This window comes from Denticeps clupeoides, chromosome 3 (assembly GCF_900700375.1).
Source record: "Denticeps clupeoides chromosome 3, fDenClu1.1, whole genome shotgun sequence".
Classification (NCBI taxonomy): Eukaryota; Metazoa; Chordata; class Actinopteri; order Clupeiformes; family Denticipitidae; genus Denticeps; species Denticeps clupeoides.
The window spans coordinates 7,017,169-7,516,181 of NC_041709.1; the positions used below are offsets into that span (position 1 = coordinate 7,017,169).

General features: G+C 42.0%; 35 protein-coding genes and 1 long non-coding RNA gene across 94 annotated transcripts; 16 read left to right on the forward strand and 20 right to left on the reverse strand.

Moving 5' to 3' along the window:
• The first annotated feature begins 17,606 nt into the window (after positions 1-17,606).
• Positions 17,607-24,301, forward strand: ankrd55 (ankyrin repeat domain 55). Its single transcript, XM_028973795.1, has 11 exons — positions 17,607-18,020; positions 18,464-18,583; positions 18,910-19,040; positions 19,209-19,318; positions 20,234-20,294; positions 21,314-21,442; positions 21,523-21,707; positions 22,236-22,403; positions 22,504-23,141; positions 23,392-23,493; positions 23,790-24,301. Exons 1-11 carry the CDS (start codon positions 17,981-17,983, stop codon positions 24,059-24,061), a joined length of 1,956 nt encoding a protein of 651 aa, XP_028829628.1. The 5' UTR covers positions 17,607-17,980; the 3' UTR covers positions 24,062-24,301.
• A 1,409-nt stretch (positions 24,302-25,710) lies between these two features.
• On the forward strand, positions 25,711-33,987 carry il6st (interleukin 6 cytokine family signal transduce). The gene is made up of 16 exons (XM_028974268.1): positions 25,711-25,888; positions 26,598-26,674; positions 26,772-27,062; positions 27,416-27,557; positions 27,648-27,808; positions 27,894-28,045; positions 28,320-28,479; positions 28,574-28,650; positions 29,428-29,647; positions 29,852-30,031; positions 30,113-30,229; positions 30,411-30,554; positions 30,746-30,886; positions 31,790-31,886; positions 32,028-32,109; positions 32,284-33,987. Exons 2-16 carry the CDS (start codon positions 26,611-26,613, stop codon positions 32,866-32,868), a joined length of 2,613 nt encoding a protein of 870 aa, XP_028830101.1. The 5' UTR covers positions 25,711-25,888; positions 26,598-26,610; the 3' UTR covers positions 32,869-33,987.
• LOC114786802 (interleukin-31 receptor subunit alpha-like) lies at positions 33,579-41,450 on the reverse strand. Of its 2 annotated transcripts, XM_028974269.1 has the most exons (13): positions 41,346-41,450; positions 41,120-41,270; positions 40,871-41,025; positions 40,047-40,585; positions 39,158-39,240; positions 36,900-37,092; positions 36,658-36,822; positions 35,902-36,000; positions 35,654-35,821; positions 35,409-35,570; positions 34,838-34,919; positions 34,541-34,622; positions 33,579-34,448 (listed from the first exon to the last, which is right to left on the reverse strand). In XM_028974269.1, exons 4-13 carry the CDS (start codon positions 40,192-40,194, stop codon positions 34,032-34,034), a joined length of 1,599 nt encoding a protein of 532 aa, XP_028830102.1. In that variant the 5' UTR covers positions 40,195-40,585; positions 40,871-41,025; positions 41,120-41,270; positions 41,346-41,450; the 3' UTR covers positions 33,579-34,031. The 2 variants fall into 2 exon arrangements, with proteins under 2 accessions (XP_028830102.1, XP_028830103.1); XM_028974270.1 differs by lacking the exons at positions 40,871-41,025; positions 41,120-41,270; positions 41,346-41,450 and having other exon boundaries at positions 40,047-40,790.
• Positions 41,451-43,933: 2,483 nt separating this feature from the next.
• Positions 43,934-53,077, reverse strand: LOC114787144 (interleukin-6 receptor subunit beta-like). Of its 2 annotated transcripts, XM_028974970.1 has the most exons (16): positions 52,949-53,077; positions 52,740-52,787; positions 51,755-52,039; positions 49,609-49,756; positions 49,332-49,492; positions 48,462-48,598; positions 47,853-48,006; positions 47,707-47,777; positions 47,373-47,562; positions 47,111-47,275; positions 46,054-46,149; positions 45,653-45,799; positions 45,426-45,566; positions 45,246-45,327; positions 44,988-45,057; positions 43,934-44,559 (listed from the first exon to the last, which is right to left on the reverse strand). In XM_028974970.1, exons 1-16 carry the CDS (start codon positions 52,956-52,958, stop codon positions 44,218-44,220), a joined length of 2,247 nt encoding a protein of 748 aa, XP_028830803.1. In that variant the 5' UTR covers positions 52,959-53,077; the 3' UTR covers positions 43,934-44,217. The 2 variants fall into 2 exon arrangements, with proteins under 2 accessions (XP_028830803.1, XP_028830804.1); XM_028974971.1 differs by lacking the exons at positions 52,740-52,787; positions 52,949-53,077 and having other exon boundaries at positions 49,609-50,202; positions 51,755-51,889.
• Positions 53,078-53,605: 528 nt separating this feature from the next.
• Positions 53,606-61,116, reverse strand: ddx4 (DEAD (Asp-Glu-Ala-Asp) box polypeptide 4). Of its 4 annotated transcripts, XM_028975020.1 has the most exons (23): positions 61,095-61,116; positions 60,633-60,674; positions 60,438-60,468; positions 60,248-60,307; positions 59,845-59,886; positions 59,725-59,751; positions 59,567-59,614; positions 58,650-58,694; positions 58,411-58,440; positions 58,275-58,331; positions 58,152-58,190; positions 57,447-57,482; positions 57,335-57,379; positions 57,063-57,205; positions 56,815-56,967; positions 56,307-56,461; positions 56,066-56,195; positions 55,648-55,814; positions 55,311-55,456; positions 55,134-55,233; positions 54,030-54,300; positions 53,768-53,875; positions 53,606-53,683 (listed from the first exon to the last, which is right to left on the reverse strand). In XM_028975020.1, exons 2-23 carry the CDS (start codon positions 60,654-60,656, stop codon positions 53,606-53,608), a joined length of 1,935 nt encoding a protein of 644 aa, XP_028830853.1. In that variant the 5' UTR covers positions 60,657-60,674; positions 61,095-61,116. The 4 variants fall into 4 exon arrangements, with proteins under 4 accessions (XP_028830853.1, XP_028830856.1, XP_028830854.1 ...); XM_028975023.1 differs by lacking the exon at positions 58,152-58,190 and having other exon boundaries at positions 57,335-57,361; XM_028975021.1 differs by lacking the exon at positions 58,152-58,190.
• Positions 61,117-62,661: 1,545 nt separating this feature from the next.
• Positions 62,662-69,385, forward strand: slc38a9 (solute carrier family 38 member 9). 3 transcript variants are annotated; one of them, XM_028975026.1, is made up of 15 exons: positions 62,662-62,769; positions 63,387-63,571; positions 64,073-64,202; positions 65,051-65,169; positions 65,265-65,328; positions 65,421-65,514; positions 65,724-65,894; positions 66,131-66,190; positions 66,281-66,481; positions 66,566-66,673; positions 66,848-66,954; positions 68,138-68,251; positions 68,398-68,546; positions 68,772-68,861; positions 68,948-69,385. In XM_028975026.1, exons 2-15 carry the CDS (start codon positions 63,489-63,491, stop codon positions 69,111-69,113), a joined length of 1,656 nt encoding a protein of 551 aa, XP_028830859.1. In that variant the 5' UTR covers positions 62,662-62,769; positions 63,387-63,488; the 3' UTR covers positions 69,114-69,385. The 3 variants fall into 3 exon arrangements, with proteins under 3 accessions (XP_028830859.1, XP_028830860.1, XP_028830858.1); XM_028975027.1 differs by having other exon boundaries at positions 62,672-62,769; positions 63,441-63,571; XM_028975025.1 differs by having other exon boundaries at positions 62,689-63,571.
• Positions 69,386-70,237: 852 nt separating this feature from the next.
• On the reverse strand, positions 70,238-78,969 carry sh2d4a (SH2 domain containing 4A). The gene is made up of 10 exons (XM_028973678.1): positions 78,746-78,969; positions 78,352-78,420; positions 78,132-78,266; positions 77,787-77,940; positions 75,846-75,993; positions 73,624-73,771; positions 73,337-73,535; positions 72,670-72,800; positions 70,848-71,068; positions 70,238-70,735 (listed from the first exon to the last, which is right to left on the reverse strand). Exons 2-10 carry the CDS (start codon positions 78,407-78,409, stop codon positions 70,643-70,645), a joined length of 1,287 nt encoding a protein of 428 aa, XP_028829511.1. The 5' UTR covers positions 78,410-78,420; positions 78,746-78,969; the 3' UTR covers positions 70,238-70,642.
• A 10,454-nt stretch (positions 78,970-89,423) lies between these two features.
• On the forward strand, positions 89,424-160,646 carry psd3l (pleckstrin and Sec7 domain containing 3, like). Of its 2 annotated transcripts, none has more exons than XM_028971681.1 (16): positions 89,424-90,258; positions 101,791-101,902; positions 104,686-105,667; positions 106,270-106,749; positions 119,927-120,115; positions 122,095-122,175; positions 122,414-122,526; positions 123,452-123,510; positions 127,542-127,631; positions 143,302-143,345; positions 147,657-147,850; positions 149,800-149,870; positions 153,129-153,286; positions 154,559-154,703; positions 154,871-155,014; positions 157,696-160,646. In XM_028971681.1, the coding sequence occupies exons 1-16, from the start codon at positions 89,443-89,445 to the stop codon at positions 157,894-157,896; spliced, it is 3,879 nt and encodes a 1,292-aa protein (XP_028827514.1). In that variant the 5' UTR covers positions 89,424-89,442; the 3' UTR covers positions 157,897-160,646. The 2 variants fall into 2 exon arrangements, with proteins under 2 accessions (XP_028827514.1, XP_028827515.1); XM_028971682.1 differs by lacking the exon at positions 89,424-90,258 and adding an exon at positions 91,866-92,219.
• On the reverse strand, positions 104,602-109,963 carry LOC114785423 (uncharacterized). The gene is made up of 2 exons (XR_003749060.1): positions 109,175-109,963; positions 104,602-107,870 (listed from the first exon to the last, which is right to left on the reverse strand). It is a non-coding gene; the product is annotated as an uncharacterized LOC114785423 (long non-coding RNA).
• Positions 160,647-166,176: 5,530 nt separating the features above from the next.
• On the forward strand, positions 166,177-171,858 carry pofut3 (protein O-fucosyltransferase 3). 2 transcript variants are annotated; one of them, XM_028974934.1, is made up of 4 exons: positions 166,177-166,583; positions 167,222-167,486; positions 169,755-170,590; positions 171,401-171,858. In XM_028974934.1, exons 1-4 carry the CDS (start codon positions 166,503-166,505, stop codon positions 171,623-171,625), a joined length of 1,407 nt encoding a protein of 468 aa, XP_028830767.1. In that variant the 5' UTR covers positions 166,177-166,502; the 3' UTR covers positions 171,626-171,858. The 2 variants fall into 2 exon arrangements, with proteins under 2 accessions (XP_028830767.1, XP_028830768.1); XM_028974935.1 differs by having other exon boundaries at positions 166,184-166,583; positions 166,874-167,486.
• A 10,567-nt stretch (positions 171,859-182,425) lies between these two features.
• Positions 182,426-250,699, reverse strand: nrg1 (neuregulin 1). 15 transcript variants are annotated; one of them, XM_028971314.1, is made up of 11 exons: positions 250,168-250,699; positions 218,765-218,936; positions 218,331-218,452; positions 194,127-194,265; positions 190,041-190,099; positions 188,244-188,267; positions 186,599-186,698; positions 186,347-186,470; positions 185,964-186,094; positions 185,405-185,605; positions 182,426-185,095 (listed from the first exon to the last, which is right to left on the reverse strand). In XM_028971314.1, the coding sequence occupies exons 1-11, from the start codon at positions 250,664-250,666 to the stop codon at positions 184,327-184,329; spliced, it is 2,340 nt and encodes a 779-aa protein (XP_028827147.1). In that variant the 5' UTR covers positions 250,667-250,699; the 3' UTR covers positions 182,426-184,326. The 15 variants fall into 15 exon arrangements, with proteins under 15 accessions (XP_028827147.1, XP_028827146.1, XP_028827153.1 ...); XM_028971313.1 differs by having other exon boundaries at positions 186,599-186,701; XM_028971320.1 differs by lacking the exon at positions 250,168-250,699 and adding an exon at positions 222,697-223,042 and having other exon boundaries at positions 186,599-186,701.
• A 2,079-nt stretch (positions 250,700-252,778) lies between these two features.
• wrn (WRN RecQ like helicase) lies at positions 252,779-270,719 on the reverse strand. Of its 8 annotated transcripts, none has more exons than XM_028971565.1 (37): positions 270,567-270,719; positions 268,866-269,020; positions 267,248-267,352; positions 266,609-266,680; positions 265,604-265,719; positions 265,344-265,489; positions 264,877-265,025; positions 264,427-264,576; positions 264,260-264,302; positions 264,069-264,174; positions 263,744-263,990; positions 263,204-263,290; positions 262,851-262,983; positions 262,398-262,473; positions 262,249-262,316; positions 261,725-261,833; positions 261,508-261,576; positions 261,353-261,435; positions 261,011-261,117; positions 260,665-260,852; positions 260,417-260,591; positions 260,001-260,284; positions 259,472-259,564; positions 259,170-259,311; positions 258,887-259,057; positions 258,423-258,517; positions 258,174-258,234; positions 257,930-257,994; positions 257,715-257,772; positions 257,372-257,484; positions 257,169-257,283; positions 256,918-257,076; positions 256,643-256,805; positions 256,406-256,560; positions 254,463-254,591; positions 254,199-254,312; positions 252,779-252,991 (listed from the first exon to the last, which is right to left on the reverse strand). In XM_028971565.1, exons 3-37 carry the CDS (start codon positions 267,278-267,280, stop codon positions 252,875-252,877), a joined length of 4,191 nt encoding a protein of 1,396 aa, XP_028827398.1. In that variant the 5' UTR covers positions 267,281-267,352; positions 268,866-269,020; positions 270,567-270,719; the 3' UTR covers positions 252,779-252,874. The 8 variants fall into 8 exon arrangements, with proteins under 8 accessions (XP_028827398.1, XP_028827397.1, XP_028827400.1 ...); XM_028971564.1 differs by having other exon boundaries at positions 265,604-265,722; XM_028971567.1 differs by lacking the exon at positions 267,248-267,352 and having other exon boundaries at positions 265,604-265,722.
• tex15 (testis expressed 15, meiosis and synapsis associated) lies at positions 266,450-291,280 on the forward strand. Of its 4 annotated transcripts, XM_028971560.1 has the most exons (11): positions 274,193-275,857; positions 276,100-276,241; positions 282,938-283,078; positions 283,178-283,334; positions 284,777-285,014; positions 285,100-285,243; positions 286,073-286,235; positions 286,354-290,327; positions 290,500-290,552; positions 290,651-290,784; positions 290,884-291,280. In XM_028971560.1, the coding sequence occupies exons 2-11, from the start codon at positions 276,163-276,165 to the stop codon at positions 291,237-291,239; spliced, it is 5,439 nt and encodes a 1,812-aa protein (XP_028827393.1). In that variant the 5' UTR covers positions 274,193-275,857; positions 276,100-276,162; the 3' UTR covers positions 291,240-291,280. The 4 variants fall into 4 exon arrangements, with proteins under 4 accessions (XP_028827395.1, XP_028827393.1, XP_028827392.1 ...); XM_028971559.1 differs by having other exon boundaries at positions 290,651-291,280; XM_028971562.1 differs by lacking the exons at positions 274,193-275,857; positions 276,100-276,241 and adding an exon at positions 266,450-266,586 and having other exon boundaries at positions 290,651-291,280.
• purg (purine-rich element binding protein G) lies at positions 269,465-270,932 on the forward strand. The gene has a single exon (XM_028971572.1). The coding sequence runs from the start codon at positions 269,751-269,753 to the stop codon at positions 270,717-270,719; it is 969 nt and encodes a 322-aa protein (XP_028827405.1). The 5' UTR covers positions 269,465-269,750; the 3' UTR covers positions 270,720-270,932.
• Positions 291,281-291,776: 496 nt separating the features above from the next.
• On the forward strand, positions 291,777-298,231 carry ppp2cb (protein phosphatase 2, catalytic subunit, beta isozyme). The gene is made up of 7 exons (XM_028972629.1): positions 291,777-292,241; positions 294,252-294,461; positions 294,554-294,727; positions 296,056-296,145; positions 296,610-296,771; positions 297,193-297,311; positions 297,468-298,231. Exons 1-7 carry the CDS (start codon positions 292,140-292,142, stop codon positions 297,538-297,540), a joined length of 930 nt encoding a protein of 309 aa, XP_028828462.1. The 5' UTR covers positions 291,777-292,139; the 3' UTR covers positions 297,541-298,231.
• Positions 298,232-298,572: 341 nt separating this feature from the next.
• ubxn8 (UBX domain protein 8) lies at positions 298,573-301,020 on the reverse strand. The gene is made up of 8 exons (XM_028972630.1): positions 300,879-301,020; positions 300,637-300,768; positions 300,474-300,550; positions 300,275-300,397; positions 299,527-299,661; positions 299,235-299,276; positions 299,034-299,108; positions 298,573-298,865 (listed from the first exon to the last, which is right to left on the reverse strand). Exons 1-8 carry the CDS (start codon positions 300,994-300,996, stop codon positions 298,695-298,697), a joined length of 873 nt encoding a protein of 290 aa, XP_028828463.1. The 5' UTR covers positions 300,997-301,020; the 3' UTR covers positions 298,573-298,694.
• Positions 301,021-301,060: 40 nt separating this feature from the next.
• mat2al (methionine adenosyltransferase II, alpha-like) lies at positions 301,061-305,052 on the reverse strand. Its single transcript, XM_028972628.1, has 9 exons — positions 304,475-305,052; positions 304,016-304,093; positions 303,801-303,923; positions 303,507-303,619; positions 302,968-303,108; positions 302,601-302,819; positions 302,256-302,438; positions 301,879-302,012; positions 301,061-301,529 (listed from the first exon to the last, which is right to left on the reverse strand). The coding sequence occupies exons 1-9, from the start codon at positions 304,557-304,559 to the stop codon at positions 301,427-301,429; spliced, it is 1,179 nt and encodes a 392-aa protein (XP_028828461.1). The 5' UTR covers positions 304,560-305,052; the 3' UTR covers positions 301,061-301,426.
• A 2,604-nt stretch (positions 305,053-307,656) lies between these two features.
• Positions 307,657-309,623, forward strand: LOC114786610 (vesicle-associated membrane protein 8). Of its 2 annotated transcripts, none has more exons than XM_028973842.1 (3): positions 307,657-307,747; positions 308,280-308,441; positions 308,562-309,623. In XM_028973842.1, exons 1-3 carry the CDS (start codon positions 307,721-307,723, stop codon positions 308,697-308,699), a joined length of 327 nt encoding a protein of 108 aa, XP_028829675.1. In that variant the 5' UTR covers positions 307,657-307,720; the 3' UTR covers positions 308,700-309,623. The 2 variants fall into 2 exon arrangements, with proteins under 2 accessions (XP_028829675.1, XP_028829676.1); XM_028973843.1 differs by lacking the exon at positions 307,657-307,747 and adding an exon at positions 307,796-307,940.
• On the reverse strand, positions 309,220-314,035 carry hnrnpd (heterogeneous nuclear ribonucleoprotein D). Of its 6 annotated transcripts, none has more exons than XM_028973840.1 (8): positions 313,665-314,035; positions 312,538-312,706; positions 312,291-312,452; positions 312,047-312,178; positions 311,849-311,945; positions 311,208-311,354; positions 311,000-311,093; positions 309,220-309,747 (listed from the first exon to the last, which is right to left on the reverse strand). In XM_028973840.1, the coding sequence occupies exons 1-7, from the start codon at positions 313,820-313,822 to the stop codon at positions 311,026-311,028; spliced, it is 933 nt and encodes a 310-aa protein (XP_028829673.1). In that variant the 5' UTR covers positions 313,823-314,035; the 3' UTR covers positions 309,220-309,747; positions 311,000-311,025. The 6 variants fall into 6 exon arrangements, with proteins under 6 accessions (XP_028829673.1, XP_028829672.1, XP_028829669.1 ...); XM_028973839.1 differs by having other exon boundaries at positions 309,220-310,650; XM_028973836.1 differs by having other exon boundaries at positions 311,196-311,354; positions 313,665-313,822.
• Positions 314,036-316,845: 2,810 nt separating this feature from the next.
• On the reverse strand, positions 316,846-321,666 carry LOC114786197 (keratin, type I cytoskeletal 18). The gene is made up of 9 exons (XM_028973091.1): positions 321,618-321,666; positions 320,490-320,869; positions 320,044-320,126; positions 319,770-319,926; positions 318,899-319,063; positions 318,662-318,787; positions 317,773-317,990; positions 317,591-317,616; positions 316,846-317,250 (listed from the first exon to the last, which is right to left on the reverse strand). Exons 2-9 carry the CDS (start codon positions 320,859-320,861, stop codon positions 317,135-317,137), a joined length of 1,263 nt encoding a protein of 420 aa, XP_028828924.1. The 5' UTR covers positions 320,862-320,869; positions 321,618-321,666; the 3' UTR covers positions 316,846-317,134.
• A 20,056-nt stretch (positions 321,667-341,722) lies between these two features.
• Positions 341,723-343,971, reverse strand: ndufa8 (NADH:ubiquinone oxidoreductase subunit A8). Its single transcript, XM_028974060.1, has 4 exons — positions 343,797-343,971; positions 342,904-343,067; positions 342,154-342,319; positions 341,723-341,992 (listed from the first exon to the last, which is right to left on the reverse strand). The coding sequence occupies exons 1-4, from the start codon at positions 343,845-343,847 to the stop codon at positions 341,855-341,857; spliced, it is 519 nt and encodes a 172-aa protein (XP_028829893.1). The 5' UTR covers positions 343,848-343,971; the 3' UTR covers positions 341,723-341,854.
• A 495-nt stretch (positions 343,972-344,466) lies between these two features.
• Positions 344,467-350,174, forward strand: morn5 (MORN repeat containing 5). Of its 4 annotated transcripts, none has more exons than XR_003749205.1 (6): positions 344,467-344,529; positions 344,647-344,794; positions 344,990-345,101; positions 346,015-346,270; positions 347,166-347,405; positions 349,720-349,815. XR_003749205.1 is itself a non-coding variant. In XM_028973671.1 (6 exons), exons 1-6 carry the CDS (start codon positions 344,486-344,488, stop codon positions 349,721-349,723), a joined length of 459 nt encoding a protein of 152 aa, XP_028829504.1. In that variant the 5' UTR covers positions 344,467-344,485; the 3' UTR covers positions 349,724-349,770. The 4 variants fall into 4 exon arrangements, 3 of the variants coding, with proteins under 3 accessions (XP_028829504.1, XP_028829502.1, XP_028829503.1); XM_028973671.1 differs by lacking the exon at positions 347,166-347,405 and adding an exon at positions 346,965-346,983 and having other exon boundaries at positions 346,015-346,146; positions 349,720-349,770; XM_028973669.1 differs by lacking the exon at positions 347,166-347,405 and having other exon boundaries at positions 346,015-346,146; positions 349,720-350,174.
• A 344-nt stretch (positions 350,175-350,518) lies between these two features.
• lhx6a (LIM homeobox 6a) lies at positions 350,519-360,407 on the reverse strand. Of its 3 annotated transcripts, none has more exons than XM_028973130.1 (9): positions 359,876-360,407; positions 359,068-359,142; positions 358,579-358,764; positions 357,679-357,800; positions 353,141-353,361; positions 352,955-353,055; positions 352,620-352,715; positions 352,277-352,439; positions 350,519-352,175 (listed from the first exon to the last, which is right to left on the reverse strand). In XM_028973130.1, exons 1-9 carry the CDS (start codon positions 359,951-359,953, stop codon positions 352,096-352,098), a joined length of 1,122 nt encoding a protein of 373 aa, XP_028828963.1. In that variant the 5' UTR covers positions 359,954-360,407; the 3' UTR covers positions 350,519-352,095. The 3 variants fall into 3 exon arrangements, with proteins under 3 accessions (XP_028828963.1, XP_028828961.1, XP_028828962.1); XM_028973128.1 differs by having other exon boundaries at positions 352,277-352,451; XM_028973129.1 differs by having other exon boundaries at positions 352,277-352,451; positions 353,141-353,358; positions 359,876-360,396.
• A 968-nt stretch (positions 360,408-361,375) lies between these two features.
• Positions 361,376-370,446, reverse strand: rbm18 (RNA binding motif protein 18). Of its 7 annotated transcripts, none has more exons than XM_028973142.1 (6): positions 370,240-370,446; positions 369,643-369,756; positions 365,636-365,762; positions 365,380-365,460; positions 363,982-364,070; positions 361,376-362,101 (listed from the first exon to the last, which is right to left on the reverse strand). In XM_028973142.1, the coding sequence occupies exons 2-6, from the start codon at positions 369,747-369,749 to the stop codon at positions 361,942-361,944; spliced, it is 564 nt and encodes a 187-aa protein (XP_028828975.1). In that variant the 5' UTR covers positions 369,750-369,756; positions 370,240-370,446; the 3' UTR covers positions 361,376-361,941. The 7 variants fall into 7 exon arrangements, with proteins under 7 accessions (XP_028828975.1, XP_028828970.1, XP_028828972.1 ...); XM_028973137.1 differs by having other exon boundaries at positions 365,374-365,460; XM_028973139.1 differs by having other exon boundaries at positions 365,374-365,460; positions 369,643-369,759.
• Positions 370,213-380,321, forward strand: mrrf (mitochondrial ribosome recycling factor). Of its 3 annotated transcripts, none has more exons than XM_028973135.1 (8): positions 370,213-370,537; positions 372,272-372,398; positions 372,861-373,046; positions 373,278-373,430; positions 375,986-376,104; positions 378,365-378,456; positions 379,133-379,292; positions 379,688-380,321. In XM_028973135.1, the coding sequence occupies exons 3-8, from the start codon at positions 372,863-372,865 to the stop codon at positions 379,763-379,765; spliced, it is 786 nt and encodes a 261-aa protein (XP_028828968.1). In that variant the 5' UTR covers positions 370,213-370,537; positions 372,272-372,398; positions 372,861-372,862; the 3' UTR covers positions 379,766-380,321. The 3 variants fall into 3 exon arrangements, with proteins under 3 accessions (XP_028828968.1, XP_028828969.1, XP_028828967.1); XM_028973136.1 differs by having other exon boundaries at positions 372,275-372,398; XM_028973134.1 differs by lacking the exon at positions 372,272-372,398 and having other exon boundaries at positions 370,217-370,537.
• Positions 380,322-386,426: 6,105 nt separating this feature from the next.
• anxa3b (annexin A3b) lies at positions 386,427-391,555 on the forward strand. Its single transcript, XM_028971278.1, has 13 exons — positions 386,427-386,899; positions 386,980-387,027; positions 387,172-387,259; positions 387,370-387,464; positions 387,560-387,673; positions 387,892-387,982; positions 388,063-388,142; positions 388,430-388,486; positions 388,573-388,666; positions 388,914-389,009; positions 390,470-390,528; positions 390,793-390,915; positions 391,163-391,555. Exons 1-13 carry the CDS (start codon positions 386,888-386,890, stop codon positions 391,220-391,222), a joined length of 1,017 nt encoding a protein of 338 aa, XP_028827111.1. The 5' UTR covers positions 386,427-386,887; the 3' UTR covers positions 391,223-391,555.
• A 391-nt stretch (positions 391,556-391,946) lies between these two features.
• Positions 391,947-396,598, reverse strand: paqr3b (progestin and adipoQ receptor family member IIIb). Of its 3 annotated transcripts, XR_003749035.1 has the most exons (8): positions 395,841-396,596; positions 395,194-395,400; positions 394,951-395,113; positions 394,664-394,819; positions 394,339-394,536; positions 394,111-394,201; positions 393,662-393,862; positions 391,947-392,185 (listed from the first exon to the last, which is right to left on the reverse strand). XR_003749035.1 is itself a non-coding variant. In XM_028971280.1 (7 exons), the coding sequence occupies exons 2-7, from the start codon at positions 395,376-395,378 to the stop codon at positions 393,720-393,722; spliced, it is 936 nt and encodes a 311-aa protein (XP_028827113.1). In that variant the 5' UTR covers positions 395,379-395,400; positions 395,841-396,596; the 3' UTR covers positions 392,799-393,719. The 3 variants fall into 3 exon arrangements, 1 of the variants encoding a protein (XP_028827113.1); XR_003749036.1 differs by having other exon boundaries at positions 395,194-396,598; XM_028971280.1 differs by lacking the exon at positions 391,947-392,185 and having other exon boundaries at positions 392,799-393,862.
• A 10-nt stretch (positions 396,599-396,608) lies between these two features.
• On the reverse strand, positions 396,609-403,015 carry antxr2b (ANTXR cell adhesion molecule 2b). 3 transcript variants are annotated; one of them, XM_028971274.1, is made up of 17 exons: positions 402,716-403,015; positions 402,315-402,386; positions 401,535-401,567; positions 401,280-401,361; positions 401,108-401,212; positions 400,949-401,017; positions 400,590-400,670; positions 400,448-400,508; positions 400,263-400,358; positions 399,900-399,969; positions 398,370-398,448; positions 398,002-398,097; positions 397,866-397,916; positions 397,703-397,798; positions 397,421-397,594; positions 397,228-397,308; positions 396,609-397,037 (listed from the first exon to the last, which is right to left on the reverse strand). In XM_028971274.1, exons 1-17 carry the CDS (start codon positions 402,934-402,936, stop codon positions 396,999-397,001), a joined length of 1,506 nt encoding a protein of 501 aa, XP_028827107.1. In that variant the 5' UTR covers positions 402,937-403,015; the 3' UTR covers positions 396,609-396,998. The 3 variants fall into 3 exon arrangements, with proteins under 3 accessions (XP_028827107.1, XP_028827108.1, XP_028827106.1); XM_028971273.1 differs by having other exon boundaries at positions 396,612-397,037; positions 401,535-401,606; XM_028971275.1 differs by lacking the exons at positions 402,315-402,386; positions 402,716-403,015 and adding an exon at positions 401,928-402,303 and having other exon boundaries at positions 396,610-397,037; positions 401,535-401,606.
• A 2,038-nt stretch (positions 403,016-405,053) lies between these two features.
• Positions 405,054-410,163, reverse strand: rasgef1bb (RasGEF domain family, member 1Bb). 2 transcript variants are annotated; one of them, XM_028971276.1, is made up of 14 exons: positions 409,838-410,163; positions 409,050-409,238; positions 408,787-408,909; positions 408,575-408,712; positions 408,056-408,271; positions 407,501-407,575; positions 407,252-407,344; positions 407,068-407,170; positions 406,794-406,873; positions 406,603-406,698; positions 406,386-406,481; positions 406,178-406,301; positions 405,885-405,957; positions 405,054-405,796 (listed from the first exon to the last, which is right to left on the reverse strand). In XM_028971276.1, the coding sequence occupies exons 2-14, from the start codon at positions 409,230-409,232 to the stop codon at positions 405,772-405,774; spliced, it is 1,425 nt and encodes a 474-aa protein (XP_028827109.1). In that variant the 5' UTR covers positions 409,233-409,238; positions 409,838-410,163; the 3' UTR covers positions 405,054-405,771. The 2 variants fall into 2 exon arrangements, with proteins under 2 accessions (XP_028827109.1, XP_028827110.1); XM_028971277.1 differs by having other exon boundaries at positions 409,050-409,351.
• Positions 410,164-416,642: 6,479 nt separating this feature from the next.
• On the forward strand, positions 416,643-429,676 carry LOC114785286 (chondroitin sulfate proteoglycan 4-like). Its single transcript, XM_028971288.1, has 10 exons — positions 416,643-416,833; positions 417,983-418,146; positions 418,403-421,921; positions 422,083-422,556; positions 422,794-422,970; positions 424,951-425,149; positions 425,260-425,391; positions 426,226-426,404; positions 426,484-426,667; positions 426,746-429,676. Exons 1-10 carry the CDS (start codon positions 416,746-416,748, stop codon positions 428,845-428,847), a joined length of 7,218 nt encoding a protein of 2,405 aa, XP_028827121.1. The 5' UTR covers positions 416,643-416,745; the 3' UTR covers positions 428,848-429,676.
• snx18b (sorting nexin 18b) lies at positions 424,289-434,133 on the reverse strand. The gene is made up of 2 exons (XM_028971290.1): positions 432,252-434,133; positions 424,289-431,356 (listed from the first exon to the last, which is right to left on the reverse strand). The coding sequence occupies exons 1-2, from the start codon at positions 433,588-433,590 to the stop codon at positions 431,127-431,129; spliced, it is 1,569 nt and encodes a 522-aa protein (XP_028827123.1). The 5' UTR covers positions 433,591-434,133; the 3' UTR covers positions 424,289-431,126.
• A 629-nt stretch (positions 434,134-434,762) lies between these two features.
• arl15b (ADP-ribosylation factor-like 15b) lies at positions 434,763-461,116 on the forward strand. The gene is made up of 5 exons (XM_028971291.1): positions 434,763-435,235; positions 443,455-443,599; positions 444,355-444,414; positions 447,053-447,261; positions 459,538-461,116. Exons 1-5 carry the CDS (start codon positions 435,224-435,226, stop codon positions 459,688-459,690), a joined length of 579 nt encoding a protein of 192 aa, XP_028827124.1. The 5' UTR covers positions 434,763-435,223; the 3' UTR covers positions 459,691-461,116.
• Positions 461,117-468,931: 7,815 nt separating this feature from the next.
• fstb (follistatin b) lies at positions 468,932-472,615 on the reverse strand. The gene is made up of 6 exons (XM_028972651.1): positions 472,382-472,615; positions 471,862-472,053; positions 471,541-471,759; positions 471,097-471,321; positions 470,796-471,026; positions 468,932-470,109 (listed from the first exon to the last, which is right to left on the reverse strand). The coding sequence occupies exons 1-6, from the start codon at positions 472,464-472,466 to the stop codon at positions 470,102-470,104; spliced, it is 960 nt and encodes a 319-aa protein (XP_028828484.1). The 5' UTR covers positions 472,467-472,615; the 3' UTR covers positions 468,932-470,101.
• Positions 472,616-474,088: 1,473 nt separating this feature from the next.
• On the forward strand, positions 474,089-474,591 carry mocs2 (molybdenum cofactor synthesis 2). Of its 2 annotated transcripts, none has more exons than XM_028973539.1 (2): positions 474,089-474,234; positions 474,305-474,591. In XM_028973539.1, the coding sequence occupies exons 1-2, from the start codon at positions 474,133-474,135 to the stop codon at positions 474,551-474,553; spliced, it is 351 nt and encodes a 116-aa protein (XP_028829372.1). In that variant the 5' UTR covers positions 474,089-474,132; the 3' UTR covers positions 474,554-474,591. The 2 variants fall into 2 exon arrangements, with proteins under 2 accessions (XP_028829372.1, XP_028829373.1); XM_028973540.1 differs by having other exon boundaries at positions 474,175-474,230.
• Positions 474,529-476,163, forward strand: LOC114786421 (molybdopterin synthase catalytic subunit). Its single transcript, XM_028973538.1, has 4 exons — positions 474,529-474,660; positions 475,161-475,314; positions 475,409-475,532; positions 475,669-476,163. The coding sequence occupies exons 1-4, from the start codon at positions 474,564-474,566 to the stop codon at positions 475,741-475,743; spliced, it is 450 nt and encodes a 149-aa protein (XP_028829371.1). The 5' UTR covers positions 474,529-474,563; the 3' UTR covers positions 475,744-476,163.
• A 1,629-nt stretch (positions 476,164-477,792) lies between these two features.
• itga2.2 (integrin, alpha 2 (CD49B, alpha 2 subunit of VLA-2 receptor), tandem duplicate 2) lies at positions 477,793-496,466 on the reverse strand. The gene is made up of 30 exons (XM_028974509.1): positions 496,351-496,466; positions 493,907-494,030; positions 487,786-487,895; positions 487,614-487,702; positions 487,376-487,490; positions 486,689-486,816; positions 486,181-486,329; positions 485,838-485,988; positions 485,587-485,752; positions 485,286-485,359; positions 484,976-485,114; positions 484,732-484,877; positions 484,332-484,475; positions 483,951-484,154; positions 483,563-483,693; positions 483,260-483,423; positions 483,011-483,159; positions 482,794-482,904; positions 482,618-482,703; positions 481,610-481,751; positions 481,361-481,453; positions 481,199-481,275; positions 481,026-481,109; positions 480,833-480,935; positions 480,635-480,745; positions 480,449-480,559; positions 479,974-480,087; positions 479,736-479,825; positions 479,312-479,428; positions 477,793-479,150 (listed from the first exon to the last, which is right to left on the reverse strand). Exons 1-30 carry the CDS (start codon positions 496,397-496,399, stop codon positions 479,061-479,063), a joined length of 3,561 nt encoding a protein of 1,186 aa, XP_028830342.1. The 5' UTR covers positions 496,400-496,466; the 3' UTR covers positions 477,793-479,060.
• Positions 496,467-499,013: the final 2,547 nt, after the last annotated feature.

Here is a 499,013-nt window from a genome sequence, read left to right on the forward strand (position 1 = left end):
TATGTACAACAGCTTCCATGTTTGTTGCTTGTCTTACAGTATGCATATAGTATTGCCCTATGATAATTATTGTGTGTTATAAAATATTTTAATTTGCAATTAATTTCCCTTTGGTGACAGACTCACGGGTTTCATAGAGAGAGGAAAAAGTTTGGCAACATATCGTGATTCAACCCCTTTTAAAGCATTTTAAATTGCATCTTTGTGTGTTTATATATTGAAATGGATATTACATTTGCACAATGCAATGCACACACAGTTTCAGACGTCTGAATCTAAAGATAATCCAAGTAGGTGTAACATGAATGCAAAAATTCAAAGTAATCCAGTTTCCCCAGCTGATTAAATTTGTGAATTTGCTTCAAACAGCATGAATGCCTGGGCATCCAACAAAACCTAATTTCCTGTCCAGCAAATCACCACAGGCTATTCTTAGCCATCCAGTCTTCCTGTAGGTCCTACGTTTCCTGTTCACGTGAAACAGAGCACAAACTATCCACCCTGCACATGTGATTGTAGTTTTGGAAGGCTGGGTCCACAGAGCAAGATATTTACAGCGTGTATTTGGATCATGGATGTTAGGAAGATGAGTTCATCTCAATACATAGGACTGCATAAATAGTATGCATATATATTTGTACTTTTTAAATGTCTTATTCTCTTCATTCGGTTTCAGTTGTGAAAATAAGAGCGATACTCACTTCACCAATGTAAGTTGATATGTGTCTCAGTACATTTCAAACATACTATAAGTTCCAGAGTGGAGGAAATGTCACCTCAGTGGACTCATCACATATGCAGAAGTGTACCGTGCATTGAGATGTCATTTGAATGTGCAGCCAGCCACACCTAATAAAAAATTCAAATTAAGTAGGAGTCTTATTTAAATTACATTGAAAATCTGTTATTTCTTCACTCGAACACAAATTCAAATTCAAATTTTATTTGTCACATACACAGTCATACACGGTATGATGTGCAGTGAAATGCTTTCTGCAACTGCTACAGACCACAGTATTGCAAATGTTGCAAGTAAACAGTGAACCAATATGCAAATATTGCAAACATAACCAAGTATTACACTTTTACGTCTTTAACATAAAATATGTGTAACTGGTAGGGTGAAGGTGTGCAAATGAGTTACAGTTACACATCAATTAATATATTTAGACATGAACACACACACACACACACACACACACACACACACACACACATACATATATATATAAATATATGTTTATTCACTATTATTATTGATATATTGATAGATAATAGTTCTTTGTCATTTCATTAAGACAGTATTTCATGTTCAATGTTGTTCAGCTTTCACAAGTGCATGTTCTCTATAGACAGGCCTCTCATTACACTTCATTTAACAATGATTTCACACCAATCTATCTTGCAACCACACAAATGCATTTAAGACCTGCATGTCACATGCCCCATTTGTTTGATGAGCTCACTGTGATTACTTTGTGATCAATTTTGAACCAGATAGCCATTAAAAATATCATACACCCCAGTTCATCTGTGCAAGGAGCAGCTGCACCGGCTAACGTCTTTGCGAGCGGCCTCCGTCACCCACAGGGATGCTTTGGACCTCAGCCCAGAATGTGTCAGATACAACTGAGTGGGGAGGGGGTTCACTTTGTTCACAGCGCCAACCTTCCCACCCCAGGGTCCTGGTAGGTGCATACCTTCAAATGCAACATCCCAGGATTTCATGTCTTGGATAGTATGTGATATACAGACAGATAGTTGCTTTCATGCTTGTGCTCAGACACCCAAAGAGACAAACATAAAAACACATATATAGTATAGACACCCAAAGTCAAGCTAAGTGGCAGTGACTGCTTTTGTACACAAGCACAGTTTTTTAATGCTTATAATCAAACCCCCTTGCACCAAGTCTTATAAGAAAATGTAAATACTAAAGGATTATTTAGATCACAGGTAAACATAGAGCATTTACTTAGAACATTTCTATGTGCCTAAAAAAACATCCTGTTCTATCCCTGTCCATTCCCTGCTGTCTGCCAGTCCCCTCTTTTAGACACCCTCCCCTATATAGGACTAGGGCTAAGCCCAATGGAGACAGGACCTGCATAAATGGTAATCCATAAACCTGCATAAATTTAATGGGCCCAAATGATCATATTTCATGGCTCTTTTCAGCTGGATGTGTGTATGCCCTGCAGTATTAGAATTGAATCATTACAAATAGTTTGTGGTGCCAAAAAAGGTCTGATTGATGTCTGCTGTGTCATATTCCAAACATCTGCAAAGCCCCATTTAATTTCTGAGGATGAGTCCTCTCTTCCTGAAGGACCTTGGTCACACGATTTGGTTATCACAGGTTTTATATGGACATACACAGAGAGATCCTAATTCATTTCTTGCTGTATTTCCCAATACTGATCTTTTTTAGGCCATCCATTTATCCCGCTGTTGGGTAACATTTTTTTTTATTAGACAAGACTGTGAGATATATACAATGAGATATATACAAAAGAGCATCTTGCAAAACAGTCTTCAGTTTCTTAAAGTAGGATTCAAACTTTATTCCCAAACAATAGGCCAACGTGATGCTCTATAATAAGAAAATTTTAGGAAACAGGAGAAAGAAAAAATACAAAAAGGTCCAGTCTTTCCCACCAAAAACCCTTAAAAGATCCACCATTGTAAGACTGTTTGTATTTGAGGCAGAATAAAGGGAGAAAGTAGTGAATGAGAAGGAAAGAATGGAGAAATTTACAGCATCAGCAGAGATGTGTTTAAGTACGACTGATTTACAGCACTCTAGTACAACTTATAATGGCCTTATTAATGTCACACTTTTTAGCAACAAGAGAGAAGCAACAAAGGGTCCTACAACGCACTCAATAAACATATTTTTACATTTTGGTTGTACAGTGGTTAGCGCTGCTGCTAAGCAACAAGGATACCTGGCCTGGGTTCTCTCTCTTTGGGGTTTGCATGTTCTTCCCATCTTCCCATGTGAATTCACACTGCATCCAAATTCATTTACATTTACAGCATTTATCAGACGCCCTTATCCAGAGCAACTTACAATTAGTAGTTACAGGGACAGTTCCCCCACTGGGAACTGTCAGGGACACAATGCTTAATTGAAATAGATTTTTGCTCTGAGAATGCAATTACTTTTTACAGTTTTAGTCTAAAGAAGTGATCTCGTCCAAAGCAACAGGCTGATGCTCTAGAGTGTTCTAGAGGATTCAGATCCACAGAGAGCACAGGGCTGGGCTCTTAATAACTGAATCTTTACTCTGTCACCACCCACCATCAGAGCCAATGTGACATACGAGTGCTGTACTTTTTTTAGGACCCTTGACCATATTGTCATAAAAGGATCTACTATTGAATTATAATGTAATGAGATTTTCACAACTCATTCATGTGAATTTGTTTAAAATGTGATGTATCCCTCTAGTTCCACACGGAACCTTTTTCTTGAAACCATTAGTTTCTTGAAATTAAGTTCATTTATGCACTCATGAATACTGATTGTCACTGGTTTGGTGTCAAATGAAATGTTAATGTCCTGTGTCACTCAGCTGTAGAAGACTCATCACGGGCACGAATCCATCTCTCCAGTGGCCCTTCAGTGCACAATGTCGGCCATTTAATCCACTGAGAGATTAAATCGCAGCACTCCTCCAACAGACTTTTCCTTTCATTGATTGAGAACAATCAAATCTCCCCACCAAGATGTTTCCTGCTTCTCTCCAGAGCAGAACTGCCAGCACTGTCGTTCCCTGTCTAAATCAGAGAGTTGGAATTAAAAAATAACACATTTCTCTTCTGATTGTTCTCCATGTGGGTGTTCCAACTGATCATAGATGGTGGAGGAAAGGCTGTTATACATGTATGGAACTAATGCTTAATGAGGACATTGGGACAACACAGATTTTGTGAAAACGTATCTATCTATGCTATTAGTTACATCCATCGGTTACTGGTAAATGCCATAATGCAAGTTACCCACAGTTTCCTCTGCACAAAATACCTTTTCAAAATAGATCAAGTGGTACATCACTTTCGATTGTTCAATAATTTATCTCTAAAAAGGTAATCTGATGTACGAATGTGTAGAATCCAAAAAAACAAAAAGTCCATGTCTAGGCTGTGTAACAACATACATTTTCTGACAATAAAAATGAGCAGGGGGCCTGATTTCTGTCTTTGTAAGCATGTGTCCCTCTTTCTGTCAGGAGCAACCACCGGACGGCTGCTTCCTGTTTAGGCCCTTTTTGGGGTCAAAGGTCGGATTGATAGCCTGCGGTGCTAAGAGATTCTCTCACACACAATATCCTTTTCATCCATGATAAGCATTGCTGGCTCACAGTGTGGGACAAAACAGTCTGGTCAGCAGAAATCATGCAATAACAAAATTGTGCAAACACTCTAGGTTCATTTTCCCAAAATATAGTTGCACAGAACATGATAGTACTAACACAGCTGAGCCTAAAATACAGTGTGTGTAGTCATTTTCCATGCTTCTCAGTTTTTTTTTCTTCCTTTCTTCCTTTGCAGAAATATAGTCCAACACAAACATTTCTGATAAACTGTTGCTTTTTATTTTCATTGGATCCTTGAGATCGAATCATCAGCTTTAGGGGGTCCATTGGAGAATGGTAACAAAGTCCTACAGTATGCCTATTTCAGATAGTGTAGATAGAAAGGATGTATGTCAGCATGGTCATATTTTCAATATGAACTGAGCATAGTTGATGTAAAAAAGTTTTTTTTTGGACCCATGCAAGAAATAATACTAACTGTGGTCACATGACAAATCATTTCAAAAGGATTGAGTCATCTTTAGAAATGTGATCGGTTCCATTTATTGACAGGAAGTATTTGATGTTGTTCACAGATGAATATTTGGCATGAATACCCTGCATCTGTTATCTTGATGTGCCGGGCACTGTTTTGAAATGCAATTCTAACATGCAATACAAGCCAAAACCTGTACTGCAAACAAGAGGGACATAAACACAAGCCATATTTATGAAGCTCACATGCATCTATGGGACAGTCGTATTTCACTTGATCTGTAAAACTCTGGCCATGCACAGATACATGTCCGCATGTATCTGTTGCCAGAAAGGACAATAAACCATGCCTTAAATGGACATGTCTGGCATATGAACCATGACCCCATGATGGGAATGTAGAAAAGTGGAGACAATATTTAACCCGCCATTGGGCAACATAGGTTTCTTCTGTAAAAAAGTCCTTATCAAGCCTGTCATTTCCTGGTACCTGGGAAATATTTTTTCTTTAGCTGCAGAGAAATGCCTGAAAAGAGTTTTTTTTCAGATATTTTTTGTAGAGCTCAACATTGATGGAGTTTGCTAGTATATTGTTGTGGAATCAAAATCAATCAAATAGCTCACAAGGTGATTTCATACATTTTACATTTACGGCATTTATCAGACGCCCTTATCCAGAGCGACTTACAATCAGTAGTGACAGGGACAGTCCCCCCCTTGAGCAAGTTAGGGTTAAGTGTCTTGCTCAAGGACACAATGGTAATAAGTAGGATTTGAACCTGGGTCTTCTGGTTCATAGGTGAGTGAAATAGAATTTTGCTCTGAGAATGAAATTACTTTTTACTACTACCACCCTACTACCATGCTACAACCACCCTACTTTCCTAATTTAACATATAATATTTTCTGACATAACATTATATATGGTGTCTGTTTGACCTAAGCATGCCCAACAAACAACATGTACGTGTCAGTCTTATCAAAGTGAAGTGATTGAAGTGATTGAATTGTAGATTCACAATATTCAAATTCAGAAAACTTTATTTATCCCAAAGGGGCAATTAAAGTATATTATATACATTATGTTCTTTGAGATTTGTGACAAAATGTGCTGGCATACTTATGTGCATTCTAATAAGTAAACCCGGTGCCCTGTTCCTGGACTCATGGATTCATGTGTAACTTACAGCTGGATGGCTGTGTGGACTGATGCCCAACCCAAATGCTTGTGTTTTTAATTTCACGGAGGGCTGAGAACATTTCATCGAGGCTCTTGGCCGTTCAAATAAGGCCATGCTGAAAGATGAGTGAAGTGCCCCTCCCGCAGGATCGGCCCAGTAGGGGGTGAACTCATGGCTGAAGTACAGCTGCTCACCCTCATCACTTTAAGTGGCTGGTGGTGCCAGCAGATGAAATGCTATCTTCCCTCTGATTCTGTTCCAGGTACAATTATGAGTAAGAGTAATGTGCAATTAACCAGCCAACAATCAGGCTAGTTTTGTGATGAAGGGTTATCAACCCACTATTTTGTCTTCAGTCTTAAACAAGCAAAGCGAAAGTATTAATAAATTACCATTCATTTGCGATGATTATTACTATTATTATTACATTTGCTCTGGTATTAGCACCAATATAGTGCAATGCTTTTATAACAGTGCTGCAACAGATTACCTTTCTGCACTTTACTGTAAGTGCTGAATGGAGGGGAAGAGCTCTTCTGCTTTATATCTCCTCCCATCTGGACTGTGGTGCAGTCAGAGTCTGGTACCACGTAGTCCCTTAACACTTCAAAACAAAGACTAATCAGCATTCCCCTGGGAGGCTCCAACACATACTGTCTCCAAGGGAAGTCCGTTTGCCAGAGCAACAACAGATGGGCATGAGAACAGTGTCCAGCTATAATCTCAAGAACCCCAGGATAAGAATTATGGAGGGTAAGGAATTTTCAGGTGCTATTTCTTCCTGTCAGACAGACAAACTGACTAATGTAAAAAAAATCAGAGGATCATCCCCAACAGCAAATCAAGAAATTGACATTTTTATGCTTTATGTGCACTGTGCATTCTATAAATAAAATTAATCTGCAAAAAGACTCTCCTATTAAGTGGCACACAGTAGGGTAGGTATTCCAACATAATGGAATAAACAGTGCATGGATAATAAACAAGATATAAAAAGTGACAATGGAAATATGGGAGAAGGATCATAAAAAAAAGTGAAAGATGGAAGCATCAAAATCTAGGGCAGTGGTTGCCTAGTGGTTAAGAAAGCGTCCCCGTAAACAGAAGCTTTGTTGTTCGAATCCCGATCTGCCAAGGTGCCACTGAGGTGCCACTGAGCACAGCACCATCCCCACACACTGCTCCCCGGGCGCCTGTCATGGCTGCCCACTGCTCACAAAGGGTGACACATTTCATTGTGTGCACTGTGTGCTGTTCTGTGTATCAGAATGACAGTTACTTCACTTGAGTCACACATAACATACAACATGTTTAAACATGTTAGTGATTTAGACTGATGTAAATAGAATAACATGGATGGCCAAAAAAACTAAGACGCGATGATGAAAAGAATGGGGGGGACAGAGAAAAGGAAAAAAGTTTGTTAAATGTAGAAATTCTGTTTGTATCTTGTCACGACCACCGCCACCCCACCAGGCCACCAGGGGGCAACTAGCATAATATGGCAGCACATAAACAAACTCACCACAAACTCCTATCACATCTGTGTAAGCCTTACTTTGGATTGACCCTGCCTCATATCGACTGCCTTGTTTCTGACTACTCACATGGATTACCCCTGCCTGCCTTTTGTTTTTGGACTCCAATGTTGCCAATGCCTTCTTCAGTGTCCGACCAAGCTTTCAGTGATTCCTCTGACACTGCATTCGACCCCAAACCAACCCAAGCCCAAAGACCACGTTTAAAGCCCTTCTAGTTCCAGTACTCTAAGGTTGGTCCTACCTGTACCCACTGCTCGTACCCAATCACTCGTTCAGTGACAATGGCCTCCTGCTCTTTGGATCAGAGAGATCACTGAACAACTAGCATTAGTCACATCACTTCTCTGCACAGTCAAAAAAATCTTTTGGGCTACTTAAAAAAAATGTTTGCATTTTTCACAGTTATTCAGTGCAAAAATACATGCAAATGATCACCTGCATGTCTAACTGATATCTCATCTTGGATGGCAGCCCATCACCTCAAACTCAATCCCACCAAAACTGATCTAATATTCATTCCAGCAGATTCTTCACCACATCAGGATCTTGCTATTTACCTAGACAACTCACAGCTCTCTCCTTCACTCTGAATAAGGGTGTCTGCTAAATGCTTTAAATGTAAATGTAAATGTCATTATTCCACCATGATATTAATGTGAGACAACAATTAGGCCAACAACAAAAAGCCCTCACAGGCTTCATCCATTTCATGAATTTTGGGTGCAAAAACACTTTAATTAAATGTTTTTCAATGACAACTGGGTGGTAGTAGCCTAGTGGGTAAGACACGCGCCTGTGAACCAGGAGACCCAGGTTCAAATCCCACTTACTACCATTGTGTCCCTGAGCAAGACACTTAACCTTAAGTTGCTCCAGGGGGGGACTGTCCCTGTAACTACTGATTGTAAGTCTCTCTGGATAAGGGCGTCTGATAAATGCTATAAATGTAAACAACTACTTTAATGATGCATTTGCTAATAGGTTGCTGGGCACCTAAATTACTGGATGGGAAAATGGTCCTGCTTGACAAGAAGGTGAACAGAACCTCTAGCAGGTGACTGTGAAGGCAATGAAAGAACATCAGGATGCTCAGTTTTAATTCCCAACAACCTGCTACCAACCTGTTGACAAAGGCGTGCCTCACTCAGGCTAAGAAAAGTAGCAGCCCAGCTTGACAGTTTATGCCAGACATTTTACAACATTTTGCATCAGACTTTAAAACCACATAAATTACAGTAAGAAAAACAATGAAAAATAAATCAATTTGAAATTGCTCTATTGGAGCATCAGACTGTGAGTTTGACTTGAAAATGGTAGTGGGTGGTAGTAGCCTAGTGGGTAACACACTCGCCTATGAACCAGAAGACCCGGGTTCAAACCCCACTTACTACCATTGTGTCCCTGAGCAAGACACTTAACCCTAAGTTGCTCCAGGGGGACTGTCCCTGTAACTACTGATTGTAAGTCGCTCTGGATAAGGGCGTCTGATAAATGCTGTAAATGTAAATGTAAATGTAAAATGGACCGCCATAATCTGAAGGCATTGTGTCTTTTTCATAGGGAATGAATCATCCAAGAAAAACAAGGAAACAGCGTCTTGTCTGAAAAAAAAAAATTGGCAAATTTGGAAGACATGACACACACTTTTGCACATTTTACAATTTGATGCTTAATCTTGATGTCATGATCCAGACCGGCAGGGGTTACTCCGGATCCGGAGTCCGGACCGGAGTTTCATGTTCGTCTTGTGCAATGTTCCCTGATCGTGTTCACCTGCTGTCTATTTATATAATTGTATATAACTATCCTGTTCGTGTCTGTTCGCCGTCGGGTCATTGTACGTGTTTATGTTCCCTTGTCTCGTGTATTTTGTATTAAACCCCTGTCCTGTGAAATCGTGCGAATGCGTCCTCCTTCACCGCCATGTCCAGCCCACCCGTGACACTTGAACATAACTATGCTTAATCCTTTCATTGTTTTCTACTACATTAACAAAAATGTATATTTAAAAAAATATATTTTCTTTAAAAAAACTCGTTTTCTAAAAATACAATGTGTGCACAAATATGACTCACAATGTTTTAGACAATGAACCAGCGGAACTACAGAAGATGACTGACATGCACAATTGTGTGTAGACAAAGAGACTGCAAAACACATTACACATCATTCCATAATGGCCAATCCAGTAATGCATATTACTTAATGCAAATTCCTTTGTATGTGCATGTGAGAAGAGACGCTCTTTAGTGGTGCATGTGTGGTTTTTTTAGTAGAATCCACCTTTAACTTATGCATTTGTTACTGTGTTGGAGAAAAACAATAAGAACTAAGAACAACCTCAAAATATAAATATGAAACATGGAGACTGGGGAAAAGATACATGGAAATCGTTCCGTGTTGAAGCCATGCTTAAAGCAGGGGCAAGGCTTCTTTCTTCCTGTTGCCACTATTGTGGAGATGGCTTAGAGGCCTCTGTGCATGTAATCTTCCACCCACCTTTACAGCTCACATATGAATGTAGCTCTGTGTATCGTATGATGCTGCTTCCAGTATCCACCCAGCAAGGGTGAAAACTGCATCATGATGTATTGTGTATAGGGCACACCGCTTTGCTCTACTTCTTCTACTACTACTACTGCTGCTGCTGCTGCTGCTGCTGCAATAAGAAATGCACCAATTACACAAAATACTGGCACTTAAAAGAAATTGAATATTTTAGCATTGTTGTAATATAAATAAACCAAACAAACTTGCTCTCAGTAGAATTATAGAAAAGTAAAAAAAAAACAGTGTACTGGGTTTAGTTGGAATTGGTGTTATTGGGGTAAATCTAGAAGTAAAACCCCCTGTGTCCTCTGGATCCTGTGTATAATTGAGAGTGACACTATAGGAGTTTTGATAAATGCATTTGATAAATGCATTTACCAATGATTTCTCTTATCTCTTGTGATCGTTTCAGAGATACATCTAAAGTGATGTTTTTGTGGTAGTTAGAAGATCATGGGTTTGCCATGTGCTTGAAGGAACTCTCTAGGATAGATTATTTTCAAGATAAATGCAGCAGTAGCTCTGGCGGCCCAGTTCTCTGATTGCACAGGAAATGACCCGCGGTGCCAGGAGGAGCCCAGACGGTCCCAAGATCATTCAGGGAGTTCAACAAGCCTCTGGGCTGCCGTCTCGCCCTTCAGATGGTTTCTATTCTCAGCGCCTCAGGCTGCACCGAGTTTAGTTGGCAAGTCAAGCCACAGCTTCTAGCAAGTGTGAGGAACAATTAAGGCCGAGGTTCCTAACCTTCGTTCATCTGAGACCCTCAGTCTTCCTTTATGAAGGGTTACTGACCCCCCTCACTGAGCTGCTAATATACAGTAATGCACTTCATGTTGTTCACCAGACTTTGCTCTCAAATGCCACTCCATCCCGGGGCTTAGTAGACACTCTTGGAAAAACCCTCCTGGAAAAACATCTTCCAGCTGTATGGTTTCTGTTAATCAGTTTCTGGTGGAGATTACCCTTCTCAAGAACTTTGGGCTGAGTTTACGAATTTGAAATTAATCATTCACTGCCCTTTCATTATTTGCGCTAAAAGTCGTCCAATGACAAAGTACACAGTGCTCTCTGTATATTTTTTATTAGAACTACAGCTGACAGAGCGATTCAGCCGATTTTCAAACAGCTGTTATCACCTTATCATTCTAATATCATATCATGGGTCAGTCAAGCCGCATTGTAATAAGCTGGTGGTGTTGCCTCACTGAGACTGACATGTTTACTCAAACTCCGCTTTCATGGTTTAAATAAGAAGGCTTCCGTTGCCCTTCAGCTCTGTAACACAACACCTGCCCCGGTTTTATGGGAAGTTGATGAATAACTGAAGAAGCACAGGTTCCCACCGAATGCAAAACCACTTTTATTGGTCCAGCTGTGAAACACGCCACCACCAGAGAGGAATATTAAAAGAAGGAAAACAGATGAACCTGAGGAGAGATAATAGGCGAGCAAGGCGGTTTCAAACTATTGCCAAGGGTTTCATAATGAAAATGGGTCAAGAGAGACGTTAGCAAAAAAAGGTCATGGCTCTAAGGTGGGATTTCTTGAAAACCCAGACGCTGAACTTAGCAGTGACTTTGTATTGTGGCTGACCAGATAAACCAATATCATTATTATTGTTTTTTTTATTATTATGTATAGCATTTCAGCCAACTTAATTGGCGTTTGCCGAGAGGCATCAGTCTGTGACGAGAGGTAAAATAAACATATTTCAAGAAAGGTGGGAATTAAGAAAAAAATAGATATGTGGATTCATAAAAACACAGTAGTTGTATAATACAGACACTGTAAATCAGAACCAGGAGTCCTTATGTGCCAAGTGGCAAGTAGATAGGTAAGTAGAGGGTCCTATAAATTGTAGTGTATTCTGTTAAACCTCCCCTCACACCAGGGTACCAAATCTAGCAGCTGGATGTGTCCTTGGAATGTTTCTAGGCTATTTAACGGATGACAGTGGTTTCATGTAATGGATAACAAGTCACAGTCATTTGCCCACAGGTCTCTCTCTTAAAGGATAATCTTTAACACACATGTTTTTTGAGAAATGTCATGTTGTTATGCGGATTAACCAGTGGGCTATAAAGGTAAATGGATCAATCCAATTATTAATTTTTCATTCATGTTGGTAAGGGTCACAAGGGACCCCAGAACCTATCTCAATAATCAACAAACGCTATCCTACAGAGATCAATTTTTTTTCATGAATATGAAACAGATCTGAGTGGCTAAGGAAGAGAAGTGGCTAAAACGAGAATCTGTTTAGGTTTGTGATGAGCCAGAGGGCTCGAATGATCCCTTTGGCTGCAGTACTGTGTTTGTGTCCCATTATGGCTCTGGGCTTCCAGGCCTCTAATAGCTGCAAATCATTTCGTCGGTGACAAAGTTTACTGCAGGGTGAACGGGGCCCCCGTTTCAAAGCCCCCTTTTGTATTTTTCTTTTCTTTCTCCTCCACGCCCAGCCCACTCTCCCTCCCTCATCTCATCTTTTTCCCCCTTCATCTTCTTCTGCCTCTCGCTGGCTCGCAAATCACAAAACATTAGGTCAGGCCATGTAAAATGAGAATACCTCAGTTTGTTCTTTGTCTTGGCAAAGAAGAGGTAGAAATTTGGATACAGCTGTGCTTGTGAGATAATTATCAGTGAAACGGCCAAATTATGCATTACTGATCTTTTTTTTTTTTTTACCAGCATCATTTTAGCAAGATTAAAAAGTTAAAATGAAAAAACAAAGGAAAATTTGCACTGCTAGCAAAAGCATAAAAAAGGGATTCTTGCATTGTTTCCACATTTTTTGTTTTAAATCAGCAGAGGACACAGCACAAAAAATACATGACATGATTCAACAATTACTCATCATTTTTGGAAAATTAGATCATTAGCTCTAAACACATTTCTCCCATTCACCTGTTTCACCAGGGCTCAGTTTGTGATGTATTGTCAATATGTGTTCTGAACACCAATAACAGCAATCACTTAATCAAAGAATAAATCAAAAATGAATAAAAAATGATGCAGTTAGCAGCACAACCCCTGTGTTTTTGATGTAGTCTTTAATTCTTTGCCAAATTCTTGCTGTAATAAATTCTGAAATGTGATTATCATTAAGTTAAAAAAAGGGTCTTCAGTTAAACACTAGAATAAACAGAAACAAGGACACAGGTGATCATTTGGTTTGAGGGATAAAAGGTTGAGGGGAACAAATCAATTTCCCTTGATTCACTCACCAAATGGAGCAATTGGGTTCGGGCAAATCCACTGTAATTCCATTACCTCAAACTCTACCGTGTCACTGGGAGCTGCCCAGCAGATGCAGACTTATGAAGGACTTGTAACTGCACCAGCAAACACTCTTTCTGTCACATACAGCTCTTTCTTTAAAAGAACTAAATCAGTCAGCAGAATATGACAGAAACGACATTTCTGATGTTATGGGAAAGGCGTCTATTTATTGTGTTGCAGAGAACCAGCTAGCAGTATGTTGCCCTGTCTTGTAATACCGGGATGAACCTCAAGAGGTAATAGTGAGTCCCTTTAGAAATGTAGAAAACTATTATATTGTGCATTAAATTAGGAGGAGAGAGGCGGGACAAGGAGGAGAGCAGCCTATAGAAGTGAGCAGAGATTCATGGAAATTACATCATCAACACCATTCACCAACCTCTGGGGGACAAATCATGAGAAGGGGGAGGTAACCTTTCCCCTTATGACGACGTAATGGGAGGCATTCCAGATCTGACCATCTGAGCTCTTTATACATATCACCATTTCTAGCCACTGCAGGACCATAGACAGGCTAGAGGAACTCATATAAAAAAGTGATATCTCACAAAGTGATTTTTTTTAATAGGGGACCTTTAAAATAACATAAAATTGATTGTTTGTGTTGTAAATGACTGTGGAAGCTGGAAATGGTTGTCAATTGTTCAGTAAGATATCTTCATAAATGTAAAGGTACACGTTATTAACAACAATTCAATTGTCTTGAGTTACAATGAAATGCTGGATTTACTAATGCAGGTTTGTTACTTAAAGGTTAATTGATTGTTAAAGACTCTTTATCAATTATTAAATAACTGATTAAGTTTAGACTACTTGAGTTTCTGGAGAATCAGCAAATGTACCTTTCAACACATCCTTATTTCTAACTTTGTCAGAAATATTTTTATTCAACATAATTTCATGTTATTTTCATGGAAAACAATTACCATAAACTTTTGAACAGTCGTCTTTAAACACACACATGCCTGAAAGGTTATTGAGGCTCTCAGAAAATTCTGAAAATATATTTCTAAAAATGATTTCTTCTCCTCACAAGCAAGGATATCAGTTCAGTAACAGGTGCAGGCAGGAATCCATGAGAACCCATCTGAATAAACAAGAGACCTTTTCGACTTATGAAGAAACAAAATATCAGGGTCTTCAGAGGTCGACAGAGAGGAAGTGTGTGGCCCCACCATCCTGAGCACATCCAAGCAGGGACTTCCTCTCCAAACACTTTCCTGATTTGACTTGGCAGACATTGTGGAACTGTTACTTGTGATGGCCATCCAAAAACGCCCCACTGTTACTGGCATGTTTAAATACTTTTCAAATGGTCTCAATGGCACATTTTACTGCTTGACACAAACATCATTTCAGTTTCTGCCACTCAGACGGCACATGGTTCAAACTGGCTCTTTATGCCTCTTTCTCCATTTCTGTTAACCTACAGACAATGTGCTTACTTGTGTTGGTATTTTTTTTTTACTTACTGAATGATATGGTCACATGCAGAACCACATGAACATGAACTTGAACAAAACAGTCAGAACATAGAGCCAGCCGTATCTGCGAAGGTAAACGCGGGAGTGGAGCACTGCTGACATTGTTGGTTCCCCCTCACTGCTCTCCCGCCCGGTCAGAACAAACCTCTCCCACACAACTGACTTTCTCATTTCAAATTCCAAGAAATAAAAAAAAAAAAAAAAAAGAGTTGCCCACAGGGTATCTGAGACAAACAAGCAGACTACAGTGCTGTGGTGCACCCAGGGTCCCTGGCAGCAAGCCATTCACTGTTAGAGAGAGAGAAAGAGGGAGAGGGAAAAAAGCTCAATTTTTGCCCCTTTTTCTTCAAAAAGAAGGGTTACCCACCCCCACCTCCTCAATGGAATGTGTTCATAATTCACAATCATGGAGATCTGAGGGCCTTGATTACAAAAATGAATGCAGACAGGCCCATCTCAGCAGATCATCTTACACTTATCTTCCAATTGTGGCAGCAGTTCTGAACAGCCTCACCTCTCGAAACACTCCCTCTGTTCTTTTTCTCACAAGGGTGCCTAACCTGCACACGAAATGACCTGAAATGCTTAATTAAACGTCATTACGGGGCCTATTCCTCTTTGAACATGTGAGGTGTACATCTCATGTAGCTCTCATCAGACTGCATTACAGAATGTTACACAAAATGCATGTAAACCAAGGCCCGTTAATGTCTAACTGCAGGGCAAACATTTGCCCAGAGGTCCTGTAGTAAACAAATAATTCATGATTTAGTACCTAGATACAATTATTAAATTGTAATTCAGATGCTGTCTACTGTCTGGTGTCCTCGCTGTTGCCACAGAATTCCAGGTATTCGTAACATGCCCTTGTAGAAGTCGAACTGGAGCCAGTAGACACCACAACGAAGGGGTTTTATTTGGGTTCTTTGCGTTCAATCTGCTGAACGCTGTACATTTTTGTTAGAACATAAAATGCATTTTGTTTTCGTACTGTCTGTAAAGCACATGCTCAGTCATGTTGAGTGTCCTCGGCTCGGCCCATTCTCCCCTGAGATGAGTATTACTGCTTTGCATACTTCAGAGCTCGAGGTGGTCGCTGCTAAAGGATTTCCTTTGTTTGTGGATCCAGTTACTCTTGTCTGTCTGAATCAAGTTTATTTCACCCTCATAATTACACAAGATGCCACTTTGTCTAGACAAAACTTGTAAGCAAAGCAGTTAGAAAGTGAGCAGAGAATATTTTGTTATAGAAAGGTTAAAGGTCAAACTGTATGAATTCTCTTATGGTCAGTTATATATTTTCACGCTACATTGTTGATAATTGCATTACCCCCCTAAATTATCTTGCATTTTACAACAGCGACACCTGCAGCTGATATGGTGGAATAAATGTTTGGGTGAAGGTAAATAATAATAAAATAAAGTGAAGTGATTGTCCTTGTGATACACAGCAGCTCAGCTCACACAGTGCACACAGTGAAATGTGTCCTCTGCATTTAACCCATCACCCTTAGTGAGCAGTGGGCGGCCATGACAGGCACCCGGGGAGCAGTGTGTGGGGACGGTGTTTTGCTAAGTGGCACCTCAGTGGCACCTTGGTGGATTGCGATTCGAACCAGCAACCTTCTAATTATGGGGCCACTTCCTTAACCCCTAGCCCACTCCCCACAACCCCAAAGGGGTTTTTCCATAAAGCATGATATCTCAGTGAACACTATACAATAAAAATGACCCTTTCTAGACACTTATTGGGCTATCAGGCATTCTTATATAATTTAACACAGACATTCTGAAGCATAGAACATCAATTCAGGAATCACAACAGCAACTGCTGACCAATGGGAATTTCATGTGACAGTCCAATTGGCTCAAAATTTTTGTTCACTTAATTAAATGTCACTACTTCTCTGAAATAACACTTCCTTCAGTCCAGAGATAAAATATTCATAATAATAATAGTAATATCATGTTATGGCATGTCATACTATTGTATAGATAATATTTCGACCTATACATAATGTTTATTATTATTTATCCATCTCACATGTTTATTTTATTCATTTTATAAACTCTACAAATGTTGTTTGGTTAAACAACTTATATTTCAAAAATCTTTGCTGAATCCAGAATCCAGAATGACTATTTTTCATAATGAGCCATTGTGCTACACGGTTTCCATGGTGACAGGCTGGACAATAAATATGAATGAAACAAACCCTTGTCTATTTCAGAAAAGCACTGAAGCCCAGCTGGCTGCATTTAGCTGCATTGCACATTGCAATAATAATGATTTTATGAATGATTACACAAAGTATACAAAAAAATTAAAATAGTGTAATCTGTTTTTTTTTATACAAAGGGTCATTGTTCCCAATGAAGCAGAGCATCACTCTCCAGAATACATGAGAAAGATTCCTGTGGATGAGTGTGTGCTTTTGCACAGGAAGCACCAGTAATCCAAATCAGAATGCCTGCCACACATACAATCACAGGGCATCTCTTGGAACTCATTGTCTACCCAGACAGAAGAGGACGGGGGAAAGGAAAGAGTGAAAAGGCAAATTAGTTTGATCAGCATCACTTCAGTCAATGAATGGCAGTTTTAAAAATAGTCTCTTCACCAGGGGCTGAGGGGACATCACGCATACTAATGATGGCTACGACACCCTCTCCGATTCTCAATGAAAATCTCAGCCGGCACGTCCAGCAGGCTACACTGTGGTGCCGCACATGCTCAGTGTTGCCGTCGACTCAGTCCATTCACACACAGCGCAGGCCGGGCTCAGCAGCACTGCGGCGCCCTCCTCCAGTCATCCTCCACCGCCTCCCACAATGAACGCTCAGCCTCATCTGCCCCCGCCTCTCTGAGGGGAATCGGGAAATCTCCATCTTCTTGATTTTTTACAAGCACGACACTGACAGCACCATCCAAGCGGGCTGAACCCTCCTCTCCTCTTCTTGCCTCTCTGCCTCCTCATTCTCGTCCTGTTCCCCCCATCCTCCCCCCCCCTGTCGTTAAGGGTGCCGCTGGATTTTTATGGCAGGCAGTGGATCAGTGTCTCGATCTAGGATGTGAGGCTTCAGCGCGGGGGTGTCTGCTCTCCCTCTGATCTTCCAGTCACTGATAAGCGATGTTGTCCTGACTGACCATGGAATTCCGGTCCTCGTCCGTGTTCGACCAGCATAAAGGTAAGAGGCGCTGAACGTGGAAGAGGAAGAGGGAGACACTGCTCAAAATCAATGTGGGAAGACATGGGTGAGGAGGGGGCTGTTGCTGCCATTGTTGCCATGGAAATGCTGGGTTCTTAACAGTTGGCTTCGGAATGAACCATCACCTGGCGACAGCGTGCAGGATCTCTGTGAGGGCGTGCTGAATTTGCTCTTTCTAAAATCAGACTAAGTGGAAAGGCAAATTTCCTAAAACCGGGTAAAAAAATAAGAATTGCTGATGCGTTGGTTAAGGAAGGTTTATGAGGAAGTTGTGTCTCATAAATCTGCAAGCTGTGAAATAACCAGCTCAGTCAATTGTAAAAGACAACCCATTTATTTTGTGGCTTTGGCAGATTTCCATATTCATATGTCCCCTGCCGAATATGACCAAAGAGAACTCTTTGCCTTTTTGCCCAATTTAGATTCTGCTGAAGAAATAGACCTGAACGTGGTCTACCATGCAGCTGCCAATGGGGATGTAAACACGCTGACGGCGACAATCCGAGAAGATCCCTCCATTTTAGAGTGCTGTGATGGAGAAGGTAGTGTAATATGATGCCCAGGATCACTGATTCATCTGCTTTTTTTCTTTTTTACAATCGCATTGACTTTCTCACTGCAGAATCATTGTAATGTGGGTTAAAAAGGTACCGTAAAAGGTACAGTACACTTCCGTAAACAAGCCAGCACCGAACATGTGTACAGTTTACTCTGCTTTACACAACCCTCACTTTACCTGGTCTACCCTCATTGCACAAGAAACTGCACGCTGTTTTCTTCATTTGCTGTCAAGTGGAGTTTGTGTGAATTTGAAAGGCTGTGCATGGCAGCTTTCTAAACCGGAACACATGCTGCGTGACCTGGACAGGCTCTACCCCGCTGATGCATGCTGTGTCTGGAAGGCAAGTGGACACAGTAAAGCTGCTGCTGAAAATGGGCACATCAATCAACACCCAAGATGCCTGCGGGAGGACGTCCCTCTCCCTCGCAACATACCTGGTACAGAAATGCTTTTTCTAGTGTGTGCAGACACTCCTTGGCTGGTGAATAACAAAACACGTTATTTCTGATTCATTTTATTCCATGTACTCTTCTTGCACTCTATAGTCAGGAAATGGTTAAAACAGAGCCATATCAGTGCATACACCGACGTCTGTTTCTGTGCAGGGTTGGCTTGAAGGCTGTGTTTGTCTTCTGCGGAATGGAGCCAAACAGAACATTCCTGATAAAAATGGCCGCTTGCCACTTCATGCAGCTACGGCTGAAGTTGACTTCAGGTAAGACAGCTGGAAACTCACTCCCCCTGTGATTTTGGTTGGTGCAGACCTATGAAGTCTCCGTCATCATAAAAGAAATGATTCGATTTCCTGCCATGATGCCGTGTAGTGCACCGCAAGCAGCAATCTCGCTGATCACTGTATTTCGTACAGGCTCAAAATCACAACCAGGCTGGAATCATGTCTCTGTTAATGGGCGTAAAATCTGCCCAGGCTTCAAGTTCATCAGCTCATTTCCACTAGGAGGTCTGGATCGCCGCGTCCCCATAGCGACCAAAAGGCCTTTGGGCCAAACACTCTGCAGCGCCAGCTGTTCCCAGACATTTTCTTTTGACTGACTGGCAGGGATGTAATCAGCTCTAGTATTGTAGAATTCACAGGGACTGGTACACTGAGCACGTGGTGGAAATAGACATGACTGAGACACAAAGAAGGAGAAACGTCTTGATGTTTCGCAAACAAAGGGACATTGTGTTTTTTTTTTTCTAAGAAAGCTATGCCACGTGCTACGTGAACGTGGGAGGTGCAGCCGGCCAGATAATGACACTCCTCCATATTTTATTTTCTTCTTTTGAGAAATGTCAGTTGTGGACTTCATATAGTGGTATATATCAATGTCATTTTCCCAAACTGGAATTTCAACCAATTCTTTAACTGGCTTCGAAGGTCATGCACGCATTCACAGTTGGATGTGACTAGACAAAGACTTTACAGCAGAAATCAAGCAAACTCATCAAACAAAACAACACATGAAATGATAAATCATCTTTACTGTGAAATTACTGCAAGTGAAACGCGTAATGTATCTGAATTTTGATACATTAAAATGAATAACAGTAATATTGGTTTAATAAATGAGGTCCAGTAAATGAAGTTAAGTTACTGATAGATGTCTGAATTTTTCTTGCTCTACAGACTAATGGGTGTGCTGTTGCAGCAGTCAACACTGTGTGAAATCAATCATCAAGATAATGAGGCAAGAACCCTTCGGTCCCATATATCATTCATCATGTCAGAATCAGAATCAGAATCGTGTTTATTGGCCAAGTATGTGAGTGAACACATACAAGGATTTTGATTCCGTCTGTTGGTGTCTATGAAGCACAATTGTATAAACAATGACAATGTAGAATACACAAAAAATCAAAGATTACAGATTGCTGAGATAATACATGATCACATAAAGTGCAGTTGTGAAAAGGTGACAGTCCGGCTGTTTAAGAGGGTGACAGTGAGGGGGAAGAAACGGTTCCTGTGTCGGCTGGTCCTGGTTTCTGTATTGTCTGCCAGAGGGCAGCAGACCAAAAATTCTGATCAAAAAGATGATCTTCTCTGCCCGTTTCCTGGTTCTTGTCCTGGTCCTGGATGGAGGGCACCAATGATCTTTTTTGCTGTCCATACAGTCGGTTGCATTCTGTTCCTGTCTTGTTTGGAGAGATGTAATGAATGGGGCAGTGGTGGCCTAGCGGTTAAGGAAACAGGCCCGTTATCAGAAGGTTGCCGGTTCGCATCCCGATCCACCAAGGTGCCACTGAGCAAAGCACCGTCCCCACACACTGCTCCCCGGGCGCCTGCCATGGCCGCTCACTAAGGGTGATGACACAAGCAGAGGACACAACACTGTGTGCTGTCCTGCAGTGTATCACATAGACAACTTTCACTTCACTTCAAGTACCTAACAGCTAACAAAGTGTGATGACCACACCATGGCCTTGCTTGTGTACCGTCTAGATCATGCCATCAAGATCAGCATTAAGCAGCAAATATATCTCACATTCCATATCAATCCAGTGCAAGAAGATGACAACACAGTTGTCATTTACGTGTACGATGAAAAGAAATTAATTAAATCAATAAGTTTAAAATTAAATCAATAAGTTTAAAATTAAATCAATAAGTTTAATTCAGTGCACAGATGCACAGAGAAGATCTGACCTCCAGCAGATATCCTGTTGAGGGATTTACCTGCTCATTTACTTTTTTCCTTGCTGTTAGGGAATGACTGCTCTTCACTGGGCATCCTTCCACAACCGCCCTCAGCATGTGCAGGCGCTCTTGCAAAAAGGGGCTGACCCAACATTGGTTGACAAGGACTTCAAGACCGCTCTCCACTGGGCCGTGCAGGTAGAACTTCGCACGCAGACCGCAACACTGGTCTCTAGGTGTGAGGTCTCTACATGTCCCTGTCACTTTATGTCTTACAGACAGGCAGCCGATTGCTGTGCTCCCTCATCCTCAACCACCATCTCGGTGGCTCAGTCATCAACTACGATGATGAGAATGGAAAGACGTGCGTGCACATCGCAGCAGCTGCCGGATTTAGTGATATCATCTACGAGTTGGCACACGTTCATGAGACCAACCTGCAGGCGCTCGATGTGGATGAACGGTAAAGCTGGGTGCTAGGGTGCATCCTGTAAGTAGGGGAATTCTGGCTCCTGTGATGTTTAGCAAAATAGTGCCATTGAAATGCTGTAACATTATGAGGCAGCACTGTTCCCACTGTCCTGCACTAATTTGTGGTTTCTGTTGCCTGGCACATGTGGGGCAGTGGTGGCCTAGCGGTTAAGGAAGCGGCCCCGTAATCAGAAGGTTGCCGGTTCGAATCCCGATCCGCCAAGGTGCCACTGAGGTGCCACTGAGCAAAGCAGCGTCCCCACACACTGCTGCCCGGGCGCCTGTCATGGCTGCCCACTGCTCACTCAGGGTGATGGGTTAAATGCAGAGGACAAATTTCACTGTGTGCACCGTGTGCTGTGCTGCTGTGTATCACATGTGACAATCACTTCACTTTCACATGTGATCCATACTGACAAAAGGCTTCATAATTGCACGATCTACATCTGATTAATAGGATCCCATGCTGGTTATGTTATAACCATTTTTTTTTTAATGGTGGTTCCTCCATGGCCTGCAGAACACCTCTCCACTGGGCTGCAGCAGCAGGGAAGGAGGACTGTGTCCAGGCGCTGCTGCAGCTGGGTGTCGAGCCCGATCCCAGAGACATCAACGAGAACACGCCGCTCACATACGCAATGTACTGCGGACACACGGCCTGCATCAAGCTTCTGTCTGTTGAAAACAGGTGGGAAAATGCACAAATTCAACAATCTGGCTTGTTCCTATTTCAATCGTTGCCAGTAAATAATCGCTGGCAGTGTTTTTTCCCCCGTCGTCTTTTGTAGGTCAGAGTCAGACAGACAGTTGCGTTCTAATAATAGTGATCCTTCCAACAAGAAGGAGGGCAAGTTCCGCATGCTCAACCACATCTTCAAAAAGAAAAAGGAGCTCCACGCGGTGCTTCAGAAAGACCCCAGCCTCGAGCACCAGCAGCCAGAGGAGACATCCGAGGTGGATGACATTATCACAATGTTCGACTGCTTGACAGACAGCTCTGGAAAGGACATGAGAGAAGATGCCTTGGCCCGCCGAAAGAGGTTGTGCGAACCGCAGAAAGACAACCTTCTGGAGGACCACGGATCAAAGGATTACAATGGACTCCCGCCCATACGCACACAGAGTCTTCCACCCATCACCCTGGGAAACTCACTTTTGGCCAGCACACACTGTGCAATGCAGAGAAATGTTCCTGTGCAGATGATGGCCCACAGGTCTCAGAAAAGCAAGAGCGCACACGACTTGTTCGACAGCAGAGCCAAGGGTGGGAAACTGCTTGGCCAGCCCTGGAAAGGAGACTCCAGTCAGGGACTGTACCACAAAGCATGGATTACCCATCCTTCCGAGAGACTGACACATGACCCATCAGGTCCTTTGGATGCCCTTTGTCCCAAACACATCCCATATGTGCAGAAAAGTGAACAAGGTATTTCTTTCTGGACTGTGCCATTTTTTAAAGCTTTAAAATCGTAGTGATAACAACCAGTAAGACAGCTTATTGTTTAGGATCAGCTAACACACTGAGAAATAAGGGCTATTCTCATGGTACCCAAGATCCACTTCCCTTTAACCAAACAAAACCACACAATTTGTTTTACACAAATCACATGTTAAAAACTATTAACGTCTGCATTGATGGTGAATTGTAACAGCTATTAACATATTGATGTCCATAGCTCTGAACCCACATTTGTTACCCTTGGATGGGCTGAAGATGAGGGAATGTGCTCTTCCACGAAACAGCTTGGCACCTCTCCGGGACCCCTGCACGCACAGGTGTAAGTGTGTCCTCTGTTCTCAGCCTTTTAACTCTTCACACGCTTTTGTGGCTCTGAGGGTTCATCACATTTTGAGGAAGTGAGTTGTCATAAACGACCCATGATGTGATTGCGCAATCAACCAAATAAATGCATGCAAAGAAGAACCCCATGGCCAGCTCTGCTTTCCTCCCCAGTCTGCTGGAGCTTGAGCAAGCAGCCTCGTTTGTTTTAATTCATTTCCAGAACCCCATGTAATGTGCCCACTTAATTTGTGCAGTTCTGCACTTACTTGTGACAAATTTATCTTGTTTCAGTTTCCTTGCCACCTGACCAAGTCTCTCAGGGAGTGAAGAAGTCAAAATCTTTGCCTCTTGGTCGGGGTCTAGCAAGCCTTCCCCAGCCTTTAACATCCAAGGGTCAAAGACATGGAGCGCCACACTGCCAGTCCCTCTGCTCCTTCCCACCTCCAGTGGTTGGAGAGCCACAGTGGACCATGCAAGTTCTTCCTGCCATTCCACCTCAGAGGAGACGCAGCCCTTCACCTCCAAAACCTGCAGGAACATCTCACAATTTGGCTGGACGGTAAAAGCTGTCCGTCAGCAAGTATTCATGCAGCAAATCTCTGTCGTGAAGAGCAGAAAACCACTACAAAAGTTAAACTGCAGGTTACAAAGCTACACAAAACTTTGATAAAGTTTTATTAAACAGATAAATCACTATTTTTGCACATTTTTACTCAGTGACAGGAAAAAAAATCTTTATTTAATGGCATGCACTGTGTTCATTTTTACATTTGCCTTTAGCACTTAAATTCCTAAACAAAATCTGTGGTTGCATATGTGTTGGAATTAAAGATATAATTTTGGAAATGCAAACGATTGAGTATGTTCTCTTCTACATACAACTACAGTTTTTAGAGTTCCACTTTCAAGACCGTTTAGCCTTTTCAAATGATGAGAGTTTAGAAGCAAGAAAACAAACTGCTTTGGAGAAGCAGTGTTTGGTGGTTGTAGCCTAGTGCTTAAGACGCTCGCCTGTGAACCAGAAGACCCAGGTTCAAACCCCACTTACTACCATTGTGTCCCTGAGCAAGACACTTAACCTTAAGTTGCTCCTGGGAGACTGTCCCTGAAACTACTGATTGTAAGTTGCTCTGGATAAGGGCGTCTGATAAATGCTGTAAATGTAAATGTAAATGCTTTGGGAGAGAGAACAGGAGACCTGAAGGCATTCAGAAAATCCAGCGACGCTGAGAACTAATTTGCACCTCATGAGTTCATGCCCTGGACAGGGAATTTTAAGTTAACCAAATACAGTAGCTGTCTATATACAGTACAGGCCAAAAGTTTGAACGCACCTTCTCATTCAATGTGTTTTCTTTATTTTCATGACCATTTACATTGGTAGATTCTCGCTGAGGGCATCAAAAATATGAATGAACACATGTGGAGTTATGTACTTAACAAAAAAAAAAAGGTGAAATACCTGAAAAAAGTTTTGTATTCTAGTTTATTCAAAATAGCCACCCTTTACTCTGATTAGTGCTTGGCACACTCTTGGTTTTCCAACAGTTTTCCAACAGTCTTGAAGGAGTTCCCAGAGATGTTTAGCACTTTTTGGCCCCTTTGCCTTCACTCTGCGGTCCAGCTCACCCCAAACCATCTGGATTGGGTTCAGGTCTGGTGACTGTGGAGGCCAGGTCTCTACTTTTTGTTAAGTACATAACTTCACATGTGTTCATTCATAGTTTTGATGCCTTCAGTGAGAATCTACCAACGTAAATGGTCATGAAAATAAAGAAAACATATTGAATGAGAAGATGCGTCCAAACTTTTGTCCTGTACTGTATCAGGGGTTCACAGTCCGTCTGAAACTGCTGGTCTAATTTACTGTTGCAAATAACAGTATACTTAGCATTTGTTTTAACATGTTTGTGCCGTGTAATGGTGTGCTTTTGTATTAACTGAGAGCGTTTATAACCAACAACAGCGCTCCTTCACTCTGTTCCCAGGCCAACAAATTCAACGTCAACTCGCTTTTCGGCAAATGGGTGGGACTGACGGGAAACTTCTGCGGAAATGTGTGACGCAACAGCACACGAATGAGTGACGCTGCCTTCGACCAATCGGAAAGGCTCCCGGCGACGTGCGCGCCCGCCCTACCCGATTCCACACGCAAATGGAACGAGAGACACCCGCCCAGCGGCGCCCTGCCGGACAATCCGTAGTACATGCAAATCTAGCCCGGAATCAGCTCCTAGGCAGGGCTGCGGCCGCGAAAGCTTTCGGGCTCCCGTGAAGAACTGGAGGTTTTTGTAAGCAGCGCCGTGGGGAAGTGGGAAAGGTCTGGAAATTCGGTGCTGTTTGGCTACATCGCCTGCGAACCGATGGGGCGTTGAAAAAAATAAATCAAGGTAAAGTTCATTTGACGTCCACGCCTGTCGCGGTTTATAACTTTGCTAAAGGCTAACTAGCTGCTCTTCCATGTGAAGTGCGTTGCGGACCGAGGTGGCGTAGCTAGCGCGGACGGTTGGCTTGTGCAGCGGATCATCTGTATTAGTTAGTTCCCGAGTCCCTGCTCTGTTCATATCTGTGCACACATGTACAAGAAACAGCAACGTCATTCGGGTTCATTATTATTCTCAATCATCAATACACCGATGTGTATTATGCCTTTATTAATGTAACACCAGAAAATGTGATTTATAACAGAAATGATATGTGTGTGTATATATATATATAATGTGTGTGTGTAATTATTATTGTCGTTTGTTTTTACTTATTAAAAATGTTATCAGAATCCATTTGAAGGCAGGAGCCCTTCTTTTTCATCACATCACTGCCTTCTCCACGTTCCTTCAAGTTTAACCACAAACCTCTTCTCTCAAGTGTGAAGTCTGCATAACAGAAGTGATCTTAACTATATTATTTCTAAAATTATCTTCATTACTTTCGTTTCCTCTTTTCGTGTGTGCGCATATGCATATATTATTTGCTGTAGTGCAGTACTGCCGATTATATATCTGTGTGTGTGTGTGTGTGTCTTTATAAATGCGGCTGTAGTCAGTAATACATGAAACTACTACATTCTCTACTACAAATTTGCATTTTCATTTTTTGCAGGTGTTTTGACAGCATGGCCGTCTTGACAGTTTTTGTTCTGCTCTTGTCTCTTATATTGCGGTCTGATTCAACCAACTGTAAGTCAACCTGCTTATTTAAAATTATACTATTTCTAATTTTGATGTTATTTGGTGTTCTTATTTCATGTGTCTTCTTTTATTTCATCCCTTACAGGGTGTGCAAAAATTGAGCCAGATTCCTCGCATCCTATTCCTGTGGAGATTGGGAAGGAATTCACAGCAGTCTGTGTCCTCCGTCATACGGACTTCACCGCTGATGACATCGTCTGGATGAATAAAACCTCCCCATTGCCGAACAAATACTACACCAAAGTCAACAATAGTGCAAGCAGCATCACCTTTAATGTAACTAAAGGCAACGACTGGACCTTAACATGCTCAGCTAGAAGACAAAGTTATCAGCACTTTTCCCCCTGCATCTACGGAATTATGTTACGTATAGGATGTAAGTATGTGTTGTAGCACAGATAAATATGTGACCTTTAATGTACAAACTATATTTAAATGAGTCTTCAACATTTTCTGGTGAAATGTATATAGGCGGAGGTGCCACTGAGGTGCCTCTGAACAAAGCACCGTCCCCACACACCGCTCCCCGGTTGCCTGTCGTTGTGTGCACTGTGTGCAGTGCTGTCTATCACAATGACAATCACTTCACTTTTTAATGATGTCATTTTGTATTATTAAAAAAGTGTAGGGACTTACAACAATCAGGGACCCTAAATGTTTTTGTTTTTTTTTTCTCCCCTCCAAAATGGTTCAAATGGTTTGGTACAAATCTTAATTTCAATGTTACAGATCCTCCAGAAAAGCCCAAAAACTTGACCTGCTGGTCAGTGCAGAATTGTACAAATTGTCCATTGTCAAGCGACGTGACGTGTACATGGGACCCTGGTAGAGACCCCATAATTCCTGCGAATTACATGTTAATAGGTGAAAGGTAAGTTAATATGTAAATGTTATCAATAAAGTGTTAAGTGCATGGAAAGGTTCATCTTTTTTTTTTTTCTTCCTTTTCTCCCCTGCTCAGTAGCGGGAAACAAATCAGCAGTGCAGCAAAGTTTGAGCACACGGGCAAATTGCATTTCGACATCTTTCCCCACCACATGATGGTGAAGATACAGGTTGTGGCAGAAAATGTGCTGGGCAGAGTCGCTTCCGAAGAGCTAAGCGGGGACTCCGACATTCTTGGTGTGTGGTCGTAGTCCATTAACTAAGACTGGGTTAAACTCCTTTTGACATGTCATGCTCATCGGACGTTTGGTTTGTGTTGCAGTCAAAACAAATCCCCCCACGGTCAACGTGTCTTCAGAGAAGGCCTTCCCACAATCACTGATCATTTTTTGGACTCCTCCAATTGAAGAAACCTATGTTCGTTTGAAGTACAACATCAGGTTTTGTGAAGTGGGCTCTGCAGTCTGGAATGAGGTATGAGCTCTGTTTAATTGTGCATTTACACACCAAAACTCTTTAAACGCATTAAAAAAAAAAGCAATTATTTTTTGGATGTTCTAAAAGTTTTTGGAGCTTTTATGTGGTACCAGGAGTATCATATCAACTGGTCTTTCCAGTGGAATTGAAGTTTAGTTCAGGAATTTGTACATGTGAGGATCATGTGAGGAAAGATGGCAGCAGGGCGGAAATTAAATTATTATTATTATTTTATTTTTATTTTTTTGTTTGCTTCTATGGTGTGTTGCAGGTGCCAACAAATGAAATCCAGGACCACGCCATTTCCTTTCGCCTTCAATCCCTCAAGCCATACACTCAGTATGTAGTTCAGATGCGTTGCAAGAGCAGAGAAGACTTGGGCTTTTGGAGTGACTGGAGCTCCAATTTTACAGCCTGTACATCAGAGCAGAGTTCGTATAATGATTGAAGTCCTTTCAAACTGATAGAACTTTGTGTAAAGTTTGTATTGGAAGCATTCAACATGTTCTTTGTTATTTTGTTTAGAACCATCGAGTGAACCTGACATGTGGTTGAGCACAACTGTGTCCGGTGATCAAAGGCAGGTGACGCTAATGTTAAAGGTAAAAATTGAGTAAGACTTCCTGACGACTCTGGTTTAGAGGATTCTGCGGTGAGAATTCTGATTGTTCTTAGTGCCAAATGTTGTACAGTGGAGGCAGGCTGGGCATGCTCAAACATCCGTAATGGAGACGGAGAAAAATTGTGTTTCTATCTTGGGGAACAATAGATTTATATTTAGATTCACTCGGTTTTCTAATATATTTCATATCATCATGGTTGTGGACTCTCAGGTATTTTGAGGAAACAATACATTATTGTGCATCTTCAGTACTGGTTATCGTGATTTTGAATAATATTATTATACCCAAAACTTCCCAACTATAACTTACTGTATGGGCTTAAATTAGAGGTTTTAAGTACATTAAATAAATTATGTATGTGATTTAATAAACTGTCATGGTGGAATAAGAAACGGGATTGTGTTTGTACTAGAACCAAAGTTATTTTTCAAAATACGTACAGAAATGTTGGCACTTTTGTGGGAAGGACAGAAGACTGTTGGGCACAAAAGGGAAAAATTTTTACATTTACATTTACATTTACGGCATTTGGCAGACGCCCTTATCCAGAGCGACTTACAACGTGCTTTCAAGTTACATCCAGGGACAAATGATCTGGATGATCAGGGGATGAGTCATTAGGGTGAGGCAGTTGTGACATGACTGTAACATGCCAAAGTTGCACTTGAATCATGAATTTGGCACTGATCTTTGAAAAGGGATTTTTATATGTATATATAATTTTGCTGGTATTTTGGTTTTTTCTTTCAAACTCAGGAACCTGTGGAGTCAAATGGGAAAATACTCGGATTCAACCTTACAGTGATTGATGGTCAGGAGTCGCAAAGGTTGTGGGTTCACAGGTTCACAGATCGCCTTTTCCAAAATGTCACCTTCACTGTACAAAGCCAGTCAGAAATTGTGGTTAAAGTGGTTGCAGTGAATTCTGCTGGAGAGTCTCCAAAAGCCAGTTTAATCCTTCCCACCATCAGACAAGGTGTGTATTTTATAAGTAACGCAATAGAAATGTTAGAAATGTGGTTCAACATTGTTTTTATCATCCTATGTCTATATGTGCGATGTAAAATTCAAAAACAAATTATCATGCATCTTTGAGAACAGCTGTTTTTTTTTTCAAAAAACTATGTTTCATTGAATCACGTGGCTAGGTAACTTTATGTTGTAATATGTTAATGTGCAGGGCTACCACCAGTGAAGTCTCTAGCCTGGTCCACTTTGGATAACAAGTTGTTGGTGGAATGGGAAAAACCTTATCAACGCATTCCACTTGAATATGTAATAGAGTGGGTTTCTTTTAGTGTACCGAATTGTAGAGATTGGCAAAGGGAACCTCGCAGTGCTGCAAAGGCTTTTATTAAAGGTAAGGGGCTTTAAATGACATACCAGTACATAAAATAAATGATATTTGGACCCTAAATAAGTAAACCATCTCTGTTTCAAGGCGACCTCCAGCCCTTTGTGCGCTATAATGTGACAGTGACTCCAGTCTACAGGAAGTCGAGACCAAACAAAGAACTTGGAGAACCATCAACTGTAGCAGTATATCTAAAACAAGGAGGTAAATACAAATTTAAAGTATTTCTGGACTAATTCAAGGTATTACATGACACATTACCAGCGCCTCAAAAAAGTGCCGATTGTGCATGTTTGCTTTCTGTAGTTTTTAAGCAAAACGAACAGCAAAAGTTCAGTCTGCTCAGTTTAATTTAATCACTAAGTAATTCTTTCATGTCATGTAGTTCCTAAGGTAGGTCCCTCCATAAAACCGATGAAAGTGTTGAAAACCAGCATTGAGCTGGTCTGGGAAAACATTCCTCTGCAGGACCTAAACGGATTTGTCACCAGATACACTGTTTTCTATGAAAGTGCGGACACCAGTGGATGTGAGTCTCCATCTCTTCAAGACATTGAAGCGTCCATTATACACATGCAGTGCAAGCTTATGAATTTTATTTTATTCACTGAACGACCATTGTTTTGTCTGTGAAATAAGAAGGAAACACATTGGTTAAGGATTTTTTTTTTTTTTTTCCTCTTTCCTTCTTAACCGAGCAAGAAATCTTTTCATTTCCAGCACTAACGGTGGAACCTCACACTCAGTCCTGCATACTCAAGAATTTAACCAGTCTACAGAAGTACAAACTGTGGGCCATGGTTTCCACAGAAGCTGGCTCCAGAAATGGCTCAGTCTCTTATGTCAGTACCCCAAAGTACAGTAAGTAAATTTAATTCCTCACTTTTACAATATATAGCCACTTTCTCGTGGTTAGAGGGCTGAAAGAGGGCACCATGGAGATGCGGTATATTGAGCTACGGGATGTGATTTACAATGTGAAATTGTGGTCCCATGTTAAGTCAATGGCAAAAAATGCTTGGAAAAACACGTGTGGCGCGTGGGCAGAGTAGTGGATTGCTAATAAAGCAGTAGCACACCCCGCGGCTATAGGCTGGATAAATGTGTGAAGTTTGGAGGTTGAAAACTGTAGAAGGAGATGCATATAGAACATTTTACTGGAGATGAAGGGTAAGATTTTGTCTTTCCAAGCCAAAATAATGAGGAGGAGAGAGGCGGGACAAAGAGGAGAGCAACCTATAGAAGTGAGCGGGCATTTCATTGTTGGGCGCAACACACTGGTTCTTCAGAGTCTTGCGTGACAGAACTAAAAATACATTTGTGCTCATTTTTACATCCAATCACGAGCAACTACAAAGCTTTACATGTTTTCATGCCATGAGTGTTGGTGGAGTTCCTTTCTTATTAGAAAGGTAGAAAGTTCTCTGGGTGGGCAAAGTATGAGAAAAGGGAGGTTACCTTTCCCCTTATGACCACTTAAGGGGAGAAATCAGACAGTCTGAGCTGCTGCTTTCCTGCAGCCTCTGCAGGACCACAGACTGGCTAGGGGAAAACGTATTAATGTTAAATAATCTCACAGTAATCACTACAGTCGAAACATAAATGGAACCATTTGTTGTTGGTACTAACATTTTATTCCAATCAAGAGCTTGTCAGCTTCCTTAATCATTACCAAAATTAACTATAGCAAAATGCTGAAAATGCATTAATAATTGGGTCTTGGGTTAATGATTTTTTTTTTTTTCTAATCTGTTTACTTTTCAGATCCCGGAGAGGTCGAGATGATCGTCGTCTTTGTCTGTATAGGCTTCCTGTTTTTCATCATTTTTGTTACGCTCCTGTGCTTCAACAAGAGAGAGATGTAAGTCTCAGAAATGTTTCATTTTGAATGATGAGGATTGTCTGCCAGTTGATTGTCATCTAATCTTCCTATGTAAGAAAAATTATTTTTGGCACTGGAAAATGTTTGTGTGTCCAGTAATGGTGAAACTTCCTTTCCTAGAATCAAGATGAAACTATGGCCTCAAGTCCCCGATCCCTCAAACAGCTCAGCTGTTCAGTGGCCACTAGAATTTGGAACCAGGGTAAGCATAGTGGTAATATAATTGGATTTTCTCTCAAACTCTGATGTTGGAATGACAATTAAAATATTTTTAAATGAATAGTGGAAATTATATATTTTCTAGTGTAGTTATGACGTAATATTGGATAATGTGGATTCTGGCTCCTGCAATAGTTAACACTCCTCCACCCTTCAGGCTGACACACCAAAAGAGACGACACTGGGTGATGTGAGCGTGGTGGAGGTGGACATGCTGGACAGGAAGTCCCTGTGTGAAGATGACAAAACCTCACTGGCCCAACTGAAGAAAGACACGTACCCGTCGGAGGAGCACAGCAGTGGAATAGGGGGCTCCTCCGGCATGTCGTCTCCACGCCAGAGTGTGTCGGACAGCGACGATGCAGACTCTGGCCAAACCACCGGCAGCACAGTGCAGTACTCCTCAGTGGTGTCCGGCAGCGGCTACAAAGGCCAGACGCCCAACAGCGCACAGCCGACCTTCGCCCGGTCGGAGTCAACTCAGCCCTTGCTCGAGTGCGAGGAGCAGTCGCCGCAGGAGGGCAGCGTGCAGAGCGGAGGGAGCAGCAAGAGCTGCTCCTACTTCAGACGGCACCACGCGGAAAGTAGCGGCAGCAATCTTCTGAAGTTGTGCCCAGCAGAGATAGACGAGCAGGATTCCACGGAATTCCGCTCTGCCGAGGATGGCGAACAGTTGGCGGCCCTGGAGCCCCCGCAGAATCCTTCTTACATGCCCCAGCAGAGTGGCTACAGACCTCAATGACAGAAGCTGGCATTCTCCTTGTGCCTTTTGTTAAAACGTTCATTTCAAAGTGCACTTTCATAAACTGAATTTCCTTTTTATTTTTTTAGAGCCTTTGTTTTAGAGTTTGCACAAGAAGCTGCTTTGTATAGAAATATTTCTTTATCAAAAGCCAAATCAGTACAAATTGTGTAGAAAGGTGTTGAACTATTGAAACATTTTGAAGGGCTTCAGTGCACTGGACATTTGCATGCCAACAGTCACCTGAGCCTTTATAAGAGTCTGCGGGGGAAATGTGGGAATAATATTTTCCCCTTTTAAGGTACCAGCTACATCAGATCCTGTAATAGCATGACTTGCTGTACCCAGGCAGTACTCATGCTGTACTCACTTTCAGTGAGACAATACCATTTTGGGGAAATTAGAGAGCTATATTTACCATATGCTCTCAGTGGTAGAATGAATAATAAAGTGGATAATTATTTCACCTTTTGAAATAATATCAGCATTTCCTTCAGTGTGTTGATGCAGGGCATGCAAGTATTTCTGACTGTATATAAATATCAGTGCTGTTAATCACTGAATGAGCATAATGAGAACATTTCTGGTTTGGATTTCCTATGCCTGTAGAAAGGACATAAAAAATTGCACCATTTATGTTGCACCATTTATGCACCATTTATGATTTTTATAAGGCTATAGTAGTGAATCTACCATTCATAACACGTTAACTCTTTATAACTAGAAATACCAGTGAAACTAGTGCATTTGACACTGTTATACATTTGTTTGTTTCCTCTGTACACGTTTCAATATTATCAAAAGACAATTATAGGGTTGGAAGCAGTAGCATAGGTCAATGTTGCCAACCCCCCACCCCTCCATGCATATTTTTCACCTGCTGTGAACTTTAGTGCAGCTGAATGCTGAATGCTCTGTTATTTGGCAGCAAATAGACTAACATTGCGGAGGTTTCACAGTATCCTCCTGTTTCTGGAAACACTACCTTCAATATAGACCAGTTTCACCACTTGCACCAACTGCATGGGCTTAACCAGAGCATGGCCTTATCAGTGTTTGTTATTATTATTACTATTATTATTACTGTCTGCCATTAAATAAAATTCAAAGTGACTTCAATGCAGTGTTAATTGTGTTAAGGTGATTTCTGACTTGTTCTACTTCTACTTCTCGGATGTATCCAGTGATATGTATGGCATGATTGTTTCAGTAGTACTCATGCCTTCTTGCCCTGGATGCCACTTGCTCAAACCATTGCTTCTGGCATCATGAAGGAAGTTTTCATGGGGGGTTATGTGTGCCTGCTGCTTGGATTCTCGCATTGCACTTCCTGGAGGGTTTCTGGGTGGATCTTCATACCCTGAGGATTTTGAGAGCAATGTTGTATCTGTCATACCACTCCAGCAGTTGGTGTCTTCTCCAGAAACCGTGGTCTGAGAGGACCCAGTCCAATCACACACATCCATACAATTCTCTGTGGGTTTCATGTTCAATGGCTGTTTTTCCTTCATGTTACACATATGGTCTGCCAGAATGGCATCTCCAGGTTCAGAGGCTTCCCAAACGTTCATGAGGTTGATCTGATGGGAGAACCCAACACAAGATGTAAAGTGAAAATAGTTTTTGTGTGCAGGTTGTTTTAACCACGTGAAGATACATTAAAGATGAATACCTTTTTCCAGTTTTTGGGAGGCCATTCTGCTAGACTGCTAAAGCCTGGGTCTGGAATCAATCGATTGGCAGTTTTCATCCACCTAGTTCAATGAAAAGCACTTGCATAAAAAGCGACATAAAATGTGCAGCACACTGGCTAGTGTCACAATGAATAGCATTATGAAGTGCATTATAGGTTGAAACAAAATGCTAGCTGGCTAGCTTTCACGTAATTTTGGAACATCGCAAAGCAAGTCCTAAAATGTGTCAAATAAAATGTGTTAGAAAAAAACAATAAGGAAGAGAAACTTCTTACAAAATAAGGCCAGACAAGCACAATATGAAGAATATCACTGCTCCAACTGCGGCAAGAACAAGCCCTATGATGAACCTTTGACCTGTACATGAAAGAGGAACAATGGGGTGAACACACAGCTGAAGTCCTTGCCTAAGTATTGTAAAGCCGATGAGAGAACTTGAAACCGAAATTCACTTGGTTTCCCTTTAATCTCATTTATAGATACTTTTCAAAATGCAATGGTAAGAGCAAGAAGAATTTAGTTCGACATAAGGAAATAGAATGATCAAAACCAACTTTAGGCCTAACTTGGAGATTGTTCCAGAAACAAAACAAAAAAAAAAACACAGATCTTACACACTTAAAGGATGTAGCAAAGAAAATGAAAGCCATGAACTCTTGATTACACAAAGATCAGATGAGCCATTCATGCAGATGAACTTATGACCTTATACTATATTGGAAACTGGCATCTTCCATTACTGAACCAGTGCAATTAACTGGTATGTACAACCAAAGGCCTTCCATCTTTTGTCCCTGTTGTGTATGCTCCATGATAATAAGACCGCAGAAGAGCGATTAAATTTACCAAATAGCTTTGTGGTAAAAGTGTTCAGGCTGCTTTTGTTGAATCCAGCAATAGATGAGGTCATGATGTACACCGTGTATGTGGTGTTTGGCTGGAGATTCTTCAGTTGCACACGGACCTTTTCTCCTGGTTTCAACTCTCTGCTTTCAACAACCATCCTTTCTGCAAAAAAAAAAAAGTTTTTCTTTGCTACAGTGAATTACACCTCTGTTGGGTCATGGAAGTTTGGGATGTTCTTGAAACACCTTCAACAAAAGGGAGCCCTTGATGGTTTGGGTCATCTCTAGCCTTGTACAAGACAGTGTAATTGACAACGTAGCCACAGCACTCCTCGGCAGACACAGGATCCCACTCCACTGTTGCCCATGTGGCATCCAATTCAGGTACAGTAATGCCTGTGGCTCTTGCAGGTGCTGCAATAAAGAGCAATTTCATACGTGTATGTAACAGTGGAATGAACCCAAAGTTACACAAAATGCGAGCAAATCCTCACCTCCCTCCTCTGCGTACACACGAAGGAGACTTTCTTTGCCAGCCAAGCCATTAATATGTACTGGAGTTACAATAACTGTATACAGTCTGAATGGCGCACCTAGATACATAATTAAAATGTTATTTTTCAAATTGTTAGGAAAGGTCTTATTAAGAATGACAACGTAAAGGCAAACAAAAGAGTCCAGCAATCTCATAGCACAACGTCTGGCCAACAAATTCAGGGCCTTTGGCAAGTTCCCTTAATTCTCTGTCTCAGTGCCACTACTGGTACATCTGGTGCCCAATGCAAGATTCTTTGTGCCACCAAAACACATCTGCTTAAGAGTCAGTCTCCTTTAACAATCCAATGTTGGTCGCTCTGTCTTCCTGATGGCAGCATGATGGTGAAAAGTCTGTTATCAGGATAATCAGCCATTTTCTTGGCTCTCGTTTGACTTTTTTTTTTTATTTTTTACATAAATGTCCTGTACATTTGTGAGGGTTGTTTTTAGGCTTGTCTCAGCTGTACATACTACCCTCTTAGGGGCCAAGTGATCCCATTTTTTTTACAACAACCCATCCTAACAGCTACTTTACATATTCTGAGCACTGACACCATTATTGCCTCAGTAGATAAAATATTCCATTTAGTCCCTACATCTCTGACCATTTAAAAAGAAACTTAATGGAGTCAGATCAATAACAATAATGAGTTTCTTTTCTCTAATGGCTTCTGTGTAGTGTCCCTGCATTAGGAAAGTGGTTTACTCAATACCCAGAAATGAGAAGTTAGTCTCCTGAGTTTGGTCCCATTTGTACAAATAGTCTTCTGCAAACCATATAACCATGTAGTCATTCATGGGCAGGGCGGGTGCATCCCAGGAAATGAACACTTTCCCATCAGTAGCCAAAGCCACAAGTTCTTCAACAGAAGGTAGATCTGGAGCCAAGAGAAAAAAGTCTGTGACATTACTGATTGTTTTCATACCTCCATCTGTGCTCATTTTCTTCACCCACCATTTTCCGTCGCAGGTATTTTAAGTGTTTCATTATAAAGCTCGCTTCCATTCTTGTAAGCACCAACTATGATTTCATGGGAACTCTCATTGAGGACGATAGTGTGATTGTGCACTGGCCCTAAGACTTCCGGCAGTGATGTGTCAACATACAGCCTATATTCATCAATGGCATGGCAGTGTGAGGGTGGTCCCTGTCGAGAAAAAATACAAATGAAATATATAATCAAATTAGTTAAATATATTCAGTAAATACATACTACTAGTCTCAACACACTCCACACACATAAAAACTATTTTGAAGAACCAAATATACAGAGAATCTCTTTTCTATATAAATAGAATCTCTTTGATGAATCTGACTGCTCTCTCTGCACGCTGCAGAAGTTAAAGTGGGCAACGTACACACATTATCAAGCAGGGGGTTTTAATGATGCACAAACTAATGGCAGATTCAGCATATACTTTTGCTCTAAAGTGGCATCACATAAAGTAAGTGATGCAACATGAAAAAACGACCTGAATCACTTCTCTAACAGATTTCATTCATCCAGGATGCAGTCTTCAACATCAGCTGCAGACACCCACCCCCACTGCTGTTCCACCTCCGACAGCTCAGCCACTTCACACCTCCTCCATGAACCCTGCTCACTGCTCCCCACTCCCGACCACGGAATCCAGTACACATAATGCACATGGCTCCAGCATGTCCATACTCCATGCAGATCAATGGTGTGGTGTGATGGAACACATTTTCAAGCTGAGTCTGAAGCTGTTCCACAGCTCTTGACCTCAACAGCTACAGGCCAGTGGCATCGCACCTTAAAAGGCTTTGGTTGGTCCTGGCTTTCTACCAGCCTGGCACTAGAGTGAATGATACCGACATTCACATCCTACATCATTCCTTCTCTCACTTGGAGACAGCTAGGAGCACTGTGAGAATCATGTTCTTTGATTTCTCCACTGCCTTCAACACCATCCTTCTCAGGGCTCTGTTTTGGACAGGGTGGTCTGCAGTATGGGGGTCCCACAGGGAATGGTTCTGGTGACGTTCCTCTACACCATCTACACTGCATACTATTACTCTGCAATAGTCAGCGTCATCACAAACGGGGACGACATTCCTGAGAATGACCCAACACTTTGAGAACTGACATAACACTTGGGTCACTTTTTCCAGATCTGAAAAAACCAAGTTGTTGGTGGTAGACTTTTTTACAGACACAAACATCCTCCACTGCAACCACTGACCATCCAGTGGGCCTGGACAGGCACCTTGGTGTTCATCTGAACAATAAACTGGACTGGATTCAAAATAACAAAACTGGACAAATCAGATGCTCAAATACAGAAAAGGGCAGAGCAGGCTGTACCTGCTGTGGAAACTCAGGCATTTTGGAGTGAATGACCCACTCTTGAAGACCTTTTAGTGGAAGCGATTGCATTTGTGAAACAAAGCACAACACACAACGAAATGTGTCCTCTGCTTTTAACCTTCACCCTTGGTGAGCAGTGGGCAGCCATGACAGGCGCCCGGGGAGCAGTGTGTGGGGACGGTGCTTTGCTCAGTGGCACCATAGCAGCAGTGATCAGGATTCGAGCCGTCAACCTTGTGATCACGGGGCTGCTTAACTGCTAGGCCACCACTGTCCCCTTTATGACTCTGTGGTGGCCTCAGCCATCTTCTATGGTCTGCTGGGGAGGTCGCATCTCTGCTGGGGACAGAAAGAGAAAGAGAACAGGCTGATCCGGAGGGCGAGCCCTATTTCTAGGATGCCCTCTGGACCCAGTGGAGGTGGTGAGTGGTTGGAGAACGGTGGCTAAGCTATCAACCCTGCTGGACAACATCTCCCACCTCATGCAGGAGACCCTGACAGCACTGAGCAGCTCCTTCAGTGGCGGGCTGTCGCGCCCAAGATGTGGGATGGAGAGATTCTGAAAAACTTTTAATTCATACTGCTGTCAGACTCTGAACATACATACATATATAGACTAACAAACACACTCATCCAATACACCATCATGTTTTCTTATATAAAATATAAGTATATATATATCCACTCTGTACACATATATTCTGTTTTTTAATCCACTCATCCACAGTTGTTTCCAGATTATTTCCAGATTTGTATAGTGACTTTTTATATTATACGGTCGGTGTGCTCTTTATGCGTTTACACAAGTTATCCATTTACACTTGGCACACTTGACTTGGGACACTGGAATACATTTGACTCTTCTCTACCTCCACCACTTTACCTTCCACATGAGATGCATAGTTCGATATCCTGTTTCATTGGTCTTAAAAAGTCTTCTCCACAAGGATAACCCCGAGGAGCGAACTGCGAGCCAGAGAGTCAGCGTCAGTAACAGTCAAACAGCTATTGAATATTGCACGAGTCTAAAAGCACGTCAAAGGTGTTGCTGCCAGTGACTTCAAAAACAACACAATCTTATTTTGGGGGGAACTTTTTGGGGGATACCAGCTTCAGAACATGATAGCACATGTTTAATAGAAATGAGTCAGTGCTGTCAAATTAAATTCTTCTATATTACCATACAACACAGGAATATTCATAATACATTTATATTTACAGTATTTATCAGACCCCCTTATCCAGAGCGACTTACAGTCAGTAGTTACAGGGACAGTCCCCCCCCTGGAGACACTCAGGGTTAAATGTCTTGCTCTGGGACACAAAAGTAGTAAGTGGGGTTTGAACCTGTGACTTCATATGACTTCACAGGCAGGTGTCTTACCCACTAGGCTCCTCTACAACCCATAAAAAACAGCGAGCCTAATGTGAGGAACCGTTACATCATCAACTATTCAGATTACAATACCTGGGGTATTGTAATGTGGTGGTATTGTAATGGGTGGTAGTAGCCTAGTGGGTAACATACTCGCCTGTGAACCAAAAGTCCCAGGTTCAAACCCTACTTACTACCTTTGTGTCCCTGAGCAAGAAATTTAACCCTAAGTGTCTTCAGGGGGACTGTCCCTGTAACTACTGATTGTAAATCGCTCTGGATAAGGGCGTCTGGTAAATGCTGTAAATGTAAATGTAATACCTGTACTTCTAGGGATGCTGTGGTTTCTTTGTTTCTTTTTCACATGCTCTGAAAATGATAAGAAGAAGGTTCTTACCGTCGAGTGAAGAAAGCGCGGTGTCGGTCTGTGCCCAGTCGCTCCACACGGTGCCCAGCACGTCAACACATCGCACCGCCACCGTATAGTTAGTACACGGCTTCACATAAGAACTGCTGTACACCATGCTGTGTTCTTCATCCATCATGGTGACGTTCACTTCTGGCTACGTTATCAGAGAAGGGAGCGCAGCTTTAACAGATACAACAGCACATATTCAGGTAAAAAGAATGCTTTTGAATGCTTTAATTCTATGAAAAAAAGTCCTTTCATTGCTTGGTAAAGGCCTGTTGTAACTGATTCCTTCCATCATACAATCCAAATCCAAACCAGATTTACAGACTGTTTCTTCACATTCCTGTCGTCCCTTCAGAAATCAGATGTCCCCATGACACTCACTAAAAAGCTGGACCCTTCAGGAGACTTCACTTGACATGTTAGTTTTATCGGGTCGACCGCGTCGCCTGGTTTTCGCCAGGAAACCCTCAGCCCCCCTGAATCCGGTTCCATGCGGACGCCACCGGGCGGATCGTATTTTACTTGGGAAGAGGCAGAGAGGAGGATGTTGATAAGCGGGCGAGAGTGGAGCATTTCACATTGTGGAAGGTGATTCATTTTAATATGTATCTTTGAGGATCATAATGCATTCATCCAGTAAGCATCAGTCAGCTGAGGTACCACAGTATTACTGTAACATAAAACCTTTAAAAAAATCTAACTTTCCACAAGACCCAGCCAGTATAAAGACTGAGACAAATCGAAAAGACAAAACGAGGCCTTGGAACATTAAATCTTTAAACGTTAATTGTTCCTAGTTGACTTACCTATTGTCCACACATTTTCAAAGTGCAGCGTTTGTTTGGAATGAGACACCTTCACCGATACAGTAAGAGGCAGAAAAAGATTTACTGCTGCCACATATTCGCACGGGGAGGACTGCAGATCCTCGCGGTGATGACGGACCGATACAATTCCATCCCTGGAGGGGACACATGGGGACATGGTGTGAGCTACAAGCTTTTCTCCTCTACATACCGGATGCATCAGCAGGTGAATATGGGACAGGGAGTTACTGTTTCATGGTGACTTCGCTGGTCACGTTCTTCGATTCTTCAGCATGGTCCAAACAACATGTGACATAAGGAGGAAGCCGGACCTTGACGAAACACCAGACATTCCTTGGCTCTTCTTCTACTCCTGCATTCCTGGAGACTGCTTCATACCCTGATGATGGACAGCAACATTTCTCTAAACGCTCTCCTGACTTGCAATGGCCGCGAAAGTAACAAGGACCCCTACCACAGCAAACCGTAGACAAAAGGCAGCAGAGAAGCGGCATCCTCGCCATGTTGGGGTCCAGGTCCGAGGCTGACCGGCGGCTACGTGCGGCGCATCCTCTTCTCTCCGTCCCGAGATTCAGACAGGCTGCCGCTTCCCAGGAGCCGTCAGTGCGGTGCAGTAACCGCTACGCGTCCCGAGGGGGCGCTAGAGATCGCACGCGTTCAGCGTCATTTTGGGAATACAACGTCAGCGGATCGGTCCTTCGCCGGCCAGTGCACCCAAGGGGGGCTTCAGGGGGGGAAAGGATCGGAGACTTTCTGGAAATCAAATAAGTCTGGAAAATCAATAAAATTGTTTGCAAGTTTCTGTCATGAACTGTGACGTTTTCATGTCAAATGGGCCAAGGCTGGTATCTAAGCTCAAATAATGGTGATTTATACTGATAAATTAACAATAACTTGAATTTGGTGTGCAGCATCAACATTGGAAACACATTTCAGTTCAAAATAGGTGTTTTTGCATAGGTGTGTCTTTCTGTGTCTGTGTTGGTGCATAGTGACTTTGGAAAAAAAAAAACTCAGCATGAATGTTTCCTGCATCTAGGTCATATTTCTCTAGTCATATTCCATCTCCTCCTGCATTTGTTGGAAAAACATTCACAGCTCTCACGGCACCAGCGTGCCCAGTCCTCCGCGCCCTTTGCTCTGTTCCCATTGGTTGTTTCTTTAAGTAATTTATGTGGTCTGTGTTTGTCATGTATTCGTTCATATTTAGACCTATAAACCTCTTCTGCACCCTCAATTTATGTGTGTACATGTTAGCTAATAGTGTGTTCTGTTTTAGCTTGCTGGTTAAGCTAAAATGGGTCAGTACCTTATTTTCAAGGTTTATTTCTAAACGTGAAAGGCCATCATAACAGAAAGATTTTCTGATGTACTTTATATGTCAGTAAACTCCATATCCATACATGTCAACTAGTGTTGTAGCAACACGACAAGATCAGTTTTTGTGATCTGCTGTAAAGCTACGAATCTTAATTGGCCCGTTTTAGCTGACTTCATCCTACATTAACAGTCACACCATCACAGACAATCGGATCTTTGGTTTGTGCCAGCTCATTATTCCGGGTAATTACATATGAATAATGCGGCATCCACCATTTTTAGTTGAGGCTTTTCACGGCTGGTTTTCACAGGCAGTTTCACTGGGGGACTTTGTGCAGATGATGGCCACGGATGCTGGCTTTTGCATCCGCTTACATTAGTTATAGATTTAAAAGAACTGATATAGTGTTCTGATGCATTCCATGGAATAGCACTTGTGATGATGGAAAGCTTTTCATTTAAGGTTTAATTGGCACCATCTTACAAATTCCAGTTGAACAATCTGAGATGAGGCAAGTCCAGACCCTGTGTACATCTCGATTCCTTTCAGTTCTTATTCTCTGTTTGGCTCCTCCAATTAGAGGTCGCCGTCACCGATGGCTGTCTGCTATATCCGCAAAATTGATTTGGCAAGTTTTACAGCAGATACCATTCATGATGCCATACCCTAATTACCCGGACTTGGGACCAGCACCCTGGAATATGCTGTAATGTGCTTCCCCGGTTTTGGGGTTTGGAAGGAGTAAAAACACATGTTCATAGTTTCAATATAAAATTTTTTTAAGAGGTGGCCTAGCGGTTAATTACCCGTAATCAGAAGGTTGCCGGTTCGAATCTCGAAGCACCAAGGTGCCACTGAGCAATGCACCGTCCACACACACTGCTCCCCGGGTGCCTTTCATGGCTGCCCACTGCTCACCAAGGGGGATGGTTAAAAGCAGAGGAAACATTTCATTGTGTCACCGCGTGCTGCGCTGCGTATCACAATGACAATCACTTCACTTTCACTGTCATTTTAATACAGAGCATAACATCTTGAACTGAAATGGAAATGAACTGTATTTTTTTCAGGAATGCTCAGACCAGTAATTCCTGTTATGGTCTACAAAAGGTGAAAAGGAGCTATAAATAGATTATGCGAAGTTCATGAAGGAAAATCTCTGGTAAACAAGTAGGGGTAATAGCGAGGGGCTGCTACTGTGTGAAGCAGTATATGAACGATAAACCACACCCAGGGACTGTGAAGGTCTCCTCCCTCTCTGTGTCAGAGGGATCATTGCACACGGTTTCCTGTCCCACCAGGATGAAGAAATTGAGCTTTTCCAAGAAGTTCCTGTTGCACAACCCATTTCCTCCCTGATGTACGTTTGCTGAGATTCAGCACACGGCATTCAGAATTGTTCCACTAGAGGGATCTGCAGTTCTAGAACTGAATATCATTTCTCTCAGAGGACAAGTGTTCATCATAATGAACTTCTCTTCCACCAAATATGGCACACCTGCATTCTGAAACATTCTTATTATTTTAAATAAAAGGTAAGAAGAATATTTGTACAACCACCGGCTGGATTCATCAACACTGGGAACATCAATGCTACTAGCAGTGACCTTGATCATTTTGCTAATTTTTTTCATTTGCTCTAGTTTTAGTCACTTGTCTACACAGAAAACACCGGACCAGATATTTCATTTTGAGTACCAAAGAGCAAGGTTTACTGTAAATTGTATCAAAATTTTGTGTTTATTTGCTGAAAAACCAAAAATAAAACATTTCAAAGTAGACCTTAAAAACCATGAACACACATGACCGTGAGTGGTACAAAAATAAAAAAAGCAAAGCTTATTATGTACATTCATAACTGAATCGTTGAGTTTTTAAAGAAACTTTAAAACATCTTCTGATCACTTATTGACTTTCTCACTTTCCATAACCGCTTAATCCGGAACCCATCCTGGAACAATGCGCGATGCCGCAGCACTATGACGGTTTTAGACTTTGTATGTTTTCACTTATTTTCTAGCTCTATGTCAAAAATGCCCATTGTAACGTATGAAGCAACAGGGGTTGGAGTTCTCTGTGCTGACGTGGACCCAGGCTCATGGGGTCTGGCGTTTGACCCCTGCTGAACCGATTTCTGTTCAGGGCCCTGATGACAGCCGGAAAAAGGTCCAGAGTGTTCAGTAATGCCACCATAAGGGGTGTCTGGTCCAGGTGCTGTGTCTCTACTCAAATCCTGATGCTTCTCATTGTCTTCAGGGCACTTTGGGAATGGGACCTCATTGTATTGGAAAAAGTGATTCTTCTCACACTGTGTTTCTTGAATCTCAAAGTAAATTTTACCCTGTACCTGTGCAATGACAAAGTATGTAGTTTTATGACATCAGTAGGTCTTGAGCAAAACATCTGAATGCCACCATAGGCTGGTTTATTATTATATTATGAATTTTACTTTATCATGCATACTGTAAAATGTATACATTTGCTATTAATCATCTACAGAATTGTTGAAAAAAAGTGAAAAACTGCTCATCATAAAGAATAGATTTAGAAAACAATTATCCTGCTATTTTCAGGCAGGACCACTAGAATGGAGGTTTCTGACCTCAAATGACCAACAAATTGATATTAAGCTTCAAATCAGCAACTGTAGTGTAAGGACATGAAGGTTGCTAGGCCCAAGTCTTTGCGTGATGGAGTGCTGTTCTGTAGAACTGCACTCCAAACCTTCTTCCCTGTAGGGATGGTGCTTCCAACATATATGTACTTGGCTCTCACCTTTCTGGACCAAGTTCCTACAGAGCTGAACTTTGGATTAGGTACCAAGTGACCTTCAACTTTCTTGCACCTGTTCATAGAGAACATATTGTACACAGGATGAAGCGGATATTTTTCAGCAAGTCATTTGCTGTTAATATTGAGTAAAAGCTTAATTCCATCTATTTCAATTTCATTCCATACAATTTCAGCTTCACGCTCATAAATCCAGTAAAGGATTAATAGTCATTGAAATTTAAGAAAATCTGTCAAATTTACCTGATGAAAATGAAGACAGAAATGACCAAGGATAACGTCAGAACAATCGCCACGGAGACAAATCCTTTGATGAAGTTTGAACCTACAGGAGCGAGAGAGCATCCAGAGTGATGGTGAGTAAACGTATTCCATGTGATGATGTAGACTAAATATGCTAGATGAGTTTTGGTGAACGTTTACCATACGGCTTTGTTTGAAAGCTGATTGGTTCACTGGTGCTGTTGCTGGCTGCGGAGGAGGCTACAATGCGGACGCTATATGGCGTGTTGGGCTGGAGGTCGCTCAGAGTGACCATGTGTTTTGAGCTGTCAACAGTCACATCTAAAGAGATGGAAACATGAACTAAGTTGTATCGCGATTTCTTGGCAGCACTGGCTTTGTGCTGATCCAGGCAAACAAGAACTTACTGAGCACTGGGCCAGCAGAAGTCCAATACTTTACAGTGTAGTTCACAACAAACGCACAGCATGCATTACGGGCCACTGGGGTCCACTTCACCTCCGCCCATGTGTCCTCGTACTTTTCTACTGGACTCACGCTTACTTTTGCCGGATCTAGAGTGAAGACAGACACGATGTGGCAGTTTGTCAAGATCTGCAAGACATGTGCTACGTGTATCATTGTTGTTACTCATTTCTTCCCCCTAGTGGCACACCAAGGTAAGGACAAGAATACATATTAGGAATAACACTGCCTTCTGTGAAAAGCAGGTTAAATAGTCCTATGCTACTGTAAATTAGAGCCTATCATAATTGCATTACTGGGACAACTATGTGACTGGATTTAGACAAGAAGAAGAAACACAAACCTTTCTCCTTTGTGTAAATAACCAAAGGCTGTCCATGGCCTGGCCCTTCATTATACAGTGCAACCACATTTACTGTATATGGCAGGTAAGGCTGTCCTGTTTTTTAAAAAAAGAGACTGAATTTTCATTATATAGAAGAACAATTTGTTCAGTGTCTGTGCAGTTCGTGATAGTGATTGTGTTGATTGGTAATAGTCATGGACTATTACCAATTTGAAAATGACACAAATGCTGTTTTTCCTAAAGTGTGTTACTTCAGTGTTTTTAGATCATTTCACCAGTTGTTTCTGTGGTGTACTGAAGTATACTTACAAACATTTATATGTTTGTTTGTTTATTCAAAGGTTTTTATTGAAAATTACATCAAGATTATGCAAAGAGTCAATATTTGCAGTGTTGGCCCTTTTTTCCCCCAAGTTTGTCGGGATTTGTGGGTTTGTCCAAGTTCTCAATTTGATTAAGGTCCGGGGAGTTTCCTGGCCATGGAAAATTTAATAGTTTTGTTCCCCGATCCACTTTGGCCTTATAGCACTAGCAGCAATATCCTTGCTGTTAACGAGAGGATCACTGAAATAATCTCAGCAGGTTGTTGGAACTAAGTTAAGTTTAATTGCAAAGACAGACTTTGCAATTCATGTGATCACTCTTCATAACATTCTGGAGTATATGTAATATTCCATAATAAAAACAGCAAGCAGAAAAACAGTATTTTGTCATTCTGAAAACTTTTGGTCACAACTGTACAGTATATGATACTGTGTCCCAGCTATTACCAATGGAAGTGAAGTCCTGTGAGTGAAGACTTACAATAAATGCAAAAATGATTAATTATTATTGGATTAATTATTCTGCATTCTTTCATTGTTCATAAATCACAATTGCTTCCTGAATAATAATAAACAAGATGATATCACTGTTGCAAGCAGAATAATTTGGTTTCCTTGAATGTACTGTTGCTTGTGATAGAATCTTGTGATTTGTTAAGACAGGCTCATATGTAACATGGTATATGCCTGGATATTTAGCCCGTATTGATATAAGCAGATTAAAATATTACCTTTACATGAGGCATGTGTTTCTTGTGTTTGGGTCCAAAAGTACTCTTCAGGACCTATAAAGCACTCTAAAATATAACCATTCACAGAAGGGTTGGGTGCAGCCCAGTTAACGTTGATCTGGTCACCCAGAGTGGAGGCACTGAGATTCTGGACAGGAGGCAAATCTGAAAATGATCAACAACAAACAAGAATCATGCAGAAAGATGTTAGAATCTTCCAGAATTGTGATACAATGAGGTCCTACATTTCTGTCCAAATAACCTTTTTTAGGGATTTTTAGTGACACGTTGTGAAGCAATTGTCCATTCTTATATGCTGCAATTGTAATTTCATTTACTGCCCTGTTAAGTTTAATGGTAGTATTTTTTTGGTTTGACTTCAGAATTTTCCTTTCATTTCTGTCAACAAAAACCTTATACTCATCAATGGCACTGCAGGCTGGTGAAGGTCCCTGTAGATGAAAACAGATAGTACTTCAAACATTTTTCACAGTGCATTTATTGGCACATCACTGTGAACCCTGTAAGTAAAAGCTATTTTGTCCATCATGTCTATTCATAATGTTTTACAATTTTTAAATAAGAAAATGACATACCTTCCACTCAAGTTGAACTTCATCCTTATTTGGAACAATTCTCATCCACAGATGGACAGGAAAAGAGCTCCCTGTAAACACAATAAGACAGTAAAGACACAGAAACTAATCTAAATAATAATTACATAGAATGTTTGTTCCATTACCATCAGAATACTTTGTGACCGTTTTGCTCCAGTCACTCCACACTTTTGAGTGATGTGAAGAACACCTAGCTGATACTGTGTATTCGGTGCAGGGCTTCACATTGTTGATATCCAGAGTCAGAATTTGACTTTTTATCTCACTATATACCAGTTGCTGAGGGAAAGAGATTTAAAAAGGAGCTATGAGCACTCCCATATGATCACATAGCTTTTCCCTACTTTCCTTTCTGTATGGCACAGGATTACTCAAGAGATCTCATGTGTACATCATGAATAAGACCGAATGTGATTGCCATTGCAGAGGCATAAAAAAATCAGACTTTGTAAAGTATGTGCTTGTCTGTGCAAGAGTGGACGTTGTGAAGATATCTTGTCTCTTTAGAATAGTTAAAGGGCCCTGGTCCTGAACAGCACTCATCCTGCATGGTTTTGGGTTTACGCTCACTGCCTGTGGTGGAACATGGCAAGGCCTAAGCTGTGCAGGGTGGAAGTCCTTCAGGACCAGGGTCGGTGGCGCCTGCTTCAGATGTTTCTAGTGTAGAAATAGCTTAAGAAATATAGTTAGGCTAACCGATGAATAAGGTTTATTAAAAAGAAAGCTAGACTTACAGTAGAGCCTGTGGGATGATCAGTGTAGTTTACTTCACAGTTTAAAGTCTCTGCAATTTTTGGATCATATAATAATTTCACCCTTAGTCCTTTAGAAGGATGTGGTTCAACTTCAATACTTGGAGGCACATATTGCACTGAAGAAAATAAAATTGGAGAAAATATAAATGGAGTTATTTACATTTTCTTTATGAGCATTAAAAGCAACAAAGAAATTGAGTTCTATTACTTTATCAAAAGTATTTTCCAGGCAAATTGTAATGGTTTTGCCCCCCATTTTTAAAAATAATTGATACAATATTTATATTTATGTATGTGTGATCTTGAAACTTCTCCAAATAAGCTGACACAGCATGTAGAATAAACCGCATGTAGAATAAAGAATGGGCTTGTGTGAATTTAACTGGGCTTCCTTGATGGAAATAGATTTTTTTTTTGCTTGTTCTTTGGTGTTCGTGTGCCCTCCTGCCCTGAAGAAAGTGCAGATGGAGGAGAAAGGGGTGTACATTTACAACATTTATCAGACGCCCTTATCCAGATGGACTTACAATCAGTAGTTACAGGGACAGTCCCCCTCCTGGAGCAACTTAGGGTTAAGTGTCTTGCTCAGGGACAGAATGGTAGTAAGCGGGATTTGAACCTGGGTCTTCTGGTTCATAGGCGAGTGTGTTACCCGCTAGGTGACTACCACCCTGATGTACTCTTACTCCTGAACTTCAATTATGAAGACTACCATATAGAATAGTAGAAAAATATCTGTCAACACGGGCCACATAGATATTTGTTCGGTCCCTAGTAATCTCACGACTGGATTACTGTAACTGTCGACATTGCAGGATAAAAGACACTTTTTCCCAATTAGAAACTCACTTCTGTTCCACGGATCAAATTTTATTTGACTTGAGGCTTTTCCAGCAGAATTACTTGCTGTGACATTAACAGTTACTTTATTAGCATCTCCCAAGCGTAAATTATACTCTATGGAGCAAGTATTAGTGCTGGTGCTACAGTTTTCTGGGTATTTTCCATTCCTAGAAAAAAAAAAATCAAATAAATGAACAAGCAAAGCCAAACAACATGCTTCTGTGTGCTACTGGTACTATTACGTGTGTTGGTTACTTGAAGAAATGTGAAAATGAACATTTACTGTTGCATGGAGAGCACATAAGTTGTGTCCACTGAGTTCCTACCACCACTCCAGGAACATGTGACCTTTTTATCATCATATTTCACCGTGCAGGATATATTGATGGGCTTCTCTGGAGGATTTGTTGTTGCTGTGGGGTTTCTGGTAGCTGTTATGTAGAAATCAGGCATGATTATTGATGAGAAAATTCAATTTGATCACAAGTAAATTCCTTGTCTAAATGCTGCATAATAATTATTTTGCATAAGAAAGAATGACTGGGTGATGATGAGAAGCCAGTGTGTCTGCAGAATGAACCTGACTGTTACGTCCTGGTCTAGGTTAGGAACGGGAAACGTCACAACCGTTTGAACGAGGTGATTTTTTATAAACTGAAACAATACAAGTTACGCCTTGAAACACAGTCAGGCCACGAAAAAGCATTGGGTAGACTAATGGGAACAGGGCATCTGTCTGGCGTATTGTCCCATTCTCCCTTTCCTCCCCTCTCTCCTCTTTTCCTCCTTCTCTCCCCTCCATCTTTAACGGCCTCACTCCGACAGGAGCGCAAATCAGCATCAGGTCTGGGAGGAGTTATGTAATTACAGGCTCCTCCTACAAAAAGGAAACACACAGACAAGACAGAACATACAGACCACACATCACATGATCACGGGACGTAACACTGACATGTTCAGAACTCTCTCGTTGGTTAAATCAAAAGAACTTCTGTATCTTGTTGTGTAACTTTCCTCTTCTGACAAAAGTGCTTGTGCAAAAAGTCCAAAATCCTTTCACCATGGGGTCATTCCATATTAAAAGCTCTCTCTCAATGATCAAAAATTAAATATATTTGCAAGAGTTTAATTAACATATTCATATGCTGAACTGATTGGTTGCAACACTAGCACACACTGGAAATTGTAATATTAATATAACATCTCTCCCTCCACCACTGGTAAACCAGTTGAGTAACATTAGGCTCAGAAGATGCTGCAACTTCTCTCTTCACTCCTCTCATAGATTCTACCTTTAATATACATAAAAAAAATGTCCCGTATCAGTGCTTTGCAGAAAGTGTGGAAGGTATTTGTACGTTAGGACAGCTCTGTTCGGCTGGACGCCTGTGTACCAGGGTCTGACTCAATTTTTGATCATGAATTACTGTTACATGCGATTAATGCTTCATCACCAAAATTTATTTGTGACAACAATGTAAATGCACGGGTTACCATGAGCTGACAGAAGAACAACACAAGACAACTATAGTATGCGGTCGGGGTGCTGAGGACGCCTTCAGGAGGCCTTTCTCACCTATCAATTCACAGCAATCTTTTGGACTGTCTGGATGCATTTGCCCTGGAAGCAACATCTTTGGCAGCCCATGGAACTATAAAAGTGCTCATTTCTGATCCAATGTCAATAAAATGTTCATGCTTTAAACATATTTATAAGGTGTTACTAGCCAAAAATATGTGCTAGTAGTCAAGTATTGTTATTCATTTGTGGTCCAGCTATCTGGAGAACCACATAAGCAGTTCCGTGACGTTTTTTCAGAATCGGTCAGTCATTCTCACATTAGCACTGAATGACAAAGAATGATAAGATTAAAACTATGAAGACTACATGTGTAAACCAAGCCGATGGCTAATAGGCCGTTTTATGTCCAGCCAAATTTCACAAGAAGTGGACACGGATTTTTAATTATCCAAATGAACAACATATTTGTTTGAGCTCAGCCCAAGAGAAACCGCAGAGGCCGTTCGGAGGAATTACTATGGCGTTCCAGCACAGAATGCAACATCCTGCTATTATGACATACGATAGCAACACTGGGGCAGTGGTGGCCTAGCGGTTAAGGTAGCGGCACCGCAATCAGAAGGTTGCCGTTTCGAATCCCGATCTGCCAAGGTGCCACCGAGCAAAGTGCTGGCCCCACACAGTCACGGCTGCCCACTGCTCACCAAGGGTGATGGTTAAAAGCAGAGGACACATCTCATTGAGTCACTGTGTGCTGTGCATCACATTGACAATCACTTCACTTTCAAGTAGTAACAAGGAACCAGTTTTAACAGTTAGACAAACTGACAGTTGAACACAAGAAACTGTAAGTACATACTGCTTATATTGAGTTAAAAAAAAAAAAAAAAAAAAAAAACCCACTCACCATAGATGCGAATGAAAGTACCGCCCAGTATTTGGTCCTGAAAGTGACATTCAACGGTCATATTTTCAGAAATACTTGGTATGAAGACCGTTGCAACGGTTGAATTATATCCATAGTAGCCGGAATCAATCCTCTGGCGATTAGAGCTCCAGTAGACTTGACTTAAGTCAAAGTGGGACCATTCATGTGCCGTTCGGCACATGGCATCGAGGGGTGCCTTCAGAGAAACCGTAACGTCCGAGCCCGTTTTCACTACAAGTCCTTTCGGGATGACATCACACGGCTCTGTGCATGGATATGGAAGAGGAAGACTTGCATTATTTGACTTGTTGGGAGTGGGCACATATGGCCATATTTTCCCGGCACTAAACACAAGTTAACACATGGGCCGCTGTGCTGCTGGAGTTAAACACGAGGAAAACATTGGACTTGGTAGCGTGGACGGGACTCAGTTTTAAAACTACCTACAATTTTCAGACCGGATTTAGTGTGACATTAGAGAACACGCCCCAACCTCTGTGACTTGCAGTGACACGCAGAAGATTGCTCGAGATGTCTGTAAATTGAACTGATCAAATGGGACAATTCTGAAGACGACTTGTTTTGTTTTGAGCGAGATTTTAGGATCGAACACTTCATCGTTTGAGACGCACATTGTATAAACCGCAGGTGCTGGGGGTGATGAGGCCAGGATGCAGTGGAGGGTGTCTGCTGAGAAATTGCACGCATAACGCATGAAACCCCTTCAACTTCATGCCATTTCGGTGATCAGTTCATCTTCGGCTCAGCTGACTTCGACCGGCGCAAACCTTCAAATGATTCGCCACTGTTACACCCCAAGGACGCCATAACAGAGTCCAAAAACACCAAATCTCCAGAACCGGGCAGCGAGATTAAACAGATTTGCCCAAAGTAATCAATACGGATCAGGCTCTCGTATTTATTCTTGATTTTTCCCCCCATCGCTCGTTCCGCGATTTCTTACCAGCGCGAACCACGAGCAGCAGCCCAAGCGCACACACCACGCTCCCCCCTGAAAAGAAAGACAAGAGTCAACCGCAAAATCAACTCTAACCAGAGAACTTGGCGCGTCACGTTATCCAGACGAAAAGAATAAAATGTTCATTTATTTTATATGTTCCCGACACCCACAAACTCGCGAACTGTAATAATTTATACTGACAATGTACTTACTTAGCGGCATTGCCGCGTCGTGGATAAACCCAGAAAGAAAGAAAAAACTACTTCCAGTAGTTAGCTTGAGAACAAAACCCACGTTACTTTTTCTAACTCGAATGAAACGGGAAGTTGGGAAGCTGATGCCGTTTTAGAAGAGGACGGACACGCCCACAAGTGACGCAACGTACCAGCGAGGCGTCGGACACGCCCACATTCGAAGCAGGTAAATATTTCACATAAAAGTAAAAACTGCAACACATCAAGGCTTCAAGGCAACCGTTTATTAACCCAATACAAGGCACACGTTCCAGTTTGGGGTTTTGTTGTTGCCAGTTTGTACCAACAAGTAACTCAAATTTAACTTTTAACAGAACTACACTGTAAGGACCCTGTGATGTGAAAGCCTAGAGAAACAAGTCAAGGTACCATGTCATGACACACACACAAACTACAGTGCGAGTTACTAAAGAAAAAGAAGTGTTGAGGGAGACAACAACCCACCATTTCCAGTGATTAGTGTTTTCAAAAAAGGTAAAGGAGAAAACGACCAAGAACGTTGTTTAAATAGCTGCACTTCGGGAACCTACATGGTACAGTCAGTCAATTTAAAAGTAATTTAACATAACAAGAGTAAAGGAATAAAAAAAAAAAAAATAAAAAAACAACAAAATTTCACTCCCACTCCTCATCTTCTGCAGTAGCAGCCTGGGCTGGTGATGCCAGTGTTTGGTTTGGTTGGGAATATGTGCCCTAGCAACACAAAATATAAATAAAAATCACTCAATATTTAAACGCATTCACTAGTTCTTTTTCATGACTTTCAGAATTCTATACCTTTCGTGAATCTGTAGAGGCAAACACTGTGCCACGCGGGTTAAATCCGGTGGTGCCATGCGCACTGAAAGTTACTTCTTCAAGCCAAGCAGGAACTTCTTGTTGAGCCTATTACAAAATGAAAGAACTGTAAATTTGCATAATTTCCACAAAGGACATTCAATCATCCAATTGTGTTATCAGCTTGCTTAAGGCGGTTAGCAGATTTAGACCTTTTTTTATATTTACAAAAAATAAAAACAAAAAAAAAAAAACTACCAACCCCAGACAAGACCTTGACCAATGAACGAGCCAGGGGGGTGTCATTGTCTGGGTCAAAGAATGATATCGCTTGACCGGTGTTCCCGCAGCGACCAGTCCTTCCAATGCGATGCACATACTCATCAATGTTGTTGGGAAGGTCAAAGTTCACCACATGCTGCACATGCTCGATGTCCAAGCCTCTGGCAGCAACTGAAGTGGCCACCAGAACAGGGCACTTTCCTGTGCGAAAGTCTCCCAGGGCCTGTTCGCGCTCCCTCTGCTCACGATCTCTGTCGAGATAGGAATCCAGTTCAAGATATTATAAAGATTTGTGTACTAATTCCAGCGAAATACCAGGTATTTGTATGATACGAGAATATAAATCATTATATTTTTTATATAAAATTGTAAAAAAACGTGGGATTTTCTGTGTACGGCTGTTTATATTAAAAATAGTCAGAAAATATTTAAACAACTATGCTTGTTCATATTTTATCATGCAGTCCCTCCAGGATTCCAAGATATATATCATTAATAATTTTTAACGACACAGGGCACAGAACAGGCTATGATGCCCCAGGTCATTTCCATACGCGCTGTTAGTTCCCAGTTGGTACTACTTGCCTGATCGGTCGGTTCTGCCCCTCTGTACGCCGAAATACAACATGTAACAGCCTAAACCTAACACCAACCGTTGCACACGGGCAAGTGTTACGGACTGGACATGAACAAGCATGCTGCATTTAGTAAACACGTAAGTGTGCAGTGACGGGTGGACAACTGACAGATTGAAGGCTTGTTTTATTTTACTTATTGGGTCTGCAGTACTTGTAAGACCTTTAAACTCTAGAGAGTTAAGTATTAAATATCATTACAAATTACTAGTAAGGCCTTACCCCTCTAACTAATGCTTTATGCTGCAAGTAGGCGTGGTTTCACACAGGTGATGCGACTCATTTTCCTTGAGGAGCAGATTTTTCTGCGACAGGCTGGTATTACCAAGCTCTCCCCCATTGGCAAAATTTATATCGCATTCCATTCAAATAGCACAACCCTAGCTTTACATAATTATGTACTAAATATTAGAGCATAAAATGTTCAGTGTTTAAAAGGAATACCTCACCCATGAATGCTTGTAGTTGACACCTTCTCCTGACAGAGAAATGTGGCAATAAAATCTGCCTTGCGTTTCGTTTCGACAAACACCATTGTGCGCTCGGTACCTAGACAAACAGCAAGTGAACAATGAAAGCTGTATCGGAACAATATGGCGCACAGCCTTTTAAAAGTGTCCACAAACCTGTAGTTCTAAGGAGTTCCAACAGCTGGTCCCTCTTTGAATACTGAGTCACCTGAATAACCTTCTGCTCCACATCACTGCAAGCGCCACCAACTACACCCACAGCAAGGAACAGGTAGTCCATCTTAAGGAAGTCTGCAGCCAGTCTGACAAGATAACACAAAAAAAAAAAAAAAAAAAAAACTCTCGTTTTTAAATCCAATTTCAGAATGCAAGAAACATGACTGCCAATTCAAAATCCAATTCAGCTGCAATTTAAAGAACATGCATAGGACCTCTGACAAAGAAATAAACATGCAAAAAGAATACCGGACAGCTTTTATGACCCCTTGCAAACCTTTGGATATCATCTGGATATGTAGCGCTGAACATCAGTGTCTGCCGCTCCTCTTTGGAGGGCATCCCAGGAGACCTCACCAGCTTCTGCATGTCTGGTTCAAAGCCCATGTCTAGCATTCGATCAGCCTCATCCAGCACCAAGTACTGAATCTTCCTCAGTCCAACCTTCAGAAAACGGAAAACCACAACGTCGACTTAAAACCCAAAACACAAGCTTGTCTCCTCTGAACTAAGGACCTAAAATTAGAGGGCTGGAAAGTTGTACATTTTGAGTTCATTAACTTCTGTGCAAACCAGTTCCCCCCCCAGCAGAAACAGGTATAGTGGAACCAGTAATGAAAATCTGCAGGACTGGGGCCTTCCTGTCATAGACAATTTACTTTTCAGAGGGAAGGGAATGGAGGGGTTGAATTTACCTTTCCTCTTCCAATTATATCCAAGAGTCTTCCGGGAGTACCACACAGCACATTACAGCCCTTCAAAACCTCCCGAATAGCGTGGCTTGTGTTGATGCCCCCATAAACCACCACTGGTCGAACGCACGTTCTTCAAAAAGTTCATTTTGGAACAAAAAGGTAACTTCAGAATAATACAATGGCATAACGGGCAACACACAGGGAAAGCGTGACCTGGTAGTGACAGGGACAAGCTCTGTACCCATAAGCAAACTTCCGAGCCTCCAGGTAAATCTGATTGATGAGCTCTCGGGTTGGGGCCACAATAATGGCCTCGGGCTCTTGCACCTCGCTGAAGCGTCTGGCAGCCACGCCGGTATTCATCAGTTTCTGCAGGATGGGCAACAGGAAGGCAGCCTGCAGAAGGAAATGACTGTTGAAACCAGGACCAACCGCAGCAGTGACTAAACACCGACCCTGCTCTGCACACACATCTCTTACAGTAAACAGTCCTCATTTAGACAAGGTACATCACCACAGAGGACTGGAAACAAATGAATAAATGTATGAACAAGCAGTACGGTGATTCACTTCATGAAGTGTAGAATGAGTCTGCAACTGTATCTAAATAAAGTGGCTTGTGTCAAGAACAGGGAAGAAAGCACATAAGCGGAAGAAAGGCGCAAAGGAGTGAAGCAAACCCACATTTTGTGGCATGCCTGAGAAACCAGACAGATTAGCAACGTTATGCATGGAGAAAAGACACTCACAGTTTTTCCTGAGCCAGTCTGGGCACAGGCCATGAGGTCCCGACCTGCTGATACAATGGGAATACCATACTTTTGGACCGGGGTTGGCTTCACATAACCAGACTTGCTTACATTCCTTTTCAAGGATTCACACAGGTCGGCCTCCTCAAAGGTCTGCAAGAAGAGATTTGGCAACATTGGTTCAAGGTGATACATTCAAGTGGTCCACAAGCATGAAACCTGGGATTCTGTAATGGAACCCAACTCACCATGATTGCCTGTGGAGGATTACTGCCACTCACATCCACCAGAATATCATCATATTTGCTGAAGTTGATGCCAGTTTCATAGTGCGCAAATATGGAGCCTTCCTCTTCTGGCGGTGGTGGTGGGATGTAAGTCACCTTGGGAGCTTTATTAAAAAAAACGGAAAGTGCAACATTTAGTGTCATTACCCATATTCTTCAATTACTGTAAATAGGAATAAAAGAACACGCTTGCCATTGAGTCATTATTATATGTAGTCAAATATAAGACTTACCAGCATTTTCACCATCAGGTCTGCTTTCTTCATCCATAGTTGAACCTAAATATCAAATCAAGTCAATATCCACCATATCGCTTTACATTAAGCGAGATCACAAATTAAGCACCTTTTGAGAACACCTCTTCATCTTTTGCCCTGTAACCTGGGATGGGGTAAAATCATGAGCGTTAAGCAGACACACAGAATAAAACCCAGCAGTAGCAACAAAAAGCAGTCATGAACAGAATACAGTATGTGTACAGAATACAGTTTGTGATGTTTTAACATCATGAATGCTTAACACTCATTACTTTGTGAAATGACAGATGGCAGTCAAAGTGGCTACAGACAAAGCATTCATGAAAGTGATCCATGTTTTGTTTTTCTTTGCCACTGATAAGAGTAATACTGTATTGCAAAGCTGTGCATATGCCCTGAAGGAAGAATGGATGCACCATGGAAATTTGGCAGTCAGTATGGTGGTTGTCAAGTGTCTAATATACTCTCCTACTATCGCTTACTACCACTGCATCCCAGAGCAAAACACGACCCCAAATTGCTCCAGGAGGACTGTCCCTGTAACTACTGATCGAAAGTCTCTCTGGCTAAATGCTACAAATGTAAAATGGAATGTTTGCCTTTTGCTATAAAACTACCACAGCAGCGTAAATGTAAACCATTGCTGTAGAGTCTACTCCTGAATCTGCAAGGATTTAGTGAGAAATAATTCACTGCTCTGTGGCCAGAGTGTTCGAACACAAACATCAGTAAGGCTGTTATTTATGAATTGTATATTTATGAAAATTGCTCAAAATAATTAAATGTTGATTACCGCCACCACCAAAACCTCCTCTTCCACCACCTCGGTTACCTGTATATACAAAAAATTGCAGGTTTAAAAAAAATACATATATATTAAAATATCAATAAAAATAGCAATACAAATGCCACTTACCTTGCCTGAAACCCCCACGTCCACAGCCACCTCTTCCACCAAACTGGCCCTGGAAGTCTGCAATTATCAATTAATGTGGCACTTCAGTTAAACGAGGACTGGTGTGGTTTACATGAGCGAACAGTAAGAACTTTACCATTTTCACTATCGCCTCTGCCATCATTCTCTGCAACAGAGAGAAACGTGTTAACCCTTCTAAAATGGAGCCTTTAGAACCCCTAACATTTTTCCAATATTAATGGTCAAAATTAAACCAATTTATTAATTTCAACCAGACCCCTTTAAATGCGGCAAGGCAACGCAGTCAGTGAGGTACACACAAGAAAGAATTTGGATAAGGGTCAGGGTGTCAGCACTGGAATAAAATCCAAATACCAGAATGTAATGAAATCCTCATGCCTCGACCGCGTCCTCTTCCACCTGTTCGGACACAGAGGTGGTGCACAGCCTTCACATTACTAATGAGCAAGCAATGCATCCAAACATGCACGTGTATTAACGGTGCTATACGGAAGCAACATGAGGTTAAGAGAGTGGTAGTGGCCATTTAACCCTCCAGTGTAACTGTCCCTGTAACTACTGATTGTAAGGTGCTCTGGATGAGGGCGTCTGATAAATGTCATAGCAGCATGCTCTCCAGATGTTACTGCATCATCTGCGGTCCAAAAACTGCACTACTTAAGTGTTAACAGCAGGACAACTCCCTAGACTTATTCTACTATCGTGAGCAAAGGTAAACTCAATCACCAGCCAATCATGTCCACGGTATGAGGATTTGGGATGATTTTGTTTTGAATTTTATTTAATTGAAAGACTGCATTGCCATAGGCTATGATTAATGTAGCCTAATGGAATTGGTGCCTTAAAAGTAGCCACTACATGGCAGCTGCTATTAAAATCGAGCATAGAAGTAGCATATTAAATACACCAAAATCATTCCGACAGACTTTACCTTTACATTTGCTAACTCATTATTAACTGTTAAATATTTTAGTAGCTAAAACCCCTTGATGTGCACATTACTACAAGACTAAATGAATAGCTCATTCAGTTAACCAGTTTAAATGAAAACAAAAACATAATTCTGCTTAAATTCACATTTTCCATAATTGTGAAATGAGATTCATATCAGGAAGTATAATTTTTGTTTTTGTCAGTCATCCTTAAATTTACTGTATTTCATAGTTGCAGTCATTGGCTAGTAACACAATCTTTTGACTAAAATTCAAAGCACTTGAATAAAAGCTACATGATCTGGCCATTTCACTGGGAAACCATTCATGAATTCTTGCCTCTGAATCCACCATCCCCATCTTTCCATGAACTTCCAGTTTGCTCATCTAGAAGGGTAATGGAGAAATCTATCAAAAGTGTAAAATCAAAACCATTCTAACAGCAATAAATATACAAGAAGTATAAATAAAAGAAGTTACTAATAAAGGTCCAATACCTTCCGTGTTTGCATTTTCATCTTCTCCTAAAACAAAACAACAAATGGTGGCATAAATCCCCATAAACAAAACAGACAACATGCGCATTCATTTTCCCCAGATTGGTAATGAAATACTACCTTTGGAAAATACACTCCTAAACCCTCCTCCACGGCCACGCCCTAAGACCAGAAAAATGTAATTAATGTTTAATACAAAGTTAAACTAAAATATTTTGAATGCAAATCATAACTATTATAAATGAGTCTTTAATATGTGTAATAATTTTATAAAGATGTACATCCGTGTACATTATGCCTGTATGTAGGGCTGCGTGCTGTAAACTGTATGCAATATAAATTTGGATTATACCGGTGTACCGCATTTAGAGACAAAAGTTATATACTGCAATATATACGGTCGACAGTAAAATTTTACAAACAGGAAAGACACTTTTCTCATATGAAATAAGTGATACAGACTCATATAGAAAATACTTACACGTTCTTATAGAATTTTTTTAATAAAGTAATGTTTGCTTACCTCTGCTTCCTCCACCATATCCTCGGCCCCGGCTCGTGCCACTATTCAAGGAATTCTCTTCTGAACAGACCAGTATTGTAAAGAAATATATTAAGGTAATAAGGGATAAGGGCATCTGATAAATGCCATAAATGTAAAGTTAACAGTCTTTTTGCAGAATTTAGTATACTATAAAAACAAAAATGCTCACCAAATTGACACCCATTTGCAGAAACCGTTCCCTGTGGGCCAAGTACATTTAAAAGCACATTTAATAAAATTGACAACTTAAAACTTGCATGATTTACAACATTTCGTGCAGTTGCATAATGTGGCCGCGTTTCAATTTCCTTTTAATAGCCAGTAACCGAGGCTGTAAATCAGAGAGAGAAAGAGAAACCGTGACCTCATCTTCGTCCCAGGTATCCATCTTTCCAGGTGCGGTGTGCTGGCAAAGAGAGAAAAAGAACGAGGAGGTCTTAGCGGATCTCACACGACACGTTATAACCTCCGTAATACTGCGGCCTTCTTCCCCTCCAAACTCGGTTTTCCCACCGCAAACCGGCTTAAATTCCACAAGAATTTATTAAACAAGACACGCGTCCTTCCACTCCGACACGAACGTGGCGTCGTCGCTAATGGCCCCGCGGCCACCTGCAGCGGTCATGGCCGCTCGGCGTCCCTCCAAATTCTACTGCAGTCACCTCTTAACACAAACTTAAACGAGCCGATTGATCAAAACGCTTAATTGGCATTCGGGTGGATAATGCAATTAAGCTGCAATTAAGTTGCACCCCCTAGTTAAATAACTCCCGCGCATAATATCTCTTTTTATTATTATTAACGACGTACGTTCACGCATACTCACAATCTCAGGAGCCGGACCGAACCTGACCGTTCGCGGGGGGAGCAGGTCGAGCAAAGGCGCGAATTCGGCGGCCGGCGGTGAAGGTCAACGCGCCTGCGCAGACGCGGGAACCTGGAGAAGTTGCTGGAAGGTGCGGAGCCCTGACAAGATAGCGGTGGGATACAGACAGACAGATAGATAGATAGATAATTTGCATGTACTGCTAGTTAATTATTTAAGTAGTTGGTGTATCGCTGTTGCACTATTACTCACACTACATGATGTGGTAGTAGCCTAGTGGGTTAGACACTCCCCTATGAACCAGAAGACCCAGGTTCAAATCCCACTTACGACCATTGTGTCCCTGAGCAAGACACTTAACCCTAAGTTGCTCCAGGGGGGGGACTGTCCCTGTAACTACTGATTGTAAGTCGCTCTGGATAAGGGCGTCTGATAAATGATGTAAATGTAAAATGTAAATCTTGTGACCGTAGGGGGCGCCATTACGTTGATTTGAGCCCCGCACACTTTTTATGGACTAATTTTGTCTCCACTTGTCCTAATCATCAGCCTTTGCGTTTCTATACACACACTCACACACATACACAGTACAGGCCAGAAGTTTGGACACACCTTCTCATTCAATGTGTCTTCTTTATTTTCATGATCATTTACATTGGTAGATTCTCACTGAAGGCATCAAAACTGTGAATGAACCCATGTGGAGTTATGTACTTAACAAAAAGTGGAGACCTGGCCTCCACAGTCACCGGACCTGAACCCAATCCAGATGGTTTGGGGTGAGCTGGACCCCAACAAGTGCTAAACACCTCTGGGAACTCCTTCAAGACTGTTGGAAACCCATTTCAGGTGACGACCTTTTGAAGCTCATCGAGAGAATGCCAAGAGTGTGCAAAGCAGTAATCAGAGCAAAGAAAGATAAGATAAGATAAGATAAACCTTTATTAGTCCCACAAGTGGGAAATTGCACTTGTCACGGCAGAAAGTGGACAGAAGCAGAAGGTAATAGCAGCAAAAACAGAGGTAATAGCATCACAAAAAATAACATAAATATGTATCTGTATATATGTACAAATTTACAATTTAAACAGTTAACAATTTAAGATAATGTGCCAAAGTGTGTGTGTTTGTCTGTGTATGTGTGGCCAGCTGTTAGGTCTTTGTTATAGAGTCTGACAGCGGTTGGAAGAAAAGACCTTAGAATATAGACCTAGAATATAAAACATGTTTTCAGTTTTTTTGTTTGTTAAGTACATAACTCCACATGTGTTCATTCATAGTTTTGATGCCTTCAGTGAGGATCTACCAACTTTTAAATGGTCATGAAAATAAAGAAAACACATCGAATGAGAAGGTGCGTCCAAACTTTTGGCCTGTAATCAGAAGGTTGCCGGTTCGAATCCTGATCCGCCGAGGCACCACTGAGCAGAGGACACATCTCGTTGTGTGCACCGCGTGCTGTGCTGTGCGTCACAATCACTTCACTTTCATATAAAGGTGGTCCCCGTTTTTCCGCGAACGTAAATGCTTTCAATGAGTCTGCCAACACCCGGCCGAGCCGCCAGGGGGCGACACCGACGGCAGCCTCCGCCGTTTGCCCTGTGGTCAGCAGAGAAATGAGAGGCGACGCCAGGCGCTGCCTCCCAGCCGAACACATTCTCCAGCGCCGGGGGAGGTGAGCCGCTCCGACGCCTCACGTCGTCAAACCGGCTCTTTAAACGCTCGTTATTTCGACGGAAACGCCGCCTCTTTATTAAGCTAACAGAGCTGCTGGAACCCCGTTCAGGAAGTGGACATCTTGATCTTTTTTATTTTATTTTTTATTTTTATTGTCGCTCGTACTATTTATTTACTATTTTTGACTTCGTGGTTCCGTCTCCAGGACAGTGACTCGTTTTGTGTTCGCGGTCCCGCGTATTTTAGCCGGGTTGGCTAAAATCCCAGTCCTCTTCCGCCGCCAAAACAACTTTATCGCCGGCGGCATGTCGCCGCATTTGCGTCGCTAGGTGCGCGGCGTCGGGGGATTTCGCGACAATATTGCAGGCGTCTCAGGACGCGAACCGGTTCATGCCTCCATCACCGCACTCTCGGTTCCCGAAACCAGTTTCTGTAGTCAGTCACCTTCCCCAACTTGACTTTCTTTGTTTGGGTGTCTCCCCCCCCTTAACCAGAGCGACTTACAATCAGTAGTTACGGGGACAGTCCCCCCCTGGAGACACTCGGGGTTAAGTGTCTTGCTCAGGGACACAGTGGTAGTAAGTGGGATTTGAACCCGGGTCTTCTGGTTCACAGGCGAGTGTGTTGCCCACTAGGCTACTACCACCCCTTCCCCGCCCTGCGTTGTAGGACACGTTGGAGACCAAGACGTCCACGAGTTGGAGTTGAAGCTCTGATATGGAGGATGACGTCAGACCGCTCCTGGGCTCAGTGCAGGCCGGAGACACCTTCCCAGACCTTCTGGACCCGAGGGGAAGAAGGTGCGCAACCAAAGATTTCTCTTCACAAATGCAAAGTATTGTAAATGATGACAAACCAGGTTGTTAAAAGATATGTAGTTGATTGACTTTCTTACTTCCTGCGTGGAGAGTGTTGTTAGGGCATCGTTGGAAAGTGCCGCTGATTTAATCCAGTTTGGCATTTCGCAAGCAGAGTCAAGGAGGCATCATTATTAAATCCCCAGGCCTGGTACAGAGTCGAAAATGAAATGTGTTTTAAGGGTGTGAGCCTTCCTGGAAACAATTTTTTTATTATTACCTTTCCACGTAAGAGGGCTGTAGGTCCATTCACATGTACTTAATGAAATGTGCCTTGGTGCGCTTGGCTGCAGCCTATTTTGCAAAGTGAAAATAGGCATGAGCTATTGCTCCTCTGGAATTGTGGTAGAAATAAGTTTGAGTCAGAATTGGTGAAATTACGGGACATTTTAATGCATTTATATTTAATGTGGCTGTTTTGTTACGTCGTTCCTTCTTGCCCAGACCGTTCCACGTTGAGCCCAGGAACATTGTGGACGAGGCATCCCAGGGGAGAGTGTCGGCTGAGGCCTCAGCCCTGAGCAGTAGGGTGCATTACTACGGCCGCCTTACCGCTTCTTCTGACAGGCTTCTAGTAAGTTGGCTTCCAGATTCAGCCCACGTATACATTTACATTTCTTCATTAAGCCCACAGTCTTTTGGTTTTGAAATGTACAATTTCTTTTTAGCTAAATGGGTATGAAGAACGGCTATAGATTACAAAGCACTGATGTACAAGGAATGTACTCTCTGGACAAGAGTTCTGTTAAATGCCGTAAATGTAAAACAAGGGTTGATGTGACCTGAATATTGTTCTGTTCTGGTCTGCCAGGTACAGCAGAAGCTATTTTTTTGTCTTGATTCAAAGTTTTTTTTTTTTTTGTGGCTTGTAAAAATACTTGTGAAGTCTCCTGCTCAGAAGCCTAATGATAATTGTACATCTTTGGTAGTAACAGAACTGGGTTAAAAGGAGTTTTATGACATGTAGGTTATTACCATCCATTAACCACCAAAACTTGGAAAAACGTGATTTAGCCTTTTACTCTGAAATTTTGCAGAGTAATTTCCTGCTATATATTTTTTGGTTAAGTGCTATTGTTACTTTAAATAAATCAGTCAAGTAGTTGGAACATTTGTGAAATTTCCAGACATTGATTTTCCTTTACTTTTAATGCATGTGGCATTTTCGTTAGTCTCTGGTCTGATTTCTGTAAACTCAGGACATAAAGTTGCTTAGCCATGAACTATTGTGCCATGTGACATTATGCTGACGTGAGATTGCAGCACGTGCTACTTTGCGTTGAATATTTGCATCAGAGTTTCCAGATTACTACTCTCCTGATGTCCATATATGTGAAATAATGACTGATACTCCTTTTTTGGCACAGATTTATTTGAGTCCACTGGGTTTTAGTTTCATTGTTTTTGACTTATCTTAACCAGGCTCCACCAGACCATGTGATTCCTCCGGCTGAAGAACTCTATGTTTACAGCCCTCTGGGAACTGCGTTCAAAGTCAAAGGGAAAGAAAGTCCTGTTAAAAATCCCAGCATTGTTACTATGTATGTAAGCCTGTTGTCACATGCATTTAAGTCACTAATTAAGCTCCATGGTCTATATATGACACAATTTACGTATAGATTTTTTTTCTCTACAGTTTTGCCATATGGAACACCATGATGGGCACATCTATATTGAGTATACCATGGGGAATGAAGCAGGTACAGCTATTTAAATTACTATGCACCGGTACTAACCTCTTCTACACAATCGTTTTGTAGTAAACAAGCCTTTTGATCTCTCTTCATTTTAGGCTGGATTCACCTTTGGGATTATTATTTTAGTTTCAGTTGGTCTGCTCACACTATACTGCTGCTACAGGATACTAAAATCAACTAAATCCATACGTAAGTTGAGTGCTGTTATACTTTAGCGCTGGTTTCATACATGATAAAGAATCACAGGCCTGGTAACTAGCTGTAATTCTGAGAATGTGACACTACCTGTCTGCCACGTCAAATTAGACAACAAAACTACCGACTGAAGCGTCGCAGACAGGCTGTACCATAATGTTTAGTCTGCTAGTGGTTAATGGATGTTTCCTTCCCTTTTCCAGCATATATTGACACATCTGATTGGGAGTTTCCTGACATCTGTAAATATTATTTTGGGGCTTTTGGACAATGGTCCAGCCTGTTTTTCTCACTGGTCTCACTAATTGGTGCTATGGTGGTTTACTGGGTGCTGATGTCCAATTTTCTTTTCAACACGGGAAAATTCATTTACAGTAAGTAATGTCGCCATTTAATCAGCATCATACCAGTATTACTTCCATTTGACTTGTAAACAGCCAATTGGTTTGTGTGCAAGTTTGTTCTGTACTGTAAATCCAAGATTCGGTCGAAGAATTTCCTCCAGTCTGTTAACCAGTTTTATTGCTTTTACTTATAATGCAATTCTTAATATAGGAATGACCTCCTCAATAGCTCAGTGCTGTGCTGGTTTTCCCCCCTCCGCCTCCAGATTACGCTCATGACGTTAACATGTCAGATACAGACTTTGGCACAAATGGTTCAGATAGAGGTAAGGACTCTATATTTGTGTTCAATAAGGTGAAACATGCATGAAATTTGATGTCAATATTTAGAATTTCAATATTTCAAAATATTTCAGTGATTTGTCCCTTTCCGGAGTCTGATCATGGTGGTAACTGCAGCATTGGTGCCTTCTACGTGAGCAATAATGCCACACAGCCGACAGTGTTTGACCAATGGTGGAGTAAGACCAACACCATCCCATTCTATCTCGTCATCCTGCTGCTGCCTCTGCTCAATTTCCGCTCTGCTTCCTTCTTTGCCAGGTTCACCTTCCTGGGTAGGGAAACTATTTATCCATCCTAATGTCAGTGGGAAGTAGGCCAGGCCGTGCTTTTTGAACTGCTTATATTCAATCACACAGGTACTCTCTCTGTGGTTTACCTCATCACCTTGGTCACGATTAAAGCCATTCGCCTTGGATTTCATCTGGAGTTCCACTGGTTTGAATCCACAGCATTTTTTGTACCAGGTATTACAGTTGTTATTTGGGTTTGAAAATCATACCTAGGCCATCTGTACCACTGTCTTAGGTTACCTGGAGATAATTATTCTGATGTGATTTAAAGATTCTGTTTAAAATGCAGTAAAAAATAAATACCATCAAGATGGTTTCATCTCACGCTTTGACTTGTCTCCTTTTTAGAATTCAGACCTCTGTTTGCCCAGTTCACCGGTGTTCTTACTCTGGCTTTCTTCATTCACAACTGCATCATCACCCTAATGAAGAACAACAAGCACCAAGAGAACAATGTTAGTCCAGCCCTAGCCTACTATGTCGTGTTTCACCATGTAATGTAATGTTTTTTTTTTTGTTTTTTTTAATTCCTGGTTTCTGCAGACCCTTTAAAAGTCTTGAATTTGATTTTTCCAAAATGAAGGCCTTAAATATAATTAAAAAGACTAGTAATCCTTAGATCCAGAGTTTAAAGGTCTGAAAAATACTGCAGACCCAATAAATCAAATGAAATAAGCCTCAAATCAGTCAGTAATCCACCGGTCACTGCAGCACACGCATGGATATGACCAGGGGCTGTTAATGCCCTGTGTAATGTCCATTTTGGTTGATGCCCATGATGCTGCCCAATCCACAATGCTGTCCTGGGCAATGGCCCATGTCGCCCATATCAAAAACCACTACTGGAAATGATTCACAAATAGTACAAACCAAAAAAACTGTAAACTATAAAAGAAAAAATTTGAAGTAGGAACAAGCAGGTTTTTACAGAAGAGAGAACTACGGAGAAGTCTCCACAGTTGCATTTTTATGCAGGTCAGACGGAAGCCTTTCTAAGAAACTACTTAGATAAGGTCTGATTCAACCTAGTCAGCTTTGAAATTAATTTTACGTTCAGTGCATCCCCCTCCCCTTCTCCCAGTCTCGTTGGGCTGTCTTGCTTTAGTTTAGGTTTTCTTTGTTCTTTGACATAATGCTGGAATTTTTTTTATTATTAACAACAGTCAACATATAACCACAGTCCTATATTGGGCCCGCGCTCTCAAATAACGATATATATGATTACCATAAAGGTCTAAGGGAAAAAATAAATATACAAACAAAAAGCAAAAATGTAAACTTAAAAGAGACCCATCCAAAAGTGGCCTATCCAACAAGGCTTTGAACTGGTTTCCATCTTCTTTCAAAGATGTGAGTCTTCAACTGTAGTTGTGCTGTCAACTGTTCCATTAAATATGATTTTTCTTTTTTGTATCCACTGTGACAACGTGGGTGGTTCAGGTTTCAACCAATAAGTTATCATTTTTCTTGCAGCCATTGGAAATAATGTTTTAAACATTAGAAACATCAATGTGACCTTTTGAAACTATTTATATTCAAACATTATGGCTTAATTCCACCAGGTAACATGCAAGTAACTTCAGCCCCAAACCACTTTCCTGTTGTTGGTAAATTTGCTGTGTTCTACCCTCTACTCAGGTGCGGGATTTGTCTCTGGCCTATCTGTTGGTGGGACTGACGTATCTCTACGTCGGAGTGATGATCTTTGCTGCCTTTCCATCTCCTCCATTGTCGAAAGAGTGCATTGAACCAGTGAGGCTTTCCGGTTTCTCTTGACCCAGCTAAATTGGACTATTTTACATAAAATATCAAGAAGATTCATATCCATACTGCTGAATGTATAATGTTCCCCACTTGTAAAGCCAAAAAATGGCCTTATACTTTTGAATTTCTTGCAGAACTTCCTGGATAACTTCCCCAGCAGCGATGTGCTGGTGTTTGTGGCTCGGGCTTTTCTGCTGTTCCAGATGACAACTGTGTACCCTTTGCTTGGCTACCTGGTGCGAGTTCAAGTAATGGGGCAACTCTTTGGCAAACACTACCCTAGGTAGGGGTCGTACAGGAGACTTGGTCACTTTTAACTAGGGGTGGATGATAACATAACTTCACGCTATCTGCTTAGTTCTGCACTCATTAATATATTAGATTAACATTACAAGTGTTTTATATCTGAATGGTAAAAATACATATAATATTTCTGCAAGTAAATTTTAAAAATAACTATTTACATGCCAAATAAATTGCTAAATATGTATATTGTTTTTTTGTCCAGTTTTTTTCATGTCTTCACGCTCAACATTGTAATTGTTGGCATTGGTGTCCTCATGGCGAAGTTCTACCCCAACATTGGCTCCATTATTAGGTAAGGCTGTACACAGGTTACATTGACCCACAATGCTTCATAATGTTGAGAAGCAAGTGATATTTCACATCTCTCCTCCTCCTCAGGTACTCTGGAGCCACGTGTGGTATGACCCTGGTGTTTGTGTTCCCTTCCCTTGTACATATGATCTCTCTGAAGCGCAGTGGGGAACTCCGCTGGCCTTCAGCCCTCTTCCACAGTCTGCTTATCATACTGGGCATTGCCAATCTGATCGGCCAGTTCTTCATGTAATGGCCATTCTGTGCTCCATTGCTAGAAAAGAGACACTACTACTCACCTGAACAAGAAGTGTCCCTTTCGAGCTGCAAAACTGGTTCATAAAATGGACACTAATTGCAATGAATGAAGGAGCCTATGGGTGTGTGTTCATTTATATCAGTGTGGCTTTCCACTGGACAGATGCACCTTTTAGAGTTGAACAGTGTAATGTTTAAGCACTAAACAGATGTTATGTTTAGTATTGCAAAAGGACATTTTAAGGCCATTAAATAGATTTTCACTCACACACAGTTCTTCTGATTGACACTACTCACTAAAGTCAGTTGACTTTTGCTTTTTTAATTGTTTCCCAGACTTTAATTTTTTTATTTTTTTTTTAATGGTGTCCCGCTCACTTGAAACAGTGTTCATAACGTGTGATCCTTATGAAACTATTGCAGTGTCTTATTGGAATGACCGATGGATGAATAAAGGGATTGTTGTCTCAAGAAGTACAGGAAAAAATGGGGGTTATTCAGCAAAATTAGATTTCTCAGCTGGTGAAATTCAGCCAATAGTTTAGCAGTAGGTGGGGGTAATATGTGTGTGATTTTTATTTATATATATATTAACGCCACAATTTTATTTGCTTCAGCTGGGAAATCGTGCTTTGTGGAACAGCTCTTTGGACCATTATAACTGTGATACTGCAAGCTTTCCTTTTTAAAATGCTGCTTTTAATGTGAGTGAAATTCAGTTTGCACAGATGATGTATATTGCATTGCCAGAAGTGTGTTTGTGGTAAACTATGAGCTTTTAGATACCAATATTAAACTTGTCGTTTTACTAAACCTCAGTTGCTCTTAGATCCGTGTTTTGCATACTTAAATTTTCAAAGTGTTAATCCTGCTTTGTGGTCGGGATCAGAATTGAATGCCTTGAAGGCTTATACAACAAAAAAAATATTTGGAAATTAATGCTTTGCATTAGAACATTTAAAAAGTAACTAAGAATTAATTACTTGTGGAGAATAACTCTGTCACTGTATGAACTAATAAATATTTTGAAATAGCTTATCATAACTGCCCATCTTATATGGATAAAGCAGAAATCAAGATTAGTCATAATGCACAGAAGGGAGTGATGAAGACTCCAACTCACCCCTGATGTATAGTGTATTTAGTTTCTCTGAAAAACACACACAAAAAAACAAGGAAAATAGCGACAAGCCAGGCAGGTAGAAGGACCTGAATGTTATTTACAATGTCATAATAAATATCTACAGAATGCCTCTAAAAAAGTACAAGAAGACATAAATCAAGATTTTGGTTGGACATGACATCACTTGTTGATATACTATATGTCTATATTTTGCACATCATAACACTTTCAGTACAGTGTTCTGGTCCACTCCAATTTCACCCAAGATTATCTTAAAATGGTTAAACATTGAGGTGGTCTCTCAGCTTCACAGCTGAAAAGGACCAATGAGCAGTGTGGGCAGTGGCATATTCCTCAGATATCTGCAGTATGTAGTTGGCCCATCAACCCCATCCTGAGATTCATCTAAAGAGATCAGCATAGTCCACATTGCCCGATTTCTGTCCACATGGATGCAGAAGCAGCTCTCTACCAGAGGAAGTAAGGGGCTCAACCTGGATGAGAAGACACAGAGTGTATTTAATGTCTGAGCATTTAAAAAAAAAAAAAAAAAAAAACATTTTTACTGAAACGGTAATATCCAGCAGTAACAGGTTGATGTGGTACCTCGTGGTATTCGACTAGGTCAGCCAGAGATGAAAATTTGAGCTGGTCTCCCAGCAGCATGTAGCAGCTATCTGTGGCATCAATGAGAAAGTGCTTGAATCCTTCGTCTGTACCTTGGTAGGAGAGGACGTAGCCCATGATCCTCTCACTGACACGGACAAGAAAGTGCCCTGGATCCTTTTCACTAAGTAAGCTCTCAGCTTCCTGTCGTGAAATGATTCCTTAAAAGAACAAAATCTTACTGTTACAAATTATGTGAACACATTTTCTCTCTTATACATCATTCTTACACAGGACTGAGCAAAAACTTATTAAGCAGAGATGGATGAGTACTGAATATATTGGCCTGAATGTATTCTGTTGTATATACAATTTCCATTGTTTAGAAGACTTAAAACATAAAATATGTTTCAGATAAAAAACAGCTGTTTATATTTTCTTTTGCAACACTGAAATAGAATAACATGAAAACGAAATGACATCAATTTGGACGAGTCCACACAATCAGTTAACAGCTACATCAGAAAATGCACTGAAGTCTATCAGCACACGATCCAATCAATACAAAGTGCTTTGAAAGGCTGTTCATTAAACATATGAAGACCCCGCTGCCCTCTACCCTGGACCCATTGCAATGCGCTCCATGAACGATACCATCGCCGCCACCCTGCATCTGACCCTCACCCACCTGGATATTAAGAGACACATAAGCATGAATTCTGTTTATAGACTTCAGATCAGCATGCAACACCATGATTCCTCAGCACTGGATCGGGAAACTGAGGCTGCTAGGCCTGAACACCTCCCTGTTCAACCAGATCTTGGACTTCCTGACTGAAAGACCTCAGTCTGTCCGGATCAGGAATAACATCTCCAGCACCACCACACTGAGCACTGGAGCTCCTCAGGGCTGTGTGCTCAGCCCAATGCTGTTCACCCTGCTGACTCGCCATGTACTGCAATGCACAGCTCCAACCACATCATCAAGTTCACCGATGACATGACCATGGTGGGTCTCATCAGCCAGAAAGACGAGTCAGCGTACAGAGAGGACTCATGGACGGACAATCTGTTTCTGAACGAGGACAAAACTAAAGAGATGATTGTCGACTTCAGAAGAGAACAGAGGGACCATTCTCCACTGAAAATCAATGGGATCTTGTGTGGAGATCTTCGGGTTTCATTGGGTGCATTGGGTAGCGGAGCGTGAGGTGGGTTCAGGGCTCACCAGGGGGCTCTGGGCCCTTGTTGAGTGGAGGAGTTTTGATTTGTAATGATTTCTTCCCTATAGTAATAGCAGGGCCTTTCCTCCTCTCTTCGTCTGCGTTCGTGGGGGTTAATGGGCCGTGTGTATGTTTGTGACTGATTTGGCATCTAAAAATATCAAGTCCTGACGCCCCTAGCCCACCAGGTGGTGCCATTTCCATGTCTTGTCTGCCCTAAATTGTCCTAAGGAGTATTAAATTCAAATTTCACGTTTTAGTGTATTTGTCACATAGTTATACACCATACAACTCACAATGAAATGTATCCTGAAACGCAGTTATTTGAATGTTCAAGTTGAACTATTTTCAATTTAGATTCTAGATTTGCTTAAATCAGGTAAAATTAAGTAAAGCGCAAGTAAAAAAAAAAGAATTTAATGTTTAACATGAACAATTAACACATACATATATCACTAACTATCCTTAATTACATCACTATTTAAGTTCAACAAGAGCTCATCATAGGAAGTGTGACAATGCTGTTTGAAAATCCTCCCTGTAGTCTTAACTTAAGGTGTGAAATACTGTGAAAATGAAAATTATAAGCCCAACCTCACCATGAAACCAAGTTGCGATGCGTTTCTGGTCGTTTTGGAAACCAGCTCGCAGGGGCATTTGGTCCTCCCGAAACCACTGGATGATGTGATCGCGGCTGGAGGATGACAGCGAGCGCGATACCCCAGGCTTCCTTAAAATGCAACAACAGGATCTGCTTTAGACTGATGCACATTTTTTTGACTTCTTTGTCTAACTTTTCCATAATGCCTCAATTTCAGTGTGTGTGTATTTAAATGAAAGACTTTGACAAAAATTCTTTAAAGGTCCCCTATTATGAACAATTCATTTTGTGAGATTATTTAACATTAATTCTAGTTCCTCTAGCCTGTCTATGGTCCTGAGGGCTAGAAATTGTGACATGTCCTTTGGCCATTCTGCTTCACCGTTCAGAGCATGTCATAAGGGGGAAGGTTACCTCCTCTTTGTCATACTTTAATCAGCCCAGAGAATTCCCCACCCCTCCCCTAAAAAAGTAACTTCACTTGGCCTCCAAATGTGAAAAGCATTCCAATTGCTTGGTGATTAGTTGTGAAAATGTGCACAAATGTGTAGAAATTTGAATTTTGAAAAGGAACTTCAGATATAGCATAAGCAAAATATAAAAGCATAAAACATAAAAATATTAAACACACAAAAGACTCAAAACCAGACTACAGACAGACTCACTGATTTATTGCATCACTGGCTATGGTGAGGTTCCTAGGTTTGGGTTTGGGTGGCAGGGGTGGCTTCTCCACACCAAACACTTTGCTCACGGCCGCCACACGGCCATGCTCCAGTGCCCTCACAGAGCGCCTCTTGTGCTCTTCCCTGGCCTGTTTGGCTATTGACCTCCGGCGCAGGTCAGCTGCTTTGGATTTCCGTACTGTAACAACACACATACTGCATATAGTACACCTACACATTCTCATAAAATACACATTCCCATAGTGCCCATATGAAATGAGTCTCACATGTGTCTCGCCAGGCCTTGTCCTCCTTTTCTTGGACTTTCTGGCTTTTTTGTACATCCTTCAGGTCCATATAGATCTGCTGAGTGCGCTCCTCCTCCAGCTTGCGCAACTCCTCCTCAACCCTGCGCCTCTCCTCTGCTTCCTTCCTCTGCCAGCAACAAAACCCACTGGTCAGTGTGACTCCCTTCCTCCCTTCATTTCTGCATGAATGGGCCCATCACTCCTTCATTTATGATAATCTAAAATAACACTAAACTAAACCAAGGTCACTGAGGAAATAGGAGCAGAATAGTGGCCTAGAGGCGAAGGAAGTGGACTCATGACTGAAGGGTTGCGGTTTCAAATCCCGAAATGTCTAGGTGCCACTTAGGGGACCTGGAGCAAGGTGCCACTGCTCACAAGGTGATGGGTTAAATGCAGAGGACACATTTTGGTGTGTGTACTGCCTGCTGTGCATCACAATGACAAAAACACTTTCACTTTTCACTCTCAGTAACAATGCAAAGGGACTCATCGATACTGTAGAATTTAACTGGAGAGCATTTGTCATGTCCTCAAACATGTGCTGTACAGAAAACAGACCACAAGGTTAGTGTAAGTGTAGCAGGACGACCGGTGATGTAAATCCAGTAGTTTGGGTGGCTGTGATAGCAGACAAAACTGGCTGGAGAGAGGCGGTTGAGGAGAGGGGGGGGAGAGAGAGAGAGATGATGGACAGAACAGGGAGCCCAAAAATGCTAACTGAGTTCAATCAGGCCTTAAACATTACACTCTACAACTTTTTTTATTTAATTACAGCATAATTTTGAATGTACTGTATTGCCATTTTTAAAAAGGCTGTGAACTAGATCCCTGGTGGTCTAGTGGTTAGGATTGAGCATTCTCACCGCCGCAGCTGAGGTTCTATTCCCGGTCAGGGAAGGTGTGTAAGATTTTCCATCTCCCTCCATCCATCATCATATCCCAACACCCATCCTCACCACCTTCTATTGAGGGACCATTAAGAGCATTCTGACCAGCTGCATTACTGTCTGGTTTGGTAACTGCACCACATCGAACCGTAAGATCCTACAGCGGATATTGAGGACAGCTGAGAAGATCATCGGAGTCTCTCTTCCCTCCACAATGGGCATTTTTCCCCACACATGCTGCATCAAGAAATTCACCAGCATTGCGAAGGACTCTTCACCCTCCTACCATCTGGAAAAAGGTACCGAAGCATTCGCGCCCTGACTGCCAGACTCGGCAACAGCTTCATCCCACAGACCACCAGACACTTGAAAACTCAGGGACTTTCCACTCTGGACTGACAGACTCACTCACTCACACACACACATACTCTCAAACTTGCACTACCTCTGTTATAATGTAATATTATCTACCTGTAATATTATCTATTAATGCACCGTTCCATTTTGCACATTTATTATTAATCTTTTTAGCGCTGTTGTCTACATGTTTTTTGTTAAATGTTACTCTTGCACTGCCTGTGTCCTCTGTTTGCACTTTGTGTAACTCAGTTTGTCTGTGTTGCACACGTGCACTTTTTGTCAGTATGTACATTATTTCACTATGTACCGTCTAACATGTATGTAGGTGAAATGACAATAAAGCTCAACTTCAACTATGTGCACTTAAATACCTAGATTTTGTTGAGCATGCCTTACACTTTCTGTGCAGGACACTTGTGGACCACACAGCCCGTGTTTCCATTTAAAAATAATGTAAACGTGCACACAAATGACACCTGAATTGGCCCTACAACTCCTTCACTTGCCAACTCAATAATTTTGGAGGAATTGTCTCTGCCTAGAGTTAACAGGAAGTTAAAAGTTGATCACAGCCAATAATGCATTATACTGGACAATCAACTGCCACAGTTATGATGTCTAGGTGAACCTTCGCCTACCCACATAGAGGTGGAAGCCCACAAACTGGTTATATGCTTTGTGAAAGGTGTTGCACAAATTCATCTTCCTGTACACCCCCTGTGGGCTGTCCCGTCAGTGACTGCTTACTGTTTGAAAGAGACAGATGCACCGTTTCAGCCGGCATGTCAGCAAGGCTCAAATTCTTTCCGCCGATGAGTATCTGTACTCGCTGCTTTTTAAGGCGCACTAACCAGTTATGAAAATATGACATCAGTTTACCTCTTCTTTTCACCTATCCCCCCGTAGCAGTGCTAAAGGAACAACAGACAAAACCACACAGAGACCAGGCACCTTCAGCTCATCCTCTAGTCGCTTCTGCTCCTTAGCAGCGGCCTGTTTGGCCTCCTCTTGTCTCTGCTGTTCCCTAAGAGTAGCAAGCACCTCAGTGTCCAGGTGCACGGTGGAGAACCTCTTTTCCAACTCGGCCTCTTTCTTTGCCCTACAAGCAGAATAAAAAAAAAAAAAAAAAAAAAAAACGTTAACACTACCAGACATAGGTTTGGACACAGCTCCTCAAATATGGGACTTAAATTTTTTAACATTACAGAACAAAACTGAAGACACAGGTCTATGAAATAACACACGTTTATACAATAAACAAAACTATGAACATTTGAGTTCTCCAAAGCAGAGTGTTTGCTGTGATGGCAGCATTTCACACTCTTGGCTTCTCCAACAGAGATGGTTTTCCAACTGAAGGTTTATACTGAAGACTTTTTTATCATTCACTCATGTTAATGAGCATCTCATAAAGCGGCTTTTGATGAGGACAATAGTGAACAAAGCAGCCATGAAGGTAAAAAAAAAAGAAAAAACTGAAAAAACAGATTCATCAAATATACTTCACTTTCTCCTGCTACAAAAATACTAAATATGTTTTCCTGTATTGAATTCTTCAAAATGGCCTCCATCTTAGTCTCCATAACCACGGCAGAGTAGCAGAAATTTCACCACAGGGATATGATGTGGCACTTTAGTGTAAATCCAGGATGTGTTGGGAGCATGGGAATAAATGTGATGAAGCTCATATGCTGCAAACAGGGGCCTGATATTAATTTCTTCCTGTATTTTATGTCTAACCACTCAGTATTAACATCTAAGAGAGAAAGTCAAGGCAAGGATACACTAAGTTATATTAACATTTATACTGGGTCTGCAGTATACAGCCTGGTCAGTGATAAAGGCACTGTATTGTATCTAATTGACTTTCGCATTTTTAAGATGCCAAAAAAGATGTCACCCTATATCAGTCTGAGTATAGTTGAATCTGTTGCATTTGCTGCCTCTGGTATTCGAGGAGTGAACAGGCCTCTTGGTAAAATAAAGAGTAATTCTAAACCTTAACTCAAGGTCAACAGTCAACAGTGTCAAAGTATGCCTTTTTCCTGGGGCGTCAAATATTTACCACTGCCATGGGTTCCTCCAGCCCTTCAGACCCCACAACAGACCATGGTGACAAGGAACAGGAACTTGCATGGTTTACGCACTATTTGGCCATGTGCATTTGAAACCCAGGGAGTGCCTTGTGTCAACAACAGGCCATTGAACAGTCAGAACTAAAAGAAAGTTTAACTTCCTGGTTCTGAAAGGTGCATATTAATCGCCCAAAGCCTTAGGTCAAGATTTCCTACAATCTTCACAGGACTTCAACAATGATGTCAGGACGCACCAACATAAACCTCATTGTGATAAATATGTGCTTGGCTGAGAGTGGAGGAAGACCTGCAGAGTAAATATGGAATAAAGGTGCACAGTCCCTTAAATGTGGAGCCAGCCATAAACCAGCGCAGCTATATAACCATATAAACATGCATGTGCTGAGTCAGTCTACACGTTTCATTTAATTTTTTTCTTGCTTGCCATTTATGGGTATTATTCACAGGTATTCAACATTTTGCACGTATTTGCCATTTTACTCATGCTTGTCTCGTTTTGTACTTGTTTGTCTCGTCTCTGTCTTAATTGAAATATCCTGAATAGACTTGAATGGTCAACAAGCTGTATACTCTGTATATTGTTGTACTGACAATAAACCTCTATTGAATCTTGAATGTAGAATTGCTGTTTTATTCAAAGCAAGTGTCTTGTCTTTCAGTGCAGCCATCAAGACAAAATGGCTAATAAATCTGATTAAGACTGAGGTGTGTCCCAAGTGTATTTTGCCCTCCTATTTTGGTGCCAAAGAGCATCTGATTAGCAGAAGAAGGAGTGCATGTGAACATTACCACACACCTGAGGTCCTCCGCCTCCTGCTGGGCCTGGCGAGCCGCCCTCTCGGCCATGATCTCGTCACATATCTGGTCGTAGGGCTTGTCATTTGGATGCTCACCCATTACCCAAACCCACACGTCATTATCTGAGCCAGGCATCCAGGAAACGCTCTTCCCTGCAACAAAAAAACACAACCAACAATGCAAAAAATATCACGACAACCTCTGCTGCCTTCGTTTAACACAACTGAAAACAGCACAATAGGTTGACTGTGCGACTTGATTCTCTGAAACCAGTTTGAACAGCTATTAGTCCACTTCCGCTCTGTTAGATGGAACTCCAGCTGTCGTAAGCGCATGTTCACACCTTTAATCCGCTTCTGCACGCCACCCTCGCCCTTCTCCAGTCGCGCCTCTCTCTCCTTCCACCGCCGTATCTGTTCTTCCCGCATCTTAAAGAACAGGATCTGCTTCTGCTCCTCGTTGAGCTCAGCAAGGAGCTCTGGGGCAATGAACATGTCAGTCAGGATCTGCTGGAGCATCCTGCCTCGGTCGTGTCACCGCGTCTGACCGACAAAAACGCACACCTGGGATCACAAGAATCTCCAAAAAGTGGAATTTACGATCCTTGTGAGGTCTGACCATGAGGTGGGTGCCTGAGGGAGAAAGACATAGAAAGACATGTGAATCAGAGTGAATCTATACATCTATGTCTTTGTGCTACACTTTGTATTAAACACACACAGACATACACAATTGAAAAATTTTAAAGTCGAATAAAAATCAAGTTGATGGCATATTTCTAAGTCTGTTGCGATTCAAATATCTACAAAGGATAAATATAAAAACGTGGTACAGGGAATAACTTGACTGTGGCTGACACTGATTTCACAACTTCGGAATATCTGACGCCGAAGCAAACACTGAGCTGAGGTAAGTAAACACACATTTTAACACCCGGGCAATAAAACCCGAACTCACCAGCTCCACAGCGAGTCAAACTGTTCCGCCGACGCGCAACATCGGCTGGAAGTGAAGTCTGGAGCGTCCGAAAGTCCTGAAGTCCTGTTTACTCACCGCCGGTTTCTCAAACACGCAGAGGCGCGTCATGGTTACGCGCAGCGCGCGCCACACTATACAACACGCGCACGCGCACACACGCACTCGCGCACAAACACACACACACTCACACACACACACACACACACACACATGCATACAAACATATCTACAAACACACACACACGAACACATACAAATACACACACGCATACAAACACAAACACACGCACACATACAAACGCACACACACGCACACATACAAATACACACACACACACACAAACACACATACACACACGAACACATACAAACACACACATGCATACAAACATATCTACAAACACACACACACGAACACATACAAATACACACACGCATACAAACACACACAAACACACGCACACATACAAATACACACACGCATACAAACACACACACAAACACACGCACACATACAAACGCACACACACACACAAACACACATACACACACGAACACATACAAACACACACATGCATACAAACACACACACACAAACACACGCACACATACAAACACACACACGCATACAAACACACACACAAACACACGCACACATACAAACGCACACACACGCACACATACAAATACACACACACTCACAAACACACACAAACACACATACACACACGAACACATACAAACACACACATGCATACACACACACAAACACACGCACACATACAAACACACACATGCATACAAACACACACAAATACACGCACATATACAAACATACGCACACACACAAATACACGCACACACACAAACACACACACGCATACAAACACATCTACAAACACACACACACATACACACACAAACACCCGCACACATACAAACACACACCCAAACACACACACGCATACAAATACACACACACAAACACATATACAAACACACACACATATACACACAAACGCACGCACACATACAAACACACACATGCATACAAATACACAAACACATATATACACACACACACACACATACAAACACACACACACATACAAATACACACACACAGCTCTGCATATCCACTGCATTAATGTCCATGGATGAGAGAAATACTACTGAAGGAGTTGATGTTATTGTTTCTGAACATTGTCCAGAAATATGACGTGTCCATAGAGGTTACACCAGAAACAGTACAACTCAAACACACACACATATACACACACACACACACACCTGGAATGAGTAGGTGGGTATGAGTAGATTTATCTTCTCCACTCACTCTCCAGTGTTCCTCACAATGACCGACAGACAGCAGTCAGACGTTCTCACTTTAGGTTTCCTGGGAATTTTCCCCATGTCTTTCCAGATTTCTGCACTGGGTGGCAGTCGTGTTAAATAAACCTCCAGACTGCATGAATTCAAGTCTTCTGAGGCTGCATCTCATCTGAACGTTGAGGCATATTTTGCAAAAACACAAAGCCATAGGTGTTTTTTGTGATAAGGCACAAGATAAACAGTAAGCCCTCTAAACTCAACCAATTCTTCACAGCAGTGGTGCAGACATTCGGCAAGGACAACCATGAAATTATGAAATTACATATGTAAGCAAATTATAGTACGATGCTATGAGATGGGCTTACTTTTTTAGGTTTTTAGTGAGCCTCCATCATGGTCCCCCTTTTGTAAGCCTCCAATGAAGCGGGTCATTAGAATTCTATTGAGGAGGTTTGTGTAGGCCAGATCATTTCTTTGTGTTCTAAAGCAGGCTGTGAAATATATTTAACTTTGGCACTCGGCGCGGGGACCATGAAACGTCAGAGTCAAAACAGAGCAAAATGCCTCTTTCTGTGCTTGTTGAGAGGGTGCGACAGGGTCTGTCGCACAAAGTTTAACCGTTTAACCGGGACTGGCTATGAAGAGGTCATCCGGGAGCAGGAGCCAGACAGGGACGGAACAGGAACCTGATTTGGCTAACAGTGTGTCTAACCCAATTGGATGTTAGGTTTAGAAGTAGAGTTAGGTTTAGGCCGTACCATGGTGGCTTTCAGAGTACGCACGCACACACGCGCAATCCAATTTGGGTAGGGACAAGCCCGTGTCGTACGGGCCAGGAGTGGAGGCAATGTCAGAGGATGTGATGTAATCGGAAAAATGCAACAGAACAGCAACGTCATGGTCAAACATTAATTCAAACCAGAGAGCGTAGTCAGACAGGACTGTCATGTAGTCATGGCTGAAGGTAGTCTTCCTTTTTTACTATTTTTTTAAACCTCAGCAACGTTTGTACGATGTTGTAAAAATGTTTGTGACAGTTATGATATTCCCCTAATTGAGGTGATTATTGCAATTCTGTAGTCGAGAGCACAAAACCTCCTAGTGTTTTTTAGTGATTATGCCACTTTGGAAGGGAACTGTTTGACGTGCTTCTCTGAACTGTAATGCAGGTTAGAAAAAACGGTTCAAGGGATAAATGTGTGAAAAGAATGTTGCTGTTTACGTATAACCGATTGAATCTTTTTCTTTTTTTTTAGCTCCCCGTCTGTTCACACAGAAGAAAATACATCAGCCTCAACCTAGCTTAACATTTGCTCTGCAAAACATTCATTTCAGAAAGGTTACAAGGAATTAGCTCAAAGGCAACACTCGCTTCCTTGGCTATAGTGGAGCGGAACTCTATAATTTTGCCATGTTTATACAGCCACCGATCTTATCGTTTCAGCTCTTCGAGACTGTTTTGGACATGGTATCACGCGGTAATTGCTAGCTGCCTAAGACAGTTTGTGCTTTGCTGAGTGTTTGATGTCAGCGTTGGGAGACTGGCTTGCATGGCATGGACATTCCAGCACAGGACCCATGAGAGGGACGATTTTGCACAGATCCACTGTTTAGCCACATGGGAAGGTTAAGGGAGGCACTATTTAAAATCTTGTGTCTCATATCCTTCCAAAGAAGGATATGAAATATGAAAAATGCATAAATGGAATAAGAGAGACATGATTCGTCCCACAAGTCAGAGCACAGAAAGGCAAAAATCCTGTGGAGAAATTTTGTGAACAATCCTGTCTCATATTAAGTCATACCTAGAGCATCAAGCCATATCTACAGCAGGGTAGATATGCAAATTAAGGTAATCATTAATTTTCTCTCTGCTGGTGCTGGTTGCTGGTTTTCTTATCTTGTATTGCACATCAAAGTCATGTCGGTTGGGTTGGCCTTAAATATTTACCTCAAACTTGTCCTGGGTCGAAGTTAAGCTCCAACAAAATTTGTAAAATATTCACTCAAATCATGAAAATGCTTTCATGAGGCATAGTACGCAGCAGAAGTAAGTCTCCCAGATTGCAAATCTTCAGAAAAAAATATCTACAAATCCTGTGGTTTCAGTGCAGATTACACTTGCTGCAGCAGTCAAGAAACTTTTAAAGGTATGTTATTTAGAGGTGCTGTCATTAGAACTGCTGGGCAAGAGAAGTTTCTGCCAACACAGGCCCACCAATAACCATCAAGGAGAAATAACAACGATTACGCAGCATTTTAGCACAAGCCAGCCTTCAATGTCCATTTAACTGCCTCCCCTGATGGACAATGCACCACCTGACAATCTCTGGAATTTAGTGTCATGCAAGCACAGCCAAATTCATGTACGTTTATTTGGATCATTTATGTCTGAGCAGCAGCTGTCTGGCCTGTGTGTGTCAAGCTCTGGATCTCCTTCCATCTGTACGAAAGGAGAAGCCTGGACACGGAACTGTTTGGAGATGAAGTGAAGTACCATGCAGTGGCACGTCTGTAAAGGGACAAACAGGAGAAATGTCTGTCAGGATGGATGGTTTAACCCCAGCGCGACAGATACATGCGACAACATGCCTGGTTTAGATCATACAGTATATAGACATGAAGGAAATGTCTGTATTTTCAGATATATCTACATGCAGTGCTACATTTTTACCATTGATAAACCTTCCTGAAACATTCATTTGGTTTCATGATAATTATTGTAAATATGTTTGTTCTATAATGATTTGCACTGTTGTACTGGCACACTTCAAGTCACGTTTCATTTTAAGCGAAGCAGAACAGAAATGGCAGTAATTACTGCGTGGGCCGTAATCGAGTCTACACTTGTCTTGTTTACGTAGTCGGTGCTCAGACGGCGTCCATCAGGACGGAGGGACTGCGGGCGAGGAGGCCGTGTGCGGCGCAGCAGGACACAGCAGCTTTATTGTTCACATGCAGGCATCATTGCGGGCAAGGTCAACGTAATTGACGTGATGGAGATAATCTGTGGCGCGACATATTTCAATAAACTGAGTGATAGAGTGGAATCTCCCTTTTTAGCTGAGGGTGCACTACTGATCCCAAAAAAGAAAGGCTACTTCATATAAGTTCTATACCTCTTCTCAGTCCTGTAGTTTTTGTTCCACTATTTACAAAGCTTCTAACAACCAGCAAGATGCACTTTGCGTGAAAAGTAGTTATTCACAGTGGTTTGCCTAGCGGGTGAGGATGTAGACCCGTATTCGAAAGGTGCCTGTCACAACTACGTGCTGATGGGGTAAGAAGGGCAGAGACTGGACATTTTAACACAAAAAGGAATTTAATAAACATAAAACGGCACGAGGGCCAAAACAGACAAAGCAAGTCACAAAAGGAACTAAAACGCCCAGCTAAATGAAAACTTACTGAAGGTAAGTAACAGAGTCCACATTAATGCAGCAGCATTGGTCTGCTGCCTGACAGGTCCTTATAACAGGGCTGTAACCGTATCAGCCACACCTGTCCATGGTTAGATCCCTGCTCTCCAGCTGCACCCAGCCATGACGGTGCCACTGAGTAACGTACCGTCCCCACACACTGCACCCCGGGCGCCTGTCATGGCTGCCCACTGCTCACCAAGGGTGATGGTTAAAAGCAGAGGACGCATTTGATTGTGTCACCGTGAGCCGTGCTGCAGTGTTTCTCAATGACAATCACTTCACTTTCACATGTTCAATACCTTTCACATAATACATAGTATCTGTATTTCTCTTTAGCGTTGTTAGATGGATAGACAGTCTTTTCAGGGTATAATACTTAATGCCTGTAATGACGTATTTTCATTAGCCTACGAATGTGTCTATGACAGGCGAAACATTTTAACACTGATTTCATTTGCATCCACAAAAAGACACATTTTGTGTCACACAGCGATCACTTTACAGCGTCCACCTTCTTGGACCAAGGTTGCACACGTCTGCTAAAATGAAGCTCACCTCTGCAAGCTGCAGCGGCGTGGAACAATAGCCCTTTCAGGCCACCCTCTGTTTTGACTGGAATTCCTAGTTGACCATCCTCTCCTGCAATTAGGGCAACCTCCAGCCAGGGGTCAACATCTGGGTCCCTTGCTCTCTGTCAAGAGGGGCTGAACTGATTGTTTTAATGCTGTGCCTTTATATCACATTCCATAAATCATCTGACTCACTCCACAGCCACTGCTCCACACCCACGTCCAGTGAAGCAGCAGGCTGCAGGGGCAGGGCATTCGATCAATTTCCAGTTAGGTTTCTGCAAAATGCATAACAGACTGGTGCAAGGACGAAGGCACAAATCCAATCTTGCTCCTCTACATTGCCCTATTTGATTATACTAAGGGCTCTAAGGGCAGCTCTAATTAGCACTGAGCTCAAAATGGAAAGAGTCATTTTAAGACACAGAATGTCCTCGTTTTCAGAATCTAGATTTGGACAGGGTCCTTAAGGTGACGAAGATGAAACAATATTGTCTGAACAATTTTGCGAGCATTAAGCAATATTTTAATGGAGAAAAAGTACACATGCTGGCGCAAACTGTAATATTTGCTGTATATGTCATTGTGATAATCCCATAAGATGCTTATGTTGCATGTAAGAGTTTTTATGTAACAGACGTTAATAAAGACAGTTTACGTTTAACTGTTCCTGATGGTGGGGGGCTGTGTTTTTTATAACGTGCGGCCATGTTCCCAGCGGGAATGAATAGTTTCCTGGGAAGGTGATAAGTGGAAAGAAATGTAAAAACCCTTGGGTTTGAAGACATTCATGCTAGTGAAACAAATAAAAACATTGCATTGCTTGGCAATTAATACCTTCATATTTCTACTAAGACAGAAAGATACTATTTCTTATTTTTAGCACGTATAGCCATTATCCATAAAACGTGCATGGATCAGATCTTGAGGACCTCAAAATACTAGAGCAGAAGGATAAGGCTTTGCATTGACATTTGGACCATAACGTTTCATGTGCCAAAATGATCTAATTCAGAGAGCATTTACAAAACCTCTCAAAGGGCCTGATCTCAAGGCACATCATGATACAAGCAAGCACTGCTTGTAGAGTTGCGCGTTGCACTTTTAAGACACAAGTTGAAAATAATGAGTTCTTTCATTCGTTGCTTTGAGAGAAGAAATGTCAAACCATCAGTCAACATAAATGAATTTATGGAGATTTATGAAAAACTGTTTTCTGGACAGTCTGGAACTGTTTGTTATTGAGCATTTTATTTCTGTTTTATTAAGCATCTGTCCGTGTGTGAAGGGACCTCTCCTGGTCTGCGCAGGAAGGTTTGGTGTAAGTAGTGTTTTGGTGGAACGTGTGACTGGTGCCAAGGTGCCACAGCAGGAACACGTTCTTCCTGAAGATCACAATCCCTTCCTTGTCCTCGGCGGAGACACGTGCATGCTTCCAGGGTGGACGGGGAAGGCTCCGGAAATTGGAAACAGCCCCTCGCATGTCGCCCTGTGCACGGGTCCCCGCTGCTGATCACCCGCTCCACGCTTCGTTTATCCATTTTTAAAAAAAAAAATCCATTTAACGCACAGTCGCCTGCAGCCCAGAGGACATGCTGTGGAGACAGTGGACGTATGTAAAGTTAGACTATCCTCAATTGACAATGGGCTCGAGAAAAGGGTGCATATGAAGAAAAAACTTTCTTGAAGTCTTGTCGAAGTTTAATTTACCCTCAAAAACTGAGGGACCAGCGACTTTCACCTCCACCGTAGCACACACACGCACACACGCACACACATCGGCGTCCCTTTCACGACAAGTGGAGCGAACGGCGAGAGGAGAAGTCCGGGAGGAAAGTCCCGAGCCGAACCCGACGCGGCGCCACGGAGGACGAGCAGAACCGTCGCCCGGTCCTGCTGATGCACGGGGTAAGTCGTTCCTCCACAAACCCATACTAACGATGCTCCGGTGAGGAAAAAGAACTACTGCATTGCACTGATTCACAAACGTCAAATGCGAACTGATTCATTGGTGCAGCATGTTAATGGTGCAATATTGTTAATGTAGTCAGACTCCCAAAAACACTGCCTAAGGATAAGAAATGGATCCGCTATTCGTGGTGGGATTTTTATAATGATGTCTTCTTCTCGCCGATTTGACCAAAGAGAAAGCCGTTTATTGGGCGGCATGAACAGGCTCCGCAGACTGAGACTGAGTTACTGATTGCAGTCACATCCTCTCCAGACTCACCGACTGTCGACAGCTCGGACCCGACATAAAGACACTTCTGTTTCGGACAAGCGTTCCACTGTGGCCAACGAGCTGTGGGTCGGATTATGGAAATGCCTCCCACTGCCTTTCTTTATCTACAACCACAAATGTTTGGTTTGGTGGCCACCAAGTCACCCGCAAGTGGGAGCAAGTTTTTGGGGAGCAATCTGACGGGGTACTTTACATCACTCCTTCAAATGTTTGGCATGAATTCATGAATTGCGACTTAATGGTGGGAGCAAAACCGATATTTTACATTTACATTTACAGCATTTATCAGACACCCTTATCCAGAGCGACTTACAATCAGTAGTTACAGGGACAGTCTCCCCCGTGGAGCAACTTAGGGTTAAGTGTCTTGCTCAGGGACACAATGGTAATAAGTGGGATTCGAACCCAGGTCTTCTGGTTCATTTTACATTTACATTTACATTTACAGCATTTATCAGACGCCCTTATCCAGAGCGACTTACAATCAGTGGTTACAGGGACAGTCCCCCATGGAGCAACTTAGGGTTAAGTGCCTTGCTCAGGGACACAATGGTAGTAAGTGGGATTTGAACCTGGGTCTTCTGGTTCATAGGCGAGTGTGTTAACCACTAGGCTACTACCACCCTTGGTTCATAGGCGAGTGTGTTACCCACTAGGCTACCCTATGTTAGCGTTCTATAAGGCCACCTCGTATGGTTCGTGCTCAGTGAAGAGTACGATCCTGGTGAAAATGGAGGGTGCACTACCTTTCGACCGGCCAGTCCACATCCTTGTTCACTGCGAATGGGATTGTCCACACAGCCTTTTTATGAGTCCCAGTGACGGATGAGGTTGAGGTGACCAAAGCTGCATGGAAAAGTGGGTTACGGGTGATGTAATTTCCTCTGAGTTTGGTTTTAATAACAGCCAGCCAATGGCAATGGAGGATCAGAGCCTTTGCGTCAGGCCCTGTGAGCATTTAAATAATCGCTTTTGTTTACATGCCAGCTTGGGAAGAGTTCATGTGGAATATATTCGGACTGAGGTAATAATATGGTGTGGCTTTTTTGTGTTAGAGAAAGGTTTTTTGTTTGGTGGTGCTGTGCGTAAGGGCTTATGAATATAACCATGAATTTTATATGAATGTTGCTGTACCATTGAGTTGAGCTGTAGCATCTTTAAAAAGTCTTACTTATTGTGCATGCCGTGATAGACTACATTTTATTAGACATATTAATGGTATTAATTAAATGTTGTGATATAAATTGTGTTTCGTTACTAATTTAACTGTCTACTATGTAGTAGTGTGCATTACAGTCGATGTTTTACAGTCTCTGGCAAACCATTTTAAATTGTATTTAATGCATTTAAGATTCAGTCAGCTCACCTGGAGAATGACGTTTGAAAAATGTGTGCATTCCCGCATTTAAATAACCAAATTTGTATGGCACCGCAGACATGGATTTAACAGTTTCCAAAAAATAACATGAGCATTTTGTCATCAGAATCATAAATGACATAGATAGATAAAAAAAAATATATGGTTGAATGATGAGGGTCATTACAGTGGGACAAGACTCCAGTCACAAGAGGCTCAAGCAACATTATCCATATGAACGCATGGACACAAGATGTAGAAAGAGTTACACCATTTACTAATGTGGGCTACAGTGATTTACCACTGCTTCAGAGGGTTTCCACTCCAGTCTGGAATTAAGTATGCTTCCTATGCCTCCGCTCCAGAATAAATAATGGCATTGGAGGCCGACTTGGACGGATGCCGTTGACTTTGAAGTTGTCCTGCTCGGCGAAAATGGCTTCAAGTGTGGTGGTCTGGCCGGAGTAGGGCGCAGCAGCGTTGGTGAGTACTCAGAAACAGTAGCAGCCAGTGACAAGTCTCTCTAATCTGATGTGGGATGTTTGGCACGGAGTGTAATTGTAAGTGATAAAATTACTAATGAATCACGTGTAATAGAAAAAGGAGAAATAAGAACTTTCTGATTAGCGTAACCACAGAAATGTCTGTACTAGCAGGTTCCTTTGATTCAGTAAGAAACATGTCTTCCTTGTACCCTCCGATGTGTCCTGATATGGTGGCCTTTTGTAACTGCTATATTACAGCCTGTAGGAGTGAAAGGGAGATGATGAGAGGGTTTCGTTCTTATGGGGCTACGTTTGATGTTTTTCTTTAGGGTTTGACGTAAGTTTAGCCAAAACCAGTACTGATTTGCCAACAAGGAAGATTTTTGTTGCACAAGCGTATATTTTTCTATTTATGGATCTTTGTAAACCAGTAATTTATGTACTATTATTGTGTTACTGCGCTACCAATATGAAATCATGTCTTATAAAAGATATGTAATTAATTCTAATATCTATGCTCCAGGTATCGGCAGCTACTTCACAAAAGAATACACAATACAATGATATAGAGTTTATCTGACCAGTACACAACAATATTTTAGAATATTTTAGTATTATTTTGATCCATCCACATACACATATATTACATTGCAATCATCAGACTATGCGAAATGTAGCACTGGTTCATAGTTCATATGTGCGCTACATACAGAGACTACATTGCAGCCCACGCAAGTGGCCTCTTCCCTTGTGGTTGTGCGTCCGCATCGCTCAGCAATTTCAGCCAAAGCAGAAGTAAGAATGCATTGGCAACAGTATAGTGGTGCCAAGTGGACATCACAGTGGTTGTGGTCTACTTTGCTTGGACATTTCTGTGAAGATTCGTGCCATGCTACTGCATAGGCTACATAACTTTGCCACAGATGCAGAAATTGTTCACAAGAAACAGCATGGGATTGAGTTGGGGGTCAGGAATATGTGTAACAAGTGAACAAATATAATATACACACACTGACCAGATAAGAATATGTGTCACAATAACAGCAATGTACAGTTGCTAGAGCCTTCAGTTGCTAGATTTCCGCTCTAAATACTGCAGTTGCTACTCAGTGCAAATATTTGATTTTAATTGTATAAAATGACAGAGGTGTTTTTGTCTGTCGTTAATTTAGAAGCAACTTATGGTGATGATGCCTTGAGGAGTCTGAGCTCTTGGCTATTTGCAGCCTATTCCTTCGTGCTCTGTGACATTGCCCTCCCATAGAGATAATGGGAGATCATCATCAGGTCAAGACTTCCTTCCTTTTCATCCAACTGCAGTCCCCCACCAAGATTCGCCAGCCTCCAGGCACTGCCAGTCGGGCTGCTTCAGAGGAAGGACCCTCCACTGCTCCAGATGAAACTACACATTCTAAGGCACATTCGGGTGCTGTAGGAGAAGAAACTCACTCTGAGAGTAAAGAGACAGACTTTACTGACACTTCCCAACCTGATGCTTGTCCTCTTGGAGATGTGGCTTCTGACAGTGGACTTTTGGAAACTCTGCACTGCTTGAGCCCAACCGAAGACAAGCCTGTGAGTCTGGAAGCTCCAGTGTGGATCCCGCGTGAGGGGAATACTGTAGCAGTGATCATGGAAACTCCTCCAGCATCTCCACCCAAACCGGCCAGGATCAGTTTCCTGTACCCAACTGGGACACACGACTCTCTGAAGAAAATGTCAAAAGGCACCAAGCCTAGGACAGTTTACCAGACCCCAGTACAGCCTACCATGGGCACCAGTCTGCACCGCTCCACCAGTAACAGCTGGGTACACAGTGCAAAGCTTAAGGAGGATGCTGGCCAACAAGGGACGAAAAGCCAACCAGGGCTAAGGAAAGCTCCAGAGAGTGCGACCTTTCTGTCCGCAGTCACTGAGAGGTCTACAAAAGTATCTGTGATACAGCGTCCCGTCTCCACCATATCGGCGCCTGTGAGGAGTTCCCTTGTCCCAACAGATGCTGACCGGCCAATAAACGCATCGGTTCCATCCTCCATGAAGACCAGCTCTCCCACTGCCACGGCAGAACCTGCTGTGGCCCCGAAGGTGAGTGAGATTGCAGTGAGAACATTTAAAACAATCCTCTATACAGATGCACATAGAGATAAATGCTACATTGCGTGCTGTTAGCCTACGAAAAATCCACTTTCAAATCTAAATGCACATCTTACATCTTGAGTGCAATGCAAAGTGTATTATTTTCATTAAAAATGTAGGTGCTTTTGTCTGCACGCGCATGAGCACCAAAGAGACAAAGGCATAAAACATTTACACTCAGGGAAGATAAAATGTAGTAACTCCCCACCCAGATGGGCAGATAGCTGGGAGGCATCCGGAGTTTGTCTCTGCCATTCCTTTGACTAAATGGACTAGAAAGAGAATATTTTTCTTTTTCTTTTTGATGAGATATGTGATATTTTGGTGGGTGGAGGGGGACTAGATTCCATAGATTTCCACGACATGTTTATAACAGTATGACCAAGGTCTTTTAGGTAGATTACAGCATTTGAAGTTATCTCAATACAGCATCTTGTAGAATATAAATGGCTGGAGAAACGAGAGAAACTGATATTTTGTACACTGGGCCGAGTGCATTGAGTTTGCTCTTTTGACCCTAACTTATTTCTGTTATAGACAATAGCATTTAAAATTTTGTTTAACAGTGTTAAGATTTGAATGGGAGCTTTTTTTATGCAACACAAAAAACGTGTAAGAGGTTATGAAGGAATCTTAGGACTGTAAACAGGCATTACAAACATGCATATATGTTCTTTCTCTTTCAAAAAACCTGTCAATAAAAAAATGGCTATGCTCATGAGAAACCGAAAAGAAATGGCCCGGTATGGATGAACAGTGAAATGTGGCTCTGTGCTCTCCACCGCAGGCACTTAACAATGATGCTTCTGCTTATCAAATATAATCACAGCCAAGTGGGGGTAGGGTGGCAGGAGTAGGACTGGCTTGAACTGGAATTGGATCACCCCCTAGTGTTACTGGCAGCTGTTTTTCTTTTTAAATGCTCCATTCTAATTATATTATTATAATTCATCTGACAAATGAGGTTCTTGACATTTAATGCCATGTGTCAAACTGTAGTTTACTCTTGCACAACACTATACGAATCCCTATGAATGCAGATTGTACTGGCACAGTGATGCACAGTTGCACGTTTAGATCATGCTTTTGCAACATAGAAGAAAAGAAACTGTACATAAGTGAACCTCTGGAACAATGCAGGCCACATGAACGTACGTACAAATTTGCAGTGACCGGTTTCGATCCCAACAACTCACATTTACCGATCGAATCCGCTTTATTCTGAACTTAAGGCGCAAAAAAAAGACTACCTCTGTTTTTTTTTGTTTTGTTTTTTTTATTGCGTTTTTGACGTCCTCGGTGTGAACCGAGCATCTTGGCCGCGCGGCGCCCGGTGGGACGGGACCAGGAAGCCGTTTGAAAGCGGACCGTACCAACTGTCACGCTGTCGCGGGGATGCGACGGAGAGGAAAACAAAACGTGGCGATAACCGCGCAGGTCAAAGTGTAGCGGGTGGGGGCGCGACAAATGGCCGCGCGTTGTCGCCGACCGCGGGCCGGTAAGTGCGCGTCGGCGCGGCGGAACGCGGCTAATAACAAGATATGTCCGCCTCGTTCTGTTTAGGTTTTTTTTCTGCCCTCCCTCCATTCTCTCTTTCCTTCGTCCCGCCTCGTCTGTCTTTTATTTGGCCGATACCCTGCGCGGACCTGCGTGTCACGCCTTCGACCCGTGTGACAGCTCGGCGTTCGCCCGCCACTGACCCCGCACCTCGGGGGACAACTTTCGTACCTCCCGTCCCGTCGTCACCGCGCCGTGTGTGTGTGTGTGTGTGTTTTCTTCTGCTGTTTCCTTCTCGCCACTCGGGAATAATGGACACGTCTCGGGCAGCGGGACTGCTTACTAGCCAGCATCCCGAGTCCGCGGCGTCCCTATGAGAAGCTGGCGCGGAGGGTATGGAGGAGGGCGGCGAGGTAAGGAGCCGCACAGCCCGCTTGGTCTCTGTTATTAATGTTCCACGTCTCCTTTGTCACCAAGGCAGGAATAACCGAAATGTCTCCGTTACGTGAAAGCGCGGCTTGTTTTATTTATTCGGTATTTATTTTTTCTTTTTTTTTTTTGAATAATTAATAACCCTCGTCGCGAACGAGGCGCCGCGGCCGCAGCTTTGTTGCCACGACGCTTCGGCTTCGCCAGCGTTGCCACCAGGACGCCGGCTCTAAACCGATCCGGCCTGGCACGACCTGCGTGAACGGGACACGGTTTCTGTGCCGTCCCGAGCCACGTGATTGTTGGTTCTCTGTTCCGGAGGAGATTGGGGGCTTTTGCATCGGTGGCACCGCATCCCTCATGGCATGAGACCAGCCCCGTGTCCCCAGTGCACACATGCGTCCCCTCCTCTGGTAGTAAGCCTTTGTTTAATAGCATGCGATGGCCGGGCGGTTGTGCAGCCGTTTCCTGCACATTTCAGCGCGTAATTGCTTTTGCAGTCAGCTGAGTTTCCCCCCGGTCTGTGTGTCACACAGCAGAGTCTTCATTTCGAAATAAACCTTGTTATTTTTAACTTTGATGCGCCGCAGATCAGTCCTTATCAGGTTACAGTATGACGGCCTTTTTTATTCGATTGCAATTATTCTAGGCTTCGGCGTGTTGGAAGTTATACGTTGGGCGCGTGACGTAAAGTGGAAAGATCCCAGTCGTATTCATCATTAAACAGTATCAGTGTGGTGACGAGGCCTCAAGGCTCCCATGCTCTCACCTGACATGGGAGTGGCGCTGTTAGTCTGCGTGTGTCTGGCCTGTGTGCTCTGGGGCTGCATTGTTGTTTTGGGGCGCAGATCAACCACCCTTGGTGGCCTAAAGGTCTTCATGGAAAGGTGAGCCTGCACAGGAGGCCGGATCCTAAGAAAGAAGAGCATGATATTTCCTGACATTCGCACAAGAGTATACATTATTCACGTTTCATGCATGTAAACAAATCTGATAAAACGTCTAACATGGTTGTTTACGCAGTTAAAAACACAGTAATGTGCCATGAAACTGGCATACTCTGATAAAAACAAATGTTGCAGAAAAGATTTATCACATATCGTAATTTGTCTCAGTATTTTGCAAAGCTACCTTGAAGCAATAAAAGCCAAAAAAATAAATCCTCAGTCATTAGTTCTAATGAACAGGGGATTATATCCAACCCCAAACAGAAGATTCAGATGTGATTTTTCACCTTCAAGATGAACGGTTTCGCCATGTAATGGTCGTGCAAAAGACATTGGGAGCTGTTTCCTGCCGACACAGCCTGAAGTTCAGATTTTAGGCGAGCACATTTGTCTTTTATTGGCTAACAAGGAGCAGTGTTCTGTTTGCAGGAGGGAATAGTGGTATTTAGTCTGTTGTGTTGGACAGTTTGTACTTTGGCAAGTTATTTAGCATGAGTTTTCCTTAACAACAATAAAAAAATAAAAAAAAACGAAACATCTTTTGAACCATTTAAAAATGCTCAGTGCGTGACATCAATCAGGATTTAACGTAGTAATAATTGTGGGGTTTTATGCCCTGACTGAACATAACCTCTTCTGCATGATTTTATGCTTGTACCAATTTTGTCATTTAGATACATGATGAATCAGAATTAATTTACTCATATAAACCCACAGAATTATGTTTAGTTCTGAATATGCGAGATGTGTGAACTGCTAATGCTAATTAAGCAATTATTACACTGAGTAATAACACTCAAATGCTATACTTTAGAGATGCAGCAATATACGTTCCAGATATCTGCATTTCTGTTGCATTGCATGAATTTTGCACCCAACACAGACAACAGTACCTAACCGGCAGATTCAGATAAGCTGGAGGCCGTTGGTATCTGTGAATGGCCAAATTGTTGTTTTAAATCACCAACATTAGTGCATCCCTACTTCCTGTCCTGATCTTTGTGCAGTATGTACTGACTGAGTATCCACAAAACCTGAGAATACGTTGTGTATCACTTCTTTATCTTGCATACATTCAATGCATTGCATACATTCAATGCTTTCCAAAGATGGCACATGGCGCAGTCTGTTGTGATGATAGCATTGGTGCATCTCCGGCATGTAGTGTAGAATATAGATCATGTCTAATTTGCAGTCTGAGCTTTTTCATCTTTTTCCACTTCCTCTCTGAAGCCCTATATTTCACCTCATTAACCCAGTTTATTATAACCGAGCAGAGTCTGCTACCCTGCAGGGTTAACATCTTGCCGCCACTAGAATCTCTGTACTCAGGATATAGACTAGTTAACTGCATGCTGTGTGGCGAAACACTGTATCTGTTTCCTTTTTACATTCCCATTTGTTCTGCAGTGGATTTTCAAATGAACTTCAGAAACCCCGAACAGTGACTGGAATCTAGAAATTCCTGCTTTAGACATTGTAAATTTGACATGATTGCACATGATTGAACTAAAGAGCAGAACCATATTATTTGACTGTGTCCAGACTATTCTGTTGTATAGTATATTTAGCTATTTACATGTGAGGTGTTGTAGCTGTAGCTTAAATGTGAGCAAATATTTTTCTTTTTGCTTAAGGTATTATGCATGTTGTGTAGGAAGCATTGTCCTTTGGATCCTTGTTTAACAACATGACGGCGCTTGGTTATGGAACTTAGTTATAGCAACATAAAGTTGTGAAATAATTAAACACATTTTGATATACAACTGATTATTGTGAAATTTAGGCCCTGACAAAAGTCTTGTCACTTATCTATTTTGTAGACACCTGATATTAACCTGACATTTAATTAATCAATTGGTGTTAGAAATAGCTCAAATGAAAAGCTCAAACCCTACCAAATGATGTCTGTGTAGATTCTCAGTCATCCAGGTGAATTTGTTGAGTCCTGGCAACTGGACTTTCTTTCTGTGATGTAGAGACGTTTAATTCTGCATCCGCAGAACTTCAAGTCAAAAGTTTTGTCGCCTATACAGAAATTGAGCAAATTTACTGCAAATACAAAAATATGTCAGCAAATTAAGTTGAGGTGCTGTGAGATCCAAATGTAATATCTTGAAGGACTTCCAGCTTGAAGGACTGCATCCATGCGGTTTGGCAAGGATTTATGGCGGCCCACTGCTCCCTCAGGGTGATGGGTTAAATGCAGAGGACAAATTTCACTGTGTGCACCGTGTGCTGTGCTTGTGTATCACAAGTGACAATCACTTTCACTTTCAATCAGGAATAGACTCCAAGATTTCATCAATATTCTTTGGTTTCGTCTTCCATGATTCCGTCTGGTGATTGGGCTGGCCAATCCTGGAGCATCTTGATCTTCTTTGCCTTGAGGAACTTTGATGTGGAGATGGAAGTATGTGATGGAGCTCCATCCTACTGCAGAATTTGGCCTCTTTTATGGTTGGGAATATAAAGGGTAGCTAAGATTTCTTGGTATTTCTGACTTAATTTTGCCTTCCACCCTGCAGATCTTTCGCACACCCCCATACTGGATGAAACCCCAGAGCATGGTTTTTCCACCACCAAACTTCACAGTTTTCTGGGTGAATCTAGGATCCATGCGGGCTCCAGTAGGTCTCCTGCAATATTTGTGGCGACTGTGGTGTAATTCAACAGAAGATGCATCTGAAAAATCCAACTTCTGCCACTTTTCCAGCGTCCATCCTTTTAGCAGGCTGTGGGTCTTGGCAAATGCCACACAGTTTTTCAATTTCAAGGGTGGTAGTAGCCTAGTGGGTAACACACTCGCCTATGAACCAGAAGACCCGGGTTCGAATCCCACTTACTACCATTGTGTCCCTGAGCAAGACACTTAACCCTAAATTGCTCGGGGGGGGGGACTGTCCCTGTCACTACTGATTGTAAGTCGCTCTGATAAATGCTGTAAATGTAAATGTAAATTGTCTTTGGTTTAGTGCTGGCTTCTGGGCTCTGATTCGACCACGGAGGCCATTTCGAGACAGAATCTGACAAACTGTTCTGGTTGATATAGGGATTTCAGGTGACCAGGTCTCATAGAGCTCTGCTGCAGTGGAAAATGGTCTGGCCTTGGATTTTCAAGCCAACAAACGATTCTCTCGAGCAGTTGTCTTGCGGGGTCTGCCTGACCTGGGCTTGTCAAAAACGTCTCTGAGACACATTGAAGGTGTCTGCCACATCAGCAGTGGATCTGGTCTTCAACCTCTTGATAATCAACACTTTAGTCTCAGGGTGAATCTTAGGCATGTTTGCAGAGGTCTAGTTGCAGTTGATGTGAAGGTCTAGTGTACTGGGCTTCTTTTTATACACACCTGAGACCTAATTGATCCATTATTAGTCACAGTTGATACTCATATGACAAGGCGACAACGCTTATGTCTTTGCAGAAATTGACTCAATGGGCTTTACCAAGCTTTGAAAATTAGAATACTTTTTGACAGTTTCGCTTTGCACTGAAATTATATTACAAAAGTTGTACACAAGAGACAAGACTTTTGTCAGGGACTGTATATTACATTCTGCAATATAAATTGTTATTCGGCTGAAAAGTCGCATTATGAAATAAAAAAAAGTTTAATTAAAAGACTGATTCTGAAAAAAGGATTCTTTGGAATAAAAACTGCTGAAATGAAATAAAAGGTATCTGAAATAATCTGTGTTGTTGGGTAAAATAATGACCATGAAATAACATTTCACAATAATAAGTACATTTATTTAGCAGAATGCAATATATTTCACACAAATTACCTTTATATCAAAATGTGTTCAATTATGTCACAATGTTACATATGTATATGTTGCTAATATATATAATTATCTTATTTATTCATTTCCTTTCATATTTATTGATTTAATTTTGAACAGTTTGGAGTTCCATACTTAATATGTCTGCATATGGCCAAACCACAGACATCACCTCGTAATGTAGATACTGCGTAATGAGGCTTTCAGTGGGTGGAGGATTAGGGAAGACCTGATAAAATGTAACAGTCGTTTTCGTGATCAACAAGGCCCTGATAAGGGTTCAGCTACGTTAGTTGACAGAAAACTGACAGTGTACGGGGTCATCAAGTTCTTAAAGAAATGCCTTTTCACCACAAATTTTATTTTAAAACACCTAAAAAGTTGATTGTTGAAAAATTTCATTGTTAGAATTTATAATAAAGACTAGTCTCTATTTAGCTTTAGCAATCCATTATTGGACTTATTTAAAAGTGATAGATAAACACAATTTTGTGGCAGGGTGTCCTAAACTCATCATGTAGTTTCTAAATTATTAACTTAATTGTATTATTGCACCATTAGTTGTCTTCTGATTACATACAAATTTGCAGTCTGATCAATGTGGTATGTTCTTACTATGATGTTCTGATTGGCCTTTTTAGTGAGATAGATAGGGAGGTACATGCTTTATTGATCCTGAAGGAAACAGGCAAAGTAAACAAGGATAACAGGAAAAAAACACAGTCTCTGTGATGAAGCATGTGTCAGTGGAGATGCAAATGAAAAGCAAAATCTAAAATGCAAGTATAAAATTTCATTAAACACAATATCCAGTAATCCTGCAACCTGATGGTAAAAAGATGGTAAAAATGAATTTTAGCATCTTGCCAATTACTGCGCACCCTCGCTGGGAGGAATTGTATAACCATATGGCGGGGGGGGGGGGGGGGGGGGGGGGGGGGGGGGGGGCTTCCTCAGTCTGCATGTTGAGTGGAACTGAGACAGCAGTCTTCCACTGAACACCATTCTGCCTAGTGATTGTGCTGCAGAAAGGATGATGGGAAATGCCCATTATGGTCAACAGTTTTTCACAACCACCACTCCAAAGGTCAAATTGTGTCATAGATACTACAGTGCTAGCTGACCACAGTTAAACACTTTGGAAACAAAAGAAGATAAGGTGACTGTGGTTTTAAAAAAATGATAAACTATACTATTTAATTTAAAGTTATTTATGGTTAATATTGCCAGTGGAAAAGTACTATAGGGTAAATAAAAGGGTCAAACACATATGAAATGGAATGTTAATGGTCCCCTATCATGAGATTAACTGTGTGATATTATTTAACATTAATATGACTTCCCTTACTCTGTCTATGGTCCAGCAGTGGCTAGAAATGGTGATAATGGTGATATAAAGAGTGCTTTGGCCATTCTACTTTGCCACGGCAGCTCAGATGGTCGGATCAGGAATGTCTTCACTTGTGTCGTCATGTCTTGCGCCAACCATTGTGGTTGGTGAATGGTGTTGATGTTCCAAAAATGCCCGCTCACTTCTATAGGCCGCTCCTCTTTCCTCCTCATTTGCATTTAAAGTTACGCACACCTAAACAGCGCGTCCTCATCTCATTGTGTCTGCGTAAAAGTGGCTGTAATTCTGCACCATGGCTGAATTTCAGAAAGAGACTTCTGATTAGAGGACTACTAATGTCAGGGGGCCGTTTAAAAAAATATTTCTTTATATTTAGAAATAAAATCCATCTTTGTGTTGCCGGCCCCCATTTCCAATGTGAAATTCAGCTTTCTGATGCTCATTTGTCATCTGTTTCAAATTATGTAGCGGGATGTATGTTTTTAATGAAAAGCCAGTGGTGAACCAATCATGTATCAGCATTACACAATCAGAGTTGCACAAATACACACCACATGCATAATGAGCACAACAGTTGATCAGAGCTAGCAGCTTGAAGACAAACCTGAAAGGAGACATAATGGAACAGCCTTAGAAGAGGAGCACCTTTCCCACTCGTGTTTTGGCCTGGTGCTCTTATTCTGACTTGCATGAGAGCAAAACTGTGTTTTGGAGTAGTGTTAAACATAATTAATACATAAATAAATAAGCACAAGAAATTGCTGTAAATGTAAATGTAAGAAATTACATTAAATGATCTAATGAATACATCCGTATTGGCACTGCATATAAACAGTATCGGCTGTCCTACTAAGAAGCTGAACACTGAGAGTTTTCCTGAAACTCATTATTATGCTGTACACCTACTTGAGTTTTTCAGGGTCACTGAGAAGTTTCTTTTCTGAAAAAAAAACCCAGACCTTAACCTAAAAGACATGACCTTAACCTAAAAGCAGTGGTGCAGGTCCCATTAAAATACTCAAATACATTTGGACTACTGGATTATTTAACATAATGATTTCAGACAACTTAAGATAAAACCAGTTGTAGAGCAACTATAAAAATATTGATTTGTGTGTATAAATATTCTGCTTAAATTTAAGGCATATTAAATTTAATATGCCATGAGTAGAAACATTCAGATCAGAAGCAATGCATTTGCTTAACCAAATTATTTAGTCTGTTGCTGTGCAGCCTAGTTTCTAGCCTGCAGTAGCGACTTAAAACTCATCTGCAGCATCAGAAGCAAGAAACAGTCTATTAGGCGAAGGGACAGCAAAACTGACTAATATGATTTGGCAGCATAATTTGGCAGCATGATTCAGTTTCTCATGCAGTTTGCAATTGAAACTACTTCTGCTTGCTGATTCTTAATGTTCATGTCCACTATAAAGGGTTTTTGGTTTATTGAGGACAGTTGTTTTGCAGTGACATGGTAAATCCTGTATCTTGTGCTGTCTATAGATTATTCCTATAATATTATAAATAAATATTTTGAGCTAGGGTAATAACTACAGTCTATTTCATCCACATAATTCAAGTAGGGTTCGATGATCGTGACGTAATTCAGCTCAATCATGATGATCAGCTTTGGCCATTTTTTTTACGATCATGATAAAAGTGGCAGAAATTTGCATCGTTTGTGTGTGTATTTACATGACCTTTTAAATGGAGACACTTGGCTGCCAGACATCCCAAGTCTCCCTGATGCCAGCAAATTGAATACAATTTCCCAGAGACTAGAGCAAGCCAACAAGAGCATGCAGACGAGGCAGTATGGAGTGCATCCCGCACTTCAGAGGAGCGCGGACACGACGGAATGAGGGAGAGCGCGAGCTAGACAGAGAGAGAGAGAACATGTGTATGTGTGGATCACTGCGTGTGCTGCGTATATAGCCCATGCTAGACACAGCGCTTCCTGAATGGTCTTCCTGAATGGTCAGTAGAAGTAATCAGATTTCAGTGTGGGTGGGATTTTTATTCAACATCTTGAGGCCCAAAGTTATGATAACGTTGAATAACTGTTATTGGTTCGGTGGAGCATCATGGCAGAGACAGTGCCCCAAAAAAAGGAAAATATAAAATGCATTTCACCTCAGACTACAGGTTTTGCAGGTTTTTACAGTTTGGATGTATGGACTGTTGAGGTGTTGTGATACGGAAGCAACACACATTTACATTTATGGCATTTATCAGACGCCCTTATCCAGAGCGACTTACAATCAGTAGTTACAGGGACAGTCCCCCCCTGGAGCAACTTAGGGTTAAGTGTCTTGCTCTGGGACACAATGGTAGTAAGCGGGATTTGAACTCTGGTTCATAGGCGAGTGTTTTACACACTACCACCCTGTTCCATGTGACATGGTTTACTGTAAAAATCTAGCAAAGAGTGAAATTGCTGAAAACGGAGCCGAGGAGGGCAGTGAAAGTCATTGTTCTATATGTTTATAAACTATTTTACCTCTGGTGCCTTTAAATTCAGTTTGGCTATATCAGAAAATATAGTCATAAAAATAGTTGGATATGGGAAAGTATATTGTGATATTTTGCCATATCGGCAACATGTGCCATAACCAGAGGCTACCAGAACTCAAGATCAGAACAGGAGCAACAGAGATGAAAACATTTCAAATCTTAACTCAGATGCCCCCCGGAGATTTGCCCCTGGCTGTGTGTTTAATATCAGCACGCTCTGGGCAGTGCTCAGGCAGGGGCTTGTGTGTGGCAGCGTGGATCACAGTAACCAGTCATTAAAAATGTGAATTATTTCATTGAGATTTGTTGTGAACAGATTTCCTTTAAGTTCCCTATAAAAAGTGGATACATTTTAATTTAGAAAAAAATTGCTCTTTTCTTTTGGTTTTCTTCTGAAAAGGTGTGTGGGTAAGTGTATTAGTGTTGTGTTTTCCACTGGCAATTTTTTTTCTTTCCTCCTGTTCACTGTGCTTTCTGCTTAGGTTGCCTGAAGGGTAAATTCACGTCATGTTGTAGGACTGCCGCTCTGTAATTATGAAGCTTTCGACACCATGTTAGGGGAGTTTCCAGTTGTGTCATTAGTCACCTGTACATGGCCAATTGTAGAATGTAAAGCCATTGCTGTTTCATATAGCATCTAGATTTTGTTCAGCATATGTACCAGTATTTATTCCGTTTTTAATATTTTGCTTAGCATTTATTAGAGGAGCATTCTGTCCCCACCTTTGAGGCTATTTGTACAGTTTAAGTGTCACGTAATTGTTGCAATTTTTGATGTGTGCTGTACATTTTTTAAATAGACATGACATGAGTAAGCAACATTTAGGACATTACTGAAATATTTTTTTGCCTCTCTGCTATGTGAAACGCTCTTGCATACATTCTTTTATATCTGACTATGTTGTCCATGTACTTTGTAAGGCAATAAATAATGTTTGCATTCATGACTATTTCTTACAGGCTGGAAATTTGTCTTGGATCAACAGCACCTCCTCTCATGCTCAAACAGTTGCCAAGGCCAAATATGAGTTTCTCTTTGGAAGACCAGAAGACGGCAGTTTGTTGACCACTGGTATGGTGTTTTTCTTCCTTTGTGTGCTGTATACTGACTGTGTTGTGTGAAGCGTTAAAGTTGTAGTCAAAGCCATTGTTCTGTACTGAACAAGATAAACATTAGGACTTACTCCCGTCGCCTCAAAATTTGGTCTGTTTCGTTTAAAGGTCCCTTGACATGAACATTTCACATTATGAGATTATTTAACATTAATATGATTTCCCCTAGCCTGTCTATGGTCCTGCAGTGGCTAGAAATGGCAATTATTATAAAGCGTGCTTTGGTTCAGAGAGTGGCAGCTCAGATGATCGAATCTGGAATTTAGCCCATTATGTCATCATAAGGGGCTTTTTATTTTGCTGGAAAACGCCAACATGACTTCCTGTTCGGGGCAAACGTTGTGGTTGGTGAATGGTGTTCATGACGTCATTTCCACGAATGGCCACACAACTTCTATAGGCTGCTCCCCTCCTCGTCCCGCCTCTCTCCTCCTCATTAGCATTTAAAGCTATAGACACCGATACCAAGGCTGAATTTCAGGGGACCTTTAAATAGGGAAACTAGTAAACAACAGACGTAATGCATTCTAAACCAATTTCATTTGACTCGCCAGCTTGCATTACAGGATTGCTTTGAGGTAAGGTTTCAAGGTCATTTACAGAGTGGGTCTGTTTAAGGTGGTTTACATGCAAGATCATTGCAGAGCTTCCTTAAGAAAGTTGATTTCTGGTTCATGTCCCAAGGCTGAAAGTGTGACTTTGCTGACCTATTTATGTCATATTTATGGCATGGGTGACTGGAGGGTACTCTCTTGTTTCTTGATGGTCTGCTTGACTGAGTATTAGGACCTGATTCATATCCAGTAGATTGCATGATTATAAAAATCTGTATCAATAATTTATCTGCGGTAGCTTACAGCTCAACCTTTTTTTTAAAACTAGATAAAATAGAATAGAATGCCTTTATTGTCACTATATGCATGTACAGTGAGATTAAAAGCAACTCATTCAGTGCAGACATGTATGTAGAAAATAATAAAAAAGAGAGATTTGTATCAACGTAGTTAGGTATCCAGAAGCTTTTATGGACAAATACAAACAGTACGCAGGGCAGCTGAACATACACACAGTATGCAGCAGTGTCTAGACAATATTACCATAAAAGGCACAACCGGTAGGAACACTGACAGAAAGCACTGGGAAGCTGTCAGTAAGAGAAAACATGACCTGTACCTCTCAAATTAATAATCATTTGTTCACATTTGTTGCCTAGTTGGTTAAACACTTACCAATGAACCAGAAGACCACAAAGTCACAGGTTCAAACGCCACTTACTTCCATTGTGTCCCTGAGAAAGACACTTAACCCTGAGTGTCTCCTGAGGGGGACTGTCCCTGTAACTACTGATCGTAATTCGCTCTGGATAAGGCCGTCTGATAAATGCTGTAAATGTAACTGTTCGGTTAAGAAAACAAACACATAAGCATGTAAATCTGCAGCAATGGAGCATTACATCAGTTTAGAATCTAGCCATATGAAAGCAGAATTCAGGGAACTGAAAACACAATATTGCAGAAACAGAAAGATGAGAAAACATTTTCATATAAAAGCAGTCATCATTATCTTCATCACTCCAGGCTTCTGGGATTTCCTTATTGCTGAATCACAGCTACTTTTAAGGCCGTCATTCCTGACAATGGAGGAAGTGATTATTGAAGACGCCTGTGACATTTCGCACGACTCTAAAAGCAGTTGATGTGCGTGGCCTTCATTCCATTTCTTGTAAGTCAGGTATCCAGGACAACTTCGTGTCAGGCAAAACAGGTTTGGGCTTTTTGTGTTTTAGCTTTAGCTACGTTGCTGGGTTCTTAATAAAGGAGGTGTAAAGTCTAAAGGAGGCATTTTAGGATTCAACATGAAAGAGCTCGGGGGAATTCTTCTGAAGTCAAAATTTCCAAACTATTAAACCACACCTGCATGCTGATCTTAACTATGCTAAATGGGACAGATTGTTTTTAAAGTTTTGTTAAAAAATAATTATTTTGTGTTTTTGTATATATCACAGATCTAAATGTAAATGTAAAATGAGAGAATCACTGTTTGTTGAGAGTGCCCATCACCTACAATATCAAATGAATGTTTCATTTCTTTATTATTTACGTTACTGTACCAAAAAGCAATATGGAAATAAAAACAGTAAAACTAAACCTAAAGACCTATTTAATGATTTGGTTTAAAAGGGCATTAATTATGGAAGAACCATACTTTATCAAAAGATGTAGAGTGCTGCCACCTTGTGAGGACAGATAGGATTTTAAAATCTCTTTTTCTCTTTTTTGGCCACAAGTCATTGCAGTTCCACTGAGACAATAGGTGGGTTCATGCTATAGCTCATATAAAACGGACCTCATACTGCTTTGGTTTGTACGAGTGTGAAGATAGAAGTCTTACTGGGCAATATGCAAATACACTTTGTTTCTTCTGAGGAAGTATTTCTTGGGAAGTGAGTCACAGTGTGTTTGCAGTGTGCTCTTGACAGCCAATGACAGACCCAAAATTTCATTTACCACCCACAGCATTGGTTTGTACTGGAGACCTCCCAGCACTTCCACTGTCCACCACCTTCATATAGTGGACACAATAGGCTAGTGTTCTCACTGAGAACAGTAGGGTTATTGATTTGTAGCTAATGTACAGAAACTCACACAGACTCTTGTATGAACACACACAAATATACATTTTTATCATTCATTGTTTAACACGGCAATTATTTGACCCCATTATTGTTTTTTCTCCTTATAGATACATCCCAGGCCCAAGGTTTAGCTGAAGAAAGCAACAGCAAGAGTTTGGATGTCTCTGTCCATGACAACGACGACATTGATGAGGCATCACTGTTTCTAGAGATCGACCGGGAGCTATCAAATTTGCTGAGTGGTCTGAAGGCCAGGTGTCGAGATGCTGGCGTGGTCCCTCCAGAAGAGCTGGACGAAGTCACAGAGGTAGTTGGCCCTTCTTTGGCCATGATACCCTGCAACGGTCAAAACGAGAGCCAGCCAGAAATGGCCAATCAGGAACCGGCGCAGCAGAATTGCTGCTCTGATGCTGGCCAATCGACAGAAGAGGCAGAGCCTGGGCGCTCATCCCTCTTGGCATCCAGCAGCTCCGTTTGGGGCCAGGCGCTGAGTCAGGACGCTGTTTCCCTCAACTCAGTAACGGAGGAGCTGCAGGCCCTGAGTGCCGGGCTGTTCAACCTAGACTTCAGGAATGCCAGCAGCGGCCAAGACAAATCCAGCGAGAGCATGGCTTGCACATCTGGAGTGGAGTTTATGGTGATGGGGCTACCCCCCAGTACTCAGGAAGTGGACCGAGACCAGACAGGGCAGAGGAGAGGGGTAGAGACACGCATGGAGACCCTTGTCGGAGGTGCCGGGGGGCTGCTGGATGAGTCTCTGGAGGAATCCAGCAAGATACTGGCTGAGATCCCAGGGATCTTTGCCGCCTTTTTGGATGGTGGCCAGACGAAGGAGAAACCCCCAAAGAAACTGCGCTTTTTGGAGAGCAAAAAGGAGGGCACACCAGGCTCAGGGAGAGATGTGGTAAATGGGAACGGAGAAGATGAGGTCCCCAGTAATGGACTTAAGGTAGACCAATCCCAGGAGGACTTGGACGAAATGGAGAAGCCAATCCTGAAATCTCTTGAGGACGAAGTGTTCTGTGCTGTTCCAGAACTTTGTGTGCTGAGCCCTGATAGTGAATATGCATCTGATCACAGCTCAAGCAGGTGAGGGGAACAGCCATTGCATTTATATTATTTAAAATACATTCTCTGTAATATTGTGTGCTGAAATATAAAAAACAGAACAAATTAATACATTTAACATATACAAAAATGTGTGATGACAATTCAGTAGCAAGAGCATTTTTCATCCTTCATATCTTCTGGTGAGGTGAGGTGAAGAGAAGAGGAGATGTGAGGTCACTGGGTTAATAATGGAATCATGTGTTCAACTTTCTTTGGGGTGTTTTCTATGGGAAACCAATGGGTTTGGACCTCACAATACGCTAATGAGTAAAAGACCATTGGCCAAGGTTTTATTTATAACACAATATACTGATTAATCTACATGAATACATATATACAAAAAGTGCAAACAAAGTGCTTAATTTATGTAATATATGTAGATATTATTCTACAATTGTAGGTATGAGTCTACAATATTTGCAGTATTGTAGATGTGAAAGAAACAAGTGAAGTTATGGCTCTACACCATGTTGGCTTATGTAAACATTTAAAGACTAATTAGTATATTTGCTTGCAAGACAAAGTAACCCTGAATTGTTATTTCGGAGTAATTGTTTTAAATTTATCCATTGCTCCCACAGAAACACAGAAGGCAAGACGATTCGGCCACAGCTGAAGAAGTTGCAGACGAGTGAAGAAGCCACGGATGTCTTCAGCTCTCAGTTCGAGAGCATCCTGGAGTCAGAGCGTCTACGCAGCACACTCTATAGCAGCACAGACTCCCTGGATGCTCTGTCATTGGCAGAGGAGTCAGAGTCCTGCATTACCTTCAGCATGCCCCTCACTCCCATGATCCAGCAGCGCCTAAGGGATGACAGAGTCTTACTGGACGGGATGTCTGAGCTGGGTCAACAGGAAGTACTCAGTGTCACTGCCACAGGAAAGAGCGGGAATGCCGCACTGGAGGTGACCTCTTCATATGTGGACGTTACAAGTGAGGACCTAGCTATGTTGGGAGAGACTGGACAAGCATCAGATAGACATTCCAGTGGACCACTGGCAAATGGGATTGTGGAGAAAAACGGACAAGAGCCAAAAGAGTGGCATCATGGCTGTTCGAGGTAGGATTCTGTGGCTTTGTGTCTTTACAAACCAATTCGATTGATCCCTGCAGTAGAGCAGAGGTGTCAAACCCCAGCCTTCCTCCAATCAGCTCCTCTGCTAATTACCACATCTTGAGGAGCTGAGTTTGACACCCATGCATTAAAGGGGTGGTTTTCTCATAAAGATCCACCATAAGAAGCATTGGTATGCAAATACTTGCACATAAAACGCATCTCTTCTCTTTGTACCTGATTATATATTAATGAGAAGATACAATTGTAATAATTGACCATTATTTTTGGTGAATCTGGTTCTGTTTTAAATTTCCAGTAAACTAGGCATATGTTGGGCGTAAACAATCCCTTTTGGTTTCATTGCCTTTATTTCACTGATTTTGTGAAATATGGTCTGATCAGTCCATCGTCTATATGACGTTCTGTTGCAGTGGCCTGATATGGAGTATGTTTCCCATCATGAACTCACATAGTTATGTGCTTGCAACCGAAAGGGTTAAAAGTGAGCCTTGGGAAGCACACACCAGAAGTTGTATGTTGTTGCCCTCTGCTGGAGTAAAGTAGAATTTAATATGCCTGCCAGGTGGAGAGGGGCTGTGGGACTCTGGTTTCTTTTCTTGAGCTGGAACGTTGAAGTTCAAAGTGTTAATTAAGAAAATGTGAAATGAAAGCTGAAAGTAAGTGAATGAAGGAAATCATAAATTAGGTTATTTTGAAGGTACACTTAGTTGAGTGTGGAGTCTTTTTATAAACTGTTAGGCCTTGAGGAAGATGTCTCCCTAGTTTTTGTAAATTATTTCTTTATCCGTCTTGAGATGTTAATGTTAACCAAAAAAATAAAATAATCAAATGTTTAAATATAGTGAGAGCACTTTATGCAGTATTTCACTGTTACACATTTAATCAGTCTAGACATAACAACTGTTATGTATTCAGTATGTTCAGTATTATAAAATTGAATACTGAATTAGAATAATATTGAATTTCATATTTATTTGTTTCGTACTCTTGGACCAGTAGTGTCCCTACCTGAGGTCTTCTACCACTTCTGTCCCCTCTGTGACTTTATTCGATTTTTCCACTTTTGCAGGTGTAGATCTTTGCAGGTGGTCATTTGTTTTTGGCTGTTACAAAATGTCCAAATTAAACATTAATACAAACAGTGTAGAATGTGCAAAGCGGGATGAGATTGCCAAATAACTTTAATTACTACTTTACGATTACCTTGAAGCAAACATAAGTCATCATAGCAGTATTTACATGGGTATGTGTAAACCTTATCCTTTGCATAGCATTTGAGTGTCTTGTATTTATATTCACTCATTGTAATGTCAAACATATGTAAAATAGTGTGAAATGTGCTACATCAGTACTGACTGCAACAGTGATGCTGTTAAAAGCATATTTTGAGTGAAAATCTTAAAATGCTGATTAGTATAATGAAGTACGGTAATATATTTGATTCTTTTTAGATTGTAGCTACTGAAGATTCTGTCATCTTTATTTGATATACTTTATTTGAAATTCACTATTACCCTGTTACAACTAATTGTTGGTGAACTTTAGTGGTCATGTGTCATTTTCACATTTCTGTAATGTCAGAGCATTGTAGCCTTTGCCCACGTTCCTTTTGTAATCACAAAATAACCAAACACTGTAATCTTTTTTATAAAATTCTTTTGAATGTATTTACATGTTACCTACCCTGTATCATGGAAGATTCTTTACTCTAGAATTGTGGTTGATCAAAGTTTTAATAAAGTAGTGTTAACTACTATGTTTAGTTTTGTGTTGAAATATTCCTTTCTGTCTTTCTGTTTGTTATTTTGCCTCAGTGTTAACGGAAATAGTAGGTTTTGATCCCATCAATCTTAGAAGGTTGGCTCTACACTGCATTATTTCTGACAATCACACACTTAGAGTTATAGCTGTAAGGATAGTTAAAGCGGCTAAGAGGACCGTCTGCGGTTTACATTTACAGACAATGACCGATAAACACAATATCCAAATGCCGGAAAAAAATGTGTGTAGTGTAATTATGATGGTTGACCACAACATAACCTTTTAATAATAGTCTATAATTAAACAGTGAATATTTTTATTCTCCAGTATCAGTCTGTTAATTTCTCCCATTCGCCAAATGAGAAATCAGAAATGTATATGCCATCTGTGCCACATTTAATAGAAAGTACTTGAAAACTTGTACATGAAAAGGTTTCTAATGCATTTTAATGGCAGTGCTGCTATCAGCATGAAGCCATTGCCTGTGATCAAGTGTGATCAATAAACGTCAGCTGCAGAACAGAGTCCCATAGGCCGGTCATGCTAGCCCTGTTAGCATAGCAGATATGAAGCATCGCTGCTCTCCAAAACACCAAAAATGTCATAAATCCACGCAATGTTCGTTCGTTCGTTCGTTCATACGCACCCCAGCTGATGAGCAGCTCTACATTCGCTCCCCGAAGCCTTCTCTTGCCATGCTGCGGATTGGAGCGCAAGGCAGGAGTCCGGGCAGCGTTTTGTTCGGGTTTTTTTTTTTCTCCCCCCCTCTCCTTCAGCCGGATCCTAGGCATGTGGCATGATGGGATCACTTGCTCGGCCCCCCGTACGCAGGCTGACCGCTTGCCCCTGCTCTCCCCCGTTCTAATGAATTAGCAGAAAAGCGGGTACCTGTGTTGTCCGAGCAGTCGGGGAAAAAAACGGCCCTCCTCCGTCCCTCCTTGTAGGTCAGATCAGTCACTAGGGAAAGTGGTCACATGGCAGAAGGAGAGAGCTAAAGAGTTTACTAGCTAGGAGTTGCTTTATTATTTTTTTTTCTGTTCCCGTTCTCTCCTCGGCCCTCGGTGAGAAGCAGGACTCCCATGGGCTCCTTTGTGTCGGGGTGTTTCTCCCAGCCTGGCCCATCCAATGCTGAGCGGCGCGCTTCCATCCAGTAAGTCTCGACCTTCAGCTTGCATGACATGCCCGTTTATCGTCATGACGATGGCAGGTAGGAGAGGATGCAGGCGGGCGGACGGGCTTCTCCCTGCTTCGTGAGTGCAGCACGGCTGCGACTTCCTCTCAGACGGCAGCACCGGCTCTTTTTTTTGCGGTGTCCTTTAAAAAGAAAACGAGAAATAAATAAAGTACTGAAGTGCAGCGGGTAAAGCAAGGTTGTTCTGCTTTGCTGGCTTATTTCAGGTCGAGCGTCCCCCCCTCGTTCTCCCTGGAAGTGGACTGTTCTTAATCCAACAGGAAGCTGGCAGCAAGAATATGACGTGAATACTAATACATTTAAAATGACGGATGTTGTGTGTGTGTGTGTGTGTGTGCCGCAGCTTTCATGCAATCACATGAAGTGTTTTGGGGATTTAGCAGCTGTAATGCAGATCTCCAGGCAGACCCAGGACAGCTTGTGAACTGGGGATTTATACTCTTGTTTTTTTCCCCCCCAGTTTGCTTAAAGGTTTTTTTCCATTAAAAATTGACTGCATTTTTATATCAGAAACAAACAACACATTTAAATATATCGCATGAAAAAAAATATGAATATTGTATTTGGTGTTATTTTACGGGGAATTGTGGCCCTTTTTTGTTCCACTTCATACTGAGTTGTCCCAAATAACACTATAACGGAAATAAATCAACAATAATATGCTGAAAAGTCTTTTTTTTTGTTTTTTTTTGTTTAGTATCTCGCATTTGTAACTCTGGTTAGCAGCACCCGGAGCTTATTATAAGCCGGCCGCTGCCGAAACGTGACATCGCATTGACCTTGTGGAGTGATGGGACCGGGTGGGTTAGCTGACAGCGTCCCGACTGGGCGGCTCCACGGTGAAGTGCTTATGCTGTAGGAGGTGTCGCTTCTCGGCTGCTAGGATTAGGCAGCCGGAGGCCCTGTCAGGGCCGGAGGTGTGACTCAGTGGAGCCGGTAAACCCGCTGCCAGACGCCCATGCCTCCTGCTTTTAGCCCTTTCAGGCATGCTGTTCTGTTATAAATGGCGTGTTTGGGCACAAATACTAGCATTGGCCCTTGAGCAGGATGTGTTATTTGAGTGGTATCTTGACTGCTGTATTCTACCCGTCAGTACAGGCCAAAACACAACAGAATTACTTATTAACTAAAATGATTGATTGTATCAAAGGAACGGACCTTGATAACAAAAAAAAGAAAAAAAAATTAAAGTCTTTACTTGAGCTTTTTGTTTTGTAAGCTTCACACAGTTGACCCAAAACTACACAAAATGGTACCATGATGCATCTGTTATCATTGTCTGTGCCCCATTTTGCAGAAAATTAAGTTTACTTGTCATGTGAGCCAAAAATTTTGTTACAGAAGTGTGTGAAAACCAAAATTACCAATACAGTAATTATAAATTAAACCCTAACAAACTTGTTTAGCAATAATCAATAATGATAATCAATCATCAATAAACAAAATGAGAGTTTTAATACTTTAGAAATTCACCAACAAGCAATAAAAATCATAAAAGCATCAATGGATCTGCTTGCTCACAGTGGGCGGGTAGGGGGAGGCGAGTCAGGAGTGGAGCGGAAACCCAACCCAGCAGAATGGCATGCACAGACGTGGCTGCACTGAACGCCTGACACGGGGTGTTTTTAACCTGTGCTTTCTTCCTCTGACGTGCATTATTTAAGCCCGACCTGCTGTTCTGCCGGGTCAGGTAGGGGAAAGGAAGTGCAGAGTGCTGAATCATGCTCCCGTTCGGACGTGAGCTTCGCAGGAGCGTTATATATTGGGAGTGGTGGCATAGTGGGTAAGGAAGTGGAAGGTTGCAGGTTCAAATCCCGATCCACCAAGCCCCCTTGAACAAGGTGCCGTCCAAACAGACTGCTCCTTGGGCGTCTATCAGGGCGGCCTATGCTCACTATGGGTGATGGGTTAAATGCAGAGGACACATTTTGTTGTGTACACCGTGTGGTGTGCTGTGTGTCACTTTCGTTTTCTTCCTTAAGATTCTTCATGCATTTATGAGAGGTGCTGCATCGGTTGACAAAGACACCATTGAGAGGCAGGGGGCAGTCTTCCTCTCAGTAATAGAAGCGTCATCTTGTTCAGATTGTTTTCCTCGGTTAAAATGAGCTTTTTCCTCTGGCGGGTCTCTCACATGTCTAATCCCCAGAATTCCAGGGAGTTTCTGAGGTCAGTGGCAGTGTACGTGACTGAGAGATGAGGTTGTTGAGTTGATCTCAGCTGAGGAGAATGGGAGATGTGGCCTTAGCTTTTGTTATGTCCAGAGCTACAGAAGAAAATAGCGATAGAGAGTTTGAACATTTATGTAATGAACTAATACATACGTGGTGATTTTTATTTTTAAATAAGCATTGCTAAAGTTTAAATAGAATTGCCTACTGAAATCTGCCCTTGTGTATAATGCTCATGGGTGGAGTGACACAATGATGTGCAGGCGATGAATAATGCTGGATTTCAATTTTCCCACTACCCATTTCAAACAGGGGGGACGCTGACAGCTCTTTATTTATTGCAGGGAAAAAGTAAAGCGTGAATTATATTCTAATTTATGAAAGACTTGTCAGTTATCTCAGCATGGGGAAGTATGGGTCCCTCTGGAGAAGTCTCCCAGTGACCAGAATCCATTGCCATGGTGATGACTATGCTAATACGTTTGGCTCTACAGAGCAAAGCAATTGTGACCTAATGAACAAAGGGAGCACAGGAAACAGACTAGTGCAATAAAAATGGAAATGGAAAATCATTTTATTATCGGACTAATTCAGGTATTCTTAATAAACCAAAAGAAGGACAGTAGCATCTCGGCTTTGTTTGAGTGCAGTCTGATGATCATTTTAAAATAAATAATCTTGGTTTAAGAAGTGGGATTTACAAATTCTGTATGTTCACAGTGTCCATTATTGAGTTTGGTCTCTCAAACGCAGTCTTGGGGAGTAACATATTACATTGCAAAATTACACAGTTACAGTGTCACAGAATTTAATTACATAAAAAAGTTGCTTGTTAGTCATTTCGACATCATATAGCACTGGTATCAAGAGGGGAGTAAAGTTGTTGTTCTAACATAATATGAATATTTTCATTGCCACTGTGAAGCAATACTGTTGAAGTATCCTAACTATAAGAATGGCTATGTCTTCGCTTCTCTCTACGCATTTTAACATTATGCAATTGCACAACACGCATATATTTTTCACTTTGGCAAGGAGTGCTTTTTCTTTAGTTCTGCTCAAAAGCATTAAAATACATTTCTTTCATTTATTAGTTTTATTTATTTATACATTCATTTTTTTATGTATTTATCAATGTATTCATTTATTTCTTTATATACTATGTGGTGTTATAGAATGGAGTATTGAAAACAGTATCGAGTACCATCCTTAGTATTGGTTTTGTGACAAGCCTAATGCTTAGTAGACGTTATTCATGATATCTGAGGTGTTGTATGTCCAAAGCTGGTCTTTTTACATTAGAAGTAAAAGATGCAAAAAATAATTACCCCAGTTAATAGTTGGATCAGTTAAACATTAAGAGGAGAATAATATTGCTCATTCTAAGCTCTTTTTATAGCTAGTAAAAACAAATGCACACACATACAAGCTATCAGTGCTAACTCCCAGTGTTGGTGTGCCACCATGATCCACTAATGATGACGTTTTTTGCTGTTAAGCCTTTAAGAAGGACTCGTCAGAACACAATTATGTTTGCATGACCAAAGTGATGTGTCCCTATGCACCTTGAAAAAGGGTTCAGAGCACCTTGATGGCCATTTACACTTTTATTTAACACAAATTACACGTCATCAACAGGGTCATTTCGGCTTGTATACAATTTTCAGATATGTTAGATATGTTTGACAAAACATGTAGACTGAGCACAAATATCCTCTACATGGCCTAATAAAATCCATGGGTATCTCAGGAGAGGAGCAGAAGGATGTTGCTGGAGAAGAGAATTGTCGGGCCTGCTTGTCCAGTAGCGGACAGTGACCCTGTCCTTGTTTTGAAATGGATGGAAATTAAAACCATACTTTTTGCTTTTGGACTACCAGTTAGTACAATGACATTGAGCACCAATCATGCTCAGTGGTGTACTAATTATACGGGCAATGTAGAATTAGTACACCAAACTTCAATCAAGGATCCTCTTCTCAAAACCAGTATTTTGTCGCGGCATTTTTATCATGCTGAAGTTGCAGTAGGAGCCTTAGACAGACTTGCTGAGTCTGTTGTAATTAATGAAGTGAAATGCAGTAGGTGTTTTGTGTGTTCTAGGTTGTCATAATGAAAGAATTACTTCCTGCTTTTTGCCTTCCCCATTATAGGTTAATAGCCAGGATCACTGGAATATTTAGAGCAATTAATGTGTTTTTCTTTTCACTGACATAATTTGGGTTCTAATTGAAATGTAGCTGTGCCCCGCAGAGGTATTTCGGCAGACATGGAAATCTTCATGATTATCAGATTATTTCAGTTTTAAGGTTGGTCTGTGCGTGGCAGGACACAGCGGCGAGCTTGACATGTTGTCACCCGGGGCTTGCAGTGGTGACATGGGTCCACTCAGGCCTTGCTGTGAAATATTTATGCAGCTGCAGGGACACTCCCTTCAGAGCCTCAGAAAAACCAAACAGCGGCAGTGTGGTCAGCCTGCGGGCTCCAGTCTCGCAGGGGAAGTGAGGCTTTCAGTCACAGCACCTAGATGACTGTTCTCGTGAAACACTTCCCCATCAGCCGAATTTGCATGGCTCCAGTAGACCCCACTTTTAAAGCCAAAACGGCGTTGACCTGATGGGAAACCCCTAGACCCGTGATGGTATCTGTGCTGTGGTATATGGCACCAAGCCTGTAAGTTGTGGGGTGGACTTGTTTTTCCAGCCAGGCTGGATAGATATCTGGAGAATTTGGAGGATGAGTCGACGCCTCAGACTCACGTTATGTTCCTCAAACCATCCTTGGGCCACTGGCTAATGTTGTAGTGCGGTGTGGGGGGAACATAACCAGATTTACAGTTATGGGCAGTTGGGCCTGTGGGAAGGGGAAACCTGTAAGACAGAATTGGAAATCAGTGTAGGGTGAAGATGTTTGCTTTGATTCTCCAGTTCGACTGTCCCCAAGTCGCGCTGTGTAAGCGCGTCTGATAAATGCTGTAAATGTAAAGGTTTTGAGAAACTTCTCTGCTTTAGTGCTAAACGTGGCAAAAGGAGTGTCAAAACCTTACATTGTTCCTTACATTTACATTTACATCATTTATCAGATGCCCTTATCCAGAGAGACTTAAAATCTGGAGCAAATCTGGGTTAAGTGTCTTGCTCAGGGACACAATGGGTTTGAACCTGGGTCTTCCGGCTCATAGGCGAGTGTGTTGCCCACTAGGCTTCTTGCACCCTTCTTGGGTGGGTACAATCTCGGCTTTTGTGTTCCAGTTTAAACAAACACACTAAACAGTGCATCAAAATCAGAATCCTCTCGTTTTCCAAAGCACAATGTTCCTTATGCCCTGCAGACCAAGGACCACAGAAAATATACAATACAGATTTTGCGGTTGCACACGAATGAATGACAGATGAGCTGACAGGAACGACATTTCAGTGCGAGTGTTATTTGTGGGATTTTATCACGATAGTCGACGATCTGGACCCCCCCCCTCTTCGCGTGTCCAGCCGAGGGAAGTTGCATAGTGAAGTCCAGCAGCGAGCCAGGATGTTGCAGCCTATTTCTCCTTTGAAGTTCGCATGCAGCGGGGGCTCCTCTGGATTCTTTCAGGCTCGATGCAAGGGTTTCTGGGATATGCCTCCACTTTTTTTTTCCCGACGGTGAATGATGAGCATTGATTTTACAAGAACGACAAAAAAAAAAAAAAAAAACCCGCGATACTTCTGGCGAGCTCGGCGCGCGTTTAACGATGGAGCGCGAGTTTAGTCGACTTGCTCCGACAGGAACTGTTATGGCCGAATTTGTTCTTCAGCTCGGCGGAATGTTTTATTAAGTGAACGCACCTCGCAAGATTCGACCACACGACTTGCTTCTGTGACCGCGGCTGGGAAGACGTTGCAGGTAAACCAACTTTCATGAGCGCGAACGTGTGGCGGTGCCTCAGAACAGACGCGGTTCGTTTAAAACGGCGGCACACATCCTGCTAGCTTCACGTGTACGTTAGTGAGTTTGTTTCAAATAGCTTATTAACTTTTTTTGGAAGAAGGGCGGAGAGTTGTCCTCATATTCTTATCATTTTTATTTGGTTTGACTAGTTTGAGTCAGTAACTTCCAAAGCCCTTAGTTTCAGGTATCTTGGCCATTTTTTTATGATGCATATGTCAATGGTTTGTGTTGCCAGGTGATGCTAGAGAAACACGCAACTATTTTCCAATAGTTATCTGAGCAAATAGTTACTTAATAACTTAATACATTTACTTTGAACTAACTTACATTATTCTATTGTATTTGGTAAACGTACATGCTTGATAGAGTTTGCTTTTCCTTCGGCTTTGTTTTTTTTTTATATATAGAGCAGACGTGGCAACAAAGCCTTTGAAACCGGGGCTTTTGAATGGTTGGCATTACGTTGGTTTTAAATTTCAGATGTTGAAATTCTGTGCCAGATGTGCAACACTCGTTCCCCACAAGCACATTTAAAGATACATTACAGAGTCTTTCTTTAACTGCTCATAAATCCAGTGAAGGATAGCATCCAAGCTTGAAGTCAGGAATTTGAGGTCCTCCTGCTTTTCTTCTGTTCTGGTCCATTTTAAGTATCATGCAGGCCTCAGGGTGTGTCTCTGGACATGCAAGACTGGAAAGCTCTCCTCCTCTGGACTGACCTTCAGCTGTTGCCCACACATGATTGATGTTAATGGCAGAAATGTATGCTGTAGATTTGAATCCCCTAAATTCAATATACACTACTCACAATAAGTTTACATCAGTGCTTTTCCTGTTTGCTCTGAATTTTTTTAAATAAGTAAAAGTTCCCTTTGATATTACTAATAATGTATGAGAAGAAACACCATTTTCAATAGTTGAATATTTATTTCCCCAAACATTTAGACAACAAAAAATGTGCACTCCAACTTCCTGAAATTGAGCTGTGACAATTCTGCCATGATGTTGTGGAGCATTATCATCCATTAACAGAAGGTTTGGGGTGTGCTGGCTGAATTGGGGGGTGATGATGGATTCTATGATGTCTCTGAGGTAGTGACTGAGTGCAGTGCAGTGCAGTGACTGAGCAATGTACAATAACAAATCTGTTTTGCGCTGACTCTTGATGCACCTCCTCCACCAAAGGAAGCCATAGTACCCCTCGCATTGTAAACGGGCCTGCAGCTCTGTGGCAGTTGCAAAACGATGTCTGAGTGCGTAGGTCCTTAGGTACTGGTCATCATTGCGGCCTGTCACTCACGGGGCTCCACTCCTGGGTCTGTCTTGAACTCTGCCAGTAGTTCTGTGTCTTGATGCAAGTCTGCTGATGACACTTTGAAACAGACCAAGTTCACAAGCAACCATGGCCAGGTGACGTTGCTCGTCCGTTAAGTGACATCGTGTGTTCATCGCTATTTGAATGATGAACTTGGAATGACTTGCTGACAATACCAGCTTTTTATAGCCACAGAATGTTGAAATTGATGTCACATTGAGAAAAGTTGTCTCTATGTATTGACCCCAATATAAGGCACACCTATACACAATGAGACCATTATATGGAAAACACAAAATGAGGTGTGTGTATCACCCCTATTCCAAAATGTCTGAAGTGAAACAAACACCGTATGTATGACATCCACCAAGTATCCCTAACTTTTCCCGGTTAAGGAAGCAGCCCTGTAATCAGAAGGTTGCCGGTTCGAATCCCGATCCGCTAAGGTTCCACTGAGGTGCCACTGAGCTGCCACTGACCAAAGCACTGTCCCCACACACTGCTCCCCGGGTGCCTGTCATGGCTGCCCACTGCTCACTAAGGGTGATGGGTTAAATGCAGAGGACGAATTTCATTGTGCACACAACAGGGGTCTGGGGCATGGAATGCATTTAATGCCTTTTGTTAAAATTCCTTTTACTAAAATAGAAGATTTAAATCTCGATATGGTCACACGAGTGCCATAGCACTAGTTCTGGTCACAGTAAGGATAGTACTGAATTGAAATGTCAGCTATCAGAAGTGTACTTGCTGGAATTTTAAAGTATACACACTGTGGTGAGTGACCTCTACAAATAGCAGCTCCTGAAAACTCTTTATTCTGCCATGGGTCTAAAACTGAAAGAGGAAAGAAGGTTTTCTAAGAAGTTTTGAATATGATACATTTGCATGCTGTGACTCATAGCAGATCCAGCTACAGGAAATGGAACTGTTGTGTTCTGTTCGGGTCAGCCTGCGTTGTTCCTGCTCATCTGAAGTGCCTGGATGGCAAGTACTGTTTCAGGATGAGTCATGGTGCAGGAATGGAGAGAGGTTCCCCACCCTTGGAGGAGCTTGGTTCTCCTCATCTTCTCCATCCATCAGAACAGCCCCCGGCATTCTGACGGCGAGCAAGAGAAAGGGAGGAATAGAAAAATAATCTGCAAGGACATACAGGGGCGAGCTGTATTGCAAGTATAATACAGCTATGGTTGAGGCAGGAATCATGTCTAATGTGTATCACATTAGGAAAAAAAAAACCAAGCATCTTAGCATTAAACTAAAGATGCACCTAACATCTGTTAGTCCTTTGTGCAGAGGGATTTGCATTCTATACCAGATAATCTGTAAGGTTCATGGAACTGTAAAATGTGCGAAAATATTAACTGGTCACATGGGCAGGGGACATAAATGGACCATGAGCACTTAAATACAGCTTGTGAAAACGCGCCATTACTTATTTTCTGTATAGGCTGTAATGTGTCTGTCAGGGGAGTGTTCTAGGTTGTCATGAGTTCTGAAGTTGCTGTTATCTTGCACGATCAACAGGTGGCACTGTAGTTCCAGATCTTCTCCATCTTCTGTGATGTCACGTTTGCTAATTTTCTTCTCAAACAACAAATTCTGAAAAATGACTTTCATCAGCTCCTGTGGCTATTTAGCTATATATGTGCAATCTAAAGACGTGCCAGATCACCACACACATCTGAAATCTCTCTGGATTTGACAACTAGATTTACATTTTGTTCACGTTGTGCTGTGTGTTTGCTCCAGTTTTGCTGTTCAGGGGTCTGGGCTCTTCCGCCAAGCTTTGGTATTTGGTATTTTAGTCCTGTATTCTGCTCGGCTGTCTCTTATCTCCCGTGTTCTCTGATTAATGATTCTCTTGTTTAGTCGGTGCCCTTGTGGGAAGAGCGATAGGCCCAGTTTCGCTGCGTCAGGCTGCTTTAGACAAAATTGATACAGGAGCCGCTCTTAAACGAATGTGCGCATTGTGGGATTGTTTTCTGGTCTCCGCACCTTGCTTTACCTTTTAGGGCCGCCTGTAATGGCTCATCAAGAGTGCCGGTCTTTATGTGCCATTTGCTCGCCTCGGCGTGTGTAGGTGACTGTAGCGCTCACAGCTGGAGACCTCCGTTCCAGTGTCACATAATGATTAAGTCAATGGCTTCGCCTTACAGAAATCCGCTTTTTTTATTTTTTTTCTTCCTTCTGACAATGGATGTGGAGTTAACTTTAAAAAAAAAAAAAAAAAAAGTAAATTTTATCATTATCTTGTATGGGGACTAAAGTTGAGTTTGTTCTAGAAGCTGATTGTAGCTGTGATTTAAATGAACAGAACTGCTGCATCTACACCATGTTCTCATGATAAACACCAAATGAACAAAACATCTGCCTTTACAGATTTTACTCAGAACTGTGACTGTTTTCAGATAATAGAGATGATAATTATTTCATCCCGAGTTAGATGACTTGGAAATGTGGCACTTAATAGACGGCGCTCATCAGTGTTATGTCTGACGCGGGGATGTGTCATGAAAACTGCAAGGAACCTGCGTTGGTAAATAGATGTAGACGTATTCTTTTTCTGGTCACAATTGATGTTCTTATGTCACACTGTTATCTTTAAACTCTCATTATGTTATCTATGAGGTCTGCACTGGGGTTAGTTGAAGACAAAAGACCACAGGCAGTCACATCTCTGCCTTTTTCTTTGCATTTTGGGCAAAATAAGTTAAAATGGTGTTCAGGACATGAGATGAACTAAAGCTGAACTTTTTTTCTGCTTTTCTCCCTGTCTCCGTCCCTCTGCAGTGATGCGGGGCTGAAGGCCTCCCTGTCGGGCTGGGACTCAGTCATGGGCACAGAGGGGTTGAAGGGCAGCGCCGACGCTCTCCACAACAGCAGCCGAGGGGACCAGGAGGCGGCCCGCCGTCTGGCACGCAGACTATTCCACCTGGAGGGCTTCCGGCGCTCCGACGTCGCCAAGCACCTGGGCAAGAAGTGAGTGGGCATCAGAAATACCTATTCCACCACTACAGACAACCCTGGGGGAGGAGCTGAGTCATGGAGCAATTTATGTGAACAGAGGGCAGATATCTTACTTGAGTGAACCAGAGCTGCAGGGGGTTTTATTATTTAAAGTGACGAGGTCCCATTTTGTCTTTTTTTCTTTTCATCGTCAGTATGATAATTCAGATAAACAGGTCTGTTGTCATCTGCATCGGTCAGAGGGGAAGCATGTAAATTCACCGGACCTGTTGTGTTCATCTGTATTGAAGCATGTCACAGCGGGCATCTCTAAAGGCACCTCTCTTGCCGTACTGTAAAGTGAAGTGATTGTCACATGTGATACACCGCAGCACAGCACACGGTGCACACAGTGAAATTTGTCCTCTGCATTTAACCCATCACCCTGAGTGAGCAGTGGGCAGCCATGACAGGCGCCCGGGGAGCAGTGTGTGGGGACGGTGCTTTGCTCAGTGGCACCTCAGTAGCACCTTGGCGGATCGGGATTTGAAACGGCAACCTTCTGATTACGGGGCTGCTTCCTTAACCGCTTGGCCACCACTGCCCCACTGTAGCACACACAGACTGAAACAGGTGACTGAGAGGAAGCTAGCTGCTTCCTCTTGTTGCTACCATGCCTGTGACGTGCACTGATGGTTCTCCGCTCCATAAGAGTGGCGTCCACCCTCAGGACACTTTTACTTCGGCTAACTAGGTCTTTGTTCAGCGTTCAGTGCCCTGCTGGCCAAGCCCATTTAGTGGCATATCTAACCACTTTTCGGTCACACGCTACTTTCTTGCTCTGCCACTCTAGGAGAAGAAAAAAAAAAAACACACACACACACAGAGAACATACATTGCCAGGAGTGTGCTCGACCGCCTGTATGAGGAGAATCCTCATCCTCAGCCCTTTAGATGGATTGCAGCATTTGTTTTGAAGCAGGGGCCACTGCCTCTTACTTTTTCTCCCGCAGCCCACTGTTTTCTATGTTTAGATGCTCTGGAGGAGAAGGAACACGATTAAAAAAAGAAGAGGGATGTAAGTTTATCACTGATTGTGCAGCACAGTTAAAGTTCTGAGGCTTCGATAATAGTACTACCATTTCCTCTAACCTTTTTTGGCCTATGAAAGTATTTCAGTTTTGGAAGAGATGGCCATGGTTGTCCCTGGAAGATGAATGTAATTAAACAGAGTGTCCGAGTGTTTGATGGAAAATTAAATTCCGGTTTCAGAGCCTACATATATTACTTATAACGAATACATACATTCACTATTAAATCTGCAACATGCATTTTCTTAACCTTTTGATGCTAGAGCAGAACTGGGAGAGAGCGTTTTTTTTTTTTCAGATCTGCGCTGCTGCTTCTCGTATGGGAATGATGAGAGGCGTAGTGGTCTGTGTCACCAAGGAGACAGACTCTACCAGTTTGTGACATCCACCCCCTTATGCTCGCCTGCCTCCGCGGTGACTCTGCTTAGATGGAGGTCTAGTGAGCAGCCAGCGCCTGTTCTTCCTCCCCATGAACATAATTTGTTGGTTTTGAATTGGTGCTGTGCACGTCTCTGTGTAGGCATTTATATGAACTTTTCCTTTTCCTCCCCCTTTCCTCAGATCAACAATGAATTAAAAGCGGCGGCCTGTTGCATTGTGTTGTTTTCCTCTGATGCATTTGAAATAAACAGAAATATATGTTAAATCATTTAACCAAAGGAGCAACAGAACAGTGACCACTATATGAGTCAGGTGAAGTTGTTGCTGGAGAAGTGGTTTTGACATGACTGACAGTTCATAGCCTGTACAGTTTCTTTATATAACTGCGTAGCTGTGCATTTGGGGAAGAATTCCTCCGTCACTCAGGCAGAAGTTACAGAAAGTGTATATTTTGTCTCACCACAGTGGTAACTGGTTAGAAGTGATGCCTGGACTGCATGTAGAGGTTTCCAACTGAAGAAACCGTTTGTGTTTCCACAGTAATGACTTCAGCAGGATGGTTGCCGAAGAGTACCTCACTTTTTTTGAGTTTACAGGGATGACATTGGACCAATCGCTCAGGTACTCTACTCTGTTCATATCATTTAAAAGGGAACCTGTGATGATTGCAGAATGTTTCTTGGGGAAAAATTATGTCCCTGTAGAATTAAAACTCACCTACACTTGATTGACAGTGGGATAAGTTCACAAATGAATGAATGTATGTATATTTGTACAAAACGAATATATTCAAATATAGATTAAATGATTCATTTAATGAAAAAAAGAAAACTTTGCTTTTTTTATTTTGTCTTCTCAGAATATTTCTGAAAGCTTTTGCACTAATGGGCGAAACCCAGGAAAGAGAACGGGTTTTGATCCACTTCTCCAACAGATACTATCAGTGTAACCCAACCATCATCGCCTCAAAAGGTAGTGTTAAAAATGTGGAATGTGATTTTTTTTCTTCTTTTTTTGTGTGAATGTTTGTTTTTATTCTGAACAGGTCCTAAATTAGTTTTATACATGTTACGTGCTATGGCATCCATGTCAAATTACACCAAATGGGACATTAATATGATATTAAATAATCAGAGGGCTGAACCTTAACATTGATGAACTGCATAATTGGGATCATAAAGGACAAGCACAACAAATTAATGTAGCCAGTAACATCATAATTAATTAAATGCTGCAATGAGAAAGACAGTGAAATAAAATGCATTGTATTCTGTAAATACATATTCATTTATGGATTTCTTTTTGCAAATTGTAAAAGAATGTGCTCTTTCAATATTTTCAATATTTTTTTTTGTCTTTTGTTCCCTATAAACATTTGATTTTGTAATGGAAAAAAGTTTTAAATCTCATATGCAATATGTCATATGCCTTTGCCATTGTAGAGGACAATTTCATTGTTTATATTGCAACAGTCTCCAGTTAGACTCGTCCCTCCTCCTTTCTATTAACATGTCCTGTACCTTATGAAAATGAACAAAATACGACACACATAAGAGAGATATAGAGCTTATTTGTCTCTTGTACCATCTATCTCTCGTTTGTCATGTCTCTTCCATAGCAACCATCATGGTAACAACAAGTCTCTGTGACCAGTAGATGGGTGAAAGCTAAAACGGTCTTCTTGTTGCTAAGACTGTTGCCATGGAATTGATGTTATACTTTGGCCCTATGTGAAGATGAATGTTGTGACCAACATGCATCTACTCTTAAATTTCAGAATTAAAGGCTTGCATTCTCAAAGCAGGGGAGATAATGTGTGTTACATGCAGATTTGCAGTGCTGGAGCACCTGACACAGATCCTTAGTGATGACTTTGTTTATTCACATCCTTTCACAGATGGAGTACATTGCCTTACCTGTGCTTTGATGCTGCTGAATACTGACCTCCATGGCCATGTAAGTTTTTTATTTATCCCACCCCCCCACCTTCTCCGTGAGCAATACCTAATAGTCATTCAAAATCATTCCCACATACTCTTGGTGATATTGGAGCAAACTCATTATTATTGTTTTATAATCAAATATAATATCACATACTAGTGAATATAATATCACATCAAATTAGTGGAGTCTTTGCATTTTTTACTGACAGTGCTGTGCAGCATTCTGTTGCTCTCTCTGTTGTGTTGTACATTCTTGAACGTGTCGCTGATGATCCTGACAAGGCCACAACCACTGATGGACGAGTGGAATGTTAATGCTTTTGCTACAGCACAAACAAGCTGTCGGTCACATTAGATTTTTTCCCCAAAATGTCCAAAACATCTATTGAACATTCAGAGCATTTAGGCAAATTAAAAAAACATTATATTGCATTAATGCAATTTTTTAACATCACTTGAAATATATTGTTTTTTTTTTTGTATTAAGCTAAGAGGGGAAATTATGTGAAATTATTTGCATCTCATAAGTGCATCAGCTTTAGCATTTGAAGATGGTTTGCCTCAAATTCGTTTTTCTTTTCTCACCCTGAGCACAATTTGCACAAACCTCCTCACTCATTGACTAATCAGTCAGCCCTCAGACCTTACCACTCCACAAGAATGACTCGCTTCGATTGATATTCAGATGAATTTCTGTGGTACCTTCAAAGGAATATTCTGTGTGTGCTGCTTATCACCCTCTCCTGCACATTTTGCCTTTTGTTACTTTATGAGGGCTTCATAATGGTTTTGGCTAAATTGTGATTCAGGAGTCCAAATGTAAGCTCGGTCTTTATGCTTTCTTTTTGTGCTTTCTTTTCTAGTCTTGCCCTTTTCCTTGTAGAGAAATTAAAATAATTAAGGAGAATTCATCACCTTTGGTTTGAACTTTAATGCCTATACATCACTGATGAGTTTAGACAGCTTATCCTTTCAAGTGTACATATATTGCTTGGTGTAATTTTACACACGTTGTCACACATCTCATTGTAACTAGATTGGATAATGTTACATGCATTGAGGTGAGAGTTAATGCAACATTTATTATGTTTTTTCTGGGATATATTACAGTCTAAAGATACAATCATGTAAACTTTTGTTTCGACCACTATACATTCTCACACACTTATAATTAGAGTATTAAATATTTAAGGTGTAAAATATGGTGGTTTAAATAAGTATATTACTGTGCGTGGAAATTACATGAATGGTAAATGAAATGGGACAAACCTCAATGTATGGCAATTAGTAAATCATATAAAACTCATCAATGTCAGCAATACAAAAGCAGGGGTGGACCACAGATTTGGGTAAATTGTTAATGACTGTTTTGATAAATATGTGTGATTTGTGATTGTTACTTTTCTGTGCCTCTTTAATATATTTTTTAATATATATTGTGCTATATAGCAAGTACAGTATTTATATACAGTCATAGTATTTTGAGCAGAATGCACTACTGTCATATGCTGTGGTGTTGGACTGTTTGTTCCCTGTATCTATTGTTAATCTTTGCACTATATAGTTTATCTGAGCTATTTTGCTCATGATCTCTCAAGTCCATGTGCGCTGTCTCTTGGTCATAAATTTGGCCTCTGTCACTCAATCTTCATCATTTTAAATTCTGTAGACTGACTTATTTCCCTTCTCTGGGTTACAAAGCTTGCAAAAATATCCCAGAAATCCCCTCTGCTAGCACACACACACACACACACACACACACACAATAGAGAGAATTTTTTTAAATTATTTGAATCCCTTTGGGCTGAATCCCTTTGATTTTGACTTATTTTTAACAGTGGAGATCTTACAAAGATGGTGCGCTGATGCATCACTGAAATGCTAAGTTATATTAAGCAAGCCTGTCCATACTGCCACAAGATGTTATCTTAGGAAGCTTGCATGCACAATGAGAGATTCTATTGTGACTGGAAATGGATCAGCTGAAAGTATTTTGCTTTGCAAATCCTTGATGGGAGAAAACAACAATCCATCCACACAGCGTAACCGATGTCTTAGACCAGCAATATGTTCAATCAACCTGGAATGCATCTAAACTTTTACAGAAAGATTATGCTGATTGTGTTCGGGGAGTGTAGTTTCCCATGACATTTTATATTATTTTCAGGGCTGTAGTTGGGTGGTGGGTTAGTGGAATATCATTGATTTCTTTTCTCTGTACTTTGATTGGTTAAAGCTAAGCCTTTTCTGTTTGATATTTAGTGCCAGTCTGAACATTTGTTGGCACTTTCCACCTACTATCTCTGCTGGTGCTGGCAGTGACTGTAAAATGATTGGAACAAACACCGTCTGCTCATTATTTTAGTATTCACTGCAGCCATTCGTTCCAGCTTTGTCCCTCAACATGGTTTTGAGGTTGTGGTGGGGACTCTGAGAGCACTTGATGATGATCTTGTGCTTTAGAGGTGAAGTCCTTATTCAGAATAGGTAATTTTAATAATTGTCTAATGTAAGATGAAGGGTGCTAAGTATTAATTATACCAGAAAAGGCTATTTTATCAACCGGCAGAAAATTGAAGCAATGGCTATACTCAAAGCAGAAGTTCAAACAATGTGAACCTGAGCTTGACATAAATTATTAACCTGATCTTTTCCAGGGATGTAGCAGTTGAACAAGTATGTCAATGCACAGCATACATAAAGCAGGAATATTTTGTCCCCGAATTTGATGTTGGGAAGGGAAATGTTTTGTCTGGCACCTAGTGTTGATATTTTTGTGCTGTAGAGGTATTCTGATACATTTTGGTGGTGTGTTACAGATGTACATGACTGTATTAAGACTTTCTTGGTTGAGGCTCCATGATTCTTTATTTGTGTACTAGGTGCCACAGAACTGGTTTGTAGTCTTTACACACTATATGATTTAAAAAAATTGAAAACAAACAATACTTTAGGTTTTTTTTTTACGCAGCTAAATGTATTCTGATCTTTCCGGGCAACAATTCCCCTCAGCAAAACCTTTCAATTCAAATTGGCTCACTACTGTTAACACCCACGGCATCTGCAAAAAGCCATGGAGTTTGGATAGAGGACAAACTGAGTTTGAACCATCACGTTGCTGCGATCTCCAGATCCTGCAGGTTCACTCTCTACAACATTTGCAAGATTAGGCCTTTTCTCTCGCAACAGGCTACGCAGCTTCTCGTCCAGGCAATGGTCATCTCCAAACTCGACTACTGTAACTCTCTCCTGGCTGTAGCCTCTGCAGTCACCATTAAACCATTCCAGATGATCCAAAATATGGCAGCCCGTCTCATCTTCAATCAGCCAAAATACACCCATGTTACACCTCTTCTTACCTCTCTCCACTGGCTCCCGGTAGCTGCTCGCATTGAGTTCAAATCCTTGATGCTTGCCTACAGGGCTGTAAATGGAACTGCACCCTCCTACATCAATACTAGCTAGCTACACTCCTGCACGCTCTCTCAGATCAGCAAATGAAATGAGACTAAAAATTCCTTCTCCGATTCCAATCAACTCTGTTCTCCGTTGTTGTCCCTGGCTGGAACAACCTGCCCTCCTCCACACGACTAGCCGAGACTATCACCACTTTTAAGAAGCAGGTGAAAACCCTCTTGTTCAAAAAGTATACAATCTCTGAGCATGCTCATCGCTGACAAGTTGAGCCTTATCAGGGCTCTTAGTTTGTAAACTCAATATTCTATAGAAATCGAACGAGAATTGCTGGTGTCTTCCTCTTGTAAGTCGCTTTGGATAAAAGCGTCTGCTAAATAAAGTAAAGTAAAAGTATTTGTAAGCATATAAATAAATATATTGAAAACAGACAGTAGACATTAATCAGTATTGCACAGTACATCCAAAATCATTTTACATGAGTTCTCTTTTGTATTTGCAACATTAATCCATTCATACAACCTCCCTTTACTCCTTGACTGTGCATTTTTGATGTTTGTTAATGGAAATCTTTGGAGGCAAATGCTTATTTTTCTCTTTTAAATCTGTGTTGCAAATGTGTTATTGTAGAATATCGGGAAGAAGATGACATGCCAGGAATTCATCAGTAACCTGGATGGATTAAATGAATGCCAAGATTTCCCCAGAGAGCTGCTGAAGGTAGGCCCCAGCATTTTTTCCTCCTAAAGTAATGTTCCAGATATGGAAGTGTGTTAGGGAGAATCATATCAGAATGATTTACGTTTAAATGTGCCATTTTGTCTTTAATGGGAACTAAAGAAAGGACGGGTAATGGGATGGAGCTAGTTTAATTCATTTATACTTGTATTTTTTTAATGAATTGCTCAATCAGTTGATTATGTGATTTCAAGTTAATTGATTTAATCCATAATGCACAAGAGGGAGAGTTACGGATATCAGCACACCAATGGTATAGCACTCCCACAAGTATATTATCAGACAAGAGTCTCCTTGTGTGCTTAACCTGATCTCTCCACATGATCTATAATCCCTCTGGGTGAAAACTTTCTGGCCTTCCATTAATTAGATCTTGTTAAGTCTAGTCATTGGAGAATGGAGGAAGTTCTTTATGATAGTACACCAAGTGAAACATTTGACTCCAGCAGTGTAGTAGGATCCATTGCAGCACAGTTTATTACGGTGGGTGTCTGGTGACCCACATATCACCTGGGGTGGTGGTGGGGGGTGCTCCTTTAGAACCGCGTGCAACCTTTCGTGCTACAAAATAAGAGCAGATTTTAATGTGGGTTTAATATAGGATTTTATTTATTTTCTGACATTAAGTATTATTCTGATTAAACATTGAAACATAAAGTAAGTAACTGAATGATTATTAAATATTGTATTGCTATTTTATGAACGTGTACTTTTTATACTACACTATTAAATATCATACTTGTTGTGAGTTATGTATGTATTATTGGTCTTATAATGCTACTGCTCATCATTACAATGTATTATTATTTTTAGTAGTTGTTGTTGTGGTAGTACTCTTGAAGTGGAAATAATCCTATGAAACCCTGGTTTATTAGTTTTAATTATGTATTATTTTTTTTGCCTTACATGTAATGAAATGAAGTGTGGGCATCATTCTGGGTTTTTTTTTTTTTTTCTCTCTCTGGGTTCCTTTGTTTATCAGGCCAGTGAAAGGCTGTTTGGACCGACGAATACTCCTGCAACGCTTTAGCGACAGCATCATAGGAGCATTAATACCAGCATACAGCGTTAGTCATTTCAGGCAACTGCGATTAGTCATGTAATAATGTGGCAGCAGTCTGTGCACCTCCTGCCAGACAGCTGCCTCCCATGGTCACTTTTACATGTCCGGTGTTGGCACATTAGGTGCTGCAAAAGCTTAGCCCTGCGTCGGCAGACCAGAACACAACCCTATTGGGCACTGGGGGGGAAAAAAAAGGAAATGAATTTGCACTGCCAAGAAACATAAATAATGAAATAATCCTGCCCACCCCCAACCCACCTCCACTCTAATAAAACTGAACACACCTTGCACTCGCAGCAAAATTTATATGTGGCCTACCGCTTGGCAACTTCGCACATCCTCTGGCACAGGACACAGCCCTTAGTGCGAGCGTAGACTTGTGCCAGCTTAGATGAGTGTGGCATTTTCAGACTTTTCATTAGTCGATCACCAGCAAGGCCCAAGGGGAGGAAAGATTAGTGTGAAGTAATTTTAAAAGATGTGCAGTTGCTCACTATGCGGGTTGTATTTGACCCTTTTTCGCAAAATAATCTGGATTTTTTTTTTTTTTTTTTTTTTTTAGATCAATACAAGCAAACAAAGTTTGGATAGACATTTACACCAGCAATAGATTGATATGGCATGATTGACATTATGCACTGTACTTCATTTTTGGCTTCTCCCCTTAAGGGTCGCCACAGTTGATCAACCGGTCAGGTTGGCCACAGTAAGATTTGTAAGTTTTACATCAGATGCACTCCCTGATGCAACCTTCCCCATTTCACCAGGCTCGGGACTGGAACCAAGAAATACATGCATCATTGACATTTTTCACTGGTATTCAGTATTGATTTTTTTATTGACAGAACCAGCCCCCAAATATTCAGAATATGCAGGAACCTCTCTCAACTAGTAACAGATAAATTTGCATTGAGGGCCTAATATTGATACACATTTCAAGTGACTAAAGTTGCATACATGTCACACCACAACTCACACCACAAAGTGCTGGTGTACAGCCTATACCTCCTATAGGGGATTATTATAGAACACAGGAGGGCGAGGTTCCATCATGACCCATTCTACTTAATGACCCCACATCACAGTAATTACCCTGTGTCTGCACCGTTCTCAACTTCTCCACATCAGCAGTTATGGCATTAATAAAATGCAGTCACATAATAATAAACAGGGGCTGTTTATGGGGTTTTTGGATAAAGTTTCAGGGTAACTTTCTGTGTGACTACTGTTTTTGGTAAAAGCACCTCATCTTGTTCATTGGTTCAAACGTTTTACAAACTTGTTCTGTAATGATAGATTAGGGGGAGTTATTTATTCTCAGTTTGAGCCTTAACTGTGTTCAATATTATACAATTATTATTACAATTTGTACTACCCTTTAATAACTCAGCACAGATCTTTTTTTGGGCGGAGGGGGCTGTTTTTTAGTAATGCATCTAAAAGATTAATCGGCACTTTATCTGAATGCTGAGAATCTACCCAGTTTTCATAAAATTTAGAATTTTATACCCACATTTGATTGAGACCAGGGCAGACACTATGGTTAGCATAAGGTGTCAGAACACTCTGCTGGTTCAGCTTTTATTTTAGTAAAAGATTTATCTTAACAGGAGTTTGTGGTGCTCCATATTTTCTCGGTTTTCAGGTCAGATATGGTCTAAAATGAGCCACAGGTTTTTTGGTGGAATATTGCTTTTCTCCACAGTTTTATGTTCTTTTTCTAACTGGGACAGGTTTGCTTCGAATGTCCCTCGGCCTCCATTTTGTACATATAAACACCCCCCCCCCATACAGTATCTCTATGCAAACGTCCTATATGAGTGTGCTTAATTTTTTGTTTCTATGAGAAATATTATTTAAATGAAGGTGTGCAATTATTTAGCATCTGCTGATGTTTGCACCAGGCTTGATACCATGGTGAGATGTGTGCACACACAGCCCAAATTGTCCAGCTGGTGAATAACTTCCGCTGCGCTGTACATCAGGAAAATATGTGACCTGTCTTTTGCAATTTTAAACAGCTTCTATGTTGCCGTATCCAGTGTCAGGACATTCTCCAGTTACATATTGTTATTCCAAGTCTTCTTGCATTATGTTCATTAAATCAAAAATTAATGCTGCTAATTACTTGATGTGTACATGGCTTTTATAGTGAGAGAGCTTTGTACCTTATAAGCAATAGCAGAGAGTAAGGAGGTGTGGTCCTGTGGTCCAATAGTTCTGGTGATTTTAATAGAGCAATGTAACACAATTTGATAAAATAACAACAACAACATTTATTTCTTATATAGCCCAAAATCACATACAGTATGTCTCAATGGGCTTTGACAGGCCCTACAGTTGACACCTCCCACACTTGACCCTTCTGCACACAATTTAAATCTCCACACAAAAAAACTCTAGGAGAGAGAAAAAAAAGAAAGGAAGAAACGTTGGGAAGGAGTGATACAGAGAGGGACCCCCTTCCAGGGTAGAGTGAGCCTGCAAATGGTGTCAGTGCAGGGTTGGGGATGATATAATAATAAGTCCTACAGTTGTAGGGTTGGAGAAGTCCAGGATGTAGTCAGTGTCATGGTCTAGATTATGTGTCCATAATGATGCTACTGGTCCACTTGAAGTAAAATATTACATTATATATTCTCCCTTCCAGCCTGTGGCACCTCTCAATTATTGACATACATGCATTTTAATGTAAAATATTACATTATATATTTCCATTTACATTACATTTACAGCATTTATCAGACACCCTTATCCAGAACGACTTACAATCAGTAGTTTCAGGGACAGTCGTATATAAAACTGCATATAAAACTGCACATGAGCTGTACAAGCAGCACTTTTTCAATTTAAGACTAATTGAAATTTCTCATCAACTGTCCATTGGCGCCCTTTTCCAAACTTGTTGCCGAGTACTTAGCACCGTGTTGTTTTTGTGGTGGCGCGGAAAGCACTAAATCGTTTAGCACATCGTTTAGCCGATTTCAGCATGTAAATCATGGAGGGTTTCTGTATCTGCACCTTTGCAGGGGAGGACTGAGAGCTGGCTGTTGCCTCATCAGTGAGGGGTTGAACTCTGCCCCTCTGCTCTCGACTCTGCCCTCTCCTTGTTATCTCAAAGGTCATATGTGCGGCCGGCACATTATCTCCCTTCCAGCCTGTGGCACCTCTCAATTATTGACATACATGCATTTAAACATCCGCCTACGTGCCCAGTAGCCCGTTTCCGTGTATTTACAGCCCATCGCGATTCAGTTTGGGGGCCACACTCCCCAGTCAACCAGAAGGTGATTACACGCCAGACCTTCAGGAGCACTGGCGGACATGAAGGTTAAACTGTTGGCTCTCCGCAGGATGTCCAGGTCGCAACATAAATCAATTCAGCCAAAACTCAGTCAAAAACACCCCAGTGGGTTAAAGAAAATCGATTTTTGTTGTGACTATAACAAATCATTGTGCGCTCACAGCCACAGGTGTTATGGTATGTTACACACAGGGATTCATAGTCGGTGTAGTAACACACGGTAACTTTTAAGACTAGTTTAATTTAGATGATGTAATAATGTTTTGAAATGGCACAGCTTTGTTCCATTTCTGCTCCAGTTCTGTTTTTGATCATTTGTTAATTTACAGCTCATTGTATGGAGAAACCATAGGGAGAAATGATTCTAACCCTCCTTTATTGTTTTCTATGCTCAGCTGCTCTTTTGCATCGTGTTGTTAAGCACATGCATCTTCTTGACAGTGTATCACCACGCTTTCAATGCCATTGTACCACACAGTTCAGCTTAACACGACATCACCATATTAGTTTTCATTTCTATTAAATGCCCACATGCATCCCCCTCTCACACAAGGGGTGCCAGGCTGAGTTTTTGTTTCGGTGAACAATGTGAACACTGACCTTTTGAGGAGAAGCGAGCCTCTGATGTTGCCTCTGTGTAATCGGATACTAATCGCTGCCGAAGCTGCAGTGACGTTTCTATTTTGATCTTGTGCATTTAACAGCTGTTTTCCTGTGTCAGCGCAGGCCCAAAAAGCTGCTCAACTTGTCAGCATCTGGGGAGAAACAGTGTTTTTTTTGTTATTTTGCTCCTGCTGCTGTGCTTCATTTTCATTTCCTCGAAACATTACAACGCAGGAAATGGCCTCACCTAATAGCCACTGTTTGTCTGTTGATGTCGGTGGAAGAATGAAACAGGTGCTATTGGGCCGAAGGCGTGGAGCAGGCAGCAGTCAGAATGTGCTCATCAGCAGCATCATTAAATTAATAAGTTAGTAGGTTTTGTGGAGCTGTGGAAATTGAATGAGGAGAAGGTAAACGAGTGAGGTAAAGTAAAGTAGGTCTGTGCTGCCAGCAGGTGTGCGCTGCCCGCTGAATAAGCAGTTAGGATGCACCGGGTCGCGTTGAAAAATGGTTGACGAGCACAGTGAGTTAGTGTCGCTGTCCGTCCACAGAGCCAGCAGTGGGACATCTCTGGGACGAATGAGCACAGGCAAACGTTAAATTATGCTGGTGTGTCATATTCAGGATCAATATTCTGTGATGGTTCGGGACCATACATCGTTCACGCCTCTCGAAGTGACACCCATTTACAAATGCAAAGCCACAGTTATTTCCATTACTGTGAACGACTGATTAATGTACATCCATGCTTTGTTATAGCAGCATCTCCGTGTGATATTACTGAGGTCAGATCATACTGAACTGTAATGCCCCTGTAATGTCTTAATTGGCTACGTTAGCACACGGTTTCTGTATGTGCACTCAGAAAAGCAATCTGTTACTGTCCAATGTGCACAAAAAGCATTATGGCTTTTTGAGATGTGAGCATTATCTGAAAATTTTAGAGCGTGACTGTGAATATGTATTTTACTACAGCAGCAGGATAATCAATACCAAAATAAAAGGAATGTGACATCACAATGCATCAGGACATGGGTGTGTGAGACAGACAGTTTATATTCATAAATTACCATTACTAAAATACTATTACCAAAGTATTTTTGGTATATTATACTTGAAAAACTGATATACCTGAATAGCACACATGCAATTAACAAAAAACAACTGACGAAAGAGTTTCTTCTTGTTTCCTTTACTATATCCTGTGTCCGTTAGTATCATACAGCATCAGGGGCAGTGGTGGCCTAGCGGTTAAGGAAGCGGCCCCGTAATCAGAAGGTTGCCGGTTCGAATCCCGACCCGCCAAGGTACCACCGAGGTGCCACTGAGCAAAGCACCGTCCCCACACACTGCTCCCCGGGCGCCTGTCATGGCTGCCCACTGCTCACTCAGGGTGATGGGATAAATGCAGAGGACAAATTTCACTGTGTGCACCGTGTGCTGTGCTGCTGTGTATCACATGTGACAACCACTTCACTTTATTATTTATTTATTTATTCAAACGTCACCAAATCGTCCTGTCCTGAAAAGGAACAAGAGATGTGCATCAGGTTTATTTATTTATTCTTTTCTGCTTTGTCACAATATCAAAATTTCTGCCAATATTACCTTCCCTATCTTGAGAGTAATTTTCCTGCAATATATTCCTCGGCTCTGACGTGTGAACATAGCCTTGCCTGTCGCTGGTAAATAACAGCTCTCACATGGAATGAGTCAGTGCCAGTACCACAGTGGCATTAGGGGGGCAGTCGGAGCCCACAGCACAGTGCGAGATGGTTAGTGAAGCGCTAAAATATTGATATTCTGGTTAACTTGATGAATTGGGGGGAGAAGTCACTGCTGTTTTTGAAAAAAGTTTTTTAGCCTTCAGGCAAGGCCTCCATTTCTCAGAGCCTAATCTGTGTCACAACATTTCACATCGAAAGTGTTGTCCTTTTGTGTCAATTTGTCCAGGTCAGTACTTCAGCAAAGCGTCTCGCTTTACGAGGCAAACTCGTGTCACAATTAGCCTTGAAGTTGCCTGCACTTTGTTCTAATAACTTACAGAACCGCGACGTGTCCTTTTTTTTCAGACAAAGGGCAAGTTGTGTCTGCTCAGGGCACAGTGGTTGTCACCAGATGGTCACCCTGACCCTGGCGCTCTGACCATTGTTACTCCTTGATTGATTGATCCATGTATTTAGCCTCCGCCTCAACGCGCCAAACCCCAGAATGCGCTCCACGAAAGAGATGTACCTGACATTTAGCCCGTCACGCTGATTGTTGGACACGCTTCGCCTGACATTTACAGCCTGTACTTGTTTATTTCCATGTTATACATCCTCTTCTGATTTAGTATGCTGCTCGCCGTGCCCACTACATACCTGCTGCATGTAGCTAGATGCGGCGTGCAAGGATAATTGCATGTGTTGCCTGTGCCAGTCGCTCACGCAGCACATTCACTGCAGCGGTATTTTTAAGCTGCGAGAGCGCGGGAGCAGGCGAGGGGGAGCTGGCAGCGGTGAAGATTGACCTCTGGTTATTTGTTCACCCTGTCGTATGCATCGCTAGGAGTGGTTGGGCTGTGAGCTAATGTCTCAGCCTACACATTCATTTACACATCCGCGGGTAAAGGCTGCGCACGGACGTGCACAGTTTCGTAGCTTGTGGCCGACTGTGCACAGCGGACAAAAAGGGTTTGGTTTTCCTCCTAAATTCTGCTCATGTGTGCATTACATTTAACATTTTGCCTGCCATATTATTCTGTGCCCTTTGTGTCACGTTGTATGAACGCTATATCACGTTTTATTTACTCTGTTCCGCCTTATTTGACTAATTTACACCAATTACTCCTACCAATTACTCCTACACTGAACCATGTGTCTTGTTTATTGTCTGTGGTGCACTTTTCCTGGAAAGCAGACACTACCCGCATGCAACATTGGCGCAAGACATTTGCGACACACTCATGCCGCCTAAAAACGTGGAAATCTGCAATGAACGCTAACGTTGCTGAATCTTTTCTGACGTGTTTCCAGGCTCTACTGACACCAGTGAGTGCGCCGTCTTACTTTTTATATTGTGGTAATTATCTTTATACACACTCGAATCGCTGTCAGCCTGACATGTTCAGCTTCACCAGACCGCTTCAGCATACAACAAAAAAACTGGCCGCCCACGTCTTCTCTGGTGGGCATCAGGATGCTGTGAACGACGCCGGAGGGAGGTGGGGGGGAGAAAGGTGTCTCTTCCCAAGCGCTGGGCTAAGAGCCAAATGCAGAGGAGCAGATGTCGGCCATGTAACGTGCTTCCAGTGTTCTTGCGTGTTTGATGTCCACGTTGGTTCAGAGGACACAGATAAAGGGCTGAATGAGCAAATGAGCACTTCGTGTTTGGTTGCTGCCATTCATGACCCCCTCACATAAACACAGCATGGAACAGTCTTCTTCATGTTAGTTCTCACACAAGTTAAGGCCTTCTTTTCCCCCCTCCCTCTCCCTTTTGAACCGTCAAGAGTGCTCTGTGGTTTGCTCCAAGGCGCTGTTATGCAAGAGAGTTAGTGCATATGGAGGGGATAACAGTGGGTCACTCCAGCAGCTGGCCTGAGTTTAGTCAGTGGCGCTTCAGAGGATCCAGCAGGGCTTCATTTTCAATGCTGATGACAGTCTTCAGTCGTTTCACTCTGAGACATCAAACAACATCCATAGCATTCCGAGATTCCACCCAATTTGCCCATTACGTATTATTACCTCCATTGCTCTATCAAGATGAGCTTTTTTAAAACTAGGGGAGCAGCATTATGCATTGCATCAAAGCACTTTGCAGTGCCTTAGAAAATACCCATAAGTTTTTCCAAATGTGAAATGAAGGGCTGCACTTCACGTAATTGGCGGTTTGTTGTGCATTCTGGTATGGTTAATGCTGTATTTTAATCATTTTATTGTTAAAATTTTAAACATATACATAAACAAAAAAGAACAGCCCATTTGTGTCACCAGCAGTTGGCAAAATTATGTGACCAATTGCATGACGTGGCAAGTCGGGGCATTATTTGCGTCATTGTGATGTCTCCTGTTACCGTCCTGTGCTCTAAAAGCTGTTGGCACATTCTTGTGAATACCACTTGTCATGCAGAGCGTTTTTTTTTTTTTTTTTTTTTTTATATTATATGGGGTCTTTGGCCTTTCCACTTATTCCAAGCATGGACGGGTCTGATGAAAGGAACCAAATGCACTCTCCTGCTCAGGACCAGCTGACTGTGGCGCAGCAGCAGCTACGGAAGGGGGCCGGCATGCTGAGGTGGCAGTGCCAGGAGAGCTGGCTCTGTCAGGCGCTCGCCTTTGCTTACAGTGCGTTGAACAGATGGGCAAGGTGACGCTCTGTGATCACGCAAAGGCATATTGTCTGGCAGGTGACCACGCTGCTCTTAAGCAACCTGACAGCCCCCACTGAGTCTCAGGGCCCCATACTGCAGTCGCTTCTATAATCGACCGACACACGATTTGGCTTTGATCATAAAAAAAATAAATAAACGTGACATTCATATGAGTGCAAAGAATAAACTCATTTGAACTTTCCATGGGTGCTTAATTGCAATAATGGAGTTTGGGTAGATAAAACATTTATATTAAAACACAAACATTTGCGCACTCCAAAATGATGTTGCCTAAACAATTCTTACTAAATATTGCAGAATTTTAGGTATGTAGATATTGGTCTTAAGTTCAGCCATAATTCTTCATTATAGTGATTGATAACATTTGTTTCTTATATAGCCCATATTCACATACAGCATGTGTGTTTATTGTTCAGTGCGGGACCATACACCACCATAAACACACAACTGTATACAACACTAGCACCTAGCCAAACACACAATCAGTGAGGGGATCCATGCACATACAAATATACACACGGGCAGAGGAGGGTACACATAGAAGGGAGAGCAAACACTAGATAGAAGAACAAGCAAAATCAACTCCAACTGTAACTCCAACTCCAACAATCTCTCGCTCAGCTCCAAACTCCTCCGTGAGCACTAAGCCATCGACTTCCTGTTTCGGGCCTCCTCTTATGCTGGCAGTGGCAGAATATCCACCAGACCGTGGGTGGAGCCAGCAATCAGACACTCCTAAAAAGGAACAACACACACACACAAACCTCGATGCTATAAATGCGTGAAACCAACTAGATACAAGATGCATCATGCATTGAGATCATATTTCTTATCTTTGCAGTATTTCTAAAGTGAAAGAATGCTGTCCTAGTGATATTATCTTCATGCGATTCGAATGAGAGACCTGCATCAATAAGGACACCTAGATCCTTTACGATGATCCTTTATGATGCAACCTGCATACGCGGCCCAAGTACAACAGACTTAGTCGCTGAAAAAAGTTGCAGTTGTATAACAGAAGTTGGTGAGCATCCACTTTCTAATGTTCTTCAGACAGTTCTCTATACTGTTCAGCTGCTGCCTCTTGGCTGGAATTGCTGATAAATACAACTGTTGTGTCATCGGTATAACAGTGAAAATTAATACCGTGACCTAAAGTTAACATGTAAAAGGAAAATAGCAATAGACCTAATACGGAACCTTAAGGAACACCAAACTCCTCTTTACTATGTGATCACCACAAACTGATACCGATCAGTAAAATATGATCTGAACCATGAGAGGGCTATTCCCTTAATCAACATTCTCTAACCTGTCAATAGTGTCAAATGCTGCATTAAGGTCAAGCAGGACAAGCCGCAAGATGCGCCAACAGCAGGTCATTTACCAGTGCTCTCTCAGTACTATGATGAGGTCTAAATCCCGACTGATGTTGTTGCTGTGTAGGTACGCGCACAACTGCTGGGCTATGACCTTTTCAAAAAATGTTGCTATGGGAGGTTGGATATCGGTATATAATTCGAAAGCTGATTGTGATTTAAAATCTGTTTTTTTTATCAGGGGTCTGATGACTGCTACCTTGAACAAACCAAATGAACCACTTGTTTCTGAATTATTAGTACAAGAGTAAAAGAAAATGGCGATTGCACTGTGTGGTTTTATTTATTTATTTTTATACAAGCTCCCTGTTCAAGGTAGCAGGTGTTGTAAAGCCATCAGCATGTCTTTCAGTTTCACACGTTAAAACAATGGCTTGCCTTATTCTCAAGGTCATGCATCCATTTGGGCATCACCCAAACGTCTTCAAAAAGTCTGCGTGTTGTGGGTGAATATTTGCATTTTTATGTGTCTCCACTTAAGTAATGCCGGTCTATAAAACCTCTGTGGGACATTTTAAATGTTTTTTTTTTTTGCCTTGTTTGCCAGCTGTTGTTCCTTTCCCATTTTTACATGGTCTCTTTAAATGCCCTTCCCAAACGTGCACTTGGTTTCACATTTAGATGCGTACAAATGTGTGTGGATAAAATGGATTGGATTCTTCTGTTCCCTGCAAACGCTTGCTGCCCTCACAGGATTTTAATTTTGCTCCACAGTATATATTATATTTTGCTGCAGTATATCATGCTTAGCATTTCACTTTAGGCAGGTCCCTCTGTAATGCATGTGTAGCTTTTTATTTTGGGTTAAATGATCTCCTTTCCACCAAGGAGTAGAATAAAACAGGATAACTGCAACATCTGGCACTTTTATAGAATGCAGAATTAATTTGCTTTGTATGGAGACTGTGGCAGTGGTCTGCTGCACTACTTATGTTCTCATCTGTCTGACCTGTTTGCGCATTTGCCTTTTGCATTTTTGCCTGTTTACGCTTTGAAATAATCCAACGTTGCATTTCAGACCAAAATGATGCTGATTTATGATCAAGGCGCTCAGTTGTTCCTGTACAGTGTAAATTACATTACGCGGTTGGTCTTGAAATATTGACTTAAAAGTTCAAGTAGTGTGAGAAGACAGGGTAGAGAATGAAGGAGTTATGGCCAGTGTGGTAAACAGATTTTTTTTTTTAAGTCGCAGATTATTAATGTGCTGGAGCAATGAATGATGTTAGAACTAGAAATGCACTTGCACTATAGTAAAAGAAATGGTACTAAATCGAACTTCTTAAAGTTGGATTCATGTTGAAGGTTTGCCTGTAATATTGGAGTTGGACGTGAATTTCCTTCCAAGGCAGGTATCACAGACTGTAGTCCGAATTAATGGCAATAATTCAGTAAAAAACAAAGCTTTACTAAATTCTGCATGGAAACACACCTAATGAGGACTAATGGATCCTGTCCTCAAACGAGTTCAGGTTTTTAAAAGCTTTCTTTTTTTTGGCCATTTAAGGTATGGTGGCATGTATTGCTGTGTTGAGAAGCACTCAAGTAGCTTTCAGTGCACAGACTCTTTCAACGTGAGGTTAGAGCAGGTTCATTTCCCCAGAACTGTGCTACACACGCTGGCACTGCAGTAATCTCCAGTGGGTTAGAGCTTCAAGGCAAAGAGAACAGCAACAATATCCACTCCAGTCCCTGACCTGTGGTCATTCAGCATCACTGTGTTGTATGGTGATAAAACACTCTCTCTCTCTCTCTCGGTCTCTCTCACATGCACACCTGCACACCCTTCAATGCGCACAGGCCGGTTCACACTCCATCTTTAACATGTGTGTTCTCGCTGCAGACGTTAATGATCCTGCTACCGTTTCAGCATTGGAGCGCCGGTGCTGTTGCTATTTGGAATATAAATGAATTGTGTCTCGCCATTGGCTCTGTTCGAATGGGGGGGTGGGGGGTGCTTTTCTCCACCTCCTCCTTCTCTCTTTCTCTCTCTCTCTCCTCGTTCTTTCTTCCCTCCCTCCCTCTCTCCCTCTCAGTCACTGGCGAGTGGTGGCTACCGGGGGAACTATCGCTCTGATTCAAAACACTAGTGGAGCAATGCTGGGCAAGGCAGCAGAGCTGCTGATCTGAAGGCTCCGAGCGTCTCCTGTCCCTCTCTCGGTTTCTCCTCTTCTTCCCTCCTGTCTCATCTTTTGACAGCGCTTTTTGCGTGTTTGTTTCAGGACTCGGCGGTTCACCTCTCTACATCTGTCCCCAAGCCTTAGCGGAACGTGACAGGTGCAGGTTTTTGGAGACGCTAGTTTTACCTTTGTGGGTTATTTTTCTGTCTTCTGCACGAAAGAGTTTGTTTTGGGGTTTTTTCCGTCCGTTTGGGAGATGATCGGGGTGAACAGCGTTCAGGGGGCTGGTAAGGTCCGGATGCGGGCTAGCGGCTCGGTGAAGTACAATCGGGATGAGTCAATGCGGCGCCAGCCCCAGCACCAGCACCGCTCCAAGTCGCTGAAAATGTCCAATTCATCCGAATTCCCGCCTGGACAGCAGAAAAAGGACAAGGTAAATAACAGACCCCCCCCGGGCGAGGGACTTTCGTCTCCAACCCCAGCCTGGGCTGCATGCCGACAGTGTGGTGTGCTGAACCGAATCTGTGCTCGCCACTGCAGCTCTGTAACATTAGTTTTGGTGGCTTTTGTCATTCCGATCTGGCACCGACCTACCCCCCCCCGGGTAGGCTGCCACTTGTTAGAGACCGCGTAGCTGTGAGGCACGCTGGCTCGTATTGTCTGTGTGCGCTGCGCGGAGCTTTTGTTGGACAGAAATAAACGCTGTGCTCTGTTGCACTCTCTGGAGTTAAGCTCCGTCAGCGTCGAACGGCAGTGAAAAGAACAGGCGGCTCGTGAAAGCGACGCATGGCCCCGCAAGTCTCTTTGCGATTTATTTATTTTTAATCTGTTTATGCCTCCCTCTTCCTCGTCCAGCACTTGGTTACCAAAGAGATGTGGCAGTCATTAGCCATCCACTGTTTTGTCATCTCTCAGTCCCTGATAAGCGCCACCTTGCACTCTGCTGTCGGTTGCCACCCCCCTAGATTCCTGATGTTGCCATGTTGATTGATGCTGCCGACTCATACCTAGAATTGCTGCCAACTTGCCAGTGTTTTAGTGACCCGCTCTCCTCCGTGTTGCCCATTAATGCGCTGCAAAGGTGTTTTTTTCTGTGAGAGAATATGGATAGAAAACATTCCACTGGTCTAGAAACAGCTGTAGGACAAACTCTTGTTTATGCACAAAAACGGCAAAATATTGCAAAAGGAAATGTTTAAGATTTAAGATATTAAATTGTCTTCTCAGTTCTCATAATGACTTTTTCTTATCTGCAAGATCTCAAAATCCAGTATTTACAATTAGTTCTGTACATTTGTTTAAAAACAATTTTTTATATTTTTAAAATATAGAAAAGTAGAAAAGCCTTTTTTTTATTTGTTTATTACAAGCATGTTTTCTTGATCCATGTTATTCATTTCTTTACTGATGTATGAATATTGCTATACCAGCAGAGGGTGCAAAACTATACAGAAAAACAAGGTCTCAAAAATTACGCAAACCATGGAAATGTCCCCCAGGTAGAGGTTTTTGCAATCATCAGGCACCCACATTTAAAATGTTCAATTCCAATACATGGTTCAATTACCTGAAGTGATTCTGTTTTCTAAATAATTAATGCATCAATTTCTGATTTTCATCATGAGACTTGTGTACGACTGGTATGGCACTGAGATAATATATTTGTGAAATAAACCTTAAATGTATCCAGTTTAACTTACCAGAAATAGAATCAAGTAGAATAATGTTTTTTTTTTAAACACTATATTAATAAATTAAAGTTAATTGTGCATCAAAAATGGGGTTCGTAATTACCGATGAACTCATTTTCAGTGTTTGATTGACTGAAACCTTTTATTTTTGTATAGTCGGTCTGATCTGATAACCTATAATAAGTAATGCTTGTCAGTAAATAAGTGAAGGTTCTTTGTCACAATGAATTGTGGTCATTTTCTAGAAATCAGACGCACTGTGTGACAAAGGCTGCTCATAAGATTGCGTTGTGTTGCAGAGCTCACTTTTGACTGCATGATGACACTGTTGTTGGGTGTCATAATGCATGATAAAATATGCGTGATGAAATGTGATGGCAGAGTTATGATACAAGGAGAGAGGCAGCACATCTGCTTACATCTGGAGGGAAATTGTCAATCTTTTCTCTCTGTTTCAGATAAAATCCCTCTCTGTTCTGCCTGAACTGACTACTGTGTGAGATGTTGAATACTTACTAATATGATGATGTCATACATGAGTTACATTTAATAGATTTATTTTGTTGAAAATAACATTAAATGCTATTACTCACTTTCAGTTTTCAAACTGGATACCACTGTACACCAACAACCTGTCTTGTTTGTCTTAAGTACAGTAACATGATCTCAAGAGTTGGTTACACAACACTCAAAAGTAATTATTTTAGAACCATTACTGCTGACTGAGGTTGGTTATATCAGTTATGAGTGTCTCAGCATGGTGACGGGCTTGGCTAAACTGACAGAAATGTTAATAACATTTAAATAAAGACCATTCCAATGTCTGCTCTTGCCACATTGCATTGGAACTTTCTTTCCTAAACTTTGGTTTGGTTGATCTCATCAGTGTGATTTCATCTTTATTCCTGTGGACTGTATTATTTAAAATATGCACTTTATATTAGCTGAAGGATCTTCCATATATATTTAATAAACCTAAAATTACACAAAACAAGCTAATTCTGAAATGTTTAGAATTATACTATAATTATATTTAACCTGAACTGGAGGTGTCAATAGGTTTCTCTATACCGTATGCCGTATACATACTGAATACATTTCTTTTTTTCTTTTGCAGGCTTTGTACAACTCAATCAAAAATGAAAAGCTAGAATGGGCCATGTAAGTACTGTTATCTTTTCATAATAACTGAACACAATTTTTTAAATTATTTAATTGAACTGTATCGTCAGTATCATTAAACAAATAAATGTGCAGATAATTTAAAACTGAACTGCAGTCCCATTTATATACAAGGTTGCAGATGGCTTCTCTTAATTATGATAGTCATTTATTATTTGCCAAGTTGATTATGTGGTTGATGGCAGATGAATTGCAAATGAACCCTGAAACTATCAACTAGACAAACCATCCTGGAGAAATATGAGGGCAATTATGTTCTGATTAAATTGACTGCCTTGAGGAGCGAGAGAAGGAGTGTGTAGGAGGCAGTGTTCAGTAAATGCTGATTGTTTTGTGCTGTATATTCCATCCAAGCAGATTTTCCTTTTCTTTTTTTTCTTTTTTAAAGTGTTCCCTTAACTATTGTCTGTCACCAAAAAATACATTTTATGAATAAAAACAATGCATTAACTTAACAAAATATCCCTTTTCTGTGGTGGATCTCATCTTATGCAAACCTGTCCTTAAATTGTCCCAAACCTGATTAAAATTCCTGCTTGTGCTTTTTTTGCCCCCCCCCCCCCTGCGCTTTAAAAAATTTGCTCCTGATATCTGGAGACAGCTGATAATTACTTCTCCCTTATGTGGAGACTGTGACTTTTATCGCGTTATGAAGATTCAAAACTAGATGAAACATCCCTCAATTGGACTTCTCCTCTGAGGAGCAGAAGGCTGGACTTAAGCGCGGTTTGCATACCTGACCTTGAAGATAGGAGCTAATCACTTTCCACTTCACGCTGTTCCAGAAGTCCTTTAATTGCGGACGTCATTGTGGAACTAAACATGGCTGAAATAAACCTTGGCTCATGGCAAGATGGCACTCATACTTCTGTGACAGAGGGTTATAAGTTATAATCTGAAACCGTTGCTATAAAAGGTCTGTATGCGTGTTCATGTGTGTGTGTTTTAAGCCAGTAACTGATTCGACAGTTGACAGTCGAGACGGGAGCCATTATTAGCATTGGAAAACATTGCATTAGAATGACAGTGTCCCTGCTTGATGACAATGATAGAGAATAAAGCTGTCCTCCCGTTCTCTTGTGAGTCTTGTGTCAAATTACACTTTGCCCCTGGCAGTAACCTCTCATGGTCCGCACGTTGCCCCCCCAAGTAGACCCCCGTTCTGAATTCATCAGATGATCACGGCAGATGCCCTGAAAACATGAGAATTGTTGAAAGAGAGGAGCTTTGGTAGATTGCTATATTCATGACTGACTGTTCAAACATATTTTGGGTCCCCTGCTGAAACCCTTTTTTTTTAAACTACATTTAGATCTCGTTAGCATAACGTGTTCTGCAGACATTGTTATAAGTTAATAAGCGGTTGCCAGATGTCAGATGATGCAACACTAGGCTCTCTCAGAGGCCTGCCGTTATTTAAAATGTCACATCTCTTTCTTTCGGGTATTGTTCTCTCCGCAACGCCATTGGCCCTTCAGCTACTTTGTTCTCAGCCTAACAGGATAATTAATTTTGCTTGTTTTTCAAATAAAACAAGAAAACCCTCCACTTATGAACATACTCCAAACATTTTGATTGCTGAGTTTGAATTCTTCCTCCACCGGGTAAACAAAATCACACATGCTTCCTTCTAAAATGACAAATGTTTTGCTAGAAACCTTTTGAGGTGGCTTCAAGAGCGTATCTCCAAAATCATATGCTAACTTCCCATGTCTGTGCCTGTCCCGTTGCCACTGTTCTCCTGTACCTTCTTGGTTATTGACATGGTCGTCTTGTAGTTTCACTGGAACGGCGCTATCAAGCATGAAGATTTCACTGTGGTTCCAGAGGTCGGGCTTTCCTGAGAAGACCAGCTAGCTGCCGTCTTGCACTAATCCAACTAAACACATATAAAAGTTATTGTTTCATTAAGCTGTTACCACTACTTTAAAGGTCTGAAAGGATCATTTAAGCACTTTTGTAAAGTGACATTTCAGTAAGTGGCGTTTATTGAATGGTATATTGGCAGGAGCCGCAACAAGCCAAACGAATGGCAGGCAGATCTGGCACCTTAAAGCCTTTACTGCAGTTCTCCGGGCCGCTGGTGGGGGTCCTGGCTCTTTTCCAGCCTACTGCCATCAGTGACAGCTGCTCGTCTTTTAATAAGCAGAAACACCCTATGCTATGCGGACCCTCGCCCTAAAATCGGTGGACCGTTTTACAGCAGAATGTAAATGCCTTTTCTCACACTGACATCAGGGAGAGTTTATGGGTTTTCCTTTTTGTAAGTGACATTTATGGAGCCAGCTATGCACCTGTAATTGTGATTGACAGGTTTTCCAGAAGTACTCTTAACGGCTCTTGTAGGATTGCGGTATATTGATCAGCAGCAGTTTCAGAATATTGCGCTTATGTCTTCAATCCAAAATTATTTGAGGTAGTGAAACATGGTGAAACTCTCCCCAGGGGATCTTGGGAGTTTCAGAGTGGTTAATGATGTGCTTTCATTGGAGCCCTGAACACTAACCCCCCATCCTGGGCTTGAATCTACTGTGGTAAATCTGCAGGGGCGTATAGTGGCATAGCCCTACAAAAGGATAATTTTGGTTGTTGGTGCTTTATTAAAAATGGGCAAAGCTAAATTATTCTGCGATTGGAATTACTTTTGAATTCTGTGTACAGTATGTATGGCAACAAGTTCATGTTACACAGCAGTTGTTAACACAAAGAACCAGACTCTGCTTAAAAGGTCCTACCATCCTGTCCAATCTGGCCTTGTCTGTTCCATGAATTTTACAGTTCCCTGTTTCTCATGTATCTGTTGTTGGTGCATATAAAATTGCAATGGGACACTTCAGACTGTCTTTTTTTTTTTTCTATTTGCAATTTGAATAGTTGCACATAGCAATTTTTATTAATTATGCAGCAGTCATGCTCTTTCACTTTAATTATCATGCTTCCATATTTACTGCATTTTACACCTTTTAACAATCCAGAATGCATTTGCATGTTGCTTCATGCTGAGAGCCATACAGTTGCACACCTATACACATATTAAGCAGCAAAACACAGCCTTGGATATATTATAGCTCAACAGACGTGTTTCACATTCTTTGGTACGGGTATTAATGCTTAGAAACAGTTCATGATAAAATGGATTCTGCAGAGGCACACATTTTGAATGGCAATTGAAGAGGCATGTCTTACTGGCATTAGCACTACATTGAGACCCTCCCTCCAGCCAGTGAGAGGTCAGAACAAGAACTAGTTGTGTCCAAACATGGTAATTTATTACCCCCCTACACGTCTGACTTCGTGTCCGTCTTCTGCCAGGCTGCTGGTAAGCATGTTCATAGATTAAATATCCCATATGGACAAGCGGGAGAGATGCTTTCAGTGTTGCGTCAGCTGTTCAGCTGGTACATGATCTCCCTTCTTCCAAAGTGAAAGTGACGTGACAATTTCTCTTTCCATTTTCCATTACAGATTAATTGCCATCTCTGCTAGCGACAGCTGGTCTCTTCCTCACTTGCTTTTTGTCCTTTTGATTTGAAGACTTTTTCTAATGTAGTAGAGGTTTTTCATTCTTGTGAAACTGTATCTTTATTCCTCAGGCAAATCGGTGAACAGAACTGACACTGAGAAATGAGTCACTCAGCCTTGCTCACTGTTTTGGGGGCGATGTTCCTCTTGCCGCAATTGCTGTGTGTGTGGTCTCTTCTATTGATCTTGATGCTGGTGGACAGGGTGGGGTGCAGAGTGCTATCTGACTGCCCCGTAGTTCAGACCAGACACAGTCTCGACTGGCATATAAAGACCTACTAACAAAGTGAACGTGACATTTTCATACTATGCGTGGAATTGTCAAATGTCCATTTAAGCGGATTCTGTGCTTCATGAAGCCATTTTTCAGATTCATTGTTGGCCATGACGCCTCTTCACAGTTTGCTGGAAGGCTCTGTGCTGGCTGGTTGAACTCTGTAAATTGAAGTAGTAAAATTAAATGGGTTACCATGCTCTGGTTAGCCAACCATGGCCACTTGACCATTGAGGTGTAGAGCTTCAATTAATGGCTTTCAAAAGAAACCACTGAAGTTATCTTCAGTTCCACAATAATGAAATGTTGGTTTATGGTGTATAATAGATTGATTGGTTGGTTTAATTAATCAGGGGAATTAAGGACTAAACCAATTATTGATGAATTAACTTTCTCTATCATTGTACAAGGTTATTTAATATCAGCAGAGGAAAAGCTTTTAAACAATGGTGGAGAAATAAAATAACCTGATTGGAGGGCTACTGTCTCTGCAGTGATGGAGATGAACTGAAGAAGTCCCTGTCCGAACTTGCTGACAACAAGACTGAGAATGCGCACCAAAAGAGCATCAGTCGGATTGGCAGCGGGAGCAACCCCTTCCTGGAAATCGCACATGACCCCAATGCTGCTGTCTACAAAACAGGATTCCTGGCTCGCAAAATCCATGCCGACATGGATGGAAAGAAAAGTATGTGCTTAATTTGTATTTCATTTTCATTATCAATACTCAGACATTTTTTTAAATAGAAATTAGTATGTATGACGTACCAAAGACTTATTTGAATTCACTATCGTAAAAGCCCTACTAGATGGTGCTGCCTGATTGTGAATGTACAAACAAGGTGCCAGTTGAGCAAAGTGACTTATTATACAAGACCTATGGATTTGTATATTGCCCACTTGTTGTCTCCAAAAGATGTTATTCAATAATACGTTTTTTGAAAGAATACAAAAGCACAAACATTTAATTTAAAATCTTGGTTAAATTTAATTGACCATTAATTTATATGTCTATTTTATGACTACACTGGTTATTTTATTAATGACCAGGAAAGCAAGGAGCCAAACCATTTCCAGCATTAAGCAATGGCTAAGCATTTTAAGTTGCACACATATGATGGACCTCAGCTCGCCGAGCAGAAACTAGGCTGTCCGGAATGCTTTATTTCTAAATGGCTTTGATGTGGTTAAGGGAAATGCCCTCAGAGGAAATGTCAAAGCTTCAGAGAGGTTGCCAGTGAACCGTCCATTTTATTGCATTACTATTCAAATGAAGGATGGCATTACACATTTCTTTGAAACACTGCCTTTGTCGCCAGACCTGTCGCTTGATACACAAGCTAGTCAGTGCGCGAAGTTTCCTTAAGCCTAATTTCAGAAGCGCCCTCAGTAATTAAACTCATCTCATTTTCTATCCTTATTGTGTATGTGCAAACTCGAAACCTATGCATATGTGAAGGGTGGAAAATGATATAATATGGCTTTAAACTGTAGCAGATGCATCATATTGGTTGATGTATCCATATATAGCAGCCTCTTAAATTGAATAAATATAAAATTTGGTCTGCATATTCTTATTTCAGAGAGAAGGGAGTGGTAATCACAGTGATGTGCAGAAGAAGGTTTGCCGTGAAATATTGTGATGCTGGCCAGTGGCTGACGTCAATGGATTGGATTTTGCTTTAGACAATCAAATAATTCACATCCGTTTATCTCCTCAAGCTAATGAGTTTCAGGAATCCCTTCGTAAAAAATCTGCTGAGTCATTAGTGCTGTGCTTATGCCCACAGATTAAGGCACAGAGTGGTGAGTATACCACAGTGGTATTTCACAAAATAAAGGTATTAACTTCATATAAGATGGCTTGACTGGCCCCTGACTGTTGCTGAACAAAATTAAATCTTTGGCATTACCCAGAAAGGTCACGATGAGCTTTGAAATTTGAAATAAAGGTGAAAAGGTCTTATTTAACATCTAAGTTCATCATCTAGACTTTTATCATCTTTCCAGAAGGTTTTATGTTCTGTTTTGGTTAAAAATAGAATTGTGCAGCACAAATCCTTTCAAAACAGATGAGTAACAGTGGCATCATCCTCCTGACATTAATGAAAAAGTCTGAAAGGTGCATAGATTTTCTACGGTACTGTATGTTAGAACTTGTTGGAAGGTCCGTTCATTCTGATAATCATTCCCATATACCTTTCTGAGTAAAGTGCATCTTGGGCCACTTAATCAGTACATTCTATTGATGACTGAGTAAAACTATCCAAGGTATCTGTGGAAGGGCACTGCAGTAGGGTTTAAAAACAAAAGCTCATTTGTGGGCGAGACTCAATGTCTGTCTCCATAATCCCATGACAACCAATTGGCCATCCCTGTTGGTGCAGTGGGAAGCAGAAGTAGAAATTAGCACCAACGCTGACTGTGCTTCAGTAGCAGAGTAGTGGGTGACAGTAACGGTGTGGGGATATTCAGTACAGGCAGTGATTAACATCAACAAAAAAAATGTCCTGTTCATATTTGTCAAAAAAATGACAAACGTTAAAGCAGAAGGTGGCGTTCTCTTTGTGTATGCTTCTTATGCACTCTTGTTATAACTTATAATGTTAATAACAGTTCCTAAACCATTTTTTTCAGCACCAAGAGGCAAGCGGGGCTGGAAAACTTTTTATGCTGTTCTGAAAGGAATGATCCTCTACTTGCAGAAGGTACATCTACAGTTTTACATTACAGTTTACATTTTATTTTCCTGTGTTTGGCTCAAAGTGCAATGAATGATCACATTTGCTTGAAGTGTTTTCTAGGCATTTAGCAGAAGTTGGATTTTAGGTGCAGATCAACACTATTAATGAACCATTTTAATCTTTCATAAGAAAGAACAAAGGCTGCCTTATTTTACACACCAAAGCACATAGAAGATGGATGGATTGAAGGATGAATGGTGGGTGGATGAATGCCCTGCCCAGCCCTGTAATCCTCCACTTTCAGTTCATGTTATTTTCTGGCTCTATAAACATGCGAGTTGTATCTGGAGATCAAAGTGTGGATTGTGCATTTGCATTTCAACCCAGTATTAATATACATTCTCATTGTCCATGTTGTAATCGGATCTTATTTGAATGTCATTTAATTGGATTATGTTGCTAAAACTTGAGCGTGTGCAGTGTACGGGGTTGTATTTACACCTGTCTGAGATCCGGTCACAATGCGAACCCGAATACCTCCGGAGTTCCAAGTGATCTGATCACATTTCAATGGCTGTGTGTGCCACGTGCATTCACACGTTGCACGAACATGCTTTTTTGTTTATCCAGATGTAGTTTTCCGAATGCAGCGCATAGCTCAATGTGAGCTGTAAATTGGCCTACTACAGACCACATCACAGAGGGGTCAAGGTCAAGACACCTTGAAACAAAAGAATCGCAGGCACGCTGTTGTGGGATCAGTCCAATTTTGTGGATTATCATCATGTTACGTGACCTCACATATTTTGAGTATTGGATCACAAATAGATTATAATTATTAGTATTTAATGTACTGCAGTTCATTTAGACCCAGAGGAAGGACAAAAGTAAGGACATTGCTCTTATTCCATCTGAAGGGATTCAGTCTTGTAACTCTTTGTGTATTGTTTATATTCAGGTTGTGTTCAGATTATGCTGTATCTTCGGTAACATAGTCATGAAACCAATTTATTACAGTTGACAAAATAATAGTTCTCAAAAGATCATGCGCATCATAGGAAAACCTTTTTGTCCTTTGTAGTCTTTCACTATCAAAAGTCAACCTTGTTTATTTGGATGAAAAATCTTTTTGAGCCAGTCATTCAGTCCTACTAACATGGCACATTTCTCTTTAAGTGAATTTAAGAACAACCAGCAGAACATTACCAACAAGGAACCAGTAAATCAGTGATGCGATTTGACAGATGTATGGCTTTCAGCACCCAACATTCCCTTAGCCAGATATACACTGTTTGACTGGTGTAATCATTTGATTGTGTGTTCCGTCTGCTTTAGGGTGAATTTAGAGCTGGGGAATAAGAGTCATGGCTTTGAAGTGTGTAAAAAGCAGTGCAGGAGCCTCGAGTGAGAAAGATTTGTTTATTTGGCAATCTGAAAATGCTGGAGAAAGAGTGAAATGTGTGGGAGGAGAGAAGAACTGTATCATTCTGTTAAACTCCATCTTTCTTAATAAAAAGATAAAAAATATTCACTGATTTCTAGGATAGTGTGTGTGATGTGTATTTCTACTCTGATCAGAAAGCTGATTTAAGAGCAGCACCAGTGGATGTGAAGTTGCTTGGAAACGGCCTGTTTGGAATGCTGCCTTCCCTCTGGATTTCAGTTCTGGATCCTCTAACTGGTTTCCATGGTGCCGCCAGCAAATGACCGTCGTCGCGGGCGGCCAGGTTAACTACAGACGTGTCACCGGGAGGGAAGGGCAGAATGCAGTCATTTGGTTCGTGACCTGCTGTGGGCCTTTATACCCACAGTACAGATTTTAGGACACTACATGAGAAGCAGTGCCTGTAATTAAGTCTGTGGTGTTTGTTCTTCATACTGTAGAATATGTGTCGATTCTCATTTCTTTTGAAAACATTGTCAATTTATTCACAAAACATTTCAGATTTTTACAATTTATGAAAATTGTACCAGTTAGAGGAGAGTTCATTTGATTATTATGCAGATGATTAAATATTAACAACATTGAATTGTTCTCTGTCAAATGATCACACTTCTCTCTCTGCACATACATGGATTTGGATATGAACAAGTGATGGTGGTGGTGCTCTTTTTATTTATCTTTTCAGAACTGTGGACAGTCTCCATGGAAACTAGTAATTTATTACAGAAATGATGAATTGTGGCAAATACTATTGGAAGGTTAATTATTCAATATGATGGTACATAGAAGCTCTAAAACCAGCCATCTTTTTATGCTTCATTCACAACCAGGGTGGTAGTAGCCTAGTGGGTAACACACTCGCCTATGAACCAGAAGACCCGGGTTCGAATCCCACTTACTACCATGGTGTCCCTGAGCAAGACACCTAACCCTGAGTTGCTCCAGGGAGACTGTCCCTGTAAATATTGATTGTAAGTCGCTCTGGATAAGGGACATAAGGGCGTCTGATAAATGCTGTAAATGTAAACCATAATGTTCATGCACATTGCAAGGACATTGATAAACCTTGCACAGAAGCAACAACCTTTATGATCTTTCCATGCCTTCCAGTGCCTGTGAAATGTAAATGTATATGTTTATGAGGTCCACAGTGCAGAAATGGATCAGCTTTGGACCTTCTGATATTTTAAGTGTCCATGTAATATAAAGCAGGTCTTTTGTAATCATTACTAAATGTACTTTCAATTGTCCTTAATATCGCCCTCACGTTTACACACTTCTGTGCCACCAACAACCCTTAGGGATTTATTCACCTCAGGAGATCAAAACGTGCACACACTTGATGTAAGTGCAGTTTGAAGTGTGTGTTTCTCAGGATGGGTAACATGGTGGATTGATTACACTGCTGGTCGAAGGGCTGCCAGCAGGCAGGAATGTTCCTGGACAGACTGGAGGCTCTGGGACTGTAAACAGTGAAATAGAGCCTGGACATCGCAACTGACAGATTTATTCTCATCGTCAACAGTCCAGTCAATACTGCTTACCATTCCACTCACAACTGCCAGGGTGGTGGAGTGGTAGGAGTTTGCATCGACTTGCCGCCCTCACGTTGACCCCTTTGTCAAATTTCATAACACCCCGTGTGCATGGAGCACATTTCATTTACTTACATTGTTCATTAGTTTAAGTCTAAATGAAATCTAATTCTTACTATGTTGACTTACTTCCTATGATGTCATGATCACGTTTTGACTCCAGTTCATGATCTGATCTATATTGGGAGGATCTGATGCTCCCCATTAGCATGGTTCTCTAATACTCTCCCGCTTCCTTTCCAGGATGAGTATAAGCCGGAGAAGGCCCTGTCCGAGGATGACCTGAAGAATGCCATCAGTGTGCACCACGCTCTGGCCATCAAGGCGGTGGACTACGAGAAGAAGCCAAACGTGCTGAAGCTGAAGACTGCAGATTGGAGGGTCTTCCTTTTCCAAGCGCAGTAAGTGTCACATCCACGATTTGACTGCAGAGACAAAAGCCCCGCCCTCTTTCTCAGAAAGAGCCTCAGACACCGACAGGACAAAAGCAAGAACCTCCCCTGGATCCAAAATCTAATTTCATGCTTGGATTCAGTCACAGTGAAAACACTTTTATCTCCACTATTAGTCTTACCCAGACATCCGTTTTTGTCAAGTATTCTAAGAAGGACCAATAAAGAGGGTTATCAATGAAAGATTTACAGAGTGTGTGATGTATATGTGTTCAAAGTATTGTTTTAGGTTTAAAAAAAAAGATAATAGGGTTTTCGTTTTTGCTGTATACATTTTCTCTTAACTAACATTAAATAAATAAAACAGCTCTGTATTTTTCTTTGAAATGGTCCTATTAAATTCCCCCAAGGTACCCGCTGCGGTTGCAGTCTCTCTTCTGATGAATTTGGCTGCTTTTTCTTCTTCCCACCGCCCAGCTGCTCCTGGAAGGTGGAAGGTGGTCAGTTAGACAACACAATATTTTAAGCAGGCATAATGCCACATAGTCTTTGCTGTGTGTTAGATTGCAGAATGATAATGATAACTGTTCAAATCTTTGATTGTCATATTAGTCCAAATGTAAACGTCTGTCTGTCAGGGTCTTGTATCTCTTCTGTGGCTCCTGTGTCATTTGTCTCTTTGTGTCCTTGTGTGGTGTGGCATAAGTACATTTTTCTGATTTTGCTTCACTACAATTAATGTCTAAAGTCAAAGTGAAGTGATTTCATTTCAAAGTGAAGTCATTGTGATGCGCAGCAGCACAGCACACGGTGCACACAGTGAAATGTGTCCTCTGCTTTTAACAATCACCCTGGTTAAAAAGCAGTGGGCAGCCATGACAGGCACACGGGGAGCAGTGTGTGGGGACGGTGCTTTGCTCAGTGGCACCTTGGCGGATCGGGATTCGAACCGGCAACCTTCTGATTATGGAGCCACTGAGGTGTAATTTTTTTTAATATATGTCATTTATCAGATACCCTTTTCCTGAGTGCCTTAAATTTAGTAGTTACAGGGACAGTCCCCCTGGAGCAACTCAGAATTAAGTGTCTTTCTCAGGGATGTAAGTAAGGTCTGAACCTGTGACTTTGTGGTCTTCTAGGTCATAGGTGGGTGTGTTACCCACTCGGCTACTACCACCATGTTCTTCATGGATGAACACTGACTCCAAGATACAAACTCTTTACATAATATTGTGTGTTTGTATGTGTTTGGCTAACATATAATGTAATTTTTCCTACCAGGAGCCCTGATGAGATGGATTGTTGGATCAGAATAATCAACTCGGTGGCAGCCATGTTTTCTGCACCTTCATTCCCGGCTGCTATCGGCTCTCAGAAGAAGTTCAGTCGCCCTTTGCTACCAGCAACAACTACAAGGATGTCACAGGTACATTTCTGCTGATATCAAAATAGTTTTGAATTCTATTGTATGACCTGCAGGCACTGTGTGTCACAGAAGTGTTTTAATCATTTAATTCAATTTTTATTTAATTATTTTTTGCTGCATCATGCTCGGCGTAGAGGTTCTTTTAACAAATTTATTTTTTGTTCCAGGAGGAGCAATTAAAGTCTCACGAGGCAAAGCTGAAGCACATCTCCACAGAGCTTGCTGAGCACAAGTCCTATCCCCCAGACAAGAAGGTCAAGTCCAAGGATATTGACGAGTATCGATTGAAAGAGCACTACCTAGAGTTCGAGGTCAGTATTCCTTTGGAATGAAGAGGTGAAGGACACAAGTCTGCTCTAGTGCTGCCTTGTTCTTTTCCCTCATGGTCATGTTAGATTTGTGTTCTTCTCTGGTGATTTCTTTGAATGCTAAAGAGTCTATGTTACTGGGGAGCAATAAAAAATTGGTTTTCATGCCTGCACCAGCACGAACATCATAATACTAACATTTATTAACAGGCATTCCTGTTTTTGCTGTTTTCAGTAATGGTCAGTTCTGCCGGTCATTTCCATTTTTCCAAGCTTTTCCATTTATTTTTTGAAACATATTTTTGCCACTTTGATCGGGTTATGGCAATGGTCATAATTCACTGCCGGAACAAGAACGGCATAATAGAGCCACACATTTTGCTTTGTGTGAATGTCTGTGGCATAATGATGCGACTTCACTTTAGCCTAGCAGCCTGCACTTTCTCTTTTTAGCGTCTGTTTTATATCGCTGTGCTCTTTTGACTGAGAATCAGTGGCTGAGAGATCCCCCCCATTGTGTGGCTGAAACAGAGCGGACACATCCTTTAGATCTCCGCCGCTGCTGGAGCATGCCAGTAGGAACAAAGGCCTGTAGCCGTAACAAACTCTGGGTATCCAGAAGAAGCAGCTTGCCCTAGGAAGCAAACATTCTGAAACAGCATCCCTAATCACCAAGCATCTTTTTTATTGTTTCTGTTTACACTTCCGTTTACATATTTACATTTGAAATGAATCTTGCAGAACTGAATTGAATGTATCATAAGGACATTTCTTTGTGATTTTCTGGCTGTTGTATAAAAATTCTGGTGAAGAAATAGTGTCATTAGTGTCATGGCTGAGTGGCCAGTGGCCTTTTGTGTTTTCGTGTGATCTATATACTATATAATCGATACACTAACTGCCAATATTGATAATTTATTACAACACAAAATGATTAATTTACCCTTTGTCAGTGTCACTGTCACTACCCAATATCTACCATTCTGTTTGCGGGGGGCGCTGTTTGAGTAAATAGGGGTAAAGTGGCGCAAACAGCAGCCAGTGAAGAACACAAGTTAACTAACAACAACAGAGAAGAAGCACAGAGAATGGCGGAAAATAATAAAAAAACAAATCAAAGACCCACCCGCTAGTTTCCACTCTAAAGTGTGGAGACACTTCGGGTTTTACGAGACAGTCGAGGGAAAGGCACTGGATAAAGACTATGCAATCTGCAAGAACTGCTTTGCAAAGGTAAAATATAACAGCAACACTACGAATCTGCAAGTGCACCTCGTTCGCTATGACTGTGAAGTACTCTCAGGTGATGATGAGTTAATAAGTTACTGTAACAAACCAAGTAAGTTACAGTAACTTACTACTGACATTTCAGTATCATGGTTTACACATTTAATTAATGTTCATGTTGTTTTTTTTTTAATGTTCATGCACTTCTATCTGTCTAGCTGTACAGTGTTTACATTTAAGACCAGGAGGCAGTGAGTTATTATGCAAATGCATATTTCCTTGCACAATGTTGTAAATATTGGCATTAATAAATGCATAAGATTTCCTTATTATTTCCTAATTCCTTTTTTTTTCAAGTCACATATATTGTGATATATCGTTGATGACATTTATTCAAATATATTGAATATCGTAGATATCGCAAATCGCGATATTATCATTATCGTGGGCCACATATCGCCACAGAATTGAATCGTGAGTTACCCCCCTAGTCTGAACCAGGCGTTTTTCTGGCTATTGATAATTGTAATTGAATCGAATCTTGAGACCATTCAAGGTTCACACCTCTAACATCCAGTGGTTTACAGAACAGATAATGATTCTTCTGCAGTAGTTTAATTTTAAAACGTATAAATAATCAATCATAATTAGAGACTTCAGCAATTTTACACATTCTACCCTTCTACCCAATCTTCACAAGTATCATCATAACATTTTAATCTATGGTCACTCAAAAATCATTGTTATTGGTAACCCTTTACATCTTACATTTTACATTTGGTAAAATGGGGTGGGGCTTGACTGATATTGACATTGCATTTAGAGCAGCCAAGCTTTGCTGTGCTGACAAACCAGTTGATGTCTCAGATGCTTTTATTACATTATGGAGTTACCCGATGCTGAATTATGTGTCATTTCTGGTCTAACAAGTTTACACATGTAACCTAGGGTCATGTTCTTTAGCAAACTGTTAATGTGGATGATGAAGTGGGAAGAACATTCGGTCCATTTATACCTGTTTGAGAGCATAAATGTTAATATCCTTTGATTTTAATGTTATATTGTGCCTACGATGCATTGACTGGTCTGCTTGTTCAGTGTATACGTGTTCTGTCTCAGCCATCGTTTTGTTTGGAGAACTTTTGTCACCATGACATTTACTGCATGGGAATAATAATGTGAGGCTTGGGTGCATTCCTCAGCTTGATGCCACTCAGCAACATTAATTAAGGTTGAAGGCTAATAATTGGTGCGTTAGATAAAGGATAGGACTTCTTTCTTTTTGATCATCTTTGTGAGGGAGTGATAAAAGCTGCTTATTTTCAGAAGAATAAATGGTTCCTTGCCTTAATCTGCTAAAAGCATACTTTTAATAAGCTAATTACACAGAGTGGATGGTGAGTAATTTCTGAGTTCTGTCTCCTGCCGGTTGCCTGACCTTCTCCGTTTGCTCACAGGAGAACCGCTACGAGATGTACGTGAAGCTGCTGAAGGAAGGTGTGAAGGACCTTCTTGTCGGCAAAGACAGCGACGCAGGCCTCAAGAAATCCCAGTCCAGCCCTTCACTCAACCAGGAGTCCCAGCCAGCCACAGCCAAAGTTAAACGAAACACCTCCGAGAGGAAGGACTACCGGCCTGAGACTCCAAAGGTCACATAGGAGAGTCCTCTGGTTCTGACATTCATCTGAGAGCCATTGGTAGCACTTTCTAGGAAGGGACTCATGTAAAGATCTACATAACACCTACAAGATACCATTCGAATTGTACACCCACCAAAAAAAATCTATATTAGAATAGAATGGATGGTCAGTTTATGGCTTTTCCTGCACGTTCAGTGGTGACCCTCTGTTCACCACCAAGGTGTTGTTGAGCATTTTAATGTGGATCCCTCATGGAAAGTGTTACTGAGCTGTTCCACACAGTGTACGAATACATTTTATGTAATTTATTTCTCAGCCCACTGTTGTGACAGAAACGTTGGACACAATGCAAATGACGAATGATCATTGTCCTCCTTTGATCGACTGGTGCTTGGTAGCGAGTTGTATTGGACCTAACCTACATTCATGCAGAGTACGTGTCTCTCTTTCATTTAGCGCCATTGTAGCAATGTTGTTGCTGTTTTATCGTAATGAGTGTGACGTTCTTTTTTTCCCGACCTTCAAGTGTCATCTTAATTGTTATTGGTGTGTCGTCGCCCCTCCCCCATCCACATGCATACAAAAATAATTAGCCTTTAATTGGAGAAATCCAGGAGAACGTGTTATTTAACTATATAGCCTTGTAAATAGTGTAGGAACAAAATATAGTCTTATTCCTGAAGTAAACTCTTATTTTAATATGTAGACAAAGTGAATTTTATTAGCATTTTAACAGATAAATAAGACGTTCATGTGAAATAGCTTCCAGTGAGATATAGGTTGAGTATGTGGCAGGTTTCCCTTCCCCTCGTTTTGAAAAGGGTAGTTCATTATCAAATATTCTCGGTACCTTAAAGCAGTTCAGTGGTCCAGCCTCTGCATTCATTTCAGCTTCTATGGGTGGATTCATGAGCTACTTATGAAGTCTTTATTAACACCTTTTCTTATTTCTGTGAAGCAGTCCTGGGGGAGAATATATATACATGCGCACACATATGCACACACACCAATGCCAACATGTTCAAAGCGTTGGAGATCTACCACAAGATTATTCTCCTCTCCACGAAAACTGAAATGCTGTTTTTACATACTGAACAGGAACACAGCTATGAAAACATATAAACCATACATTCAACACAGATCTAATATTTTTATTGAACAGTTTGGGGTACTTCACGATAATAGTTTGAAATTGAGTTTATCTACAGAACATGGCTGTGCAGACTGCAGTGGAGCTGATCTTAATGTCGCGCTCCCTGTGGGTGAGCCCTTTATTTTTTTATCTGTTGAGGTGAAGAATATACTTATGCTTATTTGAGTAGTGTAAATGCCAATGCTCATTTTTGTGTATTTTTAAAATCTTCTTATATTTGAATTTTTAATTCTGAGTTGTATTGTTGTAAAGACAAAAAACAATTTGTATTTATAGTGCACTTTATTGAATTACTTCTTTTGAGTATTTTAGAGCTTTATAAGCGTCAGAGTGATATGTTTCCTAAACAGACCGGTTTTCAGGCAGTTCTCCAGCGTGTCGCTTTTATTGAAGGTACTGAGCTGAGCGCACGCTGCCGTCAGCTCCACTTGTCTGGTTTTGTCCGTGGTTTTGTAGTTTGCTGTCATAGTTGGATTCGATGACAAATGTTTCAGTTTCTGAAACTATTTACAGAGCTGTAAATATACACATGCAATTATTGCCTTTTTTGTGATGTTAATATTGAATTGAAATGTCATTCAAAATGTCATTGGGTATTACTGACATTTAAACACTATACACATTTTACACTTTTATCACAAACTGCATATCAGCTATCTGGGTTGTTTTTCTTCAGATTATTTGAAAGTTTGAAGGAAAATCAAAATGTTAAATCCGTGACAGGGAATTCAGGGATTATTTTAGTGCATACAAAAAAAAAATTCAGTTCAGAATAGAAGTACAACTCCAGTGAGTTGACAAAAGAAGAGATCTGCATGTTAATTGCTTATTTTTCTTGTCCTTTGGCAGTTCTGAGTTCAAAATTCAGATTTTCTTCACTTCACATTATTTTTTGACCTTCACACATACATATGTGCTGAATTTACCATCTGACAGATTTTAGAGATCTATCATATTATTATAAAATGCGGTACTGCTCTAGTGCATTTCATGTTAAGACACCCCTGTTTAAACTTTTTTGTTTTAAAATATAGTTTATAATGCCTTATTTAAAATCATTTTGACTGTATATTTTTGTTTTGTTTTGTTTTTTTATTGTGAAAAGGAACATATTGAAGTTGATATGCTTTCAGTGCAAGTGAAAAAAGCTGAAAGCCTTCACATCCCTTTTTGGTCCTATATTCAGCTGTAGTACATCAGCCAGCAACATCAGCATCAGCTCTCATACAGTACAGTCCACCTGGTCCTGTTGTCTGGGAATGCAGTGAAGGGCACAGATTCTGGCGATTTAGATCTCATTTGTGTGGTAGATACCCATGCCTCTGATCGTTCTTCAGTAGACACCTTAGCCTTTAGTGGGGCACTTAGACCCCCACACACAGACTGCATCAGAAAATAATATCTCTTCAGAAGCTGTGATCTTGTACAATCCTTTAATTCTGTAAATGTTGTGAAATATTATCTGTTGCCCTGTGTTCAAAGGATGGTTAGTTTGTTGTTCAAGTGATCTGACTGGCAGCAAGCGTGTCTTACGCCCTACAGCCAGGTTCAGGGACGCAGAGCTGGCATACATACTGTAGATGGTTTCAATGAATAAATACAGTATTTAACTGAGTGTCCCAGTGCCTGTCATTTCTTTTCCTCAAGAGTCAAAAGAGCCAGGACCCTCCATCCTCTTGAAAACTATTGTAAAACTCTACCATATTTGTTGATTCTACTCATTTTGTGGCGCAACACTTTAAAACATTTCAATTCATATAATTAAATGTTTTTAATTCAAATATCACATGACCGTATACAAAATACATCACAATCTCTTTACGTTATTCCTAATATATTTAGTATAGAAGCTAAATAAACATAAACACAAACGCACAACAACAGTTTTGTTTCACTTATTATTTCTTGCCTACATTCCAAAACACATGTATCAACCTGATGGTCCCAATTTAAATCCAACAATGTTTTACAGCACTAATGTTTCAATTACAATTATCAATAGCCCGATTATCGATGTGTCTCATAAAATTACCTCCTGCAAAAATTTTCATAAATGTTATATATTAGGAGTTACTGTTTGACCTTCAAGGTTCTGGTAGGGCAGTCAGTGAAAGGGCAGCTAAGCTGAAGAAAATGGGATCTGTTGCATTGTGAGGGAGGGGACAGCAATTTCTCAAAGGGAATTAATGTGGGGATTTGTGATGGATTGAAATAAAAGTGGAGGAGATAAAACCAGTGAAACGTCTCATCAATTAGTGTGGGACAACACACGGACCAACCAAGTGGAAATGGCTGCAAGAAACTTACTGCCTTCCCAGAAGTTCTGATCAATGAAGAAAAAGTTATTGATTCCCTCACCATGGAACATGGAGGTCACCCACGAGCTGAGACCAATGATAATTAATTTTAAAAAATGGGTAACGCAACATTACATTAATATCACAATGATGAATCCCAGCGGCTGAAGTGTGACGCTCACGCAGGGTGTAAAGGTTGTTTCTGATTGAAAAGAGAAAATTATGCTTGATGTAAAACAGCTCGTTATGAAGAGGGGATAAAGAGGGCCTCATGACTTTAGTGGATTTTATCTCAGAAAAGCACTTTCGGAATTACGATGGTAATTGAAACAGTTGCTTAGATACTGAATGCTGAGATGTACTTCATATCAAGATGAATCGTTGAGGAGGAAAAGGATGAGAAGCAGGATAACTTCATTTCCATGTATAGGTCCACTTATTGCAACGCCACGGCAGCCGAAGAGGACCAGCGAATACGAGAAACACACAGAGATTGTTTTCCATGTTTAATAAGCATGTAGCAATGAATAAATGTGTGTGTCTTTGTAGAACTGACACTTGTCTTTCTGTGTGCGGGAAGCGAATTGTTTCTCACTGCCGTGCACAGTGAGCTTATTCTTCTCCTCTGTGTTGCTGCTGTTTCAGAATGCTGGGCAGGTTTTACATACAATTGTCACAAGGATCATAACTCAAGCCTCTGACTGTCACAATGGCTTGTGAAATGGTAGAAAATAAAAATTAGGATCTGAACATCAAGACAGCAAACTGTATGAATAGCAGCAATTTGTTGATTGACACGCTGGAATTAAAGTGTCTTCATTATCATAATATTCTAGTATTATAGTCATAAGGTGACCTGCACCGAATGAGCAAAGCCCTATTGTTTTTGCAAAGATTATTATTATTCTCCTTCTCGCAGAGTTTGCTATTTTTCAGGTGCTTCCTGTGCATGAAAACTTATGATACACTCACACTCAATAGCCCCGCCCAACAGGAAATGAGATTACATTTTCTCATACAAAGGAATTTGTAACAAATCGGATTCACTGTCTGATTCACTCCAAATTTGACTTATATGTAGAACACTGGTTCATCGTACTAAGCTTGCAAAAATTTTTTTGATAGCTTGGCGCAGTCTTGAAATGGCAAGCCAACAAATTTACATCATTTTTTGGGTAATAAGCATTTCATAAATTACACTAAACATCGGTCTAACACTATAATCATATTCACATATGAATTTTGTATAGCACCACCAACAGGCAAGAGAAAAAGTACCACTTCGCACTTTCTATTGTCGTGTTCATACACCGTTCATCAGATTAAAATAGAATTTATGTCCGTATGTTGAGAACATGTTCTTATGAAGTGTTTATAAAGATTTTGTGCTTTGTACTTTCTTGCCCATGACATTTCAATTGCAGGTTTTTGAAGCAAACAGTTTTTTTTGTATCCTGTGGAATTAAACCTACATACCCCAAACTTGGTCACAATCTGAACAAATTTCCAATTCACATCCACCAGCTAAAATGCATTACAAAATATTTAGTTTTTACATTATATGCGTTTTCTCACATCGCAAACTTTCCTGCTCAGCTCATTAACTCTAATTCATACCAAAATTGATGAGCATCAAGACAACGGTGCTGTACTTTATGGTGTTGTACTTTATTTGTGTCTAAAGTTACTTTGGATTGCTATTCAGTGTTATTGTTAACATTCTCTGAATTTGTCATATTTGACTGGACTAATACAAATACACATATGAGAAATCTTCAGGATTGGGTTAGCCAGAAATCATATATTGTTATAATAATTCATTTTTTAACTACATTATGCCTGCACACAGCACCTTACTTCATTCAGATAACAGGCTCAAGCCAGGCCTTCATTGAAATGAGTCTATCTCTGTTGTGAATAAAACTCCTGGATCGTTAGAAAGCAGGCATTTCACAACTTATTAGCGATCAACATGCAGTATTCAAAAAAGACAGCCGAAGACCATGAGAGAAACTGTGAGCTCTTCCCACTCACTATGTTCCCTTGGCAACGCTTGTAACTTGCAGGTGAAGGTCAGCAGGCTTAACATGCATCTGAAGCGCTGTGCACTTCCTCAGCCTCCTGGACTGGAACTGGAATCCTGCGATGTGAGGAACGTTCAGAGGACCTGTGCATAAGGCAAGCAACACAATATATTTTCTCATTATGTGAGTTCATTTGTAGGTATTATCGATGTGGTGGCAGCAGCAAAAGAGCAAATTTCACAGGATACCTCAGATGTGCACTGTAATATATTTTCTCACAGGATTTAGGGAAATGAAGCCTTGGTTCATGATTTTTATTAGCCATTAATAACCTGGCAAGAAGCCGTGCACAGTTGTAAATGGTGGCAGGATAATGAAAATGCTGTTTGTTGGAAAGATAGGTTGGTGATTGTGCGTATTTGTGAATAAGTGAAGGCTGTTAGAGGGTGGAGAACACTTCACCTTGATTACAAAACAGCAACTTGAGGGAACTGAATTTAAAGACCTTCTGAAATAACAGTAATTATGAGAAAAGTACAGGACATACTTGGAACACCATATATTTACATTTAAGGCATGTGGCAGACGCCCTTATCCAGAGCGACTTACAATGTGCTTCCATGTTACCATTAATGATGTGATCAATTCGAACTGAATCAAATCGCTACGAATACAATCTTTTTATTCACTCTGTTGTAGTTTCTATACATAAGTCAGACAATAAGTAGGTTACAAGTTAATCTAAATATTCTCTAAAGAGGAAGGTCTTGAGCTGCCGTTTGAAAGTGCTCAGTGACTGAGCTGTTCTGACCTCGAGGGGAAGTTCATTCCACCACCGAGGGGCCAAGACAGAGAAGAGTCTAGATGAGTACGAGGTGCAGTGCGAGTTGTAATAAGGGCTGTGAGGTAGGATGGTGCTACTCCATGTTTGGCTTTGTAGGTCTTGCGGTCCCTCCTCAACACAGCGACCAAACAGGACTTGATGGACGTTCCAATCATTGTCTCACTTCTAGACATCATTAGACATCATTTATGCAACTGCTTTGGAAAAAAAACCCAGTGTATTCTACTTTTTGTGTTTATAATAAATGGTTCATTCCAGATCTCATTTCATCCATAAGTACTTGTCTAGCATTTGGTGTATGGACATATTGTAAAGATTGTCTTCTGTCTGTGTCCTTACAGTGCATGTAGCCAGACATCACCCCCTCCCACACACACACAGAGGTGAACCCCTTGACTGCTACTTTGTGAGTGAATGATTGGCCCTTGAAAGCCCATTAAGGTGGGGGGTGTAGAGGGCAGTAAGAACATTTCGTCGCTGTTATGGCATTGAGCAGATGTGACTCACTGTTCTCCTCAGTGAAGATCCACATGGAGACACGCGCAAGTAAACAATCCAGTGGCAGCAGGAATGCTTTTAGCCATGTTGCCTCATCACTGAGTCCCAGAGGTATGGACCACCCTGCATGAAGCCTGCAGGTCTTCAGATTCAGTCCTCCTGCTTGGGCATGCACTGCAAGTCCTGTCCTCCTGCATCGCCCTACCCTCCACTTTCTTTCCCCTGGGATATTTTATTAGCAGTCCTAGAACTCTACGGTTGACTTTAAAACTCTGCCGCTTTGTAAATTACCGAATAAATCAAATTGAGTGGAATCAGATCACTGGGCTTGTACATGAGTAATTAATGACTTTTCTTTCTCTTCTTTACAGAGGCAGCCGCTGCAACTGGCTCACAAATATCCTGCAGAATGGCACCACTTAGCACCGAGTAAACAGTCTCATTCGTTTACATCAAAACAGCGTTTCCCCCTCTTCACATAATTAACATACACCCGCTTCCTCCAGCGCCAGCGTCACAGGCTGTTCCTCAGAGGAGGGAGCCAAGTGTTTTAAAATTTATTCTCAAAGGCCCGTCACTCCGTCATAACATTAACTATGCTTTTAGCAGTTGGCTGGCGTCTTTAGTAGTCCTGGTGGAGACTTTCTCGTCCTGGCCTTTGGTTTGTCTAATTCCTCTTTGGTTTGTCGTTGTGCCAATCCAAGATCCATAATCAGCATAATTTACATTTCAAAAGGAAAGATGAAGAGTTGCATGGCCTGATGGGACATTTATCGAGAAGCGGGTTTGACCATCCAGAACCATCCAGATTAATGTAGGCTGAGCAGATAGTCCATGTCAGGGAGGATCCGCTTCATGTTTAACAAACTACTTGAAAATGGATGGGATCCTCTCATTGACTAAATACTTCAATTCTTCTTGTATTTGGATTTGTTTTATTGAATGAAACCTGTGCAGCAGAGACTGGCCAATCACCACACAGCAAAATTCCTTTTCGGAAATGAAAAGCAGGTCCATTTACATCGATAGTGTTAGTTCTTGCTCAAACCATCCTCCCTGACATGTTTTATCTGCACACCCTCTATACATATCCTGACAAATGTATTTTTTGTATGCTAGTTTGAACGTTTGTAGTAGACGGTGCTTTGCTGGAACTTTGGCGGTGGCTATTTAATAAATAAATGTAATTAATAAATTAATTAACAATTTAATAAATAAATAACGCGGTGGGGACATTTATTAAATAGTTTATTTGGAGGAATGAACTACTCATGAATCCAGGACTATTTTATTAAACATTTAAAATTATATCCTGACAGTTATAGCAAGCCTTCAATTTGAAGACTGAGAATATAGTTCAGGTACAGTTGAACAATATTCCAACTCATAATTTAGTCAGGAATCATTATCTGAATTTTTCATTTTCCAATAATGTGACGAGGAGTTCCGACACGAAAAGTGACTGTCGTAATTATTGGATATTTTTTTAATGCCTCGCAAGAGATTACTATGATTGACGTAATATATGGCCAATGACAGTCGGAGTGTGACGCTGACGTCACAGCGTCCAGCCCCCACGCTTCCCCGGAAGCCTGCGGATTGGCTGGACTGGCTGGATGTGATGTACACGGATACGGCGGGACGGCTTGATGGCGCTCGTCTCCGAGCGGGGAGGAAAATGGCCGCATGCAGCGCACCAGATAAATAACCAGAAGAAGAAGAAGAAACTGCGCAGACGTCCGGTCGAAGTTGTTTAACTGGACGTTTAACGTCAACATGGTTGAACTTGATCTCGCTGGTTTTGGGAAATGGCAAGATTGACCCTGAAGAAACTTTTCTTTTTCTGTTTGTGTCTTTCGGCTTTTTTTTTTCTTGTCATAACATTTCAGGTAATGGTCAGGATTCTTAAAAAAAACACTCTGTCCTGTTGCTTTCTTTTAATGGCCTGGTTCTCCCATCCTACTGAAGTAGAAAAGAACAAACTCAATTCAAGTGAATATTAAATCTCACTCCATTGAAAGCAGTTGAGCAGTCGCATGGTGTAGCTGTAGGTGACTGTAGGTCAGATGATGTACCGAGGTGGCTTCATCAGCCATGAAGACCTTCACCAGACCCTTTTCAGGATTCTATTAGACACTCACGCCCTAATCTGTACTCTGGCCTTCTTTCTCTTTTCCAGGCACACAGTTGACTCCTCTTTCCCGACACCCTGCTCCTTGGCCTTTAGGAATTCTGACTAACCCTGGGACTGCTGCTCTTTTGCTCCCCAGCCTCCTGTGGTACTCGCTGTGTCACTGTCTAATTCCTAATCTGTAATCTACACTCAGTCCTACCCACCTTCCCCATATTAACAACACGTACCCGAAAACTCACCTTCGACCTCTGAGCGTAATATTCCACATGCTGTTCCCAGTCCCTAGACTGTCTTGTAGTATAATTCTATGTAGGATATAATCGCATTCATTTGGAACAGATGCAGATAAAAAGAGAGACTCGTGCGCGATCTGAGTATCTGTGTGTGTTCCAGGTGCTGCAGGAGTTGGTACCGTTTGGAGGAAAAGGGCACAGATCCCCCCCAGAAAAGAAAGAGCTTCAGCGAGCACGTGGCGGCCGCTCCCCGGTGAATAAACAGGCGCTCTCTGGTTCAGAGCACTTGTACCCCGTTATTGTGTGGTGGTCTCCGCTCACGGGAGAGCTTAGTCGCCTGGGAGAGTGTGGCGCTAACAAATGCTTCTTCACCATCAACAGAACCTACCACCTCCACCCTGCCACTCACGCCTTCCTCTTCTATGGTAAGTGGTGTGATGCAGGAGCCGGAAATGAAGTGGTTTTGTTGTGATTAAACTGCCCTTCTCCCCATCGGCCCAGGTCTTCAAATTAGTCCTGATTGCTCTACTGAGTCATCAGACCTGCTGTCATTTTGAAAATGCGTTTGGAACGTCTTAAGTAATTCGCCACCGAACTCTACCCCCTCAGAGGTGAAAATAAGAGGTCAATTTAAAGCATCTTCACGGCCAATTCTTTCCAAGATGGAAATAAGATTTTCTTCCGGTACAATGCTGTACCTGTTGACTTGTTGCAGAAAAATGTTGGTGTTTATGGGATATTGTGGTAAATTGCTGGGCATAAACGTTTGGGACTTTATAAAACACAAATAAAAAATAAAATACATTTTCGTATACATTTTAGCCCCAATTCTATGGGGCAGTGGTGGCCTAGGGGTTAAGGAAGGGGCCCAGTAATCAGAAGGTTGCCGGTTCGAATACCAGTCAGCCAAGGTGCCACTGAGTAAAGCACCGTCCCCACGCGCTGCTCCCCGGGCGCCTGAGTGATGGTTAAAAGCAGAGGAGATATTTCGTTGTGTTTCAAATCAGTGCTTCAAATGGAATTTCTTGACAAATCCTGCCCAAATTTCACATGGACTGAGCACAACCAAGCTCACACTTTCTGTGAACACTTGGTGGCACTATACAAAACCACCAATATTTTTACATGGGTGTGACCGGGGCGTCATCCTGAATATGCCTGTGTGGATGTTTGGTTAATGTTTACTGCAATAATTTTTTTTTTTCACAGCCAAATTATATGTTTCCTTCATATGCCAGGAAAGGTGCGATGTTGGTCTTAAATTTAATTTAACATTGTCATAAAAAATTCTTAAAAAGTCTTAAATTCAAGATATAAAGTCTTTGGCTCTGGTCATTATTCTATTTTTTTTCTTTGAAAGGCAAACAGCACCTGCTTGTGTTCAAAGTGTATAAAGCATCAGGCACCAGACTAATGATATGATATTTCTTAAAAATACCTATCGAAAATTCCTGGGCCTGTTTTTTTTATTCTATAAATATCTAGTCTAGTTGCATAGAGGAACGAGGCTGTAGCACAGCACCAACAAGACAATTTGACTAAATGAAGTCCATTACCTCCAGACAGGCTGTGTTCTTATTGCAGTGAACATGAATTTGTTGTCATTTGTGAAAAATTTGTGCCTATTGGGCCACAATTCAAGAAAAAAAAAAACAAATAATTATAATATTTGTATTGTTATGTATACAGAGCAGTTGGTGATGTCCTTAGTGGAGAATAGATTACAATTTTATGTTTACTATTGCTTTACTATGGTTTTTTACTATGATGCTTACTGACGTACATTTTTTGCTTTGAAATGCTACCAAAACACAACTAATCAAAATCCATCAGTGGAGTAATGGAACTGTGTAATGGAAAAGGGCAAATTGTTTGCAGATGCAACTGGCAGTTTATTGTTTTCAGAGCCATATTTTAATTAGGACCGCTGTTTCCACTTTTCCACTCGAGCATCAAAGCCATTTTTGTTTTGTCCCTTTCTAATGATGGTGTGATGAACGATGACCTATGATGTCCTTCACATGATGACGCGTTTTACATATTTGTTTGTGTGTTTGGTGTTTTTCAGTGAACTTTCTTCAGTAATAATTGAAGAAAATTTCCAAAACTTTTTTTTTTTTTAATAAACCGTGTAATAATAAAGCTAATTTAAAAGGAGAGTGTTGTAGAAGCAGACACGGTGTCTCAGCAGGCTCAGCTCTGTTCTCATTCAGGCTCAGTGGGGCCGTGGAGCTGGATTTCTTCTGTAGTCACCGCACCGCGCTCCTCTGATTAGTCTCTGAGGCGTATTGGTATCAGCAGGAGGCGTCTAATTATGACTGAATATCCATCTTTTAAAATCTTGTTGGATTGGTCCTGATGGGATAAAAGAGGGTTTTGTCACATGAATGCCACATGCTTCATCTCCATGTAAATCAGTTCCGTTTAGAGGCCTTCTGACATTTGGATGTCAGTAAGTAGACTGTGACCTTTCCTTAGTCGAGGTTTACCTTTTCCTTTGAGTTAATTATGCTGGAAAAATGGAAAATCATGACCATGGGTAATGTTGGGAAACCAATGACTGTATCACACAGATGACTTGTTGTGCGAGGGGTCTGCAGGCTTGATTATAAATAGAAGAGGCCATTGAGCACAAGGCTTGGGAATTGATATATATATTTGTACATTTTAAATTTGAGCTATATTTGAATCAGGCACAGACTTCAGCTTCGACAGTCTGCCTCTGCCCAGGGAGCAGCACCACCACTGGGCACTGTTGCATGAGGAGTCTCCCAAAAACAACTACAAGCTCTTCCACCGGCCAGTCATCACTCTCTTCAACCACACGGCCACCTTCAGCCGCCACTCCCACCTCCCTCTGACCACGCAGTACCTGGAGAGCCTGGATGCCCTCACCTCCCATGGCCACCTGCTGCCTCTGGCCCAGAAGAACCGCTTGAGGGCCGCTCTGGCGCCTGTGGTGTACGTGCAGTCGGACTGTGACCCTCCCTCGGACCGGGACGCCTACGTGGCTGAGCTGATGCGGCACATTCATGTGGACTCGTACGGCAGGTGCCTTCATAACCGTGACCTGCCAGGTCATCTGCGGGAGTCCAGCGCCATGGACGAGCAGGACTTCCTCAGAATCCTGGCCCAGTACAAGTTCATTCTGGCCTTCGAGAACGCCGTGTGTGACGACTACATTACTGAAAAGCTCTGGCGGCCCCTGAAACTCGGGGTGGTGCCTGTTTATTATGGAGCGCCGAACGCACAACACTGGTTGCCCAGCAACAAGAGTGCAGTAATTGTTGACCCGGACGAGCCACCAGAGCGGCTTGCTGACTATTTGAAGAGGCTGGATGAAAATGACGAGGAGTATCTGACTTTCCTGGAGTGGAAACATAAACGCGAGGTGTCCAGCGAGGTGCTGCTGTCTGAGATGAGGGGACGGCAGTGGGGGCTGCAGGACCTCAGACAAGATAATTACATTGATGTGTTCGAGTGCATGGTCTGCAACAGAGTTTGGGAGAACATCAGTCGACAGAAACAGGTACGGCTGTGTTCTGTGGAAAGAAAAATGTACATTTAAGGCATTTGGCAGACGCCCTTATCCAGAGCGACTTAAAACGTGCTTTCAAGTTACCATCGATGAAGTGATCAGTTCTGGTTCATTAGGACCCCCAACTATGAATACAACATTTATTCACTCTGTTGTAGTTTCTATACATAGAATTTTTTATTTTTTATACATAAGTCAGACAATTAGAATAATTTAGAATGTTACAAGTTAATCTAAATATTCTCTAAAGAGGAAGGTCTTGAGCTGCCATTTGAAAGTGCTCAGTGACTGAGCTGTTCTGACCTCGAGGGGAAGTTCATTCCAGCACCAAGGGGCCAAGACAGACAAGAGTCTAGATGAATGCCATCCTTTTACCTTTAGCGATGGGGGCGAGCAGTACTGGAGGCTCGGAGTATACGAGGTGCAGTGCGAGGTGTAATAAGGGCTGTTCATGATTAAGGTTTTACAGCTATCTGTAGAATTGAAAAAGAATTTACATGACATGATATGGTTGGAAGAAATATATGTTTTGCAGTGCTGCACACAAAAATGATACAGACCTCATTACTAAATTACCAAAAAGTTTAAATGCAGATTAACCACTCAAGACCCTGGGTCGATGAATATGGGGGGAAAAAAAATCAATGAAAGCTTTATCAATTTCTTATTTCATTAGTTTTAAGTACCTTCGTTAGCCCAAATCAATGCAGAACTTTATTTTAATGATTATTATAGGCAGTGCTGGCTTATTTATGTCTGCAGTGTGCCATTGTCAAAATCTTGCCATCTTGTGCTTTTCAGGGTTTGCCTGCTAAACCTTGGCAGGCAGAAGAAAGCCATTTGAAATGCCCACGTCCTCGGCTCTTTGGCTTTGACGTCGGCCCTTCAAATGGCTCCTCGTTAAGGAAGATCTGGAGACCAAGTTATGACCAGTCAGTTAAAGAGGCCCGAGCTCTGAGGCACTTTGCTCTGCGGAACAGAAATTTTACAGAAGACCAGTTTTGGACTCAGGTGTTCAGTGGATGATGCGGGTGTTCAGTTACCTGATGCTCAATTGTATCTAAACTGACAGTGTACGATAAGATGATCCTTTATTAGTCCCACAAGCGGGAACTTTACCATGGAACACAATGGTGTTTCTAATCACAGCTTTTAATAAATGTAGTTGTACATGACCATACCTATTCTGTCAGTAAATGTTTTGCAATATATATTTTTGTATTATAACTCTGTGGACAATAAAGTTCATCTTAACTGCACCTTCCTGATGCTTTTTGAAGTTTTCACTAGATGGTGCTGTTGTGAAGGAAATGGAGCTATTATTATTATTATTATTATTTTAACTTTAATCATAACCAAAGAACTACAAAATCAAAACGTTTCCAGTTTCACCAGCTGTGCATCTCCTGGAGCCTGGAAAGATCAAACCATTCCTGCATTTCTGGACCATATCTGGATATCTATACTAATTCTTAAATTTATTATTGTGTTAAGGAATCAGTGTAATGCAATCATGTCTTTCGATATTATATCAATATTTAATAATTATTAATCATTATAACAAGAAAAATTAGGTCACTATTTTACTTTAGTTTTCCATCAAAACAAAAAAATAAAGATTATGCTCCTGTCTGTCCAGGTAGACAGACCCACAAGGCATCAACAGTGTATCTTTGGTTCATGGGCGAGTGTCTAACCCACTAAGCTACTACCACCCCCTGAGGTAGTGTGTTGCAGCTTCAGAGTGTTCCTCTGCAATCTCCATCTTCTCCAGAACGTGTTGGCTGCACAGAGGACATCCAAAAGATGCTGAACTGCACTGGAAACTTCCTCAATAAAAAATACTGCACTGCAGCGCAGTTTACTGTGGGCACGTCTCTCCACAGAAAACAGATTCTAAATGAATGGTTGAAGACATCCCGCATTATTTAAGAACCTGAATGAAGAGGTGTGCAGTGACTTTGAAAAGGTTTGTAGCAAGAAGAAGCTGGAAGAACACAGCGGCACTAACAACAAAGTGCTGCATCGTTGTTTGGATGAGAAGGCAGCAGGATGAAGTCTGCAGGCCTTGGAGGAGTTGTGAAGACTGCTTCTTCAGATCCCCTGGAAGCTGATTCAGGCACTGAAGTTCCGGTGTTGGCAAAACGGAACCAATAATACAGAGGCGGGAACATTTCGAAACACAAAGGCAAATCATTCTGGTCACTAAAACTCACAGGGAGGAGAACCTCTAGAAATTTAGCTTCAAATGGGGAAAGCTGAAAAAAACAGCTTTTAAAGCCCTAATAACCTCAACAAAAAACGCTGATTTGGCAAAAATGCGGCTCATTCACTATAAACCTTGATGCCAAATTTATGTAAACATTATTCTATGCTACTCTATACAATTCCATACACCTATTACATAAGTCCACTTTTGTACCACTGTTCTCAGTGCTAAAAAACGTACGCTGGTTTTTAAAATGCTGGGTGTACAGTACACTGTATCAGTCTGAGAAGGAAACTGACCCCTCAGCATCATTGATCTTTCATAATAGTCGCTAAATGTTCTTGCTTGTACATAGGAGAGCCTTTCTGTACCCGACACAGCTTTCCTTAAAAAGCACACAGCTCAGCATTATGGGGAAAAAACACGAAAGACAAGGAAATGCTGCCATTTCACCGTGAATGCACTGCGGTCTGATGGAAGGGCATTTGGATGCTTTTACTGCATCACTAAGTTGAATTTGAAACTGTCAAATTGACATCACCAAAAAAGCAGGAGCAGCCAGTTGCCTGGCAGCCAAACGTGGTCATGTGAAGGAAAGAAATGGCATTGAAGAAATGGCACATGTTGGATCCGGAATGTGGTGGTTGTGGTCAATGAAGACGTTTCTAGATCGGTCCCTGTGCTGCTCCATGCATTTAGAGGCTTCCTGACAACAAATAATTCATGTGACCGTGTGTCTTATTTCCTGCCACTCAGTGGATCAGCATGTTTCTGCATTATTCACAAACTTGTGAAAGAAGTGTTTGCACCACACACACACACACACCCTTCCACACACACAGACCCGTAGCCTGGGATTCAAACAAATCATTACTTTATAATTATTCAATTATAATTGAATAATTATAATTTTGACAAAATTCTAAAAAAATATGACATGCCGTGCACCACTTTCCAGGGTGCCTGCTGGGTTTGTAGAACTAGATGTTTCATCCATATTTTTTTCTGTTGTTTACCAGGGATTCTATAACACACCCGCTGTCTGGTGCTGGTGCATGTATTTATTTACAGAAATTACAAAAGAAAAGAAGCCAATCTAAACAGAAAGACAGCTTAAAATCGCTTTCTCTCTCTTTCTCTGTCTATCTATCTGTCTGTGGTGTGCTGTAATTAGATGCTGTAATGTGCTGTTTCTGCAGCACTACCAGGTTTGGACACACAAAATGAAAATGCTTCTCCTGAGAAGCTTCATTATACTAAAACTCTAAACTAATTAGCTCTCCTTGATCTTCTTTAGAACGGGGTGTTGGGTGTATCTCTTACTATTTATGTAAGATATAATGTATACTGTTGTATGGCAAATTCTGATCTTCTACATTGCCCATACAGAACAATGTTCAAAGATTAGGGACATCAAGTCATAAGGGAATGATTCATCTGTGGGTTTAATAGCTCGTAATATCTGCTAACGATACTGACTGACTGTTATATTATATACATATTAAAAATGGCATTTTATTTAACAAATTTACTGAGCTGAGGTACATATTATCAATAAGTGATTGGTATGTGACTTCGAAGGAGGTTTCTTTTGAACGAAAGTTGTTGATTTAATTCTTGCAATACAGATATGAAGATCATAGATATCAGTATCTTAGCGGGTTAGACACTCACCTATGAACTAGAAGACCAGAAAGTCGCAGATTCAAAGCCCACTTATTACTATTGTGTCCCTGAGCAAGACACTTAACCCTGAGTGACTCTAGGGAGGGGGACTGTCCCTGTATCTACTGATTGTAAGTTGCTCTGGATAAGGGTGTCTGATAAATGCAAGATCAAAGCAGTGATGTACGTTGCTCTGGACAAGAGCCTCTGCTGAATGCTGTAAATGTAAATGTAATGATTGATAATTCACTGATCTTAATACAAAATAGAGTGTTGCACCCTTACATACAAAAAAATGTGACATTTGGGCAAGATATATGTAGCATGTGTCAGTGCAGAAATTATCATTAAACAGCGACACTTGGGAGATAATCTGAACAGGGACTTCCTGTAACATGAGTGTTTTCACTGAGGCACATTTGTGAGCCTTGGATTGGCTGTCAAGAAAATATCCTGCCTGAATCTTCACTCTGGATCTGTGTAGACAGATCCTCACAGAGGACAGATGCTGCCTGATGACCTGCCCTGACCTTTTGGAGCTTACAGGCAAACACATTAGCCAAGGAGTTTTAATGGCTTGGATAATGCTGCCAGCGCAGAATCTGTATACATTTCACAGGAAGTGCTGAGGGTCCCTGTTTCTTTTTCTTTTCTTTTTTTTCCCTCAGTGTTCATTCAATACAAGGAAGAATGAAAGAGTGCTTCCAAAAATGAATCACCATTTCAAGTGATATTAGCAAAACCATGACACCAGGCTGCTGCCTGCTGTGCATGGCCTTGTGCAACAATAGCGGTCTTATCCACAAACTTAATTTACTTAATGCAGGGTTAACTGGTTCTGCAGCCACTGACGTACAAGAAGGCAGATAAGCACCATAAAAAAGTTCCTTGTGAAACGTACCTTACACAGAAAAGCCTGAAACAGTGATCTTGACCGAAGGATTTCACCAAAAAACTATTGTTACACATTTAGATTTTTATTTTAAAATCACTAGATTGTTATTGGCAGTATAATAAAGTGTTCACCACAGTAAAGAAACACAACAATACCATGGCTGACAATAGCTAAAAAAATCCCGAAATAATGAATCAACAAATTTCTTAACTAATGAATTTATTAGTTGCACATTTTGAACATAATTGGTTCAACTTGCTGGCACCCTGGTGCCAGTAGCTCATTTGAAATGCATCGTACTGAGCTTTCCACGCCGGAGCTAGAGTTCCCAGGACGTGTAATATAGCTGCTGGCTAAATATAGCACTTATTGAGTTTCTTGACCTTACCTCAGTAAATAAAGACATTTAGCCTCAATCACATGTCTGGTCTGAAGGCCTACTTTTCACCCTGAGCTAATTATATGATATGGACAATACACAGTGCCTGTAGGAGCTCCTTGCTGTGTCCTTTTAACTACCTTACATACCAAACGAGGTTATTAAACGGTTTATATCATAGGCTTGTAATATGGCCATTATGCTCAGTCATTTCAAACTGTGGATTCATCCAGGGAATGACACGGAAGAATCATCATATGATTCCTTAAAAAAAAATTCACCAGTTTCCTGGAAGGGCCGAACATTGTCCATTTGAACAATGTCCACATTTCTGTGGGGGAGGGAAGAGAGGAAGTGTCCTGATTAAGACCTGTGGGATGTGAGGACGTCCAGGTTTTTGCCTTGGGTGGGATGTTAATTGCCGACTTTTGAAGATTTTTTTTTTGAAGATTATTAACTTTCTCAGCTCATTACTGAAAACTATAATATTGAGTGAACGTGTGTAACGGTTCTGCTGTGGGAAAGGCATGGCTAAATTGCTGCACATTTTTACAGGAATGCTAATTAATGGAAAGGTGTGTTTATGACACAGAGGCAGAGAACCATTCAACCCAAAGTGGTGGCCTCGGGCAATGTTAAAATTCTCAGAGTGGATTAGCTCGCTCATACTGTGGTCTTGTCAACTGAACATGTCAGTAAAGTAGCCTACACACTCCCACTTCATCTGTTTCCGCCTGTATGTGCACCTTTTCCGATTGTGCTCTGGTTTCTGGTTTATCTTGAGAAGCTTTCTGTCCTCTTGTGCAGGTTTTGTGTATTAAGTGTTGCAGTATGTGCAAATGAACGTATATTAAATGAATATGACTAACATAGCTCCCCGGGCGCCTGTCATGACTGCCCACTGCTCACCAAGGGTGATGATTAAAAGCAGAAGACACATTTCGTTGTGTCACTTTCACTTTCACCAAGGAGCTGGTGATGAACTTCAGCAGCAGACAGCAGTGAGACTACAAGCCTGTTAGCAGAAGTCCAGCAGAAGTCCAGTGGAGAATGTGATCTCTGTTCACATCTCGGAGGACCTGACATGGAACACATCCAACCTTAAACCAAAAGGGCAAAACAGCATCTACACTATGTAAGACAGCTGAGAAAGTTTGTGGTTTGTGCAGGTGCATTCTAACAAAGAGTTTTAACTCTTGGTTTGTAACAGCAGTGACTAGGATTGCAAAGCTCTACATTGCAAAAGACACATCACACACCAACCACAACCTGTTTCAGCTTCTGAGATCAAACGAGAGACTAAAAAGCACCAAGGCCAGGACTGAGAGACTCAGGAGGAGTTTCTCAACCAGGATATGCCACCACAAGTCACATCTTGACCTGAACACACACTTCTGTTCTACAACTCTCATACATCTGCAGTGGTTCACACTGGACATTGACAATCACTGTATACTGCAATTTATTCTACGGATTTCACAGTGTATTACGGTTTATTTTATAATCTTTACTATACTTCCCTAATCTTTTCTATTATTCTTCCTCCATATCCACTGCACAGCGATGTACGTGTTTATTGTTCATGTTGAACATTAACTTCTAGCCTAGAGTTAAAGTTGCACAATACAATAAGAGTGGTTCAGGATACATTTCACTGTGTGTTGTACCCTGTATAACTAGGTGACAAATAAACTGAACTTGAAACTGCAGTTTTCAGTCGTGGACATCGTGTGTGCATATTTCTCCAATATCTAATTTCATTAAATTGCTCTCTTTTTTAGTTTGTCCTTCCAAACTATCTGTAGCAGGACAGTATCCACCTCCTCTCAACTCGGCACTAGCTTCCGATGGGAGTTTCCTCAGCAACTGTGCAACAGCTGTAGAAAAAACAATGATAAACACTTTCATTGGGCTCCTGAGGGGTTACTCACTTGCTCCAATTAGGAACTCAGTACACAAGCAAAGCCCCCAGTGGAGGCCCTGCCAGAAAGCAAACTCTGCAGCAACCATGTCTCTTTAAAAAGAGGGTGTCTCTCTCAGAAGAAGCGAGAATCTAGGTGGAGCACAGCTTTCCAGATGGTTAGCAAAGTGGAAAAGTTGAAGCGTTGCATCAAGGGCAAACAAAGGCATTAATCAAACTGCATGTTGATGTAGATGTTCCTCCTACAACTAAACACAGGTGGTTGCCCGTTGACTCACTGTGGAATCCCCTGTAGGGTTATTTAGTGTGTGTCGTGGCCAATTTCTTCAACTTAAATGCAACTCCCTGTGACTCTGACCTGGACTGCATAGATGATGTTGTGAGAAGCATTCATGATAACTTTGTATCTTTGAATCACTTATTAAAACTGCATTTAAATTCATTGTATTCAAATTCATTTTATCAGAAAATTAATTCATACTTGGCTACAATGCATGGTCAAAAAATTCATCGAGCTTTAGCAGTCACCGCTGCTTGAGAACATCAATTTCAACATCCCAGAACTGCACCTTTTGATGAACTTTCTGGCAACTGTGTAATCTAGTTGCTGCTGCGGTCACTGAAGATTCCCATAATAACCTTGCAGTTAGGAACTGTGACATTTTTCACTAGAGGAAAGTGAGAGAAAAGGAGGAATGATATATGTACCTACATTTACACTATAAGAAGTGACTGATGAATACAAGAACCTTCTCATTACACATACTCACGTCAATCATCTTGGGAAACTGGGTGCAGGGCTGGGTGCCTGCCCCATTTTGGGCTCAAACACACACCATTCACTCACATTCTCATACTTATGGACAATTCAGAGTCGGCAAATGCACCTAGTGTGTAAGGCTTTGGACAGTGGGCTAAGCAACAGGAGAACCCAGAGGAAACCAGCACCAATCATGGAGAAAGCATGTAAACTACACACACACAAGGTGGGCCTCACTCTCTTTTTTAGTTTGTCCTTCCAAACTATCTGTAGCAGGACAGTATCCACCTCCTCTCAACTTGGCACTACCTTCACACACACAAGGTAGGACCTTAGAGGTGTGAGGCCACATTGCTAACTGCAGTGCAACCGTGCTGCCCATTTCACATACATTAAAGTAAAAGACAAAATCCATTTGAGGAAACAGGTCTGGGTATTCAGTAGCCTTCACGCAATATGTTTGTTCTGAATGTTCCAACAAACTTCAAAGGTTTCAAAGGAATCAGAGAATGCAATTCATTTCTCCTGCCAAATGAAACATTTCCAACTCCAGCATCAAAAACACGTTCTTCATAGATATTTCAACTGAAGATATAATAAGCTGACAATAAATAAATCACATAGCCAGATACACTGTGCCTATCAAAAATTGGCATCAAAAATTAAACTATGTAATCTATGCAAATTCATTCAAAATGTATGCAACCAACAATGTTTGTTACACCAGAGACTTTAATGAAGGCAGGAAGCTGATGGTCCACTTTTAATGTTTACCCTCATTTGTGTGAACTGCTAGAGAAGAAGGAAAATGCCTCATTTCCCAGTTCTCCAAGAATCCAAGGTCATGTTTATTCCCAAGAGAGATGGGCTCTCAGCGGACGCTGAAGCAGAAAATGCCCTCTTTGATTTCCTTTTCATGCAACTTGCCCGTAATTGGTTCCAGTATTAGCTGTTTCCCTGCCCAGTGTATCTGCATGCACAGCGAGGCGAAGACTCACTGAGCAAGTTCGGAGCAACTTTATGATTGTTTGGGGCTTCTGGAAAAATGATTGTCTGGAGAAGAAAAGGTGACGCCACCATCAGTCCTGTCTCGTGCCAACAGTAAAGCATCCTGTGACCATTCATGTGTGGGGCTGCTTCTCATCCAAGGGAGTGGGCTCACTCACAATTTTGCCTAAGAAAATCAGCCATGAATAAAGAATGGTATCGAAATATTCTCCAACAGCAACTTCTCCCAACCATCCAAGAACAGTTTGGGGAAGAACCTTTTTCAGCATGATGGAGCACCATTTGCCATAAGGCCAAAGTGATAACTAAGTGGCTCAGGGAACAAAACATTGAAAAAATGGGCCAACACTGCAAATATTGACTCTTTGCATAAACTTGATGGAATTGTCAATTAAAGCCTAAATGCTTGTAATTATACTTCAATACCACAGAAACATCTGGCAAAATATCCGAAGCAGCAAACTTTGTGAAAAACAGTATTTGTGTCATTCTCAAAACCTTTGGCCATGAAACGTAGAGACCACATGAACCTAGGGACCTACATGTAGGGACCTACATGAAAGTAGGGACCACATTTTTGCAAAATACACAGGTTTTATTGCACAGATTTCCCCCCACCGGTGCCCTGTGTGTTTTTGTGTTAAATAGTGCTGCCTATGTGATATGATGGGGTTAGCAGTGCATGTGAGAGAGACCTCCTCTGCTATTTTATTGTTAAGGTGACAGTCTGCTCAGTCCTCAACTGAATACTTCACTTTGGCCTATATATGTCCCATCTGTCACCTTACTACTAATTATGAACTGTGAATTACGCCCAGATTGAGTTGTAATACCAAGGTCAACCTCAATAACCTGTGGCCAGTAAGAGGTACTCAGTGAAAGGAACAGTAAAGGTCCCTGTCACTGAGTGTCGTTGTTAAGTTGACAACGACCAGTTCACACCCAAACCTACCAGTAACACGCATGCAAGATGGTGCTATGTCTTTAGCCTTTTTATGTTTTGTGTATGGTCTGCTTTTAAACTGTGAGCATAGTAAAATGACAATTTTGGGTGAAATACACTGTTTTATGAAGCATAAATTCAACTGGTGACCAAAACCCTTGAATTAGCATGTCTTGAATGAAAAGCATAATGATGTTGGAAGGATCAACATGCAGCCAGATTCAAGTCTGAAATGCCGCTTTCCACTGCAGACACATCCTTCCACACATCATGTGAAAATGCATCAACATGCATGCTTCAGAATAGCAAAGCCATTCAGTGATATGACAATATGATTTCTTAATTAACCAAAACAACATTCAAGGTCATGCTATACCTTGAGACATGGACACTGGGCACTCTAGTGCCGCTTTCTCGTGGTATAGCACAAGGGTGTTATTCCAATTATTTTCCAGTTTACATGTTTAAATGCATTTACAGCTCAGATCCAGCTGCTGCTAAGCAACCTCATTCAGGCTGCAGCTTGTCACATTTCAGTTCCCTTTGTAAGGTAATAAAGTCAGATTTTAACTAATGAGATCTAAATGTCTCAGCCACGCCACCAATTTGCCTATAAGGACTTCAGTAAGGATGCTCTTCATTGATTACAGTTCAGCTTTTATACTTTTATTTTATATCATCCCAGACATCCTTATAGCCAAACTGGCTAACCTGGACATCCCCTCCAACCTAACCCCTCGCCACATGTGCATGGATCAAATTTCTCACTGACTGGCCACAATCTGTCAAAGTTGGCAACTGTAGATCCTCCACCATGTCACTCAGCACTGGCTCACCACAGGGATTTGCGCTGCACCTCCATGCATCCCTGCCTTCCCAATCATCAAATTCTGGTGGGGGTTCATCACTTATGATGACGACACCACCCACAGAGAAGAGGTCCAGCGTCTCATAGAACAGTGCAACTTCAACAACCTTACCCTCAACACCAGGAAAACCAAGGAAATGGTCATAAACTTCCTTAAGACAAAAACCAACCCCCCACTTAAAGATGAATGTGGAGAGGGTGACCTTCTTTAAGTTTCTCGGGACCTACATTTAAGAGGTCCTGTCTTGGACTACTAAGACACCTGCCTGCCCAGCAGCTCCTCCATTTCCTGAGAATCCTGAAATTGCAGACAGGTGTCCTTTTAAACAGGTGCTGGTGTCCTTCTATTGAGCTACCATTGAAAGTGTTCTGGTGCATGCCATCCATGTGTGGTCACCAGAACAACTGAGAAGGTGATCAGTTAAGTGAAGTGATTGTCACATGTGATACACAGCAGCACAGCACACGATGCACACAGTGAAATTTGTCCTCTGCATTTAACCCATCACCCTGAGTGAGCAGTGGGCAGCCATGACAGGCGCCCGGGGAGCAGTGAGTGTGCTTTGCTCAGCGGCACCTCAGTGGCACCTTGGCGGATCGGGATTCGAACTGGCAACCTTCTGATTACAGGGCCGCTTCCTTAACCGCTAGGCCACCACTGCCCCACTGTCCACTCCACTCCCTGGACTCCATTGACAGCTCTAGGTGTCTCTCCAGTGCCAGATCAATAATAACAGACCCCCTCCATCCCAACCACCACCATTTCAAATGACTGCCCTGCGGAAAAAAGGTTCAGATCAATTGAAGGACAGCTTCTACCCACGGGCAGTCAGAACTCGTAATGCACCAGATCACTGATATTCTCCAATACATACATCCCACTGCCACTACTAAGACCATGTGCAATATCTTGGCAAATGTGCAATAGTTTCACTCATTTATTTAATAGTTTCACTCATACTATATACTTTGTTATATTTATAATGCCCTCTCCCCTCAGTGTCTCCTCTACTGTTTTATACTGTCTGTACTTGTACTCTTGTATTCTTTTTATCTTGCACTGTCACCTTTGTTGACTTGCAAACAAATTTTGTTGTCCAGGTAACTGTACAATGCTGTACTGCTCTTCACACCATGATACACAGACGTTAGTCAAGTACTTGACATGCCACACAAGAAAAAATCAGAATGAGTACGTTTTAATGGAATTTCAATGAGGGGTGTTGAAATAACTGCGGCCATTGCAGAGGTCTGAAATCTCCCATCATGCACCTGTTGCACTGCCTGTGCAGAACATGCCTGCATTTTGTCCTTGTGTGCTCATGCAGCGATTGTAACAATGGTTTATCTTTCTTTGCTTGGCTCTTGGTCAGTTGTGTTGCACGTTGTGTCGGAACAGTAGCATTAGATTTATTTGCTGCAACAACCTATTCGAGTGTACTGAATGTATACTTTGACATGATTACAATTGCAAAATCAACAGTAAACAAGGATTTACACAAACAAGGTACAGAGTAAAGAGACGGTCTGCAGGAACGAACCTTTGTAGAACACAAAGACATTGATTTTATATTTCAGTAGCAACTTTGAACTCACGGTTGGCATGGTGTATTTACAAATAATCAACAGACACACCTGGGTCGGAAAGCAATGCATCATGGGGTATTTTTAAACATGTGGTGAATGTCATTAACTGAAACAAGACCTTCTACAATATGTGCTCATTAAGTCACATGATGTTAGTCAAAGGTTTTAACAAGAAATTAATCTAAATCTATATGAACATAGATAACTAGTAGGCAGATGTAATAAATACATAAATAAATAAATAAATAAATATAGTAAATGCATCTTATAAGGATTGTGTATACTACGTAAAACTATAGTGTCAAGTCAGTTTTGTATACGGGCATTATACCTTAAATGCTGCAAAGCAGTAAAATATTATTGGGTATCTGAAGTGTTGTATACATACTACATTTTTGAGATATGTTTGTTATTCCAGCAGGGTACCACATACACGTACCCATGACTATTCACAACATAGAGGGGTGATTAAAAAAGATAAAGATATAAAAGGATCTTTTACATAAAATCATTTTATAAAAGAAATGACCTCTAAATGCAAATGTATGTACAAAAATAACACTTTAAATTATGTAACACATGTATGAACCAAAGTAGAATAATGTCAAAATTGTAAAAAAAAAACAACAAAAAACAAAACATGTTACAAAAAAGCTCTTCCATCATTATAGAACAAGCTATACATTTATGTATAAATGTTTTAGAGGTGCTGTATTTTCCCCACAATGCATTACTTAAGAGCCTGTAGATGTGTAAGACAACATGAGCCATAAATTCATCCATGTGTTTAAATTTCCAGAATGAACAGGAAATTTATCTGACATTTTATATTCTAACATTTGCAGTGTAGTCATGATTATATTATATTGCTTTGCAGGAAATAGTGAATTCTGCCGCTAACATTAGAGAATTTTATGAGCAACATAAAATCTTATTCTTTACATTATTTAGCTCATCAAGCCAAAAGTTCAGAAATTTGATTGCAAATTCCATTTGTTTATTCATGTATTTTCCCATGTAATAGGAAAATGTTTACATGCTTTGCAGTTGAAAACTTTCACATAAATGTATATTGCTGGTGTTTTAATTTTGTTAACATAAATGTACTTTTAAATTTCAGCTGAATGAATATATGGCTCATTGTTTAAAAAATAAAACACAAACACAAGTTCCTTGAAGTTCACCAAACTGAAAATAAAGGCACCACTGATATAGTTATATATTTTTGACAATGAAATACTGTGACTGCTGCTACATAAAATTCAAGTGTATGGCACTTTGTTCCATGACACAAACACATCTGCACACATTATATTTATAAAAGATTTTATTTTACTACATCGCTAAAATAAAAGTTTGTTTTTTCTCCCACTCTTTCCCTCATATACTTAATTTATAGAAAATAAAGGTTTAGTGGTGGCTCTATATAACTTTTTTGTCTTATTTCCCCCTAGACACAGGTATTTTTGAAGCTTCTCGTCTTGTTTTTTTCCTATACAGCGATGGGGTCTTGATTTGCCATGACACTGGATAACCGGGTCTGCAGGTCGTCCTGCGGTGAGAGGCGGAGGGCGGGGTTAGTCCTGCTGGCATCAGCCGGCAGCAGTGCTGCGGTGGACAGCTCCAGAATTCCTATCGCCAGCGGGTTCTGTAGGTTGAGGAAGGGCGTGTCCTCACCCACGCGCTCGTCCTCCGTCTCGCTCTCCTCCGAACTGCTCCTCTCCGAGATGCTCTCGCTGGCCACCTCTCCCCCGCCCTGCAGGGCTGTTGTCGGGGTTGTGGCACTAGCTGCTGTGCCATTGCACTTTGTTCTTTTGCCAGCAGGCTGGCCGTTGGGTAGCTTGTTGTTGTAGGAGGGGCTCTGCAGGAGTGGTGGTTGGGAGGCTGTGGTACCTGCAGTCACTGTGGCGACAGCATCGTACTCTTGGGTGCTTCCGTACTCGTCGTCTTCAACAATGTGCAGCGGGCTCGGTGGCAAGCTGGCGTCGTCTTGCCCGTGGTTGTAATGGGCTGAGTTACGGCTGCACTGCTGTGAAGCTCCGCTGTGGCACATACGCTGTTTATCCCGGAGCTGTGGAGGGCTGGCGAAGAGGAGGGGCCGCTCCTCCTCGCCACTGGGACTCATTGCCATGGATGGCACCGACATGGCCAGGCTGGAGAAGGGTGCAGATGACACCTCAGAGGGTGGGGATAAGGGGGACCCAGGGGGCAACAGCTCAACAGGGGACAGGCGAGTTGGAGTCGTCATGGCAGATACATATCTTCAAACAAAGAGAGAAACAAAGCATTACACCCAATTATTCACATTTAAATGGAGGTCCATATTGGGTCCTAGAGACCAAACGTCCAGACCCTTTCTGCCGGTCCCTTTTTTTTTAAAAAATCCTGTACATAACTGAATTAGATCCTTAAACTGAATTAAACTGAGAAATTTGCATTGCATGCAGGGACTCTAGGTGAGGATGATCAAATTAAGGGGTGTCGGGAATATTTTTCCCAGAGAGGTTAAACACTCAAATGGATTTGAAGTGGATTTAGCAGGTAGTGATTTTGTGGGTGGAGTGTTGTACCTCTCGCTGTAGGGAGAGTTTCTGTGTGAATCTGCCATGTCCCTTGTGTTCCTGAGGTAAGCGCCAAGATCATGGGTGCCGCCTGTGCCATTCAGACGTCCCCGGTGGGAAGGTGTGCCCTGTCTGCTGCCCTCCGCCGATGACATCACCAAGACAGAGCGGCTCTCAGACGACATGCTCTCATTCTTCCCATTACTCCAGCTAGGAAAGGCCACAGTGATGGATTTAAAGACCCAGTGCCATCCAGGGGGCCGTTGAAGAAACATAAATTTTATTTAAACCATTGCTGCAGACCAAACTGTGCTCATAAAAGAAGATTTCGGTCCACTTAACAAAGGTTTCAAAATACACATCCCACTGTCACATTTTATTCTAAAATCTCCTCATCTTATAAGATGCTGTGTAAAAAACTTCGATTTCTAGAGGAGTACCAATATAATTGGCACTCCTTGTAAAGGTTTTCACTTCATGTTCCCAGTGTAAGATTATTATTATTTTTTTTTTACTGTCTACTGAGCAGGAAGGATGATGGCGAGGGTACATGTTGTGGCTGTGGTACCTCTGGCTGGACGGGTGCGTGGTCATGCTGGACTGGTTGGTGGATGTTGTGCACTGGCTTGTTGAGAAGGACGTTTCTGTTTCCTTTTCTATAACATGCTGAGCGGGAACGGCATTTTGAGAGACATATTGCTGGAACACACACAACATAACAAACGGAATAGTCAAACTGCACAGAACACAATTACTGGGTCATACAGTCATGGCTCAAGTGTTGTTTCTGCACCAAATGCAAAATAAAAATGCAAAGTCAGCTGATTCTAAGCCCTCCCCTGAACCTTTTAGGAATAGGAAGCAGCATAAGTGCCACAACGTTAATATATCATAAAATAATAACAACATTCTCTTTTTTTCAGACACTGGCTGGTGAGGGCAGAAACTCACATTGACTAGCTGGAGGCTTTCGGGTGGAGGGTGTGGTATCTGAGGGCCACTGGCCATCCCAGCCATTGCGCTGCGCTCACGCAGACTCTGCCTCAGGCGGTCGTGGAGCTTTTTCCTCTGTTTTCTGGGCGGAGCAAACACAGAACGGAGAGACAGCAGAGTACAGTCAGTAAGATGCTTGGTGGCGAATTCAGATTAATTGAGGGGGGAAAATGGCAATCGTTCACAAGGTCAGAAGTAAACGTGAATTACTTTGTTTTGCAGTAGGCTACCACACACATAATTCCAACCACTAGAAGCGCAATGCAGATTCCTGTTATTGTCAACACTCGTTTCTGATAGAGCTCCTCAGCTTCTGGAAGAGAGGAGAGCACATTCTGGTCAATCCAAAAACCCGCATGCGTGCGCTCATACACACACTGACGCACAAACACACACGCCTATGCTTCTTTCATTAATGGACGTCTATTCATGGACACATACTGTAAGTGCTTGCAGACTGCAATCTCATTAGTGAACATTTGTCATTATTGAGTCAATGGAGAGGAAATACACATTGATCTCACACAGAGCCTTTCTACAGAGAACACAGGGAACACGAGGAGGGTTGAGGTCAGTCATAACTAATCAATTCATCATAAATGACACTGACTGCATCCTCAGCAATGCATTTAACTAAGGTCAAGGCTACGGCTACTGTAGATGCAGGTTGATTCACAGTTCATCCTATCATGCATCAAACATTGCATGTTAATACTGACATGTTAATATGGAATAACATTGTTTGCTCACAGGATGTAAAACCCTTTGGAAAAGGGTCAGTGGAATGAACAAGAATGATTCTCTGGTGTAAGGAGGATCATAAAAGAAAATTAAGGAATGGATATACAGGAGCAGATGAACATGCTTTGGTTCTGTTGTTAATTGTCGTTAGTCAGCTGTGTTTGGTGGAGGTTGAATCTTCATCATATGTCCTGTGAGCAAACTGTGCTATAAAACAGTCACTGTTTTTGACTGCAGTGATCATTAATCCTAGTCTGGTAACAGACAGCAAACATTATTTATTTCACAATGTGAGAGAATGACAATGATGACAAAAGGGTTTCACAGATAAAACCAGGATCAGATGAACAGAAGTGAAAAGAGAGGAGGGATGGGGAATATGTCATGGCACAGCATGCGTTAAAGAGGGCAGGGAAAAGATGCTAAGGATTGTGGGAATGCACAGGGGGGACAGGACAGGCAATAGCGAAAGCTGAAGGGATCGGTCCATACAGCATAACTGCTACCCTCAACTCTGGACGAGGGCCTGACTGCTGGAGGCCGTCCATGAAATGACCTTATTCAAATCTCAATAATTGGCCACTAATCTCATGGTTTGCTACATTTTAATGATTCCCATTTTCCTTAATAGCCACAACTAGACCTCCCTGACAGTGGCAGTCACATACTGACACACACGCACACAAAAATACACACACAGTACTGATGTGACTTTTGGCTTTAAGATTAAGCCTAATTTTTTTGGGCGAGGGAGTGGCTCATGAGCACTTTGAATTTGTGACATCCACTTTGTGGATGGACCTGATGGAAAAACAGATGAGCTTGATTTCCACCGAGGTATCGTGCATTGCGGTTCTTAGTTCCAAATGTGGTAGGCCTCCAATTCAGCCAAAACACTGCTGAGGTACAGTGCACGTGAAATGGCCCATGGCCTCACAATATCAGCGCACATCTGAGAGATACTCTTACGGGAAACACGGTAAGAATGTTTCCCCTTCAAGTTATGGCTGTATGATCCCTTCGCAAACACAATAGAACTGGCCAGAGTTGAAGAATAAAGGGCTCAAGCTTCTAGTCCTACATCTGCAAACTAAGAGGAAGGAACAATCCATACCCATAAATTCAATCCCAAGATGTTCTGCCGAGGCAGAGGTGACAAAAGGAAAGAAAAAAACAAAACAAAACAAAACAAAAACAAACAAACAAAAACAGTTGTTTAATTAAAAATCACTGGATTATATAAAGAGTGGTGTGGAATTATATGGCTGGTCCAGCAAATCACATCTTTAAATTAAATTATGGAACAATACAGAAATAAAAAAAATCTGATGTATCTGAGGAACATTACTAAATCTACAAATATACCACAGAAACTTGAATTTGAATGCATATATATATATGACTATAATGCATGTATATAATAACATGTATATTATTATGTTCTATCAATATAAATGTATTGTTGTTACAATAAAATTGTATTAATTTTAATTGGTAGTCCTCTAGCAACTCCTAATCATCTCATCACAATGGCATGCACATGCAAACATCACTATGCTTGCATTACTGCTGGACAGGCTCCATCTGTTAACACTGCCGGGGTTCTGTTTGGTTTTGTTAAGCATGCGGTCACTCATGCAGCCTGTCATGTTGTGGGTACACAGCTCTACAGTTGGCAGATGCTGTCAGCTAGTTGGTTGTCAGAATGTGGAATATATAGCCTTGGCATGTCGTAAAACGAGCTACCCTGCATTTTAAGTCAGGTCTAATTTGATTTAACAACCAGTGTTGCCAGATCAGGAATTTTGAAATTGATATTTGAGGATGTCAAGAATTGGTATTTTCATGTTGAGAATAGGTTATTTCTTATTTAATTGTGTAAGTAGTTGTGCCAGCAGAATTCTTTATTTTGTGGGTGTTTTGGGGCTTTTTTCTGGCAACACTGTTACTGACTGACACTAGTAAATTATTAAAAGGCAAAGCTGCTCATTCAACAATTAGTATTTAGCAGAATCTATTCTGATTGGAGTTTGTCTCATCCAGTCCACAGACCACAGCATGGCCCTTATATAATGTGGGGTATGGCTGAAGGTGAAATGTCCTAATTTTACTCTAAATGCACTCCCTTTGACCGTGCGTTGATGATGTTTACTGATGTCCATGCTCATGGGTTATGTGACACTCCACAAGCCTCAGTTCTATCTGAAAGTGCAAAAAAGACTCATGATCGATTAAAACCAACTAGTCTGGTCTGATAAAGTCTAAAAGATGAATGACTGAAGCAATATCTGAGGAGACGGAGGGAGTGTCAGCATTAAAGCAGCATTCTCTGTCCTATGTAGTGCGTTTTCATGTTTAAGACACTGACTAAATGAAGATGATTAACATCACTCATTTCACTGCTCTGTTTGCTCGATCTCTGTTTCAGATGAAGTGAGTCAGCAGCCGCTCAGCAGGGCTTCTGCCATACAGTCACATCAAAAGGGCTGCAACCATTTCTATCTGGTGCAACCATTAGAGCTACAACATATGACCTGAGACTTACAGCAATGCTGTAAGATGATGATGACGTCTGTCACATACCATGCTGCCAAGTACAGCTACTTTATACAATTTATTTGGATATGTGCATCATCAAACATTTGATTAGTGACAAATTATTAATTTTTTTGATGTATGCACACACAGTGTACACAACAAAGCTGTCATTAGTTGATCATTAATTTACGTCAAAATCTATACATGCAAGGAGCAGATAATGGTGAAAAAAAAACAAACACACAACTAAAAAGAAACACAAAACTCAATACTATTCTGCTCTACAGTCCCCTAGAGAGAAATGAAGCAACAGCAAGTAGCATTGACTGAGCATGCTCCAAACCAAGCACAGGAAATGGGAAAAAAGACGTACTGTAAAAGCTGGCCATTACGTAGGTTTGACAGCGATCACCAGTAAATTCATTTGGGCACCTGAGAGGGAAACAAAAAGTCACAGACAGAAAGACAGAGAGAGAGAGAGACAGACAGAAAAACAGAGAGAAAAAAAGGAGTGAGTTTTCCAACCCGAAATCTCCCAAGACCCATGTGCATCCCTGGTGTTTGTCTGGCGGAGGGGAATGACACAACAAGGATGTCTCACAAACTGCCCACGTTTGTTACGACATGCCTGGTCGTTGAAACAGAACCATCCCAATCAGCACCTTTCGCAGACCATGCTTTTTTTTTTTCAACTGTCTGACACTCCCACCCTAATTCAATTTTTTTAGGTGTAAAAAAAAAAAAAAAAGCACAATCAAGGCCATTTTAACATGGATTAGCTGCCAAACAGCATGCAGTCAGAACTGGGGTATCAGTTCTGAGCCACACAAGCAGATGGGGAGGGAGGTTCAATATCGGGTTAAAATCAGCATTGGTGTGATGCTGTCGGAGCGGAGCGCAGCCTCACGCCGGACAAGAGGACTGCGGCCCGCAGCAGGAGGAAGACGGTGATTGGAACGTTGTCGGATCAGAGATAAAGGAAAAAAGGGAAACACCAGAGATGACACGTGCGGTTTGGGGTTTTGTTTTTGAGCTCCTCTGAGAAGGCACATACGTTTTGGCTTTATCACTCTCACGGGCACTGTGGCTTGACATCGATTCCCAGTGTATCCCCTGGGGCACCTGAGGGGGGAGAGGGGGTGAGATGCACAGCACTGTACACTGAACACACACACACAGACAGACATGCATGCATACACAAACACACACTCACTATCACAGGACGTATGGGTATGGGGCATAACCATGAGGAGTTGAGGGCAACAACCACCAGGGATACATTTTTTGATATTCATCTTAAGCATGTAAAGTCATGGGCAAAAGTTCACAAAAGTTTGCTGCTTCAGTGGGGCAGTGGATGGCCTAGCAGGTAAGGAAACGATAATAGAAGGGTGCCGATTCAAATCCCAAACCGCCAAGGTGCCACTGAGTAAAGCACCGTCCCCACACACTGCTCCCCGGCCGCCTTTCATGGCTGCCCACTGCTCACGAAGGGTGATGGTTGAAAGCAGAAGACAACTTTTGACGATTGACCACAAATTCTCGATTGGATTAAGGTTCAGGGAGTTTCCTGGCCATGGACCCAAAATTTCAATGCTTTGTTCCCCAAGCCACTTAGTTATCACTTTGGCCTTATGGCACGGTTCTCAATCTTGCTGAAAAAAGCATTTTTCTTGGATGGTTGGGAGAAGTTGCTGTCGGCAGATGTTTTGGTACCATTCTTTATTCATGGATGTGTTCTTAGGCAAAATTGTGAGTGAGCCCACTCCCACTGGAGGAAAAGCAGCCCCACACATGGATGGTCTCAGGATGCTTTACTGTTGGCACAAGACAGGACTGATGGTAGCGCTCACCTTTTCTTCTCCAGACAGTCATTTTTCCAGATGCCCAAACAATCAGAAAGGGGCTTCATTTGAAAAGGGGCTTCATTTACCTCAGTCCTCGGCAGTTCAATCTGTGATTATCAGCAGAATATCAGTCTGTCCTTGATGTTTTTTTTAGGAGAGAAGTGGCTTCCTTGCTGCCCTTCTTGACACCAGGCCGTCCTCCAAAAATCTTCGCCTCACTGTGCATGCAGATGCGCTCACACCTGCCTGCTGTCATTCCTGAGCAAGCTCTGCACTGGTGCACTCTGAACTCTCCCTGCCTTTTGTGGCAGGGCTAAAATGCAGTGGAAATGGGTTTTTGGGTCTGCAAAAGTTCCTTTTCATGGCAAAGAGGGACTTTTCCAATTCATCTCATCACGTTCTGGAGTATATGCAAATTGCCATAGTAAAAAACGAAAGCCAACATTTGTGTCACTCTCAAAACGTTTGGCCACAACTGTAAATATCTTCCATATTAATATTTAATTAAAAAGCGTAATGCATATTGCATCTTTATAAGTGATGGACAATGTTTAATCCAGCCTTGGACTATTTTTCAAACAGCTCACAAGAAAGTCAACTCACAAGCTGTCCTTAGGTTCCATGCTGTTATCCCATATGCAACCTACTTACCATTTGATTAAATGTATTTATCAATACATTGGCATTTCTCTTTGAATTGTGTTGCAGTGGTAGATAAAGCAAATCACAGGCTCTGAGTTGGTAAATACAGATTAGACCGTGTTCCAGCACACCTCGTATTACTTACAGGAAGTGTTTAAAGCCATTAGATCTGCAGACAGCGGTTTTAAGTGACGGTTCAGCTCTTTCACTCAGGGCAGTCTTTTGTGTCTGTCTAAAGAAGGATTAAAAATAAAGGTTGCGGGCCAAGAAAGTCTTGTTCCAGTGGCTGGATTTCAGCAGGCCATCTGCTGACTGATGACAGAGCAAGAGTGAGTAAAGCCCCGCTGAAGTGGATATTGTGGCGTGACAGACACGGACTCCAACCCACTCCAGCTGTGCCTCTATGGGGTCTTAGCAGCTGGGAAGCTCTCCCCTTCTCTTACCCTCCATCCTGTCTAATTCTATCCCTAACCCATCTCCTCTCGCTCTGTTCTGTGCCCTTGCTCGTTGCCTCCATGTAATTCTCCCAGAGCAGAAGAAGGAAGGAGGGAGGAACACAGAGACACATTTCACAAGAAAGATGGGCGGGATAGGCTGAATTCAGTGGTCAAGAAAAGCAGGAGCAGAACTCATTCCAAGGAGATCAAACTGATATTAAGCTTTTCAGATGGGCAGCTGTGGATTTATTGATTATATGTACATTAGCACACATCCTAATCAGCTCTTAATGTCATAGTGAACTGTATGTGTGCAAAGATAAATCATGAATATATTTTATTACACAGAAAGTGGATATTAAATCAATGTAACAGATTTAAGATGTTTTTAGTTCAGATATCTTGTGGCAATTTGATAACTGTCAATTTTGTACTTTATCCTAATTAATTGTACTGGTAGCTAAATAGAATACTGCTAAAATCCTACTATAAATAATAATAACTATAATAATGACAAATTCATTGTCAGAATCACCCCACACTGGTTAAATTGCAGCATACGTTTCTTACGCTCTCTATATATACAACCCACGGTGTCAGAATACATCTTCCTGTAAGGTCGTTACAGATCTCCAGCTACGCTGCCGAGACGTCAGCAATTCCTGCTCCCAGCGGACCCCCGACAGGCAGCTCGCTTCAGCTCAATTCACTGACTTCCGCTCATACAGCGCGGAAGAAGACTGAGCACAAAATAATGGCGAGTGAGACAAGGACAAAAAGACTGATGGCTAGTTAGTTAGCTAACTAGCTAAATAGAAAAATAGATGTTCAAATGGGCAAAGAACAAAAGCCCTTGGCAGCAGCTGTTTTTTCTGCTTAGTCACTGAAGTATTTAAGATGAAACGCAATCTCTCGCCGGATGCTAAGTGTGCCTTTTATGTATTGGATGGCACCAGGCCAAAGTGTATCCTTGGCAATGTCAAGCCCGGCAGGGATACGAGGCAGAGCCGCAGTGAACTCTCTGATGCTACGCCGCCTCTGCGGCTGCATGCGGCCGACAGGGCGGCGGATAATGAGGGGCGGAGTTATCGTCTCGCATCAACGCCACGCATCCAGCTGCAAGCATCTCACGCTACAGATCTGACAGAAGATGCCTTGAATGTGCGGCTGCTGGCGCTGGTGCAGGATGACGCTGAGGATTGGGTTCTCTGGGTCTCTCATACTGCAATGACGCAGAACCATATCTGTCAATATTTTCTTTTTCCGCGGCTTTGCACCAAATCTCTTTAATAGTGAACCCACTGTAAGCAAATTTTTCCATGGTGTGCAGACAGTGAGAGAGACATGAAGCAGACATCCAAAAAGTCTGGGGAGAGGAGGAGGATGTCTCCTGACACACACACACACACGCACACACACACACACACACACACACACACCCTCCCAGTCTGAACTAGATGAAATAAGACGCCTATAAGATGCTGAATTATTTCTGCAATAAACTGCAGCAATCTGTGTGGACTCTGGTCCTACCTGCAGAGGAACTTGGTGGTGCCCGGAGTTAACTCGAGGGTGAAGCACTCCCCACCGTTCACGCAGTAGCTCTTTTCACTGTCGCTGCATCGAGCCACGTGGCTGGACGTCTTGAGGGAGGGTGTGGTGCTGGTGGCAGCTGCAGAAGAACAAAGAGATGGAGGGAGAGGAATACTTAGCTCAGAGGAATCTCATTCATATTCAGAACGCTCACAAGCTGAACTCATATGACCAACCGGGTGGCTGCTGTATTTCAGGTACTGAAGTACAGTTACCATTTCCAATCATCTTAAGAAGAATACTCACCATTCTTATAATCCCCCTGCAGATGAAGATCTAAAAAATTAACAATATTTATGAAATTGTTCCATTGAGCAAGTCAATGGAACATATTACATTGCCCTTCTCTAAATGCATGGCTAAAAAGAATCATGAAGTGTCTTTGCTGCTGGTGTATTTCAAATCGCTGCAGACCGCAAAGTAACTTTTAAATAAAAAATGCATCTCCAGCAGTTTTTAGAAAAAAGAAAATTAGCAGAGCAAATAGCATGCCTCTCACAACACAGCTATATAATCTAACAGGCTCAGGAATCATTTGCTATTCTATGAATATGACCCGGGTTCAAAATGACCAAAATCCAGAATCCATGCAGAAGCTACATCCATTCATCCAAACTTTGGTAAAGTAAAGTAATGTCCCAGTGGCCAGTGCCCTCACCTGTGCTGTTGGTAAAAGGTGTAGGTGTGCTGAGCCGCATGTCCTCTCTCCTGCCCAAAGGCACAAAAAGACCGGCTTCTCCCAAAAAAGATCAATGTTCTTTCCCCGAGCACTTTCGCCTCTAAAGCAAACGCTGGACTAACGGCCCCATCCGGAGTGAGAAGAGTCAAAGTCTCTTAAACATTTTAAATAAGCACTGCCCCCCCTCCTCCTCACACCCCCACCCCCTGGCATCCACCTCCACAGCACAAATCTCTCTTTCCCTACCACACAGGGAAAAAGCCTCGGCCTCATCCAGACGTCACTTCTGGCAAGTCTCTACGCAGCTGTGCGCAAAAGTGGACGTCATAATGACTCGGACCGGGGAGGAATCGAGGGGGTGGAATGAGTTTATCGCTGCTGCTAATAAACAAATACGTGGAGAGTAATCAAGGTATCTGCCAGACGATAGATTACTTTTGTGACAAACATGTCACCTCGCTCGTATGGATACACACGCACGGCCTCGGCTGATTAATGTTGATTAGGACTAGAAAATGGAACGGCATGCTGGTGAATCAGCTGCAGAACCATCCCTCACAGCTCTTCTAATGGCAGAAGAGTGAGCAGCCATATTAATGCCTCCCTTCACGTCAACACATGCAGGAAGTGCAGGTGATGACCATAAGAGGCTTCTGGCCATAAAAGGCTTTCCTCATGCAGCTTGTATCCCGTCACCGCCCCAATACATCCCTTCACTGACCACAGGACCCACAGGACTGCAGACGACGTCCAATGGGCAACAGTGTCTCCTTCCTGAGAGACAATTGATTTACCGAGTCACAGATTGTTACGGAAATGCTGCGACCGTTCCATGGGTCTCAATCAGGTAGTCACACACATGCTCAGTGGCATTACCTTTCCGAGCAAATTTAATCTCTGTTTAATCTCCACAGGCTGTCCTGCTGTTCTCAGACATTGGCTGAATAATTGACAGTGTAACAAATAGCTCTTGATGGCCAAATTGAATTATTTCCCCCCCTTCCTCATGCTTCTACCGCAGCTTCATCATAAACAGTTAGGAGAACAACATCAAACTAAACCATACATGTTCCTATTCACAAAGTGCTTTAAGAATCAAAACTATGGAGAAACTTTGTGCCTTCCTCAAGGTGAAAGGCACAGTAGCCGAGACAACGGCCTATGAACACTGAAGATAGCAAATGGGGAACAGAACCACTACAGGTACAGAGATGTGTCGCTGTTGTTTGTCTTTATAAGAACCAGGAGCAGCCTGGAGATATCAGACAAGGAAAGGAAAAAGTGAAAAGTGAATTTGAGTATCAGAGGTGAAAAAAACTGCACTGGAAATGATGAATGTCAGTCCTGGCACCCTGAAGCATGTGTAGGTCGCTGGTTGGCGCTATATTTGAGGCGGCTCTGGGTTTTTGGTTTCAATGCAGCAGCGCTGAGCTAGACTATTCCCTCCTTCCTCAATACTGGCTGATGGTTCAGATCGATTGCCTTCCATTTCAATTTTTTTGCTGGTGAACAGAAACCCAAGACCCCGGGTTGCAGAGACGCCGCATGATGGTCCGTTGCCAATAGTCTCGTCCTCATCCTCGAGGCAGGGCTTTTTTTTTTTTTTGCTGCTCCAGCATTTTAATGCCATTTGCTGCCCCAGCCTTACCCTGTCTGACTCAAGGGCACCACAATGCACTGCACCAGCATGTGTGTGATCAGCCAATGAACAGCAGCATTGGCGCAGGAATCCATCATACCATCCATCACATGCTCAGAGGCGAGGACCCTGGAGAGAGCATGCATACTGTGCAGTTTTTACAGACTGTATGAGGCTCACACGTGACTATCTGCAGTCTGTCTGAACACAGATCCAGGTCATGTAAGGAAGACTAGATTAAAGCCAAACTAAATGAAGCATTCAAGAAAAATGCTGGAATTAAAGATATAAGGCTGTTAATTTGTTTGTTAACTTAAAATTAATCAACAAAGAAATCTGTGTCTATTGACATTCAGTTTATGTCTGAGGGAGTCACTGCAGATATCCATGAGTTTGCAGGACATGTGAAAGCTATAAATGTCACAGACAGCATGAAATGAAAAAAGAAAAGGACCTGAAACAAATCCTTGGGGTCAGCCACAGGTAACCAGTGTTAAATACGTGGCCTACTTTCTCTAAGGCAAACTGATATTTGTTAGTTAAGACTGAAATTCAACAGGCTTTGCAGAAGAATTGTACTGTTAACAGTATCCACATTGAATTAATATCTGAGACAACAATCTAATGAATTAAAAACTTAAACATACTAGACAATTAAAAAATAGTTTCTGATTTATATTTAGCCCATTTGACTAACAAAATGCTAAATACCATGTTTCTGTTACATCGTAAAAAAAGTTAAAAGCTAAAAGCAAATCTCCAGGTTTTACAGGTTTTTACAGGTCGGCCACAGCCAAGGATCTGTAGCCACGATCTTCCTGTTCAGGTTTGCTGCAGTCCTGCTGCACAACCTGAAGAATGATGCCAGCAGCTTTTCAGGTGCATCCTGCCCAAGAGATGACAGCCGAGGCTGTCAGATGTTATTTCACTCTGAATAAGCCCGTGTCTGCAGGGGAGAAGCTGAATCTTACAGCTGAATTTTTTCAGCGCACCCTCAATCTCAAACTTTCACTGTTTTAATAACAATTCCGTGCTATGCTGTGAGAAATAGAAATTGGTGTGCGCTGGTCATAGTGTAATTACTGATAATATTCCAGTTTTGAGGGATATTGTTAACCCACAAAGAATGCTGGTGTGTTGAATGTATCCACTGCTTAGGAAATTGCACTCAAATAAAACAATCCTTCCTGTTAAGGCACTATCCTAAGTGCCTTGAGGCGACATCCTCTATTCCAGTAAGTTCTTGCTAAGCACAGCATGTAAGCAGCACTGGTAGCGCAACCCACATCCTACTGACAGCACAGTCAGAGACGATCAGTGATAGTATCCAGATGAAAAGTACAAATTTTCATTTTATTCTCTACCTCACACTGATAACACTACAGCAAGAGGACAAAGCTCCAAAATACCCTAAACTGGAAAACAATATTAAGAACAATGACCCTACAGGCTTTAATCAGTGTCTGAGCATAAAAATGTTCTTCAAATGTATTAATCCCAGCACACGGAAACAGCAGGCGAAAGGGAGATGGATGGCTTGGCAATGCTGCAGCCAGCACGGAGTCCCCAGGGCAGCCTTCTCCCACAAATCTGTCTGGTCATTAGAGAGGATGAAGGGCCTGATTGCTCTCTTAATTCAAGCCTCAGGCCCACAGCTCCTGGGTCTTGTTCAAACCAAAGACCCTTCTGACTGGACAGGTTTGGGAACAGCAAAAAAGTTAATAGAAGTGTTAATAGCAAGCTGACTAATTACCAGATTCAGAGGCATGTGTATATGTACATACACCAGAACAAGCACAACTTCTACATGTAGAGTGCTGCAGATAACTGAGGAAAAACATGAAATGTAGCTACAAACCTCTACAGAGCTTTATTTGCATAAATATAAATAAAACACAGTGCTTAGACACACACACATGCTACAGAACATTTTCTTCTATTTTACTGCACTTAAAAATTAAATCACAAAAGCTCCACGCTCTTCTGCTTGCTACATCTTGTTATGTTAGATGCAAATATTACATATGAATAAAACCAAAAGTATGGGGATCATGCATTCATGTGGTCATTAATGTGACTATTGTGATGTTACACTTATTGTAATTAACAGTTTTTCAAATTCCATTAGGCATAATCAGTGCAGTAAATCAGACTTCATAAATCAGTAAAATATTTAGGCAAAAGTACTTATAATACGAAAAACCGAAAACCACCTGACATATTTTACAGATTTGTACATTTTAGAAAGATGTATTTTACAATATTATGATCATTTCTGAAAGAGCTTTATGTCCAGCCCAATGCTAAATGTACGGAAATAAAGTTGGCAAGTCATGAAGTGCACATTTGAAGAGAATTGATTCTTCTTAAAATACCTCTTGCCATTGATTAAGTAGACAACTTTGCTTCAGGGATAAATTTAAGGGCCTCTGCTGCAAAAAAGGTCCATTACGGAAAGGAACATAATGGCCTTTAAAAATGGTAAACCATACTGTCACTGCATAAACATGCCTCTGAGGGCAAAGGGAAATCTTAAAATACAGTTACGGCGCCTTCAGTGCACACTTTTCTCTGCTGCATCCCAGGTCTTATTACCTGTAGACCACCAAATTCAACTTAATCCATTTCACACATTCTGTTCAAGCTAAGCTTGTTTCTTGATTTTCTACAACAAATGCCTAAAAGAGTGCCATTTATCCAAAGAGAAGATATCTTGCCCTGGCTGCACTTCGGTAAATACACTTGGATCTTCTCCCACTTGGTTTCTCCCAATCACAGCTTGGCCTCTTCATGCTCTTTACATTGTCCTGAATGGGATTTTTACAGCTCATTTGGTAACCTCAGCAACCCCACTGTTTTTACTAGCCTGTTAGATCAAACCCTTCCTGAAATAACTATTCTATGCATAACCAATAACTCTGAAAACAAATACCTGCTATATTTAGCAAATTCAGTTTCCTTCCTTCAAAAAAATTATAGCTATGTTTTATGTACATATGAAAAAAGACACACTCTAAAGCATCAAATTTCACCTCTAGTTTAGAAATCATAAACCTTTTCATTGTTTTGGGGATGTTTTTAATAATACATTAAATGTCATGGTGCAAACAGATTTCCCATTAAAAGTGAAATGATGACAACATCTGCACAACCAGTCAAATGATACACCAATCCCTTGTACCTGTCCCAGAACTGTCACACGTGTCACCTGCTTATTCAACCATGCCATTCAACATTAATCAGTCCTGGACTGAATAATCACAAACAATTTAATAATATATAATAAAACTCACTTCATCTCCACTACGGCTCAGATGCACATTAAGGTAGAAATCACAAATTGTTTTGATTGACAAGTGATTTTGATTATACACACATACACACACATAGATTTTGGAGGTACATCAAGAGATAGAGATATAGATATTTTATGATCACTATAAAATGTGATGTTTGAGTCTTCATCTGATCACATTTTTTTCATTGGTCACAGTAGGCAAGGTGTTACACCCATAATTGCTGAGCCACGAAAATGTGCTTCAACATGATGGATAATGATTCAGTGCACAACCACTGTGCATTTATTTCTGTGGTTTAACTTTTCATATATGCTCCTTAAACAAATAGTGGGAAAATTTGGTGATAACATAATTTGTCCTGCTTTGCTGTATGCTAGGCTACTGTTTCAGGATTCATAAAAGCATAGACAATGCAGAAAGCTCATTTATATATGACAGTGTGTGATTTCAGTGCTGGATGATGCTACCTGTTGTTGGAAGATGGCACTGAGCTTCACCTCTCAAGTATTCCTGGCCTATGCACAGAACTTTCAGAAATTTTATATATAAAAAAAAAGAAATAAGACAAAATAAACAGCAAAATACTGTAACCCCAAATGAGTTATCACAGAAGTTATAATACAGAACAGTAATACACATGTGAATTTCCACAAAAATAATGCATGTCTAATACGTAGTCACTACATGCATGTTTATGTTCTGCAGTATCATTAAGGCCTGTCATGCAGAGTCTAGAGTGGTCCTAATGAATAAAGGAAAATGTTGCTGAGGGCAGATTCTGGAAGTTTGATTTATTATTCAAATGCACTCAGACAACTTTAGAATGAGTGCAACGCAAATTAATCTATTTCCTTTTAAAGGGAACATGTGCGTACAACATCTGGCTATAAATGTCCCAACAACTGAACTGTGTGGTTCATATATCAGCAGCCTTATATAAATTAGATGTTCACAAACTCAAGAAACACCAACATCCCATTGTTCTACAAAACCCACCTTTAAAAAGCTTTGTTTAATGACAATTCATATTTAGGGATGGCCCTTAGATCTGTTAAACAGAATTAGCTGTGCTCCACCTTTATATCTGATATATGCTATTAAACAAAAACAGGTCATAATATGAATACGTCATGGTAAAACAGAAACAGGGTGTTATGATTAGTAGATGAACCAGGATTAGACAAGGCAAATATACAAATCAAGACAATTTGGAGGTTTGAATAAATAATGGGTATGCTGAGGGGACATCATTGCTCATTGATGTAAGTCGTTGCATGATATGCCTCTCAAGAGGCATATTTTACTATATTATTAATATTATAGTGGACTCCACAGTGGATTGGGGGTGAAGTGCAGAAATGCTGTCATTCACAAGATCATGTGGGGTGAAGCTGTTCTGAAAAACATGTTTCTTGTAGTCTATTTATCAAGTTGACATAATATTGTGGTGTATTAGTGCTAAGACTTAAACCCAGGGAGCAAATCAAAGTTATACTGATGAACTGTACTCATTATATTTTATATAAAAATAATAAATTCATTATTTAACTTTGCAATGAAGTATAATTCTGTGTGTACAGACAAGGTGACGATTTCTCATTAATGCGCTATAACCTCCCAACAGTGCACAGTTTGAGTGTGTGTGAGGTTGTGTGTGAGTGAGAGAGAAACTGGGAATCTATAAAAAAGACTCTGACCTTTCTGACCTTTCAAGCATCTTCTAGCCATGGACTTGCCCAAACTCCAAGACAGAAATAAATACAATAAGATTAGTTTTACCATAACTAGTACATAATGCATAACTAGTACCATGTTGTGAATCAATGCTTCTCTATGAGGCACTTGAACCTGCTTCATGGTTATGTAAATGTATTACTGTCACTGAAGGCTTTTTGGACAGAGATAAAACAATCCAGGAAACACTCTACATGTGGTTGGCAGATATAGTGTAAGAGGATCTTCATGGACGGAGTTTCAGTAATTGACTCTCCTAGTGGTTTATGTACCACATCATAATTACCACTAATGTTCCCCCCCTGTCCACATGCATTCAAACCACCATGTGAGTGTCCTCCTTTATTATAGTAGTCAAGCCTAAGTGGATGCACCTACTTTTGTTTAGCAATGGGCAACCACCAAAGCTTAAAAAATACAGCATATGGTTATTTCTGTTCTAATGGCTCTATTTGTTCCAAAAATAAGATTGATAGTGAAATGTAAAAAAATGTAAGTAAAAATAGTAAAATGAAATCTAAGACTTTTAAAGACCACATTCATCAAATATAAGAGCCTGCATCAATTAAATTTATCCAAGGGCCAAAGTGTTTCTTGGCAGACATTGTGATGGCCAAATGCGCTTCTAAAATACAATATTTATCTTAAGTAATATATTATTATTTGATATATACAGACTTACCTGTACTGCAGCAAATCACTAGCAAGCAACTGCAATTTTTTTATTTTCGGTTTGTTCTACTTCCAGTGGTGATTTTTGATATGGGCGATATCATGGGCATAAACCAAAAAAATATATTTTTTTTGTGTGTGTGTAGTTGCACATTGCAGATTTGTGGGGAGGAAGGGAGCCCTCCATTTTTGAAGTGTGCTTGTGATAACCAGGGCACCAAAACTGCCCCTGATCATTTCCATGTGCACCCTGTACTGCAGTGCTGCAGATTACTGACAGATTGAAAACTTGTTTCATTTGATTTATTGGATCTGCAGAACTTTTGAAATCTTTAAACTCTGGATTTTGTAGTGAATTTAGTCCTTTTTAATGATATTTAATTTTAGAAAATTAAGACTTTCAGACTTTTTAAGGATCTGCGAAAACCCTGATAAATGAATTAGCTATTCAAATATTTACTTACTGCAACAGTATTAAAATGTTTTCAGTGAGTTCAAATAATGTCCAGTGATTTATAGATATAAATTACTAATCATGTTGTTAAGACCATAGTAGTCAGAAGGTTGCTGGTTCAAGTCTTGAGCCGCCAAGGTGCCACTGAGCAAAGCACCGTTCCCAGACACTGCTCCCAGGGCACATGTCATGGCTGCTCACTGTTCACTAAGGGTGATGGGTTAAATGCAGAGGACACATTTCGTGGTGTGCACTGTGGCAATCACTTAATTTCACAGATACGGTCATTAGTCAGTGATCATTTTTTAAAGGACTGAAACTTTATAATTCTAGCTCTAAGTGTCACATTTCAAAAGCAAACTCTCACTGTATGGATGGCAACCATCTTTATCCTTAAACTGTTCTGTCTTATTGTCTAGTGACAATGTTCTTTTATCATTTTACTTCAACAAGACCAACAGAGCACAACAAGAATTTTTATTCTGCAAGAGAACAAGCTGCAGGCTCAGCCCAGGTCAGACGTAAGTGACATACCATTAGGTAATGGACTTCCTGTGACAAATGACAATGACAAAAGGACATCCTGTCATTAATATATTTAGGAACCATGCCATCCTCAGTGACTTTTTCCTAAATATATAAATGTGTACTTTCACAAGTAATTTTTTTTATGTAATACTGAGCATTTTGCAACATTCATTCTTCAAAGGGCAGCAAGTAGATGAATGACAGGATGCACAAAAAGGTTAAGCATACATTATGGGAAAGACTTGGAAACCAGACAGCCTATTTGCTGAGTCACTGAGCAAGGACAAAGGATCGAACACAGGGAGCCATTAGCGAAATCCATCCAGAATGGTAAAGATGTAACGGCGTGGCTATCTTTGTCAATAACATAACTGCCAGATGTCACTTAATTTCAGCCAATTAAATTAGAAGCTGTCGCCTCAGCTGGTCCTCTCCTATAATGATAATGAATTCATTAACCTCATGGCCCCATTTACGGACCCTCCTTCTCCATCCGTTTTAAAGTGTTGACACAGTTGTCTTCCCTCTTAGCCCCCCAACCCCAACCGCGTCCCCCCGCATACCCAAAAAAAAAAAACACCTATTCATCGAATTCAGTTTGACCAATGAGACCAATGAGAAATTTAGGAGAGGGGAGGGGAGGGAGTACATCTTTATGTATAGAGTATAACACAGACCACACATTTGCCTGCAGCATAATGTGGGCATTAACATCTGAAACGTCCATGACATTTTACCTCACCAGAGCTTCCCACAGCTTTATCATTTTTTTTACTTCTGTTCTTACTCAGCATCTCACACCATCCCATAAAACTCCTGCATAGGCATATATCTGAATTAGCAGGGTACTCTGTGTACCCGGGGTCATCTACGGTATTCTGTATCAATGCAATGAATTATTTAATGCACCAAGAGGCTACCTGAAGGAACAGTCCCCCAAAGACACAAGCACCAGTCACAAGACTCCAGACAAGAACAGTGTGATTTCTCTGCACCCCTCGACACAGTAGACATACTGCAGCGCTGACTTTAATTAGCCGTGCAGGCGGGCTGTAGGGCGGTGGTGCGGCAGGACACCAGTAGACTTACTGATGAGGCTGAATTGCAAGAGCGGGTTATTTATGGGTCTATAAAAAAGGGCCACCAGCAGGGACTGTGAGCTAAACAGCTCATCTCATAACAATCTTATTTATTATTATATAACGGTTAGATTTGGGGAAAAATCTGAAATAAACAGATTTTTAGGTCAACAACTAATGAGTTCAGATGATACGTGAGCATAGCTATTCCAAGTATAACATCCAAAAATTTCTTGCAGATAAAAAGGGTTTTCACGGTTATTCCTTCATTAAATGAGTTTCAGAAAGTAGTACCTACGTGATAATGATGTACTGAATCATTGTTTTAATTCTTTGGATACTTATTTAATCATTACCACATCATATTTAAAATAGCTTAGTTCATCAGAGGCCATCATGCTGCATGTACCTGGCTTGTTCATCAGCTCATTTTCCATTTGATTGCAGTTTTGCTGCTGAAACCCAGGAAGAAAAGGTTTAGATAAGGGTTGCTCTTTCAATTACTGATTCTGATTAAGAATCCAGCATCACATCTTAGAGATACCACACATGGTAGGACAAAGAGCAAAAGCAGATCATAGACCAGTCTTCAAGAGGACAAACAGGAATAAGTGAAGAAACTAAAACTACCAAGTGCAGTTGAAAATGTTCTGCTGAGATGGTGCAACACTACACATCACTGCTTTTCAAGTTATGCTATGTGTAAGAAGGGGTCTTTTGTTAGTATATTATCATGATGGTAAAGAAATAAAGAAAAGCTCACATCAGGCACACATACATCAGTGTGTTATCGGTTTCAGCTGACTTACAGGTAATAAATGAAAGCTAACTAGGCAGCAAGAGGTGGCTGAAGCACACAGCAAATCGATAGAAGCTTGCGTATGAATTCACTGCTATGCATTATTAACAAACCCTCTCCTGCCTAGCAGTTAGAGAGCCACATTATGATAGAGACCTGCAGAATGAACCATTGTAGCTATTGCCAGCCTTTCTCCCTCAAACTATTCTGTTTAATCTCAGCAAGAGAATAATTCAGATTCAGAATGTTCAAGCTATCAATCTATTATAATAATACACTGTACTATTGATTAGACTGACCATGTTGTTTCTTTAAGAACGTAGCACAAAACCTATGAAGCCATAAAATGGAGGATGGAATATATCTTATTTGAGAGCCTTTTGACAGACCAATTACACATAGGGTGTGGGAAAGATGGTGAAACAGCAACTTCCAAAGTGCAGCAGCTTTTATTTCCGCTGCGGTTTACAGCTTCAGTAAATGAGGGCTGGCTGGTAGGATCCCCAGTGATGTGATTGTTTCTTGCAGAGGAACGGGGAGGGAAAAAAAAAAACTGACGGACAGAGATGTGAACAATGACAGACAGTAAGAAAGCCGAAACTCACAGCGTTGCACCCCGGACATGCAGCAGCTGTGCATTAGAGCAGTCAGCCATTCATTAGACAAGTGACTAATCTAGCAGCATGACGAAGCATGGCCTTCCAACTGCATGACACTGATGAGCAATGCTTGGTCACCCCCTAAGAATATGGAGACCATGTTATATCACTTATCTGCAAACATCCCTCGAGCTCAGGGTACTGATGTTAACAAAATTAGTATTTCACAAAAACAGCATATTTAATCTGGGATAAAGTTATTCTCTCTGGTGTTAAACCTTTATAACTTGTGCTGATAAATCATGCGGCAAGTTGGACAAATAGTTTCAAATCGATGGTTCTGGTGATGCTGGGGTTTTCAGTATCTCAAGATAACCCCTTAGACTAGTAGAGGCATTATGTTAACAACCGCTTAAAACACTGTTTGTGGAGAACAGTGTTTTTGCTGAGAACAATATCTAATGAAAAGCTTTCCAATGGCCAAATTAAGCCCAAAGGAGAATTTGCACAATTCTGTTAATTTAAATTAACTTAGAAAAGGCAAACTGAAAAAAAAAAAAAAAAGAAATTCATTAAAAGATGCAGAAAAACATAATGAAATGTAATGATTAAAACAATAGGTTTAGTTGGTTGATCAAGCCCAAAAATATTTTGCTAAAATAAATACAATAGAAATAAGGGATTGAGAAAGAGAAACTTCCAAAAAGATGTTGGGGGTATTAAGTTGGCCCATAGGGCAATGGGAAAACCTCAGAACACAAACAATCTGCATATATGCGCAATTTACATCTTTACACAAGGCTCTGGAAGCAGCTTTCCTTCTATTCAGGCATTGCATCTATAACAGCGACAGGAACGCTATCACTTTCACCACACTTCCTGGTCTGAGCTCTGCACTGCTCTCAGGGTATTGATTTAGAGTGAGATTACTGAAGCAGCCGATCACGTTTCCATTTCAGGGCTGGACCATTGATCACACAGCCTAAAAAGGGATGTGCTTTCAGTGCTGCAGTGGACAGACACATTTTTGGGAATGGAAATATTAAAAGCCTAATATCATTACCCTCACTAAAATATAAATATATAGATATTTTTATATAACATTTGTGATTTAAATACACTATTATAATACAGAGACACTGGTGTTCTAATGATATTACTATTCAATATTCATATATTCTATGATAGGACACAAAAAGGACACACAAAACAGTCATCCAAAGAAATCTAGGCCGAGTGCTCTCAAATGATCATCCACAAGGTGGTGGTCAAAGTAGGTCAAAGTAGCCCACCAGTCACCTAGCATAAAGCAGCGGTAAAGTAAAAGAAGGGGGGAGGGCGGGCAGGGCGAGTCCGGCGGACACCCTCATTCTCACAGCTTTAGAAGTCACGCTGGAGAGCAGTTAGCCTGCAGATAGCATTACCGGGATAGCCTTTCCCCGCAGCCCAGGGATGGAGGGGAATCAATTAGACACCAGCAGTTTCTGACCTTGAAATGGGGAGGAAGTCTCCCACGGCCGCCACATTTAGTCAGTGGAACCGTAGCATTATCAGCTACTGATCCTGACAGAAACACAGTTCTTATGAAGCAAACGCAAACCTTCATTAGTGAATGTGTAGCAACAGTGGTTTGCCTTGCTGCTTACAATGTTTATGCTTTTAGTGGGTGCGATTGTGACGGGTGGTTACAAAGACATGACGCCTGGGTGGGGGGGTTTAGTACGTGCGTACACACACAGGTATGTTAAATGCCTTTGGGGCATAGTCACAGTTCCACATGCATCACTTGACAAGATGCAGCATGTTTGGAGGAACTGGTCACAGGAAACACTGTTGCCTAATAACCTCTGCCAGAGCCTCAAAAAGAATCCAATTCAGTGATTTGTTACACAAGCACAAAGAGGCACAATGACATACAGAGGAGGGGGTCAGGAAACCATCAGAGAGGCGCGGTAATGTCAGTACGGCAAGCGGGGTACTTACGGGGCAGCTCTACAAAAGGAATGTTATTAGATTCCAGAGGGTATCGGGTGGGCAGACGACTCCTTCCAGGCTTAAGGGTGCTGGGAGTCCCAGGTTGGGTTTGTGGGAGGTTGTGGGAGGTAACTGCAGAAGTGGGGGTGTAAAGAGTCACTTTTGGAGAAGAGGGCTGAAAAGGTACCGCTGTGGATTTACCTTCCAGGAAAACGTCAGGCTCCACTGCTGCAGTGGTCATGGGGTAAAGGGCATTGGGGTGAGAAGTCTGTTTCGGTAGCCCTAGAGTGGGATCAGCGAGGATTATAGGATCTTGGCCGATCCGTTTGGGGTCAAGGTGGGTGGGGGGCTCGTATTCAAAGATCTTGTCCACAAAGACCCACTTGAGGCCAGCAGTGCAGAGCGCCAGGCTGAGCAGGCAGGCCAGGATGGGGAGGATGCAGATCTTCTCCGAGTGCAAGCAGCTGCGCACCTGCTCCACCTCTACACAAACACAGCAGGCTCCCGCCAGGGCCGCCAAGCCCAGGGGCCCGCAGTCCCGGTTGCCATCGGCATCACCGTCGGCAACGTCCGCGCCATTCGCCACCGTCGCCTCCTCCTCGTCCGTCTCTGGGGTTTCTTCAGGCGGGACTCTGGGGACGTCTGCAGAACCAGTAGGGGCGGTCAGCCCGGCGGAGGACTCCTGCACTCCCTCTGTCATCCTCCTTCTCTCCCCACCTCTTCTCCCCCTTCTCTCCCTTGCACACGCACTTCCTGTCAGACAAAGCTCTCCGGACGCCTGGACCCTAGCTCAGAGCATTGCCCAGCGGCAGCAGCCGGCAGCGAGGCATGTTTTCCATTATCAGATCACGTAGCGGGGGGCAGGGAGGGCGAGATGCTCTTCAGTCGGCCGCAGGGGTAACCTTGTTAACATCTGGGAAGTGCGCAGACTTCCGTGCCGGAGGGCAGATCTCGTCTTTCAGTTCTGCACATGGCAAAAATGCCCCGATGGCAGGAACACAGAAGTCCGCAGAGAGGCGCATCAGCACAATGCGGCGGCGAGATGCTGCCCGAGGATGGAATAGTGCCTCCTTACGCCTCCCGCATGGTCGGATGGAGCGGAGTCCCTGGGCAGAAGCTGCGGAGCGCTCACCTGAGGACTCTGCCGTGTGAGCGGCGCAGGCTGGATGCGGCTGGGTCCGTCCCGCCGATACTTGGTCATGCTCATGCGGCGGCCGGTGCCGGGCGAATCATCCGGGAGCAGCAGGTGCCCGTCCTCTCAGCTGAGACGCTGAGGGTGATCATTAGCAGAGTGAGGAAGGCGCGCGTGCACAGACACACACGCACGCACACACACAACGAAGGACGGGCTAGAGCTGGGATACACCCCTTTCCCTCCCACAGTCTTCCTCGGTCTCTCTCGTCCTTTCGTCCTTTCTTTCTTTGTCTATCACCTCACCCTCTTTCTCGGTCTCCCTCTCGGTGTCTGGTATGTCCTAAGCTGCTCCCAGGCTGAGCACAGCGCATTCGAGAGAGGCAAGTCTGTACTTGATCCAATTAAGCAGAGAGGCAACGAATCCAAGGCAGGCATGGCAGCCTCTCTCTCTCTCTCTCTCATCCTCTCTTGCTCAAACATTGATTATGCTAACACACTTTTTTTTTTTGTCACAGGGAGGGAACCAGTGACACTGTTATGATAATTCCCTTAGGAGAGTGTGCCTTCTTTCATTATTATTTTCACTGACTCAAACCAACACTCTGGGACACAGTACGCATGGTTGGAAACACCCCAAAGTAGCCATATTAACACTACAGGAAAAGGCAACATGCATACACTTCCTAAAATCACATTTTCAATCAGACACTTCATCTATGTGGCCCTCTCACTGACTATAAGGATATAAAAAGCCCCACTGTGCAAGAGCACTGTAGACTTAAATATTGGATGATGCTTCCTTGAAGTTTTGAACCTTAGCTACTGAATTCCTAATAAGTAAGCAATAAACGGATTTTAAGAACAAGTTTTTGTTTTTTAAAACCAGCACAACTTTGGATAATGGCACAGCTCATTAAACCCCTCGTGGGGGGTTGATGGGCCGTCGTTACACAATATCAGCAAATTCTTGCATTTTAGAACAGCTCAATACTGATTCCCAGACAGATCAGGGTGAATCTGGAATTTCATTATATAACTATTTCTTCAATTTCACGTTCTTCCACGTTCTTCAATTGGTTTCAACCTTTTTTTCAGGGTTGCTTAATTAATTCTTCATGATTCTGAAACAAGTGACTTGTTTTTCTTTTAAGCATTTGGGGTTTGTTTAAATATTTTATTTAAGCCATGCATATGGTCCCTAATTCCTACTGTACTCTATTTAAGAACTACCACCAACAATAACAAAATGTACTTAAAAAAAAGTTTATAGTTTAGTCATGAATTTAACCAATTCTTTAAGCTAATTGTCTAATATACTCTAAGTTACCTCAGAGACTAATGCACCATTCAAAGTGAAGTGAAGTGATTGTCACATGTTCTGTTGAGTTGTTCATAGTTTAGGCACCCGTTGATTACTGTTGACAGTCTAGGAGTTAAAATTCATTCAGAATTGAACAGATAGACTACCGAAAATCCTCGCCCCCCCCATTGAGCCATTAAGCTCTTCCCCCAGGTGCTAATAGGGAGGGAGTCAAATCCGGGGCTGCTGTCTGAGAGACTGATTTAAATGGGGAGAAGTAGGGTTTAAAGGTCTGACTGTTGGCGGCTTGCTGTACACCCGTGTTGCAAATTGGTTTTGGGAATTTTAACTATACTGGTGTGGTGTTAATGTATGTGTAATTTTTAGGTAGTTATGCGTTATAATGCTATTATATTTTAGTCTTATTTCAGTATATGTGAGGAAAATACATACGCTGAGGTAGCACTTTAAGGCTGGATTAATTAATTGGACAGGGTCACATTACAGTAAAACCACTCAAGGTCAGTGGCTTAGCAGTACGGGTGAGGTGGCCAACTGTGTCGCTAATGCCGGTGAGTGTCTTTCCCGCACGCCCATCCAATAGAAACCAGACAGAGAGATTTAAAAACTAAAAAAATAGTCTTGAATCGATATGACAGAAGAATTTGCACATTATCAGCACAAACTTAATTAAAGTGCATCTAAATGCTTCAATTTACTCCAGGGGAACAAAACCACAAAACTAAAACAACCTGCAGATGTTTAAATAAAAGTCCATTCAAACAAATACAGACAAAACAGGGATGCCAGCATGTACTAATTATGCATATATCAAATGGGAATATATTAATTTCCTCATTCAGCCATTTACAGGCAGTTCAATGAATTATTTATGTACAAAGGCAGAAACAGTGGGACCTGACCTAGAAAATAAATGCTGTACAGAGTTTTGGAGAGTGAGGGGGGAATGGCTGCATACTGGCAAATAGAAGGTTACCAGTGCATTACGAGATGAAAGGTGGATCGTGCCAAAACCAAGGAGCATAACTGTTATTAACAAACACAGGCAGAGGTCTTGACGCCAGGCTCGAAATTGAATAAGGCAGTCTCTTCTGCTGACGCATGGACAACATGGGGCTTTTAAATAAATAGTGTGTGTGGGAAGTGGGTGTTGGTGTTTAAGCAAAATATCATTGCCAGACAGGACGGGACTAAATGGGAATGTGGAAGTCTTGCTTTCTTAAAATGAGTTGCCACAGAGGTTTTTTTATACCACTGCTGCACAGCAATTCTAACGCCATGCCTCTATGTGGTTTTGTGAATAAAGGAGGAGTAATACTAAGAGGTGGGTGTGTGTGTGTGTGTTAGAGCCCCTCTCCCTCACTTTGCCCTTGGCCGTCTGGCTGGTGCCTACAGCAAAGACTCATTCGTCTTAAGCAGAGGACCTCAGCACAGACAACTGACGTGCACAATCTGCAGGGTCCCAGTTGTGCGTGTAATGGAGCTTGGGGCAGGAAGTCATTGAATTGGAAAGATAGTGTGTGTGTGTGTGTGTGTGTGTGTGTGTGTGGGGTGGGGGGGGGCATTATCATTAATGCTCAATGCACACTCTCAGTCTTTACTGAGGCCCTTGAGGACCATCGCAGGAAGGGGGGAGGTCTGCCAGTGGGGGGGCCAGCAGCGTTCAGCACTGCTGTGCTGGACAGCTCCCGCATGATGCGGTGTCTCACTGCATTAAGCTATGCCTTCCGCTTGCTGCCTTGTAGCGCTAAGTGCCCACACAGGGCTTCACACTGATGCTACAGTGGGCAATTTTAAACACAGTGCATCCACAGTGCATCGCGTGCACTCAGTCCAAATATGGGAGATATTCTCTTGGAAGTTGTTAAACTTGGTTAGCCTAGACTTTCATTAAATTAAAACTGCAGCTACCACAGTCATCGGTTTTCAGTAGGTCACCAAACAAGAATATTCAGGAAAATTGGTCTAATTAATAAACTACAAAATCACAACAACAACAAAAAAACAGAAATGCATAATGATAATGAGGTTCTAACTAAGAAGAATGAATAAATTTGGCATTCTTCAAATGTGCTGCATCCTACTGTAAGAATGGACATCACGGGAGCCTGCTTTTGTCTTGCATAACAGATGTCTGCAGGGGGAGGTGTGACATTCCTGTGTCGATGGTTGTGCATGAAGATTCAGCCCCTCTGTTTTACATGCCTTTTGTCTGACGGCAACGTGTGAAGTGTTAGCCGTCAGGACCGCCCACCCTCTTTGTCTTCCCCAAATGGGAGGCACCGGGGGCGTGACATCAGAAACAACAGGTTCTGATTGGTCAGTGACAACTTCCTGTAGGCCAGGGGTATAAAGGTCTGCTGACATGTGGAAAGGGGACTCTGAGCTTTCTTGCTCAGGGGGTTTTCCATCGGAAGCCGGAAGGCTTCTGAGTCTTTCTCTCCCCCTCTTTTTCTCTTCTCCCTCTTTACTCTTTCTTCTCATTTTTATTTTCTCTGTAACCTTGGTACCTTTTTACATTCAATATTCACATGTAACTACAATAATGATTTACCGGTGTTAATAAATTAGAAACTGTTCATTTTTAACCTCAGTTGTGCCATGCCTCTTTCTGCCAGGTAACATCAAATTGGAGTGGTTGAATACAGTGTTTTTGTGTGGAGGGAGAAAGAGTTTTTCTACACTCTGTTCTCTCTCACACCACATGGTCTTTTTTACACTACGATATTGTGGCAGAACAAGCTATAGAGGGAAGCCAGGGCTGTACAGAATACTGCACTGCACAGTCGTCAGTCCTGTCACCATCACATGGTCTACTGGAACCATGTGGCTGTACCAAAATGCAGCTGGTGTCCATTTCCCCACAGGAAATATCCACTTACTCCCAGCACCCCACCGATTACACATACATTCTTCATCTGTAATGCTCATCAAAACAAAAGTGAGATTGTCATTGTGATACACTGCAGCACACAGTGAAATGTGTCCTCTGCATTTAACCAATCACCTTGGTGAGCAGTGGGCAGCAATGAAAGGCACCTAGGGACGGTACTTTGTGGCACCTCAGTGGTACCTTGGCGGTTTGGGGTTTGAACCGGAAACCTTCCATTTAGGAATCTGCTTCCATACCAGCTATGTCACCACTGTCCCATTAGTTGTCCTCCAGGACAACAAATATTTCTATTATCCAGAAAGTGGTGCTTGCAGAATTAACAGGGCAGCTAACTGAGTTGCTGGTAAATAATGCTCAGCTGCAAGAGTTTTCAATTTAAACCCAAGAAGAATTTAGCATGCATGCACATCTGGATACTATGGCTCGGGCCCATTATTCACATGCTTTAAGACTACTTCATTCTAGAATAAGCATTTGGTTCAGGGTGTTCCAGTGAGGCTTTTCTTGTGTGGGGTACTTTCTGGCATGGTCCGGCCTAATGAAAGATTAATCTTCTCATTAGCAGGGCTTCTGCCAAGCTTTTAGGTTTTTAACCCATACCAGCTATGGAGGATCATGTCCTTAAGAACTGGCATATGTGCTAATTAGATAGGACTATACTATCAGGGAGAGACTTTTCCAAAAAATAAAAAGGTTATAGGATATACTGAAAACATTATGACAATTAAATGACAATGATATATCAGTAGAAACATATGTTAGGAATATACTAACATTGAAAATATCTTTACCGTTAAGGTTTTAATACTGCTGGACATTTGGTGGAAGCTTCTTTCATGTGACACAAATGACAGAGGAGTAGGAGGCAGAAGGCTATGAAATCTGCCTATAGACAGTGATGGATGAAGCAAACAGATTAAATAATTTCATAAATTTTAGTGCAGGACAATGAAATGATTAAAATAAATAAATGACAATAAATGACAATAAAAAACACAGAATTAATGAATAAATAAAAGCTTCAACACAATGATATGCATTAATAAGTTCCAATTAGATTTACATTAGATTCCAACTTGAGTTCACAAATTTGTCATAAATGAAGAGGTATATCCTGTCCTGTACTTCAAAGTCTGCTTCAGTAACAGCCTGTGAAATGGAAGTGTATGGCGTGACTGTGTTCACTGCAGGCACTTACCAGTCGTCCCCATGCAAGTTTAACACGCACGGCTGCAGCTACGGGTGAAACAGTAGACCAGTACCAATGGCAGCAGGATTTAAGCCCACTGACTGAACAGATGCTAAGGCTCTCAATCACAAAGGCATGGAAAGCCTGGAGTCCAGTCCTAATCTAATCTGTGCTTAAAACTTCAAATACTCAAATGATTATATAACCGTTTTTGTATCCGCGGTCCCCTGCCTCTCAGACAGTCCCTCGGAAGCAAGAAGGAAATGTTGCAATGGATTTGGGACAAATGCAGATGACTAAAACCTCAGTAATAATGCAATCTGAGGAGACTGGAGGATAAAAAAAAGCTATTTTTATTCTAATTTGATCCTCCCACCCACCCAAAGAACATCAAGGCATCTTCATAAGCCTATTGTCTCAAATGAAAAGTAGAAAATTGGGAACAGCACCCACACTAGCACAGATAACATGGCAGAGGAGCCAAAATCCATTAAAATAAGAGTTCAGAAGAAAGAGGCACAAGCTAAAGAGCCTATGCCACACCTTAAACTCAGTCAAGAACAAAGAAATATGTGAAAATGAGAACAGGGAAGCACCAGTGACTTCACAACTTCAAACAGTAACATTGCAGAACAGATTTTATAGAGGATCAAAACAAGAAGCCATGGGCCTTTTACTGGGTTCCTTTGCAATTCTTTACTTTGGACTACTTCACAAGACTTGACAGCTCTGCATGGATTAGACAAAAAAACCTTTAAACGACAGTCATAACAAAGCACTGATGCTAACACTGATATCGATATCAACGTCACGAAACGCGCACGTTTTTACTCCAGTGACTAAAGTAAGTAAATAAACCCAAATTCATTGTGTTTAGGAAGATGGTAAGGCATTGAAGACAACAAAATATTCCAAAGGACAAAGCCGACTGGAAATGTGAGCCATGCAGTCAGGAAATGGATTCATTGAGAACTATTCCCACCGCTCGATTTTTCTCTCTTTTTTTCCCCACGTATGTCGTCTAACAGCAGACAGTGTGGTGTGTCTAGACGTCGTATTAATGCTTTCTATTAGAAACGAAACCCATAGAGATAACAGCTTGCGAGAAACAATATGGCATTTGTACGGTATTTAATTAATGGCATTAGCTCCAAATGCCACAGACATTACATCTTCGCTTTGCCTTGCAGACAGCGCTGTCCAAAGAGACACATTATCCCCCTGTGCAGCTGGACCTGGACCTGTACAGGAGCCGTTAACCATCCAGAATCCACAGCCATTAGCTTTCGTCTCAAACACTGACCACACTCACCCACAGAATGTTACGCAAACCCTCCTAATCGCATGTCAGAGAATTAAGTCACGTCTATGAGAAGGGCCCACTGCTAGTGCACAAATGGTCAAACATTTTGTATAAAAGGTGAAGCACGTGCCAAAGGGTTACTGAGGACTTTCAAAAAATTAAGCAGAAAAGCCATGAAAATGTTAAAATGTTAAAAAATACATTACTGTGCATAAAAAACTGCAGGGAAGAACACAAAATGCAATTGCATGCAAATTATGACAAGGTAGCACTAATAAGCCCAGACATCCAGCCAAAATAATACTTTACACCAAAGACATTCATTTCCTTCTCACTTGCACTGCCAGCAATTCAAGCACAGAGTACACCACCTTCCCCAATTTTCCATTTCTGGTAATATTAAGTGCTCTGTTAAGAAAATTTTAATCAATGCCCATCCATTTCGAGCACAACCATATCCACTTAACAACGGATGTCTTGCTAAAGACTTAAAGAGAACAAGACCACAAAGGGACAGTTGAAAAGAAATGATGAGAATGAGATTTCCCACATGCAATCGGCCTTTTAGGGTTAACAGTGCTGCAAATTTTCATACTATTTCCATGTGTCACAGTCATCGTTCCACCACCGGGCTGGCAGAGGGCGCCACAACAACTGCAACCCCGGTGAACCGGAATGAATTCATGAGGCCCAGCACAAACACTATAGGCCCAGGACAACAACAATAAATTGCAAACTCGTACGCTGACTTGTTCTCATTTGACATAAGCTTTCCACGGACTGATCTTGCTATACATCATTTACCCTTTTTGACCTGACTACGATATAGGGAATATCCCTTTTGGCCTTATTTTGGTACCCGGTGTTTTCGATCACTTCTTCTTTCAGGACCTTGATTCTCATCTTGCCTCTGAAATCCCATCCAACCCCGAAGAACACCATGCCTGTCGACCACGTCTACGTCCGGCTGCTTTCCAGTACCAGTACTCTGAGGTTAGTTCTGCATCCCACTGCCACTCAGGCCGCACTCCACTCACCGCCACCGCACCCACCCAGTCACGAGAGCCACTAGTGTGTCCCAAGCTCCCCGTTCTGACACCATGAAATAAACGTGCTGATGCCAATTGATTACTCTGGTCAAGAGGCAGATCGTTTTCTGTCTACAACTAAGGAGAAATGACTTCCTTTGCCTGGTCCAAAAGACAATCTGGGAGGCACTGAAGAGCACTTCTGGGATGGGACAGGCTAGCAACTGCAGTGGGTTTCATGTTGCCAGGAGCTTTGAGGAAGGCATTGCTCAGACAGAATGAGCACAAATCAATGAGAGGTGAATGCTCATTACGAGCATGAAAGTGAAACATCTTGATAGCCCAGATTCCAAAACTGCCATGTTTGCAAAGTGAGACAACACTTTGCCATGTTCAGCCACCCCCAGCAGTTAGATGAACTCTACCTTCGCCTCTTACAACATAAGCAACTCAAATGCTTGGCAACGTCAATATACTTCAGCTGAGCTAGCTGGGAACCCGTGTCTCCATGATGAAAAAATAAATAAACTACATTCGTAATGCGTTACACTGTATCTTTTTCATATATTAACACACCAACACCCACGACCATCCGGGATCCGGTGCCACACCTCAAGGTTACCCGCACTCGGGACTGCAGACCACGACGTTCTGTCCACTCAACAATTCCATTACTGCACATGGCAGTCAGGAGATCATCACTCATCATCATGCTGATAGGACCCTCGCACAGCAGCAGGACGTCTTGAAGCCGGCTTTTTAAATAAACCTGCCGGGCAACTGCACTGTCAAGGTGAGCACGCGACAACGGCATGAAACAATAACCTTGCGTTAAAATGAAGCGATCGGGCCGGTCAAACTGGCAAGTGTGACGTCCGGTAGATCTGGCTGTGGCGTGCCGCTGTGGTTCGTCTGTAGCAACCCATAATAAGCCCATAATAGAGACACAGCAGATTAGAGTCTCTGTTGAACCGAGCAAAGCCTAGATTGAAATGATCCCTAAATAAGATCTTAACACAGCCAACACGCTGTCGACATTAAGGAGGAGTGATTAGCATGCATAGCTTGTGCAGGGCAGGGCTTGTCCTTGCAGCATTAATGCCTGCGGGAGGAGCAGGATGAAACGGCATTTCTCACTTGGCAGCTGTACAGAGAAGTACTACTCACTAATTGAATAGAGTGATTAAGGGGCCATTTTAAACGGGGCCGATTGCTGATCGCTCTCACAAAATTGCAGCAGGAGGACAGAGAATGGGCAAGCGGAGCACCCATTTACCTGTCTGGGATATTAATGGCCCAGAGGACTTTTTACTTGGCCAGCTCTAAGTTGATATTTAGCTGATTTGGGGACCATGGAAGTACAAATGCACATGTGATCAGGTGCAGGGCCAAAGGCAAAATAACTGCTCAAAATGGGAGGTAGAAATGACTGCTTGATGAATAATTAACACACATGGAATCTTAAAAATGTCAAGAGAAACTGCTGTTAGGAGACTATCATAGAACAACAGACACTGGTTGCTGAGTTACATTACTATATTACCGCTTCCACTAAATGCTGAAGGATTCACCATGACTCAGGGATTCAAGGATTTCTTACTTTTGGGGGAAATAAACTTACCTGTTTAATAAGTAATGTCTGATGTAATTCAATCATAGAGGATTATGGAATATGAAAGACTAAAAGCATCAGGCAAGAGAAGTATCAAATTGAATTTTGACATGCTAAAGCATTACGCTGGACACATCATTGTCTTTGAAATGAGGGGCTGTTGATCTGAGGTCAATGTTATTTGTCAAAAACCTTTCAGCTTCTTACCTGTGATGACTGTCAAATTTCCTGAAGTACTGACTTTTCCCAGTTTGTTGATGGCTTCGCATGTGTATGTGGCGATGTCTGAAAGTGTTGCACTTTTGAACTGAAGTTCTGATACTTTCCCCCTAAAGATGGGAAAGACCAAGGGCACATGCAACATGAACCACTTCACAAAACACATGAGCTCTCAGAAAGAAAAAGTGATATTGTTTTGCATTGTTATTTCAATCATAAAGAGCATTAGACACTTTTTATATTTCTATCATAATACTGCTGTCTTAAACACAGTTTTTATACACAAATATTTAAATTCTTTAGTAAAACAAAAACCTTAAAATGTAGAATAAAGATCAGGCATGAGAGTAAATAATATTCATACCACCTCAGCAAGGAAACTCATTAACTTATATTACATGTTAACAAAGTATTATAATTACCCTTTCTTTTTCTTAATCTTCAGGTTTGGGGACTTCTTGGCAGGAATCTCTTTCCCATTTTTGTACCATTTGAATTTAGGCAGCGGACTCCCGGCCTCGATCTCGCAGGTCAGGGTGACCTTCCTCCCCTCATCTACCGTTTTGTTTCTCAATGGCTTCAACTTGGGCTCGGCTAGGGACACAAAGGGGGAAAGAAGACAGAACATTTAAATTACAGATGGAATCAAAGAACACTGTTGTCATCCATCCGGAAGCTGAATTCCCTGCTAGATCTCAGAAAGTCGGCTGTTTCGATTTCCTTTACTAAGCCTTCATGTGCCGCGTTGCCTTTGAAGCGCCACGTCTTGTCAAACTATAACCAGGACTGATTGCGGAGATTAGCCCAGTGATCAGAACATGAGAGGTCGGAGTTCAGCCTTTGCCAGGCGGAAGTAGCCCCGATGTCTTATGTGCCCCTACAATTCCCTACAATTCCCCAATCCTCTGGGAATCAGTCATCCCGGTACTGAATCTTGCTTCAGTGAAAGTGAGGAGGAACTTCACCAGTACATTCTAACACATTACCAAAAATATAAAAAAGAGAGCATTCTCATTATCAGCATAGCACAGCATGAAACTGTGCACTGGGACACCCTGTTTCTGCAAATAAATAAACTTCAACCAAACTTTAAAGTAGGATAATAATGTGGAAAATAATATCTTAAAAAGAAAAAAAGCACATTTACTAGAAAGGGACTCCATACTTCAAAGGCACAGAATTCCTACAGGCTCATGGCAGTCGGGGAATGTTGAATCTTTTCTGGATGACACTGCTTTTACGCATCCAGACAGTTACCTAGTCAATTAAAATACCCAGAGGCAGGCGAGACACTCTCGCTGGGAAAAACAGCAGCTCAGGTAAACCTGAGGACACAGGCACACATTTATAAAATCATTTCCCAGCACAAGTAGAGCACTCTCCTGAAGAAAAAAGGGCCGGTGCCCCACTTTCACAAAGTGAAAAATGGGTGCATGTCCCTGAAAAATGACACACCACAACCAGATTACGAAAACGGAAAAGTGTGCGTGGGTTCATGCAGGTGCACCCACCACATCCAGACTTCAGTGGTGGCGGTGGTGGCCTAGCGGTTAAGGAAGCGGCCCCGTAATCAGAAGGTTGCCGGTTCGAATCCCGATCCGCCAAGGTGCCACTGAGGTGCCACCGAGCAAAGCACCGTCCCCACACACTGCTCCCCGGGCGCCTGTCATGGCTGCCCACTGCTCAGTCAGGGTGATGGGTTAAATGCAGAGGGCAAATTTCACTGTGTGCATCGTGTGCTGTGCTGCTGTGTATCACATGTGACAACCACTTCACTTTAAAAATAATTTGACAATAAAGCGGGAGAAGCTGATTTTAAAAAGTGCCACTGTGCTGTTACTCAAAGGGAAACTTCACTGTCGTAAAGCTGGATTGCGTAACCAGCAGCGACACTGCATTTGTCTTCCTGACTATTCCATTGTTTGTTCAACACTGATTACAGAATTTTGGATTATTGGTTCCTTGGCCGCTGATAATGGTTATAGCATGTCTTGTAAAATAATACGGTATACGGTAAGGATATGTAGGTTCTCAGACTCAGCGTCCAGTCTAGACTTTGGCTACCATTTCTTCCACCTCGACCGCACGGTCGGACCCGCTCTTCAGTTCTGTTACTATTTTACCTGCAGTTTACCTCATAACTTCCTTAAGTAAACCTTAAGTAAACTTCACTGAAAGGCCACTTCGCTGGAAAGCATGGGAGTGTCCGTTGTCGAAGCGGCTGCAGCTGCCAAGCGCGTCCTCCTCTTTGTCCACTACAGTGAAAACGTTGATGAGAACGCTGCAGCGAGAGGAGAAATTTCTACGGTGTAACGAGATACCAGGACCTCACCCAAAATATGCTTTGCCCAGGCAGCTGCTGATGAGTGCAGCACATCAGAATTACTGGAGGAACCGCATGGCCCGCCACCCACACTCTCGGCAGCTATAGCTTCCTTAGAAACGTACGACACGCTGTAGGTGCCTCACTCCTTTATTATGGATGATGGACGTTAGTAGCTTGTTTAATTAGCTGGCTACATATTAACTAAACCGACATGTTGCATATCGGAGGTGTAGCCACGGAAAACTGTCAGGAGTCTGAAATTAAAAGGCTAGTCTCTGTAATTACACAAGCATTGCCCAATCCCAAAACTCACAATACCTGTACGAGCGAAAGTTTACGGAATGACAAGAGCTTCCCCATCACATGCCTTTCTTTTGTTAGTCGCTGAGGGGAAAATGTCTTCGTTTCAGCTGTTACTTTCACTCTCATTTATCAATGGAAAGGGGGCACAACCCAAACCGGAACAGGAGCAAACATCTGATAAGCGCTTGCATTAGTTAAGGGCCGTTAAGGAGGAAACGTAACTCGCCACAACGGGCACGCAATGTGCAAACACATACCTTTTCAACTGCCAGTCAGCTATGCGTCTCAGGTATGCCATTCATGGAGTCGAGCTCAGATGTTCTGTAGACCGTTACAACGGACATTACTCCAGCGTGTTCCAACAGAAGGGAAGTTCAGAAAGTGTTTCACCTGTAGATGTAGACGTTTCGCCGTTGCAGGTGCACATCTGTGTGCTAAAGGGTTCTGGATTATGACCCCGGCCAGCGATAGAAATTATTTAAGGATATATTGTGACATATTGTCATTTTCTAGGAGATCTAGAGTGAAGAAGACAGTAATACTTTCTTACAAAACAAGGAAGGGGCATTTCCCTTTCATATTAGAGCCAAACGACCCGTGCCGCCAAAAAAAGCGGTTGTTTTTGCATGGTGGATCACTTCATTTGCGGCTCGGCCTCTTTGTTTTCTCAGGGCTGTGGCTTCCCCAGGTCCAAGCTGCCATTCCAGCTGTTTCCCTATGTCATGGAGGAGCTCCTTTGGGGGGACTCCAACGCGTTTTCCTAACCACAGATTTACACGGATCAGCGCACACATTCCAGGCCGCAGCGCTTTGCTAAGTGAAGAATTCCATGATCTAATACACGGTCCAGACAGATGCCAGGGGTTCCGGACATCCTCAAACATACTATTATGACTTGCTATGTAACCGATAGCTCTTCCTGAGGTTTCTGTGAATGGATCGTGGTAGCTGTCCAGATGGGAGGTTGTATCATGTCCACCTATTGTAAATTCCAACAAAACTTTATTTTTGCTCTGTTCTAGTATTTTGATATCCAAACAAATAATGTTTCTCAACCAAGGCGTCCACACTGGGCGAAAAAGCAAGCAGGCTTCACCCAGTCTGGGCTCCAGTCAATCATCAAATTAGCACTGTCATTGACATGGACAACCACAGAAAACGCAACCTTCTCATCAGTAAAGAAATCACCATAATGCAATAATAAGCCACTTTGTTACACCATATACACCATAAGACCACATTATGAACATTACCATGCGAGTGACTGGACATGGCATGATGGTTATCCCCGTGGTGCTGATGGGTCGAGGGTCATACAGGTTATATTCCACGTGCTTCCCTAAACTTTCACATTGTTAAGACAGGAAATGCATGAATCACAACCGAATCCTCCTTCGCGTTTAATATCAGTACAGTGCGAAAGTGAAACGGGGTCGGAGGTCAGCCGCCTGTCCAGCTACACGTCACCGGGTCACCGGCCGACGTCCCTCGGAGCGACAAGGCTGCGTGGATTCGGAATGAAACGTCTCCGCCTTAAGGAAACAAGTGCGGTCGCCACGACTCGACTTTCGGACAACTTCACCTGAGACTCTCCACAGACACGCCGAGAGACGCCAGGACTGACGTGGAAACGCACGGCGAGGGTTTAATTCGGCGCACCTGTGGCGCACCTCGCAGCCCACGCACACGCACGGACGCGCCGCGGGTCTCGCCGAGTGGCCCCACCTGGCTGAGCGTGTTCCTCCTTCCTCCCGGCCTGGCCCCCTCGCTTGCCCTTCTTGTCCGACATGTCCACTCGACGCTGGGAAGTTCGAGCTGCTCCTCTCCGCGCGCGCGCCCCGAACTGGCCGCCGGGCGGGCGCGCGCGCGCGCGAGGCATGTCGTGCGTGTCGGCGCGGGGAGGAGTTTACCGGGCACCGGACGGACGCCCAGTTCCGAAGACGCCCCGCCACGACCGGCTGTCTGATCATCGCCTAGCGATCGCGGCCTGGCGACCTGGCGAGCCAGGCTGAAGCTTTTCGAAGGTCACCGTCACTGCAGGGGCAGCGGTGGCCCAGGTGCCACTGAGGTGCCACTGAGCAAAGCACCGTCCGTCCCCCCCCCCCCCCCACACGCTGCTCCCCGGGGCCCTGTCATGGCTGCCCACTGCTCACCGAGGGTGATGGGTAAAAAAAAAGCAGAGGACACACGTCGTTGTGTCACCGTGTTGCAGCGCTGCACTGTTTCACAGTGACAATCACTTGACTTTCACTTTCATCTGGACTGTTTCTCGATTGCCTTTTGGGCTCTTCTTCTGATGTTCCAGGTAGCCCAGTTTTATTTAGACAAGTGCTGCAAGAGAGATTGATTCATAGATTCCTTCGATTCTTAAATTCATCATTAAATATGAATGCATAATTAACTCAATGAAATACCACAGTCGGTGGGATTGTCTTGCAAGTTGTCGAGTCATGCCTTCTTTTTTTTTTTTTTTGAGCGTTTGACGTCACGACCACAAGACCAAGCCTGTTCCCGCACACGTAAATGTAGGCAGCTTTGAGCTCTCTTTGCCCTTGATTTCATTCATATGTTGATAGAAATTAGCTTAGTGTCAGGGCGACTGTAATGAGTCTACACACACATGTGAAAAAAGAAGAAGAACGCCCGAGAAAATATGTAATTTCACCCAGGATCCAATGCTGTGTTTTCTAACAAAACCACAAGGAGGACAGAACGTTCAACAATTCATTCAGCAATTCAGCTCCTTTTTGGCCAGATGACCTTCAGGTGCTCTTTGATAATATGCACAAGCCATAGTTTAATTCAATGACTGCTAAAAGACGCCTCAAGCCACAACATTGTGTGGTACTCATGTTCTTACGTTAAGCAGACTTGAGCACGTACAATGTAGAACTTCGGAATGTGTGATGAAAGTTTGGGTCTCTTTGAGAAAATTCATCTGGGGTGTAACACCTTACTATCGATACAGACTTTGATCTTGGCTTCATGGGCCTCCAACCCACCCACATGCTCCCCACTGCTCTCTGGTGCTTGGGACACCACACACTACACACGCCCACAGAGAAGAGATTTAAGTAAGATTGTTTAAACTGAATCAGTGGCATGTAATGTATTTTATTTACCACGGTTAATTGAAACCATTAAAACCACCTTCATAATTAGGCCACACCTTTTCTTTACGGTTATACTGAAATAGGATAATGTTTGTCTGAACCTTTTCATTAATGTATCCCCAAAACCAGGACAAAGTACCTCCATTTGTACAAGAATGCCTTTAGCCAATAGCCTGATGCCTGTGTGTCTGAAACTTTTACAATCTTGACAATCTTGTTGTCTTTGCAAGCAGTGGCACGCCGCGACAGAAAAAAAAAGGGATCTTTGAAAAAAGGCTGTTCCAGCTTTAATCTTGCAGTTTCACTCATGGGCGTGAATGAAACCAGTCAGTTTTTGTTTCAGTAAATGGCTGCATTTCCAGGTATAACTCGCTGCCTGAGAAGGTGAGGGGGTGCTGGCCACACCCCGGGAACAGTATCCCAGGAACAGTATGAGTTTTGGAATGTTAGGGAAACAAAGGAGGGCCGAGGAAGTGTACTGCTGCAGTGCAGCGATGATGGCTGTGAAAGTGGTGGAGCGTGTGGTAACAATGACCCAGAGCCAAACACATCCCACCCAAAACCAAAGATGAGGGAGGGAGGGAACCGGAACTGGGAGGGCAAGTTGGACAAGCCTTTTTTTTTTTCTGAAGGTATCTAATAGTTAAATCATTTTCATAATTTCAGTGGATGGTTTTAATAAAAGTAATTTCAGAATGAATTTCAGAAGCAATCCTTATTGGGCATGTAGAAAAATTCACACACAGTAATACATTGCCACAATGTGAAATACCAATTATTACATTTTCACTTCTAGTCCATTCCAGATATTTTGGAGAGATCAGCAGCAGAGATGTTGGCTTCCTCTTGAATGTCTCTCATAGGGAATGATTACCTGGTTACTTAGATACATCATCCTTGTTGTAATAGTTTCAAGTCAGTGAATGTGGGATATTCGCCCCCCGGCCCCCACCCACACCAAGTGAAGAGGGAACAGTGGACTCATTTTTTAATTTTTAAAAGGGAGATCGGTATGGAGATCATAATTTGGTGAAACAAGATAAAAAAGACAGTTACTGAAAATAAATATCTCCCAATAGTTCTCAATTATTAGAGTAATTAAGAAACTGCACCATGGAAAGAGGGCCAACTAGTGGAAGCATTGTGATGCTTTGGGCAACGTTCATTATCTAATATACAGTCATGTAATATGGACAAAATTATATGCACTGACCCTACCCAGCATGGTAGTTCAAAATATTCATATTCTTGTGATTGAGGCAAACATTAAAATAGACTGAGGGGACAAAATCAGATGAATAGTGAATTTAAATAACAGATAACAATCAAAGAGTGCAAAACTCAGTAATAACAAATTGTGTAACAAACAATTACTTAAAAACAATGATTACTTAAAACCAAAAAATTGTTTAATCTTTCAGCTAAACAGTTTCGTAGTTTGCTCAGATCTCGTATTTTAAGTTAGTAAACACTGTCAAGGATTTAAAGTAAGGAGAATGTTAAGTGTGCACTTGTTGCATGTTAGTCATAATTGATTACGGAAGATGGTAAGGATTATGATGTCATGAATATTCAGATGACATGCATGTGTCAGACACAGTGATTACAAAAAGTGACAAATGTATGTAGGTTTAACTTTATTAATACTTTGGCAAGGTTTCTTATGGAAATTCAAGCAATATAATGTAATCAAAATGCAGCTAACAACTAAGCGTAAAACAACAAATCAACCAATGAAAATGAGGATATGTATTTTGTCCAGTGGTCCTTTATGGATTAAAATAATTAATGAATTATCCTTAATGCACACTTTGGAGTGGATTATCCTGGTTAAACACACCCTGAACAACAGAGTTGTCATTTTTAATTTTGCTGAAGATAAGTACTGAAGATGGTGTTAATTAAAGAAAATTAACATTCAGTTTAGTAGAGGAATACCTGGGTTGAGTTTGAGTGGGTTGGTCTGTCTTCACTGTGTCTTTCACCCTGGTCTTGTGGGTGAAATTTACCATATTTATTCCTGTAGCAATTGTTGCAAATGTATATTTCACTGTATATTTGTATTATATATACTGGCTCGTTGTCTGAGGTATACAACATTTTTCCATTCCAATAGGCTAAACTAATCTAATTCTAGGACTAGAGAAGAATAATACACAACACACAGGGATTTTTTTCCAGAATCTAGATCTATAAATTATTCCACAAAATCAGAAAATAGAAAATAAAAATTGCCTTATTTTACACAGCCTTACTCATCGGCGAGCAACAACTGACTAAGACTGTGCTGTTATTCTTCAAGCAGTGGTTCAAGGAGTGCGTAAATGGCCAGTCCTGTTAACCTACGCCAAGTGCTTTAGTACAAACAATTTATAGTGGTGAGGTCAAGGCACTTCTCTGGACCTCCAATTTCCAAAGACCAGTTCTAAGAAATGACAGGCTTTCTCTCTGTGTAAGCAGAATAAACATGACGCCTACAGCACATGGGAAATGCCCTTTAAAATCATCTTAAACAAAGTGTTTTATCAATGGCCATATTCATTGTATTGGTATTGAGTTATTTCACTTGACATTTATGTCTAGGATTTGTTCTGTCACATGTTCATACATGTCATATCAAAAGAAGCTGTTTGTTATTATTTTGTCATGGTATATATTGTATCATTGCTATATCTTGAATATAACTCAATTACTTGAGTAAGTAGGATGACAGTAATAAGAAAAACGTAATGTAATAAGTTAGTACTGATACAGACGCTACTTCGGACATTTCTGTTCTCAAACTTTCTAAAAAGGATTCTGTTTACTAAAGCTGGCATGACTTACATCTACCAATCATCTCTGTTATTGTGACGATGTCAGATTATTTGTTTGATGGTGAAACGTTAAAACGCCAGTTCTGGAGGTCCTTTTCTGAAGCTTTGATCCATTGACCTCAAGCGATTTACAAGATTCAGAAACAAGATGCATATCATATCGTTTGCCATCTGATATATTGCTTTGCAATTTCATGCTGAATAACTGAATTATAAATGATAACTAGATTTTCAGATTTGTGTGTTAATTAGCTTTTTTTCTGTCTGCAGTTGCAAAGAGGACATTAGAGTATGAAAACTGCTCCTTTGCCTTTGCTAGGAGTGGCTGTAATGTTCAGTTCTCTGTGTATTACCTTTGTGCAGAGCCTGTTTGAACTTGAATTTAATTTGAGTTATATTCTTCCACAAGCAAGTGTTCTTTGATTTTTATGAGGAACATTATGCTTCTTGACAAATGTAGGAGGAGTAAATACCCTCATCCATTACATGTCTGTAAATCACTGCATGCATTCCCATGCATCTCCTTTCCACCGCAAAGGCATCAAAGATTGAAACACTCAGACCCTGAAAACTCGGACCTGCATGTCAACGTTTGGTTGCTCTTTTACAGCAAAGAGTCCGTCATCACCTATCATCCATTTCTCTATCTAAATGCCAGAATGGTACCTTGGTACCCTAAATATGGCATGATAGCTCATCATTCTACTGTGACTACATGGGAACACTGTTCAAACCTTTTTTGCAGCTTTTAAGAGGTTAGTCTAACACAAGTTATCCAGTATTTAACTGGCTTTCGTCTCTGTAACTGATACCCCTTAACTCTCTATCAATGGGTTCAGATTCCCATTCAATATGTTTCTTCCATGTGGTTTATGTATTATTAAATTGTGTTACTTTATAATGAAGAGGAGTTTATGGGGATTCTACGATGGGACTAACTTATAAGGTTATCAAACAGCTTTTGTTTCTAAGCAAAACTGTCCATTCTCAATTTTTGTCAAATTGCATTGAAACTTTTGGTTTTGTTATTTTAGGCTCTGTCTGACATTCCATTGCCAAGTTCCTTTGCTATGTTGCAGCTCCGATGGCAGAAAAATGGCTAAATGCTTTTCAGCAGTGGTGGATGAAGAACAATAACCACTTAGTTAAGTGACACAGAGTAATAGTGCATCAACACTCCACACTTTGTTGGGTTATTTTATTATTTACAGTTTATTAAAACGGCTCCATACATTCCAAAACAGTTTACTTTGATATCATTTTATTTTGCTTTACTCTTACATTTGATTTATATGATGTGCACACATTGGAACACCGTAGGGTTATTAAGGTAAAATGGTGGCTTTGTTTATTAATCATCTTTCAGCTGTTTGGGGCGGTCCTTCTGTGTGGGCAAAGTCAGGACTGGGGCCAAAGAAGGCTTGTAATCAGAAGGGGACCATGTCAGCCATTTCCATTCAGTTGTTGATTCCAAGGGGGGATTTGGGGTTTTGTTGTCAGCTGTCTATATGTATTTTGTAACTGGTGTTCATTGTGTTCCCCTTGTAGTGTTATTTGGTTTGGCCAGCCACTTTAAACATTGTGTTTGTGTGTTTGGGTTATAAATCTCTGCTTCTGAACAAAAAATCTGGTATCCTTTGCCTAATTGTTTGGTCCCTCACATTAAGTTAATGTAGAGATATCAAAGGTAACATTTTACTCCAGAAAAAAATGCAATCTTTAACCACAAATCAGAAGCATTGGACAGAACCACTGTCCAATAATAACTTTTGCAACTAATTTAAGTTACATGCCACTGATTCCGTTTAAACAATCTTACTTAAATAACCCTAATGTCATTGATGTCTATTAAAAGGATCATAAGCACAAAACACTGAATGGAAACTATTTCCATCAAACAGCTTTCCTCAACAGAATTCAGTGTGGGACTTCTTTGTAACTCTGTAGATGAGTTATAACACAGGTCTACAAATGAGTTTACTGTATGTTTCTTTATATGCTATAATAGGAATATTTAAATGTTTACATAAATATGTGTAAATGTATACACATTTATGTATTTTAGTTTTGTATTTCGGTGACGATTTGGAAATGCAGATATACAGTACAGACCAAAACACCTTCTCATTCAATGTGTTTTCTTTATTTTCATGACCATTTACGTTGGTAGATTCTCATTGAAGGCATCAAAACTATGAATGAGCACATGTGGAGTTATGTACTAAACAAAAAGTGGAGACCTGGCATCCACAGTCACCGGACCTGAACACAATCGAGATGGGTTGGGGTGAGCTGGACCGCAGAGTGAAGGCAAAGGGGCCAACAAGTGCTAAACACCTCTGGGAACTCCTTCAAGACTGTTGGAAAACCATTTCAGGTGACAACCTCTTGAAGCTCATCGAGAGAATGCCAAGGGTGTGCAAAGCAGTAACCAGAGCAAAGGGCGGCTATTTAGAAGAAACTAGAATATAAAAGATGTTTTCAGTTATTTCACCTTTTTTTGTTAAGTACATAACTCCACATGTGTTCATTCATAGTTTTGATGCCTTCAGTGAGAATCTACCAACGTAAATGATCATGAAAATAAAGAAAATACATTGAATGAGAAGTAAACCACCAGTAAATGATCTAAGACTTTAGTGGTTTTTATCCTTCGTCTTGCGAGTGAGAACATCTCTATGATGACAGCATACTGACAAAAACCCACAAAGCCTGAATAAATGTTTGAGCCCATTATGGATTACATGTGCTGGTCTGGTTTTGTTGCCGTGATAAAGAAACCAGTTGGAACTTGTATAAATATTTTCTCAATATTCTCCCTCTGTGTGGGAGTTGAAATCAACTGACGTGTCACAGGTGTATGACTCTAACCCCATAAAAGGTCATCTTTCCCAAAGAGGACAACAAAGACTACAATTAAAGAATTTCCTTGTAAATATTATGGAGAACACTTTTTAAACATGGCCTTAATGCTCTGATGCGCTAAAGCCCTCCGCAACGTAAGAAAGTGTGCAGCTACCTTCTCTCCTTTTTCCTCCTTCACCCATGTCCAGATGTCCGGGTTTTGGTGTGTACTCCCCGTAATGGAGTGTTTTCGTGAAGTGTTGTTGAAAGTGAAGTTGTTTTGCGCTGTTTAATAAACACTGTGTATTTCTAGGAACAAAGTACTCACACTGTGCATATGTCGCTATATGCGGCTGCTACAATGCATACATGTGTACATTGATGTAAACATGTCCAAACACTCTTACACAGGAGTGGGATTGGCTTGCTGGGGAAAATGTTTACTTGAGTTAGATTTGAAAGACCTCTCCAGTCTTACTTGGGATCGTTTCGGTTCAGTCTATAGACCTAATTTGCTTGGGAACTGGGGGATCCCCTTTGATATGATATCACAGATTACTTTTGAACAGATAAAAATCAATCTCAGAATTATTTTTTGGATTATTATGATTTCAGAATTATGTCATCGTTGCTGAAATGCCTGCCAACAATGGCATGCCTGTTGACTTCTGAGGCAGCTGATAGATGTTATCTGAAGGATCTGAGGCAACATCTCTCAGGGCATTCTGTGGCTCACCTGAGCACACCCCATTACTTACCAAAAATTGCATATGTGCAAAGGGGAAAGGCCTTTTCCTTATAACATCTAAATAGCATCTTAAAAGTTGATGGTGCTTAAAGGCAAATACATATGAATGTACCAGGAGGAGCCTGGTAGCCAGACTTATTCAAGTTGATGAAGCTTTTAAATTGTGTACTTTTACAGAAGGGTGGTAGTAGCCTAGCGGGTAACACACTCGCGTATGAACCAGAAGACCCAGGTTCAAGTTCCACTTACTACCATTATGTCTGTCAGAAAGACACTAAGTTGCTCCAGGGGGACTGTCTTATAAAACATAAACAATGCAGAATAAAAATACTGAAAAAATATGTGTGTGATAATTATGAAAGTGAAGCAATTGTCATTGTGAAACATTGTGTGTGTACTACAGTGGCACCTCAGTGGCACCTTGGCAGGTTGGGATTTGAACCCGCAACCTTCCAATTACGGGCCCACTTCCTTACCCACTAAAAAATTATTTCATGTAGTAAAATTAGATTTTATGAGAGATGGCTACAGCATATCTTTGCCAAGACCTCATCGCATCTGCAACAACATGATTCTTTTTAATGGTGGAATCACGCACTACACCTCACAGTTCGGAGTTGGAGGATGCAACTTTTGTCTTATAAAAAGACAAAATGAAGAAAGCAAATGTGGGAAGGAACCTTAAAACAAGGATTCAGTTGTTGTGCCATGGACTGGTCCAGGTCACAGGGTGACATGGTTTCATTTTGAGAATATTTGAGGTTTTGGGTAATGCGTTTTACAAGAGGAATGAAATGTCATTGAGGTGCCAGTGATTATAAGTCTGGCAACGCTACACTGGGTAATGGGGGTGTGATTAAAACTTAATTTCATACTAATGGCACTATAATGGGCACTATAGGAGGGCTGTTGCATCTTGAAATTAGAGAGGAGCAGCACGAGGGTATAGAGTGCAAGTGAACAATGGCATGGGGATCAATGCTTTTTCACCCATTCCTGAACAAGAGCTAACATTTCTTTGGTCTTCAGTGTTATAGTCAGTGTGACATTCCAAGAGTCACAAAGTCCAAGATCAAATTATGGTTTTGTCTCAATCCTTTAGAGTACATGATGTAAGAATATGCGTTTTAAGAAATCTGAGACACTCTAGGCGACGGATAATCACAGCATCTCTAGCCGTAATTTTAAGCCCCACCCACTCGCTCACTTTCCAAAACTGTTTCTTCCTGATCAGGGTTGCGGCCGCTCGATCTCATCCAAAGACACACACACTCACACCTAAGCACAGTTTAGAGCCACCAATTCACACAGTGTACAATCCTTTGGTCGGTGGGAGAAAACTCAAGAACCCGAAGGGAACCCACAATAACACGGGGAGAGCACACAGGTCTGAGCCAGAATTCAAACGCAAAACATCAGAGGTGAGGCCACTTTGCCAGCTGCTGTGCCACTGTGCAATTGAGCATAAAATCATTTTTTCTATTTTGTCTGAAGGAAACTGCAGTGCCCTGGATGAGTCCTAGCCCTGCACCCAGTGTTTTGGGAATGGCTCTGGTACCTGCAACCCTAACACTGTCACGTCCATGCGGGCATGACGCGGCGGATGAACGGAGAGGAGGAGGAGGAGTGACGAGAAGACGTGGAATGAAGGACGCGTTCACCTGACATCGCGAAACCGGGGTTTAATTGTGAATCACAAGACAGGGGAGACATCCGAGACGTAGACACTGGTGAACATGGAACATAACTTCAAAGACCTGACAGCAGACAGAAACGAACAGGGCAGCTTTATACAATTAACACAGGTGAAAACGATTAGGGAACATTACACAGGACAACAATGAATCTCCGGTCCGGATCCTGGACCGGAGTAACCCCAATTTCGGACCGGATCCTGACAAACACTAAGGGGTTATGGTTAGTGAATTAATATATGAGAGTTTTCTGAAGGAATGTGCAGATTCCAATTGTTTACCTTAAACATTTTCTTGTGGCAAAAGCCATGTTCTGAAGAATTTTATGCTAATATGAGCACATGAGTCTGTTCCATGAGCCAGGGCTGTAGATTTGATGTGTTCTGTTTTAGCAGAACATGAAGAACATCAATATCAGCATCAATAACAACATTAATTAATACTGATTAAGTACTTCAAGAAGACGACTGAAAGTATTTGCTTCTCTGTAAACATTTTGCACAGCCTGTAGTAGTTTGTTTCACTGCTGGTTAAAGGTTGTAGTGTAAGTACATAATCAGCCATTCTTGGCCCTAGGCAACTGCCTTCTTTTCCTACTCGGTATTGATGTAAGATGCCTAATTACATACCGTGCATCCAGAAACTATTAACTTTTTCCACATTTTGTTATGTTACAGCCTTGTTCCAAAATTGATTAATGCATTTTTATCCCTCAGATTCTATTCTACCCCATACCCCATAATTACAACATGAAAAAATTACAGCCTTTTTTTAATATAATGCTATAAGCATGGCACACCTATCCTTGGCCAGTTTCACCCATTCCTCTTTGCAGCACCTCTCAACCTCTCTCAGGTGCCAATGAGCAAAGCACTCCTTGGGCGCCTGTCATGGCCGTCTGTCATGTCATGGTGGCCCACTACTCACAGAGGGTGATGGGTTAAATGCTGAGGACATGTTTTGTTGTGTCACCATGTGCTGTGCTTGCTGTGCTTCACAATGACAATCACATCACTTTTAGGTTGGATGGGAAGCATCAGTGCATTTGGTTCATTTGGTTCAGATTCAAGTCTGGTCTCTGGCTGGTCCACTCAAGTTGTGCTGAAGCCACTCCTTTGATATCTGTGTTCTTAGAGGCATTGTTCTGCTGAAAGATGAACTTCCATGAAGTGAATCTTTCAGTGTGGGGTCAGCCGAAGCTGCAACATCCTACCAACAACACCCCATTTTTTATTTTATTTTATTTTTTTACTGTATTACCAGAATCTTCTGCGCAAATTTTCCACTAACCTCACTGCTGCTCAAACTGCTTTCTACAAAGCTAAACTAGAAGCCTCTGCCCACAACCCTCAAAAACTCCACAACATCTTCTTATCCCTACTCAACCCCCCGACTCCCCCTGCCCCAACTTCCTTAACAGCTGATGATTTTGCCAACTTCTTCACAGGGAAGATTGAAAAAATCTGTGAGACATTCTCCACCACTAATCCTACTCTTCCTTCTGAAAATTCTACAACTACGCTAAATCAATTTTCTAAGATCACATCTGATGAAATCATTCAGATTATATCCACAGGCAACCCAACCACCTGTCCTCTAGATCCAATACCTTCTGCAATGTTTCAAACTATCTCCCCTGACCTCATCCCTTTCATTTCTTATATCATAAACAGCTCAATCTCATCTGGCCACGTACCATCCGCCTTTAAAACAGCCAGTGTTCTTCCAATCCTAAAGAAACCCACTGCTGATCCTACAGCCATTAACAATTACAGACCAGTTTCCCTCCTCTCATTTCTATCCAAAATCCTTGAGCACTGTGTCTACAACCAGCTATCACTCCATTTATCACAGAACAACCTCCTGGATCCTAACCAGTCAGGCTTCAGAACAGCTCATTCCACCGAGACTGCCCTTTTGGTGGTTACCGAGCAGCTACATGCAGCCAGATTGGCAAAACTGTCATCAGTTCTTATTCTCCTCGACCTATCTGCTGCATTTGACACCGTTAACCACAAGACTCTCTTGTCAATCCTGAAGAGGCTTGGAATTCGGGGCTCAGCATGGCAGTGGTTTGCTTCCTACCTTGATGAGCGATCTTACCAAGTGACTTGGAAAGGATCCACCTCTACCTCCCGTAGACTCTCCACTGGTGTCCCTCAAGGCTCGGTGCTAGGTCCTCTCCTTTTCTCCCTCTACACGAGATCACTTGGTGAGGTCATTTCCTCACATGGATTATCCTACCACTGCTATGCTGACGACACACAACTCCTCTTCTCCTTTCCTCCCTCTGATCTACATGCTGCTTCCAAAATCTCTGCATGTCTAACAGACATCTCGTCTTGGATGGCAGCCCATCACCTCCAACTCAATCCCACCAAAACTGAACTAATATTCATTCCAGCAGATTCTTCACCACATCAGGATCTTTCTATTTACCTAGACAACTCGCAGCTCTCTCCTTCTGCAACAGCCCACAACCTTGGGGTAACAATAGACAACCAACTCTCTTTCTCAACTCACATCAGCAATCTTTCCCGCTCATGTAGATTCCTTCTCTACAATATCAGACGAATCCGCCCTTATCTGTCAACCCAGGCCACCCAACTACTGGTTCAGTCCTTAGTAATCTCACGACTGGACTACTGTAACTCCCTTCTAGCTGGTCTACCACTATGTACCATCCGACCTCTACAACTAATACAAAATGCAGCAGCACGACTAATCTTCAACCTTCCCAAATTCTCCCACACCACTTCTCTGCTACGTTCCCTCCACTGGCTCCCAGTAGCTGCACGCATCAGGTTCAAAATACTGATGCTGGCCTACAAAGCCAAACATGGAGTAGCACCATCCTACCTCACAGCCCTTATTACACCTCGCACTGCACCTCGTATACTCCGAGTCTCCAGTACTGCTCGCCTAGTGGTGGCCTAGCGGTTAAGGAAGCGGCCCTGTAATCAGAAGGTTGCCGGTTCGAATCCCGATCCGCCAAGGTACCACTGAGGTGCCACTGAGCAAAGCACCGTCCCCACACACTGCTCCCCGGGCGCCGGTCATGGCTGCCCACTGCTCACTCAGGGTGATGGGTTAAATGCAGAGGACAAATTTCACTGTGTGCACTGTGTGCTGTGCTGCTGTGTATCACATGTGACAATCACTTCACTTTAGTCCCTCCATCTCTGAAGGTAAAAGGAAAACATTCATCTAGACTCTTCTCCGTCTTGGCCCCTCGGTGGTGGAATGAACTTCCCCTTGAGGTCAGAACAAACGACAGCTCAAGACCTTCCTCTTTAAAGAATATTTAGATTAAATTGTAATTTTCTTGTTGTCGAACTTTGTGTACAGAATCTACAACAGAGTGAATTAAATAGATGTATTCAGAGTTGGGGTCCTAGTGAACCGGAATTGATCTCTTCATCGATGGTAACTTGAAAGCACGTTGTAAGTTGCTCTGGATAAGGGCGTCTGCCAAATGCCGTAAATGTAAATGTAAACATCCACGGATGTTGACGCTTGTGAAAGAAGACTAGACAAGGCTGGGAGGCAGGAGTACAGACAAAGAGAGGTACAGTCTTACTTTGGGTCAAGGTGAATAGAGCTCAGTCTCTGATACAAAAAAGGCATTCAATGACTGAGCAACGGGAGGCGGCCATCTTGAACTTTTATAGGAGTAGCGTCACCCCATTTCCACAGCGCTCCCGGTCACGAACTCATGAGTTCAAGAGTGCTCTAGAGCAGATATTCATCCAGCATGTCTCTATACATTTCCCTCTATTGTGACTAGTCTACCAGATCCTGCAGCTGAAAAACATCCCCACAGAATTATGCCACCACCACCATGCTTCACCATACTTCACGGTCCTCCAAATGTGACACCTGGCATTCACACCAAAGAGATCCATTTTTGAGAATTTTGTTTTTCAAGGTCTGAGAGTCCTTCAGGTACCTTTTGGCAAACTCCATGCGGAATCCATGAAGTAGTGGCTTCCGTCTGGCCACTCTACCATACAGGCCTGATTGCTGCAGAGATGGTTGTCCTTCTAGAAGGTTCTATGACAGAGTAACCTCCAGGTTCTTGGTGACCTGACTAAGGTTGTGTACATGTGCTTTCTCAGTTTTTTATTTTTAATACATTTGCCAAAACCTCAATTAAACCCTTTAAACCCTCACACTGTCATTGTAGAGTGTTGTGTGTAGAATTCTGAGGAAAAAATTTATATTTTCCTGGATGTACTGTATGTTGGTTTATATTACTGTTTACACTCTCAACAAGTATTTATTCCATGTCATTTCTACTTTAATAAAATGTAATTGTATATAATAAATAGGAAGGGTTTGCATAAAACAGAAATGCAATATCTCATTTAGTGTCAGATGGGACGGAGGATACAGTTAAACTAAAGCAGTGAAACAATCAGCTAAAAACCAGTCAAGAAATGGTCCTGTTTGTATTCTCTGCCCTGTAAAATATGAATTATTTGACTGTATTTGCACAGTTTTTGGTTTAATTCTGGGGTATCGCACATTACGCACATTCTGTTTTTTTTTATATTTAACCAAAACCTTGCTCTCCTCCTGAACAGTTTAACTGTCCACAAATGGAAACAGTCAGGTCTCAGAAGGTACAGTGGACCTACGTTCATGTTCTTGTGACCTAGAATGGCCTGCCCACCTCCGCCCACATACTCTATTTAGAGTTCTATAGCTGCACATACAGCTGATGCATAGCATAGGATTCCCCACCAACACGATGTACTCCAGCATAAACACTAACAGGGGCTGAAGCATTACAGCTCACCACCTGTATGTCCTCAGCAGATGATGGAAAACTGCGTGTCACCAAGCAATGTGGAGGCGTAGCGCTGAGTTACAACAGGATACGACTTCCAAATAAACTGACTTACTGTAAATTATGCTGTAAAAAGTTAACCCATCAATGCAATTTATTGCAACAGTTGCTTCTCATTCTGTGAATATCAAAATGTGTTTCATTTGGCATTTTTCCACAACTTATCAACTCAAGGTATCATAAAGCTACCAAAAAATTAGAGGGATTTGCATCTTCACTGAAAAAATATGTTGGAGATTAATCAACATTCCAAAAGTTTGAACTTAAAATCAAAAGAAACAGCAATGATTCCTGTTGAGATTTGGTTCAGCTGATCAGTAGAATAAGGAGTGTTGGTGCAGGATTCAACAAATGCAAATTGAATGGCAGCTATTAAAACAGAACTGTGGGTCGCTTCAGTCAAATGATTGCAGTTAACACATGAATCTAAACTAAAGCTGCTCTCACTGACAACATTTCCTTAGTTTCTCGTAATAAAGGTATTTCATCTTTATAAGAAAAGAAATTCAAATTCAGAGACTTTCTTGTAGAAGCTTTGTCATTGTAATGTTGCATAATGACAACAGAAAAAGTTGTGATTTCTTTGGAACACCAGACGTTTTTTGCTCAGTGATTTCAAAGTGACAGCTTGCCTTCAGCAAGAATAACAGCTGTGAGTCAGACCATATACTGAGGTTTGGGTGGTGACTGGCCCCTTCCAGCACATTGACCTTTTGTGTCTTAAGTCACTATGGAATGACCTTTTACTGCATGGGGCAGGATGAATCATCCTGGCCTCTCTTCTCTAGCTCCAGAAGGTTTTCCACTAGAAGATTTCTGTGCTTTCTGACCTCTGTGTTTTCCTATCTTTACAAGCTTTAAAGTCTCTTCCAGTAACCCAACGAAGCATCTCCAGAGTACTCAGTACTTTTATTTTTTCTCAAAAGAGAATGTTCAGTGTCGTTACAGGAACTTATAAATTACTAATCACATTGACACACAAGAAAGTGAAGTGAAATTGTCATTGTGATACACTGTAGCACAGTGCACAGTGCACACAATGAAATGTGTCCTCTGCTTTAACCCATCACCCTTGGTGAGCAGTGGGCAGCCATGACAATGCCTGTCCCTGGGTCTAGAGGGGCCTTATTCTCACCGTCCTCATCTAATACCTGACCACACGCCTTCTGTGTAGTTTAGTTGGATCTTGAACAGCCCTGCTGTCACAGTGATGCAGTGGAATTCTCGCTGGGGTGTTACTGTGTGGGTACATAAAAAATTAGACAGTAAAATCATCCTCCACACTGTTCTCTTATGTGTGAAGAGTTGTGATAAATAATAAAATGTAATGACTCCAAAAAATTCCTAAAAACATTTGTCTTTATCCTGTGCATTTTTTTTTATTTCAATAATTTATTGCTTTGTGTGACGCATCGTGTGATACAATGGCTGTTTACATTAATATTTACATTTAAGGCATTTGACAGATGCCCTTATCCAGAGCAACTTACAATGTGCTTTCATGTTACCATTGATGAAGTGATCAATTCTGGTTCACTAGGACCCCCAACTATGAATACAACCTTTTTATTTGCTCTGGTGTAGTTTCTAAAAACAACAATACAAAGAACAGTACAGGTAGGAAAGAAATACGTTTTTGAACAAGTGTGTATTGAGTTGACTCAATGGTGCATGAGAGCACAATGCTTTTAAGGCACCCCATGCTTAGCAAGGATAAAACAATTTCTGATGCACAATTCATATACTATTAAATAATTACTATTACTGCTACAAGGTGAATTCACTTAATGTTTCTTTTCTTTATAGTAATTTAAAAAAATACTTTCATGGGTGCATTGGGCTCTCATTCACCACTGAATCAACTCAATACACACTTGTTCAAAAACGTATTTCTTTCCTACCTGTACTGTTCTTTGTATTGGTGTTTTTTCTATAAAAGAGGCTATGTAAATAAATTTCACAGCATAACTTTCTAATCAAGATGAACATTCTTTTAAGATGAGCAACATGTTTTTCAGTCTTTTATCGGGTCAAGGTGCTCTGCGTCTGTGGTCGTAGGATCTTGATCTGTGAAGTTGAGAAGTTCAAATCCAGGTTAAATTACCATTAAATCCTTTGGATGAGTTCACCAGAACGTCTCCCCCCAAAAGCACTGCAGTAGATCTACAGCAAGAAAACAGTGAAGGATGTTAAAATGCAGCACCTGGTTCAAGCGTCTTCAAGACCTGCAGATCATAGCGACCTCTACTGTCTGACACCAGAAACAACTAAAGCTGATTCTCATGACCCCTCCAAACAAGCCTAACAAGGACACTGCTAACCAGCAGACGCTGACCACTGCAACAGCAGATGTGTCGGCATATATGTTTGTAAAGGTTTCTCTGGTTTGCAGTCGTGATGGTTGGTAGTAAATGTGCCTCAACTCACCGAAGCAGCTGCACAGAGGCTTGGATTTAATGGCCAGTGTGTGTGGATACCAGCCTGGAGTGGCACTTTGTTCCTACGCAGTGTGGCCTTTCAACAGCTGGTGTGTCCAGCAGACTGAAGAAACCGTGTTGATAAAATACTGCACCCACTCCCCCCAATCCCACCCGCTCCTTCCTTTTCCACACCCGTCATGTCAGGAAAACCCCTTTACAGCCACTACGCACAGGCGCCGCTGCTTTGGGGATGTATTCTGTTATCACGGTGGAACGGCAGCCCACCCAAGGAATTAGTCAGACATGCCACACGCTTTGAAGAGCCAGCCCTGGCACACGGGACGTTTCCAGGAAGTGCCGTGCTCAGGGACAGATTCATCCAAAAGCTCAATTTAAAGGAGTCCCACTAGAGGTAGATATCTTTCGTCATGCAGCTTTGCTGATTGCCTGTTTTGAAATTTGTGATGAAAAGCGTCATACGCAGGATGTGCAGGATCTGTGACCACACGCCCTCTGGATTCTTCTGTTCTTGATTCATTTTAACTCGTTTCTTTCACCCTGCATTGCCCCGCTGAGCCAGCAAGGACTTGTTTGTGACTATTTGCATTTTACCTAGGAAGATTACATGATTCCTGCTCCATTACACTGCTTAAAAAAACGCATCAGTTGTCTCTTCCTTCCAGCTGCCATAGGATCCTTTGGCTTTTCAAGTAGGAAATAGCTTATCTAGGTGCAAATGCCAGTTGGAAAGCAAACATGATACAAATATAATGAGATCAGAGCCTATCCCAGAAAGAGGTCATTCCAAACTTCCTGTTGGTGATAGTGACAATTGTCCAGCCTACACTACCAGCAGTTACTGATTCCAAAATTAGACCCCCAACAACAACAGAAAAACTAAAAACAATGCATGAGGTTAATGGTATGATGGAACTATGTTGTCATACTTCCTCTGGTGATAAAATTGTGATACTAAGGTATTCCATTGTAAATGTTTTTTACTAAATGAACAGTAGAAAGTAGAAAACAGAGAGGTAGAAAATCTTTTTGCTGAGACAAGTTTATTGTTCCATTGCAATGATATATAATATTATCTCTAGTGTGATCCTGAGTATCACTGCACATTTATTATCATGGGCAACATATTGGGAAAGTATTGTATCACTGTAGGACAGGATTGTTATTCCCTCCCCAAGTTGGAAGAGCAACATAAAATTTCAAATAAATATGGATGCCAAAAGCTGTATCCATATCAGCCACAGAATCTTAGTAATCAATAAGCAGAGAACATGCTGCATCAAACCTGCTGCATCATCTGCAGTATAATAAAGGGAGAAAGATGAGTTATGCTGACTGGATGCTGACCAAGTCTTTGTTCAAATACAGGGGTGAAAAATAAATGAGGAAACAGATGGAACATCGCGTGTCATATTGTGCATATTTCACACTCATCTGTCTCGCATCCACGGAATTCCTCAAGCACGGTGAGTGATAAATGGTTCTTTTCTGACTGCAGCAACAAAGGTTTTTCAATTCTGTTCCAAAAACTGCCATTTTTAGCTGTTAAAAATTATTATGATTCTGTCAGCTCATTGGCTGACTTATGCTACCTGAACATCTAATTGATTATATTACTCTTAAAAAAGTTATGATCTAAAATAAGTGCAGAGATGTGATTAGAGATATGGTCCTTCAAGACTGTAATTGAGGCCTATTTCACCAAAGGCAGCAGCTTTTACTCTGGAATGTGTCTGGCCAAATTATATGCAAATAGAAAAGCTAAACTAGTACACCATAGATTGTTTGAACCATTCAACTAATTAATTATTCCTTAAAGAAGGAAGCCAGGTTTGGATTCAGTCCAGGTGATGTTAGGTCTGGTGTGCATTAGTTTGCAGTTACCATCTCTATAAAGATTTTCTAAAATTGCCAACATAATTGATAAGGATAACTTGCCATTATAATAACTTGTATTAAGACAAATATGTTCCTGGACACAGGCTGGTAATTCTTTTTCTTTTTCTTTTCTTTCAAGGTGTCACCCATGTCTGTGTACACAGTGGGTGTCTGCAGTTTGGGTGGATCAGGCAGCACTTGCCGATTAGGAAAGGCTCGTCTCTGTCCCCACCACCTTACCTTATAATCAGTTCACAATGCTTGTTCCATTTGCTTAATCTTACCGAGATATGTCCTATCAATATTGTTTGTTGGTTTTGGAGGGTATCTTTTTGACACCCACATACCAACACACTCCAGAAAGTGTCACCAGGGGATGATAGACCTAATCAGGTTGTATCTTATGACACAAGTACACCACACTGCTTCATTTTAAAGAAATCAACATTATTACAACAATGCAACAATGTCTTCCTGTGCAACAGTGCCATCTAATGGTGCTTTAAATAATCTATCTATCTATCTACTGTATCTATCTATCTATCTATATATATATATACCTATGTCTGTTGGTCTGTCGCTATATACCCTGACCACAGTGTGATGCTAGTTTGGGGAAAGCAGAAATCCCCTCCAGACAATGGCTGCCTCTGTCCATGCAGCTGCTGCTATCAGTTTACCTTCAGCCTGCCTCTGCTGCCTGTTCCTCAGCCTCCTACTGATCCAGAACTCTCTCCCTCGTGGCTCCTAAACATTCCTGTCATCAATTAAGCACAATAGAAAACGCATTGTAAGGGCACTGTATTTATGGTGTTACACTTCCTCTGTGAGGATTAGGGAAGAGGTGAGGGTAAAGAAGGCAATAAATAAAGCATAAGCATCAGCTGTCATGCTGTATTCACACAAAGCTTTATTACGTTATGCCAATAGAAAACCGAGGGGAAGAGAGTTTAAATTATATTTTCACAAACACCCCTAACTTTCTCACATACTCAAATTTAAATGTGCCACATCTTTTTTAAAAATCCTGTTAGACCTTTGGCAATACCTGCTACAGCCAGCATTAGTAGGTAAACAGCATTGTAACTTTCTATATCAGCACTAAAGAAATGGGTACAGACGCTTCTTTATTCAGATCACACACAATAAATCCACTATGGAGTCCAAAAGCCCCTTTGACCAAAATCTGACCTGAACCTGTGGGTTGCAACAGAAAGCTAGTGTAGAGGGCATCCAGATATCCAAATACAGAGCAAGTCTGGATCTTCCATCTGTAAAAACAACTGTGTCTGGTGATTAACTGACTGTAAAAAAAAAAAGGTTGGGTCTTATGTGGCCTTTTAAAATGCTGTGATGGACAGAGCTTGGTTTAACTTTGGACAGGAAAAAAAAAGTCTCATGAGGCGATATGCAGCAGCAGCAATTCTGCATCATGCATAAAACATAACATGCAGTAAATTGGTGCCCTAATAATCTCCACAATCCCTGCAGTGGAGCATCACCTCCTGCAAATAGTCTCATCTCAAAATGTCTCAGTCACAAATGCAATAGGTGGAATGGAAAACCATACAGAATTTTCAGATTGGTCTAATGCAGTAAGAAAACAGTAACTTCAGGGAAGGTAACATTTCACTGTGAAAGTGTATTTAATGAACAATTCTCTATTTTCTGAGGCATAAGATGACAGGAAGACAGGCTTTATTTGCAGTGACTCCACTAGATGGTGACCAAGCACAAAAAACAATGGTATGATGGTCAAATATTCCACTTATAACACACACACACACACACACACATATATATATATATATATATCTGCAGAGCATCTGTCTATCTATCTGAAGGGGTTATGATGACAAAACAAAACTTTTCCACACATAGTGGACATACCATCAAACTATCATTTGATGTAGTACCTGGGAAGCAGAATTATGTTATTAAAAATTAGGGATCTTTGCTCACAGTCTGAGCTAAATATGCTATTCCACAGCTTGATTTCAACTTTTGATATTTGAGAGTCCTGCTTTGCAGTTTGCCAAGTCAATTAATATTAGTACTGTGACACCCTCAGCTCAAAATATTTACTTTATCAGGACACCCCTAGGCTTTCTTGACTATGTGGCTTCATTGTTGCAAGCCATGCTTCTGTGCGTCAGCCACTGACCTGGAAACTGGCCAGCAGCACCCAGTGCCTCAAGATAACCTCGGTTCAGATGGAGAGACCCCAACTCAAAAGCTTAATGAACTGTGCTTTTCACAGAAGTGCAAACCTCATGTACATTTGGAGCAGATTAGTCTCACATAAGCTATGTGAGACAAAGGGCTCACAAAGTCTGAGTAAGCAGGGTAGTTTTTGCTATGAGAACACCCCCGTATTAACATGTAGATAGTGATGAAACAATCCCATCATTTATAGGTAATTGGTTAATAGGAGCAAATGTTACTGAAAATACTGAGCAAATCACTGTTACTGATAAAGCATTATTTTTAGGATACTTTAGGGATATAGTTAAACTCTAAACTAAACTAAGGATACAAAAGTTGTAAATACTCTGATGTCTTTGACATACAAAAGAGATTTTTGTGTTTTTGACAAAAATTATTTTGTGGTATTGGTATATTAACACAGGATATATAATGTTGTGTCTAATTTACATCATAGAATGAATGTTATTTCACAATAGGCCAGTAATGCAAAACTATGCAAGGTTACATAATGAAATTCAAAAATAAAATACAGACCCAAATAACCCAGCTGTAAGCATGAACACAGGTTCTGCATCTGTGAGTCAGTAATGTGTTGTCATCACCAAATCCCTAATGTGCATGGAAAGGCCCTTACTAAGCCTGCATTAGTATTTAAGCATATAATGGCCAGCAAATGTAGTCAGGCTGCCTGTGTAGCTACAATCATAAATGTTCCCTATGTATGGCTGCATCAACTTGCTGAACACCCCATCAATGCATTCTTCAATTACAGTCATATGCATGTCATGTTGGTTATACTGGCACCCATTGTAGCTCCTCCATGCTGGAGAAATTACTAAACTGAAGGGTTGAATTATTAAAATAAAAAAAATGATTTACTAATTGAGCTTTAATGTAAAAAAGTTTGTGTGCATTAAAATTTTCTATGTTCATCATGCGAGAACCTTTAGGCTCCATTTATCATGAAGCAATATCATGAAGCAACATGGAATTAAATACAGAAATTACTGTATGACCCACTTTCAATTTCATGATTTCTTCAAGTGAAACGTTTTCAAAATTAAACAGTTCATATAAAGGTTTAGGTATGGAATTTATCTTCTACATTATTTAAATGATGGCCATCCTATGAAACTCAACAAGGACCTGAAGACCAGCAAGGAATTGAAATCTTTTTGACCTTTTAGCAGCCCACTTTCTGGCTCCGGCCGCTGTTGATAAATCAAAGCAGAAGAACAGTACAGCCACCTCTGAAACATCTGCAGCAAGTTCTAGGTTTCAGACAGCTGCCTTGAGTGCGTCTGCCAACTTGTTTCAAGTTTTATGTTGGCTGCACTGAGAACAAAAGACTAGTCAACTTCTGCTTCCACTCCAAGCAGCTGCTGAGGGGCGTGTGGAGCTTACAGATCCGCTCAACCAAAAACTTCTGTTCTGACATCCAGTGTAACTCAAGGCAGCACAGCAGTTAAGGTCAGTGAAGTAGTGATGGCTCTTCCTACAGATCTCTATTGTTCGGTGTCACCCTTTCCTTGTGTTTTATCAGAACAGAGAACAATCAGAACAAACTGGGAACACTGTCAGCTTCAGAACAAAAGTTGTTTAGCAAGGAAGTCCAAGCCTCAGCCTGTGCAGTCTTGCAGTTGTCTTGAGCAGCTGAAGCAGCGTTCTCGGCTCTATGGTTGGCACGTGCCAAAGCCGAACAGGTGTTTCCCCACTGAGCAGTTCTGCTCTGGCACCAGAACAACCTCAACCCTGGACCATGAATGAGTTCATGAGCAGGTCACTTGCTGGTTTAGTTCGATTAGAAGATTAACTTCTCTCACAGAACTTTCCCTGATCCACCCTCGACATAATACCTAGTGCATAATGAACATTTAGCTTAAAGAGTCTAATTCATCCCAGTTGCTCCTCTGTAGCATTACATACAGTCCTCATTACAGTCCTCTACCTGACAGATGACATCCCCAAAATGTTATCTAGGGGACATTATACAGGTAACATTCCATTCCAAAATCTGGTTGGTGGGTGACAAGAGAAACATTTAATATCTGGTTGCCATATTAAACATGAAAGATCACGTAGAAACGATCCAAAACAAAGGTGATCGGCATTGAGATAAATTTGTGGAAAAGTGCAGATTTATTAAGAATTTTGGTCCGCCATGTAGACCCTGACAGGTCCGCCTAAAGAGAGGGAAGGAGACAAACTATTGAGAACATATAAAGGGCCAAAACAAAACCAAAGTCCTTGAATCCTTGATTGTGTAGTGATTCCCCATTTATCATATAAATGATAAAAACGCCTGCAGTGTATCAATGCAGCTACACACATGAGGTTGACCTCTGCACCTAACCTTTTATAACATGAAAAAGTTTGCTGACATTGTTGACATGCTTTCCAAAGACAGGCCATTGCCAAAACATTTAATCCTACATTTGAACTAAAAGCAGCTTATTGTTTGGTTTACAGTAGAGTGTATTCATGCGTCAATGTTGCTGAAATAAATCTAATATCTGATGGCCCATTTTCATGCCCGGACATTTCATGTACCAATAACATTAAAACAATTAAATACATTTATTTCTCCCAAAAGGAATAAAATGTCCACAAATTTTTCATAAATTGAACAGTAATCTTGTTTAAAACGGCTTTTTGTAAAAAGGGGTCCTGTGTTTGCACTGAATCAGCAGAGCCGGTAGAACTCTTGACATATTGACCATGACCCCCAGCCCAAATGGGATTGGTTTCATTTAGTCTCCCTCTCCCTGGTACAAAATGAAATTCATTTATCAAGCAAACAATCAGGACTCCTACAAATGTGATGTCACAGCTGTTCCGAAGCCACAGCACAGGTTTGCACATGGAAAGCGTTTTAATCAGGTTTGAACCTACAGTAGGTACGTGGTAGAATTAGAGATTGTTGTAAGAGAGTGAGAGTGAGCTCCTCATTTCACCAATAGAAGGAATTAAGTTAGAATTCCAATTACATCTTACCACTGTTGTAGCAGCATTCTAAGACATGATGCTTTCGACAATTTAAAAAAAAGACAGAGTGGGCAAATTATATTCACTCCTCTATTAAAGGAGAACCACCCCTTTAATAATTACCACTCAGTGGTAATTATAAAAAATCTTAATATTCCAACCATCCATCTATCCAGCCAGTCATCCAAACACCACAAACCATAACCAAGCACATGTTAAAACGTTTATGAACTCATTAACAGAATAAAACGTATAAAATATCCATTGATTTTATTATTTTTTATTTGATCATGACTGCAGACAGACAGCGGGTTTCTCAAAGTCAAAGATCCTTGTGGGGCAGGTCGAGTCACTCCAGGTCAAGTCCTTCAAAGGGCTGCATACAGTTAACCAGATGCCACCTTGAAATTGAAACCAACAGGAAATCCTCAGAAAAGACAAGAAATCCTCGTGCTTCACACTCAAATATCACTGTTTTAGTCTCCCATTTTACAACAATCCTGGCAATATGTTTTTTTTTTTTTTAAATCACCCCTCAGATAAGTCTGTTCATTTTGTAGGTTCGCTGTTGGTACTTGACCGAATGACTTAATCTCTTTAAATTATTCCAGTAATGGCTGTAAGAAAAGGAATTACACACAAAAATAATAAAACTTAATGGAATGCAAAAGCTATTCTGCACAGAACATTTGCCAAGGCTTAACATGAATACATCATGCTATTTTTGGATTTTCAGCATCCCATTTGCAACTGGGGGTATGGCTGCTTTTGAACCATGCGACCTAAAACCGGAATTACTAGATAATCTGTGGGAGTGAGGATTATCTAGACCAGTGTCATTTGACACGAGCGCCATCCATTCTGCCTACTACAGTTTTACTACTATTAAACAAAACCAGCCATTTACATGATCAAAAATAAAATTACAATTACAAAAATACAATTCTTTGGGAATTGTAATAGGAATCTTGTGGGAATTATAGCAGGAAGCACTACAGTAACAGGCAAAGGAGTATAACAGGCATAATGATATTATGAGTTATGACACATATCACCTATATAATAAACAATGCAGACTTCAAAGGTTGTTCAGGAACGGTTTGAAGAACATGACAAAGACATCATGGTATTGACTTGGACTCTGAACATCCCAGTCAGATCAAGCAAATGTCCAATTGAAGCCAGTCACTCACAACCAACAAGAAACAAGCAGAGGTCTTATGGAGACCAATCTCACAAGGATGTCATGCAAAATATTAGGCTTGTGGTTTTAATGTGGGATTGGTATTTTTTTGTTTAGTTCAGGATGAGTGGTGGTACGAAATATTCATAATTGCTGTTTATGCTCTCATTGTGTTTTTTACTGTTATAATCACATCATCAATCAATATGAGGTTTACATTCCTACTTCCTGGTGCTCTGTGCATCCTGTCTTAAATCTACAATGCGTCCAACAAAAGCACCCTTCAATTCACTGATGTTTCAGTTAACAGTTCTATTAGCTGAGGGCACCCCAGGGGACTGGACGCATCAATACCCCTCAATTTGTAAAAAGAATGGATGCTGTCAGCTGTCAGGTAGATCAAAATGTGTGGTTCCCAAGGGAAACTAAAGCCTTTAAAACCAATCAGGCCTACAGTCATTTTTTATATATAGGGGCATGAAAGAAGTGTTGTTTCACAAATACACCACATACTGATTTGTACATTATCTACACAGCATTTACTACCTTAAATATGTTTCATCTCAAACAATCCCCTTACCATTTTAAGAAGAGGATCAATAGACCTAGATAAACAGATCAAATCACTCATCACATGAAGTCATTCTTATAAATCACATAAATGGAGCAGTTGCTCCTGTGCCAACAGACTGGCACTGGCAGATGCAAAACTTTAACCAGATTATCCGAAAGACCATAATGCAGATTTGCTTTTCAGTAATAATTGGTTTCAGTGGCTCACATATTCCTAGACATGTCTTGTGCACAGCCACTAGCACCCGACCTCTGACCCCAGCGGTGTGATGCGGGGTGGCAGATACATCCGATGCGTCAGCCCTCCAAGCTCGGCCGGCTGCAGGATTAATTTCCTGACCCTCGCACTTAGGTCAACGCAGATGTGATCTGCTTGTGACCTTGTTTCCCAAAATCATGACAAAAGCAGCAGCCTTTGTTACTTCAGGTACTCAGGGAGACAAAATATTTGGCAAATGAGGGTGTCAAGTGTCTCAAACGTGATTTCTTTCTTACAGAAGTAATTCAAGTCCATCGTTCTGTAATGGAAGGAAACAAAAGAAAGAAAAGAAAAGAATGCAAGAGCAGGGAGCAGTCGGTCATAATCCTTAAACTGAAATGCCCCCACACTCCGCTCAGTGCACCGGAGGAATGCCTTCTATGAAGAGGAATGTTTCGGACAATGGCACTGCCCGTATTTATCAGAGACATTGTACTGTTTCCAGATGAACCAAACAAAAAGAAACATTCAGCTCATGAACAGACCAAAGCTCCTTACAGCTTTATTTGTTTGCCCATGCCTCATGTTGCAATGCTTGCAAGTGAAGGACTTTAAAGGCCTTATAACATATTCAAAAGAGTGCAAATCTATTTATATATATATATATATCATAGATAGATAGATAGATAGATAGATAGATAGATAGATAGATAGATAGATAGATAGATAGATAGATAGATAGATAGATAGATAGATAGATAGATAGATAGATAGATAGATAGATAGATAGATAGATAGATAGATAGATAGATAGATAGATAGATAGATAGATAAAATGTCATTACTGGCATATCAGTTGAGACTGGAGTTCCATTATAATCCATTATAAGAAGAATTTGTTTGAAAGAAAAATGCTTATGAACAATATGCTTAGATTGTGATTAAATAACCTGATAAGACAGTTTATGGCTTTTAAATTTCTTACCATGCATCCCAGAATGCACTAAAGTTTCAGCGGTAGTTATTTGGTTTGTTTGCAGTAGCGTAATGTCCCCAGGGAATTTTTCAGCCCCAAGTCAGGCTGATGATATTAGAGTTCTAAGTGTATTTGCTGCCAAAAACATGGATTTTAGAGTCAGTGCGAGCTTAGACAGTCGCCTGTACCTCGACCGGCACAGCGCCACCTCAGAGTACACACATCTGCACTAAAAAAAAGCCCAGACAGTGAGGTGCCCAGAAAGGGACAAGCCCAATGAGTCGTCAATTCATCAGTGATGAATAAGATGATCAGATGAGACAAGTTGATGCCACTGATCCCATGAATTATTGAACTGATTCCACACTCTTCTATCTGTTTTTTTTCCCCTGCTAGTCCCACATACTGCTGGATCGTAGCAGCCTAGTGGGTAACACACTCGCCTGTGAACCAGAAGACCCAGGTTCAAATCCCACTTACTACCACTGTGTCCCTGAGCAAGACACTTAACCCTAAGTTGCTCCAGGGGGGGACTGTCCCTGTAACTACTGATTCAAAAGTCGCTCTGGATAAGGGCGTCTGATAAATACTGTAAATGTAAAAGTTCAAATTCAGCACCACGTAGCTAGAGAGCTCCTGCCTCCTCGGTTCAGGACCAACTTGCTGCGCCACGTGGGACGCTTTCTTACCGCATTCCTGGCACAGCACCTTGCTGATGTCCTTCCTGACGGACCGCCGGGTCTCTATCGGCGGGAATGAGGCGAGGAACACGGACGTGTCGTTGGTGGGCTCCATGAAGAACATGTATCTGGTGTCCGCGCTCAGCGCCAGGCACGTGTCCCCGGGGTGCCACAGCAGCGAGATGACCGAGTCCTTCTCCAGACCGCCCGCTTTGGTCCCCCACACTTGATGGACTCGCACCCTGACCTGGTGAGGGGTGGGCGCCGTCCTCCGCGCCCGCTGCTGGAGGAGCAGGTCCCTCTCGTCCTGGTTCATGTCACGTTCCCGTCCCTCCTCCTGCAGCTTGCCCTCCAGCACCACCCCGGAGCGGTGCACCAGCTCCTGCACCGAGGCCGCCGGCGCGGGGCGGCAGGGAAGCCCGCTGCACCGAGCGCCTTGCGGGGAGACGGAGAAGGAGGCGAGGATCCCGCACAGCGCCGAGAGCGCGAAGGAGCCCCGCGGCCGCATGGCGACCTGTGGCGCGGAGAGAGCGGGTGTGGGGCTGCGGGGCCGGAGCCGGTCAGATCCCTGCCGGGGGTGGAGGGGGCGCGGGAGGGCGGAGAACGGCGACAACCGACCGTAACCTGAGCTCGTTTAATAACTGGTCCGATGGGTCTGACCTGAACATCTGGGTGCGACACTGGTTTCAAACCAGGTCACTGGACGTCTTCTAATAGAATAAAAACGAACAGAGGCTCATGACGAGTCCGAGATTTGTCTCTTGGAGCGGTAGATGAACCAGAAGACCCAGGTTCAAACCCCACGTACTACCACTGTGTCCCTGAGCAAGACACTTAACCCTGAGTTGGTCCAGGGGGGGACTGTCCCTGTAACTACTGACTGTAAGTCGCTCTGGATAAGGGCGTCTGATTAATGCTGTAAATGTAAATTCTTTGGTTTCTGGTCTAGTTCCTCCCAAAGCATCTCTGTTATGTTCAGGTCAGACGAATGGGCCGCACTCCATCACCTTCCTCTTTTCTCAAGCAGCTTTTAAAGAGCCCGGGGGGTCGTTTGGGGTCAATGTCCGGCTGAAAACCAGATGGCTGGACAAAGCTGGACATGGGTGATATTTCCTAATTCCTAATAAATCACCACAGGTGAAAAAAACATAAAAAAAAAGAAAAAAAAATACACATTTAAAGGTCAGCCTTTTTTCCCTTTTTATCTTGTCCTAAACAAGACGTTGATGAAGTGTCAAGTTTCTAAATGCTTTAATTCTCTTCATACTTACATAGACATAGGAGTTTACTAGAGGGCTTAAGACATGAAATGTTCTTGGTTTTCATTCTCAAAATGATTCAGCAGCTTCTGAATGTACCAGCGCGTTGGCCAGTGTTCCAACCCTCATTCTTTGTCACGCGGACCCCACCAGAGGACATCTTATTTCCGCTTGTGTGGCCTGTCAGGAGTCTACACCTGCTTCTGTTAACCTCCGTCTCTGCTGCACCCTGCTGCGGAACCGCCACGTCCAACCGGAGACATGTGTGACCGCTTGGGCACAGCTGTGCATGGGGTTTGCCCCACTTGACACATATACACAGGTTTATCTGCTCATATAGCACCACGGAGGATGGATCTTAATGTGTCACATAAACATGCACAGCTGCACACATATATGTACACTTTTACCAAGCACAGACTAATCCGGACACAGGAAATAGTTCAATTACAGTTTCACCCCACTTACTACCACTGTATTCCGGAGCAAGTGTCTCCAGGGGGACTGTCCCTGTAAGTACTGATTGTAAGTCTCTCTGGATAAATATAAATGCACTTTTAAGACTGTGAGGACAGCATGAGGTCACCATAAATCAGATTAAAAACACACAACCCACACAATGCCTGTTGTTAAGTTTTCCTTCACACAAAGTGCTACACGCTTCAGATGCTTAACCGTTGACAGCCTGCAACATACTGGTTAACAGGTTAAATGTAACGGATTGTTCTCATTTTATGGCACTTGTCCAGAGCACCGTACATTAGAATTATTTTATTATTACTACTAATTTTATGTTTTAGGTATTTTTTATGTCAGTCACCGAATCTTATTATTCAGCAAATTTTCTGAAAAGAATGTGGTAGAGCCAGGGTAAAAAAAAATAATTTGAGAAGTCTCTTCAGGAAATTAGTACACATATTCCTCCGGAGAGGAGTGTTTCATATTGAAATAATTTGAATTAGCCTTTTACATTGAATTAACCAGTCAGATTCTGAGTGCCTGAATGATAAAATCGTTTGGCTTTCAATTTAGTTTAAGATCCCTTCCCACTAGAATAAGAACGTATAATAAATAATCCTACAACACTGTTAATCTCTGAAGAAATTAATGTTGAGGGATTTGATCTCAAATCTGGATTAAAAAGGACCTTCATCATATCATCCCAAAACCAGTAACCAAAATGACTGTGTCAAGAACATTATTTCCGCTTTGAATTACTTACTAAATTCCCAGTTCACACCACTGGAGAAAACATATTTATATATGTTTTACACCTGAAACCCTGAAGTAAATGTGACCAAGATTATCTGTAATCATTTGGAGAGAGATGTTTCTCAAAAATATATTTTATTATTATTTTTAAACAAAAGTAACATTTACATTTTTTAAATCAGAGTTATACAGAAATCAAACATATATATACATATAATTGTTTTAAATGTATGATACACACAACACTACTTGAAGAGTCCTTTCTTGCGTTTGTTGCTCTTTGATGAACCAAAAGAAGAAGCAGGGCCATGTGGTACATGAGCCCATTCTGGAAGTCTCCTTTTACCAGGTTGGCTGACATTCTAAAATACAAATTGAAGTAAATCTGTTATGTTTATGCCTAGTAAAAGTGTGCATGTGAATAATAAATTAATAATGAAAGCTGATACATTATAAAGAAATCTATAGCCCAACACAGGGCATGCAAATTATAACTATAAAACAATATATTGTGCTTTATATACAATTATACCATGATTTTAGCAGATCAAGACTTAATTAGCAGATCGAGTGTTAATTTTGCTCTCTCCGTCTCTTCTGTTTATTTGAGATCAAAATGTTTCAATGGAAGACTCTTGAGCTCAGTAGTGCTTTTAAACTGAAACTAGGGTGGTCACTATGATCATGGCGCACAAGGGTTGAATCACATTCATTGTCACACACACTCAGGCATCAATACTGGAAAGTCATGCTGAACCATTATTATCCCTCAATATTTCTCTAAAAGGCATTTGTCCTTCGAAATTTCATTTTCCTGTTAGTTTCAAGACAAGGCTTTTGTTTTGTCCTGTCCCATCCCATCAGTGTTTAATCTGTGGTGACCTTAGCCATGATCAATTTAGAAGAGGCCTCTAATGCACATGTATTGATCCACAGGTTAATTTCAACGCAAAACAAAATCGTGCCAAAATAGTGTTTTAATTATTTTAGCAACAGATGAAAAAAAAAAACACAAAAAAAAAAAACACACACACACACACAATTAAACATTCAGAATGTGGGATCTGTTTGATATGAGTGTTGCAGAATAAATTTAAATCTCTTAACAGCAACACTGCTCCATGACAAACACTCATTGCTATAATAAATGCATGCATGCACACACACAAATCTATTTCTATTACTAACAGTCAGAGTGGAGAACTGGTGTGAAAAAAGAAAAAAAAATTTTGCCAGTGGAGACAAGCCTTCATCTTGTTAAAACCAGGGTACAGAAGACTGGTCGATTCCACTTCAAATAAACAGGACTACTGGGTGGTGAAAGGTCAGGCCAGACACTACTCTGTCCAACACTCTGCTTTCTGATGGGTGTGGGGTGTGGGGGCTCCCTGCTGCTTGTCATGGCACTTTAACATTATGTATTGTTTTGAAAGTAACCAATAAAGAATCAAATATTTGCATTTCAATATGCAGCTCAAAGTACATAAATAACGAGTAACATTTATGGTAATTAAAAAAATATTATAACATATGAAACTAATAGTAAATAATAGATAAGTAAGAAAGTACCGGCTCTGGGGAGCTGATGAAGAGCTCCTGGGTGTCCTTGTCCAGCTGCTCCTGGTTCCAGGATGCCAGGTCCATAGCACTGCAAGTAGGGGTGACTGGAGGAACATCTGGATCCTTTAATACAGATAATATAGAAAATTAATTTGACTACACTGATCTGGCAAACTGATGCCCAAGCACATGCTAACTGTAATTATGGTTTCCAGTGGAAGTCTTTACATATCTTTGATCTGACAAGTGTTAAAGTGGTAAAATGAGAATTACCTCTGGCATGGGCATGTCACTGAACAATTCATCATCACTCATGCTAATTTCGTCATGGTCTGAAACAAAAGATGATGCTAGGGGAGATCCAGGCTTAGGAACAGGACAGTCCTTCCTTACTGGCTTATCCTGTGCAGAAAAAAAATGTTTAAATGGTCCATTATTTACAGTGCATTCGGAAAGTATTTACAGTGCATCAATTTTTCCAAATTTTGTTATGTTACAGTCTTATTCCAAAATGGATTTTTTCATGAGAACTCACCACACACCATAATGACAATGTGAAAAAAAATGTACTTGAGGTTTTGGAAAAAAATAATTAAAAATAAAAAAACAAAGAAATCAATGCCAAAAAGGCACAAATCTGGGGAAAGTTACAGAAACTTGCTGATTTTAGGGTCCCAATGGGCACAGTGGCCTACAAAAATGTTCAAAACCACCAGGAGTGGCCAGATGGAATTCTCCTTAGTAAAAAGGCACCTGAAGGACTCTCAAACCATGAGAAACAAAATTCTATGGCATTTGGGGTAAATGAGCACTGCTCATCACCAGGCCAATGCCATCCCTACAGTGACGCATGGTGGTGGCAGCATCATGCTGTGGGGATGTTTTTCAGCTGCCGGAACTGGGAGACTAGTCAGGATAGAGGGAAAGATGACTGCAGCAATGTACAGAGGCATCCTGGATGAAAACCTGCAAGCACACTCTTGAACTCAGACTTGTCATCTGCAACGACACTTGAAAGGCGCTGCAAAGAGGAATAGGTGAAAATGGCCAAGGATAGGTGTGCCAAGGTTGTGGCATCATATTCAAATTGACTTGAGGCTTTAATTGCGATCAAAAGTGCATGAACAAAGTATTAGGCAAAGGCTGTGAATACTTATGTACATGTGATTTCTCAGTTTTTTATTTTTAATAAATTTGTCAAAACCTCAAGTAAACCTTTTTCCACACTGTCATTATGGAATATTGTGAAGTAGAATTCGAAGAGGGAAAAATGCATTTAATCCATTTTGGAATGAGGCTGTCATATAACAAAACGTGGAAGAAGTGATGCGCTGTGAATACTTTCCAGATGCCCTGTACTGAAACACTATGTAAAAAACATCTTGAATGACATGGTATAGGTCCAAGATGCTAAGCTGAATGCAGAGCATGATACAACATCCACTGTTGTGAAAGTCACTATAGAACGAGCACAGTGACTCTCGACTGTGACCACACATCTGTGCAGGAACTAAGAAAATAGGTCTGTACTAATCAGTTGAGAGGAGGCACCAGCTGTCAGACTGGTCTTTAGAGCCGCTCTCCCTTAATGCAGATTTTATGAGGCTAAGAGAGGCAGAAAGATTGGAGTCTAAGAAGTGCTTTAGGAAAGCATCACCACACAGAATGGCATGAGTTGAGATATTCCTCTCACAGCACTAAATACATTAGCTTACATCAACCCATATCCACCACAACATGACAATGTGAGGAGAAAATGGCAAAATTGTGATGCTAGACGAATGGGTCAGGGTATCTCCAAAATGCCAGGGTGCCAAGGAAGAAATGACAGCAGGCTCAAGAAGATGACCACATTCTGCTGGAATACAAGTCAAAGTCTTGCTTGTTAGACATAGGGCATGGCTCGGGACAAAGAAAAATTGGTTTGAATAAAAAGACATACAGTGCGCACTTAATGAGTCACTGTCAAAACTGTGCCAGGTCTATTTTTTGACACGCTTATAAAAATAAACGCAATCATGTTTCATTAAGAAATACAAAAAGAACCCCTACATGAACAGTGGGTTTAAAAAAATACATTTATGAAATGTTGGCACCCTCTGCTGGCGAAGTTTCCACAAACTATTTTGTTTAATTGCTCTAGCCCTTTTCTATACATTGGTGCCTGCTGTGCTGTTTAATGCTGACAATACTAGAGTCTTCTGGGAGGCAATAACCTGTGGTTGTATCCAGACGGGTTCTGTTGATGACGGGCTATCAGATAGCCCCTGAGGCAGTCCCTCATTCTGCACCAATGCCACTGTTAGCTTGAGCAGGAAGGTGCTGATTTCCTCAGGCACCAGTGCTCTGAGGGACTTCAGGTTGCTGAGATCTGCAAAACAGTTTGTATATTTCTCAAGCAGTAATTAACAATTAAAGTAATGTCCTTTAACTAGTCGGGCAGGTTGATTTACCCGAGTTGATCGGAGGAGATGTGATAATGTGAAGTATTTTGCTGCGCATGGCAGATGTCAATCCAGCCCTCTCTGTGTCCAGTTGATATTTAGCATTTGCAGCTTGAAGAAGATGGGACTCTACCACGGTGAGGGGCAGACTACGCACATCACACACCTCTTTCTACATTCATAAAAAACAAAATAAACTTTTTCTGAAAATATTTAAGGTAAATTAATGTTTTCAGCAAATAAAGAGAGTATGTCTGAATGGAATGGACATAAAGCTTTCCTACCAAGTTTTTCCGCTCCTCCTGGAACAGTCTGTATGTGATGGACACACTGCCTGGCAGGAGTGACTGTGTTGGAGTGATGGAAATAGCTGCCAAAGTGCTGTTCTTTGGTAAGCTGGACTCCGATGACGAAGAGGACAGTTTCATCTTCTGTTCAGAGGGCTTCACAATAACATGAATGAGATGTTCAGTCTTTTGATCACCAAAAAGTTTTGTTATGCTATTTATACTCTCCCTACTTAAAGACATCATACCTGAAGATTGTGGAGCTTGCAGAACTGACTGATGGTTTGTAACAATGGCTCTAGCATGGTGGCTTTAGCTTCACTTACACCTTCTATCTGCTTCAGACTGGCCACCGAGTAAGGCCTGGAAGAAGCAGGAAAATGCAGAATAGCACTTTAATACAACATTTAAAGAAATATTCTTTGTTCTTCAATTATCAATTAAAACCTACCTGCTCTTAGCCATGTCGAGAAGAATTTTATTAGTCGCCAGAATGGCTGGTGGGATGTCCTTCTTGCTGGCCAGCTTCTGACGCTCAGCAACCAGTTTTCCATAGAGCTCAGCCTATATGGCAAAAATCAACAGAGCCAACAAATAAACTACAAAGTATGAGAGCTGTTTGAGGGCTTATAGCTTCAGGACCATGTTGCAAGAACATATGTATTTTCAACATAGTAACAACATAGTAAGGTCTGTGCAATCAATGCAGGAAAGATCCCAACATGCAACCAACAGCTGGGTAGCAGATCCAGCCTTCAGGTGTGTATGGACTACAGGTGACTTAGTCACGGTACCTGCAGCTCCAGCTCTTTGGGACAGACAGTCGGAAGCTGAGGTTTGGGTGTTGATGTACTGAAAAATATAAAAGAAAAATACAGATTTCCACCAACAGCACATTTCTACAAACATTTCAGTAGCAGTCAGATTGCTAATTACTTCATAATTAATCCATACACTCACAAGCCTAAAATGTGATTAATGTGATTAGTACAGCAACCCCTATGCTCACCTGGGCAATACTGCACTAGACTTTACAGGTAGTCTGTTTTCTGTTCTGGCACGTACAGTATTGCTCTAGACAGAAATAATTGAAAAACAGGTAAAGCACTGAGAACAAAGAAAATGAAATTCATCAGTAGAAATCAAACTAGTGCTGTGTCTGATTAAAAGGACTATTAAGACAATTTACACAGATGAAGTGACAACTAACAGGTATAATGATCTTCAGTACCTCAATCTTAGCATGTACACACCTGAGCTGAGCATTGGCTGCCAGGGCTTCTGATGTTAGGAGGTCCTGAGATGTTGCTCTGACTTCAGTTGCAAATGTAAACCAACAGAACAGTCAAATGACATGTACCATTTCCAACCAAAATTAATACAATAATCACAGCCACTGAGTTACTACTCACTTTCAGTCAATAAGCACATTTTTAAATTTCGAAGCTAGCAGCAATTGTATCAATGTTGTTCTGTGTATGGATGTGCTGTTGGGTTCTTACATCATCACAGAGAAGTTGGAAGTGAGATCTGGGTTGGGTTGCAGGAACAGGGTTCTGTGTTTCTCATTATTTGCTTTAGACAGCCACATTCTGCCCTAAAATATATATGAAGGACTATTATATGAGACCAATAAAACATGTCAGATTACTCTGATTGTGACTGACTGGAAAAAGTAGACAAATTACATTTTGAAAAGAAAAGACACTTTATATCAGCTAAAACACATTTTAAACTAGTTTTGCTTCTCGTATGATATATTATTTCACATATAATATATTATTGCAATCCACACAAAAATCAGTAACACTGATTTCACCATTCATCAGAATAATGATTGGGAAGTTTCTATCTAGTTCATGCTGCATTCAGTTATTAATACAGCTATAAACGTAAAGGACTTTGTCGGCACCATATGGTGGAAAATGAAACTACAACTTTGTGAGCTGATTTGAGAACTGTGTACCATGTTGGTGAGCTTGCACAAAGTGATGAATTTTGATTGGCCAGTGGTCTCCCTCAGGTAGTTCTCCAGGACAAGTGCACGAGCGAGAGCTTTCCACCAGACTTCTTGGACACCCTTACCAGCGCCAAACAAAGAGTGCCGTCTGTACCTGTCCGGGACCTTCTGGGAATACTGAATACATGAGCACATTTCATTAATGTTTCAAAATAAATTCTGGTCAGTTTTTAACTGGGGGTAAAATAATATTTGGGAAATAAATACAAAAAGAGAAGCGGGGACTTACAGAGCCACGCAGAAAAAGGATAGGGGCAGTCACACCAAAGCTTTCTCCAAGTGCTTCAATGGCACTCATCAGCTGAAAGGCACAAGCACCAAAATCCTGCAACTCTTGGTCTGGCTGCATTTTGCTGGGGCCACATATCAACCTGTGCAAAAGTCCAAAACATTCCACAATAACACATTACAACAAGTGTGAAGTGGGCTGCACTGACTACATGTAGTGTGGCAGTCCATGCTAGAAAATTAATTCTAATCTTTAATTTCACAAATATTGTGAATTTGACCTGAGACACTGAAAGGGATTACCCAGATTTGCAGTTGTCACAACACACGTCGGTGCCCATAATCCCAGAAGTGACCTTTCGCAATTGCTTATCCTCAAAGTGGGACAGAATCAACCTACAGAGGAGACAGACAAAATCAGAAGGGATACAAGAGAGACTTTTTAAAATTATATCACAATTAGCCTTGACCATGACACATGAAACATGCCATTACATTTAAACTGCTAGATCACAGAAACATTAATGGTAAATATTTCCCATAAATATTAATGTGTAAACTGTATAAATCCAATTATACAACCTGGCTCACACCAGTTATCAGCAGTTATCAGTACTGGTGTGCTGAGCTACTGTTCCTGTCATTGTGTCTACAACTACAGACTCTTGCCTATATATTGCAGATCAGCAGAGTATGACCAATATATTACAGTATAAAAAAATTACTGAACAATAAATCAGCTTTCTGTCAAATAAAGATGACTTTATGCAAACACTGTCCATAAAGATTTAGAGAAATTATGATGGGTTAAATGATCACAGAATGAACCTACTTTCTTCTGCATTTGGACGAGTTGAGGTACTTCTCCATTTTAGTCATCATCTCCATTTTGTAACCTAGAAGACTTTCACTGCTGGTCTTGGTGAGGATGAATCTATTCAGCACCATGTCCCCTGGCATCCATAGTACGTGGCATGAGCTGGGAAGACCGTCTCTCCCAGCTCTACCAATCTCCTGATAGTACGACTCCATCTCTTTGGGGGAACCGTAATGGATAACTTTGCGGATGTCAGGTTTGTTGATTCCCATACCAAAAGCAACTGTTGCAACTACACACTGCAAAGAACCCAAAAAAACATTTTAATATCATCAAGATATACAACTCAGTTATGTGAATATATATACAACATTGGCAGACAATTCACTCTGAGAAGAAAAGTACAGAGCAACTGAGTCAAGCAGACAGACCTGAATCTCATCCCTCATGAACTTATGCTGTGTCTCTCGTCTCTGTTTGATGCTGAGGCCAGCATGATAAAAACTGCAGCGAACGCTCAGCTTCAAGAGGGCACTCGTCACGCGTTCCGTTTCCTTCTTAGAGGGGCAATACACAATGACTGGACCTTCAAATTCATATTTGCCCCTTCCAAAAGAAAATTAAAAGACATTAAAAACCATACCGTTGTTACATATATTAAAATGAATTGAATACCTACCCTGTATTCTTTATCAAGAAATTCTTGAAGTCTGCGAGTAGGTCACCAGACTTGCGGTTCACATCCAAGTACAGATTGGGCCGGTCAAAAGAGGTGCAGGTGATGAGTGGGTTCTTCAGGATAAGACTCTTAACAATGTCCTCACGGATAGATGGGCTGGCTGTGGCTGTGAGAGCCACAATTGGAACCTACAGGATGTATTTCAAATGAGTTCAGGCCTCTCACAAGTCTCCCATTCCCACATTTGCCTTTTCCTCTAAGATAACAGTCCTTCTTTCATACCCTATTCATTACTAGAGTACAAAATGAATATATGCAAACAAAAAAAACACACAGTAATGCATACGTTTGGCAGAGCTTTCTTTAACTTCCCGAGGTTTCGGTATGCGTTTCGGAAGTCATGTCCCCACTGAGAGATACAATGTGCTTCATCAATTGCAATTAATGAAAGGCCTAGAAATGGAAAAGAAAAGCACATTTACAATACAGGGCCAGAACCAGCATGATGCCACACAAACAATCAGCACAATGGGGACAATAATGCCCTTGTAAACACCCAGATGAAGTACTGTAGTGATATCTGCCAATATCTGCCCTTCAGACCCTAGTAAATTTAGAGTCCCACCCATCTCCAAAGATGATGCACCCTAGTAATTAATTCAGTTGTCCTTTATACAAAGTTCCTTACCAACTGTTCTGTTCAGGAGTTCCAGAAGAGAGATGTTCCCTGAACAGAATTCTGGTGTCATGTATACAACCCGGAAATGACCCCTAAAATATAGCACACTCTCAATTGTATGAATACAATCTTTATTTATTTTAATTAATTCATTATTCACTTACTTTTTTAGATCATCAAAAATGTAATTAGTCTGAGCTGATCCTAAGAAACATGCTGGGATGTTTGACATTCTAAAGAAAAAAACATTTGCTTAGTATCAGTGCAAAAATATATCAATATAAATATATACTTGCAAAAATATATGCAGAATAATTTCACCAGATTCCCGTCCAGATTATAGAACTATAGAATAAAAACTTAACATGTGACAAGACTCACTGAAGCTGGAAAACTTGGTCCTCCATAAGGGCAATAAGAGGTGAGATGACAACACTCATTTTCCCACAATGCACTGGGGGATATTGAAAACACAAACTCTTCCCATAACCTTGTGGGATGGAAAGAAAAGGTTCCAGTCCTTTGGTATCAGTCTCCTTAACAAAATGAACTAATTCTTCTATTTTATTTAATTTATCACTGGACAGAGTGAAATTCTAAGAACAATTGCATGCAAATACCTAATTCACAAACAGCGTGAAACTTAATTCCTATTGATGAACTGGATTCATTTAATATCAGCATTTAATTATTAGCTTGCACTCAAAAGTATTTCTACTTTTATTTTTTAAGAGAAATTAACGTGAACTCGAGCATAGAAAATTGGTGAATGGACTACACTGTCAGACTGGAAATTCATTACAGATTATCAATTAAGGGGACACACGTCAAATAAGGCAAAGCTAAGAGATGGACCACACTGATAATCCTAAACACTATATACAAACATGCATACAGGTGCTTACCAGTTGCCATGACAACTAGGTTATCTCTTCTCTCCTTTAGAACAGAGTAGATCACCTTCCACTGCACCCTGAATTGTAATCGCAGGATATTTTAAGGAGTGAAAAGCGGATACATTCAAATTCAATTAAATTACGTGGACAGCACTCACGGTTTGAAGCCATGATGTCCAAAATACATCTTTAAACATTTTATTTCCTCTGGGGTTGGCTGTGGGAGTGTTGGATCTAGATGCAGAAAATGACAGAACACATTGTGCCCTAAGAAACAGCAGCTGAGACACGAGCAAGACAATACCTTTTTTTTTGTGAAGTGATTGTCATTGTGAAACACTGCAGCACAGCACATGGTGCACACAACTACATGTGTCCTCTGCTTTTAACCAATCACCTTAGTGAGCAGTGGGAAGCCATGACAGGCGCCCGGGGAGCTGTGTATGGGAGCTCAGTGCCACCTCAGTGGTACCTTGGCAGTTCAGGATTCGAACCGACAACCTTTCTTACCCGCTAGGCAAACCACTGCCCCATTATCGCTCTTTAATTTTTCAATGTCAATAGAAATCCAAAATGTTTTTATAAAATGTACACTTCTACTTCCTGAATACCTGAAAATTCCTCCTCCTCTTCCTCTATGACTTCATCCTCTTCCTCTGTGGCAGGTTGTTCTAGAGGTTCTTTGTGCTGACCATGGTGAGGGACATTTTCCTCAGGATTCTGGCGCTCCACTTCCTCCACACACTGCATAAGATAGAAGAACATCATCAGACTGAACACCATGCCTGCTCTGGAAAGTGGGGAACAGATTTTTTTTCTACATGGTGCATAATAAATGTCATGCAGCGCTCCTTTGCACAGAAGCAGAGCCATTTCCAAATTCAATATTTTATTGAAAGAAAAGAATAAAATGTAGTTAATCTTGATTTCCACAACGAATGAAACAAAAATTTTGAACATTAACCTGCATCATTTCATTTTCCAGGTCTTCATCACTCGCCACTTCATAAGACAAATCAGAGTTGAGGGACAAATCATTTTCTGTTGTTGCCTATGAAAGCAAGTATTAGAAGTGTTTTAAGTGGACAACTTTAATCCATGCCTAATTTGTTATCCTTTGATTGCCGAATTTTATATTTTCGTTCTATTATTAATTAGGAGTGGGAATACAATACTATACTATAGACTATACAATACTACTGCAATATGCCCACAATACAAAAAAAAACTTTCTAGATATTTCAAACTAAGCAAAATACTTTAAAAACAAACTTTTTCCACAGTCAAGCATTCGATGAAATCCTTGATAAATACCAGTGTTTTGATAATGCGATAAAGCATCGCTATCAAAGACCACTGAATGGGATTTTGGGCTACATAAGAAATATCTGTTATTGTTAGCAGATTTATTCCCCCCCCACCCTTGTTTTTTTAATACACAATTTAGTGTATATGTAAATATATGGTGAGAATTTAAAAAAATATATAGTGAAACAATATTCACCTGAAAGTCCAAAGTTGACTGTTCTTCCAGTTCTTCCTGTCTGGTTTGCATTTCCAACATTTGAAGTTCATACTCTGAAACATCAAGGGACATAACTCCCTTTTCATATCTGATATCACTGGGTCTGGAGTCAGCATCCAAGGTACTGGGGTCCTTAATGGCATTAGTATCTTCTTCTATAGTCTTCATTAGGAGGTCCTTTAGAGCTTCTAGTGTCCTGGACATGTCCGTGACTAGTGTTTCAACTCTGGAGAAAATCAACACCAATATTTTTATCAATGCAGTAAAAATATTCCACCAAAATTACAAAATCATAAATACAAACCTTTCAGGACAATGAACCTCTTCAGGAATGCCTACAGCAATTTGCTCAATTTCGCTGGCCATTTGACTAAGTTTATGTTTTACATGTGTAGCTGCATTCGACCCTCCTTCATGAAGCACAGACAGAATGAGAGTGGCACACCCAGGAGCTGTTTACATGGACATAAATGTGTAACCTGAAGATAACCTTACCAGGTGCAATGCTCTGCAGCTTCTGGTGAATAATGAGACCGGCCTATAAACAGCAAATCAGCAGATACTGAACTGTGTTGGTTTCAACTTTTAATAATGGACAAATCCCAAACCTAATTAGCAGGGTTACCAAACAGTACAAACAGACATCTAGAGCAAAATCTCACGTAGGCATCTGTTGCTGCATATCTCTTCTGCTCTTCTGTCAGTTCAAACTCATCCCACTGGCTGCATCGCACATCCCTGTCTTTAAATAGCTGCTTCCCAAAAAGATGCTTCACCAGTCCGTCAAGACTCCACTTCTCTATGCACCTAAGCTTAAAGCAAAAACTGCTGTTAGTGACTTAATTTTTTAAGTAACATGTTAAAATACCTTTAGCTCATACCTAAATGCATTTGATATTTAATCACAAAGTCGCTAAAATGGCAATTATGTTGAGGGAAAGTAAAGGGAAGGGAAGTAAATGTTTATGTTTGCTGTGGTGTTTATAAATAAACTATACTATATTTGTTTGTTTCACACACACACGCACGCACGCACACACACACACACACATATATATATATATGTGCGTGCGTGTGTATGAAATAGTTATATATATATATAAAATTCTTACTTTTTCATTGGCCAGATGTCCAAGCTCCACAAAGGCCCGTAATTGGACATTAAAATCTGACAGTAACTTCCACATGTCACCTTCAATGCCTACTCCAACCTTTTTGATACTCTCATCCTCCAAAAGCATTTTCAGGCCAAGTGGAAATCCTGGAAATTCGGAATGGGTGACAATTTTTACCACAGCTTCTAACAGTGAGAATATGTTGTTATAATTAGGATTTTGGGTTAATTACTAGGATATAACCAGAATCCTACCCAAACCCTAGGTATGGCACCGTACCTGAATAATTCCTAAGGCGCCAAAGGCAGCCAGAGTGCCACACAATTATTGAATATGGGTTACAATGATAATTTTTTTCATTACATTTCTACAGTTTTCATTGGACATGTGCTAGAAAATGTTCTTTCCTCTAAAGTCTACATCATTACATTGTATATGTTTAGTGCTGGGATACTTCGTTGTACCTGACATAGAGGAGAGGTGAAACAGGTAGCATTTGTTCTCAGAAGCACAAAGCTGAACCATAGCAACTTTCTTTGTCTTCCCTTTGATGAAGGAAGGTGGCCATTCTAGATCAAAGCCTACTGCTGAGCCAGGTGGAAGAGAGGACCTTAGTGAAACAAATGTGCCTTGCTTTAAATAAATATTTGTCTACACGGTTTACAAAATGATACGTTCCTCAAATTATTACACAATTGTGGGCATGCGAATTTATTGAAAGTACCTGAAGTCTTCTGAAAGAAACGAGCAGTCATTTCTCTCCTGACTGTATATGACTGATCCACTAAATTCCAGGTAGGGAAGATAATTCTCAAGAACATTTGTCTTGTAGACCCCTGTCTGCTGTATTAAGGTAGAAATAGAATAATAATATCACAGTGAGTCACAGCAGAGTATTAGAGGAGTGGATAATTAGGGTAGAACAATATCCACGGATCACTCAGGGAAGGGAAGTGCAGAGACCACATTTCAGTGTGTGCACTGGGTGCTGTGCTGTGTCACGCATGACAACTAATCACTTTTACGTCACCCGTAGGTCCAAGTGCTTGAATGAATGGTGTGTGGGTGTAATCTGCACTACAATAAATTCACTTCTCTATCATTTTCTCTCATTTCTCTATCATTTCACTTCTCTATCAGTTTAATAAAATGTATGCCTTTCTTCTGTAGGTATTCAGATCCAGAAACTACCTGGGCATGGATCTGGATTCAAGATACAGAGGATGCGATCGTACGAGACTTGCCATTCTGCAGATGCAAACGGGCGCCAGAGTAACAAGATAACCAAATGTTGCATGTCGGTGGTTTTAATGGCGCAGCCAATGGATGTATGCAAAACACACGCTGGACTGTAACTGAGTGAACCCAACACCCATAAATGCTGTAAACATGATGACAAGAGGCGTCCAAGCAAGATGTGTTGGCCCTCACATGCACAAAAACCTGACTACACAACTCGCAAACACAACTTTCCACATGTTTACCATAGAAACCAGTGTCAATAAATTTCCTGCACATGGGGGAACTCTAACATGCTAATTGCCTCAATTTGAATATGACTATGAGAAGGAAGCAGGCGAACAGTAACACTCGGCGACATTAATTTTCATGTGAGGAAAAAAGGGAAATATGATCACAGCGCAAACTGAATTCGACGCCTTTTCACTTTTGCAGCACATGGAGCTACCTATTGTACCCGGACAGCGCGTGAGTTTTATCATTCATTTACCTGTTCGTCTCCACCCTTTACCGAGCAATGCGACATCCATCGTGGTAACGTCCTGTCAGTCATCCTCACAATCTACCAAGACACAAAATGCATATTTGATGGTCGCAAATAGTTCCATAAAATTTTGCCTTCTCAAAAAAATCGACTAATGGTGGAAGTTTCCTACTCGGTTAGACACTCGCCTCTGAGCCAGGAGGTCAAAGGGTCAAACCCCACTTACTACCACTGCGTCCCTGGGCAAGATACCTAACCCTGCGCGTCTCCAGGGGGGACTGTCCCTGTAACTGCTGAGTAGTAGTTACATCGGAGGGCAGTTTCCAGTTGAAAACAGGGGCTCGCCCCGCCAGTCGGGACTCGCCTCTGCTGTCGTGCGAACTCTCGAGTGTTTAAGACGGCCTTCTGATTAACTCGATGTGCTGTGGTCACGTTGCAACGCAGTGTGCTTCTATTTCAAGACTTCGCGAAGTCGGGCAGCTCAGCGCGGATAATGTCACTGGCGTCTCGTCGCCAACGTAGCATCTCCGCAACTCGGGCCTTACCCGGCAGACGCTTAATACGCGTGTAATAATCAAACCGCGCCCGGCTGCCGGAGACTTTGCACGAACTGAGGCACAGCTGGCGCCATCGGGCACGTCTTACTTCGGTGGTGGAGGAAGGGGCCGTCGGCTCCATGGCCTGCCGAATCGCCGCCACCTGCCGGCGCGGGGTGGCGGTGCAGCCTCAGCGTGGTTGACGCAGACGGTCCTGTGCGACACGCCATGGAGAGACATTACGATATATACAAATGGAAAACATTCACACACAGTGGGGGAGCTGGCAACTCAGAATTGGCTGAAATACTAACTAACAGTGCGGAGAATTGTCTCAACCTAAAAACCAACAACTTCAAAGTACAGGGTGGGCCATTTATATGGAAACACCTTAATAAAATGTGAATGGTTGGTGACATTGAACACATTTTATAAGTGGTCAGAAATAAGTGTAAATAGCTCATGAAAGATTAAAGTTACGTTAAAAGCACACCATTTTTTTTCTTGTGAAATTACCAATAAATTTGACGTGTCACATGACCCTCTTCCTATTGAAAAAACAAAAGTTGGATCCAAATGCCGACTTCTAAATTGGCCACTATGGTCACAACCCATCTTGAAAAGTTTGCCCCCTCACAAATACTAATGTGCCACAAACAGGACGTTAATATCACCAACCATTCCTGTTTTATTAAGGTGTATCAATATAAATGGCCCACCCTGTATAACAATGGTTGTACTCGCAAAATTGCTGGAGAATTATCACAACTAAAATCCTACAAATTAAATAATACCGTTTATGTATACATTTCAAATAGTGTACATGCTCATATTGCATGCTCAAAGTATAATGTCCAAACAATAATGTTGTTTCAAATGAAAGGAGTACAACATGGACTATTAGATTAAATTAAAGTATTTTCATTTATTTAAAAAAAAGTCTGTTTAATATATTGTCTTATTTAGGTTATTTTTATTATGGACAAAACTGGTAATACTGTCCAGAGTTCCATATTATTAGGACACACCACAGATGGGTAATTGGCAGATAGAATATAGAGTTCATAGTTGGTTTGCTATGCTGCCAGGTGATGAGTTGTGAAAGTGTCACTGTGAAACACTGCAGCACAGCACACGGTGACACAACCAAATGTGTCCTCTGCTTTTAACCGTCACCCTTGGTGAGCAGTGGGCAGCCATGACCGCCGCACAGGGAGCAGTGTGTGGGGACGGTGCTTTGCTCAGTGGCACCTTGGCGGATCGGGATTCGAACCTGCATTCCCTTTTCCGTTTCATTAGGCGCATGGCCCTAGCGTAATAGTGGTCCAGGTGACCGGATGATTTCTTTGCAGCATGCCGTTCTCATTTACATTTACATTTACAGCATTTATCAGACGCCCTTATCCAGAGCGACTTACAATCAGTAGTTACAGGGACAGTGTCTTGCTCAGGGACACAATGGTAGTAAGTGGGATTCGAACCTGGGTCTTCTGGTTCATAGGCGAGTGTGTTACCCACTAGGCTACTACCACCTCGGACAATGCTGTTGTGCATGTGGTGTGGTATCGTCCCAGTAGTCACCTGACATGCACCCAATGGAGAACCCCAACAAGGCATACATTAAAAGTGAATACAATCCGTTTCTGATGTGGATTACGTGCCGAATAATCTTCCGCCCAGAATTGTGGCCTTCCAAACTGCATAGCCGACATCGACAAATTCCCCACCTGAATCCAGACACCCGTTCCAGGAGGAATCCTCCTGGGGGCTGTGCAGCAGGATGCATGCTTGCACCGGGCATGGGTTCGATTAGGACTGAACCACGCGTGGAACTCCACCGCGTTCTTCTCCCTCCAGTCATGTTCTCACATGGCACACGATGCTGAATAAAAATAAAAAATAAAAAGGAATTGCGCCACCTGCTGCGCAGATAACACACTCGCAGTATTTAACCACTATGACGATGATTTGAGAGGGATTCATGTCAATTGTGGCAGTATTTGCAGCGACGTGGTTATGCGGTAATTGATTAAGTAATCATTCCCTTTGCACCGTTACCACGGACGGCCACCGTGAAAGGTTTATTGCCCCGCATGGCCGTGAGGTGAAATGCATCCCGGGTTCTCCTCTCCGGCTCGACTGTCTCTCGAACACGGGGTGTCGGGGAGGGGGAGACGCGCTGCGGCTTCCCGTTCCCTGGGTTTCGTTGTAAAGTAATACGAGTGAAAAGCGAGCGCTCGGCGTAAACCCGACTCCGTCCCTTTAAACCGGCTCCCGCGCGGCGTGGGGTGGTGTGGTGTGGGGAGGGAGGGAGCGGGTCATCGGGTTCATTCCGAGCCTCCGCCGAAGCAGCGCCCTCTAAAGAGACCTCCGTCGGGCTTCCCTGGCGGGGAAGGAGTGCGCGATGTCCGGGAGGGGGAGAAAATGCCGCGGCTCCGCGCGACGCGCCTGACCTTTCTTCGGGACGCGGGGGCTTTTCGCCGGGCGGCTGCCATCTTCCAGGCCGGGCCGAGGCGCCGATCGAGGTTAACGCGCCGCGACATGGAGCGCAAGCCCGCGGCCGGGTAATTTCGGACGGGTTTCGCGGTGGACGGCGGCGCGGCGCGGCGGGGATGGAGAGAGGCCGGGCGCGGACCGCGTCGGATTCCTCGCCGAGGGGCGCGTTCCCGCAGCCGTGCGCCCAGCCGGGCGCGGACATCCAGGAGCTCGCCTCCAAGCGCGTCGACATCCAGAAGAAGCGCTTCTACCTGGACGTGAAGCAGAGCGCCCGCGGCCGCTTCCTCAAGATCGCCGAGGTGTGGATCGGCAGGGGCCGCCACGACAACGTCCGGAAGAGCAAGCTGACCCTCTCCATGTCCATGGCGCCCGACCTGAGGTACTGCCTCGGGGACTTCATCGACTACTACGCGCACATCGGGCTGCGCGGCGGCCAGGAGCAGAGCAACGGCCAGGGCCGCCCGAACGACGCCCGCCGGCGGCAGCAGGACCCGCACCCGCCGCTCTCGCCCGGCGGCTCGGCCGCGTCGGAGGAGCACGCACACCGGGTGCTCAAGAGCGAGCTGATCGAGCGGGACAACCGCAAGTACTACTTGGACCTGAAGGAGAACCAGCGCGGCAGGTTCCTGCGCATCCGGCAGACGGTGAGCAGGGGCCACGGCACCATGGGCTACTACGGCCAGGGCATCGAGCAGACCATCGTGCTGCCGGCGCAGGGCCTGATCGAGTTCCGCGACGCGCTGTCGCAGCTCATCGACGACTACGGCGACGACGGGGCGGACGAGCGCGGCCGCGCCGGCCGCAGCCACGACGAGTCGCCCGAGCTGCCCGAGGCCGCGTCCTTCCGCGTCGACAACAAGCGCTTCTACTTCGACGTGGGCGCCAACCGCTACGGCGTCTTCCTGAAGATCAGCGAGGTGCGCCAGCCGTACCGCAACACCATCACCGTGCCGCTGAAGGCGTGGGCCCGCTTCGGGGAGAACTTCGTCAGGTACGAGGAGGAGATGCGGCGCATCTTCACCTGCCACAAGGAGAAGCGGACAGACGGCCAGGCGCGGGCCGACAGCGAGGAGCCGGAGGATTGACGACAGCGAAATGGCGGGCGGCTTCTTTCTTTCCTTTTCCTTTTTTGCTTTTCTTTTCCCCTTTCTCGGTTCGGTGTCGCATAACGTACCTCTAAAACAGTACTGTAAAAAGAAGAGAGAGAAGAAGAAGAAAAAACAAAACAGTTAGCACTTTTACATTCTTTGACCCTCTTTCCTGAATGGCTATTTTAAAACAACAAAAAAAAAAAAAAACCAAGGACCTCACGTTTCATAATGAAATTAGCTGACGGTGGGTCAAGGGGCAGCCAGGCCCTGCGTAGTGGTGCTGGGCAATTTCAGGACGTCCACCAGCCCACCTGCGTAAGACAGGCGTGCGTACGCTGTACATTCAGGTCAGAAATGAGGTGGATCAATAATAATCATGCCAGCAAAACGCTGAAATAATGCGGACGATTGCACGCGAGAAGTCCAGAATGTTCCCGTGGGGGCCTGTAGGCAGCCGGAACCCCGAACGGGAGGAATCGGACGTGCGAAACGGGAATTTTCCATATGGTTTCAGCACATTGCCCAGCCCTACTACACAGGTTACAGCATCAGACAGATCACAGAAAGGACGGGTGTAGGCCGGGGTGGTGCGGTTTTGCAGCCTACTGATGTGCATCTGGGATATTATTTTTATATTCTCCCTTTTCATTCCTCCCTCTTTCCCCTAATCATATTCTGACATGCATCTAGAGCCATTATTTCCAGGGCTACCGTACGTCTTGAATATATTATAAAATAATAGTAAAGTTCCAACAGCCATTCACTGTTTAGAGAATTCTGCCACGTAACAGCTGATGTAAATGAAGAGACCTGTTAACTAATGAGAGAAGTCTTAACACGAGTAGAGTATTTTATTAATGTGCTGCTATTAAAATAATGAAAGATCAAGAATACATTACGGGATCGTGCGACCAGGGAGGCTAAATCATCGTGCGGAGCTGCAACAGGGAGTAGGCATCCCTTCGATGAACTGTCCTTTGTAGCCTTAAACGGTTCTCAGCTTCTGTGCGTCTGTGTGATTGCTGGGAACTCAAAGCCTTTCACAAAATTCTGATACTTGAAAAAATGCGATTTTGCCCGTCGGCTATCAGAACATAGAAATTAGCATTAGTATGCTTTTGTTTAACTGATGAATGGCATTATAGTAATATTTGACACATTTAGCCTTTGCATTTTTAAAGGTTCATTTATAGCTACAACATTAAAATATGAAATATAAGAAGTTTTTTTTTTTTTTTTTCGTTAGATAGCTTGTGCTTCCATAACATCATACAGTGCAGCTAGAAGCCAATGAAGGGAGAAATGTTAAAACAATAACCCACTTCCTTGTGTTAGTAGTTTCATATTTATATCGCAATAGTTTTTTGAGGTTACTGAGTTTGCTAAGATCTGTCTGTCTGTTCCAGCTCTTGTCCATGCGTTGTTCTTCTATCACAGTCAGTCAGTAGTAACTAAGGGATAAGAAAATTAGGCAAAAAACACATTTGGAAAAAAAATTGTTTAAAAGTTTGGCCTTTAGAAGATGTTTCAAACCTGGGACAGATTTCTATATGAGTATCTTAGTTAATTGCAGACTGCAAAAGAGAGCGACTAGTGCAGCGTGGTGATGTGAATAACTGTTGAATAGCAAGGAGCTAACATTTTTAGTTAGCAGAATAGCATGAAGATGGATCTAACACATATGACTTTTCATCCATTTGAAAGTGAAAGTGAAGTGATTGTCATTGTGAAACGCTGCAGCACAGCACACGGTGGCACAGCGAAATGTGTCCTCTGCTTTTAACCATCACCCTTGGTGCGCCCGGGGAGCAGCGTGTGGGGGGATTCCAACCGACAACCTTCTGATTACGGGTCCGTTTCCTCACCCGGCTAGGCCACCACTGCACCTGAATGGAAATGATTTTACCACCTAAATGATTTTACCACCTGGTAAAATGCTTTAATGCACCTCAAATTAACATCAATTTGTTGTTGCATAATCATGGTGGTTCACAGTAAAGAAGTTTTATGAGTAGATATATTGATTAGAATTACAGTTACCGATTGCCCATGTACTTGACATGACCCACAATCTCTTTAAAGGGTTCTGCCTTTAAAGGGTTCAGCGCAGCATTCATTCTAGCATTCCAGCCTATTTTTTACTGTGGGACAGAATAGCTACTGAATAATCTGTTGAACTGAATTCATTGTCTAATCCTTAAGATCAGTAGAGGATGTGCTGCTTAATGTCAGAGGCACCAGTGGATTTTTCCTCAGTCTGTGAAACACTACAAAATAATTGATCCATATCTCAAATGGAAAAAGTGGTAAAAACTACAAAAGGAAAGAAAAGTTCTTCCATGTTTTTGTTGCGATCTTTCACAGTTAATTCCAGTAATTAGTTAAAAATGAGTACTTTGTCTGAGCAAAATAGGACTTTTTTTGCTTTCCAAACCTGACCTTCCCACCTCTGCTGACAACCAGCTTATTAGTGTATTGCATTGTATTAAGGGCTTTGATGCTTTTACCTATATATTTTGGAAAGGGCATTACATCCTGAGTGAGTTGGGATTCAGTGTTTTATAGCCTTCATTGCGTTTTGCCCTTACAGAAGACAAAACTCTTAATAATAATAGCCGTGCATTGTCTTTGGTTTTGGTCCATTTCAGGATGGAATAGCATGTGGGCAAATTACACAATGATATATACTGTATTACACCTTTGTGTGAATCTGATATGGACGGTGCATACCACTAGAGTAAGAAGTGAATTTAGGAAGTTTGGGTGGTCAGTGATATGTCTCCACTAGTCCAGAGCTGTTCAGGGTCACAGGAGTTGCATTTCTTTGATGGGTCCATTTTTGATAATTATTGCATGAGAAGCACAAGTTTCATTTTTGAGGCTGTTAATGAATCATGTAGTCTCTTGGTCACGTGTTTGTTGTTTGAAAAGATTTTGTGTAGAAAAAGGCCTCTGTATGTGCATTTAATAATGTTTCATACTTCTCATGTACTTCTCAAAGCACATTTTTGCCCCACAATTGGAATTTGTTCCAGTAATGGTTTTAAATGCACTTGGAAAGGATGGTGCATACACTTAAAAGTTACATTTGTTCTCTGTTTGATGAATAGTGGTGACCGCACAGTGATTTGTTTTTCATATTAAAGAATGAATTACGTGAAAGGGATGTGCCAACCAAAACACCTGAAATATGCTTTAAACAGCAGCACTTCCCAGAAGATGCACTTTAGGAAAAGAGCACTTTTTCCATCTACTACAAAAAATTCAGTATTGAAATTGTTCAATTAGTATGTTTTTAAAAATACAAGCTCTGAAATATTTTTGTCACAAGTGTCACGACGTTCATTAATTCTAAACATGTTCAACTGCACCTAATGATAAGCTGAAACAGGTTTTGGTGCTGTTACTAGATAATAATTTTTTAATAATATACATCACAACACGTAAGAAAAAGGTGTAAATGTTAAATGTCCCAACAGCTGTCCTCTTTAACTCTAGTTCTTTACATCAACCATGAAATATGAATATAGAAACACATTTTGGAAAATATTTATTTTGAAAAGATGGCCTGGCACACAGCCTTGGCTAGACATGTAATGGTATAAAGAAAGTCCCACCCATGAAATCTATAGATGTCTTATAAGATGACTTTATCTTTGCACAATATGGGTAAAGTGATTTCAAATGAAATAATAGCTAGCACTTTAAATTACATGCACATCTTTGTGCTCTTACACCTCAAAGAACATTAAAGTTAAACTTAAAAATGTCTAAATATATTTATGGTACATTTTCTTGATATTGTGTTTCGCTGCATTTAATTTTTTATCATAATATTCAGAGCTTTTGTATTAAAGTGCACCCCCTGTTAAGCACAGTAACTAGAATCCACCCATAGGGCCAATTTAAATGACATTCACTAAAACAAACTTGAACAAATTTGGACTGTTAACATTTAAAATCTATTTGAATTATTATGACCCATACGCCTTAAAATCTGATTGTATATGTTTAAGCGGTGTTTCCCTAATTCCAACATTATTTGCAGAAGTTTAACAGTTATTCACCATTGAATGATTTAAAAAAGAAAACTCAACAAAATATACTGAATTCATTGTGGCACATGCAAAAGAGAAAAATATATAATCTATAAATATGCTTTGCCACCTGAAGTAATAGGCAGTTGTTGCGGGATATATTCATGCTTCTAGGGGGAAAGACCTCTATGTGTTACTCTTTGATAGTTGTGTAGGTAGTGTACTGTGAAAGTTTGGGGTTTTTTTCCGTTTGTTTTTGATTTGTGTTTATCATGGCATTTCTGTATCAGTTGGAAGTTATAATTATAAATGTTTGATAACAACTTTTTAACAAGAAATGGTGAAACAAAATGTTTTGGTGTATCTTTGGATAATGTAACATATAGCATTAGCGTGTCCTATTATAGTCTATAGATTATTATGAGACTCAAGACAAGAAAGCAATTGTTCTGTATTGTAGCACTTTCTTTAATATGTGTACTGTATTAGTTAATGTTATTCATGTATGGTACCGTATGAATATTCATTAATTGCCTTGTAATGTTTGTAAAAGGTTGCAACTTGTAGGGTACGTATCTGACGAAAATTTGAGTTTCTGAAATTCATGCATGCCGACAGTTGGGTCCTAACAGAACTGAAAAATACACAAATAAGTAAAACATGGTGCTATATTAAAAATATAATGGTGCTTATATGGACCCTAACTGCATGCATGCTGAGTGAAAATAGATCCAAGTAGAGAATAAACTTGAAGCTACACATGGTGGTCAGTTCTATCATGAATGACAACATGTCCTCCCTGAACACAGAGTGGGTTTATGAAACTGAAAATTGCAGATGCACTGTCGATTTGACACCTCGACATTAATCAAGACATACTGACACTGTACTCCTTGTTTGCAGAGTCATTTGCACTGGCACCGGCGGTGCATTTGTTATTACAGCACTTTTTAAACGTGTCTTGTGTTTCTGCTGTAACAGAAGTTTGTATATCGGACCACACCCACATTCCCAGCCACTCTGTTGAAATTGACAGGTTCGGACCAGACATGAATGGGACATCACTCAGCCAAAGGAAAATTGTGATCTGTCAAGGTGATGCCTCTTTGCAGTTACTCAGCCTTTGTGTGTGAGCTCCAAAAATCTGTAGACAATCTAATTAAATAAAAACCTTTTTTTTAATTCTTTGATTTCTAATGTTTATTTTCTTCAAACATGATATGCCAGAGAATGCGAAAGAAATTGGGCAAATGTGATAAGAATGTTGAGATGCTGGTCATGTTTATCAGTGTGGCTTTGTCTCCACAAGACTCCTGAATATATGCTTTGATGTCCAGGACCAAGACAGTGGATACTGCAAAATCAGGGCCCATGGACTGGACATCCCACAGCGGCTTGAAATGACTGAGATCTTGGGAAGGCCATGTCAGCATCTTAAACACCTTGTCATGTTCTACAAAACATTCAATGAACTCATTGGTAATACATTCTTTAATTTATCCATTAATTAAACACACATCATTGGAATTTTAGAACCATTCTGCTGTACTTTGTTGGACTACCAGTAATGAGGGGTCGCATAGCACGCATATGAATGAAATTCCATGGTTTGCTGGTCTGTATGTGTGTTGTGGGCCACATCTGATGTGTATTAGCCGACAATTGCGTATTAAAATAGCTGCGGTGGAAGTCGAGCTGTGCTGGATTGCCCAAGTTAAAAGAACCAGGATGGGCGTGACGTCACGCCCGTTATTTTCGCGCGCGCTGAGGTCATGTCCAGCGGCGCACGGTAAGGAACATTTCCTCGTAAAAAATTGTTTTAAAAGCTCTCATCACGTGTAATATTCAATACCCATTGTACAGTTTGGTAACGCATAGCATGCTTTAATTCGACATTTTCCCTGTAAGAATGGTTTAGCCAAACCTAGTCTAAGGAACGTTAGCGTAATTAGCCATAAAAATGCTAGGATTACATTATTTCATAATGAACGTTGCTTAAATGATTGATTTGTTTCTGGCTGTTTAGGAAAGGGTTGTGTTTTTGCTACGTTCTGAGTTGTGAATAAAGTTGGCTCTGGTTACAGTATATTAACTAGGGGTGTTGAAATTAATCGTATAATCGATGCATCGCGGTGCAGAAATTGCATCGATGCAGTGTAGAACATAATCGATCAAATCATAATGATTTTCTTTATGGATTCTCGTTAAAAAGTAGTGCCGGTAGTGACTGTGGCGGCCTGATCTACAGAGCACACCGCCGCTCCGGGTCGGAATATTAACGCTGCGCGACACCCGGCGGCCGTGACAGATTTTCGCGCGACAAACAGAACCCCAGCGGCCGCGTTTTCTTTCTGCCACTTCGAATCTCAATCACGAAGCGCGAATGGAGGAAAAACGCAATCTACCCACAATATGACATCTGACTTTTTCTGACACTTGAGTCACCGCACATGCACAAACAAACTTGTCAAGTGCAGCACAGCTAAGACGCTAGCGAGTTACCTCGTGTTTAGCCCACGTTTTTCCTTTTAAACTTAAAATTGTATAAAAAATGAGTGGGGAATCAAGACCAAGGAAAAACATTTAAACTTATTATTTTCATATGGAGTGGGAGTATTTTTTTTTTCACGATGACCCCTGGTCTAAAGTATCGGTGGGGGTACTGCTGGTTGCCTTTCTGACTGGAAGACGTGCTGCATCGTGCTGGTAGCTCAGATGTGCAGCTTAGATGTGTATAAAACACACATGTATATATACTTGAGATTTCGCTGGTAGCTTTTACTCATCGCTTAGCTTGGATTTCGGTCACATTGTTATGGTTTATAATGGCACAATTTCTAATGGAGAGCAGGAAGCAAAAATGGAGAATAGTCTATGGAGGAAAGTGTTGCAGAGTCTGTGTTGTTTGGATTTAGACTTATTGTCTTAACAGCAAAACATGCAATTAATTAAAAAAAAAAATGTGTTGGACGTGACCGTATCTCATGAAAACGAGTGTGTTTTGATTAGGGTTGCCAACCATCCCGAATTGTCTGGGACATCCCAAAAACTGGACGAATTTGATTTGTCCCTCCAGGGGCATTGAGCATGAGACACACGCATTTCAACAAGTTCACAGGCTCACACGCCACACGTGGCATTTCTCACGTTTAGAAATGTTTTAATGTTTACTGCACAGAAATTCTGAGTGCATGCACAGATTTCTCAGATGGCGGACAGTAGTGCCTCTCAATGAAACAAGCACGTCTCCGCTGGGTCCTAGAGCCTGTAGCTTATCAGCCAATCCAAAAAATAAAGGGCCTAGACAACAGCCAATCATAAAATTGCAGTATTGTATCTGCAACACAACCACCCTGGAATTCTTCGTCTTATTCTGTGTATGTGCAATTGGTTTATTTAAATTCAACAATGCCTAAGACAAAGCTATTCCGTTTCTTGTGAGTATATCTGCTGGGGGTATCGAAATTAATAGTTTAATCGATGCATCACAATGCAGAAGTGAATCTCCATCTCTGAACTTAATGCATATACCCTCAGGTGGTGTACCTGAGGTGAAACACAAACCCAAAATAAATATCTGTGCCACCAGTGCCACCTCACCATTGTTGTTCTTGGGAGCACTACACATGCTTTGGAGAAGTTCCCTTCAGTACAAAGCATGGACTGAATGCCGACAATTTTTCTGCTCATCATAGCAAACCAAAGTGTCCACTTAACTGTTGTATTTGAAAACAATGTAGAAAATTTATGGCATGCATCGTGATGCATTGATGTCAAGGCACTGATAATCGAAATCAAATCCAATCGTATGACTAGTGGAGGTTCACACCACTAATATCTACAAGAGCGGTGGAACTTATTGCGATGCAAGGCAAGTTAAAACTTACACAAATGTCCTGCAAAATGTCAATTTTATTGCAGAGAAATGGGACTGTTCGGCACCTCAACACCATGCTGCCCCAAAGATCATCACATCATCCACATCACCTCAAATACCTCAAAAATCCTTAAATTGTGTGCAGAACTCACACACAGCCATTTGCTTTTTTGGTGCTAACTGCACAAAACAAACTGAACAACAGTACCGCACTCTGCACTTGTAATTGAAGTATTGCACCCTGCACTTTAATAATCTCTCATCACCTCACACTGCGCTGCTGTATTATTCTATTCATCACCATACTATCATTCATGTCATTACCACTAGTGTTATCAAATAAAATCGATTTTATTGCCACATCATATGACACTAAATACACGGTACAGTGCATACGAGTGAAATTCTTGTGTGCAAAGCTTCTCAGGCAGGAGTGGTGTTACAAAAACAATAAACATATATGCTTATAAATGATCTATATGTCATGATCTGGTCTGGAGGGGGCAACTCCAGGTTGGGGATTCAGACCGGAGTTTCATGTTCGTCCTGTGTTGCCAAGTTTCCTGATTGTAGTCACCTGCGTATGATTGTATAAAGCTGCCCGGTTCATCTGTTCACCGTTGTTACGTGATGGTTCCCCTGTCCTGTTCACAATGTACTAAACCCTTGTTTTGTGATGTTGTGCGTATGTGTCCTTGTTCCTCGCCATGTTCAGCCATCGTGACAGAATGACCTGACCAGATTTAGACGCAGCTGATGCCGCGAAATCCAGCATATGTAGTACATCTTTCTTAACATTTTGGCAAAATTATTTTATTTATTGATTTTTGTATTTTTTGCAGTATTTTTTTTTGTTTAATTTAGTAAAATATTGTATTGAAAGCACATGGTATTTAAAGTTGTTAAAAGTGAAAAGTGAAGTGATTGTCATTGTGATACACTGCAGCACAGAACATGGTGACACAATTAACTATGCACACGAATAGTGTCCTCTGCTTTTAACCATCACCCAGTGGGCAGCCATGACGCGGGGAGCAGTGTGTGGGGACGGTGCTTTGCTCTGAGGCACCTCAGTGGTACCTTCGGATTTGAACCATCAACCTTCTGATTACGAGGCCGCTTCCTTAATAAAATATAAAAATGATTTGTAGCTCGCACGCGGTTTCTGGATTAGGATTTTTTTTTTATTTAGTTTTTTGAAAATGCAAGTCAAGAAAAAGTGCAATAGTCTGTGGATGAATATAGTAAATAGCTCTATGTTCCTCTATGTACCATCCGACCTATACAACTCATACAAAATGCAGCAGCACGACTGATCTTCAGCCTTCCCAAATTCTCCCATACCACCCCTCTGCTACGTTCCCTCCACCGGCTCCCAGTAGCTGCACGCATCAGATTCAAAATACTGATGCTGGCCTACAAAGCCAAACATGGAGCTTCCTACCTCACAGTCCTTATTACACCTCGCACTGCACCTCGTATTCTCCGAGCCTCCAGTACTGCTCGCCTGGTCCCTCCATCTCTGAAGGTAAAAGGAAGACATTCATCTAGACTCTTCTCCATCTTGGCCCCTCGGTGGTGGAAAAAAGAATTGTCTTTTTATTAGAGTGGTTGTGCCACTGCAGCTTAACCATAAACGTGTTCTCCTCCATTGTTGTATTGAAGTATGTGACACCTTTGGGGTCATAGGTCAGATTGGACTAGGGAAATATAGTCACTTTCAGACCAAAAGCAATGTGCCCTTTGCTTTGACCTGAAACTCATTGTGACTCGACTCATCTCGTCTCAATTTAAAATAATCCCGACCCCTCTTACCTGTCTCCTCTGTTCCTGCCTCCTGTTTCCCCGTCCCGCTTCACGCTCAATCAAACGTTGTTGGTTCACCCGCCCCTTTTGTGCCGTCCTGCAATTAGGTTATATGTCCCCGCCAACAATTGCTTTGGCCAGTGCTGGGTTAAGGTTGTGGGAATCACCAGCTTCCTCCTTCCCAGGGCGTTCCTCAATGAGTCGCATGACACTAATTCGTCAGCGCACACAAAAGCCACTCTGCCACCCACACGGAGACATGGAAAAGAGAAATTCACCCTGGAACCCGTTTCAGAATATAACCTTTCTGGGACCCCTGAAACGGCGTCTCCATGTGGACGAGAGGCCAGATGGGATAGAAAACGTACTGTTTCAGAGAAAAAAAGTTTTCATGTGGACAGGGCCTAAGTCATATTCTGCCTTGTTAGAGACGTGTAATTCAAGAATATTTGTTGTTTTGTGAGGTTGAAGAATCCAGGGCCGAAAAAAGCACAACCACAAAGTGGAGGAGCAGTGCAAAAGGTGCAGTCCCATCGAGCACAACAGCATTGCCTGTGCAGACTGCCTCAGACTTCCTCTGGTGCTATCATGCTGTAGCGTGTGACCTCTTTCTCGGGTGATTCAGTGGTAAAGTTTGGTGGGCGGAAAGAAATGCGTGGGCCCCTCTTTGGGGTTTTAGTAGATAGTCTTGCAAAATTCCCTCACCCAAATGTACTAGAAAACTTTCACTGAAGAGTGCAGGCTGTTATAACTGCAAATAGAGGAGCATAGCAAAATAACAGGCTGTTCAACAAGTAGATATGGTTGTTATAGTGAAAAAACTCACTCGGGTCACAAGATCAGATTTACAGTTACTTATCTGCTGTTGTGTAGCTGCACACCGTCCATGTCCAATGTCATGTTCTCAGTCCCATTGCCAGGAAAAGTTAGTCTCATAACCACAGTTACGCAATGATTGAAAATTCGAATTATATTTTCTTTGACCATTAATGTCATTGAAGTGCAACAGTCATAGCTAAGGATATATATAGCTAAACATTTACCAGTCAACAATTAAAACAGGTGCTAATGCTGATGCTGCTCCATGGGTGCTCAAATTGATGTATTAAGTTCGCTCATTAGTTCGCTGCAAGTAAAGTCAGTAGGAGAAAATTACAGATGTTAAATATGATTTTATTGAATTAGGGTGAATACAAAAGTAAAAGGCCAAAATGAGAGGATCTATACCCTATACAAAAGTCGTACACTAACGAAAGCACATCAAACACTGACCTTGTGCTGCTCTAATAATGAGAGACAAGAGGCACGTCTGACTTTTAGCTCTGCTGGGTAATTTCCTGTGCCATCGTATTTAGGACTTTGAGGTCTAGTGATTTCCTTTTTTTGACAAGATGACTCTTCCTCAAACTGCACTTAGCAAAGCATTTACCAGGCTCTGAAAATATACTGCATACTCAAGATTTGAACAATAAGGTAACATTCTTCCATTTGCTGCTTCTTTGACCAGTGCATTAGATGTATAGATCAGATCAGAATGAAGAAGATTTTATCAAGGTTATTGTTGTGGAGCTGTTGTCCATGAGATGCACTGCGACTTAAAAACTACTTCTCTTTACATCTCTTTATATGTGGTACAAAAAATTCTAAAAATGCTTTTCAAAACAATGACTAAATACAACCTACTTGTTTGTGGTTTACTGTGTGGTTAATCGAGAGCCTTTTTACTCTGTGGTTTTTGAGAGCCCTTTTTCAAATCGTAGCTCATGATGAAATCATGTTTCTTCTAGGAACACAAGACTTTGTTCCTTTTTTATTTTAATCCTAATACTTTGTACACTGATTGTACACTATATTTATCCTGTCTTAATAATGACTATTATGGTACATAAACAATGGTAAAATGCCCATGCAGAATTCATCTATGTAATTTTATACCAAATTTGTTGTCAAATCTGGTTTAACATTATTTTTCCTGAAGTAACTATGGTTAATTATGCAAAACAAACTATGCAGAACAAAATCTTATCCCAAATTGTAGAAATAATTTTGAACTAAAGTTGTTGAACTGACAGACTTATTTAAAGATATCAGATTTGCTGTAATATCCATTTAATCTATATTAATGCCTTGTGTATAAAAAAGGGCATATACTGGAGGTGTTGTAGGTGATGGCGTTGCCAAATTATTGCATTTTAGATTAAACTATTCAATTTCCCAGCATAAAGTAGAGTCATTTTAATTCAATATATTTAGATAGCGGTAGAAAGAAAGTATTCTTTTGCTACATTTCTAAGTAGTAACTGCTGAAAGCCTTTTCTTAATAGACCCAGACTCACCCACACATGTATCATGCAGTATTGAGGAACATCATGTGAGTCTCACACTTGCCTTACAAGGACAGGAATATACTACTGTTTACTTGGAGGATGAATGCCATTATGTCATTATATTATGTCATTATAGTATTATAATTATATATAATTTTTTAACAGGATGGTATTCACTAATAAATAACATGGAGACAAAAAATCGAATGACTAGAGTGACTGGGTCATTCTTGAACTCCTCATGTCCAGAAGTCCTGAAACCGAAGAACTTCACGATTCCAAGAAAAAAAAGAACAGCTGCGACAGGTAAATCATTTACTCCTCATTCAAAATGATATTATGTTATTAAACCAAGAAGATGTTATGTTAATGTTTGAACTGCCTGATTACTTCCTCTATTAACAGACGTGCTTGAGCCATGTCTTAAAGAAAGCTGGGACTACTGCCTTGTCCATTCCATTTTGAGTGACTGCAGATTGGACCACGCACAGGAGACATGCAAATGGGGCGATGTGAATCTTGTGCACAATGATTATCTCCTGAAAGCATTCACTGAAAAAAGGTAACTTTCAATTGAAAATGTCACAATTTGTCTAAAATTGGGCGCACACAGCAGATATATCTCATTTCTGCACCTAATTCCCCTCAACCCCAAGACGTGACACCGTTGGCTTGCTTGTTAAGTGAAAATGAAGTGATTGTCATTGTGAAACACTGCAGCACAGCACATAGTGACACCACGAAATGTGTCCACTGCTTTTAACCATCACCCTTGGTGAGCAGTGGGCAGCCATGACAGGCGCCCGGGGAGCAGTGCGTGGGGACGGTGCTATGCTCAGTGGTTTGGAATTTAAACCGACAACCTTCTGATTACAGGTCCACTTCCTTACTTGCTAGGCCACCAGTACCCCACAATTTTAATTAGGTGGAGCAGTGCTGCTTCCAATCATCTGCTCACTTGGAAGATGAGTAGATATGTTTCCTTGACTTTCTGGTTTCTCATTTAAGCACGGCATCATAATGGCAATCTGATCCAGCACCCCTTTTTCAAAGCTGAACTTATAGTGTTGTATCCAGATCACATCACTGAACAGAGTTAAGAATTAATGAAACATTCTTATTAAACACTTTGTTCTTAACATAGTTGAATGTGCTAACAACAAAAGTACACCAAAATTATCCATGATAATCAAATTTATCAACTCATGGAGGTCTGGATTTGGAGTCACACTCAAAATTTAAGGGAAAAACATGCTACAGGCTGATCCAAGATCCTTAAAACAAGTCAAAATGAGGATCAGTAGTGTGTGTGGCCTCTATGTGCCTGTATGACCTCCCTACAACGCCTGGACATGCTTCTGATGAGGTGGTGGATGGTCTCCTGAGTGATCTCCTCCCAGACCAGTCTGTGGTGTAACGTGCCGTTGGTGGATGGAGCGAGACATCAAGTGCTCTTCGGGTCTGTGGAACAGGCGGGTCAGTCCATAGCATCAATACAGGAACTGCTGATAAACTCCAGCCACATGAGGTCTAGCATTATCTTGCATTAGGAGGAAGCCAGGGCCAACCGCACCAGCACATGGTCTCACAAGGGGTCTGAGGATCTCATCTCGGTACCCAATGACAGCCAGGCTACCTCTGGTGAGCACACGTCTGTCATGTCTGTCAGCAGTCCTGCTGCTGGGTTGTTGCCCTCCTACAGCCTCCTCCATGTCTCCTGATGTACTGGCCTGTCTCCTGGTAGTGCCTTCTTGCTCTGGACACTACGCTGACAGACACAGCAAACCTTTTTGTCAAAGCTCACATTGATGTGCCATCCTGGATGAGCTGCACTACCTGAGCCACTTGTGTGGGTTGTAGACCGCATCCGTCAAATTATTTTTTTGAGCAGTGTAGTTAAATGGACTTGCCCATAAATGTTTTCTTCACTTTCCACATTCAACTGTGTATCATGGTGCTTAGATTAGTGCCTGTTTCTTTGTGTGTACTCTTACAATTTTTCAGAAATGAGATGCGGTCCATAGGCAGACATGCACGAGAAATGGAGGAGAAATTTTGCTTTCTAACAGCATCAACAGAAGAAACATCACAAATTTGTAAAGAAGGACTGAAGGTTAACAGCACAAATCAAAACAGTCTGGGAAAGCCCTCACATGGAGTACATTTGTATAGGCATGCTGATGTTGCCTTGAAAAATTCTGGCTGTCACGTATCATTTGGCCAAAACCTTATAATTTTTAAGGTTAGTGGTTGTATTAATAACTCATTTTTTTAGAAGTATGTCTTTTTATAGTCATTTAATACATTTCCCCTCTGTCTTTTTGAAGGTGCTTCTAGGAAAGATGAAAAAAGTAACTCCAAGTTTAGTTGACAGCAACACACAAGATCCCACAATCAACTTTGACTGCCACATAGCCAAAGGCACAGTCTTGAACAGAAAGACTATATCTCAGCAATATTTAACTTCCTCTGTAAGTATAAATGTTTTATTTACTAGTCACATACATACCACTGAAGTCAGACATTTACACGTTATACTAAATATAACAGTTTAAGATATCTACTTTTTGCAACAGTCAGATTATTTCACTTTTTGAACATATTTGTAATGCCACATTGGGTGAAGGAAGAACAGGTGCATGACATGTTGCTTGCAATGTTGACTTTTTTTATAAGTTAAAAGGAAATTGGCACAAGGGCCAAAAAACATGAACAGGCATCACAGATCTAGTGGGTTATATGCACTTTTAACTGTGCTCTTAACAGCTTGGACAGATCCAGAAATGTGTCAAGCCTTTAGGCCTTTGCTGAACACAGGAAAACTACTATGTCAAATAATCATTCAAGATGTAAAAAAAAAAAAAAATAATTATGGACTTCCACAAAATTGGTTAATTATTGGGATCAATTTCTAAATGCCAGAATATTCCATGCTCATCACCTACAGCCTAATTAACCTGTTCTAGTTTGAAGCCAGTTCTGTTTGGAGGAATTGACCGAAAGCTATTGTTAGAAGCTTGTGGAAGGCTACCCAAAACATGTAACTATTAAAGGTAATGCTACCAAAAATCTAAACCTGTGACCAACTAGAGTTGTGATATGGTCATTAAAATGGTCATGAAATAATCTGTATGGGAACATTTTTGGAGTAATTTACTGTTGCCCTGTCTTTGCCCTGTTTTTTAAAAAATATGTGTAGGTATTAATGGGAATTTAAGGAAATTAAGTGAAAATATCTCATATTCAACTATAGGATTTAATCAAATATATATTTTAAATATATATTTTGCATTTTCTCAGGTGTTTGTGTTTGACTATAACTTGAACCTCGAGCTCACTACAAGACCCAGACAGTGTTTACCATATGCAGTGGTTTCAGTTCTTTCTGTGAAGATTACTTCACCCTTACCATCAAGTATACCTGCATCAGTTACTGACCCACCACAGATGAGTTTCACAAATGGTAAAGAACAAAAAATTTAATTAATTTGCATTTTTTAAAAATGATTAACATACATTGGAATATTTTAGGTTTCTACATAACCATACTTTATAATTTCACTTAAATTTCACCTGTACAGGTCCATTTGAATCTTTGAAACATTGTACAGTTGCTCAACGACGAGGAAGAGGGAAGAGTGCTATGGTGACATTTAAGCAATTTGCAACATCACAGGCTCAAGGAGCTTCAGCACAACCTGGAGTGTCCCATCTACTTCCCCAAGGAATGGGTTCAGTCCCAGTTTTGGAAAAACACATGCAAAGCTTCACGTCCATCATCCACAGTAACACATGTAAAAAGTCTGGTGTGGAGAAAGTGTCTTCTGTGGTGTACTCCTCTAGAGTGATAAAGGACCCACGACTTCTTGGCCAAGACTCAATACAAATCAAAAAGTTTCTTTCAAAGGAAGAACTGACTACGCCTTCAGAGAAAGCTGTGGTGCATAATCAGAATGGTCCGTCAATCTCTGACCACCAGGAATATAAAAGTGTAAATTCTGCCACTGGATCGGTTGCAGAGGAGATTTACAAACTAGACGAGCAAGATTGTACTCCACTTCATGCTCCACCTCCATCTTCTTCCCTAAAGAAACCAGAACGACTGCGTTCCATTAACCTGTTCAACATGAAATTGAAGAAGTACTCTGTATATTTACAGATGACCGCGCATGAGAGAAAAGAACATATTTTTTCAAAGAAAAATATGTCTCTGGATAACAAGAAGTTGTTACTAGATAGAATTGAATTTTATGAGACTTACTATAAGAAGTACATGAAGGCACTGCTTTCACCACAAGAACAAAATTCTGAGTTATGTCCATCATTTAAGGCAAATGAAAAAGATGTCTCTCTGTCAGAAACACTGCACAAACCCAGAACACAAAGGATAGATGAAGAAATATGCAGAGAGCACAAACAAAAGTTATATTACATGCTCTCTTCACCAAGTGAGAATGAAATCAAAGGGGACAACACTGCTCTCTTAGATGATAAAACCATAAAAACGGAAACAGAGCGCAATATCCTAAGAGATGGTGAGCAGCAAGATGAAGGCTTGGTATCAGTTTTACTTGAGTCTGACAAGATGACGATCTTTGAGTCCTCTGTGGTCTCAGAGGAAAGTACAAAGTCACATAAAATCCCTCAAAACCTTTCCGATTTACAAATACAAGAGAAAAAGCACAGACATCTAGCAAGTGTTTGGACAGAACATTCTGCAATAAGTGAACTTAATTTCAAATCCATCACAGAAGCTGCAAGCTGTGAGTCCAATGTTATTTGTAATGACAGTTCACAAGACAGTATGTGTCAGAAGCAGGAGCCACTGGCTATTATAGAAAAATCCATTAGGACTGACACTGAACTTTGGGAGGTTGCTGCTTTTGAAGAAGTTACAACAGCGAGAGACATAGATGAAGATGGCAAAAATAAAGGTGGAGCTCATGAGACTCCTGAGGTCAATTTCCAGTCGGATGATAATGCCATTTTCATTACACTCTGTAAAAGACTTCAGTTTGCTCAGATTATGCCAAACCAAATTCCAACCTATACAAAGTCATACTTGAAACCCAAAACTGCAGAGCAGCCTGATGAGATCAATCAAAGGCACGATCACTATGGTGAATCTAGCAATGATTGGAATTCGGTAGATCATTTGAGGCTTGAAATCACAATCAAAGCAGATGAGGATCTAGATATGAGAGAGACAGCATTGCTGTCCGAACGGTTCGCAGTTTTACAGTTCTCAAGATCACCTCACGACAGCGCTAAAGCAGGCTTTGTGGATAAAAAAACTGCTTTAGAAACCTTTTCAGAGGAAAATGAAGCCTGGAAGGCAAAAGTGAGTAATATTCAGTTAGTCAAAAATTTTGCAGACAGGTATAAACATAACACCTCAAACAATTTAAGGAGCTTTGGTCAAAAATGTAGGAACTGGTCTTCATGCCATAGGTCTCGAAATTTAAGAAAGGAAATATGCAAAAAGGCACGTAAAGTTAAAATGCAATGCCTCAAAAAAACGAAGAACGAACATCTGAAAAAGCTGCTGTCATGGAGAAGCAGCCAATCTGAAGCATCACACATCACTCTGACGGACAGCGGATGTGATTCAGCCCAAAGTTATCGGATCCAAACTACGGATTCTAAGGATTCTGTCGACTCTGTGCCAGCACCTGACCAGGCTCCAGACCACACACTCGATCCAGAGGACCCGAACAGCAATGCTTCACCTGAAGATTTCAAACGCCCAAAAGAAAGTGGAGCAGAGAAAGGGGCACTGCAAAATGACACAAGCACTGTTGCTTTGGAACAAAGCAGGAGTGGTGGTACTGAAGAAGGACATGCAACACGTGATTCAACTGAAAATCTTTCATATTCTCCTACTCATGAAGATGCAGGGATACAGTATGAATCTGAGTTAGGAAACGGCAATACTCACACAGAGAATCCAGAAGTGGAAATTGTGGAGGAAACAGACAAACAGCAACATTCTGGTAAAATGGACAATGATGGTGAAAACAAAGCGCTTGGGGACGTAAGAGACACCAAATTTGAACCGCCTGGGAACTCCAGTGTAGCTGTGCATGGACAGTCACCGCAGGTTTGGGTAGTCTTAGACACAGGCATGGTGGTACAGAAAGCACAACTACGTTCCAGTACAAAAACTATTTCAACTGGTCCTCTCACGACAGCTGAAATGGAGGAAAATGCAGGAAAGAATTCTGCAAGGAACTTGAAAGAGATGAACCCGGTTACCAGAGTAAGTTCTGACAGCACAACTGTCTGGCCATTCTCAGAAACAGCCAACCATTATCCCACAATTGAATTGAGTACACACCCCCTCAACGGCACTATTCTGCCCTCCCCAGTCTCTAGCAGGCAGCGCCACCTAGGCTGTCAAACGGTTTCAAAAAAGTCCGTCTGGGGACAAAGCGCAGGCATGGGTACGGTCAGTGCTCCAGCTCTTTGGAGAGAATACAGTGTGATGGACATTTCCAGCATTCTAAGGGAGGCTGTTCATGCAGATTTTTTGCAGGGGCTCCACCCGCTGCTGTCCAAATGTAAATGCATGCTTCAGTATTTCATTTCAAATTTTGAGAAGGATCAAGGCATTGAGTTCCACAGTGCTGTTGTTTCTCGGGACATCATTGTGCAGAGTTATCAAGACTACACACCAGCACCCATCAATCTGAAGTATGAAGCGGTGAATTCCTTCTTGGAGCTGCAGATGATGATGGAAGCTAAAGAATATGTAGAAAACAAATTGTGTTTTCTAAGTGGTAAACCAACCAATAGGAGCATGCTTTGGTATGATCACACACTTTGTGGTGAATTGTACAAAGGAAAAGTTGGTTTGCAGCGACAGGCATTACTCTATTCATCCTTTCAGCACGGCCTTGCTGTTGAAGGTTACAGTGCATTACAGAAATACCACTTTGCAGTGACCTCCTTAAATCAACAGTTGCAAACAGACCCACATTGCTCATACTATCTGTATCTCAAAAGCCAAAGAGAAATGTTTGAAATTGAGACTGCCCTGAGAAATGTCACTGATTTTGAAAGCTTTTTTCTGTCAGTTCCACTTAGTTGCATGATGAATTTTGGTGACACTGTGGAACACCTGATGAAGGTCCAGAACTGTGTAATGGCTTTTGTAGACTCTCCTCAAGAACTGACTGGAGCATTTGATGTCGGAAAAGCTGAGCATCTCTCCATTATCTGTCGATATCTCCAGGAGAAAATTAACTACATGAAAGCTTGCCCAGTGATGAATAGTCAGGTGTCATGGTTTGGCTTAGAGCATCTTTGGTTTGATGCCGCAAAGATCTTTGAACTCAGAGACACTGAGCACAGAGGTGAACATGAAGAGCACCTTTACTACAATGGTGCACATCCAAATATAATAAAGGGAGAAATGAAGGCGCCATTGTCAGCTGTTCAAAGGCCAGAAGACAGTCACGAGCCAGAGGCTCCTGAAATGCCAACAGATGTACGAGAAGGCCAGTTGTGGAGCTGTAAAATGGGGACAACAACAAAGAGGAAGCACTCTGCCAAGGTAAGAGCTTCATTGTGTTCCTGGTTTACTCACATTAAGTGAAAAATCTAACAATTAAACTGTATTTAAAATTGCCAGCTCATAACCGACTGTTTTGATTAACGTACTTGACAACCGTCTTTGTATATGCTAATATTTGTCACAAATTGAAGCCATTGATTATCTATTTTAGGAATACACTGGGAATAGGACAGATGAAACTTCAACAGTACCAGAAAAACTGAGGTATGGAAACTGGTGGCTCAGGATTTAGAAATGTAAAGTTAATATGACTTTTTCAATCATATATTGCATGGTCACCTGTTGTTCATCCTTTTTTGCAGGCGGCCTTACACTTTGTTGGGATATAAGAATCAAAATGTTCATAATTGTACCGAACAGCAGATCAACTTTGGCCACTTTCATCCAGCAAATTACTCCGAGAATTTGCTTAAACAGCACCTAGTGCTCTGGAGAAGTAGGAGACAAGATAACACTGCCGCTGTAGTGGTAGCGGAGCATTCATCACATGTGGACGTAAGGGCCAGTTCATTAAAACAATGGTCTAACTTGACAGGAAGCAGTGGGGGTATGCAGCCATTACTGGATTGTTCACTGAGTGCAGAGAACGTCTCCAGAAATTATGGAGGGGACGCCCACCTGCAAGTCAATAATGCCTCGCAACTTTCTGAGGTCACAAGTCCTGCACACCACTCTCTACACTTCCAGTCCTGTTTTCCTCCCACAGTTCATGCATTACCTCCTGTGATGCCTCTTGTGAACAGGTCTGAAAATGCGATCCCTCTCCAACAACATGCGACAATGAAATATCCTTTCTTCTTATGGAATGGGCGTACATATAATCTGGCTGTACCACATGACACCACTCTCACACCCACTGCCAATTTACAGGAAGACTACTTAGCTAATTAACACTTAAAGCAGACATTTGGCCATCTTTTCAGGGGATCTCTAATGGCTTGCAGTAATTTTTTGTTAAAATCTTGTTAAGTTTATGTTGATATCTTAAATTCAGACATGTGTAAATAGTTTTTGATTGAGCTATATTTATAGTGTTACTTGTTTAATTACAATGTTCTCTATGTACATGTTTACAGTGACAGAAGACAGATGTTATTTTGTATTCTTATTGGAACATATTAACAGATTTGAGAAGAACATGTATTAGTTCTACTTGTTCATTTAATCGTTGTAATGTTTGTAATAATAAAGCAGTTTTAGTGCTGGACTGTAAATTCCTCCACTATGCTGGCATGATAAAATTATAGATTACACACAGGCTGAGGTCAGCGAGGTCAGTGATCTCAGAGGAGCAGGTGAACGTCTCTTCAGCAGACCACATGAAGCGCGATGGACGCGTCTGAACCTGCAGAGCAGCTGCTCTTCCTCGCCACGAGGGGGCGGTCGCGGGGGCGCGCGCCCGCGCGGCCTTGTAGAAATACCTTCGTGATGACGTCAGCGCGCGGCGGCCATTACACGGCGAGTTTCCCGGGGAAGGTCGGCGGGAGTGGGGGAGCTAGCCAGCCGAAACAGTCGCCTCCGTAGCCGCCGAGCGCCGCGCTTTACGCCGAGACCCGTTCGCGTTCCGTCGCTCCGAGCGAGGCGTCGTCGGCGGCCTTTACGCGTGGCACATCTGCCCGCATTCCAGCGTTTAGCCAGCCGTCTAGACGACTCGGGAGCCTGACGCCGAGAGACCGGCGCCTGCGTCGAATCCAGGCGAAAATATTCAAGCGAGTCGCGAACTCGCCGCGCAGAATTGTGATTTACGTCGGACATTTAACACCACTGACACGCCAGCCGGTCCCGTTCAAAATGGACGATAAAGCTTTTACGAAGGAGTTGGACCAGTGGGTCGAACAGCTCAACGAGTGCAAGCAACTCACCGAAAACCAAGTGAGGACGTTGTGTGAGAAGGTAAGTTGTGGTTTTTTTTTCTCTTTTTTTTATCATTTATTGACTTGGCACCACGTATTTGCGATGGCTTTCGTGTGAGCCGTGGGACTTAGATGGCCGTAAGCGTCGGCATATATACTTGTTGAAAGGCCTTCCTATAAATACGTGGATGGACGGTGCCCGTTGAGGAGAGAGGTGTTTTGCCCGCGCCGGTTCTGCCGGGCGTCGGACCCACATTTGGGAGACCCAGCAGCCGGGTGGGCGTGATGTGAAGGAGCTATTCTGGGTCTGGGCGCCGTCGTCGATGAAAGTCAGGATGTGTTTAGGGGGGCGGACCCGAGGGGCGTGATTGGCACTTCCTACCTCCAAAAAAAACCCGTAGTTGTCCGGAGGAAGATACCTACTCCTAGTCATCTCAAACTGGCCATTTGTGTCACCTGGTCGCTTGTGTGTGTCTGTGTTGAATAGGATCTGGCCTGTATCAACAGTTTCTGCTCAAGTGGTTCGTTTGAAAATCAATACTATACTCAATAACGATTTTAGATTTAATTATTTCAATGAATTTAATACATCTAATTACCCTGTTCTGAGTCTAAGCATCAAAATCAATTAACAACGATTTTTTTTTTTGTAATATATAGGTTATGGTTAGTGGAGAGGTCACACTGTATTATGGTAAACCTATTAAAAACGGTCAAAATCAGAGCATTGCTAAACAGTACAGGGGATTAATGCAGATAGGCTAGTGATATTTCCCTTAATCACACACAAGAACAGAATGCACAGAAGAAATAAACCGAGGGACATGTTGACAGGACTGCTTATTCAGTGCAAGCTGGTACAGGCTTGTAAATACGAAACATTTTCACATCAAAGGTAGTTTCTACCGATGCTGCTTTTACAAACACTGACGCCATGTTCTCTTACTGGTATTAGAATAAATTACTGGGTGCTGGAAGTCTTAAAAGGTCCTTATGCTACCATTTTCAATTTTACAAATTTTGAGTAATATTCCCATTTACAATTGCACACTACCATTTGCTTTTCTAAAATTTACTTGGTATGCTCTCAGTGCTATGGGACTCCTTCAGCTCATTTCCTGGTAGTGGGTGCTGATTGAAAACTTTGTCCAATTTTACCCTACTCTAATTTAAAAAAAGAAATAGGATCGCAGTGCTGTCTCCATGGACACGCACCCACATTGTCTCCATGGTGATGCTTGAGATTTCCTACAATTCCCACGTCAGTGGTGTGCCAAAAACACGCAGCGTCAGACTTCCTTTAAAGAAGACCTTGTTGTTTTTTGTCACCCGGTAAAGGTCCTGTTTTATTCTGCTTGGATCCTGCTTGTTACTGTTATTTATCGCAGCCTTTTCAAATTCCCTAATCATTAGTTACCGTGTGGCCGTGACCACGTCTATGGGGTTTTGTTTAACCTCGCCATCCCATCCAGATCCTGAGTTAAGGATCAAGGAATCATTGTTAAACTTTTTTTTTTTTTTTTTTTTTTTTTTTTTTTTTTTTATACTTGAAAAGTGTGTTAGGACTGTTGCCCTTGTCATGGTTCCGAACTTAATGTTGTTCGAAGCAGGATCTGTGCATTGCAGCTGAGCAAACAAAAGGGCAGTGGTGGCCTAGTGGTTAAGGAAGCGGCCCTGTAATCAGAAGGTTGCCGGTTCGAATCCCGATCCGCCAAGGTGCCACTGAGCAAAGCACCGTCCCCACACACTGCTCCCCGGGTGCCTGTCATGGCTGCTCACTGCTCACTCAGGGTGATGGGTTAAATGCAGAGGACAAATTTCACTGTGTGCATCGTGTGCTGTGCTGCTGTGTATCACATGTGACAATCACTTCACTTTAAACTTTAACTTTAAAAAAAGAATATGTAAAAGCAGGGTTATTAAATTATTATACTTCTATTTGTAAAATGTCTTTTTCCTTTGAAGCAAGTGAAGTGTACGCTACACATCGTGTCACTCAGCGTTTTTATTGTGTTTTATATGTTTTTCTTTCTTTGTATCTTTTTTTCAGGCAAAAGAAATCCTTACCAAGGAGTCCAATGTACAGGAAGTCCGCTGTCCAGTCACAGTTTGTGGTGATGTTCATGGCCAGTTCCACGACCTCATGGAGCTGTTCAGAATTGGTGGCAAGTCACCTGACACCAACTACCTGTTCATGGGCGACTACGTGGACAGAGGCTACTACTCAGTGGAGACGGTCACGCTTCTTGTAGCATTAAAGGTCATTTTATTAACCTATTTAGACACATTAATTGCAATATCGTTGTTTCCACATTTAACAGTGATTTAAACAAGTTTTGTATTAAATCTCAGGTCCGCTACCCAGAACGCATCACAATACTACGGGGAAACCATGAGAGCAGACAGATCACACAGGTGTATGGATTTTATGACGAATGTCTAAGGAAATACGGCAATGCCAACGTGTGGAAGTACTTCACCGACCTCTTTGATTACTTGCCCCTTACTGCCCTGGTTGATGGACAGGTATTGTGTTATTTGTATTTTTTTTTATAATTTATTTATGTATTAATTAAGCCGCGTAGTTTCATACCATTATCTCTGAGTTCTCATCAAGTTCAACAATTCGGTGGCTTCAGAAAGAGTGACTCACTGTAGAACTACATGAGCAAAGTCTCATTAATCTGTTTTATTAATTATGGGGAAGTTGTGCTTTCAGGGGCACAATGTTGACATGGCTATGAGCTAGGATTTACTCGTTATATAACTTGCATGTTTTATATTTATAGCCTAGTAATGCAAACCCAATTGATGGTGCTAATAATAAATAGGCTACATTTAGAATTGACATAAATGGGTCACCTTTAATTAATTATAGAAATATTATGAAGACAGCATTTCACCGCAGACATTAGGCAACTTTCTAGGTTTTCACGTCTTCACATTTTATTAATTACTTTTGCATGTATTGTTTTGTTGAGTCATATTTTTCATTAGCAAGATTAGTCTGTTTCAGAAAACCTCAAAAGAAGAAAAGGGCCATAATCTTACCAGACAAAAATTGTTTGAATAAATATACAACGGCAAAGCTAATTTAGAACAAGTAAAACTAACACCCCAAAAATGACAGTAGCTCAGGGTATAGTGCCTATTATAAACCCAGATATGGATTCCCCTAACATTTTCCAAATATTTTGAATAAAAAAAAAAAACAAATCCTTTTTGTCAAATTTAAATCATATCTTAATTAGAATACCACCTATCTTATTTTGGGTGGTAGTAGCCTAGGGGTAACACACTCGCCTACGAACCAGAAGACCCAGGTTCAAATCCCACTTACTACCATTGTGTCCCTGAGCAAGACACTTAACCCTGAGTTGGTCCAGGGGGAGACTGTCCCTGTAACTACTGACTGTAAGTCGCTCTGGATAAGGGCGCCTGATAAATGCTGTAAATGACTGATTTGCAGATTTTCTGCATTTTCCTGAAAATCTAAGGGAATCTTTATTGGAATTGGAATTCTTACAACTTGCTGAGTGGAGCCCAAGCTCACCCAGTCACTTTTTAAAAGATTGCCCTTTAAAAAGGAATAATCTTATTTTCTGTGTATTACTTTAGGTTTTACCGTTGTACATTTTTACATCCTCTCTACTCTAAATATAGCATCCGTCAGTCTAAATGTCTTGGTAGTTTTATTGCCCCCCCTAGTGAAAATAAGATGAATGGCCTTCCCTCAAAAACCTTTAATTAAACATAAAAAAATTGATTTGTTAATTTGGTATTGATATTTATGCTTTGACATTCTGTATGCTTTACCACAGCAAATCAGTGTAAACTTATCTTCTCGCCCACAGATATTCTGCCTGCATGGTGGGCTTTCACCGTCAATAGACACACTGGATCACATTCGAGCTCTTGACCGCCTGCAGGAGGTTCCACATGAGGTTGGTGTGTCTTGCAGTAATACAGTTTTATACAGTTTGTAGTTGTAAGTGATGGTCTGACTAACTAACAAGAAAGTTATCTATGCTCCTGGAGGTGACAACCCCATATGGGCAAACAAACCTACAATTTTAATTATTTCTTCATACCCCATGACAGCGTTCACTACAACCTCTGAGGTTTACTGTACTGTTGGCAGTAAAGCACTCCTTTGTGCTTTGGTTTATGTCATGCAGGAGATGATTGAACAAAAGGATTAATAACTATATTGGAAAAATAACTTCTCAGAAATACAATATGTGCTGACTGAAAGCTTTGAAAGTATGCTTCAAAATCTGTGCTCTAGAATGAGCAGATCAGAAGGATCGTCTTGTGCCAGTCAAATCTGGCAGTTGTAACCAAACCTAAGTTTAAAGGAAAAAATGGATCTCTTGCTGCTGCCACCTAAAATGTCTTTTTATTCCAGGGGCCAATGTGTGACCTGCTGTGGTCAGATCCTGATGACCGTGGTGGCTGGGGAATCTCTCCCAGGGGAGCTGGTTACACCTTTGGACAGGACATCTCTGAAACATTTAACCATGCCAATGGTCTTACTCTGGTTTCCCGTGCCCATCAGCTTGTTATGGAGGTGAAGCATCTTTTCAGCCAATTAATCAGATATGCTGATTTGTTTTGTGATAATATTCTTCTGGAAAGATTATGAAATGTAAGAGAAATGAGCTTCAGGATTCATTTATTGTATACGGCTTAGCAATGTATTCATCTATGTCTCAGGACCTGAATAAATGGTGTAGTATAGATAGTGGTAGACTAACAGGTAAGCAAGCAGATCTGTAATCGGCAGGTTGCCAGTTCGAAATCCGAGCCACCACAGTACTAAAGTACCGTCCCCACACTGCTCCCTGGGCGCCCACTGCTCACTAAGGGTGATTGGTTAAAAGCACAGGACACATTTCGTTGTGTGCACCGTGTGCTGTGCTGCAGTGTTTCACAATGAGAATCACTTTCACTGAATGGTCCTTTTCAATCGAGCATTTTTCCTTTTTCAGGGATACAACTGGTGTCATGACAGAAATGTTGTCACCATTTTCAGTGCACCAAACTACTGCTATCGCTGTGGTAACCAAGCAGCCATTATGGAACTGGATGATACACTCAAATACTCCTTGTAAGTAAATGAGCAGAATTTTAGGTTATACGATATTTATTTACTTTGGCTTATTGTTACAAGTCCACATATTTCATTATACTTTGATCAAGTATAATCACATTTAAGTTTAGAGCAATGAATTCCAACTGATTTTGTTTTCCCCTGTTCCTGCAGCCTTCAGTTTGACCCTGCTCCCCGACGTGGTGAACCTCACGTTACCCGCCGTACCCCTGACTACTTCCTTTAAATGCGCACTGGCCTGATACACAAGTTAAAAGAAGACCTTGAAAGCAAGCAACAAAACCCGACAATGGCTTGCATGCATGTGTATATTCACACACCTATTGTGTATATATACACGTGTATTGGATCTGTTACAACATGAAAGCACTAACATGGACCAAAATGTGCCATATAAGCATTTAATGCCGAAATTGCCCTGTGTCTCAGTACTGCAACACAGTGTCCCATTTTAGCCTCTAGTGCAATTGCCTGCTGTATACTATTGATAGTTAAGTTCTCTGTCATTGAACTGTACCTTGCTCTGAACAAGAAACATGAAAATGTGATAACTTCTCTTCTCCCCCAGTATCACTGGACTATGTCCTTTGAGTTGGCAGTGCCAGGCATGTGGAGGGGGGGGGAAAGACATTTTATACAAATGCACAACAATGCTTACACACCATGTCTGTTTCTCTTTATCTAAACACTATACTATTTGGGAATGAAATTAAAGGAGGTGCTGCCTCCTTTTTGGGAGTGTATGCTTTCATGTATATGGACCCTCACCCCCTTTCCAAACTTAACCAGACTTGCCCTTTTGTCTACTCTTTACCAGTTTTGTTGAGTCTTTTTCTGTGTAAATGTCATAATGTGATTGCCTCTTCTTTGGTGTATTTGATCTAATAAAGTACTTTTAATCGCCAGTTACACCACAATCAGGACTACTGTGTGAAACATTTTGTAATGGCTGTTGTATATTTGTCAAAATGCACAATTATAACCTCAGTGGTTACTTGAGTGGGATAGCCCCTGCACTTACAGTATGTCTTGTACACATATGCACATTAAATGCTGTATCAGTGCTGCTGGTGATTTCTCTAGACCGATAATAATTTTCCCACAGTGGTACCATGGTGACCAATCATCATCATTACCTAGCAGAAAAACAAAATTCTTTGCAAATGCAATATCTCAGCCAAGGGCTTTCTTCATGCAGCTTCAAAGACAAATGGCATAATCCATTTTTTTTAATGGCCATTAAACTAATTTTGTCACATTTGTGGGGTTCCAAGAAGAAACTTTATTTGGCAATAGACCAGTTTTTATTGATTGGTGGATTTATAAAAATCATATGTTTAGCTATACTACAGGACAGGAAAAAAAAGCTGGCTTAAAGTGTTATGTTGTGGACTGATCCTTTTCCTCCACATTGAGGACAGTGTCTCTTACAATCCCAACATCCTCAAGTGTCATGAGTGGCCCAGTCTCCAGCGGCTTTCGAGGATAGGACATACAAACTGTGTAGATCATGGGATGATATCCAGTCTTAAGCATCCAGTCTAAAAGAACCTGCAGTGATGTGATGAAATATTAATAATATGTATTTATATTCTTAAACTGTACTATCTATTAGCCCCAAAAATAGATATTTGTACAGTAAATTTGAAAACTAAATTGATTTTAAAAAAAAAAACTTCCAACAATTTAATCTTGATTAAACACAGTAAAAACACTTACAGTAGAAGTATGACATTTGAGGAACCTCCTGTAGACAGTTCTTCCACTTGGACACCTTAACGCAACCTTTACAACCTGTGATTACAATTGTTAAACTGTTATTGGAATTGTTAAACTGAATTGTTAACTATAACATGCAATTATATAGCTTTTCACTAGTGCTCACAGACCATAGGGCTACTAGCACATGAACACACTTACCCCTTCAGTATTTGCTTGTGGCTCCTCAGGCAAAATTATTACCTTCAGAAAAAAGGTATTGTTAAGAAAAAGGCTGGTTAAGAGTCAAAAATTTCAACTGCAAACATCTGGACTAAAAACCAACAATTTTACATTCTTTTCTAATGCAACCGTGTTTAGCAAAAAGAGACATAAATACAGTTTAGGTGCTCAGGAACATGACAAACACGAGCATGAGAATGTATTCTGATTATTCAATCAGGCATAAGATCCAAATAGAGAAAACCCAAGTCCTTAATTATGCAGAACTCACTCTTTTGGACTGAGGGGGGTCCCTTTTAACCGGCATTGGAGAGACTGTTTCTGGAAGTTTCCTCCTCCTTGCGGCCCTTTGGCTGGCTGACTGCTCCTCATCTGCACATAAATCCTGTTCACGTGGCTCTCCTTCCTGTAAGCGGTAAATTCACATCACATTGGCAATCCCACTGCAAATTAAGTAAGCAGTTGATGTACATATGCAAGTGCATATGGTATATAAATCATCCAGTTATAATGATGCACATTTATATGCTCCAGTGTGGCCTTCCAAGAAAATAGAAACTTCTGTATTTATGGATACACACCCCTCCTCAAACACACACTTGGTCCTGTAGTGCTTCATTTATTTGAGGTAGGAAGGGGAATATTGTGCAATATTCAGGAATGTTATTTAAAAGCATGCGAGTCCGACTACCCTAAACCAGAAAGATCTTCAATTCCATAAAATTAACTATATATTTCATATATTGTGGCTCGGTTTACTGGTATATGGGCTAGTATCCCAATCATGGATTAAGACTAGTCCTAGACTAAAAGCAGTTTTGGTGCGGAGAACCGAAATCTGCTTTTAGTATAGCACTAGACTTAAATCCAACAATGGGAGATCCTATATGTTTACATTTATGGTGAATTATGTATTGGACTATTTTGGACTGTACGTTTCGGATTCTTCTGAGCGTCACCAGACGTGTCATGTGTGTCAAATGTCAACGTAACATCCAAATTCCTGACTGTTCGCTCACCCCCAACTTCTGTCCTTGGGTCAGTTTCCATACTTCTCCAGTCATACGATAGAATCGCTTTTCTTTACGTCGCTGCAAGGACTCCTTGCGTGGCTTTACTACCGACTCTTCGTGAAACCGAACCTAAAGAGGGGTGATAAAAAGCGATGGTCAGTGCTGTAACGTGGTTTTTTTGTCGCTGGACGGAAGGACCCTGCACCTTTTCGGCGAGCTGCTCTTGCTGAGCCCTCCTGCTCGTCCGCTGCTTCACTCGAGCCTCGTCGTCCTCGGCTGGAGCTGCACAACAGAACAGAACAGACAGACGAGTCGCTCAGCAGCCGCCACGCACCACGCGTGGAAAAGAACGAAACGAGTCTCTCCACCTTGGGCACTCTCGGCGGCCCGGTCGGTGAAGAGCAGCGTCTTTAACCAGGGAATCAAACAGGAGCCGGTCCAGGAACACGCGGCCAGCAGCAAAAACGCCCGGCCCGCCAGGACGATGGCGTCTCTCACACCTGCAGGGGGAACACAACACGACGCACGTCGATGGTTGCGTGGTACTTTTTTTTTTTTTTTTTTACAGAGTTTATAAGGCGCTTAAGTAATTAAAGTGGGTCTGAATTACCTAAGACGGAGTGTTTCCAAGAGACAAAACAAAGGAACGACAGCGACAGGATGCACAGGGTCACAGAAGACCTGGAAAGTGGCATTTTCATGCCACGCCCATGCTGCCCTTCCCACATGACTAAATGCGGAAGTGGGCGCGTCGCATGACGTCGACGGTGGCAAAATAAAAGTCGTCAAACGAAAACCAACGTTGACATTTATTTACATTGCTTCAGAGACATCCATTAAAAAAATCATACAAAAATTGTGATCTGGTAATACGATTTCAAGGAACATTGATCAAACGTAAACTTGAGTATATATGACCTGTCTATCACCGACAGAGAACAAAGGAGTGAACCCTTCTGATTTGCAGAAGAATTTAATATAATACTAGTGAAAAGACTCATTGTCACTTCTTACAAAAAGAGTTTACTTCAATATTTGTAATCATATGCTAAGAGAAATTAAAAGCTATAACTGATCCTGCTCCAAAAAGGTGTAGAAACAATGAAGTAAATTCAATTCACAATTGATACAATTACAAAAGACATAAAACACAAAGCTTCACAACATCAGTTTCTTTGGCTTCTCCCAAGGAAACTTGTCTCTTCCAAAGTGCCCATAACAGGCAGTGGACTGATAAATCGGCTTTTTCAAATCAAGTTCCCTGTGAAAGAAAAAAAACGTTTCACTCACAATGCAGACAAAAATTCAGGGTGGAGACAACAGTGAAATCTGCAATAAACGTTAGAAAATGAAGATAACTTTACTGTGCACAGAACTATAAAAAAAGCCTCATATCATTACAATGTTGTAGTAACCTTTATCCTCTCTGGCATCGTAAAGTAGCAAGTCTTAGTATTATTAATGGTTTCTTAAGAATACTTTATACTTTGCCCACCTTTATGACATGACATGAGGCTGTATGTTAGTAGGTGTCACTTGAGTTTGCTAATGTGCTGACAACTTAAATCTGAAAAAGAAAGAGCTGCACTGCCAAGGGCTAAAAATCTTACCTGACAATCACACCAGGCCTTAAGTCAAAGTTTTTCTGCACAATTCTAAGCAACTCCTCTTCATCCAGTTCAGAGGTGCCATAGTGAAAAACAGAAATGGACAGTGGATGGCTCACACCAATTGCATAGGATATCTGCAGCATGATGAAAAGCACAGTCACAAAGTGTCATACTACACAAACACATCAGCAGAGATTGATGCTATAATTTGTCCTTCATATGATAGCAACATATCTTGGCAAGACCAAAATAGTCCCTTTAAATGGGTACATAAATTAAGCCATAAAAATTAAAGTAGAAAACTGCATATAAAATAATTTACAATAAACTAAATAACTGGCAACAAAGAAATAAGAAAAAAAATTAAGAGCGCTGACCTGAACTAAAACACGTCTGCATAGCTTTGCTTTCACCAGAGATTTGGCCACCCATCGGGCTGCATAGGCACCAGAGCGGTCCACTTTTGAGTAGTCCTTCCCTGAAAAGGCTCCCCCACCATGACCTCCCCATCCACCATAAGTATCCACAATGATCTTTCTACCCGTAAGCCCAGCATCACCCTGTTCAAGAATGTAATAAACACTTAAATCAAATCAAGTTATCAGATACCATATAGCTAAATATCAAAATATCACTTCTAAATATTTGACAAATACAAATGGCAAATATAATGGATTTAAGCATGGTAAGACTTCATGGTAAGAACAGATCTCTTTTCTTACCTGAGGTCCTCCCATGAGAAATTTCCCACTGGGCAGAAGATGATAAACAGTTCTGTCATCAAGATATTTGGCTGGAATGACTGCCTTGATGACCTGCTCCATGAGCTGATATCGGATCTCGTGCAGAGTTACATCAGGTTTGTGTTGCACTGAAATGACCACAGTGTGAACACGTACAGGCTCCATGGCCCCCATGTTGTCCCGATACTCCACAGTAACCTGACAGACAAATACCACAAGACACAGAACTCAAAACTGTACAGCATTCCGGCAAAACAGAACCTCTAAAACATTGTATTGGGCTATCAGATGTTTTGATAGTACTAGATATTCATGAATAGCTTGGAATTCTGAATGATACAATTACTTGGGTTTTGGAATCAGGCTGTATCCAGGGACATGCGCTCTGTGAGAGCTCCTTTATTTTAAAATTCAGCCTGTGAGCCAGCAGAATGGTCAGCGGCATACATTCCTCAGTTTCATCAGTCGCATAGCCAAACATTAGACCCTGAAACCAAAACACATACACTCCTCCTGAAACTGACATGTTAAATGTAATTTGACTAAAAAAACTTAACTTAATTTACAGATTATGTCAGATGTGACCCTACTGATTGGTTTATTCCTGGGTGACAGTGATCCCAAAAAACATCCAATTTCAGAATTAAAAGTAACGAGACCATGAGAGAAATGTAGTGAAGTCAAAGTCATAATATCTAAAACAATAAATACTTCTGAAGTGAAGTACAAAACTCAAAATCTACTTTATTACTGCCAATTCCAAACTAGGATCTTAATGGGTTTGTAATGGTCTAATATTTTTCCCAGCAGGGTTAATATGTTATTGCATGTCTGCTTTTCACACTATCAGTGAATGCTGAAAATGAAAAATAAAAAAGTGCTCACTTGATCCCCTGCTCCAATGTCATCATCATCTCTGCCCTCGAACACACAGTCACTTATCTCAACACACTGGGGCTGCAAGGCCACAAGGACATTGCAGGTCTTGTAATCAAAACCTGGCAGCAGAACAAAAGAAAATCGGAATTGAATAATCACCAGTAGGCCTGCGTTCTTGTGCATGGCAGACCTGTAGATTAAATGAATTTCATTTGCGCCATGAGTTCATATTGTAATATAAACGCCAATGCTTAGTATACATTATACTTTTAAGTGCAGCCCATTAGACACTGCATTTACCTTTGGAAGAATCATCATATCCAATTTTTTTTATCGTGTTCCGGACTACTCTCTGCAGATCCACTGTAGCCTTTGAGGTCACCTCCCCACACAGAAGAATCATGCCCGTCTTTGCCACACACTCTGTTTCCAGAACAGCAATATGACAACTTATGTTTATTAATATTTCAATAAAACATTTAAAACCTACTAAACATTCAGCAGATCAGACTTACCACAGGCCACCCTAGAATCCGGGTCCTGTGCGAGGTATGCATCCAAAACTGCGTCACTGATCTGGTCACACATTTTGTCTGGGGGAAAAAAATGAATTATGATAAAATAAAGAAATACTTACAGGACACCTGGCCACACATTTGGAAAGAATGAAAGAAAATATAACACGCTAACATTCTTAATGTAGACATTTCCTGGATGACGATCAAAGTTAAAATAACTTTATATTTAGTTATAAAGTATTTTTTTTAAATGAACATGAAAATTAACCGAATTAACATGCCCCGAGACGCACAGACTATTGCAGATTGATACAAAATGGTTTAACTTTTTGTTTTACTGAGAATGTGATTTTGACACCTCAAGAACCGACAGTATTCCCTCAGACATACAACAACATATTTTATTACGAGTTATGAGTATTGCATCGTAAACCGTGAAGCCTGCTTGCTGCTCACCAGAATGTCCTTCCCCAACAGACTCGGACGTGAAAAGAAAAGTTTTTCTGGATTTTTCTGGATTTCTGGATTGGTTGTGGTCCATTTTGAGACACTGCTGAGAAACTGTTGCGTTACTCCACAGATCGCTCCACTTCCGACACGGACAGATAAACGCTGCAGGCACGGCCCCTCGCCGGAGGATGGGACCACACTGCGCCTGCGCGCCGCTCGAACGCGCACGTAAGAGTCCGTTTCGAAGGGGACGCGCTTAAATCGAACAGTGCATTGTTTTGGTTGAGCAAACGTGCACAATTGTGCACAATCAGTGAACGATGAACCACAAACAGGAAGGTCGTGGATGGGAATCAAGCAGCCCTCAAGTTGCCACTGAGGTTTATGCGTTCGCGGCAGATGTATATGTATCTCCATATGTTGGAAAAAAGTGGTGTATGGGCGAGTAGATGCGTGATGCGTGGGGAATATATATAAAGTGTATGGGCGAGGTTTGTACATTACAGGCCAAAGGTTTGGACACACCATCTCATTCAATGTAGATTCTCACTGAAGGCATCAAAACTATGAATGAACACATGGAGTTATGTACTTAACAAAAAAGGGGAAATAACTGAAAACATGTTTATATTCTAGTTTCTTCAAAATAGCCGCCCTTTGCTCTGATTACTGCTTTGCACACTCTTGGCATTCTCTCGATGAGCTTCAAGAGGTCGTCACCTGAAATGGTTTTCCAACAGTCTTGAAGGAGTTCCCAGAGGTGTTTAGCACTTGTTGGCCCCTTTGCCTTCACTCAGCGGTCCAGCTCACCCCAAACCATCTCGATTGGGTTCAGGTCCGGTGAGAAATATATAAAGTGTATGGGCGAGGTTTGTATGTAGATGCGGTGAGGAATATATATAGTGTATCGGCGAGGTTTGTATGTAGATGCGTGAGGAATATATATAAAGTGTATGGGCGAGGTTTGTATGTAGATGCGTGAGGAATATATAAAGTGTATGGGCGAGGTTTGTATGTAGATGCGTGAGGAATATATAAAGTGTATGGGCGAGGTTTGTATGTAGATGCGTGAGGAATATATAAAGTGTATGGGCGAGGTTTGTATGTAGATGCGTGAGGAATATATATATAAAGTGTATGGGCGAGGTTTGTATGTAGATGCGTGAGGAATATATAAAGTGTATGGGCGAGGTTTGTATGTAGATGCGGTGAGGAATATATAAAGTGTATGGGCGAGGTTTGTATGTAGATGCGTGAGGAATATATAAAGTGTATGGGCGAGGTTTGTATGTAGATGCGGTGAGGAATATATAAAGTGTATGGGCGAGGTTTGTATGTAGATGTGGTGAGGAATATATAAATAAAGTGTATGGGTGAAATTTGTATGTAGATGTGGTGAGGAATATATATATAAAGTGTATGGGCGAGGTTTGTATGTAGATGCGTGAGGAATATATAAAGTGTATGGGCGAGGTTTGTATGTAGATGCGTGAGGAATATATATATAAAGTGTATGGGCGAAGTTTGTATGTAGATGCGGTGAGGATTATATAAAGTGTATGGGCGAGGTTTGTATGTAGATGCGGTGAGGAATATATATAAAGTGTATGGGCGAAGTTTGTATGTAGATGCGATGAGGAATATATATAAAGTGTATGGGCGAGGTTTGTATGTAGATGCGGTGAGGAATATATAAAGTGTATGGGCGAAGTTTGTATGTAGATGCGGTGAGGAATATATAAAGTGTATGGGCGAAGTTTGTATGTAGATGCGTGAGGATTATATAAAGTGTATGGGCGAGGTTTGTATGTAGATGTGGTGAGGAATATATATATTAAGTGTATGGGCGAAGTTTGTATGTAGATGCGTGAGGATTATATAAAGTGTATGGGCGAGGTTTGTGTGTAGATGCGGTGAGGAATATATAAAGTGTATGGGCGAGGTTTGTATGTAGATGCGGTGAGGAATATATAAAGTGTATGGGCGAGGTTTGTATGTAGATGCGTGAGGAATATATAAAGTGTATGGGGGAAGTTTGTATGTAGATGCGTGAGGAATATATAAAGTGTATGGGCGAGGTTTGTATGTAGATGCGTGAGGAATATATATAGTGTATGGGCGAAGTTTGTATGTAGATGCGTGAGGAATATATAAAGTGTATGGGCGAGGTTTGTATGTAGATGCGTGAGGAATAAATAAAGTGTATGGGCGAGGTTTGTATGTAGATACGGTGAATTCCATGGAGCTGAAAAAACAAGGCCTGATTGTCAGTATGACAAAAAAATCTGGTGCTAAAAGCTACATTGATATGATTGGCACATGGTCCACATAATGTAAACGAGGGCAGTGCAGGAAAACGTGTTATTCCCCAAATAACATTTTTGTGATTGCCTGCAATAACGGTTGTGTACAGGTGACAAGTTGTGGGACAGGCTGCCACCTACTGCATAGAGTTCTACAGTGTGTGTTCGTAGCTTGTTTCAACTAGACAAATCAGGTCACTCCATATCCTTCTGTCCTTTTGTAATTGGCAATACTAGTATAATATTATTATGACCTGATCAGCCACAACAATAAAAGCACGTACCTAAAGCCGTGTACTTCTTCTGATAAAACATATATTGAACCACCAAGGCATGGACTCCAGTGGTGTTTGTCTGTAAAAGTTCTACAGGAGTGTTCTACAGCTATAGTAAATCAGAACATACCCAACTGACATAAGGGGAATCTGGAGGCCAAGTAAATTGTTGTGGCTCGTAATCTATTTTGCTTGAAGCATGATCTAGCACATTACAAACTCTTGTTGATCATGCACTGTTCACAGTTAAGGTAAATGCTATTCTGTTCCTGCTTGGACGGTACCTCTTACAGTAGGATCACAAACAGAGCCACTAAAGTTGTACAAATCAAGTTAAAATCTTATCTGCAGTAATAACATTATAAAAGTGTGATTGTTGAATCATATTTAGTGTGATTATGGCAACAAAGTAAGCTTCGGTAAGCTTCACGGGTGTTCAACTTTATATCAACACTATTTATTTAGCTGAAAATAGCCACTTTACACACAAACACAATGTGGGGGGAAAAAGAAGAAGCAATTAAAATAAAAATGTAAAAAGACTTCCCGTTTTGGTTTTGTTCTTTATTGCCCTTCAGCTCCGAGTTACTGCAGTGAATAAACCGCCTGATAAAGAAAGTGGCCTTTGCCCAGCTCCGACACTGACCTGCATCAGACTCTGGGTCGTATTCAAGATGGCCAACCTGTCAGCAGTAAATAAGGTATGTTGAGGGTGACGACACCAGTTAATGTATAATCTGACCAGGGAAGGGCAGCCCTGCACTGACTGTGCCTTTCGTCTAAGTCACATGAAGCTGGAAACAAAAGCAAATTTCTTGGGAATGCTGGTAAAAAGCTGGTTTAATTATTTTGTGGAATTCAACACTGGTGGTGTTCTTCAAAATTGCAGACATGGTACGTAAACATTATTTCTTATTGAAATATGATTTTAAATATGAAGAACTCTCAGAGGAAATATTTGATTTTGTAGATTACCAGCATGCTTGTAATATAAAACTGGTTCAGTTAGTGTAAATTAAAGTGACCTGCACATGGAAAATGCTGTTTATGCATACACAAAAGATAATGGTAATAAATCCTTTTGGAACTAGACTTCGTACGTACAATAAATAATTTAGAACCAACTATTGTTTCAAATACAGTACAGTCTCTAAATGGTGTGTTACATTTGATGTATTAAATCATATAAAGTTATTCTTAAATGTGTTCTTTTTTTTTTTTTTTTTTATTAAGACGGACCTCAACTCCCAACCATCTGCTCCTAACAGAATAAATCAAGCGCAAGAACAAGTCAATGATGTCAAAGTTATCCTTAAAGACAACATTAACAAAGTCTTGGAAAGAGGAGAGAGGCTAGATGATCTGATTGACAAGACTGATGATCTACAAGCAACTGTAAGCCTGTATAATTTCTGTTTTAACATTTAAAGACACAATATAGACAGAGCTGTAGAAATATGAAACACCTGAAATCTCAATAGCCTTTAAAAATACAATAATCCTGTTTGTTTTTAGGCTGACTCATTTCAAAGGACGTCTACACGTGTTGCCAGGAAGCTCTGGTGGAAAAACACTAAGATGATTATAATTATTGTTGTGATCGTGGTGGTCATCATTGTGCTCATTGCCTTGCTGGCTTCAGGAGTCATCTGAGTATGTCGTAAAAGTAATTTTATACTTAGATATGTATATACTGTATCTTATTGTGGTGGCAATTACCACACAGGTAATAATATAGAACCATCACAGATAAGTTATTAATATATTACTGGAAACAGCATTCCAATTTATTTTCACATATTATTACAATGCATCATAAGGAACATAATGCCACTCATTTATCTGGACTTGTTTTACATAGTCTTGTGAACAAATAAATATTGTAATATTTGAAATAATATTTTGCAGAAATGATGTTCCAAAACTAAATTTGTTTAGAATTTGCATGTATGCAAGAATAACATTAATATTCAGTAATATAAAGCACAACAAAATATATAGGCATAGAACGCTCTCAAAAGTACTTGCAAAGTTTGGAGGGTTTAATTAAAGGGCCTTTAAATACAAGTTAAATTGAACTATGAAACACCAACTCTGAAAATCATTTCTTCTGGTTAATATGTAATTTGGGCTAGTGCACATTTAAATTAAAAGACACGAGAATAGCACAATCTGAAAACTTGTAAACTACAAACAGACCTTTGATTCTTTTTATTAGTCCAACAATTACAAAAGGTGTGTTTCATTCTTAGGAATGTTTCCATTACAGATAAAAAGCATTTCATAAGTAATCTGTAGGTCTACACATGTTATGAAGCCAACACAAGCAAATGGTATGCACACTTTGCATTACATGTTTTTCTTAGTTTTTTTATTATTTGTATTCAATACTGTATGTTATTATGAAAATGCATCTAAGAGCACTAAAATAAAGAAATACTGTCCAATTACTGAAATTATTCTATAACCAATGACTGTACTACCCACAGCATCTATGCTGATCTTCAATAACATATATTACACTTTTTATCACCACAAACACAAAAGGATGGGGTTGTGATAACTGAGGTGAATAAAACAGCCAAAAACTAAACTAGTATTGTGTTAAAGTAGTTTGGTTTCATGATGTCTCTGTAATAAACACAAATCTTGACTGTAACTTCCACTTTCTTCTGCTCTCCAGCTGTCCACATTACTGCACCTGAAAAAGACAAAGGCAAAACATTAATGCCATTCCTTACACAATACCAGGAAACTCCCAATTCTTTATGATTCCATTATGGAGACAAATCAGTATGTTCTACATTAACATAATAAACAGACTAAGTCCATAAGCTAGAAATCCTGAAGTGCAACAAATTGATGAAGTAAAATGAAGCCCAAATGCAAGTCAAGCGTTGAATTGATCAAGAATACACATTAAAGGAGAGCATTACATGCAAATTTGTCAACATGATACTTTGAATTATTCAAAAAGGTTAAAAAAAGAGAATTCTGTTAGATGAAATAGTTTAACAGAGAAGTTTTTTCCACCGCTGTCAGTGAAAGACAACACAGTACAGATATATATATATAAAATGTAATTATCAAAATTAAAATAGTATAGCTCTTCTCCAACACAGTGCCATCCAAGTACAAACCAGGTTTTAGCTCATGGACTACTGGCTATTACAGCTACCAGATCTATAAATAAGGAAAAGCAAGCATTACAGGTAAGATTAGGAATGCATATATTAAAAAAGACACTGCTAAATCCAGAGAAAGCTGTATCCTTTGGAAAGTAAGTAGTTATTCTTTGTGTATGTTGTTGATTTTAACCATTACTTGAAGTGCCTGTAAAAAATGGCATTAAAATTACAAAAATATATCGTATTAAATAAGAACGGATTCAAATAATTGGAGGAAAAATAAGAAAAGAAAGAAGATAAAGCTGGACGTATCCACTTTATATTTCTGTGTGTTTTTTTAACAATTGGTATACAGGATGTTGGAAGACCATACCAAATGGGAAGCATTCGAGAGCGTACGCCTCTCGTACCCTGTCCGCATTGAGCGGGCCTGAGAGAATCGGGAAGTCAGCTCATGGCCTGCAAGGAAGTCCCCGCTGGCAGGTACAAACAAGGTATATGTCAGAGTTAGGAGACAACATTCTTTGTTTTTCCTCTTTTTTTTCCCCTTGCAAATCCTTTACTTCTGGTACCCATTTAGCAGTACTGTACCTGTTAACTTTACTGTTACAAAATGGTGCAAAAAAAAAAAAAAAAAGGCAAAGGGAACTGTAATGTTACTGCTCCCAAAAGACTGACGTCTCTATGTTACCACTACTGTAAAGCACTCCACGGTGCTGTGAAACTTTAAAGAAGGAAAAAAATAAGTAAATAACAGGGTAAATATAGCATATAAATGGATATAAATCTATATCGGACGTCATGACAGTTTATTCGTCTACATACCTGTTGTGATAAGCCAGTCCTATGCATTAGTATGGCTTGTAGCTATTTTGGTGACCTCCTCTCCTTGGCGATTTGCCATAGCCACTCTGCTGATCTGAGGAATTGGAAAGTAAAATTAAAACAATAAACACGCATCTAATCATTAACACTGTGATCATTATTTACTATATGCACAAATAAAAGCAGCATTACATACTGCTATAGTCACCATAACCACCATAGTAGTTGTTGTAACCAGAGTAATCATAGCCACCATATCCTCCATAGCCTTGACTGTTATAGCCATAATTGCCATAGTTTCCATAGCCTTGATTCCAGTAGTTTCCATAGCCCTGGTTCCAGCTTTGATTGGGACCTATAAAATATTCATTTACAGTAAGTTGATCTTAACTAAACAAAAACTGTATTACACAACCACCCGGGCAATACTGATTTAGCATTTAACAGGAATACTGTATTCATATTCAGCCAGAGACTTTTAGTGTTACTTTTAGTAATTAACAAATGAAAGGTTTATTGATATTAATATCGAACCAGTTCCCCAGTCACTTGATATGCTAAGTTTATTTATGTAACCAGAGAAACCACTGTCATCATATATCCAATAGCTAGGATTTTGTTGTGTTCCTCAGTTCACTGACTTAGAAACAGCTTGAGTAGATCTCAAGGTTTGTACATGAGTGAGTTCTTAAATAGAATTAACACTTGTTTCAGATAAGTTGATCCTATGGTAACAAAAAAATAAAAATAAAATCACCTATTAAAAATGGTCACATGACCAGGATCTCTGACAAAGGCAGCAGTTGATTTTTAATAACAATAATAAAAAAAAAACTAATTCCATCTCACCGCCTCTACCTCGAGACCGAGAGGAGTAGCCACCTCTACCTCCCCACTGTTGTTGTTGCTGGTACTGTTCTTTAGACATGGCAACCTTGATTTCACACTAATGGGAAAACACAATCATATCCTATGTCAATTTTAATGTTTTCAGTGCCACAAAAACAACATACTTATGTTTATGGTCAAGACATACTGGTGCTGTACCTTGCTTAAACCTATATTGTGGTACTTCTTCTCCATTATCTTCTTAACAGGCTCTTCATCTTTGAAGGTAATGAAACAGAATCCACGCCTTTTATTTGTTTTATTTTCCATGGGCAATTCAATAGACTCAACCTGAAATCATCAAAAATGTTATTCAAATTTTAAACTGTGACAAATCAATGCCAAATCATTGCAACTATTTCATGCACGATAAACGAGTGACAAAAGTAGTGTTGTGCTGTACCTCCCCAAAACCATCAAAGTACTCCCTTATCTTCTCCTCGGGAGTATCTGGGGAAAGTCCTCCTACAAATATCTTTTTTACTGGCTCCTTGCTTTTCATGGCCTTTGCTTTTTTGGGATCAATAACTTTCCCATTCAACTTATGTTCCTTCTGTAAAATTACCTGTGGGGCACAAAAACCGGACATTTGAAAAACTGCGACAGCTGGCAAAAACTAAGAAGTAAAAAGTAAATGCCCAGCGCCATACCTTTTCAACGCTCTCTGCATCTTTAAACAACACAAAGCCGAACCCTCTGGAGCGACCTGTCATGGGGTCAAGCTTTAGTGTGCAGTCAACAACCTCTCCGAACTTTGTGAAGTAGTCTTTCAAGTCTTTCTTGGTTGTGTCCCAGCTTAAACCGCCAACAAACATTTTCCTACATTTGTTTATTTGGGGGGGAAAAAAGGAATCACCTTTGACCTGGAACGTGAACCAATGCCTACTACAGTTTATCTGGTCACAGCGTACAGTACAGGCCAAATGTTTGGACCCACCTTCTCATTCAATGTGTTTTCTTTATTTTCATGACCATTTACATTGGTAGATTCTCACTGAAGGCATCACAACTATGAATGAACACATGTGGAGTTATGTACTTAACAAAAAAAGGTGAAATAACTGAAAACATGTTTTATATTCTAGTTTCTTCTTTGCTCTGATTACTGATTTGCACATGCTTGGCATTCTCTCGATGAGCTTCAAGAGGTCAAAATTCAAATGGTTTTCCAACAGTCTTGAAGGAGTTCCCAGAGGTGTTTAGCACTTGTTGGCCCCTTTGCCTTCACTCTGCGGTCCAGCTCACCCCAAACCATCTCAATTGGGTTCAGGTCCGGTGACTGTGTAGGCCAGGTCTCCACTTTTTGTTAAGTACATAACTCCAAATGTGTTCATTCAGAGTTTTGATGCCTTCAGTGTGAATCTACCAACGTAAATGGTCATGAAAATAAAGAAAACACATTGAATGAGAGGGTGGGTCCACACTTTTGGCTTGTACGTGGTTTATATCGATCGTTTTAGAGGTTACGCACATACATGTTAGCAACCTGCTACAGATCTAATAATGAGCATCAGCACATGCTGCAGGTATGTGTTTAGGGTAAGAAACGGTCTCCTCGCTAGTTATGACAGCTAGTTAGTCGTTAGGTTATTTGTTTCTACTGACTCCTCCATCTTTCTACGTCTACGTCTAGTATGTCAGTCAGCTTTAGACATGAAACGCGTCAGCCAAATTCTATGTCATTGCTCTCCCGTTCGGCACACGATAACGCGGATGAGAGCTGGCGAGCCGGTGCTCGGTACCGGACGCGGTACCGTCAGCGCAGCATCTTTCTTACCCCTCATCCTCCTCGTTCTTACTCGCGTCTATTTTTGACCCCTCGGTTTCGCCCACGGCACTGTCGGCCATCGACTCGAACTGCTCGTCGAGGTGCGCCTCGCAGTCCTCGTCCATGCTCATTAAGGGGTCCTCGCATAAAAGTTGTTCGTCAGCCATGTCTTAGAAGAAAGAACGCCGTCACGTTTCCAGCTAGCTAGGCGGCTAAATAGGTTAGCCGAATATAAACAGCTCCCGTCGTGGGCAGCCGACCTCTGTCTTCGTGCGACACGTATATGACGCTGCTTTGTCATACAAGTCCAAATGTACTGGCTGCTTGTGTTTGTTACGGTGTCGGTAGCTAATGCCGTTGCGCACAAAATGGCGGCCGGAAGGAGACGAGGGGAAGGCGGCGTTGGATGAGGAGCAACGCATGAGGGCGCCTTGTACACACACCACATCTGTGCTTCGCTCGTCAATTTACCTCAACGAATGCAAGTTGTTTCAGTTTTCATAACTTTCAATATGTTTCAATATGTTTCAATATGTTTTATAATAACAACAATTATTATTACTACTACTATTATTATATTATTATTATACTCATTTAATTGTTTTTAGCTATTAATTGAGTCCAAAGTTAGCAAGAAAGGCTTTAAAGTCATTAGAACCAAATTGAATATTTTACTATGTGTAATTTATTTATTTTGTTTTATTTATTTTACCAGGAAGTGCCAACAAGGTCCGGCCAAGCAACCAGAGCTGAGAGACTTATAGTTAAGATGGAAGTTTACCCAAAGCTGATTAATAGATTAAAATTAATCTATGTTGTTCCCTGCAATTGGTCAGTGATGTCCAAATAAAACTCCATAAAATGAATGAAGATGTATGCGCATACAGTGGTGGCCTAGCGGTTAAGGAAGCATCCCCGTAATCAGTGTTGGGAAGTTTTAATTTTAAAATGTATTCCACTACAGATTACAGAATACATGCCCCAAAATGTAGTTTGTAGCATATTCCATTAAGTTACTCAATGTGAGTAACATATTCTGAATACTTTGGAAGAGGAATACCTCTTCCTGATTAATACAAAAATGGTAATATATAAAACAATTCTCAAAAATATACTTTTTTGGCATTTACTGTCAATATTATTCTTCCACAAATAATTTAAAAATGCTAAAGATCCTTCAATACAAATCAGATATTCACACTTGATGTGACAATGACAAAATGCACTTTAAAACTTGCCACCAGATATAATTTTAAACACAAGACAATATATGTTTTAATGCAACCCAGCAACATTACTTCATGGCCATTTAACAAAGGCAACAAGAACCATCTAAGGTGTCAGTGCTGAACTGTTTGGTTGAATAACTTAAATCCCCCCAAAAAATCCAATAATTGGCTAACAATTGCCATAAGCATATGAAGGGCTGCTTTTCTAATGCTTGCAATAAAACAAACACTAAGTTTACAAAAGAATGAGGTTACAAGCCTTATCAGTGAACAATACCAAGATATTTTCAGCAACCTACCTACATCTGTTCCACTTAGTCTACAGTCCAGTAAAGGCGGCTGTAACGCAGCAAGAGCACCTGTTCAAAGTGTTTGTCTGTCATGCGGTTATGGTGTGGGGTGAAAACAAGTCCTCCGTGGCAAAAGAGACGTTTCACAGGAGCACTTGACTGAAGAGTCGTATTGTATTTTAAGAAGAGGGCTCTGTTCACTGCCTTTAATGAAGATACCTCTGTACCTCATCCTCCGCTGTAGAACAGGTCACCTGTGGACTCTGAAAACTGAAGAAGTTGTCATCATCATCTTCTGGCTCATTTCCCACTGAGGAACCTTCATTAGAAGGTTCCGTGTTGAGGAGATGAGCCTCTTGGACAGATGGCACATATCTGGCAACACATTTTATAGTCCAAAGCACGTTGCTACTCCCTGTTGACTTAAGAGTGAAACTCTCAACGTCACAGCAACCGGTAAAAAAACACACATACACACAGAATCGAAACTTTGAATGACTTTAATTATATGATTATAAAAATGCATGAATTAATTATTCTCGCACTCATACCGTACTTGGAGAAAATGGAACATTTTGCAGAAACGTTTGGAACTATTACGTGCAGTATCATGCGCACTATTACGCACACTTGTGCTTGCTCTGGAACGGGCAGATGGCTTTTGCGGGTCGTCCTGGTGGCAGCGGGCGCAGATCAGACCGCCTTGTAATCCATTTATTTCAACAAAGTAAGTGTATTCTGATTATCACTCATTTAAACGGTAACTAACAAAATACAGTTACTCATATTTTGTATTCTAAATACGTAACGCCGGTACATGTATTCCTTTACTCCCCAACACTGCCCGTAATCAGAAGGTTGCAGGTTTGAATCCCAAGCCGCCAAGGTGCCACTGAAGTGCCACTGAGCAAAATACTGTCCCCACACACTGCTCCCCGGGCGCCTGTCATGGCTGCCCACTGCTCACCAAGTGTGATGGTTAAAAGCAGAGGAAACATTTCGTTGTGTGCATCGTGTGCTGTGCTGTGTATCACTTCACTTTCACTATATGTATATTAATTGGTTTGTGCTCTCTGTGAACTTTGGATTTTGATGTGAACTCAGTCAACAGACTTCCAAATGTAAAACTGTGTTATATTAGTAGCTGTAAATGGCTAAAATTAAATATATGCTCCATACACCGAGACATACCATATGTTTTCATATCAAGACTGGTACAGTTTCAGAACCGTGGACAGCAGCCTAGTAACATATGGCATTCAGCATTGCAATAACATGCAGATGATGAGGTACATTACACTCCTCTTATCATACTTGTCTACAAAAGGGACCAAAAGAATTGGCATGTGATGTGAGTTGAGCTGATTATTTGCACAAATTGATTTACTCCCACACAATAAAGCCTTAACCGTGCCTCTTAAAGCATTGTAATTAAATGCAAACCTTGGTTTAAAAAAATTATTTCTAATATATCTAATACTGATGCATTCATTAGTTGCTCCAAATCTGCCACTGTATGGAATTAACTCCTAAAATGCTCACTATTGCTGTTATACTACAAGGAACAATTTTAAATAAGAATCGTTTTAATATGGTCCATGCCAGAAAATTATTTCCAGAAACTTGACACACTTATTTTGGACAATGGTCAAAAAAAAAGTACACATTTAGTGCTCTTTGTTCACTTTATCAAGCCATTTAAGAATGAAACGTAACACATTACAGCAGGTGTGACTTCAAAACATATATGTTTCTGTTTCTATATTAATATTAACATAAAGGCTATGATTAGAAGATAGAACATAAATACATGGGAAAAAAAAACCTACATTGCCCCAAATAAATATTTATATGTTACAGAGAACTGAGTACAGGTCATGACCAGATGTAGAAAATACAGCTAGATTGTTACAGTAGCATGTTATAAAGAGAAAGAGCCTGATGTGATGCACTGCTATCATCACTTCTTGGTCTCTTCTATCTGTTCAACCTCACTGGATTCATCCACCACTTTGCCATTGATCATGGTCTGTGTCACAACCTTTACAATCTTCCTAGTTCTAACATCAGGTTCCCCTGTGGAAAGAAAGTTTTAACATATTAGAAAATGCCATGTGTAAGCACTGTTTATGTATCATGCTGCCATGGATGTTTAATCTACAGGATCTTTAGTTCTGAACCACAGCCCTGGTATGACGTGTGGGGAGGTGAGAACAGTCACTGATAAGCTGTTTCGATATTGGATCTTGGCCAAGAATCCCATATTAGCCATGTTGCCTTTACATAATGTGTCAAGTAAGAGTTTCTGCTTGAACATATATATATATATATATGTGTGTGTGTGTGTGTGTGTGTGTGTGTGTGTGTGTGTGTGTGTGTGTGTGTAAAACATGTGGTGTGGTGTATAAGGTCTTACTTTTGGGAGGAGGTACTTCCTTAATCCTATAAAAAATAATAAAAAGGATTGAAATGATATTTTATTCTAAGATGCTAAGAAGTTATTTTATTATTTAAAATAGTAAATTAAATAAAACATTTATATAATAATTTATGGCATAATTAAGAATAATGCACAATGAGGTGTGTGGTCACACTCACGCTTCCTCTCCCTCCAACAGTCTCCTGTAGGTGGCAATCTCCATTTCCAGGTTCTGCTTGATGCGTAGGAGCTGCTCGTAGTCTGTCTTGTTGCGTTGCATATCCAAGCGCAGCTGTGACAAGTCCTCCTCCATCTGGGACAGTGTGGCCTGCAGCCTCTCCATTTCCACTGCATACTTCTGTCCTGTCTCCCCCAGACTCCCGTCCAGAGCGCTCACCTGAGACATGCAGAACAAAGTGCATCAGCGGGACTGGGAGCTGAGACACTGTCATATCACACTTTGTTCCTCCTTTTATTCTGAATTGTATCATCATTAGTTACCCGACTGAAAGAGATTTGTTGTTTTATGTCTCTCACTATCTTTGTCTATTCACTTTTTCTTGCTGCTTCATTGCACAACTTAGTCATTGACTCATGTTTATAATTATCTAGATATCTCCTCACAGAGGTTACAGACTAAACTGCTGAGACAGATCAATATCAGGAGTGAGATTGTCAAGTGGAGCCTTTGAGAGCCTTGAGAGCCTTTTTGGGGAATTGTGAAAATGTATTCCTGATATTCACTTTTATATCCACTCTGTACATTTACGGCATTTATCAGACGCCATTATCCAGAGCGACTTACCATCAGTAGTTACAGGGACAGTCCCCCCCTGGAGCAACTTATGGTTAAGTGTCTTGCTCAGGGAGACAATGGTAGTAAGTGGGATTTGAACCTGGGTCTTCTGGTTCGTACGCGAGTGTGTTACCCACTAGGCTACTACCACCCTCTACCACCCTCTTTTCATTTATAAAGGTAATTCTTTTGTATAATGCTTTTGTTCTGAATGTATGTTACTTTTTCTCGTACAGTCCCCATCATCACAGTGGCCCTGCTAGAGTGGGTACCTGCTTATGTAGACTCTCCAGCTCCACTTCCAGGGTCTGCAGGAAACGCTGCCTCTCAGTCAATTCACTCTGAGCACCCCTCAGTGCTTCATTGCTCTCTCTGACCTCTGACTGCACCGTCTCCAGCTAAAACACGAAGCACAGACAAACATCTTATGGTCCAACAGCAGTAAAATTAGCTAGACATGATGACTGTGAAACATAAAGCCTAAAGCTTACCGCTTTAAGCCCACTGACCTTCTTGCGATACCACATCTCAGCCTGCTCCTTGTTTTTCTGTACGATGCCTTCATATTGTGACCTCAACTCAGACAACACCGTACCCAGGTCTGGCCCGCTGGCTGAATCAACCTCCACGTTCACCTCATCGCTGGCAATTCGAGCCTTCATCATGTCTATTTCCTAGAAAGATAAAAAACATCCTGTAATTTGCAGCTATATGTTATTATGCGCTTTCAATGCTGCACACAATATATATATATATATATATATATATATATATATATAAACACTCATATATAAAAATGTATATATACCATCTATGTATCGCTCTTCTATAAATACCCCACTTAGTATTATTGTGTCCCTAAGCAAGTCACTTCAGGACTGTCCCTGTAACTACTGACTGTAATTTGCTCTAGATGAGGACGTCTGCCAAATTCATAAATGTAAATGTTCGGCTATATAGTGACCGCAAACACTATACCACACTGTGACAGAAGTGTGGTGGAAGTCCTCTTAATAATTAAGTTCCTCTTGTTTCATTTTTAATGGCAGGGTCTCATGTTCACCATTGTGACTATGGTGTGTGCGCTCATGCCCCAAGCTTGGCACCACACCCGACTCTACAAACACACTGACTTCAACACACACCTAAGGAATACAAGGAGTAATCTCACTCCCTCTTTTTTATAACAAATGTGCAATCAATGTGTGCAGACAACAGTCATGAGCTTGTACTAACGGACTAGCTGCCTGTGTTTTCATTTTTAACAAAGGAAAAGTTTTTTTTTTTTTCAGATAATATTACAAGTCGCGGTTACAATTAGATGCTAATGTAGGCCTGTTCAAAGTCATGGCATCCTACTTCTAAGGTCGCTGTGCTCACCTCCTCATGGTTCCTCTTTAGAAAGTAAAGCTCTTCCTTCAGGCTATCCAGGTCACCTCGCAGACTGGCAATAATCTGGTCATGTTCTGACTTTGCCTTTTTCAGGGCCACGCAGTCCCTCTCCACCGACTGGCACATGGCACTCTCTGCCTCCCATCTGCATTGACCCAGAGAAGACAAGCACTTTCCTAATCTGGCACACACTCACCCAAGTTTTTTTGGTGCAGAACTCTGAGCTGTGTGATTAGGCAGTGAACAACATCCCCACACTCACTTGATCCTGAAGTCATCTGCAGCCAGTTTGGCGTTGTCGATCTCCAGCATGATGCGAGCATTCTCCAGAGTCTTCTTCCTCAACTGAGGAAGAAAGTGTGAGATGACCCATCACTACATGTTCTGCCACAGTGCCTATCTGATCAGATAAATCTTTCATTAAACAGTCCTTGGGACTTTTTTTATTATTTAGGTACCACATTCCATGGTCACTAAAGAGTGACATTTTAAAAGTAAAGCAAGACTAATATTTAACTAAGAATTTTATGGCCAGTCTGGTGTGCCTAACTTTAGTAGTTAACTATTCTCCTATTTTTTCTGGCCCTCGCTTGACCACTTATGCGAGTAATGCTCAGAGAGCCCATTTTTTGACACAGTTCAGACTGTTTGCATGACAGTTTGCATTTTCTCTTGTGCAGCGCTGATTTTTATGTATTTGCTGCATACCTCATGTTCCAAAGCATGGGCCTGGGCCATCATGGCATCAATGTCGTGGCCCTTGGGCACCCGTTCCAGCATCAGCTTCTTGATCTTCTGTTCCAGGTCTGCATTGGACTTTTCCAGTGTGCGCACCTTCTCCAGATAGTTGGCCAGGCGGTTGTTGAGGCCTTGCATGGCCTCCTTCTCATTGGCGCTCTTGCCCAGGCCATTGAGAGACAGGCTGCTGAGGTCCAGGCTCATTGAGGCGCTACGAGTAAGTGGGGCAGAGAAGGACACGGCAGCCGAAGAGCGCTTTCGCCCACTGTCCCTCAGAGAGAGGCTGGAGAATGAGGGCTGGCGGCCAACAGAGAAATTTCGTACAGAGTAGCTGGATGCCATGGTTCTCGCTGTGAGGATATGAACAAATGGTTAATGATAGCTGTGGGATAATATATTATGCAATTCAAATAATTAAATCTAGAAACATGCTCAATTTTCTTTAGTTCTTGTTTTGTTTCATAGAAACTGAAGGTTACAAGCAGTAGCCTAGACTACATGGTTAAATCTATTTAAAACAGAAAATAAGACAATTTAGTGCCAACATAAAACCTATGTAAGATAGCACTGATACCCATTGGCCCTGGCAACTGGTAACATTATATTTCTGTGCAATCGACACCGACTCTGTATACCTTGTTGTCAGAGCACCTTTGTTCATGTACAGATTATTTCTCTAGTAATAGGTTAGTAACGTCTTGCTGCTAACAATATTACAGCCTCTTAGCAGTGTTAAACCAACATAAAACAAAATACATTTCATGTGAAATGTACAAAAGCAACATATTAATTTACATTTTTATTAAGGTATTCCTGAATAAAAAGTAAGCAATTAATTACATACAAGCAATAAGCAATTCATTACATATGAGCAATTCATAAGATGTTAAAGTTTCTGGACAGCAGGTTGGATAGAGGGATAAAAGCAGAAAATAATGACCCTGCCCACAGTAACCTGCCTTTTTTATACTTCCACTATTTCATGCTTAAGCGAAAACTTTTTTCATTACATCAGTACATCCATACATTTTCTTATTTAGAGTTAAACACAGACAATGTTTTGCATGCTATGAGTAACATTCAGAGAACCAAAATGACCTGTATGTGGATGTCCCTCGCTGAGAGTGCGCAGTCTGGGTGAAGGCTTACCTTTGCTGGCAGCCTGCTGCTGGTGGAGGCGGAATTTATAGTGCAGGGGGAGGGGTCAGTCCACCTATAAAGCCAGTCCACCTGTAAAGAGAATGACAGGAACCTGAGTATAGGAAGGCAATGTGAGATACATCTGAAAAATTTAACAAGCCTCTGAATGAGAGGGTTGTGACACTGATACCATTAATAAAGTTAATGAAAGATAAAAGGGAGCAGGGTGAACAAGTGAAAACAGAATTTTGTATGCTTAACCACATATATTAAATGCTACAAAAAATTATCTAACTCAACTATAAGATATCGAATTGTATTGAAACACAGTACTCATCAATACAGTACAGTTCAAAGTTTCGGGTCTACATGTATGCAGATAATCCGTTCATTAACAGCCAATTCCAGCTAGCATGGTCATTTAAAAAAATGTCTGGACTACTTGAAAACTGAAAAGTGAAAGGAAATATTTCTAACCCAAAATTATGTGCAAGCACCTGGTTGGTGCAAGTACACAAATTTGATTATTTAATTATCAGCTTCCATTCGGTTCTTCACCTGCAGTACAGGATCTGGAGTCCAGAGCTGGGTGGAGTGTGATTTTTGCATTTTAGGGTTTTTTTTCATGCAAATATAGATGTGTAACAAAACACAGGGTGGGACTGATACTCCAAAACCAAGTGGGGTTCATCCGCACATTACAATGACAAAGGCTACCTCGCCTATGTCTACCTAGCCTAGGATACCTAGCCTAGTATGCTTTGGTGGTTGTAAGATTTTTGATTGTATTTCTTTGGTGAGTATTACTGCTGATGAAAATGGGGCATTCCATGAGTTTCTGGTATCCTTTTAGGTGCACAGCTCTACACACAGACCAGCTGGTCTTTGCCCCGGCCCATGCTTGCATTTTCACCTCAATAATTACTGTCTTTCACAAATAATGAGACAGTTTGCAGCAGAATGGCCAGTTGCATTCTTTGGTTACCAGTGATTTACAGCTGAATGGGCTACTCTTGCACCTCAGGACTAAACTGGCCATAATTCTGTCACCTGGTTTCCCCAGACCATAAGTAACAGTTAATTGGATGTTTGTATGCTGAACACTACCTGAACGTCTGAAGCGACTGTCTGGTTTATGGTCTCTCCTTAAACACCTGCTTTTTCACACAAATACCCCCTGTCAGGAACTTCCTGTCTGCCGTCTCACACCCTGGGTGTGTCCTGTTAGCCCCTTAAGCTGCTGTCCCTTCCTCTTGTTTACACTTGACGAGAGGAGGCAGACACTTCTTCTCAAAGATTTTATGGCTGTAATTATTGCCTGCATGCTGGCGAGCCAGGAATCGTAAACATAATTTTCATTTCAAGGGTGTGCATATTTTATACAGCTGAAAATAATACTGGCCAACAAGCTTGTATTGTGAAAACTCTTTCTTACACATGAATTTCATGCAAAACACTGGCTTTATATGGAATATTATGACATCGTTCAGGGTTATCGCATTTGTGTCCTAATCTGTGGTGTGGTCATGGAATTAAGAGAACAAACTGACAGTATTCCTCGTGAAATTATTTCTTATTTATCCTCACTTTACCTCTTGGAATGCCCACTCGGCCTATCTGTGTATGTCAGTACAAAGTACTGTTCTTTAAAAAAATTTCTAATTCCAATTCCAAAATAAACTTTTGGGTGCCATCATGTGGGCAATAACGGTAGTGATAGATTCTTCTTTAACAGCCGTGGAACTGATCTTTTGATTACAAATGTTATTACTACAGGTCTCATTACAACTATGAATATTTGACAAAAACACTTTGTATCACTCTATGCATCCTTGAAGTTTGTTTCAATTTATGTTGAATCAGTCACCCAACCAGCATAATTTCTAATAACAAATACATTTCCCTTCATTCCACATTACCTGTAGAGAGAGAAGACAGTGTGAAATGTGTAGCAGGCAGCCTCCACCATACAGCCTGCACAACCACCCTCGACAAAAAGGTCCAGTATCACCTCCACTTTCAGAGTAACCGAGAAAGGCCACTTATCCCCCTCCCAGTCGTCCCACTCTACCAGAGAACTATCAAGAAGATACCCCTCACCGGACAACACCTCTAACAGCGGACTAATCCAATCACCAATACCAGCGCCTTAACACTGAACTGTACATTTCATCTGGCAAGCTCATTTTAAACTTTTACTCACTGAACCGTTTCTTTTGCACAAGGCCTTCCATTATTATTCCCTTAAAAAAATCTCTCAACTCCTGGATGTCACGTTGCAAATTGACAGTAGATGGCGCTGATGTGTTTTGTTGGAATTCCAAATGTCAGTTAGTACAACATGCTATGAAATGCCCGAATACTGTATATATGAAACATCTTAGATTAAATAATCAGATGTTTAATATTTTGATGTTTAAACCTTGGTGGTGGTAGTAACCTAGTGGGTAACAGACTCGCCTATGAACCAGAAGACCCAGGTTCAAATCCCACTTACTACCATTGTGTTCCTGAGCAAGACACTTAACCCTGAGTGTCTCCAGGGGGGGACTGTCCCTGTAACTACTGACTGTAAGTCGCTCTGCATAAGGGCATCTGATGAATGCTGAAAATGTAAAGGTAAACCTTATTAATGTGAACATCAGTAAATCCAGCCACTACTAGGGACACATGTGAACTGCACTTCTTGGTGCTTGTCCCAAGCCTGAATAATTGGGGATGGTTGTGTCAGGATGGGCATCCTGCGTAAAACTTTTGCCAAATCAATTATCCACTGTGGCAACCCCTGATGGGAGCAGCCGAAGGAGGAGGAAGAAGGACATGAACATCAATTAAGAGAATATTTGCTGGGAATATTCTGACACCAATCAAATTCAATAAAAAGAATCTCCATTCAAATCAATAGTTTGAAGAGTTGGATAGTTAAGATTGCTGTCAGTATTTGTAATGTGATTTGAGGATTAAAGATTTTGGTTAAATGTTGCCCAAAGTCCACAGCTACACCTGACCACAAAGTATAATCCTTAAAGATATTGCACACACACACACACAGATGTACAATGATATTTAAACTAATTCTTAGTTTAATAGTCACTTAGAAACTATATATTAAGGAATAGGTCAACAAGATAAACGGCTCTCGCCAGAGCAGTAATGATGTTATTCAGTAAATCCAGCATCCGGATGCAGCCCATGACCCCACTTGACCCTTTCTGATCTCTGTCATGTCTCATTACGCAGACACACCCCGGAGCACACTTATGCCATGGCTTCAGCAGCTATAGACAGAACTTTTTTTTATATCAAATGAAAATTATTAGCATGCTGACCTGCAAAGACAATCTGCAGAAACCAAAATTTTGAAAATATGGTGTCCTATACTAGTTTGGTGTCCTAACAATGTTATGGGCAATAATGCCTCTACTAAGAAAAAGGACATTTCTAAGGTAGTAAAAAGAATAAGGAGTCAAAATATTTAATTCATTTTGTACTTATTTACATTAGTGGGAACTTAGTTACTGATTACTGACGTTTATTAAAATAAATTTTATTTCAATAAAGTAAAATTGCATAGAGGTGATTACATATTTCCAAAATATTCATTACATCATTAACGCACCCCTCGCATGATAAAAACAAGATTTAAAAAAAGGTGTGAATGTGAAAGACCAAGTGTGATCGGCTTTTCAGATCGGTTGCACTGGTCTGTAGAAGGAAGCAGCTATTTGTTTGTTGCTCTTTCCCTTGAGTCATTACTTCCTCTCTGAGCAGCTGTACTATGGGCATGGTGCCCTTTTGTCAGGGGAGACAGATGCTGAAAGGGTGTTTACTGTTTGCCTTCCAAACTGCTCAGAGTGACCACTTAGTAAAATTGGTTTGCCGATATCTGGAGGGGATCTCGGCGGAATCAGGGGCAGCTTCACATGGCCCACGGAGCTCGGTACATCAGCCTGGACTTTGAATGACCGCCAGCTGAGCTGGCGAGGGAGGGCAGACCGGGCAGTTGGAACGTCACAGCACAACCGATTCGGAGATAAAGATCACAAGTGGCGAAATTACAAGCATAAATGAACAGATGTGAACAACACTGGGGGGTCAACACCTGCATCCGTGACCCCTTTCTTTTCTTTCTTTTTGTGCATTTTTACTTGCAAGTTGCATTTGCTTTGACCAGTTGTTCCCTCCCAGGAAGATTTATATCAATATTAATATATGAAGAGAAGACGAGGCCAAATGTAAACATTGGTGTCATAGTGACAAGACAGGAAGCATACAGGGATCAAGAAACATACCGGGGTGACACAATGCCCGCACGCGCACTGGAAACCGCCAGGAACGTTCATAAGAAGAATACAGATGCACACAATCGGTAATCAGGAAGACGAGACAGCACACCTGGAAAACCTGGCCCGGAGTGCCAGGTACAATTTGGGTCATGTCAATTGGTAATACGATTCAGGTGATCAAGAAATTATGATGATAATAATGCAATCTTTCATTCCAGTGGCTTTGCATTCAAACTATTAAAAATGGAAAGTGGAAATTGAAATGGAGAAACAGATCAAATAGATTTGATTTTTTTTGGCAAATTATCCAAATATTATTTACACACCCAGAGACAGACATGCTCACAGCCACCATCAAAATCATAAAGCCTGGAAAAGTAACATGCTATAATAAATAATAAAATACTATAAATACATACTATATAAATAATCCCATTTATTCGTTTGCCCTTCCTGTGGCACAGGAATTTATAAAAATCTATTGCCCTTGCAGACAAAGTTGTTCACCTGACCTGCTCAAGTTCACAATGCAGGTGATTGACACTGAATTGCTATAAGCCTTAGACAATGTTGATGTAGCATTCACCTAATTATTTATGCCATTTCAATTCTATCAGAAAAATATGTACTGATAATAAGCAGGAAGTGCAAATAATCCATGTATGAAAAAAGGCATCTCAAGCCAAATATTGTGGTGCTTGTGTGTTGAATCTTTTTTGTGTTCAAAAATGGCAGAAGTGGTCTGTGAGATTCAATGATCCCCAGAGTGACATCACTGGTGACTTATGCCCTAATCTAACCCCCCAAAGGCGAAGAGGTCGGGGGTAAGGACACGGCTAACAGTGATCTGTTAGACTACCTGACATGGACACAAACAGCAACCAGACGACCCTGCCTGGAATTAGGTTACCCTGTCAGGTCAGGGTGCGGGGTTAGCCGTCGTGCACCTGGTGGTGGGGCAGCTGGCATTAACCAGTCATGTCCAGCTTAACAGGCAAAGTGGGGGGACTGTGCTGGATCACCCCAGGAAAAGGGCCCAGCAGCCACAGGCACTCGGACCCCCTTGAGACTCACTTGAGAAATAAAAAAATCACTCTATAAAAGAGTGTACTATATATTGTTTATTATAACGTAGTATGTTGTATTTATGAAATACGCATTTTGTAAAGCTTACAGTTTATATTGTCCAATACCGTAACTGTTATAATAATATGAATAATATATGAATAGGACACTCACCAGCCCTCACATGCCCTGTTCTTCATCTGCCAGACGGTTCTGCAGCATCAGAACTGTAACTACCAGACACCGCAAGGGCTTCTTCCCCCAAGCAGTCAGAGCTCTCAATGTACTGCCATCACCATAACACTGATAAACTCAACAACAATACACTTCTAACATTACACTCTAAATCTGCTCATTTTGCATGTTTGTCTTGTCTTATGTGTCTTGTTTGAAATACCTCACACACTTGAGCGTCATATATGTTGTTGTCCTCGTTTAGTGTACAGAAAGTGTTATATTCTTCATAGTCTGTATAAGTATTTAAGTTTTAGTTCAGTTTCAGAGCAATTCTTCTTAAATTCATGTGTAACATGAAAAAAAAATATATATATTTGTGATCGCACTATGGAGGTTCTGTGTGAAACAGCATTTCTAGACGCTGTATACTGTGTATACTGTTATAATGACAACAAGCCTCTCTTGAATCTCTTGAAGAATCACATGTAAATAAGAGTTAATGCATTGGGGTCTTAAATGGCAATTTTAATGTCTGCAATTAATAATAAAATGTGTACATCCCGACATTTAATGATTTAAACAGCTAAAGACCAAAGGCAACAAGGCCAAATTGAAAGGCCCGATTTCCTTTAGAATGTAGCATGTTAAACCACGACAACGATCGGTTTTGTAGTATATTACATACAAGCAGCAGACACACGCTGGACTTGCACTTTGCAAAGTCTTCTCGGCGCGAACGGGAGCTTGAAGTTGTTGATCAATATGCAAAGCAGCGTGATGAATATGCATGAGGGGCTCCGGTAATTGCACGTCAGCGTGGCGGCACGGCAATTTGCGGCTCGGGATCCTGCAATCAGCGCTCTATTCATTAGCGCGGGAGCCATTTCATCTGCAGCCACTCGAGGCTGCCAATCTCCCCCCGCAGACACATGACATTTACAAAAGCGAAATGAAAAAGTTTCAATTACCAGCCAGGCTCGCGCGTGGCGTAACAACCCTAAACACTGTATTTACGGCGCGGCGCATTGTGAAAGAGAAGGGAGACAAACTCGGCGAAACAACATAATCTCATGCATTTCCATCACCCTCCTCCCCCACCCCCCGGGGGCGGCGGGCCGAGGAGCGCCCCGCGGGGGCGCGCACGCGCGTGCCCGCCGCTTGTCTCGCGACAAAACAATGGGGACCGATGAGAAGTGCCAGGCACCCCAGGTGCCAGGTCCCTAACGCGGCCACGTAAAAATGTCATTGTGTCACATCGCACATCGCATCGCGGAGACCCGTCTGATGGAAACTCCAACGCAGGTACTTAAACATCCCGGCCCTTCTTTTCATTGTCTGGACATAGCAGGAAATGACCTCTGGTGACCCCCTTTTTTTGAGAGCTGGACTAGTTGGATTAAAAAAAAAAAAAATCGCCCGGTCGTCGTGTTCAAAAGTGGTTTAGAATTTAAAAAGACATGACTATAATATGAACTTTTGATTATGCTCAGCATTTAGTTTTTGATTAATCGTCCAGCAGTATTTAAATTATGCATTATGCTTAATTAAAATAAATTAGATAATTATGTGTTTACATCAATGCAATTGACGTGCTATGGTTTATACAGCAAATAGCATTTTATCAAATGCTCCTTGGTATTACATTAAGATCCATATCTGTCTGTGGTCAGTAGCTGCCACTTCCTCTATATTTCCTCTCTCATTATAATTGGGATCCACAGTAAGCGCAGTCGATGAAGAGGAGGAGGTTCAGAGACCAGGCTGTGGTGGACGGCTGTACCAGAGCTGGGCAGCAGTCCATGTTGGACAGGAACCTCCCCGTCTGTGTGCGGCGACTGCTAAGCCCATATATCAGCATCTGATGACCTGCGGGCGTGTGGTGGATGCGGCGTATCCTCTTGGCGCTCCTTTGCTTTTTCTGTGTCTCTGGTGTTGCTGCAGGAAGGGAGTTTCCACCAGAAGGAAAATGGGGTGTGTGGAAGAACGCGAGTGCCTGTCCTGAAGAAACAGGCACCACTGTGAATCCTCCATTGTTCACTCTGACAGCGGCACACAGTTTCCTACGCAATAAATCTGGCCCTGTAGCCCCGGAGCGTTTCACCATGGCCCCTCGGCACCCTGTCCTCCTTAACCCATTGTGCCTCAAAGGAAACCTACACACAGAGGAAGAGGCCAGGACGTGCAGAAAAGAATCTTATAGAAAAATCAAGAGCAAGAGGCTCCACGATTGCACACATTTACATGAAATTTAGATAAATTGCTTAGAACTAGCCGCACTGGTTGAAGAGGGTATTTTATTTAATGTGGATTTTTTTTCACATTTTAAGAAAATATAGCTAATTACAAAACAAATTTATTTGATGGAGTGTGTGGAGTGTGTTGTTCACACCCCAAAAAATGCAGGTTTGGTGTGATTATGAGTAACAAATGTTAAGCTTTGTCCACGGGGGATAAACCTTCTAAAAAAAAAAAAAACTCTGAAAGTACCCTGAAAAGTGGAAATTTATAACATCCATCTTGCCGTAAAACAACAAACTGAAACACGGTGTGAACAGTGCACCAGCTCCGACGCGCTGCCTGCTCATGAAAGGCAGCCATTCGTCCGCAGCACTCCCACAATGCCCTGCTCCCTGACACCTACCTGTCATTTCCACAGGCGCGGTGGGTGGCGGTGCGACGGGATCATTCAGTTTGACAGCAGCTATTTCGCTAATCCAAAACAACAGCTGTAAGGTAAAAGACCCCGGCCACGGCTGGAGGTGGAGGCGCAGGTGAAAAAATAGGAAAAGAAAGGAATGAATTCCGAATCGTAACAGTTGGTGATGAAAAGGGGGGAGGAGGAGGAGGAGGAAGAGGAGAAGGAGGCTGATGTAAGGCCTGGACCGAGGCTCCGCCGCCACGCTGCCAGAAGGGTGTAGCTCAGGGTCAGGAAGCACGCGGAAATTAAAGATGAATTTTGGGAAGGCTGATGGGGTCTCTGCGGAGCAGGAGAGGTCTGTGGTGGGGCAGCTCGCATTAGCATCTACATGGGAGACTGTCATGGGGCAGGTGAAAATAATTACAGCAACCAGCGGAGAGGGCCTCATTACACATCTGGATGGATTTTTATGGGGAAGCCGGCCTGGGGTGGTCTTCTCCCTGCAAAGTGACATGCCTGTTAGCGCTGCATGTGTCTGTCCATCAAACGCCAGTGCCGCTAGATGCGAGAGCAGCCATTCCTAGAATTGGATTTTTGAGCTTGGTGCTCCGTCAGAGAAGAAATCCAAGTCCCTGGTGGCTGAACAGCAGAGCGAGTGAATTGAGACCTGACTCACTCCTTTGCATAAACAGCCCAAGCACACATTAGCTAATTAACATTTTCTTTCAGGGCCAATTTAGGTGGATAAAGCTGAACCACGAACATAATGCTAGTGCATAATGCCATCAGACAAATAAAGCCATAATTGCTGACTCCAGAAGATTACCCAACCCTCCCCACCAGGCACATACTGGTAATACTGGGTAGAATTTATATAACGACTGCTGGTGGCGATGGCTGTTTTGGATGGATTCTCATTGGCATAGTAACCTAAAAAAAAAGTCTGCAAAGAAAAGACCATTGCCTCCTGGGCCAACACTTAGAAGCTGAATTTTAAAAAAAGTTTATGAATTGTCATTGCATAATTTGAGATATTGAACTGAATCACCTGTTCCGAGTCCAAGGTGAAGTTCGCTCTCAGAAACCATGTGTCTCACCTCCATTCCTATTTACCGCTGCACCTACTCCCCTCCATGTCTGCCACATTCAGAACTCAGCCACAGACTGTGTGGATTTGTGGCTTGGCCGTGGAGGCCGAGTCCTGTCAGGTTTAGAATTTGGAGGAGCATTTCCAGAAAGCTTCTAGCTGCATGTTTTTTTTCTAATAAAATGTGTGTAGGGTAAAAATCTATACAGTTGTGAGAAAGTTCCGATCACTGACGTTTTAGCATTTTTGCATATGTTCTAACAGAAAGGAAGAACTGATTGGGGGGGTGGAGAGAAGGCCTTGCATGCAGGTACTCTGTTTTTTCAGGAAATGTAGGCCATCACATGAAGCCTTTGAAGAGGCTCCCATTCAGATCTGATTGCTAGGGCTTGGTTACTCTGGCAACGTACACAAAGCGCCTGCATCTTGGACGTAAGTAGCAACAGATGCAGCACTGACCTCAGTTGCTTCTTGGAAACACAAATTTGTCAGAATAGAAAAACCGAAGCTGTCGTGTTAATGTGGATGTTCTCTCTTTCTTACAGCTGGAGCAAAGTCAAAATTGGGCTTTTTGCTTTAATTTGACAGACATGAAACATTCTTCCCAACATCCCAAGTTGAACAAAGAAAAGAAAAACAAACTTTGAAGAGCTATAATTCACTTAGAATAGACACAGGGGATTTTAGTACAGCAGTAACATTCCTGGCAATTCACTGCATTCTCTTCACTCAGTAGATGTGAGCATAACTGAGACCGAGCACCATCAGGACATGGCACCTGTACAGGCACTTAACACTTAAATCCCTTCTTCATATAGCAGTCTGGGGGGTTATTCTCCTCCTCCATCCTCATGTAACCCCCGCCTGCTTTTCCGATCTTATCCCCTATCTTCCTGACCTGTCCATCCCTCAATGTGATGCTGTGTTGTATATATGTATGGTCGGGTTGATGGGCAGACTTTTCCGTAGTACTTGTTACTATTGACATTGTATGTTACAGCAGCAATTAACGGTTCTCATCATCATCATCATCATCATCAAAATGATATAAACAAATTATGACCCATATATTGTTGTAGTTATTGTATTTCTTTGGGCTGTTCTAGCTCCAGTTTTCCTCCCATTGACTTAGATGGACATATGGCTAGCTGGTGAAGTAACTATATAAAAATAAGTGTGCTGTCCAGTAGTGCATCTAGTGACACGAGGTTGAAAGTGACTGTCTAAGATACAGACATTCCTGGCATCAGTGGAGCATCCTTGGAGGGGTCTGTGTCTGGAGGGGACAAGATTTAATATGATGTGCTAAAGTCTCTAGATGACCCTCAAATATGGAAGAAGAGAAGCCATCAGCTCATGATAGACACAGGTGATCTCTCATGATGGGAGCCTTCAATCCCTGACACGTTATGCAACAATGATATCCATGGAAATAAATCTGCATTCATCATACATGAAATGCTTGCATGCTATTTCTATCCATTGTTATTGTTTTAATGGGATGGAAATGGTTAAGTTCAACTTCTCTTTCCACTTATTTATGTGTAGAATAGGCACTGTCTGTCTTGCTTCAGTTGCCTCAGCCTATGTAATGCACCTTTTGACAATAATCAAATGTGAAAAATGATGCATACAAAAAATAATTAAAGATGTCTCAGTGCAAGACTTCACAGCATTTTGTTCTCTGGGGATGTATGACAGGTAACAGCAATGTCAGTGATGTTTTTTTTAGGAAGCTCCCACATTTTGCAGGAAATCATGCTGAAATCACTGCAGATGCACCCCAGCCTTAGCAGCTGTGAGCAGGGAAGGGAGTTTACAGGTGATTGCTGAAAAAATTACGACAGAAAACTTTCAGGCAAATTGTAGACATCCGGTCCAAAATCTCCTTGGGGTTTTGTCTATCAAGATCTACCACAGTCTAATTTCCTGGCCTTGTCATGGAATGGCAGGAGGCCGTATCCAGGTGGCGCGCGTCCAGGGCTGGTTTTTGATAGGGCTAATGTCTCGTCTGTGATGAGAGTGCTGGGTTTAATGCTGTAATGCCTTCGATGTCTCCGCCTCCCCAGACTGGAACTGCGGCAGCAAGCGGAAGCAATCACCGTATCAGAACAACCACATGATATCACCTCAAACGGCGATCGGAAACATGCGCCAGTGCGCTCACATGCAATCAATTATTTCACAAAACTTATGCAGGGAATTTTCGGTCATTAGCTCTGTGGCGGGGATCGCAGCAGGGGTAATGGCGGCTAGCAGAATAAACACATTTGTGTAATAGGTCAGGCTGAAAACGGAGGGTGGTGCTCGTCACTTAAGGATAGTTGCACTTCCAGACGTGTGCCTGTCTGAGAATGAAAGCACCCCTAATTGTTCCAGGGGCCAAGGGCATGGCCATAATCTGGTGACCTTTGACTTCTGTTACCAGAAAGCCACTCAGCCCCCGACAAAATCTCAGAGAGACATCCATGGATGCGGTGTGTTTGACTTCGGCAAGAACAAGCCAGCCTTGGGAACAATGAGCCACTGCCTGAATGAAGCGTCAGCATATCTCCATCATGTGACCAGTTCCCTCTGTGGCATGGCTGGGTCCCCTCGCTTTGTTTATACTTCTTTCAGATCAGTCAACCCCTCAAGCCCAGAGGAGCTCTTTTTCTCAAGCACAGGCCAACTCTCCACAGAGTTAATATCAAAATAGTTTAAAAAGAAATTGCCTGATAGGTCCCAGCATGCTCTGCAGTGAAATGTTTCCAGATCCCCTAGCTATGAACATGTAAACATAGCAAAACTGGGGGAAAGAGCAGAAATGACAGCACAAACCTGTTGTGTCCATGCATCCCCACTGACCATAGCCATGATACCAGTCACTAAACCTTATCTAGGTCTCAGAGACTTTAAATTCCTGGGACTGTACCTTCAAAGATTACTAGGAAGAATGGAAAAGTGTCAATAGTGATTCATTACATAAAAGCCCACAGATACTGCTATCCTAATAATACAATAGTTAAATAATTGTGAATACTTTTAATAGTAATATTTCAAATTATTAAGTCTGGGTAAATATTACCACTCACTTTATCCCATCTTCAATCAAAAACAATGGATAAAAAAATAATAGTGAATCAGAATACTTTGACTCAGAAAAAATACATAGCAAGATGGCTGCTAGAACAGAGAGGCTGCTGGTCACATTTATTGGAAGCAGAGACAGGACTTCAGGTTTAAGACAAAAATGTCCTGTTCCACACTACCAATTCACCCAAATGTAATCAGGGGTGAAGTTCAGCTCCACAGAATCTCACTGCATAGTTGCTATAGGGTTAGCGGTCAAAGGGCAGTGGCCCTTTGATAAGCATTAGGAACTTTCCATAGTTGCTCTGGCCATATTTATTTTTTTTGTCTGTGTTGTTTTCTCAGTATTGCAATGCATCACTTGACATTACCCAAGCAAGTTTGAGCTGCAGAGCATCAGCTGAAAGCAATTTGGTGCAGAGCGCAGCTGCCAGGCGGATAAGACTTTCCTTCTTTCGTTTACTTTGAAATGCGCTTTTTTTAACATCCAAAATACACAAGGCAGCCAAATTGCTGACATGTGTGTGAGGGGCAGTGAAATCCTGCATTCTTTCATGCCCTACTATGCAAAACTCCCCATTGTTTATTTAAAGAACACAGAACACTTTAGCGCTATTAAGAAACATGTCATATAGTAAACTAAAGGTTTCCTCCCAGGAAAAATCCCCCCTCCATTTTTTTCTTTTTTTTCCTATTTCAAATAAAGTTATTTTTCTTTCAGCTAAGAAACAGTTCACAATTAAAGCAGTGGCATTATAATTGGGTTGTGTACTACAGGATACTAACAAGTAAGGCAAATGTGGAAGCAGTACGATTATTTATGTTTGTAGCCTTGGACAGGAGGACTGGACTCCATCTGAACGTCACATCAGCCTGTTGCACAGGGTGACAAGGCGCACTCGTGTGCACCGCTCTTGCTACTGCCTGCGTTGTCTGGGTGTGGAAGGCTATTTACTCAGTGCATTAAGTGTTAGTTTGATAGTGTAGTTGAGCTCAACAAGTTCTCACATTAGGCACTAATTAACTCCAAAACTGACATTCTGATGACACATTTACCCCTGCAGTAGCCCACAGATGGTGATAAGGTGACAAGGTGACATGCTGTTAGCAGTTAAAGCACCAGTGCGGAGCTGTTTGCAATTTAAACTTATTAGAATGTATCTTATAGCATGTGAATGAAATATACAGCCAATGTATATTTATTCTTTTTGTGAGCAAAATAAGGTTTTCAATTATTTGTGGGGGATGAGAAGTAGTTTTTCATGCATTGATAAAAAAATATCACTGATCACCAATAAATAAAATATGAAATAAATTGGTGTATAATAGATAAACTGAAAACTCTATATTGTGAAGGTTCATTGGCATTCTGTGCCATATAAGGAAGCGACACTAGATGGAGCTGCATGACGGTGAGTATACAAACGAGTGATCAATTTAGTATACATCAAAGCTATAATTCTTCACTACATTAAAAAAGAAAGGCCATCAGAATGATTTACAAGCATGCCATTTATGACTCTCAAGCAAATGTTTTGCAATGTAAAGGATTGTAATGGTTTGCAATTGTGATTAACCGGAAAGAGAGGAAATGTTATTTTTGTATAAAACAAATTTAAAAATACTGACCTGAGCGCATCTGTAAAAAATATTTTCCATACCACAGGGACACGAATGTCTCCAGCACAGCTTCCTGAATGGCATGTGATGTCATTTGGAAAAGGATTGTGTTTTGAACACCTGAGGGTTTTCAGGCATTTCCAGACAATGCTGAAGAGGACAGGCTTTGCATTCTTGCCATAGGTGGGTCTCATTGTACTTTCTCACATTTTCACTTCCCTCTATCCATCATTTCCTTCAGCAGCTGTGCAGGCAGGAGGCAGTGCAGTAAACAGGATTTTAACCGTCCCATAGAACCCCAGGTTTTGATGAAAAAATTCCCTTTGTTCATGTCATTTACACCAGGTAGCCATTTGCAGACTTACTGCCAGGACAGTGACGAGCATGGCTGTTTCTGGTCACTGGTTGCTTTGGAAAGTGATTGTGTGATGAGCAAATGACTATCTCTGGAGCCTACTGAGAAATAAAAAACAACAACCTCAGGGGGCAAAGTGGGGAATCCCAAAAGCATGGGTTAAATGTGGAGAGCTGCCAAGTTGGGAGTTGCACAGGGGTGGCCTTCAGTGAGTGATAGCCCACCAAGACCATAGAAAGTGGAGCTGCCAGGGAACCATAACCTACCTTGACATGCATAGGAAACCCAAGCCCCCGTGCGAGATGGGAGCAGGGTAGCTGTGTACCGCCAAGAGAGCGCGACTGCGTTGTAGCGCATGGCGGTTCTTTTAGAAAATGTTTAGATGAGTGCAGCGGGAAAAATGTCTCCATGCTGCCTACTCCTGCTGCCCCATCGAGCTGAACTCAGTCCCAAAACCACACGCTGAAATGCATTAAAATGACTCATGGGCGAAAAAGTCTGGGAATTGAGCAGCAACTGTCACTGTGTTGCCAGCGTGGAGGACATGACATGCTGTGAGCGCTTTCCCCGGCAACAACAGCGCTTGGCTGAGTGGTTTTGAGACTGTCAGGTTGTTTGGGGAAGTCGATCTTGAGACCTCCAGGAGTCTCCGAATGCAGAAAAAAAAAACAACAAATACAGTAAGAGAGCGGCTTGCGTCAGTTGTTAATGATGTAAGTGGGTCTGGGGGAGCCGCAGAGAGCGAGAGAGGAGAGAAAGATGGATAGATAGAGCAGCCCGTTCACAGACTTGGCCGTGACTAGCAGGGGAAACGCTTGGATTATTCTCCTTCAATGAGTGAAAACGATGAATCAGGGCTGAAGTTTTGATAAACAACGCAGTACATGACACTGCCTCTCAGACGGGGGGAACGAGAGGGGGGTGAAAAAAGGATTTAGAGCTCGCACGAACGTTGCTGCAAAGGCTGTAAATACTTCTGAAGGCTGTATCTCAGGAGGAGTAATGAAGGGCTGGTCTCGAGCCAACACAAACACACACAGGCCGGGCCCGGGAGGATCTGCTTCACTGGGCCCTCTTTCCTCCTTTTCAAATGCAGACCCCTGTCTGCCTTCGTCATCCCTCGCAACACATAACCCTCGTGCCCCCCGGCGACTGTCAACAACTGGCCTTATCGCTCACCTAGACCTTTTGCTCATGGCAAATCAATCACCACAAAAATGTTGTTGGTCTGTCTGTCTATTTATGTTCTTTTCGATTTGCTGCATGTAATGAAATATCATAACTTTCCAGGCGGCTTGTAGGTTTTTGAGACACTTTCTATAAAAGCTTGTGTGAAAATCACCCAATGACCCCACATTTTAGCAAGCTTCATGTCAGCCAAAGTTAGAGATGAGTTGGAAGTGTTGTGCCATCATTTAACCTTGATTGGTCCACATTTTTGGACAGAAACCTGTACCACTAGGCATTTTGAAGGCTATTGTAGCCAAAGAAAAAATTACAGAACTCTTCAAAGAGAGGCTATGCCAGGGCGTAAAATAAAATAACGTACGAAACTGTTTGTCAATTGAGAGGGTTGAATCGGACATCATTATAAATGGTCATTAAAAATATGTGAATAAAATGTAGAGTGAATTATGAAGGTTTTCTCAGTAATTCAGTTGGCGAATTTTAATTTCTTTCTATTTCAGCCTAAGGGACTATGGGACCCTAAGGGACCCTAAAATGCTGTTAATTGTGTATCGCATTGTACTGTGTGTGCTAAAATATTTGAATTTGTTTAAGTGTTGCTCCCCTGTTTGACCACTTTGAATCAACGTTCTCTCTATGTGTCCATGTAATCCCTTATGGAGGGATTGACTGTGGCTAGAATGAATTTCCATGTGAATTTACAGAAAGTATACAAAATACATCTGCATCAATTTATTTGAACACTTTACATATTTTAAATGATTTGCAACAATTTATATGTGTTATTGTATTTGGAAAATAATCTGCATAAATGATCGAATATTATCACATTAACACAGCAAAGGAATGGGAGCTGAAATTCAATAGCCAACTGGGTGCAGATGTTTTTATTCGATGGCACACAGTAAAATAGATTCAACAGATAAGCCACTGAGCAAAATGGGCTTAAAACAGACACACCTACATAACATACTCACAACATTAGCCACAAGAAAGCCAGAGCCTATCTTTCCTGGAAAATTCATTTGCAAATCTCCTTCAAGTGTTAGACTGACAAAGCACGAGTGACTGTTTGCACATTTATTAGCATTGGCCATAACACCCAGAGGAGAGGCATGAGCCTTTTTGATTGCTCATGTCATCACTCTCTTTCATTGCTTTGTCAAACAGTGCTGTGAAAAACTGCTCAGTATCAGGGATTCAAAATCCAGAGTGAGATGTTTAAATAGCTCAGAATCTTTTGTTGTAGATGCAACAATGTGTCAAGCAGTGTTGGGGGCTACTGACAGATGCAAAGATACATCATTCCCCCCGTCCCTTGTGCTCGTCATGCTAAAACTGCGTGACAAAACACAGGCGTGAACACAAACAACTTAACTGAAGCAGAAGTTGTGGACTGTTTTTATTTTTTAACAGTGACTTGCTTGGGAGTTTAATTTAGACATGGTAGGTAAGACTAGGGACGGTAGAAGCCTACAAAGTCACTTGTGTCGCTGAGCAAGACACTTAAACCTGCGTGTCTCCACGGGGGACCGTCCCTGTAACTACTGATTGTAAGTCACTGGATAAGGGAATCTGCTAAATGCTCTACAACATTTTAAGATATTTCCCTGCAAGACTATGGACAAAGTACCCCCAGTTATGTAAAAAAAAAAAAAAAAAACAGATCCTGTTAACCCACACTGCTAGAACAATCCACCTGCTTCTGGGTGCATTGCAGATATTCTCTATCTCAAATACTTGTCTGTAAAGATGTCTTTCTGCTGTGGTTCACTGTGGCTGAATAGTTATGATGCAGATAGACACATTACACACATTTCCACTCCAATGAGGTATATGTATCAAAGAATATAAACTTATATTTCAATATTTCAGATCAGTTTCAGACAGACCACTCACATATTTAGCCTTTGGGCACAACATAGGAAAATGTTTCTGAGTGAAAATGCTCGGAAGTAACTGGGTAACCTTGTATAGGTAGTATTAAAGTGCCCACCTGTGCCATCTTGCCCACCATACACACACAGCGTTACTAAAGGATGGCTCAAGCGAGTGTGAAGAGAGGAATGCCTGCTGTGAAGCGTGCAGTCAGGAATGTAAACTCCGATTCAGGCTACAGCCATCAGCTGCTCACACCAGAGCAGAGGGGCAGGTCGATGCCAGTTCTGAACACAAATGGCATTCACAAAAAAATGGCGACAAAATCTCTAAATGCAGAAAATGCATACAAGCAACAGAAAGCCCTCAGATACACAACCAAAACGCACCGGGCAAAAATGAATCTGCTGAAATAATCGTGCCGAGCAGCAGCCCGAAGGAGCGGTATTTGGGACAGAAGGTTTCGGCCAGACCTGCATGCGAGTTCAAAGCTGCTCTGTTGAGTGCGCTGCACGTCCTAAGAGGAAAGATGAAAGCGGCACTCAGGGCAGCAGAAAAGCGAGCCCCGCGGACGAAACAAGTCAAGTAAACAATAAGAAATCATCTTGCGCAGTGAGGCCCTGCTGCTAGACATGCAGGCATTATCTGATCCACCATGTGTTGCTTTTCATTCACCGTGAGCCGTGCGCGATTTATGAAAAGTATGGCTGAAAACACGCACACAAAAACAGATCTTCTGGAAAAGACCTTTTCAGGTCCGCTGGAACAGATGATGGCAGAGATAGAAGGTAACCCGGCAACTACCCTGTCTGAGTCCATCACCGCTGTCAAATATTTATTTAATCCCGTCAAAGTCAGGGTGAACAATGGGAATATTGACAGCAGGGCAGCGCACGCTGGCCGGTGTGTTTGGGTGTTTTAGCGCCGCACACTCCTGGCCGCGCTGTAGCTTTTCAGAGTCCTGTATTGTATTTCTTTCCGCTGCCAGGGTCGGCTTCCTGCGCCAGGGCAGTGTCAACTGATGGTGACCCCCCCTACCCCCTTTCCTGTGTTGGGGGTTTGAGCCAGGTCTGCCACGAGGCCCCCTTCACCCGCCACCCCACTACCCTGCGGAGCAGCCGGGGTCACAGCCACTGCTGTCAGACGCTTCCTGCACGAGCCGGCGCATAAGACCACACCTTGGGGGAATCCTGGGGGATTTTCTTTTTTTTTTTTTGCAGTCGGGAGAAAAATTGGCTCCCTGTCAGGGCCGATGGTTTTTCTTCCTAGAAAAACAGCCCTGGAGATACTGCAGATGCACAGGTACCTGCATTACCCTCTCCACGTGTGAAAAGAGCCTCTTCACATCAGGGCTCAATAAATAGAAAAATATGTTCGAACTCATGTTGCTGGTTGGCGGCTTCAGTAAACCCGAAAAACATTTCTGTGGGTCAAATCTGAAGTGCTGCATAACCTGAAAGCTCATACTGTTTCACTGTAAAACCACCAGAATAGAAATAGTCCACAGAAGTGTCTGGAAATTGGCTAGCTACCCCATGCCCAGAGTCAATTATGCAGAAGGTCTGCGCGCCATTAAATTCCACCAACCTGTTAAATTCTGTCAGGTGGGAATATATGTAGTACAGTGTTGTATTACATGCCACACGCTGTTATAACATTAACAAGCCAAACTGACTGCACATGTCCATTGGTATCGTTATTTCTTTATACTGAATTGCAACCATTTACACATTTACCCCCAGACCAGGACCTACATGTAACAACAACATGCAAGATATCCAGAAAAAGAGCAACACAAACCGTTACTGATGCTAAAACCTGGCATCAGTTGGGGGATGTAGTGTTAATGACCTTTTATTAGCCAAGAAAACGTCATAACAAATTAAGTTTCACCGAAGATTACTTTGCTTTATATTAAAAACCTAAACAGACACGAACAATGTAATGACTAACTTAGTCATAACATCAGTGAAATAGGATTGATTCAGTCTTGCTTGAGGGAATATCCTGGCATTTAGCCCGGTTTGTATTTATTTGTATTTGCTTAATGCAGAGCAGGAATACACATACAGCGTATTGGCTTGTTTGTTCTATCGAAGTTGTTCTCAAACGGAGCCCAGGTCTGTTTTGACCTAAGGAAATATTGGCCTATAATACAGTGTTTGAAAATTAATACTACATTGAGCGGGAGCTAGACAGTAACTCTTTCAGACAAAGGTTTTCACTCACAGAGCATTGCTCTTGGGCAAATGGCAGGGGTGTGGTGGAGGAAAATTATCTTAAGCTCATGGGGAATGAACCTTGAGACTGTGAGCACTGACAAAAAGCAGTGTAATGCTGAGACAGGGCAGAACTTTCACGCACTCACTTACTTTCCGTAACTGCTTAATCCTACTCAGGGTTGCGGTTGCCAGAGCCCATCCTGGGACACTGGGTGCAGGGCGGACACACACACACACACACACCATTCACACCTACAGACAATCCACCTAGTATACAATCTTTGGATGGATGGAGGAAACTGGAGAACCCAAAGAAACCAGCACCAACACAGGGAGAGCATGTAAACAAAAAAAGTTTGAGCCCGTAGTTGAACTCACAACCTTGGAAGTGTGAGGTCATGTTCTCAACATTTTCAATATTCGTAAAAATGTGAAGAAACCATTTCAAGAGTCCTCAAAAAAATTAAACAACCAGTTAAATTAATTTCTCTTTATTTAACATATATTTTTAGAACGCATAGGTGAAGGGTCCCTGCATTAAGAACACATAAAACCCTCCACTGTCCACTGAGGTCTGGGCTTGACTGGGTATCACAACGTAGACTTTTCACCAGTTCCAGAAAAACATACGACTGCCATATTTGGATGGCTCCAAGTTGCCTTCAGTGACAGGGTTGGGCTCTGGTCTTGGTCGTGAGTGGTAGGGGTTCTCAGGGAGAGGCCGGGATGTGGCCACCTTGGTTACCTGTTTTAGGCAAAGAACAAAAATATGCGGCAAGTAGCAGCAACCTCAAACTGACTTACTAGCAGGACTACAGCAAAAAGTAAATGCAAAACAACCTTAGGGTATCACCATATGAATCATTACAATAACTCATTACAATTCAAACAAAGATGAGGCTTTACCTTGGACAATTCACCGAGCTGTGGTCTCTCCCAGCCCAGCTTCTCCAGCACACAGTCATCAAACACCTTCTGCTGTTTGCGACAATGACGAAGCTCTGCCAAGTTGGAGTAGTCCAAGCAGGTCCAGTACTCTGTGAAGGACTCTGCACAGTTTCCTTTAATCTGCCTAAAACCCACAAGAACAATTTCAGTGCAAAACAAAAACAACGTCTGTTACTTGCTTTATTATTGCAAATCTGAAATTATTGTAAACTCCACCAAAAGGAATAAAAACATAAAATAAATAATCCAGTAGGTTAACCACATACAGACACCAAGAGAAGCACAAGTGCGTTGCAGTTGTCCACATTCCCAATTTATCTTAACTTAATTTCTACAGCTCCCAGCCACTCTTGGTGTTTAGATTGCTGTCAGTGTTTATTTGCTCCTGCCTTACATGTGGCTAACCCCTGTTATTCATAGCTATTAAAGAAAGCCAGCCCGTGTGCCACTTAAAGACAGACCCCAGTCAAACGCAGAGGCGTCACAATGTTTAATTGGTGTGCTGCCCCTTTGGGTAAACACTGCGGCAACCTTCGAGACTGAAACGTCCCAGACCAGCACCCCCATACATCCGATTGCTGAGAAAAAGCAGCCTGTATTTAACCCACACTGCACGCCTCGGATCAGTTCAGCAGAAAAAATGCGAAAAGCAAAAACAAAACACCATTTGTGACATGCAATTTAATAAAATAATTTATTTGCGCATACCTAAAGAACTGGAGTGCACACTCGTTGACTTTTCTCCCTTCGTTCAGACATTTTCTGGGGTCCTTCTCTTCCCATCGGCACAGCATAAATTCTTTGTTGGGTTTGTCACACTGGGAGCCATAATGGTGGGCAGCAGCCTTCAAAACAGCTGAAGACACACTTACCTGATAAAGTAATGAAAAGGCAGAACTTGAGAAAGATGACCGTAAACAGGAGGGTGCCTTTTTTAACGCTATGTCGACACTGAACAATATGGTGCCTTGCTATTTGTCCTAGATGTTCTTACTAGAACATTTAAACCGCTTATAGATAGAACTCTATACATTACAGTAATGAACAGTCTTTCCAATAAAAACTAAATAAATTAAAAACTGACAAATTTCTTACTGTTCTCCGAACTGTTCTAAAGCCAAGCAAATGAAACCAGTCCTTTCACACAGTACAACGTATTCGCCTATGAACCAGAAGACCCAGGTTCAAATCCCACTTACTACCATTATGTCCCTGAGCAAGACACTTAACCCTGAGTGTCTCCAGGGGGACTGTCCCTGTAACTACAGATTGTAAGTCGCTCTGGATAAGGGCGTCTGGTAAATGCTGTAATTGTAAATGTAAAATGTACGGACAAATACGCCATATAAATAAAATTGCTGAAAAATAACAAAAGTGGATTCCAAAATATTTTATTACAGGCTATTCAAGGTTCAGCAGACAATCACTTGAAACACTACTATAACTCAGGTGCTAACAAAGCATGAATATCTGAAATAAATAGTCAGTTTCTATAATTATATAAGCTATTCATTGAAAATAATTACCCCAGAACGGACTGACACCGAGTTAGCAGCGTGCTACCTAGCTAAACCCCTCCCCAGCAGCACGGCAGCGCTTACTTCTTCCACATTCAGCTCCTTCAAAGTCGGGACCTCCACCGAACCGGGCATGGCGCGGTTCTTGACCCACCACAGGGAAAGCAAACGAAATCAGCCACCTAGTTCCAAAACAACAGAGCCAAGGTCCCCGTCAGTAGACGGTCGACTGCGTTCAGAGAAGGTCAGTTAAGTGCGCATGTGCGAGGATTTCTGTCGCGCCGCATTGACGTCATAGGCCAGCGCTCCGCGAAACTCTCCTAGAATATGTAAAAATTACATTTAATACAAATAGGTTACGATCAGTGGATCATTGGAACATTCAGCATAATAGCCATCGAGTGTTATTATGGCGAAAGTATGATAATGAATGGTTTTAAGACATTTTAATAAAGAATAAATAAACATTTATCAAACACGCCTGATCTTTATTTTTACAAAGCAACATAATTGTAGAATTTCTTCGATAGTTTCAGAATCATAAAAATCATAGCAATTTCAACTCCGTTTTTTGTACTCTGTAAATGTTATGAATGAGACACTTAATATTGTTTTTTAAAGACCCTCTTTACTAGACTGTCTTGGCCTATTTTTGAGTATCTAATTTAGACTAATAAATTAGATGAATTTCCATGTTAATTTACTGCATGAACCTGCAGCCTGGTCGCACGCTGTGTTTCCATGGAAACAGTCATATAAACAAAACTGTCAAGATGGAGTTCACAGGCAGCTACGCTGGAGAGCACACAAATGGCAGGTAGACATTTAAAATCAATTTAATCACATTTCTAAACATTTACTCGTGTATCCTTTCGTAGAACGTTGTTCACAAAGTTGAAACGAGGTGATATATTCACCTTTTTTTCTTTCTCAGAATGGAAGGTAAAGGAGTATACACCCTTCCCACAGGAACCAAATACACTGGGGAAATGAAAGATGGAGTGTTTCATGGCCAGGGTGTTCTTCATTTTACTAACGGAAGTAAATATGAGGGAACGTGGGAGAAGGGAATATGTAAGCAGGTGCGTGATAGATTATGCAATCTAGAGAACTTCATGGTACTATATTATGTCACGTCAGGGAAATAAAAAAAAACCCACCAATGTATACAGACCGATGTCTAAATAAATATTGTATACATAAAAAAGTTAGCATATATTCATATAATTTCATTCACCTGACATAAATAAAAATGAAAACATTAATATATCCAACAGGGGAAATATACTTTCTCTGATGGACTGGAGTACGATGATAAAGAGTGGGATTACTGTGATGGAAATGACAGACGCTTCTACACAGAGAGGTGTAATGGCATTAAACCAGCAGGTATGATCTCAGGACATTTCAGCTTTGATCTAGTGACGAGTGGTTGACTTGATTTTGTGGCCATTGTGTTGTTTCATTATGCCTCCAGTCTAGATTAGAAATTACAGTTAATCCAAATTCAGTTCATCCATTAATCTTTTATTAAGAAATTGTATTGTAGTGGAGCCTAGCGGGTAAGGAAGTGGACTCATAACCGAAGGGTTGCAGGTTTAAATCCTGTGCCATAAAGGTGCCACTGAGATACCTTTGAGGAAGGAATCCCACCTTTCATGGCTACCCACTGATCATAAGGTGATGGGTTAGATGCAGATGACACATTTTGTTGTGTACTGTACTATGCTGTGTATCAAAATTACTAAGTTGAACATTTTCTGTGACTTGGGAAATAAATATCAATTATTGCATAGAAATAGTTTAGACAATTGTTGATCTTTGCTTTTAGTGATTTGTTATCTGAGATTTGCTTTACTGTTTCCAGGCATCTGGGAGGTTTTCTGACCTATGGCTGAATACAATGTGATTTTCTTAAAGGATTCAAACTTAATCTGATTGAAAGACTATGAAGAAATAACTGTTTTAAAAATTATTTCAAAATCATTAATATATGTGCAGCCAAACTATTTACTGAAATTAGTATGCTATCCAGCTAGTGATGGACGAACCTAATAATACCACTGTCTTCATACCCAGTACCTCAAGAGGTAAGTTACTGTAGCATAAAGTCTGCCCCCAGTCCCACCTAAGATGTTCACCAGGAGTGAAAAGTTTATTAAGAATTTGCAAATGGATGTGTTGTTTTTTCTACCATGTGTACCCCTACTTTTAATTCTTCAGGTGGCAAAAGCTTCTCAAAATCTTGTACATCAAACCTCTAAGAAGAATGAGAAATGTCTTTAATGACTTATTTCCATAGGAGAATCCCAACTGACCAACATGGATCCGTCCCCAGTGATCCCTGATGGCTGCTATGACTGTGGTGACGGTTTCTACGACCCCAACAGTAGAGTGATAAATGACTACAACCACCAATACCTCAGGAATGCAGGTTAGGTTCATCCTACAAAACAAAATCTGGTTTTCTATTTCATAAGTGGAGCAGTGGTGGCCTAGTGGTAAAGGAAGCGGACCCGTAATCAGGAGGTTGCTGGTTTGAATCCCGAGCTGCCAAGGTACCACTGAACAAAGCACCGTCCCCACACACTGCTCCCCAGGCACATGGCTGCCCAATTCTCACCAAGGGTGATGGTTAAAAGCAGAGGACACATTTTGTTGTGTGCACCGTGTGCTGTATCACAATAACAAGCACTTAATTTTCACTTTCAACCGCCAGCATTAAAAGACTGAATGCTGAATGGGCCCATGGTTCATGTTATGTAGATGGTATGTGCAGGTACAGATACAGGGTGAATAATGGGATTATATGTTTTGCTGTATTAGTAAAACAGGGTGTCATATGGAGTCTTGATTTCACACGTCAGTGATGGAACTCTGCAGTCTTGCTACAGTATTGTGTATGTAGGTCATCATGCACGTGATTGGGGGCAAAATTTGAAACACATTTCGCATTTTCCCATCCACCATAGTATGCTTTGCGTATGATTTGAAGTGAATCATTTATGTCAGGCATTCGTAACATTTAATCTGTAGGGCAGAGAAGAGACGGCAAGTGTGTGTCTTCATTATTTTAGTAAGATAGTAAGTTAAATGTATTTATACAGCGACCAATCCCAGACAAGGGTCATAAGGCAATGCACAATTATTTTGCATAGTCAGTTGCATATTTGACACAAAGCAGGGTTTTGGCTGCATATTTTTGTGTTGAGGTCTCGGAATGATCAGTGTGCCTCTGTGAGCTGCACCCAGAACTTCGTGTGATGTCCCAGTAAGTAAAAGCTTTCACTTCCACATTAATATATATAGACCTCACATCATGGACGTCACACTTCACAGTAAAATGCACATCTGGGCTTTATGTCATGTCATATTTTTATCTATCTGAGGTGAAGGGACATTTGTAAAAGAGGGCGTGAAGACAAAATTTATTACCAACTGGCTGGTTTCCAGGATGGACAGTGTGTACGGAACAACAGACACTTGCTGGAAACTAAAGAGGAACTTGGACTGCACAGGGAAAGGAGGAAGAATACGGCTGCAACTTTAAGGGCAGAGGAACAGGCCTGAAGGGAAGAGAGACAGGGAGGACAGCCAAGGGGAGCAGGCCCAGGGACATGCCGAAGGGACCAGGCAGGAAAGGCTGAGGAAACACCCAGGCCTTGGCTTACTGAAAATAAAACAGTCGGAGAGGTGAGCCCCTGAGGAAACCCTTTACAGCAGCCGAAGCCCCCAGGGTCAGGCTCTGTGGGCTGCAGGTCCGGTAGGGTAGGTGGGGTTATGGTCAAGTGTGCCATCACACAAACAACCGCTGGGCTCTTCACTGTTCACTGGAGGAATGGGGAAAAAAAGATGACATTTCTTTCTTGGCACAGCCCCTGTCATAAACTCACTCTCAGTCCGCAAGGTTTTTTACGTGTTTCGTCATCCCATCACCAGGTCCTACCAAATGACTTGACCACATTTTCTTTAAAACAGAGTCTATTACATAGTCTCATATTATGCTACTAAATAATTATATCAGTGGACAAATGTGCACTACAGATACTGGTATTGTCTTCATTGTCTACAGATGCAATGCAATGCAAGCCCTCAGACATTTAAAATGTCGGACAGAACACATTCAGCCGGTTTGCCGGCGAGACAGTGGTGGGATTAAAGATCTCCTGCCCCGAGAATGGCTGTTATCCGTCCGTGTCATTTTCCTGGACGGGCAAAATGAGAGTGCTGTAGATTACAAGTTGTATAGACATCAAAAGGCATCTTGCTTGGCAGCGAACCACATGGGCCTAAGGTGGCAATGAACGTGACTCCTACTCACACACAGCTCACTCAGTGGCTGAAGACTCTGGAACGCCGAGGGCTGGAGATTTATTTATAGATCTACCGGCCCTACACGTAGGTCGTTTTTATTTGTTTGTGCGCGAACTCTATTTCTTGCAGAATAACGCCCACGGGTTTTTTTTTTTTTTGGTTTGTTTTTGGGCCCTCGATGCCGCCGTCGATGTCTAAAACGGACGGACGCTGTATTGTTTGTTGCCGTTTTCTGCTGGAGGAATAAATACACCTTCGCATGGTGAAAATGCCCCGGTGGCAGCAGAGACACCCTCTCGCCTGTCCCACCGGGGGACAAGCTGAAGGCCCACGGCCCCGTTCGTCAGGAATAAATGCGCCCCCAGATATGAGAAGGACGTCTCATTATTTCGCGCTTTTATCGGCCCTCTTGCAGCCATTAACGAACGTGTGGCCCTGTTCGGAAGGAAGCACTTTTTCCCCCTTTTCTGGTGTATTTTAGGGATTAAGATAAACACCTTTTAACAAGCTGCCATTACCGGTTTCCCCCGGCCGCTGCGATACAAACGGGTTTTATGTAAAGCGTCGCGGAACAAGGACAATGGGGATTAATATCTTTTGTGTTAATTTTTTTTTTTTTTTTTTAATCGCGGACCGCGAGAAGCGCCACCGAGCGACCCGCGACCAGTGCAGGCTGCGCCACCGCGGAGCCACCTGTGCTCCCGCCACGGTCGCCATTAGCGCATGAATTTAGCCGACGAGGGCCGATCAGCCCTGAAGAGGGCAATTTACCTTCGGCAAGAGACGCGATAAATGTGAATTTGCGCTCATTACCGTGCGCGCCTGGAAGAAATTGCGATTGTCGCGGCGCGGCGTTAATTGGCATCAAATTGTGATGAAATGTCCTCGAGAAACGACGTCCTTTGTGGCGAGGAGGGGCGCCCGGGCAGAAGGCGAGGGGCAACTTTTCGTCGGCGTGCAGCTGCCGGCATCAAGCGACCTCTCGTCGTTCTTAAACATTGCACTTAAAAAAAAAAAAAAAATTTAAATTAACAACATCCCACTCTTTAGTGCGCGGGCCTGCATTTCTGCGATTTGTTTTACGCACGTGTTTAAATATATATCTGTTTATATTAGTATATGTTATCAGTCGGAAGGGCCTACTCTCGCGAGATCCTGCGAGAGCGGCGTCGCGTCGCGCCGCGCGCCAGGTACAAGTGGCGAGATGGCGGGCGACGGGGCCGTTTGGGGGCCACTGCGCGCAATTACAGACAATCAGGGCAGAATTGAAGACCTGTTCCCCACAATGGCCGCGGTTTGCCTTGTTCCCAGGGGTGAAGGCGCTCAAGTGCGTGCAGCTGCGCCGCGGAAGAAAAAAAAAAAGCTACCTCTCGCTCCGCAATTAGCGGCTCCTTTCACGTTTTCTAAACTATTTTTAAAAAGCAGCGCATTATCCACTGTTGCTGGTCGTCGAGTTATTCTCCCCCCCGCCCGCGATCCGCGATCCAAGGCGCGCGATTTCTGCAAATTGCCTTCGATCGCATTTGCATGTGTTGAATGGGAAACCTTTCATATTATTTAATCGGCCGGGGTGCACTGCAGTCAGCTGGGTTTTATTCCCATTGGATAAAAATTCGTTTGATTTTATCACTTGTCTAATTGTGTGAAATGACGCGCAGCTATGTGGGTTTTTTTTGGGGTTTTTTTATAACAGATGAGGAGGAACATGGATGGATAGTCCGCACGTGTCGGAGAGGATGGGACCAGGCCGTCGGACCCTTAAGATGGAATTCCGAGTCAGAGGGCCGGTGAATCGGATTCCGAATATCTGTGTCGAAATTGAATAAATCTGTTGGAGCTGATCAGTTCTCTTTCCTTTTCCGTCTAAATGTTGAGCGTTTAAATGCCGCTCCGTGCAATTCCATGCAGTTGCATATGGCGACATATCTGTTTAATTAAAAAAAAAAACGGGATTTATAGTAATTCTTTATTTTCTCCAACTTCAGACCTATTTTGTCTGTGTTTTTTTTACTAACATGAGCTCATGTATAGCTACAGAATATTATTGTTCTTATTACAGATGCGTAATTTAATGTACCCTAATGAACCATAGTACAAAAATGTGAATATAATTAAATACTGTATCTGGAAATAAACTGTGTAAGATGTCTACTGTTTCCTTGTGTGAATTTGTTCAGTACAAGGAGAACCAGTGAAGCCTGGATTTGGAACTGGTGTCTTGAGAGTTCTGTGTGCATGAGAGTTGATGTCACTGTCACTGGTCCACGTTGTCTGTGACAGCATCTGGTCCTGCGTCAAGTGCACATGTGTATGGATGTGCCGAAATACACACAATATGACATTAATACAATTGCATGATGACATGCTACGCAAAGACATGCCGCACATACGAGTGCTGAAAAGGGGGTCACTGAATTGCATGTTAATATGAGGTGCTGTTGTATCACTTAAATATTACATTAGACAGAATGATTGTACACATACTCAATGCATTTCAATTTTGTTTTTCCCATTTTTATTTTTGTTGATTTAATTTTTTTTTTACACAAAAAGCCAATTGTTGAGAAAAAAAGTGCTTAAAAGGCTTTTTTTAAAATCCAGCCTAAATAAATACAAGAATGCAGAGGTTTTGATTTCACTCATGAACACGGGATCGCACTGTGGCCAAGACTTTGTTCACAGTTCAGTTCGTCCCTCGGCCGCTTGGGCTGCAAAAGACTGTATATGTACATGCCCAGTCCATCTGGGATTGTACCACTTCTCTTTTTATCCCCTTTGGGGTGACACAAACAGGGCAGACAATTTTAAAGAAAAAAAAAACAAAACAGAAGACGCACAGACACATTTCTTGCTTATACAGAAAAATAACGACACGTTAATTGATGTCAAATTTACATTACACGTAAGTTACACATGTAACCCTTTTTACAGCTTTTGCGAACACACATTTAGGGAGCTGCTTTTCTGCAGAATTCCTCTGTCTCGTTGTCTCTGCCTACTTACCTTTTGTTGCTTCTCTAAATTGGAAACTAGTGATCTGGCAGGAAAGAACTGGATTGATGGACGGGTTTCCTTCCTGTAGGAGCCATGTTCACTCACACCGGAGTGCAGCCAAGCACAGTTAGTGCTATGGAACTTAGTAACAAAGCTGACACATCCCCATCAATTATTGGTGACAATGTATATTATCTTGTCTCACAGACATGAAATACATTTTTAAAGTGAATATCTTAAAATGTTTGCAATGAAAATATAAAATAGAAACTTTTCAGGAGTGTAGTCCAGCAGAGAAATTACGCTCTGTGTTTAAATTTTATTTTAAAGTTAATTCCTGGCCAGTGTTCTATGTATTGTTACTAAGTAAGTGTTATAATCTATATCTAATTAATATTTTTGGGGTGCATTACAATAACATTTTACCATTCCAAAGTCAAGTGAATGACACTGAAAGGAAAATAAAACAGAAATTAACCTTTAAACATCAAACCTAAAAGGGACACGAAGCTACTGAACTCAATAATATTGATTTTCAATCATTATTTTCTAACAAAAATAAATAAATAAAAGGGAAATGTGTCTTACCTCTATAGCCAGAATTTAATCCACACCCCAAATTAATTATTCCAATTATTTCTTTATTTGTTGGCTTCTATGGGAAGCACGGCGTGAGGTGCACAACTAGACCATACTCTCCTCTGTTTTGTTCTTCGGTTTCCAAAGGTTTAAAGAGAGAGACACAGAGAGAGAGAAATTCTGACCTTGAAGAGGGACACCAGATCTCGTTTCCGTTTACACTGTGTTTTTGGGGTCTGCAAGCAAGGTCCACTCCCTTGTGTCTTGAAAAAGAAAGTAAGTCCTCATTCGCTCAGCACTGGCCTTCCACTCTTACATAAAGTCCGACCAGTTTCAGGTTGGCAAATCCTGCTCGTGAAAAGAGCACCGGAGAGTCTCCTTAGGCTGCTCAGAGCTGGGTCAGAAGGGTCACACGTCCTCCCGATCCAAGATCCATTCGCTCCGTGAGTTCAGGGGTGGGCAGAAGTCTGTGAGTGCGGCTGTGCCGTCGCTGGTGTTAGCGGCTGAGAGGAAGCTGAGGCAGGCTCATGGCCTGATGGGGCAGACTCTGCGTGGTCAGCACTGAGAACGGGTGACCTGCCAGGGCAAAGAGCATGTCAGACTTTACCCTCATCTTAAGTGTGCTGCACTTCAAATGCCCGAAGAAGCCATTATAATTCAAACAGTACTGAGCTTACTCTCAATATATCCATGCAGGGCCACCATGCGTGCCCTCTCAGGGCTTCCAAAGGGGGAATAATGCAGCTCATCTGGCAGAGAGGGGGGCATTCGCGCCTGGGGGTGTCCTTGTGGGGGTCCATTATGCTGTGGGGTGTGCTTCTTATGTCTTGCTCTGCAGTTCTGAAACCAGACCTATGAACATGGAACATTACCTGTCATCACACAGGGAGGAAAATTATGTCTTCGGGAGACTAGAACAGCCGATAAAGCATTCAGCCAGTGATGCCAAACGTGTGGCATGAGCCGTGAACTCCACTAGCGTGAAGAGGCACCAAGGGAAGCATGGCGAGCTCTGTTTACCTGGATGACGCGTCGACTCAGGCCCGTCATGTCCGCCAGCTTCTGTAGCGTCTGCGCGTCAGGATTGTTGTCCTGTGCAAACTGCGCTTGCATCACCTGAGACAGAACACAACTCAGGTCACTGGGAAAAAACGGGCTGCATATACATGGGAAATAAGTGTCACTTGAACCTTTTGATTAATCTTTTAACGTTTTATAGATCATTGTTTTAGCACTGGTGGTATTGGGGATGGCCAAATGCCAATTAAATAAACGTGCAAGAAGAAAAACATGTTGCATTAACACTAGTTTAGATGGAGGTCGATTTTTGATGGCATTGTGGGTGAAATGCAGACCTGAAGCTGTTCCGCAGTAAAAGAAGTGCGCGCTCTCTTAGCTGGTTTAGGTTGGCTGTCTTGCTCAGATGGCACTGCCCCCTCCAGAGTAAGTCCACTACCTGCAGAGGGCAAGACACGAATCAAACACAAGTAAACCAGCCTGAATGCGAGCGTGACGGAACAGAGTGGACGGTGAGGACATACCGCTCTCAGCTGCCCGCTTGAGGTTCTCCACCATGGTGTCATAATGGATCCTGCACAGAACCTTCTCCTCCACCAGACCAAACTCTTCGCCAGTGGAGAGCTGCCGCTTGCAGGAGAAACAGGCGAAGCACGCCAGATGGTAGGCATTGCCCCGGGCGCGCCGCACCCAGTCACTGGCGTAGATCTGACGACCACAGCGGGCGCACTTCGTACCAAACCTACTGTGAGACAGAGATGGGATGAGGCATCAGTGCTCCACTGACACAGGCTGCAGAGGTGTGTGAAGATATTGAAGGTCGATTTCTTTCAATTTTACTTTTGTTAGATGTTGATGAATTAACCCAAAAATTTGAAACAATAGAAAAAAAACTAATAAATGAACAATAAACTGTAATGATCATTGGAGCACAAATGTGCCATGGGGTTTTATTACATCAGATGAGATTCATTAAAACTCTGTCCACACGGTGAACAACAAGACAAATAAATAATCTCATTAATAATTCAATAAGAAATAACATTTGGAATATCTATTTCTGTGGAAGTGCTCAGTTTTACATTTCTTTAAATATCAGAGAGTAACCGATGTGTTACAACTCTGGTATTTAAGGTACAAGATGGCATAACAATGCCACGCCCAGTCCAGCTTCCTCACCATTATGCAGAAGAATGTTTTCTTTTAATAATCATGTAGACAATCTAAAGGGGGCAGTGGTGGCCTGGTGGTTAAGGAAGCGGCCCTGTAATCAGAAAGTTGCTGGTTCGAATCGCGAATCCGCCATGGTGACACTGAGCAAAGCACCGTCCCCACACACTGCTCCCTGGGCGCTTGTCATGGCTGCCGACTGCTCACACCATGGGTGATGGTTAAAAGCAGACGACACATTTTGTTGTGTCACAATGACAGTCACTTTCACTTCACTAAGACCCAATGAAATCGGCTGTAAAAATACTCACATGTTTTCTGTGTATTTTTAATCACACATCAGTCTGTTTACAGAGAGCGTGGTTATGATGCTTTTCTGAAGAACTTGGAAAGAACTGTGGAACAGCGCTGTACTTTTCAGGCCAGCTTCCCCTCCACAAAGACTTGGGGAAAATTGTCTGCAGGCTCAACAGTGGTGCACAGATGAAGTTAAGGAGCCAATTCCGGCCACAGATCTTTTTTTTTTTTTCTACAGCTTCACAGTAATTCACCTCTGGTGAGAAGATCTGATTTCATTTTACAACCTGACAGTCTGGGATGGGATAATAAACAGCAGCGCAATGAAACTCATATGCACACATTTTCACTGCACACACACACAACTTCCCCCATTCCACACTCTGCTTAACCATTAATACTAGTTTTCGTAAGAAAATGTCTAGTTCAACTTATAGCCCAACTGTGGCAGAAACAAACACACCCAGTAATCTACGCTCTCCTCAAGCATTCTCATTTTATCGCTGTACCTATATCAGTCATTGTATATTTTACCATTTCAGACAAACACAAAATTGGATCTCTCTCCCCTCGTGTATGTTGCTCAGAGTGAAAATTGGAAAAGTATATCTAGACGCAAACAACATATTCAAGGAATTCGGTATTTTATTCAGTGCAAATAATTATTAGATGTCTTTCATCAACAAGACGATGGGGGAAGCTGTGAAGCTGAAGAACGAACCTCAGGAAAATTGCCCTTATCTTATTTTTTATTTTAGATTTTATTTTACTTATGTTTGTGGCAGTCATTACATAAGCAATTTTCTCCGAGATTAATAAGGTTTTCTGCTTTGATTCTTCACACAGGGGACTGATGGAGCTGCTCAAGGATCCTGGAAGCTGGAATCATTGTTGGTCAGTCACCAGGCAGAGAGAGTTAAAAGAGCAGGGTACACTCCTCACTCCTCAGCATATTTCAGAGCATCTTAAAGTTTTGGAAAGGGGACACTTCAACCCCCAGGTGACCTTTGACCCATAACTGGTAAATGCTGGAAAATGCTGGTAAATGCTGTAAATGTAATGTAACTGTGGACCCACATTTCTGACAGATTCTGGAGAAGTTCAGGTGAGGGTGCCAATTCAGTTGAGAAACATTTGGTACACTTGTGCATTATAAAGTGTCAGACACATATGAGTCAAACCGGCCCGCTTCCCTCCAAGTGAACACTGTGTTGTGTAAATCAAGTCCAGACCTGGTTTGCTCCTCCCCCTTCATTTTTGAAATGTTCATAGAATATAATATTCTATAGAATAAGAATATGACGTTCTAGGAGGGATGAGGGATCTACTAGCCTATCCATTATAGCGTTAACGACTCCGGTGTGGTAAAGGAAAAATGCGCACAAGATTGACCCCACAGGGGGTCTCAAAGATTCTTTAAAAGCACCACAGACCACTTCTATCTATTAATCATCCACTACATTTTATTAATGCTTTGATTGGCTGAACATGGATTTTTTTGCTTACTCTGATTTAACTGGATTACATTACAGACATGGCATTTAGCAGACGCCCTTCTCCAGAGCGACAGGGACAGTCCCCCCCTGGTGAGAAGCAAGGTTAAGTGTTTTGCTCAGGGAGGCAGTGGAAGAAAGTCGGGTTTGAACCTGTGACTTTGTGATCTTCTGGTTCATAGGCGAGCATCTAACCCACTTGGCTACTACCACCCGTTGCTGCCAGATCCCATCCTGTGACACTGGGCGCAGGGTGGGGACTCACCCAGTACCCATTTGGACTTTACTCATCTTTATTCATCCTTAAATGGAAATGTGTGCAAGTGGGAACCTGAATGTTGACCTGACAGCTGATGGAATGATGGACCCATCCAGCATAATCTGGCTAGACCTAGAAAGACATGGTCCTAAATCTGATCCTTGGTTGGGTAAATGACCGGGTGTAATTGGTTTAAATACCGGAGTAGAATGTGAGCATTAAACGCAGGGGACAAGAGGAACGGCAAGCCTGCGGCAGACGTCTCGCCGCGGAATCGTGCTGACGGCTGTGTGCCGAGCTCGGCCTCTAATTGCTGCCCAGTATAAACCACCGCTGGCCACTCCGTATCAGATTGCCACACGAGACAAGCCGCAGTCTGGAACGGCTCTGCCCCAGAGGTCCCCGGGACCTGTGCCGCTCCAGCTTCTCCCGCTCGGGAACAGCCAGCTCGCCAGGCTTGTGCCCCGCTCCGCCGCGCACGTTTCAGGGTTTGTCGTCCGCAGGCTTCAGCTCAAGGTAACCGCCTCGGCCAAGGCTTGAAGCCATTAGAGCCCCCTTGAGCCTTGTCTACCGGAATGCATTGCGGAGTCACTCACGCGTTTGCTCGGCGTCAGCCGTAAATAGAAGGGTATGATGCACAGGGTAGCGCGACTTTAAAAAAAAAAAAAAAGCACTCGCACTCGAACTTGTGACATTGTGAAACATGCAGGAACCTGCAATTTGAGAGCCTGGCCTGCACTGTGGGCGGCGTTTCTTTTTCAATCTCCATATCATACGAAAATGCCAGAGGCTCAAAAAAATGGCCTCATGTTCAAGCCTCGTATTTAAGCAAAATGCTTTCAACACAATAAAAAAAAGATGATTTGAATTTATAGTGGGGGAAAAAAATGAAATAGAAATAGTCATAGTCGTTAAAGCACAATGGTCAAGATTTTTTAAAATCAAAATTTCCTGAACGGTGCCACGATGAAGCGAATTTACTTGTTGTGTTGCGCATTAAAAACGAAAGAAAGTGCTGCATTATAACACTGTACGGTGTTTGCTCCGTTAACAGCCACCCTCTCCTTTGCCTCGCTTGATCTGCCTGAGAAACGGATGCTGGAGGTCAGTGGGTGGAGAGGGGCCGCCGCCTCCATCCAACCAGCCACGAAGAGCCATTCTTTGATACGACGTCTTGTGAAGCATCACTTCACGTTATTTGGCTAATACAGAAAACAAACCTTCACCCAGAGGCACCGTATCAACTTTAAAGGACGAGTCACTTCACATTGACTGGGAATGAACGGAGAAGGCTGGCCAATTTGCTGCTCGCCATTCAACAGCGGCGGTGAGTGCTTCGCAATCACGAAGCACCGCAGCCCCACATCCGGAGCCACCTTTCACAGCTTTGCCATTTCCACTCACCGCCCCCTGAACAGATATCCCAGCATCTATTCAGTCCTGGCTGGGCAATGAACGTGTGGTGGTATATACTTCTCTGTGTTAATCTGTTCAGCCTCACCCTTTGCACAACTGAAACTATTATAGGGAAAGATTTACATTTTGTATGTGAATTTTGATATTTCGTTTGTGCAACACTTGCTCTATTTTTTTTAATAAATTACATTTTTTTGACCAGTGTAACACAAGCTTAAATAAACCAGAATCAACAAGCTCTTGGAAATTATTATTATTATTATTACGTTTTATTAATTTGTATAAGTGGATCGCATGATTATATATATATTTGTTCGTTTCCAAATATACAAATTCAATAGAAGCCGTCTGCCCGAGCACAGTACAACCATGAAAATGAAAAATAAAAAGGTGAACATGGGGGAGACAAAGTGAAAACTTACCCTACCTGAAATAATCCATTTTACAGAAGATTTCCTTGTTTTTGATGTAGCAGCTGCTGTGTTGGCGCAGTGATGTTCTGCAGACGGAGCACTCCAAACATCTCACATGCCAGATCAGGTTATTCACCTGGCAAAAAAACACACACAAAAAAAACAGGCTCAGACAACAGCAAAAAGAAGAAGAAGACGGAAGAAGAGGTTTGACGAAAAGATTATGGTTTATCTGTCTTTAATCTGGAGATTTATATGATGTACAAAAATGGAAAAGAGCACAATGGCACATTAATAACACCATAAAATGGTTATATTGTATTACTGATATTTAAACAACAGTTCAGCAGCAGGTCTGCGCATCGAATAATCGCTCTCATGCCCGAATATAAATCGTTTCGTGAGTGATTTTTTTTTATATATATAAATCCAAATTTCTCCTGGACTCGCAACACCACAAACCGACACCCAGATTATCCCACGTTGTCCAGCGCGGTCGGGACCTGTACCCCGCTGGTGACACCCCGAGATCACCAGATAGGAACACACACTTCCTCTTGTTTGGGTTAAGCGCACGCGACAGCACGCGTCAGGAGAAGCCGGTACACACACACACACACACACACACACACTCCTCAAATCAAACCCCGTCCTAACCAGTCCTGTTCTACGTGGTGATGAAAGGATGAAAAAATCGCCAAGATTTTCTATAATACAGCAATAACAATAATAATAAATAACAATGAAGTAATAATAATAATAATAATAAAACATTAATAAAACGAACTCCACTACGCTCATATTTCTCCCAATTTGCGTCTTTAAACGAAGTTTAAAAGCGCTGTCCCAAAACGTTCACATTTCTGTCCAAAATCCCCCCGCGTAACGCCGATCGTCCGTCCGACCCTGGTCACCTTGAGCAGATAACGGTCCAGGATGTCCAGGCCGCAGCTGGCGCACACGTTCTTCCCGGCGGACGGGACGGAGGAGGAGGCGGAGGAGGCGGGCGAGCAGACCGACGGGGTGGAGGGGGGACTGGGCGACGATCGGGGTTCCTCCTTGTCCATGCCGGCTCTGCGGGACTCGCCGTCCGGGTGCGACTGCGCGGACAGAATAAAAGCAAGAAACCATGTCGGTCTGATGTTTGTGCCGGTTGGCGCTGATATGTCAAGTAAAAAAAATCATTTTAAAAAAATTTGTTTTTTTTAAGGAAAGGCCTAAATTTGTAAAAAAAAAAAAAAAAAAAAAAGATTTCTAATTAATAATGTACTTTCCACTTACAAGATTTACTAAAAAAAAAAACTCAGTAAAATGCGCCACACGGGCTGTGAACAGAAGCCGGGAGTAGCTCTGTAGTAGCGTCGCGCGTTAAAAAAAAAAAAAAAAAAAAAAAAAAAACGTACCATCGGGTGTCCCGCGTCACGGTCCCCGCGGGTCGCGGCTCTCTCTGCACTCGCTGCGTCCGGCGGGAGGATCAGCTACGGAGCAGGGGGAGAGAAAGAGAGGATTTTTATATATTTTTTTACCTTTTTAACATAAAAAAAACGGGGGCGACTGCGGCTCCATCGCGTCGGCGTCGCGCTTTATAAACGCGGCCGAAACAATGAGGCGACGACGAGCCCCCAGAAATTCGGGGAGATTTTCTCGGCGCACTTAACCCGCGGCTCTCGGAGTAATCGCGGAGTAATCGCGTTTTTCCTCCTCGCCATCCAGGCGGCTGAGAGAGGAAGGGTGGTGGTGGTGGTGGTTGGTGGTGGTGGGGGGGGACATCAACTACCTGCAATTAGAAATCGCTGGAAAGGCTCGGCGACGAGAGGGACGCGGAGTGTCAATTTCAGCTGTCACTCAGGAGAGGCGACGGGGCCACCCAAAGAATTGCAAATTTGATTTTTAATGGCAGTAATTAAAATCTAATTTCTGTCACCCCCCCCCCCCTTACAGGCTCGGCGCGGACCGCAAATCACTCCATTCATAAGATTCTCTCTCTCCCTCTTTCTTTCTTTCTTTCTTTTTTTTTTTAAACGAAGCCGATCTTACTGACGACCTCGCGGTAAATATACATGTCCACACGGATCTGTGCGTGTGCGTGCGGAAAACACGGAGACCCGTGGCACTCACTCGGGGACGCACACACGATACGAACCCCCGAAGACACACACATGCACATACTTAGTTCTATTAGAAATCATAAGGAAATAATAAGGTCTTTACCTGTTTTGTGTGAAGTCCTTCGGACAGAAGTGGATTTCCCCCCGACAGAGGGACCAGAGCCTCATTTTTCCAATACATGAACAAAAAAAAGTGTCGGCCGCTCGCAATTTATTTTATTTAAGTTTTTAGTTTTTTTTTTTTTTTGCTTAAATATCTTCATATAAGCACGACCGGCCCCCTGCACCTCGCGTCTTCATCGTCGGCGTCGGAGACTCGCAGCTCAGGTCGCGGAACTGTCGCCATAAATGACGCGACGTGGAGGAGAGGAGAGGAGAGGCGATCTGCTCGTCCAAACTTCTCCCTTCCACCTTCTTCCCCCTCTTTCTGGGACGGAACTGCTGACTACAGGAAGTGGACGGAGGACCGCGGGGGGGGGTCTCCTCGCAGGACAAATACCAACAAACCCCCGCGCAACACTTTTACAACGTTATCGGAACCCAAATATCCCAAACGGCGACACGCATCAATTCAAGGTCGGGCTGTGGGAACAGTGGCATCTTTACACCAGCCACGATATCGATGTTGGGCTGAACTGAACGAACTGCACGTCAAATACGAACTTTTCTTCGTTTTGCTGTCGCGCCACCGTCAACCGTTTATTAACCCTTTGTTAACCCATTATTAACTCTACACTGTAAATAATGCCAGTGAACGGGTCCGGGTGGGGTGGTCGTCACCTCGTCCACGACGGGTTACATTTACAGGCAGAAATAAAAAAAATGTAGAAAAAAGACTTGATTCTGGGATAGAAAGTTTGTGGAAGCGCCTCTCCTCCTCCTCCTCCTCTTCCTCCTCAGCGGGTCGCGGTGAGATCGGGGTGATGCGGAGTGGAGGAGATTTGCCAAACGAAGACGAGCCCATTAAAACCACCAAGCCCTGAGGGCTGGAAGATGGAAGAAGCTCCGACATAAAACCGTCACCGCAGAGCCCGCAGGTTTCTGTGCACAACTCAGTTTGATATGAAAAAAAACACGAAAGGTTCTGAAAGGACATCTCCCCGTTTTTTTTATTCCCATTAAATTCCAGCTCCGCTGCTCCTTTAGTGCCCGATTTAGTTTAATTACATTAAGCGTTTAATCTAGAAAAATCTGCACCTTGGTTTAATGTGCGAAAAGCTCATATTCTGCAGAAATATGAGAAAAAAAGAACAAAAAGCTTCTAATTTCTGCAGAAAGGAGCGGGTGGGGAGTGTTTAATGCAGACTTGATATTTGCTCCTGCTCTAATGAGGAGACTTAATTACTCCACCGGAGTAAATGTGGAGTAAACGGCATCGCGGGGTTATACTCGTTTCGATGAATGAAGTTGACGTTTTAACCATTATATGAACAAAGATAGATGAAGACAAAGATCGTCTTAATTTTAAATCACTGTTTACAATTTAGGAATGTTTAGTTTTATGTTTTTTTTTCCACGAACCGCGATGAAATAAACCTGTGCACCCCAGTGCGACGTGACACAGAACTCTCTAGAACACAGAAAACAAAAAATAGACAGAGAGTATTAGAGAGAACAATTTTATTATTTCAACCAGATAACCGGTGCAGGGGGGGTGGGGTTCCCCTCTTTTACTCCACGTTCTGCCATGAACCCGCTGATGCAGCAGGTGAGCAGCATCCACCCTCCACCCACATAATCCCCATTTACAAACCGAAGCAGAAGCATCAAAGTAAAAATACTGCGAGGTTCACATATAAAACTGCCCGACCAACGAAGTCACTGACGTAAAAGACATCGAGCATTCGCTAAACAGTGAAGAATACAAAACGTGATTAGAAACCCCGACCCTGGGAACTGAACGAGCAGCACTACAAAGGACAATTTAGACTGACGAGATGATGGAAAATTAAATTAAATAAAAGTAACATTGCTTGCAATAACACACACTTGACACTGGTGCAGTGATGAAATTTAACAGGAATAATCTAAAAATGAGTATTTACCAATGCAAACACAAGGGCTTCCATGAGCCTTATCCAGTGGTGCAACATGTGTAAATAGACAGTTTTGTTGCATAATGGAATGAGATGTGTGTGTGTGTGTGTGTGTGTTAGTGGCATGTGGGCGTTATCTCCTGAATCTGCGGTAAGGCTTGTTGTAGGGTTGCGGCCGTTTCTTCTCGGGGGGCTTGTTATAGAGGTAAGGAGAAGGTCCAGCGTACTCCTCGTCTGGGTTGTCCTCCATCATCTGCAGCTTGGCCTCAATGGCGCGGATCTTCGCGTTCACACTTCAAAACAATTTCAAAATGTCAGTGTATTTGCAGGCTACACTTAATAAATATATATATACACACACTTGTTAATTTTATTATTCAGCCATTGATCTCATCTATATTAATAATAATAAATTATTTAATGTTAATTCCATAAATAAAATTTCAATATAAATTAAATTACATTATTTAAAATTAGTGTTTTGTTGAGATACAAAAATCAAGTTAAGAGTGAAAAAAGTGGCATAATCATCAATGGTTTTAGAGTTTGAGTCAGTGTTTTATGAACTTTTCCATTGTTAAAGATCAGCAAAAATCAAGAAGAAAATTCCACACTTCAGATCAAAAGCAGACATTCAGCATCATTAGTAGCATAACTACCAAACTTTAATGCTTTCTTTAATTATCCTGGTTGAAAGGTACAAAACCTAAAGAATTACAGAATAGATTTGTAATTAAACATCAGTTGAGTACAAGAAGTAAATACTTGTTTTCTCAATTTACCAAAAAACAAAGCAAAACATTATATTGGTTACTGAATATCTTTTATTCCTTTTCTTGTTCAAGTCAGATTCAACATTGTCTGCATTTTCTTTTCAGGACAAATGAAACCTGAGCAAACTGAGAGGAATACCAGTTTAGTATGTCCCTATAGTGACACCAGGACTAATCTACAGTCCTGAATCTACTCCCACAGTCCATCATGCGCTTTTTGTGCTTTGATAAAGGATGCAAAATTCTCAAAAGAAAAAGCATCTCACATGCCTGCCATCAAGGTGCAGAAAATGCATCTAAATTAGGTCTTGGCTCCTACTGAAGGCTTAAAACGCACCTGAGCAGAACAATAATTTTTTTTTTTTAATTACATCAAGTCTCCTTCACCGCTTAGACCTCTCTGCTGTACCAGAAAAAAAACGAGCTACCTGTCTAGTGGGTTCGTGCATTAAGAACACAAATAATCATCTCTGGTTCTGCCAAAGAGCACCCCATTACTGCACTGAGAATGATATTCTCGCAAGAAACACAAAACCTGTGGTGTAGGTGATGGTTTTGGAAAGGTTCTTTATCTCTGCCAGATTTTATTTCCCGCCCCCACTCACCACTGAACCACAGGCTGAGGTCAAAAGGATTTATGCAGATCCGCGGAGAAGTGGGACAAGGTGTAATAACAACTACAACATAAATTAAACATTGATGAAGCAGCTAACCAGAGTTCTCTGAAATATGTCAAGTTACAATGGGGGAGAACTTATCATTTCTCAATTTAAACAAATCACAGTTTCCCCTCCCCCACACACATATTTGAGAGGTTTTATATAGTTCACTGGAAACTGAAATTGCTGACTGTTTTAGTAATTTATAGCTCATGATTCTTTTACCACTTACTGTGGATTTACTGGATTCCCAGTCCACACATTACACATATTTAAAATAATTTGAACTCAAAATCACTTTCAAATGAATTTTCTCTTTTTAGAGTGAAAGTGTTCTAACAATAATGAACACTTAAAAAGAAGAAAAAAAAAAAAAAAACAGGTTCTTCTCCATTCGTGTGTTAGGTGAGTTTCGCATTTATTTGATCAGTGACTGCATGCCTACAACATTGTAGCCTTCATTTTATAATGTTTATTTGAAATGTAATGCCTTTTCATAGACGTGTCCAGGTATAGCGGGGGGTCTCCCAAACTTGGGCCACCTACCCCCATGTTTTCATTCCTAAAGTTGCGTAATTGGGATCAGCACCCTGTGATGCATGCAGCAGTCTGGAAACACAGAAGGCTGGAATGAAAACATTCTGGCAGGTGGGTCCAGACAAGATCGCTACTGAAACACGGTATGTTACAGGCCCCGCAATCCTGGAAACCAGATCAGCACTTTTAAGTAAAATCTCAAACCTAAGATTGGTTGGCATCTCCTCTGGGATACTGCAGGATGGCTCCAGACTTGCTGGTAGGTTTTTGTCTCCTCTGAAGGGCTCAAACCTCTGTAAAAAGCACACAAATAAAACAAAAAAAAAAAAAGGACAGAAAAGAAGAGAAAGGAACATGTATGTGAGAGACACTCCCATGGCTTCAGAAGATGGACAGCAGAGAATGAACCGCAGCTTCCTCCCCCACGTTGCCACTGTCCAGAAGAGGAACACTGACTGGACGAGAGTCCGTCCAGCCTGTCCATCTTACAGTGGCTCGGCAGAACTAAGGCACCGCAGGCTCAGCTGCATGCTCATCCTCTTATTAAACTGTCCCCTCTACACTGCAGAGCTCCCCACACTGTCACACCTCAGCACCTCCTGAGAACCTGCGGAGAACAGAAAACAGGCACTAAATTTAACTCACACGCACAGGACAGGAGGAATTCAGTGGAAGGTATCTGGAGAATATCGACAATTGCTTTATTAAAAAGATTGTAGAAACTCATTCATTCAGCATAAACACAAAAATTGCCATGAGATTTAATCTCTCTACAAACAAAAAAAATTCTAATTGATTCATATTTCTCAATCAGCACACATTTGTATCACACACACACACCTCATCTACAAAAACATTATACACGTGCAAGCATCTGCATGTGTCGTCCGCTGCTTGTTGTTGTCATCAAGTGTACGTTGTTAACCTTGAGCTCAGGCCTGCCTGAGCCGTTCCCTTCAGAGAGGGTGCGGGTATGTACAGGAGGCCGTGATTCTGGCCCATTCAGGATATCCTTGCTCCCAAACGGCAGCTGCCTATTGTTATGGGGCCAGGGTCGCTGGAGCGCCTGTCCCCAAACGAGCAGTGCCCTGCAGGTAAGGTCTACATGCACACACGCTGCATGAGTGTGCATTACATGGGTGCAGGTGAGTGAATGGAGAATAGAGAGTGAGTAAGTGTGGGCTGGAGAGGTTAAAGTTGGTCCCAATTCAAAAGAGCCCCTAAAAAGTCACAAATACTAATTATGCAGATTTGACACTTTCCTTCCAAATAAGACAATACACTGTCGACTATTGATAAATAGATGATTTAGATTAGTTGGGGTTCTGATAGCAAAAGATAAAAGATATACAGCATATATTTTATTATGCTGTAAATAGAAATCTTATTATATTAACAACATTCCACAAATGCATAAAATAGTATAAACAGCGCAGTATAATTACTAAATAGTATTGACCGGTATCAAAAAAGGGAGCCAGAAAAAGCTCCATGCCACACATTTCAAAAAGCACAAAATAATCCCATGTATTTTTTTTAGAGGGCAAGTCAGAAACATACTCTAAATTGTAATGTTTGTGGTTTGGTGATATTTACCTTTACCTGTGCATGGGCCCAGCGCACCACCAACTTCTTGGAAAGAGCCAGCTTCCCATTGAGCCGCTGAATGGCACGCTCCGCTTCCTGAAGTGGAAGCAAAACACCATCATAAGAATCAGGTTGGGAAATCAGAAGAGGCGTGGCCTGATCAATGGTCATTTATGCTAAAATAATATTATAGAATATATAGAATGTTTTTTTATGTTGGCAAAGGAAAGGAGAAAACCAAGTGAAGGAGAAGACCAGCAGGTCGACTTACTTCTTTCGTGTGGAAGTTCACAAAGCAGTAACCCCTGGGCTGCCCCTCCAGAGGGCCTGACTTGTGAAATAGGAAGTCAAACTGCTTCACTTTGCCAAATTTCTCCAAGAGCTTCACCAAATGGTACCTGCAAGGAAAACCAAATACATGAGTGAGGTTAACAACATTCACACATGCAAGTGGAGGTGGAGGATGGGAGCTGCTCCACTCAATGCCCCAGCTAATATATCTCGAAACCACAGGCAAAACAACAGATGAAGTTGGCACATTAAAAGAGCAGGGTCATTTCTTACCAACATCATACACAGAAATTGCCCCCCCCCAACTGTTACATAATAATAATCCTGTTCTGTCAGCTAAATGCTAATGAAAATGACAGCCTCTTTAAACCTTTTTTCGTTGCAGTAAATCTTGCATTCACACAATGAAGAGGATACAGTGTGAGGACAATAAGAAAATAAAAAAGAGGAAGTCTGAATTTCCCCAAGGGTTTAGAATGGCCTCTCAACACCTATTAGCAGTCATGGGAAATGACAGGTGCCTGATCTACAGCTCTTGCACTGGAAACATACCAGCTACATTTTGTGCTAAAGCTCTCCCAAAATAACTCCCTGTGTGACACAAGGTGACCACTTAAATGATGATAGACAAACATCATAAAGATATTATGCAACGGCATCTCAAAATGAGGAAACCTAATAGTGACTACAAATCAAATGGCAAAAGAAGTTCCTCTTAGATCATGATGCCCATATATGCACAGTACTCATAAGATTTTCCATTTCATGAAGCAAGGAATTGATTCTAATTACACAGACTGGGATTTATAATTATGCCATCTGGTTTCAGTGAATGTCAGGGAATAAAAAATTTTTTTTCCCCCACACACATTACTCAGATTTGGTTCTTTAAAATACTCTTATTTGAGACAAATCAAATTGTGTAAATCAATCATAAAATAAAGATCATGGTGAAATCCTCTGAAACAGGCTGTGACAGCCTGATTGGCACAACTATATTGTTTTGACCATTTAAGAGATATGGTAAAACCTAAAGCAGAAACTCTTGGCCACTCAGGCAGCATAAATGTTTTCCCCTCCGCTCTCTAGGGCTTTTGTCCAGAGCAGCAGTTCTCACTTTCCCAGACTCCACCCTCTTCTTCCCCAGCTTGTGGGGTCTTCCTGAAACTGAATTGATAGTGCCCTGATATTGCAGGGACAACTTCTGGCTTATAATAGACCCCGCAATGCACTTCTCTAGGGGACCATAAAACGTGCTAAAGAGAAGAAGGAGGAGGAGGAGAAGGAAGAAGGAAGCGGGGTGGTCGGCAAAGGTATGATGATTTAAGGTGTGTTCTGTCAAAAGCGTGATCCTAAGCCAAGAGACACGTATTTCAAGGTCAAAGCAACAGCAGCAGCATCCACCCACCCACCTGTTGTTTATTCTGCATAATCAAGTTATGTAAAGTCAGAATTTCTCTATGCAATATACTCTGTGCTCGTTGTCCCACTGCAAGTCATGTATCTATGATGGTGACAATAACAATATAGGTTAGCAAGGGCAGCTGTACGAGTATTTTCCCGCTTGAGCTCTGCAACTGCCTCTTCCCCCGGACGTGTCCTCCCCACCTTCTGGCTGACGGCACAAACAACCTGCAGCACATGCTAGATCCATCACCGGCCTTGAATGGTCCCCCATGGATTATGGACAGGTCAACGTGTTAGCTTCTTATGAAGACAACAGCCCCCCCACAGCCTGTGTATGTTTTTTGGTGGGCTGGGTGAGGCTCAGAAAGTTGACTATGGAACTGCTGCTCTGGGAGACATGCCAAGCGAGAGCCTGTGGAAGTGTGGGGTGTGTGCGCTATGGCAAACATGAACAAAAACACGATCCACGAGTCCCCTATTATGTTTTTTTTTAGTTGGTCTTAGTTGTCCCCTAATACTGTGGCTGAAGTATCTTTCCGAAATTCAGCCGTGGTGCAGAATTACAGCATTTTAGCCAGTCACACTATGAGATACCCCACGGTGCGCCATTTCTGTGCATGTAGCTTTAAATGCTAATGAGAGCAGCATATAGAAGTTGAGGGGGCATTCGCATAGATGATGTCATCAACCCCTTTCACAATGTTTGGTGCAAACAGGAAGTCACCGTTTTTTCAGAAAAAAAATTTCAAATAACCCACGGGTTCTTCAGAGTCTTGCGTGATGAACTAAAAAAATACACGCGTGCATAATTTTTTAGTATCCAATCACTGCAACTGCAATGCTTTGCACATTTTCAAGCCATGGCGGTCGGTGGAGTTCCATTTTTAGGGGAGGGGTGGGAAATTCTCTGGGTGGATAAATAATGAGAAATGGGAGGTAACCTTTCCCCTTATGATGACATAAGGGGAGACATTCCAGCTCAGACCGTCTGAGCTGCCGCTCTCTGAACGGCGAAGAAGAATGACCAAAGCACTCTTTATACATATCACCATTTCTAACCACTGCAGGACCATAGACATAGACATGGAGAACTACATTTACATTTTACAGCATTTATCAGACGCCCTTATCCAGAGCGATTTACAATCAGTAGTTACAGGGACAGTCCCCCCCTGGAGCAACTTAGGGTTAAGTGTCTTGTTCAGGGACACGATGGTAGTAAGTGGGGTTTGAACCTGGGCCTTCTGGTTCATAGGCGAGTGTGTTACCCCCTAGGCTACTACCGCCCTATACTAGAATTAATGTTAAATAATCTCACAAAGTGAAACAGGGGACTTTTAAAAATGAATGTGATGATGGAGAGATTCAAATAAAAACAAACGTTAAATGAAAACAAAAGGCAGCAGACACTGGGGGGTAAGGACGTCACTGAGAGGGACATTAAGAGCAAAAGATGACTGAAAGACAAAAACACCAAGAAGGATTTAGCCCTTGATGGAGAGAGCGCTGAAATGTTTGGCTTGCTGTCAGCTCATAAGCGATCACCATTCCTCAAAGGCCGCAGACAGCCTAATGTTCAGATGTTCCCCAAGTGCTGCCTGGGGGTCACTACTTTTCTAATATCCAGCAACTTAAACTAATGAGTGATCCCACAGTGAGCTCAGACCTGGTCACTGCTCAGCCTTGACTTACCTTTTACCCCTCCTCTTCTTTGTCAAAATAAATCCTTCCACTGAGCAGACCTACAGATGGCATGGTAAATAATCTGCAAAAGCATTGTGCCTCACGTCCCTATTGTTATTTTTAATGATTAACGCATTTAGAAAACTTTATTTAGAAAAAAAGAATAGTAAAAAAAAAAAAAAAAAAACGGGGAAAAAAGTGACTGCCTTTAGGTGAATACTGACCTCATTATACAAAATTTCACTGCTGTGTGCTGCTCCGCGAGGGGGGAACTCTGGAGTAGGGGGTTTGCTACAACAAACACTCCCAGCATGTGAACTAATTAATCTTCCCAATCACCAGCCTGTGGGCATTCGCTGCTGTTTTCATTTGAGCAGGTTATTTAAAGAAAAACAGAAGGGAGAGTGAGCGAGTGAGAGAGAGAGAAATAGAGAGGGGAAGGGAAGGAAACGCCTGTCTAGACACCGATCCAGGCAAGCCGTACATTTTCCAGGAGTCATCCAGCCATGGAGGGAAATCTCTGCATGTGCCATGCCCCACCCCCCTGCCCCCACCCTCTTTCAGGCCTCCCCCGAACACAACCAGCACCAACGCTGTCCACCTTCAGCTGCAGTTGCAGGTTGACAGAGTAAACACACCAGGTGAGTGAGGAATGATGGAGGCCGCTTGGCAGAACAGGTCTCTGCGCCTGAGTGGCTCCCTTTCACACGGCCCCTGGTCATCTGCTCATTCTCCAGTGCACGACACACACACGCATGCGCACACACACCTCATCCATCATCCATCATCTTGGCAGCTCCACATGTCCGGCTAAGAGGCAGCAGCAGCTTAAGGAGGTAACAAGGAGGGTCTCACTTAGGCAATGGACCTCCATGTATGTGATATGAACACGCTTACTCTGTGATTTTGGGGTCAATGTTTCCAATCCACAGTCGATGGCCCTCCTGTGATGAGCTGTCGGATAGGATAGAGGCATTTTCCAGTGTCTCTGCGGTCGACTGCATCTTGGTTCTGCTGAAACAGAACAACTGTGTAATTATGGTGTTTATATTATATTTTTTGTCCCAAAAAGAAGCAATCAAACATAAGGCTTGTTTAAGACACAAGAGTGTACAACGATCACGTGTACAGTGTCACATGTGACAACTAAACACTTGCACTTCACTACCAGTCTGTGAGTAATTACACTTCATTGAAAAGCGTTGAAATCACATTTTAAGTCTATACAACACTGGCATATTTTCAAGAATTATCGCCAACATTTAAACGTATTATTGCCACGTGTACTTTGAAGCGGGTAAACCTACCCGGTCCTTTAGTCAGCTAAAGGAATAACCACGACATTTAAATTACTGTCGGAATAATCCATTGCAACATAAATTCCCACAGGAAAGAGTCCCAGATGCGGAAAAACTTTAAAAAGCAGGTAGCGCGTTGAATTGCTGGCTTGCTAAAACATAAACAAATAAAAAGAGACCGTATTAATTGACCGACCTGTACAAAGCTGCTGTCAGCCGCTATAGGGAATACACAACTGAATACCCAGTGTGTTATGTTGCTAAAAAAGTATACATAGCGTTATATTTTGCAGGAAAATATTTCGTTTTCCATGTCGCTGTGGTTGATCGTGGTTAGCATGTAACGCACCAGCGTCGGCGCTACAGAACGACGCACAGCGCGATATTGGGTGACGCTCAACCCAACAGCCGTCCATTAATGATGACGTCAACAAACAACGGAAGTACGAACGGAACGCAGCGGGCCATGCGTTCTGTCAACTGATGCGCAAAAAGTAAGTGTTAAAATATTTTGGTTCTAAACTGGTGTGCCGATTTCGTGTATCGGTCTCTTCGGCGCAGGTGTTTGCTAATTGTCGTTTATTGTAAATGCCGCGTTAGCAAATTAGCCGATAAGCTAAACGACCTTCCTGTAGACGCTGTAGTATCAGTGGTCTTCATTACTCCTCTGAAGGTTTGTAGACAATACAATCATCATAATCATATTTGTATTTTTACATACAGAGTGTTAATGATTAATTGAAAATTAAAGTAGTTACCGTTTACCGTTTTACCTTTTACACAAAACAATTACATATCAAACTATATATATATATATATGTGTGTGTGTGTGTGTGTGTGTGTGTGTGTGTGTGTGTGTGTGTGCGTGTGCACACACGCCTTACAATACTTTCTGTTGGATACTGAAACTTTGCAATTTTAAATGCCAATGCTTGATGAAATATCAAACCTATTTAATAATATCAAGTCAAGTGTGATTTATTGAAACACAACAGTATTCCTCCTACCAAACTCAAACCAACTCAGGACAATTTGAAGTGCAAAAAAAGTTGGGCTGCCAGTTCATGCAGACCTGTTTGGCACACATTTCACAGATGGCAAGCTGTGATATACACAATGTAATGTTTGGTTTAAATTTTCTGATAAGTATTTTACCGCTTTGAACTGTGCTGCTGCATGCTGCAGACAATGTGGGCAGCTGCTCTCAGTCTATGCGGCTAAATCCAACCAATCCAAGATGCAGTATCTCTACAGAACACCTGCGTATCACCTTTCTGCCTTGCTTCATTTCTAAAGACTCGTCATCATCAGTTTCAGTCTCTGTAAAGTCCCCCTCTCTCTGTCTCTCTCTTCTTTCTCTCTCTCTTGCTAGAAGTGTGTCTTTCAGCGAACCTGCACCATCTTTAGATCAGAGAAAAAAAAAAGGTGCTTACATGGTTTTTGGTTCTGGGCCCCTACCATCACAATAATAATGACAGACAACAGTGTTGCAACTGTGACAATACAGAGGGTGGATCCTCTCCTGCTCTTACTTCAGAGATACAGATCCAGGTCATGTTTTGACTGAAGTGATTCTTTATACCCAGAAACACTGAATGGGCCACGCGGAGGGGAGGCGCACTGCACCCCCTATACAATTTTCTATTTACAAATTTGAAACTTTTTTTTTTTTCCTCTTTACATTTGACCACACATCAGCCAATTATGGTTGGAGCAGCACCCTCTGCTGGGTAGGCTTGTGCTGGTTTGCAGACGAGAGTGTAGTTTAGACAGTTTAAAGTGTAGCCATATTCAGATAAATATAAATTACAGTATTGTCACAGTGTCAACACTACAAGTAACTAACAGTAATATAAATAGCATTTTATGCATAATTAGATTCATTGTATTCAGTGAAACTACAGAATTAGACATTTATTTGAAAATTAGACATCTGTGTGAGTTACAGTTTGCATTTAGGACATTTAGCAGAAGCTTGTGTCCAGGACAATGTTCATAGGTGCTTTGTAGTCCATATCTGATCTTCATACCTGTACAGCTAAACTTAAATCAACATCTGCTGCTTAGCAGTTAAGATTTATACCATCACAAGTCCTATTAAATGGCATAAAACCTTGCACTAAAAACATAGTACAATTAAGAGAATAATGATGAATAGGGTCTTTTGTAATAGAGATGTTATGTGTATTTAGTCCACCCCTTGAAAACTTGTCTTTAATCATTGCTAGAAGATGGGAAGGGACTAAGATGTTTCAAAGACAACAGGAAGTTGTTTTCACTACTGAGGAGCCAGAGCTGAGAACACAGTAGTCTGGATGCATGTCTTGTTCTTCTTTTGATAAGAGGAGGGTCAAGGTGAGAAGTGCTTAATATTATACAAATCTGTTCATTTACACGCTTTATGTGTTTTACATTATTAGTGTTTGGTTGCATGAGCTTTATGGTTTCCTTAATATAAGTTATCACTATTGGCTTTCCTAACATCAGCCCCAGCATTGGTCCAGGAGGGCATATTGTCCCATACGCTGAGCATCTTGTCTAACTTTAAAAACGAGGTGTACAAAAAAAATTTCAAAGTCATGTGACTGAAAATCATTGTATGAAAATATTAGTATTCAAACTGTATCAATGCTGTGCCAGGATTACAGATTACCTACATTTAAAGATAATCCCTCAATGTGCTAACAATGAACACTGAACTACGCTTTGAAATATGCAGTAAAAGTAATTTATACTCAGTAGACTTAGTAGTAAATGCATAAAATATATATCATTCCTTGTAAAATTGTACTGTTTTATTCATCCTCTGTTGTCCAGGAATGGCACTGAATCAGCTCAGCCTATTGCGGCCGGCTTTGGGCCACAAGCTGATGGCCGTTGTGAAACCCCAGCTGGGTGGCAACGCAAGGGTCCCCTTTATTCTTCTGACCAATGGCTGCCTCAGAACTACCACAGCTCACCCCCCTTCTCTAGCATGTTTCTATGCTACGAAAAAGAGCAAAGGTAAGCGAAGCACTAGCTGTCTTTCTCTGTATGCCTCTGTCTTTCTTTTATTAATTCTTCAAACAACCATGGTAGTGGAGGTGTTTTTGCGTCCCCTATACTTTTCTAACAACAGCACCGTACCAGGATGCAGGTCTCTCTCATCTGTGTATCCAGTCTTTCATCTGTTCATCCTGTTTGAAGCAATCAACCCCCCTTTCTTCCACTTTTATGTTTGTCTTTTTGTAACAGCTAAAGCTAAGGCACAGCCAGCCAAAGTGAACATCAACTCCTCGCTGGTGGAGGACATTATCAGTTTGGAGGAGGTGAAGGAGGAAATGGAATCCATCCTGGAAGCCCTGAAAGATGACTTCAGTCGCAACCTGGGCATTCGCACCTCTCCAGGTCAGTTTACAAATGTATGTGTTTTATGTACATGAAGGAGTGCAGAATGTCATTCCGGTGTTTCTGATGATCATGGAGCAGCTGACTCCAATTTGAACAAACTGCATCCGGGTCAGCACCTTTCACCTCATTGGACGAGTCCAATTTCAAGGTGGAACATTGAGGCCACTTTGAGGAAATAGCAGCAATAGACCTGTTTTTTCCAAAGAAATTTCCCTCTTCACTCCAGATGCAAGATTATTGACGGAAACAGAAGGACTTAGACTTGTCAGGTTATTCAACTTATTCAACTAGATGAGACGCTGGAATTAAATGACATCATTATACTCTCATCTGGCTTCCATTATGTGTGTGTGTTGGGAGGGAAGTTACCTCCACTGAGCTGGGATGGAACACAATGCGGGACTTAATACGGTGACCCGCAGTCTGGGCACACGTTACAGTGGGATCAGGAATGACCGTTGCACTCTTTGTATGAACACTAGTGCATAGCGACTTAGATTTGTTTTGATTAATGTGGTAATTCATTAGTTAAGGTCATTAACTTGCAAAAGCATATAGCCTGCATTAATTCAAATGCAAGCATCGCTTTTGCCTCAAACTATGGCAAAGCAAAAAATAAATAAATAAAATAATAAACTTCTTAAATAAGTGCTCATGCCCATCCCTAATACAGATCAGCACCATTCAAGCAAATGTACCTCCCCTCAATTTTGTTGGCACTATTAAGATTGTGGATGATAATTGTAGATCAATCTTTTTTTTGTTTTTTTTTGATTGCTCGCATATTTAATTTCCACCTGGATTTTGTATTAGGTGGTCAAGCCTGGACCAGCTCACTTATTTAGCATAATAGCTTCCTTGATTATCTTTAACTGTGATAGAGGAATGTGCATGCTTTGTGAAAGCATTGGCAGATGTCATAGAGATGGATAGATAGACATGCACACACATACATACAAACATATAAGGCAGGATGCACACCTGAGCCTTTTGTTTTCAGTGAATATGAGCGCACCAGCGCAGTGGGCCAGAACCTCCAGCCAAATCCTGCTCTCACTGGCGAGGCACGTAGAGAACCTATTGGCGACGGGGAAGGTTCTGCTCAGCTACGTTCACACACTAATCTGTCTGGCTGAGGTCGCGACAGCGATGTGAAAAGATACAGGTCGATAAATAAATAATGAAATCTGCAGCCATTACTTGTCTGAGAGTAGTAGGGCAGGTCCACTGTGGCTCTTGTTTTGATTCCCGATCAGCCAGACGAATTTCACCATCATCCACCCGCAGGTACGCAAGCAGAACAAACAGGGCCACTCCTCAGCTCCTCCTTCCAGGCTTTGTATCCCTTTATCTAAACAGAGAAGTGTTTTTTTTTTTTTTTTTTTTTCTTTCTTCTTTCATGCCTAGATCAAAGTGCAGCAAGAGCGATGGTGCAGTGTAACAAATATCAGCTACAACCCCTCATCACCCCCACCCCAGAACAGACGTGGGCATACAGAGAGTGATGTAAGACAGAAGATGGAGAGAGGGAGGAAGCAGTGGTGTGTGAGGTGAAGCAGATAAACAGAGGAGACAGACGTGTGGAGGGAGAAGGAGGAGTGGGGGAAATGTGTAGGGCTGAGGTGAGGTAGACTCCACACACTGTCGCACAGAGCAGCTGCTTCTTATCACTTTATGTTTTCTAAAGGCCAAGGGACACGAGAATTAGTCTGGAATATGGTCCTTCCACCTTGCCTATAGAAATATACATGTTAATTGAGAAACTAGTTTCTTCAATGTAGTGTTCTCTTAGTGGAGTAGGGATTTTTTTTTTTTTTTTTTTTGGCTGATACCGGTAATAAATGGCAGGTTTCATTTAAGGGTTTACTAATATACTGGATATGTCAAAATTACTTGTCTCATATATATATGTATGTATATGTGTGTGTGTGTGTGTATGTGTATGTGTATGTGTATGTGTGTGTGTGTGTGTGTGTGTGTATATATATATATATATATATATATATATATCTCAACATGAAACTAGGCTCCAGCTTTGTGTGTGTGGATGTTTGCATGTTCTCCCTGTGTTAGAGTAGGTTTCCTCCTGTCACTTAAAGGTTTTCTTGAGTTGACGACTCTAAATGAATGGGCCTTGGGTTAGTGTGTGAGTGAATGTAGTGGATGCGAGTCCTGCGCCTAATGTTTGAGATGGACAGCTGCAACTCCTGATTGAGAATAAGCTATTATAGATAGTACGTAAGGCAGTGAGTGAGAGGAAATTGATTTACATTTACAACATTTATCAGACGTCCTTATCCAGAGCGACTTACAATCAGTAATTACAGGGACAGTCCCCCTGGAGACACTCAGGGTTAAGTGTCTTGCTCAGGGACACAATGGTAGTAAGTGGGATTTGAACCTGGGTCTTCTGGTTCATAGGCGAGTGTGTTGCCCACTAGGCTACTACCACCCTATATACATAGTGTTCTCTTAGTGGAGAGAACACTGATTTACTGATAAGGGCTCTAATATATATAGTTCATTGTGTATCTCTGTGTTACCTTTCTTAGGTGCCCTGGACCACATTACAGTCACCACCAAGGACGGCAAGGTCCCTCTAAATCAGATTGGTCAGGTCTCAATGAAGTCCCCGCAGCTCATCATGGTCAACATGACCGGCTTCCCAGAGGTACTGTTTCTGAAAACCCTTCATCATTTGGTGTCACCATGAAGCCTGAAATCTTTTCTCCTGTGTAGTAGGAAGGTCGAGCTGCTCGTACACACATGCTGCTGGAACATAAAAAAGCCTTGTGGGGTCCCGTCCAGCTTTGCTTCAGAGTGGTTGATCGATCGTTCAGGGAGCCCCTTTGTTCTTGTGAGAACGATTGAAACGGAGGCCAAGAGTTTGCGGTGAGCTGTCAGGCACAGGAAGTGACCGCGCTGTGCCCCCTAGAGCCAGAGGGCTGAGCTCACGCGGGTCATTTTTCCCCATCTGAGCTGACTCCGCCAGCTCTTTTTCCTATGTGTCCCCCAATCTCTGCGCTCTGCTGCCATTTTCATTCCTGTTAACAAGAGATGAACTGCCCAGCATCCTAAGCAGCATGTGGTGTATCTTTTAAAGGAGTTTTCAGGTAGAAATCAAATTCCAGATGAGGCTCTCTATGGAATATGTGTGAAGTCTTCAATACAATTAAGCAGCAGCTCAGTCTTCCTGCAGCTCTGAGGGCACAGCGGTCTTTATCAGCTGGTTCCAATGTGCTCTGCGCTCTGTTTTGTGATGTCAAACGGTATTATACAGTGGTAGTAGCCTGGTGGGTAACAAACTCACCTATGAACCAGAAGACCACAAAGTCACAAGTTCGAACCCTACTTACTTCTGTCGTGTACCTGAGGAGGACATTTAACCCATTTAATTCTTACAAATCGATTTTGGTATAGAAATGTAAATAGACACAGATGTGACTAAATAACTGATATCATCCATGATCTCACTCTTATGAATGGACATCGTATTTCTTCCATATGTTAAGGGGCTCGAAAGGTGCTGTGGCTGTAAAGCAGCAGCTCAATTAAAGTGCCCTTTTTCTCTTCCTCCTTTTTTTTTCCCGTTAATGTTGAGGGGCGTGATTATGCGTGTGTGGTGTGTGTAGGCATCATTAAAAAGGTGTTTTCTTTTGCTCTGTTCTTTTCAAGCCAGCTTTGAACTTTGACTATTTGGGACCATATTAACCAGAACACAGTCTGGTGTTTACAGAGCCTGCTGCAGGGTTCCAGTCATTTTCTGTAACCACCCGAGCAGTTGGGGAAATAATGATGAATTAAATTCAGAGAGCAATCAAACACAAGCACAGGCTCTATCTATCACTGAGCTCGGGAGAGGAACCAGAGAGGCAAGAGGCCGGTTCTTTGGATGCGTTCAAGGCTTTGAAGCCCCCTCCCCACTCTTCCGTATTAGGCATAAAAAAGCAAATGCTCAAAGCTGGCTGCCAGGGTTTTCAGAGTAAAAAAACAAAACAAAAGGATGGTTAAAAAGAAAATGCATTTGTTTCAAAATGTTGAAAGCAGCGCATGTGAATGGTGTCGTCTCAGATTTGCTCTTGGTTTCCGAGCCAAGTTCAGAAATCTAAACCCGTAGAGAGTGCTGTGTGGGACCCGACTTCACAGGGAGGATCTATGTGTTCCTGTTAAACACCTCCATTACGTGATTTCTGGCCTGTGCACTTCACCACACTGGGGTACAACCGATAATATCTGTGTATCTTGTGCTCAGTCGGTTGCACCAATCAGCATCCTGCCCTCCAATTCCAGAGAGCCTCGGAGTTTATCAGTCCGCAGACTGCCTAGCCTCACACTCCGCACTCACCACCTTTCCCACTGCAGCCCCTCTGCCCAGTGCATTTTGGGTAAAGCCGCCAGAGGCCCCAGGTGGAAGTCATCAGAAGGTCGACGCCCTGTGCTGTGACCTCTCAGCCGTCTCCCAGTGGAGGAAGCCCTGACAGCACCCTCCGGGCGCTTCCACACTGCGCACGCTCGCTCTCCGCTTGTCCCCTGCCGTTCCTGAGCTCTAGGTCTTGCTCCTGCATGGCAGACAGATCCCACCCGGGTGCAGAGGGCACCTGGGTGGCATTGAGCACTGAAGCCACACTGTGTAAAGGGGCGGAGCTCTGGCAGCAGCATCCCAGGTGGTCCAGGGAGCTCGTTCTGGCCAGGAGTCGGTTTACATCAGCACGGCTATGTTTAATTACAGCCGAAATCCCTTTTAAAATGATTAGCTCATGTTAATGACTGTATTTACAGATGCACGGGCTCTACTGGCTTATTTATCTGGCAGTTCACGTTGAACCGCCAATTGGCTCCTGTTGTGGTCCGGCCGCTGCCGGGTGCCTCAGCGGGTAATCGGCTGGCAGTGATTAACCCCTGCTAACATCTCGTCCCCATGTGTGCCCCAGGCAACAGCGGCTGCTGCCCGCGCCCTGCGCGAGAGCAGCATGAAACTCAACCCTGAGGTGGAGGGCACCATCATCAGAGTACCTGTTCCCAAGTGAGTTGATCGAGGCCCAAGGCTCCAGTCCCTCCCGCCATTCACTTTCTCTCCCTTTCTCACCTCACCCCCCCCCCCCCCCCCCCCCACCACCACACTTGTCCTTTATTTTATCTACTTTTTTTTTTTTTTTTCCAGTTATTTGTTTGTGTATTGTGTATTGAGACCAGTGAACTAGGAAAGGAAGACCAGTATCCCACATTAGGAATGAATACATTTTTAACATGCCAGAGGGAACCTGCTTTTTTAAAACCGTTTTTTTGACCATGTATCTTGTCTGCCAAGCTGAATAGCCTGACGTGCTCAAAGACACAAAACTGTTTGATTAGGAAGCTGTGCTGCAGCAGCAGGTGCCTGTCAGGCAGCAGTGGCTTGGGGGTGGGGTAGTGGCGGTGGCAGGAAGCGTACGTCTCAAGCTGCAATCAGACTCGGCATCGGAGCCACATTTGCATTTCCAAAGAGAACGGCCCGCTTGATTGGCTTGAAATGAGTAATTATGCATATTGTTTGCAGTAAACAGACACTACTCTTGGACTGTTTGCAAATGGTTGGATGCAAATAGCAGTTGGAAAGGCGCATGTTTGTACTGTGACCTTATGAAAGTCGCGTGATTAGGGGTGAGTCGGGTCAATTATTAGCCTTTCCAAAAGCGCGCACCCTTCTCTGTGCACGACAGGGTGACGCGCGAGCATCGAGAGAACTTGGCCAAACTTGCCAAGCAGTTCGGCAACAAGGCCAAAGAGTCCCTGAGGAGGGTCCGGTCCAACGCGGTCAGCCGGGTGAAGAAGTCCAAGGACACGGTCTCCGAAGACACGCTGCGCTTGGTCGAGAAGCAGGTATTGGCGTTTCTGTTCCGCTTGTTTCTGAAAGAATGATTTTTCCCTGAGTTGGATCAGAACAGACATGTTTCAGTGTTCCAGAACGTTCTTTTAAAGATGAGTGCCTCTGCGGTGCTGCTCGTGGTTATTGTTACTATGCTTTTCAAAGTGCAGTCGGTGCCGAACTGGTTAATTGGTAGAGAAATGCATTGGTGATTAATGCTTAGAATGTGATACAGGTTTCATTCCACATTCTTTAAAAAAAAGGTCTTCATCATCATAAGGTCTGTTCAGTTTCTTATATAAATGACTCTGTCCTTAAATGCCTCATGTAGTATTTCCATTTTCTACTTAAAAGGGGAAACGCTTTTACAGCCATTTCTTTAAACGGACATTTTGTCTTGTCCCTTCAGGTTCAGCAAATGGCGGACAGCTACACGGTGGACATTGACAAACAGTTGGTCACAAAAACTAAGGAGCTGCTGGGATGACACGTGAGCGCATCTGCCCCCCTTTTATTACAGATCAGAAAGCAGCCGCGCTCTGCGGCTGGACGTGATGAATTGCAAACAAGACTGGATGTTGGAAGAATGGCTCAGCGGAAGGTGCCGCTCACCAGCGTTTCTTCCTAGCGTGTAAACAAGTGTTGGCATGGCACGCCAGTGGCTGTTGGCGCTGCTGTCTTTGTGACTTCAAACAAACGGCACGAGCACAAATGGGTTTTTAATGGGATTCTGGGTCCTCCTCCTAATCAAAGCAGTGCCACAAGGCGATGTGTTTATGTAAAAAGCACCGCACTGGATGTAAACTCTGTGGCTTTTTACCAGCTGACAGGGAGGAGTCCACATGTCAACGCTCCTGCCAACATTTGTTTCACATTCATGTGTAGTGTGCGAGCCACTCTATAATCGGGACGACCCCATACAGTCATTTATGAGAATTAATGGTAAATGTACCAAAGCAACAGAAATAAATTGCATGTTCACTCTCTCGTGTGCCTGATTTGATTTCCGCCCTCACACTGGTCACATGCCACTTTGTTATTGAAAGTTCTGCCTTTTTTTTTTTTTTTTTTTTTTTTAGCTCAAGCTAAAGGACCGTCACAGTTTCACCGGAAAAAAAAAAAACACTATTGCTGTAGTACCTACCCTGAATACACTGACACAATGTATGGGGTCAACTGAACAAACAGTTGTGCACGGCAGTGTACGGATGTATGGTGTTTTGGCGGCGGAGCAGTTAGGATTATGCACTGGTTCCTGGGTCCATATGTCAGTAATTTGGGGGTGGGAAGGGGGGCATTGTGTACCTTGGCCTGGAACAGGGGCTCATGATAGATGGAAGGGTGAAAAATCCTGAGTTCCCTGGCTCCGCAACACTGGCCTGAAAATTGCTTTCAGCTGATAGCTCCATTTCACGTGACATTTATCAAGTGGATTACTGTACGTCTCGCTGTTTACTACTACCACGACGGTGCGGATGGGGGGGTGGCAGCAGAGAGGCCTAATGTTTTTCCTTCTGTGCCGTTGAAAATATACAAGCAGAAATTGACTCGGTAAACATGCACAAATGGCTAGTGCATCGGGATGTGGAACTAGTGAATGGGTTCTTTTTATTCTCAGCATTTTGAATAGTAAAAGCATTTAACGTGTGTGTTTGTGTAACTGGTGTCATTCTCTGTATTAATAAGTTAGTCTGAGACCTCACTTTCTTGCTCAGGCGCTCTCTCTCTCTCTCACACACACACACACACACACACTTTCCATTCTCTCGGGCCTCCTCATCCTCTCTCAGTTTAGCGCCCGTTTTATATGCAGATGATCCAGGAGGGCTGAATAATTCATCACTCCAGCCTTCGCGACAATGGAGTAATGCCGATGTGCGCGGTGCGGTAAATGCCGCCACTTGACCGGCAGCCGGGGTCTCCTGCGACGAAGCGGTCCTATCACGCGCGCTGATTACGCGTCGCGCGCGCGCCGGACGCTCGAGAGCGCGTTTAATCACTTCACGGGCGTCGAACCGGCTCCCGGACGCGCGCCGCGTCGCCGCGTCTCGAGTGCAATCAGTTAAAGCGGCCGAGACGGCGGGCTTTGTTCCTCCGGGACGTCCGCGGCGCGCCGCATATGCAAATTTCCACGAAAGGCGCGTCTTCCTTCGCGGGATTAGAGGGAAGGGCTGAGAGGTGGACCGCGTGGGTCGCTGCGAAAACCGGGGGGGGGACAATTACACGCACGCCGCCAAAATTCCTGGTTTTAAGAGAAATTGTCCTTGACACGCGGGTGACGGTGGCGGACTGTGCGGAACGGAACGGAGCCCAGATTTAATTCGCCTTATGATCATATTTGGGACGTTTTTATTACAATAATACTGATATTAAAATAATCAATCGGATGACCTTTTGCACACGGGCGGAGAATCGGATGAAAGAAAGTGCGTTTTCTTTAACCCTCAATTTGATTAAAATTGCAGATTAAAATGTGACAAATGAAAACACACCTTATATCGCAGGAAAAGTTTTATTCTCGCACGAGGTGGCGACACCAGGCAATAGATGAACCCTGAAAAATACATCCACGACACGCTGCTTATGTCGCTGCCGTGGAAATAGAATCGTTTCGAGCGAGCCTGCAGAGTCGCGCCGATCCCCCGTCTCTTTAAACTGTCGCGGCACATTTTCGCGATCTGAGGGGTGACCGGGGGTGCGCGACCCCGCAGCCTGGGACTCGGAGCACCTGCTGCGCGTCCCGGCCGCCACCGCGGCTCCAACACGGCGCAGCGTGGTCGGTGGTTCTGCCACGAGGGGCACGTCGGGGTCTGCAGCGTCACTTGCAATGAACTTGAACAACGTGCACGGGCCGGATGGCGCCCCCCCCCCAGTCAGATGTTTTTAATCCTCATTTTCCTCGGACTGCCCTGGGGGGCTCGCTTCGCGCTGATGTATCTGCTCAAATGGAAGAACGAGGGGGGGTGGAGGAAAAGCGACTAATACATGATAACTCCCTATGAAAAAAAAGACTATCACTTGGAAAGCAAATGCTGGGACTGGACAGGAAGTCTACTAATCTGTAACCCGATGCGAGAGGAAGGAAGGGACTCAGGAACCAGCCTTCAGAGCTTTCACCAATCATATTCATCACAGGGCCCGGGCCCAGACTCATTAGGCCACGCCGCTGCACTTAACTAAACATCTTTTCCATAAAATAAATGCTTCCAGGTTACGAAACATCTGATCTCGATTACCGAGCCACCGCGGCCGAAGCTGAAGCCGCGGCGATGGAGGCGGCGGGTGATATCGGACCCTCTCTGCCGGTACCATGGCAACCGGTGTCAGGTACACGCCGCTGTGCGCACTGTCCATCCGAGTGAAAGATGGAGGGGCGGGCCGATGAATAATTGGTTCCTGATGCAGCTCCCCTTGCGTGGAATATTAATTGCATCATGATTGCCCCCCCCCCCCTTTTTGTGTGTGTGTGTGTGTGTGGGGGGGGGTATCTTGAAGTTGATATTGTCTGAGGAAATTAGGCAATATAAATTTGAGAGGTCTGTGCTTGATGGGGTCAGCTGTCATTCAGCTTTTGTGTAAAGACGTACATCTGGAGGGGGGGGGGTTAGAATCTCTTATGATTTTGCTGTAGAAAAATTGACCAATTAAGCAATTTCATTCGGGATTAATAAAGTTTTCTGATTCTATTTTATTCGCTAGTCCAATGTAGGTGGAAAAAATAGAAGCGCTTTTGGACTTTGTGTGGCGACCTATCTTTTTTTTTACCTGTATATTTTTAGTAAATAAAATATATCTCTATGTATGTATCTCATTTCCATGGCGGTGGTCCCTCCATCCCTCCAGGTCTTTGTAGTTCTGTACACAGGACTGACCAAAGCAAAATTTAGACAATACACCCCCATGTGTCAGATAGGGAAACAGCAAGTTACTAATCGTTTGGACATGCAGGCTTCAGTATAACTTCAGTGTTTCTATATAATATTACGGAACACCACAAAGTCACAGGTTCAAACCCCACTACCATTGTGTCCCTGAACAAGACACTTAACCCTCCACGGGGACTGTCCCTGTAACTACTGATTGTAAGTAACTTCAGTGCCTTTTTTGTGTGGTTCTCACCGCATGTCTCATGTCATGTGCTCAGCACTAGCAAAGGTTCAAGATGAAGTGGTGTTGGGCAGGAAGGAGACCGGCCACATTTTGTGCAATGCATTGGGGTGTGTGTACCTCATAAATAAAAAGACACAGATCGTCATGCTGTGGAATGAAGCAGTGTAAGAACATAAAAAAAGTGAAGTGATTGTCACATGTGATACACAGCAGAACTGCTGTCCTGTACTCCTCCTTTTGTTGAATTGAATTAATTGATTTGATTGATCTTTATTTGATGGATCACACTTTTACCAAGCAACATTTTTCAGTCCTGAGGTCGTCTTCCTTCGCAGTTCTGAAGCTGAAATGAAGAGGAACAGGACATTCTGCTTCTTTCACTGACAACCGATAGAGGGAGACAGGGGTCGAATAAGTGAGAACCAATTTGGCGCTATTACTATTCACTGTAATTATACGTAATTAAGTGCTAAAGCATAAATTTCATTTATCCTAAATTTAATCAACACCTACTAATCAAGTGTATTGATTCATTATTTTTGTCTACTACTGTAGATAATGGATTCACTTGCTTTGAGTAGGCATGGGGTGTTAGTCTTAAGAGTTTAAAAGAAGAAGGAGCCAATATCTTGAATCTAAGTGATTACAATTTTATTTTATTCATGGATCAAAAGAAGCAGTAAGCTTAACTCAAAGTAGAAAATGTGCATTGAGAAGTCCATCTAACAGTTTTTAAAATAGAATTTAACTGCTGGAAAAACATAGGCCATGTGTTCCATATTTTAGATATATTTCCTTTATTAAGATACCCTCCCAGACACATAATCACACATACACTGGAAAAACAATGCATTATATTAATAAATATATATATTTTATTGTAGCCTTTGTAATAAACTAATTCCACAAAGAATACATTCTTTGTGAGAATACATTAATATACTAAGGGCTAAATGCAGAGGGCTGCATTTAGCACTAAAGAGTCAGTAAAGATCTTCAAACGAAGGCTAAAACTTTCCTTTTTAGGAAATACTTTAAAAAGGCCTCTTATGTATTTTCATTTTATTATTATTAAATTAAAACCTAGTTTTTACGATAATGGTATTTATACTGGTTCCTTGTGACCCAAAATGAGGGATTTCTATGATGGACATTTTAGGAGCACTCATGTATGTCAGTTTAGATAATAGCATCTGCCAAAATCTGTAAGTGTAAATGTAATGTAAATGTAATCTAAGACCCCAGAGGAAACCCATGTTGATGTTTTACAACAGATCATAAATATACAGCAGTTATCATCCTTGTTGTCATGATCTGTTCAGCAGCAGGCTACCATAGCAACATGAAACTTTATAACACTCTTCCTTTATTGTCTCTGTCCGTTGCATTCGCCCTGCTTAAAGTACAACCCTGAGAGGGAACATGGATCGTGAGCTCATGCCATTTGTGCTTTTTGGCACTGTGGTGTGGCTGGTGGTGGCGATTTACCTGTTCGTCTGTTTCTACCTGCTCTGCTCTGTGTGTTGCAAGAGCTGGAGGACAGAAGACAGAGGCCTGGAGGGTTCGGATATCACCGGAGTTGATGACATTGCACAATGAAACTTCCAGTCTGTCTTGTATGTGGACTACTGTTCAGGTTGGTTCATATTTATTAATATGAATGATTAAATATTATATTTTGTGCTAGAAAAATTATTCAATGAATTTATTCATTCATAACACATTTTGTGAACATTGTGTTGATAGCATCTGACATAAGGACAGTCCCCCTGAACACACTCAGGGTTAAGTGTCTTGCTCAGGGACACAATTGTAGTAGAGCTGGTCTACCTCTATGTACCATCCGACCTCTACAACTAATACAAAATGCAGCAGCACGACTGATCTTCAGCCTTCCCAAATTCTCCCACACCACCCATCTGCTACGTTCCCTCCACCGGCTCCCAGTAGCTGCACTCATCAGATTCAAAATACTGATGCTGGCCTACAAAGCCAAACATGGAGTAGCACCATCCTACCTCCCAGCCCTTATTACACCCCGCACTGCACCTCGTTTACTCCGAGCCTCCAGTACTGCTCGCCTGGTCCCTCCATCTCTGAAGGTACGAGGAAGACACTCATCTAGACTCTTCTCCGTCTTGGCCCCTCGGTGGTGGAATGAACTTCCCCTCGAGGTCAGAACAGCTCAGTCACTGAGCACTTTTAAACGGCAGCTCAAGACCTTCCTCTTTAGAGAATATTTAGATTAACTTGAAACCTTCTTATTGTCTGACTTATGTATAGAAACTACAACAATGTGAATAAAAGATTGTACTCATAGTTGAGGGTCTAGTGAACCAGAATTGATCACTTCATTGATTGTAACATGGAAGCATGTTGTAAGTCGCTCTGAATAAGGGCGTCTAATAAATGCTGTAAATGTAAATGTTACTACAAATAACAGGACAAATAGAAGGGTCAATAAATCCTTATCCAGAGTGACTTACAATCAGAAGTTACAGGGACAGCCCCCCCCCCTAACTTAGGGTTAAGTGTCTAACTCAGGGATTCGAACAGACAACCTTCTGATTACAGGTCTGCTTCCTCACCAACACTTTTCTTTTGTGAATAGAGCCACAGTTTGTCATGAATTTAGAATCACAGATTTCCTGGCTGTAAGCCTCGCTGAAATTTGATTTGTCACATACACAGTAGTACATGGTATGATATGCAGCGAAATGATTTTGCGACAAAATGCTTTTGTTATTAAACATAAAATATGTGTAACAGGTACGGTGAAGGTGTGCAAATGTGTAAAGTGAAAGTAAAGTGAAAATTGTGCAAAAATTCTGGGGGGGACAGAGTCCAGAAGTGATTGAAAGTGCTGGAGTGTATTAGAGTTCGGTCCTGTGTAGGAACTGACCATTCGAATCAGCCGGTCAGAGAATCTCCTGAAGCAGCAGGTGCACCTCGAAAAAACAAAGAAGGCGCCCTTACTCCCCGGGACCCCCGGGAATAGAAAACCGATCGGTGCCCCGCGATCATGACGTCATCGCCCACAACCGGTGACGCCTCCTCCACCACGATGCCGCCCAGGCGGCGTCACGGCATGCGGCCGTCCGCGCCGGGAGAGCGGGAGGGAGAGTGGCCGTGATGGAGGCCTGGAGAACTTCCAGCCCGTGACCTCATTTCCCCGGAAGGCGGGACGGCCGCTGGAGCTGGGCGGTGGGCGCGGTCGCCCCGGGGGGGGGGGAAGGCACGCCGTCGAATTCGCAGATCGTTTTATCAATCCGATTTGTCGGTCGGACGTTCATGTTAGTCGTGTGTTTTTTTATTTTAGTTGATTTATTCCATCTGCAGGTCAATTAAAAAGGCGCGAAACGAAAGCAAGTACAAGGTAGTTTTACGTAGTTCATCCTCATGCGGCCATTTTAAGCAGAAAGTTAGTCAGCAGGTTAGAAGAGCAGCGCGTCTGTCCGCCCTGTAGGCTGCCGTTCTGCTCGGGTCGTCTGCAGCCGAGATGTCCGTGTGGGTCGGTAACGTCGCCGCCTTCCAGCTGTTGCCCCCGTGAGCTCGTCGTTTCTTACCAATTTTGTTCCATCCGTCTTTCAGGATGATTTGGACCTTCTGCTCGACTCTCCTTCCTCGTTGACAGTGGCGGTATGGGTTTATTCGCGTACTTTTTCTCTGTAGCAACGTGAACAAATACCCTTTTTTTTCTCTAGTATTACTATTAGTATTTTCTTTTTGTAACGACGATGGTGATGCGTAATGTTGACATGAGGTGTTTGCGGGTGTTTTCAGTCTTCGGCCAGAGGATCCATCAAAGAGAAACCAGGGTTCAACGCCGGTGAGGATGCAGCAGCTTTACGGAAGGCCATGGAAGGCATCGGTGAGCGAGTTTAACTCATTCATACGTTGGTTATTATTATTCTTATTTTTATAGCTGGTATGTGAGGCTGGAGAATCATGGCTCTGTGTTTCCCTTTGTTCTCCATGCAGGCACCACTGAAAAGACCCTGATTGACATTCTGACCGGCAGGAGTAATGCGCAGCGTCAGCTCATTTGTAAAGCTTACCAGGACGTCACAGGAAGGGTCGGTCTATTCACTACACTTTGTTCAGTGTCTCTTTCCTCTTTAATTTGAACATCTTTTTTTTTTTTTTAACTTCTTATTTGCACGACCCGCAGACCCTTGTTGATGACCTGGAGGGTGATACTCATGGGGACTTTGAGGACATTCTGGTGGCTCTTGTCACACCCCCTGCTCAGTTTGACTGCGATGAGTACATCAGAGCAACTAAAGTAAAAGACTTCAGTCCACACTTGTATAGTTTAGTAGAATAGAGGTGTGAACATATGTGAGGAAGGCCTAGGTGTGTGTGTGTGTGTGTGTGTGTATACCCAAAGGGCACAAACAGAAACCAGGCACAATAAAAACTGGGTTTGTGGTACATCTGTATGGTTCATTCGTGGGTTGTTCATTTAATTAACTTACTTTTTAATAATTTTCTCTTTAACAGGGAGCTGGGACAACTGATAGAACTTTGATCGAAATATTTGCCTCAAGATCTAACAAACAGATCAAGGCCTTGTCTGATGCATATTTAGCAAGTATGTATTGTCAACAATTAATTTTATATGAGTGCGTCTAGCGTTAAAACCACTTAAATTGGCTTATTCTTGTCGTATAGAGACGGGAAACTCCTTAATAGACAGCCTCAAGTCGGAGGTCTCAGGTGACTACGGTAAAGCATTAATCGCCCTGGCTGAGGTAGGTTTCGTTTTCTTGATGTTTCAGCATGAACTGTTTCACTTATCCCTAAGTGGGGGCCTAGCGGGTAAGGATGCTGACCCGTAATCGGAAGGTTGCCGGTTCAAATCCCTGAACTGCCAAAGCACCACTGAGGTGCCACTGAGCAAAGTATCGTCCCCACACACTGCTCCCCGGGCACCTGTCATGGCTGCCCACTGCTCACCAAGGGTGATGCTTAAAAGCAGAGGACACATTTCTTTTCACCATGTACTTTCACTTTTCTCTTTTGTCTGTTCGGCTGAAAGGGAAAGAGGGATGAAAGTGCAAATGTGGACATGGCCAAAGCCAAGGCCGATGCCAAGGTGAAGATTGTCATAATTTAAAGCTATCAGTGCACTAAATGAATATTCAGTTTAAAAGTTCTGAAGTTCATGTTGTCTTTGGACAGGTCTTGTATGAGGCAGGAGAGAAAAAGTGGGGTACTGATGAGAGCAAGTTCATCGACATCCTCTCACACCGGAGCATACCTCAACTGAGGCAGAGTGAGGCTGTAACCACTTCCTCTCACGTCTCCATCAATTATAAATCATGATGATTTGTCACTGCTTCTGAAAAGCATCTTCCCGACTTGATGTTCATTCATTTGAAAGTGGATCCGACCTCTAGTAACTTTTACTGAAATATGATTCGGTCCCTGTTTACTTCATTAGGGGAATCTGCATGTCTGTTCAGTGCTGCTGACTCTTCTCATTGTGTGTGGTTGACACTACCTGCTTGTTGTTGTTTCAGTGCTTGTGGAGTACAAGAGCCTGAGTGGAAAAACTCTTCAGGAGAGCATTGAGAGTGAGATGTCTGGGAAGTTGGAGGACTTGCTTGTGGCCGTCGGTAATTAACAAAACGCTCTGTCCTCTCACACATAACAGTAGTATCTGATTTAGATGCCAGTTTACACTTATATTCTTAATTCATGGCTGGTGCAGAAATCAACACTTTCTGAAATCTAGGTGTTATGCTCGGATACCCTCTCTTGTCTAACTGTGATATTAAACCAAATAAAATCCTGTCATTAGAATTAGGGATGCAAGTATCGAATATTTTTGGAATCGTATTCTGTCAATTTTTCATCGAGTAATCGGATAACACATACTTTTGCGTTTTTAAACAACTATCAATAGTGTGTTATGCAACATGAAAATCCTCTTAAAATGAATAAGCAATTGAGTTTTTATTCAAACTCAATACTTTTATTTGATCCAAGCTTAAAACCATTGGGTTACTGGCTCCATGATGTACATGGAAAAAAAAAAAAAACATAGGTTAGCCTATTTGTCCTTAGTTTTATTTAAAAAGGACCACTTGCTATAGCCCATCTGAGAATAAAGAGAAAAAAAGTATAAAGGTTCAAAAGAGTAAAAAGAAAATTTAAATAATTCAAGTATTACTAATAATCCAACATAAACAATACAGTTCAGTTTCCATTTGTATCCAGATGAGGTAGGTCGGTGGAATGTTTGTCTTTGTGCAATGTTATGTGCAAAATAGGGAGAGAGAGAATTTGTGTGTGCAATGCATGTACAAGCCTGCACCACTGTGATGTACTGTGGGGAAGAAGAAAAACATTGATTTGTGCAACAAATGCTATAAACTCGCCCAAAAGTAAATATATATGCTAATGAATGCAATTTGTCCATCTGTTGCATTTATTATTACTACCTAATGTATGGGGAAGGTGTGATTTGAGGTGTAACCTATCAGTGTGTGTGTGCGTGCGTGTGTGTGGCGTGGGAGGGAGGGATGAATTACATGAGTGAGATCTCATGCCCAATCATGCCTCGTCACTATCGACTCAACACAAATAATTACAAATCATGTACATTCTAAGAAGCGCTAATGTTAGTTAGCAATCATAAAAATACGGTACCTTGTAGAAGCTCCGAGTCCGCTTGGAGAAGTGCGGTTTACGTGAGGATATTTTCGGTTAAGGTGCCGTAGTTTTGACGAAGTACTTTTATGGGAAGCCGGGTCCGTTTTACAGTGTATACACCGCACTACGTTGTCCACCTTACGCAGCATGAAATGGTCCCCCTCTTCAGACATTTTATGCCTTTTACGCACACCGGTATCTTCATTTTCCGCCAATAAATCACGCCTCCTTAAATCTTTGAAATGCGCGTCAGTTAAAACAGTCCGTTTAGAACATTGATTCCGGTGCTGCGCAGCTCTGCACTGCGTAGCTCTCGGGAGTGATACGATAATAGATGGACTTTGGTGACAAATTAAACAAAGTTATTCGAATAATCGTTTCAGTCCTAAGTAGAATATTATTTTTGCATTTTTCCATGCAGTGAAATGCGTGAAAAGTGTTCCAGCCTACCTGGCAGAGAGGCTGAATAAAGGCATGAAGGTAAATCTGCATCTGCAACCCTTTGCTTTTGTAAATCCATGTGCATGTTAAGATTTCTGGAACATAACTAGATAAATAGAGAGTATGACAGGTGTAAAAAATGTCATCAGCTGCAGTGACCACCATCATTACATTGTGGTTCATTGCTGAGCAGTGAGATGTCCTGGAACTGTGTAGCTAACTGTGTTACAGTGAAGTAAACGTACCAGTTTAGGTTTGGAATTTGTATAGGTATAAGCAAATTGCACTCTGGATTGTGTGCAGGGCATGGGAACGAACGAGTCCACACTGACCCGGATACTGGTCAGCCGCTCTGAAATTGACCTCCTTGACGTCAAAGCTGAATACAAGAAAATGTATGGCTGCTCTTTGTACTCTGCTGTGGAGGTGAGTTCACTTTTCTTTACTTTTGGGCAAAGCCAAGAGGCGGCTTACTTCATATTAATTTTGATGTTTATTTTAGTTAAAGGTATTAGTTTCTTAAAATCTGAGGTTGTGCAAATGTATTCAATTATCCAGTGGTATTTGTTAATGTCATTTGCTTTGTGATCACTGGCAACATAAAACTATAAACCATAATGAGCTCATGTGAAATGACCGCAGCATGAATCATTGCACAATCTGTTTACTCTAGGCCGAGACATCTGGAGACTATGGGCAAACGCTGCTGAAGATCTGTGGGGAGAAAGACTAGCCTTGTGCTACAACCAAGTGCAGAGCGATTGTTGCCAAGACATTGCACAGCACTCTGATCTGCGGGTTATTCATCTAGTCTCACTGTCATAACATTTGTGAATATGTAACCCCATACAGCATACAATGTTTATTACTCAAGATCAGCTCCAAACCTTGACTCACTCTAATCGCTGTGTCTTATCAGCAGCACTTCAGTTGAAATGATTTTTGATTCAGTTTGGACGGTGACAAAGGGGTGTTGCTACATTTGCAGCTGTTTTCCCGGTCTCAGTTTCCTGAATTTACCTTGGGATCAATAAAATATCTCTTTCTATCTATTTATCTTCCTTCACTGGCTCAAATGAGTTTTTTTTTTTTAATAACATGCTTAATAATTCATATTAATATGATTGATTATCATGTTGATTATTGGTATCAGTGCAAAATCTGATGCCTGTTACATCAGATTTTGTGAGCCTTTGAATTTACCTAATATTAATGTGTATACTTTTTTACTGGCAATATACTCAAAGTAAAATTAGACACCAAAATATTTAATAATATTCAGCTTGCTCACATTCAGCTCATGAAATTCAACTGCAAAAAAAATCAGTGTAATCATCCAGTCAATCTTGAGTAATCGATTAGCAAGCAACAATACTCAGCATCCAGCCAATCAAGTTACGCCATCTACCCCGAAAATATACCCTGAAGTTATTTCCAGTAAAATTGCAGAGGCAAAATATTCAGAAACATATTTAATGCAAAAAATGTTTCCTTTCATACAATAAAGCATTTTATCTGTGTAGTGCTGTCATGATAGCCACTGTTCAGAAGGTGGCAGTAAAGCATCAAAACATTTCAGCTGGGTAGATTTACTCACAGGGTTCTTTAGTCAAACCTGGAAAAGTCATGGAATTTGAAAAGTTTTGGAATACGAAATAAACAAAAATCTAAGTTCCTGCAAGACTGTACGAGATACATTTTTCTACGTACACAAATACAACATTTAAAACTAGCATATACTATATAACTATAGTATATCAGGCTTTCCTCTAAACTGTAATCTGAGACTGGACACTATATGCTAACTTAACGTTTTATTCACAGTCTAATCTGATTCTCGTTACCATTCTCTTTGAATAGAGCCAGACTTTTTACATTAGGGGCTGTCATCAGTTTTATTCCTGAACAAATAATGGAAAGCTTGCAATAGTATTGATTTATACATTTAAGTTTAAATATAAGAAACAAAAGACCAGTAGTTGTTGGAGCTGACTCATAATCAGAAGGTTGCCGGTTCGAATCCCGTCAAGGTACCACTGAGGTGTCACTGAGCAAAGCACCGTCCCCACACACTGCTCCCCGGGCACCTGTCATGGCTGCCCACTGCTCACTCAGGGTGATGGGTTAAATGCAGAGGACAAATTTCACTGTGTGCACCGTGTGCTGTGCTGCTGTGTATCACATGTGACAATCACTTCACTTATAATAATAATAAGAAGAAATTTTCATGAATTCTGGGCTCTGGTCATCTGACTGCATAGTATAATAATCTAATTTCATAGTATAACTGTTTTTATCATCAAACAAAATAAAAACAATACCATTATTTTATTGTCAGCATTCAGATATGCACAGTACAAAAATCATTCAATACATACATTAAAAACCTAAACAAAAAAGACAGGCAGCAGAGATTAACTACAGTAAATATATAAAGGCAAATTCACACAAGAACATCACTGCATTATGTCATGCTGCCATGGTTTCAACATAAATGTAAAAAAGTATTACGTCCTCAACATGTAAAAACGTATCAATGTCAGTGCCACGTTGATAAGCTCGATACGCAATACTCAGTGATGTTCAGAAGGGAAGAAGTTCAGCATGCTGAGGTTGATCAATGGCTCCAGCGGTAATGGAGCTTTGTTAATGGTTTGCAAATGAAACAGATCAATTCAGATTAGGACTGGCAGCTGTCAATCACTCTACAGTAGTCACCACCAGAAACGTTCCACCAGTCAATTCTTTATGCACATAAAATCCAGCAAAGTGACTGACTGGAATAACCTTTTATGATTGATGTAGTTTGGAATCAAATGGAAACTGAAATGAAGGCAAGAAGGAAACTGAAAGGAGGCAAGAAAGACTTTAAACAGAAGTAAATCCAGTGATTAAGTATATATAACAAATGAGAAATACAAATGTACAGGATAAAAAACATGTAGAAAAACAGCTTTTGTAGATTTTAAAGAAATAATACATTCAAGTTTTGAAGTAACAACTAAATAAGAATAATGCAACTGTGAACTTACAATGCAAATGAGAGGTATGTCACATGATGAGACCTTTAGACTGTACATGCACAACTAAGTGAAACAAACCAAACCCTAAATCATATGAACAGAACTACACACCAAACGGTTTTACTGTTGCTACCCGCTCCCGAAGTAACGTGCAATTAAGAGTAAAAATGGCTCACAGAATGACTGCCATCTTTCTAGTCATCCTCCTCATCCCCTGGTGGCATGCCCCGGGCATGGGTTTTTGTGCCTGTAGTTCATGATGTAGACAGCGGTCTGGTGCCACCAGTAAAACATAAGCACAACCAGCACATGCCACACCTGGTGACTGGCACCCAGGTAGTTCAGCTGACCTGTTAAGGATTTCAGGAGAGACACAGGCATCAAAATCGCTTCCATGCTAGGGCACAGAGTGGGACTCAACGCCTATGTAGTAATTCACTAAAGATTCTTATCTAAATGAATCCACTACATCAGCTGTCTGGGTCGAAAATTGATTCATCCAACATTTAATTAAAAAAATGTTTCAAGCAGAACACAGACATAATGAATATTCCAGTGTGTGTGTGTGGCAGTCAACACCTTGTGGACAGCATCTTACCTGGGAAGTAACGTTCAGGAATTTTGGTGATATAGAACACGAATGCTGAAGCAGCAATCAAATACATGACCATCACACGTGGGAAAAAGACCTGCAGGGTGAAGAACAGAATATTTCACAATCCACTATTAAGTGATTTGGCTCCATGAGCTGAAGGTCGTAATGAATTGAGGCCACATAGCAGTAAGGAAAAAGGAATAAGAAATAGTTAAAAACGCATGAGCACACCTGCACGATGTCCGCCCCGAACCCTCCATTAAGCCACACCCAGTGGCAGGCGGGCAGGACGCCGTATCCGGCCACAGAACAGAAGAGTGCAGAGCGAAGCAGCTTCCACTGCTGGCTGAGGTAATGCGGGTGCACCTGGGCACTGAACACGGCCAGAATCAGAGCCAGCACGGAAACCAGGTACACCTGCCTCCAAAACTGAGAGGGGAAAGGGGAGCCGAGTGGCCCTACAGGTCAGAACACTCTAGACTTCAACTTTATTTCTGTTGCAAAAAGAAAATCGGTGTAGCGATTCAAGCTTGTGGCTTTTGGTAAGGCTGCTTACACTGTCGCAGTAGAAGGCATAAAAGACCCCAGGCACATAGCAGCCAAGAATGCCAACCGAAATGCCAGCGTAGTCCAACGCCAGCCAGCGGCGGCAGGTCTTCTCGGAGCGATGACAGCAGAAGAGGTGATATCCCACCGAGCAAAGCATACACACCTGGGTGGTTTATTAAAAAAAAAAAGATTTTCTAATATGCAAATTACAACTGTGCACCTTCATAACTCAGGCGAGTGATGGTTCACGCTGCGCCAGATTTGCAGCTTGGTGTCTGTCTCTAATCAGATTACCTGGAAGCAGAAGAGCCCCACTGAGTAGATGACATAGTCCTCTCCAGACGCTCCGGACAAAGGCAGGACGGTGGCCATGTCGTTCACCCCCAGCAAGAAGAACAAGAGGAATCCCAGCAAGTGGCTCCATATGTTCACAGTCTCGTTGGACAGGACGAAAATGCTGATCCGACACACAAAACACAGTGACGACCACGAAACACGGGTCCCACACACGTTGTGCTGTGGTCCGACTGGGATTACCTTTTCAAACAGAGTTTGGAGGGCAAGTGCGCTCGGTACCCATCCGTGATGTAGGGATTCTCCTTTAGGAAAACCGGAATCTGTTCGTAGGTGTACAGGCGAATCCCTCTCGGAACCAGAACAGGCCAGTACTGATAGCTGCCTAGTTCGATGTAGTGCGCGCTCTTCAGCAGCTTCTGAGGCATCGTCCTGCCTAAAGGCGGCCAACTGTGGAGAAAACGTATAGAAAAACGACGAGATCAACCAGAACCCTCCAACATTGGACAAAAAAAGGTAGATCAACTGAGACATAACTGTCCGTAATTTCTGCGGAAACAACTTTTTTGTTCAAGTGTTTTCATTCTGCTCAAATTAATCTAATTATATCAAACTGATGGATCAACACAGACGTGTCCATATTTTACTGAGACATGCTTGGCAACTCTTGCTGGGCCTGGTATTTTTTTTAATGCGATGCTTTTCCGGACCCCGTTGTAAAAACGCAACAGAAAACTCGCCGAACCATCTAAAGCCTCAGATGTACAAATCGCGGGTTAGCGGGGGGAACCCGACTTCAATCGGTCGATTCTTGCAGCTAATAGCTTGGCTAAAAGTTAGCCTAGCATCACATTTTGTGACCTAAACAGGAAACCAAACATGCAATTTACCAGCTGAGCGGTCCGAAGACCAGTGTTTTAAAATACTACGATATTCCCATGCTTTTTGTAGACATCGCATTGACTAAATAATTGTTTGATTTAGGCCATATGGCTGTTAGCTGCGCATGATGCATAACGATAAATGAAACATGATTACGTCATAAACAGGCGACGGGAACCTTAAAGGGCCAGTGTGAGAAATTTATAATAACTGAACCGCCGGATGAAATGGAAGGACGTTGGTCGAAGGCGTCTGTGCCCAAATTTTAATTAGTATTTTTTTAAATATCTGTAACACTCAGAGGAAACATATTTCCTCATGTAGGTAGCTAGAAAGTTGCTCAGTGCTCCCTAATGGTGCAAGTCTAGAACTCAAATTCAAATTTTATTTGTCACATACACAGTCATACACGGTATGATGTGCAGTGTTTTGGGAGGAAGGGCGAGACATCTTCTGCAACTGCAGAACATATTGAGGATGCATGGGATAAATAAATTAAAAAAAAAACAGGCGTTTAATTTTCTAAATCCTGTTTGGAACAGGAAAGTAGGGAGTGAACAACTTCATCTCAAAAACTGATGATGAAACTTCATATTGTTAATAAAGAGCTTATAAATTATGTATGTGGTGATATGTCCAGTTATGCTGGTCTGGTGTTAACAGTGCTGTAAAAACAGAATATAATTTATATTTAAAAAATTTTTAATTGAACAGTCATACGTACCAATAGGATTTAAAAGTTAACAATTGTGCATCACATGCAAAAAAAAAAAAAAAAAAAAACCAAAAAATCTATTATAATGAGGCCATGATGTACCATTTTATGTTCTGTCTTCTCATATTCAGATGGTCACATTGCACCATGCGGTTCTAACATTTGTTTTTCCCATTCCTCCCATAGTCATTAAGGCCCCAATCCCTACACCCACCAGTATTATAGCACACAATAAATAATAATACACCACACTGCAGCTTTCTGTGAACGAGGACTAATCTGGAAACCAAAAGAGATTTCATCTTTAAACAGAAGAAAATATGACTGATGTTTTGAAATGCAATGATAACAAAGCAATGTGTATTTTTCCATCATTTCTAATTGACATGCAGTCAAGTCCATGTATACTTCTTCTTCTCAAAAATCAGGCACAATTAGGACATCATTTGATCTAATAGCTTTGGTCTCGAGTGAACTTTATGCAGCGACCCTAGGGAAAGGAAAAGAACTGTGAGTTCCAACATCCATTGCATAGCTTCCAAATGATGCTAGTCATTACAGAACAATGAACACTGATTCCTTTTTATGTCTATTTGAATATGTAATTTAATATTCATATTATTGCTTGCTGACAAGCACCAGTTGTACCCGCTCAGCAGTTATGATGGATATATGTATACCTTGTCACCTGGTGTAGGTCTCATTACAGCAACTCGATGGTACTGCTGCCGCATCAGTGCCATTAAAGCATCAAAACGCCCCTAATCAATGACAAAAAATACATCAATTATTGATCCTGCACCATCAAAAGTAATTATTTTTCTAGTTTAACTCATGAAAAGATTTGTCATTTGTCATCATATATCGGCTCACCTTGATGGGGGTATACCAGTGGGACTGTTGGTGATTCTGATATGTTGGGGGAGGCCTGCTGGGAGGTTTCCTTATAACAGGCTGCTCCTCCTCTACCACCATTGTGACCACAGCATTTTTGGCTTTCTCCAGACGTGCCCCCTCCTCTGTTGAACCCTTGTCACCCCAGCGAACCTAAATGAGGTGGAGAGTCAAAATTAATTTTTTTAAATCTTTCAAAACTTTACAATAGAATTGTCCCACAACAGCATCCAAAAGCTCTCTAGGAATGTTCAAAACAACCTCCATGCGTTTGATTCCTCCAGGCCCTCTGCCCCCATAATATGATGCGTCCACCACGGGCCACTTCTTTGTTGGCAGGGGGTCATCGTCAGGTTCCTGCCATGACATAAGATATGTAGACATTCTGCTTATAATATAACATCTACTATGCCTTAATACTCACAGGCACTGGGGCTGGAGGGGGTGGTCGAGAAGGTGGGGGTTCTCTGATCACCTGTAGAGGAATGAGCAAACAATGCTTGACTATTGTCTGGTATAGGCCCTTCATTACACAACACAGAATAACAATGTCTGCTTACTATAGTACAGCAGAGTGGCCAGAACCACCAGAGCAGCCCCAGGGCCAGAAGCAACAGAAGAACCAAAATGAGCACCAGAACCACCATGCCTTCAGACTACCAATAAAAACAACGAGTAATGTGATGATACCAAGCAATTCATGATCTATTAAAAAAATTGTTCAGACTTAAGACAAAGACATTGTTCTTTCTAATTGAAGAGCATGGCCTCAAGCACCACAAGTTTCATTAACTTACATTAGTTATGTTTTCCATCACAGAACATTTGGTTTCAACTAATTGTTTTTTTGTAACTGCTTTGTGGAATTCATAATTAAAAGTTTCTCAAATGAAAACACTGTTTGGTGTATTGTGACGAGAACATTTACACATGTGGTGGCATAGATTGTAACCGGACTTGAGATGAAAGACTGTCCATTGTTGAAGCTGATCAGCACTTCTACTGACCTAGTGATAGACAAAACAGAAAATGAGGACATATTTCATAATTTTATACTAGAGATTTTTTTTATGCTCCATCTATCAGGGCTATTAAAAAACACAACTGTTGTTCCCATATCATGTTCATATCTGTTCAGGTAAAAGTAAAAGATTCAAAAAGAGTTCTCTTCTCACATGCAAATTGTTCCTGACTTTGACCGATTGGAACTGGGTAAAATGGAACCGCTTTAAATAGAGCTGTTGCCTGCTAGGGGCATTATAAGTGCTCCTTTGTGAAAGGAATGTGTGATTCATGGACTAACTGTGTGACAGGCTTGGGTAAACTTGACTTGTCGGTCGATAGAAAAAAGGTTCGTTACCATTGCTTCCTCTCTGCTGAAGGGGAATAAGGGATGACTGGCTACATTTTCTAATGGGGTATTTGAACAATGCCAGTGCCATCTGGAAATTCCTACCAATCATGGACAGGATTAGATTAACAAGACAGCATCAGAACACTTTTCAATATTAAAGGACAGTGTCATCTGGAGAAACCCTATTATTTCTTGCAGATCTTGTTCTGTTCAGGCATTAATGCCAGGCAGGCTCTAAAATATGTGACCTGTTGGTTTTGTAACTGCTCATCATGGTGGGGCATTTATCACCAACCAGCAGGGGGGGAATGTGCTTCACTCTAAGTGATCCTGGGAGTCCTTTTTAATGCTAAGATACCATTCTGTCATTTTTTCCTCTCCTCATTAGATTACATTTACATTTATGGCATTTGGCAGAGGCCCTTGTCCAGAATGACTTACAACGTGCTTTCATGTTACCATCAATGAAGTAATCTGTTCCTCGCTCTGGTTCACTAGGACCCCAACTATGAATACTATAATTTTATTCTCTCTGTTGTAGTTTTTCTTAGATAAGTAAGATCCTGCTCCTGTCCAGCCTGAAGCCTATGTCAGGCCTTTAAACTATTCTTTGTTACCGCATTTGACAGTGGTCAGAAATAGAGAGAAATGTCTGTTCTGATCTGCAGTTTCAAGGCTTGGTTTTAATCTTCACTGTAGTTAAGAAAGGTCCGCTGGCTCTTGATGAGATACTTGAGCAGTCTGGTGGAGGTGTAAAGCCTAAAGGGCGGTTTGGCAAACACACGTTCACCGGATGGTCAACAATTGGAAGATATTTAAGGTATTGCTCTCTACTTGCATACTGGATTCAGACAGAGGGGTGGTTTGGATGGAGCAAAGCTTGTCAGATAGCCGGTTATCTCCCTAGCAAGGTCTTTAGATGTCAGGCACAGCGCCAAAGCAAACAACTCGTCAAAGATTAGCAAGTGAGGCAGAGAGAGAGGGGGGGAGGGAGTATGGTCGCCTCTTATTCTGGTAATAACACACTCTGCAGCTGGCAGCCGTGTGGCCATGCCAGCAGCTGGCCGGGCTCTATTTAAAATATGCCTGTGAAGTCGTACTTACTCTCCGGCCTTCTGCAACGCCGGCGCTGGACACAGAATGTAATTGTTCTGCACTACACTCGGCCTCTCATCTGCGAGAGAGACAGAGGAGTGTGTGAGCCCAGTGCCCGGGGCACGCCACTGAGACACCATAGTGCATTCGTCATGTCACCCAGTTGAGATACTACGAGCTCCATGTGCTTGGTGCTCAATAATGACACCCCTGTTCATCCACTGCTTTAAAATTAGATCTGTATGAGATTACGGTGGCCCGATCCGAAACACGTCACATGCTTCTTCCATGATATGTCAGGGCTGAATAATAGAGATCATCTGGTGTTTTTTTTCAGGGAAATTGTGAACATTGTGTTTCTGATGTACTCACTGTATGTCTGATGATCGACAGTTAGAGTGCAGACTACGCCTTCTGAGCTCCTCCCCATCGCCAGACCATTTCCTCTGAGGACGATGTTGAAGGACTCTGAAATGAAATTCATGTTGGAAGCAACCACCACAATTATTTCTCATCACTCCTCTCGGCACAAACAGTGCAGAGGCGTAGCCACTCACCATTCACACACACGCTGGAGGGCTCTACTTGAAAAATCTCAGTGCATGACTTCTTAAGTATCTACAAACACAGAAACTCATGAATATTTGCCCGGTGTTCAGGGAGCTCTAGGCAGAGACACATGTGCATGTGCACACTCACCGAATTAACAATGGTTTTGAGGGATTGAAATCCCGCTACAACAGGCAAAACTTGCTCTTTACTGTCAGCGATTTCAGTAAGCTGTTGGTAAGAGAGAAATGTGACGAATAAATGTTAACATGGTGCACCATAATCTTGCTCCATCAGTGGTCTCGATGACCATTTCCTCTCCATAAAGTCTGGTTATCAAAGAGAAAGTACAGGATGTTTGTTAGGCAGAATCTAATTAGACGCAGCATCCTGTTCAGTTAGGGCAAGAGCCACATTACCAGAGAATCACATCTCCCTCTAACAGTCCACAGAAGCAAGCCAAGCTTCCACAATGACATACAGGAAACTGTACGAAAATATGAGCAAACCTGTTCTGGATCAAAGTCTTGGACCCCTACACAGTACACTCTGGCCCCTAACTGCCTGGCCACATCTGCCTGTATTAACAGTGAGAGTAAAGAGAGAAGATTTACATACATTTTATAATTCTGATTCTAAAATTAATATCGCACAATGCTGATCCGTACCTCTTGCACTGTGAGCTCATAAACATAGGGTGCCAGTTCCCCATCAGTCAATGCAATAATGATGCTTGATGCTCGTGGAACCTGAACCTCCATTTGCTCTGATGCCTAGAAGAGTGGGCTTGAGTTAATTTGTGATATGACAAGAGGAAACGCTTGATGGCTCTCTAAGTACCTTCTTAAAGCCTTCATACATAAATGTCTCCCCAGCTGGTCTGACATCACTGAGCATCTTCAGTCCTTCTGCTATTTCAGCTCTGAAAATTAACATCCATACTATATCAGCATTCACTACATACACACAACACAATGCCCAAATCAATTTTTACTTTGTACACTAGTGTACAGTACAAAGTGTGTATGTACAGGTGAAAAGCATAGTGGGCATAGGTATGCGAATGAATGTTATGAATGTTATTGTGTACTATACCTCTCCCCTGTTAGAGGCAGAATGACTTCAGCTCTGGAGGAGAAAACTATGAATGACACCCTCATTCTTGGGCTATAACAAAAACAATAGTACAACTATAGCAATAGTTAAAATAAGATTTTAAAAAAAGACTGATAAGTATTAGCTAAGTTACACATTACTGCTCAACTTTTCAAACCAATAGTTGTACAAGTGCAACTATTTACAGTATGCATTTAATTATGTAGACATTTGATTCCCAAGGTCAGTTTTTTGTTAAAGTATGGTTGGCTTTGGTCAGGGGACATACTACAACCTTTGGACCTTGGGAAGGCATATGGCACAGCTACCTCCCTGTAGGAGCCTGCTACTCCGTCATAACAACATGAAGTTCCAAGAAAGCCTTCAATTTACCCCTTCAAACTGGTACATTTGTGTGCCATTCATGTGGACTGTGGACACCGTCATGGCACTGAAGGACCGGCCCATTTCCCTACAGCAGTGTTTACTGGGCAAGTCCACCACAGCTTGCTGAGCTGACATTATGCAGCACCACACGTCTGAAGTTAAAAAAGGTAATACCCAATTAACAAAAACACTCCCATACATATTCTACCCGTGGACCATGAACGAAAGCTCTGTGGAAGTGTAGTGGTTATAGAATTGTGCACCATTTCGGTAGTTTTCTACTATAAAAACCCATAATAAATATTAATAAAAAAATGCCTGTAAATTTCATTACGACCAGAAAAATAGATATTGCACATGGTATAAAGATTAGGATGCACTTGTTTGGTTTACCTTACAAAGCGGTTGGTAAGCTGCTCCACAAATCCATAGATGTCACCCCAGTTCCCAGCTACACTGCCAGATCTGGAAAATGAACGGAACCACAGAGAGGCTTATAAGGACCAAATAGGTCCATATAAGGATGCTGTGGCAGGATCCATAAAATAGTACAGTTAAACATAACTAAAAATACCAAGTCCAGCCACCCTGGCCGGCGAGAACGTTCAAAAGTGCAGGGTATCGCAGGCACGTTTCCAGATGCATTGAAATGCAACCACGGTCAATATAACTATGAGCAATGGTGCCTGCATGGGGTAAATTAGTCTGGGCAGGACACGTCTCTTGAGATCGAGAATACCTTTTCCACGCGTGATCGTTTATTTCACAACAACGGAATTAAAAATGTCTCTTACCGATCCAGCACGAAGTAAAGATCAAATGCTCCTTGGCAAGATGCATCTTCACTGTTGCAAGTGCTTAAAAGAGCAGTAAGTAGGAACAGTAGCGCTTTGCAATGTCGAGCGTTAACATCGGTCATTGTTGGTGGCAAGAAAAAAAAAAGAATTCTCACGACTGTCCGAATGGCCAGGAGCTGACGGCGGAAGGGCGCACGCCCGAACATCCCCGCCGACATCCACACTACGTCCGCGGCGCAGGACGATCCGAAACTGGCGTTGAACTGCGCGCATGCGCAGAGCGCGGAAGGCGATCGGTCTCGGACGATCCACGCCGGGTTGACGGTGGCGTCCGGATTTATTTCGAGTCAGCCTTTGGTTCCAGCATGTTAGGACAGGGGCAGGAACTCCAATGGCATCTCCCAGCACTGAAGCGTTGCTGAAATGTAAAGCAATATCATTTTGGAAAAATGAAAGAATAATAAAGGTAATGGATTAATGAATAATTGGAAAGATCTATCTGATCATGAATAAATTCATCCAGTTTTCTTCCAGAAAATGCTACGGTCGATAAGTATACATGTATCTTTTTTCTTGTTGTGGAGGTCAGAAGACTTTGGCTTCACAGCATTATTTCTCCACGTGCTGCATGCAATAAGTGCAAACATCTGTTCATGTGTAGTGACAGTTCATGCTGGAAAATAATTTAAAGTCTAATGTAGGATAAACGTGTCACCCAAACCAGATGTGCAGCAGGAGTCTACTGATTGTAGCTGAGGGTATGTAACAGGTTAATTATTTAGTAAAGCGGGCACAGACACTGGAAACAATGTGCCCGCTTTACAATCTTTTTTAATTAACCCCACAGTGAAGTTATTGCGTGTGGGGACCGTGCTTTGCTCAGTGGCACCTCAGTGGCACCTTGGCAGGTCGGGAGGCCACCACTGGCCCAAGTGATTTTGTGTTTACCAGAGGCTCTTTGCTCCAGACGAACATATGACTGGTAGCTGAAGCACAGCAGCACTTGGCCCAACAGGACTGTGGCGTGAAGAACCTTGTATGTTTTCTCAATGTTTGAAGACCACAAAGAGCAAGACTCTTCACCCTGAGTGTCTCCAGGGGGACTGTCCCTGGAATTACTAGTCACTCTGGAGACGGGCGTCTCATAAATTGCATAAATGTAAATGTATTCAATAAACCCATGTCCTCCAGTTAAATGTTTGTCCATGTTACTGCTGTATGTTCATTACTCTGTAAAAATTCCATGATGATTTATTGCAGTGTAGTCCACCTTTCATCACGTGTTGGTTAATATTAAAGTCTTATTTATATTTATCGGGGACAGAGAGACAGACATACATTTCTGAGTATAAATAAGAATAAAATAAAAACAAGCACTAAAAATAAGTATGTAGTAATGTAGTAATATATTTACATTTACAGCATTTATTTGATGCTTGTTGTCTGATAAAGTGTGAAGGTTGTTTTCTTGTTTGTTTTGTTATATCCTGTGTTATAATAATGCAGTTATGTCAATTGTTCATCATGGTTAGGGATCAATATGAAACTAGACTAATTAAAAGAAACAGAAGTTTTACACACCTTTACCCTTCTTGACCGCTAGGTGGCAGGAGAAGCCGTGCAGTATTTGACCAACTCATGAGTCACACCCAGGATTCCTGACAGGCAATAGACACAACTGTTCAAAAGTTTTCGAAATCTCCTTGGTATTCCATGAAATGGGCTGATACACACTCTTCTAATGTGAAGAGTAGGTTTATTCATATTTTAACCAGGGCAACCATTTTCATATACATTAAAAGAAATAAAAAGTGTTGTCTAATAATGAATGAAAAGAAGGTGACTGAGCAGTATATTGGAACTCAAGACTAATAATTGCTGATATAGTTCTCTACATGTATGCAGCTACTTTATCATTAACAGCGTTTTCCAGCTACCAAAATCATTTACAACACGAATATGTCTGGACAGTTTTGACCCATTTGATGTCTTTTTAATACCCCAAAATGCCTCAAATACCTAAAAAAAAAGACATTTCAAAATTACCATAAACTTTTGAACAGCAGTGTAGCTGTAATGACTGAAACATGAAACACAAATGTCTAAAATACAACACTGATTTAACATAAATTACTTTCTTTGTGTTTTGTTGCATTTGTTTAAATCACATTTTGCATTTAATAATGAAATGATCAATTGTCAGTAATTAATAAACTTACTTTAAATAGCTTAAATGTTTTTGCATATAATTGTGTTTAATCAAGATGTGAATGCTTTTGGATTGTTTTGGCACTATTTACTATTTGGCTTTAAGTAAATAAATATAAAGAATACCTTTTGCTTTCATGTCTTTAATTATAAAAAAATAAGCTATGTCACAAGCAGCTTCATTCAGAGCAACCATCTTACAATCTAAAATGACTTGCAGTCAGTAATAATATATTTCAGTACAAAACACAACAAGAAAAAGATCAATAATGAAGATGAAGCTTATTAAAACATGAAATATCATGAATAACCAAACCAACCGAGTGTATAAATCCATCACTGACCTCAGTGGTGACTACACACACACACACACACACACACACACACACACACACACACACACACACACAAAAAACCACCAGACCAAACACCAGCTATTATAACCACTATTTCACAACATTAAATACCAAGCACACGAATTCTGTATAATTCATAAATGGCACTCTATGGTATTTTATACACATTTACTCACAAAAGATATAAGGGAACAAAGTACATTTGCTTTTGTCAATAGAGAGCATGCCAGCCAGCAACATACTCTTTTAATAACAAGCACGTAGAGGTATGTTAAAGTAATAGCTTTGACTCTAGAAGCCTATAATACATAAAAAAAATACATTAATGCAGTGAATACATTCACATTACCAGAAAAGAAACATTTAGCTAAAGGGACAAATGTATCTTTTAGAGAATTTTTATTGACAATAGATCTATTTCCACAGCAAAGTGTGTTGCCCTTAAGCACCTCAATCTTCACGCACTTTACTCAGTGTGTGCAGCCTCAGCTACGCTCTGCTGTGAAGTGAAGATCTGCAGGAGAAAAAAATATATAATTTTAATCATCAATAAATGTATGAAACAAAGACAAAACAAAGGTGAGCAGTTGTGTCCCACACACCTGAGAGATCGGCGGGTGTCTCTCTCCATGTTGTTTTCTGGTCCTTCACTCTCATATGAGGCCAGCTGGAGCTCTGAAACCACAGGAGACAAACAGCATTCAGTTACTACAGTCACTCAGAACCGACAACAAACTCACTTCCCCAACAGGGAAAAAAGAATTCAACATCTCAGTTCGACAGGAGAACCAGGCTGGCTAAAATAATATATCAGCACAGTGGCACCAGCAAGTCATGCAAATGTAACGATTACACAAACCGGTCTGTCAGGCTCAAGTTGGGAGTCCGGACTCACCGTCATCGCTGAAGATGGGCGCGCTGAGAACGTACTGCAGGGTCTTCCTGTCTCGCTCGAAGGGGCAAGCAGCAAGCCGCCAAGAGAGGAACTCACTCACCTGCTTTGCCAACTCCCAAAATTTCTGTAAAAGAGTCAATTCCTATGTAATTCTAAACAGAATAAAAACTAATTTTTAAGGCAAGAAAATCGGAAAAAAAAGAAGTACCTCGAAATTGATGTGACCGTTGGGTAGCCTGCTGGCACTCCCCTCATTGAGGAAGTACAGGTCCTTTATGAACAAGCTGAAGAACGGAATGACAATCTGAAATGCCAGGAGAGGAAACAGGATCTGTTTAAAAGCAGCATTTAAACTGCTTACACTATACTCAACATCCTGCGGCCGAAAGGTCACATGACCGTTCCTGGGCCACTGCTGGACTTGCCTTCTCCCTGCTGGTCTGTGCTGTTAGGCACCTGTGGGTGGCACCCTGCAGGGCCGTGCGGTAGTTGTAGAAGTTACCAGAAGGGTCCATCTGGTGCTGCAGTTCAGACAGCATCACATCATTACAAAAGCTCAGCACAGAAAAAGAACACGCGGAACAAAGAACAAAGGTTCCACCTGTGCATCTCTTACCTCCAAAATGTCAAATTTATCCGTGTTCACTTTGCTCCAGGTCTTTTTTAGCCGTGAAACGGGGCTCATGTTCATGCCGGCTGTGGAACGACGAAATAGCATGACGTTACCCAGCCCTAAGCTGACCGGCGTGTTTGCATGAGGGCAGGCACTAGATCCACATTTACACAAGTAATCTACACTGTTTATCTGTAATGCGCCCTTTATTACCGCCCTGGCACGCAGCGGTGCCTAATAACACACAACACAACCACATGCTGAAACACGAACTCACTGATAATAGCCATGAGGGAGTTGAAGTTGCCGATGTTGAAGCACTCGCGAGCCACGTCAATGAAGAACTCCAACACACATGCTCTGTTCTTCTTCTTCACAGGCTGAGAAAGAAATAAGACCAAGTGAGAACACGGGCAAGCAAGGGGCGCAGAAGAGACGGGCGACTCGCACGCGATACTCACCGTGCAGATTTCTGTGGCCACCAGGTAACTCAGTCTGTTGAACCATTCAACGTAAGCCTCGATGTTCCCGGTCTTCCGTTTGTTTAAGAAACCCTGCAGAAAAATCAGTCTCAGCACAGGTTTCTGCTAGTTGGTCTGCTAGGTGTGCTGGTTGATCTGGTTCATGCACGTTTACAGTTCACTCCACTACTAAAACCACTCAAACAGTGCTCTGTGATATAACTATGGGCTGCTGCTTTGAACACTCACTTTAGAGTTGTCCTGGGTGCTTTTATGAGTAAAAGCATGGACGAACTCTTCGGGTCCGATGTAACTGAGCCTCTCCTGTAAGAAGATGCCTGTTAGTGTCTGGCCATTGACAATACTGAAAGTGAAATTTCATAATTTCACGCATCAGCCCATATCTGTCTGTAATCTTTTTAAACGTGTATTAACAACAGACATGTTGGGCAGTAGCTGCCCTGGAGTAATATGATCACACAGTGATCAGCATGCTTGCCTTTTCTTGAAATTGAAAGAGTTTTGGGGGAGAAAGAAACTATACAGATCAGGCTGTAACAAAACTACAAAAAACAATATTAACCTGGAGTCAATATCCTCAAATGTGGTTATTAAAGTGCAAAGCACACTCCCAGAAGTCACTGAGATGTCATGTGATTTCCTTTCATTAAAATGGCAAAAACTCTATGCAGTCATGTCCAATCTCCAATGATTTTCCTTAATTGCATTTATATGGGTGTTATAAAATCTTATAAACACTGACAGTGTAAATATATCCATTATAATGAAAGAAGCTCCTCTTACCATCTCTATGTGGGTGAGCTGCTGGGCCATAACGAAAGGGTCGCTGCACAAACTGAGCACGTCCTCCCTCCTTACTGACTGCTGCTTGGCCTTCTGGGCCGTCAGCTTCTCCATGCCCACGGAGCTGGTGGTCACCAGGAACTCCTCGTATTGGCTGAGGGTGGTCAACTTGCGCAGCAGGCGCTGAGTCACCCTCTGCAGGGCCCTGCGCGAGAGCTGCCCACCGCAAAGAGAACAGGTTTCAATGTATATCAAGCGGGCCGGGGTTTACATGAGCACCAGGAAATCATCACCAACCAGTCAATATGCAAATGAAGTGACTAACAGCGCATTCAGCACTGCTGTAGGGCTGGCATTACAGAGAATGACAGACGGATCACCTCCCACCTCCAAGCAGACAGCCAAGGGATGAACTCACCACCAGCAATCATGCAATGTGGAAGGTGACTTTATTTTCAGGTGCCTATCAGTGACTAAGCTGGGGGATTAGGTCATGCTTTCAGTGAAGGTAGGACTGACCTCATCTCCTAAAGCCAGCCGGTGAGTGAGCTCCTTCAGGCCTTGCATCATGCGCTCATCGCGGAAGTCATAGGGGAACGTCTCAGTCCACTCCGTCAACAGCTGCACAATTTTCGGAGCGATCTCCCGCATTCTTCTCTAGGGTCAGAAGGCAACATGAGAGTTAGGGTAGGTCTTCAGGCTCATGATCAGGCGCATATGAAGGCTCATACCTTGTCAATCTGTGGGTCGCTCGTTCTGTGCTGCTCCAGACACAGGTAACACACTCTGGACATGAGGTCAAATGGAGGGAGGAAGAGGCGGGAACTAAGCAGGAAGGTGAAGATGTAGGACCTCTGATGAAACAGTAAAGGAGAGAAAAATGAAAACACTGTTCTCTCACCCACCCCAAAAAAAAAAAAAAAACAGGTTGTTGTGAACAAGTTTTGGTTAATGGACGTCCAAGCAAGAAAATTAGAAGACAATGACGACTCACATCAGGGAAGTAGTCTACCGTGGGGACAAGATGCTGAATAAGGGCCTCTAGTGAGCCGGACACAAGGCTGTTGTCATGATAACAGAGTCCCCCATAGTGAGTCTCCACTGGCTGGTATCGGGTGCTGCTCCTGGTGTAGGGGTCGTGACGGAACTTGGCTGCAAACGGCGTCGTCTGAGGCATCTTTTCCTGTTGACATACGAGACAGCCAGCTTTGGTGCGGGCGCAAGGCTCCAGCCGCGTCTCACTTTGTAAAGCCGAACGAGTGATCCGACTCCTTTAACACCATCAGCAGATCCAGCCTGGGATTTGGGAGTGAAGATCAACCTCTTTTGAGCCCCACTGATCCACCCACGGCCGAAATGTGGTCCCTTGCCAAGGTGAGCCCAACAGACCTTGCTGCCACATAGAATCCTATCAGATCAACCACGCCACAGCTCACACATCCTTAAAGGTGACACCTACTCTTACATAAGACTCCAACTCTACACGAGCGCTCACCTTTGGCCAGGATTATGCCCTTTTCAGATGAACATGTGTGTCACAAGCAGCTGAGCGAATTCACAACACAGGCAGCCAAAAAATACAAAACCACCCACAGCAAACTGAGTCATGTGAGCAGACCAGACGGAGAAAAGGAAAGCGAGTCTCAGCTTTCAGCAAAAAACAAGACGTAAACTGTTCAAAACAACTCTGTCATGGTCTAACATAGTAAATACATCTAGTGAATAAACACACATGTATTATTAGCTATAATTAATTCTAGAATTAAATAAAGAAACACTCACCCCAAAGCAGAGATTGTTATCCAATGCAGGCAATGTCCAAAATATGCGTTTTCGCAGTTAAATGAACCAAATTTCCAGGCAGATCGAAAGTGCGCAGCAGGAGGATTTTACACTCGCGGTTATTTACTCTCCTTATTTCTAGGTCCTTACAAGTCGCACACTGGGCGAGACATCGGAATTAAGCCGAACTGAGCCGAACTGCGTCTCGGCGGCAAGTCAGAAGCGCTCCGTCGCAAAATCCATCGCGCTCGACGGCAGGTCTCGCCAAGGATAAGTTGCGCACAAAACCGAGCCACAAGTCGTATTCAAACGCGTTCGGTGGGAAAACCGGGAAATTCGGCCCCTCCCCGTCAGCCGACTGACCAATCAAAGAGGAGAAGCGTTAAAATCGAACTGGCCCACGCATCCTATTGGTCGACGGGCCGCCCATCAACTCGCTCGAGCGCCTTGCCCACACACAGAATTTACTGTAAATAGCGTTCTGGAAGGCAAGTGAAAAAAGACCAAAACACGACAACAAACTTATATAACGCCTTTAAATTACATTACTTTTATATACCATGTACACGGATTTGATATCCAATAATAGATTTCAGTTTTATGTACATACATGACACATAAAACCCCAGATGCAACAGTACTAAAACACAAGTCTGAACGTATAAAGCAATACATTTCTATTATACACATAATAGACAGACAGATAGATATGTAGATTAGAAAGAAGCATTTTAGAGAACACACCATGTGTTTTCGGAATACAGTGAGAAAAGAGAGGGAAACTGCATATTCTCTTATGTGGGTGTGGTCTGTACAGCTTTCCACAGTGTAGTGGGAGTCTTGTTACATAAACGTTGAATTGCATCAACGCTTGTCTCTTGGCAGGCTGATAGGTCTGTGGGTGGCATTTCATTTCAAGGCTTAAGCGCTTCAGTTAGCAAAAGAATAATTCAAGGCCTGAACAGAGCTGTCGCCCACATCTGCCTCCTGACACCTGAAATTCACTTTACATTTCAAGAGGTGCTTCCGGGTGAGACTTGAGCTTAGTAATAGAGCTATTTTGCTTCAACATGCTCCACATCAGATTGCTCCTACAGAGCTGTTGCCATTTTCTGAAGGGGCACAATAACATGGCTTTGCAGGCGTTTGCTGTAAACACATGGCTTGAGCACACACCCACATACTCTAATGCACTCACCCAACAAACCTCACTGCGGCTCGGCATGAATCATTTCACATCTAGTCTATCTTTAAGTACTTACACAACACATTTAGAGTCAGAGAAAGTTTTGTTTTATTTGGATGTAATTAGTACTTAATTATTAAATATTTCTAATAAAACACACATTTGCTAAAAGAGAACAAAAATATCAAGGACTTCCTTTTGACCAACATTTTGTCCAGCAATGCCCCATCATTACAAAAAGAAAGTTCCAAGGAAGCCAAACAGCTCTGTAAACCATCAAGGCAAAAGGGGATGCACCCTGTGTGTGCAAAAAGATATTCTGGGGAGGGGTCTGAGTGACTCACTCGTGGGTTTCCAGAAAGTCTCTGAGTCACACCCCAATGTCCCCTTCACCCCCATCTGTTCTGGGCTCCAGACTGGGACTAGATGTCCGAGACAAAATATTCCAACCTCTGCCAGTGGTTAGTTCTATTTATCAGAACAGTAAGACTATTGTTTCACATGCGCCGTTCAGCAAAAAAGGGTGTTTCTGACAAAACAGCTGGAAAATCTTTCCTTGAAGTGTGATGGAGATCTGTGCATCTCATTAAAATGCAGGCATAGAGATGATCTCACTATTGTTCATTGACGTATAGGAATCAGCATATCAGGGCACTTTATTCAGAAATGACTGGCCCTATATTAAAACAGTCCCGGAAGAGTTAACTGGTTGAAAGCATTTTCTGTTTTCTTCCTCGCAGCAGCCGTTTGAAAGTGTTTTCCTCATGCTTGCTGCAGGTGTGCTGCGGCCATTTGAGTGGCAAAAAACAGGATGGACTGACACGCTGCTTTCCCCACTCAGGAGAAACATTCCTGAGAAGCCCTGGCACAATGCACCCCCCCCAACTCCCCATTCCACCTCCCCCACACACATACACACACTTTCACACACTCCGCTCTGCCTAATCAGTGCACAGAAGAGTGATCACCGATTCCGCCCGATCTGTTTGCTGCCGTGTCCAGAGAAAATGGGCGCACACTCCACGCTGACACACTTACACACGTATGCGCTGTGCTGGGAACAGCGCGTCCAGCTGAACGGGAAAAACAACATGGGAGCACAAGGAGGAGGAGGGCAGTCGTTCAGGAAGGGAGGGAAACAAGCAGGAGAACACCCAAGACCAGACAGGAGCTTTCATTCCCACAGCTGCCCTCCGGAGAGCGAGCGAGCGAAAAAAAAAAAAACCCCAAAAAAACTGCCCAAGCACAACAATGACCTCCACACAGCCCGCCAGACCAGCACGGCACAACAGTGCGTCATAGAGTGCGACAGTAGGCAGCACACCGGCACACCGGCACGAAATAGGCCATTGCCAGAGGTCCTGTTTTTTTTCCTTGTGACGTCAGAAGGGCGGTGAGGGTTTTCTTGTGTGTCTTTTAGCAGTTAATGCATGGCGGTGCAACAGACCCTTCATTTCAGACGAATGGCCGTCGCTACTCACTTTCTTTCCCCCTCCACTAAACTTCAGGGATTTCACTTCCTTTTTAGAGCAATGCTTGCCCAGAAACTGTCAACGGGACTATTACATGCTTACGTAATACTGTATACCATATCTGCCCCAAGCCTGCTTGCGTTCATCCCACGGGGAGAAGTGGATTTATATCTCATTCAATAAATCTGACTCGCCACACATCACAGTGGTATACAGGGTTCTTAAAAAAAACTGGCCAGCCCAGTTGCTGGAGACAAATAAGAGGATATTAACATTTGTACCACAGTTTTTCTCTTCCGTTAAAGAAAAAATGTCTAAGTTATGATGTCAAACAGATGTTCGCTCCGGTAAAAAACCAACTGAAGCGAGGATCTGATGGAGTGCAAACTGATTAGCGGAGTTGACCGTGTTGCTAGCGACTTTGTTTGCATGCACAGGCTAACAGCTGACATCTTAGCACCCCAGAGGAAGTGGCTGGATGTGCAGTAGCACTGTGTGTGTTTTTCCGCGGACTTTGCAGAGTAAGGCGGGCAGAAGGAGAGGTGGAAGTGGGGCCAAACTGGTAAACACAGCTGCGGCCCATTGTTCCAAGCGCCTCTCTGATGCAACGGAGTGATGCTTGAAGAGAAGGGCGGAAAGGCAGGGCATGCGCCCTGTCAAGTGTTTGCTTTCCTTTGGTAAAATATTGTGACGAAGTGAATGCTCAGAATGCTCAAAGCATTTCTTTGTTAGAGGACAGCGTCAAAGTAACATTCCTGCACCGCTGGCCCACCATCAGATGTTTAGACTTGCAAGCTTATTGTAATATCTTGGACGATGTTTTGTTAGTAGGTCCCTTTCATCTTTTTTTTCCCCCTTCCATCATCTGGGGTATCAAGCCCAAAGATACAAAACAGTGTGTGTAGTGGGTAGATTGTACAGTTGTGGATTTGGAGGATTTATCTCTCCCTCTCTGACTTTTTTTTTTTTAACACCCATTTCTGCAAAACCTTCAGACTCCCTTCCTCTACTCCTTTCCTTCCTTTTTCCCATGGTCATGCCTTCCCCACACATAGCCTCATCTGGTTACTGAACTTAGGAAAACCTCAGATATGGCTTTCATAAAGGGCGTGCTTCATATACTGGCTGACTCAAGCGCTGTGTACAAACACATACGTAGAAACCATTGGCTTTCTCTAAAACTGGGTTGTAGATGTGGCCTTCAGCTGCACTTTAGGATTCAAAGCCAAGGAAACGGCACTAATTTCTTTTATAAAAGCGCTTGAGATTTGCACTGCTGATTTTGTCGATTTTTTATTTTAGTCTTGCTATCGTGGTCACTGGTACTCCTCTTCCGTCGCCACTTGAGCGTAAATAGTAGTACAGACCTCCAGTGGGATTACACATTCTAATCTCTCTGGCCTGTAGACATGCATGGAAACAGACAGAATGGGGCCTGGGGGGTTTGTATTAATCCTCCCCGAGCAGGATCCCTGAAGTGCGTCTGTTCGGGGATCAGCTTTCCCTTGATAGATAATAGACATGGACACTGAATACATATAAGTAGCCCCCTCCTGACAATCACTGAATAATGTATTTGATTACAAATAATGCTCATCGGGGGAGTAAAAAACAAAGAAAGGTTGTACAATAGTGCCAATTATTGGATCATGCATAGACACCAAGTTCGGGAGAGAAAATAGAGGATGCCGGGAGCGCTCGTCCGCCATTGCAGAATGTCTTCATTTGCCAGTACTCTCTCTGCCATGCAGGTCCCAGAATGTTTGTGTGTACCTCTGCGCCAAAAAAACAGATCCAAGCCACCCCCCCCCTCCTCACACACAAACATGAGATGAGCAGTTAAGCACTTTTGGGTTCTCAGCAGGCACCAGATGGTAAGGGGGGATCGGATGTCAAAGGAATTCTTCCAGGCGCTGAATCCTCCAGAAGAGAGCTTGAGGTTTGGGCTGCATGTTTTTGAGGCACAACCAAACATGAAAGCATGAAAGCATTCCTTAAAGAAATTATACATCATGCACATGTGCACACAAAACTAAAATGAGTGCAGAAGTGTGGAAATAGAAGGATAATGTGTGGACGTACGGAAGTCTTTCACTTTGTATGATTGATTCTTTTCTGTTATGAATATTGCATAATCCAAGGTTGATTCCCAAGATCCCACAGCCCACATTCTTTGTGGCAACCTTTGGCTAGCGGAAAAACCGCAGACAGCAAAGATTCAAGTTGCTGCCCTGTTCCCAAGAAAGTATATTATGCAATGCATAATGCGTCTATGTATATATGTAGAGAAGATTTCCTTTGGAAGAGAGGCCCTTTCCACTGACATTTAAAAAAGAGATAAATGCCACACTGCTGGACAAACTACTGTATTCAGATCCAATCATCTAATTGGTCATCATCACATGATTCGACTTTTGTTAAAATACTGTGGCAATAAAAATGAGTTCCCAGCTTTATGTGCGGTCCACTGTTTTACTATTCTGTGACAATAACTGTAAATTGCAAAAAAGAAAAATACAAAAACTTTTCTATGGCCTCCTCTACATCCATGACAACTAAACAACTAATGATAAACACATGGTTCTGGTCCTACTACACAGGCATTCATATCACAGCATACAGACTGATCCTGTTTGCTTTGCACAGTCACAGACATTCACCATTAACTGAATCAGTCAACAGTTGCTCAAAACAACCAAGACGACCTCTCTTTGCTCTCGTTGTGTCGCTCCGAAGTGGCCAGTGAGGGACCTGTATGGGGTTTCTGGCAGCTGGTATATTGCGTCCCTGGTGCTCAACTGGATTGTGATGTGAGCATCATACTGCCACTGATGGCTTCCTACTGTGTCATCTTTTCCTTAGTGAAAGTGAAAGTTTTAGTGATTGGGATACACAGTAGATGGTGCACACAATGAAATGTGTCCTCTGCATTTAACCCATCACCATTTGTGACCAGTAGTGGGCACCCATGACAGGCGAGCAGTGTGTGAGGACAGTACCTTGCTTAAGGGGACCTCAGTGGCACCTTGATGATTCAGGATTTGATCCTGCAACCCTTCTCTTGTGAATTCATTTCCTTACCCATAGGCCACCGCTGCCCCAAAAACGGGGATCTATGGTCACTGACTGTGAGAATATTAATTGAGCAAACCCACCACAGTCGTGATCTTAGATAAACATCAATCACTCACCACTGCTTACCAACAAGTGCTGCTGTTTTTTCAGTTGAGTTATCAGAGACACATTACTTCAGCTTCCTTATGAAAACCATAATGCATAATGAATGCATTTAAAATGTATTCATTATGTCTAAGTTAAGTTACAGCACCGAAATCTTCTGCAAGAGTTGCCACTACAGCCACCTGGACAATGCTTGGCTCAATTATTTGGATTGTTAATGGGGTTCACACTGGAATTAACCATAATCACACTTAGCAGCCCGACTATTAGTACTATTTTAAAATATGTTTAATTAGCCATGTATGTTTAATTGCAGTGAAAGTGCATGCTCCACACATCCACATATCGTATTCCATTCACACACACACACACAAAAACTGAGCATTGAGAAGATGGGTTTTGGGTTCATGGGAGGTTTTAAAGCCAAAAAGGTCCAGGATGAATCGCCTGCAGGCACCTGATCTATTGAGCTGTAATTTATGTGCGCCATCTAGTGCATAACATGGGCTAGAGAAACACAGGATGTGGTTTGAATATCACAAATTTGGTTTTAAGCATTCAATCTTTCTGAAATTGTGAAAACTGAAGAATAAAAATAGATATTTATTTACGCAGCAAGTCATAATAATATAAACGAAAATAAATAACTTTTCTGCTCATTGAAGGACCCTAATGTGAATGACGACTCGAAATAAGAATAAAAATGGCATATTACAGGACCAGGAAAAAAATCCACGCGGAGACACACGCTGCTGAAACGGACTGTTTGCGCAGCCTGCTGGTGGAACAGGGGAACTACACGCACCTGCGACGTTGGCGCCGCCTGCTGGTGGAAAGGATGAACTACACGCACCTGTGACGTTGGCGCCGCCTGCTGGTGAAACACGTGAACCACACGCACCTGCCGCCGTGCGGAGCGAGCGAGAATCGGTCGTGACTCAGGCTGCTTAGAGCGGCAGTGAATGAACGATAAGCAGGGGGGGCAGCTTGATTCCCAAACAGCTGTAAACATGCGCAGAAATCGGTAAAAATTGCGCTTAAACGGCAGAGAATTCTTCTGAAATCTCAGTATGACGTTCGCGGTCGAGTTTTGGAATTACATTTTGTGCTGGAGGGGCTTATTTCTGATCTTTTTCACGAGCGGTCAAGCAATCGGAGGTGAGCTGAAATTGCGGCCCTTAAACGGGAACCTTAGCAGATTTGCTTAATTTTTGTGTGTGAAAATGAGTTACTTTGTTTAAACATTTTGTGGGTAACATTTGTTGCCATTACAATTTCGCAATTTGAGTTATCTAATGAGTTAACACAATCAAATTAAGTTCAATTTACGTGACATTTTTTCTTACAAAATTAATAAAAATTAATACTTCATTATATAGGTATTAATATTACAGTACAGTATACATTATTGCCCAGTAAACATTACTGTACTGTTATTTGGCCTAGTATAATATGCACTTGAGTAATATGCTACAAGGTGCCTAATTATGATGTTATTATAATGTATTAAAACACATATGCTACTAATATCTATCTTATGTGCCAATTTAGCAACATGTTGCTGGGGAGCAACTGAGACTCTGAGAACTATAATCGTCTTAATTATAATCTAATCAGTATGAGCTCATCCGTAGACAGGCAGAGACCTGCTCTTCAATGATATATTTAAAGAGATACCATTCACTATTGCAGTATCGCAATCCCATTCAGTCAAAATCAACAATGAGTGTTGCTGTGAATACAGACTGAAGCTAATTAAAAATATTCACCTTATTTAAGAAGTCAGTGACAAATTTTGCCCAGTCAGTGGGCTTTTAAATGACCTGTGGGAATACATTTCTCTATCAATTTAGAACTCAGCAATGGCGTATAAGGTGACAGGAGAGAAAAAAAAAAATTAGAACTTCTCTAATGTGAAGCCCTATTGTCTGGCCAAGATCATGACCGCTAATTTAAGCCCTGTCACACTGCACCAGAAAGTGATGATTGGCTGGCCTACACAGGTTGTCCCACAGTGCTCTAAAAAGGCACTCAGTGCATTAGCGTTCATTGATTAACTTCAGTTAGAACATTATGGGCCACAGTTAGAGCATCATGGGCCAAAACCTCTAAGTCTACAGAAGAGTTACATATACAAACAAGGAGTTTGTTGTAAATACAACATTCTTTACATTTATCCATTTTGATACTTTAAACCTTCCATATAAACTATATAGCTGTAGTTATCATATATTCAGTGAGCCTGTACAATTAGATTTATTTAATTTAATTTGTTTTACTTTGTCTCCTGTGGTACCTTGTCTATAGCATCTTTCTATGGAGATGGATATGTGCAGTTGAGGACTGTGGAGTCGTCTGTCCGAATGTCACTGCATGTGCGCTTTTTGACCTACTGTGACAGTGGGCTGATTTTTCTGGCTGCTGGTGAAAATGACTTCTGCCTTGTGGAACTGCATTCTGGACGAATTCAGGTACCAACAGAAACTGACACTCCCACAAACTCCTTTTTATATTTAATGTCATCATGCACAATATTCCTGGTTCTGCTATGCACTTATGAACAACCATGACATGAGGGGTAGTAGCCTAGAGAGTAACACACTCACCAGAACTTACTACCATTTCCTGAGCGAGGGGACTGTCCCCTTTAACTGCTGATTGAAAATCGCCCTGGACAATGCCTGCTAAATGCTATAAATGTAAATGGCGTTGTTGTTCATATTCCAGGTGATGTTCAACTTTGGGTCTGGAGAGCGTATCCTTCGCTCAGAGAAGGGAATACAGCTGAATGACCTGGCTTGGCACAGCATGGAGATACTTCATGACCAGCACAACATTAGCTTGACTATTGATAAACATCTCCACACAAGTGCAAGGGTGCCAGGTCCTGACGTGGAGTTCAGTGTCCAGGAAGGCCTTTTTGTCGGTGGCCTGGGGGATCTGGACCAAGGGTTCCTACCCAAACAGCATGTGGCTGTAGGTTTCCGTGGGTGTTTAGATGAAGTGCTGTTCAACCAGCATAACCTTCTGTCTTCTCTCCGATCCTACTCTGGCTACAAGACAGTTCATGAGGTCTCGTTAGGGTGCAATTCTCAGTTTTTTGCCATTGAGGAGGATCCCATTAGTTTCTTCAGTTCCCGAGCCTATCTGTTGCTCCCAGTGTGGGACGTCCCCCAACATGGCGTGTTTGAGTGTGAGCTTCATGGTTCGGCTACAGATGGGATTGTGCTGTATGCCTCCACTGGCCAAGGGGACTTTGTCGCTATGGAGCTTCGGGAAGGTCATTTGGTGGCAGTCATTGGGAGAGGTGCATCTAAGACTGAGCTGCAAACCACATGGTCTGGTCACGAAAAAAGCTGGTACCTGGTGAAACTTCATCTATCGCCCTGGAGTGTGAATTTGACTGTGGGAGAAGATGCAATTAATTCTAGTTTGGGGACCCATACAGCTGCTCTCCAGCTTGGAGGACATCTTTTTCTTGGTGGTGTTAACAGTGACCTGCGTGTGGAGGCTAGAAAGAATGGCCTGCTCTCTTTAGCTGAAAAGGATATGGGTGGAGGCTCTTTCAAAGGATGTTTGAGAAACATAAGGGTCAATACTCTAAAGATGGGCCTGCCGAACGCTCTGAGCAGTAAGGACATATCTGTTGACTGTGAGCAAGACTCTGAACCATTCAACACCTTAGGCCCAATGGCACCATCTTCAGACAACCTCTCCTCGTCTGACTTCTTTGGAGAAGAGAACAATAGAGAACAGAGCTTTTTAATGCTAAGAGACTTACTGGTCCTTGAGGGTGGACGGGCACTTCTGGAGCCAAAGCACATGAAAGTGAACCCGAACTTCCAGAAGCTTGACATCCAACCGTCCCACATTATGTTCCGCATTGAGGAGCAGCCAGTCCATGGGGAGTTGCGGCTGGATGTTGATCCAGATCAGGAGGGGAAAACATTCAGCATGCTAGACCTGTGGCATGGCAGGGTCATGTATGTTCATGGAGGGTCTGAGGACCCACTCGATTTCTTCATGTTCTCAGTGTTTACAAGCAGCAAGCGTCAACTACCTGCTCCCTTGAAGGGGAACAAGCTTCACAGGTTCAACATTTCTGTGGTGGCCATTAATGACGCACCAGAGCTTAGCCTACCAGAGGGAAACCTCTTCGTTCTGCTAGAGAACTCTAAGCGACAACTTAACACTGACATTTTGAGAGTCACTGATCCTGACAGTAATGTCACAGATCTAGTATTTTCTCTGGTAAGCAACACAAGTGTCGATGCTGGATTCCTAGAAGTTGAGGAACACCCCGGTCATCCTGTTGCCTCTTTTCCTTTCCTGAATTTAGAGCAAGGAAAAGTGTCTTTTGTGCACAAAGGGACCAAGAACTCTTCAGTGGCTCTTAGGGTCAGTGATGGAGAAAAATTGAGTAACACTGTAGTTTTGAGAATTTTGGCAATGCCACTTGAATACAAGGTCGCCAACAATACCGGCGTGGAGGTGACCCAAGGTGGAGCAGTGATCATTAGCTCCAGTCATTTGGCAGTGAAAGTAAATGTGGCTAAACAAGTACTGGATATCCGGTACGACATCTTTGAACCACCTCGATATGGAGAACTTCAAAGGCTGCATTCAAGTGGAGACTGGAAACACACTGGGACTTTCTCACAGAAGTTGCTGGAGAAAGAGCGCATCAGGTACCTCAGCACATTCCAAGGTCCCCACCCAGGCAATGTGACAGACGGCTTCAAATGCAGGGTCATTGTAGGCTCCACAAGTGCTGAAGAACTTCCATTTGTGATTAGAGTGCGTTGGATTCACTTCAAAGTTGTCAAAAGTAAAATGCACGTGGAGGCCGATCAGGTAGCGACCATGACCCCTCAGGACTTGCGGGCTGTTGCCAAGGGTGTGAGAGTCTCTGAAAGCAACCTTCACTTCCGCTTGTTGTCACTGCCGAGGAAGGGAAACCTGTGGCTGAGAGACGACTTGCTAAAGATCAATTCTACATTCAGCCAAAAAAATGTCACTGATCATCATCTTCAGTATAAGCTTCTGCACAGAGTATGGGAAGATACTAGAGACTCTTTTAGCTTTCAGATATTTTCTAAATATTCTCACTCAGGAAGTCATGATTTCAGGTTTATCATCAAGGGACACTCTGATAAAATAATTTTAATAAACAATGGACTATCTATTATGGAAGGGAAAAGTAAAGTGATCACCAAAGACCTACTTTTTTCTGAAACACTTAACATTAAAGTGGTCCACTACACTGTTACCCGTTGTCCTAGACATGGTCAGCTGAAGCTTATAGACCCATCTAACTCCACCACCAGCATTGACAACATATTAGAGTTCACAAACCAGGACATTCTAGAGGAACGTCTTATCTATGTCCATGATGATAGTGAAACCACACAAGATGCATTTCACTTCATCTCATATTTGCCCATAATTAAAGAAGAGACTGCAGTGGAGGGTGCCTTTAACATATCTATACAGTTGATCAATGATGAGAGACCCATCAGAGTTGTGGAGAAAGTCTTTCATGTGGCTCGAGATAGTCAGCGATTGCTGACACTGGAGGATCTATGCTTTCACGATGCAGACACTGACTTTCATGATCGAGACCTGGTCTACACCAGACGGGGAATTCCTATGGGTGAGCTGGTCTTGGCAAATCACACGTCGCACAAACTGTACAAGTTTCAGCAGAAGGACCTGGAAGAAAAAAGGGTTCTTTTTGTACATCGTGGTGTTAGCTTCGGTCGCTTTGTACTCTTCGTCTCAGATGGGAAGCACTACACTTCCACGCTTTTAGAGGTTTTTGCTCAGGACCCATTTATCAAAATAGGCAATAACACTGGACTGCTTGTACAAAAGGGCCACGAGGCAGTGATAAGCCCAACCAACATAAGCATCACCAGCAACCTGGACATCCGGGATGACAGGGAAATTATCTACCAGGTCTTCCTTCCTCCAAGTTTTGGATGTCTTTACTGCAATGGAGAGAGCATCAGCACTTTTACACAGCACGATGTGAAGGCCCGTCATCTGGTGTATCAGCATGATGATAGCAAGAACCTTGTGGACTTCTTCAATTTCACAGTAATGGTGAAGGAGCACAGTCTGAATGCGAGTGTTGCAGTGAAAGTATACCTGGACAGCCATCAACATCCTGCAAAAGTGCTTCACAACAACCTAATCCTGGCAGAGCAAGGCAAACCTACAAAAATCACCAAGAAAGATCTAAAAGTAAGTATTCTCTGTGCTTTCTTACATAGTCCACAGAATTTGCAAGTAATATTTTCTATTAATTGCCATTTAAATGCTTTAGCGATTGCAGAAATTATGTGATGCATAGGAATTTTCTGATTAACTCATAAGAAAAATGTGCAAAATGTGTTTATATCTAGGTGACGCATGATGACAACATCCCTGCTGAAATTATGTACACAGTAAAGGAAACTCCCTATTATGGTTTCCTCCGACGTTTGGTAGAAGATGACGACCACTATGACACTAATAAAGAGGAGCCAATCCACAGCTTCTCACAGCTGGACATCAACTCTGGTCACATCCAATATGTACACGATGGCAGTGACCACAGAAATGACTCTTTCCTTCTAGATGTCACTAATGGGATCACAAAGGTGAGAGATGTCAGGGTTGTTGTTGATATAATCCCACTGTACATCCCCCTGCATGTCTCTGGAGTGACAGTGAAGGAGGGCTCATCCAAGGCCCTCACTGCGCACATCATCACTGTCAACAGCAAGTACTTTTCAGGACTGAACCTATTGTACCAGGTGTCCAAAGCACCGAACCATGGCCATATAGAGCACTCACGGATTCCAGGGGTGCCAATCCCCTTTTTCACCAGGATGCAGGTAATTTCCTTCTCTTTTTAACATTTAACAATTTTAATAAGTTCAATAATTTAAATGTTTAAAAAGAAATGTTCTAAAAGAAAAGGTTTGAGGAAAAAATTGCTGCAGGTCTTGGTCACATTGCTTGATTCTGCCAGGTGGAGGCGTTAGAGTGCACTATCTCACAGTTCAGCTCTTAACAGGGTCATTTCTAGTAGAAACATGAATGACCATGATAAAAAATGACTTTTTTGACAGGTTGAACAGGGGTTTGTCAACTATGTACATGACGGCAGTGAGACAGTGGCTGACAACTTCACTCTCATTGCCAACGACACAGACCTGCAGAAACACAGTCTACCCTGCATGGTGTTGGTCAGTGTGATCCCTGTTAATGATGAAGTCCCAGTTATAACAGCGAATAGGATGTTTAAGGTAAGCTCTGGAGGGGATGTGTACGTTGAGCCACACTGACAGAATTAACCAAAATTTTCCTGAAACCTGTAAATATACAAAGATCAATGTCACGACCCGAGGGGGGAAGAGAGGAAACAATGAAGTCCGAGGGATTGAAAGAAATTGTAACAGTTTATTGCAGGGAGATACAAAAGGGGAAAAGGGCACAAATAATCCACCATGTCAGGTGCTAAAAGGGAGGATCTTCTCAGTCCGTGAGGTCATCTAGGGGTGGTAGTAGCCTACTGGGTAAGACACTTGTCTGTGAACCAGGAGACCCAGGTTCAAATCCCACTTATTACCATTGTGTCCCTGAGCAAGACACTTAACCTTAAGTTCCTCCATGGAGACTGTCCCTGTAAATACTGATTGTAAGTTGCTAAGTTTTCCCTAGTAAGGAAACGTGACAAAGAACCCATGAAAGTGCGAGAGAGGTAACGCAAGGGCACTCTACAGGATTGGGACTTACCCAGCAACTATGGGTGACACGACACACAGATACAGACAATGTCCCTAATACTCAGGGGAGAGGGAGTGTGTTGTGAAGGTGGTGGTAGTGGCCTAGTGGGTTAGACACTCGCCTATGAACCAGAAGACCCAGGTTCAAATCCCACTTACTACCATTGTGCCCCTGAGCAAGACACTTAACCCTAAATTGCTCCAGCTCCACTGTCCCTGTAACTACTGATTGTAAGTTGCTCTGGATAAGGGCGTCTGATAAATGCTGTAAATGTGAAGGGTGGAGCCGGCCAATTTAAACATATTAAAAACTGAAATAATTGCAGAGCAAATCAGATTCTACATTGAAAGCAGATCAGGTGAATAGAAATGATTCTTGAGGAATAGGGATTAAGGTTGAAGGAGGAGATCATCTGCTTCAGCATGACAGGCTAAAATTTGATTTTATTCAATAATGATCACCAAAGATCTTTTGTCTGAACCACTTAACGTTAAAGTATCCAATACACTTTTACTCGCAGTCCCAGACATGTGACAACATCTAATCTATATCCAGGATGAGAGTGAAACCACAGAAGATACATTTAACTTAACAGATTTTTTTTTGGCCATAATTGAAAGAAGAGACTGCACAGACTTTACAGCCAAAGCTGTTATTGGAGTTATATGGGGGAGACCAATATGTGCAAGGGCACACCCACATTTCTTATTTCATTTATTCAAGGTAATAGTGACAGCCAATTCTTAAATAATGAAAAGAAAATGAAGTGATTGTCAAGTGATTGTCACTTGTGATACACAGCAGCACAGCACACGGTGCACACAGTGTCCTCTGCATTTAACCAGTCACCCTGAGTGAACAGTGGGCAGCCATGACAGGCGCCCGGGGAGCAGTGTAGGGACGGTGCTTTGCTCTTTGATGGTGCTTAACCTCTAGGCCACCACTGCCCCATGAGTGTACACATTACCTTAGGTGCCTGGCAGTTCAGTTGTCACTGAAAAGGATATGTTAAATTGCTGAGAAAGGGTCAGGCTGGGGAAATGAAGGTAAATGTTGATGTATGGGTGAATGCAGTTAGCCATGTTTGTATAATGACAACCGGACACCAATCTAACATGACAGTGATCTATGTTTCTCCATTTCTCTGAGGTTTTGTGATATTCTTTGTATCTATAACCTCATAAGATCTGGCACAGCAATACTGTGCTCTCTAGGGTCCTCCGGAGCTCTCAGTGATAACAGGACAGAGAAAGAAACCAAAGACTTTTTCCATATAAAACATTTATGGAAAGTACTCATATTTTCCAGTAGGTGGCTCACAAGATCTCAAATGCATGGCACCCATTTCATTATACTCTGCAGAATAACTGATGTTATTATGAACTCCTTCGAATTATTAATAATCTATTCTTTGACAAATATAAATAATCATCTGTTATACATAAACAAGGTGTGTGCACATATTTCTATGTTATGAGAGAACTCTGTTTGTTTCTCAGGTGTGGGTTGGTTCTGTCACAGAGATAACAGTCGATGACCTTAATGCAGAAGACACAGACTCTTCACCATGGAGCCTGGAGTTCATTGTAACTCCCCCCACCAATGGTTACCTGGCCCTCAAGAGTGACCCTTCAAGACCAATCTTGAATTTTACCCAGGCTCACATCCTGCAGAGACAGCTTGTGTTTATTCACAGCGGTACATTGACAGGCTGATATAGTACATAAGACTCAATATTTCCATTCGGAAAGCATGTGTCACTGTTTCCTCAGGGAATGTGAATGATGAATGTGTTTTTTTTCTGTCAGGTGATCTGTCTGGTGGATTTCACTTCCAGGTCAATGATGGACTGAATTTTGCCCCTAGGGAGATCTTTAATATTTCAGCTCGTTCCTTAGTGCTGATATTGGAGAGAAACCAGGCCTTAAAGGTATTTCCAGGTAATTTATTTTTTTTATTATTCTTGATTCAAAATTACTCGGAAACATGAGGAATGATGTGGAACATGTGTAGGAATTCAAGTCACCTTTGGACAATGTAATTGGGAGGAAAAGAAAAGAACTCTCTCTTACAGGACAAACATATCCATGTGCAAACTACTGAAATTATAGCAACCCAAATCATCTGGAAATTTCAACCAGGACAGAACCATGTCCAGGCTTGAAACTGCCTATTAGGACCTGTAAAATTGACACACATTTATCTGTTGTAAACAACGAGTACAGGAGATGTTTTTAGGTTAACACCTACATTGCTTGTAGGCTTATGCTCTAACACTGACATGATGATGTCCAAGTTCTCTGGGTTCTTAACCCAAATGAATGATGCCGTAGACATGAAGACAAAAGACATTGTCTTCTGTTAACCATGTCAAACAATTCCATACTGGCACACAGAAGACAGTGCAGCACTCATGAGACCTGTGTATACATACTTTTCAAATTCCAAAAATATGTAGAAAGTGGGTCATTCACGAATGAGTGGACTGTTTTGGATAGTCATAAATAGACTATTATGACCTCTAATGCCACTTAAAAGATTTCCGTGTTAGTTGCACAGGCTTTCTGAACAGATCATTGTTTTTAAATGTCCAAGGAAACCAAGTTATGTCTAGAGGAGCTTGTCTGAATTTTGGCATCCTCTTAGGATGCAGTGCATAGTACAGACCAATGAATGTAAGACGTGCCAATATTCTATGTCTGTGGTCTTTTATTTGTCTTTTTGGCTGAAGTCATAATGAATCCATGACAATAATTGCTTTTCTTCATGCACAGGCGCTTCAAAACCCATCACAGTAGATGATCTGCAAGTGGTTACGAATGACTACAATGATTACACTGCAGGGAATCGGACAATCACATTTAACATAACAACACCGCCCAAGCTGGGCAGGCTTGCCAGAAAGAACCAATACAACTCCACCGAGGAGATATCATCTTTTACTCAGAGCATGGTTTGTCCTGGATTTTGCACACTCTTAACTTCAATTTTTGTTCAGCAGTTCTTTCAAAGTAAATTTTTTTTTGTTGTAGGTCAATGATGGTGTGATCCTATATGAACAAAGTGAGGCTAAATCTATTCAATGGGCTGCAACAGATTCCTTCTCTTTTACTGTTACTTCCCCTCCTGCCGTCCTTCAACCTCATGCATTCATCATCCAAATCTCTTATGAAAATGTTGGAGCAGAACAAACTACTGTCCTCCTTTCTAACACTGGTGAGATTTGACATGTTACCAGAATTTACAGTGGTAATTTATGGTAGTATTACTCACTCTACTTTACTGACCCTTTAGGTGCTGTGGTGAAAGAAGGTGGAAGGGTCTTGATTGACAAGGAAAAGTTAGATGCTTCCAACCTGTTAGGAAAGCTAAAAGATCACCAGCAGCAGTCTTATGAAGTCTGGTACAGAGTGAGAACATTGCCTTCCCAAGGGATAATCGTCGTTGGTGAACAGAATCTGACCAGCGAGAATCCAAACTTCTCCCAGTCCACACTTGACACGGATGGGATTACATATGTGCACGATGACTCTGAAACACTCAGTGACAGGTTCTACTTTGATGTTTGGTTGAACCCCAAGGGGAGAGCCGTGCAGATACCGTTGGACATGAACATGATTGTTTCGGAGTCATTCAGCATCACAGTGACCCCTGTTAATGACCATGCCCCTGTCCTCAGGACTATTGCCCCCAGTCTGAGAGTGGTCCAGGGGGATACGGTTTCCCTCACTTCTGAAAACCTTCATGTGGAAGACCGAGACAACCTGCCAGAGGAAATTCACTACACTGTGATCAGCAAACCCAATAACGGTTATCTGGCCCTAAAAGACAATCTGAATGCATCAATTCTGACTTTTACACAGGATGACATTGACAGAGGAAGAGTGCACTTTGTGCAGAATGGACAATTGACATCTGGGGTCTTTTACTTCAGTGTCACAGATGGGTTCCATCGTCCACTTTACAAGCTGTTCAACCTGGAAGTGGAGAAGATCACCTTAACCATAAGGAATAGCACAGGTGTCAATCTTAAGCAAGGACAAACCACAGTTGTGCTGACCTCTGAGCATCTGGCAGCTGAAGCTAACAGGAGGAATGTGAGTGTGTCGTACAATGTGACCACACAGCCACTTCATGGCAGGCTCCTCAAAGGCCACGAGCCTGTTGCACGGTTTACCCAGGAAGACCTTCAGGCTGAAAAAGTGTCCTATCACATGACTGACCTCACATCCCACAGGGACAGTTTTGAGTTCACAGTGTTCACTTCGGATAATAATTTGACTGGCCAGATATTCAACATCACCGTCATTCCACTTATACACCTTGGAGATCTTGTCAGGATACCTAATGGCATTGCTGTGAAGCTGCGTAGAAATGTTTTAGATGCCAGTGAGCTGGCTGCTCTCAGTAACAGTGACCCACTCTTTGAGATAATATCTCCTCCTAAACATGGAAGGCTAGTCAAATTTGGCTTGGGTGGGTCGTCCCAATCAGTGAAGTCATTCACTTTCCGAGATGTAGTTCAAGGCAGGGTGGCCATTGAAGAAAAAGTAAACATTACGGCACGTCCAGGGAACTTCACTCAACATAGGATGACCAGTGTTCACCATCTTAAGGACTCTTTTGAGTTCCTCTTAAAGGCAGATCATGTTCAGCCAGCAAAGGGAACTTTTGTGTTCACAATTGTGCCATACAACTCAGTGACTGGAAAGCCAGTAAATGGAGATGGTTCGCTGCAGAAGACTAAACTACCACCGTTCAATCGTACTAAGAATTTGCAGTCTCCGCTAAACACTCCTTCAAACACACGGCAGAGGGAAATTGTCAGGCCACAGCAGAACATGCATGATGTTAAACCACAGAACCGGTGGGGAAACCACACAGAAAACGGTGAAATAAACTCCGACATCCCTAAGACCAGCACTGGAAAAGCAGACAGCCCTCAGAAGAACATTCCTGTGTGGACAAAATCCATGCCGAGACCAGCCTCGGACCCACTTCTGATCATTTTGCCTCTCCTAGCTTGTCTACTTCTCATTGTCATCCTGATAGTTTTGATTCTGGTATTCCGACATCAGCGGGAGAAGAGGGCCCAGCGTAACATGATCCAAGAGCTCGGTGGTGACGGACCGCCAGACCCCATGGTCCCCAGGAGCCCATACCTAGGCCAGCCAGAGAGAAGCATTGCTGTTCCCTCGGTTGTGGTGACCCCAGTGACTCCTGCTTGCCCTGACAGTGCCATCCTTCAGAGGTTTCAAGGGAGCGCACTGATGCCTGCTATTGGCCCACCGGACTCCTCTGTTCTTCTCTGCTCCTGGGTACCCTTACACCATGGCAGCACTATGCAGGAGCAAGTTCCCCCCACCAACCTCAGACAAAATCAGTACTGGGTATGACCCAGTGGCCATAACTAACTAATTCTAACTAATGCAATCTGCAACCTCAATTAATGGAGAACTTCAAATCCATGAACATGGTCTTACAAAAGTTCTAATTCATGCGACTTATAGACATTGCTGGTAAGGTTACAAAAAATGTTTTAATGAGGGGCACAAAACAATTCCCGCACATTTTCTTTGACTCCTACAGCAGGAATGTTATAACTGAATTCTCCAAATTAATATCTTCAGTAATATTTCTAAGCCATTTTTTTTTTATCGTCATACACCCAAATATTTACATATAAATATGAATGACTGTGTTATTATTAACTGATTGCAGAGAGGACACAGTACAGAACCAAGTTAAGGAGGCAGATCTGAAACTTTTAAAAAGGGGTTCTGTTACCATTTTATTACACTTGTGGGAGTGGTTCAGCTGCCTCATTGTGAAGGAATGCTAAGAACAAATCACTGATTCACTTACAGGCGACCAGATAACACTCTGCACAATTTACAGTTTCCTCACAATTTATGTTCAAGACAAATGCCTCTGTAAGCTTTAGCTAAATTATATTTTATAATTTAATAAGATAAATTATATTTTTTAATACGTTTAAACTGAACTGTTTCTATCATTTTCTGTCTTGGCAGAACAAGTAATGTGATTATGGCATGTGAAATAAGGGAAATGTTCCCAGTTGTCCTGGGAGGTGCGTTCACGTACATGTTGCCATGTTACTAGTTTAACAGTGAAACCAGCCCAATCCACCTTTTTAAGAAGTTTAAAGCTGTTGTCAGGCAAAGCAGGTCTATAAATAAAATGTATTTCTTTGTCCCAAGGTTACTGAATTGTGTTGGCTCTTTGCATACCTTTTCCCCCATTATTATGAAGTCCCAGGGTATAGATCCTGATTTGAACTAATTAATCGATTGTGCTCCATCAAACCAGAATTAAAAATGGGCTGTTAGTGTATATCACACTGATTATCATGATGGTTATAAATACAGACAGGGTATTAGGAACACGAAGAGTTCTAATGGCCAAAGAAATTCACCCAACTCAACAAAAAAATTTTGCCACAGTACTGTCTGGCTTAGGATTTCCTCTCAGGTGTAATGGTATTCTAGGTTATCTGGTCAGTGGAAATACCGGCTAACTTTAGCTCCACTAAATTATTCATCCACCGAACAGGGATAGTTTCTGAATTCATTTGGCACAGTCGTCTTATTTCCCCTTTAAGGACAGAAGTCGTCTGAAGTGAACTGCTGTAGGACTGTGCAGAAGCTTCTTTCGGATTTTCATTACATATTCACCAGGGCAGAGTTTGTATTGTGTACAGCTGTACACAAATTTGGAGCGATGGCGGGGTCTGCAGGCAATTAAGAAAGCATCCAAATGCAACAGCCATGTATGTGAGAACGTCCATGACACATCTGAGAAGAACCAACTGCGCGCTGTGTTTTATGTGAACTTTAAACCCCAACATATGGTCTGAATTATGAATCAGGTTTAAAGTGACCTACTTGCCAGACAATCCTCCATAGTGTTGTCTGAGGAGTGACCGAAATGCTGAGGTTTTGGAGCTGAGGCCTGTTCTCAACAATGTGCATAACTGCCACCATGGCCTGATACAACAGTGTAACATCTCCTGATCGGCATGGTCACAATCAGCACACTTAATAAGAGTCCCTGCGTCCATTAGCACAGCACAGCAGAGGACATTTCTCCAAAAACAGAAGTCATTTAAAGTGAACATCCTACAGTAAAGGTGTCAGAGCTATAATGCTACAGTGGTGCACAAAAACACAGAAAACGCATAAATAAAATTCTGTACTCTGCATTATTAAGAAATCCCAAGGCACAAATGGGTACATTCTAATTTTTAGACAGGAGTCTTTACAAAGTCAAACCAAGTGATGCAGTTCTAATGTGGATTCCTGATCAACATCAGCCATTAAAAACTGTAAATGTCCAATAATAATAAAAAAACAAAAAAAAACACACAGGCACTCTGGACCTCTTGGTTAAATGTCTGTCAGTAAAGACAGCGCTTAATCTTAAGCTATATAAAAACCACAACGTTAGCGAACACATCATAAAATTGTCTAAATGCTGGCGGGTAGTGCGCCAGCCCATCTTGGTCACTTCCTGCGGCAGTCAGTGAAATACTTCCGGTTATGTAAGCTTATTTCCTTTCTCCAGCACCCTGCTCTTGGCTGGGACTCGACACTTCTGCACCGAGCGGTCCACCCACACCCCACGGCTCTCCTGCTTCGTGCTACCTGCGCTCCAGCTAGGCCTTGTCGTACATGTGCAGGGCCTCCTCCAGCTTGCTTGTGATCCTCTGGAAGAAGCTGATCTGCTGCCGCAGGTAATGCTGCATCTGGGCCTTGAAGTCCCGCACGCGCGTGCGGTGGAAGTGCTGGATCTCGGCCAGCGTAGCGCATGAGATGATGTTGCAGCGCTCGCTGACGCCCCTGTCCGGGGTGCCGTGCTGGCTCTCTTTCACTTTGGTAAGAGCTCCTGTGGACAAAGCGAGAACATTTAATCAAGGTGAAACTGTATTCACCTCACAGCCACATTCCACTGTCCACAACCCGTAAGCGAGATGGGAACTCCAGCAAAACAAAAAGGAAAAACCCACTGGGATTTCCTTAGGAACACTGAGAACCACTGGGCTGGGTTAGTGGAGAAACGCATAGCTGAATGCAATCTTGACAAGAACTTTCAGCCCTGTGTTTGTGCAATGTGGCCGCAGTGACGTCCAAATTCTGCATTAGAGCTTTAAGCCTATGATTTACAGCTTACCACCCACAGGTATGCAGGCAATCCCAGATACAATGGCCAGAGTAACAATCACCAATAACCAAGAGGTTATATTTCTGCGAGAATATCACCGTGCAACTAGGCTACATACAGGGCATGCTGCTTAAAAACGGGACATATAAAATCAGGGAAGTCTAAATAGTAGCCTAACCCCTCTCCTTTCAAGGAGGGGAGGAATTTAATACTGGCCAAGCTCCATTCCACAACAGATACCACACATCTCCTAGGCAACACAGAAAAGACAGGCCTCAAATGTCCTCTCGCTGCACGGCTCAACACCTCAAGCTCAGAGCACATTCATGAGACAAAAACTGAGATCGTGCTTAAAGATGCGCTCAGGCCTGACGTCTTAGTAGTGGTGCAAAAACACATTTTGGAGCCTAAAAATTCAGTGCGGGGCTGGGTGATGCTGCATTATATAATCAGGTAGGACATAATAGTGCATGTTTATGATGTTTTTATGTGAGTGAGCATCGATTTTGTATTGTGATACTGACATTATTCTTATGAAGATAGCAGAATTTGCCCAGCACATTACCCAGCCTTCCAGCTATGCAGCGTATGCAAGTACGACAACAAAAAAAAGAATAACCTTTCTGCACATGGATGATATCAGGGAAATTTGTGAGGTGTCCTTGGTAAATGGCTAACAGGTCTGTGATGGGGTCGATGTCCTGTCGAGGCTGCTCGGCGAAATACTCTCCGATGGCTTCGTAGGCCTCTCCGGTGAAAGCGATGGCTTGGTTCAGGGGCACAGAGTACGACTGCTGGTCCAGCTCGAACGCCTGGCTGAGAAGTCGGAACGACTGCCCCACTTTCTGGTATTCCTTCTTGAAGCCCGTGATTTGTTTCCTTGCAAATTCGTTCACCGTGACGTTGACCTGTAAGAGGTTTTCGTCCATCTTTTTGGTGAATGCCTTGAAGACGTCCACCTTGCTCTCCACGTCCTGCAGGTCGAGGGGGATGGTGGGGGTACTGATGGTCAGGAAGAAATTGGCACCGACCATGTCGTCCTTCTCGGCCTTCCTTTTCCCCTGTTTCCATGCCTTTTCGTCGGTGCTGCTGCATGTCAGAAAATGCTGGAAAACGTCACACCTCGCTAACACCGGGTGGCTTGTCATGTGATTCATCCACCATATCAGTCCTTTCCGCCTCTTGGAAATGAAGTCCTCTTCGAACCTCCCGGTTGCCTGTTTTTCGGGCAAGTGGGGTACTGATATGACAGGGAACTTTTGGACCAGCCGTGCATAAAGCCAGTCAAAATGTTTGTACCTCCTGTGCACCTGACTTTGTGTGTGGCTCGGCGTGAGCTTGTAGGACATGTAGCTCTTCATACCTTTGAACTTGGTCTGTTTTGTCGGATCGTCAATGGAACAGCCGAAGGGATACGGGTTCCCCTGCCACTCGGGGCCAAAGTCGCCCATGACTATGTAAATCTTGTCCCCATCCTTGACCTGGCCAGAGGCTTCGCCCAGCACGAACGCCTCGCCTCCGGATTTCACGAACGTGGAGAACCTGTTGAGATTCTTGCCCACGGTCGCCGAGCCTTTGGCCTGGTGTGCCCGGGGCGAGGTGTGCGCGGAGTACGCGGACCGTCCATCGCCGTCCCCGTCCGGGACGAGCGCCGGCTCGTCCGCCACAGTGGAGGCGTCGTCCCACTCGTCGTCCCAGTCGTCGTCGCTCCCTTGGCTCGCCTGGAAGCTGTTCCGCTGCGCGATTGGCGCAGGGTCGCCTCCGGACGTGCCGTTGTCGCCGAGAATTTCCACGTACGCGGCCGGGACGAGGCCCGTCAGGCCGCCGGAGTTGGTGCCCTCCAGCCACCCCTCGACCACCGCGTCGCTGTGCAGCGTCACCAGCTCGTTCTCGCGGACGGAGATCTCGCCCGGGTTCTCGGAGCTGAAGTCGTACAGGACCCTCGCCCGGAGCGCCATTGTGCGAGTAGCGGAATTAAAAGGCCACGTACCGCGTCCGCCCGCCCGCCCGGCGCCGCGCTGCTCTCTGCAACTTTGCGCGCAACTTTGCCGCCGCCTTAAAAAAAAAAAATCCTGGAACCTCGACCGGATTTCTTTCGGATATTTTGATGCTCGTTTAAAAACGCAGATCTGTTTCCCACGAGAGAAAAAAAAACCGCACGTCCAGATGCTTCGTAATAGACACACTACGAGTCACACGTAACCCAACTACCCCGAACATACGAGGGTGGAGTCAGCAATTACCCAGGCATCAGCCCAACGCACCCGAAACCTCCCAGAAAACCTTTTATAACTGGACTTTAAAAAATATTAAACGTGATCGTGTCTTTGATACAACCAGTTGCATGCAATGCGCAACACACATTTGTCCTTTTTTTTATTGGCCTGTGCGCAAGCATGACGGATTGTTTTTATATTTGTTGTAACAGCAACTGCTGCAAAGGCCTTGTGCAACCAAGGAAACAATACAAAAAAATACACTATACGGTCTAGAGTGGATTAAGCTGCGGAGGCGAAATGCAAAAAAAAAAAAACAACACACACAAAAATGCCTGAAAAAGGCAGAGCACGTCTGATATATGCTTAAGCCACGTTCCTAAAAGCATTTTAATTCGAACTCAGTCCAGTGAAGGTCACCTTCGAATGAGACGATATCGTTTCCTGCTACTTCATACTTTTTTAATCGCAGGACGTGTATCAAAATGCCATCAAATCTCGGGCAATTTCTCAGACGCGCCTCTAGAGGTCGGTGTAAACAAAGACTTACACGCCCCCCCCCCCGCCCCCCCCCCGTCACGTGACAGGCGAGGCGCCGCGCTGCCGCGGCGAACGAGATCGTCCACTCTACCCGCCTCTTCCTACCGTGTAAAAAGCGCACGTTCCGCGGCGAACGAGATCGTCCACTCTACCCGCCTCTGCCTACCGTGTAAAAAGCGCACGTTCCGCGGCGACCGAGATCGTCCACTCTACCCGCCTCTGCCTACCGTGTAAAAAGAGCACGTTCCGCGGCGACCGAGATCGTCCACTCTACCCGCCTCTTCCTACCGTGTAAAAAGCGCACGTTCCGCGGCGACCGAGATCGTCCACTCTGCCCGCCTCTGCCTACTCCGTACAAATCGCACGTTCCGTCGAGCGCCGCTCTGTTACTCGTTACGCTCTGTTACGCTCGACGTCCGCCGCGACGCGGCGCTGCTTTCCGCTGCGGGGCCGGACGTCTTGTTGTGTAAAACGTCTCTGGCCGCCGCGCGTGAGGACCGAGAACGGGCTCTCCGTATTTCCTGCAACAGTGTGGGTGCCGTCGGGGCGGCCAGGTTCAGACATTTCGGACCAAAATAAACCGGTTTGGAAGCGGAGCTATGCGCTAGCATCTGCGCGGAGGTCCGGATCTGCTGGCTGTGCGGTCGCCGCGGAAAGCGAAGAGACGCGCGGGCAAACGGAGATATGCGCGCGCTGTGACTTCCATGCGTTTTTCCACCACCGGGAAGGCGGGGAATACAAAGCGTCGCCTGGACCCTCGCATGCGCCCGCTTTCCGCCCAGCGAGCCGGGACTCGACTTCTCCGCGACGCCCACCGCTCCCACCGCGACGGTACATGGATTACCTGGTAAATGCGCGCTTGTGGTGTCGCCCGAGGCGGGCTAGGTGCTAGCTGGCACGCAGGGTTGACAGCTGCTCTGGGGGTTAGCTGGGCGGCCATCCGACGCCCGCTTTATTATTTTTTTTATTTTTTTTAACTGGGAGTGAAGTTTATTTGTTGTCGGCGTTAAAGCTTGGTTACCTGTTAACTTCTCTCCATTTGATTGCATTCGACACCGGACATTAACTCTGCAAGGCGTGAAGGACTCGGCGCCTGTTAAACGGCTGTCGCATTTTCCGTTTTAAAAGTTACTTGACGCATTTAAAGAGTTGAATAGTTGGGTGCGAAGCTTCTAAAACATTTTACTGCCGTTTTTTTTTTTTACACGTGTTCATTTTCCAGAGACAGAGGAAAACATCTGAAAAACAACTGGATCAGATTAGGCACAGTGTCTTTTAACATCTCCACAAATTCCTGTGTTCATGGGCCTGCTGCCAGATGATCTTCTACTTTCATCTATTATTTTTCTTGTTTTTTTTTTTTTTACTATTTATTTTTATTAGAAATTCATTATTTAAATATTTTTTTTTGTTCTCGGGCAGTCAGATGGTGAACACAGCATTCACTGAAATACTAGAATCTTATAAAGCCTATTTTCTCTGGATCCACACAGATTTTAATTCATTTCTTCTCACTTGTTGCACTTTTATACCTTTATTTATATACAGCACAAAAAATATCCACAATCAACAACATAATTGAATGCATGTTCTGAAAGCAACTAGAAAATAACTGCATAAAATGCATCTGAATTTCTTCTGGAATGGAGTGGGGCCTTTTGCAACTTTCAGAGGACCGTGGCACCTTTATCATTACATAACAAGTTACAGTAGTCCTAACACATTAAGATAAAAGCACATTTTCATTGATCAAAGTCTTTTAAAGACATCAAAGGTCACCCCATAGATAAGAGCTGAAGAACAACATTTAATAAACATTTATTAAGCTTGACAAATTGAAGTGCCTGTTCAAACAATGCCTTGATATTTCTGACAACTAATTTAATATCTAGCAGTCGACTGGGCAACAGGTATTACGTAATTCAGTAATTCTTCCATGCCCATGTTTTCTCCTTAAAGAGACAACCAAGAATTGGTTTCAAATATGGTGCGTCATCATGTTTAAAGGGGCAGGCAAAGTTGAGTGAAAATCAAAAGGGACCCTAGAATGGTTCCCTGTTGGACTCCATTGAATAAAATACTTTGCAAAGACACCACACATGACCGACATATCCATAAAAAATGTGTGTTTATGAGTATTTGAGCAATTTGCTGAGTCACTTAAATATATAATCAGCGAAAAGAGCCATAGCGTCTGAGAACACACATCTTGCACTCATGTTTCCCCTCCATAAAGCATGCACAGAAGCATGGTTAGTAATGGAACTCTACAGCATGCACGCTATAGCTTTAGCAAGTTTTTGTAATACCAATCTTGACCAAATGCCTGACTTTTTAAATTTTTTTTCTTTTCACACACTTTAAAGTCCAAACCAGGTTTCTTTATGCTGGTTATCAAGCATTTTATTTGATATTGGGCTTATTTGAATTGAATCAACCCACAATTTTAAGTTACCTTGGTATAAAGGTCTTGAATATTTGTTTATGCACAACTGAACCAAGGTTTTAATGCGTCAGTGATAAGGGGAAGGTCACTTTTTATACTGACCAGAGATGTATTTAATTTAATTTCATTTCATTTAATTTACAGCATTTATCAGTCGCCCTTATCCAGAAGGACTTACAATCAGTAGTTACAGGGACAGTCCCCCCCTGGAGCAATTTAGGGTTAAGTGTCTTGCTCAGGGACACAATGGTAGTAAGTGGGATTTGAACCCGGGTCTTCTGGTTCATAGGCGAGTGTGTTACCCACTAGGCTACTACCACCACCATATTTATTTATTTATTGTTGGCAGTTGTTGACCTGAGAACCAGTAATAATACTACAATAGAGTCAGAAATGCTAACAAGTTGTGTTCTGTGTCCTAAGGGTGCTCACGGCAGAAAGCCTAGCTCTGCGAAATGCTAGAGCTGTTTTGCCATTTCCCCAAATATTCATCCCCGTGTGTGAGGCACAGAGCCTAACCAGAGAATGGTCAGCATAAAGAGCTGTCCTTCAAATGTCTCTCTGACATCATTTTTCCACTGACGTCACCTGCAGGCCTTTTGAAGCAGTACATACTGGGTGATATTTACTTTGATATCACAAACCATGTTAATCCAAGATGCTATATCGTGTATGTAGATTATATTTCATAATCAGTTTTTTTTTTTGTTTGTTTTTTTTTCTTTTTTTAATAAATGTTCTCATTCTAGACATTCTGCAAGGTTCCTTTTGACCTTTCTAATTTCTCACAGTGTGTGAAAAATGTGAGCACATGTTGCAGGATCAATTGTCCCTCAGCCCTAATCCAGTGTCTGGTTCTGGTCAGACAGAGCTGAGTAAACTGAAAGAGAAGTTTTGATTGGATTCTTTTCAACTTTAGCCGCATGTTGTCTGAAGTTCTGCACTTGTTACTACTTTTGTTTGCTCAGGAGGTGACCCTTTGTTTAGGAGAAATCTCCCACTGATAATAACAAGTGTGGATTTTGTGTGTTGTCATTTAACAGATTTGACTATAACATACTAGTATGAACTTGGCCATTTTTCTGAGGCTGAGCTGGGTTGAAAGCCTGTTTGCAGGCCTTTTAGTAGCACCTAATGCTGTTATTAGTGCCGCATGGAGTGTGAGTGTTGCCCTTAATGGTCTGTAGAAGTGCTCTTTTATCAACCAGATCTCTTAATGTCCTCTGAGGGGTTAGTGCAGGTTGGCCTACGTGAAGTCACAGACTTCATCTCTATTCAGCAAGCAAGACGGGCAATAATACAGGAAGCAGAAGGCCACACAGGCATGTCAGTTTTACTCTATACATTTGAACAAAATCACTAGAGTTGGATTCATTACTTTAAGAACCCATCATGCCTCTTTACGTAATTCTCCTTGCACAACAAGGCACATTTTGTCATATACGCAGTGGTGGACAATGTACACAAACCATGTACTTGAGTTAAAGTAGAGGTACAACTCCAGTATAAATAAAAGTCCTCAATTTAAAATATCACTTGTGTTAAAGCACAAAAGATTTGCCTTCAAATGTACTTAAAGAAAAAAAAAAAAGTATTAATGTTCTGTTATTAGTTTTGCAAGAGATCTCTTTCTTAATCAACTAATTTTAGTTGATTTTGCCGCTTTTGGCACAACAATGAATTTTCTTTCATTTGTCTGCCGTTCATTAAAATGACCCTAAGCACAAAACATTGAAGGCATTTCATTTCCATTAGGTGAAAAACAGGGTTTGAGAACAAAGCTTACTTACAGCCCTGGCCAAGTCAGGTTTAGTATAATAGGAATTGGTGTTTGTTTGAACTCAGAAGAAAGATGCATACATGATATCAGGGAGGGCGTGGCCTGCAGTGTTTTTGGGTGTCATGTTTACCTGCTTTATCTGCAGCAGCAAACAGGAGAGGAGGGTTAGAAAATGCAGAATTTTTTTTATTGCTCTGCCCACTTTCATGAGAATCAGATGTTAATAGTCTCCACTAAAATGAAGATATATAATTAAATTAGATGCCACTTTACTTTTCTGCACTTTTACTCACTGCAGCCCTGAACATGAAAGGAACAGCCTTTCTTTTTGGAAAATAAATCCCAGTTTTGTTTAAAAAGTTGCAGATTCCCACCGACATTGAGCAAATAAAAACATCAGAGACAGATTCAGGATGGAGCTGCACAGATCATGCATTATTTAGTCACCTAGGGGGTTTAATATGAGAAACAGTTATGCAACAGTTACTACGTAATAACTTACAAGCAAAAAGGAATGACGTAATGCATAATGTAGTGAATTAAAAAGTAAGATATTTGACTTTGAAATGTAGTGGAGTTAAAGTAATTTGTCCGAAGGGAAATAGTTTAGTAGTTTTTGCATGTATCAATACTTTACTAAAGTACATGTGCAAATTACTTTTAATTTGTCGGCACCCCCCCCCCCCCCTCTCACACACCACACACACACCACCACACACACACACCACACACCACACACACCACACACCCACCACACACACACACACTCACCCACACACACACACACACTCGTTGTGCATGCATATTTATTGGTGTATTTAAGGTCCTCTCTGTTTTTTAAAATTTTTTCCTTGATTTTATCTCAGAGTTTCATGTTGTAATCCTCTTGTTCAGAAAAACCATGAATTAGTTGAACGGATGAATTAATGTGACAATAAAAGATTTTGATTTATATATTATATATTGATTTATATTATCTGATTTATAGATTTTGTATATATCTGAATACATTAAATTGTAATACGCCAGACAGTAGTGGTTCATAAGCAGTGACACACATAAAGATATTTAGCCTAATTTTATAATCATCAGCAGCATCCCTCTACCTCCCCCTCTCTGTCTCTGTCAGTCAGCTGCTCTTGAAGACCATTATGGGATCTCCCAGAGGCCTATTCATTTTTATACCCAGACTGGAGTAAGAATGGAGGTGGTGCCGAACACTTAACTTCCGTGCTTTGATAAGGCAGGACGTGGCAGGCAAGCGGCTGAATTCAGTCTTAGAGGGGAATATCCCACAGTCCGGTTCAGAATAAACTTGCGGTGCACCCCACTCGGCGGCCTGCTGGGAACCAGGAACCTCCCTGAGTACAAACAGGATGCCATTAAAAACAGCATTTTTTTTTTAAAAAGGTGGGAACTGGGTGGGAATAGATTCACATTGGAGAAAACAAAGAGATTTCCTACATCAGGGTTTCGCCCCAATGAGAAAGAGAGACTCTTGGGAAAGTTCAACATGGACCTGTACGGGTTATTACATCATTGGGGCTGTCCAAATTGTGCCATTGTTAAATTTCTTCACAAAATGCTGCTTTAAGTACTAAGTGTGCTGATTTTTGGTCCTGAGTGGTTGAAAAGATTAGGAATTTATTTGGATCTGCCTTTTTTTAGTGCGAAGAACAAAAGAGCAGAGGTTTAGAAGCTGCGACACCATTAGTGACACAACAGTAGGAGACCACCACATCTTAGCTGGGCTTTGCTAATCCTGAACACTCTTATCCTGCTGAAATTTTAATACGGTGTAAATCCCCCGACTGGGCTCTTTCCAGCTTTCACTTGAGATCCGGCCATGTGCAAAATGAAATATGCCATGACTGCATCTCGCCTACTTAAAAGCTTCAGAAGGCAAATTGGCGGAGACATGCCTTTTTGGGAATAGAAAAAAAACTTTTCTGCAGCACTGTTTCTAAATTTGTGGTTATCGAATATGTAAAGGTGTTCCATATCTGATGCAAAAACACATTCAGAGTTTTACAGCTCCCACAATAGGGTTCTTGTCTGTTGATTTACAGACTTCATAAATGATGGCTACACCGATTACATGATCTTTTACAACCGCACCCTGTTTGTTACGTGCTGTGCTCCGGGTGGTAATAATTGTTGGAGAGTTTTTCCTGTGTCCGGGTGGGAGGCAGGTGGGCTCTTTCCTTTGTGCCCTCATGCCCAGCCACTCGTGCTGCCAATCACAGTTTGTAGCGTTTCCCTTTTCCTGCCTTGTCCAGCTGGCAAGTGGCTTCACCCAGCACGGCCTTCCCATGGTGGTGCCATAGCAACTGTAGCCGGGGGGGTGGTTCGTAGTTTAATCAGTCTCCTGACCCATTGTAGGCTGGGTCTAGCCAGTGGGATTCAGTCCCGTCTGCTCTTTGTACCGTGGTACTGTCCCTCGTATCTGTAACAGCAATCCACTGTGCCTTGTGGAAAGGAATTGATGTATGCAGGCAACCTGTGTAATGTCGGCTGGCTTCGCCTCCGAAACATTATTATTTTTCTCTATGTGGGTTTCACTTCTCCCAGTGCCACGGACACATTGGGTGTTGCATTAACTATGCATTCTTGAGGTGACAGGGAATTTGTGAAAGAAATACTGAAAATAAACCCTGCAATGTTGTAATTCTGTATATAAAGGTATATAAAAAGAGAACAAAAGTATGGATATTAAACTTACCAATATTTTATTTTACAAAAGGTATGGTGACAGCAATGGATTTGAGTGCAGAGATTTGAAAATGCAGTTGATATTTTAATTCCAGTAGAGGGCAATGTCCCCTATATAAAGCCTCAGAAGTTCCTGCTTTTGGTAACAGCCCCTTTCAGTAACAGAGTCTCCTCCACTTTTTTTTTAAGCTCATCTGTGACAGATTGTGACCAGTTGATGTTATTTCTCCCAAAACATTTAAAAATGAATGGTGACCATGCATCAACATCTGTGACTGAACTCACGTTTGAGTCCGCTATATGTGTCCTGTTCACTTTTAAGTGAAACTGAAGTAATTGTTATTGTGATATACTGCAGCACAGCACACGGTGACACAACGAAATGTGTCCTCTGCTTTTAACCCTCACCCTTGGTGAGCAGTGGGCAGCCATGACAGGCGCCCGGGGAGCAGTGTGTGGGGTCGGTGCTTTTGCTCAGTGGCACCGTGGCGGCTCGGGATTCGACCGGGAACCTTCTGATTAAGGGGCCGCTTCCTTAACCGCTATGCTAAAAGTTGATGTGTTCCAGTTAGTAATATTAATGTGATATAATATGGGACAGTGGTGGCCTAGAAGGTAAGGAAGCGGCCCCCTAATCGGAAGGTTGCGGGTTCGAATCCCAAACCGCTGAGGTGCCACTGAGCAAAGCCCACCTTTCATGCTGCGAACCGCTCACTAAATTGACTCGTTGTGCTGCAGTGTTTCACAATGACTTTCACTTAATTTTAATTCTCATTATGGTTTGCAGGTGGGCAGCCACCTCTTTGTCAGGCAAAGTGGTTCAGTGTTTCCTCAGTCTTCCTCCAACCATTTCTCTTTGTTTAGTGTATATGTTGTCAGTGAACACTCCATTATAGGATTTGTAGTGCTTTGTCGGTGGTTTTCCTGTGATTATGATGTGGCTGTGCGGTAACCGGTGAGAAGCTGTCTGTGGAAATGCTTGTGGTGCCGTGAGCTTTTGCCGGCTCGGAGTTCTGGCTCTTTTGATCCAGTTGTGCAAAGCATGGCCAAAAATCCATTACCACAAAACATCATATTAAACAATAGACTATATTTTATGCATTCTCAAGTCCATTGTCTTGGGATATTTTATGCAACCAGAAATAAAATAGGGGACTGAGGGTCAGGTATATTGTCATAAGCATAAAATATTTTTTCCGTATGGCTTCCATATGCTTTCTGTTCTCGGCAATTTAAAAACACAGCCTGGAAATCTAGTTTACCAGTTGTACAGTGTAAAGCAGTTGATGAATATATGTATATATGTATTTTTTTGCTAAATGCAATGGCATATGAATGTCTAATAAAAGTATGAATTATGTTTTTTTATAGTTCTATACATATGTTATTATAGGTTTTCTAGGCTTTGTCCGTATTTCTGTGGTTTGTTTTCAGATCTTCTGATAGAAAATGTGTATGAGTAAGAAAATTTCTACTTTGAGACCCTGAGAGAGCTTTGCTGTTTACGAAATTGCTCTGGGAAAGAGACAGTCCTCTGTCCACTCACATTAAGCCGTACAGGAATTTGTCCTCAGATATGGTATGATGCTCTTGAGTGCCTGTCCCTTTCTATTAGACATCTCACTGTGTAGTTGCTCAAAGTCTCAACATGTTCAACATTACCCAGTAAAATCTGGTTTTACTAAAGAGGCCCTACCATGGCAGACATATAGGCGCACACAGATGTACAGTTTAAATCCTATGGCAAGGGACTTCAATAAGGGCCGCCTCGAGCTTTGTTCTTTGGACTGCGTTCTGAACTGGCCATTCGCACAGTGTGCAGGGCAGGTCTGTTCTGGTGTATCAGGTATTCTGAACAAAGAACAGCCAATGACTGGTGAATACATGTGTAGGTCTGCTGAACCTATGTTGGAGAAACACATTGGAAGTGGACCATGAGCAACTTCTGGTGACCTTCTACATGTCTGATTTCAATGAACGATCATTTAGTGAACCAGATGTCTGAACAGATTCTCTTTCTCCTGCTTTTATATTTTGATGTAATGTTGCAAGGACACAAACACACACACCAAAATGCATAAAATAAAACAACTAAAAGAGTTTTTCTGTGTCTGTTCCCCTCTTCCAGTGTTTTCGAATGCTTTGCTGTAAAGGACCGCCTCCACCTCGAACTGAGTATGATGTGGTGTGCATTGGACTGACCGGCTCAGGAAAGACCAGTCTACTGTCCAAACTCTGCAGTGAGGCAACAGATAACATTGTCCCCACCACAGGTCAGGAACCGCATACAGATGTGTTTCTGCCTTGAACCTGAAATGTCTTGTTGTTAGCTGCTCAGGGTACGAATACTAATGAACAATTTCTCAACCAGCTTTTGCTGAAGGAATGTGCTGACCTATGTGCTGTCGTATTATGTGGGTCTTTTATTGAAGTCCTGACAGCGTGATGCAACACACACATACAGACACACCATAGATTGTAGTTCAAGTAACAAAATTCTGGGAAACGTTGGATCATAAAACATGTGAATCTACATCAGGTGTCACCAACCCCCACGCTCCACAGAACTAAATAGCGAGAAGGTGAGAGGTTAAATCTGTTGTATTAAAATGAGGGCAAACTCAGAAACATGCAGGATGAGGACCTGCAGGGCCAGATTTGGTGACCCCCGCCCTCCTGATCTACACGTTGCCTTCAGAACGATGATATGCAGTAGCAGGTAATGCTGGTTGAGCAGCGGCGCTCACAGCTAGAACAGCTTTAGATCCAGACATCTACGGGTTTGTTACTGACTGTCTCCAAGCCCTTTTAGTAAACTCCCTGTCAGTGCTGGAGAGGTGCACAGAGTGTGCTCTTTTCTCTGCTGATGCTCAACATTCATAGGAAACGAGGCGGGATATTTACTTCTCATGTTAAATAACTCATGGATTGTGGTTATGGGTGATGAATAATGAGGGAGATGTTGTAGTATTCTGATTTATAGGTTTTTATCATAATTTTATGTTTTTTTCCCTCTCTTTTCTTCCAGGTTTCAGCATTAAAGCTGTTCCATTTCAGAATGCCATATTAAATGTGAAAGAACTTGGAGGTGAGTGGAGTTATCAAGCTATTTTTTTCTCATGGCCCATTAGCTGTCAGTTCTGTGGGTGTGCCCTGGGGAAAAGATGGTGTTAATATACAAGCCCAGCTCTGTACAAAACAAAGTAAATGGTCCTGACAGAACACAACAATGCTATTCCATCCAATCAGGAGCAGAGGGTGGAGGTCTGCAAATAAATCTTGTGTGAATAAGGAAAATAAAGTAATAATTGGTGTGAAACTGGCATTTAAATTTAATTCATAGTGGCATTAAAAGTATTAAATCTAACTCTTCTAATCTGTCTGAAGCCTTCCATCATGATAAGACTTTTTCAATTATAAACTCTGTTTTCTTTAATCCTGTCAATATCACTATCATTAATTAACCTTGAATCTAATACTGTGAGATCATACAAAAAAAGACATCCAGAGCATCTGGCCTTGTTTTCCCTTTTTCTGTTATTTTTCAAAAACTTCAAATGCATTTTTGCCCCCTCATGCACATATGTGAGCAGCATGAACATCAGAGCCTTTTAAATGAGCAACTTTTTCCCTGCTCCAAAATGTTAGCATTGAGTTACGACTCAGACATTAACCTTCAACCTGTATTAGGCAGGAAAAAGAAGTCTTTATGTTTTATGGGAGACGCTTGTATGTGTGGCGTGAGTAGTTGAAATCTTTGAGTGGTTGAAATGTGATTGTTTCCATGGTTGGTATTCACCCCCCCCCCCGGGTTAGTGTTTTGTCTCTGTAACACTTCCGCACTTTAATGTGAGGTACGTCGGAGAATTGTAAGAGCAGTTCAAAGTCAGCCCCTCTGTGGGCGCTTCCCATCACTGTCGCGATGACCCCGTCTGTTTGTCTTACTGACTGCTGTGCCAGAGAGGGAATTCCACATGTTGCCGTCCTACATATACAACGCACACTCACACACACCCCACCTCCAGGCATCTGAAAACACTTACTGCCATTCTCTGTTTCCCCAAACCCCCACCCCTCGTCTGAAAATGGCCATGATGTAATGATTTCTGTGGAAAATGTGTTTTTGTTACGTTGTCACATGTGATTCCAATGCAGTTGATGTTGCTGGTTAATGGCTGCCTTGGCTCGTTCTCTTACTCCTCGCTCAAGCATCTGTTGTTTATGTGTTCGAAATTAGAGCAAACCGCTGTTTTTTCAAAGATTAATTTACCATCCAAGACCTCCCAGAGACACTATTAAGGCATTCTCTGCCACCACTAGATGGAGCTTTGCTGCAAGGTTCACGTGGTTGATTGGTTGATGCGTGGTTAATTGCCTTATATATAATTGACCTGTAATTAAGGCCTGAATTTAATAAAGACTGACTCATGACTCACCCCCCCAAATTCTGCATGGCTCAGAGTCTGTTGCTTCTCAGATAATAAAATACAATGATCATAGTGGTTTGAAGACCACAAATGCATGGCTGTGCAATTAGGAAAGTCAACTTTATTGTTAGTATTTGATAGCACAGTGTTAGAGTAATAGTAATAATAATAGAGTAATGATAGTGCCCCTATTAACTGTCTAGCTTTGTTAGTTTGAGTTCAAAGCAAAAAAATTATGAACGCAATTTAACTGGCTGTAACCTTTCTAAGGTTATGTTGTCATCTTTGTCATCTTAGACCAACCAAAACCGACAAACTACGTTATTTCAGCAGGGAGTACTTTTAATGCTAGCACATCTATTACCCATATTAATGGGTAAACTAAGGTATAAATTCAGCAATGCACTCAAATTTGTACCATACCATGAGACATTGGCACTGGTGTGTTGATTAGCAGTCTTCCCATCCAGTAATCCAGCCTCTGTCGCACTTTTCATAGTGCTTTTTACCAACTCTGTCTCTGCGGTCTAGCATCTGTGTAACTGCAGTTTTGCTCTGCAGCAGTCAAGAAGATGAGGTGGATGACGGCTGTGAATGTTAAAGGTAGGGTTAGTCTAGCTGTTACTCACAAACGCACACTAACCAAAGCCATGACTTGTGTGTGTGTGTTTGTGTGTCATGGTGGTCACATTTTTGTACCCCCTAAATTGCTACACAGAAGGGAAACCATATGTTCACTGTTAAAGGAATAAAGAAAAGAAAGAAAGCCCATTTGAACTGTGCTGTAGACTGGCCATCAGAAGAAACCATTTTAATATGTTCTCAGGGTTGAGTTAAAAGTGAGCTTGTGCACTTCATTTGGACATGGCTCTTTTCTCGCCCACAGGCCTCCAGAGCAGGACTGGAACTGGCAGTCTGTCTTGAAGTCATAAAAATACATAATGCAATATCCGCAAAGAAAAAAAAAACTGAGTTTGGGGGGTCTTAGGGGTACATTCCATCTCTGTGCCGATTCGAAACTATGACCAAATTCCACATTTGTTTCACAAGCACAGCATTTGAGCAAACAGTTTTTTTTGTTTTTTTTTTTAAACCCGAACTAAAAACAGATATTTCTCTTAGTTAATTTAATTTGATTTGGAAACAGTGTGTTACTCGTTCTCTCGGGTTTCATTGTTACTATAGTCCTGATGGGAAATCTCTGTGGGTGTGGTATGTATGTGTCCTTGTTTATGTGTGAAAATGTGAAGCAGGGGGGGAAAAAAAAGAATCTATGAGATCTTCTCTCTGTTGCTTCAGGAGCAGACACAATTAAGAAGTATTGGAGCCGGTACTACCAGGGTTCGCAGGGCGTTGTGTTTGTGCTGGACAGCGCTTCATCAGATGAGGACCTGGAGGTGGCACGCACAGAGCTGCACTCTGCCCTGCAGCACCCCCAGCTCTGCACTCTGCCCTTCCTCATCCTCGCCAACCACCAGGACAAGCCGGCTGCACGCTCTGTCCAGGAGGTACGTACGAGAACACAAGGATGCCAACTCAATTAATGAGTTTAACAATTTACAGTGTTGACACGAATGTTGTCCCCAAAGTTGTAGGGACATGGACTGCGTCACATAATTTGTGTATGGACAAGTAGTTACTTTAATTCTAGAACAAGTTGAAGTGAGCACTACAGGTACATGTGAACTGTTGTTTCTCTTGAATAAAGTCTGCAACCATATTGACATTTTATTACACACTGGAGAAAGTGACTGACATGTCTGTTGACTTTCATTTGGTCAACCTGAATAAAAACTTGCTTTCTTCTGTACCCTCCAGATCATCTGAACTCTATATCATCATCATGTTTACTATATATTTTGAAAATCCATTTCCCACATATTTTAATAAAATTAAAACAATACTGGTGTCAATTAAACAAAAATTCAGGTTATCACAATAATAGGGTGTGTGAGTAGGTGTATTTGCTCATATTATTAAAAAAAAAATCTGTTTAATGCAAAATCCTAATCATAATTAATACACCTGAATTAAAGCACATGCACGCATCAATGCAATGTATTTTTAAAAATTTCCATTCCATTTCACTATTTTTCACCCTTATTGTAAAACATACCAAAACTATCCAATAACAGCATATGTAATGGAAACTAAAAGAAATGAATATGCACTGGAATTATAATAGATTTAATAGAATTATAATAGTCTTCTTTTAGGGGCACATGTTGAAATCATTCGTTTGTGTCAAATGTAAGGATCTTCTGATTTAACAGCAGACATTTACAAGTTAGCATTGGCAGCATTAGAAGATGCCTCCTAGGCCCTGCATTATGCAGTGCATAGTTGAGATATGCACATCTTCATGTAGTAAAGGTACATCATTAGTAGTGTGGTCCCTCAATGCCCTTCTTTTATGTCACATTGTCATAAGCCAACCCACCACGAAAAGTAACCAACTAGAGAGTCTGGGCAGAAGTTCAGAATGTGCTGTTCTCCTGCACGCAAAGCCATTAAAACAACTTTCTTATTAGCCCTGTTAACCTCTGTTTTAAAACTGGATTTTTTTTCAGGGTAGAACACTGTCCACTGTGGTTGGGTGTGGCTATGGTGTTTCATTATGTTCTTCTTGATAATATTGTATTAATTGGTGTCAGAAGCAGTGTAGATGCCTACATGGATCATGCAGTTGTTTGACAGGAAATATTTGCTTTAGATGAACCAAACGAAACGTTCAGTTAAATAGGTTTTCTATGTTGTTATTCCCCGCTCACATTTCAGGACGTCTTCAGTTTACAGATTTATTTGCTTTATTCTTGCTTGTTGCACAGAACTGACAAATTGGCTGTTCTAAAAGAGTGTGGCTACATCTGCGTGTGGTGAAATGGAGCCACGGGTTTGTAGTGTGCAACACAACACCCAGAGCACTAATTAACTGGCCGCAGAATCCCTTGGAGATGGAAATAAATATTGGTCTTTAGAGGCCTCTAATATCCCAATCCACTGATGTGTGTCAGAAGGGGACGTTTCAGCTTTTCCACTTTCCCTGAAGATGTGGCCGTTCTGAACAGTGCGCATGTGACCTGACAATCAGGCACACGCAAAAACCAACACATTTAGCACCGATTGTTCAAAATCTCCAACAATATATCTTCCATCTGTATTTACAAAACACCATATACACTATATGTAGAACATATACAGAAAATAATTTTTTCTTTTTTAAGTCTTTGAATACAACAGTGTACCTGTCTGCTATACATGGTGGGCCATTTCCTCGGAATTGCTTCCTTTCCTGCCACACACAGCATTGCAAAAATGTGTCTCATGTCTACACAAAAAAGAACTAGTTGAATTTTTATTTCAAAATTAGAAGTTTCAGTTGAATGGATGACAAAGAAAGAAAGTGTAAGTCATTTATTCGTTTAGTCCAGACTCCATCTTAACACTCGTATTCTTCACTCCTTCAGGCCCTCCAGCTTTTAGAGAAATCCTTACCAGATTGAGTCTCTGCTCACGTTCCTCTCAGCGAGTTCCAGTGACCAGCCCATGATTGGCCAGTAGAAGGAGATCTGTACATTTAAGGAGCTCGGCATCTGGTGGTGGTGGGGAAGTCACAATTAATCTTGTTCCTGAAACACAACCCTCACACCCTGTGTATCTTCAGTGGCACCCCTCCTTAGGGAGACTCCCTTAACAATATTTCATGTTTGCAAAAGCAATGCAACACTGCAAGTAAAAATAAGTATCAGATGCAGGATTTCAGCACACACTCACAATTGCAGGGAAGGTGAACTCTGAGCCAAAAAGCCCCATTCCATTTGATACTTTAGGGGGTAATGATGATGGATCGTATGTCAGAGTCTTCCCGAGCAGCGCTGCCTTGAAACAGCCATATGACAATGTTTTTTGTTTCCAGTTTGAAATTCCTGTGGTTTAAGGTTCTGCCTGCACTACTGCTAATAGATGACTTGCTAAATTGGATATTCAGTTATAGTTCATTAGGTTTGTTCAGTTTTTCTTTTAAGTGCACATTCGTATAAAAGGGTCGTGTGAGGACCGTTGGATTATTATTTTTGTTGATGCCCCTAGCCACCCCAGTTTTAATAATTGGCACCACCAGAATGTGCCTGTCAATTAGACCTTGGACATTCTCACTTGTTCTCATGCAAGAGACTGACTTGTTCCTTAGGCACAACACTCTATGGGTAAAGGGCCACTGAGTTTTCAGACCCTTCTGCAACCACGCACGCACGCACACACACACATACGTATGTATGTATGTATGTGTTTTTTGTGTGTATATGTATGTACTCCAAGAATACAGAAAGTAGTTGGACAGAAACTCCAGATGTTTCCACTGGAATTGCTACAGTGACTTTACTGATAGCATCAATGTGGAACTGGCTGAATTCACCTGTGATTGCGGAGGCATATGCTGGGCTTTGGAATGTGCTTGTGCTTTATCCCATAGTACTTGCACTTGCCAAGATTGATTGCAGTTTCATATGCTACTACCATCTCATTTTCATACAAAGATTACTTCAATCTACATTCTGTATTGTGCCAAAAAAAGCATGATGTATGGAATGTGGGAATATTCGATCCAAAATTGAGCCGGGAGACCTCATGTCTCTTGCTGAAAGTCAGCATATTTTCCTCAGCTTAGTTATTACTCCACGTAGGAGGGACCTGAATTCTCTGTATGACGCATTAGTTGCAACTCTCTTGGCCCTCCATTTAAATTCCTAGCTACAAAATAGTTTTTACACAAAATAGCAGCTCGTTTGTACTTTTGGTTTCATCCAAGTCGAGCTTAAATGTGACTTTCCCTCCGCTCCTTGAAGGAAGGTGTTGTGTATTCGAAAATAATTAATCGTCCATGGCATTTGGACAAGAAGCATCAATTTCTGACAACTTATCTCTGCTTGCATGCTTTATTGATTAGAGTCTGGGGGCAATATTTTCAGACTGGGACAGTGCTGCGCACTCAGCTTGCTTGTGTAAGGCAAGTGATTCTCAAAGTATGTGGGATGGGGCACAGAGTCATGACAGGTGGGGGCGCAAGAGACATTATCACGGCTTAGCAGAGTATTCACACTGGTTACGTTAGCAACTTGCTCATTCGCTGCCGACAGATTTTCAGGCTGCGTTCACATGCTTATTGTGGAGGCGTCAACAGAGACGCTTCTCATTGTCATGTTGTGTCAGCGTTCAGTGATGGTGGGTGTTTCTCACTCAGCTAAGCATAGCTGGCTGAATCCAAGTGATTGGCTGGTGTTTGAGGAGCGAATCACTAGGCGTTTCGAATAAATATGATTGATTGGCAGAAATGGAATTAGATTGGCTACTGCTTGTGCCACACTGAATTTTCCTCCATTTTCTGCTGAAAACAACACTGAGGCACCAACAAAGTGAAATGAGTAAAGGTTTTTTTTTCCTCTGAGGTTGCTTAAACATTAAACATTTTTCCATGGTTTGAAATGTATTTCTGAAGGAGTTTTTCTGATTTTCACATTATTGCTAGCAAGCGCACAATGGACCTGGAATGTGTATTTGTGTCATTGTTCTCTCCCTGTGGTCATGTCCTGTTAAAGGACACTTGGAACCAATATTATTGTGTGGCATAACTGTGTGCAAGTTACATAAATCGATCACATTCGGAAGGTGGATGTACAGTCATGAGCTAGATTCTGGCCTTTGTGTTATCTGCTGTGATTCAACAGCAAATCTTTTTTTAAACTTCAAATGACATTATAAACTGCTTTCTTGATTATCTCAAAGAGCTAAAACAATACACTATATCCAGTAGATTATATTTATACAATATAGCATGGTTTTGAGTGTATATTTGAAGTTTTATATCACAGTTTAATTGTGAACACTGTGCAAGATCAATAGAGAAACAACTGTATGCTTGGCATACGTGGTTATATAATTCAGTCTCTAATCCAGCAGTGACATCACAATGTAACAATTCAAAGTGACATTCTGTCTTATAATGTCATAACAGAACTAACTGCTATTTGAAATAAAAAAAAAAAATGCTTTTCAGTTTTATATTGATGTCTTGCCTCGTTGTTCTAGCTCATTTGTGGACACAGATGGAAAGTTTTGGTGCTGAATTTGGCATCAACTTATGAAGAACTGATACAGAAGGTTTTCACTATAAGTGTTATAAAATCTAGCAATTATCATCGTATTCACTCTAAAAGAATTCAGTTTAATTTCTGGTGTTTTGATGTGTGTGTGCTGTCAAATAATAAAGTTTATTAGCAAAGGGGATTTATTTTTTTCGTTAATTGCATTTATTGATCGCTTGATCTTTATTATCTTCCCTCCCCTTTTTGAACTGAAGGTCATTTGACCCTTGATTTGCCTGGTGTTTTTTCTTTTCTCCTGCCACTTTGGAAAACCAATCAAAAACACTGACCCCTTGTGTTCAAAAATATACACACACACACACACACACACACACACACACACACACATCCTTGTGGATGTTTTTGCTCTTGGGCGAGGCTTACTCAACCCTAGTATAAAAACAAATGAAGTTTAAGTTTAAATGGGCCATCACCTCACTGGACTTTATGAGAGTTACATGGTTTTATGGAATACTTTTCTTGAATTTAAATGAACCACCAAAAAAAAAAAAAAAAAAATTTACTAGTGAATACTTAAAATGTAAAGAAATATAATACCATCATAACTGTTTGTGATTTTTATAATAAAATTACGCTTCTGCCATTAGAGGACCAGACAGGGTACGTTGAACGTCTGGCCCGGAGTCACACACTGGTATCTCAGTCTCAACCTCATGATCAGACCACAAAGCAGCGATCAGATCATATGATGCAAGTGGTGAACAACCAGTGCTAACATTTCTATGTGTGTTGAGGATTTCCCTTTAGATATCTGCTTTACTCTGTGGTCGATAGTAGTGAGTTGTACCATTTTCAGCTGTTATCCGTCGTGTTCACTATCCAAAAGACACTTTGCATTCCTCCCAAATGTCTGAAGTGTTAACTCTCTGGAAGGATTTGTTTTCTTTGAAAGAATGTAACAGTAAGTTTACTTGATAGCCCAACAGTGAGAAAGGGGGTTACTCCGGAAAGGGACTAAAAAGAGGGGGGGGGGGGGCACCGTAGAAAATACTTCATTGCTCTCAGGCGCCATCAATTTCAGAATATGTTTTTGTGCCGGATTTTTCTCTCCTCCACGTCTTGTTGAAAAGGCGTATTTCAGATGACGGACAAAGGCCATGTTGTCTTCGCAGAGGAGGAGGGCTGAACTGTGGCAGAACTGTCTGGCAGGGGCGTTTGGGTGCATGTCAGTCTGCCCCATCTACAGCAAGAACCGCTTAAAGCTCCAGACAGCCATTGTGTGTAAGCCCCCCCACCCCCCGACTCAACTCGACCAACTCGGGTACATTCTGTTTGGGGAGGGTGGGTGGTGTAGTGGCCAACCGTTCTGCAGACCTCCCATGTCTTTCTGGAATCACATTCTGTGTTTGAATCTGATCAACGTTGCAAAAGTTTTGAGTTTGTTGAAAATGTGTCAAGTTTCATATTTCAAGATTTGCGATTTGCAAATTATTACTATTATTAGTTTTTAATATATAACCATTAAAATTGAGGCATCCAGCACAGAGGAATGAAAGCTTAAAACTTTACAGCACTCAAACTGGAGGAGGATGGTAGAAAAAGTGACCTCCATTTCATTCATATGTCTGCTAATCCAGGTCATAATGAAACTGACTGAGCACATTAGTCTGAGAATGTGTGAGCCACATTGAATTCATTTGAGTTGCTGCGCTTTTTGTCCTGCCTGGATCCTGGAGAACACAACAGCCTCCTGTTGCTCTTTTCACCCCTCGGCTTCTGGGGCAGCCCTGTGTCCATGTACGTATCACTGGCCTCTGGCAGAAGATGTGTTGAGATTCCTAAAGGAAAGGCTTGGAGCTTTAGTGCCTTGGAGTGACCTCACTAGAGGGCAGACACACACACACACACACATATACTCATTGAGATGTGCAGACACTCAGCTCGAGTAACACTAGCTTCACAGAGTGTCTGCATCCTGGGACCCCATGACCTGACTGGCAGACGTACTGCTGACATCTCAGAATAGCATTTGTCTGGCCCCTGCAGATCCTATTATGTCTGTAGCACTCACTGTAATTGAATAACTTCCCTCATGGGTGAGTATTACCATTTGCCAATGAGGTATTTTTAAACCAATTTGATTTTCTGTCTGAACATCAGGTCTTGTGTAAATAGTTGTACCTGTGTGTATGTGTTTTGTATGCTTGTAAACCATTTTTTCCCCTTTTATTCCTGCGTTATGCAACCTGCAGTCTTGCTCCCTCTCCCCCATCCAAATTAGCTCAGAAGGTTTTGTCTCCCTTGATCCCTTTTATGAATGTGTTGCTTTCTCTCTCCCTATCTCCATCTTGGTCTCCTTCCCCTGTTGCTTTCTATGACTCTCGCTCCCAGAGAGGCTGTAAAGTTTTGGGGCCCTCTTTCCCTGACAGACCTGTCTGAGTGAGTTATATCCGGGTCTTTCTTCTCTCAGCTCGTTGCTCGTTACAGTTTTTCTTACATAATACCGCAGGCTTCTCATGACATGAGAGAAATGTTGTCACACATACACACACACACACACACACACACACACACACACACACACACATACTGTAGTAAGCAGAGCATATGTTGCCTCTCTACCCCCAGTGAGGGCCTGTTACACAGTCAGCATGGTGGACACGGTAATTGTTCCCTTCCTTTTGTAGATCTGCCCCGTGGATTACAATGTGATTGATCTTAAAACCCTTATGCATCATTGTCTTGTGCCCATGGGCTCTGTAATAAATATTATTCTTAGACAGGATTGATCATGAGATAATGATCAACAGCTGGCATCTTTTGGTAAAGTAAGACAGACCATTTGAACAAGATCCAAGCTATATTATGTCTGTAATGGGAAGGAGGGGGTAATGAGAAATTAGACGTTTTGCCTCATTAGGCTCATGCATCCATTTAACTTTGACACCTTATGCAGCACTGAATCATATTTTCTCTTCTGAAGAATACCCATTCAGATGCTTCCCTGCATTCTCAAGTAGTGTTGACACTCCTGCAGCACTACGTGACATCTGATCTATTAGAGGTGCACATATTTGTGTACAGAAGGCTTCTTTTTCTGTAATATAGTGCCTTATATGGTACTTTAGGGTATGCCACAGGGCACTCCCCTGGGCCATAAATCCTAGGGATCCTAGAAGTATGGGTGGTAAAGTGAATTTGTCATTGTGATACACAGCAGCACAGCACAAGGTGCGCACTTAATTTCATGCATGAGATGGGACAAATTTCTAGACAAAGTGTTAAAAGTACATTATATATGAACCAGTTACAGAGAAGTTTCCTTTTACATTTTACATAACCACAATATTACAGCTAAATGTGATCATACTATTATTATAGTAGGGTTGTAGAAGCCAAGTGAGTGAAACAATTGCCTAGGAACCAGAACACCACAAAGTCACATGTTCACACCCCACTACCATTGTGTCCTTGAGCAAGACACTTAACCCTTAGTGTCTCCAGGTACTGTCCTGTAACTACTGATTGTAGGTTGCTCTGGATACGGGTGTGCCATAAATGTAAATGTCTAGGACATTCATATGCTTGATCTGAGGTGAAAATCCTTGCCAGTGTAGATATTTAAACATGGTTCTGGTTGTTCATGCATTCGTATGGCCATGATTTGCAAAATAATTTTTTTTCCTGACAAAAATATTTGAAGAATTATCAATAAAAATATTTGATCAAACTCATCTTTTTTGTTTCCTGGCTCCAAACTAGCTTAAGACTGCTCAGCCAAGATATAAATGTCAATGTATTGCAGTAGTGACTGGTGCACACCCCTGTGTTGCTAAATTGTAACAATTGTCCATCAGCATTAATATCATTCATGTTAGAGTTACACAATTAACGTTTGCCATATCACACCTTTTTAAAAATTAATGAAGTGTTTCAGTCCTGTTTTCGCCTGCATACAAATCACTCAGCTACTTCTGCAAGAATGCTTTCTTTGTGGTGGAGTCCCTGGTGACATGTCATACTCTACCTAAAATAAAATATCATGCTGTTGATTTGGATGAGGAAATATCTGGATCTAAAAGTGTGGGGTGGGGGGGTGAAAAATGCTCCTATTGCCAAGTAAGGAGAAACCTCTGACCTCTTGCGGTTTGAGTAAGAAATTATGATGTTGAGCTTGCCCATGAATGAAGAGAAACACGAGCCACAGGAAACAGCAGGACAGAATGTTGAGCATGAGGAAGCCGGCACTGCAAAAGCATTTAGGAACCTGGAAAGGGGGGTTTGGATCACCTTCTGAATTTGAAACTGAACAGTGTTATACTGAACAATGTCCTGGTGCGTTCTGTACAACAAGTTACACAAAATCCTTCTCCAGGTAAAAACACTGTGACCGAGAGTTGGTAGGTGCCTAGAGCAGCCTTATTAAACTTTTGAATAATATGCATAAAAAAAAAAGCTCAGGGCTCCCAAGCAATGACTTAGGGGGGACCAGGGGAATTAGCTCAAATGGTAGAGCGCTCGCTTAGCATGCAAAAGGTAGCGGGATTGATGCCCGCATTCTCCACAGTTCTTTGGGGCAGTGGTGGCCTAGCAGTTAAGGAAGCGGCCCCGTAATCAGAAGGTTGCTGGTTCGAATCCCGTTCCGCCAAGGTGCCACTGAGGTGCCACTGAGCAAAGTACCGTCCCCACACACTGCTCCCCGGGCGCCTGTCATGGCTGCCCATTCTATTCTATTCTAATCTTCTAATCAACGTTAGTTTGTTGCTTAAAGCCAGAAATATACTTGCTGTGAGTTACATATGCATATCGGAACGTTTGTGCTGACATACTTGCATCCATACTGTGCGTTGTAATCTGTAGTGTGTACTCCTTACCACCTGGAGTCAGTGGCGAGGCCGCAAACCAAATAAGTTACTGAATACCTGTAACTTAAAATAGCCAACTGTTTAGTGCAGATCTCGCAACACTGTCCCTATAAACATCTGTATCCATATACGTTCTGTTCATGTGCTGAGTATGTGCACAAAAACCCACGCAAGATATGGACCTTGGCTTTATGTTAACAGCAAATATATTTTTTCCTTTAGTTTATTGCTATATACCGGATTTTGTGACAAATTCAGATGGATTAGGATTTCATACATTCCTACAAATATCAATCTTGGTTTATGCAGCATTTTATGCAGGATTTTTAAGTTAGATGTGGAGAGATCCAGATATTAAGCCGTGTGGAACCATATTATAAACCATAGGCTTTTCTGGGCATCTCCATGTTCCACCCAGTTCTCTTCTACAATGTATCCCCAATGGTCACCTAGAATGTCCTTATAAGGCCACAAAAAATAACAGTGAAAATGCAGGCATGTGTATAGTTGTGGGTGGTCTGATCAGCTAATTATAATGAGATTCCAAAGATGTTGTCTATAATTGTTTTGCTTAGTGTAACCATGAAAACATTAAAACACAATTACTTTGTCTCAAGTAGCGTAAAATACAATTTAAGGGGGGAGAAAACATATTTTTTTGCAGCTGTCTGAATTTGCTTGGCACCAGTTCATTCTTGCTGTCACCAGAATGGATTACTAGTGATCCTTCTAAAAAGGGGGCTTTGCTGCTGTCCAGATTGTTATGTTTAAAATTTTACAAAAGTTTACCAGTGGGGAAGAAGGGAAGGAGAACTGTTCCCTGTCCACTACAGGAACAGAGTCCCAGGTGTATGTGTACAGCGTGTGTTACAAATTCTGATGGATTTCAGATGGATTTGTTTATGCAGGTGTTGCCAGTAGGTCACCTGTCAGCACTTGGAGGTGTTTTTTTTTTTTCTTCCCTCAATTATTATTATTTAATTTAATTTAATTTTTTTCTCGTGACGAGAGATTTCAGGATTTCGCACCATGGGGGTCCTCAACGCACTGACCTCCACACTCTGACAACATTTGCAGGCTGCTGGCCTTTGGACAGCATCTCCCCAGTTGTGTTGCAAGTCCAGATGTTTTGTGTCAGGCGCCCCAAAAACTGAGTTACTGTAGATGTTTTAATGCAGCCAGGTGAAGAGCAGAGCGGTTGGGGATGAAGGATTGAAGGCAGACCCCGTCGTTGTGCACTGTGCGCTCAGGAGTCTTCTGATCTGTAAAGCGGTTGCTGCGGTTGTATTTTTTGCTCACAGGTTTTAAATGTGGCTTTGAAGTTCTAAGAGTGTTCCTTTATTTTTTACACTACACTGCCCTATCTATGATCAAGACTGAATTGTACTGATGCAAGATAACCCAATATAAGAAATTTCCATTGACAATGCCCTACAGCATAGACATCAGGTTTGTTATGTTTCCTCGTCTCACAACTTCCTTTTACTGTTTCTGCTCCTCTGCACAGAATTTATTACTAATCATCACTGGTATGATTCCTGTCCTTGGATGAAAGTGGGTGTCAGAGTGAAGCCCTCGATAAACCGTTTCCAATCTCTTGCTTTCATTTTGTTGCATTTGATTTCTGATCTTGAACGCTTTCCACAGAAGAACAATAGACAAACGCTGCCGTGCGATCCAAGTCTGTTACAGCTCTTGGAAGCAGCGAGATTGTGTAATTTTGTAGCGATGAAGTCCCAGACAGGGAAATCTTAATCAACATTCTTGGCACGATAGGGAGAGACTTGGGCTCAAAGGATGTTTTGTTTGATTATTTTATTTTGATTTACTCTCCTCTCTCCATGAGACTTTCTGTGCTCGCTCCTCTATGTGCCTGTCAGGGTGGACGCTTCTTCTGGTCCCTGTGTGAATGTGACAATGAACAGGTTTAGATGTGGGAATTACAGATCGGAGAATGGATTGTTTTTGAAGTGGTTAGTTAGTTTATGCCTTGTTTTTCTCTCTTTTAAAGCCGATGGCTATCTATACCACTTAGTTTTGTGCTTTTAAAACTTTATTTAATTTTAGAGGAATATGTCTCTTGGCATATGGATAACACATAAATGTTGTCAGTGGACAACACTAAGGGATGAGTGATAAATACAATCACCTTCCATCTTAAGCCAAGACTGAATGGATTGTGTCAGTCAGCAAAAAAAGAAAACCATGGTTTGCACTCCTGTAACCATGTGACCACCACAGCCTTAAAAGCTTATGCAGCATCTGGGGTCAGGAGTGATGTGTCATTTTGCAGTAGTGAAGAGTCGTGCATTTCACAGTAATCCCCTCTTACACTCTCAGCCATGCATTTTGTGGTCGGCCGTGTCTAACATCATTCAGCAGTGTCAGGCAGATGGTCCTGTTTTCTACAAGTTGTGCAATCCAGGAGGAGGCATCTCAAAATACTCAGTGCGACCTCCCTGACCACCAATTCTGACTATGTTTCCTTTCATCCAAGCCAACTTTGCAAAGCCTGGTTGCCAAATGTCTCCCCCTCTCCCATTTGCTTGCTGCCCCCCCCCCTCCCCCCAATCCCTCTCTCTCTCTCTCTCTCTCTCTCTCTCTCTTGTGTGTGTGTGTGTGTGTGTGTGTGTGTGTGTGTGTGTAACGCATTACAGAATGTGCACATGTTCAGGCATACAAATAGGGAATGATTGGAGAATAATTTATCACTTTTCTATATTTTCTTTTTTTTTTTTTCTTATAGGATTTACTGTCAGCATTAACTTTCACTAATCATTTTTATGCCGCTAAAACTTGATTTTGGTTTCTTTCTCAGATAAAAAAATACTTTGAGCTGGAGCCCCTGGCAAGAGGAAAGAGCTGGATTTTGGAAGGCAGCTCTGTGGACAACATGGATGCGGTCAAGGAGAGCTTCAGTCAGCTGATCCACCTGCTGGAGGAGAAGGACCAGGAGGCAGGGAGGATATGAGCCATGAGAGAAACACCTCACATGACAGAAACCGCTACTAATCTCCCAGGAATCCACAGGCTGACCAGGATAAGATAAGGTGATCCTCTATTAGTCCCAGAAGTTGGAAATTTACATAGTAGCAAAAAACAATAGCACAGGCTCCATGTCAACTCTATAACAGGCCACAGTGTGAAGTATACTTTAAAGACAGATGGGAGTTGAACTGTGAAAAGTGACAGACAGACTTTGTACCATTAGGGGGATAACCTGTAGATACGTTTTCATTATGCCTGTCCAGTAAAGACAGAGAGTGTGTTGCATTAAACATGCTTGTACATAAAACCACCCTGACTACACTAAACTTCATTTGATAATTTTAGCTTATACGACTTTCACAAACAATTGTTGTAGCTGTCCTTTTCTGAAACTGATAGTTTGAACATTACTACTGAATAGTTGATGTTAACATATTGCTTGTTATGTCCAACAGGAAGTCATGTTTATTTTCTGTCATTGTATATCATCATGGCACAGTGTGTGACATGCATATTTGTACTTAATAAAGCCTTAAAGTGTACGTAGATCTTGTAATTACAACGTCAGCCATAGGACAGGGCTGAACCCAAGCAGTCTTAATTCATTCAAACTCGTCCTGCATTTCAAATGTAAGAGTCTTTATGATGCATCCAGGTGCTCCCTGATGGATAAACTGCCTTTCAGTGTTAATGGAACGGAATTGTGCGATGTACGGTCAGCACTTTCTAAAGATAAGGGATCTTTATCATTGCCATCATCTACCTTCTTCTTTGTCAGACGTCCATCTGTCTGTACCTCTGGCCTCTGGTTTGAGCAGTCATTTAAAAGGGCGGGGCTTTTTGCTGCGTGGCGTGTGATGTGTTTTCGTTGTGATGTGCACGTTTAGGTCTCCTAATCGGAATGTGGCTGTCACCTCTGAATGTACAAAGTGTGTCCATGCACCTAACAGTCTGTAGTGCCTGTTCTTGAAATATAAACTCTATGCTTGTGTCTGATGAGCGGACCTTGTATCTAGTCTCGGTTTTCTTACTGTTAAGTGATGTGCCACAGATGAACAAGGTTTTCACATTACAAAAACATAATTGTAACCAGTATAATTGAGGTAATGTAGTCTTTTTAGAGAAAATAAACGCTTGGTGCATTTTATTTGTATTTATATCTACCAAGATTTTATACCCTCCTAGATGATTCAGCTGCCTTTTTGTAATTCAGAACATATATTTGTACATTTGTTACAGATAGTCTTGTTTTTTGGAAGGGCATGTGTCTGTTTTTGTGCTGGAAGAACACTTTATTGTTTAGCAGTTTGTTATTGTTGGCATTCACATGTCTGTGTGTATATAATGTATGTAATTTATGCATAATTTCCACTGAGCAACTCTGACAATAAAGGCTGAACAAGGACAAATCATTGCTGTTGTTTTTTTTTTTCTTCTTCTATGCTGTAAATCTTACAAGAAGCATACAGTATATTGCTGCATACAGGCAAGCAAAGACAAAACCAGATGAGATGGTTGGTTGGAGGCTTGTGACTGCTAGACAGCTTGGTCCTTGCATCTTTAAAACTGCAGCTCAGGTGAGAAGACCCCAGTCTGCAGTGGTCAGAAGTGTTCATGGCTCATTGGTGCAGATGTGGAGTGTAGGCTGCTAGTTGTGTCGTCAATAGGCACGTGAGCATCACAACTAGAACTGGTAACCTGGTTTTTCTTTTACAACATGCAAATGGGCAGGGTTAGGCACATTGCTTACCTGGGGGAGACTAGGCACTGTTGTCTGAGGAAGGCAAGCAGGCAGGGACAGGATGATGCTGCCGGGAAACCTTGGGACTTTTATTCATGTCGATGATATGCTGCACCTACTTAAACATTGTTGCTGATCAAGCAACAACCTGGACATTGTTCCTTCTATCATGCAGGGGAATTATCACGTTCTTAAGTGGGTTGTGTAAGAATGAACACTATGAATGAAAAGTAAAAATTCTGCAATGGAATTTATCTTAATGTCACTAAGAGACTTAATTTGAAGTAATGTTAAAAATGGAGGTCAACACCACCCAAAGAAATGGGATGTGATCATGTGAAATTAACACTAAATCCCAAAGGGAACACTTCCTCCATATTTGATGAATCACACTGATTTGGGATTTAAAAATATTTGTTTAGAGAGACACTTCTGTCATCTTCTAAGTACAGTGTGAATGAAACAGGGAAGCAATCCCGTTATTGACGTTCTTCAATCTAGGCAACCAAAATCCCTTTGGTTCAGCCATGGTGCAAAGAAATATCCTATGCAGAATAAAGCAGAATGGAAGTACAGATTGGATTGGCATGGCCTTAAATGAATCATTTGTGTCCATGAAGCAGATGCACTGATGAGAAAAAGCTGGTCTTTGTAATTTCATGGTAAACTTCACATTCTAAAATGTTTTGATCATAAATAATGGTGCAGTATGGTCCAATGAAAAAAGGTCTCTCTGGACCCCAGAGGAAAAGATTGAAAAGGGGAAACTCTTAGAAAGACAATGCAGACAATTCCACAGCATACAGACGCCAAAACCTCCTCCCAGCTTTGGAGCCTGGTGAGACGTTTAAAGTTACCATGTTGCTTTTACCTCAGGGCCTGGGCACCTTGCGGTCACTGAGGGACCACAGAGTTTCAAGGTGAAAAAGGAAATTGTACAGTGTAATGGCAGGACGTCTGTCTGCCGAACAAGACCTGTAAGAAGTCGGGTCGTGTAAACATGGCGATTGTCCAAAACACGGGAGGGAATCAATCGCAGAATGTCAAAGTCAGAGTCTGGACTTCTCCTGTGGCGTCAGAATATACATTTAATAAAACTATTTTATAGGGAAATGGGTCAAATTTCGCCTAATTGGTGCATATGTCTGATGGAACGAAGAGATTATTGACGATACATGGAGGATACATGACTAAAAGCAAACCCACATCCTTTTTTATTTTATTTACTCCATTATGTCAAATCACCGGCTCTGTACATAATGGTTTAAAAAAAGATTAATGCTAAATATTATATAGCACTGTTTAAATATCGGAGTTTTACTTTTTTGCATTTTCACATTTTGAAAAGTGGAACTTTCCTCGCAGACTGAAGAAGTAAACTAATTGAAGTGGCTGAGACAAAGGTGCTTCAGAAACCCTACTTCAGTATCTGGTATTGTGTCTGGGGGAAAGCACATTTAAGGGAAGTTAAGATTGCTCTCTGTCACTTCCTGCCCCAGACAAATATTAGTATGCAGACAGATGAACGGCCTGGATTAATCTTTACATTTTAACCGTGTCTGAACAACTTCACAAAGCCGTCTGCAAGACAGAAACTTTAAATCTGTTCTTCCTTTTATCCAGTGTCAGTCTGGCAGCCAGCATTACGCTAATCTGCTTAAAAAAAGTCTACGCTCTCGCTTCCATTACACCTGTATATACCAAGTCTTGGTACGTGATTTTTTTTTTTTTTTTATATCAAAGGAAATGTTCTTAGCCTTAATCACTTTTTAATTATCCACAAACTCTTTTTGTTTCTCTGGAAATTTCATTAAAGGAATGTGATGAACTTAAATAAATAAATGTTCAGATTTTCCAGTTGAAATTTAAGCATCTTTTTGGTGTTTTAAAGAAGTCACATTAAACATCACTCCTCTGTGTGTTACGCTGAAAATTAGAACCAGGGTCTCTAATTGGGATTATTAGACATCTGATATGATATCTTCACATTTCTAAGGCTCAACCAAAGTATGTGTGAAACAGAAGGTGTTCTGGCAATATATTTCAAGAACTACTAGGATTAGTTATAGTCTTACTGCTCATAAAATCAAGGAAATCCCCAAAACACAACACCCAGAGAGCAGCAGGTCTTGTCTTTCCGTACTCAGAGCTCAGGCCGAATTGGCTTCGGACAAGAGGGGCGAAAGATCTGTTTGGGTGAGCCCAGCTTCATCTGTCAAAAATCAATCACTGTGTCCAACAGGGAGGACATTATACCTGCTCTCCTGCATTGCGGCGGATGTTTCACTGGATCAGGACTTCGCTTGTATGCTGTTATTGAAGTGAGCGTCAGTTTGATCATCTCCAATTCCAGTATATGCTCACCTTGTATTACCTTGTGTTGTGAGAAAAAATATAAATATATTATGCAAAAGTGAATCATTTTGCTTGGAAATATCTCTTAATGTGCAGGGAAAGAAGGGCATGTTTCCAATTCTTTTCCAGATGTTAGACAGGAAACACACATTTTATTAGTGCACAAAAATGGTGGGCCGTAACCTTGGAAATGGTCAGTATTATATGTTGTGGTCAATAAATATTGCCATGATTCTTTCACACCTAAAATGTTTTATAGCAACTAAAATACTAGATTAATGCAATGTGCACATGTATGACTGGGGATTTAAGATTTAAACATCATTTGAAAGTCATTATTCATTAAATCAGTGTTCAAAGGATTTTAAGAAACTTTGTAAAATAGACCAGAACACAATGTGCACTTCTCATGTGGTCTGAACAAATCACATTTGGGTGTTTCTGGGTTCATTTGTGGTATTCTGTTAACACTTTCCCATGCACTCTTATCATCTAATATCAGAATATAGTAATACATTTTGTAAGACTGTAACTGTCTCTCTTGTCATCGAGGCAAAGTGATAAAAGTGATTTATAAATCTTTCTTGCGTGTGAAAGCTTGTGGGAGCTAACCCTCTCCGTACAGGAACAGAAACCACAGAAACTGTAAATAGTAAACATCATTTTTCAGCTCTGTTGATGTGATCAGAATGTTGGGATGAGACAGGCTAAAGTACCAAATAAAATTACCATTATTTTTGTTTGAAGTGATTGTCATTAACAATCGTCATCATCTTCTTCCATAATAATTTTTGATAATGCCAACATACCATGTTTGTATGAATGGCTAGATGCTGCACACTCCAGCTCCAGGGCCAGTTCTAGACAGGCATGTGAAGGGGGCACATTTTGCAACAGTGCAGGAAAGGGGTGGGGTGGGGTGCTCTGGATAACTGTTTCTCATGTAACTGGATTGATTGCACTTTGTCATGCCTTTACCTTAAGACCTGTCCAACTTGAAAGAACTGAAGGCTGAATTTAGGGTCACTGAAGCCCACAAACCCCCTGATCATGACAAGGTGGCAATCCCTCAGGGGGTAAATTAAATAATAAAACAAAATAGTCTTCATCAGATTATAAAAAAACCCATAAGAACATAATATTTACTTTAATTGGATGGTTTATATCAAATATATTCAATACCCAATAATAACGCTTCTTACTATGGCCAATATCAACAAAAATTAAAAAATGATTGGCATAGTTGAAAGAAGGATGCATCTCACAGCATTAACTTTGTCTTTGTGAACTGAGATGAGTAAGTGATTGCATCAGCACATGAAACAACAGACAGTAGAGCTGCAATCGGGGGCTAAAAAGTGTCAGATTTGGACCTGTCCCGAATCCTCCATTTCACTTCCTCAGCGTCCATTTTGGCATCTCACTCATAATAATTAAAATGCATCACCTGACAACGGTGCCCGAGATTGTATATTCAAATGAACATTTAATTTAAAATAATAATAAAACAAATTTACAACATGGGAAACACATTTACTTATCACTGACAAAAATTTACAAGCAGTGAATCATACAGTAAGGATAGGTACTATAGACCAGAAGTTCCTATATACTGACTGCTCATCTACCTGACCCAAGCCCGACTGATATTCTAGAAATGTAGCCCAACAAATCTGGGCAGAGATTTGCAGCTCTAACAAACAGGCTGACAGTGGTGCTTTATCAAGAAAATTAAAAAAAAAAAAAAACATTTCTCTATGAGACTGAAACTGTGAGAAGAACAATGGACTATTAGTCCCCCATTGACTGTACAAATATAGATATATATTTAAGTTGTTAATTATTTCACCCGTCACTAAGGGAAATGGACAAATTTTTATCTGAAATGGTAAAATGTGTCCAGACGGAGACTGCGTTTCAGGGGTCCCAGAACGTTTATTTTCTGAAACGGATTCCAGAGTGAATTTCTCATTTCCGCGTCTCAGTGTGGATGGCAGAACAGCTTTTTTTGTGAAAGCGCTGAGGTATTGGTGTCAAAATTCCTCTAAAAAAAAAAAACCCCAAAAAAACAGTGAATTGTGGGGCTCAGAGCAAAAAAGCTTTGAACACAGTGTGCACACAAGACCACTGCAGAACCACTCTTGTGCCACACATGCCATAGAAAATAATGAGTTTCAGCAAAGCAAAGCGGATTTATTTCCATGTCGCATATCCCTGACGTATCAGCCCAACCTTTAAACTGTCCTATAACCCCAAACCCGCCATACATACATCAATGTAAAACACAGTTCAGGATGTTCTTTGCATCTCTTTCTCAATTTCTAAAAGTTTGATTTCAAGGGGCAGGAAGTTTGTTTAAGGGGTCATTGCCCCCTTTTGCCCCAGCTACAGCTGGCCCTGCACAGCTTACGGTTGAAAGCTAATAATTCCGCTGACTCCATGTAATGCTGTAACTTCACAGATAAAATCTTTGTTTGAAGAATTTTTCCTTAAATGCTTTTGGTCTCAGGTGTTCAAATGAATGGTTCATGTTATACAGTGACTTCATTCATTTAGTTTTTTTTGTTCAAATAATATTTTTGAGCTACACACATTATGACCAAAATATTGAATAGACTTCCACTGTAACAAACTGTGATGCTGTGTCTGTCAGAAACAGCATACAGTGGCTCATCTGTTGGATTGGACCATACAAGCCAGCCTGTGCTCCCCACGTCCAACAGTGAGACTTGACTGCCTGACCACTGCAGACCAAGGACATATCATCTAGCCATTGACACATGTCATTGAATGCATTAAAATTTTATCCGGTTCTCAGTACTATCCTGTTCAGAAATTAAACAACTTTCACAAGATCTACAAACCATGAAATTATTCAAACCTTTTACTATTTTATTAAATTATAGATTAGGCTATGCAGTGTCTCTAATCTGACAAATGTAGTGAAACCTTTTTTTCATTATTTTTTCATAAACCACATATATAATATATATATTGTGTATTTTATTGGCTTTGAAATAAGGCTAACGTTCCTGGAGGAATTCAACATATACGCATGCCTTTTGGGTTTTTTTTAATCCCCTTTGCTTGTCACAGTTTCAAAGTTACAACTGTGTCTGTAAAACATTAGCTATCTGGAGATGTAGCTCAATGGAATAGCTACAGCTAACCTAGCATAAAAATTCAAATACAAATATACAAATAGCTCAAATTCAAATAGCTTAAAATACTATTGTGGCATAATAGACAGTTATCCAAGAAAAGCAATTTTTGTCTAACAGTTACATTGCTGACATTTTATGATAACTTTATATATCTAACAAAGGGGGGGATATTGAGAGTATTGATGCCCAGTTCCTGAGCATGACTGAAAAGGGGGCACTATTTTCAAACTAATGTTAAGTACAGTGCTACATGCTAATTGGGAGCTTGTTCATCCTCAAGATTTACATAAATAGATATATAGAACAAAACAGAAACAAGATATGTAATGATGTTAGTGTATGTGATGAATTGAAGGGTGCGGGTTAATTTTATCTTGAATAAGGGCGTAGGAAAGAAGCAAAGAGTCATGCAATGTTTCATACTATTCAATGTATTTAAAAGGTTTTGCAGACATTAGAAACACAGTTACCTCAGGATGTAAAATCTTTACTAATTTCAATGAAATTCAAAGCAAATTATTACCATAACCCAGACATTCAAAAATTAGTTTATTTATGTTATATTGAAAATATTCCTACAATGGACCACATTTTAAATCTTTATGCTATCGCTATCACATGTTAAATCTTTATGCATCACTATCACATGTTAAACTTTGTTTAAAAAAACAGAATGTTTTTCTTTCCAAATTATGGTATTAGTGACATTCCCCCAACCTGATCATGCACATACTACAATAAATAGGCAGAAACATGTAGATTATCAATACATTGCAGTGGAACACATACACTCAGGACAGCCGGTTGGTGCTGTGTCAGAAGCGTCGGCTGGCTCTCACATTTGTATTGGACTCCTATGGGAGACCCAGCAGGGGATTGGTGTCTGCCAGGGTTTTCACAGAAACACTATGCCCCTAGACTTTCAGGAAATAACCACAGTGATGCACCATTCTGTCCCATCTGTTTGAGTCTAGAGAAAAAAAAGAAACACTCTTGCTCACTTCCCCCTTCCTGCACTTGCTGAACTTAACACTTCACTATTTATTTTTTGGTACAATTTAAAATCAGCATGGCTCCTGTGGCTTTACATCAACTCAGACACACAGCTATTGTGCTGTACGTCCAACTTTCTCAAGGACAAAAGTGTTATCAGAGGCCTGCAGCCACGTCAGAGCAGCATGTCAGCGCTTCTCTAATATTGTTATGGAGGCTGTGTTCTATTTCTCCTTTGCTTTTCCCAAAACAGACATGCAAGCTATGGCTGTGTGCTGCGATAACAATCTCACTGCAGTAATGTGAAATGTGATTAGATTCGCTCTCTGTTTCCTGATCCATCGCAGATGCTGCTCAGCAGGTAACAGGCAGCCCTGATGCCCACATCCCCACCCCTCGTGCAAAGACATCACTGCAGACAACTCAAGCCAGACGCAGAGCTGCTGACTTAGCACTTCGCACCGTGACTGAGCTATATGCCAGCATGGCCAATGCCAGCTAACTTGCTTCTCCAACATACCGACTCCCAAGACCACAGGCTGACCCTAGGGGAATGCTGTGGACATTGCATGTGCAATTACAGCTTGCAGACCTCCAAGAATTCCCAGATTAATTGTATCCATCCAGCCAAAACAGGCGATTGAAACAGAACAAGCATGGAAGTGTTTGTCCTCTTGGCCAATTAGCCGTCTGTGCAGCTTCCTGGCAAAATTAGTTTTCTCGCTCCGACCCAGACAGCTCCGTTGGCTACTGTTTGACTGCCGCTGACTGGCTGTGCAAATGCATGCTTAGGTAACCCACTTTCACACAGCCACAAGTTAATACCCTACACACATCCACTGGCTGGTACTTCTTTAAAGTTAATCTGCAAGGTCATGGCTAATTTAGATCTGAGGTAGCGCCACACCAACATCAAGTACTGGATTTTCTCCTGTCAAAGCTGGGGGTGAGAAAACTCCAGTCACAATGAGTAGGCCGGGCATTAAGACATTTATTCTGATTTGTTGTTTTACAAATAGTATTATAATCATTTATGTACATTAGACATTTACATTCAAAATACAAAACTATACAATTATAGCTGAACCTTGCATAATAAATGCACAATATAATGAAAGAAAATAGTAGCATTGGATACAGAGTTCATTCTTGTACAGTATTTGATAAGCCCATCATGCTGCTGTGTAGAGAGCAGAACACTGACTGCATTTCAACATTGGCAAAGTGATGTTCAAGCCTCACGAATGGCACAATTTTACGATCAAGACTGACTTCACAGTGAGCAGAGCATTCACTGCATTCAATCGAAGGGAAAAATGTCGACTTCTCATTTTCACATATAAGAAGTAGTGGTATGTGTCAAGGTTGGGAATTTAATGCATAAAAAGAAATATTAAGCATATAAAGAGTTTTTGGTAAGCTTTGATTTGTAAACAACAAAAAAGAGACAGGGTTCAAGCATATGTTAGTGAGCTACATATTTCCCAATAAGTATACACAAGTGATCTTAGATACAAATTCGATTGAGAAATTACACAGTGAAGCATGAAATAATTTCAACAAGTAACCAAATGTGTAAAATACAGCTTACAGAACACCTTAATTTTACACACACTGTATTAACATTGCACCTCATAATAAATAAAAGTTCATATATATTTATGGTATGTAGTCAGACACTGTAAATGTATAAATAAGAAATTGTATTATATATATATTTATATGTTTTATATAAAACAGACAAACATAATAGCATCCTCTTTCGTCCATGATAAAATAAATAAACCCACACAGTATATACAGTTATGGACATGACTCTGAGCCAGGAGCTCTTATTGATGACAGGTTACTGACTCACTGGGGGGGGCATTAAAATCCATGTAGTTCTGGTCTTCATTATCCTCATCGTCCTCATCCTCCAGGTCCTGGCTACATGAAGAAATATAGTGGTATGACTTTATTCGACAGTCTGTTTTCAACAACAGTCAACAGACCCCTTCATCTGCTCCTCCACCTCTGGACTCAGCTACCAGTCTGCACTGCAGAATGACTGTGAGTGGAATTATGCAGCATGATTTCACACAAGGCCTTAGGGGTGGTGTGCTCAGCAGAAGCAGTTGGGGAACATGTGGGTTCAGAGCCTATAAGCCTGAAAGCAGACAGAAAAGCTATGATTAGGGAGACAAAATTAATGTTCACTATTAATTTAATAATTATGGCCAAAAGTTGTGTTAACAATATAAACACGTGCACACAAGTGGCCTTTCTGAAAGAAACATCCTTCGAAATGTATAAATGTGGAAGACATCCTACCATGCGCACACAGATACACAGACAGACAAAGTTCTGTGGGATTCTGATGTAAACAAAGGCATAAACAACAAAGCAGGTGGCAAACACATGGATATGGAGTAGTTACTCTAGCAGCCCGAGTCTGTGTGGCTGCGACTGGAAAACTATGACACGGTTCTCCAAAAATGACGCCGAGTGTCATTTTGAAGCACTTAGTATTTTCCAAAACTCTTGCCCAGAAACGTAAATTCATTTAATCATTCACATGATTTAAGGCAGCCCCTGAGAAATCCGATGCGGCTCATGCACGAAATACTGATATTAAAAAAATGAGCAAGTAACACCTCCGATTTTCACCCCTTTAGGAGACAGCTTTATGGTCCTGTTTTGCCAGATAGTGATGACTAATGAGCACAAAGGGCACAAGCGACTCCTTCTGGTGCCCTGTGTTCCACATTAAGTCACTCGTGGGAAGAAAGAGGATAAAAGGAAAGAGGAAGCAGGGGAGCTTTCCACGATCCAGAAATATGCACCATCACTTACAGTTGCAGGACCCAGAATGTTTGACCTCGAGCACCAGGCCTTGCGAGCAGGCAGACTGTCTCATGGCACACTCGCTGGGGTAGGTGATGTTGTCGCTGGCACACACCATGTCCCCTGGACCGCCCTCCGGACAGTTCTCCTCACACGTCGAGCAGCGCCCCCGGCCTGATTTCTGGTCCCACAGACACTTCTTCACCCCGTGGCACTGGATGTCCTCACAGGAGTGGGCATCTTACGGCGAGAAAAGGTGACATTACGGCGAGAAAAGGTGACAGCGCTGTCACACTGGATTTACACTCACCTACACACTTCCCCTCGTACGCAACTCCAATGGACCGTCCCAGGATGCACGTCGCTCTCCTGAGTTGGCAAGCACTGGCGTAAACAATCCCATCATTTCCACACAGGTACTGCTGCGGGGACGTCACTTCAGGGCAGACGTGGTTGCAGGTCACGCAGAAGGCATTGTTGGTCATGTCAACTACACAAGTGGACGATCCGGGGCACCGCACGTCATCGCAGGTCTCTGAGAAGACATGTGCATCAGTGCTCTGCTTCCATCTTATCTCACAGGGATCTTGTCTACAGTCCCAGTCTGGTATTCTTTCCAGATGCAAGTGAATTTACTTCGCAATCGTGCCTAATAAGTTTGAGCCATGGAAAAATACTTCATCTTTCAGACTCAGCGTTTCCTACTATTTCATTTTTATTATTCAATCTGAGGAGATTTTCCGAGCTGACTTACTTCGACACTTGCCCAAATACTGGACGCTCAAATCTGGATGCCTTTTGCAGCGGGCTCGGAGAATGGCACACTCGTTACGGTACGTCTTCCCATCGGAGCCACACACAGCCCCCTTCCGGGTGACTTTGGAGCAGTCAGGGACACAGACACAGCGAGGTTTTCCCCGCTTGTTCATCTTGCATCTCTTTCCTGGTCCGCAGTCTACATTGTCACAGGTCTCTAAACCAGACAGGCAATCCGTCAGCAACGTCGCCTTTCAACGGGGAGCTTGAATTATAGCCTTAATCTGGCACGGCTCATTCGTTAGCAAGGCGTGCAAACCTCTGCAGGGTATGCAGTTGGGGGCTCCCCCGTTGAAGACGGACCACCAGAAGAGCGTGTTGTTGGGCACCTCCTCTTCGGTCCAGGCCGTCCCGACGGGGCCGCTCCTGCAACACTCCTCCCGGCTCATCCTGGACATGTAGAGGTCCTGACACCTCCCGTTCATCCCCTGCTGGAGCCAGCAGTGGCCAGCTGCACAGACACAACGACACAGCCTGAAAAAAACACGTGTTGCTTCTCTCCGGACTTTTAAACGGAAAACCTGGGGAAGATGAAGCGAGTCGGGCGTCTTCGTCTAGTTTATTTACAGGAAGCGATGTCTGCAGACTGGGGAAAAAACGATGCTGTGTTATTGTGTTAAAAACTTTTTTTTTTAAATAACTGGACAGTCTGGTATGTCGAATGCTTGAAAACTGGCACGATGTGCCACAGTACAGGTCGTTGAGACCTCTCTTATATCTTTACGATAAAACGGTAAAACAACACCGTTTGTGTTCGGTGCACGAAGCCGCACGGTTACCTTGCACCCCGTGTTCCTCCGCGAAGTGCGCGACCCACAGGAGGACTGCGATCGCGCCCCGGCGGAGCTGCAGCCAGCGGAGCATCCTCGGCTCGGCGGACGGGGACGTGAGGCGAGCGGCGGCTGCGGGCTGGCGTCTCGGCTTCGGGCAAATCCTCCGCGCTCAATTAGCCACTGTCATGCCGCGGGACGCCGTCCGCTTTTTAAACGGTACATGGGGGTCTCCAGCCGCACGCCCGGGGTGGGCGGTCTTCGAAGTTATGGGGGGGGGGTGCGGTGGGTGGAGAAAGTGTTGAGGAAGAAGGGAGAAAGAAAAAGTTCCTCCTCATCGTAATGTATCAGGTGACTTAAGAAGGACTAGAAAACTTTTTCTTCCCAGAACGGATAGAGGTTGGTGCAGTCGTGTCTGAATTTAAATTCAATCTTTATGTGTCACATACACAGTCGTACACGGTATGAAATGCAGTGAAATGCTTTAGCGACTGCTATAGACCTCGATATTGCAAATATTGCACGTATACAATGAACCAATACGCAAATATTGCAAACATAACCAAACATTACACTTTTATGTTTTAACATAAAATATGTGTCACAGGTAGGGTCGAGGTGTGCAAATGAGTAATTGTGCAAGAGCAAGACATTTGTGCAAGTATTCTGGGGGACTATAGATTAGAACAGAAAAAAAAACATGTAATGTTTCAAACAAGCTTATAGAAGCAATGCACCGTTTCTTTTGACGAGACCTTTCCATTTTCATCTCTGTTCCCCAACTGTGATGGATCATTAATTATAGCCGACTTTGCCCTGGATTCCTAATCTGTACTAGGATGGCAATAGTCTAGATCCCTGCAAACGATGCGCCGGCTTTAAAACGGGCTTTTATGACAACGCTGCCGTCCTGTACGTTTCACGTGGGAACTGCGAAGAAGCCAGGCGCATGGTGTAGATCGAAAAACGGTTCAGCTGATTAGCGATAATCGTTTTAAACGTTCGTTAGAGTCAATTCTACAAGACTTAGGGCTGCGGGACGTACTAATAATAGCTGAGACACTAGTTTGGTCCTCGCCCGGGATAAACTGGTCGACTAAATGCGGATCGTCCAATCCGGTGTCACATCATTTATTTTTTTCCCCGAGTGCGGGCACAGGCGACGGTCGGGCAGGTGGTGGCGTCCGTGCCGCCCTGAAGGGTGGAGAGGTGGCCTGATACAACCCGGTATTTGCAGGAGCCCGTCTGAACATGCGGCGCCTTTACAGCGCGGCTCGCAGTGCACGTCCACTCGTGAAAAGCTCGACCGGCATGTATCACGCGGTCGCTGGAGGTCCGTGTGCTCTGGCGCCACCTGCCGTGAACGTCTTTCTCAGCCTTGTCTGCTTGGCGGTGTTCGTCTTTTTTTCTCAGGTTTGTGTTCGGAACGGCTCGCTAAATCAGGGCAGTGGTGGCCTAGCAGTTAAGGATGGGGCCCCGTAATCAGAAGGTTGCCGGTTCGAATCCCGAGGCGCAAAGGTGCCACTGAGCAAAAGCACTGTCCCCACACACTGCTCCCCGGGCGCCTGTCATGGCTGCCCATTGCACACTAAGGGTGATGGTTAAAAGCAGAGGACACGTTTCACAATCACTTTCACGAAATACATGTCTTGTCTTATAAACCGCACCAGAGTTGAAATATTTTGTGTTAGTCTGAAAGGAAAAAAAAAACCCCAGCGTGGTTATCTTCCACGCCACTTCCGGCTTGCGGTCAGCTGACCATGAGCGCGGCCAATCGAAATGCGGCTCGGGAGAAAACCCCGCCCTCGCGTTGCGCGATAATAACGCGCTACGCGACGGCTCACCCATGCCTTCCGAGGTGCGTAAGTACTGCGACGCCTCGAGAAATGTCCCGTTTCGACGGAACCGGCTAACCGTCGTCTGTCCCCTCAGGTTCTAGTCCTGTATTTTGCCAAAAGTGCCGAGTTGACGGGGCGGAGGTCCGAGAAGGTGACGCTCCCCTCGGAGCTGACGGCCCTGGCCCTGTGGCAGGCGCTGGAGAGCAGGCACCCGAGCCTGTCGGCGCTGCGCGGCCGGGCGGTCCTCGCCGTGCGCCAGGAGTACGTGGACCCGGGCGACCAGCGCGTGCAGCTCAGCGGCGGGGACGAGGTCGCCGTCATCCCGCCGCTCAGCGGGGGGTGACGCGTCGGGGATGGACCTCGTTGCACTGAGTCGGGCAAAGCTGTCGGCTGACGCCGTGTGCGACTCGGTGGGGTGTCCCTCGTGTGGAGCGACAGCTGTATTCGTGGGTGAGGCACTGACCCATGCATCTCGCTGTAAATAGAATTGAAATGCTGTGCATTAACTAGTCTTTTTTTTTTTTTTTTTAAATTAGAAAAATCATGTGAACTATCTGGCAGTTTTACCACATGTGTTTTATAAATTGGCTGTATATTTACCCTCCGGGAAGTGACACCCATCAATCTGAACAGTTTTTTACCACATGCAGTCAAATGCATAAACCCTCATAGACAGAGTAAGTGAAAGTGAAGTGATTGTCATTGTGAAACACTGCAGTACAGCAAATGGTGACACAACGAAATGTGTCCTCTGCTTTTAACCATCACCCTTGGGGAGCAGCGTGTGGGGACGGTACCTTGATCAAGGGGACCTCAGTGTCACCTTGGCAGTTTGGGAAGCCCCTGCCCCAATAACCAAAGGGCATTACCGTTCTCATTCTGTAGATTCTACCTCTAGACTGAATGCAAGTACATGAACAATCCGTTTTAATGTATTTTTATTTTTTAAGGAACAACAAGAGACAACTTTGAAGGTAAGAAGGTACTGCAACTGGAATATGAAGCATATGTCCCCATGGCAGAGTTGGAACTGAAGAAAATTTGCACCAGTATCAGAGAAAGATGGCCAGCAGTAAAGCACATCAGCATCCATCATAGGCTGGGGTGAGACTCTTTATTCATGCCTTCATCGCATAGTTACTATCACCTCTCTTTTTCAGGGAGGTTAAATCACAGAATGTTCCTTTGTTGTTTTTAGTGTGGTTCCAGTTACAGAAGCCAGCGTGATTATAGGAATATCATCCCCCCACCGAACTGAATCTCTGGACGCTGTTAAGTTTTGCATTGACAGCTTGAAAGCCACTGTGCCTATTTGGAAAAAGGTTTATTATTTTTTTCTTAAATAATTTTCTTCCTGTCTTTATTCTGTTGCATGTTACAATTGGTTTAATAGTCTTGTTTAAATGTTTTATGTATGTATATTAGGACTAGAAATTCTTTGTTCTGTTACTGTTACAGGAGCTTTATGAAAACGAGGAGCCCTGCTGGAAGGAAAACAAGGAGTGTGTGTGGTCAGAAGGTATAAAGGAGTAGAAGACCCCTGGGATGTTCTTAGCTTGCCAAAAAAGTATTTTAAACATGGAATATAATACACTGGGTAATATTTTATTTATAATGCACTTGACAAAATCATTTATTTCAAACAGTGAAAAAGCCTCTTTGTAAACACTCAAATTGAGTAATTGCAACCAATCACTTATTTGCTCCTAATGTGATTTATTGCAGCCTCTAAATAAGAAATGTTGTACTACACTTAAAGGTGTTGAAGTAAAACACATACATTGTAATTTCTGATTTATGTTAAATTTTTAATATATTGAATAAATAATTTGATCGCCCTCTGTAATTATAATTCCTGAGGTTTCAACATAAGATATGAATGTATCCGTTTCATTTATCAAAACACATTATTCCCTGTCCTCCAATAAATCCACAACCCCTGTAAAGCATTAACTGGAAAATCACAGTGATTGGTTCGAAATAGCAATTAAACATGATCCAGGGAGGCACAGAACTAGACATCACTTTTATTAACATTCATGTAAAAAATGTGAGCTTTGCACACTTATCACATTGGGTCCACCATGAATTTAATTGCTATATAATGTATTCTATTTTGGAAAACTAGGGGTATGTTCCCTGTTCATGGATTATACCTACTTATAGTGTAAAGGGAATTTACAGTGGGAATGGAAAGTATTTAGACCCCCTTACGTTTTTCACTGTTATATTGCAGCCATTTGCTAAAATAATTTAAGTCCATTGTTTTTCTTCATTAATGTATACAGACTACCACATATTGACAGAAAAACAGAGTTGTTGACATTTTTGCAGATTTATTAACAAAGAAAAAACGAAATGTCACGGACCTAAGTATTCAGACCCTTTGCTGTCACACTGATATATTTAACTGAGGTGCTGTCCATTTCTTCTGATCATTCTTGAGATGGTTCTACACCTTCATTTGAGTCTGTGTTGGAATATACTGACTGGACTTGATTAGGAAAGCCACACCTTACAGCTCACAATGAGTGTCAGAGCAAATGAGAATCATGAGGTCAAAGGAACTGCCTGAAGAGCTCAGAGACAGAATTAAATCCCCTGGAAGCTTTACAGGGCCAATACCAAATGCAACACCTCAAATCATGTTAGTTAGTGGATCACCGATCTGGCCAAGGTTACCAAAAAAATTCTGCTGGTAAAGAAGAACCTAAAAATAACTGGTTGAGTGGCCCGCAGGAAGCCTCTCCTCATTGCAAGACACATGAAAGCACGCATGGAGTTTTATAAAAAAAAAAAAAAACACCTGTAAGATTCAAGATGGCGAGAAATAAGATTCTCTGGTCTGATGAGAAAAATCTATATCTTTTTGGTCTTAATTCTAAGTGGTATGTGTGGAGAAAACCAGGCACAGCTCATCACTTGTCCAATACAGTCCCAACAGTAAAGCATGGTGGTGACAGCATCATGCTGTGGGGATGTTTTGCAGCTGCATGAACAGGATGACTGGTTGCAATCGAGGGAAAGAGGAGTGCGACCAAGTACAGGAATATCCTGGACAAAAACCTTCTCCAGAGTGCTCAGGACCTCAGACTGGGCCGAGTTGAGACTTAAATCCAGTTTAGCATCTCTGGAGAGATTTAAAAATCTCTCACACTACTACCTAGCTACACTCCTGCACGCTCTCGCAGATCAGCAAACGAAAGGAGACTAAAAATTCCTTCTTCACGGGGTCTCCGATTCCAATCATGTCTGTTCTCCGTTGTTGTCCCTGGCTGGTGGAACAACCTGCCCTCCTCTACACGACTAGCCGAGACTATCACCACTTTTAAGAAGAAGGTGAAAACCCTCTTATTCCAAAAATATTACAGACAAATCTAACACTTACACACGCACATGCGTACACATTGCACAAACAAATACAAAATGTATAAATACATTATAATTTTTCTTAGTCTAGCACCCAACAATCTCCGAGCATGCTCTTCACTGACAAGTCTAAGCCTTATCAGGGCTCTTAGTTTGTAAACTCGATATTCTATAGAAATCGAACGAGAATTGCTGGTGTCTTCCTATTGTAAGTCGCTTTGGATAAAAGCGTCTGCTAAATAAAATAAAGTAAATTAAAGTAAAGTAAAAATGGCTGTCCACAAACATTTACCATCCAACCTGCCAGAACTGGACAGGATCTGCAAGGAGGAATGGCAGGGGATCCCGAAATCCAGGTGTAAAAAATGTGTTGCATATTTCCCAAAAATACTCACGGTTGCATTAAATCATAAGGGTGATTCTACTAAATACTGAGCAAAGGGTCTGAATACTTAAGACCATGTGATTTGTTAATAAATCTGCAATGTGTTTCTGTCAATATGAGGTGCTGTGTGTACATTAATGAGGAAAAAATGGCTGCAATATAACGAAGAGTGAAATTTAAGGGGGTCTGAATACTGTAAGTGAAGTTTTTCATTCAAAAACATTTTTGTCTAGGACTAGGCTTAATCCATGAACAGGAATCTGACCCTATTTGATATCTTACACATAAACTAAACTATATTTTAGATCTGTGAGATCTAACCCACAACATAATATATAAAGAAACCCTGAGTTACCATAGTACATCTGCTGTCGAGTAATCAATCAATACCTTACAATTTTTCACTCTTACCTACTCTTTTTATAGAAAGTGCTGACTTAGTATATTTGCTATTAGTAATTAAGCTTTTTTTCAATGGGAGTTCTTTTTCAAATGTATGGTCATTTTATTACATCCAAATGGTTTCCATAAAAAAATAAATTACATTTTTACTTGTATACAGCTCCTCATATGCCAGCATATGACACCAAAGATTTCAGAAAATATTTATCTGCTCTAATTATTACAAGGGTTAATAATGGTTTTGCCCTTCTGCACAGCACCATAGCCCTTATTTTAGCTTAATTTAGCCTCTGTCCAGTCATGGGCCAATAGAATTATTACTAACCCATTACTAATTGTTTTTTAACCCATGTAGCGACAACCCTGGTGCACAGCCATAAGGATTATAGAAAAAATGTTTTTGTGGAAACACTGATTGGCCAAATAACCACCTTAATATAGATAAGGAAACCTTTAAAACCTTGAAAGTGTTTAACGTTAAAATACAGTAGTTCCCCATGCCTGCATAGAGGTCTTATTATTCAGTGTCTGCCAGGTCAGAGGTCAAATGGTTCGCACCATGGTGGCCGAACCACAGAGCCCAGCTATTGTGTTTGCCCAATGCGCATTACACAAGATGGCTTCCATAAGAATCCCAGTTTTACTGGCCTCTGCAATGATCTCTTGTTTTGTCTTGATGAAGGAAACATGGCCCTCAGGCTGCGTCACCCTGGAGTTCCTCATTTTCCCTCTCTTCCTCTGGACCTTTGGCCAGCTGCTGGTACTGGCGTTTAAAAAAGCCCAGCTGGAGGAACACATATATTGTTGAATATTTGTAAGCATGCGTTATTGATTTTGGCCAAATAAAAGGCCAAATAAAATGGTTCATGCACCATCTTTAAATAGTAGACATGCTTTCTGCTACACTTTGTTGATAATTGACCTATTTCGGTTAAGATACGGTACCTTCCACAGAGTTGCGACAGCAATAGCCAGCAGGAGGAGCCCACCAAGCACACTTCCTATGATGACACCCATGGGAATGTCTCCTACTTCACCTGGTTTACTGACGGTGATTTCGTTCTGTAAACAGCATTCATGGTTCACTTATATAAAATGCTCGTTATTCATTTTACATTTACAGCATTTATCAGACGCCCTTATCCAGAGTGACTTACAATCAGTAGTTACAGGGACAGTCCCCCCTGGAGCAACTTAGGTTTAAGTGTCTTACTCAGGGACACAATGGAAGTAAGGATTTGAACCTGGGTCTTCTGGTTCCTACCACCCTACTACCATTTTAACTTAATTCATTTCACAGTATTCATTTCTGAAGTGTGTGTGAAAAACTATGATCATGTCTGGAAAGTGAGGTGAGTGCTGGTAGTACCTTAAAGTGTTTGTGAGCGATCATGATTAAGTCAGGATTGTTGCTTTCCATGTTAGTTTCCACGATCAGAGAAACCATCTGAAATGTTGACTAGACACAAATGGGAGGAGAACACTGAAAAGAACACTGTGTGTTTCAATGATGAGATGAGAATAAATAGCTCTTTTTCTTAAGTCATGTAAATAATCATTTAAAATGCAACTTGTTAATTTGGGACTGGATGGCAAGCTGTACTTACTGAGGCGAAAGTGCCAGTCCACAACCGTGTTGTAACATTTACAACATACTCTCTCTTGATTCCTAAATCTTTGAGGACACATTTCATTGTATGGCATGTAGAGGTCTTACAGTCCTGTAGACAGAGCAATATATACTGGAGTTGTACATTTTGTCAATTTTCCACATTAAGAAACAAACTGAATTAAATGAATATATTATCAAAGATGATCTTTGTATTATGTCCTCTTTACAAACTAGTCTAGCCCGAGATTTACTGAGAGACGTTACTGTTAGATTCCACATGCCCATGCCAAAGGCAAGCAGAAAGCAAAACGTCCCTCACAGTGTGTTCTTATTATATCCTGTATTTTCAAATTAGGCATATTATAATTCATACTTTTGAAAATATTACATCCTGTAAAATTATTTCTTGCATTATTAAAAGTTTTGTGCTGTTGAAAATTTGTTTTAGAAACTTCCCAAAAGGCACATACCAGTTCCTCCATGCCTCTGAAACTCTGCTTGGAGAAGGTCAATGTGTACGGATTTTTACTGATGTTCTCCGGGTCTATCAGCTTAGTCACATCGCAGTTCACATCCACATCCTAGAGAAGCATAAAGAAATTATTAAGCTCCATCCTCCATCAGTTCAGTTGACCGTGGGACTGATTTTGACTCACAGGCGCGGTCTTGACCCCAGTCACATACAGCAGTGGGTTCCCCTGAGTTGTTTTGATGGGAAGTAATACGTTGAGAAAGACCACACCAGCTCGAAAGTTACCTGTGGTAGCCTATAAGGAATTTAAGAGGAAAGTTCTCAACACATGTCTGTTATATTTAGATTTAGAATTCCCTTGTAAGAATAAGAACTGTTTTACCTTTATTGTGAAAATGAACTCTGGGCCAATGTCACTGAAATTTGCAACCGTAGTCTTAAACGTGTCCTCAGTGTCGACCACATAAAAATTAATGTTGGTTTCACTGAAAGAGATCGCATTAAATGTCTATGTGTCCAAAAGTGTATCTCTGTTTCATAATGATTTTATGGAAGTGTGCATATTATCCTCAAACCTAGTTAGGATGATCTGGGAGTCATACAGTACAGGGACAGTGATGGGTGCTTTGTTATCTGTGGGGTTTTCCTCTTTGCTGTCACTGTTATAGGGATAAAAAATGAAAATAAATAGGATATAAATCTAACTTGGTGCAAGAAAGAAAACTGTTTAGGAATGTTTAGACCATACCTTTGAGCTTCAAAGCTCACTTGAGCCTCCTTCTGTAATTTATCCAGATTAAAGTCGAAATGAACCTCAAACATTACCTGTGGACAAGAGTGGTCAAGTTTTTAGCTGGACCTCAACACTGCTCAAATGTGTTATTGCTGTCTTGTGTTACTGCAGACGTACCATTTGGTCTTTTTTAAGGGCCGGGTAGGCCACCTGGCAGGAAAGGGTTTGAGATTCAGCAGTGGATGTGCACTTTACCTCAGTCCCATCACTCTGAAGTGCAGAAAGAACACCACAAGTTCACCACCAGTACCTGGTGCATATCTACAACTTTGAATTTATTGTTCCTGAGTGCAGCCCAAAGGCCTGGCACACATTTTATTTCAGTGTTGGTTAATTTCTGAAACAATCATTTGATCATATACATACCGGTGGAGTAAAAGATGCATAGAAAAGATTGTTGGAGAATGTGGCCAAGACTCTGGTGTTGTATGAGTTTTCCTTCCTGTTATTCACAGATATGCTGAAAGAGAGACGTCTGCTGGTGGGGCTGACTACGAAGGGAGATGAACTACAGAATATGGAAACAAACAGAGGCACATTTGGATGACAGTGCCAAATGCAAATGACTTTATCACAAACAAGAAGAAAGGTGTTAACCGCATCTGCTAGTGGACTATATAGGGCAAAAATAGTGCTAGGGCTGTCTGTCCTCCTTTTTTGTATGATTGAATATTTAAAACAGCTAAAAACAGTTTCTCCACATTACCTAACCAAGCAGACAGGAACAAACAGTGTAATACAGAAATTATAGAAAAAAATGTCGTTCATTGGATTAACTAGAATAAACCACAAGCCATAAAGAATTCTACTGAGACAGTTCACATGCAACTGGGCCCCAGTAAAGTCTGCCTCTTTGAATTCGTTTTTTTTTTTCATGCTTACATATTAACTTTACAAAGGGCGGCAGAAAAACAAAGTAATTAGTGCATTTCTGTGAGTGTGATTTTTTTTTGGTAGTGGAAATTCATCATATGCTATTTCTGTAGCTCTGTTCTGCTTTCTGCTGTTTTCTGCTATTTATATTTGTACTATTACTACTACTGTTTTATTATTGCTGTTATTATTATTGCACATACATAGTACAGTAGTACACATACTTTTCTTCATTGTTCAATTGGTATTACACTTGTGCTACAATCCTTTTCACTATTTTACATTACTTGTGCTACATGCTATATATCTTTTTTATACATGTCATTTATACAGTGTAAGTCATTTTCTCATGGACATCCATGGACATGCACATTTATGCATAATTAGCAATAATTTAGCAAGGAATCTTGGCTCTTGTGCAACACATTTCATTGACCCTGTGAGAAAATTGCATATGACAAATGAATCTGAAATGAACTGCTTTCCTGCCTGAATTCATACCTTGATTGTTCCCCACTCCTTACCACACTCAGCGCTAAGTTGCACTCACACACTTCATCTGTCCCACAATCCTTTGTAAAGGGGATCTAAACCAAGGGTAAATACAGAACCAGAAAAGTGATTTATCATTCTAAAATAGCACACATGATAAGAGATCCTTTGCTGCAGTCACTCACAAAGAACTCCCAGGCATTTGGAGCAAACGCATCCAGCACAGGACTCGCATCTTGCTTCTGGAGAGCCACATCGACCCGCAAAGTGACTGAGTTGACAAAGTCTGGTGTGTCCTGTGGGCAGCGAACACAACATATCATCAAGGTTATGTCCCACATTGTTCCTCATGATCATTAAATAATGCATACAGTGTAATTCTCATAAATTCTCATCACTTACCTGCACGTAAACAGTATGGCTTTCACATGCCTGTGATGCATCTACAACAGTGTCTTTCACCAGACTGCGCTCTGAGTTACCGAACTGACCACGAGAACTCACTCTTGATGACTGAAGGTCGGCATCCAGGGTGAGATTGTATTTTATAGCTTACAGATAAAAAAAGAAGAAAAGTAACTTACTTTACATGCCCTTTATATTTGTTTTTTTGTATATTTTTTTTGTAACAAAAACCAAGAGGGGACTTACCAACTGGTCCGACCTGTGGTGTGGGCCTAAAACTTGCACTGAAGCACACAGTGGCCTCAAAGCAGAACACCAACCTACCCCCCAAATGACAGTTTTTGCTCAAGATGTTGATTTTGTCTGGTGCAAATGTGGCTTTTGCTGTAACCACTGCCACCCCTCTTGACCTGCCATGAAAAAAAGTAAATATTTTGTCCAGTTCTATGGTTCTGTGGATGGACGGATTTATGGGCAAATGGAGACATTAATTAAGTTAAGGCAGGAGAGAATACATTCTGAAAAGTGATCAGGCGAGGTAAGACTCACCAGAGCTGCACCACCTTCCCATGAGCCCCAACAGAGACATCTGGTATGTTATCACCGTTCAGATCTCCACTGCCATCCGCAGATCTGCCGAAGTACTGCAGCGTCTGGTCTACTGCCTTCCCAAGGATTTTCTAGGCCATGTAAGAACATCACAGGAACATTAACTGTTAAATTGCACTTCAGTGAGCATTTCATCTGTCTGAGAGAAGTTTTTGTAGACTGGCAACCACAACTACTAAAAATTCAATAAATATAGCAATGACAGTTATGTATTCATTCATCAAGTAATTTTATTTCTCTTGCCAAGAATAAAATGTGAATAATTTAATGGTCTTGGTGGTTGGATTATAAAAATTCTGTGAAGCAAAATTGGAGATTTTATGGAAACCTGTGAGTACTGCAGCCGGACAGTTCTGCCATCTCCATAGTAAATGTAAATGGTTCCATGGTTGCTGTCTTCCAAAGGTGCTCCAACCACCACATCCTTGAAGCCATCTACATTGAGGTCAGGCACAGCTGCAATAGTCATTCCAAACCGGGCATTCTCTGTCTGGGAGGGACCTTCTAGAGACCCCTGGTCACTTAGTATTCCCTGAGGAGAGCCAGCAGGCAGTCGTTATTTACTAAATGTCTGTAAATTCATCTAATTTCTTGTATTGGCTAAACAAATGCAAAACATAGAAATAAAGCAAATGTAACTATTTATGATATATCTTACATGTACTACAACATTCGAAATAATTTAAAAAACGACCTGCTTCTTACTCACCTTGGAAATGGAGAACATGTACACTTTTCCTCTCTCCTTCTTCTGCTCGGTCATGAACATAGGTGCTCCAACTAGCAGCACGTCGGTGACACCATCTCGGTTCACATCCAGAGGACAAAGCACACTGCCAAAATATGAGCCAATCTAAAAAAAAAAAAAAAGGGCAGGGGGGTTTGGAGTCAGGAATGATCACAGCATTTCAACCACCTCCCAGTTTGATTTAGAAAGTTTTATTTATGAAGTATGTGAACCTGAGCATGTTGTCTTCAGTCACTAGAGAACAAAATGTGTCTATACAGCAATAAAACCATACTCTCAGCCAACACTAACATATGACCAGTCTTACAAATTCAAATGTTTGTTGGTAAATTAATCACTGAGAAGGTATAAATTCTGTTACCTGAGTTCCTCTCTGTATGTCTATAATGAGTGGCTCTGATTTGCTGTTGATGGTGTACACCACCACCAGTCCAGCATGCTTGGTCCGAGGAGCCCCAGCAACGTAGTACTCAACACTTCCATCTGTCAGTCCCGACACAGAATAACCTAAGAGCACAAGAGCCATGGTCAGACCAGATTGATTTCATTATTTCATTAGTACAGTTCCTGTTTCTTTTTTTTTTTTTTTTTTTACTTTTTCTCACCCAGATATGAACTGTGGTTTCGGTCCTCCAGGATACTCTCGAAAATGTTCTTTGGCAAAATGTTAAATTTCTGAGCAGCTTGATGAACCACCGTTCCAGTCCAGCCATAAGCTCCTACAGCTCCCAGCACCAGAGCATCCTGCACACAAAAACAATGTGCTGTAAAGCAGCCTCGGAAACACACACCCATTTCAAAGCCCTTTGTAACAATGTCATGTTTGTCACCAGCTGTGGAGAATGTGGACTTTACAGGGAGTGAAGGGGAGTGAAAAAGCAGGGTAAATTGTGAGGCATGATATAAGCAAGGTACCTCTTTACTGGTCTGATATGCACTGAAACCAACTTGGGAAAACTCCATGTTGAAATCTCCCCCTTTGCCTGTTCCTGCAGGTACACAAACACAGCACGATATGGGAGGTGACAATAAGCACAGCAGTTTTGATGCGTGTGAAGGGTTTTGGGACATACAGGTTGATTTTGTGAGTTCCTTTCCAGAGCCTGCACCAAAATTAAACTGTGAAGTCTGTGTGCACCGTCTCCGAAGTTTGAAAGTGAAACTATCCTTATGAGACATACAGAATATAGAGTGGGGAGAAAGGATTCACTCATACCCTCTATGTTAAAAATGCGGTCTCCTAGTGTTCCTGCTATCTCTGATAGAGCCACCTCATCAGACACATTGAAGAAGTACTTCTCTGGTGGGGAGCTGGCTATGGATTTTATTTCTGCTATCAGGTCTTTGGCATCTTTGCCCTCTCTGTTGTAGTAGCCAAGAACCTGGGAAAAAGTGCAAAATATTATTAGCATACTGAGCGAGGGGTCCAGATAATATGTAACATATCTTTCATTGCCACTCACTCACAGCAATGCCAAAGCGGGTGATCATGTCTGTATTACAAGCAGCAATCACTCCCTCCTGCATATCCCGGTCATGTGATTCACCATCCGTCACCACAATCATAACCTTAGTGGCTCCTGCACGACCTCCATTGATTGGTAGAAATGCCTGTTGTCTGAGAGACAAGTGTAGAAACAGAGACAAATTGTCATTACAATGTTCTAATCAATAACAAAAACGGACAACTGCTGTGGTAATTTCTGCCTTTTGATTAGCATATTGTCAAACCTATAATATAAAAATATTGTGCACTTTCATGTGCACAGAGAACTATTAAAAGCTTGCACAGGTATCATTGCTTCTGTACCTTGCATGCTGTATGGCTGTGAAAGTCCTAGTTTCCTGGCCACCTCTCTGATATATTTTTTGTGCCGCGGCAAGCATGGTGTTCTTTGTTTTATATGAATTGAGTTTGTATTCAACCGACACAACTTCTCCATACTGTAGGACGCTCACCTAAAAAAACAACAACAAAAAAACAAATCAAAAGTAAATAAAAAAATATAATGTAGTGGTGGGCAGTGGTGGCCTAGCGGTTAAGGAAGCGGCCCCGTTATCGGAAGGTTGCCGGTTCGAATCCCGATCCACCAAGGTGCCACTGAGGTGCCACTGAGCAAAGCACCGTCCCCACACACTGCTCCCCGGGCGCCTGTCATGGCTGCCCACTGCTCACTCAGGGTGATGGGTTAAATGCAGAGGACAAATTTCACTGTGTGCATCGTGTGCTGTACTCCTGTGTATCACATGTGACAATCACTTCACTTTTTTTTTTTTTTTTTATAATAACACAAATACATACATGATGGGAAACTTACCTGAGTGGTAGTAGGTCCAATATCCAGACTCTTTATTAGTTCAGTGAGGAATCTAACAACAGGTGGCCATGGATATATACTGTTGGAACCGTCCAAAACAATAGCTATGTCCATTGGGCCTCCGCAAGCTAGAGACCAAACGAGTTTATATTCATATTAATTAATTCAGAACATACCAACATGCTCTAAAACAATAAACAGAACATACAGTAGAGTGAAAAACTGTACACACCCCTGTTAAAATGCTGGGATTTTGTAATTCACCTATGTCACCTATGACCACACTCACTCACTTTTCATAACCACTTAGAGCCCATCCCAGGAAATTGGAGGCAGGGACTCACCCAGGGTGTGACGGTTATCGGCATGGCCTCACACCTCAAAGGGTGGGAGTTCAAATCCCAGCTTGGACCTTTGAATTTGCAGGCCCTCACAGTGGGTGTGAGTGTAAGTGTGTGTGTCTGTGTGTGTGTGTGTGCCCTGGCATGAGCTGGAAGTGGTTATGGAAAGTGAGTAAGTACAAAATTCAGCACTCAGGGTCAGGTGTCTGGCTCAGGGACACAATGGTAGAAAGTGTGATTTGAACCTGCAAACTTTTGTGGTTATCTGGCTCATAGGCAAGCATGTTACCCACTGGGATACTATTACTTGGCTACAGGACAAGTGTTGTGGCTGAAAGGATCTTACTTTGGACAGCTGGGGAAAATGCAGAGAGGAGAGTAAACTGAGGGGTGACCATGCCACACACACCAGGGTAAAAATACTGATTTCCACACTGCTGTGCCCACAGAGGGCCACACATCTGAAAAAAGACAAAACATTTCACTGGTGGTGCAAGAAATAAGTCCATGTCCAAGGACAATTCTGCTGCTTGGTTATATAAAGAAAGAAAGATTATTTTTGCTATTTTACTTCTGCACTTTACCATGAATTTGTCATTAGTTGTCCGAGTGAGAGTCAAACCTAGGCTCATGTTGACATTGACATTCTTGACATCTGGTATGTTGACTGAGTCTAAAGAAAAATTTAATTGTATCAGAACAAAGCTTCATAAAATGTTCAGATCTTTCAATAGTTTGTTATTGAATCCAACTTACTCTGCAGATTTAGTTTATCACAGCTGGATCCAGTACCCGAGACAGAACACCTGTAAATGTCCCCCTTCCTATTACTAGGAAGTCCACTCAAAGGAGATCCCACCAACAACCTAAAAAATATAAATCAAATAATAAATTACAGGAACAATACAACTACAATTGTTAGTAACAGTTTTGCCAACCACACTTTCTGCATTAATTGATCTGTCATAATTTGGGAAGGTGGTATATGCATCTTGAATTTGATTTGGAACTGGTGAAACTGCTTTCACTGTTAAAAACCAGCAGCGAGCACATTACTCAGCATCGGTTTATATAAATTCTTGGATTAAATGACCTGCTTTAGATCATGCCACAGCACATTACTTTTTTATGCCTTTTCTGAAATAGTCTCTTGCTGACAAGCAAATGTTGGACATTTTTGATGCAGGTTTTTGCCCTGCGAGGCAGGTCTGTTTGTCTGTCTTGTGTATTTCTGCAGGACTGTCAAGAGCAGACCGCGTCCTTCCAGCATTGGTGGAGTTGTGGCCGCCCCTATGGATGTGGTTAGCTGAGTGATCAATGCGAACTATCAAAGGAGAAGTCTGGTGTACCAGCAGGAAGGAGGGGCGAATGACTGGTGATGTTGCTCCCGTTACCGTCCTGTTGTCATGTTTCGTGCTGCCCTGTGGTTCCTTGATCAATATGGTACATTGATTTTCACTGAATAAAACCATACTGGATCTCTCTTTGTGGCATTTGTCCGTGTTAGTGGGCTCGAGCTAGTGCAGTCCAACACCGGCTTGTCACTGTATTGTCGCTGTCTCTGACTCCTAGACATGGGGACATGATAGTTTGTCCCACTAATGTAGTAAAATGCTGTAGAGGTTTCTGCTTTTCTTTGTTGATTGTTCACCACTCTTAATGCAACAATAGAATATCATCAGGAGGGAAGCCAGCAACCAGTACTGGTTATTCTGAGATGAAATGTATTTAAATTGTGAAGCACTGCACTAACAAAAATGCAAAAACAACAATAATAATTCTGCTCATAATATCAAACATATGTTTGAATATTATTAACTTATTATTTATTCCAATACAGACAATTGTATTATAATTCAGGAGTGTAAGTGAAGTGATTGTCATTGTGAAACACTGCAGCACAGCACACAGTGCGCACAATGAAATGTGTCCTCTGCTTTTAACCATCACCCTTGTTGAGCAGTGGGCAGCCATGAAAGGCACCCTGGGAGCAGTGTGGGGATGGTACTTTGCTCAGTTGCACCTCAGTGGCACCATGGCGGTTCGGGATTCGAACCTGCAACCTTCTGATTGCGGGGCCGCTTCCTTAACTGCTAGGCCACCACTGGTCCTGTAATAATTGTGTTACATGACAGTTTTCTTTAAGGCAGAAATCCAAGTAATCACCATAGCTGGATTACTCTGCAGGATATGAGCATCAGAACGACACTGTAAGTCATACCAGTGTGTGTAGGTGTACTGTGAGTTCACTCGATTATACACATTAGAGCTAACCACACCTTCCAGATAAAAGGCACAAAAATACTCTTCTGAGAGTAAACACTACATTCCTATCAGTGGTGCACTGCACTTTGACTCAATACATCCGGCAAGAAATGAACCTTCCTAAAATGGTTAAGGACTCTGATAAAGACAACAGGAAGCAGGGTCACTATCAGTTTAGTCCCCAAACATAAAAAACTCTAGTGCAGTATATTTCATACAGATGTGTGATCATTACACTTATAGATATTGGATAATATTCCTTTATTAGTACCATAAGTGGCACAAAATTTCATCTTATCTTTACTGATATGTTTTACCAGATCAGTAGTCTTTAGTCTTTCATCTGACATAGCTTTGGTCTGTCTGAGATTAGTAATTATTAATGCAATGCAAAGACTTTGGTCAAAATACTTCAGAATTATTGTACCTGGCATAAAAGTCACTTTTTTATAGAACAGGAATTGTGCAATCTTCTGAGACAGACACTCTTCTGGGAAGTGAGGTAAGACATACGTATGCATGATAATGCATGATTCACAGAGAAGGTCTGTGCTGCCTGCAAGAGAAGTGATGTCACCGAGTCCATGTTTGCCTGTGTCTCAAGAACAGCCCACTGTGTCACAGGAAGTGGCTCATTTAACAAAGAAACTCTGACCCGGGCGTATGATGCAACATGTTTGGGAATACCTTATAAAGTTCTGTTGCGTATTCACCCCTCTTCTAGACTGAGATTAAATGAGCTGCATTTTTATACCTTGACTGTATCACAGTAGAAGGCAGCTCTAATTTTAAGAAGATGCTCTGAGACGAACAAATGGGCAGACTACAATTGCTGCTCCATTAAATATAATTTCCATAGAAGCAGACGTTTGGGGTTGTCACGTCTACGGACTTACGAGGGAAGGAAGCGCAGAGGTTTGACATACTGGGAACGGGGGTTTTATTATAACAAACAAAGAAATACAAATAAAGACTGGCGCGGTGGCCGAAAACGATTTAAACTTAAATAAAGAACATAAACAAACCCGTAGGCGTGTGGCGATTGCCAGAACTCAAAACACATAACACCAAACAAGGTCAAGTTCGTGCATAGAGTTCACGAAAATGCCAGCGACCCCGAACGGGCGGAAACTTCCGGCATTTATGGGGCGTCAGGATTGGGTTCCGGTGTGGAGCCCAGCTGCAGGCAATCCTGACAGAGCCCCCCCTCCAAGGGCTACGTCCTCGGAGCCCCAACAGTACCATCAGTGGAGGCGGCGGGGCGGACGGCGGCAACCACAGGGCTCCTGCCCTGCTGTATCCTCCCCTTGGAGGACCCGGTCCCTCGGGCTGGCTCCCCGGCGTGGTCAGGCGTGGCGGCCCCGGTCCCTCGGGCTGGCTCCCCGGCGTGGTCAGGCGTGGCGGCCCCGGTCCCTCGGCCTGGCTCCCCGGCGTGGTCAGGCGTGGCGGCCCCGGTCCCTCGGCCTGGCTCCCCGGCGTGGTCAGGCGTGGCGGCCCCGGTCCCTCGGCCTGGCTCCCCGGCGTGGTCAGGCGTGGCGGCCCCGGACCCTCGGCCTGGCTCCCCGGCGTGGTCCCGCTTGGCGGCCCCGGACCCTCGGCCTGGCTCCCCGGCGTGGTCCCGCTTGGCGGCCCCGGACCCTCGGCCTGGCTCCCCGGCGTGGTCCCGCTTGGCGGCCCCGGACCCTCGGCCTGGCTCCCCGGCGTGGTCCCGCTTGGCGGCCCCGGACCCTCGTACCTGCACACAATAATCAGGGCCGATCCATCTGGGTACGTGTGGGCCCTGTCTCCACACGTCTCCTCTGACACATCTTGTGTCACCCCCTGCACCGCGCAGGGAGATTGTCCCAGAACCTCCGGCGACTGTTCCAGGCACCCCAGGCTGGTGCCTTCTGGGACTATGCAGCCCCTCTCGCTGCCCGGCCCTGGTGCCAAGGGGGAGGCATTGCCAGACCATCCGGCTAGCCCCTTCTGCGTCCGTTGGGACAAGCAGGCCCTCTTCCTGCCTGTCCCAGCTGGGTCCTCATGCCTACCCGGGGGCTCTATGGCGCTCCACCCCTTTGGAGGCAGACGCAGGCCCATGCCTGGCCCGCCCTCCTCACTGGCTACCGGAGGACCCAGCTCAATCGCTTCCCCACCTACCCTCCCCTCAGGAGGAGTCCCCAACCCGAACTGCACCCCCCCAAAAAATTCTTTGGGGGAGCACCCCCCCCGGCTGGACTTAGGGGTACCTTGGGGCTTGTCCACCTCGCCTTGGACCAGCACATTCGGGTCAGGAACCTCCTCCCTGGGGTTCGGCTCCGTGGCTGGGTCGCCATCTGGTGGACACAAAGAGGGGAAGTGGGGGCGACATACGGACACATATGCCACGCACACACACACAGACAGAGACAGACAGAAGAGAGGGTCGTCTGGCTCCCTCTCTGGGCTCTCCGGGACCTCCTCAGGGGGCACAGCCAGGATCTCGGGAGGTGCGATCTTTTCGTCGCCCGCCAGTGCTTGGTCTTCTTGCCCCGGATCCTGACTGGCGCTGGACGTGGTGGAGGAGCAGAGTTCGATCCATGGCTCAGGCTCTGGCCGATCAAACTCCGCCCTCAGTCTCTGCTGGAAGTCCCGAAAACTGCTGTCTGTCTCTCCCTGCTGCCAGAGGGCTGTGCTCCAGCCCCATGCTGACCCAAGCAGACACGCGAGGATGGTGATGGTCTCATCAGTGTCTGCTGCCCCACTGAAGGGTCCTGGGACCATTTGGCTGTCCCACACGGGGCTGGGCACGTCGCTGGAGATGGTGGTGGGCGTGTGGCGTGGGGGGTGGTGGACATCTTCTCCAGCATGCGGGGGGCGCTGGTGATGCGCTGCCGTTCAGCTGGGGAACGTCCGAGCAGAGGGAAGGCGGGTCGGCGACTGGAGCTGGGAGGGCATCTTCCCTGTGAGGCAGTTCCGGCAGTGCAGTTGCTGGCTGGCGACCTCCTGTTGCCCTGTTCCACCAGCTTACCCCCACATCGCTGTCCTCCTCCTCACTGTTGTCGCACCTCTGGGACTGACGTGGGTTTCCACGGACCTCGCAACGATCATGGACGGGCACGATGGGCGGAGCCATCCCGGCACCGACTGCCCAATCGGCGTCATCCTCGTGTTGGTCCGTGTCGACCTCATACCCTCGGAAGTCACGTGGATCTTCACGGATGTCGCGACAATCTCGGACGCGCGCGCTGGGTGGAGCCATCCCGGCCCCGACTGCCCAACGAAAATCCACGTCATTGTCGCTTTCGTCATCCGTGTCCTCCCACCTGTGACTCAGAGGGTCGTCCACCCTGCGGACATCCTGGACCCAGGGTGCGATCAACTCCCAGGGACAGTACTCTGGCCATTCGGGCTGGAGCCTGCCCACCTCCTCGCTGGACGAACGCCGCCGTTGACGCTTCTCACCCCCCTGGAAGTGACGTGGGTCCCCACGGACCTCGCGACGATTGCAGACTGGTGCGATGGGCGGAGCCCAACTCTCGTCTCCCGTGCTCTCGTCGTCGTCCGTGTCGTCCCAGTCCACGGGGAGCCTTGCCAGCAGAGCGCAGAGTTCTTGGCTCGACATGGCGAAGATCGTGGGGGTCGCATCTTCTGCGCTCGCTGCCCACGTCACTTCCTCGCTGCTGCCGACGCCAACGTCCTCGCTCCGCCCACTCACCCGCCGACGTTGTCGCTTCCGGGTTTCGCGGAGTTTCCCGGGGGTGACGTCATCACCCGGCGCCGCGTACCACGGCTTCTCGGGGAGAAAACGCTCCACCAGAACGGGCGGCGCGTCTCTCCCCTGGCGTCCGCGTTCGCCGCGCCGGGCTGCGTCCTTCGCGGCGTTTCTTCTCCTCTGCTTTCTACCTCTGCGCTTTTGGGGGGTCGCTGGCATTCTGTCACGTCTACGGACTTACGAGGGAAGGAAGCGCAGAGGTTTGACATACTGGGAACGGGGGTTTTATTATAACAAACAAAGAAATACAAATAAAGACTGGCGCGGTGGCCGAAAACGATTTAAACTTAAATAAAGAACATAAACAAACCCGTAGGCGTGTGGCGATTGCCAGAACTCAAAACACATAACACCAAACAAGGTCAAGTTCGTGCATAGAGTTCACGAAAATGCCAGCGACCCCGAACGGGCGGAAACTTCCGGCATTTATGGGGCGTCAGGATTGGGTTCCGGTGTGGAGCCCAGCTGCAGGCAATCCTGACAGGGGTCTTGAAAAATGATGGCACTCTGTTTAATTGCTGCGTGTGTCTGCCGATTTACAGGCACTTCCTTAGTCTATGTGGCCGAGTATCATGTTACAGCACACTAGGAAATGTAGCATTTACTGAAATGGTTTGTTTGCAAAGGGAATGAAGAGAAAGGAAGTGTCATGTCTCTGGAGAAAACAAAAATTCTCCAAACACTGTCTGTGGGATGGTCTGTACTGTAGAGAACAGGAAGTTTGCGGAGAGTAGATTAATCGTGGAGGCAGTCAAGATGCAACGTCACTATTCCAGTTCTAAGTAACATGCAACTGTGCATGCATTTACAAAACACTTTTCAGCACATGATCATGCTCAGTCCTGTACAGAGTGCAGACCCTGTATCATAAATACTTACCATTTCCCTTGGTAATTGCTGAATTGTTGAACACTGTAACCAAACTGCTCTTCTGCTGGGCCAGTGAACACCTTGGCTCCCACTGTCCCAACATTAAATCCATGGCAATCCTGTGTGACCCAACCTGCAGAACACCAAGCACAGGTACAAGAGAATGTAAAAAAAGATGTTATAAAGATGTTATAGATGTTATAAGATGCCAATGTTATAGTTTCTGTCTCACATGTTATGATTATTTATTTAATTGGTATTTCTTCAGTTCAGCTAGCTGTAGCTTTGAAGCCAACAATATGAATAGAAATTCCTAATTTAAAGGGAAAGACATGAAACAAACTGCCTAAAGCTGCCTAATTTCAGTTTTGTACATGCATTAACACTAGACAGATTGTGACCTGGAACCGAGTGCCTCACGGCCCATCAGATTGAAGCATGCTGCAGCACGATGTGTGCTCAGGTAAAGAGGCTGAAGCACAGACATGTAGGTTACAATGGTTGGTTACAGATAAACACAGCGGCTTCAAAGACTGAGGCTTCAATTAGAGCAGCCCATGGATACAAACAATAGTTATCAGCACGTGTAGTAGTCCGTCCTCTCGATGACTTTCTGCCTACATTCACCATGCGACTGGCATTTTGTGATTAGGGATATTTTTGTGATGACTGCTAGACCTTTGCAAGAAAATCTTTTATTATTATTATTTATTCATATGTAATTATGCTAAGCTGAAATCCAGCAGCATGTTACAAGAAGTTACTAAAAAAGTAATGCAATTTCCACAAAAGGGGCCTTCGGAAGCAAATGAACTGCAAGGTACATTTCAGAACTAGCTAAGGTCAATATGCTTCACAACAAGCCCATTTCCTGTGTTTACTAAGGTGATCTCACAGTAACACCACACCTCCAGATATAAACGTAAAGTCACCTCTTCCTCAATGAAACTGCGGAGGAAGCTTGTGAGAACCTCTGCAAACATCAGCAGAATGGAGTGAACAGTGCCGACTGATGCTGCATGTTGGTACAGCAAATGGTGTAAACATTTTTGCAGTTACCATATTGAGTCAAAACTCATTTAATTTATTTACTGGTCCAGACAGAAACTGTGGGAGTCATGGAGGACAACGCTTCCTTCCTAGAACTTCCAAAAAACAATGCCGTTTCAGAAATGATGTGTGATGTGTGCAGTAAAAAAGGGCTGCCCTTTGACATGGCCGACATGACTAAGGTCTCTTATAAGCCCGGCCAGTGCGTTCCACCATCTGTCGCACTGGAATCAGAAATTCCAGGCAGGGGCCTGCCTTGCTGTCAACAAAGAAGTTCTTAGTTTAAAACAAGCCTGAGTCTGCACGGGCTCGTAGGAGAAGAGTGTGCAGGGAAAGACAGATCCCCACTACTGACTGTGCTAATGCTGCAGATTCAGCTCCAATGCCGTTCCACTCCAGTGGCTGCTTTATGGTCAGTAAGCTGGATAACCCAGTCTAGTCCCGCTGTGACACTACACGGGGTTTCTGTCCGAACAGGAAGGCATGAGAACTGGCTCAGAGTGTGTGTTCTGCTCGCAGTCAAGGTTCAGAATTCAGAGGTGATCATAAGTATGCACACAATCACATTTCACAATCACAATCACAACCAGTACTGTAACAAACAGCAGTCTTAGCAAAAACTGTCAGACATCATGTAAAGTATAAAGACAGGTATCATATAAAAAGTATAAAGTCAGGGATCATGTACAAAATATAAAGTCAGGCATCATGTAAAAAGTATAAAGTTAGGCATCATGTAAAAAGTATAAAGTCAGGCATCATGAAATGTATGAAGTCAGGCATCATGTAAAAAGTATAAAGTCAGGCATCATGAAATGTATGAAGTCAGGCATCATGTAAAAAGTATAAAGTCAGGCATCATGTAAAAAGAATAAAGTCAGGCATCAGGTAAAAAGTATAAAGTCAGGCATTATGTAAAAAGTATAAAGTCAGGGATCATGTAAAAAGTATAAAGTCAGGCATTATGTAAAAAGTATAAAGTCAGGCATCATGTAAAAAGTATAAAGTCAGGCATTATGTAAAAAGTATAAAGTCAGGGATCATGTAAAAAGTATAAAGTCAGGCATCATGTAAAAAGTATAAAGTCAGGCATAATGAAATGTATGAAGTCAGGCCTCTTGTAATGTATAACGTCAGGGATCATGTAAAAAGTATAAAGTCAGGGATCATGTAAAAAGTATAAAGTCAGGGATCATGCAGAAAGTATAAAGTCAGGCATCATGTAAAAAGTATAAAGTCAGGCATCATGTAATGTATGAAGTCAGGCATCTTGTAATGTATAAAGTCAGGGATCATGTAAAAGTATAAAGTGTCATGTCTTCAGAGCAGCGCAGCGCACTGAGCTGCAAGGTGCACAGAGCCGGACCGATCACTCTGAAAACGCATTCAGTGGAAAAACTTACTTTGTGTTAGAAGCAGTACGCCGAGCCCCTTCACCAGAACTTCCTCCATGTTCACGCGGGAACAGAGACAAGTTTTTGCCCGCAGAAAGCAGACACAACACAAGTTATAGGAGGCAGCCTGTCTGCCCGTGGTGGTGGGCGTCGTTTGTGACGTCATCAAATCCCCGCCTTGCTTCTGAGGGGAAATTCACGCTTAAAGCCTCCACAGGTAAGGTCTTGGTTCTTTTACTGCGATCTGAAAATCTGAGCCAGAACGACAGAATGTTTAAACATAAAACTACTGCATAGTGAAAGCGTGACCCATTCATTTAATTCAAAACCCTAAATGCAATCTTATTTCTATTTTTATTTCTATGTGTTTTCTATCACTCTGAAGTGGCTGTTGCTGGTGTGTTTGTTGTTGTGCTGCAACATTGCTGTACAGTAAGTAAAATTGTGTCATGTTTACAGCCGTGGCGGTGTTTGATATGGGCGACATGGGCGGTTGCCCAGGACGGCATCGTGGTGGAGGAGGCTTCAGGGGCATCGGCCATTTGTTTTGAGCGCACGCCCATGTTGCCCTGACGTCATGACGTCATTGCATGGTCACCGATAGGTTTTCTATTCGTCGTTCCCGGGGAATAAGGGAGCCCTCTTGTTGCGAGGTGCACCTGCTGCAGCAGGAGATTCTCTGACCGGCTTCAGTGAGGCTTAGAGCCAGGATTATTTCAGAAATAAACAACTGTTCACCAAGGGTGATGGTTAAACGCAGAGGACACATTTCACACTGTGTGCTGTGCTGCAGTGTTTCACATTGACATTCGCTTCACTTTACTTTTTTTTTAGATGGTAGGGTGGTAGTAGTGTAAAGTAAAGTGAAGTGATTGATACACAGCAGCACAGCACACGGTGCACACAGTGAAATTTGTCCTCTGCATTTAACCCATCACCCTGAGTGAACAGTGGGCAGCAGTGACAGGTGCCCAGGGAGCAGTGTGTGGGGACGGTGCTTTGCTCAGTGGCACCTCAGTGGCACCTTGGCGGATCGGGATTCGAACCGGCAACCATCTGATTACGGGGCTGCTTCCTTAACCGCAAGGCCACCACTGCCCCTAGAGGGGAACACACTTGTCTATGAACCCCACTTACTACCATTGTGTCCCTGAGCAAGACACTTAGCCCTAAGTTGCTCCCGGGGGGGACTGTCCCTGTAACTACTGATTGTAAGTCGCTCTGGATAAGGGCGTCTGATAAATGCCGTAAATGTAAATGTAAGATGCTGAGCTTGACCACATTTTTTTATCTGTTCCCCGGCCCACCTGAACAAAGTATTCCATGCCACACAGTCCTTGGGTGGTAGTAGCCTAGTGGGTAACACACTCGCCTATGAACCAGAAGACCCAGGTTCAAATCCCACTTACTACCATTGTGTCCCTGAGCAAGACACTTAACCCCAAGTTGCTCCAGGGGGGACTGTCCCTGTAACTACAGATTGTAAGCCGCTCTGGATAAGGGCGTCTGATAAATTCTGTAAATGTTAACTGGCACAGGTAGGTTGGAATTAGTGACTGACCCAACTGCCACATTTACATGATAAAATCTGACATTGGTTGTACAAGACTGATGAAGAATACTATAATGACAACATATTGTCAAATAACTTATATATAACTTATAAAGTAATATAAATCTGGAAATGACCTGGCTTCCACAATGTGAAGAGAAACCCCCAGACAAATTTAACTCAGAATGGCCTTTGTTCTAACCTGAGTTCTGTGGGCGTGTTCCTGTGATTTACAGACTTTAGTTTGACTAAAGTTCTACAGGGCAGGCAAACACATGCATACCCCGAACACTTTGGTCAAAACCTTATAAGGTCTTACACACTGCCACACATTATCTCAATGGGTAGTTCCTGGTAAAAAAATTATAATCAAAAGATACAGAGAGCACAATCTGGGATCTCAAAAACAGGCGTTATCTGTAAAAACCCGTAGATAGAAAGAAAACATATTTTAAGTTAAATTCTTTTGCAGGCATCAAGGACATTGCCTCTTTAAAAACAGCATAAATATGTAATATAGCATACAGGAAGACCACAAATTACGTTACCATGGTTGTTTTTTCATCTTGTCTAATGTATATATTTCAATAAACCTTTTTTTCATTTTGGTCATCAAGATCAGAATGCAAGGCACTGTTATCACCACTATGCCAAAAACGGGACGTTTTTGAAATGTTCAGTCCATATTACTGCCTATGCCACATTTTAAGCCACGGTCTTCCAAATGTTTTTGGCAAATCAAGCCACCATCCACACAAACGGAGGCCGTGCCATGAGATGCTGTCACACTCAGGAATTGGCCTGAGGTGTGCTATCCAGCAAGAAACAACCTATTCAGCACATGTACATGCAGGAAAATCAGAAAACAATCCACAGCTGCTTTCCAGTTGGCACAACAGCTATAGCCATAGCTATAATAATCACCTGTAATATATCTGCTAATGTGTGTGGATATGCGCACTGCTGCCAGACTCCTGTTGTAACAGGAATGTGAGAATTTCAAAGAGGAAAATAAAGAGGAAAAAGTAAGACCAGCACCAACAAGTTGATCCTACATGCTCTGGCCGTGTTTGCCCATTGTTCCTTTTACATCCTTCTGGTGATGTCCAGAACTTCATGT

What these genes read in the sequence shown, in the direction of transcription:
- ankrd55 (XM_028973795.1), top strand. Translation starts at nt 17,981, where the DNA reads ATGGAATTCCGGTCCTCGTCCGTGTTCGACCAGCATAAAG. An exon ending in AGAGTGCTGTGATGGAGAAG is followed by an intron (nt 18,584 to 18,909) that starts GTAGTGTAATAT and finishes TGACCTGGACAG; the next exon opens with GCTCTACCCCGCTGATGCAT. An exon ending in GGACCCCTGCACGCACAGGT is followed by an intron (nt 23,494 to 23,789) that starts GTAAGTGTGTCC and finishes ATCTTGTTTCAG; the next exon opens with TTTCCTTGCCACCTGACCAA.
- il6st (XM_028974268.1), top strand. Translation starts at nt 26,611, where the DNA reads ATGGCCGTCTTGACAGTTTTTGTTCTGCTCTTGTCTCTTATATTGCGG. An exon ending in TACATGTTAATAGGTGAAAG is followed by an intron (nt 27,558 to 27,647) that starts GTAAGTTAATAT and finishes TCCCCTGCTCAG; the next exon opens with TAGCGGGAAACAAATCAGCA. An exon ending in AAGTGCGGACACCAGTGGAT is followed by an intron (nt 30,555 to 30,745) that starts GTGAGTCTCCAT and finishes TTTCATTTCCAG; the next exon opens with CACTAACGGTGGAACCTCAC.
- LOC114786802 (XM_028974269.1), bottom strand. Translation starts at nt 40,194, where the DNA reads ATGATGGATGAAGAACACAGCATGGTGTACAGCAGTTCTTATGTGAAG. An exon ending in AATACCTGCGACGGAAAATG is followed by an intron (nt 36,823 to 36,899) that starts GTGGGTGAAGAA and finishes TCTTGGCTCCAG; the next exon opens with ATCTACCTTCTGTTGAAGAA. An exon ending in TGTGTACGCAGAGGAGGGAG is followed by an intron (nt 35,822 to 35,901) that starts GTGAGGATTTGC and finishes TCTTTATTGCAG; the next exon opens with CACCTGCAAGAGCCACAGGC.
- LOC114787144 (XM_028974970.1), bottom strand. An exon ending in ACTAAAAATCCCTAAAAAAG is followed by an intron (nt 47,276 to 47,372) that starts GTTATTTGGACA and finishes GATCATTTTCAG; the next exon opens with ATTTGCCTCCTGTCCAGAAT. An exon ending in TTCTGCTGGCCCAGTGCTCA is followed by an intron (nt 45,567 to 45,652) that starts GTAAGTTCTTGT and finishes CCATCTCTTTAG; the next exon opens with ATGTGACTGTTGACAGCTCA.
- ddx4 (XM_028975020.1), bottom strand. Translation starts at nt 60,656, where the DNA reads ATGGATACCTGGGACGAAGATGAG. An exon ending in TGCAAATGGGTGTCAATTTG is followed by an intron (nt 60,308 to 60,437) that starts GTGAGCATTTTT and finishes TGGTCTGTTCAG; the next exon opens with AAGAGAATTCCTTGAATAGT. An exon ending in GCTCGGAAGTTTGCTTATGG is followed by an intron (nt 56,196 to 56,306) that starts GTACAGAGCTTG and finishes AACTTTTTGAAG; the next exon opens with AACGTGCGTTCGACCAGTGG.
- slc38a9 (XM_028975026.1), top strand. Translation starts at nt 63,489, where the DNA reads ATGGAGGATGACGTCAGACCGCTCCTGGGCTCAGTGCAGGCCGGAGAC. An exon ending in CTTCTTCTGACAGGCTTCTA is followed by an intron (nt 64,203 to 65,050) that starts GTAAGTTGGCTT and finishes TATCTTAACCAG; the next exon opens with GCTCCACCAGACCATGTGAT. An exon ending in TGCCAGGTTCACCTTCCTGG is followed by an intron (nt 66,482 to 66,565) that starts GTAGGGAAACTA and finishes TCAATCACACAG; the next exon opens with GTACTCTCTCTGTGGTTTAC.
- sh2d4a (XM_028973678.1), bottom strand. Translation starts at nt 78,409, where the DNA reads ATGGTCAGACCTCACAAGGATCGTAAATTCCACTTTTTGGAGATTCTT. An exon ending in GACTAGAGGATGAGCTGAAG is followed by an intron (nt 73,772 to 75,845) that starts GTGCCTGGTCTC and finishes TGTTGCTGGCAG; the next exon opens with AGGAAGGAAGCAGAGGAGAG. An exon ending in ACCTAGTCGAATACCACGAG is followed by an intron (nt 70,736 to 70,847) that starts GTACCACATCAA and finishes CTTCTCATCCAG; the next exon opens with GTTGAGCCCCTTACTTCCTC.
- psd3l (XM_028971681.1), top strand. Translation starts at nt 89,443, where the DNA reads ATGGGAGATCATCATCAGGTCAAGACTTCCTTCCTTTTCATCCAACTG. An exon ending in GCCAAGCACCTGGGCAAGAA is followed by an intron (nt 120,116 to 122,094) that starts GTGAGTGGGCAT and finishes GTGTTTCCACAG; the next exon opens with TAATGACTTCAGCAGGATGG. An exon ending in AACCATCATCGCCTCAAAAG is followed by an intron (nt 122,527 to 123,451) that starts GTAGTGTTAAAA and finishes ATCCTTTCACAG; the next exon opens with ATGGAGTACATTGCCTTACC.
- pofut3 (XM_028974934.1), top strand. Translation starts at nt 166,503, where the DNA reads ATGGCAAGATTGACCCTGAAGAAACTTTTCTTTTTCTGTTTGTGTCTT. An exon ending in TTCTTGTCATAACATTTCAG is followed by an intron (nt 166,584 to 167,221) that starts GTAATGGTCAGG and finishes TGTGTGTTCCAG; the next exon opens with GTGCTGCAGGAGTTGGTACC. An exon ending in TCACGCCTTCCTCTTCTATG is followed by an intron (nt 167,487 to 169,754) that starts GTAAGTGGTGTG and finishes TATTTGAATCAG; the next exon opens with GCACAGACTTCAGCTTCGAC.
- nrg1 (XM_028971313.1), bottom strand. Translation starts at nt 250,666, where the DNA reads ATGCGGCCGCGGGGCTCCTTCGCGCTCTCGGCGCTGTGCGGGATCCTC. An exon ending in GTAGCCTACTGCAAAACAAA is followed by an intron (nt 186,471 to 186,598) that starts GTAATTCACGTT and finishes TGCTCCGCCCAG; the next exon opens with AAAACAGAGGAAAAAGCTCC. An exon ending in AAAGCCTCCAGCTAGTCAAT is followed by an intron (nt 186,095 to 186,346) that starts GTGAGTTTCTGC and finishes TGTGTGTTCCAG; the next exon opens with CAATATGTCTCTCAAAATGC.
- wrn (XM_028971564.1), bottom strand. Translation starts at nt 267,280, where the DNA reads ATGGAGCCGACGGCCCCTTCCTCCACCACCGAA. An exon ending in TCGTCCAAATGCAGAAGAAA is followed by an intron (nt 259,565 to 260,000) that starts GTAGGTTCATTC and finishes TCTCCTCTGTAG; the next exon opens with GTTGATTCTGTCCCACTTTG. An exon ending in ATCTCCTCCGATCAACTCGG is followed by an intron (nt 256,561 to 256,642) that starts GTAAATCAACCT and finishes ACTGTTTTGCAG; the next exon opens with ATCTCAGCAACCTGAAGTCC.
- purg (XM_028971572.1), top strand. Translation starts at nt 269,751, where the DNA reads ATGGAGAGAGGCCGGGCGCGGACCGCGTCGGATTCCTCGCCGAGGGGC.
- tex15 (XM_028971559.1), top strand. Translation starts at nt 276,163, where the DNA reads ATGACTGAGATCTTGGGAAGGCCATGTCAGCATCTTAAACACCTTGTC. An exon ending in AACATTCAATGAACTCATTG is followed by an intron (nt 276,242 to 282,937) that starts GTAATACATTCT and finishes ATTTTTTAACAG; the next exon opens with GATGGTATTCACTAATAAAT. An exon ending in AAAACCTTATAATTTTTAAG is followed by an intron (nt 285,015 to 285,099) that starts GTTAGTGGTTGT and finishes GTCTTTTTGAAG; the next exon opens with GTGCTTCTAGGAAAGATGAA.
- ppp2cb (XM_028972629.1), top strand. Translation starts at nt 292,140, where the DNA reads ATGGACGATAAAGCTTTTACGAAGGAGTTGGACCAGTGGGTCGAACAG. An exon ending in TGCAGGAGGTTCCACATGAG is followed by an intron (nt 296,146 to 296,609) that starts GTTGGTGTGTCT and finishes TTTTTATTCCAG; the next exon opens with GGGCCAATGTGTGACCTGCT. An exon ending in CCCATCAGCTTGTTATGGAG is followed by an intron (nt 296,772 to 297,192) that starts GTGAAGCATCTT and finishes TTCCTTTTTCAG; the next exon opens with GGATACAACTGGTGTCATGA.
- ubxn8 (XM_028972630.1), bottom strand. Translation starts at nt 300,996, where the DNA reads ATGTGGGAAGGGCAGCATGGGCGTGGCATGAAAATGCCACTTTCCAGG. An exon ending in AAGAGCAGCTCGCCGAAAAG is followed by an intron (nt 300,398 to 300,473) that starts GTGCAGGGTCCT and finishes ACCCCTCTTTAG; the next exon opens with GTTCGGTTTCACGAAGAGTC. An exon ending in TCAAATGTCATACTTCTACT is followed by an intron (nt 298,866 to 299,033) that starts GTAAGTGTTTTT and finishes ACATCACTGCAG; the next exon opens with GTTCTTTTAGACTGGATGCT.
- mat2al (XM_028972628.1), bottom strand. Translation starts at nt 304,559, where the DNA reads ATGGACCACAACCAATCCAGAAATCCAGAAAAATCCAGAAAAACTTTT. An exon ending in GGATTCTAGGGTGGCCTGTG is followed by an intron (nt 303,924 to 304,015) that starts GTAAGTCTGATC and finishes TTCTGGAAACAG; the next exon opens with AGTGTGTGGCAAAGACGGGC. An exon ending in AGGCCTGGTGTGATTGTCAG is followed by an intron (nt 301,530 to 301,878) that starts GTAAGATTTTTA and finishes TTTCTTTCACAG; the next exon opens with GGAACTTGATTTGAAAAAGC.
- LOC114786610 (XM_028973842.1), top strand. Translation starts at nt 307,721, where the DNA reads ATGGCCAACCTGTCAGCAGTAAATAAG. An exon ending in ACCTGTCAGCAGTAAATAAG is followed by an intron (nt 307,748 to 308,279) that starts GTATGTTGAGGG and finishes TTTTTTATTAAG; the next exon opens with ACGGACCTCAACTCCCAACC. An exon ending in CTGATGATCTACAAGCAACT is followed by an intron (nt 308,442 to 308,561) that starts GTAAGCCTGTAT and finishes GTTTGTTTTTAG; the next exon opens with GCTGACTCATTTCAAAGGAC.
- hnrnpd (XM_028973837.1), bottom strand. Translation starts at nt 313,822, where the DNA reads ATGGCTGACGAACAACTTTTATGCGAGGACCCCTTAATGAGCATGGAC. An exon ending in ATGCAGAGAGCGTTGAAAAG is followed by an intron (nt 312,453 to 312,537) that starts GTATGGCGCTGG and finishes TGTGCCCCACAG; the next exon opens with GTAATTTTACAGAAGGAACA. An exon ending in TCGGTCTCGAGGTAGAGGCG is followed by an intron (nt 311,355 to 311,848) that starts GTGAGATGGAAT and finishes AATATTTTATAG; the next exon opens with GTCCCAATCAAAGCTGGAAC.
- LOC114786197 (XM_028973091.1), bottom strand. Translation starts at nt 320,861, where the DNA reads ATGGCATCCAGCTACTCTGTACGAAATTTCTCTGTTGGCCGCCAGCCC. An exon ending in AGATGTGGTATCGCAAGAAG is followed by an intron (nt 318,788 to 318,898) that starts GTCAGTGGGCTT and finishes TTCGTGTTTTAG; the next exon opens with CTGGAGACGGTGCAGTCAGA. An exon ending in CTGTTGGAGGGAGAGGAAGC is followed by an intron (nt 317,617 to 317,772) that starts GTGAGTGTGACC and finishes TATTTTTTATAG; the next exon opens with GATTAAGGAAGTACCTCCTC.
- ndufa8 (XM_028974060.1), bottom strand. Translation starts at nt 343,847, where the DNA reads ATGCCCGGTTCGGTGGAGGTCCCGACTTTGAAGGAGCTGAATGTGGAA. An exon ending in AGGAGCTGAATGTGGAAGAA is followed by an intron (nt 343,068 to 343,796) that starts GTAAGCGCTGCC and finishes TTACTTTATCAG; the next exon opens with GTAAGTGTGTCTTCAGCTGT. An exon ending in AGCTCGGTGAATTGTCCAAG is followed by an intron (nt 341,993 to 342,153) that starts GTAAAGCCTCAT and finishes TGCCTAAAACAG; the next exon opens with GTAACCAAGGTGGCCACATC.
- morn5 (XM_028973669.1), top strand. Translation starts at nt 344,486, where the DNA reads ATGGAGTTCACAGGCAGCTACGCTGGAGAGCACACAAATGGCAG. An exon ending in AGAAGGGAATATGTAAGCAG is followed by an intron (nt 344,795 to 344,989) that starts GTGCGTGATAGA and finishes TATATCCAACAG; the next exon opens with GGGAAATATACTTTCTCTGA. An exon ending in TAATGGCATTAAACCAGCAG is followed by an intron (nt 345,102 to 346,014) that starts GTATGATCTCAG and finishes TTATTTCCATAG; the next exon opens with GAGAATCCCAACTGACCAAC.
- lhx6a (XM_028973128.1), bottom strand. Translation starts at nt 359,953, where the DNA reads ATGTATTGGAAAAATGAGGCTCTGGTCCCTCTGTCGGGGGGAAATCCA. An exon ending in TGTAAAATGGATTATTTCAG is followed by an intron (nt 353,362 to 357,678) that starts GTAGGGTAAGTT and finishes TCTGTCTCACAG; the next exon opens with TAGGTTTGGTACGAAGTGCG. An exon ending in TGAGTCGACGCGTCATCCAG is followed by an intron (nt 352,452 to 352,619) that starts GTAAACAGAGCT and finishes CCATGTTCATAG; the next exon opens with GTCTGGTTTCAGAACTGCAG.
- rbm18 (XM_028973137.1), bottom strand. Translation starts at nt 369,749, where the DNA reads ATGCAGTCGACCGCAGAGACACTGGAAAATGCCTCTATCCTATCCGAC. An exon ending in TGAACTTCCACACGAAAGAA is followed by an intron (nt 365,461 to 365,635) that starts GTAAGTCGACCT and finishes CTTCCACTTCAG; the next exon opens with GAAGCGGAGCGTGCCATTCA. An exon ending in GGGCCCATGCACAGGTAAAG is followed by an intron (nt 364,071 to 365,373) that starts GTAAATATCACC and finishes TGCTTTTTACAG; the next exon opens with AGGTTTGAGCCCTTCAGAGG.
- mrrf (XM_028973135.1), top strand. Translation starts at nt 372,863, where the DNA reads ATGGCACTGAATCAGCTCAGCCTATTGCGGCCGGCTTTGGGCCACAAG. An exon ending in ATCAGAGTACCTGTTCCCAA is followed by an intron (nt 378,457 to 379,132) that starts GTGAGTTGATCG and finishes TGTGCACGACAG; the next exon opens with GGTGACGCGCGAGCATCGAG. An exon ending in TGCGCTTGGTCGAGAAGCAG is followed by an intron (nt 379,293 to 379,687) that starts GTATTGGCGTTT and finishes TTGTCCCTTCAG; the next exon opens with GTTCAGCAAATGGCGGACAG.
- anxa3b (XM_028971278.1), top strand. An exon ending in CTTCCTCGTTGACAGTGGCG is followed by an intron (nt 387,028 to 387,171) that starts GTATGGGTTTAT and finishes GGGTGTTTTCAG; the next exon opens with TCTTCGGCCAGAGGATCCAT. An exon ending in GGCTGAATAAAGGCATGAAG is followed by an intron (nt 390,529 to 390,792) that starts GTAAATCTGCAT and finishes GATTGTGTGCAG; the next exon opens with GGCATGGGAACGAACGAGTC.
- paqr3b (XM_028971280.1), bottom strand. Translation starts at nt 395,378, where the DNA reads ATGCCTCAGAAGCTGCTGAAGAGCGCGCACTACATCGAACTAGGCAGC. An exon ending in TCGGGGCGGACATCGTGCAG is followed by an intron (nt 394,202 to 394,338) that starts GTGTGCTCATGC and finishes TTCACCCTGCAG; the next exon opens with GTCTTTTTCCCACGTGTGAT. An exon ending in TCCTGAACGTTACTTCCCAG is followed by an intron (nt 393,863 to 394,110) that starts GTAAGATGCTGT and finishes AATCCTTAACAG; the next exon opens with GTCAGCTGAACTACCTGGGT.
- antxr2b (XM_028971273.1), bottom strand. Translation starts at nt 402,936, where the DNA reads ATGTCGGCGGGGATGTTCGGGCGTGCGCCCTTCCGCCGTCAGCTCCTG. An exon ending in CTTACCAACCGCTTTGTAAG is followed by an intron (nt 401,607 to 402,314) that starts GTAAACCAAACA and finishes TTTTTGTTATAG; the next exon opens with CCCAAGAATGAGGGTGTCAT. An exon ending in CTCCAGCGTGTGTGTGAATG is followed by an intron (nt 400,359 to 400,447) that starts GTGAGTGGCTAC and finishes ATTTCATTTCAG; the next exon opens with AGTCCTTCAACATCGTCCTC.
- rasgef1bb (XM_028971276.1), bottom strand. Translation starts at nt 409,232, where the DNA reads ATGCCTCAGACGACGCCGTTTGCAGCCAAGTTCCGTCACGACCCCTAC. An exon ending in AGCTCACCCACATAGAGATG is followed by an intron (nt 407,576 to 408,055) that starts GTAAGAGGAGCT and finishes ATCTTCTTACAG; the next exon opens with GAGAGGCTCAGTTACATCGG. An exon ending in CACAGACCAGCAGGGAGAAG is followed by an intron (nt 406,482 to 406,602) that starts GCAAGTCCAGCA and finishes CTGGCATTTCAG; the next exon opens with ATTGTCATTCCGTTCTTCAG.
- LOC114785286 (XM_028971288.1), top strand. Translation starts at nt 416,746, where the DNA reads ATGACGTTCGCGGTCGAGTTTTGGAATTACATTTTGTGCTGGAGGGGC. An exon ending in CAGCGAATAGGATGTTTAAG is followed by an intron (nt 422,971 to 424,950) that starts GTAAGCTCTGGA and finishes TTTGTTTCTCAG; the next exon opens with GTGTGGGTTGGTTCTGTCAC. An exon ending in GGCCTTAAAGGTATTTCCAG is followed by an intron (nt 425,392 to 426,225) that starts GTAATTTATTTT and finishes CTTCATGCACAG; the next exon opens with GCGCTTCAAAACCCATCACA.
- snx18b (XM_028971290.1), bottom strand. Translation starts at nt 433,590, where the DNA reads ATGGCGCTCCGGGCGAGGGTCCTGTACGACTTCAGCTCCGAGAACCCG. An exon ending in TATCATCCATGTGCAGAAAG is followed by an intron (nt 431,357 to 432,251) that starts GTTATTCTTTTT and finishes CTTTGTCCACAG; the next exon opens with GAGCTCTTACCAAAGTGAAA.
- arl15b (XM_028971291.1), top strand. An exon ending in AAATGTGAAAGAACTTGGAG is followed by an intron (nt 444,415 to 447,052) that starts GTGAGTGGAGTT and finishes CTGTTGCTTCAG; the next exon opens with GAGCAGACACAATTAAGAAG. An exon ending in CTGCACGCTCTGTCCAGGAG is followed by an intron (nt 447,262 to 459,537) that starts GTACGTACGAGA and finishes TTTCTTTCTCAG; the next exon opens with ATAAAAAAATACTTTGAGCT.
- fstb (XM_028972651.1), bottom strand. Translation starts at nt 472,466, where the DNA reads ATGCTCCGCTGGCTGCAGCTCCGCCGGGGCGCGATCGCAGTCCTCCTG. An exon ending in CAACTGCATACCCTGCAGAG is followed by an intron (nt 471,760 to 471,861) that starts GTTTGCACGCCT and finishes TGTCTGGTTTAG; the next exon opens with AGACCTGTGACAATGTAGAC. An exon ending in GTATTTGGGCAAGTGTCGAA is followed by an intron (nt 471,322 to 471,540) that starts GTAAGTCAGCTC and finishes ATGTCTTCTCAG; the next exon opens with AGACCTGCGATGACGTGCGG.
- mocs2 (XM_028973539.1), top strand. Translation starts at nt 474,133, where the DNA reads ATGAGCGCGGCCAATCGAAATGCGGCTCGGGAGAAAACCCCGCCCTCG. An exon ending in ACCCATGCCTTCCGAGGTGC is followed by an intron (nt 474,235 to 474,304) that starts GTAAGTACTGCG and finishes CTGTCCCCTCAG; the next exon opens with GTTCTAGTCCTGTATTTTGC.
- LOC114786421 (XM_028973538.1), top strand. Translation starts at nt 474,564, where the DNA reads ATGGACCTCGTTGCACTGAGTCGGGCAAAGCTGTCGGCTGACGCCGTG. An exon ending in AGCGACAGCTGTATTCGTGG is followed by an intron (nt 474,661 to 475,160) that starts GTGAGGCACTGA and finishes TTATTTTTTAAG; the next exon opens with GAACAACAAGAGACAACTTT. An exon ending in AGCATCCATCATAGGCTGGG is followed by an intron (nt 475,315 to 475,408) that starts GTGAGACTCTTT and finishes TGTTGTTTTTAG; the next exon opens with TGTGGTTCCAGTTACAGAAG.
- itga2.2 (XM_028974509.1), bottom strand. Translation starts at nt 496,399, where the DNA reads ATGGAGGAAGTTCTGGTGAAGGGGCTCGGCGTACTGCTTCTAACACAA. An exon ending in GGGAAGGTGGTGCAGCTCTG is followed by an intron (nt 483,424 to 483,562) that starts GTGAGTCTTACC and finishes TTTTCATGGCAG; the next exon opens with GTCAAGAGGGGTGGCAGTGG. An exon ending in CAAATGCCTGGGAGTTCTTT is followed by an intron (nt 482,704 to 482,793) that starts GTGAGTGACTGC and finishes CCCTTGGTTTAG; the next exon opens with ATCCCCTTTACAAAGGATTG.